The sequence below is a fragment of the Pongo abelii genome, chromosome 3, assembly GCF_028885655.2.
Source record: "Pongo abelii isolate AG06213 chromosome 3, NHGRI_mPonAbe1-v2.0_pri, whole genome shotgun sequence".
In the NCBI taxonomy this organism is placed as follows: domain Eukaryota; kingdom Metazoa; phylum Chordata; class Mammalia; order Primates; family Hominidae; genus Pongo; species Pongo abelii.
This window is the reverse complement of record NC_071988.2, coordinates 85,500,107-86,076,822: the sequence shown is the minus strand read 5'-3', so window position 1 is coordinate 86,076,822 and position 576,716 is coordinate 85,500,107.

Here is a 576,716-nt window from a genome sequence, read left to right as displayed (position 1 = left end):
AGACAGAAGCATTCTTTGAAACTTCTTTATGATGTGTGCATTGAACTCACAGAGTTGAACCTTCTTTTTCATGGAGCAGTTTGGAAAGAGTCTTTCTGCAGCATCTGCAAGTGGATATTTGGAGCTCTTTCAGGCCTTTGTTAGAAGCGGGAATATCTTCCCATTAAAACTGGACAGAAGCATTCTCACAAACTGCTTTGTGATGTGTGTGTTCAACTCACTGAGGTGAACCTTTCCTTTGCTAGAGCAGTTATGAAACACTCTTTTTGTAGAATCTGCAAGTGTTCATTTGGAGCGCTTTGAGGCCTATGGTGGAAAAGGAAATATCTTCACATAAAACCTAGACAGAAGCATTCTTTGAAACTTCTTTATGATGGGTGCATTCAACTCACAGAGTTGAACCTTCTTTTTCATGGAGCAGTTTGGAAAGAGTCTTTTTGCAGCATCTGCAAGTGGATATTTGGAGCTCTTTCAGGCCTTTGCTAGAAGCGGGAATATCTTCCCATAAAAACTGGACAGAAGCATTCTCACAAACTGCTTTGAGATGTGTGTGTTCAACTCACAGAGGTGAACCTTTCCTTTGCTAGAGCAGTTATGAAACACTCTTTTTGTAGAATCTGCAAGTGTTCATTTGGAGCGATTTGAGGCCTATGGTGGAAAAAGAAATATCTTCATATATAAACAAGGCAGAAGCATTCTCAGAAAGCTCTTTATGATGTGTGCATTCAACTCAGAGAGATAAGCCTTCCTTTTGATAGAGCAGTTTTGAAACTGTATTTTTGCAGAATCTGCAAGTGGATATTTGGAGCCCTTTCAGGCCTTCGTTGGAAACGGGAATATCTTCCCATAAAAACTAAACAGAAGAGTTCTGTGAAACTGCTTTGTGTAGTATGAATCCAACTCACAAAGTTGAACACTTCCTTTGAAAGAGCAGTTTTGAAACACTCTTTTTGTAGAATCTGCAAGTGTTCGTTTGGAGCGCTTTGAGGCCTATGGTGGAAAAGGAAATATCTTCACATATAAACCAGGCAGAAGCATTCTCAGCAACCTCTTTATGATGTGTGCATTCAACTCGGAGAGATAAGCCTTCCTTTTGATAGAGCAGTTTTGAAACTGTGTTTTAGCAGTATCTGCAAGTGGATACTTAGAGACCTTTCAGGCCTTCGTTGCAAACGGGAATATCTTCCCATAAAAACGAAACAGAAACGTTCTGTGAAACTGCTTTGTGAAGTATGAATCCAACTCACAGAGTTGAACACTTCTTTTGAAAGAGCAGCTTTGAAACACTCTTTTTGTAGAATCTACATGTGTTCATTTGGAGCGCTTTGAGGCCTATGGTGGAAAAGGCTATATCGTCACATAATACCTAGACAGACTCATTCTTTGAAACTTCTTTATGATGTGTGCATTCAACTCACAGAGTTGAACTTTCCTTTTCATGGAGCAGTTTGGAAAGAGTCTTTTTGCAGCATCTGCAATAGGATATTTGGAGCTCTTTCAGGCCTTTGTTAGAAGCGGGAATATCTTCCCATAAAAACTGGACAGAAGCATTCTCACAAACTGCTTTGTGATGTGTGTGTTCAACTCACAGAGGTGAACCTTTCCTTTGCTAGAGCAGTTATGAAACACTCTTTTTGTAGAATCTGCAAGTGTTCATTTGGAGCGCTTTGAGGCCTATGGTGGAAAAAGAAATATCTTCACATAAAACCTAGACAGAAGCATTCTTTGAAACTTCTTTATGATGTGTGCATTGAACTCACAGAGTTGAACCTTCTTTTTCATGGAGCAGTTTGGAAAGAGTCTTTTTGCAGCATCTGCAAGTGGATATTTGGAGCTCTTTCAGGCCTTTGCTAGAAGCGGGAATATCTTCCCATAAAAACTGGACAGAAGAATTCTCACAAACTGCTTTGAGATGTGTGTGTTCAACTCACAGAGGTGAACCTTTCCTTTGCTAGAGCAGTTATGAAACACTCTTTTTGTAGAATCTGCAAGTGTTCATTTGGAGCGATTTGAGGCCTATGGTGGAAAAAGAAATATCTTCATATATAAACAAGGCAGAAGCATTCTCAGAAAGCTCTTTATGATGTGTGCATTCAACTAAGAGAGATAAGCCTTCCTTTTGATAGAGCAGTTTTGAAACTGTATTTTTGCAGAATCTGCAAGTGGATATTTGGAGCCCTTTCAGGCCTTCGTTGGAAACGGGAATATCTTCCCATAAAAACTAAACAGAAGAGTTCTGTGAAACTGCTTTGTGTAGTATGAATCCAACTCACAGAGTTGAACACTTCCTTTGAAAGAGCAGTTTTGAAACACTCTTTTTGTAGAATCTGCAAGTGTTCGTTTGGAGCGCTTTGAGGCCTATGGTGGAAAAGGAAATATCTTCACATATAAACCAGGCAGAAGCATTCTCAGAAACCTCTTTATGATGTGTGCATTCAACTCGGAGAGATAAGCCTTCCTTTTGATAGAGCAGTTTTGAAAGTGTGTTTTGGCAGAATCTGCAAGTGGATACTTAGAGCCCTTTCAGGCCTTCGTTGGAAACGGGAACTTCTTCCCATAAAAACGAAACAGAAACGTTCTGTGAAACTGCTTTGTGAAGTATGAATCCAACTCACAGAGTTGAACACTTCTTTTGAAAGAGCAGCTTTGAAACACTCTTTTTGTAGAATCTACATGTGTTCATTTGGAGCGCTTTGAGGCTTATGGTGGAAAAGGAAATATCGTCACATAATACCTAGACAGAAGCATTCTTTGAAACTTCTTTATGATGTGTGCATTCAACTCACAGAGTTGAACTTTCCTTTTCATGGAGCAGTTTGGAAAGAGTCTTTTTGTAGCATCTGCAAGTGGATATTTGGAGCTCTTTCAGGCCTTTGTTAGAAGCGGGAATATCTTCCCATTAAAACTGGACAGAAGCATTCTCACAAACTGCTTTGTGATGTGTGTGTTCAACTCACCGAGGTGAACCTTTCCTTTGCTAGAGCAGTTATGAAACACTCTTTTTGTAGAATCTGCAAGTGTTCATTTGGAGCGCTTTGAGGCCTATGGTGGAAAAGGAAATATCTTCACATAAAACCTAGACAGAAGCATTCTTTGAAACTTCTTTATGATGGGTGCATTCAACTCACAGAGTTGAAGCTTCTTTTTCATGGAGCAGTTTGGAAAGAGTCTTTTTGCAGCATCTGCAAGTGGATATTTGGAGCTCTTTCAGGCCTTTGCTAGAAGCGGGAATATCTTCCCATAAAAACTGGACAGAAGCATTCTCACAAACTGCTTTGAGATGTGTGTGTTCAACTCACAGAGGTGAACCTTTCCTTTGCTAGAGCAGTTATGAAACACTCTTTTTGTAGAATCTGCAAGTGTTCATTTGGAGCGATTTGAGGCCTATGGTGGAAAAAGAAATATCTTCATATATAAACAAGGCAGAAGCATTCTCAGAAAGCTCTTTATGATGTGTGCATTCAACTCAGAGAGATAAGCCTTCCTTTTGATAGAGCAGTTTTGAAACTGTATTTTTGCAGAATCTGCAAGTGGATATTTGGAGCCCTTTCAGGCCTTCGTTGGAAACGGGAATATCTTCCCATAAAAACTAAACAGAAGAGTTCTGTGAAACTGCTTTGTGTAGTATGAATCCAACTCACAGAGTTGAACACTTCCTTTGAAAGAGCAGTTTTGAAACACTCTTTTTGTAGAATCTGCAAGTGTTCGTTTGGAGCGCTTTGAGGCCTATGGTGGAAAAGGAAATATCTTCACATATAAACCAGGCAGAAGCATTCTCAGAAACCTCTTTATGATGTGTGCATTCAACTCGGAGAGATAAGCCTTCCTTTTGATAGAGCAGTTTTGAAACTGTGTTTTGGCAGAATCTGCAAGTGGATACTTAGAGACCTTTCAGGCCTTCGTTGCAAACGGGAATATCTTCCCATAAAAACGAAACAGAAACGTTCTGTGAAACTGCTTTGTGAAGTATGAATCCAACTCACAGAGTTGAAGACTTCTTTTGAAAGAGCAGCTTTGAAACACTCTTTTTGTAGAATCTACATGTGTTCATTTGGAGCGCTTTGAGGCCTATGGTGGAAAAGGATATATCGTCAAATAATACCTAGACAGAAGCATTCTTTGAAACTTCTTTATGATGTGTGCATTCAACTCACAGAGTTGAACTTTCCTTTTCATGGAGCAGTTTGGAAAGAGTCTTTTTGCAGCATCTGCAATAGGATATTTGGAGCTCTTTCAGGCCTTTGTTAGAAGCGGGAATATCTTCCCATAAAAACTGGACAGAAGCATTCTCACAAACTGCTTTGTGATGTGTGTGTTCAACTCACAGAGGTGAACCTTTCCTTTGCTAGAGCAGTTATGAAACCCTCTTTTTGTAGAATCTGCAAGTGTTCATTTGGAGCGCTTTGAGGCCTATGGTGGAAAAAGAAATATCTTCACATAAAACCTAGACAGAAGCATTCTTTGAAACTTCTTTATGATGTGTGCATTGAACTCACAGAGTTGAACCTTCTTTTTCATGGAGCAGTTTGGAAAGAGTCTTTTTGCAGCATCTGCAAGTGGATATTTGGAGCTCTTTCAGGCCATTGCTAGAAGCGGGAATATCTTCCCATAAAAACTGGACAGAAGAATTCTCACAAACTGCTTTGAGATGTGTGTGTTCAACTCACAGAGGTGAACCTTTCCTTTGCTAGAGCAGTTACGAAACACTCTTTTTGTAGAATCTGCAAGTGTTCATTTGGAGCGATTTGAGGCCTATGGTGGAAAAAGAAATATCTTCATATATAAACAAGGCAGAAGCATTCTCAGAAAGCTCTTTATGATGTGTGCATTCAACTCAGAGAGATAAGCCTTCCTTTTGATAGAGCAGTTTTGAAACTGTATTTTTGCAGAATCTGCAAGTGGATATTTGGAGCCCTTTCAGGCCTTCGTTGGAAACGGGAATATCTTCCCATAAAAACTAAACAGAAGAGTTCTGTGAAACTGCTTTGTGTAGTTTGAATCCAACTCACAGATTTGAACACTTCCTTTGAAAGAGCAGTTTTGAAACACTCTTTTTGTAGAATCTGCAAGTGTTCGTTTGGAGCGCTTTGAGGCCTATGGTGGAAAAGGAAATATCTTCACATATAAACCAGGCAGAAGCATTCTCAGAAACCTCTTTATGATGTGTGCATTCAACTCGGAGAGATAAGCCTTCCTTTTGATAGAGCAGTTTTGAAACTGTGTTTTGGCAGAATCTGCAAGTGGTTACTTAGAGCCCTTTCAGGCCTTCGTTGCAAACGGGAATATCTTCCGATAAAAACGAAACAGAAACGTTCTGTGAAACTGCTTTGTGAAGTATGAATCCAACTCACAGAGTTGAACACTTCTTTTGAAAGAGCAGCTTTGAAACACTCTTTTTGTAGAATCTACATGTGTTCATTTGGAGCGCTTTGAGGCCTATGGTGGAAAAGGAAATATCGTCACATAAAACCTAGACCGAAGCATTCTTTGAAACTTCTTTATGATGTGTGCATTCAACTCACAGAGTTGAACCTTCTTTTTCATGGAGGAGTTTGGAAAGAGTCTTTTTGCAGCATCTGCAAGTGGATATTTGGAGCTCTTTCAGGCCTTTGTTAGAAGCGGGAATATCTTCCCATAAAAACTAAACCGAAGCATTCTCACAAACTGCTTTGTGATGTGTGTGTTCAACTCACCGAGGTGAACCTTTCCTTTGCTAGAGCAGTTATGAAACACTCTTTTTGTAGAATCTGCAAGTGTTCATTTGGAGCGCTTTGAGGCCTATGGTGGAAAAAGAAATATCTTCATATATAAACAAGGCAGAAGCATTCTCAGAAACCCCTTTATGATGTGTGCATTCAACTCAGAGAGATAAGCCTTCCTTTTGATAGAGCAGTTTTGAACCTGTGTTTTTGCAGAATGTGCAAGTGGATATTTGGAGCCCTTTCAGGCCTTCGTTGGAAACGGGAATATCTTCCATTAAAAACTAAACAGAAGAGTTCTGTGAAACTGCTTTGTGTAGTATGAATCCAACTCACAGAGTTGAACACTTCCTTTCAAAGAGCAGTTTTGAAACACTCTTTTTGTAGAATCTGCAAGTGTTCGTTTGGAGCCCTTTGAGGCCTATGGTGGAAAAGGAAATATCTTCACATATAATCCAGGCAGAAGCATTCTCAGAAACCTCTTTATGATGTGGGCATTCAACTCGGAGAGATAAGCCTTCCTTTTGATAGAGCAGTTTTGCAACTGTGTTTTTGCAGAATCTGCAAGTGTATATTTGGAGCCCTTTCAGGCCTTCGTTGGAAACGGGAATATCTTCCCATAAAAACTAAACAGAAGCGTTCTGTGAAACTCCTTTTTGAAGTATGAATCCAACTCACAGAGTTGAACACTTCTTTTGAAAGAGCAGCTTTGAAACACTCTTTTTGTAGAATCTGCAAGTGTTCATTTGGAGCGCTTTGAGGCCTATGGTGGAAAAGGAAATATCTTCACATAAAACCTAGACAGAAGCATTCTTTGAAACTTCTTTATGATGTGTGCATTCAACTCACAGAGTTGAACGTTCCTTTTCATGGAGCAGTTTGGAAAGAGTCTTTTTGCAGCATCTGCAAGTGGATATTTGGAGCTCTTTCAGGCCTTTGTTAGAAGCGGGAATATCTTCCCATTAAAACTGGACAGAAGCATTCTCACAAACTGCTTTGTGATGTGTGTGTTCAACTCACAGAGGTGAACCTTTCCTTTGCTAGAGCAGTTATGAAACACTCTTTTTGTAGAATCTGCAAGTGTTCATTTGGAGCGCTTTGAGGCCTATGGTGGAAAAAGAAATATCTTCACATAAAACCTAGACAGAAGCATTCTTTGAAACTTCTTTATGATGTGCGCATTCAACTCACAGAGTTGAACCTTCTTTTTCATGGAGCAGTTTGGAAAGAGTCTTTTTGCAGCATCTGCAAGTGGATATTTGGAGCTCTTTCAGGCCTTTGTTAGAAGCGGGAATATCTTCCCATAAAAACTAAAGAGAAGCGTTCTGTGAAACTGCTTTGTGTAGTATCAATCCAACTCACAGAGTTGGACACTTCCTTTGAAAGAGCTGTTTTGAAACACTCTTTTTGTAGAATCTGCAAGTGTTCATTTGGAGCGCTTTGAGGCCTATGGTGGAAAAGGAAATATCTTCACTTATAAACCAGGCAGAAGCATTCCCAGAAACCTCTGTATGATGTGTGCATTCAACTCGGAGAGATAAGTCTTCCTTTTGATAGAGCAGTTTTGAAACTTTGTTTTTGCAGAATCTACAAGTGCATATCTGGAGCCCTTTCAGGCCTTCGTTGGAAACGGGAATATCTTCCCAAAAAAACTAAACAGAAGGTTCTGTGAAACTGCTTTGTGTAGTATGAATCCAACTCACAGAGTTGAACACTTCCTTTGAAAGAGCTGTTTTGAAACACTCTTTTTGTAGAATCTGCAAGTGTTCATTTGGAGCGCTTTGAGGCCTATGGTGGAAAAGGAAATATCTTCACTTATAAACCAGGCAGAAGCATTCTCAGAAACCTCTTTATGATGTGTGCATTCAACTCGGAGAGATAAGCCTTCCTTTTGATAGAGCAGTTTTGCAACTGTGTTTTTGCAGAATCTGCAATTGTATATTTGGAGCCCTTTCAGGCCTTTGTTGGAAAAGGGAATATCTTCCCATAAAAACTAAACAGAAGCGTTCTGTGAAACTGCTTTGTGAAGTAGGAATCCAACTCACAGAGTTGAACACTTCTTTTGAAAGAGCAGTTTTGAAACACTCGTTTTGTAGAATCTGCAAGTGTTCATTTGGAGCGCTTTGAGGCCTATGGTGGAAAAAGAAATATCTTCACATAAAACCTAGACAGAAGCATTCTTTGAAACTTCTTTATGATGTGCGCATTCAACTCACGGAGTTGAACCTTCTTTTTCATGGAGCAGTTTGGAAAGAGTCTTTTTGCAGCATCTGCAAGTGGATATTTGGAGCTCTTTCAGGCCTTTGTTAGAAGCGGGAATATCTTCCCATTAAAACTGGACAGAAGCATTCTCACAAACTGCTTTGTGATGTGTGTGTTCAACTCACAGAGGTGAACCTTTCCTTTGCTAGAGCAGTTATGAAACACTCTTTTTGTAGAATCTGCAAGTGTTCATTTGGAGCGCTTTGAGGACTATGGTGGAAAAGGAAATATCTTCATATATAAACAAGGCAGAAGCATTCTGAGAAACCCCTTTATGATGTGTGCATTCAACTCAGAGAGATAAGCCTTCCTTTTGATAGTGCAGTTTTGAACCTGTGTTTTTGCAGAATGTGCAAGTGGATATTTGGAGCCCTTTCAGGCCTTCGTTGGAAACGGGAATATCTTCCCATAAAAACTAAACAGAAGAGTTCTGTGAAACTGATTTGTGTAGTATGAATCCAACTCACAGAGTTGAACACTTCCTTTGAAAGAGCAGTTTTGAAACACTCTTTTTGTAGAATCTGCAAGTGTTCGTTTGGAGCGCTTTGAGGCCTATGGTGGAAAAGGAAATATCTTCACATATAAACCAGGCAGAAGCATTCTCAGAAACCTCTTTATGATGTGTGCATTCAACTCGGAGAGATAAGCCTTCCTTTTGATAGAGCAGTTTTGAAACTGTGTTTTGGCAGAATCTGCAAGTGGATACTTAGAGACCTTTCAGGCCTTCGTTGCAAACGGGAATATCTTCCCATAAAAACGAAACAGAAACGTTCTGTGAAACTGCTTTGTGAAGTATGAATCCAACTCACAGAGTTGAACACTTCTTTTGAAAGAGCAGCTTTGAAACACTCTTTTTGTAGAATCTACATGTGTTCATTTGGAGCGCTTTGAGGCCTATGGTGGAAAAGGATATATCGTCACATAATACCTAGACAGAAGCATTCTTTGAAACTTCTTTATGATGTGTGCATTCTACTCACAGAGTTGAACTTTCCTTTTCATGGAGCAGTTTGGAAAGAGTCTTTTTGCAGCATCTGCAATAGGATATTTGGAGCTCTTTCAGGCCTTTGTTAGAAGCGGGAATATCTTCCCATAAAAACTGGACAGAAGCATTCTCACAAACTGCTTTGTGATGTGTGTGTTCAACTCACAGAGGTGAACCTTTCCTTTGCTAGAGCAGTTATGAAACACTCTTTTTGTAGAATCTGCAAGTGTTCATTTGGAGCGCTTTGAGGCCTATGGTGGAAAAAGAAATATCTTCACATAAAACCTAGACAGAAGCATTCTTTGAAACTTCTTTATGATGTGTGCATTGAACTCACAGAGTTGAACCTTCTTTTTCATGGAGCAGTTTGGAAAGAGTCTTTTTGCAGCATCTGCAAGTGGATATTTGGAGCTCTTTCAGGCCTTTGCTAGAAGCGGGAATATCTTCCCATAAAAACTGGACAGAAGAATTCTCACAAACTGCTTTGAGATGTGTGTGTTCAACTCACAGAGGTGAACCTTTCCTTTGCTAGAGCAGTTACGAAACACTCTTTTTGTAGAATCTGCAAGTGTTCATTTGGAGCGATTTGAGGCCTATGGTGGAAAAAGAAATATCTTCATATATAAACAAGGCAGAAGCATTCTCAGAAAGCTCTTTATGATGTGTGCATTCAACTCAGAGAGATAAGCCTTCCTTTTGATAGAGCAGTTTTGAAACTGTATTTTTGCAGAATCTGCAAGTGGATATTTGGAGCCCTTTCAGGCCTTCGTTGGAAACGGGAATATCTTCCCATAAAAACTAAACAGAAGAGTTCTGTGAAACTGCTTTGTGTAGTATGAATCCAACTCACAGAGTTGAACACTTCCTTTGAAAGAGCAGTTTTGAAACACTCTTTTTGTAGAATCTGCAAGTGTTCGTTTGGAGCGCTTTGAGGCCTATGGTGGAAAAGGAAATATCTTCACATATAAACCAGGCAGAAGCATTCTCAGAAACCTCTTTATGATGTGTGCATTCAACTCGGAGAGATAAGCCTTCCTTTTGATAGAGCAGTTTTGAAACTGTGTTTTGGCAGAATCTGCAAGTGGTTACTTAGAGCCCTTTCAGGCCTTCGTTGCAAACGGGAATATCTTCCGATAAAAACGAAACAGAAACGTTCTGTGAAACTGCTTTGTGAAGTATGAATCCAACTCACAGAGTTGAACACTTCTTTTGAAAGAGCAGCTTTGAAACACTCTTTTTGTAGAATCTACATGTGTTCATTTGGAGCGCTTTGAGGCCTATGGTGGAAAAGGAAATATCGTCACATAAAACCTAGACCGAAGCATTCTTTGAAACTTCTTTATGATGTGTGCATTCAACTCACAGAGTTGAACCTTCTTTTTCATGGAGGAGTTTGGAAAGAGTCTTTTTGCAGCATCTGCAAGTGGATATTTGGAGCTCTTTCAGGCCTTTGTTAGAAGCGGGAATATCTTCCCATAAAAACTAAACCGAAGCATTCTCACAAACTGCTTTGTGATGTGTGTGTTCAACTCACAGAGGTGAACCTTTCCTTTGCTAGAGCAGTTATGAAACACTCTTTTTGTAGAATCTGCAAGTGTTCATTTGGAGCGCTTTGAGGCCTATGGTGGAAAAAGAAATATCTTCATATATAAACAAGGCAGAAGCATTCTCAGAAACCCCTTTATGATGTGTGCATTCAACTCAGAGAGATAAGACTTCCTTTTGATAGAGCAGTTTTGAACCTGTGTTTTTGCAGAATGTGCAAGTGGATATTTGGAGCCCTTTCAGGCCTTCGTTGGAAACGGGAATATCTTCCATTAAAAACTAAACAGAAGAGTTCTGTGAAACTGCTTTGTGTAGTATGAATCCAACTCACAGAGTTGAACACTTCCTTTCAAAGAGCAGTTTTGAAACACTCTTTTTGTAGAATCTGCAAGTGTTCGTTTGGAGCCCTTTGAGGCCTATGGTGGAAAAGGAAATATCTTCACATATAATCCAGGCAGAAGCATTCTCAGAAACCTCTTTATGATGTGGGCATTCAACTCGGAGAGATAAGCCTTCCTTTTGATAGAGCAGTTTTGCAACTGTGTTTTTGCAGAATCTGCAAGTGTATATTTGGAGCCCTTTCAGGCCTTCGTTGGAAACGGGAATATCTTCCCATAAAAACTAAACAGAAGCGTTCTGTGAAACTCCTTTTTGAAGTATGAATCCAACTCACAGAGTTGAACACTTCTTTTGAAAGAGCAGCTTTGAAACACTCTTTTTGTAGAATCTGCAAGTGTTCATTTGGAGCGCTTTGAGGCCTATGGTGGAAAAGGAAATATCTTCACATAAAACCTAGACAGAAGCATTCTTTGAAACTTCTTTATGATGTGTGCATTCAACTCACAGAGTTGAACATTCCTTTTCATGGAGCAGTTTGGAAAGAGTCTTTTTGCAGCATCTGCAAGTGGATATTTGGAGCTCTTTCAGGCCTTTGTTAGAAGCGGGAATATCTTCCCATTAAAACTGGACAGAAGCATTCTCACAAACTGCTTTGTGATGTGTGTGTTCAACTCACAGAGGTGAACCTTTCCTTTGCTAGAGCAGTTATGAAACACTCTTTTTGTAGAATCTGCAAGTGTTCATTTGGAGCGCTTTGAGGCCTATGGTGGAAAAAGAAATATCTTCACATAAAACATAGACAGAAGCATTCTTTGAAACTTCTTTATGTTGTGCGCATTCAACTCACAGAGTTGAACCTTCTTTTTCATGGAGCAGTTTGGAAAGAGTCTTTTTGCAGCATCTGCAAGTGGATATTTGGAGCTCTTTCAGGCCTTTGTTAGAAGCGGGAATATCTTCCCATAAAAACTAAAGAGAAGCGTTCTGTGAAACTGCTTTCTGTAGTATCAATCCAACTCACAGAGTTGGACACTTCCTTTGAAAGAGCTGTTTTGAAACACTCTTTTTGTAGAATCTGCAAGTGTTCATTTGGAGCGCTTTGAGGCCTATGGTGGAAAAGGAAATATCTTCACTTATAAACCAGGCAGAAGCATTCCCAGAAACCTCTGTATGATGTGTGCATTCAACTCGGAGAGATAAGTCTTCCTTTTGATAGAGCAGTTTTGAAACTGTGTTTTTGCAGAATCTACAAGTGCATATCTGGAGCCCTTTCAGGCCTTCGTTGGAAACGGGAATATCTTCCCAAAAAAACTAAACAGAAGGTTCTGTGAAACTGCTTTGTGTAGTATGAATCCAACTCACAGAGTTGAACACTTCCTTTGAAAGAGCTGTTTTGAAACACTCTTTTTGTAGAATCTGCAAGTGTTCATTTGGAGCGCTTTGAGGCCTATGGTGGAAAAGGAAATATCTTCACTTATAAACCAGGCAGAAGCATTCTCAGAAACCTCTTTATGATGTGTGCATTCAACTCGGAGAGATAAGCCTTCCTTTTGATAGAGCAGTTTTGCAACTGTGTTTTTGCAGAATCTCCAATTGTATATTTGGAGCCCTTTCAGGCCTTTGATGGAAAAGGGAATATCTTCCCATAAAAACTAAACAGAAGCGTTCTGTGAAACTGCTTTGTGAAGTAGGAATCCAACTCCCAGAGTTGAACACTTCTTTTGAAAGAGCAGTTTTGAAACACTCGTTTTGTAGAATCTGCAAGTGTTCATTTGGAGCGCTTTGAGGCCTATGGTGGAAAAGGAAATATCTTCACATAAAACCTAGACAGAAGCATTCTTTGAAACTTCTTTATGATGTGTGCATTCAACTCACAGAGTTGAACCTTCCTTATCATGGAGCAGTTTGGAAAGAGTCTTTTTGCAGCATCTGCAAGTGGATATTTGGAGCTCTTTCAGGCCTTTGTTAGAAGCGGGAATATCTTCCCATAAAAACTAAACCGAAGCATTCTCACAAACTGCTTTGTGATGTGTGTGTTCAACTCACAGAGGTGAACCTTTCCTTTGCTAGAGCAGTTATGAAACACTCTTTTTGTAGAATCTGCAAGTGTTCATTTGGAGCGCTTTGAGGCCTATGGTGGAAAAAGAAATATCTTCACATAAAACCTAGACCGAAGCATTCTTTGAAACTTCTTTATGATGTGTGCATTCAACTCACAGAGTTGAACCTTCTTTTTCATGGAGGAGTTTCTAAAGAGTCTTTTTGCAGCATCTGCAAGTGGATATTTGGAGCTCTTTCAGGCCTTTGTTAGAAGCGGGAATATCTTCCCATAAAAACTAAACCGAAGCATTCTCACAAACTGCTTTGTGATGTGTGTGTTCAACTCACAGAGGTGAACCTTTCCTTTGCTAGAGCAGTTATGAAACACTCTTTTTGTAGAATCTGCAAGTGTTCATTTGGAGCGCTTTGAGGCCTAAGGTGGAAAAAGAAATATCTTCACATAAAACCTAGACAGAAGCATTCTTTGAAACTTCTTTATGATGTGTGCATTCAACTCACAGAGTTGAACCTTCTTTTTCATGGAGCAGTTTGGAAAGAGTCTTTTTGCAGCATCTGCAAGTGGATATTTGGAGCTCTTTCAGGCCTTTGCTAGAAGCAGGAATATCTTCCCATAAAAACTGGACAGAAGCATTCTCACAAACAGCTTTGAGATGTGTGTGTTCAACTCACAGAGGTGAACCTTTCCTTTGCTAGAGCAGTTATGAAACACTCTTTTTGTAGAATCTGCAAGTGTTCATTTGGAGCGCTTTGAGGCCTATGGTGGAAAAAGAAATATCTTCATATATAAACAAGGCAGAAGCATTCTCAGAAAGCTCTTTATGATGTGTGCATTCAACTCAGAGAGATAAGCCTTCCTTTTGATAGAGCAGTTTTGAAACTGTATTTTTGCAGAATCTGCAAGTGGATATTTGGAGCCCTTTCAGGCCTTCGTTGGAAACGGGAATATCTTCCCATAAAAACTAAACAGAAGAGTTCTGTGAAACTGCTTTGTGTAGTATGAATCCAACTCACAGAGTTGAACACTTCCTTTGAAAGAGCAGTTTTGAAACACTCTTTTTGTAGAATCTGCAAGTGTTCGTTTGGAGCGCTTTGAGGCCTATGGTGGAAAAGGAAATATCTTCACATATAAACCAAGCAGAAGCATTCTCAGAAACCTCTTTAAGATGTGTGCATTCAACTCGGAGAGATAAGCCTTCCTTTTGATAGAGCAGTTTTGAAACTGTGTTTTGTCAGAATCTGCAAGTGGATATTTGGAGCCCTTTCAGGCCTTCGTTGGAAACGGGAATATCTTCCCATAAAAACTAAACAGAAGAGTTCTGTGAAACTGCTTTGTGTAGTATGAATCCAATTCACAGAGTTGAACACTTCCTTTGAAAGAGCAGTTTTGAAACACTCTTTTTGTAGAATCTGCAAGTGTTCGTTTGGAGCGCTTTGAGGCCTATGGTGGAAAAGGAAATATCTTCACATATAAACCAAGCAGAAGCATTCTCAGAAACCTCTTTAAGATGTGTGCATTCAACTCGGAGAGATAAGCCTTCCTTTTGATAGAGCAGTTTTGAAACTGTGTTTTGGCAGAATCTGCAAGTGGTTACTTAGAGCCCTTTCAGGCCTTCCTTGCAAACGGGAATATCTTCCCATAAAAACAAAACAGAAACGTTCTGTGAAACTGCTTTGTGAAGTATGAATCCAACCCACAGAGTTGAACACTTCTTTTGAAAGAGCAGCTTTGAAACACTCTTTTTGTAGAATCTACATGTGTTCATTTGGAGCGCTTTGAGGCCTATGGTGGAAAAGGAAATATCGTCACATAATACCTAGACAGAAGCATTCTTTGAAACTTCTTTATGATGTGTGCATTCAACTCACAGAGTTGAACTTTCCTTTTCATGGAGCAGTTTCGAAAGAGTCTTTTTGCAGCATCTGCAAGTGGATATTTGGAGCTCTTTCAGGCCTTTGTTAGAAGCGGGAATATCTTCCCATAAAAACTGGACAGAAGCATTCTCACAAACTGCTTTGTGATGTGTGTGTTCAACTCACAGAGGTGAACCTTTCCTTTGCTAGAGCAGTTATGAAACACGCTTTTTGTAGAATCTGCAAGTGTTCATTTGGAGCGATTTGAGGCCTATGGTGGGAAAAGAAATATCTTCATATATAAACAAGGCAGAAGCATTCTCAGAAACCTCTTTATGATGTGTGCATTCAACTCAGAGAGATAAGCCTTCCTTTTGATAGAGCAGTTTTGCAACTGTGTTTTTGCAGAATCTGCAAGTGGATATTTGGAGCCCTTTCAGGCCTTCGTTGGAAACGGGAATATGTTCCCATAAAAACTAAACAGAAGCGTTCTGTGAAACTCCTTTGTGAAGTATGAATCCAACTCACAGAGTTGAACACTTCTTTTGAAAGAGCAGCTTTGAAACACTCTTTTTGTAGAATCTGCAAGTGTTCGTTTGGAGCGCTTTGAGGCCTATGGTGGAAAAGGAAATATCTTCACATATAAACCAGGCAGAAGCATTCTCAGAAACCTCTTTATGATGTGTGCATTCAACTCGGAGAGATAAGCCTTCCTTTTGATAGAGCAGTTTTGCAACTGTGTTTTTGCAGAATCTGCAAGTGGATATTTGGAGCCCTTTCAGGCCTTCGTTGGAAACGGGAATATCTTCCCATAAAAACTAAACAGAAGCGTTCTGTGAAACTCCTTTGTGAAGTATGAATCCAACTCACAGAGTTGAACACTTCTTTTGAAAGAGCAGCTTTGAAACACTCTTTTTGTAGAATCTGCAAGTGTTCATTTGGAGCGCTTTGAGGCCTATGGTGGAAAAGGAAATATCTTCACATAAAACCTAGACAGAAGCATTCTTTGAAACTTCTTTATGATGTGTGCATTCAACTCACAGAGTTGAACATTCCTTTTCATGGAGCAGTTTGGAAAGAGTCTTTTTGCAGCATCTGCAAGTGGATATTTGGAGCTCTTTCAGGCCTTTGTTAGAAGCGGGAATATCTTCCCATTAAAACTGGACAGAAGCATTCTCACAAACTGCTTTGTGATGTGTGTGTTCAACTCACAGAGGTGAACCTTTCCTTTGCTAGAGCAGTTATGAAACACTCTTTTTGTAGAATCTGCAAGTGTTCATTTGGAGCGCTTTGAGGCCTATGGTGGAAAAAGAAATATCTTCACATAAAACCTAGACAGAAGCATTCTTTGAAACTTCTTTATGATGTGTGCATTCAACTCACAGAGTTGAACCTTCTTTTTCATGGAGCAGTTTGGAAAGAATCTTTTTACAGCATCTGCAAGTGGATATTTGGAGCTCTTTCAGGCCTTTGTTAGAAGCGGGAATATCTTCCCATAAAAACTAAACCGAAGCATTCTCACAAACTGCTTTGTGATGTGTGTGTTCAATTCACAGAGGTGAACCTTTCCTTTGCTGGAGCAGTTATGAAACACTCTTTTTGTAGAATCTGCAAGTGTTCATTTGGAGCGCTTTGAGGCCTATGGTGGAAAAAGAAATATCTTCATATATAAACAAGGCAGAAGCATTCTCAGAAACCCCTTTATGATGTGTGCATTCAACTCAGAGAGATAAGCCTTCCTTTTGATAGAGCAGTTTTGAACCTGTGTTTTTGCAGAATGTGCAAGTGGATATTTGGAGCCCTTTCAGGCCTTCGTTGGAAACGGGAATATCTTCCCATAAAAACTAAACAGAAGAGTTCTGTGAAACTGCTTTGTGTAGTATGAATCCAACTCACAGAGTTGAACACTTCCTTTGAAAGAGCAGTTTTGAAACACTCTTTTTGTAGAATCTGCAAGTGTTCGTTTGGAGCGCTTTGAGGCCTATGGTGGAAAAGGAAATATCTTCACATATAAACCAGGCAGAAGCATTCTCAGAAACCTCTTTATGATGTGTGCATTCAACTCGGAGAGATAAGCCTTCCTTTTGATAGAGCAGTTTTGAAACTGTGTTTTGGCAGAATCTGCAAGTGGATACTTAGAGCCCTTTCAGGCCTTCGTTGCAAACGGGAATATCTTCCCATAAAAACGAAACAGAAACGTTCTGTGAAACTGCTTTGTGAAGTATGAATCCAACTCACAGAGTTGAACACTTCTTTTGAAAGAGCAGCTTTGAAACACTCTTTTTGTAGAATCTACATGTGTTCATTTGGAGCGCTTTGAGGCCTATGGTGGAAAAGGAAATATCGTCACATAATACCTAGACAGAAGCATTCTTTGAAACTTCTTTATGATGTGTGCATTCAACTCACAGAGTTGAACTTTCCTTTTCATGGAGCAGTTTTTAAAGAGTCTTTTTGCAGCATCTGCAAGTGGATATTTGGAGCTCTTTCAGGCCTTTGTTAGAAGCGGGAATATCTTCCCATAAAAACTGGACAGAAGCATTCTCACAAACTGCTTTGTGATGTGTGTGTTCAACTCACAGAGGTGAACCTTTCCTTTGCTAGAGCAGTTATGAAACACTCTTTTTGTAGAATCTGCAAGTGTTCATTTGGAGCGATTTGAGGCCTATGGAGGAAAAAGAAATATCTTCATATATAAACAAGGCAGAAGCATTCTCAGAAAGCTCTTTATGATGTGTGCATTCAACTCGGAGAGATAAGCCTTCGTTTTGATAGAGCAGTTTTGAAACTGTGTTTTGGCAGAATCTGCAAGTGGATATTTGGAGCCCTTTCAGGCCTTCGTTGGAAACGGGAATATCTTCCCATAAAAACTAAACAGAAGAGTTCTGTGAAACTGCTTTGTGTAGTATGAATCCAACTCACAGAGTTGAACACTTCCTTTGAAAGAGCAGTTTTGAAACACTCTTTTTGTAGAATCTGCAAGTGTTCGTTTGGAGCGCTTTGAGGCCTATGGTGGAAAAGGAAATATCTTCACATATAAACCAGGCAGAAGCATTCTCAGAAACCTCTTTATGATGTGTGCATTCAACTCGGAGAGATAAGCCTTCCTTTTGATAGAGCAGTTTTGAAACTGTGTTTTGGCAGAATCTGCAAGTGGATACTTAGAGCCCTTTCAGGCCTTCGTTGCAAACGGGAATATCTTCCGATAAAAACGACACAGAAACGTTCTGTGAAACTGCTTTGTGAAGTATGAATCCAACTCACAGAGTTGAACACTTCTTTTGAAAGCGCAGCTTTTAAACACTCTTTGTAGAATCTACATGTGTTCATTTGGAGCGCTTTGAGGCCTATGGTGGAAAAGGAAATATCGTCACATAATACCTAGACAGAAGCATTCTTTGAAACTTCTTTATGATGTGTGCATTCAACTCACAGAGTTGAACTTTCCTTTTCATGGAGCAGTTTGGAAAGAGTCTTTTTGCAGCATCTGCAAGTGGATATTTGGAGCTCTTTCAGGCCTTTGTTAGAAGCGGGAATATCTTCCCATAAAAACTGGACAGAAGCATTCTCACAAACTGCTTTGTGATGTGTGTGTTCAACTCACAGAGGTGAACCTTTCCTTTGCTAGAGCAGTTATGAAACACTCATTCTGTAGAATCTGCAAGTGTTCATTTGGAGCGCTTTGAGGCCTATGGTGGAAAAAGAAATATCTTCATATATAAACAAGGCAGAAGCATTCTCAGAAAGCTCTTTATGATGTGTGCATTCAACTCAGAGAGATAAGCCTTCCTTTTGATAGAGCAGTATTGAAACTGTATTTTTGCAGAATCTGCAAGTTGATACTTGGAGCCCTTTCAGGCCTTCGTTGGAAACGGGAATATCTTGCCATAAAAACTAAACAGAAGAGTTCTGTGAAACTGCTTTGTGTAGTATGAATCCAACTCACAGAGTTGAACACTTCCTTTGAAAGAGCAGTTTTGAAACACTCTTTTTGTAGAATCTGCAAGTGTTCGTTTGGAGCGCTTTGAGGCCTATGGTGGAAAAGGAAATATCTTCACTTATAAACCAGGCAGAAGCATTCTCAGAAACCTCTTTATGATGTGTGCATTCAACTCGGAGAGATAAGCCTTCCTTTTGATAGAGCAGTTTTGCAACTGTGTTTTTGCAGAATCTGCAATTGTATATTTGGAGCCCTTTCAGGCCTTTGTGGAAAAGGGAATATCTTCCCATAAAAACTAAACAGTAGCGTTCTGTGAAATTGCTTTGTGAAGTATGAATCCAACTCCCAGAGTTGAACACTTCTTTTGAAAGAGCAGTTTTGAAACACTCGTTTTGTAGAATCTGCAAGTGTTCATTTGGAGCGCTTTGAGGCCTATGGTGGAAAAGGAAATATCTTCACATAAAACCTAGACAGAAGCATTCTTTGAAACTTCTTTATGATGTGTGAATTCAACTCACAGAGTTGAACCTTCCTTATCATGGAGCAGTTTGGAAAGAGTCTTTTTGCAGCATCTGCAAGTGGATATTTGGAGCTCTTTCAGGCGTTTGTTAAAAGCGGGAATATCTTCCCATAAAAACTAAAAGAAGCATTCTCACAAACTGCTTTGTGATGTGTGTGTTCAACTCACAGAGGTGAACATTTCCTTTGCTAGAGCAGTTATGAAACACTCTTTTTGTAGAATCTGCAAGTGTTCATTTGGAGCGTTTTGAGGCGTATGGTGGAAAAAGAAATATCTTCATATATAAACAAGGCAGAAGCATTCTCAGAAACCCCTTTATGATGTGTGCATTCAACTCAGAGAGATAAGCCTTCCTTTTGATAGAGCAGTTTTGAAACTGTGTTTTGGCAGAATCTGCAAGTGGATACTTAGAGCCCTTTCAGGCCTTCGTTGCAAACGGGAATATCTTCCCATAAAAACGAAACAGAAACGTTCTGTGAAACTGCTTTGTGAAGTATGAATCCAACTCACAGAGTTGAACACTTCTTTTGAAAGAGCAGCTTTGAAACACTCTTTTTGTAGAATCTACATGTGTTCATTTGGAGCGCTTTGAGGCCTATGGTGGAAAAGGAAATATCGTCACATAATACCTAGACAGAAGCATTCTTTGAAACTTCTTTATGATGTGAGCATTCAACTCACAGAGTTGAACCTTCCTTTTCATGGAGCAGTTTGGAAAGAGTCTTTTTGCAGCATCTGCAAGTGGATATTTGGAGCTCTTTCAGGCCTTTGTTAGAAGCGGGAATATCTTCCCATAAAAACTGGACAGAAGCATTCTCACAAACTGCTTTGTGATGTGTGTGTTCAACTCACAGAGGTGAACCTTTCCTTTGCTAGAGCAGTTATGAAACACTCTTTTTGTAGAATCTGCAAGTGTTCATTTGGAGCGATTTGAGGCCTATGGAGGAAAAAGAAATATCTTCATATATAAACAAGGCAGAAGCATTCTCAGAAAGCTCTTTATGATGTGTGCATTCAACTCAGAGAGATAAGCCTTCCTTTTGAGAGAGCAGTTTTGAAACTGTGTTTTTGCAGAATCTGCAAGTGGATATTTGGAGCCCTTTCAGGCCTTCGTTGGAAACGGGAATATCTTCCCATAAAAACTAAACAGAAGCTTTCTGTGAAACTGCTTTGTGTAGTATGAATCCAACTCACAGAGTTGAACACTTCCTTTGAAAGAGCAGTTTTGAAACACTCTTTTTGTAGAATCTGCAAGTGTTCGTTTGGAGCGCTTTGAGGCCTATGGTGGAAAAGGAAATATCTTCACATATAAACCAGGCAGAAGCATTCTCAGAAACCTCTTTATGATGTGTGCATTCAACTCGGAGAGATAAGCCTTCCTTTTGATAGAGCAGTTTTGAAACTGTGTTTTGGCAGAATCTGCAATTGGATACTTAGAGCACTTTCAGGCCTTCGTTGCAAACGGGAATATCTTCCGATAAAAACGAGACAGAAAAGTTCTGTGAAACTGCTTTGTGAAGTATGAATCCAACTCACAGAGTTGAACACTTCTTTTGAAAGCGCAGCTTTTAAACACTCTTTTTGTAGAATCTACATGTGTTCATTTGGAGCGCTTTGAGGCCTATGGTGGAAAAGGAAATATCGTCACATAATACCTAGACAGAAGCATTCTTTGAAACTTCTTTATGATGTGTGCATTCAACTCACAGAGTTGAACTTTCCTTTTCATGGAGCAGTTTGGAAAGAGTCTTTTTGCAGCATCTGCAAGTGGATATTTGGAGCTCTTTCAGGCCTTTGTTAGAAGCGGGAATATCTTCCCATAAAAACTGGACAGAAGCATTCTCACAAACTGCTTTGTGATGTGTGTGTTCAACTCACAGAGGTGAACCTTTCCTTTGCTAGAGCAGTTATGAAACACTCTTTCTGTAGAATCTGCAAGTGTTCATTTGGAGCGCTTTGAGGCCTATGGTGGAAAAAGAAATATCTTCATATATAAACAAGGCAGAAGCATTCTCAGAAAGCTCTTTATGATGTGTGCATTCAACTCAGAGAGATAAGCCTTCCTTTTGATAGAGCAGTTTTGAAACTGTATTTTTGCAGAATCTGCAAGTTGATACTTGGAGCCCTTTCAGGCCTTCGTTGGAAACGGGAATATCTTCCCATAAAAACTAAACAGAAGAGTTCTGTGAAACTGCTTTGTGTAGTATGAATCCAACTCACAGAGTTGAACACTTCCTTTGAAAGAGCAGTTTTGAAACACTCTTTTTGTAGAATCTGCAAGTGTTCGTTTGGAGCGCTTTGAGGCCTATGGTGGAAAAGGAAATATCTTCACTTATAAACCAGGCAGAAGCATTCTCAGAAACCTCTTTATGATGTGTGCATTCAACTCGGAGAGATAAGCCTTCCTTTTGATAGAGCAGTTTTGCAACTGTGTTTTTGCAGAATCTGCAAGTGGATACTTAGAGCCCTTTCAGGATTTCGTTGCAAACGGGAATATCTTCCCATAAAAACGAAACAGAAACGTTCTGTGAAACTGCTTTGTGAAGTATGAATCCAACTCACAGAGTTGAACACTTCTTTTGAAAGAGCAGCTTTGAAACACTCTTTTTGTAGAATCTGCAAGTGTTCATTTGGAGCGCTTTGAGGCCTACGGTGGAAAAGGAAATATCTTCACATAAAACCTAGACAGAAGCATTCTTTGAAACTTCTTTATGATGTGTGCATTCAACTCACAGAGTTGAACATTCCTTTTCATGGAGCAGTTTGGAAAGAGTCTTTTTGCAGCATCTGCAAGTGGATATTTGGAGCTCTTTCAGGCCTTTGTTAGAAGCGGGAATATCTTCCCATTAAAACTGGACAGAAGCATTCTCACAAACTGCTTTGTGATGTGTGTGTTCAACTCACAGAGGTGAACCTTTCCTTTGCTAGAGCAGTTATGAAACACTCTTTTTGTAGAATCTGCAAGTGTTCACTTGGAGCGCTTTGAGGCCTATGGTGGAAAAAGAAATATCTTCACATAAAACCTAGACAGAAGCATTCTTTGAAACTTCTTTATGATGTGTGCATTCAACTCACAGAGTTGAACTTTCCTTTTCATGGAGCAGTTTGGAAAGAGTCTTTTTGCAGCATCTGCAAGTGGATATTTGGAGCTCTTTCAGGCCTTTGTTAGAAGCGGGAATATCTTCCCATAAAAACTAAACCGAAGCATTCTCACAAACTGCTTTGTGATGTGTGTGTTCAATTCACAGAGGTGAACCTTTCCTTTGCTGGAGCAGTTATGAAACACTCTTTTTGTAGAATCTGCAAGTGTTCATTTGGAGCGCTTTGAGGCCTATGCTGGAAAAAGAAATATCTTCATATATAAACAAGGCAGAAGCATTCTCAGAAACCCCTTTATGATGTGTGCATTCAACTCAGAGAGATAAGCCTTCCTTTTGATAGAGCAGTTTTGAACCTGTGTTTTTGCAGAATGTGCAAGTGGATATTTGGAGCCCTTTCAGGCCTTCGTTGGAAACGGGAATATCTTCCCATAAAAACTAAACAGAAGAGTTCTGTGAAACTGCTTTTTGTAGTATGAATCCAACTCACAGAGTTGAACACTTCCTTTGAAAGAGCAGTTTTGAAACACTCTTTTTGTAGAATCTGCAAGTGTTCGTTTGGAGCGCTTTGAGGCCTATGGTGGAAAAGGAAATATCTTCACATATAAACCAGGCAGAAGCATTCTCAGAAACCTCTTTATGATGTGTGCATTCAACTCGGAGAGATAAGCCTTCCTTTTGATAGAGCAGTTTTGAAACTGTGTTTTGGCAGAATCTGCAAGTGGATACTTAGAGCCCTTTCAGGCCTTCGTTGCAAACGGGAATATCTTCCCATAAAAACGAAACAGAAACGTTCTGTGAAACTGCTTTGTGAAGTATGAATCCAACTCACAGAGTTGAACACTTCTTTTGAAAGAGCAGCTTTGAAACACTCTTTTTGTAGAATCTACATGTGTTCATTTGGAGCGCTTTGAGGCCTATGGTGGAAAAGGAAATATCGTCACATAATACCTAGACAGAAGCATTCTTTGAAACTTCTTTATGATGTGTGCATTCAACTCACAGAGTTGAACTTTCCTTTTCATGGAGCAGTTTTTAAAGAGTCTTTTTGCAGCATCTGCAAGTGGATATTTGGAGCTCTTTCAGGCCTTTGTTAGAAGCGGGAATATCTTCCCATAAAAACTGGACAGAAGCATTCTCACAAACTGCTTTGTGATGTGTGTGTTCAACTCACAGAGGTGAACCTTTCCTTTGCTAGAGCAGTTATGAAACACTCTTTTTGTAGAATCTGCAAGTGTTCATTTGGAGCGATTTGAGGCCTATGGAGGAAAAAGAAATATCTTCATATATAAACAAGGCAGAAGCATTCTCAGAAAGCTCTTTATGATGTGTGCATTCAACTCGGAGAGATAAGCCTTCGTTTTGATAGAGCAGTTTTGAAACTGTGTTTTGGCAGAATCTGCAAGTGGATATTTGGAGCCCTTTCAGGCCTTCGTTGGAAACGGGAATATCTTCCCATAAAAACTAAACAGAAGAGTTCTGTGAAACTGCTTTGTGTAGTATGAATCCAACTCACAGAGTTGAACACTTCCTTTGAAAGAGCAGTTTTGAAACACTCTTTTTGTAGAATCTGCAAGTGTTCGTTTGGAGCGCTTTGAGGCCTATGGTGGAAAAGGAAATATCTTCACATATAAACCGGGCAGAAGCATTCTCAGAAACCTCTTTATGATGTGTGCATTCAACTCGGAGAGATAAGCCTTCCTTTTGATAGAGCAGTTTTGAAACTGTGTTTTGGCAGAATCTGCAAGTGGATACTTAGAGCCCTTTCAGGCCTTCGTTGCAAACGGGAATATCTTCCGATAAAAACGACACAGAAACGTTCTGTGAAACTGCTTTGTGAAGTATGAATCCAACTCACAGAGTTGAACACTTCTTTTGAAAGCGCAGCTTTTAAACACTCTTTGTAGAATCTACATGTGTTCATTTGGAGCGCTTTGAGGCCTATGGTGGAAAAGGAAATATCGTCACATAATACCTAGACAGAAGCATTCTTTGAAACTTCTTTATGATGTGTGCATTCAACTCACAGAGTTGAACTTTCCTTTTCATGGAGCAGTTTGGAAAGAGTCTTTTTGCAGCATCTGCAAGTGGATATTTGGAGCTCTTTCAGGCCTTTGTTAGAAGCGCGAATATCTTCCCATAAAAACTGGACAGAAGCATTCTCACAAACTGCTTTGTGATGTGTGTGTTCAACTCACAGAGGTGAACCTTTCCTTTGCTAGAGCAGTTATGAAACACTCTTTCTGTAGAATCTGCAAGTGTTCATTTGGAGCGCTTTGAGGCCTATGGTGGAAAAAGAAATATCTTCATATATAAACAAGGCAGAAGCATTCTCAGAAAGCTCTTTATGATGTGTGCATTCAACTCAGAGAGATAAGCCTTCCTTTTGATAGAGCAGTTTTGAAACTGTATTTTTGCAGAATCTGCAAGTTGATACTTGGAGCCCTTTCAGGCCTTCGTTGGAAACGGGAATATCTTGCCATAAAAACTAAACAGAAGAGTTCTGTGAAACTGCTTTGTGTAGTATGAATCCAACTCACAGATTTGAACACTTCCTTTGAAAGAGCAGTTTTGAAACACTCTTTTTGTAGAATCTGCAAGTGTTCGTTTGGAGCGCTTTGAGGCCTATGGTGGAAAAGGAAATATCTTCACTTATAAACCAGGCAGAAGCATTCTCAGAAACCTCTTTATGATGTGTGCATTCAACTCGGAGAGATAAGCCTTCCTTTTGATAGAGCAGTTTTGCAACTGTGTTTTTGCAGAATCTGCAATTGTATATTTGGAGCCCTTTCAGGCCTTTGTGGAAAAGGGAATATCTTCCCATAAAAACTAAACAGTAGCGTTCTGTGAAATTGCTTTGTGAAGTATGAATCCAACTCACAGAGTTGAACACTTCTTTTGAAAGAGCAGTTTTGAAACACTCGTTTTGTAGAATCTGCAAGTGTTCATTTGGAGCGCTTTGAGGCCTATGGTGGAAAAGGAAATATCTTCACATAAAACCTAGACAGAAGCATTCTTTGAAACTTCTTTATGATGTGTGCATTCAACTCACAGAGTTGAACATTCCTTTTCATGGAGCAGTTTGGAAAGAGTCTTTTTGCAGCATCTGCAAGTGGATATTTGGAGCTCTTTCAGGCCTTTGTTAGAAGCGGGAATATCTTCCCATAAAAACTGGACAGAAGCATTCTCACAAACTGCTTTGTGATGTGTGTGTTCAACTCACAGAGGTGAACCTTTCCTTTGCTAGAGCAGTTATGAAACACTCTTTTTGTAGAATCTGCAAGTGTTCATTTGGATCGATTTGAGACCTATGGTGGAAAAAGAAATATCTTCATATATAAACAAGGCAGAAGCATTCTCAGAAAGCTCTTTATGATGTGTGCATTCAATTCAGATAGATAAGCCTTCCTTTTGAGAGAGCAGTTTTGAAACTGTGTTTTTGCAGTATCTGCAACTGCATATTTGGAGCCCTTTCGGGCCTTCGTTGGAAACGGGAATATCTTCCCATAAAAACTAAACAGAAGAGTTCTGTGAAACTGCTTTGTGTAGTATGAATCCAACTCACAGAGTTGAACACTTCCTTTGAAAGAGCAGTTTTGAAACACTCTTTTCGTAGAATCTGCAAGTGTTCGTTTGGAGCGCTTTGAGGCCTATGGTGGAAAAGGAAATATCTTCACATATAATCCAGGCAGAAGCATTCTCAGAAACCTCTTTATGATGTGTGCATTCAACTCGGAGAGATAAGCCTTCCTTTTGATAGAGCAGTTTTGCAACTGTGTTTTTGCAGAATCTGCAAGTGTATATTTGGAGCCCTTTCAGGCCTGCGTTGGAAACGGGAATATCTTCCCATAAAAACTAAACAGAAGCGTTCTGTGAAACTCCTTTGTGAAGTATGAATCCAACTCACAGAGTTGAGCACTTCTTTTGAAAGAGCAGCTTTGAAACACTCTTTTTGTAGAATCTGCATGTGTTCATTTGGAGCGCTTTGAGGCCTATTGTGGAAAAGGAAATATCTTCACATAAAACCTAGACAGAAGCATTCTTTGAAACTTCTTTATGATGTGTTCATTCAACTCACAGAGTTGAACATTCCTTTTCATGGAGCAGTTTGGAAAGAGTCTTTTTGCAGCATCTGCAAGTGGATATTTGGAGCTCTTTCAGTCCTTTGTTAGAAGCGGGAATATCTTCCCATTAAAACTGGACAGAAGCATTCTCACAAACTGCTTTGTGATGTGTGTGTTCAACTCACAGAGGTGAACCTTTCCTTTGCTAGAGCAGTTATGAAACACTCTTTTTTAGAATCTGCAAGTGTTCATTTGGAGTGCTTTGAGGCCTATGGTGGAAAAAGAAATATCTTCATATATAAACAAGGCAGAAGCATTCTCAGAAAGCTCTTTATGATGTGTGCATTCAACTCAGAGGGATAAGCCTTCCTTTTGATAGAGCAGTTTTGAAACTGTATTTTTGCGGAATCTGCAAGTGGATATTTGGAGCCCTTTCAGGCCTTCGTTGGAAACGGGAATATCTTCCCATAAAAACTAAACAGAAGAGTTCTGTGAAACTGCTTTGTGTAGTATGAATCCAACTCACAGAGTTGAACACTTCCTTTGAAAGAGGAGTTTTGAAACACTCTTTTTGTAGAATCTGCAAGTGTTCATTTGGAGCGCTTTGAGGCCTATGGTGGAAAAAGAAATATCTTCATATATAAACAAGGCAGAAGCATTCTCAGAAAGCTCTTTATGATGTGTGCATTCAACTCAGAGAGATAAGCCTTCCTTTTGATAGAGCAGTTTTGAAACTGTATTTTTGCAGAATCTGCAAGTGGATATTTGGAGCCCTTTCAGGCCTTCGTTGGAAACGGGAATATCTTCCCATAAAAACTAAACAGAAGAGTTCTGTGAAACTGCTTTGTGTAGTATGAATCCAACTCACAGAGTTGAACACTTCCTTTGAAAGAGGAGTTTTGAAACACTCTTTTTGTAGAATCTGCAAGTGTTCATTTGGAGCGCTTTGAGGCCTATGGTGGAAAAAGAAATATCTTCATATATAAACAAGGCAGAAGCATTCTCAGAAAGCTCTTTATGATGTGTGCATTCAACTCAGTGGGATAAGCCTTCCTTTTGATAGAGCAGTTTTGAAACTGTGTTTTTGCAGAATCTGCAAGTGGATATTTGGAGCCCTTTCAGGCCTTCGTTGGAAACGGGAATATCTTCCCATAAAAACTAAACAGAAGAGTTCTGTGAAACTGCTTTGTGTAGTATGAATCCAATTCACAGAGTTGAACACTTCCTTTGAAAGAGCAGTTTAGAAACACTCTTTTTGTAGAATCTGCAAGTGTTCGTTTGGAGCGCTTTGAGGCCTATGGTGGAAAAGGAAATATCTTCACTTATAAACCAGGCAGAAGCATTCTCAGAAACCTCTTTATGATGTGTGTATTCAACTAGGAGAGATAAGCCTTCCTTTTGATAGAGCAGTTTTGCAACTGTGTTTTTGCAGAATCTGCAATTGTATATTTGGAGCCCTTTCAGGCCTTTGTTGGAAAAGGGAATATCTTCCCATAAAAACTAAACAGAAGCGTTCTGTGAAATTGCTTTGTGAAGTATGAATCCAACTCACAGAGTTGAACACTTCTTTTGAAAGAGCAGTCTGGAAACACTCGTTTTGTAGAATCTGCAAGTGTTCATTTGGAGCGCTTTGAGGCCTATGGTGGAAAAGGAAATATCTTCACATAGAAACCAGGCAGAAGCATTCTCAGAAACCTCTTTATGATGTGTGCATTCAACTCGGAGAGATAAGCCTTCCTTTTGATAGAGCAGTTTTGCAACTGTGTTTTTGCAGAATCTGCAATTGCATATTTGGAGCCCTTTCAGGCCTTTGTGGAAAAGGGAATATCTTCCCATAAAAACTAAACAGTAGCGTTCTGTGAAATTGCTTTGTGAAGTATGAATCCAACTCACAGAGTTGAACACTTCTTTTGAAAGAGCAGTTTTGAAACACTCGTTTTGTAGAATCTGCAAGTGTTCATTTGGAGCGCTTTGAGGCCTATGGTGGAAAAGGAAATATCTTCACATAAAACCTAGACAGAAGCATTCTTTGAAACTTCTTTATGATGTGTGAATTCAACTCACAGAGTTGAACCTTCCTTATCATGGAGCAGTTTGGAAAGAGTCTTTTTGCAGCATCTGCAAGTGGATATTTGGAGCTCTTTCAGGCGTTTGTTAAAAGCGGGAATATCTTCCCATAAAAACTAAAAGAAGCATTCTCACAAACTGCTTTGTGATGTGTGTGTTCAACTCACAGAGGTGAACATTTCCTTTGCTAGAGCAGTTATGAAACACTCTTTTTGTAGAATCTGCAAGTGTTCATTTGGAGCGTTTTGAGGCGTATGGTGGAAAAAGAAATATCTTCATATATAAACAAGGCAGAAGCATTCTCAGAAACCCATTTATGATGTGTGCATTCAACTCAGAGAGATAAGCCTTCCTTTTGATAGAGCAGTTTTGAAACTGTGTTTTTGCAGAATCTGCAAGTGGATACTTAGAGCCCTTTGAGGCCTTCGTTGCAAACGGGAATATCTTCCCATAAAAACGAAACAGAAACGTTCTGTGAAACTGCTTTGTGAAGTATGAATCCAACACACAGAGTTGAACACTTCTTTTGAAAGAGCAGCTTTGAAACACTCTTTTTGTAGAATCTACATGTGTTCATTTGGAGCGCTTTGAGGCCTATGGTGGAAAAGGAAATATCGTCACATAATACCTAGACAGAAGCATTCTTTGAAACTTCTTTATGATGTGTGCATTCAACTCACAGAGTTGAACCTTCCTTTTCATGGAGCAGTTTGGAAAGAGTCTTTTTGCAGCATCTGCAAGTGGATATTTGGAGCTCTTTCAGGCCTTCGTTAGAAGCGGGAATATCTTCCCATAAAAACTGGACAGAAGCATTCTCACAAACTGCTTTGTGATGTGTGTGTTCAACTCACAGAGGTGAACCTTTCCTTTGCTAGAGCAGTTATGAAACACTCTTTTTGTAGAATCTGCAAGTGTTCATTTGGAGCGATTTGAGGCCTATGGTGGAAAAAGAAATATCTTCATATATAAACAAGGCAGAAGCATTCTCAGAAAGCTCTTTATGATGTGTGCATTCAACTCAGAGAGATAAGCCTTCCTTTTGATAGAGCAGTTTTGCAACTGTGTTTTTGCAGAATCTGCAAGTGGATATTTGGAGCCCTTTCAGGCCTTCGTTGGAAACGGGAATATCTTCCCTTAAAAACTAAACAGAAGCGTTCTGTGAAACTCCTTTGTGAAGTATGAATCCAACTCACAGAGTTGAACACTTCTTTTGAAAGAGCAGCTTTGAAACACTCTTTTTGTAGAATCTGCAAGTGTTCGTTTGGAGCGCTTTGAGGCCTATGGTGGAAAAGGAAATATCTTCACATATAAACCAGGCAGAAGCATTCTCAGAAACCTCTTTATGATGTGTGCATTCAACTCGGAGAGATAAGCCTTCCTTTCGATAGAGCAGTTTTGCAACTGTGTTTTTGCAGAATCTGCAAGTGGATATTTTGAGCCCTTTCAGGCCTTTGTTGGAAACGGGAATATCTTCCCATAAAAACTAAACAGAAGCGTTCTGTGAAACTCCTTTGTGAAGGATGAATCCAACTCACAGAGTGGAACACTTCTTTTGAAAGAGCAGCTTTGAAACACTCTTTTTGTAGAATCTGCAAGTTTTCATTTGGAGCGCTTTGAGGCCTATGGTGGAAAAGGAAATATCTTCACATAACACCTAGACAGAAGCATTCTTTGAAACTTTTTATGATGTGTGCATTCAACACACAGAGTTGAACCTTCCTTATCATGGAGCAGTTTGGAAAGAGTCTTTTTGCAGCATCTGCAAGTGGATATTTGGAGCTCTTTCAGGCCTTTGTTAGAAGCGGGAATATCTTCCCATTAAAACTGGACAGAAGCATTCTCACAAACTGCTTTGTGATGTGTGTGTTCAACTCACAGAGGTGAACCTTTCCTTTGCTAGAGCAGTTATGAAACACTCTTTTTGTAGAATCTGCAAGTGTTCATTTGGAGCGCTTTGAGGCCTATGGTGGAAAAAGAAATATCTTCACATAAAACCTAGACAGAAGCATTCTTTGAAACTTCTTTATGATGTGTGCATTGAACTCACAGAGTTGAACCTTCTTTTTCATGGAGCAGTTTGGAAAGAGTCTTTTTGCAGCATCTGCAAGTGGATATTTGGAGCTCTTTCAGGCCTTTGCTAGAAGCGGGAATATCTTCCCATAAAAACTGGACAGAAGCATTCTCACAAACTGCTTTGAGATGTGTGTGTTCACCTCACAGAGGTGAACCTTTCCTTTGCTAGAGCAGTTATGAAACACTCTTTTTGTAGAATCTGCAAGTGTTCATTTGGAGCGATTTGAGGCCTATGGTGGAAAAAGAAATATCTTCATATATAAACAAGGCAGAAGCATTCTCAGAAAGCTCTTTATGATGTGTGCATTCAACTCAGAGAGATAAGCCTTCCTTTTGATAGAGCAGTTTTGAAACTGTATTTTTGCAGAATCTGCAAGTGGATATTTGGAGCCCTTTCAGGCCTTCGTTGGAAACGGGAATATCTTCCCATAAAAACTAAACAGAAGAGTTCTGTGAAACTGCTTTGTGTAGTATGAATCCAACTCACAGAGTTGAACACTTCCTTTGAAAGAGCAGTTTTGAAACACTCTTTTTGTAGAATCTGCAAGTGTTCGTTTGGAGCGCTTTGAGGCCTATGGTGGAAAAGGAAATATCTTCACATATAAACCAGGCAGAAGCATTCTCAGCAACCTCTTTATGATGTGTGCATTCAACTCGGAGAGATAAGCCTTCCTTTTGATAGAGCAGTTTTGAAACTGTGTTTTAGCAGTATCTGCAAGTGGATACTTAGAGACCTTTCAGGCCTTCGTTGCAAACGGGAATATCTTCCCATAAAAACGAAACAGAAACGTTCTGTGAAACTGCTTTGTGAAGTATGAATCCAACTCACAGAGTTGAACACTTCTTTTGAAAGAGCAGCTTTGAAACACTCTTTTTGTAGAATCTACATGTGTTCATTTGGAGCGCTTTGAGGCCTATGGTGGAAAAGGCTATATCGTCACATAATACCTAGACAGACTCATTCTTTGAAACTTCTTTATGATGTGTGCATTCAACTCACAGAGTTGAACTTTCCTTTTCATGGAGCAGTTTGGAAAGAGTCTTTTTGCAGCATCTGCAATAGGATATTTGGAGCTCTTTCAGGCCTTTGTTAGAAGCGGGAATATCTTCCCATAAAAACTGGACAGAAGCATTCTCACAAACTGCTTTGTGATGTGTGTGTTCAACTCACAGAGGTGAACCTTTCCTTTGCTAGAGCAGTTATGAAACACTCTTTTTGTAGAATCTGCAAGTGTTCATTTGGAGCGCTTTGAGGCCTATGGTGGAAAAAGAAATATCTTCACATAAAACCTAGACAGAAGCATTCTTTGAAACTTCTTTATGATGTGTGCATTGAACTCACAGAGTTGAACCTTCTTTTTCATGGAGCAGTTTGGAAAGAGTCTTTTTGCAGCATCTGCAAGTGGATATTTGGAGCTCTTTCAGGCCTTTGCTAGAAGCGGGAATATCTTCCCATAAAAACTGGACAGAAGAATTCTCACAAACTGCTTTGAGATGTGTGTGTTCAACTCACAGAGGTGAACCTTTCCTTTGCTAGAGCAGTTATGAAACACTCTTTTTGTAGAATCTGCAAGTGTTCATTTGGAGCGATTTGAGGCCTATGGTGGAAAAAGAAATATCTTCATATATAAACAAGGCAGAAGCATTCTCAGAAAGCTCTTTATGATGTGTGCATTCAACTCAGAGAGATAAGCCTTCCTTTTGATAGAGCAGTTTTGAAACTGTATTTTTGCAGAATCTGCAAGTGGATATTTGGAGCCCTTTCAGGCCTTCGTTGGAAACGGGAATATCTTCCCATAAAAACTAAACAGAAGAGTTCTGTGAAACTGCTTTGTGTAGTATGAATCCAACTCACAGAGTTGAACACTTCCTTTGAAAGAGCAGTTTTGAAACACTCTTTTTGTAGAATCTGCAAGTGTTCGTTTGGAGCGCTTTGAGGCCTATGGTGGAAAAGGAAATATCTTCACATATAAACCAGGCAGAAGCATTCTCAGAAACCTCTTTATGATGTGTGCATTCAACTCGGAGAGATAAGCCTTCCTTTTGATAGAGCAGTTTTGAAAGTGTGTTTTGGCAGAATCTGCAAGTGGATACTTAGAGCGCTTTCAGGCCTTCGTTGGAAACGGGAACTTCTTCCCATAAAAACGAAACAGAAACGTTCTGTGAAACTGCTTTGTGAAGTATGAATCCAACTCACAGAGTTGAACACTTCTTTTGAAAGAGCAGCTTTGAAACACTCTTTTTGTAGAATCTACATGTGTTCATTTGGAGCGCTTTGAGGCTTATGGTGGAAAAGGAAATATCGTCACATAATACCTAGACAGAAGCATTCTTTGAAACTTCTTTATGATGTGTGCATTCAACTCACAGAGTTGAACTTTCCTTTTCATGGAGCAGTTTGGAAAGAGTCTTTTTGTAGCATCTGCAAGTGGATATTTGGAGCTCTTTCAGGCCTTTGTTAGAAGCGGGAATATCTTCCCATTAAAACTGGACAGAAGCATTCTCACAAACTGCTTTGTGATGTGTGTGTTCAACTCACCGAGGTGAACCTTTCCTTTGCTAGAGCAGTTATGAAACACTCTTTTTGTAGAATCTGCAAGTGTTCATTTGGAGCGCTTTGAGGCCTATGGTGGAAAAGGAAATATCTTCACATAAAACCTAGACAGAAGCATTCTTTGAAACTTCTTTATGATGGGTGCATTCAACTCACAGAATTGAACCTTCTTTTTCATGGAGCAGTTTGGAAAGAGTCTTTTTGCAGCATCTGCAAGTGGATATTTGGAGCTCTTTCAGGCCTTTGCTAGAAGCGGGAAGATCTTCCCATAAAAACTGGACAGAAGCATTCTCACAAACTGCTTTGAGATGTGTGTGTTCAACTCACAGAGGTGAACCTTTCCTTTGCTAGAGCAGTTATGAAACACTCTTTTTGTAGAATCTGCAAGTGTTCATTTGGAGCGATTTGAGGCCTATGGTGGAAAAAGAAATATCTTCATATATAAACAAGGCAGAAGCATTCTCAGAAAGCTCTTTATGATGTGTGCATTCAACTAAGAGAGATAAGCCTTCCTTTTGATAGAGCAGTTTTGAACCTGTGTTTTTGCAGAATCTGCAAGTGGATATTTGGAGCCCTTTCAGGCCTTCGTTGGAAACGGGAATATCTTCCCATAAAAACTAAACAGAAGAGTTCTGTGAAACTGCTTTGTGTAGTATGAATCCAACTCACAGAGTTGAACACTTCCTTTGAAAGAGCAGTTTTGAAACACTCTTTTTGTAGAATCTGCAAGTGTTCGTTTGGAGCGCTTTGAGGCCTATGGTGGAAAAGGAAATATCTTCACATATAAACCAGGCAGAAGCATTCTCAGAAACCTCTTTATGATGTGTGCATTCAACTCGGAGAGATAAGCCTTCCTTTTGATAGAGCAGTTTTGAAACTGTGTTTTGGCAGAATCTGCAAGTGGTTACTTAGAGCCCTTTCAGGCCTTCGTTGCAAACGGGAATATCTTCCCATAAAAACGAAACAGAAACGTTCTGTGAAACTGCTTTGTGAAGTATGAATCCAACTCACAGAGTTGAACACTTCTTTTGAAAGAGCAGCTTTGAAACACTCTTTTTGTAGAATTTACATGTGTTCATTTGGAGCGCTTTGAGGCCTATGGTGGAAAAGGAAATATCGTCACATAATACCTAGACAGAAGCATTCTTTGAAACTTCTTTATGATGTGTGCATTCAACTCACAGAGTTGAACTTTCCTTTTCATGGAGCAGTTTGGAAAGAGTCTTTTTGCAGCATATGCAAGTGGATATTTGGAGCTCTTTCAGGCCTTTGTTAGAAGCGGGAATATCTTCCCATAAAAACTGGACAGAAGCATTCTCACAAACTGCTTTGTGATGTGTGTGTTCAACTCACAGAGGTGAAACTTTCCTTTGCTAGAGCAGTTATGAAACACTCTTTTTGTAGAATCTGCAAGTGTTCATTTGGAGCGATTTGAGGCCTATGGTGGAAAAAGAAATATCTTCATATATAAACAAGGCAGAAGCATTCTCAGAAAGCTCTTTATGATGTGTGCATTCAACTCAGAGAGATAAGCCTTCCTTTTGATAGAGCAGTTTTGCAACTGTGTTTTTGCAGAATCTGCAAGTGGATATTTGGAGCCCTTTCAGGCCTTCGTTGGAAACGGGAATATCTTCCCTTAAAAACTAAACAGAAGCGTTCTGTGAAACTCCTTTGTGAAGTATGAATCCAACTCACAGAGTTGAACACTTCTTTTGAAAGAGCAGCTTTGAAACACTCTTTTTGTAGAATCTGCAAGTGTTCGTTTGGAGCGCTTTGAGGCCTATGGTGGAAAAGGAAATATCTTCACATATAAACCAGGCAGAAGCATTCTCAGAAACCTCTTTATGATGTGTGCATTCAACTCGGAGAGATAAGCCTTCCTTTCGATAGAGCAGTTTTGCAACTGTGTTTTTGCAGAATCTGCAAGTGGATATTTGGAGCCCTTTCAGGCCTTCGTTGGAAACGGGAATATCTTCCCATAAAAACTAAACAGAAGCGTTCTGTGAAACTCCTTTGTGAAGGATGAATCCAACTCACAGAGTGGAACACTTCTTTTGAAAGAGCAGCTTTGAAACACTCTTTTTGTAGAATCTGCAAGTGTTCATTTGGAGAGCTTTGAGGCCTATGGTGGAAAAGGAAATATCTTCACATAAAACCTAGACAGAAGCATTCTTTGAAACTTTTTGTGATGTGTGCATTCAACACACAGAGTTGAACCTTCCTTATCATGGAGCAGTTTGGAAAGAGTCTTTTTGCAGCATCTGCAAGTGGATATTTGGAGCTCTTTCAGGCCTTTGTTAGAAGCGGGAATATCTTCCCATTAAAACTGGACAGAAGCATTCTCACAAACTGCTTTGTGATGTGTGTGTTCAACTCACAGAGGTGAACCTTTCCTTTGCTAGAGCAGTTATGAAACACTCTTTTTGTAGAATCTGCAAGTGTTCATTTGGAGCGCTTTGAGGCCTATGGTGGAAAAAGAAATATCTTCACATAAAACCTAGACAGAAGCATTCTTTGAAACTTCTTTATGATGTGTGCATTCAACTCACAGAGTTGAACATTCCTTTTCATGGAGCAGTTTGGAAAGAGTCTTTTTGCAGCATCTGCAAGTGGATATTTGGAGCTCTTTCAGGCCTTTGTTAGAAGCGGGAATATCTTCCCATAAAAACTAAACCGAAGCATTCTCACAAACTGCTTTATGATGTGTGTGTTCAACTCACAGAGGTGAACCTTTCCTTTGCTAGAGCAGTTATTAAACACTCTTTTTGTAGAATCTGCAAGTGTTCATTTGGAGCGCTTTGAGGCCTATGGTGGAAAAAGAAATATCTTCATATATAAACAAGGCAGAAGCATTCTCAGAAACCCCTTTATGATGTGTGCATTCAACTCAGAGAGATAAGCCTTCCTTTTGATAGAGCAGTTTTGAACCTGTGTTTTTGCAGAATCTGCAAGTGGATATTTGGAGCCCTTTCAGGCCTTCGTTGGAAACGGGAATATCTTCCCATAAAAACTAAACAGAAGAGTTCTGTGAAACTGCTTTGTGTAGTATGAATCCAACTCACAGAGTTGAACACTTCCTTTGAAAGAGCAGTTTTGAAACACTCTTTTTGTAGAATCTGCAAGTGTTCGTTTGGAGCGCTTTGAGGCCTATGGTGGAAAAGGAAATATCTTCACATATAAACCAGGCAGAAGCATTCTCAGAAACCTCTTTATGATGTGTGCATTCAACTCGGAGAGATAAGCCTTCCTTTTGATAGAGCAGTTTTGAAAGGGTGTTTTGGCAGAATCTGCAAGTGGATACTTAGAGCCCTTTCAGGCCTTCGTTGGAAACGGGAACTTCTTCCCATAAAAACGAAACAGAAACGTTCTGTGAAACTGCTTTGTGAAGTATGAATCCAACTCACAGAGTTGAACACTTCTTTTGAAAGAGCAGCTTTGAAACACTCTTTTTGTAGAATCTACATGTGTTCATTTGGAGCGCTTTGAGGCTAATGGTGGAAAAGGAAATATCGTCACATAATACCTAGACAGAAGCATTCTTTGAAACTTCTTTATGATGTGTGCATTGAACTCACAGAGTTGAACCTTCTTTTTCATGGAGCAGTTTGGAAAGAGTCTTTCTGCAGCATCTGCAAGTGGATATTTGGAGCTCTTTCAGGCCTTTGTTAGAAGCGGGAATATCTTCCCATTAAAACTGGACAGAAGCATTCTCACAAACTGCTTTGTGATGTGTGTGTTCAACTCACTGAGGTGAACCTTTCCTTTGCTAGAGCAGTTATGAAACACTCTTTTTGTAGAATCTGCAAGTGTTCATTTGGAGCGCTTTGAGGCCTATGGTGGAAAAGGAAATATCTTCACATAAAACCTAGACAGAAGCATTCTTTGAAACTTCTTTATGATGGGTGCATTCAACTCACAGAGTTGAACCTTCTTTTTCATGGAGCAGTTTGGAAAGAGTCTTTTTGCAGCATCTGCAAGTGGATATTTGGAGCTCTTTCAGGCCTTTGCTAGAAGCGGGAATATCTTCCCATAAAAACTGGACAGAAGCATTCTCACAAACTGCTTTGAGATGTGTGTGTTCAACTCACAGAGGTGAACCTTTCCTTTGCTAGAGCAGTTATGAAACACTCTTTTTGTAGAATCTGCAAGTGTTCATTTGGAGCGATTTGAGGCCTATGGTGGAAAAAGAAATATCTTCATATATAAACAAGGCAGAAGCATTCTCAGAAAGCTCTTTATGATGTGTGCATTCAACTCAGAGAGATAAGCCTTCCTTTTGATAGAGCAGTTTTGAAACTGTATTTTTGCAGAATCTGCAAGTGGATATTTGGAGCCCTTTCAGGCCTTCGTTGGAAACGGGAATATCTTCCCATAAAAACTAAACAGAAGAGTTCTGTGAAACTGCTTTGTGTAGTATGAATCCAACTCACAAAGTTGAACACTTCCTTTGAAAGAGCAGTTTTGAAACACTCTTTTTGTAGAATCTGCAAGTGTTCGTTTGGAGCGCTTTGAGGCCTATGGTGGAAAAGGAAATATCTTCACATATAAACCAGGCAGAAGCATTCTCAGCAACCTCTTTATGATGTGTGCATTCAACTCGGAGAGATAAGCCTTCCTTTTGATAGAGCAGTTTTGAAACTGTGTTTTAGCAGTATCTGCAAGTGGATACTTAGAGACCTTTCAGGCCTTCGTTGCAAACGGGAATATCTTCCCATAAAAACGAAACAGAAACGTTCTGTGAAACTGCTTTGTGAAGTATGAATCCAACTCACAGAGTTGAACACTTCTTTTGAAAGAGCAGCTTTGAAACACTCTTTTTGTAGAATCTACATGTGTTCATTTGGAGCGCTTTGAGGCCTATGGTGGAAAAGGCTATATCGTCACATAATACCTAGACAGACTCATTCTTTGAAACTTCTTTATGATGTGTGCATTCAACTCACAGAGTTGAACTTTCCTTTTCATGGAGCAGTTTGGAAAGAGTCTTTTTGCAGCATCTGCAATAGGATATTTGGAGCTCTTTCAGGCCTTTGTTAGAAGCGGGAATATCTTCCCATAAAAACTGGACAGAAGCATTCTCACAAACTGCTTTGTGATGTGTGTGTTCAACTCACAGAGGTGAACCTTTCCTTTGCTAGAGCAGTTATGAAACACTCTTTTTGTAGAATCTGCAAGTGTTCATTTGGAGCGCTTTGAGGCCTATGGTGGAAAAAGAAATATCTTCACATAAAACCTAGACAGAAGCATTCTTTGAAACTTCTTTATGATGTGTGCATTGAACTCACAGAGTTGAACCTTCTTTTTCATGGAGCAGTTTGGAAAGAGTCTTTTTGCAGCATCTGCAAGTGGATATTTGGAGCTCTTTCAGGCCTTTGCTAGAAGCGGGAATATCTTCCCATAAAAACTGGACAGAAGAATTCTCACAAACTGCTTTGAGATGTGTGTGTTCAACTCACAGAGGTGAACCTTTCCTTTGCTAGAGCAGTTATGAAACACTCTTTTTGTAGAATCTGCAAGTGTTCATTTGGAGCGATTTGAGGCCTATGGTGGAAAAAGAAATATCTTCATATATAAACAAGGCAGAAGCATTCTCAGAAAGCTCTTTATGATGTGTGCATTCAACTCAGAGAGATAAGCCTTCCTTTTGATAGAGCAGTTTTGAAACTGTATTTTTGCAGAATCTGCAAGTGGATATTTGGAGCCCTTTCAGGCCTTCGTTGGAAACGGGAATATCTTCCCATAAAAACTAAACAGAAGAGTTCTGTGAAACTGCTTTGTGTAGTATGAATCCAACTCACAGAGTTGAACACTTCCTTTGAAAGAGCAGTTTTGAAACACTCTTTTTGTAGAATCTGCAAGTGTTCGTTTGGAGCGCTTTGAGGCCTATGGTGGAAAAGGAAATATCTTCACATATAAACCAGGCAGAAGCATTCTCAGAAACCTCTTTATGATGTGTGCATTCAACTCGGAGAGATAAGCCTTCCTTTTGATAGAGCAGTTTTGAAACTGTGTTTTGGCAGAATCTGCAAGTGGATACTTAGAGCCCTTTCAGGCCTTCGTTGCAAACGGGAATATCTTCCCATAAAAACGAAACAGAAACGTTCTGTGAAACTGCTTTGTGAAGTATGAATCCAACTCACAGAGTTGAAGACTTCTTTTGAAAGAGCAGCTTTGAAACACTCTTTTTGTAGAATCTACATGTGTTCATTTGGAGCGCTTTGAGGCCTATGGTGGAAAAGGATATATCGTCAAATAATACCTAGACAGAAGCATTCTTTGAAACTTCTTTATGATGTGTGCATTCAACTCACAGAGTTGAACTTTCCTTTTCATGGAGCAGTTTGGAAAGAGTCTTTTTGCAGCATCTGCAATAGGATATTTGGAGCTCTTTCAGGCCTTTGTTAGAAGCGGGAATATCTTCCCATAAAAACTGGACAGAAGCATTCTCACAAACTGCTTTGTGATGTGTGTGTTCAACTCACAGAGGTGAACCTTTCCTTTGCTAGAGCAGTTATGAAACACTCTTTTTGTAGAATCTGCAAGTGTTCATTTGGAGCGCTTTGAGGCCTATGGTGGAAAAAGAAATATCTTCACATAAAACCTAGACAGAAGCATTCTTTGAAACTTCTTTATGATGTGTGCATTGAACTCACAGAGTTGAACCTTCTTTTTCATGGAGCAGTTTGGAAAGAGTCTTTTTGCAGCATCTGCAAGTGGATATTTGGAGCTCTTTCAGGCCATTGCTAGAAGCGGGAATATCTTCCCATAAAAACTGGACAGAAGAATTCTCACAAACTGCTTTGAGATGTGTGTGTTCAACTCACAGAGGTGAACCTTTCCTTTGCTAGAGCAGTTACGAAACACTCTTTTTGTAGAATCTGCAAGTGTTCATTTGGAGCGATTTGAGGCCTATGGTGGAAAAAGAAATATCTTCATATATAAACAAGGCAGAAGCATTCTCAGAAAGCTCTTTATGATGTGTGCATTCAACTCAGAGAGATAAGCCTTCCTTTTGATAGAGCAGTTTTGAAACTGTATTTTTGCAGAATCTGCAAGTGGATATTTGGAGCCCTTTCAGGCCTTCGTTGGAAACGGGAATATCTTCCCATAAAAACTAAACAGAAGAGTTCTGTGAAACTGCTTTGTGTAGTTTGAATCCAACTCACAGATTTGAACACTTCCTTTGAAAGAGCAGTTTTGAAACACTCTTTTTGTAGAATCTGCAAGTGTTCGTTTGGAGCGCTTTGAGGCCTATGGTGGAAAAGGAAATATCTTCACATATAAACCAGGCAGAAGCATTCTCAGAAACCTCTTTATGATGTGTGCATTCAACTCGGAGAGATAAGCCTTCCTTTTGATAGAGCAGTTTTGAAACTGTGTTTTGGCAGAATCTGCAAGTGGTTACTTAGAGCCCTTTCAGGCCTTCGTTGCAAACGGGAATATCTTCCGATAAAAACGAAACAGAAACGTTCTGTGAAACTGCTTTGTGAAGTATGAATCCAACTCACAGAGTTGAACACTTCTTTTGAAAGAGCAGCTTTGAAACACTCTTTTTGTAGAATCTACATGTGTTCATTTGGAGCGCTTTGAGGCCTATGGTGGAAAAGGAAATATCGTCACATAAAACCTAGACCGAAGCATTCTTTGAAACTTCTTTATGATGTGTGCATTCAACTCACAGAGTTGAACCTTCTTTTTCATGGAGGAGTTTGGAAAGAGTCTTTTTGCAGCATCTGCAAGTGGATATTTGGAGCTCTTTCAGGCCTTTGTTAGAAGCGGGAATATCTTCCCATAAAAACTAAACCGAAGCATTCTCACAAACTGCTTTGTGATGTGTGTGTTCAACTCACCGAGGTGAACCTTTCCTTTGCTAGAGCAGTTATGAAACACTCTTTTTGTAGAATCTGCAAGTGTTCATTTGGAGCGCTTTGAGGCCTATGGTGGAAAAAGAAATATCTTCATATATAAACAAGGCAGAAGCATTCTCAGAAACCCCTTTATGATGTGTGCATTCAACTCAGAGAGATAAGCCTTCCTTTTGATAGAGCAGTTTTGAACCTGTGTTTTTGCAGAATGTGCAAGTGGATATTTGGAGCCCTTTCAGGCCTTCGTTGGAAACGGGAATATCTTCCATTAAAAACTAAACAGAAGAGTTCTGTGAAACTGCTTTGTGTAGTATGAATCCAACTCACAGAGTTGAACACTTCCTTTCAAAGAGCAGTTTTGAAACACTCTTTTTGTAGAATCTGCAAGTGTTCGTTTGGAGCCCTTTGAGGCCTATGGTGGAAAAGGAAATATCTTCACATATAATCCAGGCAGAAGCATTCTCAGAAACCTCTTTATGATGTGGGCATTCAACTCGGAGAGATAAGCCTTCCTTTTGATAGAGCAGTTTTGCAACTGTGTTTTTGCAGAATCTGCAAGTGTATATTTGGAGCCCTTTCAGGCCTTCGTTGGAAACGGGAATATCTTCCCATAAAAACTAAACAGAAGCGTTCTGTGAAACTCCTTTTTGAAGTATGAATCCAACTCACAGAGTTGAACACTTCTTTTGAAAGAGCAGCTTTGAAACACTCTTTTTGTAGAATCTGCAAGTGTTCATTTGGAGCGCTTTGAGGCCTATGGTGGAAAAGGAAATATCTTCACATAAAACCTAGACAGAAGCATTCTTTGAAACTTCTTTATGATGTGTGCATTCAACTCACAGAGTTGAACGTTCCTTTTCATGGAGCAGTTTGGAAAGAGTCTTTTTGCAGCATCTGCAAGTGGATATTTGGAGCTCTTTCAGGCCTTTGTTAGAAGCGGGAATATCTTCCCATTAAAACTGGACAGAAGCATTCTCACAAACTGCTTTGTGATGTGTGTGTTCAACTCACAGAGGTGAACCTTTCCTTTGCTAGAGCAGTTATGAAACACTCTTTTTGTAGAATCTGCAAGTGTTCATTTGGAGCGCTTTGAGGCCTATGGTGGAAAAAGAAATATCTTCACATAAAACCTAGACAGAAGCATTCTTTGAAACTTCTTTATGATGTGCGCATTCAACTCACAGAGTTGAACCTTCTTTTTCATGGAGCAGTTTGGAAAGAGTCTTTTTGCAGCATCTGCAAGTGGATATTTGGAGCTCTTTCAGGCCTTTGTTAGAAGCGGGAATATCTTCCCATAAAAACTAAAGAGAAGCGTTCTGTGAAACTGCTTTGTGTAGTATCAATCCAACTCACAGAGTTGGACACTTCCTTTGAAAGAGCTGTTTTGAAACACTCTTTTTGTAGAATCTGCAAGTGTTCATTTGGAGCGCTTTGAGGCCTATGGTGGAAAAGGAAATATCTTCACTTATAAACCAGGCAGAAGCATTCCCAGAAACCTCTGTATGATGTGTGCATTCAACTCGGAGAGATAAGTCTTCCTTTTGATAGAGCAGTTTTGAAACTTTGTTTTTGCAGAATCTACAAGTGCATATCTGGAGCCCTTTCAGGCCTTCGTTGGAAACGGGAATATCTTCCCAAAAAAACTAAACAGAAGGTTCTGTGAAACTGCTTTGTGTAGTATGAATCCAACTCACAGAGTTGAACACTTCCTTTGAAAGAGCTGTTTTGAAACACTCTTTTTGTAGAATCTGCAAGTGTTCATTTGGAGCGCTTTGAGGCCTATGGTGGAAAAGGAAATATCTTCACTTATAAACCAGGCAGAAGCATTCTCAGAAACCTCTTTATGATGTGTGCATTCAACTCGGAGAGATAAGCCTTCCTTTTGATAGAGCAGTTTTGCAACTGTGTTTTTGCAGAATCTGCAATTGTATATTTGGAGCCCTTTCAGGCCTTTGTTGGAAAAGGGAATATCTTCCCATAAAAACTAAACAGAAGCGTTCTGTGAAACTGCTTTGTGAAGTAGGAATCCAACTCACAGAGTTGAACACTTCTTTTGAAAGAGCAGTTTTGAAACACTCGTTTTGTAGAATCTGCAAGTGTTCATTTGGAGCGCTTTGAGGCCTATGGTGGAAAAAGAAATATCTTCACATAAAACCTAGACAGAAGCATTCTTTGAAACTTCTTTATGATGTGCGCATTCAACTCACGGAGTTGAACCTTCTTTTTCATGGAGCAGTTTGGAAAGAGTCTTTTTGCAGCATCTGCAAGTGGATATTTGGAGCTCTTTCAGGCCTTTGTTAGAAGCGGGAATATCTTCCCATTAAAACTGGACAGAAGCATTCTCACAAACTGCTTTGTGATGTGTGTGTTCAACTCACAGAGGTGAACCTTTCCTTTGCTAGAGCAGTTATGAAACACTCTTTTTGTAGAATCTGCAAGTGTTCATTTGGAGCGCTTTGAGGACTATGGTGGAAAAGGAAATATCTTCATATATAAACAAGGCAGAAGCATTCTGAGAAACCCCTTTATGATGTGTGCATTCAACTCAGAGAGATAAGCCTTCCTTTTGATAGTGCAGTTTTGAACCTGTGTTTTTGCAGAATGTGCAAGTGGATATTTGGAGCCCTTTCAGGCCTTCGTTGGAAACGGGAATATCTTCCCATAAAAACTAAACAGAAGAGTTCTGTGAAACTGATTTGTGTAGTATGAATCCAACTCACAGAGTTGAACACTTCCTTTGAAAGAGCAGTTTTGAAACACTCTTTTTGTAGAATCTGCAAGTGTTCGTTTGGAGCGCTTTGAGGCCTATGGTGGAAAAGGAAATATCTTCACATATAAACCAGGCAGAAGCATTCTCAGAAACCTCTTTATGATGTGTGCATTCAACTCGGAGAGATAAGCCTTCCTTTTGATAGAGCAGTTTTGAAACTGTGTTTTGGCAGAATCTGCAAGTGGATACTTAGAGACCTTTCAGGCCTTCGTTGCAAACGGGAATATCTTCCCATAAAAACGAAACAGAAACGTTCTGTGAAACTGCTTTGTGAAGTATGAATCCAACTCACAGAGTTGAACACTTCTTTTGAAAGAGCAGCTTTGAAACACTCTTTTTGTAGAATCTACATGTGTTCATTTGGAGCGCTTTGAGGCCTATGGTGGAAAAGGATATATCGTCACATAATACCTAGACAGAAGCATTCTTTGAAACTTCTTTATGATGTGTGCATTCTACTCACAGAGTTGAACTTTCCTTTTCATGGAGCAGTTTGGAAAGAGTCTTTTTGCAGCATCTGCAATAGGATATTTGGAGCTCTTTCAGGCCTTTGTTAGAAGCGGGAATATCTTCCCATAAAAACTGGACAGAAGCATTCTCACAAACTGCTTTGTGATGTGTGTGTTCAACTCACAGAGGTGAACCTTTCCTTTGCTAGAGCAGTTATGAAACACTCTTTTTGTAGAATCTGCAAGTGTTCATTTGGAGCGCTTTGAGGCCTATGGTGGAAAAAGAAATATCTTCACATAAAACCTAGACAGAAGCATTCTTTGAAACTTCTTTATGATGTGTGCATTGAACTCACAGAGTTGAACCTTCTTTTTCATGGAGCAGTTTGGAAAGAGTCTTTTTGCAGCATCTGCAAGTGGATATTTGGAGCTCTTTCAGGCCTTTGCTAGAAGCGGGAATATCTTCCCATAAAAACTGGACAGAAGAATTCTCACAAACTGCTTTGAGATGTGTGTGTTCAACTCACAGAGGTGAACCTTTCCTTTGCTAGAGCAGTTACGAAACACTCTTTTTGTAGAATCTGCAAGTGTTCATTTGGAGCGATTTGAGGCCTATGGTGGAAAAAGAAATATCTTCATATATAAACAAGGCAGAAGCATTCTCAGAAAGCTCTTTATGATGTGTGCATTCAACTCAGAGAGATAAGCCTTCCTTTTGATAGAGCAGTTTTGAAACTGTATTTTTGCAGAATCTGCAAGTGGATATTTGGAGCCCTTTCAGGCCTTCGTTGGAAACGGGAATATCTTCCCATAAAAACTAAACAGAAGAGTTCTGTGAAACTGCTTTGTGTAGTATGAATCCAACTCACAGAGTTGAACACTTCCTTTGAAAGAGCAGTTTTGAAACACTCTTTTTGTAGAATCTGCAAGTGTTCGTTTGGAGCGCTTTGAGGCCTATGGTGGAAAAGGAAATATCTTCACATATAAACCAGGCAGAAGCATTCTCAGAAACCTCTTTATGATGTGTGCATTCAACTCGGAGAGATAAGCCTTCCTTTTGATAGAGCAGTTTTGAAACTGTGTTTTGGCAGAATCTGCAAGTGGTTACTTAGAGCCCTTTCAGGCCTTCGTTGCAAACGGGAATATCTTCCGATAAAAACGAAACAGAAACGTTCTGTGAAACTGCTTTGTGAAGTATGAATCCAACTCACAGAGTTGAACACTTCTTTTGAAAGAGCAGCTTTGAAACACTCTTTTTGTAGAATCTACATGTGTTCATTTGGAGCGCTTTGAGGCCTATGGTGGAAAAGGAAATATCGTCACATAAAACCTAGACCGAAGCATTCTTTGAAACTTCTTTATGATGTGTGCATTCAACTCACAGAGTTGAACCTTCTTTTTCATGGAGGAGTTTGGAAAGAGTCTTTTTGCAGCATCTGCAAGTGGATATTTGGAGCTCTTTCAGGCCTTTGTTAGAAGCGGGAATATCTTCCCATAAAAACTAAACCGAAGCATTCTCACAAACTGCTTTGTGATGTGTGTGTTCAACTCACAGAGGTGAACCTTTCCTTTGCTAGAGCAGTTATGAAACACTCTTTTTGTAGAATCTGCAAGTGTTCATTTGGAGCGCTTTGAGGCCTATGGTGGAAAAAGAAATATCTTCATATATAAACAAGGCAGAAGCATTCTCAGAAACCCCTTTATGATGTGTGCATTCAACTCAGAGAGATAAGACTTCCTTTTGATAGAGCAGTTTTGAACCTGTGTTTTTGCAGAATGTGCAAGTGGATATTTGGAGCCCTTTCAGGCCTTCGTTGGAAACGGGAATATCTTCCATTAAAAACTAAACAGAAGAGTTCTGTGAAACTGCTTTGTGTAGTATGAATCCAACTCACAGAGTTGAACACTTCCTTTCAAAGAGCAGTTTTGAAACACTCTTTTTGTAGAATCTGCAAGTGTTCGTTTGGAGCCCTTTGAGGCCTATGGTGGAAAAGGAAATATCTTCACATATAATCCAGGCAGAAGCATTCTCAGAAACCTCTTTATGATGTGGGCATTCAACTCGGAGAGATAAGCCTTCCTTTTGATAGAGCAGTTTTGCAACTGTGTTTTTGCAGAATCTGCAAGTGTATATTTGGAGCCCTTTCAGGCCTTCGTTGGAAACGGGAATATCTTCCCATAAAAACTAAACAGAAGCGTTCTGTGAAACTCCTTTTTGAAGTATGAATCCAACTCACAGAGTTGAACACTTCTTTTGAAAGAGCAGCTTTGAAACACTCTTTTTGTAGAATCTGCAAGTGTTCATTTGGAGCGCTTTGAGGCCTATGGTGGAAAAGGAAATATCTTCACATAAAACCTAGACAGAAGCATTCTTTGAAACTTCTTTATGATGTGTGCATTCAACTCACAGAGTTGAACATTCCTTTTCATGGAGCAGTTTGGAAAGAGTCTTTTTGCAGCATCTGCAAGTGGATATTTGGAGCTCTTTCAGGCCTTTGTTAGAAGCGGGAATATCTTCCCATTAAAACTGGACAGAAGCATTCTCACAAACTGCTTTGTGATGTGTGTGTTCAACTCACAGAGGTGAACCTTTCCTTTGCTAGAGCAGTTATGAAACACTCTTTTTGTAGAATCTGCAAGTGTTCATTTGGAGCGCTTTGAGGCCTATGGTGGAAAAAGAAATATCTTCACATAAAACATAGACAGAAGCATTCTTTGAAACTTCTTTATGTTGTGCGCATTCAACTCACAGAGTTGAACCTTCTTTTTCATGGAGCAGTTTGGAAAGAGTCTTTTTGCAGCATCTGCAAGTGGATATTTGGAGCTCTTTCAGGCCTTTGTTAGAAGCGGGAATATCTTCCCATAAAAACTAAAGAGAAGCGTTCTGTGAAACTGCTTTCTGTAGTATCAATCCAACTCACAGAGTTGGACACTTCCTTTGAAAGAGCTGTTTTGAAACACTCTTTTTGTAGAATCTGCAAGTGTTCATTTGGAGCGCTTTGAGGCCTATGGTGGAAAAGGAAATATCTTCACTTATAAACCAGGCAGAAGCATTCCCAGAAACCTCTGTATGATGTGTGCATTCAACTCGGAGAGATAAGTCTTCCTTTTGATAGAGCAGTTTTGAAACTGTGTTTTTGCAGAATCTACAAGTGCATATCTGGAGCCCTTTCAGGCCTTCGTTGGAAACGGGAATATCTTCCCAAAAAAACTAAACAGAAGGTTCTGTGAAACTGCTTTGTGTAGTATGAATCCAACTCACAGAGTTGAACACTTCCTTTGAAAGAGCTGTTTTGAAACACTCTTTTTGTAGAATCTGCAAGTGTTCATTTGGAGCGCTTTGAGGCCTATGGTGGAAAAGGAAATATCTTCACTTATAAACCAGGCAGAAGCATTCTCAGAAACCTCTTTATGATGTGTGCATTCAACTCGGAGAGATAAGCCTTCCTTTTGATAGAGCAGTTTTGCAACTGTGTTTTTGCAGAATCTGCAATTGTATATTTGGAGCCCTTTCAGGCCTTTGTTGGAAAAGGGAATATCTTCCCATAAAAACTAAACAGAAGCGTTCTGTGAAACTGCTTTGTGAAGTAGGAATCCAACTCACAGAGTTGAACACTTCTTTTGAAAGAGCAGTTTTGAAACACTCGTTTTGTAGAATCTGCAAGTGTTCATTTGGAGCGCTTTGAGGCCTATGGTGGAAAAAGAAATATCTTCACATAAAACCTAGACAGAAGCATTCTTTGAAACTTCTTTATGATGTGCGCATTCAACTCACGGAGTTGAACCTTCTTTTTCATGGAGCAGTTTGGAAAGAGTCTTTTTGCAGCATCTGCAAGTGGATATTTGGAGCTCTTTCAGGCCTTTGTTAGAAGCGGGAATATCTTCCCATTAAAACTGGACAGAAGCATTCTCACAAACTGCTTTGTGATGTGTGTGTTCAACTCACAGAGGTGAACCTTTCCTTTGCTAGAGCAGTTATGAAACACTCTTTTTGTAGAATCTGCAAGTGTTCATTTGGAGCGCTTTGAGGCCTATGGTGGAAAAAGAAATATCTTCACATAAAACCTAGACCGAAGCATTCTTTGAAACTTCTTTATGATGTGTGCATTCAACTCACAGAGTTGAACCTTCTTTTTCATGGAGGAGTTTGGAAAGAGTCTTTTTGCAGCATCTGCAAGTGGATATTTGGAGCTCTTTCAGGCCTTTGTTAGAAGCGGGAATATCTTCCCATAAAAACTAAACCGAAGCATTCTCACAAACTGCTTTGTGATGTGTGTGTTCAACTCACAGAGGTGAACCTTTCCTTTGCTAGAGCAGTTATGAAACACTCTTTTTGTAGAATCTGCAAGTGTTCATTTGGAGCGCTTTGAGGCCTATGGTGGAAAAAGAAATATCTTCATATATAAACAAGGCAGAAGCATTCTCAGAAACCCCTTTATGATGTGTGCATTCAACTCAGAGAGATAAGCCTTCCTTTTGATAGAGCAGTTTTGAACCTGTGTTTTTGCAGAATGTGCAAGTGGATATTTGGAGCCCTTTCAGGCCTTCGTTGGAAACGGGAATATCTTCCCATTAAAACTAAACAGAAGAGTTCTGTGAAACTGCTTTGTGTAGTATGAATCCAACTCACAGAGTTGAACACTTCCTTTGAAAGAGCAGTTTTGAAACACGCTTTTTGTAGAATCTGCAAGTGTTCGTTTGGAGCGCTTTGAGGCCTATGGTGGAAAAGGAAATATCTTCACATATAAACCAGGCAGAAGCATTCTCAGAAACCTCTTTATGATGTGTGCACTCAACTCGGAGAGATAAGCCTTCCTTTTGATAGAGCAGTTTTGAAAGTGTGTTTTGGCAGAATCTGCAAGTGGATACTTAGAGCCCTTTCAGGCCTTCGTTGCAAACGGGAATATCTTCCCATAAAAACGAAACAGAAACGTTCTGTGAAACTGCTTTGTGAAGTATGAATCCAACTCACAGAGTTGAACACTTCTTTTGAAAGAGCAGCTTTGAAACACTCTTTTTGTAGAATCTACATGTGTTCATTTGGAGCGCTTTGAGGCCTATGGTGGAAAAGGAAATATCGTCACATAATACCTAGACAGAAGCATTCTTTGAAACTTCTTTATGATGTGTGCATTCAACTCTCAGAGTTGAACTTTCCTTTTCATGGAGCAGTTTGGAAAGAGTCTTTTTGCAGCATCTGCAAGTGGATATTTGGAGCTGTTTCAGGCCTTTGTTAGAAGCGGGAATATCTTCCCATTAAAACTGGACAGAAGCATTCTCACAAACTGCTTTGTGATGTGTGTGTTCAACTCACAGAGGTGAACCTTTCCTTTGCTAGAGCAGTTATGAAACACTCTTTTTGTAGAATCTGCAAGTGTTCATTTGGAGCGCTTTGAGGCCTATGGTGGAAAAAGAAATATCTTCACATAAAACCTAGACCGAAGCATTCTTTGAAACTTCTTTATGATGTGTGCATTCAACTCACAGAGTTGAACCTTCTTTTTCATGGAGGAGTTTGGAAAGAGTCTTTTTGCAGCATCTGCAAGTGGATATTTGGAGCTCTTTCAGGCCTTTGTTAGAAGCGGGAATATCTTCCCATAAAAACTAAACCGAAGCATTCTCACAAACTGCTTTGTGATGTGTGTGTTCAACTCACAGAGGTGAACCTTTCCTTTGCTAGAGCAGTTATGAAACACTCTTTTTGTAGAATCTGCAAGTGTTCATTTGGAGCGCTTTGAGGCCTATGGTGGAAAAAGAAATATCTTCATATATAAACAAGGCAGAAGCATTCTCAGAAACCCCTTTATGATGTGTGCATTCAACTAAGAGAGATAAGCCTTCCTTTTGATAGAGCAGTTTTGAACCTGTGTTTTTGCAGAATGTGCAAGTGGATATTTGGAGCCCTTTCAGGCCTTCGTTGGAAACGGGAATATCTTCCCATAAAAACTAAACAGAAGAGTTCTGTGAAACTGCTTTGTGTAGTATGAATCCAACTCACAGAGTTGAACACTTCCTTTGAAAGAGCAGTTTTGAAACACTCTTTTTGTAGAATCTGCAAGTGTTCGTTTGGAGCGCTTTGAGGCCTATGGTGGAAAAGGAAATATCTTCACATATAAACCAGGCAGAAGCATTCTCAGAAACCTGTTTATGATGTGTGCACTCAACTCGGAGAGATAAGCCTTCCTTTTGATAGAGCAGTTTTGAAAGTGTGTTTTGGCAGAATCTGCAAGTGGATACTTAGAGCCCTTTCAGGCCTTCGTTGCAAACGGGAATATCTTCCCATAAAAACGAAACAGAAACGTTCTGTGAAACTGCTTTGTGAAGTATGAATCCAACTCACAGAGTTGAACACTTCTTTTGAAAGAGCAGCTTTGAAACACTCTTTTTGTAGAATCTACATGTGTTCATTTGGAGCGCTTTGAGGCCTATGGTGGAAAAGGAAATATCGTCACATAATACCTAGACAGAAGCATTCTTTGAAACTTCTTTATGATGTGTGCATTCAACTCTCAGAGTTGAACTTTCCTTTTCATGGAGCAGTTTGGAAAGAGTCTTTTTGCAGCATCTGCAAGTGGATATTTGGAGCTGTTTCAGGCCTTTGTTAGAAGCGGGAATATCTTCCCATTAAAACTGGACCGAAGCATTCTCACAAACTGCTTTGTGATGTGTGTGTTCAACTCACAGAGGTGAACCTTTCCTTTGCTAGAGCAGTTATGAAACACTCTTTTTCTAGAATCTGCAAGTGTTCATTTGGAGCGCTTTGAGGCCTATGGTGGAAAAAGAAATATCTTCACATAAAACCTAGACCGAAGCATTCTTTGAAACTTCTTTATGATGTGTGCATTCAACTCACAGAGTTGAACCTTCTTTTTCATGGAGGAGTTTGGAAAGAGTCTTTTTGCAGCATCTGCAAGTGGATATTTGGAGCTCTTTCAGGCCTTTGTTAGAAGCGGGAATATCTTCCCATAAAAACTAAATAGAAGCGTTCTGTGAAACTGCTTTCTGTAGTATCAATCCAACTCACAGAGTTGGACACTTCCTTTGAAAGAGCTGTTTTGAAACACTCTTTTTGTAGAATCTGCAAGTGTTCATTTGGAGCGCTTTGAGGCCTATGGTGGAAAAGGAAATATCTTCACTTATAAACCAGGCAGAAGCATTCCCGGAAACCTCTGTATGATGTGTGCATTCAACTCGGAGAGATAAGACTTCCTTTTGATAGAGCAGTTTTGAAACTGTGTTTTTGCAGAATCTACAAGTGCATATCTGGAGCCCTTTCAGGCCTTCGTTGGAAACGGGAATATCTTCCCAAAAAAACTAAACAGAAGGTTCTGTGAAACTGCTTTGTGTAGTATGAATCCAACTCACAGAGTTGAACACTTCCTTTGAAAGAGCTGTTTTGAAACACTCTTTTTGTAGATTCTGCAAGTGTTCATTTGGAGCGCTTTGAGGCCTATGGTGGAAAAGGAAATATCTTCACTTATAAACCAGGCAGAAGCATTCTCAGAAACCTCTTTATGATGTGTGCATTCAACTCGGAGAGATAAGCCTTCCTTTTGATAGAGCAGTTTTGAAACTGTGTTTTGGCAGAATCTGCAAGTGGTTACTTAGAGCCCTTTCAGGCCTTCGTTGCAAACGGGAATATATTCCCATAAAAACGAAACAGAAACGTTCTGTGAAACTGCTTTGTGAAGTATGAATCCAACTCACAGAGTTGAACACTTCTTTTGAAAGAGCAGCTTTGAAACACTCTTTTTGTAGAATCTACATGTGTTCATTTGGAGCGCTTTGAGGCCTATGGTGGAAAAGGAAATATCGTCACATAATACCTAGACAGAAGCATTCTTTGAAACTTCTTTATGATGTGTGCATTCAACTCACAGAGTTGAACTTTCCTTTTCATGGAGCAGTTTGGAAAGAGTCTTTTTGCAGCATCTGCAAGTGGATATTTGGAGCTCTTTCAGGCCTTTGTTAGAAGCGGGAATATCTTCCCATTAAAACTGGACAGAAGCATTCTCACAAACTGCTTTGTGATGTGTGTGTTCAACTCACAGAGGTGAACCTTTCCTTTGCTAGAGCAGTTATGAAACACTCTTTTTGTAGAATCTGCAAGTGTTCATTTGGAGCGATTTGAGGCCTATGGTGGAAAAAGAAATATCTTCATATATAAACAAGGCCGAAGCATTCTCAGAAACCTCTTTATGATGTGTGCATTCAACTCAGAGAGATAAGCCTTCCTTTTGATAGAGCAGTTTTGCAACTGTGTTTTTGCAGAATCTGCAAGTGGATATTTGGAGCCCTTTCAGGCCTTCGTTGGAAACGGGAATATCTTCCCATAAAAACTAAACAGAAGCGTTCTGTGAAACTCCTTTGTGAAGTATGAATCCAACTCACAGAGTTGAACACTTCCTTTGAAAGAGCAGTTTTGAAACACTCTTTTTGTAGAATCTGCAAGTGTTCGTTTGGAGCGCTTTGAGGCCTATGGTGGAAAAGGAAATATCTTCACATATAAACCAGGCAGAAGCATTCTCAGAAACCTCTTTAAGATGTGTGCATTCAACTCAGAGAGATAAGCCTTCCTTTTGATAGAGCAGTTTTGCAACTGTGTTTTTGCAGAATCTGCAAGTGTATATTTGGAGCCCTTTCAGGCCTTCGTTGGAAACGGGAATATCTTCCCATAAAAACTAAACAGAAGCGTTCTGTGAAACTCCTTTGTGAAGTATGAATCCAACTCACAGAGGTGAACACTTCTTTTGAAAGAGCAGCTTTGAAACACTCTTTTTGTAGAATCTGCAAGTGTTCATTTGGAGCGCTTTGAGGCCTATGGTGGAAAAGGAAATATCTTCAGATAAAACCTAGACAGAAGCATTCTTTGAAACTTCTTTATGATGTGTGCATTCAACTCACAGAGTTGAACATTCCTTTTCATGGAGCAGTTTGGAAAGAGTCTTTTTGCAGCATCTGCAAGTGGATATTTGGAGCTCTTTCAGGCCTTTGTTAGAAGCGGGAATATCTTCCCATTAAAACTGGACAGAAGCATTCTCACAAACTGCTTTGTGATGTGTGTGTTCAACTCACAGAGGTGAACCTTTCCTTTGCTAGAGCAGTTATGAAACACTCTTTTTGTAGAATCTGCAAGTGTTCATTTGGAGCGCTTTGAGGCCTATGGTGGAAAAAGAAATATCTTCACATAAAACCTAGACAGAAGCATTCTTTGAAACTTCTTTATGATGTGCGCATTCAACTCACAGAGTTGAACCTTCTTTTTCATGGAGCAGTTTGGAAAGAGTCTTTTTGCAGCATCTGCAAGTGGATATTTGGAGCTCTTTCAGGCCTTTGCTAGAAGCGGGAATATCTTCCCATAAAAACTGGACAGAAGCATTCTCACAAACTGCTTTGAGATGTGTGTGTTCAACTCACAGAGGTGAACCTTTCCTTTGCTAGAGCAGTTATGAAACACTCTTTTTGTAGAATCTGCAAGTGTTCATTTGGAGCGATTTGAGGCCTATGGTGGAAAAAGAAATATCTTCATATATAAACAAGGCAGAAGCATTCTCAGAAAGCTCTTTATGATGTGTGCATTCAACTCAGAGAGATAAGCCTTCCTTTTGATAGAGCAGTTTTGAAACTGTATTTTTGCAGAATCTGCAAGTGGATATTTGGAGCCCTTTCAGGCCTTCGTTGGAAACGGGAATATCTTCCCATAAAAACTAAACAGAAGAGTTCTGTGAAACTGCTTTGTGTAGTATGAATCCAACTCACAGAGTTGAACACTTCCTTTGAAAGAGCAGTTTTGAAACACTCTTTTTGTAGAATCTGCAAGTGTTCGTTTGGAGCGCTTTGAGGCCTATGGTGGAAAAGGAAATATCTTCACATATAAACCAGGCAGAAGCATTCTCAGAAACCTCTTTATGATGTGTGCATTCAACTCGGAGAGATAAGCCTTCCTTTTGATAGAGCAGTTTTGAAACTGTGTTTTGGCAGAATCTAAAAGTGGATACTTAGAGACCTTTCAGGCCTTCGTTGCAAACGGGAATATCTTCCCATAAAAACGAAACAGAAACGTTCTGTGAAACTGCTTTGTGAAGTATGAATCCAACTCACAGAGTTGAAGACTTCTTTTGAAAGAGCAGCTTTGAAACACTCTTTTTGTAGAATCTACATGTGTTCATTTGGAGCGCTTTGAGGCCTATGGTGGAAAAGGATATATCGTCACATAATACCTAGACAGAAGCATTCTTTGAAACTTCTTTATGATGTGTGCATTCAACTCACAGAGTTGAACTTTCCTTTTCATGGAGCAGTTTGGAAAGAGTCTTTTTGCAGCATCTGCAATAGGATATTTGGAGCTCTTTCAGGCCTTTGTTAGAAGCGGGAATATCTTCCCATAAAAACTGGACAGAAGCATTCTCACAAACTGCTTTGTGATGTGTGTGTTCAACTCACAGAGGTGAACCTTTCCTTTGCTAGAGCAGTTATGAAACACTCTTTTTGTAGAATCTGCAAGTGTTCATTTGGAGCGCTTTGAGGCCTATGGTGGAAAAAGAAATATCTTCACATAAAACCTAGACAGAAGCATTCTTTGAAACTTCTTTATGATGTGTGCATTGAACTCACAGAGTTGAACCTTCTTTTTCATGGAGCAGTTTGGAAAGAGTCTTTTTGCAGCATCTGCAAGTGGATATTTGGAGCTCTTTCAGGCCATTGCTAGAAGCGGGAATATCTTCCCATAAAAACTGGACAGAAGAATTCTCACAAACTGCTTTGAGATGTGTGTGTTCAACTCACAGAGGTGAACCTTTCCTTTGCTAGAGCAGTTACGAAACACTCTTTTTGTAGAATCTGCAAGTGTTCATTTGGAGCGATTTGAGGCCTATGGTGGAAAAAGAAATATCTTCATATATAAACAAGGCAGAAGCATTCTCAGAAAGCTCTTTATGATGTGTGCATTCAACTCAGAGAGATAAGCCTTCCTTTTGATAGAGCAGTTTTGAAACTGTATTTTTGCAGAATCTGCAAGTGGATATTTGGAGCCCTTTCAGGCCTTCGTTGGAAACGGGAATATCTTCCCATAAAAACTAAACAGAAGAGTTCTGTGAAACTGCTTTGTGTAGTTTGAATCCAACTCACAGATTTGAACACTTCTTTTGAAAGAGCAGCTTTGAAACACTCTTTTTGTAGAATCTACATGTGTTCATTTGGAGCGCTTTGAGGCCTATGGTGGAAAAGGAAATATCGTCACATAAAACCTAGACCGAAGCATTCTTTGAAACTTCTTTATGATGTGTGCATTCAACTCACAGAGTTGAACCTTCTTTTTCATGGAGGAGTTTGGAAAGAGTCTTTTTGCAGCATCTGCAAGTGGATATTTGGAGCTCTTTCAGGCCTTTGTTAGAAGCGGGAATATCTTCCCATAAAAACTAAACCGAAGCATTCTCACAAACTGCTTTGTGATGTGTGTGTTCAACTCACCGAGGTGAACCTTTCCTTTGCTAGAGCAGTTATGAAACACTCTTTTTGTAGAATCTGCAAGTGTTCATTTGGAGCGCTTTGAGGCCTATGGTGGAAAAAGAAATATCTTCATATATAAACAAGGCAGAAGCATTCTCAGAAACCCCTTTATGATGTGTGCATTCAACTCAGAGAGATAAGCCTTCCTTTTGATAGAGCAGTTTTGAACCTGTGTTTTTGCAGAATGTGCAAGTGGATATTTGGAGCCCTTTCAGGCCTTCGTTGGAAACGGGAATATCTTCCATTAAAAACTAAACAGAAGAGTTCTGTGAAACTGCTTTGTGTAGTATGAATCCAACTCACAGAGTTGAACACTTCCTTTCAAAGAGCAGTTTTGAAACACTCTTTTTGTAGAATCTGCAAGTGTTCGTTTGGAGCCCTTTGAGGCCTATGGTGGAAAAGGAAATATCTTCACATATAATCCAGGCAGAAGCATTCTCAGAAACCTCTTTATGATGTGGGCATTCAACTCGGAGAGATAAGCCTTCCTTTTGATAGAGCAGTTTTGCAACTGTGTTTTTGCAGAATCTGCAAGTGTATATTTGGAGCCCTTTCAGGCCTTCGTTGGAAACGGGAATATCTTCCCATAAAAACTAAACAGAAGCGTTCTGTGAAACTCCTTTTTGAAGTATGAATCCAACTCACAGAGTTGAACACTTCTTTTGAAAGAGCAGCTTTGAAACACTCTTTTTGTAGAATCTGCAAGTGTTCATTTGGAGCGCTTTGAGGCCTATGGTGGAAAAGGAAATATCTTCACATAAAACCTAGACAGAAGCATTCTTTGAAACTTCTTTATGATGTGTGCATTCAACTCACAGAGTTGAACGTTCCTTTTCATGGAGCAGTTTGGAAAGAGTCTTTTTGCAGCATCTGCAAGTGGATATTTGGAGCTCTTTCAGGCCTTTGTTAGAAGCGGGAATATCTTCCCATTAAAACTGGACAGAAGCATTCTCACAAACTGCTTTGTGATGTGTGTGTTCAACTCACAGAGGTGAACCTTTCCTTTGCTAGAGCAGTTATGAAACACTCTTTTTGTAGAATCTGCAAGTGTTCATTTGGAGCGCTTTGAGGCCTATGGTGGAAAAAGAAATATCTTCACATAAAACCTAGACAGAAGCATTCTTTGAAACTTCTTTATGATGTGCGCATTCAACTCACAGAGTTGAACATTCTTTTTCATGGAGCAGTTTGGAAAGAGTCTTTTTGCAGCATCTGCAAGTGGATATTTGGAGCTCTTTCAGGCCTTTGTTAGAAGCGGGAATATCTTCCCATAAAAACCAAAGAGAAGCGTTCTGTGAAACTGCTTTGTGTAGTATCAATCCAACTCACAGAGTTGGACACTTCCTTTGAAAGAGCTGTTTTGAAACACTCTTTTTGTAGAATCTGCAAGTGTTCATTTGGAGCGCTTTGAGGCCTATGGTGGAAAAGGAAATATCTTCACTTATAAACCAGGCCGAAGCATTCCCAGAAACCTCTGTATGATGTGTGCATTCAACTCGGAGAGATAAGTCTTCCTTTTGATAGAGCAGTTTTGAAACTTTGTTTTTGCAGAATCTACAAGTGCATATCTGGAGCCCTTTCAGGCCTTCGTTGGAAACGGGAATATCTTCCCAAAAAAACTAAACAGAAGGTTCTGTGAAACTGCTTTGTGTAGTATGAATCCAACTCACAGAGTTGAACACTTCCTTTGAAAGAGCTGTTTTGAAACACTCTTTTTGTAGAATCTGCAAGTGTTCATTTGGAGCGCTTTGAGGCCTATGGTGGAAAAGGAAATATCTTCACTTATAAACCAGGCAGAAGCATTCTCAGAAACCTCTTTATGATGTGTGCATTCAACTCGGAGAGATAAGCCTTCCTTTTGATAGAGCAGTTTTGCAACTGTGTTTTTGCAGAATCTGCAATTGTATATTTGGAGCCCTTTCAGGCCTTTGTTGGAAAAGGGAATATCTTCCCATAAAAACTAAACAGAAGCGTTCTGTGAAACTGCTTTGTGAAGTAGGAATCCAACTCACAGAGTTGAACACTTCTTTTGAAAGAGCAGTTTTGAAACACTCGTTTTGTAGAATCTGCAAGTGTTCATTTGGAGCGCTTTGAGGCCTATGGTGGAAAAAGAAATATCTTCACATAAAACCTAGACAGAAGCATTCTTTGAAACTTCTTTATGATGTGCGCATTCAACTCACGGAGTTGAACCTTCTTTTTCATGGAGCAGTTTGGAAAGAGTCTTTTTGCAGCATCTGCAAGTGGATATTTGGAGCTCTTTCAGGCCTTTGTTAGAAGCGGGAATATCTTCCCATTAAAACTGGACAGAAGCATTCTCACAAACTGCTTTGTGATGTGTGTGTTCAACTCACAGAGGTGAACCTTTCCTTTGCTAGAGCAGTTATGAAACACTCTTTTTGTAGAATCTGCAAGTGTTCATTTGGAGCGCTTTGAGGACTATGGTGGAAAAGGAAATATCTTCATATATAAACAAGGCAGAAGCATTCTCAGAAACCCCTTTATGATGTGTGCATTCAACTCAGAGAGATAAGCCTTCCTTTTGATAGTGCAGTTTTGAACCTGTGTTTTTGCAGAATGTGCAAGTGGATATTTGGAGCCCTTTCAGGCCTTCGTTGGAAACGGGAATATCTTCCCATAAAAACTAAACAGAAGAGTTCTGTGAAACTGATTTGTGTAGTATGAATCCAACTCACAGAGTTGAACACTTCCTTTGAAAGAGCAGTTTTGAAACACTCTTTTTGTAGAATCTGCAAGTGTTCGTTTGGAGCGCTTTGAGGCCTATGGTGGAAAAGGAAATATCTTCACATATAAACCAGGCAGAAGCATTCTCAGAAACCTCTTTATGATGTGTGCATTCAACTCGGAGAGATAAGCCTTCCTTTTGATAGAGCAGTTTTGAAACTGTGTTTTGGCAGAATCTGCAAGTGGATACTTAGAGACCTTTCAGGCCTTCGTTGCAAACGGGAATATCTTCCCATAAAAACGAAACAGAAACGTTCTGTGAAACTGCTTTGTGAAGTATGAATCCAACTCACAGAGTTGAACACTTCTTTTGAAAGAGCAGCTTTGAAACACTCTTTTTGTAGAATCTACATGTGTTCATTTGGAGCGCTTTGAGGCCTATGGTGGAAAAGGATATATCGTCACATAATACCTAGACAGAAGCATTCTTTGAAACTTCTTTATGATGTGTGCATTCAACTCACAGAGTTGAACTTTCCTTTTCATGGAGCAGTTTGGAAAGAGTCTTTTTGCAGCATCTGCAATAGGATATTTGGAGCTCTTTCAGGCCTTTGTTAGAAGCGGGAATATCTTCCCATAAAAACTGGACAGAAGCATTCTCACAAACTGCTTTGTGATGTGTGTGTTCAACTCACAGAGGTGAACCTTTCCTTTGCTAGAGCAGTTATGAAACACTCTTTTTGTAGAATCTGCAAGTGTTCATTTGGAGCGCTTTGAGGCCTATGGTGGAAAAAGAAATATCTTCACATAAAACCTAGACAGAAGCATTCTTTGAAACTTCTTTATGATGTGTGCATTGAACTCACAGAGTTGAACCTTCTTTTTCATGGAGCAGTTTGGAAAGAGTCTTTTTGCAGCATCTGCAAGTGGATATTTGGAGCTCTTTCAGGCCTTTGCTAGAAGCGGGAATATCTTCCCATAAAAACTGGACAGAAGAATTCTCACAAACTGCTTTGAGATGTGTGTGTTCAACTCACAGAGGTGAACCTTTCCTTTGCTAGAGCAGTTACGAAACACTCTTTTTGTAGAATCTGCAAGTGTTCATTTGGAGCGATTTGAGGCCTATGGTGGAAAAAGAAATATCTTCATATATAAACAAGGCAGAAGCATTCTCAGAAAGCTCTTTATGATGTGTGCATTCAACTCAGAGAGATAAGCCTTCCTTTTGATAGAGCAGTTTTGAAACTGTATTTTTGCAGAATCTGCAAGTGGATATTTGGAGCCCTTTCAGGCCTTCGTTGGAAACGGGAATATCTTCCCATAAAAACTAAACAGAAGAGTTCTGTGAAACTGCTTTGTGTAGTATGAATCCAACTCACAGAGTTGAACACTTCCTTTGAAAGAGCAGTTTTGAAACACTCTTTTTGTAGAATCTGCAAGTGTTCGTTTGGAGCGCTTTGAGGCCTATGGTGGAAAAGGAAATATCTTCACATATAAACCAGGCAGAAGCATTCTCAGAAACCTCTTTATGATGTGTGCATTCAACTCGGAGAGATAAGCCTTCCTTTTGATAGAGCAGTTTTGAAACTGTGTTTTGGCAGAATCTGCAAGTGGTTACTTAGAGCCCTTTCAGGCCTTCGTTGCAAACGGGAATATCTTCCGATAAAAACGAAACAGAAACGTTCTGTGAAACTGCTTTGTGAAGTATGAATCCAACTCACAGAGTTGAACACTTCTTTTGAAAGAGCAGCTTTGAAACACTCTTTTTGTAGAATCTACATGTGTTCATTTGGAGCGCTTTGAGGCCTATGGTGGAAAAGGAAATATCGTCACATAAAACCTAGACCGAAGCATTCTTTGAAACTTCTTTATGATGTGTGCATTCAACTCACAGAGTTGAACCTTCTTTTTCATGGAGGAGTTTGGAAAGAGTCTTTTTGCAGCATCTGCAAGTGGATATTTGGAGCTCTTTCAGGCCTTTGTTAGAAGCGGGAATATCTTCCCATAAAAACTAAACCGAAGCATTCTCACAAACTGCTTTGTGATGTGTGTGTTCAACTCACAGAGGTGAACCTTTCCTTTGCTAGAGCAGTTATGAAACACTCTTTTTGTAGAATCTGCAAGTGTTCATTTGGAGCGCTTTGAGGCCTATGGTGGAAAAAGAAATATCTTCATATATAAACAAGGCAGAAGCATTCTCAGAAACCCCTTTATGATGTGTGCATTCAACTCAGAGAGATAAGACTTCCTTTTGATAGAGCAGTTTTGAACCTGTGTTTTTGCAGAATGTGCAAGTGGATATTTGGAGCCCTTTCAGGCCTTCGTTGGAAACGGGAATATCTTCCATTAAAAACTAAACAGAAGAGTTCTGTGAAACTGCTTTGTGTAGTATGAATCCAACTCACAGAGTTGAACACTTCCTTTCAAAGAGCAGTTTTGAAACACTCTTTTTGTAGAATCTGCAAGTGTTCGTTTGGAGCCCTTTGAGGCCTATGGTGGAAAAGGAAATATCTTCACATATAATCCAGGCAGAAGCATTCTCAGAAACCTCTTTATGATGTGGGCATTCAACTCGGAGAGATAAGCCTTCCTTTTGATAGAGCAGTTTTGCAACTGTGTTTTTGCAGAATCTGCAAGTGTATATTTGGAGCCCTTTCAGGCCTTCGTTGGAAACGGGAATATCTTCCCATAAAAACTAAACAGAAGCGTTCTGTGAAACTCCTTTTTGAAGTATGAATCCAACTCACAGAGTTGAACACTTCTTTTGAAAGAGCAGCTTTGAAACACTCTTTTTGTAGAATCTGCAAGTGTTCATTTGGAGCGCTTTGAGGCCTATGGTGGAAAAGGAAATATCTTCACATAAAACCTAGACAGAAGCATTCTTTGAAACTTCTTTATGATGTGTGCATTCAACTCACAGAGTTGAACATTCCTTTTCATGGAGCAGTTTGGAAAGAGTCTTTTTGCAGCATCTGCAAGTGGATATTTGGAGCTCTTTCAGGCCTTTGTTAGAAGCGGGAATATCTTCCCATTAAAACTGGACAGAAGCATTCTCACAAACTGCTTTGTGATGTGTGTGTTCAACTCACAGAGGTGAACCTTTCCTTTGCTAGAGCAGTTATGAAACACTCTTTTTGTAGAATCTGCAAGTGTTCATTTGGAGCGCTTTGAGGCCTATGGTGGAAAAAGAAATATCTTCACATAAAACATAGACAGAAGCATTCTTTGAAACTTCTTTATGTTGTGCGCATTCAACTCACAGAGTTGAACCTTCTTTTTCATGGAGCAGTTTGGAAAGAGTCTTTTTGCAGCATCTGCAAGTGGATATTTGGAGCTCTTTCAGGCCTTTGTTAGAAGCGGGAATATCTTCCCATAAAAACTAAAGAGAAGCGTTCTGTGAAACTGCTTTCTGTAGTATCAATCCAACTCACAGAGTTGGACACTTCCTTTGAAAGAGCTGTTTTGAAACACTCTTTTTGTAGAATCTGCAAGTGTTCATTTGGAGCGCTTTGAGGCCTATGGTGGAAAAGGAAATATCTTCACTTATAAACCAGGCAGAAGCATTCCCAGAAACCTCTGTATGATGTGTGCATTCAACTCGGAGAGATAAGTCTTCCTTTTGATAGAGCAGTTTTGAAACTGTGTTTTTGCAGAATCTACAAGTGCATATCTGGAGCCCTTTCAGGCCTTCGTAGGAAACGGGAATATCTTCCCAAAAAAACTAAACAGAAGGTTCTGTGAAACTGCTTTGTGTAGTATGAATCCAACTCACAGAGTTGAACACTTCCTTTGAAAGAGCTGTTTTGAAACACTCTTTTTGTAGAATCTGCAAGTGTTCATTTGGAGCGCTTTGAGGCCTATGGTGGAAAAGGAAATATCTTCACTTATAAACCAGGCAGAAGCATTCCCAGAAACCTCTGTATGATGTGTGCATTCAACTCGGAGAGATAAGTCTTCCTTTTGATAGAGCAGTTTTGAAACTGTGTTTTTGCAGAATCTACAAGTGCATATCTGGAGCCCTTTCAGGCCTTCGTTGGAAACGGGAATATCTTCCCAAAAAAACTAAACAGAAGGTTCTGTGAAACTGCTTTGTGTAGTATGAATCCAACTCACAGAGTTGAACACTTCCTTTGAAAGAGCTGTTTTGAAACACTCTTTTTGTAGAATCTGCAAGTGTTCATTTGGAGCGCTTTGAGGCCTATGGTGGAAAAGGAAATATCTTCACTTATAAACCAGGCAGAAGCATTCTCAGAAACCTCTTTATGATGTGTGCATTCAACTCGGAGAGATAAGCCTTCCTTTTGATAGAGCAGTTTTGCAACTGTGTTTTTGCAGAATCTGCAATTGTATATTTGGAGCCCTTTCAGGCCTTTGTTGGAAAAGGGAATATCTTCCCATAAAAACTAAACAGAAGCGTTCTGTGAAACTGCTTTGTGAAGTAGGAATCCAACTCACAGAGTTGAACACTTCTTTTGAAAGAGCAGTTTTGAAACACTCGTTTTGTAGAATCTGCAAGTGTTCATTTGGAGCGCTTTGAGGCCTATGGTGGAAAAAGAAATATCTTCACATAAAACCTAGACAGAAGCATTCTTTGAAACTTCTTTATGATGTGTGCATTCAACTCACGGAGTTGAACCTTCTTTTTCATGGAGCAGTTTGGAAAGAGTCTTTTTGCAGCATCTGCAAGTGGATATTTGGAGCTCTTTCAGGCCTTTGTTAGAAGCGGGAATATCTTCCCATTAAAACTGGACAGAAGCATTCTCACAAACTGCTTTGTGATGTGTGTGTTCAACTCACAGAGGTGAACCTTTCCTTTGCTAGAGCAGTTATGAAACACTCTTTTTGTAGAATCTGCAAGTGTTCATTTGGAGCGCTTTGAGGCCTATGGTGGAAAAAGAAATATCTTCACATAAAACCTAGACCGAAGCATTCTTTGAAACTTCTTTATGATGTGTGCATTCAACTCACAGAGTTGAACCTTCTTTTTCATGGAGGAGTTTGGAAAGAGTCTTTTTGCAGCATCTGCAAGTGGATATTTGGAGCTCTTTCAGGCCTTTGTTAGAAGCGGGAATATCTTCCCATAAAAACTAAACCGAAGCATTCTCACAAACTGCTTTGTGATGTGTGTGTTCAACTCACAGAGGTGAACCTTTCCTTTGCTAGAGCAGTTATGAAACACTCTTTTTGTAGAATCTGCAAGTGTTCATTTGGAGCGCTTTGAGGCCTATGGTGGAAAAAGAAATATCTTCATATATAAACAAGGCAGAAGCATTCTCAGAAACCCCTTTATGATGTGTGCATTCAACTCAGAGAGATAAGCCTTCCTTTTGATAGAGCAGTTTTGAACCTGTGTTTTTGCAGAATGTGCAAGTGGATATTTGGAGCCCTTTCAGGCCTTCGTTGGAAACGGGAATATCTTCCCATAAAAACTAAACAGAAGAGTTCTGTGAAACTGCTTTGTGTAGTATGAATCCAACTCACAGAGTTGAACACTTCCTTTGAAAGAGCAGTTTTGAAACACGCTTTTTGTAGAATCTGCAAGTGTTCGTTTGGAGCGCTTTGAGGCCTATGGTGGAAAAGGAAATATCTTCACATATAAACCAGGCAGAAGCATTCTCAGAAACCTCTTTATGATGTGTGCACTCAACTCGGAGAGATAAGCCTTCCTTTTGATAGAGCAGTTTTGAAAGTGTGTTTTGGCAGAATCTGCAAGTGGATACTTAGAGCCCTTTCAGGCCTTCGTTGCAAACGGGAATATCTTCCCATAAAAACGAAACAGAAACGTTCTGTGAAACTGCTTTGTGAAGTATGAATCCAACTCACAGAGTTGAACACTTCTTTTGAAAGAGCAGCTTTGAAACACTCTTTTTGTAGAATCTACATGTGTTCATTTGGAGCGCTTTGAGGCCTATGGTGGAAAAGGAAATATCGTCACATAATACCTAGACAGAAGCATTCTTTGAAACTTCTTTATGATGTGTGCATTCAACTCTCAGAGTTGAACTTTCCTTTTCATGGAGCAGTTTGGAAAGAGTCTTTTTGCAGCATCTGCAAGTGGATATTTGGAGCTGTTTCAGGCCTTTGTTAGAAGCGGGAATATCTTCCCATTAAAACTGGACAGAAGCATTCTCACAAACTGCTTTGTGATGTGTGTGTTCAACTCACAGAGGTGAACCTTTCCTTTGCTAGAGCAGTTGTGAAACACTCTTTTTGTAGAATCTGCAAGTGTTCATTTGGAGCGCTTTGAGGCCTATGGTGGAAAAAGAAATATCTTCACATAAAACCTAGACCGAAGCATTCTTTGAAACTTCTTTATGATGTGTGCATTCAACTCACAGAGTTGAACCTTCTTTTTCATGGAGGAGTTTGGAAAGAGTCTTTTTGCAGCATCTGCAAGTGGATATTTGGAGCTCTTTCAGGCCTTTGTTAGAAGCGGGAATATCTTCCCATAAAAACTAAACCGAAGCATTCTCACAAACTGCTTTGTGATGTGTGTGTTCAACTCACAGAGGTGAACCTTTCCTTTGCTAGAGCAGTTATGAAACACTCTTTTTGTAGAATCTGCAAGTGTTCATTTGGAGCGCTTTGAGGCCTATGGTGGAAAAAGAAATATCTTCATATATAAACAAGGCAGAAGCATTCTCAGAAACCCCTTTATGATGTGTGCATTCAACTAAGAGAGATAAGCCTTCCTTTTGATAGAGCAGTTTTGAACCTGTGTTTTTGCAGAATGTGCAAGTGGATATTTGGAGCCCTTTCAGGCCTTCGTTGGAAACGGGAATATCTTCCCATAAAAACTAAACAGAAGAGTTCTGTGAAACTGCTTTGTGTAGTATGAATCCAACTCACAGAGTTGAACACTTCCTTTGAAAGAGCAGTTTTGAAACACTCTTTTTGTAGAATCTGCAAGTGTTCGTTTGGAGCGCTTTGAGGCCTATGGTGGAAAAGGAAATATCTTCACATATAAACCAGGCAGAAGCATTCTCAGAAACCTGTTTATGATGTGTGCACTCAACTCGGAGAGATAAGCCTTCCTTTTGATAGAGCAGTTTTGAAAGTGTGTTTTGGCAGAATCTGCAAGTGGATACTTAGAGCCCTTTCAGGCCTTCGTTGCAAACGGGAATATCTTCCCATAAAAACGAAACAGAAACGTTCTGTGAAACTGCTTTGTGAAGTATGAATCCAACTCACAGAGTTGAACACTTCTTTTGAAAGAGCAGCTTTGAAACACTCTTTTTGTAGAATCTACATGTGTTCATTTGGAGCGCTTTGAGGCCTATGGTGGAAAAGGAAATATCGTCACATAATACCTAGACAGAAGCATTCTTTGAAACTTCTTTATGATGTGTGCATTCAACTCTCAGAGTTGAACTTTCCTTTTCATGGAGCAGTTTGGAAAGAGTCTTTTTGCAGCATCTGCAAGTGGATATTTGGAGCTGTTTCAGGCCTTTGTTAGAAGCGGGAATATCTTCCCATTAAAACTGGACCGAAGCATTCTCACAAACTGCTTTGTGATGTGTGTGTTCAACTCACAGAGGTGAACCTTTCCTTTGCTAGAGCAGTTATGAAACACTCTTTTTCTAGAATCTGCAAGTGTTCATTTGGAGCGCTTTGAGGCCTATGGTGGAAAAAGAAATATCTTCACATAAAACCTAGACCGAAGCATTCTTTGAAACTTCTTTATGATGTGTGCATTCAACTCACAGAGTTGAACCTTCTTTTTCATGGAGGAGTTTGGAAAGAGTCTTTTTGCAGCATCTGCAAGTGGATATTTGGAGCTCTTTCAGGCCTTTGTTAGAAGCGGGAATATCTTACCATAAAAACTAAAGAGAAGCGTTCTGTGAAACTGCTTTCTGTAGTATCAATCCAACTCACAGAGTTGGACACTTCCTTTGAAAGAGCTGTTTTGAAACACTCTTTTTGTAGAATCTGCAAGTGTTCATTTGGAGCGCTTTGAGGCCTATGGTGGAAAAGGAAATATCTTCACTTATAAACCAGGCAGAAGCATTCCCAGAAACCTCTGTATGATGTGTGCATTCAACTCGGAGAGATAAGTCTTCCTTTTGATAGAGCAGTTTTGAAACTGTGTTTTTGCAGAATCTACAAGTGCATATCTGGAGCCCTTTCAGGCCTTCGTTGGAAACGGGAATATCTTCCCAAAAAAACTAAACAGAAGGTTCTGTGAAACTGCTTTGTGTAGTATGAATCCAACTCACAGAGTTGAACACTTCCTTTGAAAGAGCTGTTTTGAAACACTCTTTTTGTAGAATCTGCAAGTGTTCATTTGGAGCGCTTTGAGGCCTATGGTGGAAAAGGAAATATCTTCACTTATAAACCAGGCAGAAACATTCTCAGAAACCTCTTTATGATGTGTGCATTCAACTCGGAGAGATAAGCCTTCCTTTTGATAGAGCAGTTTTGCAACTGTGTTTTTGCAGAATCTGCAATTGTATATTTTGAGCCCTTTCAGGCCTTTGTTGGAAAAGGGAATATCTTCCCATAAAAACTAAACAGAAGCGTTCTGTGAAACTGCTTTGTGAAGTAGGAATCCAACTCACAGAGTTGAACACTTCTTTTGAAAGAGCAGTTTTGAAACACTCGTTTTGTAGAATCTGCAAGTGTTCATTTGGAGTGCTTTGAGGCCTATGGTGGAAAAAGAAATATCTTCACATAAAACCTAGACAGAAGCATTCTTTGAAACTTCTTTATGATGTGCGCATTCAACTCACGGAGTTGAACCTTCTTTTTCATGGAGCAGTTTGGAAAGAGTCTTTTTGCAGCATCTGCAAGTGGATATTTGGAGCTCTTTCAGGCCTTTGTTAGAAGCGGGAATATCTTCCCATAAAAACTAAATAGAAGCGTTCTGTGAAACTGCTTTGTGTAGTATCAATCCAACTCAGAGAGTTGGACACTTCCTTTGAAAGAGCTGTTTTGAAACACTCTTTTTGTAGAATCTGCAAGTGTTCATTTGGAGCGCTTTGAGGCCTATGGTGGAAAAGGAAATATCTTCACTTATAAACCAGGCAGAAGCATTCCCGGAAACCTCTGTATGATGTGTGCATTCAACTCGGAGAGATAAGACTTCCTTTTGATAGAGCAGTTTTGAAACTGTGTTTTTGCAGAATCTACAAGTGCATATCTGGAGCCCTTTCAGGCCTTCGTTGGAAACGGGAATATCTTCCCAAAAAAACTAAACAGAAGGTTCTGTGAAACTGCTTTGTGTAGTATGAATCCAACTCACAGAGTTGAACACTTCCTTTGAAAGAGCTGTTTTGAAACACTCTTTTTGTAGATTCTGCAAGTGTTCATTTGGAGCGCTTTGAGGCCTATGGTGGAAAAGGAAATATCTTCACTTATAAACCAGGCAGAAGCATTCTCAGAAACCTCTTTATGATGTGTGCATTCAACTCGGAGAGATAAGCCTTCCTTTTGATAGAGCAGTTTTGAAACTGTGTTTTGGCAGAATCTGCAAGTGGTTACTTAGAGCCCTTTCAGGCCTTCGTTGCAAACGGGAATATATTCCCATAAAAACGAAACAGAAACGTTCTGTGAAACTGCTTTGTGAAGTATGAATCCAACTCACAGAGTTGAACACTTCTTTTGAAAGAGCAGCTTTGAAACACTCTTTTTGTAGAATCTACATGTGTTCATTTGGAGCGCTTTGAGGCCTATGGTGGAAAAGGAAATATCGTCACATAATACCTAGACAGAAGCATTCTTTGAAACTTCTTTATGATGTGTGCATTCAACTCACAGAGTTGAACTTTCCTTTTCATGGAGCAGTTTGGAAAGAGTCTTTTTGCAGCATCTGCAAGTGGATATTTGGAGCTCTTTCAGGCCTTTGTTAGAAGCGGGAATATCTTCCCATTAAAACTGGACAGAAGCATTCTCACAAACTGCTTTGTGATGTGTGTGTTCAACTCACAGAGGTGAACCTTTCCTTTGCTAGAGCAGTTATGAAACACTCTTTTTGTAGAATCTGCAAGTGTTCATTTGGAGCGATTTGAGGCCTATGGTGGAAAAAGAAATATCTTCATATATAAACAAGGCCGAAGCATTCTCAGAAACCTCTTTATGATGTGTGCATTCAACTCAGAGAGATAAGCCTTCCTTTTGATAGAGCAGTTTTGCAACTGTGTTTTTGCAGAATCTGCAAGTGGATATTTGGAGCCCTTTCAGGCCTTCGTTGGAAACGGGAATATCTTCCCATAAAAACTAAACAGAAGCGTTCTGTGAAACTCCTTTGTGAAGTATGAATCCAACTCACAGAGTTGAACACTTCCTTTGAAAGAGCAGTTTTGAAACACTCTTTTTGTAGAATCTGCAAGTGTTCGTTTGGAGCGCTTTGAGGCCTATGGTGGAAAAGGAAATATCTTCACATATAAACCAGGCAGAAGCATTCTCAGAAACCTCTTTAAGATGTGTGCATTCAACTCAGAGAGATAAGCCTTCCTTTTGATAGAGCAGTTTTGCAACTGTGTTTTTGCAGAATCTGCAAGTGGATATTTGGAGCCCTTTCAGGCCTTCGTTGGAAACGGGAATATCTTCCCATAAAAACTAAACAGAAGCGTTCTGTGAAACTCCTTTGTGAAGTATGAATCCAACTCACAGAGGTGAACACTTCTTTTGAAAGAGCAGCTTTGAAACACTCTTTTTGTAGAATCTGCAAGTGTTCATTTGGAGCGCTTTGAGGCCTATGGTGGAAAAGGAAATATCTTCAGATAAAACCTAGACAGAAGCATTCTTTGAAACTTCTTTATGATGTGTGCATTCAACTCACAGAGTTGAACATTCCTTTTCATGGAGCAGTTTGGAAAGAGTCTTTTTGCAGCATCTGCAAGTGGATATTTGGAGCTCTTTCAGGCCTTTGTTAGAAGCGGGAATATCTTCCCATTAAAACTGGACAGAAGCATTCTCACAAACTGCTTTGTGATGTGTGTGTTCAACTCACAGAGGTGAACCTTTCCTTTGCTAGAGCAGTTATGAAACACTCTTTTTGTAGAATCTGCAAGTGTTCATTTGGAGCGCTTTGAGGCCTATGGTGGAAAAAGAAATATCTTCACATAAAACCTAGACAGAAGCATTCTTTGAAACTTCTTTATGATGTGCGCATTCAACTCACAGAGTTGAACCTTCTTTTTCATGGAGCAGTTTGGAAAGAGTCTTTTTGCAGCATCTGCAAGTGGATATTTGGAGCTCTTTCAGGCCTTTGTTAGAAGCGGGAATATCTTCCCATAAAAACTAAAGAGAAGCGTTCTGTGAAACTGCTTTGTGTAGTATCAATCCAACTCACAGAGTTGGACACTTCCTTTGAAAGAGCTGTTTTGAAACACTCTTTTTGTAGAATCTGCAAGTGTTCATTTGGAGCGCTTTGAGGCCTATGGTGGAAAAGGAAATATCTTCACTTATAAACCAGGCAGAAGCATTCCCAGAAACCTCTGTATGATGTGTGCATTCAACTCGGAGAGATAAGTCTTCCTTTTGATAGAGCAGTTTCTAAACTGTGTTTTTGCAGAATCTACAAGTGCATATCTGGAGTCCTTTCAGGCTTTCGTTGGAAACGGGAATATCTTCCCAAAAAAACTAAACAGAAGGTTCTGTGAAACTGCTTTGTGTAGCATGAATCCAATTCACAGAGTTGAACACTTCCTTTGAAAGAGCTGTTTTGAAACACTCTTTTTGTAGAATCTGCAAGTGTTCATTTGGAGCGCTTTGAGGCCTATGGTGGAAAAGGAAATATCTTCACTTATAAACCAGGCAGAAGCATTCTCAGAAACCTCTTTATGATGTGTGCATTCAACTCGGAGAGATAAGCCTTCCTTTTGATAGAGCAGTTTTGCAACTATGTTTTTGCAGAATCTGCAATTGTATATTTGGAGCCCTTTCAGGCCTTTGTTGGAAAAGGGAATATCTTCCCATAAAAACTAAACAGAAGTGTTCTGTGAAACTGCTTTGTGAAGGAGGAATCCAACTCACAGAGTTGAACACTTCTTTTGAAAGAGCAGTTTTGAAACACTCGTTTTGTAGAATCTGCAAGTGTTCATTTGGAGCGCTTTGAGGCCTATTGTGGAAAAAGAAATATCTTCACATAAAACCTAGACAGAAGCATTCTTTGAAACTTCTTTATGATGTGCGCATTCAACTCACGGAGTTGAACCTTCTTTTTCATGGAGCAGTTTGGAAAGAGTCTTTTTGCAGCATCTGCAAGTGGATATTTGGAGCTCTTTCAGGCCTTTGTTAGAAGCGGGAATATCTTCCCATAAAAACTAAAGAGAAGCGTTCTCTGAAACTGCTTTGTGTAGTATCAATCCAACTCAGAGAGTTGGACACTTCCTTTGAAAGAGCTGTTTTGAAACACTCTTTTTGTAGAATCTGCAAGTGTTCATTTGGAGCGCTTTGAGGCCTATGGTGGAAAAGGAAATATCTTCACTTATAAACCAGGCAGAAGCATTCCCAGAAACCTCTGTATGATGTGTGCATTCAACTCGGAGAGATAAGACTTCCTTTTGATAGAGCAGTTTTGAAACTGTGTTTTTGCAGAATCTACAAGTGCATATCTGGAGCCCTTTCAGGCCTTCGTTGGAAACGGGAATATCTTCCCAAAAAAACTAAACAGAAGGTTCTGTGAAACTGCTTTGTGTAGTATGAATCCAACTCACAGAGTTGAACACTTCCTTTGAAAGAGCTGTTTTGAAACACTCTTTTTGTAGAATCTGCAAGTGTTCATTTGGAGCGCTTTGAGGCCTATGGTGGAAAAGGAAATATCTTCACTTATAAACCAGGCAGAAGCATTCTCAGAAACCTCTTTATGATGTGTGCATTCAACTCGGAGAGATAAGCCTTCCTTTTGATAGAGCAGTTTTGCAACTGTGTTTTTGCAGAATCTGCAATTGTATATTTGGAGCCCTTTCAGGCCTTTGATGGAAAAGGGAATATCTTCCAATAAAAACTAAACAGAAGCGTTCTGTGAAACTGCTTTGTGAAGTAGGAATCCAACTCACAGAGTTGAACACTTCTTTTGAAAGAGCAGTTTTGAAACACTCGTTTTGTAGAATCTGCAAGTGTTCATTTGGAGCGCTTTGAGGCCTATGGTGGAAAAGGAAATATCTTCACATAAAACCTAGACAGAAGCATTCTTTGAAACTTCTTTATGATGTGTGCATTCAACTCACAGAGTTGAACCTTCCTTATCATGGAGCAGTTTGGAAAGAGTCTTTTTGCAGCATCTGCAAGTGGATATTTGGAGCTCTTTCAGGCCTTTGTTAGAAGCGGGAATATCTTCCCATTAAAACTGGACAGAAGCATTCTCACAAACTGCTTTGTGATGTGTGTGTTCAACTCACAGAGGTGAACCTTTCCTTTGCTAGAGCAGTTATGAAACACTCTTTTTGTAGAATCTGCAAGTGTTCATTTGGAGTGCTTTGAGGCCTATGGTGGAAAAAGAAATATCTTCACATAAAACCTAGACCGAAGCATTCTTTGAAACTTCTTTATGATGTGTGCATTCAACTCACAGAGTTGAACCTTCTTTTTCATGGAGGAGTTTCTAAGGAGTCTTTTTGCAGCATCTGCAAGTGGATATTTGGAGCTCTTTCAGGCCTTTGTTAGAAGCGGGAATATCTTCCCATAAAAACTAAACCGAAGCATTCTCACAAACTGCTTTGTGATGTGTGTGTTCAACTCACAGAGGTGAACCTTTCCTTTGCTAGAGCAGTTATGAAACACTCTTTTTGTAGAATCTGCAAGTGTTCATTTGGAGCGCTTTGAGGCCTATGGTGGAAAAAGAAATATCTTCATATATAAACAAGGCAGAAGCATTCTCAGAAAGCTCTTTATGATGTGTGCATTCAACTCAGAGAGATAAGCCTTCCTTTTGATAGAGCAGTTTTGAAACTGTATTTTTGCAGAATCTGCAAGTGGATATTTGGAGCCCTTTCAGGCCTTCATTGGAAACGGGAATATCTTCCCATAAAAACTAAACAGAAGAGTTCTGTGAAACTGCTTTGTGTAGTATGAATCCAACTCACAGAGTTGAACACTTCCTTTGAAAGAGCAGTTTTGAAACACTCTTTTTGTAGAATCTGCAAGTGTTCGTTTGGAGCGCTTTGAGGCCTATGGTGGAAAAGGAAATATCTTCACATATAAACCAAGCAGAAGCATTCTCAGAAACCTCTTTAAGATGTGTGCATTCAACTCGGAGAGATAAGCCTTCCTTTTGATAGAGCAGTTTTGAAACGGTGTTTTGGCAGAATCTGCAAGTGGTTACTTAGAGCCCTTTCAGGCCTTCCTTGCAAACGGGAATATCTTCCCATAAAAACAAAACAGAAACGTTCTGTGAAACTGCTTTGTGAAGTATGAATCCAACCCACAGAGTTGAACACTTCTTTTGAAAGAGCAGCTTTGAAACACTCTTTTTGTAGAATCTACATGTGTTCATTTGGAGCGCTTTGAGGCCTATGGTGGAAAAGGAAATATCGTCACATAATACCTAGACAGAAGCATTCTTTGAAACTTCTTTATGATGTGTGCATTCAACTCACAGAGTTGAACTTTCCTTTTCATGGAGCAGTTTGGAAAGAGTCTTTTTGCAGCATCTGCAAGTGGATATTTGGAGCTCTTTCAGGCCTTTGTTAGAAGCGGGAATATCTTCCCATAAAAACTGGACAGAAGCATTCTCACAAACTGCTTTGTGATGTGTGTGTTCAACTCACAGAGGTGAACCTTTCCTTTGCTAGAGCAGTTATGAAACACGCTTTTTGTAGAATCTGCAAGTGTTCATTTGGAGCGATTTGAGGCCTATGGTGGGAAAAGAAATATCTTCATATATAAACAAGGCAGAAGCATTCTCAGAAACCTCTTTATGATGTGTGCATTCAACTCAGAGAGATAAGCCTTCCTTTTGATAGAGCAGTTTTGCAACTGTGTTTTTGCAGAATCTGCAAGTGGATATTTGGAGCCCTTTCAGGCCTTCGTTGGAAACGGGAATATCTTCCCATAAAAACTAAACAGAAGCGTTCTGTGAAACTCCTTTGTGAAGTATGAATCCAACTCACAGAGTTGAACACTTCTTTTGAAAGAGCAGCTTTGAAACACTCTTTTTGTAGAATCTGCAAGTGTTCGTTTGGAGCGCTTTGAGGCCTATGGTGGAAAAGGAAATATCTTCACATATAAACCAGGCAGAAGCATTCTCAGAAACCTCTTTATGATGTGTGCATTCAACTCGGAGAGATAAGCCTTCCTTTTGATAGAGCAGTTTTGCAACTGTGTTTTTGCAGAATCTGCAAGTGGATATTTGGAGCCCTTTCAGGCCTTCGTTGGAAACGGGAATATCTTCCCATAAAAACTAAACAGAAGCGTTCTGTGAAACTCCTTTGTGAAGTATGAATCCAACTCACAGAGTTGAACACTTCTTTTGAAAGAGCAGCTTTGAAACACTCTTTTTGTAGAATCTGCAAGTGTTCATTTGGACCGCTTTGAGGCCTATGGTGGAAAAGGAAATATCTTCACATAAAACCTAGACAGAAGCATTCTTTGAAACTTCTTTATGATGTGTGCATTCAACTCACAGAGTTGAACATTCCTTTTCATGGAGCAGTTTGGAAAGAGTCTTTTTGCAGCATCTGCAAGTGGATATTTGGAGCTCTTTCAGGCCTTTGTTAGAAGCGGGAATATCTTCCCATTAAAACTGGACAGAAGCATTCTCACAAACTGCTTTGTGATGTGTGTGCTCAACTCACAGAGGTGAACCTTTCCTTTGCTAGAGCAGTTATGAAACACTCTTTTTGTAGAATCTGCAAGTGTTCATTTGGAGCGCTTTGAGGCCTATGGTGGAAAAAGAAATATCTTCACATAAAACCTAGACAGAAGCATTCTTTGAAACTTCTTTATGATGTGTGCATTCAACTCACAGAGTTGAACCTTCTTTTTCATGGAGCAGTTTGGAAAGAGTCTTTTTGCAGCATCTGCAAGTGGATATTTGGAGCTCTTTCAGGCCTTTGTTAGAAGCGGGAATATCTTCCCATAAAAACTGAACCGAAGCATTCTCACAAACTGCTTTGTGATGTGTGTGTTCAACTCACAGAGGTGAACCTTTCCTTTGCTAGAGCAGTTATGAAACACTCTTTCTGTAGAATCTGCAAGTGTTCATTTGGAGCGCTTTGAGGCCTATGGTGGAAAAAGAAATATCTTCATATATAAACAAGGCAGAAGCATTCTCAGAAAGCTCTTTATGATGTGTGCATTCAACTCAGAGAGATAAGCCTTCCTTTTGATAGAGCAGTTTTGAAACTGTGTTTTTGCAGAATCTGCAAGTGGATATTTGGAGCCCTTTCAGGCCTTCGTTGGAAACGGGAATATCTTCCATTAAAAACTAAACAGAAGAGTTCTGTGAAACTGGTTTGTGTAGTATGAATCCAACTCACAGAGTTGAACACTTCCTTTCAAAGAGCAGTTTTGAAACACTCTTTTTGTAGAATCTGCAAGTGTTCGTTTGGAGCCCTTTGAGGCCTATGGTGGAAAAGGAAATATCTTCACATATAATCCAGGCAGAAGCATTCTCAGAAACCTCTTTATGATGTGTGCATTCAACTCGGAGAGATAAACCTTCCTTTTGATAGAGCAGTTTTGCAACTGTGTTTTTGCAGAATCTGCAAGTGTATATTTGGAGCCCTTTCAGGCCTTCGTTGGAAACGGGAATATCTTCCCATAAAAACTAAACAGAAGCGTTCTGTGAAACTCCTTTGTGAAGTATGAATCCAACTCACAGAGGTGAACACTTCTTTTGAAAGAGCAGCTTTGAAACACTCTTTTTGTAGAATCTGCAAGTGTTCATTTGGAGCGCTTTGAGGCCTATGGTGGAAAAGGAAATATCTTCAGATAAAACCTAGACAGAAGCATTCTTTGAAACTTCTTTATGATGTGTGCATTCAACTCACAGAGTTGAACATTCCTTTTCATGGAGCAGTTTGGAAAGAGTCTTTTTGCAGCATCTGCAAGTGGATATTTGGAGCTCTTTCAGGCCTTTGTTAGAAGCGGGAATATCTTCCCATTAAAACTGGACAGAAGCATTCTCACAAACTGCTTTGTGATGTGTGTGTTCAACTCACAGAGGTGAACCTTTCCTTTGCTAGAGCAGTTATGAAACACTCTTTTTGTAGAATCTGCAAGTGTTCATTTGGAGCGCTTTGAGGCCTATGGTGGAAAAAGAAATATCTTCACATAAAACCTAGACCGAAGCATTCTTTGAAACTTCTTTATGATGTGTGCATTCAACTCACAGAGTTGAACCTTCTTTTTCATGGAGGAGTTTGGAAAGAGTCTTTTTGCAGCATCTGCAAGTGGATATTTGGAGCTCTTTCAGGCCTTTGTTAGAAGCGGGAATATCTTACCATAAAAACTAAAGAGAAGCGTTCTGTGAAACTGCTTTCTGTAGTATCAATCCAACTCACAGAGTTGGACACTTCCTTTGAAAGAGCTGTTTTGAAACACTCTTTTTGTAGAATCTGCAAGTGTTCATTTGGAGCGCTTTGAGGCCTATGGTGGAAAAGGAAATATCTTCACTTATAAACCAGGCAGAAGCATTCCCAGAAACCTCTGTATGATGTGTGCATTCAACTCGGAGAGATAAGTCTTCCTTTTGATAGAGCAGTTTTGAAACTGTGTTTTTGCAGAATCTACAAGTGCATATCTGGAGCCCTTTCAGGCCTTCGTTGGAAACGGGAATATCTTCCCAAAAAAACTAAACAGAAGGTTCTGTGAAACTGCTTTGTGTAGTATGAATCCAACTCACAGAGTTGAACACTTCCTTTGAAAGAGCTGTTTTGAAACACTCTTTTTGTAGAATCTGCAAGTGTTCATTTGGAGCGCTTTGAGGCCTATGGTGGAAAAGGAAATATCTTCACTTATAAACCAGGCAGAAACATTCTCAGAAACCTCTTTATGATGTGTGCATTCAACTCGGAGAGATAAGCCTTCCTTTTGATAGAGCAGTTTTGCAACTGTGTTTTTGCAGAATCTGCAATTGTATATTTTGAGCCCTTTCAGGCCTTTGTTGGAAAAGGGAATATCTTCCCATAAAAACTAAACAGAAGCGTTCTGTGAAACTGCTTTGTGAAGTAGGAATCCAACTCACAGAGTTGAACACTTCTTTTGAAAGAGCAGTTTTGAAACACTCGTTTTGTAGAATCTGCAAGTGTTCATTTGGAGTGCTTTGAGGCCTATGGTGGAAAAAGAAATATCTTCACATAAAACCTAGACAGAAGCATTCTTTGAAACTTCTTTATGATGTGCGCATTCAACTCACGGAGTTGAACCTTCTTTTTCATGGAGCAGTTTGGAAAGAGTCTTTTTGCAGCATCTGCAAGTGGATATTTGGAGCTCTTTCAGGCCTTTGTTAGAAGCGGGAATATCTTCCCATAAAAACTAAATAGAAGCGTTCTGTGAAACTGCTTTGTGTAGTATCAATCCAACTCAGAGAGTTGGACACTTCCTTTGAAAGAGCTGTTTTGAAACACTCTTTTTGTAGAATCTGCAAGTGTTCATTTGGAGCGCTTTGAGGCCTATGGTGGAAAAGGAAATATCTTCACTTATAAACCAGGCAGAAGCATTCCCGGAAACCTCTGTATGATGTGTGCATTCAACTCGGAGAGATAAGACTTCCTTTTGATAGAGCAGTTTTGAAACTGTGTTTTTGCAGAATCTACAAGTGCATATCTGGAGCCCTTTCAGGCCTTCGTTGGAAACGGGAATATCTTCCCAAAAAAACTAAACAGAAGGTTCTGTGAAACTGCTTTGTGTAGTATGAATCCAACTCACAGAGTTGAACACTTCCTTTGAAAGAGCTGTTTTGAAACACTCTTTTTGTAGATTCTGCAAGTGTTCATTTGGAGCGCTTTGAGGCCTATGGTGGAAAAGGAAATATCTTCACTTATAAACCAGGCAGAAGCATTCTCAGAAACCTCTTTATGATGTGTGCATTCAACTCGGAGAGATAAGCCTTCCTTTTGATAGAGCAGTTTTGAAACTGTGTTTTGGCAGAATCTGCAAGTGGTTACTTAGAGCCCTTTCAGGCCTTCGTTGCAAACGGGAATATATTCCCATAAAAACGAAACAGAAACGTTCTGTGAAACTGCTTTGTGAAGTATGAATCCAACTCACAGAGTTGAACACTTCTTTTGAAAGAGCAGCTTTGAAACACTCTTTTTGTAGAATCTACATGTGTTCATTTGGAGCGCTTTGAGGCCTATGGTGGAAAAGGAAATATCGTCACATAATACCTAGACAGAAGCATTCTTTGAAACTTCTTTATGATGTGTGCATTCAACTCACAGAGTTGAACTTTCCTTTTCATGGAGCAGTTTGGAAAGAGTCTTTTTGCAGCATCTGCAAGTGGATATTTGGAGCTCTTTCAGGCCTTTGTTAGAAGCGGGAATATCTTCCCATTAAAACTGGACAGAAGCATTCTCACAAACTGCTTTGTGATGTGTGTGTTCAACTCACAGAGGTGAACCTTTCCTTTGCTAGAGCAGTTATGAAACCCTCTTTTTGTAGAATCTGCAAGTGTTCATTTGGAGCGATTTGAGGCCTATGGTGGAAAAAGAAATATCTTCATATATAAACAAGGCCGAAGCATTCTCAGAAACCTCTTTATGATGTGTGCATTCAACTCAGAGAGATAAGCCTTCCTTTTGATAGAGCAGTTTTGCAACTGTGTTTTTGCAGAATCTGCAAGTGGATATTTGGAGCCCTTTCAGGCCTTCGTTGGAAACGGGAATATCTTCCCATAAAAACTAAACAGAAGCGTTCTGTGAAACTCCTTTGTGAAGTATGAATCCAACTCACAGAGTTGAACACTTCCTTTGAAAGAGCAGTTTTGAAACACTCTTTTTGTAGAATCTGCAAGTGTTCGTTTGGAGCGCTTTGAGGCCTATGGTGGAAAAGGAAATATCTTCACATATAAACCAGGCAGAAGCATTCTCAGAAACCTCTTTAAGATGTGTGCATTCAACTCAGAGAGATAAGCCTTCCTTTTGATAGAGCAGTTTTGCAACTGTGTTTTTGCAGAATCTGCAAGTGTATATTTGGAGCCCTTTCAGGCCTTCGTTGGAAACGGGAATATCTTCCCATAAAAACTAAACAGAAGCGTTCTGTGAAACTCCTTTGTGAAGTATGAATCCAACTCACAGAGGTGAACACTTCTTTTGAAAGAGCAGCTTTGAAACACTCTTTTTGTAGAATCTGCAAGTGTTCATTTGGAGCGCTTTGAGGCCTATGGTGGAAAAGGAAATATCTTCAGATAAAACCTAGACAGAAGCATTCTTTGAAACTTCTTTATGATGTGTGCATTCAACTCACAGAGTTGAACATTCCTTTTCATGGAGCAGTTTGGAAAGAGTCTTTTTGCAGCATCTGCAAGTGGATATTTGGAGCTCTTTCAGGCCTTTGTTAGAAGCGGGAATATCTTCCCATTAAAACTGGACAGAAGCATTCTCACAAACTGCTTTGTGATGTGTGTGTTCAACTCACAGAGGTGAACCTTTCCTTTGCTAGAGCAGTTATGAAACACTCTTTTTGTAGAATCTGCAAGTGTTCATTTGGAGCGCTTTGAGGCCTATGGTGGAAAAAGAAATATCTTCACATAAAACCTAGACAGAAGCATTCTTTGAAACTTCTTTATGATGTGCGCATTCAACTCACAGAGTTGAACCTTCTTTTTCATGGAGCAGTTTGGAAAGAGTCTTTTTGCAGCATCTGCAAGTGGATATTTGGAGCTCTTTCAGGCCTTTGTTAGAAGCGGGAATATCTTCCCATAAAAACTAAAGAGAAGCGTTCTGTGAAACTGCTTTCTGTAGTATCAATCCAACTCACAGAGTTGGACACTTCCTTTGAAAGAGCTGTTTTGAAACACTCTTTTTGTAGAATCTGCAAGTGTTCATTTGGAGCGCTTTGAGGCCTATGGTGGAAAAGGAAATATCTTCACTTATAAACCAGGCAGAAGCATTCCCAGAAACCTCTGTATGATGTGTGCATTCAACTCGGAGAGATAAGTCTTCCTTTTGATAGAGCAGTTTTGAAACTGTGTTTTTGCAGAATCTACAAGTGCATATCTGGAGTCCTTTCAGGCTTTCGTTGGAAACGGGAATATCTTCCCAAAAAAACTAAACAGAAGGTTCTGTGAAACTGCTTTGTGTAGCATGAATCCAATTCACAGAGTTGAACACTTCCTTTGAAAGAGCTGTTTTGAAACACTCTTTTTGTAGAATCTGCAAGTGTTCATTTGGAGCGCTTTGAGGCCTATGGTGGAAAAGGAAATATCTTCACTTATAAACCAGGCAGAAGCATTCTCAGAAACCTCTTTATGATGTGTGCATTCAACTCGGAGAGATAAGCCTTCCTTTTGATAGAGCAGTTTTGCAACTATGTTTTTGCAGAATCTGCAATTGTATATTTGGAGCCCTTTCAGGCCTTTGTTGGAAAAGGGAATATCTTCCCATAAAAACTAAACAGAAGTGTTCTGTGAAACTGCTTTGTGAAGGAGGAATCCAACTCACAGAGTTGAACACTTCTTTTGAAAGAGCAGTTTTGAAACACTCGTTTTGTAGAATCTGCAAGTGTTCATTTGGAGCGCTTTGAGGCCTATTGTGGAAAAAGAAATATCTTCACATAAAACCTAGACAGAAGCATTCTTTGAAACTTCTTTATGATGTGCGCATTCAACTCACGGAGTTGAACCTTCTTTTTCATGGAGCAGTTTGGAAAGAGTCTTTTTGCAGCATCTGCAAGTGGATATTTGGAGCTCTTTCAGGCCTTTGTTAGAAGCGGGAATATCTTCCCATAAAAACTAAAGAGAAGCGTTCTCTGAAACTGCTTTGTGTAGTATCAATCCAACTCAGAGAGTTGGACACTTCCTTTGAAAGAGCTGTTTTGAAACACTCTTTTTGTAGAATCTGCAAGTGTTCATTTGGAGCGCTTTGAGGCCTATGGTGGAAAAGGAAATATCTTCACTTATAAACCAGGCAGAAGCATTCCCAGAAACCTCTGTATGATGTGTGCATTCAACTCGGAGAGATAAGACTTCCTTTTGATAGAGCAGTTTTGAAACTGTGTTTTTGCAGAATCTACAAGTGCATATCTGGAGCCCTTTCAGGCCTTCGTTGGAAACGGGAATATCTTCCCAAAAAAACTAAACAGAAGGTTCTGTGAAACTGCTTTGTGTAGTATGAATCCAACTCACAGAGTTGAACACTTCCTTTGAAAGAGCTGTTTTGAAACACTCTTTTTGTAGAATCTGCAAGTGTTCATTTGGAGCGCTTTGAGGCCTATGGTGGAAAAGGAAATATCTTCACTTATAAACCAGGCAGAAGCATTCTCAGAAACCTCTTTATGATGTGTGCATTCAACTCGGAGAGATAAGCCTTCCTTTTGATAGAGCAGTTTTGCAACTGTGTTTTTGCAGAATCTGCAATTGTATATTTGGAGCCCTTTCAGGCCTTTGATGGAAAAGGGAATATCTTCCAATAAAAACTAAACAGAAGCGTTCTGTGAAACTGCTTTGTGAAGTAGGAATCCAACTCACAGAGTTGAACACTTCTTTTGAAAGAGCAGTTTTGAAACACTCGTTTTGTAGAATCTGCAAGTGTTCATTTGGAGCGCTTTGAGGCCTATGGTGGAAAAGGAAATATCTTCACATAAAACCTAGACAGAAGCATTCTTTGAAACTTCTTTATCATGTGTGCATTCAACTCACAGAGTTGAACCTTCCTTATCATGGAGCAGTTTGGAAAGAGTCTTTTTGCAGCATCTGCAAGTGGATATTTGGAGCTCTTTCAGGCCTTTGTTAGAAGCGGGAATATCTTCCCATTAAAACTGGACAGAAGCATTCTCACAAACTGCTTTGTGATGTGTGTGTTCAACTCACAGAGGTGAACCTTTCCTTTGCTAGAGCAGTTATGAAACACTCTTTTTGTAGAATCTGCAAGTGTTCATTTGGAGTGCTTTGAGGCCTATGGTGGAAAAAGAAATATCTTCACATAAAACCTAGACCGAAGCATTCTTTGAAACTTCTTTATGATGTGTGCATTCAACTCACAGAGTTGAACCTTCTTTTTCATGGAGGAGTTTCTAAGGAGTCTTTTTGCAGCATCTGCAAGTGGATATTTGGAGCTCTTTCAGGCCTTTGTTAGAAGCGGGAATATCTTCCCATAAAAACTAAACCGAAGCATTCTCACAAACTGCTTTGTGATGTGTGTGTTCAACTCACAGAGGTGAACCTTTCCTTTGCTAGAGCAGTTATGAAACACTCTTTTTGTAGAATCTGCAAGTGTTCATTTGGAGCGCTTTGAGGCCTATGGTGGAAAAAGAAATATCTTCATATATAAACAAGGCAGAAGCATTCTCAGAAAGCTCTTTATGATGTGTGCATTCAACTCAGAGAGATAAGCCTTCCTTTTGATAGAGCAGTTTTGAAACTGTATTTTTGCAGAATCTGCAAGTGGATATTTGGAGCCCTTTCAGGCCTTCATTGGAAACGGGAATATCTTCCCATAAAAACTAAACAGAAGAGTTCTGTGAAACTGCTTTGTGTAGTATGAATCCAACTCACAGAGTTGAACACTTCCTTTGAAAGAGCAGTTTTGAAACACTCTTTTTGTAGAATCTGCAAGTGTTCGTTTGGAGCGCTTTGAGGCCTATGGTGGAAAAGGAAATATCTTCACATATAAACCAAGCAGAAGCATTCTCAGAAACCTCTTTAAGATGTGTGCATTCAACTCGGAGAGATAAGCCTTCCTTTTGATAGAGCAGTTTTGAAACGGTGTTTTGGCAGAATCTGCAAGTGGTTACTTAGAGCCCTTTCAGGCCTTCCTTGCAAACGGGAATATCTTCCCATAAAAACAAAACAGAAACGTTCTGTGAAACTGCTTTGTGAAGTATGAATCCAACCCACAGAGTTGAACACTTCTTTTGAAAGAGCAGCTTTGAAACACTCTTTTTGTAGAATCTACATGTGTTCATTTGGAGCGCTTTGAGGCCTATGGTGGAAAAGGAAATATCGTCACATAATACCTAGACAGAAGCATTCTTTGAAACTTCTTTATGATGTGTGCATTCAACTCACAGAGTTGAACTTTCCTTTTCATGGAGCAGTTTGGAAAGAGTCTTTTTGCAGCATCTGCAAGTGGATATTTGGAGCTCTTTCAGGCCTTTGTTAGAAGCGGGAATATCTTCCCATAAAAACTGGACAGAAGCATTCTCACAAACTGCTTTGTGATGTGTGTGTTCAACTCACAGAGGTGAACCTTTCCTTTGCTAGAGCAGTTATGAAACACGCTTTTTGTAGAATCTGCAAGTGTTCATTTGGAGCGATTTGAGGCCTATGGTGGGAAAAGAAATATCTTCATATATAAACAAGGCAGAAGCATTCTCAGAAACCTCTTTATGATGTGTGCATTCAACTCAGAGAGATAAGCCTTCCTTTTGATAGAGCAGTTTTGCAACTGTGTTTTTGCAGAATCTGCAAGTGGATATTTGGAGCCCTTTCAGGCCTTCGTTGGAAACGGGAATATCTTCCCATAAAAACTAAACAGAAGCGTTCTGTGAAACTCCTTTGTGAAGTATGAATCCAACTCACAGAGTTGAACACTTCTTTTGAAAGAGCAGCTTTGAAACACTCTTTTTGTAGAATCTGCAAGTGTTCGTTTGGAGCGCTTTGAGGCCTATGGTGGAAAAGGAAATATCTTCACATATAAACCAGGCAGAAGCATTCTCAGAAACCTCTTTATGATGTGTGCATTCAACTCGGAGAGATAAGCCTTCCTTTTGATAGAGCAGTTTTGCAACTGTGTTTTTGCAGAATCTGCAAGTGGATATTTGGAGCCCTTTCAGGCCTTCGTTGGAAACGGGAATATCTTCCCATAAAAACTAAACAGAAGCGTTCTGTGAAACTCCTTTGTGAAGTATGAATCCAACTCACAGAGTTGAACACTTCTTTTGAAAGAGCAGCTTTGAAACACTCTTTTTGTAGAATCTGCAAGTGTTCATTTGGAGCGCTTTGAGGCCTATGGTGGAAAAGGAAATATCTTCACATAAAACCTAGACAGAAGCATTCTTTGAAACTTCTTTATGATGTGTGCATTCAACTCACAGAGTTGAACATTCCTTTTCATGGAGCAGTTTGGAAAGAGTCTTTTTGCAGCATCTGCAAGTGGATATTTGGAGCTCTTTCAGGCCTTTGTTAGAAGCGGGAATATCTTCCCATTAAAACTGGACAGAAGCATTCTCACAAACTGCTTTGTGATGTGTGTGCTCAACTCACAGAGGTGAACCTTTCCTTTGCTAGAGCAGTTATGAAACACTCTTTTTGTAGAATCTGCAAGTGTTCATTTGGAGCGCTTTGAGGCCTATGGTGGAAAAAGAAATATCTTCACATAAAACCTAGACAGAAGCATTCTTTGAAACTTCTTTATGATGTGTGCATTCAACTCACAGAGTTGAACCTTCTTTTTCATGGAGCAGTTTGGAAAGAGTCTTTTTGCAGCATCTGCAAGTGGATATTTGGAGCTCTTTCAGGCCTTTGTTAGAAGCGGGAATATCTTCCCATAAAAACTAAACCGAAGCATTCTCACAAACTGCTTTGTGATGTGTGTGTTCAACTCACAGAGGTGAACCTTTCCTTTGCTAGAGCAGTTATGAAACACTCTTTCTGTAGAATCTGCAAGTGTTCATTTGGAGCGCTTTGAGGCCTATGGTGGAAAAAGAAATATCTTCATATATAAACAAGGCAGAAGCATTCTCAGAAAGCTCTTTATGATGTGTGCATTCAACTCAGAGAGATAAGCCTTCCTTTTGATAGAGCAGTTTTGAAACTGTGTTTTTGCAGAATCTGCAAGTGGATATTTGGAGCCCTTTCAGGCCTTCGTTGGAAACGGGAATATCTTCCATTAAAAACTAAACAGAAGAGTTCTGTGAAACTGGTTTGTGTAGTATGAATCCAACTCACAGAGTTGAACACTTCCTTTCAAAGAGCAGTTTTGAAACACTCTTTTTGTAGAATCTGCAAGTGTTCGTTTGGAGCCCTTTGAGGCCTATGGTGGAAAAGGAAATATCTTCACATATAATCCAGGCAGAAGCATTCTCAGAAACCTCTTTATGATGTGTGCATTCAACTCGGAGAGATAAACCTTCCTTTTGATAGAGCAGTTTTGCAACTGTGTTTTTGCAGAATCTGCAAGTGTATATTTGGAGCCCTTTCAGGCCTTCGTTGGAAACGGGAATATCTTCCCATAAAAACTAAACAGAAGCGTTCTGTGAAACTCCTTTGTGAAGTATGAATCCAACTCACAGAGGTGAACACTTCTTTTGAAAGAGCAGCTTTGAAACACTCTTTTTGTAGAATCTGCAAGTGTTCATTTGGAGCGCTTTGAGGCCTATGGTGGAAAAGGAAATATCTTCAGATAAAACCTAGACAGAAGCATTCTTTGAAACTTCTTTATGATGTGTGCATTCAACTCACAGAGTTGAACATTCCTTTTCATGGAGCAGTTTGGAAAGAGTCTTTTTGCAGCATCTGCAAGTGGATATTTGGAGCTCTTTCAGGCCTTTGTTAGAAGCGGGAATATCTTCCCATTAAAACTGGACAGAAGCATTCTCACAAACTGCTTTGTGATGTGTGTGTTCAACTCACAGAGGTGAACCTTTCCTTTGCTAGAGCAGTTATGAAACACTCTTTTTGTAGAATCTGCAAGTGTTCATTTGGAGCGCTTTGAGGCCTATGGTGGAAAAAGAAATATCTTCACATAAAACCTAGACAGAAGCATTCTTTGAAACTTCTTCATGATGTGCGCATTCAACTCACAGAGTTGAACCTTCTTTTTCATGGAGCAGTTTGGAAAGAGTCTTTTTGCAGCATCTGCAAGTGGATATTTGGAGCTCTTTCAGGCCTTTGTTAGAAGCGGGAATATCTTCCCATAAAAACTAAAGAGAAGCGTTCTGTGAAACTGCTTTTTGTAGTATCAATCCAACTCACAGAGTTGGACACTTCCTTTGAAAGAGCTGTTTTGAAACACTCTTTTTGTAGAATCTGCATGTGTTCATTTGGAGCGCTTTGAGGCCTATGGTGGAAAAGGAAATATCTTCACTTATAAACCAGGCAGAAGCATTCCCAGAAACCTCTGTATGATGTGTGCATTCAACTCGGAGAGATAAGTCTTCCTTTTGATAGAGCAGTTTTGAAACTGTGTTTTTGCAGAATCTACAAGTGCATATCTGGAGCCCTTTCAGGCCTTCGTTGGAAACGGGAATATCTTCCCAAAAAAACTAAACAGAAGGTTCTGTGAAACTGCTTTGTGTAGTATGAATCCAATTCACAGAGTTGAACACTTCCTTTGAAAGAGCTGTTTTGAAACACTCTTTTTGTAGAATCTGCAAGTGTTCATTTGGAGCGCTTTGAGGCCTATGGTGGAAAAGGAAATATCTTCACTTATAAACCAGGCAGAAGCATTCTCAGAAACCTCTTTATGATGTGTGCATTCAACTCGGAGAGATAAGCCTTCCTTTTGATAGAGCAGTTTTGCAACTGTGTTTTTGCAGAATCTGCAATTGTATATTTGGAGCCCTTTCAGGCCTTTGTTGGAAAAGGGAATATCTTCCCATAAAAACTAAACAGAAGTGTTCTGTGAAACTGCTTTGTGAAGGAGGAATCCAACTCACAGAGTTGAACACTTCTTTTGAAAGAGCAGTTTTGAAACACTCGTTTTGTAGAATCTGCAAGTGTTCATTTGGAGCGCTTTGAGGCCTATGGTGGAAAAAGAAATATCTTCACATAAAACCTAGACAGAAGCATTCTTTGAAACTTCTTTATGATGTGCGCATTCAACTCACGGAGTTGAACCTTCTTTTTCATGGAGCAGTTTGGAAAGAGTCTTTTTGCAGCATCTGCAAGTGGATATTTGGAGCTCTTTCAGGCCTTTGTTAGAAGCGGGAATATCTTCCCATAAAAACTAAAGAGAAGCGTTCTGTGAAACTGCTTTGTGTAGTATCAATCCAACTCAGAGAGTTGGACACTTCCTTTGAAAGAGCTGGTTTGAAACACTCTTTTTGTAGAATCTGCAAGTGTTCATTTGGAGCGCTTTGAGGCCTATGGTGGAAAAGGAAATATCTTCACTTATAAACCAGGCAGAAGCATTCCCAGAAACCTCTGTATGATGTGTGCATTCAACTCGGAGAGATAAGACTTCCTTTTGATAGAGCAGTTTTGAAACTGTGTTTTTGCAGAATCTACAAGTGCATATCTGGAGCCCTTTCAGGCCTTCGTTGGAAACGGGAATATCTTCCCAAAAAAACTAAACAGAAGGTTCTGTGAAACTGCTTTGTGTAGTATGAATCCAACTCACAGAGTTGAACACTTCCTTTGAAAGAGCTGTTTTGAAACACTCTTTTTGTAGAATCTGCAAGTGTTCATTTGGAGCGCTTTGAGGCCTATGGTGGAAAAGGAAATATCTTCACTTATAAACCAGGCAGAAGCATTCTCAGAAACCTCTTTATGATGTGTGCATTCAACTCGGAGAGATAAGCCTTCCTTTTGATAGAGCAGTTTTGCAACTGTGTTTTTGCAGAATCTCCAATTGTATATTTGGAGCCCTTTCAGGCCTTTGATGGAAAAGGGAATATCTTCCCATAAAAACTAAACAGAAGCGTTCTGTGAAACTGCTTTGTGAAGTAGGAATCCAACTCCCAGAGTTGAACACTTCTTTTGAAAGAGCAGTTTTGAAACACTCGTTTTGTAGAATCTGCAAGTGTTCATTTGGAGCGCTTTGAGGCCTATGGTGGAAAAGGAAATATCTTCACATAAAACCTAGACAGAAGCATTCTTTGAAACTTCTTTATGATGTGTGCATTCAACTCACAGAGTTGAACCTTCCTTATCATGGAGCAGTTTGGAAAGAGTCTTTTTGCAGCATCTGCAAGTGGATATTTGGAGCTCTTTCAGGCCTTTGTTAGAAGCGGGAATATCTTCCCATAAAAACTAAACCGAAGCATTCTCACAAACTGCTTTGTGATGTGTGTGTTCAACTCACAGAGGTGAACCTTTCCTTTGCTAGAGCAGTTATGAAACACTCTTTTTGTAGAATCTGCAAGTGTTCATTTGGAGCGCTTTGAGGCCTATGGTGGAAAAAGAAATATCTTCACATAAAACCTAGACCGAAGCATTCTTTGAAACTTCTTTATGATGTGTGCATTCAACTCACAGAGTTGAACCTTCTTTTTCATGGAGGAGTTTCTAAAGAGTCTTTTTGCAGCATCTGCAAGTGGATATTTGGAGCTCTTTCAGGCCTTTGTTAGAAGCGGGAATATCTTCCCATAAAAACTAAACCGAAGCATTCTCACAAACTGCTTTGTGATGTGTGTGTTCAACTCACAGAGGTGAACCTTTCCTTTGCTAGAGCAGTTATGAAACACTCTTTTTGTAGAATCTGCAAGTGTTCATTTGGAGCGCTTTGAGGCCTAAGGTGGAAAAAGAAATATCTTCACATAAAACCTAGACAGAAGCATTCTTTGAAACTTCTTTATGATGTGTGCATTCAACTCACAGAGTTGAACCTTCTTTTTCATGGAGCAGTTTGGAAAGAGTCTTTTTGCAGCATCTGCAAGTGGATATTTGGAGCTCTTTCAGGCCTTTGCTAGAAGCAGGAATATCTTCCCATAAAAACTGGACAGAAGCATTCTCACAAACAGCTTTGAGATGTGTGTGTTCAACTCACAGAGGTGAACCTTTCCTTTGCTAGAGCAGTTATGAAACACTCTTTTTGTAGAATCTGCAAGTGTTCATTTGGAGCGCTTTGAGGCCTATGGTGGAAAAAGAAATATCTTCATATATAAACAAGGCAGAAGCATTCTCAGAAAGCTCTTTATGATGTGTGCATTCAACTCAGAGAGATAAGCCTTCCTTTTGATAGAGCAGTTTTGAAACTGTATTTTTGCAGAATCTGCAAGTGGATATTTGGAGCCCTTTCAGGCCTTCGTTGGAAACGGGAATGTCTTCCCATAAAAACTAAACAGAAGAGTTCTGTGAAACTGCTTTGTGTAGTATGAATCCAACTCACAGAGTTGAACACTTCCTTTGAAAGAGCAGTTTTGAAACACTCTTTTTGTAGAATCTGCAAGTGTTCGTTTGGAGCGCTTTGAGGCCTATGGTGGAAAAGGAAATATCTTCACATATAAACCAAGCAGAAGCATTCTCAGAAACCTCTTTAAGATGTGTGCATTCAACTCGGAGAGATAAGCCTTCCTTTTGATAGAGCAGTTTTGAAACTGTGTTTTGGCAGAATCTGCAAGTGGATATTTGGAGCCCTTTCAGGCCTTCGTTGGAAACGGGAATATCTTCCCATAAAAACTAAACAGAAGAGTTCTGTGAAACTGCTTTGTGTAGTATGAATCCAATTCACAGAGTTGAACACTTCCTTTGAAAGAGCAGTTTTGAAACACTCTTTTTGTAGAATCTGCAAGTGTTCGTTTGGAGCGCTTTGAGGCCTATGGTGGAAAAGGAAATATCTTCACATATAAACCAAGCAGAAGCATTCTCAGAAACCTCTTTAAGATGTGTGCATTCAACTCGGAGAGATAAGCCTTCCTTTTGATAGAGCAGTTTTGAAACTGTGTTTTGGCAGAATCTGCAAGTGGTTACTTAGAGCCCTTTCAGGCCTTCCTTGCAAACGGGAATATCTTCCCATAAAAACAAAACAGAAACGTTCTGTGAAACTGCTTTGTGAAGTATGAATCCAACCCACAGAGTTGAACACTTCTTTTGAAAGAGCAGCTTTGAAACACTCTTTTTGTAGAATCTACATGTGTTCATTTGGAGCGCTTTGAGGCCTATGGTGGAAAAGGAAATATCGTCACATAATACCTAGACAGAAGCATTCTTTGAAACTTCTTTATGATGTGTGCATTCAACTCACAGAGTTGAACTTTCCTTTTCATGGAGCAGTTTCGAAAGAGTCTTTTTGCAGCATCTGCAAGTGGATATTTGGAGCTCTTTCAGGCCTTTGTTAGAAGCGGGAATATCTTCCCATAAAAACTGGACAGAAGCATTCTCACAAACTGCTTTGTGATGTGTGTGTTCAACTCACAGAGGTGAACCTTTCCTTTGCTAGAGCAGTTATGAAACACGCTTTTTGTAGAATCTGCAAGTGTTCATTTGGAGCGATTTGAGGCCTATGGTGGGAAAAGAAATATCTTCATATATAAACAAGGCAGAAGCATTCTCAGAAACCTCTTTATGATGTGTGCATTCAACTCAGAGAGATAAGCCTTCCTTTTGATAGAGCAGTTTTGCAACTGTGTTTTTGCAGAATCTGCAAGTGGATATTTGGAGCCCTTTCAGGCCTTCGTTGGAAACGGGAATATCTTCCCATAAAAACTAAACAGAAGCGTTCTGTGAAACTCCTTTGTGAAGTATGAATCCAACTCACAGAGTTGAACACTTCTTTTGAAAGAGCAGCTTTGAAACACTCTTTTTGTAGAATCTGCAAGTGTTCGTTTGGAGCGCTTTGAGGCCTATGGTGGAAAAGGAAATATCTTCACATATAAACCAGGCAGAAGCATTCTCAGAAACCTCTTTATGATGTGTGCATTCAACTCGGAGAGATAAGCCTTCCTTTTGATAGAGCAGTTTTGCAACTGTGTTTTTGCAGAATCTGCAAGTGGATATTTGGAGCCCTTTCAGGCCTTCGTTGGAAACGGGAATATCTTCCCATAAAAACTAAACAGAAGCGTTCTGTGAAACTCCTTTGTGAAGTATGAATCCAACTCACAGAGTTGAACACTTCTTTTGAAAGAGCAGCTTTGAAACACTCTTTTTGTAGAATCTGCAAGTGTTCATTTGGAGCGCTTTGAGGCCTATGGTGGAAAAGGAAATATCTTCACATAAAACCTAGACAGAAGCATTCTTTGAAACTTCTTTATGATGTGTGCATTCAATTCACAGAGTTGAACATTCCTTTTCATGGAGCAGTTTGGAAAGAGTCTTTTTGCAGCATCTGCAAGTGGATATTTGGAGCTCTTTCAGGCCTTTGTTAGAAGCGGGAATATCTTCCCATTAAAACTGGACAGAAGCATTCTCACAAACTGCTTTGTGATGTGTGTGTTCAACTCACAGAGGTGAACCTTTCCTTTGCTAGAGCAGTTATGAAACACTCTTTTTGTAGAATCTGCAAGTGTTCATTTGGAGCGCTTTGAGGCCTATGGTGGAAAAAGAAATATCTTCACATAAAACCTAGACAGAAGCATTCTTTGAAACTTCTTTATGATGTGTGCATTCAACTCACAGAGTTGAACCTTCTTTTTCATGGAGCAGTTTGGAAAGAATCTTTTTACAGCATCTGCAAGTGGATATTTGGAGCTCTTTCAGGCCTTTGTTAGAAGCGGGAATATCTTCCCATAAAAACTAAACCGAAGCATTCTCACAAACTGCTTTGTGATGTGTGTGTTCAACTCACAGAGGTGAACCTTTCCTTTGCTAGAGCAGTTATGAAACACTCTTTTTGTAGAATCTGCAAGTGTTCATTTGGAGCGCTTTGAGGCCTATGGTGGAAAAAGAAATATCTTCATATATAAACAAGGCAGAAGCATTCTCAGAAACCCCTTTATGATGTGTGCATTCAACTCAGAGAGATTAGCTTTCCTTTTGATAGAGCAGTTTTGAACCTGTGTTTTTGCAGAATCTGCAAGTGGATATTTGGAGCCCTTTCAGGCCTTCGTTGGAAACGGGAATATCTTCCCATAAAAACTAAACAGAAGAGTTCTGTGAAACTGCTTTGTGTAGTATGAATCCAACTCACAGAGTTGAACACTTCCTTTGAAAGAGCAGTTTTGAAACACTCTTTTTGTAGAATCTGCAAGTGTTCGTTTGGAGCGCTTTGAGGCCTATGGTGGAAAAGGAAATATCTTCACATATAAACCAGGCAGAAGCATTCTCAGAAACCTCTTTATGATGTGTGCATTCAACTCGGAGAGATAAGCCTTCCTTTTGATAGAGCAGTTTTGAAAGTGTGTTTTGGCAGAATCTGCAAGTGGATACTTAGAGCCCTTTCAGGCCTTCGTTGGAAACGGGAACTTCTTCCCATAAAAACGAAACAGAAACGTTCTGTGAAACTGCTTTGTGAAGTATGAATCCAACTCACAGAGTTGAACACTTCTTTTGAAAGAGCAGCTTTGAAACACTCTTTTTGTAGAATCTACATGTGTTCATTTGGAGCGCTTTGAGGCTTATGGTGGAAAAGGAAATATCGTCACATAATACCTAGACAGAAGCATTCTTTGAAACTTCTTTATGATGTGTGCATTCAACTCACAGAGTTGAACTTTCCTTTTCATGGAGCAGTTTGGAAAGAGTCTTTTTGCAGCATCCGCAAGTGGATATTTGGAGCTCTTTCAGGCCTTTGTTAGAAGCGGGAATATCTTCCCATTAAAACTGGACAGAAGCATTCTCACAAACTGCTTTGTGATGTGTGTGTTCAACTCACCGAGGTGAACCTTTCCTTTGCTAGAGCAGTTATGAAACACTCTTTTTGTAGAATCTGCAAGTGTTCATTTGGAGCGCTTTGAGGCCTATGGTGGAAAAGGAAATATCTTCACATAAAACATAGACAGAAGCATTCTTTGAAACTTCTTTATGATGGGTGCATTCAACTCACAGAGTTGAACCTTCTTTTTCATGGAGCAGTTTGGAAAGAGTCTTTTTGCAGCATCTGCAAGTGGATATTTGGAGCTCCTTCAGGCCTTTGCTAGAAGCGGGAATATCTTCCCATAAAAACTGGACAGAAGCATTCTCACAAACTGCTTTGAGATGTGTGTGTTCAACTCACAGAGGTGAACCTTTCCTTTGCTAGAGCAGTTATGAAACACTCTTTTTGTAGAATCTGCAAGTGTTCATTTGGAGCGATTTGAGGCCTATGGTGGAAAAAGAAATATCTTCATATATAAACAAGGCAGAAGCATTCTCAGAAAGCTCTTTATGATGTGTGCATTCAACTCAGAGAGATAAGCCTTCCTTTTGATAGAGCAGTTTTGAAACTGTATTTTTGCAGAATCTGCAAGTGGATATTTGGAGCCCTTTCAGGCCTTCGTTGGAAACGGGAATATCTTCCCATGAAAACTAAACAGAAGAGTTCTGTGAAACTGCTTTGTGTAGTATGAATCCAACTCACAGAGTTGAACACTTCCTTTGAAAGAGCAGTTTTCAAACACTCTTTTTGTAGAATCTGCAAGTGTTCGTTTGGAGCGCTTTGAGGCCTATGGTGGAAAAGGAAATATCTTCACATATAAACCAGGCAGAAGCATTCTCAGAAACCTCTTTATGATGTGTGCATTCAACTCGGAGAGATAAGCCTTCCTTTTGATAGAGCAGTTTTGAAACTGTGTTTTAGCAGAATCTGCAAGTGGATACTTAGAGACCTTTCAGGCCTTCGTTGCAAACGGGAATATCTTCCCATAAAAACGAAACAGAAACGTTCTGTGAAACTGCTTTGTGAAGTATGAATCCAACTCACAGAGTTGAACACTTCTTTTGAAAGAGCAGCTTTGAAACACTCTTTTTGTAGAATCTACATGTGTTCATTTGGAGCGCTTTGAGGCCTATGGTGGAAAAGGATATATCGTCACATAATACCTAGACAGAAGGATTCTTTGAAACTTCTTTATGATGTGTGCATTCAACTCACAGAGTTGAACTTTCCTTTTCATGGAGCAGTTTGGAAAGAGTCTTTTTGCAGCATCTGCATTAGGATATTTGGAGCTCTTTCAGGCCTTTGTTAGAAGCGGGAATATCTTCCCATAAAAACTGGACAGAAGCATTCTCACAAACTGCTTTGTGATGTGTGTGTTCAACTCACAGAGGTGAACCTTTCCTTTGCTAGAGCAGTTATGAAACACTCTTTTTGTAGAATCTGCAAGTGTTCATTTGGAGCGCTTTGAGGCCTATGGTGGAAAAAGAAATATCTTCACATAAAACCTAGACAGAAGCATTCTTTGAAACTTCTTTATGATGTGTGCATTGAACTCACAGAGTTGAACCTTCCTTATCATGGAGCAGTTTGGAAAGAGTCTTTTTGCAGCATCTGCAAGTGGATATTTGGAGCTCTTTCAGGCCTTTGTTAGAAGCGGGAATATCTTCCCATTAAAACTGGACAGAAGCATTCTCACAAACTGCTTTGTGATGTGTGTGTTCAACTCACAGAGGTGAACCTTTCCTTTGCTAGAGCAGTTATGAAACACTCTTTTTGTAGAATCTGCAAGTGTTCATTTGGAGCGCTTTGAGGCCTGTGGTGGAAAAAGAAATATCTTCACATAAAACCTAGACCAAAGCATTCTTTGAAACTTCTTTATGATGTGTGCATTCAACTCACAGAGTTGAACCTTCTTTTTCATGGAGGAGTTTGGAAAGAGTCTTTTTGCAGCATCTGCAAGTGGATATTTGGAGCTCTTTCAGGCCTTTGTTAGAAGCGGGAATATCTTCCCATAAAAACTAAACCGAAGCATTCTCACAAACTGCTTTGTGATGTGTGTGTTCAACTCACAGAGGTGAACCTTTCCTTTGCTAGAGCAGTTATGAAACACTCTTTTTGTAGAATCTGCAAGTGTTCATTTGGAGCGCTTTGAGGCCTATGGTGGAAAAAGAAATATCTTCATATATAAACAAGGCAGAAGCATTCTCAGAAACCCCTTTATGATGTGTGCATTCAACTAAGAGAGATAAGCCTTCCTTTTGATAGAGCAGTTTTGAACCTGTGTTTTTGCAGAATCTGCAAGTGGATATTTGGAGCCCTTTCAGGCCTTCGTTGGAAACGGGAATATCTTCCCATAAAAACTAAACAGAAGAGTTCTGTGAAACTGCTTTGTGTAGTATGAATCCAACTCACAGAGTTTAACACTTCCTTTGAAAGAGCAGTTTTGAAACACTCTTTTTGTAGAATCTGCAAGTGTTCGTTTGGAGCGCTTTGAGGCCTATGGTGGAAAAGGAAATATCTTCACATATAAACCAGGCAGAAGCATTCTCAGAAACCTCTTTATGATGTGTGCACTCAACTCGGAGAGATAAGCCTTCCTTTTGATAGAGCAGTTTTGAAAGTGTGTTTTGGCAGAATCTGCAAGTGGATACTTAGAGCCCTTTCAGGCCTTCGTTGCAAACGGGAATATCTTCCCATAAAAACGAAACAGAAACGTTCTGTGAAACTGCTTTGTGAAGTATGAATCCAACTCACAGAGTTGAACACTTCTTTTGTAAGAGCAGGTTTGAAACACTCTTTTTGTAGAATCTACATGTGTTCATTTGGAGCGCTTTGAGGCCTATGGTGGAAAAGGAAATATCGTCACATAATACCTAGACAGAAGCATTCTTTGAAACTTCTTTATGATGTGTGCATTCAACTCACAGAGTTGAACTTTCCTTTTCATGGAGCAGTTTGGAAAGAGTCTTTTTGCAGCATCTGCAATAGGATATTTGGAGCTCTTTCAGGCCTTTGTTAGAAGCGGGAATATCTTCCCATAAAAACTGGACAGAAGCATTCTCACAAACTGCTTTGTGATGTGTGTGTTCAACTCACAGAGGTGAACCTTTCCTTTGCTAGAGCAGTTATGAAACACTCTTTTTGTAGAATCTGCAAGTGTTCATTTGGAGCGATTTGAGGCCTATGGTTGAAAAAGAAATATCTTCACATAAAACCTAGACAGAAGCATTCTTTGAAACTTCTTTATGATGTGTGCATTCAACTCACAGAGTTGAACCTTCTTTTTCATGGAGCAGTTTGGAAAGAGTCTTTTTGCAGCATCTGCAAGTGGATATTTGGAGCTCTTTCAGGCCTTTGCTAGAAGCGGGAATATCTTCCCATAAAAACTGGACAGAAGCATTCTCACAAACTGCTTTGAGATGTGTGTGTTCAACTCACAGAGGTGAACCTTTCCTTTGCTAGAGCAGTTATGAAACACTCTTTTTGTAGAATCTGCAAGTGTTCATTTGGAGCGATTTGAGGCCTATGGTGGAAAAAGAAATATCTTCATATATAAACAAGGCAGAAGCATTCTCAGAAAGCTCTTTATGATGTGTGCATTCAACTCAGAGAGATAAGCCTTCCTTTTGATAGAGCAGTTTTGAAACTGTATTTTTGCAGAATCTGCAAGTGGATATTTGGAGCCCTTTCAGGCCTTCGTTGGAAACGGGAATATCTTCCCATGAAAACTAAACAGAAGAGTTCTGTGAAACTGCTTTGTGTAGTATGAATCCAACTCACAGAGTTGAACACTTCCTTTGAAAGAGCAGTTTTGAAACACTCTTTTTGTAGAATCTGCAAGTGTTCGTTTGGAGCGCTTTGAGGCCTATGGTGGAAAAGGAAATATCTTCACATATAAACCAGGCAGAAGCATTCTCAGAAACCTCTTTATGATGTGTGCATTCAACTCGGAGAGATAAGCCTTCCTTTTGATAGAGCAGTTTTGAAACTGTGTTTTAGCAGAATCTGCAAGTGGATACTTAGAGACCTTTCAGGCCTTCGTTGCAAACGGGAATATCTTCCCATAAAAACGAAACAGAAACGTTCTGTGAAACTGCTTTGTGAAGTATGAATCCAACTCACAGAGTTGAACACTTCTTTTGAAAGAGCAGCTTTGAAACACTCTTTTTGTAGAATCTACATGTGTTCATTTGGAGCGCTTTGAGGCCTATGGTGGAAAAGGATATATCGTCACATAATACCTAGACAGAAGGATTCTTTGAAACTTCTTTATGATGTTTGCATTCAACTCACAGAGTTGAACTTTCCTTTTCATGGAGCAGTTTGGAAAGAGTCTTTTTGCAGCATCTGCAATAGGATATTTGGAGCTCTTTCAGGCCTTTGTTAGAAGCGGGAATATCTTCCCATAAAAACTGGACAGAAGCATTCTCACAAACTGCTTTGTGATGTGTGTGTTCAACTCACAGAGGTGAACCTTTCCTTTGCTAGAGCAGTTATGAAACACTCTTTTTGTAGAATCTGCAAGTGTTCATTTGGAGCGCTTTGAGGCCTATGGTGGAAAAAGAAATATCTTCACATAAAACCTAGACAGAAGCATTCTTTGAAACTTCTTTATGATGTGTGCATTGAACTCACAGAGTTGAACCTTCCTTATCATGGACCAGTTTGGAAAGAGTCTTTTTGCAGCATCTGCAAGTGGATATTTGGAGCTCTTTCAGGCCTTTGTTAGAAGCGGGAATATCTTCCCATTAAAACTGGACAGAAGCATTCTCACAAACTGCTTTGTGATGTGTGTGTTCAACTCACAGAGGTGAACCTTTCCTTTGCTAGAGCAGTTATGAAACACTCTTTTTGTAGAATCTGCAAGTGTTCATTTGGAGCTCTTTGAGGCCTGTGGTGGAAAAAGAAATATCTTCACATAAAACCTAGACCGAAGCATTCTTTGAAACTTCTTTATGATGTGTGCATTCAACTCACAGAGTTGAACCTTCTTTTTCATGGAGGAGTTTGGAAAGAGTCTTTTTGCAGCATCTGCAAGTGGATATTTGGAGCTCTTTCAGGCCTTTGTTAGAAGCGGGAATATCTTCCCATAAAAACTAAACCGAAGCATTCTCACAAACTGCTTTGTGATGTGTGTGTTCAACTCACAGAGGTGAACCTTTCCTTTGCTAGAGCAGTTATGAAACACTCTTTTTGTAGAATCTGCAAGTGTTCATTTGGAGCGCTTTGAGGCCTATGGTGGAAAAAGAAATATCTTCATATATAAACAAGGCAGAAGCATTCTCAGAAACCCCTTTATGATGTGTGCATTCAACTAAGAGAGATAAGCCTTCCTTTTGATAGAGCAGTTTTGAACCTGTGTTTTTGCAGAATGTGCAAGTGGATATTTGGAGCCCTTTCAGGCCTTCGTTGGAAACGGGAATATCTTCCCATAAAAACTAAACAGAAGAGTTCTGTGAAACTGCTTTGTGTAGTATGAATCCAACTCACAGAGTTGAACACTTCCTTTGAAAGAGCAGTTTTGAAACACTCTTTTTGTAGAATCTGCAAGTGTTCGTTTGGAGCGCTTTGAGGCCTATGGTGGAAAAGGAAATATCTTCACATATAAACCAGGCAGAAGCATTCTCAGAAACCTCTTTATGATGTGTGCACTCAACTCGGAGAGATAAGCCTTCCTTTTGATAGAGCAGTTTTGAAAGTGTGTTTTGGCAGAATCTGCAAGTGGATACTTAGAGCCCTTTCAGGCCTTCGTTGCAAACGGGAATATCTTCCCATAAAAACGAAACAGAAACGTTCTGTGAAACTGCTTTGTGAAGTATGAATCCAACTCACAGAGTTGAACACTTCTTTTGTAAGAGCAGGTTTGAAACACTCTTTTTGTAGAATCTACATGTGTTCATTTGGAGCGCTTTGAGGCCTATGGTGGAAAAGGAAATATCGTCACATAATACCTAGACAGAAGCATTCTTTGAAACTTCTTTATGATGTGTGCATTCAACTCACAGAGTTGAACTTTCCTTTTCATGGAGCAGTTTGGAAAGAGTCTTTTTGCAGCATCTGCAAGTGGATATTTGGAGCTCTTTCAGGCCTTTGTTAGAAGCGGGAATATCTTCCCATTAAAACTGGACAGAAGCATTCTCACAAACTGCTTTGTGATGTGTGTGTTCAACTCACAGAGGTGAACCTTTCCTTTGCTAGAGCAGTTATGAAACACTCTTTTTGTAGAATCTGCAAGTGTTCATTTGGAGCGATTTGAGGCCTATGGTTGAAAAAGAAATATCTTCACATAAAACCTAGACAGAAGCATTCTTTGAAACTTCTTTATGATGTGTGCATTCAACTCACAGAGTTGAACCTTCTTTTTCATGGAGCAGTTTGGAAAGAGTCTTTTTGCAGCATCTGCAAGTGGATATTTGGAGCTCTTTCAGGCCTTTGCTAGAAGCGGGAATATCTTCCCATAAAAACTGGACAGAAGCATTCTCACAAACTGCTTTGAGATGTGTGTGTTCAACTCACAGAGGTGAACCTTTCCTTTGCTAGAGCAGTTATGAAACACTCTTTTTGTAGAATCTGCAAGTGTTCATTTGGAGCGATTTGAGGCCTATGGTGGAAAAAGAAATATCTTCATATATAAACAAGGCAGAAGCATTCTCAGAAAGCTCTTTATGATGTGTGCATTCAACTCAGAGAGATAAGCCTTCCTTTTGATAGAGCAGTTTTGAAACTGTATTTTTGCAGAATCTGCAAGTGGATATTTGGAGCCCTTTCAGGCCTTCGTTGGAAACGGGAATATCTTCCCATAAAAACTAAACAGAAGAGTTCTGTGAAACTGCTTTGTGTAGTATGAATCCAACTCACAGAGTTGAAGACTTCCTTTGAAAGAGCAGTTTTGAAACACTCTTTTTGTAGAATCTGCAAGTGTTCGTTTGGAGCGCTTTGAGGCCTATGGTGGAAAAGGAAATATCTTCACATATAAACCAGGCAGAAGCATTCTCAGAAACCTCTTTATGATGTGTGCATTCAACTCGGAGAGATAAGCCATCCTTTTGATAGAGCAGTTTTGAAACTGTGTTTTGGCAGAATCTGCAAGTGGATACTTAGAGCCATTTCAGGCCTTCGTTGCAAACGGGAATATCTTCCGATAAAAACGAAACAGAAACGTTCTATGAAACTGCTTTGTGAAGTATGAATCCAACTCACAGAGTTGAACACTTCTTTTGAAAGCGCAGCTTTTAAACACTCTTTTTGTAGAATCTACATGTGTTCATTTGGAGCGCTTTGAGGCCTATGGTGGAAAAGGAAATATCGTCACATAATACCTAGACAGAAGCATTCTTTGAAACTTGTTTATGATGTGTGCATTCAACTCACAGAGTTGAACTTTCCTTTTCATGGAGCAGTTTGGAAAGAGTATTTTTGCAGCATCTGCAAGTGGATATTTGGAGCTCTTTCAGGCCTTTGTTAGAAGCGGGAATATCTTCCCATAAAAACTGGACAGAAGCATTCTCACAAACTGCTTTGTGATGTGTGTGTTCAACTCACAGAGGTGAACCTTTCCTTTGCTAGAGCAGTTATGAAACACTCTTTCTGTAGAATCTGCAAGTGTTCATTTGGAGCGCTTTGAGGCCTATGGTGGAAAAAGAAATATCTTCATATATAAACAAGGCAGAAGCATTCTCAGAAAGGTCTTTATGATGTGTGCATTCAACTCAGAGAGATAAGCCTTCCTTTTGATAGAGCAGTTTTGAAACTGTGTTTTTGCAGAATCTGCAAGTGGATATTTGGAGCCCTTTCAGGCCTTCGTTGGAAACGGGAATATCTTCCATTAAAAACTAAACAGAAGAGTTCTGTGAAACTGCTTTGTGTAGTATGAATCCAACTCACAGAGTTGAACACTTCCTTTCAAAGAGCAGTTTTGAAACACTCTTTTTGTAGAATCTGCAAGTGTTCGTTTGGAGCCCTTTGAGGCCTATGGTGGAAAAGGAAATATCTTCACATATAATCCAGGCAGAAGCATTCTCAGAAACCTCTTTATGATGTGTGCATTCAACTCGGAGAGATAAGCCTTCCTTTTGATAGAGCAGTTTTGCAACTGTGTTTTTGCAGAATCTGCAAGTGTATATTTGGAGCCCTTTCAGGCCTTCGTTGGAAACGGGAATATCTTCCCATAAAAACTAAACAGAAGCGTTCTGTGAAACTCCTTTGTGAAGTATGAATCCAACTCACAGAGTTGAACACTTCTTTTGAAAGAGCAGCTTTGAAACACTCTTTTTGTAGAATCTGCAAGTGTTCATTTGGAGCGCTTTGAGGCCTATGGTGGAAAAGGAAATATCTTCACATAAAACCTAGACAGAAGCATTCTTTGAAACTTCTTTATGATGTGTGCATTCAACTCACAGAGTTGAACATTCCTTTTCATGGAGCAGTTTGGAAAGAGTCTTTTTGCAGCCTCTGCAAGTGGATATTTTGAGCTCTTTCAGGCCTTTGTTAGAAGCGGGAATATCTTCCCATTAAAACTGGACAGAAGCATTCTCACAAACTGCTTTGTGATGTGTGTGTTCAACTCACGGAGGTGAACCTTTCCTTTGCTAGAGCAGTTATGAAACACTCTTTTTGTAGAATCTGCAAGTGTTCATTTGGAGCGCTTTGAGGCCTATGGTGGAAAAGGAAATATCGTCACATAATACCTAGACAGAAGCATTCTTTGAAACTTCTTTATGATGTGTGCATTCAACTCACAGAGTTGAACTTTCCTTTTCATGGAGCAGTTTGGAAAGAGTCTTTTTGCAGCATCTGCAAGTGGATATTTGGAGCTCTTTCAGGCCTTTGTTAGAAGCGGGAATATCTTCCCATAAAAACTGGACAGAAGCATTCTCACAAACTGCTTTGTGATGTGTGTGTTCAACTCACAGAGGTGAACCTTTCCTTTGCTAGAGCAGTTATGAAACACGCTTTTTGTAGAATCTGCATGTGTTCATTTGGAGCGATTTGAGGCCTATGGTGGGAAAAGAAATATCTTCATATATAAACAAGGCAGAAGCATTCTCAGAAACCTCTTTATGATGTGTGCATTCAACTCAGAGAGATAAGCCTTCCTTTTGATAGAGCAGTTTTGCAACTGTGTTTTTGCAGAATCTGCAAGTGGATATTTGGAGCCCTTTCAGGCCTTCGTTGGAAACGGGAATATCTTCCCATAAAAACTAAACAGAAGCGTTCTGTGAAACTCCTTTGTGAAGTGTGAATCCAACTCACAGAGTTGAACACTTCTTTTGAAAGAGCAGCTTTGAAACACTCTTTTTGTAGAATCTGCAAGTGTTCGTTTGGAGCGCTTTGAGGCCTATGGTGGAAAAGGAAATATCTTCACATATAAACCAGGCAGAAGCATTCTCAGAAACCTCTTTATGATGTGTGCATTCAACTCGGAGAGATAAGCCTTCCTTTTGATAGAGCAGTTTTGCAACTGTGTTTTTGCAGAATCTGCAAGTGGATATTTGGAGCCCTTTCAGGCCTTCGTTGGAAACGGGAATATCTTCCCATAAAAACTAAACAGAAGCGTTCTGTGAAACTCCTTTGTGAAGTATGAATCCAACTCACAGAGTTGAACACTTCTTTTGAAAGAGCAGCTTTGAAACACTCTTTTTGTAGAATCTGCAAGTGTTCATTTGGAGCGCTTTGAGGCCTATGGTGGAAAAGGAAATATCTTCACATAAAACCTAGACAGAAGCATTCTTTGAAACTTCTTTATGATGTGTGCATTCAACTCACAGAGTTGAACATTCCTTTTCATGGAGCAGTTTGGAAAGAGTCTTTTTGCAGCATCTGCAAGTGGATATTTGGAGCTCTTTCAGGCCTTTGTTAGAAGCGGGAATATCTTCCCATTAAAACTGGACAGAAGCATTCTCACAAACTGCTTTGTGATGTGTGTGTTCAACTCACAGAGGTGAACCTTTCCTTTGCTAGAGCAGTTATGAAACACTCTTTTTGTAGAATCTGCAAGTGTTCATTTGGAGCGCTTTGAGGCCTATGGTGGAAAAAGAAATATCTTCACATAAAACCTAGACAGAAGCATTCTTTGAAACTTCTTTATGATGTGTGCATTCAACTCACAGAGTTGAACCTTCTTTTTCATGGAGCAGTTTGGAAAGAATCTTTTTACAGCATCTGCAAGTGGATATTTGGAGCTCTTTCAGGCCTTTGTTAGAAGCGGGAATATCTTCCCATAAAAACTAAACCGAAGCATTCTCACAAACTGCTTTGTGATGTGTGTGTTCAACTCACAGAGGTGAACCTTTCCTTTGCTAGAGCAGTTATGAAACACTCTTTTTGTAGAATCTGCAAGTGTTCATTTGGAGCGCTTTGAGGCCTATGGTGGAAAAAGAAATATCTTCATATATAAACAAGGCAGAAGCATTCTCAGAAACCCCTTTATGATGTGTGCATTCAACTCAGAGAGATTAGCTTTCCTTTTGATAGAGCAGTTTTGAACCTGTGTTTTTGCAGAATCTGCAAGTGGATATTTGGAGCCCTTTCAGGCCTTCGTTGGAAACGGGAATATCTTCCCATGAAAACTAAACAGAAGAGTTCTGTGAAACTGCTTTGTGTAGTATGAATCCAACTCACAGAGTTGAACACTTCCTTTGAAAGAGCAGTTTTGAAACACTCTTTTTGTAGAATCTGCAAGTGTTCGTTTGGAGCGCTTTGAGGCCTATGGTGGAAAAGGAAATATCTTCACATATAAACCAGGCAGAAGCATTCTCAGAAACCTCTTTATGATGTGTGCATTCAACTCGGAGAGATAAGCCTTCCTTTTGATAGAGCAGTTTTGAAAGTGTGTTTTGGCAGAATCTGCAAGTGGATACTTAGAGCCCTTTCAGGCCTTCGTTGGAAACGGGAACTTCTTCCCATAAAAACGAAACAGAAACGTTCTGTGAAACTGCTTTGTGAAGTATGAATCCAACTCACAGAGTTGAACACTTCTTTTGAAAGAGCAGCTTTGAAACACTCTTTTTGTAGAATCTACATGTGTTCATTTGGAGCGCTTTGAGGCTTATGGTGGAAAAGGAAATATCGTCACATAATACCTAGACAGAAGCATTCTTTGAAACTTCTTTATGATGTGTGCATTCAACTCACAGAGTTGAACTTTCCTTTTCATGGAGCAGTTTGGAAAGAGTCTTTTTGCAGCATCTGCAAGTGGATATTTGGAGCTCTTTCAGGCCTTTGTTAGAAGCGGGAATATCTTCCCATTAAAACTGGACAGAAGCATTCTCACAAACTGCTTTGTGATGTGTGTGTTCAACTCACCGAGGTGAACCTTTCCTTTGCTAGAGCAGTTATGAAACACTCTTTTTGTAGAATCTGCAAGTGTTCATTTGGAGCGCTTTGAGGCCTATGGTGGAAAAGGAAATATCTTCACATAAAACATAGACAGAAGCATTCTTTGAAACTTCTTTATGATGGGTGCATTCAACTCACAGAGTTGAACCTTCTTTTTCATGGAGCAGTTTGGAAAGAGTCTTTTTGCAGCATCTGCAAGTGGATATTTGGAGCTCCTTCAGGCCTTTGCTAGAAGCGGGAATATCTTCCCATAAAAACTGGACAGAAGCATTCTCACAAACTGCTTTGAGATGTGTGTGTTCAACTCACAGAGGTGAACCTTTCCTTTGCTAGAGCAGTTATGAAACACTCTTTTTGTAGAATCTGCAAGTGTTCATTTGGAGCGATTTGAGGCCTATGGTGGAAAAAGAAATATCTTCATATATAAACAAGGCAGAAGCATTCTCAGAAAGCTCTTTATGATGTGTGCATTCAACTCAGAGAGATAAGCCTTCCTTTTGATAGAGCAGTTTTGAAACTGTATTTTTGCAGAATCTGCAAGTGGATATTTGGAGCCCTTTCAGGCCTTCGTTGGAAACGGGAATATCTTCCCATGAAAACTAAACAGAAGAGTTCTGTGAAACTGCTTTGTGTAGTATGAATCCAACTCACAGAGTTGAACACTTCCTTTGAAAGAGCAGTTTTGAAACACTCTTTTTGTAGAATCTGCAAGTGTTCGTTTGGAGCGCTTTGAGGCCTATGGTGGAAAAGGAAATATCTTCACATATAAACCAGGCAGAAGCATTCTCAGAAACCTCTTTATGATGTGTGCATTCAACTCGGAGAGATAAGCCTTCCTTTTGATAGAGCAGTTTTGAAACTGTGTTTTAGCAGAATCTGCAAGTGGATACTTAGAGACCTTTCAGGCCTTCGTTGCAAACGGGAATATCTTCCCATAAAAACGAAACAGAAACGTTCTGTGAAACTGCTTTGTGAAGTATGAATCCAACTCACAGAGTTGAACACTTCTTTTGAAAGAGCAGCTTTGAAACACTCTTTTTGTAGAATCTACATGTGTTCATTTGGAGCGCTTTGAGGCCTATGCTGGAAAAGGATATATCGTCACATAATACCTAGACAGAAGGATTCTTTGAAACTTCTTTATGATGTGTGCATTCAACTCACAGAGTTGAACTTTCCTTTTCATGGAGCAGTTTGGAAAGAGTCTTTTTGCAGCATCTGCATTAGGATATTTGGAGCTCTTTCAGGCCTTTGTTAGAAGCGGGAATATCTTCCCATAAAAACTGGACAGAAGCATTCTCACAAACTGCTTTGTGATGTGTGTGTTCAACTCACAGAGGTGAACCTTTCCTTTGCTAGAGCAGTTATGAAACACTCTTTTTGTAGAATCTGCAAGTGTTCATTTGGAGCGCTTTGAGGCCAATGGTGGAAAAAGAAATATCTTCACATAAAACCTAGACAGAAGCATTCTTTGAAACTTCTTTATGATGTGTGCATTGAACTCACAGAGTTGAACCTTCCTTATCATGGAGCAGTTTGGAAAGAGTCTTTTTGCAGCATCTGCAAGTGGATATTTGGAGCTCTTTCAGGCCTTTGTTAGAAGCGGGAATATCTTCCCATTAAAACTGGACAGAAGCATTCTCACAAACTGCTTTGTGATGTGTGTGTTCAACTCACAGAGGTGAACCTTTCCTTTGCTAGAGCAGTTATGAAACACTCTTTTTGTAGAATCTGCAAGTGTTCATTTGGAGCGCTTTGAGGCCTGTGGTGGAAAAAGAAATATCTTCACATAAAACCTAGACCGAAGCATTCTTTGAAACTTCTTTATGATGTGTGCATTCAACTCACAGAGTTGAACCTTCTTTTTCATGGAGGAGTTTGGAAAGAGTCTTTTTGCAGCATCTGCAAGTGGATATTTGGAGCTCTTTCAGGCCTTTGTTAGAAGCGGGAATATCTTCCCATAAAAACTAAACCGAAGCATTCTCACAAACTGCTTTGTGATGTGTGTGTTCAACTCACAGAGGTGAACCTTTCCTTTGCTAGAGCAGTTATGAAACACTCTTTTTGTAGAATCTGCAAGTGTTCATTTGGAGCGCTTTGAGGCCTATGGTGGAAAAAGAAATATCTTCATATATAAACAAGGCAGAAGCATTCTCAGAAACCCCTTTATGATGTGTGCATTCAACTAAGAGAGATAAGCCTTCCTTTTGATAGAGCAGTTTTGAACCTGTGTTTTTGCAGAATGTGCAAGTGGATATTTGGAGCCCTTTCAGGCCTTCGTTGGAAACGGGAATATCTTCCCATAAAAACTAAACAGAAGAGTTCTGTGAAACTGCTTTGTGTAGTATGAATCCAACTCACAGAGTTGAACACTTCCTTTGAAAGAGCAGTTTTGAAACACTCTTTTTGTAGAATCTGCAAGTGTTCGTTTGGAGCGCTTTGAGGCCTATGGTGGAAAAGGAAATATCTTCACATATAAACCAGGCAGAAGCATTCTCAGAAACCTCTTTATGATGTGTGCACTCAACTCGGAGAGATAAGCCTTCCTTTTGATAGAGCAGTTTTGAAAGTGTGTTTTGGCAGAATCTGCAAGTGGATACTTAGAGCCCTTTCAGGCCTTCGTTGCAAACGGGAATATCTTCCCATAAAAACGAAACAGAAACGTTCTGTGAAACTGCTTTGTGAAGTATGAATCCAACTCACAGAGTTGAACACTTCTTTTGTAAGAGCAGGTTTGAAACACTCTTTTTGTAGAATCTACATGTGTTCATTTGGAGCGCTTTGAGGCCTATGGTGGAAAAGGAAATATCGTCACATAATACCTAGACAGAAGCATTCTTTGAAACTTCTTTATGATGTGTGCATTCAACTCACAGAGTTGAACTTTCCTTTTCATGGAGCAGTTTGGAAAGAGTCTTTTTGCAGCATCTGCAATAGGATATTTGGAGCTCTTTCAGGCCTTTGTTAGAAGCGGGAATATCTTCCCATAAAAACTGGACAGAAGCATTCTCACAAACTGCTTTGTGATGTGTGTGTTCAACTCACAGAGGTGAACCTTTCCTTTGCTAGAGCAGTTATGAAACACTCTTTTTGTAGAATCTGCAAGTGTTCATTTGGAGCGATTTGAGGCCTATGGTTGAAAAAGAAATATCTTCACATAAAACCTAGACAGAAGCATTCTTTGAAACTTCTTTATGATGTGTGCATTCAACTCACAGAGTTGAACCTTCTTTTTCATGGAGCAGTTTGGAAAGAGTCTTTTTGCAGCATCTGCAAGTGGATATTTGGAGCTCTTTCAGGCCTTTGCTAGAAGCGGGAATATCTTCCCATAAAAACTGGACAGAAGCATTCTCACAAACTGCTTTGAGATGTGTGTGTTCAACTCACAGAGGTGAACCTTTCCTTTGCTAGAGCAGTTATGAAACACTCTTTTTGTAGAATCTGCAAGTGTTCATTTGGAGCGATTTGAGGCCTATGGTAGAAAAAGAAATATCTTCACATAAAACCTAGACAGAAGCATTCTTTGAAACTTCTTTATGATGTGTGCATTCAACTCACAGAGTTGAACCTTCTTTTTCATGGAGCAGTTTGGAAAGAGTCTTTTTGCAGCATCTGCAAGTGGATATTTGGAGCTCTTTCAGGCCTTTGCTAGAAGCGGGAATATCTTCCCATAAAAACTGGACAGAAGCATTCTCACAAACTGCTTTGAGATGTGTGTGTTCAACTCACAGAGGTGAACCTTTCCTTTGCTAGAGCAGTTATGAAACACTCTTTTTGTAGAATCTGCAAGTGTTCATTTGGAGCGATTTGAGGCCTATGGTGGAAAAAGAAATATCTTCATATATAAACAAGGCAGAAGCATTCTCAGAAAGCTCTTTATGATGTGTGCATTCAACTCAGAGAGATAAGCCTTCCTTTTGATAGAGCAGTTTTGAAACTGTATTTTTGCAGAATCTGCAAGTGGATATTTGGAGCCCTTTCAGGCCTTCGTTGGAAACGGGAATATCTTCCCATAAAAACTAAACAGAAGAGTTCTGTGAAACTGCTTTGTGTAGTATGAATCCAACTCACAGAGTTGAAGACTTCCTTTGAAAGAGCAGTTTTGAAACACTCTTTTTGTAGAATCTGCAAGTGTTCGTTTGGAGCGCTTTGAGGCCTATGGTGGAAAAGGAAATATCTTCACATATAAACCAGGCAGAAGCATTCTCAGAAACCTCTTTATGATGTGTGCATTCAACTCGGAGAGATAAGCCATCCTTTTGATAGAGCAGTTTTGAAACTGTGTTTTGGCAGAATCTGCAAGTGGATACTTAGAGCCATTTCAGGCCTTCGTTGCAAACGGGAATATCTTCCGATAAAAACGAAACAGAAACGTTTTGTGAAACTGCTTTGTGAAGTATGAATCCAAATCACAGAGTTGAACACTTCTTTTGAAAGCGCAGCTTTTAAACACTCTTTTTGTAGAATCTACATGTGTTCATTTGGAGCGCTTTGAGGCCTATGGTGGAAAAGGAAATATCGTCACATAATACCTAGACAGAAGCATTCTTTGAAACTTGTTTATGATGTGTGCATTCAACTCACAGAGTTGAACTTTCCTTTTCATGGAGCAGTTTGGAAAGAGTATTTTTGCAGCATCTGCAAGTGGATATTTGGAGCTCTTTCAGGCCTTTGTTAGAAGCGGGAATATCTTCCCATAAAAACTGGACAGAAGCATTCTCACAAACTGCTTTGTGATGTGTGTGTTCAACTCACAGAGGTGAACCTTTCCTTTGCTAGAGCAGTTATGAAACACTCTTTCTGTAGAATCTGCAAGTGTTCATTTGGAGCGCTTTGAGGCCTATGGTGGAAAAAGAAATATCTTCATATATAAACAAGGCAGAAGCATTCTCAGAAAGCTCTTTATGATGTGTGCATTCAACTCAGAGAGATAAGCCTTCCTTTTGATAGAGCAGTTTTGAAACTGTGTTTTTGCAGAATCTGCAAGTGGATATTTGGAGCCCTTTCAGGCCTTCGTTGGAAACGGGAATATCTTCCCATAAAAACTAAACAGAAGAGTTCTGTGAAACTGCTTTGTGTAGTATGAATCCAACTCACAGAGTTGAACACTTCCTTTCAAAGAGCAGTTTTGAAACACTCTTTTTGTAGAATCTGCAAGTGTTCGTTTGGAGCCCTTTGAGGCCTATGGTGGAAAAGGAAATATCTTCACATATAATCCAGGCAGAAGCATTCTCAGAAACCTCTTTATGATGTGTGCATTCAACTCGGAGAGATAAGCCTTCCTTTTGATAGAGCAGTTTTGCAACTGTGTTTTTGCAGAATCTGCAAGTGTATATTTGGAGCCCTTTCAGGCCTTCGTTGGAAACGGGAATATCCTCCCATAAAAACTAAACAGAAGCGTTCTGTGAAACTCCTTTGTGAAGTATGAATCCAACTCACAGAGTTGAACACTTCTTTTGAAAGAGCAGCTTTGAAACACTCTTTTTGTAGAATCTGCAAGTGTTCATTTGGAGCGCTTTGAGGCCTATGGTGGAAAAGGAAATATCTTCACATAAAACCTAGACAGAAGCATTCTTTGAAACTTCTTTATGATGTGTGCATTCAACTCACAGAGTTGAACATTACTTTTCATGGAGCAGTTTGGAAAGAGTCTTTTTGCAGCATCTGCAAGTGGATATTTTGAGCTCTTTCAGGCCTTTGTTAGAAGCGGGAATATCTTCCCATTAAAACTGGACAGAAGCATTCTCACAAACTGCTTTGTGATGTGTGTGTTCAACTCACGGAGGTGAACCTTTCCTTTGCTAGAGCAGTTATGAAACACTCTTTTTGTAGAATCTGCAAGTGTTCATTTGGAGCGCTTTGAGGCCTATGGTGGAAAAGGAAATATCGTCACATAATACCTAGACAGAAGCATTCTTTGAAACTTCTTTATGATGTGTGCATTCAACTCACAGAGTTGAACTTTCCTTTTCATGGAGCAGTTTGGAAAGAGTCTTTTTGCAGCATCTGCAAGTGGATATTTGGAGCTCTTTCAGGCCTTTGTTAGAAGCGGGAATATCTTCCCATAAAAACTGGACAGAAGCATTCTCACAAACTGCTTTGTGATGTGTGTGTTCAACTCACAGAGGTGAACCTTTCCTTTGCTAGAGCAGTTATGAAACACGCTTTTTGTAGAATCTGCAAGTGTTCATTTGGAGCGATTTGAGGCCTATGGTGGGAAAAGAAATATCTTCATATATAAACAAGGCAGAAGCATTCTCAGAAACCTCTTTATGATGTGTGCATTCAACTCACAGAGTTGAACATTCCTTTTCATGGAGCAGCTTGGAAAGAGTCTTTTTGCAGCATCTGCAAGTGGATATTTGGAGCTCTTTCAGGCCTTTGTTAGAAGCGGGAATATCTTCCCATTAAAACTGGACAGAAGCATTCTCAAAAACTGCTTTGTGATGTGTGTGTTCAACTCACAGAGGTGAACCTTTCCTTTGCTAGAGCAGTTATGAAACACTCTTTTTGTAGAATCTGCAAGTGTTCATTTGGAGCGCTTTGAGGCCTATGGTGGAAAAAGAAATATCTTAACATAAAACCTAGACAGAAGCATTCTTTGAAACTTCTTTATGATGTGTGCATTCAACTCACAGAGTTGAACCTTCTTTTTCATGGAGCAGTTTGGAAAGAATCTTTTTACAGCATCTGCAAGTGGATATTTGGAGCTCTTTCAGGCCTTTGTTAGAAGCGGGAATATCTTCCCATAAAAACTAAACCGAAGCATTCTCACAAACTGCTTTGTGATGTGTGTGTTCAACTCACAGAGGTGAACCTTTCCTTTGCTAGAGCAGTTATGAAACACTCTTTTTGTAGAATCTGCAAGTGTTCATTTGGAGCGCTTTGAGGCCTATGGTGGAAAAAGAAATATCTTCATATATAAACAAGGCAGAAGCATTCTCAGAAACCCCTTTATGATGTGTGCATTCAACTCAGAGAGATTAGCTTTCCTTTTGATAGAGCAGTTTTGAACCTGTGTTTTTGCAGAATCTGCAAGTGGATATTTGGAGCCCTTTCAGGCCTTCGTTGGAAACGGGAATATCTTCCCATAAAAACTAAACAGAAGAGTTCTGTGAAACTGCTTTGTGTAGTATGAATCCAACTCACAGAGTTGAACACTTCCTTTGAAAGAGCAGTTTTGAAACACTCTTTTTGTCGAATCTGCAAGTGTTCGTTTGGAGCGCTTTGAGGCCTATGGTGGAAAAGGAAATATCTTCACATATAAACCAGGCAGAAGCATTCTCAGAAACCTCTTTATGATGTGTGCATTCAACTCGGAGAGATAAGCCTTCCTTTTGATAGAGCAGTTTTGAAAGTGTGTTTTGGCAGAATCTGCAAGTGGATACTTAGAGCCCTTTCAGGCCTTCGTTGGAAACGGGAACTTCTTCCCATAAAAACGAAACAGAAACGTTCTGTGAAACTGCTTTGTGAAGTATGAATCCAACTCACAGAGTTGAACACTTCTTTTGAAAGAGCAGCTTTGAAACACTCTTTTTGTAGAATCTACATGTGTTCCTTTGGAGCGCTTTGAGGCTTATGGTGGAAAAGGAAATATCGTCACATAATACCTAGACAGAAGCATTCTTTGAAACTTCTTTATGATGTGTGCATTCAACTCACAGAGTTGAACTTTCCTTTTCATGGAGCAGTTTGGAAAGAGTCTTTTTGCAGCATCTGCAAGTGGATATTTGGAGCTCTTTCAGGCCTTTGTTAGAAGCGGGAATATCTTCCCATAAAAACTGGACAGAAGCATTCTCACAAACTGCTTTGTGATGTGTGTGTTCAACTAACAGAGGTGAACCTTTCCTTTGCTAGAGCAGTTATGAAACACGCTTTTTGTAGAATCTGCAAGTGTTCATTTGGAGCGATTTGGGGCCTATGGTGGGAAAAGAAATATCTTCATATATAAACAAGGCAGAAGCATTCTCAGAAACCTCTTTATGATGTGTGCATTCAACTCAGAGAGATAAGCCTTCCTTTTGATAGAGCAGTTTTGCAACTGTGTTTTTGCAGAATCTGCAAGTGGATATTTGGAGCCCTTTCAGGCCTTCGTTGGAAACGGGAATATCTTCCCATAAAAACTAAACAGAAGCGTTCTGTGAAACTCCTTTGTGAAGTATGAATCCAACTCACAGAGTTGAACACTTCTTTTGAAAGAGCAGCTTTGAAACACTCTTTTTGTAGAATCTGCAAGTGTTCGTTTGGAGCGCTTTGAGGCCTATGGTGGAAAAGGAAATATCTTCACATATAAACCAGGCAGAAGCATTCTCAGAAACCTCTTTATGATGTGTGCATTCAACTCGGAGAGATAAGCCTTCCTTTTGATAGAGCAGTTTTGCAACTGTGTTTTTGCAGAATCTGCAAGTGGATATTTGGAGCCCTTTCAGGCCTTCGTTGGAAACGGGAATATCTTCCCATAAAAACTAAACAGAAGCGTTCTGTGAAACTCCTTTGTGAAGTATGAATCCAACTCACAGAGTTGAACACTTCTTTTGAAAGAGCAGCTTTGAAACACTCTTTTTGTAGAATCTGCAAGTGTTCATTTGGAGCGCTTTGAGGCCTATGGTGGAAAAGGAAATATCTTCACATAAAACCTAGACAGAAGCATTCTTTGAAACTTCTTTATGATGTGTGCATTCAACTCACAGAGTTGAACATTCCTTTTCATGGAGCAGTTTGGAAAGAGTCTTTTTGCAGCATCTGCAAGTGGATATTTGGAGCTCTTTCAGGCCTTTGTTAGAAGCGGGAATATCTTCCCATTAAAACTGGACAGAAGCATTCTCAAAAACTGCTTTGTGATGTGTGTGTTCAACTCACAGAGGTGAACCTTTCCTTTGCTAGAGCAGTTATGAAACACTCTTTTTGTAGAATCTGCAAGTGTTCATTTGGAGCGCTTTGAGGCCTATGGTGGAAAAAGAAATATCTTCACATAAAACCTAGACAGAAGCATTCTTTGAAACTTCTTTATGATGTGTGCATTGAACTCACAGAGTTGAACCTTCTTTTTCATGGAGCAGTTTGGAAAGAATCTTTTTACAGCATCTGCAAGTGGATATTTGGAGCTCTTTCAGGCCTTTGTTAGAAGCGGGAATATCTTCCCATAAAAACTAAACCGAAGCATTCTCACAAACTGCTTTGTGATGTGTGTGTTCAACTCACAGAGGTGAACCTTTCCTTTGCTAGAGCAGTTATGAAACACTCTTTTTGTAGAATCTGCAAGTGTTCATTTGGAGCGCTTTGAGGCCTATGGTGGAAAAAGAAATATCTTCATATATAAACAAGGCAGAAGCATTCTCAGAAACCCCTTTATGATGTGTGCATTCAACTCAGAGAGATTAGCTTTCCTTTTGATAGAGCAGTTTTGAACCTGTGTTTTTGCAGAATCTGCAAGTGGATATTTGGAGCCCTTTCAGGCCTTCGTTGGAAACGGGAACATCTTCCCATAAAAACTAAACAGAAGAGTTCTGTGAAACTGCTTTGTGTAGTATGAATCCAACTCACAGAGTTGAACACTTCCTTTGAAAGAGCAGTTTTGAAACACTCTTTTTGTCGAATCTGCAAGTGTTCGTTTGGAGCGCTTTGAGGCCTATGGTGGAAAAGGAAATATCTTCACATATAAACCAGGCAGAAGCATTCTCAGAAACCTCTTTATGATGTGTGCATTCAACTCGGAGAGATAAGCCGTCCTTTTGATAGAGCAGTTTTGAAAGTGTGTTTTGGCAGAATCTGCAAGTGGATACTTAGAGCCCTTTCAGGCCTTCGTTGGAAACGGGAACTTCTTCCCATAAAAACGAAACAGAAACGTTCTGTGAAACTGCTTTGTGAAGTATGAATCCAACTCACAGAGTTGAACACTTCTTTTGAAAGAGCAGCTTTGAAACACTCTTTTTGTAGAATCTACATGTGTTCCTTTGGAGCGCTTTGAGGCTTATGGTGGAAAAGGAAATATCGTCACATAATACCTAGACAGAAGCATTCTTTGAAACTTCTTTATGATGTGTGCATTCAACTCACAGAGTTGAACTTTCCTTTTCATGGAGCAGTTTGGAAAGAGTCTTTTTGCAGCATCTGCAAGTGGATATTTGGAGCTCTTTCAGGCCTTTGTTAGAAGCGGGAATATCTTCCCATTAAAACTGGACAGAAGCATTCTCACAAACTGCTTTGTGATGTGTGTGTTCAACTCACCGAGGTGAACCTTTCCTTTGCTAGAGCAGTTATGAAACACTCTTTTTGTAGAATCTGCAAGTGTTCATTTGGAGCGCTTTGAGGCCTATGGTGGAAAAGGAAATATCTTCACATAAAACCTAGACAGAAGCATTCTTTGAAACTTCTTTATGATGGGTGCATTCAACTCACAGAGTTGAACCTTCTTTTTCATGGAGCAGTTTGGAAAGAGTCTTTTTGCAGCATCTGCAAGTGGATATTTGGAGCTCTTTCAGGCCTTTGCTAGAAGCGGGAATATCTTCCCATAAAAACTGGACAGAAGCATTCTCACAAACTGCTTTGAGATGTGTGTGTTCAACTCACAGAGGTGAACCTTTCCTTTGCTAGAGCAGTTATGAAACACTCTTTTTGTAGAATCTGCAAGTGTTCATTTGGAGCGATTTGAGGCCTATGGTGGAAAAAGAAATATCTTCATATATAAACAAGGCAGAAGAATTCTCAGAAAGCTCTTTATGATGTGTGCATTCAACTCAGAGAGATAAGCCTTCCTTTTGATAGAGCAGTTTTGAAACTGTATTTTTGCAGAATCTGCAAGTGGATATTTGGAGCCCTTTCAGGCCTTCGTTGGAAACGGGAATATCTTCCCATGAAAACTAAACAGAAGAGTTCTGTGAAACTGCTTTGTGTAGTATGAATCCAACTCACAGAGTTGAACACTTCCTTTGAAAGAGCAGTTTTGAAACACTCTTTTTGTAGAATCTGCAAGTCTTCGTTTGGAGCGCTTTGAGGCCTATGGTGGAAAAGGAAATATCTTCACATATAAACCAGGCAGAAGCATTCTCAGAAACCTCTTTATGATGTGTGCATTCAACTCGGAGAGATAAGCCTTCCTTTTGATAGAGCAGTTTTGAAACTGTGTTTTAGCAGAATCTGCAAGTGGATACTTAGAGACCTTTCAGGCCTTCGTTGCAAACGGGAATATCTTCCCATAAAAACGAAACAGAAACGTTCTGTGAAACTGCTTTGTGAAGTATGAATCCAACTCACAGAGTTGAACACTTCTTTTGAAAGCGCAGCTTTCAAACACTCTTTTTGTAGAATCTACATGTGTTCATTTGGAGCGCTTTGAGGCCTATGGTGGAAAAGGATATATCGTCACATAATACCTAGACAGAAGGATTCTTTGAAACTTCTTTATGATGTGTGCATTCAACTCACAGAGTTGAACTTTCCTTTTCATGGAGCAGTTTGGAAAGAGTATTTTTGCAGCATCTGCAATAGGATATTTGGAGCTCTTTCAGGCCTTTGTTAGAAGCGGGAATATCTTCCCATAAAAACTGGACAGAAGCATTCTCACAAACTGCTTTGTGATGTGTGTGTTCAACTCACAGAGGTGAACCTTTCCTTTGCTAGAGCAGTTATGAAACACTCTTTCTGTAGAATCTGCAAGTGTTCATTTGGAGCGCTTTGAGGCCTATGGTGGAAAAAGAAATATCTTCATATATAAACAAGGCAGAAGCATTCTCAGAAAGCTCTTTATGATGTGTGCATTCAACTCAGAGAGATAAGCCTTCCTTTTGATAGAGCAGTTTTGAAACTGTGTTTTTGCAGAATCTGCAAGTGGATATTTGGAGCCCTTTCAGGCCTTCGTTGGAAACGGGAATATCTTCCATTAAAAACTAAACAGAAGAGTTCTGTGAAACTGCTTTGTGTAGTATGAATCCAACTCACAGAGTTGAACACTTCCTTTCAAAGAGCAGTTTTGAAACACTCTTTTTGTAGAATCTGCAAGTGTTCGTTTGGAGCCCTTTGAGGCCTATGGTGGAAAAGGAAATATCTTCACATATAATCCAGGCAGAAGCATTCTCAGAAACCTCTTTATGATGTGTGCATTCAACTCGGAGAGATAAGCCTTCCTTTTGATAGAGCAGTTTTGCAACTGTGTTTTTGCAGAATCTGCAAGTGGATATTTGGAGCCCTTTCAGGCCTTCGTTGGAAACGGGAATATCTTCCCATAAAAACTAAACAGAAGCGTTCTGTGAAACTCCTTTGTGAAGTATGAATCCAACTCACAGAGTTGAACACTTCTTTTGAAAGAGCAGCTTTGAAACACTCTTTTTGTAGAATCTGCAAGTGTTCATTTGGAGCGCTTTGAGGCCTATGGTGGAAAAGGAAATATCTTCACATAAAACCTAGACAGAAGCATTCTTTGAAACTTCTTTATGATGTGTGCATTCAACTCACAGAGTTGAACATTCCTTTTCATGGAGCAGTTTGGAAAGAGTCTTTTTGCAGCATCTGCAAGTGGATATTTTGAGCTCTTTCAGGCCTTTGTTAGAAGCGGGAATATCTTCCCATTAAAACTGGACAGAAGCATTCTCACAAACTGCTTTGTGATGTGTGTGTTCAACTCACAGAGGTGAACCTTTCCTTTGCTAGAGCAGTTATGAAACACTCTTTTTGTAGAATCTGCAAGTGTTCATTTGGAGCGCTTTGAGGCCTATGGTGGAAAAAGAAATATCTTCACATAAAACCTAGACAGAAGCATTCTTTGAAACTTCTTTATGATGTGCGCATTCAACTCACAGAGTTGAACCTTCTTTTTCATGGAGCAGTTTGGAAAGAGTCTTTTTGCAGCATCTGCAAGTGGATATTTGGAGCTCTTTCAGGCCTTTGTTAGAAGCGGGAATATCTTCCCATAAAAACTAAAGAGAAGCGTTCTGTGAAACTGCTTTGTGTAGTATCAATCCAACTCACAGAGTTGGACACTTCCTTTGAAAGAGCTGTTTTGAAACACTCTTTTTGTAGAATCTGCAAGTGTTCATTTGGAGCGCTTTGAGGCCTATGGTGGAAAAGGAAATATCTTCACTTATAAACCAGGCAGAAGCATTCCCAGAAACCTCTGTATGATGTGTGCATTCAACTCGGAGAGATAAGTCTTCCTTTTGATAGAGCAGTTTTGAAACTGTGTTTTTGCAGAATCTACAAGTGCATATCTGGAGCCCTTTCAGGCCTTCGTTGGAAACGGGAATATCTTCCCAAAAAAACTAAACAGAAGGTTCTGAGAAACTGCTTTGTGTAGTATGAATCCAACTCACAGAGTTGAACACTTCCTTTGAAAGAGCTGTTTTGAAACACTCTTTTTGTAGAATCTGCAAGTGTTCATTTGGAGCGCTTTGAGGCCTATGGTGGAAAAGGAAATATCTTCACTTATAAACCAGGCAGAAGCATTCTCAGAAACCTCTTTATGATGTGTGCATTCAACTCGGAGAGATAAGCCTTCCTTTTGATAGAGCAGTTTTGCAACTGTGTTTTTGCAGAATCTGCAATTGTATATTTGGAGCCCTTTCAGGCCTTTGTTGGAAAAGGGAATATCTTCCCATAAAAACTAAACAGAAGCGTTCTGTGAAACTGCTTTGTGAAGTAGGAATCCAACTCACAGAGTTGAACACTTCTTTTGAAAGAGCAGTTTTGAAACACTCGTTTTGTAGAATCTGCAAGTGTTCATTTGGAGCGCTTTGAGGCCTATGGTGGAAAAAGAAATATCTTCACATAAAACCTAGACAGAAGCATTCTTTGAAACTTCTTTATGATGTGCGCATTCAACTCACGGAGTTGAACCTTCTTTTTCATGGAGCAGTTTGGAAAGAGTCTTTTTGCAGCATCTGCAAGTGGATATTTGGAGCTCTTTCAGGCCTTTGTTAGAAGCGGGAATATCTTCCCATAAAAACTAAAGAGAAGCGTTCTGTGAAACTGCTTTGTGTAGTATCAATCCAACTCAGAGAGTTGGACACTTCCTTTGAAAGAGCTGTTTTGAAACACTCTTTTTGTAGAATCTGCAAGTGTTCATTTGGAGCGCTTTGAGGCCTATGGTGGAAAAGGAAATATCTTCACTTATAAACCAGGCAGAAGCATTCCCAGAAACCTCTGTATGATGTGTGCATTCAACTCGGAGAGATAAGACTTCCTTTTGATAGAGCAGTTTTGAAACTGTGTTTTTGCAGAATCTACAAGTGCATATCTGGAGCCCTTTCAGGCCTTCGTTGGAAACGGGAATATCTTCCCAAAAAAACTAAACAGAAGGTTCTGTGAAACTGCTTTGTGTAGTATGAATCCAACTCACAGAGTTGAACACTTCCTTTGAAAGAGCTGTTTTGAAACACTCTTTTTGTAGAATCTGCAAGTGTTCATTTGGAGCGCCTTGAGGCCTATGGTGGAAAAGGAAATATCTTCACTTATAAACCAGGCAGAAGCATTCTCAGAAACCTCTTTATGATGTGTGCATTCAACTCGGAGAGATAAGCCTTCCTTTTGATAGAGCAGTTTTGCAACTGTGTTTTTGCAGAATCTGCAATTGTATATTTGTAGCCCTTTCAGGCGTTTGATGGAAAAAGGAATATCTTCCCATAAAAACTAAACAGAAGCGTTCTGTGAAACTGCTTTGTGAAGTAGGAATCCAACTCACAGAGTTGAAAACTTCTTTTGAAAGAGCAGTTTTGAAACACTCGTTTTGTAGAATCTGCAAGTGTTCATTTGGAGCGCTTTGAGGCCTATGGTGGAAAAGGAAATATCTTCACATAAAACCTAGACAGAAGCATTCTTTGAAACTTCTTTATGATGTGTGCATTCAACTCACAGAGTTGAACCTTCCTTATCATGGAGCAGTTTGGAAAGAGTCTTTTTGCAGCATCTGCAAGTGGATATTTGGAGCTCTTTCAGGCCTTTGTTAGAAGCGGGAATATCTTCCCATTAAAACTGGACAGAAGCATTCTCACAAACTGCTTTGTGATGTGTGTGTTCAACTCACAGAGGTGAACCTTTCCTTTGCTAGAGCAGTTATGAAACACTCTTTTTGTAGAATCTGCAAGTGTTCATTTGGAGCGCTTTGAGGCCTATGGTGGAAAAAGAAATATCTTCATATATAAACAAGGCAGAAGCATTCTCAGAAACCCCTTTATGATGTGTGCATTCAACTCAGAGAGATAAGCCTTCCTTTTGATAGAGCAGTTTTGAACCTGTGTTTTTGCAGAATCTGCAAGTGGATATTTGGAGCCCCTTCAGGCCTTCGTTGGAAACGGGAATATCTTCCCATAAAAACTAAACAGAAGAGTTCTGTGAAACTGCTTTGTGTAGTATGAATCCAACTCACAGAGTTGAACACTTCCTTTGAAAGAGCAGTTTTGAAACACTCTTTTTGTAGAATCTGCAAGTGTTCGTTTGGAGCGCTTTGAGGCCTATGGTGGAAAAGGAAATATCTTCACATATAAACCAGGCAGAAGCATTCTCAGAAACCTCTTTATGATGTGTGCACTCAACTCGGAGAGATAAGCCTTCCTTTTGATAGAGCAGTTTTGAAACTGTGTTTTGGCAGAATCTGCAAGTGGTTACTTAGAGCCCTTTCAGGCCTTCGTTGCAAACGGGAATATATTCCCATAAAAACGAAACAGAAACGTTCTGTGAAACTGCTTTGTGAAGTATGAATCCAACTCACAGAGTTGAACACTTCTTTTGAAAGAACAGCTTTGAAACACTCTTTTTGTAGAATCTACATGTGTTCATTTGGAGCGCTTTGAGGCCTATGGTGGAAAAGGAAATATCGTCACATAATACCTAGACAGAAGCATTCTTTGAAACTTCTTTATGATGTGTGCATTCAACTCACAGAGTTGAACTTTCCTTTTCATGGAGCAGTTTGGAAAGAGTCTTTTTGCAGCATCTGCAATAGGATATTTGGAGCTCTTTCAGGCCTTTGTTAGAAGCGGGAATATCTTCCCATAAAAACTGGACAGAAGCATTCTCACAAACTGCTTTGTGATGTGTGTGTTCAACTCACAGAGGTGAACCTTTCCTTTGCTAGAGCAGTTATGAAACACTCTTTTTGTAGAATCTGCAAGTGTTCATTTGGAGCGCTTTGAGGCCTATGGTGGAAAAAGAAATATCTTCACATAAAACCTAGACAGAAGCATTCTTTGAAACTTCTTTATGATGTGTGCATTCAACTCACAGAGTTGAACCTTCTTTTTCATGGAGCAGTTTGGAAAGAGTCTTTTTGCAGCATCTGCAAGTGGATATTTGGAGCTCTTTCAGGCCTTTGCTAGAAGCGGGAATATCTTCCCATAAAAACTGGACAGAAGCATTCTCACAAACTGCTTTGAGATGTGTGTGTTCAACTCACAGAGGTGAACCTTTCCTTTGCTAGAGCAGTTATGAAACACTCTTTTTGTAGAATCTGCAAGTGTTCATTTGGAGCGCTTTGAGGCCTATGGTGGAAAAAGAAATATCTTCATATATAAACAAGGCAGAAGCATTCTCAGAAAGCTCTTTATGATGTGTGCATTCAACTCAGAGAGATAAGCCTTCCTTTTGATAGAGCAGTTTTGAAACTGTATTTTTGCAGAATCTGCAAGTGGATACTTGGAGCCCTTTCAGGCCTTCGTTGGAAACGGGAATATCTTCCCATAAAAACTAAACAGAAGAGTTCTGTGAAACTGCTTTGTGTAGTATGAATCCAACTCACAGAGTTGAACACTTCCTTTGAAAGAGCAGTTTTGAAACACTCTTTTTGTAGAATCTGCAAGTGTTCGTTTGGAGCGCTTTGAGGCCTATGGTGGAAAAGGAAATATCTTCACATATAAACCAAGCAGAAGCATTCTCAGAAACCTCTTTAAGATGTGTGCATTCAACTCGGAGAGATAAGCCTTCCTTTTGATAGAGCAGTTTTGAAACTGTGTTTTGGCAGAATCTGCAAGTGGTTACTTAGAGCCCTTTCAGGCCTTCCTTGCAAACGGGAATATCTTCCCATAAAAACAAAACAGAACCGTTCTGTGAAACTGCTTTGTGAAGTATGAATCCAACCCACAGAGTTGAACACTTCTTTTGAAAGAGCAGCTTTGAAACACTCTTTTTGTAGAATCTACATGTGTTCATTTGGAGCGCTTTGAGGCCTATGGTGGAAAAGGAAATATCGTCACATAATACCTAGACAGAAGCATTCTTTGAAACTTCTTTATGATGTGTGCATTCAACTCACAGAGTTGAACTTTCCTTTTCATGGAGCAGTTTGGAAAGAGTCTTTTTGCAGCATCTGCAAGTGGATATTTGGAGTTCTTTCAGGCCTTTGTTAGAAGCGGGAATATCTTCCCATAAAAACTGGACAGAAGCATTCTCACAAACTGCTTTGTGATGTGTGTGTTCAACTCACAGAGGTGAACCTTTCCTTTGCTAGAGCAGTTATGAAACACGCTTTTTGTAGAATCTGCAAGTGTTCATTTGGAGCGATTTGAGGCCTATGGTGGGAAAAGAAATATCTTCATATATAAACAAGGCAGAAGCATTCTCAGAAACCACTTTATGATGTGTGCATTCAACTCAGAGAGATAAGCCTTCCTTTTGATAGAGCAGTTTTGCAACTGTGTTTTTGCAGAATCTGCAAGTGGATATTTGGAGCCCTTTCAGGCCTTCGTTGGAAACGGGAATATCTTCCCATAAAAACTAAACAGAAGCGTTCTGTGAAACTCCTTTGTGAAGTATGAATCCAACTCACAGAGTTGAACACTTCTTTTGAAAGAGCAGCTTTGAAACACTCTTTTTGTAGAATCTGCAAGTGTTCGTTTGGAGCGCTTTGAGGCCTATGGTGGAAAAGGAAATATCTTCACATATAAACCAGGCAGAAGCATTCTCAGAAACCTCTTTATGATGTGTGCATTCAACTCGGAGAGATAAGCCTTCCTTTTGATAGAGCAGTTTTGCAACTGTGTTTTTGCAGAATCTGCAAGTGGATATTTGGAGCCCTTTCAGGCCTTCGTTGGAAACGGGAATATCTTCCCATAAAAACTAAACAGAAGCGTTCTGTGAAACTCCTTTGTGAAGTATGAATCCAACTCACAGAGTTGAACACTTCTTTTGAAAGAGCAGCTTTGAAACACTCTTTTTGTAGAATCTGCAAGTGTTCATTTGGAGCGCTTTGAGGCCTATGGTGGAAAAGGAAATATCTTCACATAAAACCTAGACAGAAGCATTCTTTGAAACTTCTTTATGATGTGTGCATTCAACTCACAGAGTTGAACATTCCTTTTCATGGAGCAGTTTGGAAAGAGTCTTTTTGCAGCATCTGCAAGTGGATATTTGGAGCTCTTTAAGGCCTTTGTTAGAAGCGGGAATATCTTCCCATTAAAACTGGACAGAAGCATTCTCACAAACTGCTTTGTGATGTGTGTGTTCAACTCACAGAGGTGAACCTTTCCTTTGCTAGAGCAGTTATGAAACACTCTTTTTGTAGAATCTGCAAGTGTTCATTTGGAGCGCTTTGAGGCCTATGGTGGAAAAAGAAATATCTTCACATAAAACCTAGACAGAAGCATTCTTTGAAACTTCTTTATGATGTGTGCATTCAACTCACAGAGTTGAACCTTCTTTTTCATGGAGCAGTTTGGAAAGAATCTTTTTGCAGCATCTGCAAGTGGATATTTGGAGCTCTTTCAGGCCTTTGTTAGAAGCGGGAATATCTTCCCATAAAAACTAAACCGAAGCATTCTCACAAACTGCTTTGTGATGTGTGTGTTCAACTCACAGAGGTGAACCTTTCCTTTGCTAGAGCAGTTATGAAACACTCTTTTTGTAGAATCTGCAAGTGTTCATTTGGAGCGCTTTGAGGCCTATGGTGGAAAAAGAAATATCTTCATATATAAACAAGGCAGAAGCATTCTCAGAAACCCCTTTATGATGTGTGCATTCAACTCAGAGAGATTAGCCTTCCTTTTGATAGAGCAGTTTTGAACCTGTGTTTTTGCAGAATCTGCAAGTGGATATTTGGAGCCCTTTCAGGCCTTCGTTGGAAACGGGAATATCTTCCCATAAAAACTAAACAGAAGAGTTCTGTGAAACTGCTTTGTGTAGTATGAATCCAACTCACAGAGTTGAACACTTCCTTTGAAAGAGCAGTTTTGAAACACTCTTTTTGTAGAATCTGCAAGTGTTCGTTTGGAGCGCTTTGAGGCCTATGGTGGAAAAGGAAATATCTTCACATATAAACCAGGCAGAAGCATTCTCAGAAACCTCTTTATGATGTGTGCATTCAACTCGGAGAGATAAGCCTTCCTTTTGATAGAGCAGTTTTGAAAGTGTGTTTTGGCAGAATCTGCAAGTGGATACTTAGAGCCCTTTCAGGCCTTCGTTGGAAACGGGAACTTCTTCCCATAAAAACGAAACAGAAACGTTCTGTGAAACTGCTTTGTGAAGTATGAATCCAACTCACAGAGTTGAACACTTCTTTTGAAAGAGCAGCTTTGAAACACTCTTTTTGTAGAATCTACATGTGTTCATTTGGAGCGCTTTGAGGCTTATGGTGGAAAAGGAAATATCGTCACATAATACCTAGACAGAAGCATTCTTTGAAACTTCTTTATGATGTGTGCATTCAACTCACAGAGTTGAACTTTCCTTTTCATGGAGCAGTTTGGAAAGAGTCTTTTTGCAGCATCTGCAAGTGGATATTTGGAGCTCTTTCAGGCCTTTGTTAGAAGCGGGAATATCTTCCCATTAAAACTGGACAGAAGCATTCTCACAAACTGCTTTGTGATGTGTGTGTTCAACTCACCGAGGTGAACCTTTCCTTTGCTAGAGCAGTTATGAAACACTCTTTTTGTAGAATCTGCAAGTGTTCATTTGGAGCGCTTTGAGGCCTATGGTGGAAAAGGAAATATCTTCACATAAAACCTAGACAGAAGCATTCTTTGAAACTTCTTTATGATGGGTGCATTCAACTCACAGAGTTGAACCTTCTTTTTCATGGAGCAGTTTGGAAAGAGTCTTTTTGCAGCATCTGCAAGTGGATATTTGGAGCTCTTTCAGGCCTTTGCTAGAAGCGGGAATATCTTCCCATAAAAACTGGACAGAAGCATTCTCACAAACTGCTTTGAGATGTGTGTGTTCAACTCACAGAGGTGAACCTTTCCTTTGCTAGAGCAGTTATGAAACACTCTTTTGGAGAATCTGCAAGTGTTCATTTGGAGCGATTTGAGGCCTATGGTGGAAAAAGAAATATCTTCATATATAAACAAGGCAGAAGAATTCTCAGAAAGCTCTTTATGATGTGTGCATTCAACTCAGAGAGATAAGCCTTCCTTTTGATAGAGCAGTTTTGAAACTGTATTTTTGCAGAATCTGCAAGTGGATATTTGGAGCCCTTTCAGGCCTTCGTTGGAAACGGGAATATCTTCCCATGAAAACTAAACAGAAGAGTTCTGTGAAACTGCTTTGTGTAGTATGAATCCAACTCACAGAGTTGAACACTTCCTTTGAAAGAGCAGTTTTGAAACACTCTTTTTGTAGAATCTGCAAGTCTTCGTTTGGAGCGCTTTGAGGCCTATGGTGGAAAAGGAAATATCTTCACATATAAACCAGGCAGAAGCATTCTCAGAAACCTCTTTATGATGTGTGCATTCAACTCGGAGAGATAAGCCTTCCTTTTGATAGAGCAGTTTTGAAACTGTGTTTTAGCAGAATCTGCAAGTGGATACTTAGAGACCTTTCAGGCCTTCGTTGCAAACGGGAATATCTTCCCATAAAAACGAAACAGAAACGTTCTGTGAAACTGCTTTGTGAAGTATGAATCCAACTCACAGAGTTGAACACTTCTTTTGAAAGCGCAGCTTTCAAACACTCTTTTTGTAGAATCTACATGTGTTCATTTGGAGCGCTTTGAGGCCTATGGTGGAAAAGGATATATCGTCACATAATACCTAGACAGAAGGATTCTTTGAAACTTCTTTATGATGTGTGCATTCAACTCACAGAGTTGAACTTTCCTTTTCATGGAGCAGTTTGGAAAGAGTATTTTTGCAGCATCTGCAATAGGATATTTGGAGCTCTTTCAGGCCTTTGTTAGAAGCGGGAATATCTTCCCATAAAAACTGGACAGAAGCATTCTCACAAACTGCTTTGTGATGTGTGTGTTCAACTCACAGAGGTGAACCTTTCCTTTGCTAGAGCAGTTATGAAACACTCTTTCTGTAGAATCTGCAAGTGTTCATTTGGAGCGCTTTGAGGCCTATGGTGGAAAAAGAAATATCTTCATATATAAACAAGGCAGAAGCATTCTCAGAAAGCTCTTTATGATGTGTGCATTCAACTCAGAGAGATAAGCCTTCCTTTTGATAGAGCAGTTTTGAAACTGTGTTTTTGCAGAATCTGCAAGTGGATATTTGGAGCCCTTTCAGGCCTTCGTTGGAAACGGGAATATCTTCCATTAAAAACTAAACAGAAGAGTTCTGTGAAACTGCTTTGTGTAGTATGAATCCAACTCACAGAGTTGAACACTTCCTTTCAAAGAGCAGTTTTGAAACACTCTTTTTGTAGAATCTGCAAGTGTTCGTTTGGAGCCCTTTGAGGCCTATGGTGGAAAAGGAAATATCTTCACATATAATCCAGGCAGAAGCATTCTCAGAAACCTCTTTATGATGTGTGCATTCAACTCGGAGAGATAAGCCTTCCTTTTGATAGAGCAGTTTTGCAACTGTGTTTTTGCAGAATCTGCAAGTGGATATTTGGAGCCCTTTCAGGCCTTCGTTGGAAACGGGAATATCTTCCCATAAAAACTAAACAGAAGCGTTCTGTGAAACTCCTTTGTGAAGTATGAATCCAACTCACAGAGTTGAACACTTCTTTTGAAAGAGCAGCTTTGAAACACTCTTTTTGTAGAATCTGCAAGTGTTCATTTGGAGCGCTTTGAGGCCTATGGTGGAAAAGGAAATATCTTCACATAAAACCTAGACAGAAGCATTCTTTGAAACTTCTTTATGATGTGTGCATTCAACTCACAGAGTTGAACATTCCTTTTCATGGAGCAGTTTGGAAAGAGTCTTTTTGCAGCATCTGCAAGTGGATATTTTGAGCTCTTTCAGGCCTTTGTTAGAAGCGGGAATATCTTCCCATTAAAACTGGACAGAAGCATTCTCACAAACTGCTTTGTGATGTGTGTGTTCAACTCACAGAGGTGAACCTTTCCTTTGCTAGAGCAGTTATGAAACACTCTTTTTGTAGAATCTGCAAGTGTTCATTTGGAGCGCTTTGAGGCCTATGGTGGAAAAAGAAATATCTTCACATAAAACCTAGACAGAAGCATTCTTTGAAACTTCTTTATGATGTGCGCATTCAACTCACAGAGTTGAACCTTCTTTTTCATGGAGCAGTTTGGAAAGAGTCTTTTTGCAGCATCTGCAAGTGGATATTTGGAGCTCTTTCAGGCCTTTGTTAGAAGCGGGAATATCTTCCCATAAAAACTAAAGAGAAGCGTTCTGTGAAACTGCTTTGTGTAGTATCAATCCAACTCACAGAGTTGGACACTTCCTTTGAAAGAGCTGTTTTGAAACACTCTTTTTGTAGAATCTGCAAGTGTTCATTTGGAGCGCTTTGAGGCCTATGGTGGAAAAGGAAATATCTTCACTTATAAACCAGGCAGAAGCATTCCCAGAAACCTCTGTATGATGTGTGCATTCAACTCGGAGAGATAAGTCTTCCTTTTGATAGAGCAGTTTTGAAACTGTGTTTTTGCAGAATCTACAAGTGCATATCTGGAGCCCTTTCAGGCCTTCGTTGGAAACGGGAATATCTTCCCAAAAAAACTAAACAGAAGGTTCTGAGAAACTGCTTTGTGTAGTATGAATCCAACTCACAGAGTTGAACACTTCCTTTGAAAGAGCTGTTTTGAAACACTCTTTTTGTAGAATCTGCAAGTGTTCATTTGGAGCGCTTTGAGGCCTATGGTGGAAAAGGAAATATCTTCACTTATAAACCAGGCAGAAGCATTCTCAGAAACCTCTTTATGATGTGTGCATTCAACTCGGAGAGATAAGCCTTCCTTTTGATAGAGCAGTTTTGCAACTGTGTTTTTGCAGAATCTGCAATTGTATATTTGGAGCCCTTTCAGGCCTTTGTTGGAAAAGGGAATATCTTCCCATAAAAACTAAACAGAAGCGTTCTGTGAAACTGCTTTGTGAAGTAGGAATCCAACTCACAGAGTTGAACACTTCTTTTGAAAGAGCAGTTTTGAAACACTCGTTTTGTAGAATCTGCAAGTGTTCATTTGGAGCGCTTTGAGGCCTATGGTGGAAAAAGAAATATCTTCACATAAAACCTAGACAGAAGCATTCTTTGAAACTTCTTTATGATGTGCGCATTCAACTCACGGAGTTGAACCTTCTTTTTCATGGAGCAGTTTGGAAAGAGTCTTTTTGCAGCATCTGCAAGTGGATATTTGGAGCTCTTTCAGGCCTTTGTTAGAAGCGGGAATATCTTCCCATAAAAACTAAAGAGAAGCGTTCTGTGAAACTGCTTTGTGTAGTATCAATCCAACTCAGAGAGTTGGACACTTCCTTTGAAAGAGCTGTTTTGAAACACTCTTTTTGTAGAATCTGCAAGTGTTCATTTGGAGCGCTTTGAGGCCTATGGTGGAAAAGGAAATATCTTCACTTATAAACCAGGCAGAAGCATTCCCAGAAACCTCTGTATGATGTGTGCATTCAACTCGGAGAGATAAGACTTCCTTTTGATAGAGCAGTTTTGAAACTGTGTTTTTGCAGAATCTACAAGTGCATATCTGGAGCCCTTTCAGGCCTTCGTTGGAAACGGGAATATCTTCCCAAAAAAACTAAACAGAAGGTTCTGTGAAACTGCTTTGTGTAGTATGAATCCAACTCACAGAGTTGAACACTTCCTTTGAAAGAGCTGTTTTGAAACACTCTTTTTGTAGAATCTGCAAGTGTTCATTTGGAGCGCCTTGAGGCCTATGGTGGAAAAGGAAATATCTTCACTTATAAACCAGGCAGAAGCATTCTCAGAAACCTCTTTATGATGTGTGCATTCAACTCGGAGAGATAAGCCTTCCTTTTGATAGAGCAGTTTTGCAACTGTGTTTTTGCAGAATCTGCAATTGTATATTTGTAGCCCTTTCAGGCGTTTGATGGAAAAAGGAATATCTTCCCATAAAAACTAAACAGAAGCGTTCTGTGAAACTGCTTTGTGAAGTAGGAATCCAACTCACAGAGTTGAAAACTTCTTTTGAAAGAGCAGTTTTGAAACACTCGTTTTGTAGAATCTGCAAGTGTTCATTTGGAGCGCTTTGAGGCCTATGGTGGAAAAGGAAATATCTTCACATAAAACCTAGACAGAAGCATTCTTTGAAACTTCTTTATGATGTGTGCATTCAACTCACAGAGTTGAACCTTCCTTATCATGGAGCAGTTTGGAAAGAGTCTTTTTGCAGCATCTGCAAGTGGATATTTGGAGCTCTTTCAGGCCTTTGTTAGAAGCGGGAATATCTTCCCATTAAAACTGGACAGAAGCATTCTCACAAACTGCTTTGTGATGTGTGTGTTCAACTCACAGAGGTGAACCTTTCCTTTGCTAGAGCAGTTATGAAACACTCTTTTTGTAGAATCTGCAAGTGTTCATTTGGAGCGCTTTGAGGCCTATGGTGGAAAAAGAAATATCTTCATATATAAACAAGGCAGAAGCATTCTCAGAAACCCCTTTATGATGTGTGCATTCAACTCAGAGAGATAAGCCTTCCTTTTGATAGAGCAGTTTTGAACCTGTGTTTTTGCAGAATCTGCAAGTGGATATTTGGAGCCCCTTCAGGCCTTCGTTGGAAACGGGAATATCTTCCCATAAAAACTAAACAGAAGAGTTCTGTGAAACTGCTTTGTGTAGTATGAATCCAACTCACAGAGTTGAACACTTCCTTTGAAAGAGCAGTTTTGAAACACTCTTTTTGTAGAATCTGCAAGTGTTCGTTTGGAGCGCTTTGAGGCCTATGGTGGAAAAGGAAATATCTTCACATATAAACCAGGCAGAAGCATTCTCAGAAACCTCTTTATGATGTGTGCACTCAACTCGGAGAGATAAGCCTTCCTTTTGATAGAGCAGTTTTGAAACTGTGTTTTGGCAGAATCTGCAAGTGGTTACTTAGAGCCCTTTCAGGCCTTCGTTGCAAACGGGAATATATTCCCATAAAAACGAAACAGAAACGTTCTGTGAAACTGCTTTGTGAAGTATGAATCCAACTCACAGAGTTGAACACTTCTTTTGAAAGAACAGCTTTGAAACACTCTTTTTGTAGAATCTACATGTGTTCATTTGGAGCGCTTTGAGGCCTATGGTGGAAAAGGAAATATCGTCACATAATACCTAGACAGAAGCATTCTTTGAAACTTCTTTATGATGTGTGCATTCAACTCACAGAGTTGAACTTTCCTTTTCATGGAGCAGTTTGGAAAGAGTCTTTTTGCAGCATCTGCAATAGGATATTTGGAGCTCTTTCAGGCCTTTGTTAGAAGCGGGAATATCTTCCCATAAAAACTGGACAGAAGCATTCTCACAAACTGCTTTGTGATGTGTGTGTTCAACTCACAGAGGTGAACCTTTCCTTTGCTAGAGCAGTTATGAAACACTCTTTTTGTAGAATCTGCAAGTGTTCATTTGGAGCGCTTTGAGGCCTATGGTGGAAAAAGAAATATCTTCACATAAAACCTAGACAGAAGCATTCTTTGAAACTTCTTTATGATGTGTGCATTCAACTCACAGAGTTGAACCTTCTTTTTCATGGAGCAGTTTGGAAAGAGTCTTTTTGCAGCATCTGCAAGTGGATATTTGGAGCTCTTTCAGGCCTTTGCTAGAAGCGGGAATATCTTCCCATAAAAACTGGACAGAAGCATTCTCACAAACTGCTTTGAGATGTGTGTGTTCAACTCACAGAGGTGAACCTTTCCTTTGCTAGAGCAGTTATGAAACACTCTTTTTGTAGAATCTGCAAGTGTTCATTTGGAGCGCTTTGAGGCCTATGGTGGAAAAAGAAATATCTTCATATATAAACAAGGCAGAAGCATTCTCAGAAAGCTCTTTATGATGTGTGCATTCAACTCAGAGAGATAAGCCTTCCTTTTGATAGAGCAGTTTTGAAACTGTATTTTTGCAGAATCTGCAAGTGGATACTTGGAGCCCTTTCAGGCCTTCGTTGGAAACGGGAATATCTTCCCATAAAAACTAAACAGAAGAGTTCTGTGAAACTGCTTTGTGTAGTATGAATCCAACTCACAGAGTTGAACACTTCCTTTGAAAGAGCAGTTTTGAAACACTCTTTTTGTAGAATCTGCAAGTGTTCGTTTGGAGCGCTTTGAGGCCTATGGTGGAAAAGGAAATATCTTCACATATAAACCAAGCAGAAGCATTCTCAGAAACCTCTTTAAGATGTGTGCATTCAACTCGGAGAGATAAGCCTTCCTTTTGATAGAGCAGTTTTGAAACTGTGTTTTGGCAGAATCTGCAAGTGGTTACTTAGAGCCCTTTCAGGCCTTCCTTGCAAACGGGAATATCTTCCCATAAAAACAAAACAGAACCGTTCTGTGAAACTGCTTTGTGAAGTATGAATCCAACCCACAGAGTTGAACACTTCTTTTGAAAGAGCAGCTTTGAAACACTCTTTTTGTAGAATCTACATGTGTTCATTTGGAGCGCTTTGAGGCCTATGGTGGAAAAGGAAATATCGTCACATAATACCTAGACAGAAGCATTCTTTGAAACTTCTTTATGATGTGTGCATTCAACTCACAGAGTTGAACTTTCCTTTTCATGGAGCAGTTTGGAAAGAGTCTTTTTGCAGCATCTGCAAGTGGATATTTGGAGTTCTTTCAGGCCTTTGTTAGAAGCGGGAATATCTTCCCATAAAAACTGGACAGAAGCATTCTCACAAACTGCTTTGTGATGTGTGTGTTCAACTCACAGAGGTGAACCTTTCCTTTGCTAGAGCAGTTATGAAACACGCTTTTTGTAGAATCTGCAAGTGTTCATTTGGAGCGATTTGAGGCCTATGGTGGGAAAAGAAATATCTTCATATATAAACAAGGCAGAAGCATTCTCAGAAACCACTTTATGATGTGTGCATTCAACTCAGAGAGATAAGCCTTCCTTTTGATAGAGCAGTTTTGCAACTGTGTTTTTGCAGAATCTGCAAGTGGATATTTGGAGCCCTTTCAGGCCTTCGTTGGAAACGGGAATATCTTCCCATAAAAACTAAACAGAAGCGTTCTGTGAAACTCCTTTGTGAAGTATGAATCCAACTCACAGAGTTGAACACTTCTTTTGAAAGAGCAGCTTTGAAACACTCTTTTTGTAGAATCTGCAAGTGTTCGTTTGGAGCGCTTTGAGGCCTATGGTGGAAAAGGAAATATCTTCACATATAAACCAGGCAGAAGCATTCTCAGAAACCTCTTTATGATGTGTGCATTCAACTCGGAGAGATAAGCCTTCCTTTTGATAGAGCAGTTTTGCAACTGTGTTTTTGCAGAATCTGCAAGTGGATATTTGGAGCCCTTTCAGGCCTTCGTTGGAAACGGGAATATCTTCCCATAAAAACTAAACAGAAGCGTTCTGTGAAACTCCTTTGTGAAGTATGAATCCAACTCACAGAGTTGAACACTTCTTTTGAAAGAGCAGCTTTGAAACACTCTTTTTGTAGAATCTGCAAGTGTTCATTTGGAGCGCTTTGAGGCCTATGGTGGAAAAGGAAATATCTTCACATAAAACCTAGACAGAAGCATTCTTTGAAACTTCTTTATGATGTGTGCATTCAACTCACAGAGTTGAACATTCCTTTTCATGGAGCAGTTTGGAAAGAGTCTTTTTGCAGCATCTGCAAGTGGATATTTGGAGCTCTTTAAGGCCTTTGTTAGAAGCGGGAATATCTTCCCATTAAAACTGGACAGAAGCATTCTCACAAACTGCTTTGTGATGTGTGTGTTCAACTCACAGAGGTGAACCTTTCCTTTGCTAGAGCAGTTATGAAACACTCTTTTTGTAGAATCTGCAAGTGTTCATTTGGAGCGCTTTGAGGCCTATGGTGGAAAAAGAAATATCTTCACATAAAACCTAGACAGAAGCATTCTTTGAAACTTCTTTATGATGTGTGCATTCAACTCACAGAGTTGAACCTTCTTTTTCATGGAGCAGTTTGGAAAGAATCTTTTTGCAGCATCTGCAAGTGGATATTTGGAGCTCTTTCAGGCCTTTGTTAGAAGCGGGAATATCTTCCCATAAAAACTAAACCGAAGCATTCTCACAAACTGCTTTGTGATGTGTGTGTTCAACTCACAGAGGTGAACCTTTCCTTTGCTAGAGCAGTTATGAAACACTCTTTTTGTAGAATCTGCAAGTGTTCATTTGGAGCGCTTTGAGGCCTATGGTGGAAAAAGAAATATCTTCATATATAAACAAGGCAGAAGCATTCTCAGAAACCCCTTTATGATGTGTGCATTCAACTCAGAGAGATTAGCCTTCCTTTTGATAGAGCAGTTTTGAACCTGTGTTTTTGCAGAATCTGCAAGTGGATATTTGGAGCCCTTTCAGGCCTTCGTTGGAAACGGGAATATCTTCCCATAAAAACTAAACAGAAGAGTTCTGTGAAACTGCTTTGTGTAGTATGAATCCAACTCACAGAGTTGAACACTTCCTTTGAAAGAGCAGTTTTGAAACACTCTTTTTGTAGAATCTGCAAGTGTTCGTTTGGAGCGCTTTGAGGCCTATGGTGGAAAAGGAAATATCTTCACATATAAACCAGGCAGAAGCATTCTCAGAAACCTCTTTATGATGTGTGCATTCAACTCGGAGAGATAAGCCTTCCTTTTGATAGAGCAGTTTTGAAAGTGTGTTTTGGCAGAATCTGCAAGTGGATACTTAGAGCCCTTTCAGGCCTTCGTTGGAAACGGGAACTTCTTCCCATAAAAACGAAACAGAAACGTTCTGTGAAACTGCTTTGTGAAGTATGAATCCAACTCACAGAGTTGAACACTTCTTTTGAAAGAGCAGCTTTGAAACACTCTTTTTGTAGAATCTACATGTGTTCATTTGGAGCGCTTTGAGGCTTATGGTGGAAAAGGAAATATCGTCACATAATACCTAGACAGAAGCATTCTTTGAAACTTCTTTATGATGTGTGCATTCAACTCACAGAGTTGAACTTTCCTTTTCATGGAGCAGTTTGGAAAGAGTCTTTTTGCAGCATCTGCAAGTGGATATTTGGAGCTCTTTCAGGCCTTTGTTAGAAGCGGGAATATCTTCCCATTAAAACTGGACAGAAGCATTCTCACAAACTGCTTTGTGATGTGTGTGTTCAACTCACCGAGGTGAACCTTTCCTTTGCTAGAGCAGTTATGAAACACTCTTTTTGTAGAATCTGCAAGTGTTCATTTGGAGCGCTTTGAGGCCTATGGTGGAAAAGGAAATATCTTCACATAAAACCTAGACAGAAGCATTCTTTGAAACTTCTTTATGATGGGTGCATTCAACTCACAGAGTTGAACCTTCTTTTTCATGGAGCAGTTTGGAAAGAGTCTTTTTGCAGCATCTGCAAGTGGATATTTGGAGCTCTTTCAGGCCTTTGCTAGAAGCGGGAATATCTTCCCATAAAAACTGGACAGAAGCATTCTCACAAACTGCTTTGAGATGTGTGTGTTCAACTCACAGAGGTGAACCTTTCCTTTGCTAGAGCAGTTATGAAACACTCTTTTGGAGAATCTGCAAGTGTTCATTTGGAGCGATTTGAGGCCTATGGTGGAAAAAGAAATATCTTCATATATAAACAAGGCAGAAGAATTCTCAGAAAGCTCTTTATGATGTGTGCATTCAACTCAGAGAGATAAGCCTTCCTTTTGATAGAGCAGTTTTGAAACTGTATTTTTGCAGAATCTGCAAGTGGATATTTGGAGCCGTTTCAGGCCTTCGTTGGAAACGGGAATATCTTCCCATAAAAACTAAACAGAAGAGTTCTGTGAAACTGCTTTGTGTAGTATGAATCCAACTCACAGAGTTGAACACTTCCTTTGAAAGAGCAGTTTTGAAACACTCTTTTTGTAGAATCTGCAAGTGTTCGTTTGGAGCGCTTTGAGGCCTATGGTGGAAAAGGAAATATCTTCACATATAAACCAGGCAGAAGCATTCTCAGAAACCTCTTTATGATGTGTGCATTCAACTCGGAGAGATAAGCCTTCCTTTTGATAGAGCAGTTTTGAAACTGTGTTTTGGCAGAATCTGCAAGTGGATACTTAGAGCCCTTTCAGGCCTTCCTTGCAAACGGGAATATCTTCCCATAAAAACGAAACAGAAACGTTCTGTGAAACTGCTTTGTGAAGTATGAATCCAACTCACAGAGTTGAACACTTCTTTTGAAAGAGCAGCTTTGAAACACTCTTTTTGTAGAATCTACATGTGTTCATTTGGAGCGCTTTGAGGCCTATGTTGGAAAAGGAAATATCGTCACATAATACCTAGACAGAAGCATTCTTTGAAACTTCTTTATGATGTGTGCATTCAACTCACAGAGTTGAACTTTCCTTTTCATGGAGCAGTTTGGAAAGAGTCTTTTTGCAGCATCTGCAATAGGATATTTGGAGCTCTTTCAGGCCTTTGTTAGAAGCGGGAATAATTTCCCATTAAAACTGGACAGAAGCATTCTCACAAACTGCTTTGTGATGTGTGTGTTCAACTCACAGAGGTGAACCTTTCCTTTCCTAGAGCAGTTATGAAACACTCTTTTTGTAGAATCTGCAAGTGTTCATTTGGAGCGCTTTGAGGCCTATGGTGGAAAAAGAAATATCTTCACATAAAACCTAGACAGAAGCATTCTTTGAAACTTCTTTATGATGTGTGCATTCAACTCACAGAGTTGAACCTTCTTTTTCATGGAGCAGTTTGGAAAGAGTCTTTTTGCAGCATCTGCAAGTGGATATTTGGAGCTCTTTCAGGCCTTTGCTAGAAGCGGGAATATCTTCCCATAAAAACTGGACAGAAGAATTCTCACAAACTGCTTTGAGATGTGTGTGTTCAACTCACAGAGGTGAACCTTTCCTTTGCTAGAGCAGTTACGAAACACTCTTTTTGTAGAATCTGCAAGTGTTCATTTGGAGCGATTTGAGGCCTATGGTGGAAAAAGAAATATCTTCATATATAAACAAGGCAGAAGCATTCTCAGAAAGCTCTTTATGATGTGTGCATTCAACTCAGAGAGATAAGCCTTCCTTTTGATAGAGCAGTTTTGAAACTGTATTTTTGCAGAATCTGCAAGTGGATATTTGGAGCCCTTTCAGGCCTTCGTTGGAAACGGGAATATCTTCCCATAAAAACTAAACAGAAGAGTTCTGTGAAACTGCTTTGTGTAGTATGAATCCAACTCACAGAGTTGAACACTTCCTTTGAAAGAGCAGTTTTGAAACACTCTTTTTGTAGAATCTGCAAGTGTTCGTTTGGAGCGCTTTGAGGCCTATGGTGGAAAAGGAAATATCTTCACATATAAACCAGGCAGAAGCATTCTCAGAAACCTCTTTATGATGTGTGCATTCAACTCGGAGAGATAAGCCTTCCTTTTGATAGAGCAGTTTTGAAACTGTGTTTTGGCAGAATCTGCAAGTGGTTACTTAGAGCCCTTTCAGGCCTTCGTTGCAAACGGGAATATCTTCCCATAAAAACGAAACAGAAACGTTCTGTGAAACTGCTTTGTGAAGTATGAATCCAACTCACAGAGTTGAACACTTCTTTTGAAAGAGCAGCTTTGAAACACTCTTTTTGTAGAATCTACATGTGTTCATTTGGAGCGCTTTGAGGCCTATGGTGGAAAAGGAAATATCGTCACATAAAACCTAGACCGAAGCATTCTTTGAAACTTCTTTATGATGTGTGCATTCAACTCACAGAGTTGAACCTTCTTTTTCATGGAGGAGTTTGGAAAGAGTCTTTTTGCAGCATCTGCAAGTGGATATTTGGAGCTCTTTCAGGCCTTTGTTAGAAGCGGGAATATCTTCCCATAAAAACTAAACCGAAGCATTCTCACAAACTGCTTTGTGATGTGTGTGTTCAACTCACAGAGGTGAACCTTTCCTTTGCTAGAGCAGTTATGAAACACTCTTTTTGTAGAATCTGCAAGTGTTCATTTGGAGCGCTTTGAGGCCTATGGTGGAAAAAGAAATATCTTCATATATAAACAAGGCAGAAGCATTCTCAGAAACCCCTTTATGATGTGTGCATTCAACTCAGAGAGATAAGCCTTCCTTTTGATAGAGCAGTTTTGAACCTGTGTTTTTGCAGAATGTGCAAGTGGATATTTGGAGCCCTTTCAGGCCTTCGTTGGAAACGGGAATATCTTCCATTAAAAACTAAACAGAAGAGTTCTGTGAAACTGCTTTGTGTAGTATGAATCCAACTCACAGAGTTGAACACTTCCTTTCAAAGAGCAGTTTTGAAACACTCTTTTTGTAGAATCTGCAAGTGTTCGTTTGGAGCCCTTTGAGGCCTATGGTGGAAAAGGAAATATCTTCACATATAATCCAGGCAGAAGCATTCTCAGAAACCTCTTTATGATGTGTGCATTCAACTCGGAGAGAGAAGCCTTCCTTTTGATAGAGCAGTTTTGCAACTGTGTTTTTGCAGAATCTGCAAGTGTATATTTGGAGCCCTTTCAGGCCTTCGTTGGAAACGGGAATATCTTCCCATAAAAACTAAACAGAAGCGTTCTGTGAAACTCCTTTTTGAAGTATGAATCCAACTCACAGAGTTGAACACTTCTTTTGAAAGAGCAGCTTTGAAACACTCTTTTTGTAGAATCTGCAAGTGTTCATTTGGAGCGCTTTGAGGCATATGGTGGAAAAGGAAATATCTTCACATAAAACCTAGACAGAAGCATTCTTTGAAACTTCTTTATGATGTGTGCATTCAACTCACAGAGTTGAACATTCCTTTTCATGGAGCAGTTTGGAAAGAGTCTTTTTGCAGCATCTGCAAGTGGATATTTGGAGCTCTTTCAGGCCTTTGTTAGAAGCGGGAATATCTTCCCATTAAAACTGGACAGAAGCATTCTCACAAACTGCTTTGTGATGTGTGTGTTCAACTCACAGAGCTGAACCTTTCCTTTGCTAGAGCAGTTATGAAACACTCTTTTTGTAGAATCTGCAAGTGTTCATTTGGAGCGCTTTGAGGCCTATGGTGGAAAAAGAAATATCTTCACATAAAACCTAGACAGAAGCATTCTTTGAAACTTCTTTATGATGTGCGCATTCAACTCACAGAGTTGAACCTTCTTTTTCATGGAGCAGTTTGGAAAGAGTCTTTTTGCAGCATCTGCAAGTGGATATTTGGAGCTCTTTCAGGCCTTTGTTAGAAGCGGGAATATCTTCCCATAAAAACTAAAGAGAAGCGTTCTGTGAAACTGCTTTGTGTAGTATCAATCCAACTCACAGAGTTGGACACTTCCTTTGAAAGAGCTGTTTTGAAACACTCTTTTTATAGAATCTGCAAGTGTTCATTTGGAGCGCTTTGAGGCCTATGGTGGAAAAGGAAATATCTTCACTTATAAACCAGGCAGAAGCATGCCCAGAAACCTCTGTATGATGTGTGCATTCAACTCGGAGAGATAAGTCTTCCTTTTGATAGAGCAGTTTTGAAACTGTGTTTTTGCAGAATCTACAAGTGCATATCTGGAGCCCTTTCAGGTCTTCGTTGGAAACGGGAATATCTTCTCAAAAAAACTAAACAGAAGGTTCTGTGAAACTGCTTTGTGTAGTATGAATCCAACTCACAGAGTTGAACACTTCCTTTGAAAGAGCTGTTTTGAAACACTCTTTTTGTAGAATCTGCAAGTGTTCATTTGGAGCGCTTTGAGGCCTATGGTGGAAAAGGAAATATCTTCACTTATAAACCAGGCAGAAGCATTCTCAGAAACCTCTTTATGATGTGTGCATTCAACTCGGAGAGATAAGCCTTCCTTTTGATAGAGCAGTTTTGCAACTGTGTTTTTGCAGAATCTGCAATTGTATATTTGGAGCCCTTTCAGGCCTTTGTTGGAAAAGGGAATATCTTCCCATAAAAACTAAACAGAAGCGTTCTGTGAAACTGCTTTGGGAAGTAGGAATCCAACTCACAGAGTTGAACACTTCTTTTGAAAGAGCAGTTTTGAAACACTCGTTTTGTAGAATCTGCAAGTGTTCATTTGGAGCGCTTTGAGGCCTATGGTGGAAAAAGAAATATCTTCACATAAAACCTAGACAGAAGCATTCTTTGAAACTTCTTTATGATGTGCGCATTCAACTCACGGAGTAGAACCTTCTTTTTCATGGAGCAGTTTGGAAAGAGTCTTTTTGCAGCATCTGCAAGTGGATATTTGGAGCTCTTTCAGGCCTTTGTTAGAAGCGGGAATATCTTCCAATAAAAACTGGACAGAAGCATTCTCACAAACTGCTTTGTGATGTGTGTGTTCAACTCACAGAGGTGAACCTTTCCTTTGCTAGAGCAGTTATGAAACACTCTTTTTGTAGAATCTGCAAGTGTTCATTTGGAGCGATTTGAGGCCTATGGTGGAAAAAGAAATATCTTCATATATAAACAAGGCAGAAGCATTCTCAGAAAGCTCTTTATGATGTGTGCATTCAACTCAGAGAGATAAGCCTTCCTTTTAATAGAGCAGTTTTGCAACTGTGTTTTTGCAGAATCTGCAAGTGGATATTTGGAGCCCTTTCAGGCCTTCGTTGGAAACGGGAATATCTTCCCTTAAAAACTAAACAGAAGCGTTCTGTGAAACTCCTTTGTGAAGTATGAATCCAACTCACAGAGTTGAACACTTCTTTTGAAAGAGCAGCTTTGAAACACTCTTTTTGTAGAATCTGCAAGTGTTCGTTTGGAGCGCTTTGAGGCCTATGGTGGAAAAGGAAATATCTTCACATATAAACCAGGCAGAAGCATTCTCAGAAACCTCTTTATGATGTGTGCATTCAACTCGGAGAGATAAGCTTTCCTTTCGATAGAGCAGTTTTGCAACTGTGTTTTTGCAGAATCTGCAAGTGGATATTTGGAGCCCTTTCAGGCCTTCGTTGGAAACGGGAATATCTTCCCATAAAAACTAAACAGAAGCGTTCTGTGAAACTCCTTTGTGAAGTACGAATCCAACTCACAGAGTGGAACACTTCTTTTGAAAGAGCAGCTTTGAAACACTCTTTTTGTAGAATCTGCAAGTGTTCATTTGGAGCGCTTTGAGGCCTATGGTGGAAAAGGAAATATCTTCACATAAAACCTAGACAGAAGCATTCTTTGAAACTTCTTTATGATGTGTGCATTCAACTCACAGAGTTGAACCTTCTTTTTCATGGAGCAGTTTGGAAAGAGTCTTTTTGCAGCATCTGCAAGTGGATATTTGGAGCTCTTTCAGGCCTTTGTTAGAAGCGGGAATATCTTCCCATAAAAACTAAACCGAAGCATTCTCACAAACTGCTTTGTGATGTGTGTGTTCAACTCACAGAGGTGAACCTTTCCTTTGCTAGAGCAGTTATGAAACACTCTTTTTGTAGAATCTGCAAGTGTTCATTTGGAGGGCTTTGAGGCCTATGGTGGAAAAAGAAATATCTTCACATAAAACCTAGACAGAAGCATTATTTGAAACTTCTTTATGATGTGCGCATTCAACTCACAGAGTTGAACCTTCTTTTACATGGAGCAGTTTGGAAAGAGTCTTTTTGCAGCATCTGCAAGTGGATATTTGGAGCTCTTTCAGGCCTTTGTTAGAAGCGGGAATATCTTCCCATAAAAACTAAAGCGAAGCGTTCTATGAAACTGCTTTGTGTAGTATCAATCCAACTCACAGAGTTGGACACTTCCTTTGAAAGAGCTGTTTTGAAACACTCTTTTTGTAGAATCTGCAAGTGTTCAATTGGAGCGCTTTGAGGCCTATGGTGGAAAAGGAAATATCTTCACTTATAAACCAGGCAGAAGCATTCCCAGAAACCTCTGTATGATGTGTGCATTCAACTCGGAGAGATAAGACTTCCTTTTGATAGAGCAGTTTTGAAACTGTGTTTTTGCAGAATCTACAAGTGCATATCTGGAGCCCTTTCAGGCCTTCGTTGGAAACGGGAATATCTTCCCAAAAAAACTAAACAGAAGGTTCTGTGAAACTGCTTTGTGTAGTATGAATCCAACTCACAGAGTTGAACACTTCCTTTGAAAGAGCTGTTTTGAAACACTCTTTTTGTAGAATCTGCAAGTGTTCGTTTGGAGCGCTTTGAGGCCTATGGTGGAAAAGGAAATATCTTCACTTATAAACCAGGCAGAAGCATTCTCAGAAACCTCTTTATGATGTGTGCATTCAACTCGGAGAGATAAGCCTTCCTTTTGATAGAGCAGTTTTGCAACTGTGTTTTTGCAGAATCTGCAATTGTATATTTGGAGCCCTTTCAGGCCTTTGTTGGAAAAGGGAATATCTTCCCATAAAAACTAAACAGAAGCGTTCTGTGAAACTGCTTTGTGAAGTAGGAATCCAAATCACAGAGTTGAACACTTCTTTTGAAAGAGCAGTTTTGAAACACTCGTTTTGTAGAATCTGCAAGTGTTCATTTGGAGCGCTTTGAGGCCTATGGTGGAAAAGGAAATATCTTCACATAAAACCTAGACAGAAGCATTCTTTGAAACTTTTTATGATGTGTGCATTCAACTCACAGAGTTGAACCTTCCTTATCATGGAGCAGTTTGGAAAGAGTCTTTTTGCAGCATCTGCAAGTGGATATTTGGAGCTCTTTCAGGCCTTTGTTAGAAGCGGGAATATCTTCCCATTAAAACTGGACAGAAGCATTCTCACAAACTGCTTTGTGATGTGTGTGTTCAACTCACAGAGGTGAACCTTTCCTTTGCTAGAGCAGTTATGAAACCCTCTTTTTGTAGAATCTGCAAGTGTTCATTTGGAGCGCTTTGAGGCCTATGGTGGAAAAAGAAATATCTTCACATAAAACCTAGACAGAAGCATTCTTTGAAACTTCTTTATGATGTGTGCATTCAACTCACAGAGTTGAACTTTCCTTTTCATGGAGCAGTTTGGAAAGAGTCTTTTTGCAGCATCTGCAAGTGGATATTTGGAGCTCTTTCAGGCCTTTGTTAGAAGCGGGAATATCTTCCCATAAAAACTAAACCGAAGCATTCTCACAAACTGCTTTGTGATGTGTGTGTTCAACTCACAGAGGTGAACCTTTCCTTTGCTAGAGCAGTTATGAAACACTCTTTTTGTAGAATCTGCAAGTGTTCATTTGGAGCGCTTTGAGGCCTATTGTGGAAAAAGAAATATCTTCATATATAAACAAGGCAGAAGCATTCTCAGAAACCCCTTTATGATGTGTGCATTCAACTCAGAGAGATAAGCCTTCCTTTTGATAGAGCAGTTTTGAACCTGTGTTTTTGCAGAATCTGCAAGTGGATATTTGGAGCCCTTTCAGGCCTTCGTTTGAAACGGGAATATCTTCCCATAAAAACTAAACAGAAGAGTTCTGTGAAACTGCTTTGTGTAGTATGAATCCAACTCACAGAGTTGAACACTTCCTTTGAAAGAGCAGTTTTGAAACACTCTTTTTGTAGAATCTGCAAGTGTTCGTTTGGAGCGCTTTGAGGCCTATGGTGGAAAAGGAAATATCTTCACATATAATCCAGGCAGAAGCATTCTCAGAAACCTCTTTATGATGTGTGCATTCAACTCGGAGAGATAAGCCTTCCTTTTGATAGAGCAGTTTTGCAGCTGTGTTTTTGCAGAATCTGCAAGTGTATATTTGGAGCCCTTTCAGGCCTTCGTTGGAAACGGGAATATCTTCCCATAAAAACTAAACAGAAGCGTTCTGTGAAACTCCTTTGCGAAGTATGAATCCAACTCACAGAGTTGAACACTTCTTTTGAAAGAGCAGCTTTGAAACACTCTTTTTGTAGAATCTGCAAGTGTTCATTTGGAGCGCTTTGAGGCCTATGGTGGAAAAGGAAATATCTTCACATAAAACCTAGACAGAAGCATTCTTTGAAACTTCTTTATGATGTGTGCATTCAACTCACAGAGTTGAACATTCCTTTTCATGGAGCAGTTTGGAAAGAGTCTTTTTGCAGCATCTGCAAGTGGATATTTGGAGCTCTTTCAGGCCTTTGTTAGAAGCGGGAATATCTTCCCATTAAAACTGGACAGAAGCATTCTCACAAACTGATTTGTGATGTGTGTGTTCAACTCACAGAGGTGAACCTTTCCTTTGCTAGAGCAGTTATGAATCCCTCTTTTTGTAGAATCTGCAAGTGTTCCTTTGGAGCGCTTTGAGGCTTATGGTGGAAAAAGAAATATCTTCACATAAAACCTAGACAGAAGCATTCTTTGAAACTTCTTTATGATGTGTGCATTCAACTCACAGAGTTGAACCTTCTTTTTCATGGAGCAGTTTGGAAAGAGTCTTTTTGCAGCATCTGCAAGTGGATATTTGGAGCTCTTTGAGGCCTTTGTTAGAAGCGGGAATATCTTCCCATAAAAACTAAACCGAAGCATTCTCACAAACTGCTTTGTGATGTGTGTGTTCAACTCACAGAGGTGAACCTTTCCTTTGCTAGAGCAGTTATGAAACACTCTTTTTGTAGAATCTGCAAGTGTTCATTTGGAGCGCTTTGAGGCCTATTGTGGAAAAAGAAATATCTTCATATATAAACAAGGCAGAAGCATTCTCAGAAACCCCTTTATGATGTGTGCATTCAACTCAGAGAGATAAGCCTTCCTTTTGATAGAGCAGTTTTGAACCTGTGTTTTTGCAGAATCTGCAAGTGGATATTTGGAGCCCTTTCAGGCCTTCGTTGGAAACGGGAATATCTTCCCATAAAAACTAAACAGAAGAGTTCTGTGAAACTGCTTTGTGTAGTATGAATCCAACTCACAGAGTTGAACACTTCCTTTCAAAGAGCAGTTTTGAAACACTCTTTTTGTAGAATCTGCAAGTGTTCGTTTGGAGCGCTTTGAGGCCTATGGTGGAAAAGGAAATATCTTCACATATAAACCAGGCGGAAGCATTCTCAGAAACCTCTTTATGATGTGTGCATTCAACTCGGAGAGATAAGCCTTCCTTTTGATAGAGCAGTTTTGAAACTGTGTTTTGGCAGAATCTGCAAGTGGATACTTAGAGCCCTTTCAGGCCTTCGTTGCAAACGGGAATATCTTCCCATAAAAACGAAACAGAAGCGTTCTGTGAAACTGCTTTGTGAAGTATGAATCCAACTCACAGAGTTGAACACTTCTTTTGAAAGAGCAGCTTTGAAACACTCTTTTTGTAGAATCTACATGTGTTCATTTGGAGCGCTTTGAGGCCTATGGTGGAAAAGGAAATATCGTCACATAATACCTAGACAGAAGCATTCTTTGAAACTTCTTTATGATGTGTGCATTCAACTCACAGAGTTGAACTTTCCTTTTCATGGAGCAGTTTGGAAAGAGTCTTTTTGCAGCATCTGCAAGTGGATATTTTGAGCTCTTTCAGGCCTTTGTTAGAAGCGGGAATATCTTCCCATAAAAACTGGACAGAAGCATTCTCACAAACTGCTTTGTGATGTGTGTGTTCAACTCACAGAGGTGAACCTTTCCTTTGCTAGAGCAGTTATGAGACACTCTTTTTGTAGAATCTTCAAGTGTTCATTTGGAGCGATTTGAGGCCTATGGTGGAAAAAGAAATATCTTCATATATAAACAAGGCAGAAGCATTCTCAGAAAGCTCTTTATGATGTGTGCATTCAACTCAGAGAGATAAGCCTTCCTTTTGATAGAGCAGTTTTGAAACTGTGTTTTTGCAGAATCTGCAAGTGGATATTTGGAGCCCTTTCAGGCCTTCGTTGGAAACGGGAATATCTTCCATTAAAAACTAAACAGAAGAGTTCTGTGAAACTGCTTTGTGTAGTATGAATCCAACTCACAGAGTTGAACACTTCCTTTCAAAGAGCAGTTTTGAAACACTCTTTTTGTAGAATCTGCAAGTGTTCGTTTGGAGCGCTTTGAGGCCTATGGTGGAAAAGGAAATATCTTCACATATAATCCAGGCAGAAGCATTCTCAGAAACCTCTTTATGATGTGTGCATTCAACTCGGAGAGATAAGCCTTCCTTTTGATAGAGCAGTTTTGCAACTGTGTTTTTGCAGAAACTGCAAGTGTATATTTGGAGCCCTTTCAGGCCTTCGTTGGAAACGGGAATATCTTCCCATAAAAACTAAACAGAAGCGTTCTGTGAAACTCCTTTGTGAAGTATGAATCCAACTCACAGAGTTGAACACTTCTTTTGAAAGAGCAGCTTTGAAACACTCTTTTTGTAGAATCTGCAAGTGTTCATTTGGAGCGCTTTGAGGCCTATGGTGGAAAAGGAAATATCTTCACATAAAACCTAGACAGAAGCATTCTTTGAAACTTCTTTATGATGTGTGCATTCAACTCACAGAGTTGAACATTCCTTTTCATGGAGCAGTTTGGAAAGAGTCTTTTTGCAGCATCTGCAAGTGGATATTTGGAGCTCTTTCAGGCCTTTGTTAGAAGCGGGAATATCTTCCCATTAAAACTGGACAGAAGCATTCTCACAAACTGCTTTGTGATGTGTGTGTTCAACTCACAGAGGTGTACCTTTCCTTTGCTAGAGCAGTTATGAAACACTCTTTTTGTAGAATCTGCAAGTGTTCATTTGGAGCGCTTTGAGGCTTATGGTGGAAAAAGAAATATCTTCACATAAAACCTAGACAGAAGCATTCTTTGAAACTTCTTTATGATGTGTGCATTCAACTCACAGAGTTGAACCTTCTTTTTCATGGAGCAGTTTGGAAAGAGTCTTTTTGCAGCATCTGCAAGTGGATATTTGGAGCTCTTTCAGGCCTTTGTTAGAAGCGGGAATATCTTCCCATAAAAACTAAACCGAAGCATTCTCACAAACTGCTTTGTGATGTGTGTGTTCAACTCACAGAGGTGAACCTTTCCTTTGCTAGAGCAGTTATGAAACACTCTTTTTGTAGAATCTGCAAGTGTTCATTTGGAGCGCTTTGAGGCCTATGGTGGAAAAAGAAATATCTTCATATATAAACAAGGCAGAAGCATTCTCAGAAACCCCTTTATGATGTGTGCATTCAACTCAGAGAGATAAGCCTTCCTTTTGATAGAGCAGTTTTGAACCTGTGTTTTTGCAGAATCTGCAAGTGGATATTTGGAGCCCTTTCAGGCCTTCGTTGGAAACGGGAATATCTTCCCATAAAAACTAAACAGAAGAGTTCTGTGAAACTGCTTTGTGTAGTATGAATCCAACTCACAGAGTTGAACACTTCCTTTGAAAGAGCAGTTTTGAAACACTCTTTTTGTAGAATCTGCAAGTGTTCGTTTGGAGCGCTTTGAGGCCTATGGTGGAAAAGGAAATATCTTCACATATAATCCAGGCAGAAGCATTCTCAGAAACCTCTTTATGATGTGTGCATTCAACTCGGAGAGATAAGCCTTCCTTTTGATAGAGCAGTTTTGCAGCTGTGTTTTTGCAGAATCTGCAAGTGTATATTTGGAGCCCTTTCAGGCCTTCGTTGGAAACGGGAATATCTTCCCATAAAAACTAAACAGAAGCGTTCTGTGAAACTCCCTTGCGAAGTATGAATCCAACTCACAGAGTTGAACACTTCTTTTGAAAGAGCAGCTTTGAAACACTCTTTTTGTAGAATCTGCAAGTGTTCATTTGGAGCGCTTTGAGGCCTATGGTGGAAAAGGAAATATCTTCACATAAAACCTAGACAGAAGCATTCTTTGAAACTTCTTTATGATGTGTGCATTCAACTCACAGAGTTGAACATTCCTTTTCATGGAGCAGTTTGGAAAGAGTCTTTTTGCAGCATCTGCAAGTGGATATTTGGAGCTCTTTCAGGCCTTTGTTAGAAGCGGGAATATCTTCCCATTAAAACTGGACAGAAGCATTCTCACAAACTGATTTGTGATGTGTGTGTTCAACTCACAGAGGTGAACCTTTCCTTTGCTAGAGCAGTTATGAATCCCTCTTTTTGTAGAATCTGCAAGTGTTCCTTTTGAGCGCTTTGAGGCTTATGGTGGAAAAAGAAATATCTTCACATAAAACCTAGACAGAAGCATTCTTTGAAACTTCTTTATGATGTGTGCATTCAACTCACAGAGTTGAACCTTCTTTTTCATGGAGCAGTTTGGAAAGAGTCTTTTTGCAGCATCTGCAAGTGGATATTTGGAGCTCTTTGAGGCCTTTGTTAGAAGCGGGAATATCTTCCCATAAAAACCAAACCGAAGCATTCTCACAAACTGCTTTGTGATGTGTGTGTTCAACTCACAGAGGTGAACCTTTCCTTTGCTAGAGCAGTTATGAAACACTCTTTTTGTAGAATCTGCAAGTGTTCATTTGGAGCGCTTTGAGGCCTATTGTGGAAAAAGAAATATCTTCATATATAAACAAGGCAGAAGCATTCTCAGAAACCCCTTTATGATGTGTGCATTCAACTCAGAGAGATAAGCCTTCCTTTTGATAGAGCAGTTTTGAACCTGTGTTTTTGCAGAATCTGCAAGTGGATATTTGGAGCCCTTTCAGGCCTTCGTTGGAAACGGGAATATCTTCCCATAAAAACTAAACAGAAGAGTTCTGTGAAACTGCTTTGTGTAGTATGAATCCAACTCACAGAGTTGAACACTTCCTTTCAAAGAGCAGTTTTGAAACACTCTTTTTGTAGAATCTGCAAGTGTTCGTTTGGAGCGCTTTGAGGCCTATGGTGGAAAAGGAAATATCTTCACATATAAACCAGGCGGAAGCATTCTCAGAAACCTCTTTATGATGTGTGCATTCAACTCGGAGAGATAAGCCTTCCTTTTGATAGAGCAGTTTTGAAACTGTGTTTTGGCAGAATCTGCAAGTGGATACTTAGAGCCCTTTCAGGCCTTCGTTGCAAACGGGAATATCTTCCCATAAAAACGAAACAGAAGCGTTCTGTGAAACTGCTTTGTGAAGTATGAATCCAACTCACAGAGTTGAACACTTCTTTTGAAAGAGCAGCTTTGAAACACTCTTTTTGTAGAATCTACATGTGTTCATTTGGAGCGCTTTGAGGCCTATGGTGGAAAAGGAAATATCGTCACATAATACCTAGACAGAAGCATTCTTTGAAACTTCTTTATGATGTGTGCATTCAACTCACAGAGTTGAACTTTCCTTTTCATGGAGCAGTTTGGAAAGAGTCTTTTTGCAGCATCTGCAAGTGGATATTTGGAGCTCTTTCAGGCCTTTGTTAGAAGCGGGAATATCTTCCCATAAAAACTGGACAGAAGCATTCTCACAAACTGCTTTGTGATGTGTGTGTTCAACTCACAGAGGTGAACCTTTCCTTTGCTAGAGCAGTTATGAGACACTCTTTTTGTAGAATCTTCAAGTGTTCATTTGGAGCGATTTGAGGCCTATGGTGGAAAAAGAAATATCTTCATATATAAACAAGGCAGAAGCATTCTCAGAAAGCTCTTTATGATGTGTGCATTCAACTCAGAGAGATAAGCCTTCCTTTTGATAGAGCAGTTTTGAAACTGTGTTTTTGCAGAATCTGCAAGTGGATATTTGGAGCCCTTTCAGGCCTTCGTTGGAAACGGGAATATCTTCCATTAAAAACTAAACAGAAGAGTTCTGTGAAACTGCTTTGTGTAGTATGAATCCAACTCACAGAGTTGAACACTTTCTTTCAAAGAGCAGTTTTGAAACACTCTTTTTGTAGAATCTGCAAGTGTTCGTTTGGAGCGCTTTGAGGCCTATGGTGGAAAAGGAAATATCTTCACATATAATCCAGGCAGAAGCATTCTCAGAAACCTCTTTATGATGTGTGCATTCAACTCGGAGAGATAAGCCTTCCTTTTGATAGAGCAGTTTTGCAACTGTGTTTTTGCAGAAACTGCAAGTGTATATTTGGAGCCCTTTCAGGCCTTCGTTGGAAACGGGAATATCTTCCCATAAAAACTAAACAGAAGCGTTCTGTGAAACTCCTTTGTGAAGTATGAATCCAACTCACAGAGTTGAACACTTCTTTTGAAAGAGCAGCTTTGAAACACTCTTTTTGTAGAATCTGCAAGTGTTCATTTGGAGCGCTTTGAGGCCTATGGTGGAAAAGGAAATATCTTCACATAAAACCTAGACAGAAGCATTCTTTGAAACTTCTTTATGATGTGTGCATTCAACTCACAGAGTTGAACATTCCTTTTCATGGAGCAGTTTGGAAAGAGTCTTTTTGCAGCATCTGCAAGTGGATATTTGGAGCTCTTTCAGGCCTTTGTTAGAAGCGGGAATATCTTCCCATTAAAACTGGACAGAAGCATTCTCACAAACTGCTTTGTGATGTGTGTGTTCAACTCACAGAGGTGAACCTTTCCTTTGCTAGAGCAGTTATGAAACACTCTTTTTGTAGAATCTGCAAGTGTTCATTTGGAGCGCTTTGAGGCTTATGGTGGAAAAAGAAATATCTTCACATAAAACCTAGACAGAAGCATTCTTTGAAACTTCTTTATGATGTGTGCATTCAACTCACAGAGTTGAACCTTCTTTTTCATGGAGCAGTTTGGAAAGAGTCTTTTTGCAGCATCTGCAAGTGGATATTTGGAGCTCTTTCAGGCCTTTGTTAGAAGCGGGAATATCTTCCCATAAAAACTAAACCGAAGCATTCTCACAAACTGCTTTGTGATGTGTGTGTTCAACTCACAGAGGTGAACCTTTCCTTTGCTAGAGCAGTTATGAAACACTCTTTTTGTAGAATCTGCAAGTGTTCATTTGGAGCGCTTTGAGGCCTATTGTGGAAAAAGAAATATCTTCATATATAAACAAGGCAGAAGCATTCTCAGAAACCCCTTTATGATGTGTGCATTCAACTCAGAGAGATAAGCCTTCCTTTTGATAGAGCAGTTTTGAACCTGTGTTTTTGCAGAATCTGCAAGTGGATATTTGGAGCCCTTTCAGGCCTTCGTTGGAAACGGGAATATCTTCCCATAAAAACTAAACAGAAGAGTTCTGTGAAACTGCTTTGTGTAGTATGAATCCAACTCACAGAGTTGAACACTTCCTTTGAAAGAGCAGTTTTGAAACACTCTTTTTGTAGAATCTGCAAGTGTTCGTTTGGAGCGCTTTGAGGCCTATGGTGGAAAAGGAAATATCTTCACATATAATCCAGGCAGAAGCATTCTCAGAAACCTCTTTATGATGTGTGCATTCAACTCGGAGAGATAAGCCTTCCTTTTGATAGAGCAGTTTTGCAGCTGTGTTTTTGCAGAATCTGCAAGTGTATATTTGGAGCCCTTTCAGGCCTTCGTTGGAAACGGGAATATCTTCCCATAAAAACTAAACAGAAGCGTTCTGTGAAACTCCTTTGCGAAGTATGAATCCAACTCACAGAGTTGAACACTTCTTTTGAAAGAGCAGCTTTGAAACACTCTTTTTGTAGAATCTGCAAGTGTTCATTTGGAGCGCTTTGAGGCCTATGGTGGAAAAGGAAATATCTTCACATAAAACCTAGACAGAAGCATTCTTTGAAACTTCTTTATGATGTGTGCATTCAACTCACAGAGTTGAACATTCCTTTTCATGGAGCAGTTTGGAAAGAGTCTTTTTGCAGCATCTGCAAGTGGATATTTGGAGCTCTTTCAGGCCTTTGTTAGAAGCGGGAATATCTTCCCATTAAAACTGGACAGAAGCATTCTCACAAACTGATTTGTGATGTGTGTGTTCAACTCACAGAGGTGAACCTTTCCTTTGCTAGAGCAGTTATGAAACACTCTTTTTGTAGAATCTGCAAGTGTTCCTTTGGAGCGCTTTGAGGCTTATGGTGGAAAAAGAAATATCTTCACATAAAACCTAGACAGAAGCATTCTTTGAAACTTCTTTATGATGTGTGCATTCAACTCACAGAGTTGAACCTTCTTTTTCATGGAGCAGTTTGGAAAGAGTCTTTTTGCAGCATCTGCAAGTGGATATTTGGAGCTCTTTCAGGCCTTTGTTAGAAGCGGGAATATCTTCCCATAAAAACTAAACCGAAGCATTCTCACAAACTGCTTTGTGATGTGTGTGTTCAACTCACAGAGGTGAACCTTTCCTTTGCTAGAGCAGTTATGAAACACTCTTTTTGTAGAATCTGCAAGTGTTCATTTGGAGCGCTTTGAGGCCTATTGTGGAAAAAGAAATATCTTCATATATAAACAAGGCAGAAGCATTCTCAGAAACCCCTTTATGATGTGTGCATTCAACTCAGAGAGATAAGCCTTCCTTTTGATAGAGCAGTTTTGAACCTGTGTTTTTGCAGAATCTGCAAGTGGATATTTGGAGCCCTTTCAGGCCTTCGTTGGAAACGGGAATATCTTCCCATAAAAACTAAACAGAAGAGTTCTGTGAAACTGCTTTGTGTAGTATGAATCCAACTCACAGAGTTGAACACTTCCTTTCAAAGAGCAGTTTTGAAACACTCTTTTTGTAGAATCTGCAAGTGTTCGTTTGGAGCGCTTTGAGGCCTATGGTGGAAAAGGAAATATCTTCACATATAAACCAGGCGGAAGCATTCTCAGAAACCTCTTTATGATGTGTGCATTCAACTCGGAGAGATAAGCCTTCCTTTTGATAGAGCAGTTTTGAAACTGTGTTTTGGCAGAATCTGCAAGTGGATACTTAGAGCCCTTTCAGGCCTTCGTTGCAAACGGGAATATCTTCCCATAAAAACGAAACAGAAACGTTCTGTGAAACTGCTTTGTGAAGTATGAATCCAACTCACAGAGTTGAACACTTCTTTTGAAAGAGCAGCTTTGAAACACTCTTTTTGTAGAATCTACATGTGTTCATTTGGAGCGCTTTGAGGCCTATGGTGGAAAAGGAAATATCGTCACATAATACCTAGACAGAAGCATTCTTTGAAACTTCTTTATGATGTGTGCATTCAACTCACAGAGTTGAACTTTCCTTTTCATGGAGCAGTTTGGAAAGAGTCTTTTTGCAGCATCTGCAAGTGGATATTTTGAGCTCTTTCAGGCCTTTGTTAGAAGCGGGAATATCTTCCCATAAAAACTGGACAGAAGCATTCTCACAAACTGCTTTGTGATGTGTGTGTTCAACTCACAGAGGTGAACCTTTCCTTTGCTAGAGCAGTTATGAGACACTCTTTTTGTAGAATCTGCAAGTGTTCATTTGGAGCGATTTGAGGCCTATGGTGGAAAAAGAAATATCTTCATATATAAACAAGGCAGAAGCATTCTCAGAAAGCTCTTTATGATGTGTGCATTCAACTCAGAGAGATAAGCCTTCCTTTTGATAGAGCAGTTTTGAAACTGTGTTTTTGCAGAATCTGCAAGTGGATATTTGGAGCCCTTTCAGGCCTTCGTTGGAAACGGGAATATCTTCCATTAAAAACTAAACAGAAGAGTTCTGTGAAACTGCTTTGTGTAGTATGAATCCAACTCACAGAGTTGAACACTTCCTTTCAAAGAGCAGTTTTGAAACACTCTTTTTGTAGAATCTGCAAGTGTTCGTTTGGAGCGCTTTGAGGCCTATGGTGGAAAAGGAAATATCTTCACATATAATCCAGGCAGAAGCATTCTCAGAAACCTCTTTATGATGTGTGCATTCAACTCGGAGAGATAAGCCTTCCTTTTGATAGAGCAGTTTTGCAACTGTGTTTTTGCAGAAACTGCAAGTGTATATTTGGAGCCCTTTCAGGCCTTCGTTGGAAACGGGAATATCTTCCCATAAAAACTAAACAGAAGCGTTCTGTGAAACTCCTTTGTGAAGTATGAATCCAACTCACAGAGTTGAACACTTCTTTTGAAAGAGCAGCTTTGAAACACTCTTTTTGTAGAATCTGCAAGTGTTCATTTGGAGCGCTTTGAGGCCTATGGTGGAAAAGGAAATATCTTCACATAAAACCTAGACAGAAGCATTCTTTGAAACTTCTTTATGATGTGTGCATTCAACTCACAGAGTTGAACATTCCTTTTCATGGAGCAGTTTGGAAAGAGTCTTTTTGCAGCATCTGCAAGTGGATATTTGGAGCTCTTTCAGGCCTTTGTTAGAAGCGGGAATATCTTCCCATTAAAACTGGACAGAAGCATTCTCACAAACTGATTTGTGATGTGTGTGTTCAACTCACAGAGGTGAACCTTTCCTTTGCTAGAGCAGTTATGAAACACTCTTTTTGTAGAATCTGCAAGTGTTCATTTGGAGCGCTTTGAGGCTTATGGTGGAAAAAGAAATATCTTCACATAAAACCTAGACAGAAGCATTCTTTGAAACTTCTTTATGATGTGTGCATTCAACTCACAGAGTTGAACCTTCTTTTTCATGGAGCAGTTTGGAAAGAGTCTTTTTGCAGCATCTGCAAGTGGATATTTGGAGCTCTTTCAGGCCTTTGTTAGAAGCGGGAATATCTTCCCATAAAAACTAAACCGAAGCATTCTCACAAACTGCTTTGTGATGTGTGTGTTCAACTCACAGAGGTGAACCTTTCCTTTGCTAGAGCAGTTATGAAACACTCTTTTTGTAGAATCTGCAAGTGTTCATTTGGAGCGCTTTGAGGCCTATTGTGGAAAAAGAAATATCTTCATATATAAACAAGGCAGAAGCATTCTCAGAAACCCCTTTATGATGTGTGCATTCAACTCAGAGAGATAAGCCTTCCTTTTGATAGAGCAGTTTTGAACCTGTGTTTTTGCAGAATCTGCAAGTGGATATTTGGAGCCCTTTCAGGCCTTCGTTGGAAACGGGAATATCTTCCCATAAAAACTAAACAGAAGAGTTCTGTGAAACTGCTTTGTGTAGTATGAATCCAACTCACAGAGTTGAACACTTCCTTTGAAAGAGCAGTTTTGAAACACTCTTTTTGTAGAATCTGCAAGTGTTCGTTTGGAGCGCTTTGAGGCCTATGGTGGAAAAGGAAATATCTTCACATATAATCCAGGCAGAAGCATTCTCAGAAACCTCTTTATGATGTGTGCATTCAACTCGGAGAGATAAGCCTTCCTTTTGATAGAGCAGTTTTGCAGCTGTGTTTTTGCAGAATCTGCAAGTGTATATTTGGAGCCCTTTCAGGCCTTCGTTGGAAACGGGAATATCTTCCCATAAAAACTAAACAGAAGCGTTCTGTGAAACTCCTTTGCGAAGTATGAATCCAACTCACAGAGTTGAACACTTCTTTTGAAAGAGCAGCTTTGAAACACTCTTTTTGTAGAATCTGCAAGTGTTCATTTGGAGCGCTTTGAGGCCTATGGTGGAAAAGGAAATATCTTCACATAAAACCTAGACAGAAGCATTCTTTGAAACTTCTTTATGATGTGTGCATTCAACTCACAGAGTTGAACATTCCTTTTCATGGAGCAGTTTGGAAAGAGTCTTTTTGCAGCATCTGCAAGTGGATATTTGGAGCTCTTTCAGGCCTTTGTTAGAAGCGGGAATATCTTCCCATTAAAACTGGACAGAAGCATTCTCACAAACTGATTTGTGATGTGTGTGTTCAACTCACAGAGGTGAACCTTTCCTTTGCTAGAGCAGTTATGAATCCCTCTTTTTGTAGAATCTGCAAGTGTTCCTTTGGAGCGCTTTGAGGCTTATGGTGGAAAAAGAAATATCTTCACATAAAACCTAGACAGAAGCATTCTTTGAAACTTCTTTATGATGTGTGCATTCAACTCACAGAGTTGAACCTTCTTTTTCATGGAGCAGTTTGGAAAGAGTCTTTTTGCAGCATCTGCAAGTGGATATTTGGAGCTCTTTCAGGCCTTTGTTAGAAGCGGGAATATCTTCCCATAAAAACTAAACCGAAGCATTCTCACAAACTGCTTTGTGATGTGTGTGTTCAACTCACAGAGGTGAACCTTTCCTTTGCTAGAGCAGTTATGAAACACTCTTTTTGTAGAATCTGCAAGTGTTCATTTGGAGCGCTTTGAGGCCTATTGTGGAAAAAGAAATATCTTCATATATAAACAAGGCAGAAGCATTCTCAGAAACCCCTTTATGATGTGTGCATTCAACTCAGAGAGATAAGCCTTCCTTTTGATAGAGCAGTTTTGAACCTGTGTTTTTGCAGAATCTGCAAGTGGATATTTGGAGCCCTTTCAGGCCTTCGTTGGAAACGGGAATATCTTCCCATAAAAACTAAACAGAAGAGTTCTGTGAAACTGCTTTGTGTAGTATGAATCCAACTCACAGAGTTGAACACTTCCTTTCAAAGAGCAGTTTTGAAACACTCTTTTTGTAGAATCTGCAAGTGTTCGTTTGGAGCGCTTTGAGGCCTATGGTGGAAAAGGAAATATCTTCACATATAAACCAGGCGGAAGCATTCTCAGAAACCTCTTTATGATGTGTGCATTCAACTCGGAGAGATAAGCCTTCCTTTTGATAGAGCAGTTTTGAAACTGTGTTTTGGCAGAATCTGCAAGTGGATACTTAGAGCCCTTTCAGGCCTTCGTTGCAAACGGGAATATCTTCCCATAAAAACGAAACAGAAACGTTCTGTGAAACTGCTTTGTGAAGTATGAATCCAACTCACAGAGTTGAACACTTCTTTTGAAAGAGCAGCTTTGAAACACTCTTTTTGTAGAATCTACATGTGTTCATTTGGAGCGCTTTGAGGCCTATGGTGGAAAAGGAAATATCGTCACATAATACCTAGACAGAAGCATTCTTTGAAACTTCTTTATGATGTGTGCATTCAACTCACAGAGTTGAACTTTCCTTTTCATGGAGCAGTTTGGAAAGAGTCTTTTTGCAGCATCTGCAAGTGGATATTTTGAGCTCTTTCAGGCCTTTGTTAGAAGCGGGAATATCTTCCCATAAAAACTGGACAGAAGCATTCTCACAAACTGCTTTGTGATGTGTGTGTTCAACTCACAGAGGTGAACCTTTCCTTTGCTAGAGCAGTTATGAGACACTCTTTTTGTAGAATCTGCAAGTGTTCATTTGGAGCGATTTGAGGCCTATGGTGGAAAAAGAAATGTCTTCATATATAAACAAGGCAGAAGCATTCTCAGAAAGCTCTTTATGATGTGTGCATTCAACTCGGAGAGATAAGCCTTCCTTTTGATAGAGCAGTTTTGCAACTGTGTTTTTGCAGAAACTGCAAGTGTATATTTGGAGCCCTTTCAGGCCTTCGTTGGAAACGGGAATATCTTCCCATAAAAACTAAACAGAAGCGTTCTGTGAAACTCCTTTGTGAAGTATGAATCCAACTCACAGAGTTGAACACTTCTTTTGAAAGAGCAGCTTTGAAACACTCTTTTTGTAGAATCTGCAAGTGTTCATTTGGAGCGCTTTGAGGCCTATGGTGGAAAAGGAAATATCTTCACATAAAACCTAGACAGAAGCATTCTTTGAAACTTCTTTATGATGTGTGCATTCAACTCACAGAGTTGAACATTCCTTTTCATGGAGCAGTTTGGAAAGAGTCTTTTTGCAGCATCTGCAAGTGGATATTTGGAGCTCTTTCAGGCCTTTGTTAGAAGCGGGAATATCTTCCCATTAAAACTGGACAGAAGCATTCTCACAAACTGATTTGTGATGTGTGTGTTCAACTCACAGAGGTGAACCTTTCCTTTGCTAGAGCAGTTATGAAACACTCTTTTTGTAGAATCTGCAAGTGTTCATTTGGAGCGCTTTGAGGCTTATGGTGGAAAAAGAAATATCTTCACATAAAACCTAGACAGAAGCATTCTTTGAAACTTCTTTATGATGTGTGCATTCAACTCACAGAGTTGAACCTTCTTTTTCATGGAGCAGTTTGGAAAGAGTCTTTTTGCAGCATCTGCAAGTGGATATTTGGAGCTCTTTCAGGCCTTTGTTAGAAGCGGGAATATCTTCCCATAAAAACTAAACCGAAGCATTCTCACAAACTGCTTTGTGATGTGTGTGTTCAACTCACAGAGGTGAACCTTTCCTTTGCTAGAGCAGTTATGAAACACTCTTTTTGTAGAATCTGCAAGTGTTCATTTGGAGCGCTTTGAGGCCTATGGTGGAAAAAGAAATATCTTCATATATAAACAAGGCAGAAGCATTCTCAAAACCCCTTTATGATGTGTGCATTCAACTCAGAGAGATAAGCCTTCCTTTTGATAGAGCAGTTTTGAACCTGTGTTTTTGCAGAATCTGCAAGTGGATATTTGGAGCCCTTTCAGGCCTTCGTTGGAAACGGGAATATCTTCCCATAAAAACTAAACAGAAGAGTTCTGTGAAACTGCTTTGTGTAGTATGAATCCAACTCACAGAGTTGAACACTTCCTTTCAAAGAGCAGTTTTGAAACACTCTTTTTGTAGAATCTGCAAGTGTTCGTTTGGAGCGCTTTGAGGCCTATGGTGGAAAAGGAAATATCTTCACATATAAACCAGGCAGAAGCATTCTCAGAAACCTCTTTATGATGTGTGCATTCAACTCGGAGAGATAAGCCTTCCTTTTGATAGAGCAGTTTTGAAACTGTGTTTTGGCAGAATCTGCAAGTGGATACTTAGAGCCCTTTCAGGCCTTCGTTGCAAACGGGAATATCTTCCCATAAAAACGAAACAGAAACGTTCTGTGAAACTGCTTTGTGAAGTATGAATCCAACTCACAGAGTTGAACACTTCTTTTGAAAGAGCAGCTTTGAAACACTCTTTTTGTAGAATCTACATGTGTTCATTTGGAGCGCTTTGAGGCCTATGGTGGAAAAGGAAATATCGTCACATAATACCTAGACAGAAGCATTCTTTGAAACTTCTTTATGATGTGTGCATTCAACTCACAGAGTTGTACTTTCCTTTTCATGGAGCAGTTTGGAAAGAGTCTTTTTGCAGCATCTGCAAGTGGATATTTGGAGCTCTTTCAGGCCTTTGTTAGAAGCGGGAATATCTTCCCATTAAAACTGGACAGAAGCATCCTCACAAACTGCTTTGTGATGTGTGTGTTCAACTCACAGAGGTGAACCTTTCCTTTGCTAGAGCAGTTATGAAACACTCTTTTTGTAGAATCTGCAAGTGTTCATTTGGAGCGCTTTGAGGCCTATGGTGGAAAAGGAAATATCTTCACATAAAACCTAGACAGAAGCATTCTTTGAAACTTCTTTATGATGTGTGCATTCAACTCACAGAGTTGAACATTCCTTTTCATGGAGCAGTTTGGAAAGAGTCTTTTTGCAGCATCTGCAAGTGAATATTTGGAGCTCTTTCAGGCCTTTGTTAGAAGCGGGAATATCTTCCCATTAAAACTGGACAGAAGCATTCTCACAAACTGCTTTGTGATGTGTGTGTTCAACTCACAGAGGTGAACCTTTCCTTTGCTAGAGCAGTTATGAAACCCTCTTTTTGTAGAATCTGCAAGTGTTCATTTGGAGCGCTTTGAGGCTTATGGTGGAAAAAGAAATATCTTCACATAAAACCTAGACAGAAGCATTCTTTGAAACTTCTTTATGATGTGTGCATTCAACTCACAGAGTTGAACCTTCTTTTTCATGGAGCAGTTTGGAAAGAGTCTTTTTGCAGCATCTGCAAGTGGATATTTGGAGCTCTTTCAGGCCTTTGTTAGAAGCGGGAATATCTTCCCATAAAAACTAAACCGAAGCATTCTCACAAACTGCTTTGTGATGTGTGTGTTCAACTCACAGAGGTGAACCTTTCCTTTGCTAGAGCAGTTATGAAACACTCTTTTTGTAGAATCTGCAAGTGTTCATTTGGAGCGCTTTGAGGCCTATTGTGGAAAAAGAAATATCTTCATATATAAACAAGGCAGAAGCATTCTCAGAAACCCCTTTATGATGTGTGCATTCAACTCAGAGAGATAAGCCTTCCTTTTGATAGAGCAGTTTTGAACCTGTGTTTTTGCAGAATCTGCAAGTGGATATTTGGAGCCCTTTCAGGCCTTCGTTGGAAACGGGAATATCTTCCCATAAAAACTAAACAGAAGAGTTCTGTGAAACTGCTTTGTGTAGTATGAATCCAACTCACAGAGTTGAACACTTCCTTTGAAAGAGCAGTTTTGAAACACTCTTTTTGTAGAATCTGCAAGTGTTCGTTTGGAGCGCTTTGAGGCCTATGGTGGAAAAGGAAATATCTTCACATATAATCCAGGCAGAAGCATTCTCAGAAACCTCTTTATGATGTGTGCATTCAACTCGGAGAGATAAGCCTTCCTTTTGATAGAGCAGTTTTGCAGCTGTGTTTTTGCAGAATCTGCAAGTGTATATTTGGAGCCCTTTCAGGCCTTCGTTGGAAACGGGAATATCTTCCCATAAAAACTAAACAGAAGCGTTCTGTGAAACTCCTTTGCGAAGTATGAATCCAACTCACAGAGTTGAACACTTCTTTTGAAAGAGCAGCTTTCAAACACTCTTTTTGTAGAATCTGCAAGTGTTCATTTGGAGCGCTTTGAGGCCTATGGTGGAAAAGGAAATATCTTCACATAAAACCTAGACAGAAGCATTCTTTGAAACTTCTTTATGATGTGTGCATTCAACTCACAGAGTTGAACATTCCTTTTCATGGAGCAGTTTGGAAAGAGTCTTTTTGCAGCATCTGCAAGTGGATATTTGGAGCTCTTTCAGGCCTTTGTTAGAAGCGGGAATATTTTCCCATTAAAACTGGACAGAAGCATTCTCACAAACTGATTTGTGATGTGTGTGTTCAACTCACAGAGGTGAACCTTTCCTTTGCTAGAGCAGTTATGAATCCCTCTTTTTGTAGAATCTGCAAGTGTTCCTTTGGAGCGCTTTGAGGCTTATGGTGGAAAAAGAAATATCTTCACATAAAACCTAGACAGAAGCATTCTTTGAAACTTCTTTATGATGTGTGCATTCAACTCACAGAGTTGAACCTTCTTTTTCATGGAGCAGTTTGGAAAGAGTCTTTTTGCAGCATCTGCAAGTGGATATTTGGAGCTCTTTCAGGCCTTTGTTAGAAGCGGGAATATCTTCCCATAAAAACTAAACCGAAGCATTCTCACAAACTGCTTTGTGATGTGTGTGTTCAACTCACAGAGGTGAACCTTTCCTTTGCTAGAGCAGTTATGAAACACTCTTTTTGTAGAATCTGCAAGTGTTCATTTGGAGCGCTTTGAGGCCTATTGTGGAAAAAGAAATATCTTCATATATAAACAAGGCAGAAGCATTCTCAGAAACCCCTTTATGATGTGTGCATTCAACTCAGAGAGATAAGCCTTCCTTTTGATAGAGCAGTTTTGAACCTGTGTTTTTGCAGAATCTGCAAGTGGATATTTGGAGCCCTTTCAGGCCTTCGTTGGAAACGGGAATATCTTCCCATAAAAACTAAACAGAAGAGTTCTGTGAAACTGCTTTGTGTAGTATGAATCCAACTCACAGAGTTGAACACTTCCTTTCAAAGAGCAGTTTTGAAACACTCTTTTTGTAGAATCTGCAAGTGTTCGTTTGGAGCGCTTTGAGGCCTATGGTGGAAAAGGAAATATCTTCACATATAAACCAGGCGGAAGCATTCTCAGAAACCTCTTTATGATGTGTGCATTCAACTCGGAGAGATAAGCCTTCCTTTTGATAGAGCAGTTTTGAAACTGTGTTTTGGCAGAATCTGCAAGTGGATACTTAGAGCCCTTTCAGGCCTTCGTTGCAAACGGTAATATCTTCCCATAAAAACGAAACAGAAACGTTCTGTGAAACTGCTTTGTGAAGTATGAATCCAACTCACAGAGTTGAACACTTCTTTTGAAAGAGCAGCTTTGAAACACTCTTTTTGTAGAATCTACATGTGTTCATTTGGAGCGCTTTGAGGCCTATTGTGGAAAAGGAAATATCGTCACATAATACCTAGACAGAAGCATTCTTTGAAACTTCTTTATGATGTGTGCATTCAACTCACAGAGTTGAACTTTCCTTTTCATGGAGCAGTTTGGAAAGAGTCTTTTTGCAGCATCTGCAAGTGGATATTTTGAGCTCTTTCAGGCCTTTGTTAGAAGCGTGAATATCTTCCCATAAAAACTGGACAGAAGCATTCTCACAAACTGCTTTGTGATGTGTGTGTTCAACTCACAGAGGTGAACCTTTCCTTTGCTAGAGCAGTTATGAGACACTCTTTTTGTAGAATCTGCAAGTGTTCATTTGGAGCGATTTGAGGCCTATGGTGGAAAAAGAAATATCTTCATATATAAACAAGGCAGAAGCATTCTCAGAAAGCTCTTTATGATGTGTGCATTCAACTCAGAGAGATAAGCCTTCCTTTTGATAGAGCAGTTTTGAAACTGTGTTTTTGCAGAATCTGCAAGTGGATATTTGGAGCCCTTTCAGGCCTTCGTTGGAAACGGGAATATCTTCCATTAAAAACTAAACAGAAGAGTTCTGTGAAACTGCTTTGTGTAGTATGAATCCAACTCACAGAGTTGAACACTTCCTTTCAAAGAGCAGTTTTGAAACACTCTTTTTGTAGAATCTGCAAGTGTTCGTTTGGAGCGCTTTGAGGCCTATGGTGGAAAAGGAAATATCTTCACATATAATCCAGGCAGAAGCATTCTCAGAAACCTCTTTATGATGTGTGCATTCAACTCGGAGAGATAAGCCTTCCTTTTGATAGAGCAGTTTTGCAACTGTGTTTTTGCAGAAACTGCAAGTGTATATTTGGAGCCCTTTCAGGCCTTCGTTGGAAACGGGAATATCTTCCCATAAAAACTAAACAGAAGCGTTCTGTGAAACTCCTTTGTGAAGTATGAATCCAACTCACAGAGTTGAACACTTCTTTTGAAAGAGCAGCTTTGAAACACTCTTTTTGTAGAATCTGCAAGTGTTCATTTGGAGCGCTTTGAGGCCTATGGTGGAAAAGGAAATATCTTCACATAAAACCTAGACAGAAGCATTCTTTGAAACTTCTTTATGATGTGTGCATTCAACTCACAGAGTTGAACATTCCTTTTCATGGAGCAGTTTGGAAAGAGTCTTTTTGCAGCATCTGCAAGTGGATATTTGGAGCTCTTTCAGGCCTTTGTTAGAAGCGGGAATATCTTCCCATTAAAACTGGACAGAAGCATTCTCACAAACTGCTTTGTGATGTGTGTGTTCAACTCACAGAGGTGAACCTTTCCTTTGCTAGAGCAGTTATGAAACACTCTTTTTGTAGAATCTGCAAGTGTTCATTTGGAGCGCTTTGAGGCTTATGGTGGAAAAAGAAATATCTTCACATAAAACCTAGACAGAAGCATTCTTTGAAACTTCTTTATGATGTGTGCATTCAACTCACAGAGTTGAACCTTCTTTTTCATGGAGCAGTTTGGAAAGAGTCTTTTTGCAGCATCTGCAAGTGGATATTTGGAGCTCTTTCAGGCCTTTGTTAGAAGCGGGAATATCTTCCCATAAAAACTAAACCGAAGCATTCTCACAAACTGCTTTGTGATGTGTGTGTTCAACTCACAGAGGTGAACCTTTCCTTTGCTAGAGCAGTTATGAAACACTCTTTTTGTAGAATCTGCAAGTGTTCATTTGGAGCGCTTTGAGGCCTATTGTGGAAAAAGAAATATCTTCATATATAAACAAGGCAGAAGCATTCTCAGAAACCCCTTTATGATGTGTGCATTCAACTCAGAGAGATAAGCCTTCCTTTTGATAGAGCAGTTTTGAACCTGTGTTTTTGCAGAATCTGCAAGTGGATATTTGGAGCCCTTTCAGGCCTTCGTTGGAAACGGGAATATCTTCCCATAAAAACTAAACAGAAGAGTTCTGTGAAACTGCTTTGTGTAGTATGAATCCAACTCACAGAGTTGAACACTTCCTTTGAAAGAGCAGTTTTGAAACACTCTTTTTGTAGAATCTGCAAGTGTTCGTTTGGAGCGCTTTGAGGCCTATGGTGGAAAAGGAAATATCTTCACATATAATCCAGGCAGAAGCATTCTCAGAAACCTCTTTATGATGTGTGCATTCAACTCGGAGAGATAAGCCTTCCTTTTGATAGAGCAGTTTTGCAGCTGTGTTTTTGCAGAATCTGCAAGTGTATATTTGGAGCCCTTTCAGGCCTTCGTTGGAAACGGGAATATCTTCCCATAAAAACTAAACGGAAGCGTTCTGTGAAACTCCTTTGCGAAGTATGAATCCAACTCACAGAGTTGAACACTTCTTTTGAAAGAGCAGCTTTGAAACACTCTTTTTGTAGAATCTGCAAGTGTTCATTTGGAGCGCTTTGAGGCCTATGGTGGAAAAGGAAATATCTTCACATAAAACCTAGACAGAAGCATTCTTTGAAACTTCTTTATGATGTGTGCATTCAACTCACAGAGTTGAACATTCCTTTTCATGGAGCAGTTTGGAAAGAGTCTTTTTGCAGCATCTGCAAGTGGATATTTGGAGCTCTTTCAGGCCTTTGTTAGAAGCGGGAATATCTTCCCATTAAAACTGGACAGAAGCATTCTCACAAACTGATTTGTGATGTGTGTGTTCAACTCACAGAGGTGAACCTTTCCTTTGCTAGAGCAGTTATGAATCCCTCTTTTTGTAGAATCTGCAAGTGTTCCTTTGGAGCGCTTTGAGGCTTATGGTGGAAAAAGAAATATCTTCACATAAAACCTAGACAGAAGCATTCTTTGAAACTTCTTTATGATGTGTGCATTCAACTCACAGAGTTGAACCTTCTTTTTCATGGAGCAGTTTGGAAAGAGTCTTTTTGCAGCATCTGCAAGTGGATATTTGGAGCTCTTTCAGGCCTTTGTTAGAAGCGGGAATATCTTCCCATAAAAACTAAACCGAAGCATTCTCACAAACTGCTTTGTGATGTGTGTGTTCAACTCACAGAGGTGAACCTTTCCTTTGCTAGAGCAGTTATGAAACACTCTTTTTGTAGAATCTGCAAGTGTTCATTTGGAGCGCTTTGAGGCCTATTGTGGAAAAAGAAATATCTTCATATATAAACAAGGCAGAAGCATTCTCAGAAACCCCTTTATGATGTGTGCATTCAACTCAGAGAGATAAGCCTTCCTTTTGATAGAGCAGTTTTGAACCTGTGTTTTTGCAGAATCTGCAAGTGGATATTTGGAGCCCTTTCAGGCCTTCGTTGGAAACGGGAATATCTTCCCATAAAAACTAAACAGAAGAGTTCTGTGAAACTGCTTTGTGTAGTATGAATCCAACTCACAGAGTTGAACACTTCCTTTCAAAGAGCAGTTTTGAAACACTCTTTTTGTAGAATCTGCAAGTGTTCGTTTGGAGCGCTTTGAGGCCTATGGTGGAAAAGGAAATATCTTCACATATAAACCAGGCGGAAGCATTCTCAGAAACCTCTTTATGATGTGTGCATTCAACTCGGAGAGATAAGCCTTCCTTTTGATAGAGCAGTTTTGAAACTGTGTTTTGGCAGAATCTGCAAGTGGATACTTAGAGCCCTTTCAGGCCTTCGTTGCAAACGGGAATATCTTCCCATAAAAACGAAACAGAAACGTTCTGTGAAACTGCTTTGTGAAGTATGAATCCAACTCACAGAGTTGAACACTTCTTTTGAAAGAGCAGCTTTGAAACACTCTTTTTGTAGAATCTACATGTGTTCATTTGGAGCGCTTTGAGGCCTATGGTGGAAAAGGAAATATCGTCACATAATACCTAGACAGAAGCATTCTTTGAAACTTCTTTATGATGTGTGCATTCAACTCACAGAGTTGAACTTTCCTTTTCATGGAGCAGTTTGGAAAGAGTCTTTTTGCAGCATCTGCAAGTGGATATTTTGAGCTCTTTCAGGCCTTTGTTAGAAGCGGGAATATCTTCCCATAAAAACTGGACAGAAGCATTCTCACAAACTGCTTTGTGATGTGTGTGTTCAACTCACAGAGGTGAACCTTTCCTTTGCTAGAGCAGTTATGAGACACTCTTTTTGTAGAATCTGCAAGTGTTCATTTGGAGCGATTTGAGGCCTATGGTGGAAAAAGAAATATCTTCATATATAAACAAGGCAGAAGCATTCTCAGAAAGCTCTTTATGATGTGTGCATTCAACTCAGAGGCATAAGCCTTCCTTTTGATAGAGCAGTTTTGAAACTGTGTTTTTGCAGAATCTGCAAGTGGATATTTGGAGCCCTTTCAGGCCTTCGTTGGAAACGGGAATATCTTCCATTAAAAACTAAACAGAAGAGTTCTGTGAAACTGCTTTGTGTAGTATGAATCCAACTCACAGAGTTGAACACTTCCTTTCAAAGAGCAGTTTTGAAACACTCTTTTTGTAGAATCTGCAAGTGTTCGTTTGGAGCGCTTTGAGGCCTATGGTGGAAAAGGAAATATCTTCACATATAATCCAGGCAGAAGCATTCTCAGAAACCTCTTTATGATGTGTGCATTCAACTCGGAGAGATAAGCCTTCCTTTTGATAGAGCAGTTTTGCAACTGTGTTTTTGCAGAAACTGCAAGTGTATATTTGGAGCCCTTTCAGGCCTTCGTTGGAAACGGGAATATCTTCCCATAAAAACTAAACAGAAGCGTTCCGTGAAACTCCTTTGTGAAGTATGAATCCAACTCACAGAGTTGAACACTTCTTTTGAAAGAGCAGCTTTGAAACACTCTTTTTGTAGAATCTGCAAGTGTTCATTTGGAGCGCTTTGAGGCCTATGGTGGAAAAGAAAATATCTTCACATAAAACCTAGACAGAAGCATTCTTTGAAACTTCTTTATGATGTGTGCATTCAACTCACAGAGTTGAACATTCCTTTTCATGGAGCAGTTTGGAAAGAGTCTTTTTGCAGCATCTGCAAGTGGATATTTGGAGCTCTTTCAGGCCTTTGTTAGAAGCGGGAATATCTTCCCATTAAAACTGGACAGAAGCATTCTCACAAACTGCTTTGTGATGTGTGTGTTCAACTCACAGAGGTGAACCTTTCCTTTGCTAGAGCAGTTATGAAACACTCTTTTTGTAGAATCTGCAAGTGTTCATTTGGAGCGCTTTGAGGCTTATGGTGGAAAAAGAAATATCTTCACATAAAACCTAGACAGAAGCATTCTTTGAAACTTCTTTATGATGTGTGCATTCAACTCACAGAGTTGAACCTTCTTTTTCATGGAGCAGTTTGGAAAGAGTCTTTTTGCAGCATCTGCAAGTGGATATTTGGAGCTCTTTCAGGCCTTTGTTAGAAGCGGGAATATCTTCCCATAAAAACTAAACCGAAGCATTCTCACAAACTGCTTTGTGATGTGTGTGTTCAACTCACAGAGGTGAACCTTTCCTTTGCTAGAGCAGTTATGAAACACTCTTTTTGTAGAATCTGCAAGTGTTCATTTGGAGCGCTTTGAGGCCTATGGTGGAAAAAGAAATATCTTCATATATAAACAAGGCAGAAGCATTCTCAAAACCCCTTTATGATGTGTGCATTCAACTCAGAGAGATAAGCCTTCCTTTTGATAGAGCAGTTTTGAACCTGTGTTTTTGCAGAATCTGCAAGTGGATATTTGGAGCCCTTTCAGGCCTTCGTTGGAAACGGGAATATCTTCCCATAAAAACTAAACAGAAGAGTTCTGTGAAACTGCTTTGTGTAGTATGAATCCAACTCACAGAGTTGAACACTTCCTTTCAAAGAGCAGTTTTGAAACACTCTTTTTGTAGAATCTGCAAGTGTTCGTTTGGAGCGCTTTGAGGCCTATGGTGGAAAAGGAAATATCTTCACATATAAACCAGGCAGAAGCATTCTCAGAAACCTCTTTATGATGTGTGCATTCAACTCGGAGAGATAAGCCTTCCTTTTGATAGAGAAGTTTTGAAACTGTGTTTTGGCAGAATCTGCAAGTGGATACTTAGAGCCCTTTCAGGCCTTCGTTGCAAACGGGAATATCTTCCCATAAAAACGAAACAGAAACGTTCTGTGAAACTGCTTTGTGAAGTATGAATCCAACTCACAGAGTTGAACACTTCTTTTGAAAGAGCAGCTTTGAAACACTCTTTTTGTAGAATCTACATGTGTTCATTTGGAGCGCTTTGAGGCCTATGGTGGAAAAGGAAATATCGTCACATAATACCTAGACAGAAGCATTCTTTGAAACTTCTTTACGATGTGTGCATTCAACTCACAGAGTTGAACTTTCCTTTTCATGGAGCAGTTTGGAAAGAGTCTTTTTGCAGCATCTGCAAGTGGATATTTGGAGCTCTTTCAGGCCTTTGTTAGAAGCGGGAATATCTTCCCATTAAAACTGGACAGAAGCATCCTCACAAACTGCTTTGTGATGTGTGTGTTCAACTCACAGAGGTGAACCTTTCCTTTGCTAGAGCAGTTATGAAACACTCTTTTTGTAGAATCTGCAAGTGTTCATTTGGAGCGCTTTGAGGCCTATGGTGGAAAAAGAAATATCTTCACATAAAACCTAGACAGAAGCATTCTTTGAAACTTCTTTATGATGTGTGCATTCAACTCACAGAGTTGAACCTTCTTTTTCATGGAGCAGTTTGGAAAGAGTCTTTTTGCAGCATCTGCAAGTGGATATTTGGAGCTCTTTCAGGCCTTTGTTAGAAGCGGGAATATCTTCCCATAAAAACTAAACCGAAGCATTCTCACAAACTGCTTTGTGATGTGTGTGTTCAACTCACAGAGGTGAACCTTTCCTTTGCTAGAGCAGTTATGAAACACTCTTTTTGTAGAATCTGCAAGTGTTCATTTGGAGCGCTTTGAGGCCTATGGTGGAAAAAGAAATATCTTCATATATAAACAAGGCAGAAGCATTCTCAGAAACCCCTTTATGATGTGTGCATTCAACTCAGAGAGATAAGCCTTCCTTTTGATAGAGCAGTTTTGAACCTGTGTTTTTGCAAAATCTGCAAGTGGATATTTGGAGCCCTTTCAGGCCTTCGTTGGAAACGGGAATATCTTCCCATAAAAACTAAACAGAAGAGTTCTGTGAAACTGCTTTGTGTAGTATGAATCCAACTCACAGAGTTGAACACTTCCTTTCAAAGAGCAGTTTTGAAACACTCTTTTTGTAGAATCTGCAAGTGTTCGTTTGGAGCGCTTTGAGGCCTATGGTGGAAAAGGAAATATCTTCACATATAAACCAGGCAGAAGCATTCTCAGAAACCTCTTTATGATGTGTGCATTCAACTCGGAGAGATAAGCCTTCCTTTTGATAGAGCAGTTTTGAATGTGTGTTTTGGCAGAATCTGCAAGTGGATACTTAGATCCCTTTCAGGCCTTCGTTGCAAACGGGAATATCTTCCCATAAAAACGAAACAGAAACGTTCTGTGAAACTGCTTTGTGAAGTATGAATCCAACTCACAGAGTTGAACACTTCTTTTGAAAGAGCAGCTTTGAAACACTCTTTTTGTAGAATCTACATGTGTTCATTTGGAGCGCTTTGAGGCCTATGGTGGAAAAGGAAATATCGTCACATAATACCTAGACAGAAGCATTCTTTGAAACTTCTTTATGATGTGTGCATTCAACTCACAGAGTTGAACTTTCCTTTTCATGGAGCAGTTTGGAAAGAGTCTTTTTGCAGCATCTGCAAGTGGATATTTGGAGCTCTTTCAGGCCTTTGTTAGAAGCGGGAATATCTTCCCATTAAAACTGGACAGAAGCATCCTCACAAACTGCTTTGTGATGTGTGTGTTCAACTCACAGAGGTGAACCTTTCCTTTGCTAGAGCAGTTATGAAACACTCTTTTTGTAGAATCTGCAAGTGTTCATTTGGAGCGCTTTGAGGCCTATGGTGGAAAAAGAAATATCTTCACATAAAACCTAGACAGAAGCATTCTTTGAAACTTCTTTATGATGTGTGCATTCAACTCACAGAGTTGAACCTTCTTTTTCATGGAGCAGTTTGGAAAGAGTCTTTTTGCAGCATCTGCAAGTGGATATTTGGAGCTCTTTCAGGCCTTTGTTAGAAGCGGGAATATCTTCCCATAAAAACTAAACCGAAGCATTCTCACAAACTGCTTTGTGATGTGTGTGTTCAACTCACAGAGGTGAACCTTTCCTTTGCTAGAGCAGTTATGAAACACTCTTTTTGTAGAATCTGCAAGTGTTCATTTGGAGCGCTTTGAGGCCTATGGTGGAAAAAGAAATATCTTCATATATAAACAAGGCAGAAGCATTCTCAGAAACCCCTTTATGATGTGTGCATTCAACTCAGAGAGATAAGCCTTCCTTTTGATAGAGCAGTTTTGAACCTGTGTTTTTGCAGAATCTGCAAGTGGATATTTGGAGCCCTTTCAGGCCTTCGTTGGAAACGGGAATATCTTCCCATAAAAACTAAACAGAAGAGTTCTGTGAAACTGCTTTGTGTAGTATGAATCCAACTCACAGAGTTAAACACTTCCTTTGAAAGAGCAGTTTTGAAACACTCTTTTTGTAGAATCTGCAAGTGTTCGTTTGGAGCGCTTTGAGGCCTATGGTGGAAAAGGAAATATCTTCACATATAAACCAGGCAGAAGCATTCTCAGAAACCTCTTTATGATGTGTGCATTCAACTCGGAGAGATAAGCCTTCCTTTTGATAGAGCAGTTTTGAAAGTGTGTTTTGACAGAATCTGCAAGTGGATACTTAGAGCTCTTTCAGGCCTTCGTTGCAAACGGGAATATCTTCCCATAAAAACGAAACAGAAACGTTCTGTGAAACTGCTTTGTGAAGTATGAATCCAACTCACAGAGTTGAACACTTCTTTTGAAAGAGCAGCTTTGAAACACTCTTTTTGTAGAATCTGCAAGTGTTCATTTGGAGCGCTTTGAGGCCTATGGTGGAAAAGGAAATGTCGTCACATAATACCTAGACAGAAGCATTCTTTGAAACTTCTTTATGATGTGTGCATTCAACTCACAGAGTTGAACTTTCCTTTTCATGGAGCAGTTTGGAAAGAGTCTTTTTGCAGCATCTGCAAGTGGATATTTGGAGCTCTTTCAGGCCTTTGTTAGAAGCGGGAATATCTTCCCATAAAAACTGGACAGAAGCATTCTCACAAACTGCTTTGTGATGTGTGTGTTCAACTCACAGAGGTGAACCTTTCTTTGCTAGAGCAGTTATGAAACACTCTTTTTGTAGAATCTGCAAGTGTTCATTTGGAGCGATTTGAGGCCTATGGTTGAAAAAGAAATATCTTCACATAAAACCTAGACAGAAGCATTCTTTGAAACTTCTTTATGATATGTGCATTCAACTCACAGAGTTGAACCTTCTTTTTCATGGAGCAGTTTGGAAAGTCTTTTTGCAGCATCTGCAAGTGGATATTTGGAGCTCTTTCAGGCCTTTGTTAGAAGCGGGAATATCTTCCCATAAAAACTGGACAGAAGCATTCTCACAAACTGCTTTGAGATGTGTGTGTTCAACTCACAGAGGTGAACCTTTCCTTTGCTAGAGCAGTTATGAAACACCCTTTTTGTAGAATCTGCAAGTGTTCATTTGGAGCGATTTGAGGCCTATGGTGGAAATAGAAATATCTTCATATATAAACAAGGCAGAAGCATTCTCAGAAACCTCTTTATGATGTGTGCATTCAACTCAGAGAGATAAGCCTTCCTTTTGATAGAGCAGTTTTGCAACTGTGTTTTTGCAGAATCTGCAAGTGGATATTTGGAGCACTTTCAGGCCTTCGTTGGAAACGGGAATATCTTCCCATAAAAACTAAACAGAAGCGTTCTGTGAAACTCCTTTGTGAAGTATGAATCCAACTCACAGAGTTGAACACTTCTTTTGAAAGAGCAGCTTTGAAACACTCTTTTTGTAGAATCTGCAAGTGTTCGTTTGGAGCGCTTTGAGGCCTATGGTGGAAAAGGAAATATCTTCACATATAAACCAGGCAGAAGCATTCTCAGAAACCTCTTTATGATGTGTGCATTCAACTCGGAGAGATAAGCCTTCCTTTTGATAGAGCAGTTTTGAAACTGTGTTTTGGCAGAATCTGCAAGTGGATACTTGGAGCCCTTTCAGGCCTTCGTTGCAAACGGGAATATCTTCCGATAAAAACGAAACAGAAACGTTCTGTGAAACTGCTTTGTGAAGTATGAATCCAACTCACAGAGTTGAACACTTCTTTTGAAAGAGCAGCTTTGAAACACTCTTTTTGTAGAATCAACATGTGTTCATTTGGAGCGCTTTGAGGCCTATTTTGGAAAAGGAAATATCGTCACATAATACCTAGACAGAAGCATTCTTTGAAACTTCTTTATGATGTGTGCATTCAACACAAAGAGTTGAACTTTCCTTTTCATGGAGCAGTTTGGAAAGAGTCTTTTTGCAGCATCTGCAATAGGATATTTGGAGTTCTTTCAGGCCTTTGTTAGAAGCGGGAATATCTTCCCATAAAAACTGGACAGAAGCATTCTCACAAACTGCTTTGTGATGTGTGTGTTCAACTCACAGAGGTGAACCTTTCCTTTGCTAGAGCAGTTATGAAACACTCTTTTTGTAGAATCTGCAAGTGTTCATTTGGAGCGATTTGGGGCCTATGGTGGAAAAAGAAATATCTTCATATATAAACAAGGCAGAAGCATTCTCAGAAAGCTCTTTATGATGTGTGCATTCAACTCAGAGAGATAAGCCTTCCTTTTGATAGAGCAGTTTTGAAACTGTGTTTTTGCAGAATCTGCAAGTGGATATTTGGAGCCCTTTCAGGCCTTCGTTGGAAACGGGAATATCTTCCATTAAAAACTAAACAGAAGAGTTCTGTGAAACTGCTTTGTGTAGTATGAATCCAACTCACAGAGTTGAACACTTCCTTTCAAAGAGCAGTTTTGAAACACTCTTTTTGTAGAATCTGCAAGTGTTCATTTGGAGCGCTTTGAGGCCTATGGTGGAAAAGGAAATATCTTCACATATAATCCAGGCAGAAGCATTCTCAGAAACCTCTTTATGATGTGTGCATTCAACTCGGAGAGATAAGCCTTCCTTTTGATAGAGCAGTTTTGCAACTGTGTTTTTGCAGAATCTGCAAGTGTATATTTGGAGCCCTTTCAGGCCTTCGTTGGAAACGGGAATATCTTCCCATAAAAACTAAAGAGAAGCGATCTGTGAAACTCCTTTGTGAAGTATGAATCCAACTCACAGAGTTGAACACTTCTTTTGAAAGAGCAGCTTTGAAACACTCTTTTTGTAGAATCTGCAAGTGTTCATTTGGAGCGCTTTGAGGCCTATGGTGGAAAAGGAAATATCTTCAGATAAAACCTAGACAGAAGCATTCTTTGAAACTTCTTTATGATGTGTGCATTCAACTCCCAGAGTTGAACATTCCTTTTCATGGAGCAGTTTGGAAAGAGTCTTTTTGCAGCATCTGCAAGTGGATATTTGGAGCTCTTTCAGGCCTTTGTTAGAAGCGGGAATATCTTCCCATTAAAACTGGACAGAAGCATTCTCACAAACTGCTTTGTGATGTGTGTGTTCAACTCACAGAGGTGAACCTTTCCTTTGCTAGAGCAGTTATGAAACACTCTTTTTGTAGAATCTGCAAGTGTTCATTTGGAGCGCTTTGAGGCCTATGGTGGAAAAAGAAATATCTTCACATAAAACCTAGACAGAAGCATTCTTTGAAACTTCTTTATGATGTGTGCATTCAACTCACAGAGTTGAACCTTCTTTTTCATGGAGCAGTTTGGAAAGAGTCTTTTTGCATCATCTGCAAGTGGATATTTGGAGCTCTTTCAGTCCTTTGTTAGAAGCGGGAATATCTTCCCATAGAAACTAAACCGAAGCATTCTCACAAACTGCTTTGTGATGTGTGTGTTCAACTCACAGAGGTGAACCTTTCCTTTGCTAGAGCAGTTATGAATCACTCTTTTTGTAGAATCTGCAAGTGTTCATTTGGAGCGCTTTGAGGCCTATGGTTGAAAAAGAAATATCTTCATATATAAACAAGGCAGAAGCATTCTCAGAAACCGCTTTATGATGTGTGCATTCAACTCAGAGGGATAAGCCTTCCTTTTGACAGAGCAGTTTTGAACCTGTGTTTTTGCAGAATCTGCAAGTGGATATTTGGAGCCCTTTCAGGCCTTCGTTGGAAACGGGAATATCTTCCCATAAAAACTAAACAGAAGAGTTCTGTGAAACTGCTTTGTGTAGTATGAATCCAACTCACAGAGTTGAACACTTCCTTTGAAAGAGCAGTTTTGAAACACTCTTTTTGTAGAATCTGCAAGTGTTCGTTTGGAGCGCTTTGAGGCCTATGGTGGAAAAGGAAATATCTTCACATATAAACCAGGCAGAAGCATTCTCAGAAACCTCTTTATGATGTGTGCATTCAACTCGGAGAGATAAGCCTTCCTTTTGATAGAGCAGTTTTGAAAGTGTGTTTTGGCAGAATCTGCAAGTGGATACTTAGAGCCCTTTCAGGCCTTCGTTGCAAACGGGAATATCTTCCCATAAAAACGAAACAGAAACGTTCTGTGAAACTGCTTTGTGAAGTATGAATCCAACTCACAGAGTTGAACACTTCTTTTGAAAGAGCAGCTTTGAAACACTCTTTTTGTAGAATCTACATGTGTTCATTTGGAGCGCTTTGAGGCCTATGGTGGAAAAGGAAATATCGTCACATAATACCTAGACAGAAGCATTCTTTAAACTTCTTTATGATGTGTGCATTCAACTCACAGAGTTGAACTTTCCTTTTCATGGAGCAGTTTGGAAAGAGTCTTTTTGCAGCATCTGCAAGTGGATATTTGGAGCTCTTTCAGGACTTTGTTAGAAGCGGGAATATCTTCCCATTAAAACTGGACAGAAGCATTCTCACAAACTGCTTTGTGATGTGTGTGTTCAACTCACAGAGGTGAACCTTTCCTTTGCTAGAGCAGTTATGAAACACTCTTTTTGTAGAATCTGCAAGTGTTCATTTGGAGCGATTTGAGGCCTATGGTGGAAAAAGAAATATCTTCATATATAAACAAGCCAGAAGCATTCTCAGAAACCCCTTTATGATGTGTGCATTCAACTCAGAGAGATAAGCCTTCCTTTTGATAGAGCAGTTTTGAACCTGTGTTTTTGCAGAATCTGCAAGTGGATATTTGGAGCCCTTTCAGGCCTTCGTTGGAAACGGGAATATCTTCCCATAAAAACTAAACAGAAGAGTTCTGTGAAACTGCTTTGTGTAGTATGAATCCAACTCACAGAGTTGAACACTTCCTTTGAAAGAGCAGTTTTGAAACACTCTTTTTGTAGAATCTGCAAGTGTTCGTTTGGAGCGCTTTGAGGCCTATGGTGGAAAAGGAAATATCGTCACATAATACCTAGACAGAAGCATTCTTTGAAACTTCTTTATGATGTGTGAATTCAACTCACAGAGTTGAACCTTCCTTTTCATGGAGCAGTTTGGAAAGAGTCTTTTTGCAGCATCTGCAAGTGGATATTTGGAGCTCTTTCAGGCCTTTGTTAGAAGCGGGAATATCTTCCCATAAAAACTGGACAGAAGCATTCTCACAAACTGCTTTGTGATGTGTGTGTTCAACTCACAGAGGTGAACCTTTCCTTTGCTAGAGCAGTTATGAAACACTCTTTTTGTAGAATCTGCAAGTGTTCATTTGCAGCGATTTGAGGCCTATGGTGGAAAAAGAAATATCTTCATATATAAACAAGGCAGAAGCATTCTCAGAAAGCTCTTTATGATGTGTGCATTCAACTCAGAGAGATAAGCCTTCCTTTTGATAGAGCAGTTTTGAAACTGTGTTTTTGCAGAATCTGCAAGTGGATATTTGGAGCCCTTTCAGGCCTTCGTTGGAAACGGGAATATCTTCCCATAAAAACTAAACAGAAGAGTTCTGTGAAACTGCTTTGTGTAGTATGAATCCAACTCACAGAGTTGAACACTTCTTTTGAAAGAGCAGTTTTGAAACACTCTTTTTGTAGAATCTGCAAGTGTTCGTTTGGAGCGCTTTGAGGCCTATGGTGGAAAAGGAAATATCTTCACATATAAACCAGGCAGAAGCATTCTCAGAAACCTCTTTATGATGTGTGCATTCAACTCGGAGAGATAAGCCTTCCTTTTGATAGAGCAGTTTTGAAACTGTGTTTTGGCATAATCTGCAAGTGGATACTTAGAGCCCTTTCAGGCCTTCTTTGGAAACGGGAATATCTTCCGATAAAAACGAAACAGAAACATTCTGTGAAACTGCTTTGTGAAGTATGAATCCAACTCACAGAGTTGAACACTTCTTTTGAAAGCGCAGCTTTTAAACACCCTTTTGGTAGAATCTACATGTGTTCATTTGGAGCGCTTTGAGGCCTATGGTGGAAAAGGAAATATCGTCACATAATACCTAGACAGAAGCATTCTTTGAAACTTCTTTATGATGTGTGCATTCAACTCACAGAGTTGAACATTCCTTTTCATGGAGCAGTTTGGAAAGAGTCTTTTTGCAGCATCTGCAAGTGGATATTTGGAGCTCTTTCAGGCCTTTGTTAGAAGCGGGAATATCTTCCCATTAAAACTGGACAGAAGCATTCTCACAAACTGCTTTGTGATGTGTGTGTTCAACTCACAGAGGTGAACCTTTCCTTTGCTAGAGCAGTTATGAAACACTCTTTTTGTAGAATCTGCAAGTGTTCATTTGGAGCGCTTTGAGGCCTATGGTGGAAAAAGAAATATCTTCATATATAAACAAGGCAGAAGCATTCTCAGAAACCCCTTTATGATGTGTGCATTCAACTCAGAGAGATAAGCCTTCCTTTTGATAGAGCAGTTTTGAACCTGTGTTTTTGCAGAATCTGCAAGTGGATATTTGGAGCCCTTTCAGGCCTTCGTTGGAAACGGGAATATCTTCCCATAAAAACTAAACAGAAGAGTTCTGTGAAACTGCTTTGTGTAGTATGAATCCAACTCACAGAGTTGAACACTTCCTTTCAAAGAGCAGTTTTGAAACACTCTTTTTGTAGAATCTGCAAGTGTTCGTTTGGAGCGCTTTGAGGCCTATGGTGGAAAAGGAAATATCTTCACATATAAACCAGGCGGAAGCATTCTCAGAAACCTCTTTATGATGTGTGCATTCAACTCGGAGAGATAAGCCTTCCTTTTGATAGAGCAGTTTTGAAACTGTGTTTTGGCAGAATCTGCAAGTGGATACTTAGAGCCCTTTCAGGCCTTCGTTGCAAACGGGAATATCTTCCCATAAAAACGAAACAGAAACGTTCTGTGAAACTGCTTTGTGAAGTATGAATCAAACTCACAGAGTTGAACACTTCTTTTGAAAGAGCAGCTTTGAAACACTCTTTTTGTAGAATCTACATGTGTTCATTTGGAGCGCTTTGAGGCCTATGGTGGAAAAGGAAATATCGTCACATAATACCTAGACAGAAGCATTCTTTGAAACTTCTTTATGATGTGTGCATTCAACTCACAGAGTTGAACTTTCCTTTTCATGGAGCAGTTTGGAAAGAGTCTTTTTGCAGCATCTGCAAGTGGATATTTTGAGCTCTTTCAGGCCTTTGTTAGAAGCGGGAATATCTTCCCATAAAAACTGGACAGAAGCATTCTCACAAACTGCTTTGTGATGTGTGTGTTCAACTCACAGAGGTGAACCTTTCCTTTGCTAGAGCAGTTATGAGACACTCTTTTTGTAGAATCTGCAAGTGTTCATTTGGAGCGATTTGAGGCCTATGGTGGAAAAAGAAATATCTTCATATATAAACAAGGCAGAAGCATTCTCAGAAAGCTCTTTATGATGTGTGCATTCAACTCAGAGAGATAAGCCTTCCTTTTGATAGAGCAGTTTTGAAACTGTGTTTTTGCAGAATCTGCAAGTGGATATTTGGAGCCCTTTCAGGCCTTCGTTGGAAACGGGAATATCTTCCATTAAAAACTAAACAGAAGAGTTCTGTGAAACTGCTTTGTGTAGTATGAATCCAACTCACAGAGTTGAACACTTCCTTTCAAAGAGCAGTTTTGAAACACTCTTTTTGTAGAATCTGCAAGTGTTCGTTTGGAGCGCTTTGAGGCCTATGGTGGAAAAGGAAATATCTTCACATATAATCCAGGCAGAAGCATTCTCAGAAACCTCTTTATGATGTGTGCATTCAACTCGGAGAGATAAGCCTTCCTTTTGATAGAGCAGTTTTGCAACTGTGTTTTTGCAGAAACTGCAAGTGTATATTTGGAGCCCTTTCAGGCCTTCGTTGGAAACGGGAATATCTTCCCATAAAAACTAAACAGAAGCGTTCTGTGAAACTCCTTTGTGAAGTATGAATCCAACTCACAGAGTTGAACACTTCTTTTGAAAGAGCAGCTTTGAAACACTCTTTTTGTAGAATCTGCAAGTGTTCATTTGGAGCGCTTTGAGGCCTATGGTGGAAAAGGAAATATCTTCACATAAAACCTAGACAGAAGCATTCTTTGAAACTTCTTTATGATGTGTGCATTCAACTCACAGAGTTGAACATTCCTTTTCATGGAGCAGTTTGGAAAGAGTCTTTTTGCAGCATCTGCAAGTGGATATTTGGAGCTCTTTCAGGCCTTTGTTAGAAGCGGGAATATCTTCCCATTAAAACTGGACAGAAGCATTCTCACAAACTGCTTTGTGATGTGTGTGTTCAACTCACAGAGGTGAACCTTTCCTTTGCTAGAGCAGTTATGAAACACTCTTTTTGTAGAATCTGCAAGTGTTCATTTGGAGCGCTTTGAGGCTTATGGTGGAAAAAGAAATATCTTCACATAAAACCTAGACAGAAGCATTCTTTGAAACTTCTTTATGATGTGTGCATTCAACTCACAGAGTTGAACCTTCTTTTTCATGGAGCAGTTTGGAAAGAGTCTTTTTGCAGCATCTGCAAGTGGATATTTGGAGCTCTTTCAGGCCTTTGTTAGAAGCGGGAATATCTTCCCATAAAAACTAAACCGAAGCATTCTCACAAACTGCTTTGTGATGTGTGTGTTCAACTCACAGAGGTGAACCTTTCCTTTGCTAGAGCAGTTATGAAACACTCTTTTTGTAGAATCTGCAAGTGTTCATTTGGAGCGCTTTGAGGCCTATGGTGGAAAAAGAAATATCTTCATATATAAACAAGGCAGAAGCATTCTCAAAACCCCTTTATGATGTGTGCATTCAACTCAGAGAGATAAGCCTTCCTTTTGATAGAGCAGTTTTGAACCTGTGTTTTTGCAGAATCTGCAAGTGGATATTTGGAGCCCTTTCAGGCCTTCGTTGGAAACGGGAATATCTTCCCATAAAAACTAAACAGAAGAGTTCTGTGAAACTGCTTTGTGTAGTATGAATCCAACTCACAGAGTTGAACACTTCCTTTCAAAGAGCAGTTTTGAAACACTCTTTTTGTAGAATCTGCAAGTGTTCGTTTGGAGCGCTTTGAGGCCTATGGTGGAAAAGGAAATATCTTCACATATAAACCAGGCAGAAGCATTCTCAAAAACCTCTTTATGATGTGTGCATTCAACTCGGAGAGATAAGCCTTCCTTTTGATAGAGCAGTTTTGAAACTGTGTTTTGGCAGAATCTGCAAGTGGATACTTAGAGCCCTTTCAGGCCTTCGTTGCAAACGGGAATATCTTCCCATAAAAACGAAACAGAAACGTTCTGTGAAACTGCTTTGTGAAGTATGAATCCAACTCACAGAGTTGAACACTTCTTTTGAAAGAGCAGCTTTGAAACACTCTTTTTGTAGAATCTACATGTGTTCATTTGGAGCGCTTTGAGGCCTATGGTGGAAAAGGAAATATCGTCACATAATACCTAGACAGAAGCATTCTTTGAAACTTCTTTATGATGTGTGCATTCAACTCACAGAGTTGAACTTTCCTTTTCATGGAGCAGTTTGGAAAGAGTCTTTTTGCAGCATCTGCAAGTGGATATTTGGAGCTCTTTCAGGCCTTTGTTAGAAGCGGGAATATCTTCCCATTAAAACTGGACAGAAGCATCCTCACAAACTGCTTTGTGATGTGTGTGTTCAACTCACAGAGGTGAACCTTTCCTTTGCTAGAGCAGTTATGAAACACTCTTTTTGTAGAATCTGCAAGTGTTCATTTGGAGCGCTTTGAGGCCTATGGTAGAAAAGGAAATATCTTCACATAAAACCTAGACAGAAGCATTCTTTGAAACTTCTTTATGATGTGTGCATTCAACTCACAGAGTTGAACATTCCTTTTCATGGAGCAGTTTGGAAAGAGTCTTTTTGCAGCATCTGCAAGTGAATATTTGGAGCTCTTTCAGGCCTTTGTTAGAAGCGGGAATATCTTCCCATTAAAACTGGACAGAAGCATTCTCACAAACTGCTTTGTGATGTGTGTGTTCAACTCACAGAGGTGAACCTTTCCTTTGCTAGAGCAGTTATGAAACCCTCTTTTTGTAGAATCTGCAAGTGTTCATTTGGAGCGCTTTGAGGCTTATGGTGGAAAAAGAAATATCTTCACATAAAACCTAGACAGAAGCATTCTTTGAAACTTCTTTATGATGTGTGCATTCAACTCACAGAGTTGAACCTTCTTTTTCATGGAGCAGTTTGGAAAGAGTCTTTTTGCAGCATCTGCAAGTGGATATTTGGAGCTCTTTCAGGCCTTTGTTAGAAGCGGGAATATCTTCCCATAAAAACTAAACCGAAGCATTCTCACAAACTGCTTTGTGATGTGTGTGTTCAACTCACAGAGGTGAACCTTTCCTTTGCTAGAGCAGTTATGAAACACTCTTTTTGTAGAATCTGCAAGTGTTCATTTGGAGCGCTTTGAGGCCTATTGTGGAAAAAGAAATATCTTCATATATAAACAAGGCAGAAGCATTCTCAGAAACCCCTTTATGATGTGTGCGTTCAACTCAGAGAGATAAGCCTTCCTTTTGATAGAGCAGTTTTGAACCTGTGTTTTTGCAGAATCTGCAAGTGGATATTTGGAGCCCTTTCAGGCCTTCGTTGGAAACGGGAATATCTTCCCATAAAAACTAAACAGAAGAGTTCTGTGAAACTGCTTTGTGTAGTATGAATCCAACTCACAGAGTTGAACACTTCCTTTGAAAGAGCAGTTTTGAAACACTCTTTTTGTAGAATCTGCAAGTGTTCGTTTGGAGCGCTTTGAGGCCTATGGTGGAAAAGGAAATATCTTCACATATAATCCAGGCAGAAGCATTCTCAGAAACCTCTTTATGATGTGTGCATTCAACTCGGAGAGATAAGCCTTCCTTTTGATAGAGCAGTTTTGCAGCTGTGTTTTTGCAGAATCTGCAAGTGTATATTTGGAGCCCTTTCAGGCCTTCGTTGGAAACGGGAATATCTTCCCATAAAAACTAAACAGAAGCGTTCTGTGAAACTCCTTTGCGAAGTATGAATCCAACTCACAGAGTTGAACACTTCTTTTGAAAGAGCAGCTTTGAAACACTCTTTTTGTAGGATCTGCAAGTGTTCATTTGGAGCGCTTTGAGGCCTATGGTGGAAAAGGAAATATCTTCACATAAAACCTAGACAGAAGCATTCTTTGAAACTTCTTTATGATGTGTGCATTCAACTCACAGAGTTGAACATTCCTTTTCATGGAGCAGTTTGGAAAGAGTCTTTTTGCAGCATCTGCAAGTGGATATTTGGAGCTCTTTCAGGCCTTTGTTAGAAGCGGGAATATCTTCCCATTAAAACTGGACAGAAGCATTCTCACAAACTGATTTGTGATGTGTGTGTTCAACTCACAGAGGTGAACCTTTCCTTTGCTAGAGCAGTTATGAATCCCTCTTTTTGTAGAATCTGCAAGTGTTCCTTTGGAGCGCTTTGAGGCTTATGGTGGAAAAAGAAATATCTTCACATAAAACCTAGACAGAAGCATTCTTTGAAACTTCTTTATGATGTGTGCATTCAACTCACAGAGTTGAACCTTCTTTTTCATGGAGCAGTTTGGAAAGAGTCTTTTTGCAGCATCTGCAAGTGGATATTTGGAGCTCTTTCAGGCCTTTGTTAGAAGCGGGAATATCTTCCCATAAAAACTAAACCGAAGCATTCTCACAAACTGCTTTGTGATGTGTGTGTTCAACTCACAGAGGTGAACCTTTCCTTTGCTAGAGCAGTTATGAAACACTCTTTTTGTAGAATCTGCAAGTGTTCATTTGGAGCGCTTTGAGGCCTATTGTGGAAAAAGAAATATCTTCATATATAAACAAGGCAGAAGCATTCTCAGAAACCCCTTTATGATGTGTGCATTCAACTCAGAGAGATAAGCCTTCCTTTTGATAGAGCAGTTTTGAACCTGTGTTTTTGCAGAATCTGCAAGTGGATATTTGGAGCCCTTTCAGGCCTTCGTTGGAAACGGGAATATCTTCCCATAAAAACTAAACAGAAGAGTTCTGTGAAACTGCTTTGTGTAGTATGAATCCAACTCACAGAGTTGAACACTTCCTTTCAAAGAGCAGTTTTGAAACACTCTTTTTGTAGAATCTGCAAGTGTTCGTTTGGAGCGCTTTGAGGCCTATGGTGGAAAAGGAAATATCTTCACATATAAACCAGGCGGAAGCATTCTCAGAAACCTCTTTATGATGTGTGCATTCAACTCGGAGAGATAAGCCTTCCTTTTGATAGAGCAGTTTTGAAACTGTGTTTTGGCAGAATCTGCAAGTGGATACTTAGAGCCCTTTCAGGCCTTCGTTGCAAACGGGAATATCTTCCCATAAAAACGAAACAGAAACGTTCTGTGAAACTGCTTTGTGAAGTATGAATCCAACTCACAGAGTTGAACACTTCTTTTGAAAGAGCAGCTTTGAAACACTCTTTTTGTAGAATCTACATGTGTTCATTTGGAGCGCTTTGAGGCCTATGGTGGAAAAGGAAATATCGTCACATAATACCTAGACAGAAGCATTCTTTGAAACTTCTTTATGATGTGTGCATTCAACTCACAGAGTTGAACTTTCCTTTTCATGGAGCAGTTTGGAAAGAGTCTTTTTGCAGCATCTGCAAGTGGATATTTTGAGCTCTTTCAGGCCTTTGTTAGAAGCGGGAATATCTTCCCATAAAAACTGGACAGAAGCATTCTCACAAACTGCTTTGTGATGTGTGTGTTCAACTCACAGAGGTGAACCTTTCCTTTGCTAGAGCAGTTATGAGACACTCTTTTTGTAGAATCTGCAAGTGTTCATTTGGAGCGATTTGAGGCCTATGGTGGAAAAAGAAATATCTTCATATATAAACAAGGCAGAAGCATTCTCAGAAAGCTCTTTATGATGTGTGCATTCAACTCAGAGAGATAAGCCTTCCTTTTGATAGAGCAGTTTTGAAACTGTGTTTTTGCAGAATCTGCAAGTGGATATTTGGAGCCCTTTCAGGCCTTCGTTGGAAACGGGAATATCTTCCATTAAAAACTAAACAGAAGAGTTCTGTGAAACTGCTTTGTGTAGTATGAATCCAACTCACAGAGTTGAACACTTCCTTTCAAAGAGCAGTTTTGAAACACTCTTTTTGTAGAATCTGCAAGTGTTCGTTTGGAGCGCTTTGAGGCCTATGGTGGAAAAGGAAATATCTTCACATATAATCCAGGCAGAAGCATTCTCAGAAACCTCTTTATGATGTGTGCATTCAACTCGGAGAGATAAGCCTTCCTTTTGATAGAGCAGTTTTGCAACTGTGTTTTTGCAGAAACTGCAAGTGTATATTTGGAGCCCTTTCAGGCCTTCGTTGGAAACGGGAATATCTTCCCATAAAAACTAAACAGAAGCGTTCTGTGAAACTCCTTTGTGAAGTATGAATCCAACTCACAGAGTTGAACACTTCTTTTGAAAGAGCAGCTTTGAAACACTCTTTTTGTAGAATCTGCAAGTGTTCATTTGGAGCGCTTTGAGGCCTATGGTGGAAAAGGAAATATCTTCACATAAAACCTAGACAGAAGCATTCTTTGAAACTTCTTTATGATGTGTGCATTCAACTCACAGAGTTGAACATTCCTTTTCATGGAGCAGTTTGGAAAGAGTCTTTTTGCAGCATCTGCAAGTGGATATTTGGAGCTCTTTCAGGCCTTTGTTAGAAGCGGGAATATCTTCCCATTAAAACTGGACAGAAGCATTCTCACAAACTGCTTTGTGATGTGTGTGTTCAACTCACAGAGGTGAACCTTTCCTTTGCTAGAGCAGTTATGAAACACTCTTTTTGTAGAATCTGCAAGTGTTCATTTGGAGCGCTTTGAGGCTTATGGTGGAAAAAGAAATATCTTCACATAAAACCTAGACAGAAGCATTCTTTGAAACTTCTTTATGATGTGTGCATTCAACTCACAGAGTTGAACCTTCTTTTTCATGGAGCAGTTTGGAAAGAGTCTTTTTGCAGCATCTGCAAGTGGATATTTGGAGCTCTTTCAGGCCTTTGTTAGAAGCGGGAATATCTTCCCATAAAAACTAAACCGAAGCATTCTCACAAACTGCTTTGTGATGTGTGTGTTCAACTCACAGAGGTGAACCTTTCCTTTGCTAGAGCAGTTATGAAACACTCTTTTTGTAGAATCTGCAAGTGTTCATTTGGAGCGCTTTGAGGCCTATTGTGGAAAAAGAAATATCTTCATATATAAACAAGGCAGAAGCATTCTCAGAAACCCCTTTATGATGTGTGCATTCAACTCAGAGAGATAAGCCTTCCTTTTGATAGAGCAGTTTTGAACCTGTGTTTTTGCAGAATCTGCAAGTGGATATTTGGAGCCCTTTCAGGCCTTCGTTGGAAACGGGAATATCTTCCCATAAAAACTAAACAGAAGAGTTCTGTGAAACTGCTTTGTGTAGTATGAATCCAACTCACAGAGTTGAACACTTCCTTTGAAAGAGCAGTTTTGAAACACTCTTTTTGTAGAATCTGCAAGTGTTCGTTTGGAGCGCTTTGAGGCCTATGGTGGAAAAGGAAATATCTTCACATATAATCCAGGCAGAAGCATTCTCAGAAACCTCTTTATGATGTGTGCATTCAACTCGGAGAGATAAGCCTTCCTTTTGATAGAGCAGTTTTGCAGCTGTGTTTTTGCAGAATCTGCAAGTGTATATTTGGAGCCCTTTCAGGCCTTCGTTGGAAACGGGAATATCTTCCCATAAAAACTAAACAGAAGCGTTCTGTGAAACTCCTTTGCGAAGTATGAATCCAACTCACAGAGTTGAACACTTCTTTTGAAAGAGCAGCTTTGAAACACTCTTTTTGTAGAATCTGCAAGTGTTCATTTGGAGCGCTTTGAGGCCTATGGTGGAAAAGGAAATATCTTCACATAAAACCTAGACAGAAGCATTCTTTGAAACTTCTTTATGATGTGTGCATTCAACTCACAGAGTTGAACATTCCTTTTCATGGAGCAGTTTGGAAAGAGTCTTTTTGCAGCATCTGCAAGTGGATATTTGGAGCTCTTTCAGGCCTTTGTTAGAAGCGGGAATATCTTCCCATTAAAACTGGACAGAAGCATTCTCACAAACTGATTTGTGATGTGTGTGTTCAACTCACAGAGGTGAACCTTTCCTTTGCTAGAGCAGTTATGAATCCCTCTTTTTGTAGAATCTGCAAGTGTTCCTTTGGAGCGCTTTGAGGCTTATGGTGGAAAAAGAAATATCTTCACATAAAACCTAGACAGAAGCATTCTTTGAAACTTCTTTATGATGTGTGCATTCAACTCACAGAGTTGAACCTTCTTTTTCATGGAGCAGTTTGGAAAGAGTCTTTTTGCAGCATCTGCAAGTGGATATTTGGAGCTCTTTCAGGCCTTTGTTAGAAGCGGGAATATCTTCCCATAAAAACTAAACCGAAGCATTCTCACAAACTGCTTTGTGATGTGTGTGTTCAACTCACAGAGGTGAACCTTTCCTTTGCTAGAGCAGTTATGAAACACTCTTTTTGTAGAATCTGCAAGTGTTCATTTGGAGCGCTTTGAGGCCTATTGTGGAAAAAGAAATATCTTCATATATAAACAAGGCAGAAGCATTCTCAGAAACCCCTTTATGATGTGTGCATTCAACTCAGAGAGATAAGCCTTCCTTTTGATAGAGCAGTTTTGAACCTGTGTTTTTGCAGAATCTGCAAGTGGATATTTGGAGCCCTTTCAGGCCTTCGTTGGAAACGGGAATATCTTCCCATAAAAACTAAACAGAAGAGTTCTGTGAAACTGCTTTGTGTAGTATGAATCCAACTCACAGAGTTGAACACTTCCTTTCAAAGAGCAGTTTTGAAACACTCTTTTTGTAGAATCTGCAAGTGTTCGTTTGGAGCGCTTTGAGGCCTATGGTGGAAAAGGAAATATCTTCACATATAAACCAGGCAGAAGCATTCTCAGAAACCTCTTTATGATGTGTGCATTCAACTCGGAGAGATAAGCCTTCCTTTTGATAGAGCAGTTTTGAAACTGTGTTTTGGCAGAATCTGCAAGTGGATACTTAGAGCCCTTTCAGGCCTTCGTTGCAAACGCGAATATCTTCCCATAAAAACGAAACAGAAACGTTCTGTGAAACTGCTTTGTGAAGTATGAATCCAACTCACAGAGTTGAACACTTCTTTTGAAAGAGCAGCTTTGAAACACTCTTTTTGTAGAATCTACATGTGTTCATTTGGAGCGCTTTGAGGCCTATGGTGGAAAAGGAAATATCGTCACATAATACCTAGACAGAAGCATTCTTTGAAACTTCTTTATGATGTGTGCATTCAACTCACAGAGTTGAACTTTCCTTTTCATGGAGCAGGTTGGAAAGAGTCTTTTTGCAGCATCTGCAAGTGGATATTTGGAGCTCTTTCAGGCCTTTGTTAGAAGCGGGAATATCTTCCCATTAAAACTGGACAGAAGCATCCTCACAAACTGCTTTGTGATGTGTGTGTTCAACTCACAGAGGTGAACCTTTCCTTTGCTAGAGCAGTTATGAAACACTCTTTTTGTAGAATCTGCAAGTGTTCATTTGGAGCGCTTTGAGGCCTATGGTGGAAAAAGAAATATCTTCACATAAAACCTAGACAGAAGCATTCTTTGAAACTTCTTTATGATGTGTGCATTCAACTCACAGAGTTGAACCTTCTTTTTCATGGAGCAGTTTGGAAAGAGTCTTTTTGCAGCATCTGCAAGTGGATATTTGGAGCTCTTTCAGGCCTTTGTTAGAAGCGGGAATATCTTCCCATAAAAACTAAACCGAAGCATTCTCACAAACTGCTTTGTGATGTGTGTGTTCAACTCACAGAGGTGAACCTTTCCTTTGCTAGAGCAGTTATGAAACACTCTTTTTGTAGAATCTGCAAGTGTTCATTTGGAGCGCTTTGAGGCCTATGGTGGAAAAAGAAATATCTTCATATATAAACAAGGCAGAAGCATTCTCAGAAACCCCTTTATGATGTGTGCATTCAACTCAGAGAGATAAGCCTTCCTTTTGATAGAGCAGTTTTGAACCTGTGTTTTTGCAAAATCTGCAAGTGGATATTTGGAGCCCTTTCAGGCCTTCGTTGGAAACGGGAATATCTTCCCATAAAAACTAAACAGAAGAGTTCTGTGAAACTGCTTTGTGTAGTATGAATCCAACTCACAGAGTTGAACACTTCCTTTCAAAGAGCAGTTTTGAAACACTCTTTTTGTAGAATCTGCAAGTGTTCGTTTGGAGCGCTTTGAGGCCTATGGTGGAAAAGGAAATATCTTCACATATAAACCAGGCAGAAGCATTCTCAGAAACCTCTTTATGATGTGTGCATTCAACTCGGAGAGATAAGCCTTCCTTTTGATAGAGCAGTTTTGAATGTGTGTTTTGGCAGAATCTGCAAGTGGATACTTAGAGCCCTTTCAGGCCTTCGTTGCAAACGGGAATATCTTCCCATAAAAACGAAACAGAAACGTTCTGTGAAACTGCTTTGTGAAGTATGAATCCAACTCACAGAGTTGAACACTTCTTTTGAAAGAGCAGCTTTGAAACACTCTTTTTGTAGAATCTACATGTGTTCATTTGGAGCGCTTTGAGGCCTATGGTGGAAAAGGAAATATCGTCACATAATACCTAGACAGAAGCATTCTTTGAAACTTCTTTATGATGTGTGCATTCAACTCACAGAGTTGAACTTTCCTTTTCATGGAGCAGTTTGGAAAGAGTCTTTTTGCAGCATCTGCAAGTGGATATTTGGAGCTCTTTCAGGCCTTTGTTAGAAGCGGGAATATCTTCCCATTAAAACTGGACAGAAGCATCCTCACAAACTGCTTTGTGATGTGTGTGTTCAACTCACAGAGGTGAACCTTTCCTTTGCTAGAGCAGTTATGAAACACTCTTTTTGTAGAATCTGCAAGTGTTCATTTGGAGCGCTTTGAGGCCTATGGTGGAAAAAGAAATATCTTCACATAAAACCTAGACAGAAGCATTCTTTGAAACTTCTTTATGATGTGTGCATTCAACTCACAGAGTTGAACCTTCTTTTTCATGGAGCAGTTTGGAAAGAGTCTTTTTGCAGCATCTGCAAGTGGATATTTGGAGCTCTTTCAGGCCTTTGTTAGAAGCGGGAATATCTTCCCATAAAAACTAAACCGAAGCATTCTCACAAACTGCTTTGTGATGTGTGTGTTCAACTCACAGAGGTGAACCTTTCCTTTGCTAGAGCAGTTATGAAACACTCTTTTTGTAGAATCTGCAAGTGTTCATTTGGAGCGCTTTGAGGCCTATGGTGGAAAAAGAAATATCTTCATATATAAACAAGGCAGAAGCATTCTCAGAAACCCCTTTATGATGTGTGCATTCAACTCAGAGAGATAAGCCTTCCTTTTGATAGAGCAGTTTTGAACCTGTGTTTTTGCAGAATCTGCAAGTGGATATTTGGAGCCCTTTCAGGCCTTCGTTGGAAACGGGAATATCTTCCCATAAAAACTAAACAGAAGAGTTCTGTGAAACTGCTTTGTGTAGTATGAATCCAACTCACAGAGTTAAACACTTCCTTTGAAAGAGCAGTTTTGAAACACTCTTTTTGTAGAATCTGCAAGTGTTCGTTTGGAGCGCTTTGAGGCCTATGGTGGAAAAGGAAATATCTTCACATATAAACCAGGCAGAAGCATTCTCAGAAACCTCTTTATGATGTGTGCATTCAACTCGGAGAGATAAGCCTTCCTTTTGATAGAGCAGTTTTGAAAGTGTGTTTTGACAGAATCTGCAAGTGGATACTTAGAGCCCTTTCAGGCCTTCGTTGCAAACGGGAATATCTTCCCATAAAAACGAAACAGAAACGTTCTGTGAAACTGCTTTGTGAAGTATGAATCCAACTCACAGAGTTGAACACTTCTTTTGAAAGAGCAGCTTTGAAACACTCTTTTTGTAGAATCTGCAAGTGTTCATTTGGAGCGCTTTGAGGCCTATGGTGGAAAAGGAAATGTCGTCACATAATACCTAGACAGAAGCATTCTTTGAAACTTCTTTATGATGTGTGCATTCAACTCACAGAGTTGAACTTTCCTTTTCATGGAGCAGTTTGGAAAGAGTCTTTTTGCAGCATCTGCAAGTGGATATTTGGAGCTCTTTCAGGCCTTTGTTAGAAGCGGGAATATCTTCCCATAAAAACTGGACAGAAGCATTCTCACAAACTGCTTTGTGATGTGTGTGTTCAACTCACAGAGGTGAACCTTTCTTTGTTAGAGCAGTTATGAAACACTCTTTTTGTAGAATCTGCAAGTGTTCATTTGGAGCGATTTGAGGCCTATGGTTGAAAAAGAAATATCTTCACATAAAACCTAGACAGAAGCATTCTTTGAAACTTCTTTATGATGTGTGCATTCAACTCACAGAGTTGAACCTTCTTTTTCATGGAGCAGTTTGGAAAGTCTTTTTGCAGCATCTGCAAGTGGATATTTGGAGCTCTTTCAGGCCTTTGTTAGAAGCGGGAATATCTTCCCATAAAAACTGGACAGAAGCATTCTCACAAACTGCTTTGAGATGTGTGTGTTCAACTCACAGAGGTGAACCTTTCCTTTGCTAGAGCAGTTATGAAACACCCTTTTTGTAGAATCTGCAAGTGTTCATTTGGAGCGATTTGAGGCCTATGGTGGAAATAGAAATATCTTCATATATAAACAAGGCAGAAGCATTCTCAGAAACCTCTTTATGATGTGTGCATTCAACTCAGAGAGATAAGCCTTCCTTTTGATAGAGCAGTTTTGCAACTGTGTTTTTGCAGAATCTGCAAGTGGATATTTGGAGCCCTTTCAGGCCTTCGTTGGAAACGGGAATATCTTCCCATAAAAACTAAAGAGAAGCGATCTGTGAAACTCCTTTGTGAAGTATGAATCCAACTCACAGAGTTGAACACTTCTTTTGAAAGAGCAGCTTTGAAACACTCTTTTTGTAGAATCTGCAAGTGTTCATTTGGAGCGCTTTGAGGCCTATGGTGGAAAAGGAAATATCTTCAGATAAAACCTAGACAGAAGCATTCTTTGAAACTTCTTTATGATGTGTGCATTCAACTCCCAGAGTTGAACATTCCTTTTCATGGAGCAGTTTGGAAAGAGTCTTTTTGCAGCATCTGCAAGTGGATATTTGGAGCTCTTTCAGGCCTTTGTTAGAAGCGGGAATATCTTCCCATTAAAACTGGACAGAAGCATTCTCACAAACTGCTTTGTGATGTGTGTGTTCAACTCACAGAGGTGAACCTTTCCTTTGCTAGAGCAGTTATGAAACACTCTTTTTGTAGAATCTGCAAGTGTTCATTTGGAGCGCTTTGAGGCCTATGGTGGAAAAAGAAATATCTTCACATAAAACCTAGACAGAAGCATTCTTTGAAACTTCTTTATGATGTGTGCATTCAACTCACAGAGTTGAACCTTCTTTTTCATGGAGCAGTTTGGAAAGAGTCTTTTTGCATCATCTGCAAGTGGATATTTGGAGCTCTTTCAGTCCTTTGTTAGAAGCGGGAATATCTTCCCATAGAAACTAAACCGAAGCATTCTCACAAACTGCTTTGTGATGTGTGTGTTCAACTCACAGAGGTGAACCTTTCCTTTGCTAGAGCAGTTATGAATCACTCTTTTTGTAGAATCTGCAAGTGTTCATTTGGAGCGCTTTGAGGCCTATGGTTGAAAAAGAAATATCTTCATATATAAACAAGGCAGAAGCATTCTCAGAAACCGCTTTATGATGTGTGCATTCAACTCAGAGGGATAAGCCTTCCTTTTGACAGAGCAGTTTTGAACCTGTGTTTTTGCAGAATCTGCAAGTGGATATTTGGAGCCCTTTCAGGCCTTCGTTGGAAATGGGAATATCTTCCCATAAAAACTAAACAGAAGAGTTCTGTGAAACTGCTTTGTGTAGTATGAATCCAACTCACAGAGTTGAACACTTCCTTTGAAAGAGCAGTTTTGAAACACTCTTTTTGTAGAATCTGCAAGTGTTCGTTTGGAGCGCTTTGAGGCCTATGGTGGAAAAGGAAATATCTTCACATATAAACCAGGCAGAAGCATTCTCAGAAACCTCTTTATGATGTGTGCATTCAACTCGGAGAGATAAGCCTTCCTTTTGATAGAGCAGTTTTGAAAGTGTGTTTTGGCAGAATCTGCAAGTGGATACTTAGAGCCCTTTCAGGCCTTCGTTGCAAACAGGAATATCTTCCCATAAAAACGAAACAGAAACGTTCTGTGAAACTGCTTTGTGAAGTATGAATCCAACTCACAGAGTTGAACACTTCTTTTGAAAGAGCAGCTTTGAAACACTCTTTTTGTAGAATCTACATGTGTTCATTTGGAGCGCTTTGAGGCCTATGGTGGAAAAGGAAATATCGTCACATAATACCTAGACAGAAGCATTCTTTAAACTTCTTTATGATGTGTGCATTCAACTCACAGAGTTGAACTTTCCTTTTCATGGAGCAGTTTGGAAAGAGTCTTTTTGCAGCATCTGCAAGTGGATATTTGGAGCTCTTTCAGGACTTTGTTAGAAGCGGGAATATCTTCCCATTAAAACTGGACAGAAGCATTCTCACAAACTGCTTTGTGATGTGTGTGTTCAACTCACAGAGGTGAACCTTTCCTTTGCTAGAGCAGTTATGAAACACTCTTTTTGTAGAATCTGCAAGTGTTCATTTGGAGCGATTTGAGGCCTATGGTGGAAAAAGAAATATCTTCATATATAAACAAGCCAGAAGCATTCTCAGAAACCCCTTTATGATCTGTGCATTCAACTCAGAGAGATAAGCCTTCCTTTTGATAGAGCAGTTTTGAACCTGTGTTTTTGCAGAATCTGCAAGTGGATATTTGGAGCCCTTTCAGGCCTTCGTTGGAAACGGGAATATCTTCCCATAAAAACTAAACAGAAGAGTTCTGTGAAACTGCTTTGTGTAGTATGAATCCAACTCACAGAGTTGAACACTTCCTTTGAAAGAGCAGTTTTGAAACACTCTTTTTGTAGAATCTGCAAGTGTTCGTTTGGAACGCTTTGAGGCCTATGGTGGAAAAGGAAATATCGTCACATAATACCTAGACAGAAGCATTCTTTGAAACTTCTTTATGATGTGTCCATTCAAATCACAGAGTTGAGCATTCCTTTTCATGGTGCAGTTTGGAAAGAGTCTTTTTGCAGCATCTGCAAGTGGATATTTGGAGCTCTTTCAGGCCTTTGTTAGAAGCGGGAATATCTTCCCATTAAAACTGGACAGAAGCATTCTCACAAACTGCTTTGTGATGTGTGTGTTCAACTCACAGAGGTGAACCTTTCCTTTGCTAGAGCAGTTATGAAACACTCTTTTTGTAGAATCTGCAAGTGTTCATTTGGAGCGCTTTGAGGCCTATGGTGGAAAAAGTAATATCTTCACATAAAACTTAGACAGAAGCATTCTTTGAAACTTCTTTATGATGTGTGCATTCAACTCACAGAGTTGAACCTTCTTTTTCATGGAGCAGTTTGGAAAGAGTCTTTTTGCAGCATCTGCAAGTGGATATTTGGAGCTCTTTCGGGCCTTTGTTAGAAGCGGGAATATCTTCCCATAAAAACTAAACCGAAGCATTCTCACAAACTGCTTTGTGACGTGTGTGTTCAACTCACAGAGGTGAACCTTTCCTTTGCTAGAGCAGTTATGAAACACTCTTTTTGTAGAATCTGCAAGTGTTCATTTGGAGCGCTTTGAGGCCTATGGTGGAAAAAGAAATATCTTGATATATAAACAAGGCAGAAGCATTCTCAGAAAACCCTTTATGATGTGTGCATTCAACTCAGAGAGATAAGCCTTCCTTTTGATAGAGCAGTTTTGAACCTGTGTTTTTGCAGAATCTGCAAGTGGATATTTGGAGCCCTTTCAGGCCTTCGTTGGAAACGGGAATATCTTCCCATAAAAACTAAACAGAAGAGTTCTGTGAAACTGCTTTGTGTAGTATGAATCCAACTCACAGAGTTGAACACTTCCTTTCAAAGAGCAGTTTTGAAACACTCTTTTTGTAGAATCTGCAAGTGTTCGTTTGGAGCGCTTTGAGGCCTATGGTGGAAAAGGAAATATCTTCACATATAAACCAGGCAGAAGCATTCTCAGAAACCTCTTTATGATGTGTGCATTCAACTCGGAGAGATAAGCCTTCCTTTTGATAGAGCAGTTTTGAAACTGTGTTTTGGCAGAATCTGCAAGTGGATACTTAGAGCCCTTTCAGGCCTTCGTTGCAAACGGGAATATCTTCCCATAAAAACGAAACAGAAACGTTCTGTGAAACTGCTTTGTGAAGTATGAATCCAACTCACAGAGTTGAACACTTCTTTTGAAAGAGCAGCTTTGAAACACTCTTTTTGTAGAATCTACATGTGTTCATTTGGAGCGCTTTGAGGCCTATGGTGGAAAAGGAAATATCGTCACATAATACCTAGACAGAAGCATTCTTTGAAACTTCTTTATGATGTGTGCATTCAACTCACAGAGTTGAACTTTCCTTTTCATGGAGCAGTTTGGAAAGAGTCTTTTTGCAGCATCTGCAAGTGGATATTTGGAGCTCTTTCAGGCCTTTGTTAGAAGCGGGAATATCTTCCCATTAAAACTGGACAGAAGCATCCTCACAAACTGCTTTGTGATGTGTGTGTTCAACTCACAGAGGTGAACCTTTCCTTTGCTAGAGCAGTTATGAAACACTCTTTTTGTAGAATCTGCAAGTGTTCATTTGGAGCGCTTTGAGGCCTATGGTGGAAAAAGAAATATCTTCACATAAAACCTAGACAGAAGCATTCTTTGAAACTTCTTTATGATGTGTGCATTCAACTCACAGAGTTGAACCTTCTTTTTCATGGAGCAGTTTGGAAAGAGTCTTTTTGCAGCATCTGCAAGTGGATATTTGGAGCTCTTTCAGGCCTTTGTTAGAAGCGGGAATATCTTCCCATAAAAACTAAACCGAAGCATTCTCACAAACTGCTTTGTGATGTGTGTGTTCAACTCACAGAGGTGAACCTTTCCTTTGCTAGAGCAGTTATGAAACACTCTTTTTGTAGAATCTGCAAGTGTTCATTTGGAGCGCTTTGAGGCCTATGGTGGAAAAAGAAATATCTTCATATATAAACAAGGCAGAAGCATTCTCAGAAACCCCTTTATGATGTGTGCATTCAACTCAGAGAGATAAGCCTTCCTTTTGATAGAGCAGTTTTGAACCTGTGTTTTTGCAAAATCTGCAAGTGGATATTTGGAGCCCTTTCAGGCCTTCGTTGGAAACGGGAATATCTTCCCATAAAAACTAAACAGAAGAGTTCTGTGAAACTGCTTTGTGTAGTATGAATCCAACTCACAGAGTTGAACACTTCCTTTCAAAGAGCAGTTTTGAAACACTCTTTTTGTAGAATCTGCAAGTGTTCGTTTGGAGCGCTTTGAGGCCTATGGTGGAAAAGGAAATATCTTCACATATAAACCAGGCAGAAGCATTCTCAGAAACCTCTTTATGATGTGTGCATTCAACTCGGAGAGATAAGCCTTCCTTTTGATAGAGCAGTTTTGAATGTGTGTTTTGGCAGAATCTGCAAGTGGATACTTAGAGCCCTTTCAGGCCTTCGTTGCAAACGGGAATATCTTCCCATAAAAACGAAACAGAAACGTTCTGTGAAACTGCTTTGTGAAGTATGAATCCAACTCACAGAGTTGAACACTTCTTTTGAAAGAGCAGCTTTGAAACACTCTTTTTGTAGAATCTACATGTGTTCATTTGGAGCGCTTTGAGGCCTATGGTGGAAAAGGAAATATCGTCACATAATACCTAGACAGAAGCATTCTTTGAAACTTCTTTATGATGTGTGCATTCAACTCACAGAGTTGAACTTTCCTTTTCATGGAGCAGTTTGGAAAGAGTCTTTTTGCAGCATCTGCAAGTGGATATTTGGAGCTCTTTCAGGCCTTTGTTAGAAGCGGGAATATCTTCCCATTAAAACTGGACAGAAGCATCCTCACAAACTGCTTTGTGATGTGTGTGTTCAACTCACAGAGGTGAACCTTTCCTTTGCTAGAGCAGTTATGAAACACTCTTTTTGTAGAATCTGCAAGTGTTCATTTGGAGCGCTTTGAGGCCTATGGTGGAAAAAGAAATATCTTCACATAAAACCTAGACAGAAGCATTCTTTGAAACTTCTTTATGATGTGTGCATTCAACTCACAGAGTTGAACCTTCTTTTTCATGGAGCAGTTTGGAAAGAGTCTTTTTGCAGCATCTGCAAGTGGATATTTGGAGCTCTTTCAGGCCTTTGTTAGAAGCGGGAATATCTTCCCATAAAAACTAAACCGAAGCATTCTCACAAACTGCTTTGTGATGTGTGTGTTCAACTCACAGAGGTGAACCTTTCCTTTGCTAGAGCAGTTATGAAACACTCTTTTTGTAGAATCTGCAAGTGTTCATTTGGAGCGCTTTGAGGCCTATGGTGGAAAAAGAAATATCTTCATATATAAACAAGGCAGAAGCATTCTCAGAAACCCCTTTATGATGTGTGCATTCAACTCAGAGAGATAAGCCTTCCTTTTGATAGAGCAGTTTTGAACCTGTGTTTTTGCAGAATCTGCAAGTGGATATTTGGAGCCCTTTCAGGCCTTCGTTGGAAACGGGAATATCTTCCCATAAAAACTAAACAGAAGAGTTCTGTGAAACTGCTTTGTGTAGTATGAATCCAACTCACAGAGTTAAACACTTCCTTTGAAAGAGCAGTTTTGAAACACTCTTTTTGTAGAATCTGCAAGTGTTCGTTTGGAGCGCTTTGAGGCCTATGGTGGAAAAGGAAATATCTTCACATATAAACCAGGCAGAAGCATTCTAAGAAACCTCTTTATGATGTGTGCATTCAACTCGGAGAGATAAGCCTTCCTTTTGATAGAGCAGTTTTGAAAGTGTGTTTTGACAGAATCTGCAAGTGGATACTTAGAGCCCTTTCAGGCCTTCGTTGCAAACGGGAATATCTTCCCATAAAAACGAAACAGAAACGTTCTGTGAAACTGCTTTGTGAAGTATGAATCCAACTCACAGAGTTGAACACTTCTTTTGAAAGAGCAGCTTTGAAACACTCTTTTTGTAGAATCTGCAAGTGTTCATTTGGAGCGCTTTGAGGCCTATGGTGGAAAAGGAAATGTCGTCACATAATACCTAGACAGAAGCATTCTTTGAAACTTCTTTATGATGTGTGCATTCAACTCACAGAGTTGAACTTTCCTTTTCATGGAGCAGTTTGGAAAGAGTCTTTTTGCAGCATCTGCAAGTGGATATTTGGAGCTCTTTCAGGCCTTTGTTAGAAGCGGGAATATCTTCCCATAAAAACTGGACAGAAGCATTCTCACAAACTGCTTTGTGATGTGTGTGTTCAACTCACAGAGGTGAACCTTTCTTTGCTAGAGCAGTTATGAAACACTCTTTTTGTAGAATCTGCAAGTGTTCATTTGGAGCGATTTGAGGCCTATGGTTGAAAAAGAAATATCTTCACATAAAACCTAGACAGAAGCATTCTTTGAAACTTCTTTATGATGTGTGCATTCAACTCACAGAGTTGAACCTTCTTTTTCATGGAGCAGTTTGGAAAGTCTTTTTGCAGCATCTGCAAGTGGATATTTGGAGCTCTTTCAGGCCTTTGTTAGAAGCGGGAATATCTTCCCATAAAAACTGGACAGAAGCATTCTCACAAACTGCTTTGAGATGTGTGTGTTCAACTCACAGAGGTGAACCTTTCCTTTGCTAGAGCAGTTATGAAACACCCTTTTTGTAGAATCTGCAAGTGTTCATTTGGAGCGATTTGAGGCCTATGGTGGAAATAGAAATATCTTCATATATAAACAAGGCAGAAGCATTCTCAGAAACCTCTTTATGATGTGTGCATTCAACTCAGAGAGATAAGCCTTCCTTTTGATAGAGCAGTTTTGCAACTGTGTTTTTGCAGAATCTGCAAGTGGATATTTGGAGCACTTTCAGGCCTTCGTTGGAAACGGGAATATCTTCCCATAAAAACTAAACAGAAGCGTTCTGTGAAACTCCTTTGTGAAGTATGAATCCAACTCACAGAGTTGAACACTTCTTTTGAAAGAGCAGCTTTGAAACACTCTTTTTGTAGAATCTGCAAGTGTTCGTTTGGAGCGCTTTGAGGCCTATGGTGGAAAAGGAAATATCTTCACATATAAACCAGGCAGAAGCATTCTCAGAAACCTCTTTATGATGTGTGCATTCAACTCGGAGAGATAAGCCTTCCTTTTGATAGAGCAGTTTTGAAACTGTGTTTTGGCAGAATCTGCAAGTGGATACTTGGAGCCCTTTCAGGCCTTCGTTGCAAACGGGAATATCTTCCGATAAAAACGAAACAGAAACGTTCTGTGAAACTGCTTTGTGAAGTATGAATCCAACTCACAGAGTTGAACACTTCTTTTGAAAGAGCAGCTTTGAAACACTCTTTTTGTAGAATCTACATGTGTTCATTTGGAGCGCTTTGAGGCCTATGGTGGAAAAGGAAATATCGTCACATAATACCTAGACAGAAGCATTCTTTGAAACTTCTTTATGATGTGTGCATTCAACACACAGAGTTGAACTTTCCTTTTCATGGAGCAGTTTGGAAAGAGTCTTTTTGCAGCATCTGCAATAGGATATTTGGAGCTCTTTCAGGCCTTTGTTAGAAGCGGGAATATCTTCCCATAAAAACTGGACAGAAGCATTCTCACAAACTGCTTTGTGATGTGTGTGTTCAACTCACAGAGGTGAACCTTTCCTTTGCTAGAGCAGTTATGAAACACTCTTTTTGTAGAATCTGCAAGTGTTCATTTGGAGCGATTTGGGGCCTATGGTGGAAAAAGAAATATCTTCATATATAAACAAGGCAGAAGCATTCTCAGAAAGCTCTTTATGATGTGTGCATTCAACTCAGAGAGATAAGCCTTCCTTTTGATAGAGCAGTTTTGAAACTGTGTTTTTGCAGAATCTGCAAGTGGATATTTGGAGCCCTTTCAGGCCTTCGTTGGAAACGGGAATATCTTCCATTAAAAACTAAACAGAAGAGTTCTGTGAAACTGCTTTGTGTAGTATGAATCCAACTCACAGAGTTGAACACTTCCTTTCAAAGAGCAGTTTTGAAACACTCTTTTTGTAGAATCTGCAAGTGTTCGTTTGGAGCGCTTTGAGGCCTATGGTGGAAAAGGAAATATCTTCACATATAATCCAGGCAGAAGCATTCTCAGAAACCTCTTTATGATGTGTGCATTCAACTCGGAGAGATAAGCCTTCCTTTTGATAGAGCAGTTTTGCAACTGTGTTTTTGCAGAATCTGCAAGTGTATATTTGGAGCCGTTTCAGGCCTTCGTTGGAAACGGGAATATCTTCCCATAAAAACTAAAGAGAAGCGATCTGTGAAACTCCTTTGTGAAGTATGAATCCAACTCACAGAGTTGAACACTTCTTTTGAAAGAGCAGCTTTGAAACACTCTTTTTGTAGAATCTGCAAGTGTTCATTTGGAGCGCTTTGAGGCCTATGGTGGAAAAGGAAATATCTTCAGATAAAACCTAGACAGAAGCATTCTTTGAAACTTCTTTATGATGTGTGCATTCAACTCCCAGAGTTGAACATTCCTTTTCATGGAGCAGTTTGGAAAGAGTCTTTTTGCAGCATCTGCAAGTGGATATTTGGAGCTCTTTCAGGCCTTTGTTAGAAGCGGGAATATCTTCCCATTAAAACTGGACAGAAGCATTCTCACAAACTGCTTTGTGATGTGTGTGTTCAACTCACAGAGGTGAACCTTTCCTTTGCTAGAGCAGTTATGAAACACTCTTTTTGTAGAATCTGCAAGTGTTCATTTGGAGCGCTTTGAGGCCTATGGTGGAAAAAGAAATATCTTCACATAAAACCTAGACAGAAGCATTCTTTGAAACTTCTTTATGATGTGTGCATTCAACTCACAGAGTTGAACCTTCTTTTTCATGGAGCAGTTTGGAAAGAGTCTTTTTGCATCATCTGCAAGTGGATATTTGGAGCTCTTTCAGTCCTTTGTTAGAAGCGGGAATATCTTCCCATAGAAACTAAACCGAAGCATTCTCACAAACTGCTTTGTGATGTGTGTGTTCAACTCACAGAGGTGAACCTTTCCTTTGCTAGAGCAGTTATGAATCACTCTTTTTGTAGAATCTGCAAGTGTTCATTTGGAGCGCTTTGAGGCCTATGGTTGAAAAAGAAATATCTTCATATATAAACAAGGCAGAAGCATTCTCAGAAACCGCTTTATGATGTGTGCATTCAACTCAGAGGGATAAGCCTTCCTTTTGACAGAGCAGTTTTGAACCTGTGTTTTTGCAGAATCTGCAAGTGGATATTTGGAGCCCTTTCAGGCCTTCGTTGGAAACGGGAATATCTTCCCATAAAAACTAAACAGAAGAGTTCTGTGAAACTGCTTTGTGTAGTATGAATCCAACTCACAGAGTTGAACACTTCCTTTGAAAGAGCAGTTTTGAAACACTCTTTTTGTAGAATCTGCAAGTGTTCGTTTGGAGCGCTTTGAGGCCTATGGTGGAAAAGGAAATATCTTCACATATAAACCAGGCAGAAGCATTCTCAGAAACCTCTTTATGATGTGTGCATTCAACTCGGAGAGATAAGCCTTCCTTTTGATAGAGCAGTTTTGAAAGTGTGTTTTGGCAGAATCTGCAAGTGGATACTTAGAGCCCTTTCAGGCCTTCGTTGCAAACGGGAATATCTTCCCATAAAAACGAAACAGAAACGTTCTGTGAAACTGCTTTGTGAAGTATGAATCCAACTCACAGAGTTGAACACTTCTTTTGAAAGAGCAGCTTTGAAACACTCTTTTTGTAGAATCTACATGTTTTCATTTGGAGCGCTTTGAGGCCTATGGTGGAAAAGGAAATATCGTCACATAATACCTAGACAGAAGCATTCTTTAAACTTCTTTATGATGTGTGCATTCAACTCACAGAGTTGAACTTTCCTTTTCATGGAGCAGTTTGGAAAGAGTCTTTTTGCAGCATCTGCAAGTGGATATTTGGAGCTCTTTCAGGACTTTGTTAGAAGCGGGAATATCTTCCCATTAAAACTGGACAGAAGCATTCTCACAAACTGCTTTGTGATGTGTGTGTTCAACTCACAGAGGTGAACCTTTCCTTTGCTAGAGCAGTTATGAAACACTCTTTTTGTAGAATCTGCAAGTGTTCATTTGGAGCGATTTGAGGCCTATGGTGGAAAAAGAAATATCTTCATATATAAACAAGCCAGAAGCATTCTCAGAAACCCCTTTATGATCTGTGCATTCAACTCAGAGAGATAAGCCTTCCTTTTGATAGAGCAGTTTTGAACCTGTGTTTTTGCAGAATCTGCAAGTGGATATTTGGAGCCCTTTCAGGCCTTCGTTGGAAACGGGAATATCTTCCCATAAAAACTAAACAGAAGAGTTCTGTGAAACTGCTTTGTGTAGTATGAATCCAACTCACAGAGTTGAACACTTCCTTTGAAAGAGCAGTTTTGAAACACTCTTTTTGTAGAATCTGCAAGTGTTCGTTTGGAGCGCTTTGAGGCCTATGGTGGAAAAGGAAATATCGTCACATAATACCTAGACAGAAGCATTCTTTGAAACTTCTTTATGATGTGTGAATTCAACTCACAGAGTTGAACCTTCCTTTTCATGGAGCAGTTTGGAAAGAGTCTTTTTGCAGCATCTGCAAGTGGATATTTGGAGCTCTTTCAGGCCTTTGTTAGAAGCGGGAATATCTTCCCATAAAAACTGGACAGAAGCATTCTCACAAACTGCTTTGTGATGTGTGTGTTCAACTCACAGAGGTGAACCTTTCCTTTGCTAGAGCAGTTATGAAACACTCTTTTTGTAGAATCTGCAAGTGTTCATTTGCAGCGATTTGAGGCCTATGGTGGAAAAAGAAATATCTTCATATATAAACAAGGCAGAAGCATTCTCAGAAAGCTCTTTATGATGTGTGCATTCAACTCAGAGAGATAAGCCTTCCTTTTGATAGAGCAGTTTTGAAACTGTGTTTTTGCAGAATCTGCAAGTGGATATTTGGAGCCCTTTCAGGCCTTCGTTGGAAACGGGAATATCTTCCCATAAAAACTAAACAGAAGAGTTCTGTGAAACTGCTTTGTGTAGTATGAATCCAACTCACAGAGTTGAACACTTCTTTTGAAAGAGCAGTTTTGAAACACTCTTTTTGTAGAATCTGCAAGTGTTCGTTTGGAGCGCTTTGAGGCCTATGGTGGAAAAGGAAATATCTTCACATATAAACCAGGCAGAAGCATTCTCAGAAACCTCTTTATGATGTGTGCATTCAACTCGGAGAGATAAGCCTTCCTTTTGATAGAGCAGTTTTGAAACTGTGTTTTGGCATAATCTGCAAGTGGATACTTAGAGCCCTTTCAGGCCTTCTTTGGAAACGGGAATATCTTCCGATAAAAACGAAACAGAAACATTCTGTGAAACTGCTTTGTGAAGTATGAATCCAACTCACAGAGTTGAACACTTCTTTTGAAAGCGCAGCTTTTAAACACCCTTTTGGTAGAATCTACATGTGTTCATTTGGAGCGCTTTGAGGCCTATGGTGGAAAAGGAAATATCGTCACATAATACCTAGACAGAAGCATTCTTTGAAACTTCTTTATGATGTGTGCATTCAACTCACAGAGTTGAACATTCCTTTTCATGGAGCAGTTTGGAAAGAGTCTTTTTGCAGCATCTGCAAGTGGATATTTGGAGCTCTTTCAGGCCTTTGTTAGAAGCGGGAATATCTTCCCATTAAAACTGGACAGAAGCATTCTCACAAACTGCTTTGTGATGTGTGTGTTCAACTCACAGAGGTGAACCTTTCCTTTGCTAGAGCAGTTATGAAACACTCTTTTTGTAGAATCTGCAAGTGTTCATTTGGAGCGCTTTGAGGCCTATGGTGGAAAAAGAAATATCTTCACATAAAACCTAGACAGAAGCATTCTTTGAAACTTCTTTATGATGTGTGCATTCAACTCACAGAGTTGAACCTTCTTTTTAATGGAGCAGTTTGGAAAGAGTCTTTTTGCAGCATCTGCAAGTGGATATTTGGAGCTCTTTCAGGCCTTTGTTAGAACCAGGAATATCTTCCCATAAAAACTGGACAGAAGCATTCTCACAAACTGCTTTGTGATGTGTGTGTTCAACTCACAGATGTGAACCTTTCCTTTGCTAGAGCAGTTATGAAACACTCTTTTTGTAGAATCTGCAAGTGTTCATTTGGAGCGCTTTGAGGCCTATGGTGGAAAAAGAAATATCTTCATATATAAACAAGGCAGAAGCATTCTCAGAAAGCTCTTTATGATGTGTGCATTCAACTCAGAGAGATAAGCCTTCCTTTAGATAGAGGAGTTTTGAAACTGTGTTTTTGCAGAATCTGCAAGTGGATATTTGGAGCCCTTTCAGGCCTTCGTTGGAAACGGGAATATCTTCCATTAAAAACTAAACAGAAGAGTTCTGTGAAACTGCTTTGTGTAGTATGAATCCAACTCACAGAGTTGAACACTTCCTTTCAAAGAGCAGTTTTGAAACACTCTTTTTGTAGAATCTGCAAGTGTTCGTTTGGAGCGCTTTGAGGCCTATGGTGGAAAAGGAAATAACTTCATATATAATCCAGGCAGAAGCATTCTCAGAAACCTCTTTATGATGTGTGCATTCAACTCGGAGAGATAAGCCTTCCTTTTGATAGAGCAGTTTTGCAACTGTGTTTTTGCAGAATCTGCAAGTGTATATTTGGAGCCCTTTCAGGCCTTCTTTGGAAACGGGAATATCTTCCCATAAAAACTAAACAGAAGCGTTCTGTGAAACTCCTTTGTGAAGTATGAATCCAACTCACAGAGTTGAACACTTCTTTTGAAAGAGCAGCTTTGAAACACTCTTTTTGTAGAATCTGCAAGTGTTCACTTGGAGCGCTTTGAGGCCTATGGTGGAAAAGGAAATATCTTCACATAAAACCTAGACAGAAGCATTCTTTGAAACTTCTTTATGATGTGTCCATTCAAATCACAGAGTTGAACATTCCTTTTCATGGAGCAGTTTGGAAAGAGTCTTTTTACAGCATCTGCAAGTGGATATTTGGAGCTCTTTCAGGCCTTTGTTAGAAGCGGGAATATCTTCCCATTAAAACTGGACAGAAGCATTCTCACAAACTGCTTTGTGATGTGTGTGTTCAACTCACAGAGGTGAACCTTTCCTTTGCTAGAGCAGTTATGAAACACTCTTTTTGTAGAATCTGCAAGTGTTCATTTGGAGCGCTTTGAGGCCTATGGTGGAAAAAGAAATATCTTGATATATAAACAAGGCAGAAGCATTCTCAGAAACCCCTTTATGATGTGTGCATTCAACTCAGAGAGATAAGCCTTCCTTTTGATAGAGCAGTTTTGAACCTGTGTTTTTGCAGAATCTGCAAGTGGATATTTGGAGCCCTTTCAGGCCTTCGTTGGAAACGGGAATATCTTCCCATAAAAACTAAACAGAAGAGTTCTGTGAAACTGCTTTGTGTAGTATGAATCCAACTCACAGAGTTGAACACTTCCTTTGAAAGAGCAGTTTTGAAACACTCTTTTTGTAGAATCTGCAAGTGTTCGTTTGGAGCGCTTTGAGGCCTATGGTGGAAAAGGAAATATCTTCACATATAAACCAGGCAGAAGCATTCTCAGAAACCTCTTTATGATGTGTGCATTCAAATCGGAGAGATAAGCCTTCCTTTTGATAGAGCAGTTTTGAAACTGTGTTTTGGCAGAAACTGCAAGTGGATACTTGGAGCCCTTTCAGGCCTTCGTTGCAAACGGGAATATCTTCCGATAAAAACGAAACAGAAACGTTCTGTGAAACTGCTTTGTGAAGTATGAATCCAACTCACAGAGTTGAACACTTCTTTTGAAAGAGCAGCTTTGAAACACTCTTTTTGTAGAATCTGCAAGTGTTCGTTTGGAGCGCTTTGAGTCCTATGGTGGAAAAGGAAATATCTTCACATATAAACCAGGCAGAAGCATTCTCAGAAACCTCTTTATGATGTGTGCATTCAACTCGGAGAGATAAGCCTTCATTTTGATAGAGCAGTTTTGAAACTGTGTTTTGGCAGAATCTGCAAGTGGATACTTGGAGCCCTTTCAGGCCTTCCTTGCAAATGGGAATATCTTCCGATAAAAACGAAACAGAAACGTTCTGTGAAACTGCTTTCTGAAGTATGAATCCAACTCACAGAGTTGAACACTTCTTTTGAAAGAGCAGCTTTGAAACACTCTTTTTGTAGAATCTACATGTGTTCATTTGGAGCGCTTTGAGGCCTATGGTGGAAAAGGAAATATCGTCACATAATACCTAGACAGAAGCATTCTTTGAAACTTCTTTATGATGTGTGCATTCAACTCACAGAGTTGAACTTTCCTTTTCATGGAGCAGTTTGGAAAGAGTCTTTTTGCAGCATCTGCAATAGGATATTTGGAGCTCTTTCAGGCCTTTGTTAGAAGCGGGAATATCTTCCCATAAAAACTGGACAGAAGCATTCTCACAAACTGCTTTGTGATGTGTGTGTTCAACTCACAGAGGTGAACCTTTCCTTTGCTAGAGCAGTTATGAAACACTCTTTTTGTAGAATCTGCAAGTGTTCATTTGGAGCGATTTGAGGCCTATGGTGGAAAAAGAAATATCTTCATATATAAACAAGGCAGAAGCATTCTCCGAAAGCTCTTTATGATGTGTGCATTCAACTCAGAGAGATAAGCCTTCCTTTTGATAGAGCAGTTTTGAAACTGTGTTTTTGCAGAATCTGCAAGTGGATATTTGGAGCCCTTTCTGGCCTTCGTTGGAAACGGGAATATCTTCCATTAAAAACTAAACAGAAGAGTTCTGTGAAACTGCTTTGTGTAGTATGAATCCAACTCACAGAGTTGAACACTTCCTTTGAAAGAGCAGTTTTGAAACACTCTTTTTGTAGAATCTGCAAGTGTTCGTTTGGAGCGCTTTGAGGCCTATGGTGGAAAAGGAAATATCTTCACATATAATCCAGGCAGAAGCATTCTCAGAAACCTCTTTATGATGTGTGCATTCAACTCGGAGAGATAAGCCTTCCTTTTGATAGAGCAGTTTTGCAACTGTGTTTTTGCAGAATCTGCAAGTGTATATTTGGAGCCCTTTCAGGCCTTCGTTGGAAACGGGAATATCTTCCCATAAAAACTAAACAGAAGCGTTCTGTGAAACTCCTTTGTGAAGTATGAATCCAACTCACAGAGTTGAACACTTCTTTTGAAAGAGCAGCTTTGAAACACTCTTTTTGTAGAATCTGCAAGTGTTCATTTGGAGCGCTTTGAGGCCTATGGTGGAAAAGTAAATATCTTCACATAAAACCTAGACAGAAGCATTCTTTGAAACTTCTTTATGATGTGTGCATTCAAATCACAGAGTTGAACATTCCTTTTCATGGAGCAGTTTGGAAAGAGTCTTTTTGCAGCATCTGCAGGTGGATATTTGGAGCTCTTTCAGGCCTTTGTTAGAAGCGGGAATATCTTCCCATAAAAACTGGACAGAAGCATTCTCACAAACTGCTTTGTGATGTGTGTGTTCAACTCACAGAGGTGAACCTTTCCTTTGCTAGAGCAGTTATGAAACACTCTTTTTGTAGAATCTGCAAGTGTTCATTTGGAGCGATTTGAGGCCTATGGTGGAAAAAGAAATATCTTCATATATAAACAAGGCAGAAGCATTCTCCGAAAGCTCTTTATGATGTGTGCATTCAACTCAGAGAGATAAGCCTTCCTTTTGATAGAGCAGTTTTGAAACTGTGTTTTTGCAGAATCTGCAAGTGGATATTTGGAGCCCTTTCTGGCCTTCGTTGGAAACGGGAATATCTTCCCATAAAAACTAAACAGAAGAGTTCTGTGAAACTGCTTTGTGTAGTATGAATCCAACTCACAGAGTTGAACACTTCCTTTGAAAGAGCAGTTTTGAAACACTCTTTTTGTAGAATCTGCAAGTGTTCGTTTGGAGCGCTTTGAGGCCTATGGTGGAAAAGGAAATATCTTCACATATAATCCAGGCAGAAGCATTCTCAGAAACCTCTTTATGATGTGTGCATTCAACTCGGAGAGATAAGCCTTCCTTTTGATAGAGCAGTTTTGCAACTGTGTTTTTGCAGAATCTGCAAGTGTATATTTGGAGCCCTTTCAGGCCTTCGTTGGAAACGGGAATATCTTCCCATAAAAACTAAACAGAAGCGTTCTGTGAAACTCCTTTGTGAAGTATGAATCCAACTCACAGAGTTGAACACTTCTTTTGAAAGAGCAGCTTTGAAACACTCTTTTTGTAGAATCTGCAAGTGTTCATTTGGAGCGCTTTGAGGCCTATGGTGGAAAAGGAAATATCTTCACATAAAACCTAGACAGAAGCATTCTTTGAAACTTCTTTATGATGTGTGCATTCAAGTCACAGAGTTGAACATTCCTTTTCATGGAGCAGTTTGGAAAGAGTCTTTTTGCAGCATCTGCAAGTGGATATTTGGAGCTCTTTCAGGCCTTTGTTAGAAGCGGGAATATCTTCCCATTAAAACTGGACAGAAGCATTCTCACAAACTGCTTTGTGATGTGTGTGTTCAACTCACAGAGGTGAACCTTTCCTTTGCTAGAGCAGTTATGAAACACTCTTTTTGTAGAATCTGCAAGTGTTCATTTGGAGCGCTTTGAGGCCTATGGTGGAAAAAGAAATATCTTCACATAAAACCTAGACAGAAGCATTCTTTGAAACTTCTTTATGATGTGTGCATTCAACTCACAGAGTTGAACCTTCTTTTTCATGGAGCAGTTTGGAAAGAGTCTTTTTGCAGCATCTGCAAGTGGATATTTGGAGCTCTTTCAGGCCTTTGTTAGAAGCGGGAATATCTTCCCATAAAAACTAAACCGAAGCATTCTCACAAACTGCTTTGTGATGTGTGTGTTCAACTCACAGAGGTGAACCTTTCCTTTGCTAGAGCAGTTATGAAACACTCTTTTTGTAGAATCTGCAAGTGTTCATTTGGAGCGCTTTGAGGCCTATGGTGGAAAAAGAAATATCTTCATATATAAACAAGGCAGAAGCATTCTCAGAAACCCCTTTATGATGTGTGCATTCAACTCAGAGAGATAAGCCTTCCTTTTGATAGAGCAGTTTTGAACCTGTGTTTTTGAAGAATCTGCAAGTGGATATTTGGAGCCCTTTCAGGCCTTCGTTGGAAACGGGAATATCTTCCCATAAAAACTAAACAGAAGAGTTCTGTGAAACTGCTTTGTGTAGTATGAATCCAACTCACAGAGTTGAACACTTCCTTTGAAAGAGCATTTTTGAAACACTCTTTTTGTAGAATCTGCAAGTGTTCGTTTGGAGCGCTTTGAGGTCTATGGTGGAAAAGGAAATATCTTCACATATAAACCAGGCAGAAGCATTCTCAGAAACCTCTTTATGATGTGTGCATTCAACTCGGAGAGATAAGCCTTCCTTTTGATAGAGCAGTTTTGAAACTGTGTTTTGGCAGAATCTGCAAGTGGATACTTAGAGCCCTTTCAGGCCTTCGTTGCAAACGGGAATATCTTCCCATAAAAACGAAACAGAAACGTTCTGTGAAACTGCTTTGTGAAGTATGAATCCAACTCACAGAGTTGAACACTTCTTTTGAAAGAGCAGCTTTGAAACACTCTTTTTGTAGAATCTACATGTGTTCATTTGGAGCGCTTTGAGGCCTATGGTGGAAAAGGAAATATCGTCACATAATACCTAGACAGAAGCATTCTTTGAAACTTCTTTATGATGTGTGCATTCAACTCACAGAGTTGAACCTTCCTTTTCATGGAGCAGTTTGGAAAGAGTCTTTTTGCAGCATCTGCAAGTGGATATTTGGAGCTCTTTCAGGCCTTTGTTAGAAGCGGGAATATCTTCCCATAAGAACTGGACAGAAGCATTCTCACAAACTGCTTTGTGATGTGTGTGTTCAACTCACAGAGGTGAACCTTTCCTTTGCTAGAGCAGTTATGAAACACTCTTTTTGTAGAATCTGCAAGTGTTCATTTGGAGCGATTTGGGGCCTATGGTGGAAAAAGAAATATCTTCATATATAAACAAGGCAGAAGCATTCTCAGAAAGCTCTTTATGATGTGTGCATTCAACTCAGAGAGATAAGCCTTCCTTTTGATAGAGCAGTTTTGAAACTGTGTTTTTGCAGAATCTGCAAGTGGATATTTGGAGCCCTTTCAGGCCTTCGTTGGAAACGGGAATATCTTCCCATAAAAACTAAACAGAAGAGTTCTGTGAAACTGCTTTGTGTAGTATGAATCCAACTCACAGAGTTGAACACTTCTTTTGAAAGAGCAGTTTTGAAACACTCTTTTTGTACAATCTGCAAGTGTTCGTTTGGAGCGCTTTGAGGCCTATGGTGGAAAAGGAAATATCTTCACATATAAACCAGGCAGAAGCATTCTCAGAAACCCCTTTATGATGTGTGCATTCAACTCGGAGAGATAAGCCTTCCTTTTGTTAGAGCAGTTTTGAAACTGTGTCTTGGCAGAATCTGCAAGTGGATACTTAGAGCCCTTTCAGGCCTTCGTTGCAAACGGGAATATCTTCCGATAAAAACGAAACAGAAACGTTCTGTGAAACTGCTTTGTGAAGTATGAATCCAACTCACAGAGTTGAACACTTCTTTTGAAAGCGCAGCTTTTAAACACTCTTTTTGTAGAATCTACATGTGTTCATTTGGAGCGCTTTGAGGCCTATGGTGGAAAAGGAAATATCGTCACATAATACCTAGACAGAAGCATTCTTTGAAACTTCTTTATGATGTGTGCATTCAACTCACAGAGTTGAACATTCCTTTTCATGGAGCAGTTTGGAAAGAGTCTTTTTGCAGCATCTGCAAGTGGATATTTGGAGCTCTTTCAGGCCTTTGTTAGAAGCGGGAATATCTTCCCATTAAAACTGGACAGAAGCATTCTCACAAACTGCTTTGTGATGTGTGTGTTCAACTCACAGAGGTGAACCTTTCCTTTGCTAGAGCAGTTATGAAACACTCTTTTTGTAGAATCTGCAAGTGTTCATTTGGAGCGCTTTGAGGCCTATGGTGGAAAAAGAAATATCTTCACATAAAACCTAGACAGAAGCATTCTTTGAAACTTCTTTATGATGTGTGCATTCAACTCACAGAGTTGAACCTTCTTTTTAATGGAGCAGTTTGGAAAGAGTCTTTTTGCAGCATCTGCAAGTGGATATTTGGAGCTCTTTCAGGCCTTTGCTAGAAGCTGGAATATCTTCCCATAAAAACTGGACAGAAGCATTCTCACAAACTGCTTTGTGATGTGTGTGTTCAACTCACAGAGGTGAACCTTTCCTTTGCTAGAGCAGTTATGAAACACTCTTTTTGTAGAATCTGCAAGTGTTCATTTGGAGCGATTTGAGGCCTATGGTGGAAAAAGAAATATCTTCATATATAAACAAGGCAGAAGCATTCTCAGAAAGCTCTTTATGATGTGTGCATTCAACTCAGGGAGATAAGCCTTCCTTTTGATAGAGCAGTTTTGAAACTGTGTTTTTGCAGAATCTGCAAGTGGATATTTGGAGCCCTTTCAGGCCTTCGTTGGAAACGGGAATATCTTCCATTAAAAACTAAACAGAAGCGTTCTGTGAAACTCCTTTGTGAAGTATGAATCCAACTCACAGAGTTGAAAACTTCTTTTGAAAGAGCAGCTTTGAAACACTCTATTTGTAGAATCTGCAAGTGTTCATTTGGAGCGCTTTGAGGCCTATGGTGGAAAAGGAAATATCTTCACATAAAACCTAGACAGAAGCATTCTTTGAAACTTCTTTATGATGTGTGCATTCAACTCACAGAGTTGAACATTCCTTTTCATGGAGCAGTTTCGAAAGAGTCTTTTTGCAGCATCTGCAAGTGGATATTTGGAGCTCTTTCAGGCCTTTGTTAGAAGCGGGAATATCTTCCCATTAAAACTGGACAGAAGCATTCTCACGAACTGCTTTGTGATGTGTGTGTTCAACTCACAGAGGTGAACCTTTCCTTTGCTAGAGCAGTTATGAAACACTCTTTTTGTAGAATCTGCAAGTGTTCATTTGGAGCGCTTAGAGGCCTATGGTGGAAAAAGAAATATCTTCACATAAAACCTAGACAGAAGCATTCTTTGAAGCTTCTTTATGATGTGTGCATTCAACTCACAGAGTTGAACCTTCTTTTTCATGGAGCAGTTTGGAAAGAGTCTTTTTGCAGCATCTGCAAGTGGATATTTGGAGCTCTTTCAGGTCTTTGTTAGAAGCGGGAATATCTTCCCATAAAAACTAAACCGAAGCATTCTCACAAACTGCTTTGTGATGTGTGTGTTCAACTCACAGAGGTGAACCTTTCCTTTGCTAGAGCAGTTATGAAACACTCTTTTTGTAGAATCTGCAAGTGTTCATTTGAAGCGCTTTGAGGCCTATGGTGGAAAAAGAAATATCTTCATATATAAACAAGGCAGAAGCATTCTCAGAAACCCCTTTATGATGTGTGCATTCAACTCAGAGAGATAAGCCTTCCTTTTGATAGAGCAGTTTTGAACCTGTGTTTTTGCAGAATCTGCAAGTGGATATTTGGAGCCCTTTCAGGCCTTCGTTGGAAATGGGAATATCTTCCCATAAAAACTAAACAGAAGAGTTCTGTGAAACTGCTTTGTGTAGTATGAATCCAACTCACAGAGTTGAACACTTCTTTTGAAAGAGCAGTTTTGAAACACTCTTTTTGTAGAATCTGCAAGTGTTCGTTTGGAGCGCTTTGAGGCCTATGGTGGAAAAGGAAATATCTTCACATATAAACCAGGCAGAAGCATTCTCAGAAACCTCTTTATGATGTGTGCATTCAACTCGGAGAGATAAGCCTTCCTTTTGATAGAGCAGTTTTGAAACTGTGTTTTGGCAGAATCTGCAAGTAGATACTTGGAGCCCTTTCAGGCCTTCGTTGCAAACGGGAATATCTTCTGATAAAAACGAAACAGAAACGTTCTGTGAAACTGCTTTGTGAAGTATGAATCCGACTCACAGAGTTGAACACTTCTTTTGAAAGAGCAGCTTTGAAACACTCTTTTTGTAGAATCTACATGTGTTCATTTGGAGCGCTTTGAGGCCTATGGTGGAAAAGGAAATATCGTCACATAATACCTAGACAGAAGCATTCTTTGAAACTTCTTTATGATGTGTGCATTCAACTCACAGAGTTGAACATTCCTTTTCATGGAGCAGTTTGGAAAGAGTCTTTTTGCAGCATCTGCAATAGGATATTTGGAGCTCTTTCAGGCCTTTGTTAGAAGCGGGAATATCTTCCCATAAAAACTGGACAGAAGCATTCTCACAAACTGCTTTGTGATGTGTGTGTTCAATTCACAGAGCTGAACCTTTCCTTTGCTAGAGCAGTTATGAAACACTCTTTTTGTAGAATCTGCAAGTGTTCATTTGGAGCGATTTGAGGCCTATGGTGGAAAAAGAAATATCTTCATATATAAACAAGGCAGAAGCATTCTCAGAAAGCTCTTTATGATGTGTGCATTCAACTCAGAGAGATAAGCCTTCCTTTTGATAGAGCAGTTTTGAAACTGTGTTTTTGCAGAATCTGCAAGTGGATATTTGGAGCCCTTTCAGGCCTTCGTTGGAAACGGGAATATCTTCCCATAAAAACTAAACAGAAGAGTTCTGTGAAACTCCTTTGTGAAGTATGAATCCAACTCACAGAGTTGAACACTTCTTTTGAAAGAGCAGCTTTGAAACACTCTTTTTGTAGAATCTGCAAGTGTTCGTTTGGAGCGCTTTGAGGCCTATGGTGGAAAAGGAAATATCTTCACATATAAACCAGGCAGAAGCATTCTCAGAAACCTCATTATGATGTGTGCATTCAACTCGGAGAGATAAGCCTTCCTTTTGATAGAGCAGTTTTGAAACTGTGTTTTGGCAGAATCTGCAAGTGGATACTTGGAGCCCATTCAGGCCTTCGTTGCAAACGGGAATATCTTCCGATAAAAACGAAACAGAAACGTTCTGTGAAACTGCTTTGTGAAGTATGAATCCAACTCACAGAGTTGAACACTTCTTTTAAAAGAGCAGCTTTGAAACACTCTTTTTGTAGAATCTACATGTGTTCATTTGGAGCGCTTTGAGGCCTATGGTGGAAAAGGAAATATCGTCACATAATACCTAGACAGAAGCATTCTTTGAAACTTCTTTATGATGTGTGCATTCAACTCACAGAGTTGAACTATCCTTTTCATGGAGCAGTTTGGAAAGAGTCTTTTTGCAGCATCTGCAATAGGATATTTGGAGCTCTTTCAGGCCTTTGTTAGAAGCGGGAATATCTTCCCATAAAAACTGGACAGAAGCATTCTCACAAACTGCTTTGTGATGTGTGTGTTCAACTCACAGAGGTGAACCTTTCCTTTGCTAGAGCAGTTATGAAACACTCTTTTTGTAGAATCTGCAAGTGTTCATTTGGAGCGATTTGAGGCCTATGGTGGAAAAAGAAATATCTTCATATATAAACAAGGCAGAAGCATTCTCCGAAAGCTCTTTATGATGTGTGCATTCAACTCAGAGAGATAAGCCTTCCTTTTGATAGAGCAGTTTTGAAACTGTGTTTTTGCAGAATCTGCAAGTGGATATTTGGAGCCCTTTCAGGCCTTCGTTGGAAACGGGAATATCTTCCATTAAAAACTAAACAGAAGAGTTCTGTGAAACTGCTTTGTGTAGTATGAATCCAACTCACAGAGTTGAACACTTCCTTTCAAAGAGCAGTTTTGAAACACTCTTTTTGTACAATCTGCAAGTGTTCGTTTGGAGCGCTTTGAGGCCTATGGTGGAAAAGGAAATATCTTCACATATAATCCAGGCAGAAGCATTCTCAGAAACCTCTTTATGATGTGTGCATTCAACTCGGAGAGATAAGCCTTCCTTTTGATAGAGCAGTTTTGCAACTGTGTTTTTGCAGAATCTGCAAGTGTATATTTGGAGCCCTTTCAGGCCTTCGTTGGAAACGGGAAAATCTTCCCATAAAAACTAAACAGAAGCGTTCTGTGAAACTCCTTTGTGAAGTATGAATCCAACTCACAGAGTTGAACACTTCTTTTGAAAGAGCAGCTTTGAAACACTCTTTTTGTAGAATCTGCAAGTGTTCATTTGGAGCGCTTTGAGGCCTATGGTGGAAAAGGAAATATCTTCACATAAAACCTAGACAGAAGCATTCTTTGAAACTTCTTTATGATGTGTGCATTCAACTCACAGAGTTGAACATTCCTTTTCATGGAGCAGTTTGGAAAGAGTCTTTTTGCAGCATCTGCAAGTGGATATTTGGAGCTCTTTCAGGCCTTTGTTAGAAGCGGGAATATCTTCCCATTAAAACTGGACAGAAGCATTCTCACAAACTGCTTTGTGATGTGTGTGTTCAACTCACAGAGGTGAACCTTTCCTTTGCTAGAGCAGTTATGAAACACTCTTTTTGTAGAATCTGCAAGTGTTCATTTGGAGCGCTTTGAGGCCTATGGTGGAAAAAGAAATATCTTCACATAAAACCTAGACAGAAGCATTCTTTGAAACTTCTTTATGATGTGTGCATTCAACTCACAGAGTTGAACCTTCTTTTTCATGGAGCAGTTTGGAAAGAGTCTTTTTGCAGCATCTGCAAGTGGATATTTGGAGCTCTTTCAGGCCTTTGTTAGAAGCGGGAATATCTTCCCATAAAAACTAAACCGAAGCATTCTCACAAACTGCTTTGTGATGTGTGTGTTCAACTCACAGAGGTGAACCTTTCCTTTGCTAGAGCAGTTATGAAACACTCTTTTTGTAGCATCTGCAAGTGTTCATTTGGAGCGCTTTGAGGCCTATGGTGGAAAAAGAAATATCTTCATATATAAACAAGTCAGAAGCATTCTCAGAAACCCCTTTATGATGTGTGCATTCAACTCAGAGAGATAAGCCTTCCTTTTGATAGAGCAGTTTTGAACCTGTGTTTTTGCAGAATCTGCAAGTGGATATTTGGAGCCCTTTCAGGCCTTCGTTGGAAACGGGAATATCTTCCCATAAAAACTAAACAGAAGAGTTCTGTGAAACTGCTTTGTGTATTATGAATCCAACTCACAGAGTTGAACACTTCCTTTGAAAGAGCAGTTTTGAAACACTCTTTTTGTATAATCTGCAAGTGTTCGTTTGGAGCGCTTTGAGGCCTATGGTGGAAAAGGAAATATCTTCACATACAAACCAGGCAGAAGCATTCTCAGAAACCTCTTTAAGATGTGTGCATTCAACTCGGAGAGATAAGCCTTCCTTTTGATAGAGCAGTTTTGAAAGTGTGTTTTGGCAGAATCTGCAAGTGGATACTTAGAGCCCTTTCAGGCTTTCGTTGCAAACGGGAATATCTTCCCATAAAAACGAAACAGAAACGTTCTGTGAAACTGCTTTGTGAAGTATGAATCCAACTCACAGAGTTGAACACTTCTTTTGAAAGAGCAGCTTTGAAACACTCTTTTTGTAGAATCTACATGTGTTCATTTGGAGCGCTTTGAGGCCTATGGTGAAAAAGGAAATATCGTCACATAATACCTAGACAGAAGCATTCTTTGAAACTTCTTTATGATGTGTGCATTCAACTCACAGAGTTGAACCTTCCTTTTCATGGAGCAGTTTGGAAAGAGTCTTTTTGCAGCATCTGCAAGTGGATATTTGGAGCTCTTTCAGGCCTTTGTTAGAAGCGGGAATATCTTCCCATAAAAACTAAACCGAAGCATTCTCACAAACTGCTTTGTGATGTGTGTGTTCAACTCACAGAAGTGAACCTTTCCTTTGCTAGAGCAGTTATGAAACACTCTTTTTGTAGAATCTGCAAGTGTTCATTTGGAGCGCTTTGAGGCCTATGGTGGAAAAAGAAATATCTTCATATATAAACAAGGCAGAAGCATTCTCAGAAACCCCTTTATGATGTGTGCATTCAACTCAGAGAGATAAGCCTTCCTTTTGATAGAGCAGTTTTGAACCTGTGTTTTTGCAGAATCTGCAAGTGGATATTTGGAGCCCTTTCAGGCCTTCGTTGGAAACGGGAATATCTTAACATAAAAACTAAACAGAAGAGTTCTGTGAAACCGCTTTGTGTAGTATGAATCCAACTCACAGAGTTGAACACTTCCTTTGAAAGAGCAGTTTTGAAACACTCTTTTTGTAGAATCTGCAAGTGTTCGTTTGGAGCGCTTTGAGGCCTATGGTGGAAAAGGAAATATCTTCACATATAAACCAGGCAGAAGCATTCTCAGAAACCTCTTTAAGATGTGTGCATTCAACTCGGAGAGATAAGCCTTCCTTTTGATAGAGGAGTTTTGAAAGTGTGTTTTGGCAGAATCTGCAAGTGGATACTTAGAGCCCTTTCAGGCCTTCGTTGGAAACGGGAATATCTTCCCATAAAAACGAAACAGAAACGTTCTGTGAAACTGCTTTGTGAAGTATGAATCCAACTCACAGAGTTGAACACTTCTTTTGAAAGAGCATCTTTGAAACACTCTTTTTGTAGAATCTGCAAGTGTTCATTTGGAGCGCTTTGAGGCCTATGGTGGAAAAGGAAATATCTTCACATAAAACCTAGACAGAAGCATTCTTTGAAACTTCTTTATGATGTGTGCATTCAACTCACAGAGTTGAACCTTCCTTTTCATGGAGCAGTTTGGAAAGAGTCTTTTTGCAGCATCTGCAAGTGGATATTTGGAGCTCTTTCAGGCCTTTGTTAGAAGCGGGAATATCTTCCCATTAAAACTGGACAGAAGCATTCTCACAAACTGCTTTGTGATGTGTGTGTTCAACTCACAGAGGTGAACCTTTCCTTTGCTAGAGCAGTTATGAAACACTCTTTTTGTAGAATCTGCAAGTGTTCATTTGGAGCGCTTTGAGGCCTATGTTGGAAAAAGAAATATCTTCACATAAAACCTAGACAGAAGCATTCTTTGAAACTTCTTTATGATGTGTGCATTCAACTCACAGAGTTGAACATTCCTTTTCATGGAGCAGTTTGGAAAGAGTCTTTTTGCAGCATCTGCAAGTGGATATTTGGAGCTCTTTCAGGCCTTTGCTAGAAGCGGGAATATCTTCCCATAAAAACTGGACAGAAGCATTCTCACAAACTGCTTTGAGATGTGTGTGTTCAACTCACAGAGGTGAACCTTTCGTTTGCTAGAGCAGTTATGAAACACTCTTTTTGTAGAATCTGCAAGTGTTCATTTGGAGCGATATGAGGCCTATGGTGGAAAAAGAAATATCTTCATATATAAACAAGGCAGAAGCATTCTCAGAAAGCTCTTTATGATGTGTGCATTCAACTCAGAGAGATAAGCCTTCCTTTTGATAGAGCAGTTTTGAAACTGTATTTTTGCAGAATCTGCAAGTGGATATTTGGAGCCCTTTCAGGACTTCTTTGGAAACGGGAATATCTTCCCATAAAAACTAAACAGAAGAGTTCTGTGAAACTGCTTTGTGTAGTATGAATCCAACTCACAGAGTTGAGCACTTCCTTTGAAAGAGCAGTTTTGAAACACTCTTTTTGTAGAATCTGCAAGTGTTCGTTTGGAGCGCTTTGAGGCCTATGGTGGAAAAGGAAATATCTTCACATATAAACCAGGCAGAAGCATTCTCAGAAACCTCTTTATGATGTGTGCATTCAACTCGGAGAGATAAGCCTTCCTTTTGATAGAGCAGTTCTGAAACTGTGTTTTGGCAGAATCTGCAAGTGGATACTTAGAGCCCTTTCAGGCCTTCGTTGCAAACGGGAATATCTTCCCATAAAAACGAAACAGAAACGTTCTGTGAAACTGCTTTGTGAAGTATGAATCCAACTCACAGAGTTGAACACTTCTTTTGAAAGAGCAGCTTTGAAACACTCTTTTTGTAGAATCTACATGTGTTCATTTGGAGCGCTTTGAGGCCTATGGTGAAAAAGGAAATATCGTCACATAATACCTAGACATAAGCATTCTTTGAAACTTCTTTATGATGTGTGCATTCAACTCACAGAGTTGAACCTTCCTTTTCATGGAGCAGTTTGGAAAGAGTCTTTTTGCAGCATCTGCAAGTGGATATTTGGAGCTCTTTCAGGCCTTTGTTAGAAGCGGGAATATCTTCCCATAAAAACTGGACAGAAGCATTCTCACAAACTGCTTTGTGATGTGTGTGTTCAACTCACAGAGGTGAACCTTTCCTTTGCTAGAGCAGTTATGAAACACTCTTTTTGTAGAATCTGCAAGTGTTCATTTCGAGCGATTTGAGGCCTATGGTGGAAAAAGAAATATCTTCATATATAAACAAGGCAGAAGCATTCTCAGAAAGCTCTTTATGATGTGTGCATTCAACTCAGAGAGATAAGCCTTCCTTTTGATAGAGCAGTTTTGAAACTGTGTTTTTGCAGAATCTGCAAGTGGATATTTGGAGCCCTTTCAGGCCTTCGTTGGAAACGGGAATATCTTCCCATAAAAACTAAACAGAAGAGTTCTGTGAAACTGCTTTGTGTAGTATGAATCCAACTCACAGAGTTGAACACTTCTTTTGAAAGAGCAGTTTTGAAACACTCTTTTTGTAGAATCTGCAAGTGTTCGTTTGGAGCGCTTTGAGGCCTATGGTGGAAAAGGAAATATCTTCACATATAAACCAGGCAGAAGCATTCTCAGAAACCTCTTTATGATGTGTGCATTCAACTCGGAGAGATAAGCCTTCCTTTTGATAGAGCAGTTTTGAAACTGTGTTTTGGCAGAATCTGCAAGTGGATACTTAGAGCCCTTTCAGGCCTTCGTTGCAAACGGGAATATCTTCCGATAAAAACGAAACAGAAACGTTCTGTGAAACTGCTTTGTGAAGTATGAATCCAACTCACAGAGTTGAACACTTCTTTTGAAAGCGCAGCTTTTAAACACTCTTTTTGTAGAATCTACATGTGTTCATTTGGAGCGCTTTGAGGCCTATGGTGGAAAAGGAAATATCGTCACATAATACCTAGACAGAAGCATTCTTTGAAACTTCTTTATGATGTGTGCATTCAACTCACAGAGTTGAACATTCCTTTTCATGGAGCAGTTTGGAAAGAGTCTTTTTGCAGCATCTGCAAGTGGATATTTGGAGCTCTTTCAGGTCTTTGTTAGAAGCGGGAATATCTTCCCATTAAAACTGGACAGAAGCATTCTCACAAACTGCTTTGTGATGTGTGTGTTCAACTCACAGAGGTGAACCTTTCCTTTGCTAGAGCAGTTATGAAACACTCTTTTTGTAGAATCTGCAAGTGTTCATTTGGAGCGCTTTGAGGCCTATGGTGGAAAAAGAAATATCTTCACATAAAACCTAGACAGAAGCATTCTTTGAAACTTCTTTATGATGTGTGCATTCAACTCACAGAGTTGAACCTTCTTTTTAATGGAGCAGTTTGGAAAGAGTCTTTTTGCAGCATCTGCAAGTGGATATTTAGAGCTCTTTCAGGCCTTTGTTAGAAGCGGGAATATCTTCCCATAAAAACTGGACAGAAGCATTCTCACAAACTGCTTTGTGATGTGTGTGTTCAACTCACAGAGTTGAACCTTTCCTTTGCTAGAGCAGTTATGAAACACTCTTTTTGTAGAATCTGCAAGTGTTCATTTGGAGCGATTTGAGGCCTATGGTGGAAAAAGAAATATCTTCATATATAAACAAGGCAGAAGCATTCTCAGAAAGCTCTTTATGATGTGTGCATTCAACTCAGAGAGATAAGCCTTCCTTTTGATAGAGCAGTTTTGAAACTGTATTTTTGCAGAATCTGCAAGTGGATATTTGGAGCCCTTTCAGGCGTTCGTTGGAAACGGGAATATCTTCCCATAAAAACTAAACAGAAGAGTTCTGTGAAACTGCTTTGTGTAGTATGAATCCAACTCACAGAGTTGAACACTTCCTTTGAAAGAGCAGTTTTGAAACACTCTTTTTGTAGAATCTGCAAGTGTTCGTTTGGAGCGCTTTGAGGCCTATGATGGAAAAGGAAATATCTTCACATATAAACCAGGCAGAAGCATTCTCAGAAACCTCTTTATGATGTGTGCATTCAACTCGGAGAGATAAGCCTTCCTTTTGATAGAGCAGTTTTGAAACTGTGTTTTGGCAGAATCTGCAAGTGGATACTTAGAGCCCTTTCAGGCCTTCGTTGCAAACGGGAATATCTTCCCATAAAAACGAAACAGAAACGTTCTGTGAAACTGCTTTGTGAAGTATGAATCCAACTCACAGAGTTGAACACTTCTTTTGAAAGAGCAGCTTTGAAACACTCTTTTTGTAGAATCTACATGTGTTCATTTGGAGCGCTTTGAGGCCTATGGTGGAAAAGGAAATATCGTCACATAATACCTAGACAGAAGCATTCTTTGAAACTTCTTTATGATGTGTGCATTCAACTCACAGAGTTGAACCTTCCTTTTCATGGAGCAGTTTGGAAAGAGTCTTTTTGCAGCATCTGCAAGTGGATATTTGGAGCTCTTTCAGGCCTTTGTTAGAAGCGGGAATATCTTCCCATAAAAACTGGACAGAAGCATTCTCACAAACTGCTTTGTGATGTGTGTGTTCAACTCACAGAGGTGAACCTTTCCTTTGCTAGAGCAGTTATGAAACACTCTTTTTGTAGAATCTGCAAGTGTTCATTTGGAGCGATTTGAGGCCTATGGTGGAAAAAGAAATATCTTCATATATAAACAAGGCAGAAGCATTCTCAGAAAGCTCTTTATGATGTGTGCATTCAACTCAGAGAGATAAGCCTTCCTTTTGATAGAGCAGTTTTGAACCTGTGTTTTTGCAGAATCTGCAAGTGGATATTTTGAGCCCTTTCAGGCCTTCGTTGGAAACGGGAATATCTTCCCATAAAAACTAAACAGAAGAGTTCTGTGAAACCGCTTGGTGTAGTATGAATCCAACTCACAGAGTTGAACACTTCCTTTGAAAGAGCAGTTTTGAAACACTCTTTTTGTAGAATCTGCAAGTGTTCGTTTGGAGCGCTTTGAGGCCTATGGTGGAAAAGGAAATATCTTCACATATAAACCAGGCAGAAGCATTCTCAGAAACCTCTTTAAGATGTGTGCATTCAACTCGGAGAGATAAGCCTTCCTTTTGATAGAGGAGTTTTGAAAGTGTGTTTTGGCAGAATCTGCAAGTGGATACTTAGAGCCCTTTCAGGCCTTCGTTGCAAACGGGAATATCTTCCGATAAAAACGAAACAGAAACGTTCTGTGAAACTGCTTTGTGAAGTATGAATCCAACTCACAGAGTTGAACACTTCTTTTGAAAGCGCAGCTTTTAAACACTCTTTTTGTAGAATCTACATGTGTTCATTTGGAGCGCTTTGAGGCCTATGGTGGAAAAGGAAATATCGTCACATAATACCTAGACAGAAGCATTCTTTGAAACTTCTTTATGATGTGTGCATTCAACTCACAGAGTTGAACATTCCTTTTCATGGAGCAGTTTGGAAAGAGTCTTTTTGCAGCATCTGCAAGTGGATATTTGGAGCTCTTTCAGGTCTTTGTTAGAAGCGGGAATATCTTCCCATTAAAACTGGACAGAAGCATTCTCACAAACTGCTTTGTGATGTGTGTGTTCAACTCACAGAGGTGAACCTTTCCTTTGCTAGAGCAGTTATGAAACACTCTTTTTGTAGAATCTGCAAGTGTTCATTTGGAGCGCTTTGAGGCCTATGGTGGAAAAAGAAATATCTTCACATAAAACCTAGACAGAAGCATTCTTTGAAACTTCTTTATGATGTGTGCATTCAACTCACAGAGTTGAACCTTCTTTTTAATGGAGCAGTTTGGAAAGAGTCTTTTTGCAGCATCTGCAAGTGGATATTTAGAGCTCTTTCAGGCCTTTGTTAGAAGCGGGAATATCTTCCCATAAAAACTGGACAGAAGCATTCTCACAAACTGCTTTGTGATGTGTGTGTTCAACTCACAGAGTTGAACCTTTCCTTTGCTAGAGCAGTTATGAAACACTCTTTTTGTAGAATCTGCAAGTGTTCATTTGGAGCGATTTGAGGCCTATGGTGGAAAAAGAAATATCTTCATATATAAACAAGGCAGAAGCATTCTCAGAAAGCTCTTTATGATGTGTGCATTCAACTCAGAGAGATAAGCCTTCCTTTTGATAGAGCAGTTTTGAACCTGTGTTTTTGCAGAATCTGCAAGTGGATATTTGGAGCCCTTTCAGGCCTTCGTTGGAAACGGGAATATCTTCCCATAAAAACTAAACAGAAGAGTTCTGTGAAACCGCTTGGTGTAGTATGAATCCAACTCACAGAGTTGAACACTTCCTTTGAAAGAGCAGTTTTGAAACACTCTTTTTGTAGAATCTGCAAGTGTTCGTTTGGAGCGCTTTGAGGCCTATGGTGGAAAAGGAAATATCTTCACATATAAACCAGGCAGAAGCATTCTCAGAAACCTCTTTAAGATGTGTGCATTCAACTCGGAGAGATAAGCCTTCCTTTTGATAGAGGAGTTTTGAAAGTGTGTTTTGGCAGAATCTGCAAGTGGATACTTAGAGCCCTTTCAGGCCTTCGTTGCAAACGGGAATATCTTCCGATAAAAACGAAACAGAAACGTTCTGTGAAACTGCTTTGTGAAGTATGAATCCAACTCACAGAGTTGAACACTTCTTTTGAAAGCGCAGCTTTTAAACACTCTTTTTGTAGAATCTACATGTGTTCATTTGGAGCGCTTTGAGGCCTATGGTGGAAAAGGAAATATCGTCACATAATACCTAGACAGAAGCATTCTTTGAAACTTCTTTATGATGTGTGCATTCAACTCACAGAGTTGAACATTCCTTTTCATGGAGCAGTTTGGAAAGAGTCTTTTTGCAGCATCTGCAAGTGGATATTTGGAGCTCTTTCAGGTCTTTGTTAGAAGCGGGAATATCTTCCCATTAAAACTGGACAGAAGCATTCTCACAAACTGCTTTGTGATGTGTGTGTTCAACTCACAGAGGTGAACCTTTCCTTTGCTAGAGCAGTTATGAAACACTCTTTTTGTAGAATCTGCAAGTGTTCATTTGGAGCGCTTTGAGGCCTATGGTGGAAAAAGAAATATCTTCACATAAAACCTAGACAGAAGCATTCTTTGAAACTTCTTTATGATGTGTGCATTCAACTCACAGAGTTGAACCTTCTTTTTAATGGAGCAGTTTGGAAAGAGTCTTTTTGCAGCATCTGCAAGTGGATATTTAGAGCTCTTTCAGGCCTTTGTTAGAAGCGGGAATATCTTCCCATAAAAACTGGACAGAAGCATTCTCACAAACTGCTTTGTGATGTGTGTGTTCAACTCACAGAGTTGAACCTTTCCTTTGCTAGAGCAGTTATGAAACACTCTTTTTGTAGAATCTGCAAGTGTTCATTTGGAGCGATTTGAGGCCTATGGTGGAAAAAGAAATATCTTCATATATAAACAAGGCAGAAGCATTCTCAGAAAGCTCTTTATGATGTGTGCATTCAACTCAGAGAGATAAGCCTTCCTTTTGATAGAGCAGTTTTGAAACTGTATTTTTGCAGAATCTGCAAGTGGATATTTGGAGCCCTTTCAGGCGTTCGTTGGAAACGGGAATATCTTCCCATAAAAACTAAACAGAAGAGTTCTGTGAAACTGCTTTGTGTAGTATGAATCCAACTCACAGAGTTGAACACTTCCTTTGAAAGAGCAGTTTTGAAACACTCTTTTTGTAGAATCTGCAAGTGTTCGTTTGGAGCGCTTTGAGGCCTATGGTGGAAAAGGAAATATCTTCACATATAAACCAGGCAGAAGCATTCTCAGAAACCTCTTTATGATGTGTGCATTCAACTCGGAGAGATAAGCCTTCCTTTTGATAGAGCAGTTTTGAAACTGTGTTTTGGCAGAATCTGCAAGTGGATACTTAGAGCCCTTTCAGGCCTTCGTTGCAAACGGGAATATCTTCCCATAAAAACGAAACAGAAACGTTCTGTGAAACTGCTTTGTGAAGTATGAATCCAACTCACAGAGTTGAACACTTCTTTTGAAAGAGCAGCTTTGAAACACTCTTTTTGTAGAATCTACATGTGTTCATTTGGAGCGCTTTGAGGCCTATGGTGGAAAAGGAAATATCGTCACATAATACCTAGACAGAAGCATTCTTTGAAACTTCTTTATGATGTGTGCATTCAACTCACAGAGTTGAACCTTCCTTTTCATGGAGCAGTTTGGAAAGAGTCTTTTTGCAGCATCTGCAAGTGGATATTTGGAGCTCTTTCAGGCCTTTGTTAGAAGCGGGAATATCTTCCCATAAAAACTGGACAGAAGCATTCTCACAAACTGCTTTGTGATGTGTGTGTTCAACTCACAGAGGTGAACCTTTCCTTTGCTAGAGCAGTTATGAAACACTCTTTTTGTAGAATCTGCAAGTGTTCATTTGGAGCGATTTGAGGCCTATGGTGGAAAAAGAAATATCTTCATATATAAACAAGGCAGAAGCATTCTCAGAAAGCTCTTTATGATGTGTGCATTCAACTCAGAGAGATAAGCCTTCCTTTTGATAGAGCAGTTTTGAACCTGTGTTTTTGCAGAATCTGCAAGTGGATATTTGGAGCCCTTTCAGGCCTTCGTTGGAAACGGGAATATCTTCCCATAAAAACTAAACAGAAGAGTTCTGTGAAACCGCTTTGTGTAGTATGAATCCAACTCACAGAGTTGAACACTTCCTTTGAAAGAGCAGTTTTGAAACACTCTTTTTGTAGAATCTGCAAGTGTTCGTTTGGAGCGCTTTGAGGCCTATGGTGGAAAAGGAAATATCTTCACATATAAACCAGGCAGAAGCATTCTCAGAAACCTCTTTAAGATGTGTGCATTCAACTCGGAGAGATAAGCCTTCCTTTTGATAGAGGAGTTTTGAAAGTGTGTTTTGGCAGAATCTGCAAGTGGATACTTAGAGCCCTTTCAGGCCTTCGTTGCAAACGGGAATATCTTCCGATAAAAACGAAACAGAAACGTTCTGTGAAACTGCTTTGTGAAGTATGAATCCAACTCACAGAGTTGAACACTTCTTTTGAAAGCGCAGCTTTTAAACACTCTTTTTGTAGAATCTACATGTGTTCATTTGGAGCGCTTTGAGGCCTATGGTGGAAAAGGAAATATCGTCACATAATACCTAGACAGAAGCATTCTTTGAAACTTCTTTATGATGTGTGCATTCAACTCACAGAGTTGAACATTCCTTTTCATGGAGCAGTTTGGAAAGAGTCTTTTTGCAGCATCTGCAAGTGGATATTTGGAGCTCTTTCAGGTCTTTGTTAGAAGCGGGAATATCTTCCCATTAAAACTGGACAGAAGCATTCTCACAAACTGCTTTGTGATGTGTGTGTTCAACTCACAGAGGTGAACCTTTCCTTTGCTAGAGCAGTTATGAAACACTCTTTTTGTAGAATCTGCAAGTGTTCATTTGGAGCGCTTTGAGGCCTATGGTGGAAAAAGAAATATCTTCACATAAAACCTAGACAGAAGCATTCTTTGAAACTTCTTTATGATGTGTGCATTCAACTCACAGAGTTGAACCTTCTTTTTAATGGAGCAGTTTGGAAAGAGTCTTTTTGCAGCATCTGCAAGTGGATATTTAGAGCTCTTTCAGGCCTTTGTTAGAAGCGGGAATATCTTCCCATAAAAACTGGACAGAAGCATTCTCACAAACTGCTTTGTGATGTGTGTGTTCAACTCACAGAGTTGAACCTTTCCTTTGCTAGAGCAGTTATGAAACACTCTTTTTGTAGAATCTGCAAGTGTTCATTTGGAGCGATTTGAGGCCTATGGTGGAAAAAGAAATATCTTCATATATAAACAAGGCAGAAGCATTCTCAGAAAGCTCTTTATGATGTGTGCATTCAACTCAGAGAGATAAGCCTTCCTTTTGATAGAGCAGTTTTGAAACTGTATTTTTGCAGAATCTGCAAGTGGATATTTGGAGCCCTTTCAGGCGTTCGTTGGAAACGGGAATATCTTCCCATAAAAACTAAACAGAAGAGTTCTGTGAAACTGCTTTGTGTAGTATGAATCCAACTCACAGAGTTGAACACTTCCTTTGAAAGAGCAGTTTTGAAACACTCTTTTTGTAGAATCTGCAAGTGTTCGTTTGGAGCGCTTTGAGGCCTATGGTGGAAAAGGAAATATCTTCACATATAAACCAGGCAGAAGCATTCTCAGAAACCTCTTTATGATGTGTGCATTCAACTCGGAGAGATAAGCCTTCCTTTTGAAAGAGCAGTTTTGAAACTGTGTTTTGGCAGAATCTGCAAGTGGATACTTAGAGCCCTTTCAGGCCTTCGTTGCAAACGGGAATATCTTCCCATAAAAACGAAACAGAAACGTTCTGTGAAACTGCTTTGTGAAGTATGAATCCAACTCACAGAGTTGAACACTTCTTTTGAAAGAGCAGCTTTGAAACACTCTTTTTGTAGAATCTACATGTGTTCATTTGGAGCGCTTTGAGGCCTATGGTGGAAAAGGAAATATCGTCACATAATACCTAGACAGAAGCATTCTTTGAAACTTCTTTATGATGTGTGCATTCAACTCACAGAGTTGAACCTTCCTTTTCATGGAGCAGTTTGGAAAGAGTCTTTTTGCAGCATCTGCAAGTGGATATTTGGAGCTCTTTCAGGCCTTTGTTAGAAGCGGGAATATCTTCCCATAAAAACTGGACAGAAGCATTCTCACAAACTGCTTTGTGATGTGTGTGTTCAACTCACAGAGGTGAACCTTTCCTTTGCTAGAGCAGTTATGAAACACTCTTTTTGTAGAATCTGCAAGTGTTCATTTGGAGCGATTTGAGGCCTATGGTGGAAAAAGAAATATCTTCATATATAAACAAGGCAGAAGCATTCTCAGAAAGCTCTTTATGATGTGTGCATTCAACTCAGAGAGATAAGCCTTCCTTTTGATAGAGCAGTTTTGAAACTGTGTTTTTGCAGAATCTGCAAGTGGATATTTGGAGCCCTTTCAGGCCTTCGTTGGAAACGGGAATATCTTCCCATAAAAACTAAACAGAAGAGTTCTGTGAAACTGCTTTGTGTAGTATGAATCCAACTCACAGAGTTGAACACTTCCTTTGAAAGAGCAGTTTTGAGACACTCTTTTTGTAGAATCTTCAAGTGTTCGTTTGGAGCGCTTTGAGGCCTATGGTGGAAAAGGAAATATCTTCACATATAAACCAGGCAGAAGCATTCTCAGAAACCTCTTTATGATGTGTGCATTCAACTCGGAGAGATAAGCCTTCCTTTTGATAGAGCAGTTTTGAAACTGTGTTTTGGCAGAATCTGCAAGTGGATACTTAGAGCCCTTTCAGGCCTTCGTTGCAAACGGGAATATCTTCCGATAAAAACGAAACAGAAACGTTCTGTGAAACTGCTTTGTGAAGTATGAATCCAACTCACAGAGTTGAACACTTCTTTTGAAAGAGCAGCTTTGAAACACTCTTTTTGTAGAATCTACATGTGTTCATTTGGAGCGCTTTGAGGCCTATGGTGGAAAAGGAAATATCGTCACATAATACCTAGACAGAAGCATTCTTTGAAACTTCTTTATGATGTGTGCATTCAACTCACAGAGTTGAACCTTCCTTTTCATGGAGCAGTTTGGAAAGAGTCTTTTTGCAGCATCTGCAAGTGGATATTTGGAGCTCTTTCAGGCCTTTGTTAGAAGCGGTAATATCTTCCCATAAAAACTGGACAGAAGCATTCTCACAAACTGCTTTGTGATGTGTGTGTTCAACTCACAGAGGTGAACCTTTCCTTTGCTAGAGCAGTTATGAAACACTCTTTTTGTAGAATCTGCAAGTGTTCATTTGGAGCGATTTGGGGCCTATGGTGGAAAAAGAAATATCTTCATATATAAACAAGGCAGAAGCATTCTCAGAAAGCTCTTTATGATGTGTGCATTCAACTCAGAGAGATAAGCCTTCCTTTTGATAGAGCAGTTTTGAAACTGTGTTTTTGCAGAATCTGCAAGTGGATATTTGGAGCCCTTTCAGGCCTTCGTTGGAAACGGGAATATCTTCCCATAAAAACTAAACAGAAGAGTTCTGTGAAACTGCTTTGTGTAGTATGAATCCAACTCACAGAGTTGAACACTTCTTTTGAAAGAGCAGTTTTGAAACACTCTTTTTGTACAATCTTCAAGTGTTCGTTTGGAGCGCTTTGAGGCCTATGGTGGAAAAGGAAATATCTTCACATATAAACCAGGCAGAAGCATTCTCAGAAACCTCTTTATGATGTGTGCATTCAACTCGGAGAGATAAGCCTTCCTTTTGATAGAGCAGTTTTGAAACTGTGTCTTGGCAGAATCTGCAAGTGGATACTTAGAGCCCTTTCAGGCCTTCGTTGCAAACGGGAATATCTTCCGATAAAAACGAAACAGAAACGTTCTGTGAAACTGCTTTGTGAAGTATGAATCCAACTCACAGAGTTGAACACTTCTTTTGAAAGCGCAGCTTTTAAACACTCTTTTTGTAGAATCTACATGTGTTCATTTGGAGCGCTTTGAGGCCTATGGTGGAAAAGGAAATATCGTCACATAATACCTAGACAGAAGCATTCTTTGAAACTTCTTTATGATGTGTGCATTCAACTCACAGAGTTGAACTATCCTTTTCATGGAGCAGTTTGGAAAGAGTCTTTTTGCAGCATCTGCAATAGGATATTTGGAGCTCTTTCAGGCCTTTGTTAGAAGCGGGAATATCTTCCCATAAAAACTGGACAGAAGCATTCTCACAAACTGCTTTGTGATGTGTGTGTTCAACTCACAGAGGTGAACCTTTCCTTTGCTAGAGCAGTTATGAAACACTCTTTTTGTAGAATCTGCAAGTGTTCATTTGGAGCGATTTGAGGCCTATGGTGGAAAAAGAAATATCTTCATATATAAACAAGGCAGAAGCATTCTCAGAAAGCTCTTTATGATGTGTGCATTCAACTCAGAGAGATAAGCCTTCCTTTTGATAGAGCAGTTTTGAAACTGTGTTTTTGCAGAATCTGCAAGTGGATATTTGGAGCCCTTTCAGGCCTTCGTTGGAAACGGGAATATCTTCCATTAAAAACTAAACAGAAGAGTTCTGTGAAACTGCTTTGTGTAGTATGAATCCAACTCACAGAGTTGAACACTTCCTTTCAAAGAGCAGTTTTGAAACACTCTTTTTGTAGAATCTGCAAGTGTTCGTTTGGAGCGCTTTGAGGCCTATGGTGGAAAAGGAAATATCTTCACATATAATCCAGGCAGAAGCATTCTCAGAAACCTCTTTATGATGTGTGCATTCAACTCGGAGAGATAAGCCTTCCTTTTGATAGAGCAGTTTTGCAACTGTGTTTTTGCAGAATCTGCAAGTGTATATTTGGAGCCCTTTCAGGCCTTCGTTGGAAACGGGAAAATCTTCCCATAAAAACTAAACAGAAGCGTTCTGTGAAACTCCTTTGTGAAGTATGAATCCAACTCACAGAGTTGAACACTTCTTTTGAAAGAGCAGCTTTGAAACACTCTTTTTGTAGAATCTGCAAGTGTTCATTTGGAGCGCTTTGAGGCCTATGGTGGAAAAGGAAATATCTTCACATAAAACCTAGACAGAAGCATTCTTTGAAACTTCTTTATGATGTGTGCATTCAACTCACAGAGTTGAACATTCCTTTTCATGGAGCAGTTTGGAAAGAGTCTTTTTGCAGCATGTTCAAGTGGATATTTGGAGCTCTTTCAGGCCTTTGTTAGAAGCGGGAATATCTTCCCATTAAAACTGGACAGAAGCATTCTCACAAACTGCTTTGTGATGTGTGTGTTCAACTCACAGAGGTGAACCTTTCCTTTGCTAGAGCAGTTATGAAACACTCTTTTTGTAGAATCTGCAAGTGTTCATTTGGAGCGCTTTGAGGCCTACGGTGGAAAAAGAAATATCTTCACATAAAACCTAGACAGAAGCATTCTTTGAAACTTCTTTATGATGTGTGCATTCAACTCACAGAGTTGAACCTTCTTTTTCATGGAGCAGTTTGGAAAGAGTCTTTTTGCAGCATCTGCAAGTGGATATTTGGAGCTCTTTCAGGCCTTTGTTAGAAGCGGGAATATCTTCCCATAAAAACTAAACCGAAGCATTCTCACAAACTGCTTTGTGATGTGTGTGTTCACCTCACAGAGGTGAACCTTTCCTTTGCTAGAGCAGTTATGAAACACTCTTTTTGTAGCATCTGCAAGTGTTCATTTGGAGCGCTTTGAGGCCTATGGTGGAAAAAGAAACATCTTCATATATAAACAAGGCAGAAGCATTCTCAGAAACCCCTTTATGATGTGTGCATTCAACACAGAGAGATAAGCCTTCCTTTTGATAGAGCAGTTTTGAACCTGTGTTTTTGCAGAATCTGCAAGTGGATATTTGGAGCCCTTTCAGGCCTTCGTTGGAAACGGGAATATCTTCCCATAAAAACTAAACAGAAGAGTTCTGTGAAACTGCTTTGTGTAGTATGAATCCAACTCACAGAGTTGAACACTTCTTTTGAAAGAGCAGTTTTGAAACACTCTTTTTGTAGAATCTGCAAGTGTTCGTTTGGAGCGCTTTGAGGCCTATGGTGGAAAAGGAAATATCTTCACATATAAACCAGGCAGAAGCATTCTCAGAAACCTCTTTATGATGTGTGCATTCAACTCGGAGAGATAAGCCTTCCTTTTCATAGAGCAGTTTTGAAACTGTGTTTTGGCAGAATCTGCAAGTGGATACTTAGAGCCCTTTGAGGCCTTCGTTGCAAACGGGAATATCTTCCGATAAAAACGAAACAGAAACGTTCTGTGAAACTGCTTTGTGAAGTATGAATCCAACTCACAGTGTTGAACACTTCTTTTGAAAGCGCAGCTTTTAAACACTCTTTTTGTAGAATCTACATGTGTTCATTTGGAGCGCTTTGAGGCCTATGGTGGAAAAGGAAATATCGTCACATAATACCTAGACAGAAGCATTCTTTGAAACTTCTTTATGATGTGTGCATTCAACTCACAGAGTTGAACATTCCTTTTCATGGAGCAGTTTGGAAAGAGTCTTTTTGCAGCATGTTCAAGTGGATATTTGGAGCTCTTTCAGGCCTTTGTTAGAAGCGGGAATATCTTCCCATTAAAACTGGACAGAAGCATTCTCACAAACTGCTTTGTGATGTGTGTGTTCAACTCACAGAGGTGAACCTTTCCTTTGCTAGAGCAGTTATGAAACACTCTTTTTGTAGAATCTGCAAGTGTTCATTTGGAGCGCTTTGAGGCCTATGGTGGAAAAAGAAATATCTTCACATAAAACCTAGACAGAAGCATTCTTTGAAACTTCTTTGTGATGTGTGCATTCAACTCACAGAGTTGAACCTTCTTTTTCATGGAGCAGTTTGGAAAAAGTCTTTTTGCAGCATCTGCAAGTGGATATTTGGAGCTCTTTCAGGCCTTTGTTAGAAGCGGGAATATCTTCCCATAAAAACTAAACCGAAGCATTCTCACAAACTGCTTTGTGATGTGTGTGTTCAACTCACAGAGGTGAACCTTTCCTTTGCTAGAGCAGTTATGAAACACTCTTTTTGTAGAATCTGCAAGTGTCCATTTGGAGGGCTTTGAGGCCTATGGTGGAAAAAGAAATATCTTCATATATAAACAAGGCAGAAGCATTCTCAGAAACCCCTTTATGATGTGTGCATTCAACTCAGAGAGATAAGCCTTCCTTTTGATAGAGCAGTTTTGAACCTGTGTTTTTGCAGAATCTGCAAGTGGATATTTGGAGCCCTTTCAGGCCTTCGTTGGAAACGGGAATATCTTCCCATAAAAACTAAACAGAAGAGTTCTGTGAAACTGCTTTGTGTAGTATGAATCCATCTCACAGAGTTGAACAGTTCCTTTGAAAGAGCAGTTTTGAAACACTCTTTTTGTAGAATCTGCAAGTGTTCGTTTGGAGCGCTTTGAGGCCTATGGTGGAAAAGGAAATATCTTCACATATAAACCAGGCAGAAGCATTCTCAGAAACCTCTTTAAGATGTGTGCATTCAACTCGGAGAGATAAGCCTTCCTTTTGATAGAGGAGTTTTGAAAGTGTGTTTTGGCAGAATCTGCAAGTGGATACTTAGAGCCCTTTCAGGCCTTCGTTGGAAACGGGAATATCTTCCCATAAAAACGAAACAGAAACGTTCTGTGAAACTGCTTTGTGAAGTATGAATCCAACTCACAGAGTTGAACAATTCTTTTGAAAGAGCAGTTTTGAAACACTCTTTTTGTAGAATCTGCAAGTGTTCATTTGGAGCGCTTTGAGGCCTATGGTGGAAAAGGAAATATCTTCCCATAAAACCTAGACAGAAGCATTCTTTGAAACTTCTTTATGATGTGTGCATTCAACTCACAGAGTTGAACCTTCCTTTTCATGGAGCAGTTTGGAAAGAGTCTTTTTGCAGCATCTGCAAGTGGATATTTGGAGCTCTTTCAGGCCTTTGTTAGAAGCGGGAATATCTTCCCATTAAAACTGGACAGAAGCATTCTCACAAACTGCTTTGTGATGTGTGTGTTCAACTCACAGAGGTGAACCTTTCCTTTGCTAGAGCAGTTATGAAACACTCTTTTTGTAGAATCTGCAAGTGTTCATTTGGAGCGCTTTGAGGCCTATGGTGGAAAAAGAAATATCTTCACATAAAACCTAGACAGAAGCATTCTTTGAAACTTCTTTATGATGTGTGCATTCAACTCACAGAGTTGAACATTCCTTTTCATGGAGCAGTTTGGAAAGAGTCTTTTTGCAGCATCTGCAAGTGGATATTTGGAGCTCTTTCAGGCCTTTGCTAGAAGCGGGAATATCTTCCCATAAAAACTGGACAGAAGCATTCTCACAAACTGCTTTGAGATGTGTGTGTTCAACTCACAGAGGTGAACCTTTCGTTTGCTAGAGCAGTTATGAAACACTCTTTTTGTAGAATCTGCCAGTGTTCATTTGGAGCGATATGAGGCCTATGGTGGAAAAAGAAATATCTTCATATATAAACAAGGCAGAAGCATTCTCAGAAAGCTCTTTATGATGTGTGCATTCAACTCAGAGAGATAAGCCTTCCTTTTGATGGAGCAGTTTTGAAACTGTATTTTTGCAGAATCTGCAAGTGGATATTTGGAGCCCTTTCAGGACTTCGTTGGAAACGGGAATATCTTCCCATAAAAACTAAACAGAAGAGTTCTGTGAAACTGCTTTGTGTAGTATGAATCCAACTCACAGAGTTGAGCACTTCCTTTGAAAGAGCAGTTTTGAAACACTCTTTTTGTAGAATCTGCAAGTGTTCGTTTGGAGCGCTTTGAGGCCTATGGTGGAAAAGGAAATATCTTCACATATAAACCAGGCAGAAGCATTCTCAGAAACCTCTTTATGATGTGTGCATTCAACTCGGAGAGATAAGCCTTCCTTTTGATAGAGCAGTTTTGAAACTGTGTTTTGGCAGAATCTGCAAGTGGATACTTAGAGCCCTTTCAGGCCTTCGTTGCAAACGGGAATATCTTCCCATAAAAACGAAACAGAAACGTTCTGTGAAACTGCTTTGTGAAGTATGAATCCAACTCACAGAGTTGAACAATTCTTTTGAAAGAGCAGTTTTGAAACACTCTTTTTGTAGAATCTGCAAGTGTTCATTTGGAGCGCTTTGAGGCCTATGGTGGAAAAGGAAATATCTTCCCATAAAACCTAGACAGAAGCATTCTTTGAAACTTCTTTATGATGTGTGCATTCAACTCACAGAGTTGAACCTTCCTTTTCATGGAGCAGTTTGGAAAGAGTCTTTTTGCAGCATCTGCAAGGGGATATTTGGAGCTCTTTCAGGCCTTTGTTAGAAGCGGGAATATCTTCCCATTAAAACTGGACAGAAGCATTCTCACAAACTGCTTTGTGATGTGTGTGTTCAACTCACAGAGGTGAACCTTTCCTTTGCTAGAGCAGTTATGAAACACTCTTTTTGTAGAATCTGCAAGTGTTCATTTGGAGCGCTTTGAGGCCTATGGTGGAAAAAGAAATATCTTCACATAAAACCTAGACAGAAGCATTCTTTGAAACTTCTTTATGATGTGTGCATTCAACTCACAGAGTTGAACCTTCCTTTTCATGGAGCAGTTTGGAAAGAGTCTTTTTGCAGCATCTGCAAGTGGATATTTGGAGCTCTTTCAGGCCTTTGCTAGAAGCGGGAATATCTTCCCATAAAAACTGGACAGAAGCATTCTCACAAACTGCTTTGAGATGTGTGTGTTCAACTCACAGAGGTGAACCTTTCGTTTGCTAGAGCAGTTATGAAACACTCTTTTTGTAGAATCTGCAAGTGTTCATTTGGAGCGATATGAGGCCTATGGTGGAAAAAGAAATATCTTCATATATAAACAAGGCAGAAGCATTCTCAGAAAGCTCTTTATGATGTGTGCATTCAACTCAGAGAGATAAGCCTTCCTTTTGATGGAGCAGTTTTGAAACTGTATTTTTGCAGAATCTGCAAGTGGATATTTGGAGCCCTTTCAGGACTTCGTTGGAAACGGGAATATCTTCCCATAAAAACTAAACAGAAGAGTTCTGTGAAACTGCTTTGTGTAGTATGAATCCAACTCACAGAGTTGAGCACTTCCTTTGAAAGAGCAGTTTTGAAACACTCTTTTTGTAGAATCTGCAAGTGTTCGTTTGGAGCGCTTTGAGGCCTATGGTGGAAAAGGAAATATCTTCACATATAAACCAGGCAGAAGCATTCTCAGAAACCTCTTTATGATGTGTGCATTCAACTCGGAGAGATAAGCCTTCCTTTTGATAGAGCAGTTCTGAAACTGTGTTTTGGCAGAATCTGCAAGTGGATACTTAGAGCCCTTTCAGGCCTTCGTTGCAAACGGGAATATCTTCCCATAAAAACGAAACAGAAACGTTCTGTGAAACTGCTTTGTGAAGTATGAATCCAACTCACAGAGTTGAACACTTCTTTTGAAAGAGCAGCTTTGAAACACTCTTTTTGTAGAATCTACATGTGTTCATTTGGAGCGCTTTGAGGCCTATGGTGAAAAAGGAAATATCGTCACATAATACCTAGACATAAGCATTCTTTGAAACTTCTTTATGATGTGTGCATTCAACTCACAGAGTTGAACCTTCCTTTTCATGGAGCAGTTTGGAAAGAGTCTTTTTGCAGCATCTGCAAGTGGATATTTGGAGCTCTTTCAGGCCTTTGTTAGAAGCGGGAATATCTTCCCATAAAAACTGGACAGAAGCATTCTCACAAACTGCTTTGTGATGTGTGTGTTCAACTCACAGAGGTGAACCTTTCCTTTGCTAGAGCAGTTATGAAACACTCTTTTTGTAGAATCTGCAAGTGTTCATTTCGAGCGATTTGAGGCCTATGGTGGAAAAAGAAATATCTTCATATATAAACAAGGCAGAAGCATTCTCAGAAAGCTCTTTATGATGTGTGCATTCAACTCAGAGAGATAAGCCTTCCTTTTGATAGAGCAGTTTTGAAACTGTGTTTTTGCAGAATCTGCAAGTGGATATTTGGAGCCCTTTCAGGCCTTCGTTGGAAACGGGAATATCTTCCCATAAAAACTAAACAGAAGAGTTCTGTGAAACTGCTTTGTGTAGTATGAATCCAACTCACAGAGTTGAACACTTCTTTTGAAAGAGCAGTTTTGAAACACTCTTTTTGTAGAATCTGCAAGTGTTCGTTTGGAGCGCTTTGAGGCCTATGGTGGAAAAGGAAATATCTTCACATATAAACCAGGCAGAAGCATTCTCAGAAACCTCTTTATGATGTGTGCATTCAACTCGGAGAGATAAGCCTTCCTTTTGATAGAGCAGTTTTGAAACTGTGTTTTGGCAGAATCTGCAAGTGGATACTTAGAGCCCTTTGAGGCCTTCGTTGCAAACGGGAATATCTTCCGATAAAAACGAAACAGAAACGTTCTGTGAAACTGCTTTGTGAAGTATGAATCCAACTCACAGAGTTGAACACTTCTTTTGAAAGCGCAGCTTTGAAACACTCTTTTTGTAGAATCTACATGTGTTCATTTGGAGCGCTTTGAGGCCTATGGTGGAAAAGGAAATATCGTCACATAATACCTAGACAGAAGCATTCTTTGAAACTTCTTTATGATGTGTGCATTCAACTCACAGAGTTGAACCTTCCTTTTCATGGAGCAGTTTGGAAAGAGTCTTTTTGCAGCATCTGCAAGTGGATATTTGGAGCTCTTTCAGGTCTTTGTTAGAAGCGGGAATATCTTCCCATTAAAACTGGACAGAAGCATTCTCACAAACTGCTTTGTGATGTGTGTGTTCAACTCACAGAGGTGAACCTTTCCTTTGCTAGAGCAGTTATGAAACACTCTTTTTGTAGAATCTGCAAGTGTTCATTTGGAGCGCTTTGAGGCCTATGGTGGAAAAAGAAATATCTTCACATAAAACCTAGACAGAAGCATTCTTTGAAACTTCTTTATGATGTGTGCATTCAACTCACAGAGTTGAACCTTCTTTTTAATGGAGCAGTTTGGAAAGAGTCTTTTTGCAGCATCTGCAAGTGGATATTTAGAGCTCTTTCAGGCCTTTGTTAGAAGCGGGAATATCTTCCCATAAAAACTGGACAGAAGCATTCTCACAAACTGCTTTGTGATGTGTGTGTTCAACTCACAGAGGTGAACCTTTCCTTTGCTAGAGCAGTTATGAAACACTCTTTTTGTAGAATCTGCAAGTGTTCATTTGGAGCGATTTGAGGCCTATGGTGGAAAAAGAAATATCTTCATATATAAACAAGGCAGAAGCATTCTCAGAAAGCTCTTTATGATGTGTGCATTCAACTCAGAGAGATAAGCCTTCCTTTTGATAGAGCAGTTTTGAAACTGTATTTTTGCAGAATCTGCAAGTGGATACTTAGAGCCCTTTCAGGCCTTCGTTGCAAACGGGAATATCTTCCGATAAAAACGAAACAGAAACGTTCTGTGAAACTGCTTTGTGAAGTATGAATCCAACTCACAGAGTTGAACACTTCTTTTGAAAGCGCAGCTTTTAAACACTCTTTTTGAAGAATCTACATGTGTTCATTTGGAGCGCTTTGAGGCCTATGGTGGAAAAGGAAATATCGTCACATAATACCTAGACAGAAGCATTCTTTGAAACTTCTTTATGATGTGTGCATTCAACTCACAGAGTTGAACATTCCTTTTCATGGAGCAGTTTGGAAAGAGTCTTTTTGCAGCATCTGCAAGTGGATATTTGGAGCTCTTTCAGGCCTTTGTTAGAAGCGGGAATATCTTCCCATTAAAACTGGACAGAAGCATTCTCACAAACTGCTTTGTGATGTGTGTGTTCAACTCACAGAGGTGAACCTTTCCTTTGCTAGAGCAGTTATGAAACACTCTTTTTGTAGAATCTGCAAGTGTTCATTTGGAGCGATTTGAGGCCTATGGTGGAAAAAGAAATATCTTCACATAAAACCTAGACAGAAGCATTCGTTGAAACTTCTTTATGATGTGTGCATTCAACTCACAGAGTTGAACCTTCTTTTTAATGGAGCAGTTTGGAAAGAGTCTTTTTGCAGCATCTGCAAGTGGATATTTGGAGCTCTTTCAGGCCTTTGTTAGAAGCGGGAATATCTTCCCATAAAAACTGGACAGAAGCATTCTCACAAACTGCTTTGTGATGTGTGTGTTCAACTCACAGAGGTGAACCTTTCCTTTGCTAGAGCAGTTATGAAACACTCTTTTTGTAGAATCTGCAAGTGTTCATTTGGAGCGATTTGAGGCCTATGGTGGAAAAAGAAATATCTTGATATATAAACAAGGCAGAAGCATTCTCAGAAAGCTCTTTATGATGTGTGCATTCAACTCAGAGAGATAAGCCTTCCTTTTGATAGAGCAGTTTTGAACCTGTGTTTTTGCAGAATCTGCAAGTGGATATTTGGAGCCCTTTCAGGCCTTCGTTGGAAACGGGAATATCTTCCCATAAAAACTAAACAGAAGAGTTCTGTGAAACCGCTTTGTGTAGTATGAATCCAACTCACAGAGTTGAACACTTCCTTTGAAAGAGCAGTTTTGAAACACTCTTTTTGTAGAATCTGCAAGTGTTCGTTTGGAGCGCTTTGAGGCCTATGGTGGAAAAGGAAATATCTTCACATATAAACCAGGCAGAAGCATTCTCAGAAACCTCTTTAAGATGTGTGCATTCAACTCGGAGAGATAAGCCTTCCTTTTGATAGAGGAGTTTTGAAAGTGTGTTTTGGCAGAATCTGCAAGTGGATACTTAGAGCCCTTTCAGGCCTTCGTTGCAAACGGGAATATCTTCCGATAAAAACGAAACAGAAACGTTCTGTGAAACTGCTTTGTGAAGTATGAATCCAACTCACAGAGTTGAACACTTCTTTTGAAAGCGCAGCTTTTAAACACTCTTTTTGTAGAATCTACATGTGTTCATTTGGAGCGCTTTGAGGCCTATGGTGGAAAAGGAAATATCGTCACATAATACCTAGACAGAAGCATTCTTTGAAACTTCTTTATGATGTGTGCATTCAACTCACAGAGTTGAACATTCCTTTTCATGGAGCAGTTTGGAAAGAGTCTTTTTGCAGCATCTGCAAGTGGATATTTGGAGCTCTTTCAGGTCTTTGTTAGAAGCGGGAATATCTTCCCATTAAAACTGGACAGAAGCATTCTCACAAACTGCTTTGTGATGTGTGTGTTCAACTCACAGAGGTGAACCTTTCCTTTGCTAGAGCAGTTATGAAACACTCTTTTTGTAGAATCTGCAAGTGTTCATTTGGAGCGCTTTGAGGCCTATGGTGGAAAAAGAAATATCTTCACATAAAACCTAGACAGAAGCATTCTTTGAAACTTCTTTATGATGTGTGCATTCAACTCACAGAGTTGAACCTTCTTTTTAATGGAGCAGTTTGGAAAGAGTCTTTTTGCAGCATCTGCAAGTGGATATTTAGAGCTCTTTCAGGCCTTTGTTAGAAGCGGGAATATCTTCCCATAAAAACTGGACAGAAGCATTCTCACAAACTGCTTTGTGATGTGTGTGTTCAACTCACAGAGTTGAACCTTTCCTTTGCTAGAGCAGTTATGAAACACTCTTTTTGTAGAATCTGCAAGTGTTCATTTGGAGCGATTTGAGGCCTATGGTGGAAAAAGAAATATCTTCATATATAAACAAGGCAGAAGCATTCTCAGAAAGCTCTTTATGATGTGTGCATTCAACTCAGAGAGATAAGCCTTCCTTTTGATAGAGCAGTTTTGAAACTGTATTTTTGCAGAATCTGCAAGTGGATATTTGGAGCCCTTTCAGGCGTTCGTTGGAAACGGGAATATCTTCCCATAAAAACTAAACAGAAGAGTTCTGTGAAACTGCTTTGTGTAGTATGAATCCAACTCACAGAGTTGAACACTTCCTTTGAAAGAGCAGTTTTGAAACACTCTTTTTGTAGAATCTGCAAGTGTTCGTTTGGAGCGCTTTGAGGCCTATGGTGGAAAAGGAAATATCTTCACATATAAACCAGGCAGAAGCATTCTCAGAAACCTCTTTATGATGTGTGCATTCAACTCGGAGAGATAAGCCTTCCTTTTGATAGAGCAGTTTTGAAACTGTGTTTTGGCAGAATCTGCAAGTGGATACTTAGAGCCCTTTCAGGCCTTCGTTGCAAACGGGAATATCTTCCCATAAAAACGAAACAGAAACGTTCTGTGAAACTGCTTTGTGAAGTATGAATCCAACTCACAGAGTTGAACACTTCTTTTGAAAGAGCAGCTTTGAAACACTCTTTTTGTAGAATCTACATGTGTTCATTTGGAGCGCTTTGAGGCCTATGGTGGAAAAGGAAATATCGTCACATAATACCTAGACAGAAGCATTCTTTGAAACTTCTTTATGATGTGTGCATTCAACTCACAGAGTTGAACCTTCCTTTTCATGGAGCAGTTTGGAAAGAGTCTTTTTGCAGCATCTGCAAGTGGATATTTGGAGCTCTTTCAGGCCTTTGTTAGAAGCGGGAATATCTTCCCATAAAAACTGGACAGAAGCATTCTCACAAACTGCTTTGTGATGTGTGTGTTCAACTCACAGAGGTGAACCTTTCCTTTGCTAGAGCAGTTATGAAACACTCTTTTTGTAGAATCTGCAAGTGTTCATTTGGAGCGATTTGAGGCCTATGGTGGAAAAAGAAATATCTTCATATATAAACAAGGCAGAAGCATTCTCAGAAAGCTCTTTATGATGTGTGCATTCAACTCAGAGAGATAAGCCTTCCTTTTGATAGAGCAGTTTTGAAACTGTGTTTTTGCAGAATCTGCAAGTGGATATTTGGAGCCCTTTCAGGCCTTCGTTGGAAACGGGAATATCTTCCCATAAAAACTAAACAGAAGAGTTCTGTGAAACTGCTTTGTGTAGTATGAATCCAACTCACAGAGTTGAACACTTCCTTTGAAAGAGCAGTTTTGAGACACTCTTTTTGTAGAATCTTCAAGTGTTCGTTTGGAGCGCTTTGAGGCCTATGGTGGAAAAGGAAATATCTTCACATATAAACCAGGCAGAAGCATTCTCAGAAACCTCTTTATGATGTGTGCATTCAACTCGGAGAGATAAGCCTTCCTTTTGATAGAGCAGTTTTGAAACTGTGTTTTGGCAGAATCTGCAAGTGGATACTTAGAGCCCTTTCAGGCCTTCGTTGCAAACGGGAATATCTTCCGATAAAAACGAAACAGAAACGTTCTGTGAAACTGCTTTGTGAAGTATGAATCCAACTCACAGAGTTGAACACTTCTTTTGAAAGAGCAGCTTTGAAACACTCTTTTTGTAGAATCTACATGTGTTCATTTGGAGCGCTTTGAGGCCTATGGTGGAAAAGGAAATATCGTCACATAATACCTAGACAGAAGCATTCTTTGAAACTTCTTTATGATGTGTGCATTCAACTCACAGAGTTGAACCTTCCTTTTCATGGAGCAGTTTGGAAAGAGTCTTTTTGCAGCATCTGCAAGTGGATATTTGGAGCTCTTTCAGGCCTTTGTTAGAAGCGGTAATATCTTCCCATAAAAACTGGACAGAAGCATTCTCACAAACTGCTTTGTGATGTGTGTGTTCAACTCACAGAGGTGAACCTTTCCTTTGCTAGAGCAGTTATGAAACACTCTTTTTGTAGAATCTGCAAGTGTTCATTTGGAGCGATTTGGGGCCTATGGTGGAAAAAGAAATATCTTCATATATAAACAAGGCAGAAGCATTCTCAGAAAGCTCTTTATGATGTGTGCATTCAACTCAGAGAGATAAGCCTTCCTTTTGATAGAGCAGTTTTGAAACTGTGTTTTTGCAGAATCTGCAAGTGGATATTTGGAGCCCTTTCAGGCCTTCGTTGGAAACGGGAATATCTTCCCATAAAAACTAAACAGAAGAGTTCTGTGAAACTGCTTTGTGTAGTATGAATCCAACTCACAGAGTTGAACACTTCTTTTGAAAGAGCAGTTTTGAAACACTCTTTTTGTACAATCTTCAAGTGTTCGTTTGGAGCGCTTTGAGGCCTATGGTGGAAAAGGAAATATCTTCACATATAAACCAGGCAGAAGCATTCTCAGAAACCTCTTTATGATGTGTGCATTCAACTCGGAGAGATAAGCCTTCCTTTTGATAGAGCAGTTTTGAAACTGTGTCTTGGCAGAATCTGCAAGTGGATACTTAGAGCCCTTTCAGGCCTTCGTTGCAAACGGGAATATCTTCCGATAAAAACGAAACAGAAACGTTCTGTGAAACTGCTTTGTGAAGTATGAATCCAACTCACAGAGTTGAACACTTCTTTTGAAAGCGCAGCTTTTAAACACTCTTTTTGTAGAATCTACATGTGTTCATTTGGAGCGCTTTGAGGCCTATGGTGGAAAAGGAAATATCGTCACATAATACCTAGACAGAAGCATTCTTTGAAACTTCTTTATGATGTGTGCATTCAACTCACAGAGTTGAACTATCCTTTTCATGGAGCAGTTTGGAAAGAGTCTTTTTGCAGCATCTGCAATAGGATATTTGGAGCTCTTTCAGGCCTTTGTTAGAAGCGGGAATATCTTCCCATAAAAACTGGACAGAAGCATTCTCACAAACTGCTTTGTGATGTGTGTGTTCAACTCACAGAGGTGAACCTTTCCTTTGCTAGAGCAGTTATGAAACACTCTTTTTGTAGAATCTGCAAGTGTTCATTTGGAGCGATTTGAGGCCTATGGTGGAAAAAGAAATATCTTCATATATAAACAAGGCAGAAGCATTCTCAGAAAGCTCTTTATGATGTGTGCATTCAACTCAGAGAGATAAGCCTTCCTTTTGATAGAGCAGTTTTGAAACTGTGTTTTTGCAGAATCTGCAAGTGGATATTTGGAGCCCTTTCAGGCCTTCGTTGGAAACGGGAATATCTTCCATTAAAAACTAAACAGAAGAGTTCTGTGAAACTGCTTTGTGTAGTATGAATCCAACTCACAGAGTTGAACACTTCCTTTCAAAGAGCAGTTTTGAAACACTCTTTTTGTAGAATCTGCAAGTGTTCGTTTGGAGCGCTTTGAGGCCTATGGTGGAAAAGGAAATATCTTCACATATAATCCAGGCAGAAGCATTCTCAGAAACCTCTTTATGATGTGTGCATTCAACTCGGAGAGATAAGCCTTCCTTTTGATAGAGCAGTTTTGCAACTGTGTTTTTGCAGAATCTGCAAGTGTATATTTGGAGCCCTTTCAGGCCTTCGTTGGAAACGGGAAAATCTTCCCATAAAAACTAAACAGAAGCGTTCTGTGAAACTCCTTTGTGAAGTATGAATCCAACTCACAGAGTTGAACACTTCTTTTGAAAGAGCAGCTTTGAAACACTCTTTTTGTAGAATCTGCAAGTGTTCATTTGGAGCGCTTTGAGGCCTATGGTGGAAAAGGAAATATCTTCACATAAAACCTAGACAGAAGCATTCTTTGAAACTTCTTTATGATGTGTGCATTCAACTCACAGAGTTGAACATTCCTTTTCATGGAGCAGTTTGGAAAGAGTCTTTTTGTAGCATCTGCAAGTGGATATTTGGAGCTCTTTCAGGCCTTTGTTAGAAGCGGGAATATCTTCCCATTAAAACTGGACAGAAGCATTCTCACAAACTGCTTTGTGATGTGTGTGTTCAACTCACAGAGGTGAACCTTTCCTTTGCTAGAGCAGTTATGAAACACTCTTTTTGTAGAATCTGCAAGTGTTCATTTGGAGCGCTTTGAGGCCTACGGTGGAAAAAGAAATATCTTCACATAAAACCTAGACAGAAGCATTCTTTGAAACTTCTTTATGATGTGTGCATTCAACTCACAGAGTTGAACCTTCTTTTTCATGGAGCAGTTTGGAAAGAGTCTTTTTGCAGCATCTGCAAGTGGATATTTGGAGCTCTTTCAGGCCTTTGTTAGAAGCGGGAATATCTTCCCATAAAAACTAAACCGAAGCATTCTCACAAACTGCTTTGTGATGTGTGTGTTCACCTCACAGAGGTGAACCTTTCCTTTGCTAGAGCAGTTATGAAACACTCTTTTTGTAGCATCTGCAAGTGTTCATTTGGAGCGCTTTGAGGCCTATGGTGGAAAAAGAAACATCTTCATATATAAACAAGGCAGAAGCATTCTCAGAAACCCCTTTATGATGTGTGCATTCAACACAGAGAGATAAGCCTTCCTTTTGATAGAGCAGTTTTGAACCTGTGTTTTTGCAGAATCTGCAAGTGGATATTTGGAGCCCTTTCAGGCCTTCGTTGGAAACGGGAATATCTTCCCATAAAAACTAAACAGAAGAGTTCTGTGAAACTGCTTTGTGTAGTATGAATCCAACTCACAGAGTTGAACACTTCTTTTGAAAGAGCAGTTTTGAAACACTCTTTTTGTAGAATCTGCAAGTGTTCGTTTGGAGCGCTTTGAGGCCTATGGTGGAAAAGGAAATATCTTCACATATAAACCAGGCAGAAGCATTCTCAGAAACCTCTTTATGATGTGTGCATTCAACTCGGAGAGATAAGCCTTCCTTTTCATAGAGCAGTTTTGAAACTGTGTTTTGGCAGAATCTGCAAGTGGATACTTAGAGCCCTTTGAGGCCTTCGTTGCAAACGGGAATATCTTCCGATAAAAACGAAACAGAAACGTTCTGTGAAACTGCTTTGTGAAGTATGAATCCAACTCACAGTGTTGAACACTTCTTTTGAAAGCGCAGCTTTTAAACACTCTTTTTGTAGAATCTACATGTGTTCATTTGGAGCGCTTTGAGGCCTATGGTGGAAAAGGAAATATCGTCACATAATACCTAGACAGAAGCATTCTTTGAAACTTCTTTATGATGTGTGCATTCAACTCACAGAGTTGAACATTCCTTTTCATGGAGCAGTTTGGAAAGAGTCTTTTTGCAGCATGTTCAAGTGGATATTTGGAGCTCTTTCAGGCCTTTGTTAGAAGCGGGAATATCTTCCCATTAAAACTGGACAGAAGCATTCTCACAAACTGCTTTGTGATGTGTGTGTTCAACTCACAGAGGTGAACCTTTCCTTTGCTAGAGCAGTTATGAAACACTCTTTTTGTAGAATCTGCAAGTGTTCATTTGGAGCGCTTTGAGGCCTATGGTGGAAAAAGAAATATCTTCACATAAAACCTAGACAGAAGCATTCTTTGAAACTTCTTTGTGATGTGTGCATTCAACTCACAGAGTTGAACCTTCTTTTTCATGGAGCAGTTTGGAAAAAGTCTTTTTGCAGCATCTGCAAGTGGATATTTGGAGCTCTTTCAGGCCTTTGTTAGAAGCGGGAATATCTTCCCATAAAAACTAAACCGAAGCATTCTCACAAACTGCTTTGTGATGTGTGTGTTCAACTCACAGAGGTGAACCTTTCCTTTGCTAGAGCAGTTATGAAACACTCTTTTTGTAGAATCTGCAAGTGTCCATTTGGAGGGCTTTGAGGCCTATGGTGGAAAAAGAAATATCTTCATATATAAACAAGGCAGAAGCATTCTCAGAAACCCCTTTATGATGTGTGCATTCAACTCAGAGAGATAAGCCTTCCTTTTGATAGAGCAGTTTTGAACCTGTGTTTTTGCAGAATCTGCAAGTGGATATTTGGAGCCCTTTCAGGCCTTCGTTGGAAACGGGAATATCTTCCCATAAAAACTAAACAGAAGAGTTCTGTGAAACTGCTTTGTGTAGTATGAATCCATCTCACAGAGTTGAACAGTTCCTTTGAAAGAGCAGTTTTGAAACACTCTTTTTGTAGAATCTGCAAGTGTTCGTTTGGAGCGCTTTGAGGCCTATGGTGGAAAAGGAAATATCTTCACATATAAACCAGGCAGAAGCATTCTCAGAAACCTCTTTAAGATGTGTGCATTCAACTCGGAGAGATAAGCCTTCCTTTTGATAGAGGAGTTTTGAAAGTGTGTTTTGGCAGAATCTGCAAGTGGATACTTAGAGCCCTTTCAGGCCTTCGTTGGAAACGGGAATATCTTCCCATAAAAACGAAACAGAAACGTTCTGTGAAACTGCTTTGTGAAGTATGAATCCAACTCACAGAGTTGAACAATTCTTTTGAAAGAGCAGTTTTGAAACACTCTTTTTGTAGAATCTGCAAGTGTTCATTTGGAGCGCTTTGAGGCCTATGGTGGAAAAGGAAATATCTTCCCATAAAACCTAGACAGAAGCATTCTTTGAAACTTCTTTATGATGTGTGCATTCAACTCACAGAGTTGAACCTTCCTTTTCATGGAGCAGTTTGGAAAGAGTCTTTTTGCAGCATCTGCAAGTGGATATTTGGAGCTCTTTCAGGCCTTTGTTAGAAGCGGGAATATCTTCCCATTAAAACTGGACAGAAGCATTCTCACAAACTGCTTTGTGATGTGTGTGTTCAACTCACAGAGGTGAACCTTTCCTTTGCTAGAGCAGTTATGAAACACTCTTTTTGTAGAATCTGCAAGTGTTCATTTGGAGCGCTTTGAGGCCTATGGTGGAAAAAGAAATATCTTCACATAAAACCTAGACAGAAGCATTCTTTGAAACTTCTTTATGATGTGTGCATTCAACTCACAGAGTTGAACATTCCTTTTCATGGAGCAGTTTGGAAAGAGTCTTTTTGCAGCATCTGCAAGTGGATATTTGGAGCTCTTTCAGGCCTTTGCTAGAAGCGGGAATATCTTCCCATAAAAACTGGACAGAAGCATTCTCACAAACTGCTTTGAGATGTGTGTGTTCAACTCACAGAGGTGAACCTTTCGTTTGCTAGAGCAGTTATGAAACACTCTTTTTGTAGAATCTGCAAGTGTTCATTTGGAGCGATATGAGGCCTATGGTGGAAAAAGAAATATCTTCATATATAAACAAGGCAGAAGCATTCTCAGAAAGCTCTTTATGATGTGTGCATTCAACTCAGAGAGATAAGCCTTCCTTTTGATGGAGCAGTTTTGAAACTGTATTTTTGCAGAATCTGCAAGTGGATATTTGGAGCCCTTTCAGGACTTCGTTGGAAACGGGAATATCTTCCCATAAAAACTAAACAGAAGAGTTCTGTGAAACTGCTTTGTGTAGTATGAATCCAACTCACAGAGTTGAGCACTTCCTTTGAAAGAGCAGTTTTGAAACACTCTTTTTGTAGAATCTGCAAGTGTTCGTTTGGAGCGCTTTGAGGCCTATGGTGGAAAAGGAAATATCTTCACATATAAACCAGGCAGAAGCATTCTCAGAAACCTCTTTATGATGTGTGCATTCAACTCGGAGAGATAAGCCTTCCTTTTGATAGAGCAGTTTTGAAACTGTGTTTTGGCAGAATCTGCAAGTGGATACTTAGAGCCCTTTGAGGCCTTCGTTGCAAACGGGAATATCTTCCCATAAAAACGAAACAGAAACGTTCTGTGAAACTGCTTTGTGAAGTATGAATCCAACTCACAGAGTTGAACAATTCTTTTGAAAGAGCAGTTTTGAAACACTCTTTTTGTAGAATCTGCAAGTGTTCATTTGGAGCGCTTTGAGGCCTATGGTGGAAAAGGAAATATCTTCCCATAAAACCTAGACAGAAGCATTCTTTGAAACTTCTTTATGATGTGTGCATTCAACTCACAGAGTTGAACCTTCCTTTTCATGGAGCAGTTTGGAAAGAGTCTTTTTGCAGCATCTGCAAGTGGATATTTGGAGCTCTTTCAGGCCTTTGTTAGAAGCGGGAATATCTTCCCATTAAAACTGGACAGAAGCATTCTCACAAACTGCTTTGTGATGTGTGTGTTCAACTCACAGAGGTGAACCTTTCCTTTGCTAGAGCAGTTATGAAACACTCTTTTTGTAGAATCTGCAAGTGTTCATTTGGAGCGCTTTGAGGCCTATGGTGGAAAAAGAAATATCTTCACATAAAACCTAGACAGAAGCATTCTTTGAAACTTCTTTATGATGTGTGCATTCAACTCACAGAGTTGAACCTTCCTTTTCATGGAGCAGTTTGGAAAGAGTCTTTTTGCAGCATCTGCAAGTGGATATTTGGAGCTCTTTCAGGCCTTTGCTAGAAGCGGGAATATCTTCCCATAAAAACTGGACAGAAGCATTCTCACAAACTGCTTTGAGATGTGTGTGTTCAACTCACAGAGGTGAACCTTTCGTTTGCTAGAGCAGTTATGAAACACTCTTTTTGTAGAATCTGCAAGTGTTCATTTGGAGCGATATGAGGCCTATGGTGGAAAAAGAAATATCTTCATATATAAACAAGGCAGAAGCATTCTCAGAAAGCTCTTTATGATGTGTGCATTCAACTCAGAGAGATAAGCCTTCCTTTTGATGGAGCAGTTTTGAAACTGTATTTTTGCAGAATCTGCAAGTGGATATTTGGAGCCCTTTCAGGACTTCGTTGGAAACGGGAATATCTTCCCATAAAAACTAAACAGAAGAGTTCTGTGAAACTGCTTTGTGTAGTATGAATCCAACTCACAGAGTTGAGCACTTCCTTTGAAAGAGCAGTTTTGAAACACTCTTTTTGTAGAATCTGCAAGTGTTCGTTTGGAGCGCTTTGAGGCCTATGGTGGAAAAGGAAATATCTTCACATATAAACCAGGCAGAAGCATTCTCAGAAACCTCTTTATGATGTGTGCATTCAACTCGGAGAGATAAGCCTTCCTTTTGATAGAGCAGTTCTGAAACTGTGTTTTGGCAGAATCTGCAAGTGGATACTTAGAGCCCTTTCAGGCCTTCGTTGCAAACGGGAATATCTTCCCATAAAAACGAAACAGAAACGTTCTGTGAAACTGCTTTGTGAAGTATGAATCCAACTCACAGAGTTGAACACTTCTTTTGAAAGAGCAGCTTTGAAACACTCTTTTTGTAGAATCTACATGTGTTCATTTGGAGCGCTTTGAGGCCTATGGTGAAAAAGGAAATATCGTCACATAATACCTAGACATAAGCATTCTTTGAAACTTCTTTATGATGTGTGCATTCAACTCACAGAGTTGAACCTTCCTTTTCATGGAGCAGTTTGGAAAGAGTCTTTTTGCAGCATCTGCAAGTGGATATTTGGAGCTCTTTCAGGCCTTTGTTAGAAGCGGGAATATCTTCCCATAAAAACTGGACAGAAGCATTCTCACAAACTGCTTTGTGATGTGTGTGTTCAACTCACAGAGGTGAACCTTTCCTTTGCTAGAGCAGTTATGAAACACTCTTTTTGTAGAATCTGCAAGTGTTCATTTCGAGCGATTTGAGGCCTATGGTGGAAAAAGAAATATCTTCATATATAAACAAGGCAGAAGCATTCTCAGAAAGCTCTTTATGATGTGTGCATTCAACTCAGAGAGATAAGCCTTCCTTTTGATAGAGCAGTTTTGAAACTGTGTTTTTGCAGAATCTGCAAGTGGATATTTGGAGCCCTTTCAGGCCTTCGTTGGAAACGGGAATATCTTCCCATAAAAACTAAACAGAAGAGTTCTGTGAAACTGCTTTGTGTAGTATGAATCCAACTCACAGAGTTGAACACTTCTTTTGAAAGAGCAGTTTTGAAACACTCTTTTTGTAGAATCTGCAAGTGTTCGTTTGGAGCGCTTTGAGGCCTATGGTGGAAAAGGAAATATCTTCACATATAAACCAGGCAGAAGCATTCTCAGAAACCTCTTTATGATGTGTGCATTCAACTCGGAGAGATAAGCCTTCCTTTTGATAGAGCAGTTTTGAAACTGTGTTTTGGCAGAATCTGCAAGTGGATACTTAGAGCCCTTTGAGGCCTTCGTTGCAAACGGGAATATCTTCCGATAAAAACGAAACAGAAACGTTCTGTGAAACTGCTTTGTGAAGTATGAATCCAACTCACAGAGTTGAACACTTCTTTTGAAAGCGCAGCTTTGAAACACTCTTTTTGTAGAATCTACATGTGTTCATTTGGAGCGCTTTGAGGCCTATGGTGGAAAAGGAAATATCGTCACATAATACCTAGACAGAAGCATTCTTTGAAACTTCTTTATGATGTGTGCATTCAACTCACAGAGTTGAACCTTCCTTTTCATGGAGCAGTTTGGAAAGAGTCTTTTTGCAGCATCTGCAAGTGGATATTTGGAGCTCTTTCAGGTCTTTGTTAGAAGCGGGAATATCTTCCCATTAAAACTGGACAGAAGCATTCTCACAAACTGCTTTGTGATGTGTGTGTTCAACTCACAGAGGTGAACCTTTCCTTTGCTAGAGCAGTTATGAAACACTCTTTTTGTAGAATCTGCAAGTGTTCATTTGGAGCGCTTTGAGGCCTATGGTGGAAAAAGAAATATCTTCACATAAAACCTAGACAGAAGCATTCTTTGAAACTTCTTTATGATGTGTGCATTCAACTCACAGAGTTGAACCTTCTTTTTAATGGAGCAGTTTGGAAAGAGTCTTTTTGCAGCATCTGCAAGTGGATATTTAGAGCTCTTTCAGGCCTTTGTTAGAAGCGGGAATATCTTCCCATAAAAACTGGACAGAAGCATTCTCACAAACTGCTTTGTGATGTGTGTGTTCAACTCACAGAGGTGAACCTTTCCTTTGCTAGAGCAGTTATGAAACACTCTTTTTGTAGAATCTGCAAGTGTTCATTTGGAGCGATTTGAGGCCTATGGTGGAAAAAGAAATATCTTCATATATAAACAAGGCAGAAGCATTCTCAGAAAGCTCTTTATGATGTGTGCATTCAACTCAGAGAGATAAGCCTTCCTTTTGATAGAGCAGTTTTGAAACTGTATTTTTGCAGAATCTGCAAGTGGATACTTAGAGCCCTTTCAGGCCTTCGTTGCAAACGGGAATATCTTCCGATAAAAACGAAACAGAAACGTTCTGTGAAACTGCTTTGTGAAGTATGAATCCAACTCACAGAGTTGAACACTTCTTTTGAAAGCGCAGCTTTTAAACACTCTTTTTGAAGAATCTACATGTGTTCATTTGGAGCGCTTTGAGGCCTATGGTGGAAAAGGAAATATCGTCACATAATACCTAGACAGAAGCATTCTTTGAAACTTCTTTATGATGTGTGCATTCAACTCACAGAGTTGAACATTCCTTTTCATGGAGCAGTTTGGAAAGAGTCTTTTTGCAGCATCTGCAAGTGGATATTTGGAGCTCTTTCAGGCCTTTGTTAGAAGCGGGAATATCTTCCCATTAAAACTGGACAGAAGCATTCTCACAAACTGCTTTGTGATGTGTGTGTTCAACTCACAGAGGTGAACCTTTCCTTTGCTAGAGCAGTTATGAAACACTCTTTTTGTAGAATCTGCAAGTGTTCATTTGGAGCGATTTGAGGCCTATGGTGGAAAAAGAAATATCTTCACATAAAACCTAGACAGAAGCATTCGTTGAAACTTCTTTATGATGTGTGCATTCAACTCACAGAGTTGAACCTTCTTTTTAATGGAGCAGTTTGGAAAGAGTCTTTTTGCAGCATCTGCAAGTGGATATTTGGAGCTCTTTCAGGCCTTTGTTAGAAGCGGGAATATCTTCCCATAAAAACTGGACAGAAGCATTCTCACAAACTGCTTTGTGATGTGTGTGTTCAACTCACAGAGGTGAACCTTTCCTTTGCTAGAGCAGTTATGAAACACTCTTTTTGTAGAATCTGCAAGTGTTCATTTGGAGCGATTTGAGGCCTATGGTGGAAAAAGAAATATCTTGATATATAAACAAGGCAGAAGCATTCTCAGAAAGCTCTTTATGATGTGTGCATTCAACTCAGAGAGATAAGCCTTCCTTTTGATAGAGCAGTTTTGAAACTGTGTTTTTGCAGAATCTGCAAGTGGATATTTGGAGCCCTTTCAGGCCTTCGTTGGAAACGGGAATATCTTCCATTAAAAACTAAACAGAAGCGTTCTGTGAAACTCCTTTGTGAAGTATGAATCCAACTCACAGAGTTGAAAACTTCTTTTGAAAGAGCAGCTTTGAAACACTCTATTTGTAGAATCTGCAAGTGTTCATTTGGAGCGCTTTGAGGCCTATGGTGGAAAAGGAAATATCTTCACATAAAACCTAGACAGAAGCATTCTTTGAAACTTCTTTATGATGTGTGCATTCAACTCAAAGAGTTGAACATTCCTTTTCATGGAGCAGTTTCGAAAGAGTCTTTTTGCAGCATCTGCAAGTGGATATTTGGAGCTCTTTCAGGCCTTTGTTAGAAGCGGGAATATCTTCCCATTAAAACTGGACAGAAGCATTCTCACGAACTGCTTTGTGATCTGTGTGTTCAACTCACAGAGGTGAACCTATCCTTTGCTAGAGCAGTTATGAAACACTCTTTTTGTAGAATCTGCAAGTGTTCATTTGGAGCGCTTAGAGGCCTATGGTGGAAAAAGAAATATCTTCACATAAAACCTAGACAGAAGCATTCTTTGAAGCTTCTTTATGATGTGTGCATTCAACTCACAGAGTTGAACCTTCTTTTTCATGGAGCAGTTTGGAAAGAGTCTTTTTGCAGCATCTGCAAGTGGATATTTGGAGCTCTTTCAGGTCTTTGTTAGAAGCGGGAATATCTTCCTATAAAAACTAAACCGAAGCATTCTCACAAACTGCTTTGTGATGTGTGTGTTCAACTCACAGAGGTGAACCTTTCCTTTGCTAGAGCAGTTATGAAACACTCTTTTTGTAGAATCTGCAAGTGTTCATTTGGAGCGCTTTGAGGCCTATGGTGGAAAAAGAAATCTCTTCATATATAAACAAGGCAGAAGCGTTCTCAGAAACCCCTTTATGATGTGTGCATTCAACTCAGAGAGATAAGCCTTCCTTTTGATAAAGCAGTTTTGAAACTGTGTTTTTGCAGAATCTGCAAGTGGATATTTGGAGCCCTTTCAGGCCTTCGTTGGAAACGGGAATATCTTCCCATAAAAACTAAACAGAAGAGTTCTGTGAAACTGCTTTGTGTAGTATGAATCCAACTCACAGAGTTGAACACTTCTTTTGAAAGAGCAGTTTTGAAACACTCTTTTTGTAGAATCTGCAAGTGTTCGTTTGGAGCGCTTTGAGGCCTATGGTGGAAAAGGAAATATCTTCACATATAAACCAGGCAGAAGCATTCTCAGAAACCTCTTTATGATGTGTGCCTTCAACTCGGAGAGATAAGCCTTCCTTTTGATAGAGCAGTTTTGAAACTGTGTTTTGGCTGAATCTGCAAGTAGATACTTGGAGCCCTTTCAGGCCTTCGTTGCAAACGGGAATATCTTCTGATAAAAACGAAACAGAAACGTTCTGTGAAACTGCTTTGTGAAGTATGAATCCGACTCACAGAGTTGAAAACTTCTTTTGAAAGAGCAGCTTTGAAACACTCTTTTTGTAGAATCTACATGTGTTCATTTGGAGCGCTTTGAGGCCTATGGTGGAAAAGGAAATATCGTCACATAATACCTAGACAGAAGCATTCTTTGAAACTTCTTTATGATGTGTGCATTCAACTCACAGAGTTGAACATTCCTTTTCATGGAGCAGTTTGGAAAGAGTCTTTTTGCAGCATCTGCAATAGGATATTTGGAGCTCTTTCAGGCCTTTGTTAGAAGCGGGAATATCTTCCCATAAAAACTGGACAGAAGCATTCTCACAAACTGCTTTGTGATGTGTGTGTTCAATTCACAGAGGTGAACCTTTCCTTTGCTAGAGCAGTTATGAAACACTCTTTTTGTAGAATCTGCAAGTGTTCATTTGGAGCGATTTGAGGCCTATGGTGGAAAAAGAAATATCTTCATATATAAACAAGGCAGAAGCATTCTCAGAAAGCTCTTTATGATGTGTGCATTCAACTCAGAGAGATAAGCCTTCCTTTTGATAAAGCAGTTTTGAAACTGTGTTTTTGCAGAATCTGCAAGTGGATATTTGGAGCCCTTTCAGGCCTTCGTTGGAAACGGGAATATCTTCCCATAAAAACTAAACAGAAGAGTTCTGTGAAACTCCTTTGTGAAGTATGAATCCAACTCACAGAGTTGAACACTTCTTTTGAAAGAGCAGCTTTGAAACACTCTTTTTGTAGAATCTTCAAGTGTTCGTTTGGAGCGCTTTGAGGCCTATGGTGGAAAAGGAAATATCTTCACATATAAACCAGGCAGAAGCATTCTCAGAAACCTCTTTATGATGTGTGCATTCAACTCGGAGAGATAAGCCTTCCTTTTGATAGAGCAGTTTTGAAACTGTGTCTTGGCAGAATCTGCAAGTGGATACTTAGAGCCCTTTCAGGCCTTCGTTGCAAACGGGAATATCTTCCGATAAAAACGAAACAGAAACGTTCTGTGAAACTGCTTTGTGAAGTATGAATCCAACTCACAGAGTTGAACACTTCTTTTGAAAGCGCAGCTTTTAAACACTCTTTTTGTAGAATCTACATGTGTTCATTTGGAGCGCTTTGAGGCCTATGGTGGAAAAGGAAATATCGTCACATAATACCTAGACAGAAGCATTCTTTGAAACTTCTTTATGATGTGTGCATTCAACTCACAGAGTTGAACTATCCTTTTCATGGAGCAGTTTGGAAAGAGTCTTTTTGCAGCATCTGCAATAGGATATTTGGAGCTCTTTCAGGCCTTTGTTAGAAGCGGGAATATCTTCCCATAAAAACTGGACAGAAGCATTCTCACAAACTGCTTTGTGATGTGTGTGTTCAACTCACAGAGGTGAACCTTTCCTTTGCTAGAGCAGTTATGAAACACTCTTTTTGTAGAATCTGCAAGTGTTCATTTGGAGCGATTTGAGGCCTATGGTGGAAAAAGAAATATCTTCATATATAAACAAGGCAGAAGCATTCTCAGAAAGCTCTTTATGATGTGTGCATTCAACTCAGAGAGATAAGCCTTCCTTTTGATAGAGCAGTTTTGAAACTGTGTTTTTGCAGAATCTGCAAGTGGATATTTGGAGCCCTTTCAGGCCTTCGTTGGAAACGGGAATATCTTCCATTAAAAACTAAACAGAAGAGTTCTGTGAAACTGCTTTGTGTAGTATGAATCCAACTCACAGAGTTGAACACTTCCTTTCAAAGAGCAGTTTTGAAACACTCTTTTTGTAGAATCTGCAAGTGTTCGTTTGGAGCGCTTTGAGGCCTATGGTGGAAAAGGAAATATCTTCACATATAATCCAGGCAGAAGCATTCTCAGAAACCTCTTTATGATGTGTGCATTCAACTCGGAGAGATAAGCCTTCCTTTTGATAGAGCAGTTTTGCAACTGTGTTTTTGCAGAATCTGCAAGTGTATATTTGGAGCCCTTTCAGGCCTTCGTTGGAAACGGGAAAATCTTCCCATAAAAACTAAACAGAAGCGTTCTGTGAAACTCCTTTGTGAAGTATGAATCCAACTCACAGAGTTGAACACTTCTTTTGAAAGAGCAGCTTTGAAACACTCTTTTTGTAGAATCTGCAAGTGTTCATTTGGAGCGCTTTGAGGCCTATGGTGGAAAAGGAAATATCTTCACATAAAACCTAGACAGAAGCATTCTTTGAAACTTCTTTATGATGTGTGCATTCAACTCACAGAGTTGAACATTCCTTTTCATGGAGCAGTTTGGAAAGAGTCTTTTTGCAGCATCTGCAAGTGGATATTTGGAGCTCTTTCAGGCCTTTGTTAGAAGCGGGAATATCTTCCCATTAAAACTGGACAGAAGCATTCTCACAAACTGCTTTGTGATGTGTGTGTTCAACTCACAGAGGTGAACCTTTCCTTTGCTAGAGCAGTTATGAAACACTCTTTTTGTAGAATCTGCAAGTGTTCATTTGGAGCGCTTTGAGGCCTATGGTGGAAAAAGAAATATCTTCACATAAAACCTAGACAGAAGCATTCTTTGAAACTTCTTTATGATGTGTGCATTCAACTCACAGAGTTGAACCTTCTTTTTCATGGAGCAGTTTGGAAAGAGTCTTTTTGCAGCATCTGCAAGTGGATATTTGGAGCTCTTTCAGGCCTTTGTTAGAAGCGGGAATATCTTCCCATAAAAACTAAACCGAAGCATTCTCACAAACTGCTTTGTGATGTGTGTGTTCAACTCACAGAGGTGAACCTTTCCTTTGCTAGAGCAGTTATGAAACACTCTTTTTGTAGCATCTGCAAGTGTTCATTTGGAGCGCTTTGAGGCCTATGGTGGAAAAAGAAATATCTTCATATATAAACAAGGCAGAAGCATTCTCAGAAACCCCTTTATGATGTGTGCATTCAACTCAGAGAGATAAGCCTTCCTTTTGATAGAGCAGTTTTGAACCTGTGTTTTTGCAGAATCTGCAAGTGGATATTTGGAGCCCTTTCAGGCCTTCGTTGGAAACGGGAATATCTTCCCATAAAAACTAAACAGAAGAGTTCTGTGAAACTGCTTTGTGTAGTATGAATCCAACTCACAGAGTTGAACACTTCTTTTGAAAGAGCAGTTTTGAAACACTCTTTTTGTAGAATCTGCAAGTGTTCGTTTGGAGCGCTTTGAGGCCTATGGTGGAAAAGGAAATATCTTCACATATAAACCAGGCAGAAGCATTTTCAGAAACCTCTTTATGATGTGTGCATTCAACTCGGAGAGATAAGCCTTCCTTTTCATAGAGCAGTTTTGAAACTGTGTTTTGGCAGAATCTGCAAGTGGATACTTAGAGCCCTTTGAGGCCTTCGTTGCAAACGGGAATATCTTCCGATAAAAACGAAACAGAAACGTTCTGTGAAACTGCTTTGTGAAGTATGAATCCAACTCACAGAGTTGAACACTTCTTTTGAAAGCGCAGCTTTTAAACACTCTTTTTGTAGAATCTACATGTGTTCATTTGGAGCGCTTTGAGGCCTATGGTGGAAAAGGAAATATCGTCACATAATACCTAGACAGAAGCATTCTTTGAAACTTCTTTATGATGTGTGCATTCAACTCACAGAGTTGAACATTCCTTTTCATGGAGCAGTTTGGAAAGAGTCTTTTTGCAGCATGTTCAAGTGGATATTTGGAGCTCTTTCAGGCCTTTGTTAGAAGCGGGAATATCTTCCCATTAAAACTGGACAGAAGCATTCTCACAAACTGCTTTGTGATGTGTGTGTTCAACTCACAGAGGTGAACCTTTCCTTTGCTAGAGCAGTTATGAAACACTCTTTTTGTAGAATCTGCAAGTGTTCATTTGGAGCGCTTTGAGGCCTATGGTGGAAAAAGAAATATCTTCACATAAAACCTAGACAGAAGCATTCTTTGAAACTTCTTTGTGATGTGTGCATTCAACTCACAGAGTTGAACCTTCTTTTTCATGGAGCAGTTTGGAAAAAGTCTTTTTGCAGCATCTGCAAGTGGATATTTGGAGCTCTTTCAGGCCTTTGTTAGAAGCGGGAATATCTTCCCATAAAAACTAAACCGAAGCATTCTCACAAACTGCTTTGTGATGTGTGTGTTCAACTCACAGAGGTGAACCTTTCCTTTGCTAGAGCAGTTATGAAACACTCTTTTTGTAGAATCTGCAAGTGTTCATTTGGAGAGCTTTGAGGCCTATGGTGGAAAAAGAAATATCTTCATATATAAACAAGGCAGAAGCATTCTCAGAAACCCCTTTATGATGTGTGCATTCAACTCAGAGAGATAAGCCTTCCTTTTGATAGAGCAGTTTTGAACCTGTGTTTTTGCAGAATCTGCAAGTGGATATTTGGAGCCCTTTCAGGCCTTCGTTGGAAACGGGAATATCTTCCCATAAAAACTAAACAGAAGAGTTCTGTGAAACTGCTTTGTGTAGTATGAATCCAACTCACAGAGTTGAACACTTCCTTTGATAGAGCAGTTTTGAAACACTCTTTTTGTAGAATCTGCAAGTGTTCGTTTGGAGCGCTTTGAGGCCTATGGTGGAAAAGGAAATATCTTCACATATAAACCAGGCAGAAGCATTCTTAGAAACCTCTTTAAGATGTGTGCATTCAACTCGGAGAGATAAGCCTTCCTTTTGATAGAGGAGTTTTGAAAGTGTGTTTTGGCAGAATCTGCAAGTGGATACTTAGAGCCCTTTCAGGCTTTCGTTGCAAACGGGAATATCTTCCCATAAAAACGAAACAGAAACGTTCTGTGAAACTGCTTTGTGAGGTATGAATCCAACTCACAGAGTTGAACACTTCTTTTGAAAGAGCATCTTTGAAACACTCTTTTTGTAGAATCCGCAAGTGTTCATTTGGAGCGCTTTGAGGCCTATGGTGGAAAAGGAAATATCTTCACATAAAACCTAGACAGAAGCATTCTTTGAAACTTCTTTATGATGTGTGCATTCAACTCACAGAGTTGAACCTTCCTTTTCATGGAGCAGTTTGGAAAGAGTCTTTTTGCAGCATCTGCAAGTGGATATTTGGAGCTCTTTCAGGCCTTTGTTAGAAGCGGGAATATCTTCCCATAAAAACTGGACAGAAGCATTCTCACAAACTGCTTTGTGATGTGTGTGTTCAATTCACAGAGGTGAACCTTTCCTTTGCTAGAGCAGTTATGAAACACTCTTTTTGTAGAATCTGCAAGTGTTCATTTGGAGCGCTTTGAGGCCTATGGTGGAAAAAGAAATATCTTCATATATAAACAAGGCAGAAGCATTCTCAGAAAGCTCTTTATGATGTGTGCATTCAACTCAGAGAGATAAGCCTTCCTTTTGATAAAGCAGTTTTGAAACTGTGTTTTTGCAGAATCTGCAAGTGGATATTTGGAGCCCTTTCAGGCCTTCGTTGGAAACGGGAATATCTTCCCATAAAAACTAAACAGAAGAGTTCTGTGAAACTCCTTTGTGAAGTATGAATCCAACTCACAGAGTTGAACACTTCTTTTGAAAGAGCAGCTTTGAAACACTCTTTTTGTAGAATCTGCAAGTGTTCGTTTGGAGCGCTTTGAGGCCTATGGTGGAAAAGGAAATATCTTCACATATAAACCAGGCAGAAGCATTCTCAGAAACCTCATTATGATGTGTGCATTCAACTCGGAGAGATAAGCCTTCCTTTTGATAGAGCAGTTGTGAAACTGTGTTTTGGCAGAATCTGCAAGTGGATACTTGGAGCCCATTCAGGCCTTCGTTGCAAACGGGAATATCTTCCGATAAAAACGAAACAGAAACGTTCTGTGAAACTGCTTTGTGAAGTATGAATCCAACTCACAGAGTTGAACACTTCTTTTAAAAGAGCAGCTTTGAAACACTCTTTTTGTAGAATCTACATGTGTTCATTTGGAGCGCTTTGAGGCCTATGGTGGAAAAGGAAATATCGTCACATAATACCTAGACAGAAGCATTCTTTGAAACTTCTTTATGATGTGTGCATTCAACTCACAGAGTTGAACTTTCCTTTTCATGGAGCAGTTTGGAAAGAGTCTTTTTGCAGCATCTGCAATAGGATATTTGGAGCTCTTTCAGGCCTTTGTTAGAAGCGGGAATATCTTCCCATAAAAACTGGACAGAAGCATTCTCACAAACTGCTTTGTGATGTGTGTGTTCAACTCACAGAGGTGAACCTTTCCTTTGCTAGAGCAGTTATGAAACACTCTTTTTGTAGAATCTGCAAGTGTTCATTTGGAGCGATTTGAGGCCTATGGTGGAAAAAGAAATATCTTCATATATAAACAAGGCAGAAGCATTCTCAGAAAGCTCTTTATGATGTGTGCATTCAACTCAGAGAGATAAGCCTTCCTTTTGATAGAGCAGTTTTGAAACTGTGTTTTTGCAGAATCTGCAAGTGGATATTTGGAGCCCTTTCAGGCCTTCGTTGGAAACGGGAATATCTTCCATTAAAAACTAAACAGAAGAGTTCTGTGAAACTGCTTTGTGTAGTATGAATCCAACTCACAGAGTTGAACACTTCCTTTCAAAGAGCAGTTTTGAAACACTCTTTTTGTAGAATCTGCAAGTGTTCGTTTGGAGCGCTTTGAGGCCTATGGTGGAAAAGGAAATATCTTCACATATAATCCAGGCAGAAGCATTCTCAGAAACCTCTTTATGATGTGTGCATTCAACTCGGAGAGATAAGCCTTCCTTTTGATAGAGCAGTTTTGCAACTGTGTTTTTGCAGAATCTGCAAGTGTATATTTGGAGCCCTTTCAGGCCTTCGTTGGAAACGGGAAAATCTTCCCATAAAAACTAAACAGAAGCGTTCTGTGAAACTCCTTTGTGAAGTATGAATCCAACTCACAGAGTTGAACACTTCTTTTGAAAGAGCAGCTTTGAAACACTCTTTTTGTAGAATCTGCAAGTGTTCATTTGGAGCGCTTTGAGGCCTATGGTGGAAAAGGAAATATCTTCACATAAAACCTAGACAGAAGCATTCTTTGAAACTTCTTTATGATGTGTGCATTCAACTCACAGAGTTGAACATTCCTTTTCATGGAGCAGTTTGGAAAGAGTCTTTTTGCAGCATCTGCAAGTGGATATTTGGAGCTCTTTCAGGCCTTTGTTAGAAGCGGGAATATCTTCCCATTAAAACTGGACAGAAGCATTCTCACAAACTGCTTTGTGATGTGTGTGTTCAACTCACAGAGGTGAACCTTTCCTTTGCTAGAGCAGTTATGAAACACTCTTTTTGTAGAATCTGCAAGTGTTCATTTGGAGCGCTTTGAGGCCTATGGTGGAAAAAGAAATATCTTCACATAAAACCTAGACAGAAGCATTCTTTGAAACTTCTTTATGATGTGTGCATTCAACTCACAGAGTTGAACCTTCTTTTTCATGGAGCAGTTTGGAAAGAGTCTTTTTGCAGCATCTGCAAGTGGATATTTGGAGCTCTTTCAGGCCTTTGTTAGAAGCGGGAATATCTTCCCATAAAAACTAAACCGAAGCATTCTCACAAACTGCTTTGTGATGTGTGTGTTCAACTCACAGAGGTGAACCTTTCCTTTGCTAGAGCAGTTATGAAACACTCTTTTTGTAGCATCTGCAAGTGTTCATTTGGAGCGCTTTGAGGCCTATGGTGGAAAAAGAAATATCTTCATATATAAACAAGGCAGAAGCATTCTCAGAAACCCCTTTATGATGTGTGCATTCAACTCAGAGAGATAAGCCTTCCTTTTGATAGAGCAGTTTTGAACCTGTGTTTTTGCAGAATCTGCAAGTGGATATTTGGAGCCCTTTCAGGCCTTCGTTGGAAACGGGAATATCTTCCCATAAAAACTAAACAGAAGAGTTCTGTGAAACTGCTTTGTGTAGTATGAATCCAACTCACAGAGTTGAACACTTCTTTTGAAAGAGCAGTTTTGAAACACTCTTTTTGTAGAATCTGCAAGTGTTCGTTTGGAGCGCTTTGAGGCCTATGGTGGAAAAGGAAATATCTTCACATATAAACCAGGCAGAAGCATTTTCAGAAACCTCTTTATGATGTGTGCATTCAACTCGGAGAGATAAGCCTTCCTTTTCATAGAGCAGTTTTGAAACTGTGTTTTGGCAGAATCTGCAAGTGGATACTTAGAGCCCTTTGAGGCCTTCGTTGCAAACGGGAATATCTTCCGATAAAAACGAAACAGAAACGTTCTGTGAAACTGCTTTGTGAAGTATGAATCCAACTCACAGAGTTGAACACTTCTTTTGAAAGCGCAGCTTTTAAACACTCTTTTTGTAGAATCTACATGTGTTCATTTGGAGCGCTTTGAGGCCTATGGTGGAAAAGGAAATATCGTCACATAATACCTAGACAGAAGCATTCTTTGAAACTTCTTTATGATGTGTGCATTCAACTCACAGAGTTGAACATTCCTTTTCATGGAGCAGTTTGGAAAGAGTCTTTTTGCAGCATGTTCAAGTGGATATTTGGAGCTCTTTCAGGCCTTTGTTAGAAGCGGGAATATCTTCCCATTAAAACTGGACAGAAGCATTCTCACAAACTGCTTTGTGATGTGTGTGTTCAACTCACAGAGGTGAACCTTTCCTTTGCTAGAGCAGTTATGAAACACTCTTTTTGTAGAATCTGCAAGTGTTCATTTGGAGCGCTTTGAGGCCTATGGTGGAAAAAGAAATATCTTCACATAAAACCTAGACAGAAGCATTCTTTGAAACTTCTTTGTGATGTGTGCATTCAACTCACAGAGTTGAACCTTCTTTTTCATGGAGCAGTTTGGAAAAAGTCTTTTTGCAGCATCTGCAAGTGGATATTTGGAGCTCTTTCAGGCCTTTGTTAGAAGCGGGAATATCTTCCCATAAAAACTAAACCGAAGCATTCTCACAAACTGCTTTGTGATGTGTGTGTTCAACTCACAGAGGTGAACCTTTCCTTTGCTAGAGCAGTTATGAAACACTCTTTTTGTAGAATCTGCAAGTGTTCATTTGGAGAGCTTTGAGGCCTATGGTGGAAAAAGAAATATCTTCATATATAAACAAGGCAGAAGCATTCTCAGAAACCCCTTTATGATGTGTGCATTCAACTCAGAGAGATAAGCCTTCCTTTTGATAGAGCAGTTTTGAACCTGTGTTTTTGCAGAATCTGCAAGTGGATATTTGGAGCCCTTTCAGGCCTTCGTTGGAAACGGGAATATCTTCCCATAAAAACTAAACAGAAGAGTTCTGTGAAACTGCTTTGTGTAGTATGAATCCAACTCACAGAGTTGAACACTTCCTTTGATAGAGCAGTTTTGAAACACTCTTTTTGTAGAATCTGCAAGTGTTCGTTTGGAGCGCTTTGAGGCCTATGGTGGAAAAGGAAATATCTTCACATATAAACCAGGCAGAAGCATTCTTAGAAACCTCTTTAAGATGTGTGCATTCAACTCGGAGAGATAAGCCTTCCTTTTGATAGAGGAGTTTTGAAAGTGTGTTTTGGCAGAATCTGCAAGTGGATACTTAGAGCCCTTTCAGGCTTTCGTTGCAAACGGGAATATCTTCCCATAAAAACGAAACAGAAACGTTCTGTGAAACTGCTTTGTGAGGTATGAATCCAACTCACAGAGTTGAACACTTCTTTTGAAAGAGCATCTTTGAAACACTCTTTTTGTAGAATCCGCAAGTGTTCATTTGGAGCGCTTTGAGGCCTATGGTGGAAAAGGAAATATCTTCACATAAAACCTAGACAGAAGCATTCTTTGAAACTTCTTTATGATGTGTGCATTCAACTCACAGAGTTGAACCTTCCTTTTCATGGAGCAGTTTGGAAAGAGTCTTTTTGCAGCATCTGCAAGTGGATATTTGGAGCTCTTTCAGGCCTTTGTTAGAAGCGGGAATATCTTCCCATTAAAACTGGACAGAAGCATTCTCACAAACTGCTTTGTGATGTGTGTGTTCAATTCACAGAGGTGAACCTTTCCTTTGCTAGAGCAGTTATGAAACACTCTTTTTGTAGAATCTGCAAGTGTTCATTTGGAGCGATTTGAGGCCTATGGTGGAAAAAGAAATATCTTCATATATAAACAAGGCAGAAGCATTCTCAGAAAGCTCTTTATGATGTGTGCATTCAACTCAGAGAGATAAGCCTTCCTTTTGATAAAGCAGTTTTGAAACTGTGTTTTTGCAGAATCTGCAAGTGGATATTTGGAGCCCTTTCAGGCCTTCGTTGGAAACGGGAATATCTTCCCATAAAAACTAAACAGAAGAGTTCTGTGAAACTCCTTTGTGAAGTATGAATCCAACTCACAGAGTTGAACACTTCTTTTGAAAGAGCAGCTTTGAAACACTCTTTTTGTAGAATCTGCAAGTGTTCGTTTGGAGCGCTTTGAGGCCTATGGTGGAAAAGGAAATATCTTCACATATAAACCAGGCAGAAGCATTCTCAGAAACCTCATTATGATGTGTGCATTCAACTCGGAGAGATAAGCCTTCCTTTTGATAGAGCAGTTGTGAAACTGTGTTTTGGCAGAATCTGCAAGTGGATACTTGGAGCCCATTCAGGCCTTCGTTGCAAACGGGAATATCTTCCGATAAAAACGAAACAGAAACGTTCTGTGAAACTGCTTTGTGAAGTATGAATCCAACTCACAGAGTTGAACACTTCTTTTAAAAGAGCAGCTTTGAAACACTCTTTTTGTAGAATCTACATGTGTTCATTTGGAGCGCTTTGAGGCCTATGGTGGAAAAGGAAATATCGTCACATAATACCTAGACAGAAGCATTCTTTGAAACTTCTTTATGATGTGTGCATTCAACTCACAGAGTTGAACTTTCCTTTTCATGGAGCAGTTTGGAAAGAGTCTTTTTGCAGCATCTGCAATAGGATATTTGGAGCTCTTTCAGGCCTTTGTTAGAAGCGGGAATATCTTCCCATAAAAACTGGACAGAAGCATTCTCACAAACTGCTTTGTGATGTGTGTGTTCAACTCACAGAGGTGAACCTTTCCTTTGCTAGAGCAGTTATGAAACACTCTTTTTGTAGAATCTGCAAGTGTTCATTTGGAGCGATTTGAGGCCTATGGTGGAAAAAGAAATATCTTCATATATAAACAAGGCAGAAGCATTCTCAGAAAGCTCTTTATGATGTGTGCATTCAACTCAGAGAGATAAGCCTTCCTTTTGATAGAGCAGTTTTGAAACTGTGTTTTTGCAGAATCTGCAAGTGGATATTTGGAGCCCTTTCAGGCCTTCGTTGGAAACGGGAATATCTTCCATTAAAAACTAAACAGAAGAGTTCTGTGAAACTGCTTTGTGTAGTATGAATCCAACTCACAGAGTTGAACACTTCCTTTCAAAGAGCAGTTTTGAAACACTCTTTTTGTAGAATCTGCAAGTGTTCGTTTGGAGCGCTTTGAGGCCTATGGTGGAAAAGGAAATATCTTCACATATAATCCAGGCAGAAGCATTCTCAGAAACCTCTTTATGATGTGTGCATTCAACTCGGAGAGATAAGCCTTCCTTTTGATAGAGCAGTTTTGCAACTGTGTTTTTGCAGAATCTGCAAGTGTATATTTGGAGCCCTTTCAGGCCTTCGTTGGAAACGGGAAAATCTTCCCATAAAAACTAAACAGAAGCGTTCTGTGAAACTCCTTTGTGAAGTATGAATCCAACTCACAGAGTTGAACACTTCTTTTGAAAGAGCAGCTTTGAAACACTCTTTTTGTAGAATCTGCAAGTGTTCATTTGGAGCGCTTTGAGGCCTATGGTGGAAAAGGAAATATCTTCACATAAAACCTAGACAGAAGCATTCTTTGAAACTTCTTTATGATGTGTGCATTCAACTCACAGAGTTGAACATTCCTTTTCATGGAGCAGTTTGGAAAGAGTCTTTTTGCAGCATCTGCAAGTGGATATTTGGAGCTCTTTCAGGCCTTTGTTAGAAGCGGGAATATCTTCCCATTAAAACTGGACAGAAGCATTCTCACAAACTGCTTTGTGATGTGTGTGTTCAACTCACAGAGGTGAACCTTTCCTTTGCTAGAGCAGTTATGAAACACTCTTTTTGTAGAATCTGCAAGTGTTCATTTGGAGCGCTTTGAGGCCTATGGTGGAAAAAGAAATATCTTCACATAAAACCTAGACAGAAGCATTCTTTGAAACTTCTTTATGATGTGTGCATTCAACTCACAGAGTTGAACCTTCTTTTTCATGGAGCAGTTTGGAAAGAGTCTTTTTGCAGCATCTGCAAGTGGATATTTGGAGCTCTTTCAGGCCTTTGTTAGAAGCGGGAATATCTTCCCATAAAAACTAAACCGAAGCATTCTCACAAACTGCTTTGTGATGTGTGTGTTCAACTCACAGAGGTGAACCTTTCCTTTGCTAGAGCAGTTATGAAACACTCTTTTTGTAGCATCTGCAAGTGTTCATTTGGAGCGCTTTGAGGCCTATGGTGGAAAAAGAAATATCTTCATATATAAACAAGGCAGAAGCATTCTCAGAAACCCCTTTATGATGTGTGCATTCAACTCAGAGAGATAAGCCTTCCTTTTGATAGAGCAGTTTTGAACCTGTGTTTTTGCAGAATCTGCAAGTGGATATTTGGAGCCCTTTCAGGCCTTCGTTGGAAACGGGAATATCTTCCCATAAAAACTAAACAGAAGAGTTCTGTGAAACTGCTTTGTGTAGTATGAATCCAACTCACAGAGTTGAACACTTCTTTTGAAAGAGCAGTTTTGAAACACTCTTTTTGTAGAATCTGCAAGTGTTCGTTTGGAGCGCTTTGAGGCCTATGGTGGAAAAGGAAATATCTTCACATATAAACCAGGCAGAAGCATTTTCAGAAACCTCTTTATGATGTGTGCATTCAACTCGGAGAGATAAGCCTTCCTTTTCATAGAGCAGTTTTGAAACTGTGTTTTGGCAGAATCTGCAAGTGGATACTTAGAGCCCTTTGAGGCCTTCGTTGCAAACGGGAATATCTTCCGATAAAAACGAAACAGAAACGTTCTGTGAAACTGCTTTGTGAAGTATGAATCCAACTCACAGAGTTGAACACTTCTTTTGAAAGCGCAGCTTTTAAACACTCTTTTTGTAGAATCTACATGTGTTCATTTGGAGCGCTTTGAGGCCTATGGTGGAAAAGGAAATATCGTCACATAATACCTAGACAGAAGCATTCTTTGAAACTTCTTTATGATGTGTGCATTCAACTCACAGAGTTGAACATTCCTTTTCATGGAGCAGTTTGGAAAGAGTCTTTTTGCAGCATGTTCAAGTGGATATTTGGAGCTCTTTCAGGCCTTTGTTAGAAGCGGGAATATCTTCCCATTAAAACTGGACAGAAGCATTCTCACAAACTGCTTTGTGATGTGTGTGTTCAACTCACAGAGGTGAACCTTTCCTTTGCTAGAGCAGTTATGAAACACTCTTTTTGTAGAATCTGCAAGTGTTCATTTGGAGCGCTTTGAGGCCTATGGTGGAAAAAGAAATATCTTCACATAAAACCTAGACAGAAGCATTCTTTGAAACTTCTTTGTGATGTGTGCATTCAACTCACAGAGTTGAACCTTCTTTTTCATGGAGCAGTTTGGAAAAAGTCTTTTTGCAGCATCTGCAAGTGGATATTTGGAGCTCTTTCAGGCCTTTGTTAGAAGCGGGAATATCTTCCCATAAAAACTAAACCGAAGCATTCTCACAAACTGCTTTGTGATGTGTGTGTTCAACTCACAGAGGTGAACCTTTCCTTTGCTAGAGCAGTTATGAAACACTCTTTTTGTAGAATCTGCAAGTGTTCATTTGGAGAGCTTTGAGGCCTATGGTGGAAAAAGAAATATCTTCATATATAAACAAGGCAGAAGCATTCTCAGAAACCCCTTTATGATGTGTGCATTCAACTCAGAGAGATAAGCCTTCCTTTTGATAGAGCAGTTTTGAACCTGTGTTTTTGCAGAATCTGCAAGTGGATATTTGGAGCCCTTTCAGGCCTTCGTTGGAAACGGGAATATCTTCCCATAAAAACTAAACAGAAGAGTTCTGTGAAACTGCTTTGTGTAGTATGAATCCAACTCACAGAGTTGAACACTTCCTTTGATAGAGCAGTTTTGAAACACTCTTTTTGTAGAATCTGCAAGTGTTCGTTTGGAGCGCTTTGAGGCCTATGGTGGAAAAGGAAATATCTTCACATATAAACCAGGCAGAAGCATTCTTAGAAACCTCTTTAAGATGTGTGCATTCAACTCGGAGAGATAAGCCTTCCTTTTGATAGAGGAGTTTTGAAAGTGTGTTTTGGCAGAATCTGCAAGTGGATACTTAGAGCCCTTTCAGGCTTTCGTTGCAAACGGGAATATCTTCCCATAAAAACGAAACAGAAACGTTCTGTGAAACTGCTTTGTGAGGTATGAATCCAACTCACAGAGTTGAACACTTCTTTTGAAAGAGCATCTTTGAAACACTCTTTTTGTAGAATCCGCAAGTGTTCATTTGGAGCGCTTTGAGGCCTATGGTGGAAAAGGAAATATCTTCACATAAAACCTAGACAGAAGCATTCTTTGAAACTTCTTTATGATGTGTGCATTCAACTCACAGAGTTGAACCTTCCTTTTCATGGAGCAGTTTGGAAAGAGTCTTTTTGCAGCATCTGCAAGTGGATATTTGGAGCTCTTTCAGGCCTTTGTTAGAAGCGGGAATATCTTCCCATTAAAACTGGACAGAAGCATTCTCACAAACTGCTTTGTGATGTGTGTGTTCAATTCACAGAGGTGAACCTTTCCTTTGCTAGAGCAGTTATGAAACACTCTTTTTGTAGAATCTGCAAGTGTTCATTTGGAGCGATTTGAGGCCTATGGTGGAAAAAGAAATATCTTCATATATAAACAAGGCAGAAGCATTCTCAGAAAGCTCTTTATGATGTGTGCATTCAACTCAGAGAGATAAGCCTTCCTTTTGATAAAGCAGTTTTGAAACTGTGTTTTTGCAGAATCTGCAAGTGGATATTTGGAGCCCTTTCAGGCCTTCGTTGGAAACGGGAATATCTTCCCATAAAAACTAAACAGAAGAGTTCTGTGAAACTCCTTTGTGAAGTATGAATCCAACTCACAGAGTTGAACACTTCTTTTGAAAGAGCAGCTTTGAAACACTCTTTTTGTAGAATCTGCAAGTGTTCGTTTGGAGCGCTTTGAGGCCTATGGTGGAAAAGGAAATATCTTCACATATAAACCAGGCAGAAGCATTCTCAGAAACCTCATTATGATGTGTGCATTCAACTCGGAGAGATAAGCCTTCCTTTTGATAGAGCAGTTGTGAAACTGTGTTTTGGCAGAATCTGCAAGTGGATACTTGGAGCCCATTCAGGCCTTCGTTGCAAACGGGAATATCTTCCGATAAAAACGAAACAGAAACGTTCTGTGAAACTGCTTTGTGAAGTATGAATCCAACTCACAGAGTTGAACACTTCTTTTAAAAGAGCAGCTTTGAAACACTCTTTTTGTAGAATCTACATGTGTTCATTTGGAGCGCTTTGAGGCCTATGGTGGAAAAGGAAATATCGTCACATAATACCTAGACAGAAGCATTCTTTGAAACTTCTTTATGATGTGTGCATTCAACTCACAGAGTTGAACCTTCCTTTTCATGGAGCAGTTTGGAAAGAGTCTTTTTGCAGCATCTGCAATAGGATATTTGGAGCTCTTTCAGGCCTTTGTTAGAAGCGGGAATATCTTCCCATAAAAACTGGACAGAAGCATTCTCACAAACTGCTTTGTGATGTGTGTGTTCAACTCACAGAGGTGAACCTTTCCTTTGCTAGAGCAGTTATGAAACACTCTTTTTGTAGAATCTGCAAGTGTTCATTTGGAGCGCTTTGAGGCCTATGGTGGAAAAAGAAATATCTTCACATAAAACCTAGACAGAAGCATTCTTTGAAACTTCTTTATGATGTGTGCATTCAACTCACAGAGTTGAACCTTCTTTTTCATGGAGCAGTTTGGAAAGAGTCTTTTTGCAGCATCTGCAAGTGGATATTTGGAGCTCTTTCAGGCCTTTGTTAGAAGCGGGAATATCTTCCCATAAAAACTAAACCGAAGCATTCTCACAAACTGCTTTGTGATGTGTGTGTTCAACTCACAGAGGTGAACCTTTCCTTTGCTAGAGCAGTTATGAAACACTCTTTTTGTAGCATCTGCAAGTGTTCATTTGGAGCGCTTTGAGGCCTATGGTGGAAAAAGAAATATCTTCATATATAAACAAGGCAGAAGCATTCTCAGAAACCCCTTTATGATGTGTGCATTCAACTCAGAGAGATAAGCCTTCCTTTTGATAGAGCAGTTTTGAACCTGTGTTTTTGCAGAATCTGCAAGTGGATATTTGGAGCCCTTTCAGGCCTTCGTTGGAAACGGGAATATCTTCCCATAAAAACTAAACAGAAGAGTTCTGTGAAACTGCTTTGTGTAGTATGAATCCAACTCACAGAGTTGAACACTTCTTTTGAAAGAGCAGTTTTGAAACACTCTTTTTGTAGAATCTGCAAGTGTTCGTTTGGAGCGCTTTGAGGCCTATGGTGGAAAAGGAAATATCTTCACATATAAACCAGGCAGAAGCATTTTCAGAAACCTCTTTATGATGTGTGCATTCAACTCGGAGAGATAAGCCTTCCTTTTCATAGAGCAGTTTTGAAACTGTGTTTTGGCAGAATCTGCAAGTGGATACTTAGAGCCCTTTGAGGCCTTCGTTGCAAACGGGAATATCTTCCGATAAAAACGAAACAGAAACGTTCTGTGAAACTGCTTTGTGAAGTATGAATCCAACTCACAGAGTTGAACACTTCTTTTGAAAGCGCAGCTTTTAAACACTCTTTTTGTAGAATCTACATGTGTTCATTTGGAGCGCTTTGAGGCCTATGGTGGAAAAGGAAATATCGTCACATAATACCTAGACAGAAGCATTCTTTGAAACTTCTTTATGATGTGTGCATTCAACTCACAGAGTTGAACATTCCTTTTCATGGAGCAGTTTGGAAAGAGTCTTTTTGCAGCATGTTCAAGTGGATATTTGGAGCTCTTTCAGGCCTTTGTTAGAAGCGGGAATATCTTCCCATTAAAACTGGACAGAAGCATTCTCACAAACTGCTTTGTGATGTGTGTGTTCAACTCACAGAGGTGAACCTTTCCTTTGCTAGAGCAGTTATGAAACACTCTTTTTGTAGAATCTGCAAGTGTTCATTTGGAGCGCTTTGAGGCCTATGGTGGAAAAAGAAATATCTTCACATAAAACCTAGACAGAAGCATTCTTTGAAACTTCTTTGTGATGTGTGCATTCAACTCACAGAGTTGAACCTTCTTTTTCATGGAGCAGTTTGGAAAAAGTCTTTTTGCAGCATCTGCAAGTGGATATTTGGAGCTCTTTCAGGCCTTTGTTAGAAGCGGGAATATCTTCCCATAAAAACTAAACCGAAGCATTCTCACAAACTGCTTTGTGATGTGTGTGTTCAACTCACAGAGGTGAACCTTTCCTTTGCTAGAGCAGTTATGAAACACTCTTTTTGTAGAATCTGCAAGTGTTCATTTGGAGAGCTTTGAGGCCTATGGTGGAAAAAGAAATATCTTCATATATAAACAAGGCAGAAGCATTCTCAGAAACCCCTTTATGATGTGTGCATTCAACTCAGAGAGATAAGCCTTCCTTTTGATAGAGCAGTTTTGAACCTGTGTTTTTGCAGAATCTGCAAGTGGATATTTGGAGCCCTTTCAGGCCTTCGTTGGAAACGGGAATATCTTCCCATAAAAACTAAACAGAAGAGTTCTGTGAAACTGCTTTGTGTAGTATGAATCCAACTCACAGAGTTGAACACTTCCTTTGATAGAGCAGTTTTGAAACACTCTTTTTGTAGAATCTGCAAGTGTTCGTTTGGAGCGCTTTGAGGCCTATGGTGGAAAAGGAAATATCTTCACATATAAACCAGGCAGAAGCATTCTTAGAAACCTCTTTAAGATGTGTGCATTCAACTCGGAGAGATAAGCCTTCCTTTTGATAGAGGAGTTTTGAAAGTGTGTTTTGGCAGAATCTGCAAGTGGATACATAGAGCCCTTTCAGGCTTTCGTTGCAAACGGGAATATCTTCCCATAAAAACGAAACAGAAACGTTCTGTGAAACTGCTTTGTGAGGTATGAATCCAACTCACAGAGTTGAACACTTCTTTTGAAAGAGCATCTTTGAAACACTCTTTTTGTAGAATCCGCAAGTGTTCATTTGGAGCGCTTTGAGGCCTATGGTGGAAAAGGAAATATCTTCACATAAAACCTAGACAGAAGCATTCTTTGAAACTTCTTTATGATGTGTGCATTCAACTCACAGAGTTGAACCTTCCTTTTCATGGAGCAGTTTGGAAAGAGTCTTTTTGCAGCATCTGCAAGTGGATATTTGGAGCTCTTTCAGGCCTTTGTTAGAAGCGGGAATATCTTCCCATTAAAACTGGACAGAAGCATTCTCACAAACTGCTTTGTGATGTGTGTGTTCAATTCACAGAGGTGAACCTTTCCTTTGCTAGAGCAGTTATGAAACACTCTTTTTGTAGAATCTGCAAGTGTTCATTTGGAGCGATTTGAGGCCTATGGTGGAAAAAGAAATATCTTCATATATAAACAAGGCAGAAGCATTCTCAGAAAGCTCTTTATGATGTGTGCATTCAACTCAGAGAGATAAGCCTTCCTTTTGATAAAGCAGTTTTGAAACTGTGTTTTTGCAGAATCTGCAAGTGGATATTTGGAGCCCTTTCAGGCCTTCGTTGGAAACGGGAATATCTTCCCATAAAAACTAAACAGAAGAGTTCTGTGAAACTCCTTTGTGAAGTATGAATCCAACTCACAGAGTTGAACACTTCTTTTGAAAGAGCAGCTTTGAAACACTCTTTTTGTAGAATCTGCAAGTGTTCGTTTGGAGCGCTTTGAGGCCTATGGTGGAAAAGGAAATATCTTCACATATAAACCAGGCAGAAGCATTCTCAGAAACCTCATTATGATGTGTGCATTCAACTCGGAGAGATAAGCCTTCCTTTTGATAGAGCAGTTGTGAAACTGTGTTTTGGCAGAATCTGCAAGTGGATACTTGGAGCCCATTCAGGCCTTCGTTGCAAACGGGAATATCTTCCGATAAAAACGAAACAGAAACGTTCTGTGAAACTGCTTTGTGAAGTATGAATCCAACTCACAGAGTTGAACACTTCTTTTAAAAGAGCAGCTTTGAAACACTCTTTTTGTAGAATCTACATGTGTTCATTTGGAGCGCTTTGAGGCCTATGGTGGAAAAGGAAATATCGTCACATAATACCTAGACAGAAGCATTCTTTGAAACTTCTTTATGATGTGTGCATTCAACTCACAGAGTTGAACCTTCCTTTTCATGGAGCAGTTTGGAAAGAGTCTTTTTGCAGCATCTGCAATAGGATATTTGGAGCTCTTTCAGGCCTTTGTTAGAAGCGGGAATATCTTCCCATAAAAACTGGACAGAAGCATTCTCACAAACTGCTTTGTGATGTGTGTGTTCAACTCACAGAGGTGAACCTTTCCTTTGCTAGAGCAGTTATGAAACACTCTTTTTGTAGAATCTGCAAGTGTTCATTTGGAGCGCTTTGAGGCCTATGGTGGAAAAAGAAATATCTTCACATAAAACCTAGACAGAAGCATTCTTTGAAACTTCTTTATGATGTGTGCATTCAACTCACAGAGTTGAACCTTCTTTTTCATGGAGCAGTTTGGAAAGAGTCTTTTTGCAGCATCTGCAAGTGGATATTTGGAGCTCTTTCAGGCCTTTGTTAGAAGCGGGAATATCTTCCCATAAAAACTAAACCGAAGCATTCTCACAAACTGCTTTGTGATGTGTGTGTTCAACTCACAGAGGTGAACCTTTCCTTTGCTAGAGCAGTTATGAAACACTCTTTTTGTAGCATCTGCAAGTGTTCATTTGGAGCGCTTTGAGGCCTATGGTGGAAAAAGAAATATCTTCATATATAAACAAGGCAGAAGCATTCTCAGAAACCCCTTTATGATGTGTGCATTCAACTCAGAGAGATAAGCCTTCCTTTTGATAGAGCAGTTTTGAACCTGTGTTTTTGCAGAATCTGCAAGTGGATATTTGGAGCCCTTTCAGGCCTTCGTTGGAAACGGGAATATCTTCCCATAAAAACTAAACAGAAGAGTTCTGTGAAACTGCTTTGTGTAGTATGAATCCAACTCACAGAGTTGAACACTTCTTTTGAAAGAGCAGTTTTGAAACACTCTTTTTGTAGAATCTGCAAGTGTTCGTTTGGAGCGCTTTGAGGCCTATGGTGGAAAAGGAAATATCTTCACATATAAACCAGGCAGAAGCATTTTCAGAAACCTCTTTATGATGTGTGCATTCAACTCGGAGAGATAAGCCTTCCTTTTCATAGAGCAGTTTTGAAACTGTGTTTTGGCAGAATCTGCAAGTGGATACTTAGAGCCCTTTGAGGCCTTCGTTGCAAACGGGAATATCTTCCGATAAAAACGAAACAGAAACGTTCTGTGAAACAGCTTTGTGAAGTATGAATCCAACTCACAGAGTTGAACACTTCTTTTGAAAGCGCAGCTTTTAAACACTCTTTTTGTAGAATCTACATGTGTTCATTTGGAGCGCTTTGAGGCCTATGGTGGAAAAGGAAATATCGTCACATAATACCTAGACAGAAGCATTCTTTGAAACTTCTTTATGATGTGTGCATTCAACTCACAGAGTTGAACATTCCTTTTCATGGAGCAGTTTGGAAAGAGTCTTTTTGCAGCATGTTCAAGTGGATATTTGGAGCTCTTTCAGGCCTTTGTTAGAAGCGGGAATATCTTCCCATTAAAACTGGACAGAAGCATTCTCACAAACTGCTTTGTGATGTGTGTGTTCAACTCACAGAGGTGAACCTTTCCTTTGCTAGAGCAGTTATGAAACACTCTTTTTGTAGAATCTGCAAGTGTTCATTTGGAGCGCTTTGAGGCCTATGGTGGAAAAAGAAATATCTTCACATAAAACCTAGACAGAAGCATTCTTTGAAACTTCTTTGTGATGTGTGCATTCAACTCACAGAGTTGAACCTTCTTTTTCATGGAGCAGTTTGGAAAAAGTCTTTTTGCAGCATCTGCAAGTGGATATTTGGAGCTCTTTCAGGCCTTTGTTAGAAGCGGGAATATCTTCCCATAAAAACTAAACCGAAGCATTCTCACAAACTGCTTTGTGATGTGTGTGTTCAACTCACAGAGGTGAACCTTTCCTTTGCTAGAGCAGTTATGAAACACTCTTTTTGTAGAATCTGCAAGTGTTCATTTGGAGAGCTTTGAGGCCTATGGTGGAAAAAGAAATATCTTCATATATAAACAAGGCAGAAGCATTCTCAGAAACCCCTTTATGATGTGTGCATTCAACTCAGAGAGATAAGCCTTCCTTTTGATAGAGCAGTTTTGAACCTGTGTTTTTGCAGAATCTGCAAGTGGATATTTGGAGCCCTTTCAGGCCTTCGTTGGAAACGGGAATATCTTCCCATAAAAACTAAACAGAAGAGTTCTGTGAAACTGCTTTGTGTAGTATGAATCCAACTCACAGAGTTGAACACTTCCTTTGATAGAGCAGTTTTGAAACACTCTTTTTGTAGAATCTGCAAGTGTTCGTTTGGAGCGCTTTGAGGCCTATGGTGGAAAAGGAAATATCTTCACATATAAACCAGGCAGAAGCATTCTTAGAAACCTCTTTAAGATGTGTGCATTCAACTCGGAGAGATAAGCCTTCCTTTTGATAGAGGAGTTTTGAAAGTGTGTTTTGGCAGAATCTGCAAGTGGATACTTAGAGCCCTTTCAGGCTTTCGTTGCAAACGGGAATATCTTCCCATAAAAACGAAACAGAAACGTTCTGTGAAACTGCTTTGTGAGGTATGAATCCAACTCACAGAGTTGAACACTTCTTTTGAAAGAGCATCTTTGAAACACTCTTTTTGTAGAATCCGCAAGTGTTCATTTGGAGCGCTTTGAGGCCTATGGTGGAAAAGGAAATATCTTCACATAAAACCTAGACAGAAGCATTCTTTGAAACTTCTTTATGATGTGTGCATTCAACTCACAGAGTTGAACCTTCCTTTTCATGGAGCAGTTTGGAAAGAGTCTTTTTGCAGCATCTGCAAGTGGATATTTGGAGCTCTTTCAGGCCTTTGTTAGAAGCGGGAATATCTTCCCATTAAAACTGGACAGAAGCATTCTCACAAACTGCTTTGTGATGTGTGTGTTCAACTCACAGAGGTGAACCTTTCCTTTGCTAGAGCAGTTATGAAACACTCTTTTTGTAGAATCTGCAAGTGTTCATTTGGAGCGCTTTGAGGCCTATGGTGGAAAAAGAAATATCTTCACATAAAACCTAGACAGAAGCATTCTTTGAAACTTCTTTATGATGTGTGCATTCAACTCACAGAGTTGAACATTCCTTTTCATGGAGCAGTTTGGAAAGAGTCTTTTTGCAGCATCTGCAAGTGGATATTTGGAGCTCTTTCAGGCCTTTGCTAGAAGCGGGAATATCTTCCCATAAAAACTGGACAGAAGCATTCTCACAAACTGCTTTGAGATGTGTGTGTTCAACTCACAGAGGTGAACCTTTCCTTTGCTAGAGCAGTTATGAAACACTCTTTTTGTAGAATCTGCAAGTGTTCATTTGGAGCGATTTGAGGCCTATGGTGGAAAAAGAAATATCTTCATATATAAACAAGGCAGAAGCATTCTCAGAAAGCTCTTTATGATGTGTGCATTCAACTCAGAGAGATAAGCCTTCCTTTTGATAGAGCAGTTTTGAAACTGTATTTTTGCAGAATCTGCAAGTGGATATTTGGAGCCCTTTCAAGCCTTCGTTGGAAACGGGAATATCTTCCCATAAAAATTAAACAGAAGAGTTCTGTGAAACTGCTTTGTGTAGTATGAATCCAACTCACAGAGTTGAGCACTTCCTTTGAAAGAGCAGTTTTGAAACACTCTTTTTGTAGAATCTGCAAGTGTTCGTTTGGAGCGCTTTGAGGCCTATGGTGGAAAAGGAAATATCTTCACATATAAACCAGGCAGAAGCATTCTCAGAAACCTCTTTATGATGTGTGCATTCAACTCGGAGAGATAAGCCTTCCTTTTGATAGAGCAGTTCTGAAACTGTGTTTTGGCAGAATCTGCAAGTGGATACTTAGAGCCCTTTCAGGCCTTCGTTGCAAACGGGAATATCTTCCCATAAAAACGAAACAGAAACGTTCTGTGAAACTGCTTTGTGAAGTATGAATCCAACTCACAGAGTTGAACACTTCTTTTGAAAGAGCAGCTTTGAAACACTCTTTTTGTAGAATCTACATGTGTTCATTTGGAGCGCTTTGAGGCCTATGGTGGAAAAGGAAATATCGTCACATAATACCTAGACAGAAGCATTCTTTGAAACTTCTTTATGATGTGTGCATTCAACTCACAGAGTTGAACCTTCCTTTTCATGGAGCAGTTTGGAAAGAGTCTTTTTGCAGCATCTGCAAGTGGATATTTGGAGCTCTTTCAGGCCTTTGTTAGAAGCGGGAATATCTTCCCATAAAAACTAAACCGAAGCATTCTCACAAACTGCTTTGTGATGTGTGTGTTCAACTCACAGAGTTGAACCTTTCCTTTGCTAGAGCAGTTATGAAACACTGTTTTTGTAGAATCTGCAAGTGTTCATTTGGAGCGATTTGAGGCCTATGGTGGAAAAAGAAATATCTTCATATATAAACAAGGCAGAAGCATTCTCAGAAAGCTCTTTATGATGTGTGCATTCAACTCAGAGAGATAAGCCTTCCTTTTGATAGAGCAGTTTTGAAACTGTGTTTTTGCAGAATCTGCAAGAGGATATTTGGAGCCCTTTCAGGCCTTCGTTGGAAACGGGAATATCTTCCCATAAAAACTAAACAGAAGAGTTCTGTGAAACTGCTTTGTGTAGTATGAATCCAACTCACAGAGTTGAACACTTCTTTTGAAAGAGCAGTTTTGAAACACTCTTTTTGTACAATCTGCAAGTGTTCGTTTGGAGCGCTTTGAGGCCTATGGTGGAAAAGGAAATATCTTCACATATAAACCAGGCAGAAGCATTCTCAGAAACCTCTTTATGATGTGTGCATTCAACTCGGAGAGATAAGCCTTCCTTTTGATAGAGCAGTTTTGAAACTGTGTTTTGGCAGAATCTGCAAGTGGATACATAGAGCCTTTTCAGGCCTTCGTTGCAAACGGGAATATCTTCCGATAAAAACGAAACAGAAACGTTCTGTGAAACTGCTTTGTGAAGTATGAATCCAACTCACAGAGTTGAACACTTCTTTTGAAAGCGCAGCTTTGAAACACTCTTTTTGTAGAATCTACATGTGTTCATTTGGAGCGCTTTGAGGCCTATGGTGGAAAAGGAAATATCGTCACATAATACCTAGACAGAAGAATTCTTTGAAACTTCTTTATGATGTGTGCATTCAACTCACAGAGTTGAACATTCCTTTTCATGGAGCAGTTTGGAAAGAGTCTTTTTGCAGCATCTGCAAGTGGATATTTGGAGCTCTTTCAATCCTTTGTTAGAAGCGGGAATATCTTCCCATTAAAACTGGACAGAAGCATTCTCACAAACTGCTTTGTGATGTGTGTGTTCAACTCACAGAGGTGAACCTTTCCTTTGCTAGAGCAGTTATGAAACACTCTTTTTGTAGAATCTGCAAGTGTTCATTTGGAGCGCTTTGAGGCCTATGGTGGAAAAAGAAATATCTTCACATAAAACCTAGACAGAAGCATTCTTTGAAACTTCTTTATGATGTGTGCATTCAACTCACAGAGTTGAACCTTCTTTTTCATGGAGCAGTTTGGAAAGAGTCTTTTTGCAGCATCTGCAAGTGGATATTTGGAGCTCTTTCAGGCCTTTGTTAGAAGCGGGAATATCTTCCCATAAAAACTGGACAGAAGCATTCTCACAAACTGCTTTGTTATGTGTGTGTTCAACTCACAGAGGTGAACCTTTCCTTTGCTAGAGCAGTTATGAAACACTCTTTTTGTAGAATCTGCAAGTGTTCATTTGGAGCGATTTGAGGCCTATGGTGGAAAAAGAAATATCTTCATATATAAACAAGGCAGAAGCATTCTCAGAAAGCTCTTTATGATGTGTGCATTCAACTCAGAGAGATAAGCCTTCCTTTTGATAGAGCAGTTTTGAAACTGTGTTTTTGCAGAATCTGCAAGTGGATATTTGGAGCCCTTTCAGGCCTTCGTTGGAAACGGGAATATCTTCCATTAAAAACTAAACAGAAGAGTTCTGTGAAACTGCTTTGGGTAGTATGAATCCAACTCACAGAGTTGAACACTTCCTTTGAAAGAGCAGTTTTGAAACACTCTTTTTGTAGAATCTGCAAGTGTTCGTTTGGAGCGCTTTGAGGCCTATGGTGGAAAAGGAAATATCTTCACATATAATCCAGGCAGAAGCATTCTCAGAAACCTCTTTATGATGTGTGCATTCAACTCGGAGAGATAAGCCTTCCTTTTGATAGAGCAGTTTTGCAACTGTGTTTTTGCAGAATCTGCAAGTGTATATTTGGAGCCCTTTCAGGCCTTCGTTGGAAACGGGAATATCTTCCCATAAAAACTAAACAGAAGCGTTCTGTGAAACTCCTTTGTGAAGTATGAATCCAACTCACAGAGTTGAACACTTCTTTTGAAAGAGCAGCTTTGAAACACTCTTTTTGTAAAATCTGCAAGTGTTCATTTGGAGCGCTTTGAGGCCTATGGTGGAAAAGGAAATATCTTCACATAAAACCTAGACAGAAGCATTCTTTGAAACTTCTTTATGATGTGTGCATTCAACTCACAGAGTTGAACATTCCTTTTCATGGAGCAGTTTGGAAAGAGTCTTTTTGCAGCATCTGCAAGTGGATATTTGGAGCTCTTTCAGGCCTTTGTTAGAAGCGGGAATATCTTCCCATTAAAACTGGACAGAAGCATTCTCACAAACTGCTTTGTGATGTGTGTGTTCAACTCACAGAGGTGAACCTTTCCTTTGCTAGAGCAGTTATGAAACACTCTTTTTGTAGAATCTGCAAGTGTTCATTTGGAGCGCTTTGAGGCCTATGGTGGAAAAAGAAATATCTTCACATAAAACCTAGACAGAAGCATTCTTTGAAACTTCTTTATGATGTGTGCATTCAACTCACAGAGTTGAACCTTCTTTTTCATGGAGCAGTTTGGAAAGAGTCTTTTTGCAGCATCTGCAAGTGGATATTTGGAGCTCTTTCAGGCCTTTGTTAGAAGCGGGAATATCTTCCCATAAAAACTAAACCGAAGCATTCTCACAAACTGCTTTGTGATGTGTGTGTTCAACTCACAGAGGTGAACCTTTCCTTTGCTAGAGCAGTTATGAAACACTCTTTTTGTAGCATCTGCAAGTGTTCATTTGCAGCGCTTTGAGGCCTATGGTGGAAAAAGAAATATCTTCATATATAAACAAGGCAGAAGCATTCTCAGAAACCACTTTATGATGTGTGCATTCAACTCAGAGAGATAAGCCTTCCTTTTGATAGAGCAGTTTTGAACCTGTGTTTTTGCAGAATATGCAAGTGGATATTTGGAGCCCTTTCAGGCCTTCGTTGGAAACGGGAATATCTTCCCATAAAAACTAAACAGAAGAGTTCTGTGAAACTGCTTTGTGTAGTATGAATCCAACTCACAGAGTTGAACACTTCTTTTGAAAGAGCAGTTTTGAAACACTCTTTTTGTAGAATCTGCAAGTGTTCGTTTGGAGCGCTTTGAGGCCTATGGTGGAAAAGGAAATATCTTCACATATAAACCAGGCAGAAGCATTCTCAGAAACCTCTTTATGATGTGTGCATTCAACTCGGAGAGATAAGCCTTCCGTTTGATAGAGCAGTTTTGAAACTGTGTTTTGGCAGAATCTGCAAGTGGATACTTAGAGCCCTTTGAGGCCTTCGTTGCAAACGGGAATATCTTCCGATAAAAACGAAACAGAAACGTTCTGTGAAACTGCTTTGTGAAGTATGAATCCAACTCACAGAGTTGAACACTTCTTTTGAAAGCGCAGCTTTTAAACACTCTTTTTGTAGAATCTACATGTGTTCATTTGGAGCGCTTTGAGGCCTATGGTGGAAAAGGAAATATCGTCACGTAATACCTAGACAGAAGCATTCTTTGAAACTTCTTTATGATGTGTGCATTCAACTCACAGAGTTGAACATTCCTTTTCATGGAGCAGTTTGGAAAGAGTCTTTTTGCAGCATCTGCAAGTGGATATTTGGAGCTCTTTCAGGCCTTTGTTAGAAGCGGGAATATCTTCCCATTAAAACTGGACAGAAGCATTCTCACAAACTGCTTTGTGATGTGTGTGTTCAACTCACAGAGGTGAACCTTTCCTTTGCTAGAGCAGTTATGAAACACTCTTTTTGTAGAATCTGCAAGTGTTCATTTGGAGCGCTTTGAGGCCTATGGTGGAAAAAGAAATATCTTCACATAAAACCTAGACAGAAGCATTCTTTGAAACTTCTTTATGATGTGTGCATTCAACTCACAGAGTTTAACTTTCCTTTTCATGGAGCAGTTTGGAAAGAGTCTTTTTGCAGCATCTGCAATAGGATATTTGGAGCTCTTTCAGGCCTTTGTTAGAAGCGGGAATATCTTCCCATAAAAACTGGACAGAAGCATTCTCACAAACTGCTTTGTGATGTGTGTGTTCAACTCACAGAGGTGAACCTTTCCTTTGCTAGAGCAGTTATGAAACACTCTTTTTGTAGAATCTGCAAGTGTTCATTTGGAGCGATTTGAGGCCTATGGTGGAAAAAGAAATATCTTCATATATAAACAAGGCAGAAGCATTCTCAGAAAGCTCTTTATGATGTGTGCATTCAACTCAGAGAGATAAGCTTTCCTTTTGATAGAGCAGTTTTGAAACTGTGTTTTTGCAGAATCTGCAAGTGGATATTTGGAGCCCTTTCAGGCCTTCGTTGGAAACGGGAATATCTTCCATTAAAAACTAAACAGAAGAGTTCTGTGAAACTGCTTTGTGTAGTATGAATCCAACTCACAGATTTGAACACTTCCTTTCAAAGAGCAGTTTTGAAACACTCTTTTTGTAGAATCTGCAAGTGTTCGTTTGGAGCGCTTTGAGGCCTATGGTGGAAAAGGATATATCTTCACATATAATCCAGGCAGAAGCATTCTCAGAAACCTCTTTATGATGTGTGCATTCAACTCGGAGAGATAAGCCTTCCTTTTGATAGAGCAGTTCTGAAACTGTGTTTTGGCAGAATCTGCAAGTGGATACTTAGAGCCCTTTCAGGCCTTCGTTGCAAACGGGAATATCTTCCAATAAAAACGAAACAGAAACGTTCTGTGAAACTGCTTTGTGAAGTATGAATCCAACTCACAGAGTTGAACACTTCTTTTGAAAGAGCAGCTTTGAAACACTCTTTTTGTAGAATCTACATGTGTTCATTTGGAGCGCTTTGAGGCCTATGGTGGAAAAGGAAATATCGTCACATAATACCTAGACAGAAGCATTCTTTGAAACTTCTTTATGATGTGTGCATTCAACTCACAGAGTTGAACCTTCCTTTTCATGGAGCAGTTTGGAAAGAGTCTTTTTGCAGCATCTGCAAGTGGATATTTGGAGCTCTTTCAGGCCTTTGTTAGAAGCGGGAATATCTTCCCATAAAAACTAAACCGAAGCATTCTCACAAACTGCTTTGTGATGTGTGTGTTCAACTCACAGAGTTGAACCTTTCCTTTGCTAGAGCAGTTATGAAACACTGTTTTTGTAGAATCTGCAAGTGTTCATTTGGAGCGATTTGAGGCCTATGGTGGAAAAAGAAATATCTTCATATATAAACAAGGCAGAAGCATTCTCAGAAAGCTCTTTATGATGTGTGCATTCAACTCAGAGAGATAAGCCTTCCTTTTGATAGAGCAGTTTTGAAACTGTGTTTTTGCAGAATCTGCAAGAGGATATTTGGAGCCCTTTCAGGCCTTCGTTGGAAACGGGAATATCTTCCCATAAAAACTAAACAGAAGAGTTCTGTGAAACTGCTTTGTGTAGTATGAATCCAACTCACAGAGTTGAACACTTCTTTTGAAAGAGCAGTTTTGAAACACTCTTTTTGTACAATCTGCAAGTGTTCGTTTGGAGCGCTTTGAGGCCTATGGTGGAAAAGGAAATATCTTCACATATAAACCAGGCAGAAGCATTCTCAGAAACCTCTTTATGATGTGTGCATTCAACTCGGAGAGATAAGCCTTCCTTTTGATAGAGCAGTTTTGAAACTGTGTTTTGGCAGAATCTGCAAGTGGATACATAGAGCCTTTTCAGGCCTTCGTTGCAAACGGGAATATCTTCCGATAAAAACGAAACAGAAACGTTCTGTGAAACTGCTTTGTGAAGTATGAATCCAACTCACAGAGTTGAACACTTCTTTTGAAAGCGCAGCTTTGAAACACTCTTTTTGTAGAATCTACATGTGTTCATTTGGAGCGCTTTGAGGCCTATGGTGGAAAAGGAAATATCGTCACATAATACCTAGACAGAAGCATTCTTTGAAACTTCTTTATGATGTGTGCATTCAACTCACAGAGTTGAACATTCCTTTTCATGGAGCAGTTTGGAAAGAGTCTTTTTGCAGCATCTGCAAGTGGATATTTGGAGCTCTTTCAATCCTTTGTTAGAAGCGGGAATATCTTCCCATTAAAACTGGACAGAAGCATTCTCACAAACTGCTTTGTGATGTGTGTGTTCAACTCACAGAGGTGAACCTTTCCTTTGCTAGAGCAGTTATGAAACACTCTTTTTGTAGAATCTGCAAGTGTTCATTTGGAGCGCTTTGCGGCCTATGGTGGAAAAAGAAATATCTTCACATAAAACCTAGACAGAAGCATTCTTTGAAACTTCTTTATGATGTGTGCATTCAACTCACAGAGTTGAACCTTCTTTTTCATGGAGCAGTTTGGAAAGAGTCTTTTTGCAGCATCTGCAAGTGGATATTTGGAGCTCTTTCAGGCCTTTGTTAGAAGCGGGAATATCTTCCCATAAAAACTGGACAGAAGCATTCTCACAAACTGCTTTGTGATGTGTGTGTTCAACTCACAGAGGTGAACCTTTCCTTTGCTAGAGCAGTTATGAAACACTCTTTTTGTAGAATCTGCAAGTGTTCATTTGGAGCGATTTGAGGCCTATGGTGGAAAAAGAAATATCTTCATATATAAACAAGGCAGAAGCATTCTCAGAAAGCTCTTTAGGATGTGTGCATTCAACTCAGAGAGATAAGCCTTCCTTTTGATAGAGCAGTTTTGAAACTGTGTTTTTGCAGAATCTGCAAGTGGATATTTGGAGCCCTTTCAGGCCTTCTTTGGAAACGGGAATATCTTCCATTAAAAACTAAACAGAAGAGTTCTGTGAAACTGCTTTGGGTAGTATGAATCCAACTCACAGAGTTGAACACTTCCTTTGAAAGAGCAGTTTTGAAACACTCTTTTTGTAGAATCTGCAAGTGTTCGTTTGGAGCGCTTTGAGGCCTATGGTGGAAAAGGAAATATCTTCACATATAATCCAGGCAGAAGCATTCTCAGAAACCTCTTTATGATGTGTGCATTCAACTCGGAGAGATAAGCCTTCCTTTTGATAGAGCAGTTTTGCAACTCTGTTTTTGCAGAATCTGCAAGTGTATATTTGGAGCCCTTTCAGGCCTTCGTTGGAAACGGGAATATCTTCCCATAAAAACTAAACAGAAGCGTTCTGTGAAACTCCTTTGTGAAGTATGAATCCAACTCACAGAGTTGAACACTTCTTTTGAAAGAGCAGCTTTGAAACACTCTTTTTGTAAAATCTGCAAGTGTTCATTTGGAGCGCTTTGAGGCCTATGGTGGAAAAGGAAATATCTTCACATAAAACCTAGACAGAAGCATTCTTTGAAACTTCTTTATGATGTGTGCATTCAACTCACAGAGTTGAACATTCCTTTTCATGGAGCAGTTTGGAAAGAGTCTTTTTGCAGCATCTGCAAGTGGATATTTGGAGCTCTTTCAGGCCTTTGTTAGAAGCGGGAATATCTTCCCATTAAAACTGGACAGAAGCATTCTCACAAACTGCTTTGTGATGTGTGTGTTCAACTCACAGAGGTGAACCTTTCCTTTGCTAGAGCAGTTATGAAACACTCTTTTTGTAGAATCTGCAAGTGTTCATTTGGAGCGCTTTGAGGCCTATGGTGGAAAAAGAAATATCTTCACATAAAACCTAGACAGAAGCATTCTTTGAAACTTCTTTATGATGTGTGCATTCAACTCACAGAGTTGAACCTTCTTTTTCATGGAGCAGTTTGGAAAGAGTCTTTTTGCAGCATCTGCAAGTGGATATTTGGAGCTCTTTCAGGCCTTTGTTAGAAGCGGGAATATCTTCCCATAAAAACTAAACCGAAGCATTCTCACAAACTGCTTTGTGATGTGTGTGTTCAACTCACAGAGGTGAACCTTTCCTTTGCTAGAGCAGTTATGAAACACTCTTTTTGTAGCATCTGCAAGTGTTCATTTGCAGCGCTTTGAGGCCTATGGTGGAAAAAGAAATATCTTCATATATAAACAAGGCAGAAGCATTCTCAGAAACCACTTTATGATGTGTGCATTCAACTCAGAGAGATAAGCCTTCCTTTTGATAGAGCAGTTTTGAACCTGTGTTTTTGCAGAATATGCAAGTGGATATTTGGAGCCCTTTCAGGCCTTCGTTGGAAACGGGAATATCTTCCCATAAAAACTAAACAGAAGAGTTCTGTGAAACTGCTTTGTGTAGTATGAATCCAACTCACAGAGTTGAACACTTCTTTTGAAAGAGCAGTTTTGAAACACTCTTTTTGTAGAATCTGCAAGTGTTCGTTTGGAGCGCTTTGAGGCCTATGGTGGAAAAGGAAATATCTTCACATATAAACCAGGCAGAAGCATTCTCAGAAACCTCTTTATGATGTGTGCATTCAACTCGGAGAGATAAGCCTTCCGTTTGATAGAGCAGTTTTGAAACTGTGTTTTGGCAGAATCTGCAAGTGGATACTTAGAGCCCTTTCAGGCCTTCGTTGCAAACGGGAATATCTTCCGATAAAAACGAAACAGAAACGTTCTGTGAAACTGCTTTGTGAAGTATGAATCCAACTCACAGAGTTGAACACTTCTTTTGAAAGCGCAGCTTTTAAACACTCTTTTTGTAGAATCTACATGTGTTCATTTGGAGCGCTTTGAGGCCTATGGTGGAAAAGGAAATATCGTCACGTAATACCTAGACAGAAGCATTCTTTGAAACTTCTTTATGATGTGTGCATTCAACTCACAGAGTTGAACATTCCTTTTCATGGAGCAGTTTGGAAAGAGTCTTTTTGCAGCATCTGCAAGTGGATATTTGGAGCTCTTTCAGGCCTTTGTTAGAAGCGGGAATATCTTCCAATTAAAACTGGACAGAAGCATTCTCACAAACTGCTTTGTGATGTGTGTGTTCAACTCACAGAGGTGAACCTTTCCTTTGCTAGAGCAGTTATGAAACACTCTTTTTGTAGAATCTGCAAGTGTTCATTTGGAGCGCTTTGAGGCCTATGGTGGAAAAAGAAATATCTTCACATAAAACCTAGACAGAAGCATTCTTTGAAACTTCTTTATGATGTGTGCATTCAACTCACAGAGTTTAACTTTCCTTTTCATGGAGCAGATTGGAAAGAGTCTTTTTGCAGCATCTGCAATAGGATATTTGGAGCTCTTTCAGGCCTTTGTTAGAAGCGGGAATATCTTCCCATAAAAACTGGACAGAAGCATTCTCACAAACTGCTTTGTGATGTGTGTGTTCAACTCACAGAGGTGAACCTTTCCTTTGCTAGAGCAGTTATGAAACACTCTTTTTGTAGAATCTGCAAGTGTTCATTTGGAGCGATTTGAGGCCTATGGTGGAAAAAGAAATATCTTCATATATAAACAAGGCAGAAGCATTCTCAGAAAGCTCTTTATGATGTGTGCATTCAACTCAGAGAGATAAGCTTTCCTTTTGATAGAGCAGTTTTGAAACTGTGTTTTTGCAGAATCTGCAAGTGGATATTTGGAGCCCTTTCAGGCCTTCGTTGGAAACGGGAATATCTTCCATTAAAAACTAAACAGAAGAGTTCTGTGAAACTGCTTTGTGTAGTATGAATCCAACTCACAGAGTTGAACACTTCCTTTCAAAGAGCAGTTTTGAAACACTCTTTTTGTAGAATCTGCAAGTGTTCGTTTGGAGCGCTTTGAGGCCTATGGTGGAAAAGGAAATATCTTCACATATAATCCAGGCAGAAGCATTCTCAGAAACCTCTTTATGATGTGTGCATTCAACTCGGAGAGATAAGCCTTCCTTTTGATAGAGCAGTTTTGCAACTGTGTTTTTGCAGAATCTGCAAGTGTATATTTGGAGCCCTTTCAGGCCTTCGTTGGAAACGGGAATATCTTCCCATAAAAACTAAACAGAAGCGTTCTGTGAAACTCCTTTGTGAAGTATGAATCCAACTCACAGAGTTGAACACTTCTTTTGAAAGAGCAGCTTTGAAACACTCTTTTTGTAGAATCTGCAAGTGTTCATTTGGAGCGCTTTGAGGCCTATGGTGGAAAAGGAAATATCTTCACATAAAACCTAGACAGAAGCATTCTTTGAAAGTTCTTTATGATGTGTGCATTCAACTCACAGAGTTGAACCTTCCTTTTCATGGAGCAGTTTGGAAAGAGTCTTTTTGCAGCATCTGCAAGTGGATATTTGGAGCTCTTTCAGGCCTTTGTTAGAAGCGGGAATATCTTCCCATTAAAACTGGACAGAAGCATTCTCACAAACTGCTTTGTGATGTGTGTGTTCAACTCACAGAGGTGAACCTTTCCTTTGCTAGAGCAGTTATGAAACACTCTTTTTGTAGAATCTGCAAGTGTTCATTTGGAGCGCTTTGAGGCCTATGGTGGAAAAAGAAATATCTTCACATAAAACCTAGACAGAAGCATTCTTTGAAACTTCTTTATGATGTGTGCATTCAACTCACAGAGTTGAACATTCCTTTTCATGGAGCAGTTTGGAAAGAGTCTTTTTGCAGCATCTGCAAGTGGATATTTGGAGCTCTTTCAGGCCTTTGCTAGAAGCGGGAATATCTTCCCATAAAAACTGGACAGAAGCATTCTCACAAACTGCTTTGAGATGTGTGTGTTCAACTCACAGAGGTGAACCTTTCCTTTGCTAGAGCAGTTATGAAACACTCTTTTTGTAGAATCTGCAAGTGTTCATTTGGAGCGATTTGAGGCCTATGGTGGAAAAAGAAATATCTTCATATATAAACAAGGCAGAAGCATTCTCAGAAAGCTCTTTATGATGTGTGCATTCAACTCAGAGAGATAAGCCTTCCTTTTGATAGAGCAGTTTTGAAACTGTATTTTTGCAGAATCTGCAAGTGGATATTTGGAGCCCTTTCAGGCCTTCGTTGGAAACGGGAATATCTTCCCATAAAAACTAAACAGAAGAGTTCTGTGAAACTGCTTTGTGTAGTATGAATCCAACTCACAGAGTTGAGCACTTCCTTTGAAAGAGCAGTTTTGAAACACTCTTTTTGTAGAATCTGCAAGTGTTCGTTTGGAGCGCTTTGAGGCCTATGGTGGAAAAGGAAATATCTTCACATATAAACCAGGCAGAAGCATTCTCAGAAACCTCTTTATGATGTGTGCATTCAACTCGGAGAGATAAGCCTTCCTTTTGATAGAGCAGTTCTGAAACTGTGTTTTGTCAGAATCTGCAAGTGGATACTTAGAGCCCTTTCAGGCCTTCGTTGCAAACGGGAATATCTTCCCATAAAAACGAAACAGAAACGTTCTGTGAAACTGCTTTGTGAAGTATGAATCCAACTCACAGAGTTGAACACTTCTTTTGAAAGAGCAGCTTTGAAACACTCTTTTTGTAGAATCTACATGTGTTCATTTGGAGCGCTTTGAGGCCTATGGTGAAAAAGGAAATATCGTCACATAATACCTAGACATAAGCATTCTTTGAAACTTCTTTATGATGTGTGCATTCAACTCACAGAGTTGAACCTTCCTTTTCATGGAGCAGTTTGGAAAGAGTCTTTTTGCAGCATCTGCAAGTGGATATTTGGAGCTCTTTCAGGCCTTTGTTAGAAGCAGGAATATCTTCCGATAAAAACTGGACAGAAGCATTCTCACAAACTGCTTTGTGATGTGTGTGTTCAACTCACAGAGGTGAACCTTTCCTTTGCTAGAGCAGTTATGAAACACTCTTTTTGTAGAATCTGCAAGTGTTCATTTGGAGCGATTTGAGGCCTATGGTGGAAAAAGAAATATCTTCATATATAAACAAGGCAGAAGCATTCTCAGAAAGCTCTTTATGATGTGTGCATTCAACTCAGAGAAATAAGCCTTCCTTTTGATAGAGCAGTTTTGAAACTGTATTTTTGCAGAATCTGCAAGTGGATATTTGGAGCCCTTTCAGGCCTTCGTTGGAAACGGGAATATCTTCCCATAAAAACTAAACAGAAGAGTTCTGTGAAACTGCTTTGTGTAGTATGAATCCAACTCACAGAGTTGAACACTTCCTTTGAAAGAGCAGTTTTGAAACACTCTTTTTGTAGAATCTGCAAGTGTTCGTTTGGAGCGCTTTGAGGCCTATGGTGGAAAAGGAAATATCTTCACATATAAACCAGGCAGAAGCATTCTCAGAAACCTCTTTATGATGTGTGCATTCAACTCGGAGAGATAAGCCTTCCTTTTGATAGAGCAGTTTTGAAACTGTGTTTTGGCAGAATCTGCAAGTGGATACTTAGAGCCCTTTCAGGCCTTCGTTGCAAACGGGAATATCTTCCCATAAAAACGAAACAGAAACGTTCTGTGAAACTGCTTTGTGAAGTATGAATCCAACTCACAGAGTTGAACACTTCTTTTGAAAGAGCAGCTTTGAAACACTCTTTTTGTAGAATCTACATGTGTTCATTTGGAGCGCTTTGAGGCCTATGGTGGAAAAGGAAATATCGTCACATAATACCTAGACAGAAGCATTCTTTGAAACTTCTTTATGATGTGTGCATTCAACTCACAGAGTTGAACCTTCCTTTTCATGGAGCAGTTTGGAAAGAGTCTTTTTGCAGCATCTGCAAGTGGATATTTGGAGCTCTTTCAGGCCTTTGTTAGAAGCGGGAATATCTTCCCATAAAAACTGGACAGAAGCATTCTCACAAACTGCTTTGTGATGTGTGTGTTCAACTCACAGAGGTGAACCTTTCCTTTGCTAGAGCAGTTATGAAACACTCTTTTTGTAGAATCTGCAAGTGTTCATTTGGAGCGATTTGAGGCCTATGGTGGAAAAAGAAATAACTTCATATATAAACAAGGCAGAAGCATTCTCAGAAAGCTCTTTATGATGTGTGCATTCAACTCAGAGAGATAAGCCTTCCTTTTGATAGAGCAGTTTTGAAACTGTGTTTTTGCAGAATCTGCAAGTGGATATTTGGAGCCCTTTCAGGCCTTCGTTGGAAACGGGAATATCTTCCCATAAAAACTAAACAGAAGAGTTCTGTGAAACTGCTTTGTGTAGTATGAATCCAACTCACAGAGTTGAACACTTCCTTTCAAAGAGCAGTTTTGAAACACTCTTTTTGTAGAATCTGCAAGTGTTCGTTTGGAGCGCTTTGAGGCCTATGGTGGAAAAGGAAATATCTTCACATATAATCCAGGCAGAAGCATTCTCAGAAACCTCTTTATGATGTGTGCATTCAACTCGGAGAGATAAGCCTTCCTTTTGATAGAGCAGTTTTGCAACTGTGTTTTTGCAGAATCTGCAAGTGTATATTTGGAGCCCTTTCAGGCCTTCGTTGGAAACGGGAATATCTTCCCATAAAAACTAAACAGAAGCGTTCTGTGAAACTCCTTTGTGAAGTATGAATCCAACTCACAGAGTTGAACACTTCTTTTGAAAGAGCAGCTTTGAAACACTCTTTTTGTAGAATCTGCAAGTGTTCATTTGGAGCTCTTTGAGGCCCATGGTGGAAAAGGAAATATCTTCACATAAAACCTAGACAGAAGCATTCTTTGAAACTTCTTTATGATGTGTGCATTCAACTCACAGAGTTGAACATTCCTTTTCATGGAGCAGTTTGGAAAGAGTCTTTTTGCAGCATCTGCAAGTGGATATTTGGAGCTCTTTCAGGCCTTTGTTAGAAGCGGGAATATCTTCCCATTAAAACTGGACAGAAGCATTCTCACAAACTGCTTTGTGATGTGTGTGTTCAACTCACAGAGGTGAACCTTTCCTTTGCTAGAGCAGTTATGAAACACTCTTTTTGTAGAATCTGCAAGTGTTCATTTGGAGCGCTTTGAGGCCTATGGTGGAAAAAGAAATATCTTCACATAAAACCTAGACAGAAGCATTCTTTGAAACTTCTTTATGATGTGTGCATTCAACTCACAGAGTTGAACCTTCTTTTTCATGGAGCAGTTTGGAAAGAGTCTTTTTGCAGCATCTGCAAGTGGATATTTGGAGCTCTTTCAGGCCTTTGTTAGAAGCGGGAATATCTTCCCATAAAAACTAAACCGAAGCATTCTCACAAACTGCTTTGTGATGTGTGTGTTCAACTCACAGAGGTGAACCTTTCCTTTGCTAGAGCAGTTATGAAACACTCTTTTTGTAGCATCTGCAAGTGTTCATTTGGAGCGCTTTGAGGCCTATGGTGGAAAAAGAAATATCTTCATATATAAACAAGGCAGAAGCATTCTCAGAAACCACTTTATGATGTGTGCATTCAACTCAGAGAGATAAGCCTTCCTTTTGATAGAGCAGTTTTGAACCTGTGTTTTTGCAGATTCTGCAAGTGGATATTTGGAGCCCTTTCAGGCCTTCGTTGGAAACGGGAATATCTTCCCATAAAAACTAAACAGAAGAGTTCTGTGAAACTGCTTTGTGTAGTATGAATCCAACTCACAGAGTTGAACACTTCTTTTGAAAGAGCAGTTTTGAAACACTCTTTTTGTAGAATCTGCAAGTGTTCGTTTGGAGCGCTTTGAGGCCTATGGTGGAAAAGGAAATATCTTCACATATAAACCAGGCAGAAGCATTCTCAGAAACCTCTTTATGATGTGTGCATTCAACTCGGAGAGATAAGCCTTCCTTTTGATAGAGCAGTTTTGAAACTGTGTTTTGGCAGAATCTGCAAGTGGATACTTAGAGCCCTTTCAGGCCTTCGTTGCAAACGGGAATATCTTCCGATAAAAACGAAACAGAAACGTTCTGTGAAACTGCTTTGTGAAGTATGAATCCAACTCACAGAGTTGAACACTTCTTTTGAAAGCGCAGCTTTTAAACACTCTTTTTGTAGAATCTACATGTGTTCATTTGGAGCGCTTTGAGGCCTATGGTGGAAAAGGAAATATCGTCACATAATACCTAGACAGAAGCATTCTTTGAAACTTCTTTATGATGTGTGCATTCAACTCACAGAGTTGAACATTCCTTTTCATGGAGCAGTTTGGAAAGAGTCTTTTTGCAGCATCTGCAAGTGGATATTTGGAGCTCTTTCAGGCCTTTGTTAGAAGCGGGAATATCTTCCCATTAAAACTGGACAGAAGCATTCTCACAAACTGCTTTGTGATGTGTGTGTTCAACTCACAGAGGTGAACCTTTCCTTTGCTAGGGCAGTTATGAAACACTCTTTTTGTAGAATCTGCAAGTGTTCATTTGGAGCGCTTTGAGGCCTATGGTGGAAAAAGAAATATCTTCACATAAAACCTAGGCAGAAGCATTCTTTGAAACTACTTTATGATGTGTGCATTCAACTCACAGAGTTGAACCTTCTTTTTAATGGAGCAGTTTGGAAAGAGTCTTTTTGCAGCATCTGCAAGTGGATATTTGGAGCTCTTTCAGGCCTTTGTTAGAAGCGGGAATATCTTCCCATAAAAACTGGACAGAAGCATTCTCACAAACTGCTTTGTGATGTGTGTGTTCAACTCACAGAGGTGAACCTTTCCTTTGCTAGAGCAGTTATGAAACACTCTTTTTGTAGAATCTGCAAGTGTTCATTTGGAGCGATTTGAGGCCTATGGTGGAAAAAGAAATATCTTCATATATAAACAAGGCAGAAGCATTCTCAGAAAGCTCTTTATGATGTGTGCATTCAACTCAGAGAGATAAGCCTTCCTTTTGATAGAGCAGTTTTGAAACTGTATTTTTGCAGAATCTGCAAGTGGATATTTGGAGCCCTTTCAGGCCTTCGTTGGAAACGGGAATATCTTCCCATAAAAACTAAACAGAAGAGTTCTGTGAAACTGCTTTGTGTAGTATGAATCCAACTCACGGAGTTGAACACTTCCTTTCAAAGAGCAGTTTTGAAACACTCTTTTTGTAGAATCTGCAAGTGTTCGTTTGGAGCGCTTTGAGGCCTATGGTGGAAAAGGAAATATCTTCACATATAAACCAGGCAGAAGCATTCTCAGAAACCTCTTTATGATGTGTGCATTCAACTCGGAGAGATAAGCCTTCCTTTTGAAAGAGCAGTTTTGAAAGTGTGTTTTGGCAGAATCTGCAAGTGGATACTTAGAGCCCTTTCAGGCCTTCGTTGCAAACGGGAATATCTTCCCATAAAAACGAAACAGAAACGTTCTGTGAAACTGCTTTGTGAAGTATGAATCCAACTCACAGAGTTGAACACTTCTTTTGAAAGAGCAGCTTTGAAACACTCTTTTTGTAGAATCTACATGTGTTCATTTGGAGCGCTTTGAGGCCTATGGTGGAAAAGGAAATATCGTCACATAATACCTAGACAGAAGCATTCTTTGAAACTTCTTTATGATGTGTGCATTCAACTCACAGAGTTGAACCTTCCTTTTCATGGAGCAGTTTGGAAAGAGTCTTTTTGCAGCATCTGCAAGTGGATATTTGGAGCTCTTTCAGGCCTTTGTTAGAAGCGGGAATATCTTCCCATAAAAACTGGACAGAAGCATTCTCACAAACTGCTTTGTGATGTGTGTGTTCAACTCACAGAGGTGAACCTTTCCTTTGCTAGAGCAGTTATGAAACACTCTTTTTGTAGAATCTGCAAGTGTTCATTTGGAGCGATTTGAGGCCTATGGTGGAAAAAGAAATAACTTCATATATAAACAAGGCAGAAGCATTCTCAGAAAGCTCTTTATGATGTGTGCATTCAACTCAGAGAGATAAGCCTTCCTTTTGATAGAGCAGTTTTGAAACTGTGTTTTTGCAGAATCTGCAAGTGGATATTTGGAGCCCTTTCAGGCCTTCGTTGGAAACGGGAATATCTTCCCATAAAAACTAAACAGAAGAGTTCTGTGAAACTGCTTTGTGTAGTATGAATCCAACTCACAGAGTTGAACACTTCCTTTCAAAGAGCAGTTTTGAAACACTCTTTTTGTAGAATCTGCAAGTGTTCGTTTGGAGCGCTTTGAGGCCTATGGTGGAAAAGGAAATATCTTCACATATAATCCAGGCAGAAGCATTCTCAGAAACCTCTTTATGATGTGTGCATTCAACTCGGAGAGATAAGCCTTCCTTTTGATAGAGCAGTTTTGCAACTGTGTTTTTGCAGAATCTGCAAGTGTATATTTGGAGCCCTTTCAGGCCTTCGTTGGAAACGGGAATATCTTCCCATAAAAACTAAACAGAAGCGTTCTGTGAAACTCCTTTGTGAAGTATGAATCCAACTCACAGAGTTGAACACTTCTTTTGAAAGAGCAGCTTTGAAACACTCTTTTTGTAGAATCTGCAAGTGTTCATTTGGAGCTCTTTGAGGCCCATGGTGGAAAAGGAAATATCTTCACATAAAACCTAGACAGAAGCATTCTTTGAAACTTCTTTATGATGTGTGCATTCAACTCACAGAGTTGAACATTCCTTTTCATGGAGCAGTTTGGAAAGAGTCTTTTTGCAGCATCTGCAAGTGGATATTTGGAGCTCTTTCAGGCCTTTGTTAGAAGCGGGAATATCTTCCCATTAAAACTGGACAGAAGCATTCTCACAAACTGCTTTGTGATGTGTGTGTTCAACTCACAGAGGTGAACCTTTCCTTTGCTAGAGCAGTTATGAAACACTCTTTTTGTAGAATCTGCAAGTGTTCATTTGGAGCGCTTTGAGGCCTATGGTGGAAAAAGAAATATCTTCACATAAAACCTAGACAGAAGCATTCTTTGAAACTTCTTTATGATGTGTGCATTCAACTCACAGAGTTGAACCTTCTTTTTCATGGAGCAGTTTGGAAAGAGTCTTTTTGCAGCATCTGCAAGTGGATATTTGGAGCTCTTTCAGGCCTTTGTTAGAAGCGGGAATATCTTCCCATAAAAACTAAACCGAAGCATTCTCACAAACTGCTTTGTGATGTGTGTGTTCAACTCACAGAGGTGAACCTTTCCTTTGCTAGAGCAGTTATGAAACACTCTTTTTGTAGCATCTGCAAGTGTTCATTTGGAGCGCTTTGAGGCCTATGGTGGAAAAAGAAATATCTTCATATATAAACAAGGCAGAAGCATTCTCAGAAACCCCTTTATGATGTGTGCATTCAACTCAGAGAGATAAGCCTTCCTTTTGATAGAGCAGTTTTGAACCTGTGTTTTTGCAGAATCTGCAAGTGGATATTTGGAGCCCTTTCAGGCCTTCGTTGGAAACGGGAATATCTTCCCATAAAAACTAAACAGAAGAGTTCTGTGAAACTGCTTTGTGTAGTATGAATCCAACTCACAGAGTTGAACACTTCCTTTGAAAGAGCAGTTTTGAAACACTCTTTTTGTAGAATCTGCAAGTGTTCGTTTGGAGCGCTTTGAGGCCTATGGTGGAAAAGGAAATATCTTCACATACAAACCAGGCAGAAGCATTCTCAGAAACCTCTTTAAGATGTGTGCATTCAACTCGGAGAGATAAGCCTTCCTTTTGATAGAGCAGTTTTGAAAGTGTGTTTTGGCAGAATCTGCAAGTGGATACTTAGAGCCCTTTCAGGCTTTCGTTGCAAACGGGAATATCTTCCGATAAAAACGAAACAGAAACGTTCTGTGAAACTGCTTTGTGAAGTATGAATCCAACTCACAGAGTTGAACACTTCTTTTGAAAGAGCAGCTTTGAAACACTCTTTTTGTAGAATCTACATGTGTTCATTTGGAGCGCTTTGAGGCCTATGGTGAAAAAGGAAATATCGTCACATAATACCTAGACAGAAGCATTCTTTGAAACTTCTTTATGATGTGTGCATTCAACTCACAGAGTTGAACCTTCCTTTTCATGGAGCAGTTTGGAAAGAGTCTTTTTGCAGCATCTGCAAGTGGATATTTGGAGCTCTTTCAGGCCTTTGTTAGAAGCGGGAATATCTTCCCATAAAAACTGGACAGAAGCATTCTCACAAACTGCTTTGTGATGTGTGTGTTCAACTCACAGAGGTGAACCTTTCCTTTGCTAGAGCAGTAATGAAACACTCTTTTTGTAGAATCTGCAAGTGTTCATTTCGAGCGATTTGAGGCCTATGGTGGAAAAAGAAATATCTTCATATATAAACAAGGCAGAAGTATTCTCAGAAAGCTCTTTATGATGTGTGCATTCAACTCAGAGAGATAAGCCTTCCTTTTGATAGAGCAGTTTTGAAACTGTGTTTTTGCAGAATCTGCAAGTGGATATTTGGAGCCCTTTCAGGCCTTCGTTGGAAACGGGAATATCCTCCCATAAAAACTAAACAGAAGAGTTCTGTGAAACTGCTTTGTGTAGTATGAATCCAACTCACAGAGTTGAACACTTCTTTTGAAAGAGCAGTTTTGAAACACTCTTTTTGTAGAATCTGCAAGTGTTCGTTTGGAGCGCTTTGAGGCCTATGGTGGAAAAGGAAATATCTTCACATATAAACCAGGCAGAAGCATTCTCAGAAACCTCTTTATGATGTGTGCATTCAACTCGGAGAGATAAGCCTTCCTTTTGATAGAGCAGTTTTGAAACTGTGTTTTGGCAGAATCTGCAAGTGGATACTTAGAGCCCTTTCAGGCCTTCGTTGCAAACGGGAATATCTTCCGATAAAAACGAAACAGAAACGTTCTGTGAAACTGCTTTGTGAAGTATGAATCCAACTCACAGAGTTGAACACTTCTTTTGAAAGGGCAGCTTTTAAACACTATTTTTGTAGAATCTACATGTGTTCATTTGGAGCGCTTTGAGGCCTATGGTGGAAAAGGAAATATCGTCACATAATACCTAGACAGAAGCATTCTTTGAAACTTCTTTATGATGTGTGCATTCAACTCACAGAGTTGAACATTCCTTTTAATGGAGCAGTTTGGAAAGAGTCTTTTTGCAGCATCTGCAAGTGGATATTTGGAGCTCTTTCAGGCCTTTGTTAGAAGCGGGAATATCTTCCCATTAAAACTGGACAGAAGCATTCTCACAAACTGCTTTGTGATGTGTGTGTTCAACTCACAGAGGTGAACCTTTCCTTTGCTAGAGCAGTTATGAAACACTCTTTTTGTAGAATCTGCAAGTGTTCATTTGGAGCGCTTTGAGGCCTATGGTGGAAAAAGAAATATCTTCACATAAAACCTAGACAGAAGCATTCTTTGAAACTTCTTTATGATGTGTGCATTCAACTCACAGAGTTGAACCTTCTTTTTCATGGAGCAGTTTGGAAAGAGTCTTTTTGCAGCATCTGCAAGTGGATATTTGGAGCTCTTTCAGGCCTTTGTTAGAAGCGGGAATATCTTCCCATAAAAACTGGACAGAAGCATTCTCACAAACTGCTTTGTGATGTGTGTGTTCAACTCACAGAGGTGAACCTTTCCTTTGCTAGAGCAGTTATGAAACACTCTTTTTGTAGAATCTGCAAGTGTTCATTTGGAGCGATTTGAGGCCTATGGTGGAAAAAGAAATATCTTCATATATAAACAAGGCAGAAGCATTCTCAGAAAGCTCTTTATGATGTGTGCATTCAACTCAGAGAGATAAGCCTTCCTTTTGATAGAGCAGTTTTGAAACTGTGTTTTTGCAGAATCTGCAAGTGGATATTTGGAGCCCTTTCAGGCCTTCGTTGGAAAAGGGAATATCTTCCAATAAAAACTAAACAGAAGAGTTCTGTGAAACTGCTTTGTGTAGTATGAATCCAACTCACAGAGTTGAACACTTCCTTTCAAAGAGCAGTTTTGAAACACTCTTTTTGTAGAATCTGCAAGTGTTCGTTTGGAGCGCTTTGAGGTCTATGGTGGAAAAGGAAATATCTTCACATATAATCCAGGCAGAAGCATTCTCAGAAACCTCTTTATGATGTGTGCATTCAACTCGGAGAGATAAGCCTTCCTTTTGATAGAGCAGTTTTGCAACTGTGTTTTGGCAGAATCTGCAAGTGGATACTTGGAGCCCTTTCAGGCCTTCGTTGCAAACGGGAATATCTTCCGATAAAAACGAAACAGAAACGTTCTGTGAAACTGCTTTGTGAAGTATGAATCCAACTCACAGAGTTGAACACTTCTTTTGAAAGAGCAGCTTTGAAACACTCTTTTTGTAGAATCTACATGTGTTCATTTGGAGCGCTTTGAGGCCTATGGTGGAAAAGGAAATATCGTCACACAATACCTAGACAGAAGCATTCTTTGAAACTTCTTTATGATGTGTGCATTCAACTCACAGAGTTGAACTTTCCTTTTTATGGAGCAGTTTGGAAAGAGTCTTTTTGCAGCATCTGCAATAGGATATTTGGAGCTATTTCAGGCCTTTGTTAGAAGCGGGAATATCTTCCCATAAAAACTGGACAGAAGCATTCTCACAAACTGCTTTGTGATGTGTGTGTTCAACTCACAGAGGTGAACCTTTCCTTTGCTAGAGCAGTTATGAAACACTCTTTTTGTAGAATCTGCAAGTGTTCATTTGGAGCGATTTGAGGCCTATATTGGAAAAAGAAATATCTTCATATATAAACAAGGCAGAAGCATTCTCAGAAAGCTCTTTATGATATGTGCATTCAACTCAGAGAGATAAGCCTTCCTTTTGATAGAGCAGTTTTGAAACTGTGTTTTTGCAGAATCTGCAAGTGGATATTTGGAGCCCTTTCAGGCCTTCGTTGGAAACGGGAATATCTTCCATTAAAAACTAAACAGAAGAGTTCTGTGAAACTGCTTTGTGTAGTATGAATCCAACTCACAGAGTTGAACACTTCCTTTCAAAGAGCAGTTTTGAAACACACTTTTTGTAGAATCTGCAAGTGTTCGTTTGGAGCGCTTTGAGGCCTATGGTGGAAAAGGAAATATCTTCACATATAATCCAGGCAGAAGCATTCTCAGAAACCTCTTTATGATGTGTGCATTCAACTCGGAGAGATAAGCCTTCCTTTTGATAGAGCAGTTTTGCAACTGTGTTTTTGCAGAATCTGCAAGTGTATATTTGGAGCCCTTTCAGGCCTTCGTTGGAAACGGGAATATCTTCCCATAAAAACTAAACAGAAGCGTTCTGTGAAACTCCTTTGTGAAGTATGAATCCAACTCACAGAGTTGAACACTTCTTTTGAAAGAGCAGCTTTGAAACACTCTTTTTGTAGAATCTGCAAGTGTTCATTTGGAGCGCTTTGAGGCCTATGGTGGAAAAGGAAATATCTTCACATAAAACCTAGACAGAAGCATTCTTTGAAACTTCTTTATGATGTGTGCATTCAACTCACAGAGTTGAACATTCCTTTTCATGGAGCAGTTTGGAAAGAGTCTTTTTGCAGCATCTGCAAGTGGATATTTGGAGCTCTTTCAGGCCTTTGTTAGAAGCGGGAATATCTTCCCATTAAAACTGGACAGAAGCATTCTCACAAACTGCTTTGTGATGTGTGTGTTCAACTCACAGAGGTGAACCTTTCCTTTGCTAGAGCAGTTATGAAACACTCTTTTTGTAGAATCTGCAAGTGTTCATTTGGAGCGCTTTGAGGCCTATGGTGGAAAAAGAAATATCTTCACATAAAACCTAGACAGAAGCATTCTTTGAAACTTCTTTATGATGTGTGCATTCAACTCACAGAGTTGAACCTTCTTTTTCATGGAGCAGTTTGGAAAGAGTCTTTTTGCAGCATCTGCAAGTGGATATTTGGAGCTTTTTCAGGCCTTTGTTAGAAGCGGGAATATCTTCCCATAAAAACTAAACCGAAGCATTCTCACAAACTGCTTTGTGATGTGTGTGTTCAACTCACCGAGGTGAACCTTTCCTTTGCTAGAGCAGTTATGAAACACTCTTTTTGTAGAATCTGCAAGTGTTCATTTGGAGCGCTTTGAGGCCTATGGTGGAAAAAGAAATATCTTCATATATAAACAAGGCAGAAGCATTCTCAGAAACCCCTTTATGATGTGTGCATTCAACTCAGAGAGATAAGCCTTCCTTTTGATAGAGCAGTTTTGAACCTGTGTTTTTGCAGAATCTGCAAGTGGATATTTGGAGCCCTTTCAGGCCTTCGTTGGAAACGGGAATATCTTCCAATAAAAACTAAACAGAAGAGTTCTGTGAAACTGCTTTGTGTAGTATGAATCCAACTCACAGAGTTGAACACTTCTTTTGAAAGAGCAGTTTTGAAACACTCTTTTTGTAGAATCTGCAAGTGTTCGTTTGGAGCGCCTTGAGGCCTATGGTGGAAAAGGAAATATCTTCACATATAAACCAGGCAGAAGCATTCTCAGAAACCTCTTTATGATGTGTGCATTCAACTCGGAGAGATAAGCCTTCCTTTTGATAGAGCAGTTTTGAAACTGTGTTTTGGCAGAATCTGCAAGTGGATACTTGGAGCCCTTTCAGGCCTTCGTTGCAAACGGGAATATCTTCTGATAAAAACGAAACAGAAACGTTCTGTGAAACTGCTTTGTGAAGTATGAATCCGACTCACAGAGTTGAACACTTCTTTTGAAAGAGCAGCTTTGAAACACTCTTTTTGTAGAATCTACATGTGTTCATTTGGAGCGCTTTGAGGCCTATGGTGGAAAAGGAAATATCGTCACATAATACCTAGACAGAAGCATTCTTTGAAACTTCTTTATGATGTGTGCATTCAACTCACAGAGTTGAACTTTCCTTTTCATGGAGCAGTTTGGAAAGAGTCTTTTTGCAGCATCTGCAATAGGATATTTGGAGCTCTTTCAGGCCTTTGTTAGAAGCGGGAATATCTTCCCATAAAAACTGGACAGAAGCATTCTCACAAACTGCTTTGTGATGTGTGTGTTCAACTCACAGAGGTGAACCTTTCCTTTGCTAGAGCAGTTATGAAACACTCTTTTTGTAGAATCTGCAAGTGTTCATTTGGAGCGATTTGAGGCCTATGGTGGAAAAAGAAATATCTTCATATATAAACAAGGCAGAAGCATTCTCAGGAAGCTCTTTATGATGTGTGCATTCAACTCAGAGAGATAAGCCTTCCTTTTGATAGAGCAGTTTTGAAACTGTGTTTTTGCAGAATCTGCAAGTGGATATTTGGAGCCCTTTCAGGCCTTCGTTGGAAACGGGAATATCTTCCCATAAAAACTAAACAGAAGAGTTCTGTGAAACTCCTTTGTGAAGTATGAATCCAACTCACAGAGTTGAACACTTCTTTTGAAAGAGCAGCTTTGAAACACTCTTTTTGTAGAATCTGCAAGTGTTCGTTTGGAGCGCTTTGAGGCCTATGGTGGAAAAGGAAATATCTTCACATATAAACCAGGCAGAAGCATTCTCAGAAACCTCTTTATGATGTGTGCATTCAACTCGGAGAGATAAGCCTTCCTTTTGATAGAGCAGTTTTGAAACTGTGTTTTGGCAGAATCTGCAAGTGGATACTTGGAGCCCTTTCAGGCCTTCGTTGCAAACGGGAATATCTTCCGATAAAAACGAAACAGAAACGTTCTGTGAAACTGCTTTGTGAAGTATGAATCCAACTCACAGAGTTGAACACTTCTTTTGAAAGAGCAGCTTTGAAACACTCTTTTTGTAGAATCTACATGTGTTCATTTGGAGCGCTTTGAGGCCTATGGTGGAAAAGGAAATATCGTCACATAATACCTAGACAGAAGCATTCTTTGAAACTTCTTTATGATGTGTGCATTCAACTCACAGAGTTGAACTTTCCTTTTTATGGAGCAGTTTGGAAAGAGTCTTTTTGCAGCATCTGCAATAGGATATTTGGAGCTATTTCAGGCCTTTGTTAGAAGCGGGAATATCTTCCCATAAAAACTGGACAGAAGCATTCTCACAAACTGCTTTGTGATGTGTGTGTTCAACTCACAGAGGTGAACCTTTCCTTTGCTAGAGCAGTTATGAAACACTCTTTTTGTAGAATCTGCAAGTGTTCATTTGGAGCGATTTGAGGCCTATGGTGGAAAAAGAAATATCTTCATATATAAAAAAGGCATAAACATTCTCAGAAAGGTCTTTATGATATGTGCATTCAACTCAGAGAGATAAGCCTTCCTTTTGATAGAGCAGTTTTGAAACTGTGTTTTTGCAGAATCTGCAAGTGGATATTTGGAGCCCTTTCAGGCCTTCGTTGGAAACGGGAATATCCTCCCATAAAAACTAAACAGAAGAGTTCTGTGAAACTGCTTTGTGTAGTATGAATCCAACTCACAGAGTTGAACACTTCTTTTGAAAGAGCAGTTTTGAAACACTCTTTTTGTAGAATCTGCAAGTGTTCGTTTGGAGCGCTTTGAGGCCTATGGTGGAAAAGGAAATATCTTCACATATAAACCAGGCAGAAGCATTCTCAGAAACCTCTTTATGATGTGTGCATTCAACTCGGAGAGATAAGCCTTCCTTTTGATAGAGCAGTTTTGAAACTGTGTTTTGGCAGAATCTGCAAGTGGATACTTAGAGCCCTTTCAGGCCTTCGTTGCAAACGGGAATATCTTCCGATAAAAACGAAACAGAAACGTTCTGTGAAACTGCTTTGTGAAGTATGAATCCAACTCACAGAGTTGAACACTTCTTTTGAAAGCGCAGCTTTTAAACACTATTTTTGTAGAATCTACATGTGTTCATTTGGAGCGCTTTGAGGCCTATGGTGGAAAAGGAAATATCGTCACATAATACCTAGACAGAAGCATTCTTTGAAACTTCTTTATGATGTGTGCATTCAACTCACAGAGTTGAACATTCCTTTTAATGGAGCAGTTTGGAAAGAGTCTTTTTGCAGCATCTGCAAGTGGATATTTGGAGCTCTTTCAGGCCTTTGTTAGAAGCGGGAATATCTTCCCATTAAAACTGGACAGAAGCATTCTCACAAACTGCTTTGTGATGTGTGTGTTCAACTCACAGAGGTGAACCTTTCCTTTGCTAGAGCAGTTATGAAACACTCTTTTTGTAGAATCTGCAAGTGTTCATTTGGAGCGCTTTGAGGCCTATGGTGGAAAAAGAAATATCTTCACATAAAACCTAGACAGAAGCATTCTTTGAAACTTCTTTATGATGTGTGCATTCAACTCACAGAGTTGAACCTTCTTTTTCATGGAGCAGTTTGGAAAGAGTCTTTTTGCAGCATCTGCAAGTGGATATTTGGAGCTCTTTCAGGCCTTTGTTAGAAGCGGGAATATCTTCCCATAAAAACTGGACAGAAGCATTCTCACAAACTGCTTTGTGATGTGTGTGTTCAACTCACAGAGGTGAACCTTTCCTTTGCTAGAGCAGTTATGAAACACTCTTTTTGTAGAATCTGCAAGTGTTCATTTGGAGCGATTTGAGGCCTATGGTGGAAAAAGAAATATCTTCATATATAAACAAGGCAGAAGCATTCTCAGAAAGCTCTTTATGATGTGTGCATTCAACTCAGAGAGATAAGCCTTCCTTTTGATAGAGCAGTTTTGAAACTGTGTTTTTGCAGAATCTGCAAGTGGATATTTGGAGCCCTTTCAGGCCTTCGTTGGAAAAGGGAATATCTTCCATTAAAAACTAAACAGAAGAGTTCTGTGAAACTGCTTTGTGTAGTATGAATCCAACTCACAGAGTTGAACACTTCCTTTCAAAGAGCAGTTTTGAAACACTCTTTTTGTAGAATCTGCAAGTGTTCGTTTGGAGCGCTTTGAGGTCTATGGTGGAAAAGGAAATATCTTCACATATAATCCAGGCAGAAGCATTCTCAGAAACCTCTTTATGATGTGTGCATTCAACTCGGAGAGATAAGCCTTCCTTTTGATAGAGCAGTTTTGCAACTGTGTTTTGGCAGAATCTGCAAGTGGATACTTGGAGCCCTTTCAGGCCTTCGTTGCAAACGGGAATATCTTCCGATAAAAACGAAACAGAAACGTTCTGTGAAACTGCTTTGTGAAGTATGAATCCAACTCACAGAGTTGAACACTTCTTTTGAAAGAGCAGCTTTGAAACACTCTTTTTGTAGAATCTACATGTGTTCATTTGGAGCGCTTTGAGGCCTATGGTGGAAAAGGAAATATCGTCACACAATACCTAGACAGAAGCATTCTTTGAAACTTCTTTATGATGTGTGCATTCAACTCACAGAGTTGAACTTTCCTTTTTATGGAGCAGTTTGGAAAGAGTCTTTTTGCAGCATCTGCAATAGGATATTTGGAGCTATTTCAGGCCTTTGTTAGAAGCGGGAATATCTTCCCATAAAAACTGGACAGAAGCATTCTCACAAACTGCTTTGTGATGTGTGTGTTCAACTCACAGAGGTGAACCTTTCCTTTGCTAGAGCAGTTATGAAACACTCTTTTTGTAGAATCTGCAAGTGTTCATTTGGAGCGATTTGAGGCCTATATTGGAAAAAGAAATATCTTCATATATAAACAAGGCAGAAGCATTCTCAGAAAGCTCTTTATGATATGTGCATTCAACTCAGAGAGATAAGCCTTCCTTTTGATAGAGCAGTTTTGAAACTGTGTTTTTGCAGAATCTGCAAGTGGATATTTGGAGCCCTTTCAGGCCTTCGTTGGAAACGGGAATATCTTCCATTAAAAACTAAACAGAAGAGTTCTGTGAAACTGCTTTGTGTAGTATGAATCCAACTCACAGAGTTGAACACTTCCTTTCAAAGAGCAGTTTTGAAACACACTTTTTGTAGAATCTGCAAGTGTTCGTTTGGAGCGCTTTGAGGCCTATGGTGGAAAAGGAAATATCTTCACATATAATCCAGGCAGAAGCATTCTCAGAAACCTCTTTATGATGTGTGCATTCAACTCGGAGAGATAAGCCTTCCTTTTGATAGAGCAGTTTTGCAACTGTGTTTTTGCAGAATCTGCAAGTGTATATTTGGAGCCCTTTCAGGCCTTCGTTGGAAACGGGAATATCTTCCCATAAAAACTAAACAGAAGCGTTCTGTGAAACTCCTTTGTGAAGTATGAATCCAACTCACAGAGTTGAACACTTCTTTTGAAAGAGCAGCTTTGAAACACTCTTTTTGTAGAATCTGCAAGTGTTCATTTGGAGCGCTTTGAGGCCTATGGTGGAAAAGGAAATATCTTCACATAAAACCTAGACAGAAGCATTCTTTGAAACTTCTTTATGATGTGTGCATTCAACTCACAGAGTTGAACATTCCTTTTCATGGAGCAGTTTGGAAAGAGTCTTTTTGCAGCATCTGCAAGTGGATATTTGGAGCTCTTTCAGGCCTTTGTTAGAAGCGGGAATATCTTCCCATTAAAACTGGACAGAAGCATTCTCACAAACTGCTTTGTGATGTGTGTGTTCAACTCACAGAGGTGAACCTTTCCTTTGCTAGAGCAGTTATGAAACACTCTTTTTGTAGAATCTGCAAGTGTTCATTTGGAGCGCTTTGAGGCCTATGGTGGAAAAAGAAATATCTTCACATAAAACCTAGACAGAAGCATTCTTTGAAACTTCTTTATGATGTGTGCATTCAACTCACAGAGTTGAACCTTCTTTTTCATGGAGCAGTTTGGAAAGAGTCTTTTTGCAGCATCTGCAAGTGGATATTTGGAGCTTTTTCAGGCCTTTGTTAGAAGCGGGAATATCTTCCCATAAAAACTAAACCGAAGCATTCTCACAAACTGCTTTGTGATGTGTGTGTTCAACTCACCGAGGTGAACCTTTCCTTTGCTAGAGCAGTTATGAAACACTCTTTTTGTAGAATCTGCAAGTGTTCATTTGGAGCGCTTTGAGGCCTATGGTGGAAAAAGAAATATCTTCATATATAAACAAGGCAGAAGCATTCTCAGAAACCCCTTTATGATGTGTGCATTCAACTCAGAGAGATAAGCCTTCCTTTTGATAGAGCAGTTTTGAACCTGTGTTTTTGCAGAATCTGCAAGTGGATATTTGGAGCCCTTTCAGGCCTTCGTTGGAAACGGGAATATCTTCCCATAAAAACTAAACAGAAGAGTTCTGTGAAACTGCTTTGTGTAGTATGAATCCAACTCACAGAGTTGAACACTTCTTTTGAAAGAGCAGTTTTGAAACACTCTTTTTGTAGAATCTGCAAGTGTTCGTTTGGAGCGCCTTGAGGCCTATGGTGGAAAAGGAAATATCTTCACATATAAACCAGGCAGAAGCATTCTCAGAAACCTCTTTATGATGTGTGCATTCAACTCGGAGAGATAAGCCTTCCTTTTGATAGAGCAGTTTTGAAACTGTGTTTTGGCAGAATCTGCAAGAGGATACTTGGAGCCCTTTCAGGCCTTCGTTGCAAACGGGAATATCTTCTGATAAAAACGAAACAGAAACGTTCTGTGAAACTGCTTTGTGAAGTATGAATCCGACTCACAGAGTTGAACACTTCTTTTGAAAGAGCAGCTTTGAAACACTCTTTTTGTAGAATCTACATGTGTTCATTTGGAGCGCTTTGAGGCCTATGGTGGAAAAGGAAATATCGTCACATAATACCTAGACAGAAGCATTCTTTGAAACTTCTTTATGATGTGTGCATTCAACTCACAGAGTTGAACTTTCCTTTTCATGGAGCAGTTTGGAAAGAGTCTTTTTGCAGCATCTGCAATAGGATATTTGGAGCTCTTTCAGGCCTTTGTTAGAAGCGGGAATATCTTCCCATAAAAACTGGACAGAAGCATTCTCACAAACTGCTTTGTGATGTGTGTGTTCAACTCACAGAGGTGAACCTTTCCTTTGCTAGAGCAGTTATGAAACACTCTTTTTGTAGAATCTGCAAGTGTTCATTTGGAGCGATTTGAGGCCTATGGTGGAAAAAGAAATATCTTCATATATAAACAAGGCAGAAGCATTCTCAGGAAGCTCTTTATGATGTGTGCATTCAACTCAGAGAGATAAGCCTTCCTTTTGATAGAGCAGTTTTGAAACTGTGTTTTTGCAGAATCTGCAAGTGGATATTTGGAGCCCTTTCAGGCCTTCGTTGGAAACGGGAATATCTTCCCATAAAAACTAAACAGAAGAGTTCTGTGAAACTCCTTTGTGAAGTATGAATCCAACTCACAGAGTTGAACACTTCTTTTGAAAGAGCAGCTTTGAAACACTCTTTTTGTAGAATCTGCAAGTGTTCGTTTGGAGCGCTTTGAGGCCTATGGTGGAAAAGGAAATATCTTCACATATAAACCAGGCAGAAGCATTCTCAGAAACCTCTTTATGATGTGTGCATTCAACTCGGGGAGATAAGCCTTCCTTTTGATAGAGCAGTTTTGAAACTGTGTTTTGGCAGAATCTGCAAGTGGATACTTGGAGCCCTTTCAGGCCTTCGTTGCAAACGGGAATATCTTCCGATAAAAACGAAACAGAAACGTTCTGTGAAACTGCTTTGTGAAGTATGAATCCAACTCACAGAGTTGAACACTTCTTTTGAAAGAGCAGCTTTGAAACACTCTTTTTGTAGAATCTACATGTGTTCATTTGGAGCGCTTTGAGGCCTATGGTGGAAAAGGAAATATCGTCACATAATACCTAGACAGAAGCATTCTTTGAAACTTCTTTATGATGTGTGCATTCAACTCACAGAGTTGAACTTTCCTTTTTATGGAGCAGTTTGGAAAGAGTCTTTTTGCAGCATCTGCAATAGGATATTTGGAGCTATTTCAGGCCTTTGTTAGAAGCGGGAATATCTTCCCATAAAAACTGGACAGAAGCATTCTCACAAACTGCTTTGTGATGTGTGTGTTCAACTCACAGAGGTGAACCTTTCCTTTGCTAGAGCAGTTATGAAACACTCTTTTTGTAGAATCTGCAAGTGTTCATTTGGAGCGATTTGAGGCCTATGGTGGAAAAAGAAATATCTTCATATATAAAAAAGGCATAAACATTCTCAGAAAGGTCTTTATGATATGTGCATTCAACTCAGAGAGATAAGCCTTCCTTTTGATAGAGCAGTTTTGAAACTGTGTTTTTGCAGAATCTGCAAGTGGATATTTGGAGCCCTTTCAGGCCTTCGTTGGAAACGGGAATATCCTCCCATAAAAACTAAACAGAAGAGTTCTGTGAAACTGCTTTGTGTAGTATGAATCCAACTCACAGAGTTGAACACTTCTTTTGAAAGAGCAGTTTTGAAACACTCTTTTTGTAGAATCTGCAAGTGTTCGTTTGGAGCGCTTTGAGGCCTATGGTGGAAAAGGAAATATCTTCACATATAAACCAGGCAGAAGCATTCTCAGAAACCTCTTTATGATGTGTGCATTCAACTCGGAGAGATAAGCCTTCCTTTTGATAGAGCAGTTTTGAAACTGTGTTTTGGCAGAATCTGCAAGTGGATACTTAGAGCCCTTTCAGGCCTTCGTTGCAAACGGGAATATCTTCCGATAAAAACGAAACAGAAACGTTCTGTGAAACTGCTTTGTGAAGTATGAATCCAACTCACAGAGTTGAACACTTCTTTTGAAAGCGCAGCTTTTAAACACTATTTTTGTAGAATCTACATGTGTTCATTTGGAGCGCTTTGAGGCCTATGGTGGAAAAGGAAATATCGTCACATAATACCTAGACAGAAGCATTCTTTGAAACTTCTTTATGATGTGTGCATTCAACTCACAGAGTTGAACATTCCTTTTAATGGAGCAGTTTGGAAAGAGTCTTTTTGCAGCATCTGCAAGTGGATATTTGGAGCTCTTTCAGGCCTTTGTTAGAAGCGGGAATATCTTCCCATTAAAACTGGACAGAAGCATTCTCACAAACTGCTTTGTGATGTGTGTGTTCAACTCACAGAGGTGAACCTTTCCTTTGCTAGAGCAGTTATGAAACACTCTTTTTGTAGAATCTGCAAGTGTTCATTTGGAGCGCTTTGAGGCCTATGGTGGAAAAAGAAATATCTTCACATAAAACCTAGACAGAAGCATTCTTTGAAACTTCTTTATGATGTGTGCATTCAACTCACAGAGTTGAACCTTCTTTTTCATGGAGCAGTTTGGAAAGAGTCTTTTTGCAGCATCTGCAAGTGGATATTTGGAGCTCTTTCAGGCCTTTGTTAGAAGCGGGAATATCTTCCCATAAAAACTGGACAGAAGCATTCTCACAAACTGCTTTGTGATGTGTGTGTTCAACTCACAGAGGTGAACCTTTCCTTTGCTAGAGCAGTTATGAAACACTCTTTTTGTAGAATCTGCAAGTGTTCATTTGGAGCGATTTGAGGCCTATGGTGGAAAAAGAAATATCTTCATATATAAACAAGGCAGAAGCATTCTCAGAAAGCTCTTTATGATGTGTGCATTCAACTCAGAGAGATAAGCCTTCCTTTTGATAGAGCAGTTTTGAAACTGTGTTTTTGCAGAATCTGCAAGTGGATATTTGGAGCCCTTTCAGGCCTTCGTTGGAAAAGGGAATATCTTCCATTAAAAACTAAACAGAAGAGTTCTGTGAAACTGCTTTGTGTAGTATGAATCCAACTCACAGAGTTGAACACTTCCTTTCAAAGAGCAGTTTTGAAACACTCTTTTTGTAGAATCTGCAAGTGTTCGTTTGGAGCGCTTTGAGGTCTATGGTGGAAAAGGAAATATCTTCACATATAATCCAGGCAGAAGCATTCTCAGAAACCTCTTTATGATGTGTGCATTCAACTCGGAGAGATAAGCCTTCCTTTTGATAGAGCAGTTTTGCAACTGTGTTTTGGCAGAATCTGCAAGTGGATACTTGGAGCCCTTTCAGGCCTTCGTTGCAAACGGGAATATCTTCCGATAAAAACGAAACAGAAACGTTCTGTGAAACTGCTTTGTGAAGTATGAATCCAACTCACAGAGTTGAACACTTCTTTTGAAAGAGCAGCTTTGAAACACTCTTTTTGTAGAATCTACATGTGTTCATTTGGAGCGCTTTGAGGCCTATGGTGGAAAAGGAAATATCGTCACACAATACCTAGACAGAAGCATTCTTTGAAACTTCTTTATGATGTGTGCATTCAACTCACAGAGTTGAACTTTCCTTTTTATGGAGCAGTTTGGAAAGAGTCTTTTTGCAGCATCTGCAATAGGATATTTGGAGCTATTTCAGGCCTTTGTTAGAAGCGGGAATATCTTCCCATAAAAACTGGACAGAAGCATTCTCACAAACTGCTTTGTGATGTGTGTGTTCAACTCACAGAGGTGAACCTTTCCTTTGCTAGAGCAGTTATGAAACACTCTTTTTGTAGAATCTGCAAGTGTTCATTTGGAGCGATTTGAGGCCTATATTGGAAAAAGAAATATCTTCATATATAAACAAGGCAGAAGCATTCTCAGAAAGCTCTTTATGATATGTGCATTCAACTCAGAGAGATAAGCCTTCCTTTTGATAGAGCAGTTTTGAAACTGTGTTTTTGCAGAATCTGCAAGTGGATATTTGGAGCCCTTTCAGGCCTTCGTTGGAAACGGGAATATCTTCCATTAAAAACTAAACAGAAGAGTTCTGTGAAACTGCTTTGTGTAGTATGAATCCAACTCACAGAGTTGAACACTTCCTTTCAAAGAGCAGTTTTGAAACACACTTTTTGTAGAATCTGCAAGTGTTCGTTTGGAGCGCTTTGAGGCCTATGGTGGAAAAGGAAATATCTTCACATATAATCCAGGCAGAAGCATTCTCAGAAACCTCTTTATGATGTGTGCATTCAACTCGGAGAGATAAGCCTTCCTTTTGATAGAGCAGTTTTGCAACTGTGTTTTTGCAGAATCTGCAAGTGTATATTTGGAGCCCTTTCAGGCCTTCGTTGGAAACGGGAATATCTTCCCATAAAAACTAAACAGAAGCGTTCTGTGAAACTCCTTTGTGAAGTATGAATCCAACTCACAGAGTTGAACACTTCTTTTGAAAGAGCAGCTTTGAAACACTCTTTTTGTAGAATCTGCAAGTGTTCATTTGGAGCGCTTTGAGGCCTATGGTGGAAAAGGAAATATCTTCACATAAAACCTAGACAGAAGCATTCTTTGAAACTTCTTTATGATGTGTGCATTCAACTCACAGAGTTGAACATTCCTTTTCATGGAGCAGTTTGGAAAGAGTCTTTTTGCAGCATCTGCAAGTGGATATTTGGAGCTCTTTCAGGCCTTTGTTAGAAGCGGGAATATCTTCCCATTAAAACTGGACAGAAGCATTCTCACAAACTGCTTTGTGATGTGTGTGTTCAACTCACAGAGGTGAACCTTTCCTTTGCTAGAGCAGTTATGAAACACTCTTTTTGTAGAATCTGCAAGTGTTCATTTGGAGCGCTTTGAGGCCTATGGTGGAAAAAGAAATATCTTCACATAAAACCTAGACAGAAGCATTCTTTGAAACTTCTTTATGATGTGTGCATTCAACTCACAGAGTTGAACCTTCTTTTTCATGGAGCAGTTTGGAAAGAGTCTTTTTGCAGCATCTGCAAGTGGATATTTGGAGCTTTTTCAGGCCTTTGTTAGAAGCGGGAATATCTTCCCATAAAAACTAAACCGAAGCATTCTCACAAACTGCTTTGTGATGTGTGTGTTCAACTCACCGAGGTGAACCTTTCCTTTGCTAGAGCAGTTATGAAACACTCTTTTTGTAGAATCTGCAAGTGTTCATTTGGAGCGCTTTGAGGCCTATGGTGGAAAAAGAAATATCTTCATATATAAACAAGGCAGAAGCATTCTCAGAAACCCCTTTATGATGTGTGCATTCAACTCAGAGAGATAAGCCTTCCTTTTGATAGAGCAGTTTTGAACCTGTGTTTTTGCAGAATCTGCAAGTGGATATTTGGAGCCCTTTCAGGCCTTCGTTGGAAACGGGAATATCTTCCAATAAAAACTAAACAGAAGAGTTCTGTGAAACTGCTTTGTGTAGTATGAATCCAACTCACAGAGTTGAACACTTCTTTTGAAAGAGCAGTTTTGAAACACTCTTTTTGTAGAATCTGCAAGTGTTCGTTTGGAGCGCCTTGAGGCCTATGGTGGAAAAGGAAATATCTTCACATATAAACCAGGCAGAAGCATTCTCAGAAACCTCTTTATGATGTGTGCATTCAACTCGGAGAGATAAGCCTTCCTTTTGATAGAGCAGTTTTGAAACTGTGTTTTGGCAGAATCTGCAAGTGGATACTTGGAGCCCTTTCAGGCCTTCGTTGCAAACGGGAATATCTTCTGATAAAAACGAAACAGAAACGTTCTGTGAAACTGCTTTGTGAAGTATGAATCCGACTCACAGAGTTGAACACTTCTTTTGAAAGAGCAGCTTTGAAACACTCTTTTTGTAGAATCTACATGTGTTCATTTGGAGCGCTTTGAGGCCTATGGTGGAAAAGGAAATATCGTCACATAATACCTAGACAGAAGCATTCTTTGAAACTTCTTTATGATGTGTGCATTCAACTCACAGAGTTGAACTTTCCTTTTCATGGAGCAGTTTGGAAAGAGTCTTTTTGCAGCATCTGCAATAGGATATTTGGAGCTCTTTCAGGCCTTTGTTAGAAGCGGGAATATCTTCCCATAAAAACTGGACAGAAGCATTCTCACAAACTGCTTTGTGATGTGTGTGTTCAACTCACAGAGGTGAACCTTTCCTTTGCTAGAGCAGTTATGAAACACTCTTTTTGTAGAATCTGCAAGTGTTCATTTGGAGCGATTTGAGGCCTATGGTGGAAAAAGAAATATCTTCATATATAAACAAGGCAGAAGCATTCTCAGGAAGCTCTTTATGATGTGTGCATTCAACTCAGAGAGATAAGCCTTCCTTTTGATAGAGCAGTTTTGAAACTGTGTTTTTGCAGAATCTGCAAGTGGATATTTGGAGCCCTTTCAGGCCTTCGTTGGAAACGGGAATATCTTCCCATAAAAACTAAACAGAAGAGTTCTGTGAAACTCCTTTGTGAAGTATGAATCCAACTCACAGAGTTGAACACTTCTTTTGAAAGAGCAGCTTTGAAACACTCTTTTTGTAGAATCTGCAAGTGTTCGTTTGGAGCGCTTTGAGGCCTATGGTGGAAAAGGAAATATCTTCACATATAAACCAGGCAGAAGCATTCTCAGAAACCTCTTTATGATGTGTGCATTCAACTCGGAGAGATAAGCCTTCCTTTTGATAGAGCAGTTTTGAAACTGTGTTTTGGCAGAATCTGCAAGTGGATACTTGGAGCCCTTTCAGGCCTTCGTTGCAAACGGGAATATCTTCCGATAAAAACGAAACAGAAACGTTCTGTGAAACTGCTTTGTGAAGTATGAATCCAACTCACAGAGTTGAACACTTCTTTTGAAAGAGCAGCTTTGAAACACTCTTTTTGTAGAATCTACATGTGTTCATTTGGAGCGCTTTGAGGCCTATGGTGGAAAAGGAAATATCGTCACATAATACCTAGACAGAAGCATTCTTTGAAACTTCTTTATGATGTGTGCATTCAACTCACAGAGTTGAACTTTCCTTTTTATGGAGCAGTTTGGAAAGAGTCTTTTTGCAGCATCTGCAATAGGATATTTGGAGCTATTTCAGGCCTTTGTTAGAAGCGGGAATATCTTCCCATAAAAACTGGACAGAAGCATTCTCACAAACTGCTTTGTGATGTGTGTGTTCAACTCACAGAGGTGAACCTTTCCTTTGCTAGAGCAGTTATGAAACACTCTTTTTGTAGAATCTGCAAGTGTTCATTTGGAGCGATTTGAGGCCTATGGTGGAAAAAGAAATATCTTCATATATAAAAAAGGCATAAACATTCTCAGAAAGGTCTTTATGATATGTGCATTCAACTCAGAGAGATAAGCCTTCCTTTTGATAGAGCAGTTTTGAAACTGTGTTTTTGCAGAATCTGCAAGTGGATATTTGGAGCCCTTTCAGGCCTTCGTTGGAAACGGGAATATCCTCCCATAAAAACTAAACAGAAGAGTTCTGTGAAACTGCTTTGTGTAGTATGAATCCAACTCACAGAGTTGAACACTTCTTTTGAAAGAGCAGTTTTGAAACACTCTTTTTGTAGAATCTGCAAGTGTTCGTTTGGAGCGCTTTGAGGCCTATGGTGGAAAAGGAAATATCTTCACATATAAACCAGGCAGAAGCATTCTCAGAAACCTCTTTATGATGTGTGCATTCAACTCGGAGAGATAAGCCTTCCTTTTGATAGAGCAGTTTTGAAACTGTGTTTTGGCAGAATCTGCAAGTGGATACTTAGAGCCCTTTCAGGCCTTCGTTGCAAACGGGAATATCTTCCGATAAAAACGAAACAGAAACGTTCTGTGAAACTGCTTTGTGAAGTATGAATCCAACTCACAGAGTTGAACACTTCTTTTGAAAGCGCAGCTTTTAAACACTATTTTTGTAGAATCTACATGTGTTCATTTGGAGCGCTTTGAGGCCTATGGTGGAAAAGGAAATATCGTCACATAATACCTAGACAGAAGCATTCTTTGAAACTTCTTTATGATGTGTGCATTCAACTCACAGAGTTGAACATTCCTTTTAATGGAGCAGTTTGGAAAGAGTCTTTTTGCAGCATCTGCAAGTGGATATTTGGAGCTCTTTCAGGCCTTTGTTAGAAGCGGGAATATCTTCCCATTAAAACTGGACAGAAGCATTCTCACAAACTGCTTTGTGATGTGTGTGTTCAACTCACAGAGGTGAACCTTTCCTTTGCTAGAGCAGTTATGAAACACTCTTTTTGTAGAATCTGCAAGTGTTCATTTGGAGCGCTTTGAGGCCTATGGTGGAAAAAGAAATATCTTCACATAAAACCTAGACAGAAGCATTCTTTGAAACTTCTTTATGATGTGTGCATTCAACTCACAGAGTTGAACCTTCTTTTTCATGGAGCAGTTTGGAAAGAGTCTTTTTGCAGCATCTGCAAGTGGATATTTGGAGCTCTTTCAGGCCTTTGTTAGAAGCGGGAATATCTTCCCATAAAAACTGGACAGAAGCATTCTCACAAACTGCTTTGTGATGTGTGTGTTCAACTCACAGAGGTGAACCTTTCCTTTGCTAGAGCAGTTATGAAACACTCTTTTTGTAGAATCTGCAAGTGTTCATTTGGAGCGATTTGAGGCCTATGGTGGAAAAAGAAATATCTTCATATATAAACAAGGCAGAAGCATTCTCAGAAAGCTCTTTATGATGTGTGCATTCAACTCAGAGAGATAAGCCTTCCTTTTGATAGAGCAGTTTTGAAACTGTGTTTTTGCAGAATCTGCAAGTGGATATTTGGAGCCCTTTCAGGCCTTCGTTGGAAAAGGGAATATCTTCCATTAAAAACTAAACAGAAGAGTTCTGTGAAACTGCTTTGTGTAGTATGAATCCAACTCACAGAGTTGAACACTTCCTTTCAAAGAGCAGTTTTGAAACACTCTTTTTGTAGAATCTGCAAGTGTTCGTTTGGAGCGCTTTGAGGTCTATGGTGGAAAAGGAAATATCTTCACATATAATCCAGGCAGAAGCATTCTCAGAAACCTCTTTATGATGTGTGCATTCAACTCGGAGAGATAAGCCTTCCTTTTGATAGAGCAGTTTTGCAACTGTGTTTTGGCAGAATCTGCAAGTGGATACTTGGAGCCCTTTCAGGCCTTCGTTGCAAACGGGAATATCTTCCGATAAAAACGAAACAGAAACGTTCTGTGAAACTGCTTTGTGAAGTATGAATCCAACTCACAGAGTTGAACACTTCTTTTGAAAGAGCAGCTTTGAAACACTCTTTTTGTAGAATCTACATGTGTTCATTTGGAGCGCTTTGAGGCCTATGGTGGAAAAGGAAATATCGTCACACAATACCTAGACAGAAGCATTCTTTGAAACTTCTTTATGATGTGTGCATTCAACTCACAGAGTTGAACTTTCCTTTTTATGGAGCAGTTTGGAAAGAGTCTTTTTGCAGCATCTGCAATAGGATATTTGGAGCTATTTCAGGCCTTTGTTAGAAGCGGGAATATCTTCCCATAAAAACTGGACAGAAGCATTCTCACAAACTGCTTTGTGATGTGTGTGTTCAACTCACAGAGGTGAACCTTTCCTTTGCTAGAGCAGTTATGAAACACTCTTTTTGTAGAATCTGCAAGTGTTCATTTGGAGCGATTTGAGGCCTATATTGGAAAAAGAAATATCTTCATATATAAACAAGGCAGAAGCATTCTCAGAAAGCTCTTTATGATATGTGCATTCAACTCAGAGAGATAAGCCTTCCTTTTGATAGAGCAGTTTTGAAACTGTGTTTTTGCAGAATCTGCAAGTGGATATTTGGAGCCCTTTCAGGCCTTCGTTGGAAACGGGAATATCTTCCATTAAAAACTAAACAGAAGAGTTCTGTGAAACTGCTTTGTGTAGTATGAATCCAACTCACAGAGTTGAACACTTCCTTTCAAAGAGCAGTTTTGAAACACACTTTTTGTAGAATCTGCAAGTGTTCGTTTGGAGCGCTTTGAGGCCTATGGTGGAAAAGGAAATATCTTCACATATAATCCAGGCAGAAGCATTCTCAGAAACCTCTTTATGATGTGTGCATTCAACTCGGAGAGATAAGCCTTCCTTTTGATAGAGCAGTTTTGCAACTGTGTTTTTGCAGAATCTGCAAGTGTATATTTGGAGCCCTTTCAGGCCTTCGTTGGAAACGGGAATATCTTCCCATAAAAACTAAACAGAAGCGTTCTGTGAAACTCCTTTGTGAAGTATGAATCCAACTCACAGAGTTGAACACTTCTTTTGAAAGAGCAGCTTTGAAACACTCTTTTTGTAGAATCTGCAAGTGTTCATTTGGAGCGCTTTGAGGCCTATGGTGGAAAAAGAAATATCTTCACATAAAACCTAGACAGAAGCATTCTTTGAAACTTCTTTATGATGTGTGCATTCAACTCACAGAGTTGAACCTTCTTTTTCATGGAGCAGTTTGGAAAGAGTCTTTTTGCAGCATCTGCAAGTGGATATTTGGAGCTCTTTCAGGCCTTTGTTAGAAGCGGGAATATCTTCCCATAAAAACTAAACCGAAGCATTCTCACAAACTGCTTTGTGATGTGTGTGTTCAACTCACAGAGGTGAACCTTTCATTGCTACAGCAGTTATGAAACACTCTTTTTGTAGAATCTGCAAGTGTTCATTTGGATCGCTTTGAGGCCTATGGTGGAAAAAGAAATATCTTCATATATAAACAAGGCAGAAGCATTCTCAGAAACCCCTTTATGATGTGTGCATTCAACTCAGAGAGATAAGCCTTCCTTTTGATAGAGCAGTTTTGAACCTGTGTTTTTGCAGAATCTGCAAGTGGATATTGGGAGCCCTTTCAGGCCTTCGTTGGAAACGCGAATATCTTCCAATAAAAACTAAACAGAAGAGTTCTGTGAAACTGCTTTGTGTAGTATGAATCCAACTCACAGAGTTGAACACTTCTTTTGAAAGAGCAGTTTTGAAACACTCTTTTTGTAGAATCTGCAAGTGTTCGTTTGGAGCGCTTTGAGGCCTATGGTGGAAAAGGAAATATCTTCACATATAAACCAGGCAGAAGCATTCTCAGAAACCTCTTTATGATGTGTGCATTCAACTCGGAGAGATAAGCCTTCCTTTTGATAGAGCAGTTTTGAAACTGTGTTTTGGCAGAATCTGCAAGTGGATACTTGGAGCCCTTTCAGGCCTTCGTTGCAAACGGGAATATCTTCTGATAAAAACGAAACAGAAACGTTCTGTGAAACTGCTTTGTGAAGTATGAATCCGACTCACAGAGTTGAACACTTCTTTTGAAAGAGCAGCTTTGAAACACTCTTTTTGTAGAATCTACATGTGTTCATTTGGAGCGCTTTGAGGCCTATGGTGGAAAAGGAAATATCGTCACATAATACCTAGACAGAAGCATTCTTTGAAACTTCTTTATGATGTGTGCATTCAACTCACAGAGTTGAACTTTCCTTTTCATGGAGCAGTTTGGAAAGAGTCTTTTTGCAGCATCTGCAATAGGATATTTGGAGCTCTTTCAGGCCTTTGTTAGAAGCGGGAATATCTTCCCATAAAAACTGGACAGAAGCATTCTCACAAACTGCTTTGTGATGTGTGTGTTCAACTCACAGAGGTGAACCTTTCCTTTGCTAGAGCAGTTATGAAACACTCTTTTTGTAGAATCTGCAAGTGTTCATTTGGAGCGATTTGAGGCCTATGGTGGAAAAAGAAATATCTTCATATATAAACAAGGCAGAAGCATTCTCAGAAAGCTCTTTATGATGTGTGCATTCAACTCAGAGAGATAAGCCTTCCTTTTGATAGAGCAGTTTTGAAACTGTGTTTTTGCAGAATCTGCAAGTGGATATTTGGAGCCCTTTCAGGCCTTCGTTGGAAACGGGAATATCTTCCATTAAAAACTAAACAGAAGAGTTCTGTGAAACTGCTTTGTGTAGTATGAATCCAACTCACAGAGTTGAACACTTCCTTTCAAAGAGCAGTTTTGAAACACACTTTTTGTAGAATCTGCAAGTGTTCGTTTGGAGCGCTTTGAGGCCTATGGTGGAAAAGGAAATATCTTCACATATAATCCAGGCAGAAGCATTCTCAGAAACCTCTTTATGATGTGTGCATTCAACTCGGAGAGATAAGCCTTCCTTTTGATAGAGCAGTTTTGCAACTGTGTTTTTGCAGAATCTGCAAGTGTATATTTGGAGCCCTTTCAGGCCTTCGTTGGAAACGGGAATATCTTCCCATAAAAACTAAACAGAAGCGTTCTGTGAAACTCCTTTGTGAAGTATGAATCCAACTCACAGAGTTGAACACTTCTTTTGAAAGAGCAGCTTTGAAACACTCTTTTTGTAGAATCTGCAAGTGTTCATTTGGAGCGCTTTGAGGCCTATGGTGGAAAAGGAAATATCTTCACATAAAACCTAGACAGAAGCATTCTTTGAAACTTCTTTATGATGTGTGCATTCAACTCACAGAGTTGAACATTCCTTTTCATGGAGCAGTTTGGAAAGAGTCTTTTTGCAGCATCTGCAAGTGGATATTTGGAGCTCTTTCAGGCCTTTGTTAGAAGCGGGAATATCTTCCCATTAAAACTGGACAGAAGCATTCTCACAAACTGCTTTGTGATGTGTGTGTTCAACTCACAGAGGTGAACCTTTCCTTTGCTAGAGCAGTTATGAAACACTCTTTTTGTAGAATCTGCAAGTGTTCATTTGGAGCGCTTTGAGGCCTATGGTGGAAAAAGAAATATCTTCACATAAAACCTAGACAGAAGCATTCTTTGAAACTTCTTTATGATGTGTGCATTCAACTCACAGAGTTGAACCTTCTTTTTCATGGAGCAGTTTGGAAAGAGTCTTTTTGCAGCATCTGCAAGTGGATATTTGGAGCTCTTTCAGGCCTTTGTTAGAAGCGGGAATATCTTCCCATAAAAACTAAACCGAAGCATTCTCACAAACTGCTTTGTGATGTGTGTGTTCAACTCACAGAGGTGAACCTTTCCTTTGCTAGAGCAGTTATGAAACACTCTTTTTGTAGAATCTGCAAGTGTTCATTTGGAGCGCTTTGAGGCCTATGGTGGAAAAAGAAATATCTTCATATATAAACAAGGCAGAAGCATTCTCAGAAACCCCTTTATGATGTGTGCATTCAACTCAGAGAGATAAGCCTTCCTTTTGATAGAGCAGTTTTGAACCTGTGTTTTTGCAGAATCTGCAAGTGGATATTTGGAGCCCTTTCAGGCCTTCGTTGGAAACGGGAATATCTTCCAATAAAAACTAAACAGAAGAGTTCTGTGAAACTGCTTTGTGTAGTATGAATCCAACTCACAGAGTTGAACACTTCTTTTCAAAGAGCAGTTTTGAAACACTCTTTTTGAAGAATCTGCAAGTGTTCGTTTGGAGCGCTTTGAGGCCTATGGTGGAAAAGGAAATATCTTCACATATAAACCAGGCAGAAGCATTCTCAGAAACCTCTTTATGATGTGTGCATTCAACTCGGAGAGATAAGCCTTCCTTTTGATAGAGCAGTTTTGAAACTGTGTTTTGGCAGAATCTGCAAGTGGATACTTGGAGCCCTTTCAGGCCTTCGTTGCAAACGGGAATATCTTCCCATAAAAACGAAACAGAAACGTTCTGTGAAACTGCTTTGTGAAGTATGAATCCGACTCACAGAGTTGAACACTTCTTTTGAAAGAGCAGCTTTGAAACACTCTTTTTGTAGAATCTACATGTGTTCATTTGGAGCGCTTTGAGGCCTATGGTGGAAAAGGAAATATCGTCACATAATACCTAGACAGAAGCATTCTTTGAAACTTCTTTATGATGTGTGCATTCAACTCACAGAGTTGAACTTTCCTTTTCATGGAGCAGTTTGGAAAGAGTCTTTTTGCAGCATCTGCAATAGGATATTTGGAGCTCTTTCAGGCCTTTGTTAGAAGCGGGAATATCTTCCCATAAAAACTGGACAGAAGCATTCTCACAAACTGCTTTGTGATGTGTGTGTTCAACTCACAGAGGTGAACCTTTCCTTTGCTAGAGCAGTTATGAAACACTCTTTTTGTAGAATCTGCAAGTGTTCATTTGGAGCGATTTGAGGCCTATGGTGGAAAAAGAAATATCTTCATATATAAACAAGGCAGAAGCATTCTCAGAAAGCTCTTTATGATGTGTGCATTCAACTCAGAGAGATAAGCCTTCCTTTTGATAGAGCAGTTTTGAAACTGTGTTTTTGCAGAATCTGCAAGTGGATATTTGGAGCCCTTTCAGGCCTTCGTTGGAAACGGGAATATCTTCCATTAAAAACTAAACAGAAGAGTTCTGTGAAACTGCTTTGTGTAGTATGAATCCAACTCACAGAGTTGAACACTTCCTTTCAAAGAGCAGTTTTGAAACACACTTTTTGTAGAATCTGCAAGTGTTCGTTTGGAGCGCTTTGAGGCCTATGGTGGAAAAGGAAATATCTTCACATATAATCCAGGCAGAAGCATTCTCAGAAACCTCTTTATGATGTGTGCATTCAACTCGGAGAGATAAGCCTTCCTTTTGATAGAGCAGTTTTGCAACTGTGTTTTTGCAGAATCTGCAAGTGTATATTTGGAGCCCTTTCAGGCCTTCGTTGGAAACGGGAATATCTTCCCATAAAAACTAAACAGAAGCGTTCTGTGAAACTCCTTTGTGAAGTATGAATCCAACTCACAGAGTTGAACACTTCTTTTGAAAGAGCAGCTTTGAAACACTCTTTTTGTAGAATCTGCAAGTGTTCATTTGGAGCGCTTTGAGGCCTATGGTGGAAAAGGAAATATCTTCACATAAAACCTAGACAGAAGCATTCTTTGAAACTTCTTTATGATGTGTGCATTCAACTCACAGAGTTGAACATTCCTTTTCATGGAGCAGTTTGGAAAGAGTCTTTTTGCAGCATCTGCAAGTGGATATTTGGAGCTCTTTCAGGCCTTTGTTAGAAGCGGGAATATCTTCCCATTAAAACTGGACAGAAGCATTCTCACAAACTGCTTTGTGATGTGTGTGTTCAACTCACAGAGGTGAACCTTTCCTTTGCTAGAGCAGTTATGAAACACTCTTTTTGTAGAATCTGCAAGTGTTCATTTGGAGCGCTTTGAGGCCTATGGTGGAAAAAGAAATATCTTCACATAAAACCTAGACAGAAGCATTCTTTGAAACTTCTTTATGATGTGTGCATTCAACTCACAGAGTTGAACCTTCTTTTTCATGGAGCAGTTTGGAAAGAGTCTTTTTGCAGCATCTGCAAGTGGATATTTGGAGCTCTTTCAGGCCTTTGTTAGAAGCGGGAATATCTTCCCATAAAAACTAAACCGAAGCATTCTCACAAACTGCTTTGTGATGTGTGTGTTCAACTCACAGAGGTGAACCTTTCCTTTGCTAGAGCAGTTATGAAACACTCTTTTTGTAGAATCTGCAAGTGTTCATTTGGAGCGCTTTGAGGCCTATGGTGGAAAAAGAAATATCTTCATATATAAACAAGGCAGAAGCATTCTCAGAAACCCCTTTATGATGTGTGCATTCAACTCAGAGAGATAAGCCTTCCTTTTGATAGAGCAGTTTTGAACCTGTGTTTTTGCAGAATCTGCAAGTGGATATTTGGAGCCCTTTCAGGCCTTCGTTGGAAACGGGAATATCTTCCAATAAAAACTAAACAGAAGAGTTCTGTGAAACTGCTTTGTGTAGTATGAATCCAACTCACAGAGTTGAACACTTCTTTTCAAAGAGCAGTTTTGAAACACTCTTTTTGTAGAATCTGCAAGTGTTCGTTTGGAGCGCTTTGAGGCCTATGGTGGAAAAGGAAATATCTTCACATATAAACCAGGCAGAAGCATTCTCAGAAACCTCTTTATGATGTGTGCATTCAACTCGGAGAGATAAGCCTTCCTTTTGATAGAGCAGTTTTGAAACTGTGTTTTGGCAGAATCTGCAAGTGGATACTTGGAGCCCTTTCAGGCCTTCGTTGCAAACGGGAATATCTTCCCATAAAAACGAAACAGAAACGTTCTGTGAAACTGCTTTGTGAAGTATGAATCCGACTCACAGAGTTGAACACTTCTTTTGAAAGAGCAGCTTTGAAACACTCTTTTTGTAGAATCTACATGTGTTCATTTGGAGCGCTTTGAGGCCTATGGTGGAAAAGGAAATATCGTCACATAATACCTAGACAGAAGCATTCTTTGAAACTTCTTTATGATGTGTGCATTCAACTCACAGAGTTGAACTTTCCTTTTCATGGAGCAGTTTGGAAAGAGTCTTTTTGCAGCATCTGCAATAGGATATTTGGAGCTCTTTCAGGCCTTTGTTAGAAGCGGGAATATCTTCCCATAAAAACTGGACAGAAGCATTCTCACAAACTGCTTTGTGATGTGTGTGTTCAACTCACAGAGGTGAACCTTTCCTTTGCTAGAGCAGTTATGAAACACTCTTTTTGTAGAATCTGCAAGTGTTCATTTGGAGCGATTTGAGGCCTATGGTGGAAAAAGAAATATCTTCATATATAAACAAGGCAGAAGCATTCTCAGAAAGCTCTTTATGATGTGTGCATTCAACTCAGAGAGATAAGCCTTCCTTTTGATAGAGCAGTTTTGAAACTGTGTTTTTGCAGAATCTGCAAGTGGATATTTGGAGCCCTTTCAGGCCTTCGTTGGAAACGGGAATATCTTCCCATAAAAACTAAACAGAAGAGTTCTGTGAAACTCCTTTGTGAAGTATGAATCCAACTCACAGAGTTGAACACTTCTTTTGAAAGAGCAGCTTTGAAACACTCTTTTTGTAGAATCTGCAAGTGTTCGTTTGGAGCGCTTTGAGGCCTATGGTGGAAAAGGAAATATCTTCACATATAAACCAGGCAGAAGCATTCTCAGAAACCTCTTTATGATGTGTGCATTCAACTCGGAGAGATAAGCCTTCCTTTTGATAGAGCAGTTTTGAAACTGTGTTTTGGCAGAATCTGCAAGTGGATACTTGGAGCCCTTTCAGGCCTTCGTTGCAAACGGGAATATCTTCCGATAAAAACGAAACAGAAACGTTCTGTGAAACTGCTTTGTGAAGTATGAATCCAACTCACAGAGTTGAACACTTCTTTTGAAAGAGCAGCTTTGAAACACTCTTTTTGTAGAATCTACATGTGTTCATTTGGAGCGCTTTGAGGCCTATGGTGGAAAAGGAAATGTCGTCACATAATACCTAGACAGAAGCATTCTTTGAAACTTCTTTGTGATGTGTGCATTCAACTCACAGAGTTGAACCTTCTTTTTCATGGAGCAGTTTGGAAAAAGTCTTTTTGCAGCATCTGCAAGTGGATATTTGGAGCTCTTTCAGGCCTTTGTTAGAAGCGGGAATATCTTCCCATAAAAACTAAATCGAAGCATTCTCACAAACTGCTTTGTGATGTGTGTGTTCAACTCACAGAGGTGAACCTTTCCTTTGCTAGAGCAGTTATGAAACACTCTTTTTGTAGAATCTGCAAGTGTTCATTTGGAGAGCTTTGAGGCCTATGGTGGAAAAAGAAATATCTTCATATATAAACAAGGCAGAAGCATTCTCAGAAACCCCTTTATGATGTGTGCATTCAACTCAGAGAGATAAGCCTTCCTTTTGATAGAGCAGTTTTGAACCTGTGTTTTTGCAGAATCTGCAAGTGGATATTTGGAGCCCTTTCAGGCCTTCGTTGGAAACGGGAATATCTTCCCATAAAAACTAAACAGAAGAGTTCTGTGAAACTGCTTTGTGTAGTATGAATCCAACTCACAGAGTTGAACACTTCCTTTGATAGAGCAGTTTTGAAACACTCTTTTTGTAGAATCTGCAAGTGTTCGTTTGGAGCGCTTTGAGGCCTATGGTGGAAAAGGAAATATCTTCACATATAAACCAGGCAGAAGCATTCTTAGAAACCTCTTTAAGATGTGTGCATTCAACTCGGAGAGATAAGCCTTCCTTTTGATAGAGGAGTTTTGAAAGTGTGTTTTGGCAGAATCTGCAAGTGGATACTTAGAGCCCTTTCAGGCTTTCGTTGCAAACGGGAATATCTTCCCATAAAAACGAAACAGAAACGTTCTGTGAAACTGCTTTGTGAGGTATGAATCCAACTCACAGAGTTGAACACTTCTTTTGAAAGAGCATCTTTGAAACACTCTTTTTGTAGAATCCGCAAGTGTTCATTTGGAGCGCTTTGAGGCCTATGGTGGAAAAGGAAATATCTTCACATAAAACCTAGACAGAAGCATTCTTTGAAACTTCTTTATGATGTGTGCATTCAACTCACAGAGTTGAACCTTCCTTTTCATGGAGCAGTTTGGAAAGAGTCTTTTTGCAGCATCTGCAAGTGGATATTTGGAGCTCTTTCAGGCCTTTGTTAGAAGCGGGAATATCTTCCCATTAAAACTGGACAGAAGCATTCTCACAAACTGCTTTGTGATGTGTGTGTTCAACTCACAGAGGTGAACCTTTCCTTTGCTAGAGCAGTTATGAAACACTCTTTTTGTAGAATCTGCAAGTGTTCATTTGGAGCGCTTTGAGGCCTATGGTGGAAAAAGAAATATCTTCACATAAAACCTAGACAGAAGCATTCTTTGAAACTTCTTTATGATGTGTGCATTCAACTCACAGAGTTGAACATTCCTTTTCATGGAGCAGTTTGGAAAGAGTCTTTTTGCAGCATCTGCAAGTGGATATTTGGAGCTCTTTCAGGCCTTTGCTAGAAGCGGGAATATCTTCCCATAAAAACTGGACAGAAGCATTCTCACAAACTGCTTTGAGATGTGTGTGTTCAACTCACAGAGGTGAACCTTTCCTTTGCTAGAGCAGTTATGAAACACTCTTTTTGTAGAATCTGCAAGTGTTCATTTGGAGCGATTTGAGGCCTATGGTGGAAAAAGAAATATCTTCATATATAAACAAGGCAGAAGCATTCTCAGAAAGCTCTTTATGATGTGTGCATTCAACTCAGAGAGATAAGCCTTCCTTTTGATAGAGCAGTTTTGAAACTGTATTTTTGCAGAATCTGCAAGTGGATATTTGGAGCCCTTTCAGGCCTTCGTTGGAAACGGGAATATCTTCCCATAAAAATTAAACAGAAGAGTTCTGTGAAACTGCTTTGTGTAGTATGAATCCAACTCACAGAGTTGAGCACTTCCTTTGAAAGAGCAGTTTTGAAACACTCTTTTTGTAGAATCTGCAAGTGTTCGTTTGGAGCGCTTTGAGGCCTATGGTGGAAAAGGAAATATCTTCACATATAAACCAGGCAGAAGCATTCTCAGAAACCTCTTTATGATGTGTGCATTCAACTCGGAGAGATAAGCCTTCCTTTTGATAGAGCAGTTCTGAAACTGTGTTTTGGCAGAATCTGCAAGTGGATACTTAGAGCCCTTTCAGGCCTTCGTTGCAAACGGGAATATCTTCCCATAAAAACGAAACAGAAACGTTCTGTGAAACTGCTTTGTGAAGTATGAATCCAACTCACAGAGTTGAACACTTCTTTTGAAAGAGCAGCTTTGAAACACTCTTTTTGTAGAATCTACATGTGTTCATTTGGAGCGCTTTGAGGCCTATGGTGGAAAAGGAAATATCGTCACATAATACCTAGACAGAAGCATTCTTTGAAACTTCTTTATGATGTGTGCATTCAACTCACAGAGTTGAACCTTCCTTTTCATGGAGCAGTTTGGAAAGAGTCTTTTTGCAGCATCTGCAAGTGGATATTTGGAGCTCTTTCAGGCCTTTGTTAGAAGCGGGAATATCTTCCCATAAAAACTAAACCGAAGCATTCTCACAAACTGCTTTGTGATGTGTGTGTTCAACTCACAGAGTTGAACCTTTCCTTTGCTAGAGCAGTTATGAAACACTGTTTTTGTAGAATCTGCAAGTGTTCATTTGGAGCGATTTGAGGCCTATGGTGGAAAAAGAAATATCTTCATATATAAACAAGGCAGAAGCATTCTCAGAAAGCTCTTTATGATGTGTGCATTCAACTCAGAGAGATAAGCCTTCCTTTTGATAGAGCAGTTTTGAAACTGTGTTTTTGCAGAATCTGCAAGAGGATATTTGGAGCCCTTTCAGGCCTTCGTTGGAAACGGGAATATCTTCCCATAAAAACTAAACAGAAGAGTTCTGTGAAACTGCTTTGTGTAGTATGAATCCAACTCACAGAGTTGAACACTTCTTTTGAAAGAGCAGTTTTGAAACACTCTTTTTGTACAATCTGCAAGTGTTCGTTTGGAGCGCTTTGAGGCCTATGGTGGAAAAGGAAATATCTTCACATATAAACCAGGCAGAAGCATTCTCAGAAACCTCTTTATGATGTGTGCATTCAACTCGGAGAGATAAGCCTTCCTTTTGATAGAGCAGTTTTGAAACTGTGTTTTGGCAGAATCTGCAAGTGGATACATAGAGCCTTTTCAGGCCTTCGTTGCAAACGGGAATATCTTCCGATAAAAACGAAACAGAAACGTTCTGTGAAACTGCTTTGTGAAGTATGAATCCAACTCACAGAGTTGAACACTTCTTTTGAAAGCGCAGCTTTGAAACACTCTTTTTGTAGAATCTACATGTGTTCATTTGGAGCGCTTTGAGGCCTATGGTGGAAAAGGAAATATCGTCACATAATACCTAGACAGAAGAATTCTTTGAAACTTCTTTATGATGTGTGCATTCAACTCACAGAGTTGAACATTCCTTTTCATGGAGCAGTTTGGAAAGAGTCTTTTTGCAGCATCTGCAAGTGGATATTTGGAGCTCTTTCAATCCTTTGTTAGAAGCGGGAATATCTTCCCATTAAAACTGGACAGAAGCATTCTCACAAACTGCTTTGTGATGTGTGTGTTCAACTCACAGAGGTGAACCTTTCCTTTGCTAGAGCAGTTATGAAACACTCTTTTTGTAGAATCTGCAAGTGTTCATTTGGAGCGCTTTGAGGCCTATGGTGGAAAAAGAAATATCTTCACATAAAACCTAGACAGAAGCATTCTTTGAAACTTCTTTATGATGTGTGCATTCAACTCACAGAGTTGAACCTTCTTTTTCATGGAGCAGTTTGGAAAGAGTCTTTTTGCAGCATCTGCAAGTGGATATTTGGAGCTCTTTCAGGCCTTTGTTAGAAGCGGGAATATCTTCCCATAAAAACTGGACAGAAGCATTCTCACAAACTGCTTTGTGATGTGTGTGTTCAACTCACAGAGGTGAACCTTTCCTTTGCTAGAGCAGTTATGAAACACTCTTTTTGTAGAATCTGCAAGTGTTCATTTGGAGCGATTTGAGGCCTATGGTGGAAAAAGAAATATCTTCATATATAAACAAGGCAGAAGCATTCTCAGAAAGCTCTTTATGATGTGTGCATTCAACTCAGAGAGATAAGCCTTCCTTTTGATAGAGCAGTTTTGAAACTGTGTTTTTGCAGAATCTGCAAGTGGATATTTGGAGCCCTTTCAGGCCTTCGTTGGAAACGGGAATATCTTCCATTAAAAACTAAACAGAAGAGTTCTGTGAAACTGCTTTGGGTAGTATGAATCCAACTCACAGAGTTGAACACTTCCTTTGAAAGAGCAGTTTTGAAACACTCTTTTTGTAGAATCTGCAAGTGTTCGTTTGGAGCGCTTTGAGGCCTATGGTGGAAAAGGAAATATCTTCACATATAATCCAGGCAGAAGCATTCTCAGAAACCTCTTTATGATGTGTGCATTCAACTCGGAGAGATAAGCCTTCCTTTTGATAGAGCAGTTTTGCAACTGTGTTTTTGCAGAATCTGCAAGTGTATATTTGGAGCCCTTTCAGGCCTTCGTTGGAAACGGGAATATCTTCCCATAAAAACTAAACAGAAGCGTTCTGTGAAACTCCTTTGTGAAGTATGAATCCAACTCACAGAGTTGAACACTTCTTTTGAAAGAGCAGCTTTGAAACACTCTTTTTGTAAAATCTGCAAGTGTTCATTTGGAGCGCTTTGAGGCCTATGGTGGAAAAGGAAATATCTTCACATAAAACCTAGACAGAAGCATTCTTTGAAACTTCTTTATGATGTGTGCATTCAAATCACAGAGTTGAACATTCCTTTTCATGGAGCAGTTTGGAAAGAGTCTTTTTGCAGCATCTGCAAGTGGATATTTGGAGCTCTTTCAGGCCTTTGTTAGAAGCGGGAATATCTTCCCATTAAAACTGGACAGAAGCATTCTCACAAACTGCTTTGTGATGTGTGTGTTCAACTCACAGAGGTGAACCTTTCCTTTGCTAGAGCAGTTATGAAACACTCTTTTTGTAGAATCTGCAAGTGTTCATTTGGAGCGCTTTGAGGCCTATGGTGGAAAAAGAAATATCTTCACATAAAACCTAGACAGAAGCATTCTTTGAAACTTCTTTATGATGTGTGCATTCAACTCACAGAGTTGAACCTTCTTTTTCATGGAGCAGTTTGGAAAGAGTCTTTTTGCAGCATCTGCAAGTGGATATTTGGAGCTCTTTCAGGCCTTTGTTAGAAGCGGGAATATCTTCCCATAAAAACTAAACCGAAGCATTCTCACAAACTGCTTTGTGATGTGTGTGTTCAACTCACAGAGGTGAACCTTTCCTTTGCTAGAGCAGTTATGAAACACTCTTTTTGTAGCATCTGCAAGTGTTCATTTGCAGCGCTTTGAGGCCTATGGTGGAAAAAGAAATATCTTCATATATAAACAAGGCAGAAGCATTCTCAGAAACCACTTTATGATGTGTGCATTCAACTCAGAGAGATAAGCCTTCCTTTTGATAGAGCAGTTTTGAACCTGTGTTTTTGCAGAATATGCAAGTGGATATTTGGAGCCCTTTCAGGCCTTCGTTGGAAACGGGAATATCTTCCCATAAAAACTAAACAGAAGAGTTCTGTGAAACTGCTTTGTGTAGTATGAATCCAACTCACAGAGTTGAACACTTCTTTTGAAAGAGCAGTTTTGAAACACTCTTTTTGTAGAATCTGCAAGTGTTCGTTTGGAGCGCTTTGAGGCCTATGGTGGAAAAGGAAATATCTTCACATATAAACCAGGCAGAAGCATTCTCAGAAACCTCTTTATGATGTGTGCATTCAACTCGGAGAGATAAGCCTTCCGTTTGATAGAGCAGTTTTGAAACTGTGTTTTGGCAGAATCTGCAAGTGGATACTTAGAGCCCTTTGAGGCCTTCGTTGCAAACGGGAATATCTTCCGATAAAAACGAAACAGAAACGTTCTGTGAAACTGCTTTGTGAAGTATGAATCCAACTCACAGAGTTGAACACTTCTTTTGAAAGCGCAGCTTTTAAACACTCTTTTTGTAGAATCTACATGTGTTCATTTGGAGCGCTTTGAGGCCTATGGTGGAAAAGGAAATATCGTCACGTAATACCTAGACAGAAGCATTCTTTGAAACTTCTTTATGATGTGTGCATTCAACTCACAGAGTTGAACATTCCTTTTCATGGAGCAGTTTGGAAAGAGTCTTTTTGCAGCATCTGCAAGTGGATATTTGGAGCTCTTTCAGGCCTTTGTTAGAAGCGGGAATATCTTCCCATTAAAACTGGACAGAAGCATTCTCACAAACTGCTTTGTGATGTGTGTGTTCAACTCACAGAGGTGAACCTTTCCTTTGCTAGAGCAGTTATGAAACACTCTTTTTGTAGAATCTGCAAGTGTTCATTTGGAGCGCTTTGAGGCCTATGGTGGAAAAAGAAATATCTTCACATAAAACCTAGACAGAAGCATTCTTTGAAACTTCTTTATGATGTGTGCATTCAACTCACAGAGTTTAACTTTCCTTTTCATGGAGCAGTTTGGAAAGAGTCTTTTTGCAGCATCTGCAATAGGATATTTGGAGCTCTTTCAGGCCTTTGTTAGAAGCGGGAATATCTTCCCATAAAAACTGGACAGAAGCATTCTCACAAACTGCTTTGTGATGTGTGTGTTCAACTCACAGAGGTGAACCTTTCCTTTGCTAGAGCAGTTATGAAACACTCTTTTTGTAGAATCTGCAAGTGTTCATTTGGAGCGCTTTGAGGCCTATGGTGGAAAAAGAAATATCTTCATATATAAACAAGGCAGAAGCATTCTCAGAAAGCTCTTTATGATGTGTGCATTCAACTCAGAGAGATAAGCTTTCCTTTTGATAGAGCAGTTTTGAAACTGTGTTTTTGCAGAATCTGCAAGTGGATATTTGGAGCCCTTTCAGGCCTTCGTTGGAAACGGGAATATCTTCCATTAAAAACTAAACAGAAGAGTTCTGTGAAACTGCTTTGTGTAGTATGAATCCAACTCACAGATTTGAACACTTCCTTTCAAAGAGCAGTTTTGAAACACTCTTTTTGTAGAATCTGCAAGTGTTCGTTTGGAGCGCTTTGAGGCCTATGGTGGAAAAGGATATATCTTCACATATAATCCAGGCAGAAGCATTCTCAGAAACCTCTTTATGATGTGTGCATTCAACTCGGAGAGATAAGCCTTCCTTTTGATAGAGCAGTTCTGAAACTGTGTTTTGGCAGAATCTGCAAGTGGATACTTAGAGCCCTTTCAGGCCTTCGTTGCAAACGGGAATATCTTCCAATAAAAACGAAACAGAAACGTTCTGTGAAACTGCTTTGTGAAGTATGAATCCAACTCACAGAGTTGAACACTTCTTTTGAAAGAGCAGCTTTGAAACACTCTTTTTGTAGAATCTACATGTGTTCATTTGGAGCGCTTTGAGGCCTATGGTGGAAAAGGAAATATCGTCACATAATACCTAGACAGAAGCATTCTTTGAAACTTCTTTATGATGTGTGCATTCAACTCACAGAGTTGAACCTTCCTTTTCATGGAGCAGTTTGGAAAGAGTCTTTTTGCAGCATCTGCAAGTGGATATTTGGAGCTCTTTCAGGCCTTTGTTAGAAGCGGGAATATCTTCCCATAAAAACTAAACCGAAGCATTCTCACAAACTGCTTTGTGATGTGTGTGTTCAACTCACAGAGTTGAACCTTTCCTTTGCTAGAGCAGTTATGAAACACTGTTTTTGTAGAATCTGCAAGTGTTCATTTGGAGCGATTTGAGGCCTATGGTGGAAAAAGAAATATCTTCATATATAAACAAGGCAGAAGCATTCTCAGAAAGCTCTTTATGATGTGTGCATTCAACTCAGAGAGATAAGCCTTCCTTTTGATAGAGCAGTTTTGAAACTGTGTTTTTGCAGAATCTGCAAGAGGATATTTGGAGCCCTTTCAGGCCTTCGTTGGAAACGGGAATATCTTCCCATAAAAACTAAACAGAAGAGTTCTGTGAAACTGCTTTGTGTAGTATGAATCCAACTCACAGAGTTGAACACTTCTTTTGAAAGAGCAGTTTTGAAACACTCTTTTTGTACAATCTGCAAGTGTTCGTTTGGAGCGCTTTGAGGCCTATGGTGGAAAAGGAAATATCTTCACATATAAACCAGGCAGAAGCATTCTCAGAAACCTCTTTATGATGTGTGCATTCAACTCGGAGAGATAAGCCTTCCTTTTGATAGAGCAGTTTTGAAACTGTGTTTTGGCAGAATCTGCAAGTGTATACATAGAGCCTTTTCAGGCCTTCGTTGCAAACGGGAATATCTTCCGATAAAAACGAAACAGAAACGTTCTGTGAAACTGCTTTGTGAAGTATGAATCCAACTCACAGAGTTGAACACTTCTTTTGAAAGCGCAGCTTTGAAACACTCTTTTTGTAGAATCTACATGTGTTCATTTGGAGCGCTTTGAGGCCTATGGTGGAAAAGGAAATATCGTCACATAATACCTAGACAGAAGCATTCTTTGAAACTTCTTTATGATGTGTGCATTCAACTCACAGAGTTGAACATTCCTTTTCATGGAGCAGTTTGGAAAGAGTCTTTTTGCAGCATCTGCAAGTGGATATTTGGAGCTCTTTCAATACTTTGTTAGAAGCGGGAATATCTTCCCATTAAAACTGGACAGAAGCATTCTCACAAACTGCTTTGTGATGTGTGTGTTCAACTCACAGAGGTGAACCTTTCCTTTGCTAGAGCAGTTATGAAACACTCTTTTTGTAGAATCTGCAAGTGTTCATTTGGAGCGCTTTGCGGCCTATGGTGGAAAAAGAAATATCTTCACATAAAACCTAGACAGAAGCATTCTTTGAAACTTCTTTATGATGTGTGCATTCAACTCACAGAGTTGAACCTTCTTTTTCATGGAGCAGTTTGGAAAGAGTCTTTTTGCAGCATCTGCAAGTGGATATTTGGAGCTCTTTCAGGCCTTTGTTAGAAGCGGGAATATCTTCCCATAAAAACTGGACAGAAGCATTCTCACAAACTGCTTTGTGATGTGTGTGTTCAACTCACAGAGGTGAACCTTTCCTTTGCTAGAGCAGTTATGAAACACTCTTTTTGTAGAATCTGCAAGTGTTCATTTGGAGCGATTTGAGGCCTATGGTGGAAAAAGAAATATCTTCATATATAAACAAGGCAGAAGCATTCTCAGAAAGCTCTTTATGATGTGTGCATTCAACTCAGAGAGATAAGCCTTCCTTTTGATAGAGCAGTTTTGAAACTGTATTTTTGCAGAATCTGCAAGTGGATATTTGGAGCCCTTTCAGGCCTTCGTTGGAAACGGGAATATCTTCCCATAAAAACTAAACAGAAGAGTTCTGTGAAACTGCTTTGTGTAGTATGAATCCAACTCACAGAGTTGAACACTTCCTTTGAAAGAGCAGTTTTGAAACACTCTTTTTGTAGAATCTGCAAGTGTTCGTTTGGAGCGCTTTGAGGCCTATGGTGGAAAAGGAAATATCTTCACATATAAACCAGGCAGAAGCATTCTCAGAAACCTCTTTATGATGTGTGCATTCAACTCGGAGAGATAAGCCTTCCTTTTGATAGAGCAGTTTTGAAACTGTGTTTTGGCAGAATCTGCAAGTGGATACTTAGAGCCCTTTCAGGCCTTCGTTGCAAACGGGAATATCTTCCTATAAAAACGAAACAGAAACGTTCTGTGAAACTGCTTTGTGAAGTATGAATCCAACTCACAGAGTTGAACACTTCTTTTGAAAGAGCAGCTTTGAAACACTCTTTTTGTAGAATCTACATGTGTTCATTTGGAGCGCTTTGAGGCCTATGGTGAAAAAGGAAATATCGTCACATAATACCTAGACATAAGCATTCTTTGAAACTTCTTTATGATGTGTGCATTCAACTCACAGAGTTGAACCTTCCTTTTCATGGAGCAGTTTGGAAAGAGTCTTTTTGCAGCATCTGCAAGTGGATATTTGGAGCTCTTTCAGGCCTTTGTTAGAAGCAGGAATATCTTCCGATAAAAACTGGACAGAAGCATTCTCACAAACTGCTTTGTGATGTGTGTGTTCAACTCACAGAGGTGAACCTTTCCTTTGCTAGAGCAGTTATGAAACACTCTTTTTGTAGAATCTGCAAGTGTTCATTTGGAGCGATTTGAGGCCTATGGTGGAAAAAGAAATATCTTCATATATAAACAAGGCAGAAGCATTCTCAGAAAGCTCTTTATGATGTGTGCATTCAACTCAGAGACATAAGCCTTCCTTTTGATAGAGCAGTTTTGAAACTGTATTTTTGCAGAATCTGCAAGTGGATATTTGGAGCCCTTTCAGGCCTTCGTTGGAAACGGGAATATCTTCCCATAAAAACTAAACAGAAGAGTTCTGTGAAACTGCTTTGTGTAGTATGAATCCAACTCACAGAGTTGAACACTTCCTTTCAAAGAGCAGTTTTGAAACACTCTTTTTGTAGAATCTGCAAGTGTTCGTTTGGAGCGCTTTGAGGCCTATGGTGGAAAAGGAAATATCTTCACATATAATCCAGGCAGAAGCATTCTCAGAAACCTCTTTATGATGTGTGCATTCAACTCGGAGAGATAAGCCTTCCTTTTGATAGAGCAGTTTTGCAACTGTGTTTTTGCAGAATCTGCAAGTGTATATTTGGAGCCCTTTCAGGCCTTCGTTGGAAACGGGAATATCTTCCCATAAAAACTAAACAGAAGCGTTCTGTGAAACTCCTTTGTGAAGTATGAATCCAACTCACAGAGTTGAACACTTCTTTTGAAAGAGCAGCTTTGAAACACTCTTTTTGTAGAATCTGCAAGTGTTCATTTGGAGCTCTTTGAGGCCCATGGTGGAAAAGGAAATATCTTCACATAAAACCTAGACAGAAGCATTCTTTGAAACTTCTTTATGATGTGTGCATTCAACTCACAGAGTTGAACATTCCTTTTCATGGAGCAGTTTGGAAAGAGTCTTTTTGCAGCATCTGCAAGTGGATATTTGGAGCTCTTTCAGGCCTTTGTTAGAAGCGGGAATATCTTCCCATTAAAACTGGACAGAAGCATTCTCACAAACTGCTTTGTGATGTGTGTGTTCAACTCACAGAGGTGAACCTTTCCTTTGCTAGAGCAGTTATGAAACACTCTTTTTGTAGAATCTGCAAGTGTTCATTTGGAGCGCTTTGAGGCCTATGGTGGAAAAAGAAATATCTTCACATAAAACCTAGACAGAAGCATTCTTTGAAACTTCTTTATGATGTGTGCATTCAACTCACAGAGTTGAACCTTCTTTTTCATGGAGCAGTTTGGAAAGAGTCTTTTTGCAGCATCTGCAAGTGGATATTTGGAGCTCTTTCAGGCCTTTGTTAGAAGCGGGAATATCTTCCCATAAAAACTAAACCGAAGCATTCTCACAAACTGCTTTGTGATGTGTGTGTTCAACTCACAGAGGTGAACCTTTCCTTTGCTAGAGCAGTTATGAAACACTCTTTTTGTAGCATCTGCAAGTGTTCATTTGGAGCGCTTTGAGGCCTATGGTGGAAAAAGAAATATCTTCATATATAAACAAGGCAGAAGCATTCTCAGAAACCACTTTATGATGTGTGCATTCAACTCAGAGAGATAAGCCTTCCTTTTGATAGAGCAGTTTTGAACCTGTGTTTTTGCAGATTCTGCAAGTGGATATTTGGAGCCCTTTCAGGCCTTCGTTGGAAACGGGAATATCTTCCCATAAAAACTAAACAGAAGAGTTCTGTGAAACTGCTTTGTGTAGTATGAATCCAACTCACAGAGTTGAACACTTCTTTTGAAAGAGCAGTTTTGAAACACTCTTTTTGTAGAATCTGCAAGTGTTCGTTTGGAGCGCTTTGAGGCCTATGGTGGAAAAGGAAATATCTTCACATATAAACCAGGCAGAAGCATTCTCAGAAACCTCTTTATGATGTGTGCATTCAACTCGGAGAGATAAGCCTTCCTTTTGATAGAGCAGTTTTGAAACTGTGTTTTGGCAGAATCTGCAAGTGGATACTTAGAGCCCTTTCAGGCCTTCGTTGCAAACGGGAATATCTTCCGATAAAAACGAAACAGAAAAGTTCTGTGAAACTGCTTTGTGAAGTATGAATCCAACTCACAGAGTTGAACACTTCTTTTGAAAGCGCAGCTTTTAAACACTCTTTTTGTAGAATCTACATGTGTTCATTTGGAGCGCTTTGAGGCCTATGGTGGAAAAGGAAATATCGTCACATAATACCTAGACAGAAGCATTCTTTGAAACTTCTTTATGATGTGTGCATTCAACTCACAGAGTTGAACATTCCTTTTCATGGAGCAGTTTGGAAAGAGTCTTTTTGCAGCATCTGCAAGTGGATATTTGGAGCTCTTTCAGGCCTTTGTTAGAAGCGGGAATATCTTCCCATTAAAACTGGACAGAAGCATTCTCACAAACTGCTTTGTGATGTGTGTGTTCAACTCACAGAGGTGAACCTTTCCTTTGCTAGGGCAGTTATGAAACACTCTTTTTGTAGAATCTGCAAGTGTTCATTTGGAGCGCTTTGAGGCCTATGGTGGAAAAAGAAATATCTTCACATAAAACCTAGGCAGAAGCATTCTTTGAAACTTCTTTATGATGTGTGCATTCAACTCACAGAGTTGAACCTTCTTTTTAATGGAGCAGTTTGGAAAGAGTCTTTTTGCAGCATCTGCAAGTGGATATTTGGAGCTCTTTCAGGCCTTTGTTAGAAGCGGGAATATCTTCCCATAAAAACTGGACAGAAGCATTCTCACAAACTGCTTTGTGATGTGTGTGTTCAACTCACAGAGGTGAACCTTTCCTTTGCTAGAGCAGTTATGAAACACTCTTTTTGTAGAATCTGCAAGTGTTCATTTGGAGCGATTTGAGGCCTATGGTGGAAAAAGAAATATCTTCATATATAAACAAGGCAGAAGCATTCTCAGAAAGCTCTTTATGATGTGTGCATTCAACTCAGAGAGATAAGCCTTCCTTTTGATAGAGCAGTTTTGAAACTGTATTTTTGCAGAATCTGCAAGTGGATATTTGGAGCCCTTTCAGGCCTTCGTTGGAAACGGGAATATCTTCCCATAAAAACTAAACAGAAGAGTTCTGTGAAACTGCTTTGTGTAGTATGAATCCAACTCACAGAGTTGAACACTTCCTTTCAAAGAGCAGTTTTGAAACACTCTTTTTGTAGAATCTGCAAGTGTTCGTTTGGAGCGCTTTGAGGCCTATGGTGGAAAAGGAAATATCTTCACATATAAACCAGGCAGAAGCATTCTCAGAAACCTCTTTATGATGTGTGCATTCAACTCGGAGAGATAAGCCTTCCTTTTGATAGAGCAGTTTTGAAAGTGTGTTTTGGCAGAATCTGCAAGTGGATACTTAGAGCCCTTTCAGGCCTTCGTTGCAAACGGGAATATCTTCCCATAAAAACGAAACAGAAACGTTCTGTGAAACTGCTTTGTGAAGTATGAATCCAACTCACAGAGTTGAACACTTCTTTTGAAAGAGCAGCTTTGAAACACTCTTTTTGTAGAATCTACATGTGTTCATTTGGAGCGCTTTGAGGCCTATGGTGGAAAAGGAAATATCGTCACATAATACCTAGACAGAAGCATTCTTTGAAACTTCTTTATGATGTGTGAATTCAACTCACAGAGTTGAACCTTCCTTTTCATGGAGCAGTTTGGAAAGAGTCTTTTTGCAGCATCTGCAAGTGGATATTTGGAGCTCTTTCAGGCCTTTGTTAGAAGCGGGAATATCTTCCCATAAAAACTGGACAGAAGCATTCTCACAAACTGCTTTGTGATGTGTGTGTTCAACTCACAGAGGTGAACCTTTCCTTTGCTAGAGCAGTTATGAAACACTCTTTTTGTAGAATCTGCAAGTGTTCATTTGGAGCGATTTGAGGCCTATGGTGGAAAAAGAAATAACTTCATATATAAACAAGGCAGAAGCATTCTCAGAAAGCTCTTTATGATGTGTGCATTCAACTCAGAGAGATAAGCCTTCCTTTTGATAGAGCAGTTTTGAAACTGTGTTTTTGCAGAATCTGCAAGTGGATATTTGGAGCCCTTTCAGGCCTTCGTTGGAAACGGGAATATCTTCCCATAAAAACTAAACAGAAGAGTTCTGTGAAACTGCTTTGTGTAGTATGAATCCAACTCACAGAGTTGAACACTTCCTTTCAAAGAGCAGTTTTGAAACACTCTTTTTGTAGAATCTGCAAGTGTTCGTTTGGAGCGCTTTGAGGCCTATGGTGGAAAAGGAAATATCTTCACATATAATCCAGGCAGAAGCATTCTCAGAAACCTCTTTATGATGTGTGCATTCAACTCGGAGAGATAAGCCTTCCTTTTGATAGAGCAGTTTTGCAACTGTGTTTTTGCAGAATCTGCAAGTGTATATTTGGAGCCCTTTCAGGCCTTCGTTGGAAACGGGAATATCTTCCCATAAAAACTAAACAGAAGAGTTCTGTGAAACTGCTTTGTGTAGTATGAATCCAACTCACAGAGTTGAACACTTCCTTTCAAAGAGCAGTTTTGAAACACTCTTTTTGTAGAATCTGCAAGTGTTCGTTTGGAGCGCTTTGAGGCCTATGGTGGAAAAGGAAATATCTTCACATATAATCCAGGCAGAAGCATTCTCAGAAACCTCTTTATGATGTGTGCATTCAACTCGGAGAGATAAGCCTTCCTTTTGATAGAGCAGTTTTGCAACTGTGTTTTTGCAGAATCTGCAAGTGTATATTTGGAGCCCTTTCAGGCCTTCGTTGGAAACGGGAATATCTTCCCATAAAAACTAAACAGAAGCGTTCTGTGAAACTCCTTTGTGAAGTATGAATCCAACTCACAGAGTTGAACACTTCTTTTGAAAGAGCAGCTTTGAAACACTCTTTTTGTAGAATCTGCAAGTGTTCATTTGGAGCTCTTTGAGGCCCATGGTGGAAAAGGAAATATCTTCACATAAAACCTAGACAGAAGCATTCTTTGAAACTTCTTTATGATGTGTGCATTCAACTCACAGAGTTGAACATTCCTTTTCATGGAGCAGTTTGGAAAGAGTCTTTTTGCAGCATCTGCAAGTGGATATTTGGAGCTCTTTCAGGCCTTTGTTAGAAGCGGGAATATCTTCCCATTAAAACTGGACAGAAGCATTCTCACAAACTGCTTTGTGATGTGTGTGTTCAACTCACAGAGGTGAACCTTTCCTTTGCTAGAGCAGTTATGAAACACTCTTTTTGTAGAATCTGCAAGTGTTCATTTGGAGCGCTTTGAGGCCTATGGTGGAAAAAGAAATATCTTCACATAAAACCTAGACAGAAGCATTCTTTGAAACTTCTTTATGATGTGTGCATTCAACTCACAGAGTTGAACCTTCTTTTTCATGGAGCAGTTTGGAAAGAGTCTTTTTGCAGCATCTGCAAGTGGATATTTGGAGCTCTTTCAGGCCTTTGTTAGAAGCGGGAATATCTTCCCATAAAAACTAAACCGAAGCATTCTCACAAACTGCTTTGTGATGTGTGTGTTCAACTCACAGAGGTGAACCTTTCCTTTGCTAGAGCAGTTATGAAACACTCTTTTTGTAGCATCTGCAAGTGTTCATTTGGAGCGCTTTGAGGCCTATGGTGGAAAAAGAAATATCTTCATATATAAACAAGGCAGAAGCATTCTCAGAAACCACTTTATGATGTGTGCATTCAACTCAGAGAGATAAGCCTTCCTTTTGATAGAGCAGTTTTGAACCTGTGTTTTTGCAGATTCTGCAAGTGGATATTTGGAGCCCTTTCAGGCCTTCGTTGGAAACGGGAATATCTTCCCATAAAAACTAAACAGAAGAGTTCTGTGAAACTGCTTTGTGTAGTATGAATCCAACTCACAGAGTTGAACACTTCTTTTGAAAGAGCAGTTTTGAAACACTCTTTTTGTAGAATCTGCAAGTGTTCGTTTGGAGCGCTTTGAGGCCTATGGTGGAAAAGGAAATATCTTCACATATAAACCAGGCAGAAGCATTCTCAGAAACCTCTTTATGATGTGTGCATTCAACTCGGAGAGATAAGCCTTCCTTTTGATAGAGCAGTTTTGAAACTGTGTTTTGGCAGAATCTGCAAGTGGATACTTAGAGCCCTTTCAGGCCTTCGTTGCAAACGGGAATATCTTCCGATAAAAACGAAACAGAAAAGTTCTGTGAAACTGCTTTGTGAAGTATGAATCCAACTCACAGAGTTGAACACTTCTTTTGAAAGCGCAGCTTTTAAACACTCTTTTTGTAGAATCTACATGTGTTCATTTGGAGCGCTTTGAGGCCTATGGTGGAAAAGGAAATATCGTCACATAATACCTAGACAGAAGCATTCTTTGAAACTTCTTTATGATGTGTGCATTCAACTCACAGAGTTGAACATTCCTTTTCATGGAGCAGTTTGGAAAGAGTCTTTTTGCAGCATCTGCAAGTGGATATTTGGAGCTCTTTCAGGCCTTTGTTAGAAGCGGGAATATCTTCCCATTAAAACTGGACAGAAGCATTCTCACAAACTGCTTTGTGATGTGTGTGTTCAACTCACAGAGGTGAACCTTTCCTTTGCTAGGGCAGTTATGAAACACTCTTTTTGTAGAATCTGCAAGTGTTCATTTGGAGCGCTTTGAGGCCTATGGTGGAAAAAGAAATATCTTCACATAAAACCTAGGCAGAAGCATTCTTTGAAACTTCTTTATGATGTGTGCATTCAACTCACAGAGTTGAACCTTCTTTTTAATGGAGCAGTTTGGAAAGAGTCTTTTTGCAGCATCTGCAAGTGGATATTTGGAGCTCTTTCAGGCCTTTGTTAGAAGCGGGAATATCTTCCCATAAAAACTGGACAGAAGCATTCTCACAAACTGCTTTGTGATGTGTGTGTTCAACTCACAGAGGTGAACCTTTCCTTTGCTAGAGCAGTTATGAAACACTCTTTTTGTAGAATCTGCAAGTGTTCATTTGGAGCGATTTGAGGCCTATGGTGGAAAAAGAAATATCTTCATATATAAACAAGGCAGAAGCATTCTCAGAAAGCTCTTTATGATGTGTGCATTCAACTCAGAGAGATAAGCCTTCCTTTTGATAGAGCAGTTTTGAAACTGTATTTTTGCAGAATCTGCAAGTGGATATTTGGAGCCCTTTCAGGCCTTCGTTGGAAACGGGAATATCTTCCCATAAAAACTAAACAGAAGAGTTCTGTGAAACTGCTTTGTGTAGTATGAATCCAACTCACAGAGTTGAACACTTCCTTTCAAAGAGCAGTTTTGAAACACTCTTTTTGTAGAATCTGCAAGTGTTCGTTTGGAGCGCTTTGAGGCCTATGGTGGAAAAGGAAATATCTTCACATATAAACCAGGCAGAAGCATTCTCAGAAACCTCTTTATGATGTGTGCATTCAACTCGGAGAGATAAGCCTTCCTTTTGATAGAGCAGTTTTGAAAGTGTGTTTTGGCAGAATCTGCAAGTGGATACTTAGAGCCCTTTCAGGCCTTCGTTGCAAACGGGAATATCTTCCCATAAAAACGAAACAGAAACGTTCTGTGAAACTGCTTTGTGAAGTATGAATCCAACTCACAGAGTTGAACACTTCTTTTGAAAGAGCAGCTTTGAAACACTCTTTTTGTAGAATCTACATGTGTTCATTTGGAGCGCTTTGAGGCCTATGGTGGAAAAGGAAATATCGTCACATAATACCTAGACAGAAGCATTCTTTGAAACTTCTTTATGATGTGTGAATTCAACTCACAGAGTTGAACCTTCCTTTTCATGGAGCAGTTTGGAAAGAGTCTTTTTGCAGCATCTGCAAGTGGATATTTGGAGCTCTTTCAGGCCTTTGTTAGAAGCGGGAATATCTTCCCATAAAAACTGGACAGAAGCATTCTCACAAACTGCTTTGTGATGTGTGTGTTCAACTCACAGAGGTGAACCTTTCCTTTGCTAGAGCAGTTATGAAACACTCTTTTTGTAGAATCTGCAAGTGTTCATTTGGAGCGATTTGAGGCCTATGGTGGAAAAAGAAATAACTTCATATATAAACAAGGCAGAAGCATTCTCAGAAAGCTCTTTATGATGTGTGCATTCAACTCAGAGAGATAAGCCTTCCTTTTGATAGAGCAGTTTTGAAACTGTGTTTTTGCAGAATCTGCAAGTGGATATTTGGAGCCCTTTCAGGCCTTCGTTGGAAACGGGAATATCTTCCCATAAAAACTAAACAGAAGAGTTCTGTGAAACTGCTTTGTGTAGTATGAATCCAACTCACAGAGTTGAACACTTCCTTTCAAAGAGCAGTTTTGAAACACTCTTTTTGTAGAATCTGCAAGTGTTCGTTTGGAGCGCTTTGAGGCCTATGGTGGAAAAGGAAATATCTTCACATATAATCCAGGCAGAAGCATTCTCAGAAACCTCTTTATGATGTGTGCATTCAACTCGGAGAGATAAGCCTTCCTTTTGATAGAGCAGTTTTGCAACTGTGTTTTTGCAGAATCTGCAAGTGTATATTTGGAGCCCTTTCAGGCCTTCGTTGGAAACGGGAATATCTTCCCATAAAAACTAAACAGAAGCGTTCTGTGAAACTCCTTTGTGAAGTATGAATCCAACTCACAGAGTTGAACACTTCTTTTGAAAGAGCAGCTTTGAAACACTCTTTTTGTAGAATCTGCAAGTGTTCATTTGGAGCTCTTTGAGGCCCATGGTGGAAAAGGAAATATCTTCACATAAAACCTAGACAGAAGCATTCTTTGAAACTTCTTTATGATGTGTGCATTCAACTCACAGAGTTGAACATTCCTTTTCATGGAGCAGTTTGGAAAGAGTCTTTTTGCAGCATCTGCAAGTGGATATTTGGAGCTCTTTCAGGCCTTTGTTAGAAGCGGGAATATCTTCCCATTAAAACTGGACAGAAGCATTCTCACAAACTGCTTTGTGATGTGTGTGTTCAACTCACAGAGGTGAACCTTTCCTTTGCTAGAGCAGTTATGAAACACTCTTTTTGTAGAATCTGCAAGTGTTCATTTGGAGCGCTTTGAGGCCTATGTTGGAAAAAGAAATATCTTCACATAAAACCTAGACAGAAGCATTCTTTGAAACTTCTTTATGATGTGTGCATTCAACTCACAGAGTTGAACCTTCTTTTTCATGGAGCAGTTTGGAAAGAGTCTTTTTGCAGCATCTGCAAGTGGATATTTGGAGCTCTTTCAGGCCTTTGTTAGAAGCGGGAATATCTTCCCATAAAAACTAAACCGAAGCATTCTCACAAACTGCTTTGTGATGTGTGTGTTCAACTCACAGAGGTGAACCTTTCCTTTGCTAGAGCAGTTATGAAACACTCTTTTTGTAGCATCTGCAAGTGTTCATTTGGAGCGCTTTGAGGCCTATGGTGGAAAAAGAAATATCTTCATATATAAACAAGGCAGAAGCATTCTCAGAAACCACTTTATGATGTGTGCATTCAACTCAGAGAGATAAGCCTTCCTTTTGATAGAGCAGTTTTGAACCTGTGTTTTTGCAGATTCTGCAAGTGGATATTTGGAGCCCTTTCAGGCCTTCGTTGGAAACGGGAATATCTTCCCATAAAAACTAAACAGAAGAGTTCTGTGAAACTGCTTTGTGTAGTATGAATCCAACTCACAGAGTTGAACACTTCTTTTGAAAGAGCAGTTTTGAAACACTCTTTTTGTAGAATCTGCAAGTGTTCGTTTGGAGCGCTTTGAGGCCTATGGTGGAAAAGGAAATATCTTCACATATAAACCAGGCAGAAGCATTCTCAGAAACCTCTTTATGATGTGTGCATTCAACTCGGAGAGATAAGCCTTCCTTTTGATAGAGCAGTTTTGAAACTGTGTTTTGGCAGAATCTGCAAGTGGATACTTAGAGCCCTTTCAGGCCTTCGTTGCAAACGGGAATATCTTCCGATAAAAACGAAACAGAAACGTTCTGTGAAACTGCTTTGTGAAGTATGAATCCAACTCACAGAGTTGAACACTTCTTTTGAAAGCGCAGCTTTTAAACACTCTTTTTGTAGAATCTACATGTGTTCATTTGGAGCGCTTTGAGGCCTATGGTGGAAAAGGAAATATCGTCACATAATACCTAGACAGAAGCATTCTTTGAAACTTCTTTATGATGTGTGCATTCAACTCACAGAGTTGAACATTCCTTTTCATGGAGCAGTTTGGAAAGAGTCTTTTTGCAGCATCTGCAAGTGGATATTTGGAACTCTTTCAGGCCTTTGTTAGAAGCGGGAATATCTTCCCATTAAAACTGGACAGAAGCATTCTCACAAACTGCTTTGTGATGTGTGTGTTCAACTCACAGAGGTGAACCTTTCCTTTGCTAGGGCAGTTATGAAACACTCTTTTTGTAGAATCTGCAAGTGTTCATTTGGAGCACTTTGAGGCCTATGGTGGAAAAAGAAATATCTTCACATAAAACCTAGGCAGAAGCATTCTTTGAAACTTCTTTATGATGTGTGCATTCAACTCACAGAGTTGAACCTTCTTTTTAATGGAGCAGTTTGGAAAGAGTCTTTTTGCAGCATCTGCAAGTGGATATTTGGAGCTCTTTCAGGCCTTTGTTAGAAGCGGGAATATCTTCCCATAAAAACTGGACAGAAGCATTCTCACAAACTGCTTTGTGATGTGTGTGTTCAACTCACAGAGGTGAACCTTTCCTTTGCTAGAGCAGTTATGAAACACTCTTTTTGTAGATTCTGCAAGTGTTCATTTGGAGCGATTTGAGGCCTATGGTGGAAAAAGAAATATCTTCATATATAAACAAGGCAGAAGCATTCTCAGAAAGCTCTTTATGATGTGAGCATTCAACTCAGAGAGATAAGCCTTCCTTTTGATAGAGCAGTTTTGAAACTGTGTTTTTGCAGAATCTGCAAGTGGATATTTGGAGCCCTTTCAGGCCTTCGTTGGAAACGGGAATATCTTCCATTAAAAACTAAACAGAAGAGTTCTGTGAAACTGCTTTGTGTAGTATGAATCCAACTCACAGAGTTGAACACTTCCTTTCAAAGAGCAGTTTTGAAACACTCTTTTTGTAGAATCTGCAAGTGTTCGTTTGGAGCGCTTTGAGGCCTATGGTGGAAAAGGAAATATCTTCACATATAATCCAGGCAGAAGCATTCTCAGAAACCTCTTTATGATGTGTGCATTCAACTCGGAGAGATAAGCCTTCCTTTTGATAGAGCAGTTTTGCAACTGTGTTTTTGCAGAATCTGCAAGTGTATATTTGGAGCCCTTTCAGGCCTTCGTTGGAAACGGGAATATCTTCCCATAAAAACTAAACAGAAGCGTTCTGTGAAACTCCTTTGTGAAGTATGAATCCAACTCACAGAGTTGAACACTTCTTTTGAAAGAGCAGCTTTGAAACACTCTTTTTGTAGAATCTGCAAGTGTTCATTTGGAGCGCTTTGAGGCCTATGGTGGAAAAGGAAATATCTTCACATAAAACCTAGACAGAAGCATTCTTTGAAACTTCTTTATGATGTGTGCATTCAACTCACAGAGTTGAACATTCCTTTTCATGGAGCAGTTTGGAAAGAGTCTTTTTGCAGCATCTGCAAGTGGATATTTGGAGCTCTTTCAGGCCTTTGTTAGAAGCGGGAATATCTTCCCATTAAAACTGGACAGAAGCATTCTCACAAACTGCTTTGTGATGTGTGTGTTCAACTCACAGAGGTGAACCTTTCCTTTGCTAGAGCAGTTATGAAACACTCTTTTTGTAGAATCTGCAAGTGTTCATTTGGAGCGCTTTGAGGCCTATGGTGGAAAAAGAAATATCTTCACATAAAACCTAGACAGAAGCATTCTTTGAAACTTCTTTATGATGTGTGCATTCAACTCACAGAGTTGAACCTTCTTTTTCATGGAGCTGTTTGGAAAAAGTCTTTTTGCAGCATCTGCAAGTGGATATTTGGAGCTCTTTCAGGCCTTTTTTAGAAGTGAGAATATCTTCCCATAAAAACTAAACCGAAGCATTCTCACAAACTGCTTTGTGATGTGTGGGTTCAACTCACAGAGGTGAACCTTTCCTTTGCTAGAGCAGTTATGAAACACTCTTTTTGTAGAATCTGCAAGTGTTCATTTGGAGCGCTTTGAGGCCTATGGTGGAAAAAGAAATATCTTCATATATAAACAAGGCAGAAGCATTCTCAGAAACCCCTTTATGATGTGTGCATTCAACTCAGAGAGATAAGCCTTCCTTTTGATAGAGCAGTTTTGAACCTGTGTTTTTGCAGAATCTGCAAGTGGATATTTGGAGCCCTTTCAGGCCTTCGTTGGAAACGGGAATATCTTCCCATAAAAACTAAACAGAAGAGTTCTGTGAAACTGCTTTGTGTAGTATGAATCCAACTCACAGAGTTGAACACTTCCTTTGAAAGAGCAGTTTTGAAACACTCTTTTTGTAGAATCTGCAAGTGTTCGTTTGGAGCGCTTTGAGGCCTATGGTGGAAAAGGAAATATCTTCACATACAAACCAGGCAGAAGCATTCTCAGAAACCTCTTTAAGATGTGTGCATTCAACTCGGAGAGATAAGCCTTCCTTTTGATAGAGCAGTTTTGAAAGTGTGTTTTGGCAGAATCTGCAAGTGGATACTTAGAGCCCTTTCAGGCTTTCGTTGCAAACGGGAATATCTTCCGATAAAAACGAAACAGAAACGTTCTGTGAAACTGCTTTGTGAAGTATGAATCCAACTCACAGAGTTGAACACTTCTTTTGAAAGAGCAGCTTTGAAACACTCTTTTTGTAGAATCTACATGTGTTCATTTGGAGCGCTTTGAGGCCTATGGTGAAAAAGGAAATATCGTCACATAATACCTAGACAGAAGCATTCTTTGAAACTTCTTTATGATGTGTGCATTCAACTCACAGAGTTGAACCTTCCTTTTCATGGAGCAGTTTGGAAAGAGTCTTTTTGCAGCATCTGCAAGTGGATATTTGGAGCTCTTTCAGGCCTTTGTTAGAAGCGGGAATATCTTCCCATAAAAACTGGACAGAAGCATTCTCACAAACTGCTTTGTGATGTGTGTGTTCAACTCACAGAGGTGAACCTTTCCTTTGCTAGAGCAGTAATGAAACACTCTTTTTGTAGAATCTGCAAGTGTTCATTTCGAGCGATTTGAGGCCTATGGTGGAAAAAGAAATATCTTCATATATAAACAAGGCAGAAGTATTCTCAGAAAGCTCTTTATGATGTGTGCATTCAACTCAGAGAGATAAGCCTTCCTTTTGATAGAGCAGTTTTGAAACTGTGTTTTTGCAGAATCTGCAAGTGGATATTTGGAGCCCTTTCAGGCCTTCGTTGGAAACGGGAATATCCTCCCATAAAAACTAAACAGAAGAGTTCTGTGAAACTGCTTTGTGTAGTATGAATCCAACTCACAGAGTTGAACACTTCTTTTGAAAGAGCAGTTTTGAAACACTCTTTTTGTAGAATCTGCAAGTGTTCGTTTGGAGCGCTTTGAGGCCTATGGTGGAAAAGGAAATATCTTCACATATAAACCAGGCAGAAGCATTCTCAGAAACCTCTTTATGATGTGTGCATTCAACTCGGAGAGATAAGCCTTCCTTTTGATAGAGCAGTTTTGAAACTGTGTTTTGGCAGAATCTGCAAGTGGATACTTAGAGCCCTTTCAGGCCTTCGTTGCAAACGGGAATATCTTCCGATAAAAACGAAACAGAAACGTTCTGTGAAACTGCTTTGTGAAGTATGAATCCAACTCACAGAGTTGAACACTTCTTTTGAAAGGGCAGCTTTTAAACACTATTTTTGTAGAATCTACATGTGTTCATTTGGAGCGCTTTGAGGCCTATGGTGGAAAAGGAAATATCGTCACATAATACCTAGACAGAAGCATTCTTTGAAACTTCTTTATGATGTGTGCATTCAACTCACAGAGTTGAACATTCCTTTTAATGGAGCAGTTTGGAAAGAGTCTTTTTGCAGCATCTGCAAGTGGATATTTGGAGCTCTTTCAGGCCTTTGTTAGAAGCGGGAATATCTTCCCATTAAAACTGGACAGAAGCATTCTCACAAACTGCTTTGTGATGTGTGTGTTCAACTCACAGAGGTGAACCTTTCCTTTGCTAGAGCAGTTATGAAACACTCTTTTTGTAGAATCTGCAAGTGTTCATTTGGAGCGCTTTGAGGCCTATGGTGGAAAAAGAAATATCTTCACATAAAACCTAGACAGAAGCATTCTTTGAAACTTCTTTATGATGTGTGCATTCAACTCACAGAGTTGAACCTTCTTTTTCATGGAGCAGTTTGGAAAGAGTCTTTTTGCAGCATCTGCAAGTGGATATTTGGAGCTCTTTCAGGCCTTTGTTAGAAGCGGGAATATCTTCCCATAAAAACTGGACAGAAGCATTCTCACAAACTGCTTTGTGATGTGTGTGTTCAACTCACAGAGGTGAACCTTTCCTTTGCTAGAGCAGTTATGAAACACTCTTTTTGTAGAATCTGCAAGTGTTCATTTGGAGCGATTTGAGGCCTATGGTGGAAAAAGAAATATCTTCATATATAAACAAGGCAGAAGCATTCTCAGAAAGCTCTTTATGATGTGTGCATTCAACTCAGAGAGATAAGCCTTCCTTTTGATAGAGCAGTTTTGAAACTGTGTTTTTGCAGAATCTGCAAGTGGATATTTGGAGCCCTTTCAGGCCTTCGTTGGAAAAGGGAATATCTTCCATTAAAAACTAAACAGAAGAGTTCTGTGAAACTGCTTTGTGTAGTATGAATCCAACTCACAGAGTTGAACACTTCCTTTCAAAGAGCAGTTTTGAAACACTCTTTTTGTAGAATCTGCAAGTGTTCGTTTGGAGCGCTTTGAGGTCTATGGTGGAAAAGGAAATATCTTCACATATAATCCAGGCAGAAGCATTCTCAGAAACCTCTTTATGATGTGTGCATTCAACTCGGAGAGATAAGCCTTCCTTTTGATAGAGCAGTTTTGCAACTGTGTTTTGGCAGAATCTGCAAGTGGATACTTGGAGCCCTTTCAGGCCTTCGTTGCAAACGGGAATATCTTCCGATAAAAACGAAACAGAAACGTTCTGTGAAACTGCTTTGTGAAGTATGAATCCAACTCACAGAGTTGAACACTTCTTTTGAAAGAGCAGCTTTGAAACACTCTTTTTGTAGAATCTACATGTGTTCATTTGGAGCGCTTTGAGGCCTATGGTGGAAAAGGAAATATCGTCACACAATACCTAGACAGAAGCATTCTTTGAAACTTCTTTATGATGTGTGCATTCAACTCACAGAGTTGAACTTTCCTTTTTATGGAGCAGTTTGGAAAGAGTCTTTTTGCAGCATCTGCAATAGGATATTTGGAGCTATTTCAGGCCTTTGTTAGAAGCGGGAATATCTTCCCATAAAAACTGGACAGAAGCATTCTCACAAACTGCTTTGTGATGTGTGTGTTCAACTCACAGAGGTGAACCTTTCCTTTGCTAGAGCAGTTATGAAACACTCTTTTTGTAGAATCTGCAAGTGTTCATTTGGAGCGATTTGAGGCCTATATTGGAAAAAGAAATATCTTCATATATAAACAAGGCAGAAGCATTCTCAGAAAGCTCTTTATGATATGTGCATTCAACTCAGAGAGATAAGCCTTCCTTTTGATAGAGCAGTTTTGAAACTGTGTTTTTGCAGAATCTGCAAGTGGATATTTGGAGCCCTTTCAGGCCTTCGTTGGAAACGGGAATATCTTCCATTAAAAACTAAACAGAAGAGTTCTGTGAAACTGCTTTGTGTAGTATGAATCCAACTCACAGAGTTGAACACTTCCTTTCAAAGAGCAGTTTTGAAACACACTTTTTGTAGAATCTGCAAGTGTTCGTTTGGAGCGCTTTGAGGCCTATGGTGGAAAAGGAAATATCTTCACATATAATCCAGGCAGAAGCATTCTCAGAAACCTCTTTATGATGTGTGCATTCAACTCGGAGAGATAAGCCTTCCTTTTGATAGAGCAGTTTTGCAACTGTGTTTTTGCAGAATCTGCAAGTGTATATTTGGAGCCCTTTCAGGCCTTCGTTGGAAACGGGAATATCTTCCCATAAAAACTAAACAGAAGCGTTCTGTGAAACTCCTTTGTGAAGTATGAATCCAACTCACAGAGTTGAACACTTCTTTTGAAAGAGCAGCTTTGAAACACTCTTTTTGTAGAATCTGCAAGTGTTCATTTGGAGCGCTTTGAGGCCTATGGTGGAAAAGGAAATATCTTCACATAAAACCTAGACAGAAGCATTCTTTGAAACTTCTTTATGATGTGTGCATTCAACTCACAGAGTTGAACATTCCTTTTCATGGAGCAGTTTGGAAAGAGTCTTTTTGCAGCCTCTGCAAGTGGATATTTGGAGCTCTTTCAGGCCTTTGTTAGAAGCGGGAATATCTTCCCATTAAAACTGGACAGAAGCATTCTCACAAACTGCTTTGTGATGTGTGTGTTCAACTCACAGAGGTGAACCTTTCCTTTGCTAGAGCAGTTATGAAACACTCTTTTTGTAGAATCTGCAAGTGTTCATTTGGAGCGCTTTGAGGCCTATGGTGGAAAAAGAAATATCTTCACATAAAACCTAGACAGAAGCATTCTTTGAAACTTCTTTATGATGTGTGCATTCAACTCACAGAGTTGAACCTTCTTTTTCATGGAGCAGTTTGGAAAGAGTCTTTTTGCAGCATCTGCAAGTGGATATTTGGAGCTTTTTCAGGCCTTTGTTAGAAGCGGGAATATCTTCCCATAAAAACTAAACCGAAGCATTCTCACAAACTGCTTTGTGATGTGTGTGTTCAACTCACCGAGGTGAACCTTTCCTTTGCTAGAGCAGTTATGAAACACTCTTTTTGTAGAATCTGCAAGTGTTCATTTGGAGCGCTTTGAGGCCTATGGTGGAAAAAGAAATATCTTCATATATAAACAAGGCAGAAGCATTCTCAGAAACCCCTTTATGATGTGTGCATTCAACTCAGAGAGATAAGCCTTCCTTTTGATAGAGCAGTTTTGAACCTGTGTTTTTGCAGAATCTGCAAGTGGATATTTGGAGCCCTTTCAGGCCTTCGTTGGAAACGGGAATATCTTCCAATAAAAACTAAACAGAAGAGTTCTGTGAAACTGCTTTGTGTAGTATGAATCCAACTCACAGAGTTGAACACTTCTTTTGAAAGAGCAGTTTTGAAACACTCTTTTTGTAGAATCTGCAAGTGTTCGTTTGGAGCGCCTTGAGGCCTATGGTGGAAAAGGAAATATCTTCACATATAAACCAGGCAGAAGCATTCTCAGAAACCTCTTTATGATGTGTGCATTCAACTCGGAGAGATAAGCCTTCCTTTTGATAGAGCAGTTTTGAAACTGTGTTTTGGCAGAATCTGCAAGTGGATACTTGGAGCCCTTTCAGGCCTTCGTTGCAAACGGGAATATCTTCTGATAAAAACGAAACAGAAACGTTCTGTGAAACTGCTTTGTGAAGTATGAATCCGACTCACAGAGTTGAACACTTCTTTTGAAAGAGCAGCTTTGAAACACTCTTTTTGTAGAATCTACATGTGTTCATTTGGAGCGCTTTGAGGCCTATGGTGGAAAAGGAAATATCGTCACATAATACCTAGACAGAAGCATTCTTTGAAACTTCTTTATGATGTGTGCATTCAACTCACAGAGTTGAACTTTCCTTTTCATGGAGCAGTTTGGAAAGAGTCTTTTTGCAGCATCTGCAATAGGATATTTGGAGCTCTTTCAGGCCTTTGTTAGAAGCGGGAATATCTTCCCATAAAAACTGGACAGAAGCATTCTCACAAACTGCTTTGTGATGTGTGTGTTCAACTCACAGAGGTGAACCTTTCCTTTGCTAGAGCAGTTATGAAACACTCTTTTTGTAGAATCTGCAAGTGTTCATTTGGAGCGATTTGAGGCCTATGGTGGAAAAAGAAATATCTTCATATATAAACAAGGCAGAAGCATTCTCAGGAAGCTCTTTATGATGTGTGCATTCAACTCAGAGAGATAAGCCTTCCTTTTGATAGAGCAGTTTTGAAACTGTGTTTTTGCAGAATCTGCAAGTGGATATTTGGAGCCCTTTCAGGCCTTCGTTGGAAACGGGAATATCTTCCCATAAAAACTAAACAGAAGAGTTCTGTGAAACTCCTTTGTGAAGTATGAATCCAACTCACAGAGTTGAACACTTCTTTTGAAAGAGCAGCTTTGAAACACTCTTTTTGTAGAATCTGCAAGTGTTCGTTTGGAGCGCTTTGAGGCCTATGGTGGAAAAGGAAATATCTTCACATATAAACCAGGCAGAAGCATTCTCAGAAACCTCTTTATGATGTGTGCATTCAACTCGGAGAGATAAGCCTTCCTTTTGATAGAGCAGTTTTGAAACTGTGTTTTGGCAGAATCTGCAAGTGGATACTTGGAGCCCTTTCAGGCCTTCGTTGCAAACGGGAATATCTTCCGATAAAAACGAAACAGAAACGTTCTGTGAAACTGCTTTGTGAAGTATGAATCCAACTCACAGAGTTGAACACTTCTTTTGAAAGAGCAGCTTTGAAACACTCTTTTTGTAGAATCTACATGTGTTCATTTGGAGCGCTTTGAGGCCTATGGTGGAAAAGGAAATATCGTCACATAATACCTAGACAGAAGCATTCTTTGAAACTTCTTTATGATGTGTGCATTCAACTCACAGAGTTGAACTTTCCTTTTTATGGAGCAGTTTGGAAAGAGTCTTTTTGCAGCATCTGCAATAGGATATTTGGAGCTATTTCAGGCCTTTGTTAGAAGCGGGAATATCTTCCCATAAAAACTGGACAGAAGCATTCTCACAAACTGCTTTGTGATGTGTGTGTTCAACTCACAGAGGTGAACCTTTCCTTTGCTAGAGCAGTTATGAAACACTCTTTTTGTAGAATCTGCAAGTGTTCATTTGGAGCGATTTGAGGCCTATGGTGGAAAAAGAAATATCTTCATATATAAAAAAGGCATAAACATTCTCAGAAAGGTCTTTATGATATGTGCATTCAACTCAGAGAGATAAGCCTTCCTTTTGATAGAGCAGTTTTGAAACTGTGTTTTTGCAGAATCTGCAAGTGGATATTTGGAGCCCTTTCAGGCCTTCGTTGGAAACGGGAATATCCTCCCATAAAAACTAAACAGAAGAGTTCTGTGAAACTGCTTTGTGTAGTATGAATCCAACTCACAGAGTTGAACACTTCTTTTGAAAGAGCAGTTTTGAAACACTCTTTTTGTAGAATCTGCAAGTGTTCGTTTGGAGCGCTTTGAGGCCTATGGTGGAAAAGGAAATATCTTCACATATAAACCAGGCAGAAGCATTCTCAGAAACCTCTTTATGATGTGTGCATTCAACTCGGAGAGATAAGCCTTCCTTTTGATAGAGCAGTTTTGAAACTGTGTTTTGGCAGAATCTGCAAGTGGATACTTAGAGCCCTTTCAGGCCTTCGTTGCAAACGGGAATATCTTCCGATAAAAACGAAACAGAAACGTTCTGTGAAACTGCTTTGTGAAGTATGAATCCAACTCACAGAGTTGAACACTTCTTTTGAAAGCGCAGCTTTTAAACACTATTTTTGTAGAATCTACATGTGTTCATTTGGAGCGCTTTGAGGCCTATGGTGGAAAAGGAAATATCGTCACATAATACCTAGACAGAAGCATTCTTTGAAACTTCTTTATGATGTGTGCATTCAACTCACAGAGTTGAACATTCCTTTTAATGGAGCAGTTTGGAAAGAGTCTTTTTGCAGCATCTGCAAGTGGATATTTGGAGCTCTTTCAGGCCTTTGTTAGAAGCGGGAATATCTTCCCATTAAAACTGGACAGAAGCATTCTCACAAACTGCTTTGTGATGTGTGTGTTCAACTCACAGAGGTGAACCTTTCCTTTGCTAGAGCAGTTATGAAACACTCTTTTTGTAGAATCTGCAAGTGTTCATTTGGAGCGCTTTGAGGCCTATGGTGGAAAAAGAAATATCTTCACATAAAACCTAGACAGAAGCATTCTTTGAAACTTCTTTATGATGTGTGCATTCAACTCACAGAGTTGAACCTTCTTTTTCATGGAGCAGTTTGGAAAGAGTCTTTTTGCAGCATCTGCAAGTGGATATTTGGAGCTCTTTCAGGCCTTTGTTAGAAGCGGGAATATCTTCCCATAAAAACTGGACAGAAGCATTCTCACAAACTGCTTTGTGATGTGTGTGTTCAACTCACAGAGGTGAACCTTTCCTTTGCTAGAGCAGTTATGAAACACTCTTTTTGTAGAATCTGCAAGTGTTCATTTGGAGCGATTTGAGGCCTATGGTGGAAAAAGAAATATCTTCATATATAAACAAGGCAGAAGCATTCTCAGAAAGCTCTTTATGATGTGTGCATTCAACTCAGAGAGATAAGCCTTCCTTTTGATAGAGCAGTTTTGAAACTGTGTTTTTGCAGAATCTGCAAGTGGATATTTGGAGCCCTTTCAGGCCTTCGTTGGAAAAGGGAATATCTTCCATTAAAAACTAAACAGAAGAGTTCTGTGAAACTGCTTTGTGTAGTATGAATCCAACTCACAGAGTTGAACACTTCCTTTCAAAGAGCAGTTTTGAAACACTCTTTTTGTAGAATCTGCAAGTGTTCGTTTGGAGCGCTTTGAGGTCTATGGTGGAAAAGGAAATATCTTCACATATAATCCAGGCAGAAGCATTCTCAGAAACCTCTTTATGATGTGTGCATTCAACTCGGAGAGATAAGCCTTCCTTTTGATAGAGCAGTTTTGCAACTGTGTTTTGGCAGAATCTGCAAGTGGATACTTGGAGCCCTTTCAGGCCTTCGTTGCAAACGGGAATATCTTCCGATAAAAACGAAACAGAAACGTTCTGTGAAACTGCTTTGTGAAGTATGAATCCAACTCACAGAGTTGAACACTTCTTTTGAAAGAGCAGCTTTGAAACACTCTTTTTGTAGAATCTACATGTGTTCATTTGGAGCGCTTTGAGGCCTATGGTGGAAAAGGAAATATCGTCACACAATACCTAGACAGAAGCATTCTTTGAAACTTCTTTATGATGTGTGCATTCAACTCACAGAGTTGAACTTTCCTTTTTATGGAGCAGTTTGGAAAGAGTCTTTTTGCAGCATCTGCAATAGGATATTTGGAGCTATTTCAGGCCTTTGTTAGAAGCGGGAATATCTTCCCATAAAAACTGGACAGAAGCATTCTCACAAACTGCTTTGTGATGTGTGTGTTCAACTCACAGAGGTGAACCTTTCCTTTGCTAGAGCAGTTATGAAACACTCTTTTTGTAGAATCTGCAAGTGTTCATTTGGAGCGATTTGAGGCCTATATTGGAAAAAGAAATATCTTCATATATAAACAAGGCAGAAGCATTCTCAGAAAGCTCTTTATGATATGTGCATTCAACTCAGAGAGATAAGCCTTCCTTTTGATAGAGCAGTTTTGAAACTGTGTTTTTGCAGAATCTGCAAGTGGATATTTGGAGCCCTTTCAGGCCTTCGTTGGAAACGGGAATATCTTCCATTAAAAACTAAACAGAAGAGTTCTGTGAAACTGCTTTGTGTAGTATGAATCCAACTCACAGAGTTGAACACTTCCTTTCAAAGAGCAGTTTTGAAACACACTTTTTGTAGAATCTGCAAGTGTTCGTTTGGAGCGCTTTGAGGCCTATGGTGGAAAAGGAAATATCTTCACATATAATCCAGGCAGAAGCATTCTCAGAAACCTCTTTATGATGTGTGCATTCAACTCGGAGAGATAAGCCTTCCTTTTGATAGAGCAGTTTTGCAACTGTGTTTTTGCAGAATCTGCAAGTGTATATTTGGAGCCCTTTCAGGCCTTCGTTGGAAACGGGAATATCTTCCCATAAAAACTAAACAGAAGCGTTCTGTGAAACTCCTTTGTGAAGTATGAATCCAACTCACAGAGTTGAACACTTCTTTTGAAAGAGCAGCTTTGAAACACTCTTTTTGTAGAATCTGCAAGTGTTCATTTGGAGCGCTTTGAGGCCTATGGTGGAAAAGGAAATATCTTCACATAAAACCTAGACAGAAGCATTCTTTGAAACTTCTTTATGATGTGTGCATTCAACTCACAGAGTTGAACATTCCTTTTCATGGAGCAGTTTGGAAAGAGTCTTTTTGCAGCATCTGCAAGTGGATATTTGGAGCTCTTTCAGGCCTTTGTTAGAAGCGGGAATATCTTCCCATTAAAACTGGACAGAAGCATTCTCACAAACTGCTTTGTGATGTGTGTGTTCAACTCACAGAGGTGAACCTTTCCTTTGCTAGAGCAGTTATGAAACACTCTTTTTGTAGAATCTGCAAGTGTTCATTTGGAGCGCTTTGAGGCCTATGGTGGAAAAAGAAATATCTTCACATAAAACCTAGACAGAAGCATTCTTTGAAACTTCTTTATGATGTGTGCATTCAACTCACAGAGTTGAACCTTCTTTTTCATGGAGCAGTTTGGAAAGAGTCTTTTTGCAGCATCTGCAAGTGGATATTTGGAGCTCTTTCAGGCCTTTGTTAGAAGCGGGAATATCTTCCCATAAAAACTAAACCGAAGCATTCTCACAAACTGCTTTGTGATGTGTGTGTTCAACTCACAGAGGTGAACCTTTCATTGCTACAGCAGTTATGAAACACTCTTTTTGTAGAATCTGCAAGTGTTCATTTGGAGCGCTTTGAGGCCTATGGTGGAAAAAGAAATATCTTCATATATAAACAAGGCAGAAGCATTCTCAGAAACCCCTTTATGATGTGTGCATTCAACTCAGAGAGATAAGCCTTCCTTTTGATAGAGCAGTTTTGAACCTGTGTTTTTGCAGAATCTGCAAGTGGATATTGGGAGCCCTTTCAGGCCTTCGTTGGAAACGCGAATATCTTCCAATAAAAACTAAACAGAAGAGTTCTGTGAAACTGCTTTGTGTAGTATGAATCCAACTCACAGAGTTGAACACTTCTTTTGAAAGAGCAGTTTTGAAACACTCTTTTTGTAGAATCTGCAAGTGTTCGTTTGGAGCGCTTTGAGGCCTATGGTGGAAAAGGAAATATCTTCACATATAAACCAGGCAGAAGCATTCTCAGAAACCTCTTTATGATGTGTGCATTCAACTCGGAGAGATAAGCCTTCCTTTTGATAGAGCAGTTTTGAAACTGTGTTTTGGCAGAATCTGCAAGTGTATACTTGGAGCCCTTTCAGGCCTTCGTTGCAAACGGGAATATCTTCTGATAAAAACGAAACAGAAACGTTCTGTGAAACTGCTTTGTGAAGTATGAATCCGACTCACAGAGTTGAACACTTCTTTTGAAAGAGCAGCTTTGAAACACTCTTTTTGTAGAATCTACATGTGTTCATTTGGAGCGCTTTGAGGCCTATGGTGGAAAAGGAAATATCGTCACATAATACCTAGACAGAAGCATTCTTTGAAACTTCTTTATGATGTGTGCATTCAACTCACAGAGTTGAACTTTCCTTTTCATGGAGCAGTTTGGAAAGAGTCTTTTTGCAGCATCTGCAATAGGATATTTGGAGCTCTTTCAGGCCTTTGTTAGAAGCGGGAATATCTTCCCATAAAAACTGGACAGAAGCATTCTCACAAACTGCTTTGTGATGTGTGTGTTCAACTCACAGAGGTGAACCTTTCCTTTGCTAGAGCAGTTATGAAACACTCTTTTTGTAGAATCTGCAAGTGTTCATTTGGAGCGATTTGAGGCCTATGGTGGAAAAAGAAATATCTTCATATATAAACAAGGCAGAAGCATTCTCAGAAAGCTCTTTATGATGTGTGCATTCAACTCAGAGAGATAAGCCTTCCTTTTGATAGAGCAGTTTTGAAACTGTGTTTTTGCAGAATCTGCAAGTGGATATTTGGAGCCCTTTCAGGCCTTCGTTGGAAACGGGAATATCTTCCATTAAAAACTAAACAGAAGAGTTCTGTGAAACTGCTTTGTGTAGTATGAATCCAACTCACAGAGTTGAACACTTCCTTTCAAAGAGCAGTTTTGAAACACACTTTTTGTAGAATCTGCAAGTGTTCGTTTGGAGCGCTTTGAGGCCTATGGTGGAAAAGGAAATATCTTCACATATAATCCAGGCAGAAGCATTCTCAGAAACCTCTTTATGATGTGTGCATTCAACTCGGAGAGATAAGCCTTCCTTTTGATAGAGCAGTTTTGCAACTGTGTTTTTGCAGAATCTGCAAGTGTATATTTGGAGCCCTTTCAGGCCTTCGTTGGAAACGGGAATATCTTCCCATAAAAACTAAACAGAAGCGTTCTGTGAAACTCCTTTGTGAAGTATGAATCCAACTCACAGAGTTGAACACTTCTTTTGAAAGAGCAGCTTTGAAACACTCTTTTTGTAGAATCTGCAAGTGTTCATTTGGAGCGCTTTGAGGCCTATGGTGGAAAAGGAAATATCTTCACATAAAACCTAGACAGAAGCATTCTTTGAAACTTCTTTATGATGTGTGCATTCAACTCACAGAGTTGAACATTCCTTTTCATGGAGCAGTTTGGAAAGAGTCTTTTTGCAGCCTCTGCAAGTGGATATTTGGAGCTCTTTCAGGCCTTTGTTAGAAGCGGGAATATCTTCCCATTAAAACTGGACAGAAGCATTCTCACAAACTGCTTTGTGATGTGTGTGTTCAACTCACAGAGGTGAACCTTTCCTTTGCTAGAGCAGTTATGAAACACTCTTTTTGTAGAATCTGCAAGTGTTCATTTGGAGCGCTTTGAGGCCTATGGTGGAAAAAGAAATATCTTCACATAAAACCTAGACAGAAGCATTCTTTGAAACTTCTTTATGATGTGTGCATTCAACTCACAGAGTTGAACCTTCTTTTTCATGGAGCAGTTTGGAAAGAGTCTTTTTGCAGCATCTGCAAGTGGATATTTGGAGCTCTTTCAGGCCTTTGTTAGAAGCGGGAATATCTTCCCATAAAAACTAAACCGAAGCATTCTCACAAACTGCTTTGTGATGTGTGTGTTCAACTCACAGAGGTGAACCTTTCCTTTGCTAGAGCAGTTATGAAACACTCTTTTTGTAGAATCTGCAAGTGTTCATTTGGAGCGCTTTGAGGCCTATGGTGGAAAAAGAAATATCTTCATATATAAACAAGGCAGAAGCATTCTCAGAAACCCCTTTATGATGTGTGCATTCAACTCAGAGAGATAAGCCTTCCTTTTGATAGAGCAGTTTTGAACCTGTGTTTTTGCAGAATCTGCAAGTGGATATTTGGAGCCCTTTCAGGCCTTCGTTGGAAACGGGAATATCTTCCAATAAAAACTAAACAGAAGAGTTCTGTGAAACTGCTTTGTGTAGTATGAATCCAACTCACAGAGTTGAACACTTCTTTTCAAAGAGCAGTTTTGAAACACTCTTTTTGTAGAATCTGCAAGTGTTCGTTTGGAGCGCTTTGAGGCCTATGGTGGAAAAGGAAATATCTTCACATATAAACCAGGCAGAAGCATTCTCAGAAACCTCTTTATGATGTGTGCATTCAACTCGGAGAGATAAGCCTTCCTTTTGATAGAGCAGTTTTGAAACTGTGTTTTGGCAGAATCTGCAAGTGGATACTTGGAGCCCTTTCAGGCCTTCGTTGCAAACGGGAATATCTTCCCATAAAAACGAAACAGAAACGTTCTGTGAAACTGCTTTGTGAAGTATGAATCCGACTCACAGAGTTGAACACTTCTTTTGAAAGAGCAGCTTTGAAACACTCTTTTTGTAGAATCTACATGTGTTCATTTGGAGCGCTTTGAGGCCTATGGTGGAAAAGGAAATATCGTCACATAATACCTAGACAGAAGCATTCTTTGAAACTTCTTTATGATGTGTGCATTCAACTCACAGAGTTGAACTTTCCTTTTCATGGAGCAGTTTGGAAAGAGTCTTTTTGCAGCATCTGCAATAGGATATTTGGAGCTCTTTCAGGCCTTTGTTAGAAGCGGGAATATCTTCCCATAAAAACTGGACAGAAGCATTCTCACAAACTGCTTTGTGATGTGTGTGTTCAACTCACAGAGGTGAACCTTTCCTTTGCTAGAGCAGTTATGAAACACTCTTTTTGTAGAATCTGCAAGTGTTCATTTGGAGCGATTTGAGGCCTATGGTGGAAAAAGAAATATCTTCATATATAAACAAGGCAGAAGCATTCTCAGAAAGCTCTTTATGATGTGTGCATTCAACTCAGAGAGATAAGCCTTCCTTTTGATAGAGCAGTTTTGAAACTGTGTTTTTGCAGAATCTGCAAGTGGATATTTGGAGCCCTTTCAGGCCTTCGTTGGAAACGGGAATATCTTCCCATAAAAACTAAACAGAAGAGTTCTGTGAAACTCCTTTGTGAAGTATGAATCCAACTCACAGAGTTGAACACTTCTTTTGAAAGAGCAGCTTTGAAACACTCTTTTTGTAGAATCTGCAAGTGTTCGTTTGGAGCGCTTTGAGGCCTATGGTGGAAAAGGAAATATCTTCACATATAAACCAGGCAGAAGCATTCTCAGAAACCTCTTTATGATGTGTGCATTCAACTCGGAGAGATAAGCCTTCCTTTTGATAGAGCAGTTTTGAAACTGTGTTTTGGCAGAATCTGCAAGTGGATACTTGGAGCCCTTTCAGGCCTTCGTTGCAAACGGGAATATCTTCCGATAAAAACGAAACAGAAACGTTCTGTGAAACTGCTTTGTGAAGTATGAATCCAACTCACAGAGTTGAACACTTCTTTTGAAAGAGCAGCTTTGAAACACTCTTTTTGTAGAATCTACATGTGTTCATTTGGAGCGCTTTGAGGCCTATGGTGGAAAAGGAAATGTCGTCACATAATACCTAGACAGAAGCATTCTTTGAAACTTCTTTATGATGTGTGCATTCAACTCACAGAGTTGAACTTTCCTTTTTATGGAGCAGTTTGGAAAGAGTCTTTTTGCAGCATCTGCAATAGGATATTTGGAGCTATTTCAGGCCTTTGTTAGAAGCGGGAATATCTTCCCATAAAAACTGGACAGAAGCATTCTCACAAACTGCTTTGTGATGTGTGTGTTCAACTCACAGAGGTGAACCTTTCCTTTGCTAGAGCAGTTATGAAACACTCTTTTTGTAGAATCTGCAAGTGTTCATTTGGAGCGATTTGAGGCCTATGGTGGAAAAAGAAATATCTTCATATATAAACAAGGCATAAGCATTCTCAGAAAGCTCTTTATGATGTGTGCATTCAACTCAGAGAGATAAGCCTTCCTTTTGATAGAGCAGTTTTGAAACTGTGTTTTTGCAGAATCTGCAAGTGGATATTTGGAGCCCTTTCAGGCCTTCGTTGGAAAAGGGAATATCTTCCATTAAAAACTAAACAGAAGAGTTCTGTGAAACTGCTTTGTGTAGTATGAATCCAACTCACAGAGTTGAACACTTCCTTTCAAAGAGCAGTTTTGAAACACTCTTTTTGTAGAATCTGCAAGTGTTCGTTTGGAGCGCTTTGAGGCCTATGGTGGAAAAGGAAATATCTTCACATATAATCCAGGCAGAAGCATTCTCAGAAACCTCTTTATGATGTGTGCATTCAACTCGGAGAGATAAGCCTTCCTTTTGATAGAGCAGTTTTGCAACTGTGTTTTTGCAGAATCTGCAAGTGTATATTTGGAGCCCTTTCAGGCCTTCGTTGGAAACGGGAATATCTTCCCATAAAAACTAAACAGAAGCGTTCTGTGAAACTCCTTTGTGAAGTATGAATCCAACTCACAGAGTTGAACACTTCTTTTGAAAGAGCAGCTTTGAAACACTCTTTTTGTAGAATCTGCAAGTGTTCATTTGGAGCGCTTTGAGGCCTATGGTGGAAAAGGAAATATCTTCACATAAAACCTAGACAGAAGCATTCTTTGAAACTTCTTTATGATGTGTGCATTCAACTCACAGAGTTGAACATTCCTTTTCATGGAGCAGTTTGGAAAGAGTCTTTTTGCAGCATCTGCAAGTGGATATTTGGAGCTCTTTCAGGCCTTTGTTAGAAGCGGGAATATCTTCCCATTAAAACTGGACAGAAGCATTCTCACAAACTGCTTTGTGATGTGTGTGTTCAACTCACAGAGGTGAACCTTTCCTTTGCTAGAGCAGTTATGAAACACTCTTTTTGTAGAATCTGCAAGTGTTCATTTGGAGCGCTTTGAGGCCTATGGTGGAAAAAGAAATATCTTCATATAAAACCTAGACAGAAGCATTCTTTGAAACTTCTTTATGATGTGTGCATTCAACTCACAGAGTTGAACCTTCTTTTTCATGGAGCAGTTTGGAAAGAGTCTTTTTGCAGCATCTGCAAGTGGATATTTGGAGCTCTTTCAGGCCTTTGTTAGAAGCGGGAATATCTTCCCATAAAAACTAAACCGAAGCATTCTCACAAACTGCTTTGTGATGTGTGTGTTCAACTCACAGAGGTGAACCTTTCCTTTGCTAGAGCAGTTATGAAACACTCTTTTTGTAGAATCTGCAAGTGTTCATTTGGAGCGCTTTGAGGCCTATGGTGGAAAAAGAAATATCTTCATATATAAACAAGGCAGAAGCATTCTCAGAAACCCCTTTATGATGTGTGCATTCAACTCGGAGAGATAAGCCTTCCTTTTGATAGAGCAGTTTTGAAACTGTGTTTTTGCAGAATCTGCAAGTGGATATTTGGAGCCCTTTCAGGCCTTCGTTGGAAAAGGGAATATCTTCCCATAAAAACTAAACAGAAGAGTTCTGTGAAACTGCTTTGTGTAGTATGAATCCAACTCACAGAGTTGAACACTTCCTTTCAAAGAGCAGTTTTGAAACACTCTTTTTGTAGAATCTGCAAGTGTTCGTTTGGAGCGCTTTGAGGCCTATGGTGGAAAAGGAAATATCTTCACATATAATCCAGGCAGAAGCATTCTCAGAAACCTCTTTATGATGTGTGCATTCAACTCGGAGAGATAAGCCTTCCTTTTGATAGAGCAGTTTTGCAACTGTGTTTTTGCAGAATCTGCAAGTGTATATTTGGAGCCCTTTCAGGCCTTCGTTGGAAACGGGAATATCTTCCCATAAAAACTAAACAGAAGCGTTCTGTGAAACTCCTTTGTGAAGTATGAATCCAACTCACAGAGTTGAACACTTCTTTTGAAAGAGCAGCTTTGAAACACTCTTTTTGTAGAATCTGCAAGTGTTCATTTGGAGCGCTTTGAGGCCTATGGTGGAAAAGGAAATATCTTCACATAAAACCTAGACAGAAGCATTTTTGGAACTTCTTTATGATGTGTGCATTCAACTCACAGAGTTGAACATTCCTTTTCATGGAGCAGTTTGGAAATAGTCTTTTTGCAGCATCTGGAAGTGGATATTTGGAGCTCTTTCAGGCCTTTGTTAGAAGCGGGAATATCTTCCCATTAAAACTGGACAGAAGCATTCTCACAAACTGCTTTGTGATGTGTGTGTTCAACTCACAGAGGTGAACCTTTCCTTTGCTAGAGCAGTTATGAAACACTCTTTTTGTAGAATCTGCAAGTGTTCATTTGGAGCGCTTTGAGGCCTATGGTGGAAAAAGAAATATCTTCATATATAAACAAGGCAGAAGCATTCTCAGAAACCCCTTTATGATGTGTGCATTCAACTCAGAGAGATAAGCCTTCCTTTTGATAGAGCAGTTTTGAACCTGTGTTTTTGCAGAATCTGCAAGTGGATATTTGGAGCCCTTTCAGGCCTTCGTTGGAAACGGGAATATCTTCCCATAAAAACTAAACAGAAGAGTTCTGTGAAACTCCTTTGTGAAGTATGAATCCAACTCACAGAGTTGAACACTTCTTTTGAAAGAGCAGCTTTGAAACACTCTTTTTGTAGAATCTGCAAGTGTTCGTTTGGAGCGCTTTGAGGCCTATGGTGGAAAAGGAAATATCTTCACATATAAACCAGGCAGAAGCATTCTCAGAAACCTCTTTATGATGTGTGCATTCAACTCGGAGAGATAAGCCTTCCTTTTGATAGAGCAGTTTTGAAACTGTGTTTTGGCAGAATCTGCAAGTGGATACTTGGAGCCCTTTCAGGCCTTCGTTGCAAACGGGAATATCTTCCGATAAAAACGAAACAGAAACGTTCTGTGAAACTGCTTTGTGAAGTATGAATCCAACTCACAGAGTTGAACACTTCTTTTGAAAGAGCAGCTTTGAAACACTCTTTTTGTAGAATCTACATGTGTTCATTTGGAGCGCTTTGAGGCCTATGGTGGAAAAGGAAATATCGTCACATAATACCTAGACAGAAGCATTCTTTGAAACTTCTTTATGATGTGTGCATTCAACTCACAGAGTTGAACTTTCCTTTTTATGGAGCAGTTTGGAAAGAGTCTTTTTGCAGCATCTGCAATAGGATATTTGGAGCTATTTCAGGCCTTTGTTAGAAGCGGGAATATCTTCCCATAAAAACTGGACAGAAGCATTCTCACAAACTGCTTTGTGATGTGTGTGTTCAACTCACAGAGGTGAACCTTTCCTTTGCTAGAGCAGTTATGAAACACTCTTTTTGTAGAATCTGCAAGTGTTCATTTGGAGCGATTTGAGGCCTATGGTGGAAAAAGAAATATCTTCATATATAAACAAGGCATAAACATTCTCAGAAAGGTCTTTATGATATGTGCATTCAACTCAGAGAGATAAGCCTTCCTTTTGATAGAGCAGTTTTGAAACTGTGTTTTTGCAGAATCTGCAAGTGGATATTTGGAGCCCTTTCAGGCCTTCGTTGGAAACGGGAATATGCTCCCATAAAAACTAAACAGAAGAGTTCTGTGAAACTGCTTTGTGTAGTATGAATCCAACTCACAGAGTTGAACACTTCTTTTGAAAGAGCAGTTTTGAAACACTCTTTTTGTAGAATCTGCAAGTGTTCGTTTGGAGCGCTTTGAGGCCTATGGTGGAAAAGGAAATATCTTCACATATAAACCAGGCAGAAGCATTCTCAGAAACCTCTTTATGATGTGTGCATTCAACTCGGAGAGATAAGCCTTCCTTTTGATAGAGCAGTTTTGAAACTGTGTTTTGGCAGAATCTGCAAGTGGATACTTAGAGCCCTTTCAGGCCTTCGTTGCAAACGGGAATATCTTCCGATAAAAACGAAACAGAAGCGTTCTGTGAAACTGCTTTGTGAAGTATGAATCCAACTCACAGAGTTGAACACTTCTTTTGAAAGCGCAGCTTTTAAACACTATTTTTGTAGAATCTACATGTGTTCATTTGGAGCGCTTTGAGGCCTATGGTGGAAAAGGAAATATCGTCACATAATACCTAGACAGAAGCATTCTTTGAAACTTCTTTATGATGTGTGCATTCAACTCACAGAGTTGAACATTCCTTTTAATGGAGCAGTTTGGAAAGAGTCTTTTTGCAGCATCTGCAAGTGGATATTTGGAGCTCTTTCAGGCCTTTGTTAGAAGCGGGAATATCTTCCCATTAAAACTGGACAGAAGCATTCTCACAAACTGCTTTGTGATGTGTGTGTTCAACTCACAGAGGTGAACCTTTCCTTTGCTAGAGCAGTTATGAAACACTCTTTTTGTAGAATCTGCAAGTGTTCATTTGGAGCGCTTTGAGGCCTATGGTGGAAAAAGAAATATCTTCACATAAAACCTAGACAGAAGCATTCTTTGAAACTTCTTTATGATGTGTGCATTCAACTCACAGAGTTGAACCTTCTTTTTCATGGAGCAGTTTGGAAAGAGTCTTTTTGCAGCATCTGCAAGTGGATATTTGGAGCTCTTTCAGGCCTTTGTTAGAAGCGGGAATATCTTCCCATAAAAACTGGACAGAAGCATTCTCACAAACTGCTTTGTGATGTGTGTGTTCAACTCACAGAGGTGAACCTTTCCTTTGCTAGAGCAGTTATGAAACACTCTTTTTGTAGAATCTGCAAGTGTTCATTTGGAGCGATTTGAGGCCTATGGTGGAAAAAGAAATATCTTCATATATAAACAAGGCAGAAGCATTCTCAGAAAGCTCTTTATGATGTGTGCATTCAACTCAGAGAGATAAGCCTTCCTTTTGATAGAGCAGTTTTGAAACTGTGTTTTTGCAGAATCTGCAAGTGGATATTTGGAGCCCTTTCAGGCCTTCGTTGGAAAAGGGAATATCTTCCATTAAAAACTAAACAGAAGAGTTCTGTGAAACTGCTTTGTGTAGTATGAATCCAACTCACAGAGTTGAACACTTCCTTTCAAAGAGCAGTTTTGAAACACTCTTTTTGTAGAATCTGCAAGTGTTCGTTTGGAGCGCTTTGAGGTCTATGGTGGAAAAGGAAATATCTTCACATATAATCCAGGCAGAAGCATTCTCAGAAACCTCTTTATGATGTGTGCATTCAACTCGGAGAGATAAGCCTTCCTTTTGATAGAGCAGTTTTGCAACTGTGTTTTGGCAGAATCTGCAAGTGGATACTTGGAGCCCTTTCAGGCCTTCGTTGCAAACGGGAATATCTTCCGATAAAAACGAAACAGAAACGTTCTGTGAAACTGCTTTGTGAAGTATGAATCCAACTCACAGAGTTGAACACTTCTTTTGAAAGAGCAGCTTTGAAACACTCTTTTTGTAGAATCTACATGTGTTCATTTGGAGCGCTTTGAGGCCTATGGTGGAAAAGGAAATATCGTCACACAATACCTAGACAGAAGCATTCTTTGAAACTTCTTTATGATGTGTGCATTCAACTCACAGAGTTGAACTTTCCTTTTTATGGAGCAGTTTGGAAAGAGTCTTTTTGCAGCATCTGCAATAGGATATTTGGAGCTATTTCAGGCCTTTGTTAGAAGCGGGAATATCTTCCCATAAAAACTGGACAGAAGCATTCTCACAAACTGCTTTGTGATGTGTGTGTTCAACTCACAGAGGTGAACCTTTCCTTTGCTAGAGCAGTTATGAAACACTCTTTTTGTAGAATCTGCAAGTGTTCATTTGGAGCGATTTGAGGCCTATATTGGAAAAAGAAATATCTTCATATATAAACAAGGCAGAAGCATTCTCAGAAAGCTCTTTATGATATGTGCATTCAACTCAGAGAGATAAGCCTTCCTTTTGATAGAGCAGTTTTGAAACTGTGTTTTTGCAGAATCTGCAAGTGGATATTTGGAGCCCTTTCAGGCCTTCGTTGGAAACGGGAATATCTTCCATTAAAAACTAAACAGAAGAGTTCTGTGAAACTGCTTTGTGTAGTATGAATCCAACTCACAGAGTTGAACACTTCCTTTCAAAGAGCAGTTTTGAAACACACTTTTTGTAGAATCTGCAAGTGTTCGTTTGGAGCGCTTTGAGGCCTATGGTGGAAAAGGAAATATCTTCACATATAATCCAGGCAGAAGCATTCTCAGAAACCTCTTTATGATGTGTGCATTCAACTCGGAGAGATAAGCCTTCCTTTTGATAGAGCAGTTTTGCAACTGTGTTTTTGCAGAATCTGCAAGTGTATATTTGGAGCCCTTTCAGGCCTTCGTTGGAAACGGGAATATCTTCCCATAAAAACTAAACAGAAGCGTTCTGTGAAACTCCTTTGTGAAGTATGAATCCAACTCACAGAGTTGAACACTTCTTTTGAAAGAGCAGCTTTGAAACACTCTTTTTGTAGAATCTGCAAGTGTTCATTTGGAGCGCTTTGAGGCCTATGGTGGAAAAGGAAATATCTTCACATAAAACCTAGACAGAAGCATTCTTTGAAACTTCTTTATGATGTGTGCATTCAACTCACAGAGTTGAACATTCCTTTTCATGGAGCAGTTTGGAAAGAGTCTTTTTGCAGCATCTGCAAGTGGATATTTGGAGCTCTTTCAGGCCTTTGTTAGAAGCGGGAATATCTTCCCATTAAAACTGGACAGAAGCATTCTCACAAACTGCTTTGTGATGTGTGTGTTCAACTCACAGAGGTGAACCTTTCCTTTGCTAGAGCAGTTATGAAACACTCTTTTTGTAGAATCTGCAAGTGTTCATTTGGAGCGCTTTGAGGCCTATGGTGGAAAAAGAAATATCTTCACATAAAACCTAGACAGAAGCATTCTTTGAAACTTCTTTATGATGTGTGCATTCAACTCACAGAGTTGAACCTTCTTTTTCATGGAGCAGTTTGGAAAGAGTCTTTTTGCAGCATCTGCAAGTGGATATTTGGAGCTCTTTCAGGCCTTTGTTAGAAGCGGGAATATCTTCCCATAAAAACTAAACCGAAGCATTCTCACAAACTGCTTTGTGATGTGTGTGTTCAACTCACAGAGGTGAACCTTTCATTGCTACAGCAGTTATGAAACACTCTTTTTGTAGAATCTGCAAGTGTTCATTTGGAGCGCTTTGAGGCCTATGGTGGAAAAAGAAATATCTTCATATATAAACAAGGCAGAAGCATTCTCAGAAACCCCTTTATGATGTGTGCATTCAACTCAGAGAGATAAGCCTTCCTTTTGATAGAGCAGTTTTGAACCTGTGTTTTTGCAGAATCTGCAAGTGGATATTGGGAGCCCTTTCAGGCCTTCGTTGGAAACGCGAATATCTTCCAATAAAAACTAAACAGAAGAGTTCTGTGAAACTGCTTTGTGTAGTATGAATCCAACTCACAGAGTTGAACACTTCTTTTGAAAGAGCAGTTTTGAAACACTCTTTTTGTAGAATCTGCAAGTGTTCGTTTGGAGCGCTTTGAGGCCTATGGTGGAAAAGGAAATATCTTCACATATAAACCAGGCAGAAGCATTCTCAGAAACCTCTTTATGATGTGTGCATTCAACTCGGAGAGATAAGCCTTCCTTTTGATAGAGCAGTTTTGAAACTGTGTTTTGGCAGAATCTGCAAGTGGATACTTGGAGCCCTTTCAGGCCTTCGTTGCAAACGGGAATATCTTCTGATAAAAACGAAACAGAAACGTTCTGTGAAACTGCTTTGTGAAGTATGAATCCGACTCACAGAGTTGAACACTTCTTTTGAAAGAGCAGCTTTGAAACACTCTTTTTGTAGAATCTACATGTGTTCATTTGGAGCGCTTTGAGGCCTATGGTGGAAAAGGAAATATCGTCACATAATACCTAGACAGAAGCATTCTTTGAAACTTCTTTATGATGTGTGCATTCAACTCACAGAGTTGAACTTTCCTTTTCATGGAGCAGTTTGGAAAGAGTCTTTTTGCAGCATCTGCAATAGGATATTTGGAGCTCTTTCAGGCCTTTGTTAGAAGCGGGAATATCTTCCCATAAAAACTGGACAGAAGCATTCTCACAAACTGCTTTGTGATGTGTGTGTTCAACTCACAGAGGTGAACCTTTCCTTTGCTAGAGCAGTTATGAAACACTCTTTTTGTAGAATCTGCAAGTGTTCATTTGGAGCGATTTGAGGCCTATGGTGGAAAAAGAAATATCTTCATATATAAACAAGGCAGAAGCATTCTCAGAAAGCTCTTTATGATGTGTGCATTCAACTCAGAGAGATAAGCCTTCCTTTTGATAGAGCAGTTTTGAAACTGTGTTTTTGCAGAATCTGCAAGTGGATATTTGGAGCCCTTTCAGGCCTTCGTTGGAAACGGGAATATCTTCCATTAAAAACTAAACAGAAGAGTTCTGTGAAACTGCTTTGTGTAGTATGAATCCAACTCACAGAGTTGAACACTTCCTTTCAAAGAGCAGTTTTGAAACACACATTTTGTAGAATCTGCAAGTGTTCGTTTGGAGCGCTTTGAGGCCTATGGTGGAAAAGGAAATATCTTCACATATAATCCAGGCAGAAGCATTCTCAGAAACCTCTTTATGATGTGTGCATTCAACTCGGAGAGATAAGCCTTCCTTTTGATAGAGCAGTTTTGCAACTGTGTTTTTGCAGAATCTGCAAGTGTATATTTGGAGCCCTTTCAGGCCTTCGTTGGAAACGGGAATATCTTCCCATAAAAACTAAACAGAAGCGTTCTGTGAAACTCCTTTGTGAAGTATGAATCCAACTCACAGAGTTGAACACTTCTTTTGAAAGAGCAGCTTTGAAACACTCTTTTTGTAGAATCTGCAAGTGTTCATTTGGAGCGCTTTGAGGCCTATGGTGGAAAAGGAAATATCTTCACATAAAACCTAGACAGAAGCATTCTTTGAAACTTCTTTATGATGTGTGCATTCAACTCACAGAGTTGAACATTCCTTTTCATGGAGCAGTTTGGAAAGAGTCTTTTTGCAGCATCTGCAAGTGGATATTTGGAGCTCTTTCAGGCCTTTGTTAGAAGCGGGAATATCTTCCCATTAAAACTGGACAGAAGCATTCTCACAAACTGCTTTGTGATGTGTGTGTTCAACTCACAGAGGTGAACCTTTCCTTTGCTAGAGCAGTTATGAAACACTCTTTTTGTAGAATCTGCAAGTGTTCATTTGGAGCGCTTTGAGGCCTATGGTGGAAAAAGAAATATCTTCATATATAAACAAGGCAGAAGCATTCTCAGAAACCCCTTTATGATGTGTGCATTCAACTCAGAGAGATAAGCCTTCCTTTTGATAGAGCAGTTTTGAACCTGTGTTTTTGCAGAATCTGCAAGTGGATATTTGGAGCCCTTTCAGGCCTTCGTTGGAAACGGGAATATCTTCCAATAAAAACTAAACAGAAGAGTTCTGTGAAACTGCTTTGTGTAGTATGAATCCAACTCACAGAGTTGAACACTTCTTTTCAAAGAGCAGTTTTGAAACACTCTTTTTGTAGAATCTGCAAGTGTTCGTTTGGAGCGCTTTGAGGCCTATGGTGGAAAAGGAAATATCTTCACATATAAACCAGGCAGAAGCATTCTCAGAAACCTCTTTATGATGTGTGCATTCAACTCGGAGAGATAAGCCTTCCTTTTGATAGAGCAGTTTTGAAACTGTGTTTTGGCAGAATCTGCAAGTGGATACTTGGAGCCCTTTCAGGCCTTCGTTGCAAACGGGAATATCTTCCCATAAAAACGAAACAGAAACGTTCTGTGAAACTGCTTTGTGAAGTATGAATCCGACTCACAGAGTTGAACACTTCTTTTGAAAGAGCAGCTTTGAAACACTCTTTTTGTAGAATCTACATGTGTTCATTTGGAGCGCTTTGAGGCCTATGGTGGAAAAGGAAATATCGTCACATAATACCTAGACAGAAGCATTCTTTGAAACTTCTTTATGATGTGTGCATTCAACTCACAGAGTTGAACTTTCCTTTTCATGGAGCAGTTTGGAAAGAGTCTTTTTGCAGCATCTGCAATAGGATATTTGGAGCTCTTTCAGGCCTTTGTTAGAAGCGGGAATATCTTCCCATAAAAACTGGACAGAAGCATTCTCACAAACTGCTTTGTGATGTGTGTGTTCAACTCACAGAGGTGAACCTTTCCTTTGCTAGAGCAGTTATGAAACACTCTTTTTGTAGAATCTGCAAGTGTTCATTTGGAGCGATTTGAGGCCTATGGTGGAAAAAGAAATATCTTCATATATAAACAAGGCAGAAGCATTCTCAGAAAGCTCTTTATGATGTGTGCATTCAACTCAGAGAGATAAGCCTTCCTTTTGATAGAGCAGTTTTGAAACTGTGTTTTTGCAGAATCTGCAAGTGGATATTTGGAGCCCTTTCAGGCCTTCGTTGGAAACGGGAATATCTTCCCATAAAAACTAAACAGAAGAGTTCTGTGAAACTCCTTTGTGAAGTATGAATCCAACTCACAGAGTTGAACACTTCTTTTGAAAGAGCAGCTTTGAAACACTCTTTTTGTAGAATCTGCAAGTGTTCGTTTGGAGCGCTTTGAGGCCTATGGTGGAAAAGGAAATATCTTCACATATAAACCAGGCAGAAGCATTCTCAGAAACCTCTTTATGATGTGTGCATTCAACTCGGAGAGATAAGCCTTCCTTTTGATAGAGCAGTTTTGAAACTGTGTTTTGGCAGAATCTGCAAGTGGATACTTGGAGCCCTTTCAGGCCTTCGTTGCAAACGGGAATATCTTCCGATAAAAACGAAACAGAAACGTTCTGTGAAACTGCTTTGTGAAGTATGAATCCAACTCACAGAGTTGAACACTTCTTTTGAAAGAGCAGCTTTGAAACACTCTTTTTGTAGAATCTACATGTGTTCATTTGGAGCGCTTTGAGGCCTATGGTGGAAAAGGAAATGTCGTCACATAATACCTAGACAGAAGCATTCTTTGAAACTTCTTTATGATGTGTGCATTCAACTCACAGAGTTGAACTTTCCTTTTTATGGAGCAGTTTGGAAAGAGTCTTTTTGCAGCATCTGCAATAGGATATTTGGAGCTATTTCAGGCCTTTGTTAGAAGCGGGAATATCTTCCCATAAAAACTGGACAGAAGCATTCTCACAAACTGCTTTGTGATGTGTGTGTTCAACTCACAGAGGTGAACCTTTCCTTTGCTAGAGCAGTTATGAAACACTCTTTTTGTAGAATCTGCAAGTGTTCATTTGGAGCGATTTGAGGCCTATGGTGGAAAAAGAAATATCTTCATATATAAACAAGGCATAAGCATTCTCAGAAAGCTCTTTATGATGTGTGCATTCAACTCAGAGAGATAAGCCTTCCTTTTGATAGAGCAGTTTTGAAACTGTGTTTTTGCAGAATCTGCAAGTGGATATTTGGAGCCCTTTCAGGCCTTCGTTGGAAAAGGGAATATCTTCCATTAAAAACTAAACAGAAGAGTTCTGTGAAACTGCTTTGTGTAGTATGAATCCAACTCACAGAGTTGAACACTTCCTTTCAAAGAGCAGTTTTGAAACACTCTTTTTGTAGAATCTGCAAGTGTTCGTTTGGAGCGCTTTGAGGCCTATGGTGGAAAAGGAAATATCTTCACATATAATCCAGGCAGAAGCATTCTCAGAAACCTCTTTATGATGTGTGCATTCAACTCGGAGAGATAAGCCTTCCTTTTGATAGAGCAGTTTTGCAACTGTGTTTTTGCAGAATCTGCAAGTGTATATTTGGAGCCCTTTCAGGCCTTCGTTGGAAACGGGAATATCTTCCCATAAAAACTAAACAGAAGCGTTCTGTGAAACTCCTTTGTGAAGTATGAATCCAACTCACAGAGTTGAACACTTCTTTTGAAAGAGCAGCTTTGAAACACTCTTTTTGTAGAATCTGCAAGTGTTCATTTGGAGCGCTTTGAGGCCTATGGTGGAAAAGGAAATATCTTCACATAAAACCTAGACAGAAGCATTCTTTGAAACTTCTTTATGATGTGTGCATTCAACTCACAGAGTTGAACATTCCTTTTCATGGAGCAGTTTGGAAAGAGTCTTTTTGCAGCATCTGCAAGTGGATATTTGGAGCTCTTTCAGGCCTTTGTTAGAAGCGGGAATATCTTCCCATTAAAACTGGACAGAAGCATTCTCACAAACTGCTTTGTGATGTGTGTGTTCAACTCACAGAGGTGAACCTTTCCTTTGCTAGAGCAGTTATGAAACACTCTTTTTGTAGAATCTGCAAGTGTTCATTTGGAGCGCTTTGAGGCCTATGGTGGAAAAAGAAATATCTTCATATAAAACCTAGACAGAAGCATTCTTTGAAACTTCTTTATGATGTGTGCATTCAACTCACAGAGTTGAACCTTCTTTTTCATGGAGCAGTTTGGAAAGAGTCTTTTTGCAGCATCTGCAAGTGGATATTTGGAGCTCTTTCAGGCCTTTGTTAGAAGCGGGAATATCTTCCCATAAAAACTAAACCGAAGCATTCTCACAAACTGCTTTGTGATGTGTGTGTTCAACTCACAGAGGTGAACCTTTCCTTTGCTAGAGCAGTTATGAAACACTCTTTTTGTAGAATCTGCAAGTGTTCATTTGGAGCGCTTTGAGGCCTATGGTGGAAAAAGAAATATCTTCATATATAAACAAGGCAGAAGCATTCTCAGAAACCCCTTTATGATGTGTGCATTCAACTCGGAGAGATAAGCCTTCCTTTTGATAGAGCAGTTTTGAAACTGTGTTTTTGCAGAATCTGCAAGTGGATATTTGGAGCCCTTTCAGGCCTTCGTTGGAAAAGGGAATATCTTCCCATAAAAACTAAACAGAAGAGTTCTGTGAAACTGCTTTGTGTAGTATGAATCCAACTCACAGAGTTGAACACTTCCTTTCAAAGAGCAGTTTTGAAACACTCTTTTTGTAGAATCTGCAAGTGTTCGTTTGGAGCGCTTTGAGGCCTATGGTGGAAAAGGAAATATCTTCACATATAATCGAGGCAGAAGCATTCTCAGAAACCTCTTTATGATGTGTGCATTCAACTCGGAGAGATAAGCCTTCCTTTTGATAGAGCAGTTTTGCAACTGTGTTTTTGCAGAATCTGCAAGTGTATATTTGGAGCCCTTTCAGGCCTTCGTTGGAAACGGGAATATCTTCCCATAAAAACTAAACAGAAGCGTTCTGTGAAACTCCTTTGTGAAGTATGAATCCAACTCACAGAGTTGAACACTTCTTTTGAAAGAGCAGCTTTGAAACACTCTTTTTGTAGAATCTGCAAGTGTTCATTTGGAGCGCTTTGAGGCCTATGGTGGAAAAGGAAATATCTTCACATAAAACCTAGACAGAAGCATTTTTGGAACTTCTTTATGATGTGTGCATTCAACTCACAGAGTTGAACATTCCTTTTCATGGAGCAGTTTGGAAATAGTCTTTTTGCAGCATCTGGAAGTGGATATTTGGAGCTCTTTCAGGCCTTTGTTAGAAGCGGGAATATCTTCCCATTAAAACTGGACAGAAGCATTCTCACAAACTGCTTTGTGATGTGTGTGTTCAACTCACAGAGGTGAACCTTTCCTTTGCTAGAGCAGTTATGAAACACTCTTTTTGTAGAATCTGCAAGTGTTCATTTGGAGCGCTTTGAGGCCTATGGTGGAAAAAGAAATATCTTCATATATAAACAAGGCAGAAGCATTCTCAGAAACCCCTTTATGATGTGTGCATTCAACTCAGAGAGATAAGCCTTCCTTTTGATAGAGCAGTTTTGAACCTGTGTTTTTGCAGAATCTGCAAGTGGATATTTGGAGCCCTTTCAGGCCTTCGTTGGAAACGGGAATATCTTCCCATAAAAACTAAACAGAAGAGTTCTGTGAAACTCCTTTGTGAAGTATGAATCCAACTCACAGAGTTGAACACTTCTTTTGAAAGAGCAGCTTTGAAACACTCTTTTTGTAGAATCTGCAAGTGTTCGTTTGGAGCGCTTTGAGGCCTATGGTGGAAAAGGAAATATCTTCACATATAAACCAGGCAGAAGCATTCTCAGAAACCTCTTTATGATGTGTGCATTCAACTCGGAGAGATAAGCCTTCCTTTTGATAGAGCAGTTTTGAAACTGTGTTTTGGCAGAATCTGCAAGTGGATACTTGGAGCCCTTTCAGGCCTTCGTTGCAAACGGGAATATCTTCCGATAAAAACGAAACAGAAACGTTCTGTGAAACTGCTTTGTGAAGTATGAATCCAACTCACAGAGTTGAACACTTCTTTTGAAAGAGCAGCTTTGAAACACTCTTTTTGTAGAATCTACATGTGTTCATTTGGAGCGCTTTGAGGCCTATGGTGGAAAAGGAAATATCGTCACATAATACCTAGACAGAAGCATTCTTTGAAACTTCTTTATGATGTGTGCATTCAACTCACAGAGTTGAACTTTCCTTTTTATGGAGCAGTTTGGAAAGAGTCTTTTTGCAGCATCTGCAATAGGATATTTGGAGCTATTTCAGGCCTTTGTTAGAAGCGGGAATATCTTCCCATAAAAACTGGACAGAAGCATTCTCACAAACTGCTTTGTGATGTGTGTGTTCAACTCACAGAGGTGAACCTTTCCTTTGCTAGAGCAGTTATGAAACACTCTTTTTGTAGAATCTGCAAGTGTTCATTTGGAGCGATTTGAGGCCTATGGTGGAAAAAGAAATATCTTCATATATAAACAAGGCATAAACATTCTCAGAAAGGTCTTTATGATATGTGCATTCAACTCAGAGAGATAAGCCTTCCTTTTGATAGAGCAGTTTTGAAACTGTGTTTTTGCAGAATCTGCAAGTGGATATTTGGAGCCCTTTCAGGCCTTCGTTGGAAACGGGAATATGCTCCCATAAAAACTAAACAGAAGAGTTCTGTGAAACTGCTTTGTGTAGTATGAATCCAACTCACAGAGTTGAACACTTCTTTTGAAAGAGCAGTTTTGAAACACTCTTTTTGTAGAATCTGCAAGTGTTCGTTTGGAGCGCTTTGAGGCCTATGGTGGAAAAGGAAATATCTTCACATATAAACCAGGCAGAAGCATTCTCAGAAACCTCTTTATGATGTGTGCATTCAACTCGGAGAGATAAGCCTTCCTTTTGATAGAGCAGTTTTGAAACTGTGTTTTGGCAGAATCTGCAAGTGGATACTTAGAGCCCTTTCAGGCCTTCGTTGCAAACGGGAATATCTTCCGATAAAAACGAAACAGAAACGTTCTGTGAAACTGCTTTGTGAAGTATGAATCCAACTCACAGAGTTGAACACTTCTTTTGAAAGCGCAGCTTTTAAACACTATTTTTGTAGAATCTACATGTGTTCATTTGGAGCGCTTTGAGGCCTATGGTGGAAAAGGAAATATCGTCACATAATACCTAGACAGAAGCATTCTTTGAAACTTCTTTATGATGTGTGCATTCAACTCACAGAGTTGAACATTCCTTTTAATGGAGCAGTTTGGAAAGAGTCTTTTTGCAGCATCTGCAAGTGGATATTTGGAGCTCTTTCAGGCCTTTGTTAGAAGCGGGAATATCTTCCCATTAAAACTGGACAGAAGCATTCTCACAAACTGCTTTGTGATGTGTGTGTTCAACTCACAGAGGTGAACCTTTCCTTTGCTAGAGCAGTTATGAAACACTCTTTTTGTAGAATCTGCAAGTGTTCATTTGGAGCGCTTTGAGGCCTATGGTGGAAAAAGAAATATCTTCACATAAAACCTAGACAGAAGCATTCTTTGAAACTTCTTTATGATGTGTGCATTCAACTCACAGAGTTGAACCTTCTTTTTCATGGAGCAGTTTGGAAAGAGTCTTTTTGCAGCATCTGCAAGTGGATATTTGGAGCTCTTTCAGGCCTTTGTTAGAAGCGGGAATATCTTCCCATAAAAACTGGACAGAAGCATTCTCACAAACTGCTTTGTGATGTGTGTGTTCAACTCACAGAGGTGAACCTTTCCTTTGCTAGAGCAGTTATGAAACACTCTTTTTGTAGAATCTGCAAGTGTTCATTTGGAGCGATTTGAGGCCTATGGTGGAAAAAGAAATATCTTCATATATAAACAAGGCAGAAGCATTCTCAGAAAGCTCTTTATGATGTGTGCATTCAACTCAGAGAGATAAGCCTTCCTTTTGATAGAGCAGTTTTGAAACTGTGTTTTTGCAGAATCTGCAAGTGGATATTTGGAGCCCTTTCAGGCCTTCGTTGGAAAAGGGAATATCTTCCATTAAAAACTAAACAGAAGAGTTCTGTGAAACTGCTTTGTGTAGTATGAATCCAACTCACAGAGTTGAACACTTCCTTTCAAAGAGCAGTTTTGAAACACTCTTTTTGTAGAATCTGCAAGTGTTCGTTTGGAGCGCTTTGAGGTCTATGGTGGAAAAGGAAATATCTTCACATATAATCCAGGCAGAAGCATTCTCAGAAACCTCTTTATGATGTGTGCATTCAACTCGGAGAGATAAGCCTTCCTTTTGATAGAGCAGTTTTGCAACTGTGTTTTGGCAGAATCTGCAAGTGGATACTTGGAGCCCTTTCAGGCCTTCGTTGCAAACGGGAATATCTTCCGATAAAAACGAAACAGAAACGTTCTGTGAAACTGCTTTGTGAAGTATGAATCCAACTCACAGAGTTGAACACTTCTTTTGAAAGAGCAGCTTTGAAACACTCTTTTTGTAGAATCTACATGTGTTCATTTGGAGCGCTTTGAGGCCTATGGTGGAAAAGGAAATATCGTCACACAATACCTAGACAGAAGCATTCTTTGAAACTTCTTTATGATGTGTGCATTCAACTCACAGAGTTGAACTTTCCTTTTTATGGAGCAGTTTGGAAAGAGTCTTTTTGCAGCATCTGCAATAGGATATTTGGAGCTATTTCAGGCCTTTGTTAGAAGCGGGAATATCTTCCCATAAAAACTGGACAGAAGCATTCTCACAAACTGCTTTGTGATGTGTGTGTTCAACTCACAGAGGTGAACCTTTCCTTTGCTAGAGCAGTTATGAAACACTCTTTTTGTAGAATCTGCAAGTGTTCATTTGGAGCGATTTGAGGCCTATATTGGAAAAAGAAATATCTTCATATATAAACAAGGCAGAAGCATTCTCAGAAAGCTATTTATGATATGTGCATTCAACTCAGAGAGATAAGCCTTCCTTTTGATAGAGCAGTTTTGAAACTGTGTTTTTGCAGAATCTGCAAGTGGATATTTGGAGCCCTTTCAGGCCTTCGTTGGAAACGGGAATATCTTCCATTAAAAACTAAACAGAAGAGTTCTGTGAAACTGCTTTGTGTAGTATGAATCCAACTCACAGAGTTGAACACTTCCTTTCAAAGAGCAGTTTTGAAACACACTTTTTGTAGAATCTGCAAGTGTTCGTTTGGAGCGCTTTGAGGCCTATGGTGGAAAAGGAAATATCTTCACATATAATCCAGGCAGAAGCATTCTCAGAAACCTCTTTATGATGTGTGCATTCAACTCGGAGAGATAAGCCTTCCTTTTGATAGAGCAGTTTTGCAACTGTGTTTTTGCAGAATCTGCAAGTGTATATTTGGAGCCCTTTCAGGCCTTCGTTGGAAACGGGAATATCTTCCCATAAAAACTAAACAGAAGCGTTCTGTGAAACTCCTTTGTGAAGTATGAATCCAACTCACAGAGTTGAACACTTCTTTTGAAAGAGCAGCTTTGAAACACTCTTTTTGTAGAATCTGCAAGTGTTCATTTGGAGCGCTTTGAGGCCTATGGTGGAAAAGGAAATATCTTCACATAAAACCTAGAAAGAAGCATTCTTTGAAACTTCTTTATGATGTGTGCATTCAACTCACAGAGTTGAACATTCCTTTTCATGGAGCAGTTTGGAAAGAGTCTTTTTGCAGCATCTGCAAGTGGATATTTGGAGCTCTTTCAGGCCTTTGTTAGAAGCGGGAATATCTTCCCATTAAAACTGGACAGAAGCATTCTCACAAACTGCTTTGTGATGTGTGTGTTCAACTCACAGAGGTGAACCTTTCCTTTGCTAGAGCAGTTATGAAACACTCTTTTTGTAGAATCTGCAAGTGTTCATTTGGAGCGCTTTGAGGCCTATGGTGGAAAAAGAAATATCTTCACATAAAACCTAGACAGAAGCATTCTTTGAAACTTCTTTATGATGTGTGCATTCAACTCACAGAGTTGAACCTTCTTTTTCATGGAGCAGTTTGGAAAGAGTCTTTTTGCAGCATCTGCAAGTGGATATTTGGAGCTCTTTCAGGCCTTTGTTAGAAGCGGGAATATCTTCCCATAAAAACTAAACCGAAGCATTCTCACAAACTGCTTTGTGATGTGTGTGTTCAACTCACAGAGGTGAACCTTTCATTGCTACAGCAGTTATGAAACACTCTTTTTGTAGAATCTGCAAGTGTTCATTTGGAGCGCTTTGAGGCCTATGGTGGAAAAAGAAATATCTTCATATATAAACAAGGCAGAAGCATTCTCAGAAACCCCTTTATGATGTGTGCATTCAACTCAGAGAGATAAGCCTTCCTTTTGATAGAGCAGTTTTGAACCTGTGTTTTTGCAGAATCTGCAAGTGGATATTGGGAGCCCTTTCAGGCCTTCGTTGGAAACGCGAATATCTTCCAATAAAAACTAAACAGAAGAGTTCTGTGAAACTGCTTTGTGTAGTATGAATCCAACTCACAGAGTTGAACACTTCTTTTGAAAGAGCAGTTTTGAAACACTCTTTTTGTAGAATCTGCAAGTGTTCGTTTGGAGCGCTTTGAGGCCTATGGTGGAAAAGGAAATATCTTCACATATAAACCAGGCAGAAGCATTCTCAGAAACCTCTTTATGATGTGTGCATTCAACTCGGAGAGATAAGCCTTCCTTTTGATAGAGCAGTTTTGAAACTGTGTTTTGGCAGAATCTGCAAGTGGATACTTGGAGCCCTTTCAGGCCTTCGTTGCAAACGGGAATATCTTCTGATAAAAACGAAACAGAAACGTTCTGTGAAACTGCTTTGTGAAGTATGAATCCGACTCACAGAGTTGAACACTTCTTTTGAAAGAGCAGCTTTGAAACACTCTTTTTGTAGAATCTACATGTGTTCATTTGGAGCGCTTTGAGGCCTATGGTGGAAAAGGAAATATCGTCACATAATACCTAGACAGAAGCATTCTTTGAAACTTCTTTATGATGTGTGCATTCAACTCACAGAGTTGAACTTTCCTTTTCATGGAGCAGTTTGGAAAGAGTCTTTTTGCAGCATCTGCAATAGGATATTTGGAGCTCTTTCAGGCCTTTGTTAGAAGCGGGAATATCTTCCCATAAAAACTGGACAGAAGCATTCTCACAAACTGCTTTGTGATGTGTGTGTTCAACTCACAGAGGTGAACCTTTCCTTTGCTAGAGCAGTTATGAAACACTCTTTTTGTAGAATCTGCAAGTGTTCATTTGGAGCGATTTGAGGCCTATGGTGGAAAAAGAAATATCTTCATATATAAACAAGGCAGAAGCATTCTCAGAAAGCTCTTTATGATGTGTGCATTCAACTCAGAGAGATAAGCCTTCCTTTTGATAGAGCAGTTTTGAAACTGTGTTTTTGCAGAATCTGCAAGTGGATATTTGGAGCCCTTTCAGGCCTTCGTTGGAAACGGGAATATCTTCCATTAAAAACTAAACAGAAGAGTTCTGTGAAACTGCTTTGTGTAGTATGAATCCAACTCACAGAGTTGAACACTTCCTTTCAAAGAGCAGTTTTGAAACACACTTTTTGTAGAATCTGCAAGTGTTCGTTTGGAGCGCTTTGAGGCCTATGGTGGAAAAGGAAATATCTTCACATATAATCCAGGCAGAAGCATTCTCAGAAACCTCTTTATGATGTGTGCATTCAACTCGGAGAGATAAGCCTTCCTTTTGATAGAGCAGTTTTGCAACTGTGTTTTTGCAGAATCTGCAAGTGTATATTTGGAGCCCTTTCAGGCCTTCGTTGGAAACGGGAATATCTTCCCATAAAAACTAAACAGAAGCGTTCTGTGAAACTCCTTTGTGAAGTATGAATCCAACTCACAGAGTTGAACACTTCTTTTGAAAGAGCAGCTTTGAAACACTCTTTTTGTAGAATCTGCAAGTGTTCATTTGGAGCGCTTTGAGGCCTATGGTGGAAAAGGAAATATCTTCACATAAAACCTAGACAGAAGCATTCTTTGAAACTTCTTTATGATGTGTGCATTCAACTCACAGAGTTGAACATTCCTTTTCATGGAGCAGTTTGGAAAGAGTCTTTTTGCAGCATCTGCAAGTGGATATTTGGAGCTCTTTCAGGCCTTTGTTAGAAGCGGGAATATCTTCCCATTAAAACTGGACAGAAGCATTCTCACAAACTGCTTTGTGATGTGTGTGTTCAACTCACAGAGGTGAACCTTTCCTTTGCTAGAGCAGTTATGAAACACTCTTTTTGTAGAATCTGCAAGTGTTCATTTGGAGCGCTTTGAGGCCTATGGTGGAAAAAGAAATATCTTCACATAAAACCTAGACAGAAGCATTCTTTGAAACTTCTTTATGATGTGTGCATTCAACTCACAGAGTTGAACCTTCTTTTTCATGGAGCAGTTTGGAAAGAGTCTTTTTGCAGCATCTGCAAGTGGATATTTGGAGCTCTTTCAGGCCTTTGTTAGAAGCGGGAATATCTTCCCATAAAAACTAAACCGAAGCATTCTCACAAACTGCTTTGTGATGTGTGTGTTCAACTCACAGAGGTGAACCTTTCATTGCTACAGCAGTTATGAAACACTCTTTTTGTAGAATCTGCAAGTGTTCATTTGGAGCGCTTTGAGGCCTATGGTGGAAAAAGAAATATCTTCATATATAAACAAGGCAGAAGCATTCTCAGAAACCCCTTTATGATGTGTGCATTCAACTCAGAGAGATAAGCCTTCCTTTTGATAGAGCAGTTTTGAACCTGTGTTTTTGCAGAATCTGCAAGTGGATATTGGGAGCCCTTTCAGGCCTTCGTTGGAAACGCGAATATCTTCCAATAAAAACTAAACAGAAGAGTTCTGTGAAACTGCTTTGTGTAGTATGAATCCAACTCACAGAGTTGAACACTTCTTTTGAAAGAGCAGTTTTGAAACACTCTTTTTGTAGAATCTGCAAGTGTTCGTTTGGAGCGCTTTGAGGCCTATGGTGGAAAAGGAAATATCTTCACATATAAACCAGGCAGAAGCATTCTCAGAAACCTCTTTATGATGTGTGCATTCAACTCGGAGAGATAAGCCTTCCTTTTGATAGAGCAGTTTTGAAACTGTGTTTTGGCAGAATCTGCAAGTGGATACTTGGAGCCCTTTCAGGCCTTCGTTGCAAACGGGAATATCTTCTGATAAAAACGAAACAGAAACGTTCTGTGAAACTGCTTTGTGAAGTATGAATCCGACTCACAGAGTTGAACACTTCTTTTGAAAGAGCAGCTTTGAAACACTCTTTTTGTAGAATCTACATGTGTTCATTTGGAGCGCTTTGAGGCCTATGGTGGAAAAGGAAATATCGTCACATAATACCTAGACAGAAGCATTCTTTGAAACTTCTTTATGATGTGTGCATTCAACTCACAGAGTTGAACTTTCCTTTTCATGGAGCAGTTTGGAAAGAGTCTTTTTGCAGCATCTGCAATAGGATATTTGGAGCTCTTTCAGGCCTTTGTTAGAAGCGGGAATATCTTCCCATAAAAACTGGACAGAAGCATTCTCACAAACTGCTTTGTGATGTGTGTGTTCAACTCACAGAGGTGAACCTTTCCTTTGCTAGAGCAGTTATGAAACACTCTTTTTGTAGAATCTGCAAGTGTTCATTTGGAGCGATTTGAGGCCTATGGTGGAAAAAGAAATATCTTCATATATAAACAAGGCAGAAGCATTCTCAGAAAGCTCTTTATGATGTGTGCATTCAACTCAGAGAGATAAGCCTTCCTTTTGATAGAGCAGTTTTGAAACTGTGTTTTTGCAGAATCTGCAAGTGGATATTTGGAGCCCTTTCAGGCCTTCGTTGGAAACGGGAATATCTTCCATTAAAAACTAAACAGAAGAGTTCTGTGAAACTGCTTTGTGTAGTATGAATCCAACTCACAGAGTTGAACACTTCCTTTCAAAGAGCAGTTTTGAAACACACTTTTTGTAGAATCTGCAAGTGTTCGTTTGGAGCGCTTTGAGGCCTATGGTGGAAAAGGAAATATCTTCACATATAATCCAGGCAGAAGCATTCTCAGAAACCTCTTTATGATGTGTGCATTCAACTCGGAGAGATAAGCCTTCCTTTTGATAGAGCAGTTTTGCAACTGTGTTTTTGCAGAATCTGCAAGTGTATATTTGGAGCCCTTTCAGGCCTTCGTTGGAAACGGGAATATCTTCCCATAAAAACTAAACAGAAGCGTTCTGTGAAACTCCTTTGTGAAGTATGAATCCAACTCACAGAGTTGAACACTTCTTTTGAAAGAGCAGCTTTGAAACACTCTTTTTGTAGAATCTGCAAGTGTTCATTTGGAGCGCTTTGAGGCCTATGGTGGAAAAGGAAATATCTTCACATAAAACCTAGACAGAAGCATTCTTTGAAACTTCTTTATGATGTGTGCATTCAACTCACAGAGTTGAACATTCCTTTTCATGGAGCAGTTTGGAAAGAGTCTTTTTGCAGCATCTGCAAGTGGATATTTGGAGCTCTTTCAGGCCTTTGTTAGAAGCGGGAATATCTTCCCATTAAAACTGGACAGAAGCATTCTCACAAACTGCTTTGTGATGTGTGTGTTCAACTCACAGAGGTGAACCTTTCCTTTGCTAGAGCAGTTATGAAACACTCTTTTTGTAGAATCTGCAAGTGTTCATTTGGAGCGCTTTGAGGCCTATGGTGGAAAAAGAAATATCTTCATATATAAACAAGGCAGAAGCATTCTCAGAAACCCCTTTATGATGTGTGCATTCAACTCAGAGAGATAAGCCTTCCTTTTGATAGAGCAGTTTTGAACCTGTGTTTTTGCAGAATCTGCAAGTGGATATTTGGAGCCCTTTCAGGCCTTCGTTGGAAACGGGAATATCTTCCAATAAAAACTAAACAGAAGAGTTCTGTGAAACTGCTTTGTGTAGTATGAATCCAACTCACAGAGTTGAACACTTCTTTTCAAAGAGCAGTTTTGAAACACTCTTTTTGTAGAATCTGCAAGTGTTCGTTTGGAGCGCTTTGAGGCCTATGGTGGAAAAGGAAATATCTTCACATATAAACCAGGCAGAAGCATTCTCAGAAACCTCTTTATGATGTGTGCATTCAACTCGGAGAGATAAGCCTTCCTTTTGATAGAGCAGTTTTGAAACTGTGTTTTGGCAGAATCTGCAAGTGGATACTTGGAGCCCTTTCAGGCCTTCGTTGCAAACGGGAATATCTTCCCATAAAAACGAAACAGAAACGTTCTGTGAAACTGCTTTGTGAAGTATGAATCCGACTCACAGAGTTGAACACTTCTTTTGAAAGAGCAGCTTTGAAACACTCTTTTTGTAGAATCTACATGTGTTCATTTGGAGCGCTTTGAGGCCTATGGTGGAAAAGGAAATATCGTCACATAATACCTAGACAGAAGCATTCTTTGAAACTTCTTTATGATGTGTGCATTCAACTCACAGAGTTGAACTTTCCTTTTCATGGAGCAGTTTGGAAAGAGTCTTTTTGCAGCATCTGCAATAGGATATTTGGAGCTCTTTCAGGCCTTTGTTAGAAGCGGGAATATCTTCCCATAAAAACTGGACAGAAGCATTCTCACAAACTGCTTTGTGATGTGTGTGTTCAACTCACAGAGGTGAACCTTTCCTTTGCTAGAGCAGTTATGAAACACTCTTTTTGTAGAATCTGCAAGTGTTCATTTGGAGCGATTTGAGGCCTATGGTGGAAAAAGAAATATCTTCATATATAAACAAGGCAGAAGCATTCTCAGAAAGCTCTTTATGATGTGTGCATTCAACTCAGAGAGATAAGCCTTCCTTTTGATAGAGCAGTTTTGAAACTGTGTTTTTGCAGAATCTGCAAGTGGATATTTGGAGCCCTTTCAGGCCTTCGTTGGAAACGGGAATATCTTCCCATAAAAACTAAACAGAAGAGTTCTGTGAAACTCCTTTGTGAAGTATGAATCCAACTCACAGAGTTGAACACTTCTTTTGAAAGAGCAGCTTTGAAACACTCTTTTTGTAGAATCTGCAAGTGTTCGTTTGGAGCGCTTTGAGGCCTATGGTGGAAAAGGAAATATCTTCACATATAAACCAGGCAGAAGCATTCTCAGAAACCTCTTTATGATGTGTGCATTCAACTCGGAGAGATAAGCCTTCCTTTTGATAGAGCAGTTTTGAAACTGTGTTTTGGCAGAATCTGCAAGTGGATACTTGGAGCCCTTTCAGGCCTTCGTTGCAAACGGGAATATCTTCCGATAAAAACGAAACAGAAACGTTCTGTGAAACTGCTTTGTGAAGTATGAATCCAACTCACAGAGTTGAACACTTCTTTTGAAAGAGCAGCTTTGAAACACTCTTTTTGTAGAATCTACATGTGTTCATTTGGAGCGCTTTGAGGCCTATGGTGGAAAAGGAAATGTCGTCACATAATACCTAGACAGAAGCATTCTTTGAAACTTCTTTATGATGTGTGCATTCAACTCACAGAGTTGAACTTTCCTTTTTATGGAGCAGTTTGGAAAGAGTCTTTTTGCAGCATCTGCAATAGGATATTTGGAGCTATTTCAGGCCTTTGTTAGAAGCGGGAATATCTTCCCATAAAAACTGGACAGAAGCATTCTCACAAACTGCTTTGTGATGTGTGTGTTCAACTCACAGAGGTGAACCTTTCCTTTGCTAGAGCAGTTATGAAACACTCTTTTTGTAGAATCTGCAAGTGTTCATTTGGAGCGATTTGAGGCCTATGGTGGAAAAAGAAATATCTTCATATATAAACAAGGCATAAGCATTCTCAGAAAGCTCTTTATGATGTGTGCATTCAACTCAGAGAGATAAGCCTTCCTTTTGATAGAGCAGTTTTGAAACTGTGTTTTTGCAGAATCTGCAAGTGGATATTTGGAGCCCTTTCAGGCCTTCGTTGGAAAAGGGAATATCTTCCATTAAAAACTAAACAGAAGAGTTCTGTGAAACTGCTTTGTGTAGTATGAATCCAACTCACAGAGTTGAACACTTCCTTTCAAAGAGCAGTTTTGAAACACTCTTTTTGTAGAATCTGCAAGTGTTCGTTTGGAGCGCTTTGAGGCCTATGGTGGAAAAGGAAATATCTTCACATATAATCCAGGCAGAAGCATTCTCAGAAACCTCTTTATGATGTGTGCATTCAACTCGGAGAGATAAGCCTTCCTTTTGATAGAGCAGTTTTGCAACTGTGTTTTTGCAGAATCTGCAAGTGTATATTTGGAGCCCTTTCAGGCCTTCGTTGGAAACGGGAATATCTTCCCATAAAAACTAAACAGAAGCGTTCTGTGAAACTCCTTTGTGAAGTATGAATCCAACTCACAGAGTTGAACACTTCTTTTGAAAGAGCAGCTTTGAAACACTCTTTTTGTAGAATCTGCAAGTGTTCATTTGGAGCGCTTTGAGGCCTATGGTGGAAAAGGAAATATCTTCACATAAAACCTAGACAGAAGCATTCTTTGAAACTTCTTTATGATGTGTGCATTCAACTCACAGAGTTGAACATTCCTTTTCATGGAGCAGTTTGGAAAGAGTCTTTTTGCAGCATCTGCAAGTGGATATTTGGAGCTCTTTCAGGCCTTTGTTAGAAGCGGGAATATCTTCCCATTAAAACTGGACAGAAGCATTCTCACAAACTGCTTTGTGATGTGTGTGTTCAACTCACAGAGGTGAACCTTTCCTTTGCTAGAGCAGTTATGAAACACTCTTTTTGTAGAATCTGCAAGTGTTCATTTGGAGCGCTTTGAGGCCTATGGTGGAAAAAGAAATATCTTCATATAAAACCTAGACAGAAGCATTCTTTGAAACTTCTTTATGATGTGTGCATTCAACTCACAGAGTTGAACCTTCTTTTTCATGGAGCAGTTTGGAAAGAGTCTTTTTGCAGCATCTGCAAGTGGATATTTGGAGCTCTTTCAGGCCTTTGTTAGAAGCGGGAATATCTTCCCATAAAAACTAAACCGAAGCATTCTCACAAACTGCTTTGTGATGTGTGTGTTCAACTCACAGAGGTGAACCTTTCCTTTGCTAGAGCAGTTATGAAACACTCTTTTTGTAGAATCTGCAAGTGTTCATTTGGAGCGCTTTGAGGCCTATGGTGGAAAAAGAAATATCTTCATATATAAACAAGGCAGAAGCATTCTCAGAAACCCCTTTATGATGTGTGCATTCAACTCGGAGAGATAAGCCTTCCTTTTGATAGAGCAGTTTTGAAACTGTGTTTTTGCAGAATCTGCAAGTGGATATTTGGAGCCCTTTCAGGCCTTCGTTGGAAAAGGGAATATCTTCCCATAAAAACTAAACAGAAGAGTTCTGTGAAACTGCTTTGTGTAGTATGAATCCAACTCACAGAGTTGAACACTTCCTTTCAAAGAGCAGTTTTGAAACACTCTTTTTGTAGAATCTGCAAGTGTTCGTTTGGAGCGCTTTGAGGCCTATGGTGGAAAAGGAAATATCTTCACATATAATCCAGGCAGAAGCATTCTCAGAAACCTCTTTATGATGTGTGCATTCAACTCGGAGAGATAAGCCTTCCTTTTGATAGAGCAGTTTTGCAACTGTGTTTTTGCAGAATCTGCAAGTGTATATTTGGAGCCCTTTCAGGCCTTCGTTGGAAACGGGAATATCTTCCCATAAAAACTAAACAGAAGCGTTCTGTGAAACTCCTTTGTGAAGTATGAATCCAACTCACAGAGTTGAACACTTCTTTTGAAAGAGCAGCTTTGAAACACTCTTTTTGTAGAATCTGCAAGTGTTCATTTGGAGCGCTTTGAGGCCTATGGTGGAAAAGGAAATATCTTCACATAAAACCTAGACAGAAGCATTTTTGGAACTTCTTTATGATGTGTGCATTCAACTCACAGAGTTGAACATTCCTTTTCATGGAGCAGTTTGGAAATAGTCTTTTTGCAGCATCTGGAAGTGGATATTTGGAGCTCTTTCAGGCCTTTGTTAGAAGCGGGAATATCTTCCCATTAAAACTGGACAGAAGCATTCTCACAAACTGCTTTGTGATGTGTGTGTTCAACTCACAGAGGTGAACCTTTCCTTTGCTAGAGCAGTTATGAAACACTCTTTTTGTAGAATCTGCAAGTGTTCATTTGGAGCGCTTTGAGGCCTATGGTGGAAAAAGAAATATCTTCATATATAAACAAGGCAGAAGCATTCTCAGAAACCCCTTTATGATGTGTGCATTCAACTCAGAGAGATAAGCCTTCCTTTTGATAGAGCAGTTTTGAACCTGTGTTTTTGCAGAATCTGCAAGTGGATATTTGGAGCCCTTTCAGGCCTTCGTTGGAAACGGGAATATCTTCCAATAAAAACTAAACAGAAGAGTTCTGTGAAACTGCTTTGTGTAGTATGAATCCAACTCACAGAGTTGAACACTTCTTTTGAAAGAGCAGTTTTGAAACACTCTTTTTGTAGAATCTGCAAGTGTTCGTTTGGAGCGCTTTGAGGCCTATGGTGGAAAAGGAAATATCTTCACATATAAACCAGGCAGAAGCATTCTCAGAAACCTCTTTATGATGTGTGCATTCAACTCGGAGAGATAAGCCTTCCTTTTGATAGAGCAGTTTTGAAACTGTGTTTTGGCAGAATCTGCAAGTGGATACTTGGAGCCCTTTCAGGCCTTCGTTGCAAACGGGAATATCTTCTGATAAAAACGAAACAGAAACGTTCTGTGAAACTGCTTTGTGAAGTATGAATCCGACTCACAGAGTTGAACACTTCTTTTGAAAGAGCAGCTTTGAAACACTCTTTTTGTAGAATCTACATGTGTTCATTTGGAGCGCTTTGAGGCCTATGGTGGAAAAGGAAATATCGTCACATAATACCTAGACAGAAGCATTCTTTGAAACTTCTTTATGATGTGTGCATTCAACTCACAGAGTTGAACTTTCCTTTTCATGGAGCAGTTTGGAAAGAGTCTTTTTGCAGCATCTGCAATAGGATATTTGGAGCTCTTTCAGGCCTTTGTTAGAAGCGGGAATATCTTCCCATAAAAACTGGACAGAAGCATTCTCACAAACTGCTTTGTGATGTGTGTGTTCAACTCACAGAGGTGAACCTTTCCTTTGCTAGAGCAGTTATGAAACACTCTTTTTGTAGAATCTGCAAGTGTTCATTTGGAGCGATTTGAGGCCTATGGTGGAAAAAGAAATATCTTCATATATAAACAAGGCAGAAGCATTCTCAGAAAGCTCTTTATGATGTGTGCATTCAACTCAGAGAGATAAGCCTTCCTTTTGATAGAGCAGTTTTGAAACTGTGTTTTTGCAGAATCTGCAAGTGGATATTTGGAGCCCTTTCATGCCTTCGTTGGAAACGGGAATATCTTCCCATAAAAACTAAACAGAAGAGTTCTGTGAAACTCCTTTGTGAAGTATGAATCCAACTCACAGAGTTGAACACTTCTTTTGAAAGAGCAGCTTTGAAACACTCTTTTTGTAGAATCTGCAAGTGTTCGTTTGGAGCGCTTTGAGGACTATGGTGGAAAAGGAAATATCTTCACATATAAACCAGGCAGAAGCATTCTCAGAAACCTCTTTATGATGTGTGCATTCAACTCGGAGAGATAAGCCTTCCTTTTGATAGAGCCGTTTTGAAACTGTGTTTTTGCAGAATCTGCAAGTGGATATTTGGAGCCCTTTCAGGCCTTCGTTGGAAACGGGAATATCTTCCATTAAAAACTAAACAGAAGAGTTCTGTGAAACTGCTTTGTGTAGTATGAATCCAACTCACAGAGTTGAACACTTCCTTTCAAAGAGCAGTTTTGAAACACTCTTTTTGTAGAATCTGCAAGTGTTCGTTTGGAGCGCTTTGAGGCCTATGGTGGAAAAGGAAATATCTTCACATATAATCCAGGCAGAAGCATTCTCAGAAACCTCTTTATGATGTGTGCATTCAACTCGGAGAGATAAGCCTTCCTTTTGATAGAGCAGTTTTGCAACTGTGTTTTTGCAGAATCTGCAAGTGTATATTTGGAGCCCTTTCAGGCCTTCGTTGGAAACGGGAATATCTTCCCATAAAAACTAAACAGAAGCGTTCTGTGAAACTCCTTTGTGAAGTATGAATCCAACTCACAGAGTTGAACACTTCTTTTGAAAGAGCAGCTTTGAAACACTCTTTTTGTAGAATCTGCAAGTGTTCATTTGGAGCGCGTTGAGGCCTATGGTGGAAAAGGAAATATCTTCACATAAAACCTAGACAGAAGCATTCTTTGAAACTTCTTTATGATGTGTGCATTCAACTCACAGAGTTGAACATTCCTTTTCATGGAGCAGTTTGGAAAGAGTCTTTTTGCAGCATCTGCAAGTGGATATTTGGAGCTCTTTCAGGCCTTTGTTAGAAGCGGGAATATCTTCCCATTAAAACTGGACAGAAGCATTCTCACAAACTGCTTTGTGATGTGTGTGTTCAACTCACAGAGGTGAACCTTTCCTTTGCTAGAGCAGTTATGAAACACTCTTTTTGTAGAATCTGCAAGTGTTCATTTGGAGCGCTTTGAGGCCTATGGTGGAAAAAGAAATATCTTCACATAAAACCTAGACAGAAGCATTCTTTGAAACTTCTTTATGATGTGTGCATTCAACTCACAGAGTTGAACCTTCTTTTTCATGGAGCAGTTTGGAAAGAGTCTTTTTGCAGCATCTGCAAGTGGATATTTGGAGCTCTTTCAGGCCTTTGTTAGAAGCGGGAATATCTTCCCATAAAAACTAAACCGAAGCATTCTCACAAACTGCTTTGTGATGTGTGTGTTCAACTCACAGAGGTGAACCTTTCCTTTGCTAGAGCAGTTATGAAACACTCTTTTTGTAGAATCTGCAAGTGTTCATTTGGAGCGCTTTGAGGCCTATGGTGGAAAAAGAAATATCTTCATATATAAACAAGGCAGAAGCATTCTCAGAAACCCCTTTATGATGTGTGCATTCAACTCAGAGAGATAAGCCTTCCTTTTGATAGAGCAGTTTTGAACCTGTGTTTTTGCAGAATCTGCAAGTGGATATTTGGAGCCCTTTCAGGCCTTCGTTGGAAACGGGAATATCTTCCAATAAAAACTAAACAGAAGAGTTCTGTGAAACTGCTTTTTGTAGTATGAATCCAACTCACAGAGTTGAACACTTCTTTTGAAAGAGCAGTTTTGAAACACTCTTTTTGTAGAATCTGCAAGTGTTCGTTTGGAGCGCTTTGAGGCCTATGGTGGAAAAGGAAATATCTTCACATATAAACCAGGCAGAAGCATTCTCAGAAACCTCTTTATGATGTGTGCATTCAACTCGGAGAGATAAGCCTTCCTTTTGATAGAGCAGTTTTGAAACTGTGTTTTGGCAGAATCTGCAAGTGGATACTTGGAGCCCTTTCAGGCCTTCGTTGCAAACGGGAATATCTTCTGATAAAAACGAAACAGAAACGTTCTGTGAAACTGCTTTGTGAAGTATGAATCCGACTCACAGAGTTGAACACTTCTTTTGAAAGAGCAGCTTTGAAACACTCTTTTTGTAGAATCTACATGTGTTCATTTGGAGCGCTTTGAGGCCTATGGTGGAAAAGGAAATATCGTCACATAATACCTAGACAGAAGCATTCTTTGAAACTTCTTTATGATGTGTGCATTCAACTCACAGAGCTGAACTTTCCTTTTCATGGAGCAGTTTGGAAAGAGTCTTTTTGCAGCATCTGCAAGTGGATATTTGGAGCTCTTTCAGGCCTTTGTTAGAAGCGGGAATATCTTCCCATAAAAACTGGACAGAAGCATTCTCACAAACTGCTTTGTGATGTGTGTGTTCAACTCACAGAGGTGAACCTTTCCTTTGCTAGAGCAGTTATGAAACACTCTTTTTGTAGAATCTGCAAGTGTTCATTTGGAGCGATTTGAGGCCTATGGTGGAAAAAGAAATATCTTCATATATAAACAAGGCAGAAGCATTCTCAGAAAGCTCTTTATGATGTGTGCATTCAACTCAGAGAGATAAGCCTTCCTTTTGATAGAGCAGTTTTGAAACTGTGTTTTTGCAGAATCTGCAAGTGGATATTTGGAGCCCTTTCAGGCCTTCGTTGGAAACGGGAATATCTTCCCATAAAAACTAAACAGAAGAGTTCTGTGAAACTCCTTTGTGAAGTATGAATCCAACTCACAGAGTTGAACACTTCTTTTGAAAGAGCAGCTTTGAAACACTCTTTTTGTAGAATCTGCAAGTGTTCGTTTGGAGCGCTTTGAGGCCTATGGTGGAAAAGGAAATATCTTCACATATAAACCAGGCAGAAGCATTCTCAGAAACCTCTTTATGATGTGTGCATTCAACTCGGAGAGATAAGCCTTCCTTTTGATAGAGCAGTTTTGAAACTGTGTTTTGGCAGAATCTGCAAGTGGATACTTGGAGCCCTTTCAGGCCTTCGTTGCAAACGGGAATATCTTCCGATAAAAACGAAACAGAAACGTTCTGTGAAACTGCTTTGTGAAGTATGAATCCAACTCACAGAGTTGAACACTTCTTTTGAAAGAGCAGCTTTGAAACACTCTTTTTGTAGAATCTACATGTGTTCATTTGGAGCGCTTTGAGGCCTATGGTGGAAAAGGAAATATCGTCACATAATACCTAGACAGAAGCATTCTTTGAAACTTCTTTATGATGTGTGCATTCCACTCACAGAGTTGAACTTTCCTTTTTATGGAGCAGTTTGGAAAGAGTCTTTTTGCAGCATCTGCAATAGGATATTTGGAGCTATTTCAGGCCTTTGTTAGAAGCGGGAATATCTTCCCATAAAAACTGGACAGAAGCATTCTCACAAACTGCTTTGTGATGTGTGTGTTCAACTCACAGAGGTGAACCTTTCCTTTGCTAGAGCAGTTATGAAACACTCTTTTTGTAGAATCTGCAAGTGTTCATTTGGAGCGATTTGAGGCCTATGGTGGAAAAAGAAATATCTTCATATATAAACAAGGCAGAAGCATTCTCAGAAAGCTCTTTATGATATGTGCATTCAACTCTGATTGATAAGCCTTCCTTTTGATAGAGCAGTTTTGAAACTGTGTTTTTGCAGAATCTGCAAGTGGATATTTGGAGCCCTTTCAGGCCTTCGTTGGAAACGGGAATATCTTCCATTAAAAACTAAACAGAAGAGTTCTGTGAAACTGCTTTGTGTAGTATGAATCCAACTCACAGAGTTGAACACTTCCTTTCAAAGAGCAGTTTTGAAACACTCTTTTTGTAGAATCTGCAAGTGTTCGTTTGGAGCGCTTTGAGGCCTATGGTGGAAAAGGAAATATCTTCACATATAATCCAGGCAGAAGCATTCTCAGAAACCTCTTTATGATGTGTGCATTCAACTCGGAGAGATAAGCCTTCCTTTTGATAGAGCAGTTTTGCAACTGTGTTTTTGCAGAATCTGCAAGTGTATATTTGGAGCCCTTTCAGGCCTTCGTTGGAAACGGGAATATCTTCCCATAAAAACTAAACAGAAGCGTTCTGTGAAACTCCTTTGTGAAGTATGAATCCAACTCACAGAGTTGAACACTTCTTTTGAAAGAGCAGCTTTGAAACACTCTTTTTGTAGAATCTGCAAGTGTTCATTTGGAGCGCTTTGAGGCCTATGGTGGAAAAGGAAATATCTTCACATAAAACCTAGACAGAAGCATTCTTTGAAACTTCTTTATGATGTGTGCATTCAACTCACAGAGTTGAACATTCCTTTTCATGGAGCAGTTTGGAAAGAGTCTTTTTGCAGCATCTGCAAGTGGATATTTGGAGCTCTTTCAGGCCTTTGTTAGAAGCGGGAATATCTTCCCATTAAAACTGGACAGAAGCATTCTCACAAACTGCTTTGTGATGTGTGTGTTCAACTCACAGAGGTGAACCTTTCCTTTGCTAGAGCAGTTATGAAACACTCTTTTTGTAGAATCTGCAAGTGTTCATTTGGAGCGCTTTGAGGCCTATGGTGGAAAAAGAAATATCTTCACATAAAACCTAGACAGAAGCATTCTTTGAAACTTCTTTATGATGTGTGCATTCAACTCACAGAGTTGAACCTTCTTTTTCATGGAGCAGTTTGGAAAGAGTCTTTTTGCAGCATCTGCAAGTGGATATTTGGAGCTCTTTCAGGCCTTTGTTAGAAGCGGGAATATCTTCCCATAAAAACTAAACCGAAGCATTCTCACAAACTGCTTTGTGATGTGTGTGTTCAACTCACAGAGGTGAACCTTTCCTTTGCTAGAGCAGTTATGAAACACTCTTTTTGTAGAATCTGCAAGTGTTCATTTGGAGCGCTTTGAGGCCCATGGTGGAAAAAGAAATATCTTCATATATAAACAAGGCAGAAGCATTCTCAGAAACCCCTTTATGATGTGTGCATTCAACTCAGAGAGATAAGCCTTCCTTTTGAGAGAGCAGTTTTGAACCTGTGTTTTTGCAGAATCTGCAAGTGGATATTTGGAGCCCTTTCAGGCCTTCGTTGGAAACGGGAATATCTTCCCATAAAAACTAAACAGAAGAGTTCTGTGAAACTGCTTTGTGTAGTATGAATCCAACTCACAGAGTTGAACACTTCTTTTCAAAGAGCAGTTTTGAAACACTCTTTTTGTAGAATCTGCAAGTGTTCGTTTGGAGCGCTTTGAGGCCTATGGTGGAAAAGGAAATATCTTCACATATAAACCAGGCAGAAGCATTCTCAGAAACCTCTTTATGATGTGTGCATTCAACTCGGAGAGATAAGCCTTCCTTTTGATAGAGCAGTTTTGAAACTGTGTTTTGGCAGAATCTGCAAGTGGATACTTGGAGCCCTTTCAGGCCTTCGTTGCAAACGGGAATATCTTCTGATAAAAACGAAACAGAAACGTTCTGTGAAACTGCTTTGTGAAGTATGAATCCGACTCACAGAGTTGAACACTTCTTTTGAAAGAGCAGCTTTGAAACACTCTTTTTGTAGAATCTACATGTGTTCATTTGGAGCGCTTTGAGGCCTACGGTGGAAAAGGAAATATCGTCACATAATACCTAGACAGAAGCATTCTTTGAAACTTCTTTATGATGTGTGCATTCAACTCACAGAGTTGAACTTTCCTTTTCATGGAGCAGTTTGGAAAGAGTCTTTTTGCATCATCTGCAAGTGGATATTTGGAGCTCTTTCAGGCCTTTGTTAGAAGCGGGAATATCTTCCCATAAAAACTGGACAGAAGCATTCTCACAAACTGCTTTGTGATGTGTGTGTTCAACTCACAGAGGTGAACCTTTCCTTTGCTAGAGCAGTTATGAAACACTCTTTTTGTAGAATCTGCAAGTGTTCATTTGGAGCGATTTGAGGCCTATGGTGGAAAAAGAAATATCTTCATATATAAACAAGGCAGAAGCATTCTCAGAAAGCTCTTTATGATGTGTGCATTCAACTCAGAGAGATAAGCCTTCCTTTTGATAGAGCAGTTTTGAAACTGTGTTTTTGCAGAATCTGCAAGTGGATATTTGGAGCCCTTTCAGGCCTTCGTTGGAAACGGGAATATCTTCCATTAAAAACTAAACAGAAGAGTTCTGTGAAACTGCTTTGTGTAGTATGAATCCAACTCACAGAGTTGAACACTTCCTTTCAAAGAGCAGTTTTGAAACACACTTTTTGTAGAATCTGCAAGTGTTCGTTTGGAGCGCTTTGAGGCCTATGGTGGAAAAGGAAATATCTTCACATATAATCCAGGCAGAAGCATTCTCAGAAACCTCTTTATGATGTGTGCATTCAACTCGGAGAGATAAGCCTTCCTTTTGATAGAGCAGTTTTGCAACTGTGTTTTTGCAGAATCTGCAAGTGTATATTTGGAGCCCTTTCAGGCCTTCGTTGGAAACGGGAATATCTTCCCATAAAAACTAAACAGAAGCGTTCTGTGAAACTCCTTTGTGAAGTATGAATCCAACTCACAGAGTTGAACACTTCTTTTGAAAGAGCAGCTTTGAAACACTCTTTTTGTAGAATCTGCAAGTGTTCATTTGGAGCGCTTTGAGGCCTATGGTGGAAAAGGAAATATCTTCACATAAAACCTAGACAGAAGCATTCTTTGAAACTTCTTTATGATGTGTGCATTCAACTCACAGAGTTGAACATTCCTTTTCATGGAGCAGTTTGGAAAGAGTCTTTTTGCAGCATCTGCAAGTGGATATTTGGAGCTCTTTCAGGCCTTTGTTAGAAGCGGGAATATCTTCCCATTAAAACTGGACAGAAGCATTCTCACAAACTGCTTTGTGATGTGTGTGTTCAACTCACAGAGGTGAACCTTTCCTTTGCTAGAGCAGTTATGAAACACTCTTTTTGTAGAATCTGCAAGTGTTCATTTGGAGCGCTTTGAGGCCTATGGTGGAAAAAGAAATATCTTCATATATAAACAAGGCAGAAGCATTCTCAGAAACCCCTTTATGATGTGTGCATTCAACTCAGAGAGATAAGCCTTCCTTTTGATAGAGCAGTTTTGAACCTGTGTTTTTGCAGAATCTGCAAGTGGATATTTGGAGCCCTTTCAGGCCTTCGTTGGAAACGGGAATATCTTCCAATAAAAACTAAACAGAAGAGTTCTGTGAAACTGCTTTGTGTAGTATGAATCCAACTCACAGAGTTGAACACTTCTTTTCAAAGAGCAGTTTTGAAACACTCTTTTTGTAGAATCTGCAAGTGTTCGTTTGGAGCGCTTTGAGGCCTATGGTGGAAAAGGAAATATCTTCACATATAAACCAGGCAGAAGCATTCTCAGAAACCTCTTTATGATGTGTGCATTCAACTCGGAGAGATAAGCCTTCCTTTTGATAGAGCAGTTTTGAAACTGTGTTTTGGCAGAATCTGCAAGTGGATACTTGGAGCCCTTTCAGGCCTTCGTTGCAAACGGGAATATCTTCCCATAAAAACGAAACAGAAACGTTCTGTGAAACTGCTTTGTGAAGTATGAATCCGACTCACAGAGTTGAACACTTCTTTTGAAAGAGCAGCTTTGAAACACTCTTTTTGTAGAATCTACATGTGTTCATTTGGAGCGCTTTGAGGCCTATGGTGGAAAAGGAAATATCGTCACATAATACCTAGACAGAAGCATTCTTTGAAACTTCTTTATGATGTGTGCATTCAACTCACAGAGTTGAACTTTCCTTTTCATGGAGCAGTTTGGAAAGAGTCTTTTTGCAGCATCTGCAATAGGATATTTGGAGCTCTTTCAGGCCTTTGTTAGAAGCGGGAATATCTTCCCATAAAAACTGGACAGAAGCATTCTCACAAACTGCTTTGTGATGTGTGTGTTCAACTCACAGAGGTGAACCTTTCCTTTGCTAGAGCAGTTATGAAACACTCTTTTTGTAGAATCTGCAAGTGTTCATTTGGAGCGATTTGAGGCCTATGGTGGAAAAAGAAATATCTTCATATATAAACAAGGCAGAAGCATTCTCAGAAAGCTCTTTATGATGTGTGCATTCAACTCAGAGAGATAAGCCTTCCTTTTGATAGAGCAGTTTTGAAACTGTGTTTTTGCAGAATCTGCAAGTGGATATTTGGAGCCCTTTCAGGCCTTCGTTGGAAACGGGAATATCTTCCCATAAAAACTAAACAGAAGAGTTCTGTGAAACTCCTTTGTGAAGTATGAATCCAACTCACAGAGTTGAACACTTCTTTTGAAAGAGCAGCTTTGAAACACTCTTTTTGTAGAATCTGCAAGTGTTCGTTTGGAGCGCTTTGAGGCCTATGGTGGAAAAGGAAATATCTTCACATATAAACCAGGCAGAAGCATTCTCAGAAACCTCTTTATGATGTGTGCATTCAACTCGGAGAGATAAGCCTTCCTTTTGATAGAGCAGTTTTGAAACTGTGTTTTGGCAGAATCTGCAAGTGGATACTTGGAGCCCTTTCAGGCCTTCGTTGCAAACGGGAATATCTTCCGATAAAAACGAAACAGAAACGTTCTGTGAAACTGCTTTGTGAAGTATGAATCCAACTCACAGAGTTGAACACTTCTTTTGAAAGAGCAGCTTTGAAACACTCTTTTTGTAGAATCTACATGTGTTCATTTGGAGCGCTTTGAGGCCTATGGTGGAAAAGGAAATGTCGTCACATAATACCTAGACAGAAGCATTCTTTGAAACTTCTTTATGATGTGTGCATTCAACTCACAGAGTTGAACTTTCCTTTTTATGGAGCAGTTTGGAAAGAGTCTTTTTGCAGCATCTGCAATAGGATATTTGGAGCTATTTCAGGCCTTTGTTAGAAGCGGGAATATCTTCCCATAAAAACTGGACAGAAGCATTCTCACAAACTGCTTTGTGATGTGTGTGTTCAACTCACAGAGGTGAACCTTTCCTTTGCTAGAGCAGTTATGAAACACTCTTTTTGTAGAATCTGCAAGTGTTCATTTGGAGCGATTTGAGGCCTATGGTGGAAAAAGAAATATCTTCATATATAAACAAGGCATAAGCATTCTCAGAAAGCTCTTTATGATGTGTGCATTCAACTCAGAGAGATAAGCCTTCCTTTTGATAGAGCAGTTTTGAAACTGTGTTTTTGCAGAATCTGCAAGTGGATATTTGGAGCCCTTTCAGGCCTTCGTTGGAAAAGGGAATATCTTCCATTAAAAACTAAACAGAAGAGTTCTGTGAAACTGCTTTGTGTAGTATGAATCCAACTCACAGAGTTGAACACTTCCTTTCAAAGAGCAGTTTTGAAACACTCTTTTTGTAGAATCTGCAAGTGTTCGTTTGGAGCGCTTTGAGGCCTATGGTGGAAAAGGAAATATCTTCACATATAATCCAGGCAGAAGCATTCTCAGAAACCTCTTTATGATGTGTGCATTCAACTCGGAGAGATAAGCCTTCCTTTTGATAGAGCAGTTTTGCAACTGTGTTTTTGCAGAATCTGCAAGTGTATATTTGGAGCCCTTTCAGGCCTTCGTTGGAAACGGGAATATCTTCCCATAAAAACTAAACAGAAGCGTTCTGTGAAACTCCTTTGTGAAGTATGAATCCAACTCACAGAGTTGAACACTTCTTTTGAAAGAGCAGCTTTGAAACACTCTTTTTGTAGAATCTGCAAGTGTTCATTTGGAGCGCTTTGAGGCCTATGGTGGAAAAGGAAATATCTTCACATAAAACCTAGACAGAAGCATTCTTTGAAACTTCTTTATGATGTGTGCATTCAACTCACAGAGTTGAACATTCCTTTTCATGGAGCAGTTTGGAAAGAGTCTTTTTGCAGCATCTGCAAGTGGATATTTGGAGCTCTTTCAGGCCTTTGTTAGAAGCGGGAATATCTTCCCATTAAAACTGGACAGAAGCATTCTCACAAACTGCTTTGTGATGTGTGTGTTCAACTCACAGAGGTGAACCTTTCCTTTGCTAGAGCAGTTATGAAACACTCTTTTTGTAGAATCTGCAAGTGTTCATTTGGAGCGCTTTGAGGCCTATGGTGGAAAAAGAAATATCTTCATATAAAACCTAGACAGAAGCATTCTTTGAAACTTCTTTATGATGTGTGCATTCAACTCACAGAGTTGAACCTTCTTTTTCATGGAGCAGTTTGGAAAGAGTCTTTTTGCAGCATCTGCAAGTGGATATTTGGAGCTCTTTCAGGCCTTTGTTAGAAGCGGGAATATCTTCCCATAAAAACTAAACCGAAGCATTCTCACAAACTGCTTTGTGATGTGTGTGTTCAACTCACAGAGGTGAACCTTTCCTTTGCTAGAGCAGTTATGAAACACTCTTTTTGTAGAATCTGCAAGTGTTCATTTGGAGCGCTTTGAGGCCTATGGTGGAAAAAGAAATATCTTCATATATAAACAAGGCAGAAGCATTCTCAGAAACCCCTTTATGATGTGTGCATTCAACTCGGAGAGATAAGCCTTCCTTTTGATAGAGCAGTTTTGAAACTGTGTTTTTGCAGAATCTGCAAGTGGATATTTGGAGCCCTTTCAGGCCTTCGTTGGAAAAGGGAATATCTTCCCATAAAAACTAAACAGAAGAGTTCTGTGAAACTGCTTTGTGTAGTATGAATCCAACTCACAGAGTTGAACACTTCCTTTCAAAGAGCAGTTTTGAAACACTCTTTTTGTAGAATCTGCAAGTGTTCGTTTGGAGCGCTTTGAGGCCTATGGTGGAAAAGGAAATATCTTCACATATAATCCAGGCAGAAGCATTCTCAGAAACCTCTTTATGATGTGTGCATTCAACTCGGAGAGATAAGCCTTCCTTTTGATAGAGCAGTTTTGCAACTGTGTTTTTGCAGAATCTGCAAGTGTATATTTGGAGCCCTTTCAGGCCTTCGTTGGAAACGGGAATATCTTCCCATAAAAACTAAACAGAAGCGTTCTGTGAAACTCCTTTGTGAAGTATGAATCCAACTCACAGAGTTGAACACTTCTTTTGAAAGAGCAGCTTTGAAACACTCTTTTTGTAGAATCTGCAAGTGTTCATTTGGAGCGCTTTGAGGCCTATGGTGGAAAAGGAAATATCTTCACATAAAACCTAGACAGAAGCATTTTTGGAACTTCTTTATGATGTGTGCATTCAACTCACAGAGTTGAACATTCCTTTTCATGGAGCAGTTTGGAAATAGTCTTTTTGCAGCATCTGGAAGTGGATATTTGGAGCTCTTTCAGGCCTTTGTTAGAAGCGGGAATATCTTCCCATTAAAACTGGACAGAAGCATTCTCACAAACTGCTTTGTGATGTGTGTGTTCAACTCACAGAGGTGAACCTTTCCTTTGCTAGAGCAGTTATGAAACACTCTTTTTGTAGAATCTGCAAGTGTTCATTTGGAGCGCTTTGAGGCCTATGGTGGAAAAAGAAATATCTTCATATATAAACAAGGCAGAAGCATTCTCAGAAACCCCTTTATGATGTGTGCATTCAACTCAGAGAGATAAGCCTTCCTTTTGATAGAGCAGTTTTGAACCTGTGTTTTTGCAGAATCTGCAAGTGGATATTTGGAGCCCTTTCAGGCCTTCGTTGGAAACGGGAATATCTTCCAATAAAAACTAAACAGAAGAGTTCTGTGAAACTGCTTTGTGTAGTATGAATCCAACTCACAGAGTTGAACACTTCTTTTGAAAGAGCAGTTTTGAAACACTCTTTTTGTAGAATCTGCAAGTGTTCGTTTGGAGCGCTTTGAGGCCTATGGTGGAAAAGGAAATATCTTCACATATAAACCAGGCAGAAGCATTCTCAGAAACCTCTTTATGATGTGTGCATTCAACTCGGAGAGATAAGCCTTCCTTTTGATAGAGCAGTTTTGAAACTGTGTTTTGGCAGAATCTGCAAGTGGATACTTGGAGCCCTTTCAGGCCTTCGTTGCAAACGGGAATATCTTCTGATAAAAACGAAACAGAAACGTTCTGTGAAACTGCTTTGTGAAGTATGAATCCGACTCACAGAGTTGAACACTTCTTTTGAAAGAGCAGCTTTGAAACACTCTTTTTGTAGAATCTACATGTGTTCATTTGGAGCGCTTTGAGGCCTATGGTGGAAAAGGAAATATCGTCACATAATACCTAGACAGAAGCATTCTTTGAAACTTCTTTATGATGTGTGCATTCAACTCACAGAGTTGAACTTTCCTTTTCATGGAGCAGTTTGGAAAGAGTCTTTTTGCAGCATCTGCAATAGGATATTTGGAGCTCTTTCAGGCCTTTGTTAGAAGCCGGAATATCTTCCCATAAAAACTGGACAGAAGCATTCTCACAAACTGCTTTGTGATGTGTGTGTTCAACTCACAGAGGTGAACCTTTCCTTTGCTAGAGCAGTTATGAAACACTCTTTTTGTAGAATCTGCAAGTGTTCATTTGGAGCGATTTGAGGCCTATGGTGGAAAAAGAAATATCTTCATATATAAACAAGGCAGAAGCATTCTCAGAAAGCTCTTTATGATGTGTGCATTCAACTCAGAGAGATAAGCCTTCCTTTTGATAGAGCAGTTTTGAAACTGTGTTTTTGCAGAATCTGCAAGTGGATATTTGGAGCCCTTTCAGGCCTTCGTTGGAAACGGGAATATCTTCCCATAAAAACTAAACAGAAGAGTTCTGTGAAACTCCTTTGTGAAGTATGAATCCAACTCACAGAGTTGAACACTTCTTTTGAAAGAGCAGCTTTGAAACACTCTTTTTGTAGAATCTGCAAGTGTTCGTTTGGAGCGCTTTGAGGACTATGGTGGAAAAGGAAATATCTTCACATATAAACCAGGCAGAAGCATTCTCAGAAACCTCTTTATGATGTGTGCATTCAACTCGGAGAGATAAGCCTTCCTTTTGATAGAGCCGTTTTGAAACTGTGTTTTTGCAGAATCTGCAAGTGGATATTTGGAGCCCTTTCAGGCCTTCGTTGGAAACGGGAATATCTTCCATTAAAAACTAAACAGAAGAGTTCTGTGAAACTGCTTTGTGTAGTATGAATCCAACTCACAGAGTTGAACACTTCCTTTCAAAGAGTTGTTTTGAAACACTCTTTTTGTAGAATCTGCAAGTGTTCGTTTGGAGCGCTTTGAGGCCTATGGTGGAAAAGGAAATATCTTCACATATAATCCAGGCAGAAGCATTCTCAGAAACCTCTTTATGATGTGTGCATTCAACTCGGAGAGATAAGCCTTCCTTTTGATAGAGCAGTTTTGCAACTGTGTTTTTGCAGAATCTGCAAGTGTATATTTGGAGCCCTTTCAGGCCTTCGTTGGAAACGGGAATATCTTCCCATAAAAACTAAACAGAAGCGTTCTGTGAAACTCCTTTGTGAAGTATGAATCCAACTCACAGAGTTGAACACTTCTTTTGAAAGAGCAGCTTTGAAACACTCTTTTTGTAGAATCTGCAAGTGTTCATTTGGAGCGCGTTGAGGCCTATGGTGGAAAAGGAAATATCTTCACATAAAACCTAGACAGAAGCATTCTTTGAAACTTCTTTATGATGTGTGCATTCAACTCACAGAGTTGAACATTCCTTTTCATGGAGCAGTTTGGAAAGAGTCTTTTTGCAGCATCTGCAAGTGGATATTTGGAGCTCTTTCAGGCCTTTGTTAGAAGCGGGAATATCTTCCCATTAAAACTGGACAGAAGCATTCTCACAAACTGCTTTGTGATGTGTGTGTTCAACTCACAGAGGTGAACCTTTCCTTTGCTAGAGCAGTTATGAAACACTCTTTTTGTAGAATCTGCAAGTGTTCATTTGGAGCGCTTTGAGGCCTATGGTGGAAAAAGAAATATCTTCACATAAAACCTAGACAGAAGCATTCTTTGAAACTTCTTTATGATGTGTGCATTCAACTCACAGAGTTGAACCTTCTTTTTCATGGAGCAGTTTGGAAAGAGTCTTTTTGCAGCATCTGCAAGTGGATATTTGGAGCTCTTTCAGGCCTTTGTTAGAAGCGGGAATATCTTCCCATAAAAACTAAACCGAAGCATTCTCACAAACTGCTTTGTGATGTGTGTGTTCAACTCACAGAGGTGAACCTTTCCTTTGCTAGAGCAGTTATGAAACACTCTTTTTGTAGAATCTGCAAGTGTTCATTTGGAGCGCTTTGAGGCCTATGGTGGAAAAAGAAATATCTTCATATATAAACAAGGCAGAAGCATTCTCAGAAACCCCTTTATGATGTGTGCATTCAACTCAGAGAGATAAGCCTTCCTTTTGATAGAGCAGTTTTGAACCTGTGTTTTTGCAGAATCTGCAAGTGGATATTGGGAGCCCTTTCAGGCCTTCGTTGGAAACGGGAATATCTTCCAATAAAAACTAAACAGAAGAGTTCTGTGAAACTGCTTTTTGTAGTATGAATCCAACTCACAGAGTTGAACACTTCTTTTGAAAGAGCAGTTTTGAAACACTCTTTTTGTAGAATCTGCAAGTGTTCGTTTGGAGCGCTTTGAGGCCTATGGTGGAAAAGGAAATATCTTCACATATAAACCAGGCAGAAGCATTCTCAGAAACCTCTTTATGATGTGTGCATTCAACTCGGAGAGATAAGCCTTCCTTTTGATAGAGCAGTTTTGAAACTGTGTTTTGGCAGAATCTGCAAGTGGATACTTGGAGCCCTTTCAGGCCTTCGTTGCAAACGGGAATATCTTCTGATAAAAACGAAACAGAAACGTTCTGTGAAACTGCTTTGTGAAGTATGAATCCGACTCACAGAGTTGAACACTTCTTTTGAAAGAGCAGCTTTGAAACACTCTTTTTGTAGAATCTACATGTGTTCATTTGGAGCGCTTTGAGGCCTATGGTGGAAAAGGAAATATCGTCACATAATACCTAGACAGAAGCATTCTTTGAAACTTCTTTATGATGTGTGCATTCAACTCACAGAGTTGAACTTTCCTTTTCATGGAGCAGTTTGGAAAGAGTCTTTTTGCAGCATCTGCAAGTGGATATTTGGAGCTCTTTCAGGCCTTTGTTACAAGCGGGAATATCTTCCCATAAAAACTGGACAGAAGCATTCTCACAAACTGCTTTGTGATGTGTGTGTTCAACTCACAGAGGTGAACCTTTCCTTTGCTAGAGCAGTTATGAAACACTCTTTTTGTAGAATCTGCAAGTGTTCATTTGGAGCGATTTGAGGCCTATGGTGGAAAAAGAAATATCTTCATATATAAACAAGGCAGAAGCATTCTCAGAAAGCTCTTTATGATGTGTGCATTCAACTCAGAGAGATAAGCCTTCCTTTTGATAGAGCAGTTTTGAAACTGTGTTTTTGCAGAATCTGCAAGTGGATATTTGGAGCCCTTTCAGGCCTTCGTTGGAAACGGGAATATCTTCCCATAAAAACTAAACAGAAGAGTTCTGTGAAACTCCTTTGTGAAGTATGAATCCAACTCACAGAGTTGAACACTTCTTTTGAAAGAGCAGCTTTGAAACACTCTTTTTGTAGAATCTGCAAGTGTTCGTTTGGAGCGCTTTGAGGCCTATGGTGGAAAAGGAAATATCTTCACATATAAACCAGGCAGAAGCATTCTCAGAAACCTCTTTATGATGTGTGCATTCAACTCGGAGAGATAAGCCTTCCTTTTGATAGAGCAGTTTTGAAACTGTGTTTTGGCAGAATCTGCAAGTGGATACTTGGAGCCCTTTCAGGCCTTCGTTGCAAACGGGAATATCTTCCGATAAAAACGAAACAGAAACGTTCTGTGAAACTGCTTTGTGAAGTATGAATCCAACTCACAGAGTTGAACACTTCTTTTGAAAGAGCAGCTTTGAAACACTCTTTTTGTAGAATCTACATGTGTTCATTTGGAGCGCTTTGAGGCCTATGGTGGAAAAGGAAATATCGTCACATAATACCTAGACAGAAGCATTCTTTGAAACTTCTTTATGATGTGTGCATTCCACTCACAGAGTTGAACTTTCCTTTTTATGGAGCAGTTTGGAAAGAGTCTTTTTGCAGCATCTGCAATAGGATATTTGGAGCTATTTCAGGCCTTTGTTAGAAGCGGGAATATCTTCCCATAAAAACTGGACAGAAGCATTCTCACAAACTGCTTTGTGATGTGTGTGTTCAACTCACAGAGGTGAACCTTTCCTTTGCTAGAGCAGTTATGAAACACTCTTTTTGTAGAATCTGCAAGTGTTCATTTGGAGCGATTTGAGGCCTATGGTGGAAAAAGAAATATCTTCATATATAAACAAGGCAGAAGCATTCTCAGAAAGCTCTTTATGATATGTGCATTCAACTCAGATTGATAAGCCTTCCTTTTGATAGAGCAGTTTTGAAACTGTGTTTTTGCAGAATCTGCAAGTGGATATTTGGAGCCCTTTCAGGCCTTCGTTGGAAACGGGAATATCTTCCATTAAAAACTAAACAGAAGAGTTCTGTGAAACTGCTTTGTGTAGTATGAATCCAACTCACAGAGTTGAACACTTCCTTTCAAAGAGCAGTTTTGAAACACTCTTTTTGTAGAATCTGCAAGTGTTCGTTTGGAGCGCTTTGAGGCCTATGGTGGAAAAGGAAATATCTTCACATATAATCCAGGCAGAAGCATTCTCAGAAACCTCTTTATGATGTGTGCATTCAACTCGGAGAGATAAGCCTTCCTTTTGATAGAGCAGTTTTGCAACTGTGTTTTTGCAGAATCTGCAAGTGTATATTTGGAGCCCTTTCAGGCCTTCGTTGGAAACGGGAATATCTTCCCATAAAAACTAAACAGAAGCGTTCTGTGAAACTCCTTTGTGAAGTATGAATCCAACTCACAGAGTTGAACACTTCTTTTGAAAGAGCAGCTTTGAAACACTCTTTTTGTAGAATCTGCAAGTGTTCATTTGGAGCGCTTTGAGGCCTATGGTGGAAAAGGAAATATCTTCACATAAAACCTAGACAGAAGCATTCTTTGAAACTTCTTTATGATGTGTGCATTCAACTCACAGAGTTGAACATTCCTTTTCATGGAGCAGTTTGGAAAGAGTCTTTTTGCAGCATCTGCAAGTGGATATTTGGAGCTCTTTCAGGCCTTTGTTAGAAGCGGGAATATCTTCCCATTAAAACTGGACAGAAGCATTCTCACAAACTGCTTTGTGATGTGTGTGTTCAACTCACAGAGGTGAACCTTTCCTTTGCTAGAGCAGTTATGAAACACTCTTTTTGTAGAATCTGCAAGTGTTCATTTGGAGCGCTTTGAGGCCTATGGTGGAAAAAGAAATATCTTCACATAAAACCTAGACAGAAGCATTCTTTGAAACTTCTTTATGATGTGTGCATTCAACTCACAGAGTTGAACCTTCTTTTTCATGGAGCAGTTTGGAAAGAGTCTTTTTGCAGCATCTGCAAGTGGATATTTGGAGCTCTTTCAGGCCTTTGTTAGAAGCGGGAATATCTTCCCATAAAAACTAAACCGAAGCATTCTCACAAACTGCTTTGTGATGTGTGTGTTCAACTCACAGAGGTGAACCTTTCCTTTGCTAGAGCAGTTATGAAACACTCTTTTTGTAGAATCTGCAAGTGTTCATTTGGAGCGCTTTGAGGCCCATGGTGGAAAAAGAAATATCTTCATATATAAACAAGGCAGAAGCATTCTCAGAAACCCCTTTATGATGTGTGCATTCAACTCAGAGAGATAAGCCTTCCTTTTGAGAGAGCAGTTTTGAACCTGTGTTTTTGCAGAATCTGCAAGTGGATATTTGGAGCCCTTTCAGGCCTTCGTTGGAAACGGGAATATCTTCCCATAAAAACTAAACAGAAGAGTTCTGTGAAACTGCTTTGTGTAGTATGAATCCAACTCACAGAGTTGAACACTTCTTTTCAAAGAGCAGTTTTGAAACACTCTTTTTGTAGAATCTGCAAGTGTTCGTTTGGAGCGCTTTGAGGCCTATGGTGGAAAAGGAAATATCTTCACATATAAACCAGGCAGAAGCATTCTCAGAAACCTCTTTATGATGTGTGCATTCAACTCGGAGAGATAAGCCTTCCTTTTGATAGAGCAGTTTTGAAACTGTGTTTTGGCAGAATCTGCAAGTGGATACTTGGAGCCCTTTCAGGCCTTCGTTGCAAACGGGAATATCTTCTGATAAAAACGAAACAGAAACGTTCTGTGAAACTGCTTTGTGAAGTATGAATCCGACTCACAGAGTTGAACACTTCTTTTGAAAGAGCAGCTTTGAAACACTCTTTTTGTAGAATCTACATGTGTTCATTTGGAGCGCTTTGAGGCCTACGGTGGAAAAGGAAATATCGTCACATAATACCTAGACAGAAGCATTCTTTGAAACTTCTTTATGATGTGTGCATTCAACTCACAGAGTTGAACTTTCCTTTTCATGGAGCAGTTTGGAAAGAGTCTTTTTGCATCATCTGCAAGTGGATATTTGGAGCTCTTTCAGGCCTTTGTTAGAAGCGGGAATATCTTCCCATAAAAACTGGACAGAAGCATTCTCACAAACTGCTTTGTGATGTGTGTGTTCAACTCACAGAGGTGAACCTTTCCTTTGCTAGAGCAGTTATGAAACACTCTTTTTGTAGAATCTGCAAGTGTTCATTTGGAGCGATTTGAGGCCTATGGTGGAAAAAGAAATATCTTCATATATAAACAAGGCAGAAGCATTCTCAGAAAGCTCTTTATGATGTGTGCATTCAACTCAGAGAGATAAGCCTTCCTTTTGATAGAGCAGTTTTGAAACTGTGTTTTTGCAGAATCTGCAAGTGGATATTTGGAGCCCTTTCAGGCCTTCGTTGGAAACGGGAATATCTTCCCATAAAAACTAAACAGAAGAGTTCTGTGAAACTCCTTTGTGAAGTATGAATCCAACTCACAGAGTTGAACACTTCTTTTGAAAGAGCAGCTTTGAAACACTCTTTTTGTAGAATCTGCAAGTGTTCGTTTGGAGCGCTTTGAGGCCTATGGTGGAAAAGGAAATATCTTCACATATAAACCAGGCAGAAGCATTCTCAGAAACCTCTTTATGATGTGTGCATTCAACTCGGAGAGATAAGCCTTCCTTTTGATAGAGCAGTTTTGAAACTGTGTTTTGGCAGAATCTGCAAGTGGATACTTGGAGCCCTTTCAGGCCTTCGTTGCAAACGGGAATATCTTCCGATAAAAACGAAACAGAAACGTTCTGTGAAACTGCTTTGTGAAGTATGAATCCAACTCACAGAGTTGAACACTTCTTTTGAAAGAGCAGCTTTGAAACACTCTTTTTGTAGAATCTACATGTGTTCATTTGGAGCGCTTTGAGGCCTATGGTGGAAAAGGAAATATCGTCACATAATACCTAGACAGAAGCATTCTTTGAAACTTCTTTATGATGTGTGCATTCAACTCACAGAGTTGAACTTTCCTTTTTATGGAGCAGTTTGGAAAGAGTCTTTTTGCAGCATCTGCAATAGGATATTTGGAGCTATTTCAGGCCTTTGTTAGAAGCGGGAATATCTTCCCATAAAAACTGGACAGAAGCATTCTCACAAACTGCTTTGTGATGTGTGTGTTCAACTCACAGAGGTGAACCTTTCCTTTGCTAGAGCAGTTATGAAACACTCTTTTTGTAGAATCTGCAAGTGTTCATTTGGAGCGATTTGAGGCCTATGGTGGAAAAAGAAATATCTTCATATATAAACAAGGCAGAAGCATTCTCAGAAAGCTCTTTATGATATGTGCATTCAACTCAGAGAGATAAGCCTTCCTTTTGATAGAGCAGTTTTGAAACTGTGTTTTTGCAGAATCTGCAAGTGGATATTTGGAGCCCTTTCAGGCCTTCGTTGGAAACGGGAATATCTTCCATTAAAAACTAAACAGAAGAGTTCTGTGAAACTGCTTTGTGTAGTATGAATCCAACTCACAGAGTTGAACACTTCCTTTCAAAGAGCAGTTTTGAAACACTCTTTTTGTAGAATCTGCAAGTGTTCGTTTGGAGCGCTTTGACACCTATGGTGGAAAAGGAAATATCTTCATATATAATCCAGGCAGAAGCATTCTCAGAAACCACTTTATGATGTGTGCATTCAACTCGGAGAGATAAGCCTTCCTTTTGACAGAGCAGTTTTGCAACTGTGTTTTTGCAGAATCTGCAAGTGTATATTTGGAGCCCTTTCAGGCCTTCGTTGGAAACGGGAATATCTTCCCATAAAAACTAAACAGAAGCGTTCTGTGAAACTCCTTTGTGAAGTATGAATCCAACTCACAGAGTTGAACACTTCTTTTGAAAGAGCAGCTTTGAAACACTCTTTTTGTAGAATCTGCAAGTGTTCATTTGGAGCGCTTTGAGGCCTATGGTGGAAAAGGAAATATCTTCACATAAAACCTAGACAGAAGCATTCTTTGAAACTTCTTTATGATGTGTGCATTCAACTCACAGAGTTGAACATTCCTTTTCATGGAGCAGTTTGGAAAGAGTCTTTTTGCAGCATCTGCAAGTGGATATTTGGAGCTCTTTCAGGCCTTTGTTAGAAGCGGGAATATCTTCCCATTAAAACTGGACAGAAGCATTCTCACAAACTGCTTTGTGATGTGTGTGTTCAACTCACAGTGGTGAACCTTTCCTTTGCTAGAGCAGTTATGAAACACTCTTTTTGTAGAATCTGCAAGTGTTCATTTGGAGCGCTTTGAGGCCTATGGTGGAAAAAGAAATATCTTCACATAAAACCTAGACAGAAGCATTCTTTGAAACTTCTTTATGATGTGTGCATTCAACTCACAGAGTTGAACCTTCTTTTTCATGGAGCAGTTTGGAAAGAGTCTTTTTGCAGCATCTGCAAGTGGATATTTGGAGCTCTTTCAGGCCTTTGTTAGAAGCGGGAATATCTTCCCATAAAAACTAAACCGAAGCATTCTCACAAACTGCTTTGTGATGTGTGTGTTCAACTCACAGAGGTGAACCTTTCCTTTGCTAGAGCAGTTATGAAACACTCTTTTTGTAGAATCTGCAAGTGTTCATTTGGAGCGCTTTGAGGCCCATGGTGGAAAAAGAAATATCTTCATATATAAACAAGGCAGAAGCATTCTCAGAAACCCCTTTATGATGTGTGCATTCAACTCAGAGAGATAAGCCTTCCTTTTGAGAGAGCAGTTTTGAACCTGTGTTTTTGCAGAATCTGCAAGTGGATATTTGGAGCCCTTTCAGGCCTTCGTTGGAAACGGGAATATCTTCCCATAAAAACTAAACAGAAGAGTTCTGTGAAACTGCTTTGTGTAGTATGAATCCAACTCACAGAGTTGAACACTTCTTTTCAAAGAGCAGTTTTGAAACACTCTTTTTGTAGAATCTGCAAGTGTTCGTTTGGAGAGCTTTGAGGCCTATGGTGGAAAAGGAAATATCTTCACATATAAACCAGGCAGAAGCATTCTCAGAAACCTCTTTATGATGTGTGCACTCAACTCGGAGAGATAAGCCTTCCTTTTGATAGAGCAGTTTTGAAAGTGTGTTTTGGCAGAATCTGCAAGTGGATACTTAGAGCCCTTTCAGGCCTTCGTTGCAAACGGGAATATCTTCCCATAAAAACGAAACAGAAACGTTCTGTGAAACTGCTTTGTGAAGTATGAATCCAACTCACAGAGTTGAACACTTCTTTTGTAAGAGCAGGTTTGAAACACTCTTTTTGTAGAATCTACATGTGTTCATTTGGAGCGCTTTGAGGCCTATGGTGGAAAAGGAAATATCGTCACATAATACCTAGACAGAAGCATTCTTTGAAACTTCTTTATGATGTGTGCATTCAACTCACAGAGTTGAACTTTCCTTTTCATGGAGCAGTTTGGAAAGAGTCTTTTTGCAGCATCTGCAATAGGATATTTGGAGCTCTTTCAGGCCTTTGTTAGAAGCGGGAATATCTTCCCATAAAAACTGGACAGAAGCATTCTCACAAACTGCTTTGTGATGTGTGTGTTCAACTCACAGAGGTGAACCTTTCCTTTGCTAGAGCAGTTATGAAACACTCTTTTTGTAGAATCTGCAAGTGTTCATTTGGAGCGATTTGAGGCCTATGGTTGAAAAAGAAATATCTTCACATAAAACCTAGACAGAAGCATTCTTTGAAACTTCTTTATGATGTGTGCATTCAACTCACAGAGTTGAACCTTCTTTTTCATGGAGCAGTTTGGAAAGAGTCTTTTTGCAGCATCTGCAAGTGGATATTTGGAGCTCTTTCAGGCCTTTGCTAGAAGCGGGAATATCTTCCCATAAAAACTGGACAGAAGCATTCTCACAAACTGCTTTGAGATGTGTGTGTTCAACTCACAGAGGTGAACCTTTCCTTTGCTAGAGCAGTTATGAAACACTCTTTTTGTAGAATCTGCAAGTGTTCATTTGGAGCGATTTGAGGCCTATGGTGGAAAAAGAAATATCTTCATATATAAACAAGGCAGAAGCATTCTCAGAAAGCTCTTTATGATGTGTGCATTCAACTCAGAGAGATAAGCCTTCCTTTTGATAGAGCAGTTTTGAAACTGTATTTTTGCAGAATCTGCAAGTGGATATTTGGAGCCCTTTCAGGCCTTCGTTGGAAACGGGAATATCTTCCCATGAAAACTAAACAGAAGAGTTCTGTGAAACTGCTTTGTGTAGTATGAATCCAACTCACAGAGTTGAACACTTCCTTTGAAAGAGCAGTTTTGAAACACTCTTTTTGTAGAATCTGCAAGTGTTCGTTTGGAGCGCTTTGAGGCCTATGGTGGAAAAGGAAATATCTTCACATATAAACCAGGCAGAAGCATTCTCAGAAACCTCTTTATGATGTGTGCATTCAACTCGGAGAGATAAGCCTTCCTTTTGATAGAGCAGTTTTGAAACTGTGTTTTAGCAGAATCTGCAAGTGGATACTTAGAGACCTTTCAGGCCTTCGTTGCAAACGGGAATATCTTCCCATAAAAACGAAACAGAAACGTTCTGTGAAACTGCTTTGTGAAGTATGAATCCAACTCACAGAGTTGAACACTTCTTTTGAAAGAGCAGCTTTGAAACACTCTTTTTGTAGAATCTACATGTGTTCATTTGGAGCGCTTTGAGGCCTATGGTGGAAAAGGATATATCGTCACATAATACCTAGACAGAAGGATTCTTTGAAACTTCTTTATGATGTTTGCATTCAACTCACAGAGTTGAACTTTCCTTTTCATGGAGCAGTTTGGAAAGAGTCTTTTTGCAGCATCTGCAATAGGATATTTGGAGCTCTTTCAGGCCTTTGTTAGAAGCGGGAATATCTTCCCATAAAAACTGGACAGAAGCATTCTCACAAACTGCTTTGTGATGTGTGTGTTCAACTCACAGAGGTGAACCTTTCCTTTGCTAGAGCAGTTATGAAACACTCTTTTTGTAGAATCTGCAAGTGTTCATTTGGAGCGCTTTGAGGCCTATGGTGGAAAAAGAAATATCTTCACATAAAACCTAGACAGAAGCATTCTTTGAAACTTCTTTATGATGTGTGCATTCAACTCACAGAGTTGAACCTTCCTTATCATGGAGCAGTTTGGAAAGAGTCTTTTTGCAGCATCTGCAAGTGGATATTTGGAGCTCTTTCAGGCCTTTGTTAGAAGCGGGAATATCTTCCCATAAAAACTAAACCGAAGCATTCTCACAAACTGCTTTGTGATGTGTGTGTTCAACTCACAGAGGTGAACCTTTCCTTTGCTAGAGCAGTTATGAAACACTCTTTTTGTAGAATCTGCAAGTGTTCATTTGGAGCGCTTTGAGGCCCATGGTGGAAAAAGAAATATCTTCATATATAAACAAGGCAGAAGCATTCTCAGAAACCCCTTTATGATGTGTGCATTCAACTCAGAGAGATAAGCCTTCCTTTTGAGAGAGCAGTTTTGAACCTGTGTTTTTGCAGAATCTGCAAGTGGATATTTGGAGCCCTTTCAGGCCTTCGTTGGAAACGGGAATATCTTCCCATAAAAACTAAACAGAAGAGTTCTGTGAAACTGCTTTGTGTAGTATGAATCCAACTCACAGAGTTGAACACTTCTTTTCAAAGAGCAGTTTTGAAACACTCTTTTTGTAGAATCTGCAAGTGTTCGTTTGGAGAGCTTTGAGGCCTATGGTGGAAAAGGAAATATCTTCACATATAAACCAGGCAGAAGCATTCTCAGAAACCTCTTTATGATGTGTGCACTCAACTCGGAGAGATAAGCCTTCCTTTTGATAGAGCAGTTTTGAAAGTGTGTTTTGGCAGAATCTGCAAGTGGATACTTAGAGCCCTTTCAGGCCTTCGTTGCAAACGGGAATATCTTCCCATAAAAACGAAACAGAAACGTTCTGTGAAACTGCTTTGTGAAGTATGAATCCAACTCACAGAGTTGAACACTTCTTTTGTAAGAGCAGGTTTGAAACACTCTTTTTGTAGAATCTACATGTGTTCATTTGGAGCGCTTTGAGGCCTATGGTGGAAAAGGAAATATCGTCACATAATACCTAGACAGAAGCATTCTTTGAAACTTCTTTATGATGTGTGCATTCAACTCACAGAGTTGAACTTTCCTTTTCATGGAGCAGTTTGGAAAGAGTCTTTTTGCAGCATCTGCAATAGGATATTTGGAGCTCTTTCAGGCCTTTGTTAGAAGCGGGAATATCTTCCCATAAAAACTGGACAGAAGCATTCTCACAAACTGCTTTGTGATGTGTGTGTTCAACTCACAGAGGTGAACCTTTCCTTTGCTAGAGCAGTTATGAAACACTCTTTTTGTAGAATCTGCAAGTGTTCATTTGGAGCGATTTGAGGCCTATGGTTGAAAAAGAAATATCTTCACATAAAACCTAGACAGAAGCATTCTTTGAAACTTCTTTATGATGTGTGCATTCAACTCACAGAGTTGAACCTTCTTTTTCATGGAGCAGTTTGGAAAGAGTCTTTTTGCAGCATCTGCAAGTGGATATTTGGAGCTCTTTCAGGCCTTTGCTAGAAGCGGGAATATCTTCCCATAAAAACTGGACAGAAGCATTCTCACAAACTGCTTTGAGATGTGTGTGTTCAACTCACAGAGGTGAACCTTTCCTTTGCTAGAGCAGTTATGAAACACTCTTTTTGTAGAATCTGCAAGTGTTCATTTGGAGCGATTTGAGGCCTATGGTGGAAAAAGAAATATCTTCATATATAAACAAGGCAGAAGCATTCTCAGAAAGCTCTTTATGATGTGTGCATTCAACTCAGAGAGATAAGCCTTCCTTTTGATAGAGCAGTTTTGAAACTGTATTTTTGCAGAATCTGCAAGTGGATATTTGGAGCCCTTTCAGGCCTTCGTTGGAAACGGGAATATCTTCCCATGAAAACTAAACAGAAGAGTTCTGTGAAACTGCTTTGTGTAGTATGAATCCAACTCACAGAGTTGAACACTTCCTTTGAAAGAGCAGTTTTGAAACACTCTTTTTGTAGAATCTGCAAGTGTTCGTTTGGAGCGCTTTGAGGCCTATGGTGGAAAAGGAAATATCTTCACATATAAACCAGGCAGAAGCATTCTCAGAAACCTCTTTATGATGTGTGCATTCAACTCGGAGAGATAAGCCTTCCTTTTGATAGAGCAGTTTTGAAACTGTGTTTTAGCAGAATCTGCAAGTGGATACTTAGAGACCTTTCAGGCCTTCGTTGCAAACGGGAATATCTTCCCATAAAAACGAAACAGAAACGTTCTGTGAAACTGCTTTGTGAAGTATGAATCCAACTCACAGAGTTGAACACTTCTTTTGAAAGAGCAGCTTTGAAACACTCTTTTTGTAGAATCTACATGTGTTCATTTGGAGCGCTTTGAGGCCTATGGTGGAAAAGGATATATCGTCACATAATACCTAGACAGAAGGATTCTTTGAAACTTCTTTATGATGTTTGCATTCAACTCACAGAGTTGAACTTTCCTTTTCATGGAGCAGTTTGGAAAGAGTCTTTTTGCAGCATCTGCAATAGGATATTTGGAGCTCTTTCAGGCCTTTGTTAGAAGCGGGAATATCTTCCCATAAAAACTGGACAGAAGCATTCTCACAAACTGCTTTGTGATGTGTGTGTTCAACTCACAGAGGTGAACCTTTCCTTTGCTAGAGCAGTTATGAAACACTCTTTTTGTAGAATCTGCAAGTGTTCATTTGGAGCGCTTTGAGGCCTATGGTGGAAAAAGAAATATCTTCACATAAAACCTAGACAGAAGCATTCTTTGAAACTTCTTTATGATGTGTGCATTGAACTCACAGAGTTGAACCTTCCTTATCATGGAGCAGTTTGGAAAGAGTCTTTTTGCAGCATCTGCAAGTGGATATTTGGAGCTCTTTCAGGCCTTTGTTAGAAGCGGGAATATCTTCCCATTAAAACTGGACAGAAGCATTCTCACAAACTGCTTTGTGATGTGTGTGTTCAACTCACAGAGGTGAACCTTTCCTTTGCTAGAGCAGTTATGAAACACTCTTTTTGTAGAATCTGCAAGTGTTCATTTGGAGCTCTTTGAGGCCTGTGGTGGAAAAAGAAATATCTTCACATAAAACCTAGACCGAAGCATTCTTTGAAACTTCTTTATGATGTGTGCATTCAACTCACAGAGTTGAACCTTCTTTTTCATGGAGGAGTTTGGAAAGAGTCTTTTTGCAGCATCTGCAAGTGGATATTTGGAGCTCTTTCAGGCCTTTGTTAGAAGCGGGAATATCTTCCCATAAAAACTAAACCGAAGCATTCTCACAAACTGCTTTGTGATGTGTGTGTTCAACTCACAGAGGTGAACCTTTCCTTTGCTAGAGCAGTTATGAAACACTCTTTTTGTAGAATCTGCAAGTGTTCATTTGGAGCGCTTTGAGGCCTATGGTGGAAAAAGAAATATCTTCATATATAAACAAGGCAGAAGCATTCTCAGAAACCCCTTTATGATGTGTGCATTTAACTAAGAGAGATAAGCCTTCCTTTTGATAGAGCAGTTTTGAACCTGTGTTTTTGCAGAATGTGCAAGTGGATATTTGGAGCCCTTTCAGGCCTTCGTTGGAAACGGGAATATCTTCCCATAAAAACTAAACAGAAGAGTTCTGTGAAACTGCTTTGTGTAGTATGAATCCAACTCACAGAGTTGAACACTTCCTTTGAAAGAGCAGTTTTGAAACACTCTTTTTGTAGAATCTGCAAGTGTTCGTTTGGAGCGCTTTGAGGCCTATGGTGGAAAAGGAAATATCTTCACTTATAAACCAGGCAGAAGCATTCTCAGAAACCTCTTTATGATGTGTGCACTCAACTCGGAGAGATAAGCCTTCCTTTTGATAGAGCAGTTTTGAAAGTGTGTTTTGGCAGAATCTGCAAGTGGATACTTAGAGCCCTTTCAGGCCTTCGTTGCAAACGGGAATATCTTCCCATAAAAACGAAACAGAAACGTTCTGTGAAACTGCTTTGTGAAGTATGAATCCAACTCACAGAGTTGAACACTTCTTTTGTAAGAGCAGGTTTGAAACACTCTTTTTGTAGAATCTACATGTGTTCATTTGGAGCGCTTTGAGGCCTATGGTGGAAAAGGAAATATCGTCACATAATACCTAGACAGAAGCATTCTTTGAAACTTCTTTATGATGTGTGCATTCAACTCACAGAGTTGAACTTTCCTTTTCATGGAGCAGTTTGGAAAGAGTCTTTTTGCAGCATCTGCAAGTGGATATTTGGAGCTCTTTCAGGCCTTTGTTAGAAGCGGGAATATCTTCCCATTAAAACTGGACAGAAGCATTCTCACAAACTGCTTTGTGATGTGTGTGTTCAACTCACAGAGGTGAACCTTTCCTTTGCTAGAGCAGTTATGAAACACTCTTTTTGTAGAATCTGCAAGTGTTCATTTGGAGCGCTTTGAGGCCTATGGTGGAAAAAGAAATATCTTCATATAAAACCTAGACAGAAGCATTCTTTGAAACTTCTTTATGATGTGTGCATTCAACTCACAGAGTTGAACCTTCTTTTTCATGGAGCAGTTTGGAAAGAGTCTTTTTGCAGCATCTGCAAGTGGATATTTGGAGCTCTTTCAGGCCTTTGTTAGAAGCGGGAATATCTTCCCATAAAAACTAAACCGAAGCATTCTCACAAACTGCTTTGTGATGTGTGTGTTCAACTCACAGAGGTGAACCTTTCCTTTGCTAGAGCAGTTATGAAACACTCTTTTTGTAGAATCTGCAAGTGTTCATTTGGAGCGCTTTGAGGCCTATGGTGGAAAAAGAAATATCTTCATATATAAACAAGGCAGAAGCATTCTCAGAAACCCCTTTATGATGTGTGCATTCAACTCGGAGAGATAAGCCTTCCTTTTGATAGAGCAGTTTTGAAACTGTGTTTTTGCAGAATCTGCAAGTGGATATTTGGAGCCCTTTCAGGCCTTCGTTGGAAAAGGGAATATCTTCCCATAAAAACTAAACAGAAGAGTTCTGTGAAACTGCTTTGTGTAGTATGAATCCAACTCACAGAGTTGAACACTTCCTTTCAAAGAGCAGTTTTGAAACACTCTTTTTGTAGAATCTGCAAGTGTTCGTTTGGAGCGCTTTGAGGCCTATGGTGGAAAAGGAAATATCTTCACATATAATCCAGGCAGAAGCATTCTCAGAAACCTCTTTATGATGTGTGCATTCAACTCGGAGAGATAAGCCTTCCTTTTGATAGAGCAGTTTTGCAACTGTGTTTTTGCAGAATCTGCAAGTGTATATTTGGAGCCCTTTCAGGCCTTCGTTGGAAACGGGAATATCTTCCCATGAAAACTAAACAGAAGCGTTCTGTGAAACTCCTTTGTGAAGTATGAATCCAACTCACAGAGTTGAACACTTCTTTTGAAAGAGCAGCTTTGAAACACTCTTTTTGTAGAATCTGCAAGTGTTCATTTGGAGCGCTTTGAGGCCTATGGTGGAAAAGGAAATATCTTCACATAAAACCTAGACAGAAGCATTTTTGGAACTTCTTTATGATGTGTGCATTCAACTCACAGAGTTGAACATTCCTTTTCATGGAGCAGTTTGGAAATAGTCTTTTTGCAGCATCTGGAAGTGGATATTTGGAGCTCTTTCAGGCCTTTGTTAGAAGCGGGAATATCTTCCCATTAAAACTGGACAGAAGCATTCTCACAAACTGCTTTGTGATGTGTGTGTTCAACTCACAGAGGTGAACCTTTCCTTTGCTAGAGCAGTTATGAAACACTCTTTTTGTAGAATCTGCAAGTGTTCATTTGGAGCGCTTTGAGGCCTATGGTGGAAAAAGAAATATCTTCATATATAAACAAGGCAGAAGCATTCTCAGAAACCCCTTTATGATGTGTGCATTCAACTCAGAGAGATAAGCCTTCCTTTTGATAGAGCAGTTTTGAACCTGTGTTTTTGCAGAATCTGCAAGTGGATATTTGGAGCCCTTTCAGGCCTTCGTTGGAAACGGGAATATCTTCCCATAAAAACTAAACAGAAGAGTTCTGTGAAACTCCTTTGTGAAGTATGAATCCAACTCACAGAGTTGAACACTTCTTTTGAAAGAGCAGCTTTGAAACACTCTTTTTGTAGAATCTGCAAGTGTTCGTTTGGAGCGCTTTGAGGCCTATGGTGGAAAAGGAAATATCTTCACATATAAACCAGGCAGAAGCATTCTCAGAAACCTCTTTATGATGTGTGCATTCAACTCGGAGAGATAAGCCTTCCTTTTGATAGAGCAGTTTTGAAACTGTGTTTTGGCAGAATCTGCAAGTGGATACTTGGAGCCCTTTCAGGCCTTCGTTGCAAACGGGAATATCTTCCGATAAAAACGAAACAGAAACGTTCTGTGAAACTGCTTTGTGAAGTATGAATCCAACTCACAGAGTTGAACACTTCTTTTGAAAGAGCAGCTTTGAAACACTCTTTTTGTAGAATCTACATGTGTTCATTTGGAGCGCTTTGAGGCCTATGGTGGAAAAGGAAATATCGTCACATAATACCTAGACAGAAGCATTCTTTGAAACTTCTTTATGATGTGTGCATTCAACTCACAGAGTTGAACTTTCCTTTTTATGGAGCAGTTTGGAAAGAGTCTTTTTGCAGCATCTGCAATAGGATATTTGGAGCTATTTCAGGCCTTTGTTAGAAGCGGGAATATCTTCCCATAAAAACTGGACAGAAGCATTCTCACAAACTGCTTTGTGATGTGTGTGTTCAACTCACAGAGGTGAACCTTTCCTTTGCTAGAGCAGTTATGAAACACTCTTTTTGTAGAATCTGCAAGTGTTCATTTGGAGCGATTTGAGGCCTATGGTGGAAAAAGAAATATCTTCATATATAAACAAGGCATAAACATTCTCAGAAAGGTCTTTATGATATGTGCATTCAACTCAGAGAGATAAGCCTTCCTTTTGATAGAGCAGTTTTGAAACTGTGTTTTTGCAGAATCTGCAAGTGGATATTTGGAGCCCTTTCAGGCCTTCGTTGGAAACGGGAATATGCTCCCATAAAAACTAAACAGAAGAGTTCTGTGAAACTGCTTTGTGTAGTATGAATCCAACTCACAGAGTTGAACACTTCTTTTGAAAGAGCAGTTTTGAAACACTCTTTTTGTAGAATCTGCAAGTGTTCGTTTGGAGCGCTTTGAGGCCTATGGTGGAAAAGGAAATATCTTCACATATAAACCAGGCAGAAGCATTCTCAGAAACCTCTTTATGATGTGTGCATTCAACTCGGAGAGATAAGCCTTCCTTTTGATAGAGCAGTTTTGAAACTGTGTTTTGGCAGAATCTGCAAGTGGATACTTAGAGCCCTTTCAGGCCTTCGTTGCAAACGGGAATATCTTCCGATAAAAACGAAACAGAAGCGTTCTGTGAAACTGCTTTGTGAAGTATGAATCCAACTCACAGAGTTGAACACTTCTTTTGAAAGCGCAGCTTTTAAACACTATTTTTGTAGAATCTACATGTGTTCATTTGGAGCGCTTTGAGGCCTATGGTGGAAAAGGAAATATCGTCACATAATACCTAGACAGAAGCATTCTTTGAAACTTCTTTATGATGTGTGCATTCAACTCACAGAGTTGAACATTCCTTTTAATGGAGCAGTTTGGAAAGAGTCTTTTTGCAGCATCTGCAAGTGGATATTTGGAGCTCTTTCAGGCCTTTGTTAGAAGCGGGAATATCTTCCCATTAAAACTGGACAGAAGCATTCTCACAAACTGCTTTGTGATGTGTGTGTTCAACTCACAGAGGTGAACCTTTCCTTTGCTAGAGCAGTTATGAAACACTCTTTTTGTAGAATCTGCAAGTGTTCATTTGGAGCGCTTTGAGGCCTATGGTGGAAAAAGAAATATCTTCACATAAAACCTAGACAGAAGCATTCTTTGAAACTTCTTTATGATGTGTGCATTCAACTCACAGAGTTGAACCTTCTTTTTCATGGAGCAGTTTGGAAAGAGTCTTTTTGCAGCATCTGCAAGTGGATATTTGGAGCTCTTTCAGGCCTTTGTTAGAAGCGGGAATATCTTCCCATAAAAACTGGACAGAAGCATTCTCACAAACTGCTTTGTGATGTGTGTGTTCAACTCACAGAGGTGAACCTTTCCTTTGCTAGAGCAGTTATGAAACACTCTTTTTGTAGAATCTGCAAGTGTTCATTTGGAGCGATTTGAGGCCTATGGTGGAAAAAGAAATATCTTCATATATAAACAAGGCAGAAGCATTCTCAGAAAGCTCTTTATGATGTGTGCATTCAACTCAGAGAGATAAGCCTTCCTTTTGATAGAGCAGTTTTGAAACTGTGTTTTTGCAGAATCTGCAAGTGGATATTTGGAGCCCTTTCAGGCCTTCGTTGGAAAAGGGAATATCTTCCATTAAAAACTAAACAGAAGAGTTCTGTGAAACTGCTTTGTGTAGTATGAATCCAACTCACAGAGTTGAACACTTCCTTTCAAAGAGCAGTTTTGAAACACTCTTTTTGTAGAATCTGCAAGTGTTCGTTTGGAGCGCTTTGAGGTCTATGGTGGAAAAGGAAATATCTTCACATATAATCCAGGCAGAAGCATTCTCAGAAACCTCTTTATGATGTGTGCATTCAACTCGGAGAGATAAGCCTTCCTTTTGATAGAGCAGTTTTGCAACTGTGTTTTGGCAGAATCTGCAAGTGGATACTTGGAGCCCTTTCAGGCCTTCGTTGCAAACGGGAATATCTTCCGATAAAAACGAAACAGAAACGTTCTGTGAAACTGCTTTGTGAAGTATGAATCCAACTCACAGAGTTGAACACTTCTTTTGAAAGAGCAGCTTTGAAACACTCTTTTTGTAGAATCTACATGTGTTCATTTGGAGCGCTTTGAGGCCTATGGTGGAAAAGGAAATATCGTCACACAATACCTAGACAGAAGCATTCTTTGAAACTTCTTTATGATGTGTGCATTCAACTCACAGAGTTGAACTTTCCTTTTTATGGAGCAGTTTGGAAAGAGTCTTTTTGCAGCATCTGCAATAGGATATTTGGAGCTATTTCAGGCCTTTGTTAGAAGCGGGAATATCTTCCCATAAAAACTGGACAGAAGCATTCTCACAAACTGCTTTGTGATGTGTGTGTTCAACTCACAGAGGTGAACCTTTCCTTTGCTAGAGCAGTTATGAAACACTCTTTTTGTAGAATCTGCAAGTGTTCATTTGGAGCGATTTGAGGCCTATATTGGAAAAAGAAATATCTTCATATATAAACAAGGCAGAAGCATTCTCAGAAAGCTATTTATGATATGTGCATTCAACTCAGAGAGATAAGCCTTCCTTTTGATAGAGCAGTTTTGAAACTGTGTTTTTGCAGAATCTGCAAGTGGATATTTGGAGCCCTTTCAGGCCTTCGTTGGAAACGGGAATATCTTCCATTAAAAACTAAACAGAAGAGTTCTGTGAAACTGCTTTGTGTAGTATGAATCCAACTCACAGAGTTGAACACTTCCTTTCAAAGAGCAGTTTTGAAACACACTTTTTGTAGAATCTGCAAGTGTTCGTTTGGAGCGCTTTGAGGCCTATGGTGGAAAAGGAAATATCTTCACATATAATCCAGGCAGAAGCATTCTCAGAAACCTCTTTATGATGTGTGCATTCAACTCGGAGAGATAAGCCTTCCTTTTGATAGAGCAGTTTTGCAACTGTGTTTTTGCAGAATCTGCAAGTGTATATTTGGAGCCCTTTCAGGCCTTCGTTGGAAACGGGAATATCTTCCCATAAAAACTAAACAGAAGCGTTCTGTGAAACTCCTTTGTGAAGTATGAATCCAACTCACAGAGTTGAACACTTCTTTTGAAAGAGCAGCTTTGAAACACTCTTTTTGTAGAATCTGCAAGTGTTCATTTGGAGCGCTTTGAGGCCTATGGTGGAAAAGGAAATATCTTCACATAAAACCTAGACAGAAGCATTCTTTGAAACTTCTTTATGATGTGTGCATTCAACTCACAGAGTTGAACATTCCTTTTCATGGAGCAGTTTGGAAAGAGTCTTTTTGCAGCATCTGCAAGTGGATATTTGGAGCTCTTTCAGGCCTTTGTTAGAAGCGGGAATATCTTCCCATTAAAACTGGACAGAAGCATTCTCACAAACTGCTTTGTGATGTGTGTGTTCAACTCACAGAGGTGAACCTTTCCTTTGCTAGAGCAGTTATGAAACACTCTTTTTGTAGAATCTGCAAGTGTTCATTTGGAGCGCTTTGAGGCCTATGGTGGAAAAAGAAATATCTTCACATAAAACCTAGACAGAAGCATTCTTTGAAACTTCTTTATGATGTGTGCATTCAACTCACAGAGTTGAACCTTCTTTTTCATGGAGCAGTTTGGAAAGAGTCTTTTTGCAGCATCTGCAAGTGGATATTTGGAGCTCTTTCAGGCCTTTGTTAGAAGCGGGAATATCTTCCCATAAAAACTAAACCGAAGCATTCTCACAAACTGCTTTGTGATGTGTGTGTTCAACTCACAGAGGTGAACCTTTCATTGCTACAGCAGTTATGAAACACTCTTTTTGTAGAATCTGCAAGTGTTCATTTGGAGCGCTTTGAGGCCTATGGTGGAAAAAGAAATATCTTCATATATAAACAAGGCAGAAGCATTCTCAGAAAGCTCTTTATGATGTGTGCATTCAACTCAGAGAGATAAGCCTTCCTTTTGATAGAGCAGTTTTGAAACTGTGTTTTTGCAGAATCTGCAAGTGGATATTTGGAGCCCTTTCAGGCCTTCGTTGGAAACGGGAATATCTTCCCATAAAAACTAAACAGAAGAGTTCTGTGAAACTCCTTTGTGAAGTATGAATCCAACTCACAGAGTTGAACACTTCTTTTGAAAGAGCAGCTTTGAAACACTCTTTTTGTAGAATCTGCAAGTGTTCGTTTGGAGCGCTTTGAGGCCTATGGTGGAAAAGGAAATATCTTCACATATAAACCAGGCAGAAGCATTCTCAGAAACCTCTTTATGATGTGTGCATTCAACTCGGAGAGATAAGCCTTCCTTTTGATAGAGCAGTTTTGAAACTGTGTTTTGGCAGAATCTGCAAGTGGATACTTGGAGCCCTTTCAGGCCTTCGTTGCAAACGGGAATATCTTCCGATAAAAACGAAACAGAAACGTTCTGTGAAACTGCTTTGTGAAGTATGAATCCAACTCACAGAGTTGAACACTTCTTTTGAAAGAGCAGCTTTGAAACACTCTTTTTGTAGAATCTACATGTGTTCATTTGGAGCGCTTTGAGGCCTATGGTGGAAAAGGAAATGTCGTCACATAATACCTAGACAGAAGCATTCTTTGAAACTTCTTTATGATGTGTGCATTCAACTCACAGAGTTGAACTTTCCTTTTTATGGAGCAGTTTGGAAAGAGTCTTTTTGCAGCATCTGCAATAGGATATTTGGAGCTATTTCAGGCCTTTGTTAGAAGCGGGAATATCTTCCCATAAAAACTGGACAGAAGCATTCTCACAAACTGCTTTGTGATGTGTGTGTTCAACTCACAGAGGTGAACCTTTCCTTTGCTAGAGCAGTTATGAAACACTCTTTTTGTAGAATCTGCAAGTGTTCATTTGGAGCGATTTGAGGCCTATGGTGGAAAAAGAAATATCTTCATATATAAACAAGGCATAAGCATTCTCAGAAAGCTCTTTATGATGTGTGCATTCAACTCAGAGAGATAAGCCTTCCTTTTGATAGAGCAGTTTTGAAACTGTGTTTTTGCAGAATCTGCAAGTGGATATTTGGAGCCCTTTCAGGCCTTCGTTGGAAAAGGGAATATCTTCCATTAAAAACTAAACAGAAGAGTTCTGTGAAACTGCTTTGTGTAGTATGAATCCAACTCACAGAGTTGAACACTTCCTTTCAAAGAGCAGTTTTGAAACACTCTTTTTGTAGAATCTGCAAGTGTTCGTTTGGAGCGCTTTGAGGCCTATGGTGGAAAAGGAAATATCTTCACATATAATCCAGGCAGAAGCATTCTCAGAAACCTCTTTATGATGTGTGCATTCAACTCGGAGAGATAAGCCTTCCTTTTGATAGAGCAGTTTTGCAACTGTGTTTTTGCAGAATCTGCAAGTGTATATTTGGAGCCCTTTCAGGCCTTCGTTGGAAACGGGAATATCTTCCCATAAAAACTAAACAGAAGCGTTCTGTGAAACTCCTTTGTGAAGTATGAATCCAACTCACAGAGTTGAACACTTCTTTTGAAAGAGCAGCTTTGAAACACTCTTTTTGTAGAATCTGCAAGTGTTCATTTGGAGCGCTTTGAGGCCTATGGTGGAAAAGGAAATATCTTCACATAAAACCTAGACAGAAGCATTCTTTGAAACTTCTTTATGATGTGTGCATTCAACTCACAGAGTTGAACATTCCTTTTCATGGAGCAGTTTGGAAAGAGTCTTTTTGCAGCATCTGCAAGTGGATATTTGGAGCTCTTTCAGGCCTTTGTTAGAAGCGGGAATATCTTCCCATTAAAACTGGACAGAAGCATTCTCACAAACTGCTTTGTGATGTGTGTGTTCAACTCACAGAGGTGAACCTTTCCTTTGCTAGAGCAGTTATGAAACACTCTTTTTGTAGAATCTGCAAGTGTTCATTTGGAGCGCTTTGAGGCCTATGGTGGAAAAAGAAATATCTTCATATAAAACCTAGACAGAAGCATTCTTTGAAACTTCTTTATGATGTGTGCATTCAACTCACAGAGTTGAACCTTCTTTTTCATGGAGCAGTTTGGAAAGAGTCTTTTTGCAGCATCTGCAAGTGGATATTTGGAGCTCTTTCAGGCCTTTGTTAGAAGCGGGAATATCTTCCCATAAAAACTAAACCGAAGCATTCTCACAAACTGCTTTGTGATGTGTGTGTTCAACTCACAGAGGTGAACCTTTCCTTTGCTAGAGCAGTTATGAAACACTCTTTTTGTAGAATCTGCAAGTGTTCATTTGGAGCGCTTTGAGGCCTATGGTGGAAAAAGAAATATCTTCATATATAAACAAGGCAGAAGCATTCTCAGAAACCCCTTTATGATGTGTGCATTCAACTCGGAGAGATAAGCCTTCCTTTTGATAGAGCAGTTTTGAAACTGTGTTTTTGCAGAATCTGCAAGTGGATATTTGGAGCCCTTTCAGGCCTTCGTTGGAAAAGGGAATATCTTCCCATAAAAACTAAACAGAAGAGTTCTGTGAAACTGCTTTGTGTAGTATGAATCCAACTCACAGAGTTGAACACTTCCTTTCAAAGAGCAGTTTTGAAACACTCTTTTTGTAGAATCTGCAAGTGTTCGTTTGGAGCGCTTTGAGGCCTATGGTGGAAAAGGAAATATCTTCACATATAATCGAGGCAGAAGCATTCTCAGAAACCTCTTTATGATGTGTGCATTCAACTCGGAGAGATAAGCCTTCCTTTTGATAGAGCAGTTTTGCAACTGTGTTTTTGCAGAATCTGCAAGTGTATATTTGGAGCCCTTTCAGGCCTTCGTTGGAAACGGGAATATCTTCCCATAAAAACTAAACAGAAGCGTTCTGTGAAACTCCTTTGTGAAGTATGAATCCAACTCACAGAGTTGAACACTTCTTTTGAAAGAGCAGCTTTGAAACACTCTTTTTGTAGAATCTGCAAGTGTTCATTTGGAGCGCTTTGAGGCCTATGGTGGAAAAGGAAATATCTTCACATAAAACCTAGACAGAAGCATTTTTGGAACTTCTTTATGATGTGTGCATTCAACTCACAGAGTTGAACATTCCTTTTCATGGAGCAGTTTGGAAATAGTCTTTTTGCAGCATCTGGAAGTGGATATTTGGAGCTCTTTCAGGCCTTTGTTAGAAGCGGGAATATCTTCCCATTAAAACTGGACAGAAGCATTCTCACAAACTGCTTTGTGATGTGTGTGTTCAACTCACAGAGGTGAACCTTTCCTTTGCTAGAGCAGTTATGAAACACTCTTTTTGTAGAATCTGCAAGTGTTCATTTGGAGCGCTTTGAGGCCTATGGTGGAAAAAGAAATATCTTCATATATAAACAAGGCAGAAGCATTCTCAGAAACCCCTTTATGATGTGTGCATTCAACTCAGAGAGATAAGCCTTCCTTTTGATAGAGCAGTTTTGAACCTGTGTTTTTGCAGAATCTGCAAGTGGATATTTGGAGCCCTTTCAGGCCTTCGTTGGAAACGGGAATATCTTCCCATAAAAACTAAACAGAAGAGTTCTGTGAAACTCCTTTGTGAAGTATGAATCCAACTCACAGAGTTGAACACTTCTTTTGAAAGAGCAGCTTTGAAACACTCTTTTTGTAGAATCTGCAAGTGTTCGTTTGGAGCGCTTTGAGGCCTATGGTGGAAAAGGAAATATCTTCACATATAAACCAGGCAGAAGCATTCTCAGAAACCTCTTTATGATGTGTGCATTCAACTCGGAGAGATAAGCCTTCCTTTTGATAGAGCAGTTTTGAAACTGTGTTTTGGCAGAATCTGCAAGTGGATACTTGGAGCCCTTTCAGGCCTTCGTTGCAAACGGGAATATCTTCCGATAAAAACGAAACAGAAACGTTCTGTGAAACTGCTTTGTGAAGTATGAATCCAACTCACAGAGTTGAACACTTCTTTTGAAAGAGCAGCTTTGAAACACTCTTTTTGTAGAATCTACATGTGTTCATTTGGAGCGCTTTGAGGCCTATGGTGGAAAAGGAAATATCGTCACATAATACCTAGACAGAAGCATTCTTTGAAACTTCTTTATGATGTGTGCATTCAACTCACAGAGTTGAACTTTCCTTTTTATGGAGCAGTTTGGAAAGAGTCTTTTTGCAGCATCTGCAATAGGATATTTGGAGCTATTTCAGGCCTTTGTTAGAAGCGGGAATATCTTCCCATAAAAACTGGACAGAAGCATTCTCACAAACTGCTTTGTGATGTGTGTGTTCAACTCACAGAGGTGAACCTTTCCTTTGCTAGAGCAGTTATGAAACACTCTTTTTGTAGAATCTGCAAGTGTTCATTTGGAGCGATTTGAGGCCTATGGTGGAAAAAGAAATATCTTCATATATAAACAAGGCATAAACATTCTCAGAAAGGTCTTTATGATATGTGCATTCAACTCAGAGAGATAAGCCTTCCTTTTGATAGAGCAGTTTTGAAACTGTGTTTTTGCAGAATCTGCAAGTGGATATTTGGAGCCCTTTCAGGCCTTCGTTGGAAACGGGAATATGCTCCCATAAAAACTAAACAGAAGAGTTCTGTGAAACTGCTTTGTGTAGTATGAATCCAACTCACAGAGTTGAACACTTCTTTTGAAAGAGCAGTTTTGAAACACTCTTTTTGTAGAATCTGCAAGTGTTCGTTTGGAGCGCTTTGAGGCCTATGGTGGAAAAGGAAATATCTTCACATATAAACCAGGCAGAAGCATTCTCAGAAACCTCTTTATGATGTGTGCATTCAACTCGGAGAGATAAGCCTTCCTTTTGATAGAGCAGTTTTGAAACTGTGTTTTGGCAGAATCTGCAAGTGGATACTTAGAGCCCTTTCAGGCCTTCGTTGCAAACGGGAATATCTTCCGATAAAAACGAAACAGAAACGTTCTGTGAAACTGCTTTGTGAAGTATGAATCCAACTCACAGAGTTGAACACTTCTTTTGAAAGCGCAGCTTTTAAACACTATTTTTGTAGAATCTACATGTGTTCATTTGGAGCGCTTTGAGGCCTATGGTGGAAAAGGAAATATCGTCACATAATACCTAGACAGAAGCATTCTTTGAAACTTCTTTATGATGTGTGCATTCAACTCACAGAGTTGAACATTCCTTTTAATGGAGCAGTTTGGAAAGAGTCTTTTTGCAGCATCTGCAAGTGGATATTTGGAGCTCTTTCAGGCCTTTGTTAGAAGCGGGAATATCTTCCCATTAAAACTGGACAGAAGCATTCTCACAAACTGCTTTGTGATGTGTGTGTTCAACTCACAGAGGTGAACCTTTCCTTTGCTAGAGCAGTTATGAAACACTCTTTTTGTAGAATCTGCAAGTGTTCATTTGGAGCGCTTTGAGGCCTATGGTGGAAAAAGAAATATCTTCACATAAAACCTAGACAGAAGCATTCTTTGAAACTTCTTTATGATGTGTGCATTCAACTCACAGAGTTGAACCTTCTTTTTCATGGAGCAGTTTGGAAAGAGTCTTTTTGCAGCATCTGCAAGTGGATATTTGGAGCTCTTTCAGGCCTTTGTTAGAAGCGGGAATATCTTCCCATAAAAACTGGACAGAAGCATTCTCACAAACTGCTTTGTGATGTGTGTGTTCAACTCACAGAGGTGAACCTTTCCTTTGCTAGAGCAGTTATGAAACACTCTTTTTGTAGAATCTGCAAGTGTTCATTTGGAGCGATTTGAGGCCTATGGTGGAAAAAGAAATATCTTCATATATAAACAAGGCAGAAGCATTCTCAGAAAGCTCTTTATGATGTGTGCATTCAACTCAGAGAGATAAGCCTTCCTTTTGATAGAGCAGTTTTGAAACTGTGTTTTTGCAGAATCTGCAAGTGGATATTTGGAGCCCTTTCAGGCCTTCGTTGGAAAAGGGAATATCTTCCATTAAAAACTAAACAGAAGAGTTCTGTGAAACTGCTTTGTGTAGTATGAATCCAACTCACAGAGTTGAACACTTCCTTTCAAAGAGCAGTTTTGAAACACTCTTTTTGTAGAATCTGCAAGTGTTCGTTTGGAGCGCTTTGAGGTCTATGGTGGAAAAGGAAATATCTTCACATATAATCCAGGCAGAAGCATTCTCAGAAACCTCTTTATGATGTGTGCATTCAACTCGGAGAGATAAGCCTTCCTTTTGATAGAGCAGTTTTGCAACTGTGTTTTGGCAGAATCTGCAAGTGGATACTTGGAGCCCTTTCAGGCCTTCGTTGCAAACGGGAATATCTTCCGATAAAAACGAAACAGAAACGTTCTGTGAAACTGCTTTGTGAAGTATGAATCCAACTCACAGAGTTGAACACTTCTTTTGAAAGAGCAGCTTTGAAACACTCTTTTTGTAGAATCTACATGTGTTCATTTGGAGCGCTTTGAGGCCTATGGTGGAAAAGGAAATATCGTCACACAATACCTAGACAGAAGCATTCTTTGAAACTTCTTTATGATGTGTGCATTCAACTCACAGAGTTGAACTTTCCTTTTTATGGAGCAGTTTGGAAAGAGTCTTTTTGCAGCATCTGCAATAGGATATTTGGAGCTATTTCAGGCCTTTGTTAGAAGCGGGAATATCTTCCCATAAAAACTGGACAGAAGCATTCTCACAAACTGCTTTGTGATGTGTGTGTTCAACTCACAGAGGTGAACCTTTCCTTTGCTAGAGCAGTTATGAAACACTCTTTTTGTAGAATCTGCAAGTGTTCATTTGGAGCGATTTGAGGCCTATATTGGAAAAAGAAATATCTTCATATATAAACAAGGCAGAAGCATTCTCAGAAAGCTATTTATGATATGTGCATTCAACTCAGAGAGATAAGCCTTCCTTTTGATAGAGCAGTTTTGAAACTGTGTTTTTGCAGAATCTGCAAGTGGATATTTGGAGCCCTTTCAGGCCTTCGTTGGAAACGGGAATATCTTCCATTAAAAACTAAACAGAAGAGTTCTGTGAAACTGCTTTGTGTAGTATGAATCCAACTCACAGAGTTGAACACTTCCTTTCAAAGAGCAGTTTTGAAACACACTTTTTGTAGAATCTGCAAGTGTTCGTTTGGAGCGCTTTGAGGCCTATGGTGGAAAAGGAAATATCTTCACATATAATCCAGGCAGAAGCATTCTCAGAAACCTCTTTATGATGTGTGCATTCAACTCGGAGAGATAAGCCTTCCTTTTGATAGAGCAGTTTTGCAACTGTGTTTTTGCAGAATCTGCAAGTGTATATTTGGAGCCCTTTCAGGCCTTCGTTGGAAACGGGAATATCTTCCCATAAAAACTAAACAGAAGCGTTCTGTGAAACTCCTTTGTGAAGTATGAATCCAACTCACAGAGTTGAACACTTCTTTTGAAAGAGCAGCTTTGAAACACTCTTTTTGTAGAATCTGCAAGTGTTCATTTGGAGCGCTTTGAGGCCTATGGTGGAAAAGGAAATATCTTCACATAAAACCTAGAAAGAAGCATTCTTTGAAACTTCTTTATGATGTGTGCATTCAACTCACAGAGTTGAACATTCCTTTTCATGGAGCAGTTTGGAAAGAGTCTTTTTGCAGCATCTGCAAGTGGATATTTGGAGCTCTTTCAGGCCTTTGTTAGAAGCGGGAATATCTTCCCATTAAAACTGGACAGAAGCATTCTCACAAACTGCTTTGTGATGTGTGTGTTCAACTCACAGAGGTGAACCTTTCCTTTGCTAGAGCAGTTATGAAACACTCTTTTTGTAGAATCTGCAAGTGTTCATTTGGAGCGCTTTGAGGCCTATGGTGGAAAAAGAAATATCTTCACATAAAACCTAGACAGAAGCATTCTTTGAAACTTCTTTATGATGTGTGCATTCAACTCACAGAGTTGAACCTTCTTTTTCATGGAGCAGTTTGGAAAGAGTCTTTTTGCAGCATCTGCAAGTGGATATTTGGAGCTCTTTCAGGCCTTTGTTAGAAGCGGGAATATCTTCCCATAAAAACTAAACCGAAGCATTCTCACAAACTGCTTTGTGATGTGTGTGTTCAACTCACAGAGGTGAACCTTTCATTGCTACAGCAGTTATGAAACACTCTTTTTGTAGAATCTGCAAGTGTTCATTTGGAGCGCTTTGAGGCCTATGGTGGAAAAAGAAATATCTTCATATATAAACAAGGCAGAAGCATTCTCAGAAACCCCTTTATGATGTGTGCATTCAACTCAGAGAGATAAGCCTTCCTTTTGATAGAGCAGTTTTGAACCTGTGTTTTTGCAGAATCTGCAAGTGGATATTGGGAGCCCTTTCAGGCCTTCGTTGGAAACGCGAATATCTTCCAATAAAAACTAAACAGAAGAGTTCTGTGAAACTGCTTTGTGTAGTATGAATCCAACTCACAGAGTTGAACACTTCTTTTGAAAGAGCAGTTTTGAAACACTCTTTTTGTAGAATCTGCAAGTGTTCGTTTGGAGCGCTTTGAGGCCTATGGTGGAAAAGGAAATATCTTCACATATAAACCAGGCAGAAGCATTCTCAGAAACCTCTTTATGATGTGTGCATTCAACTCGGAGAGATAAGCCTTCCTTTTGATAGAGCAGTTTTGAAACTGTGTTTTGGCAGAATCTGCAAGTGGATACTTGGAGCCCTTTCAGGCCTTCGTTGCAAACGGGAATATCTTCTGATAAAAACGAAACAGAAACGTTCTGTGAAACTGCTTTGTGAAGTATGAATCCGACTCACAGAGTTGAACACTTCTTTTGAAAGAGCAGCTTTGAAACACTCTTTTTGTAGAATCTACATGTGTTCATTTGGAGCGCTTTGAGGCCTATGGTGGAAAAGGAAATATCGTCACATAATACCTAGACAGAAGCATTCTTTGAAACTTCTTTATGATGTGTGCATTCAACTCACAGAGTTGAACTTTCCTTTTCATGGAGCAGTTTGGAAAGAGTCTTTTTGCAGCATCTGCAATAGGATATTTGGAGCTCTTTCAGGCCTTTGTTAGAAGCGGGAATATCTTCCCATAAAAACTGGACAGAAGCATTCTCACAAACTGCTTTGTGATGTGTGTGTTCAACTCACAGAGGTGAACCTTTCCTTTGCTAGAGCAGTTATGAAACACTCTTTTTGTAGAATCTGCAAGTGTTCATTTGGAGCGATTTGAGGCCTATGGTGGAAAAAGAAATATCTTCATATATAAACAAGGCAGAAGCATTCTCAGAAAGCTCTTTATGATGTGTGCATTCAACTCAGAGAGATAAGCCTTCCTTTTGATAGAGCAGTTTTGAAACTGTGTTTTTGCAGAATCTGCAAGTGGATATTTGGAGCCCTTTCAGGCCTTCGTTGGAAACGGGAATATCTTCCATTAAAAACTAAACAGAAGAGTTCTGTGAAACTGCTTTGTGTAGTATGAATCCAACTCACAGAGTTGAACACTTCCTTTCAAAGAGCAGTTTTGAAACACACTTTTTGTAGAATCTGCAAGTGTTCGTTTGGAGCGCTTTGAGGCCTATGGTGGAAAAGGAAATATCTTCACATATAATCCAGGCAGAAGCATTCTCAGAAACCTCTTTATGATGTGTGCATTCAACTCGGAGAGATAAGCCTTCCTTTTGATAGAGCAGTTTTGCAACTGTGTTTTTGCAGAATCTGCAAGTGTATATTTGGAGCCCTTTCAGGCCTTCGTTGGAAACGGGAATATCTTCCCATAAAAACTAAACAGAAGAGTTCTGTGAAACTCCTTTGTGAAGTATGAATCCAACTCACAGAGTTGAACACTTCTTTTGAAAGAGCAGCTTTGAAACACTCTTTTTGTAGAATCTGCAAGTGTTCATTTGGAGCGCTTTGAGGCCTATGGTGGAAAAGGAAATATCTTCACATAAAACCTAGACAGAAGCATTCTTTGAAACTTCTTTATGATGTGTGCATTCAACTCACAGAGTTGAACATTCCTTTTCATGGAGCAGTTTGGAAAGAGTCTTTTTGCAGCATCTGCAAGTGGATATTTGGAGCTCTTTCAGGCCTTTGTTAGAAGCGGGAATATCTTCCCATTAAAACTGGACAGAAGCATTCTCACAAACTGCTTTGTGATGTGTGTGTTCAACTCACAGAGGTGAACCTTTCCTTTGCTAGAGCAGTTATGAAACACTCTTTTTGTAGAATCTGCAAGTGTTCATTTGGAGCGCTTTGAGGCCTATGGTGGAAAAAGAAATATCTTCACATAAAACCTAGACAGAAGCATTCTTTGAAACTTCTTTATGATGTGTGCATTCAACTCACAGAGTTGAACCTTCTTTTTCATGGAGCAGTTTGGAAAGAGTCTTTTTGCAGCATCTGCAAGTGGATATTTGGAGCTCTTTCAGGCCTTTGTTAGAAGCGGGAATATCTTCCCATAAAAACTAAACCGAAGCATTCTCACAAACTGCTTTGTGATGTGTGTGTTCAACTCACAGAGGTGAACCTTTCATTGCTACAGCAGTTATGAAACACTCTTTTTGTAGAATCTGCAAGTGTTCATTTGGAGCGCTTTGAGGCCTATGGTGGAAAAAGAAATATCTTCATATATAAACAAGGCAGAAGCATTCTCAGAAACCCCTTTATGATGTGTGCATTCAACTCAGAGAGATAAGCCTTCCTTTTGATAGAGCAGTTTTGAACCTGTGTTTTTGCAGAATCTGCAAGTGGATATTGGGAGCCCTTTCAGGCCTTCGTTGGAAACGCGAATATCTTCCAATAAAAACTAAACAGAAGAGTTCTGTGAAACTGCTTTGTGTAGTATGAATCCAACTCACAGAGTTGAACACTTCTTTTGAAAGAGCAGTTTTGAAACACTCTTTTTGTAGAATCTGCAAGTGTTCGTTTGGAGCGCTTTGAGGCCTATGGTGGAAAAGGAAATATCTTCACATATAAACCAGGCAGAAGCATTCTCAGAAACCTCTTTATGATGTGTGCATTCAACTCGGAGAGATAAGCCTTCCTTTTGATAGAGCAGTTTTGAAACTGTGTTTTGGCAGAATCTGCAAGTGGATACTTGGAGCCCTTTCAGGCCTTCGTTGCAAACGGGAATATCTTCTGATAAAAACGAAACAGAAACGTTCTGTGAAACTGCTTTGTGAAGTATGAATCCGACTCACAGAGTTGAACACTTCTTTTGAAAGAGCAGCTTTGAAACACTCTTTTTGTAGAATCTACATGTGTTCATTTGGAGCGCTTTGAGGCCTATGGTGGAAAAGGAAATATCGTCACATAATACCTAGACAGAAGCATTCTTTGAAACTTCTTTATGATGTGTGCATTCAACTCACAGAGTTGAACTTTCCTTTTCATGGAGCAGTTTGGAAAGAGTCTTTTTGCAGCATCTGCAATAGGATATTTGGAGCTCTTTCAGGCCTTTGTTAGAAGCGGGAATATCTTCCCATAAAAACTGGACAGAAGCATTCTCACAAACTGCTTTGTGATGTGTGTGTTCAACTCACAGAGGTGAACCTTTCCTTTGCTAGAGCAGTTATGAAACACTCTTTTTGTAGAATCTGCAAGTGTTCATTTGGAGCGATTTGAGGCCTATGGTGGAAAAAGAAATATCTTCATATATAAACAAGGCAGAAGCATTCTCAGAAAGCTCTTTATGATGTGTGCATTCAACTCAGAGAGATAAGCCTTCCTTTTGATAGAGCAGTTTTGAAACTGTGTTTTTGCAGAATCTGCAAGTGGATATTTGGAGCCCTTTCAGGCCTTCGTTGGAAACGGGAATATCTTCCATTAAAAACTAAACAGAAGAGTTCTGTGAAACTGCTTTGTGTAGTATGAATCCAACTCACAGAGTTGAACACTTCCTTTCAAAGAGCAGTTTTGAAACACACTTTTTGTAGAATCTGCAAGTGTTCGTTTGGAGCGCTTTGAGGCCTATGGTGGAAAAGGAAATATCTTCACATATAATCCAGGCAGAAGCATTCTCAGAAACCTCTTTATGATGTGTGCATTCAACTCGGAGAGATAAGCCTTCCTTTTGATAGAGCAGTTTTGCAACTGTGTTTTTGCAGAATCTGCAAGTGTATATTTGGAGCCCTTTCAGGCCTTCGTTGGAAACGGGAATATCTTCCCATAAAAACTAAACAGAAGCGTTCTGTGAAACTCCTTTGTGAAGTATGAATCCAACTCACAGAGTTGAACACTTCTTTTGAAAGAGCAGCTTTGAAACACTCTTTTTGTAGAATCTGCAAGTGTTCATTTGGAGCGCTTTGAGGCCTATGGTGGAAAAGGAAATATCTTCACATAAAACCTAGACAGAAGCATTCTTTGAAACTTCTTTATGATGTGTGCATTCAACTCACAGAGTTGAACATTCCTTTTCATGGAGCAGTTTGGAAAGAGTCTTTTTGCAGCATCTGCAAGTGGATATTTGGAGCTCTTTCAGGCCTTTGTTAGAAGCGGGAATATCTTCCCATTAAAACTGGACAGAAGCATTCTCACAAACTGCTTTGTGATGTGTGTGTTCAACTCACAGAGGTGAACCTTTCCTTTGCTAGAGCAGTTATGAAACACTCTTTTTGTAGAATCTGCAAGTGTTCATTTGGAGCGCTTTGAGGCCTATGGTGGAAAAAGAAATATCTTCATATATAAACAAGGCAGAAGCATTCTCAGAAACCCCTTTATGATGTGTGCATTCAACTCAGAGAGATAAGCCTTCCTTTTGATAGAGCAGTTTTGAACCTGTGTTTTTGCAGAATCTGCAAGTGGATATTTGGAGCCCTTTCAGGCCTTCGTTGGAAACGGGAATATCTTCCAATAAAAACTAAACAGAAGAGTTCTGTGAAACTGCTTTGTGTAGTATGAATCCAACTCACAGAGTTGAACACTTCTTTTCAAAGAGCAGTTTTGAAACACTCTTTTTGTAGAATCTGCAAGTGTTCGTTTGGAGCGCTTTGAGGCCTATGGTGGAAAAGGAAATATCTTCACATATAAACCAGGCAGAAGCATTCTCAGAAACCTCTTTATGATGTGTGCATTCAACTCGCAGAGATAAGCCTTCCTTTTGATAGAGCAGTTTTGAAACTGTGTTTTGGCAGAATCTGCAAGTGGATACTTGGAGCCCTTTCAGGCCTTCGTTGCAAACGGGAATATCTTCCCATAAAAACGAAACAGAAACGTTCTGTGAAACTGCTTTGTGAAGTATGAATCCGACTCACAGAGTTGAACACTTCTTTTGAAAGAGCAGCTTTGAAACACTCTTTTTGTAGAATCTACATGTGTTCATTTGGAGCGCTTTGAGGCCTATGGTGGAAAAGGAAATATCGTCACATAATACCTAGACAGAAGCATTCTTTGAAACTTCTTTATGATGTGTGCATTCAACTCACAGAGTTGAACTTTCCTTTTCATGGAGCAGTTTGGAAAGAGTCTTTTTGCAGCATCTGCAATAGGATATTTGGAGCTCTTTCAGGCCTTTGTTAGAAGCGGGAATATCTTCCCATAAAAACTGGACAGAAGCATTCTCACAAACTGCTTTGTGATGTGTGTGTTCAACTCACAGAGGTGAACCTTTCCTTTGCTAGAGCAGTTATGAAACACTCTTTTTGTAGAATCTGCAAGTGTTCATTTGGAGCGATTTGAGGCCTATGGTGGAAAAAGAAATATCTTCATATATAAACAAGGCAGAAGCATTCTCAGAAAGCTCTTTATGATGTGTGCATTCAACTCAGAGAGATAAGCCTTCCTTTTGATAGAGCAGTTTTGAAACTGTGTTTTTGCAGAATCTGCAAGTGGATATTTGGAGCCCTTTCAGGCCTTCGTTGGAAACGGGAATATCTTCCCATAAAAACTAAACAGAAGAGTTCTGTGAAACTCCTTTGTGAAGTATGAATCCAACTCACAGAGTTGAACACTTCTTTTGAAAGAGCAGCTTTGAAACACTCTTTTTGTAGAATCTGCAAGTGTTCGTTTGGAGCGCTTTGAGGCCTATGGTGGAAAAGGAAATATCTTCACATATAAACCAGGCAGAAGCATTCTCAGAAACCTCTTTATGATGTGTGCATTCAACTCGGAGAGATAAGCCTTCCTTTTGATAGAGCAGTTTTGAAACTGTGTTTTGGCAGAATCTGCAAGTGGATACTTGGAGCCCTTTCAGGCCTTCGTTGCAAACGGGAATATCTTCCGATAAAAACGAAACAGAAACGTTCTGTGAAACTGCTTTGTGAAGTATGAATCCAACTCACAGAGTTGAACACTTCTTTTGAAAGAGCAGCTTTGAAACACTCTTTTTGTAGAATCTACATGTGTTCATTTGGAGCGCTTTGAGGCCTATGGTGGAAAAGGAAATGTCGTCACATAATACCTAGACAGAAGCATTCTTTGAAACTTCTTTATGATGTGTGCATTCAACTCACAGAGTTGAACTTTCCTTTTTATGGAGCAGTTTGGAAAGAGTCTTTTTGCAGCATCTGCAATAGGATATTTGGAGCTATTTCAGGCCTTTGTTAGAAGCGGGAATATCTTCCCATAAAAACTGGACAGAAGCATTCTCACAAACTGCTTTGTGATGTGTGTGTTCAACTCACAGAGGTGAACCTTTCCTTTGCTAGAGCAGTTATGAAACACTCTTTTTGTAGAATCTGCAAGTGTTCATTTGGAGCGATTTGAGGCCTATGGTGGAAAAAGAAATATCTTCATATATAAACAAGGCATAAGCATTCTCAGAAAGCTCTTTATGATGTGTGCATTCAACTCAGAGAGATAAGCCTTCCTTTTGATAGAGCAGTTTTGAAACTGTGTTTTTGCAGAATCTGCAAGTGGATATTTGGAGCCCTTTCAGGCCTTCGTTGGAAAAGGGAATATCTTCCATTAAAAACTAAACAGAAGAGTTCTGTGAAACTGCTTTGTGTAGTATGAATCCAACTCACAGAGTTGAACACTTCCTTTCAAAGAGCAGTTTTGAAACACTCTTTTTGTAGAATCTGCAAGTGTTCGTTTGGAGCGCTTTGAGGCCTATGGTGGAAAAGGAAATATCTTCACATATAATCCAGGCAGAAGCATTCTCAGAAACCTCTTTATGATGTGTGCATTCAACTCGGAGAGATAAGCCTTCCTTTTGATAGAGCAGTTTTGCAACTGTGTTTTTGCAGAATCTGCAAGTGTATATTTGGAGCCCTTTCAGGCCTTCGTTGGAAACGGGAATATCTTCCCATAAAAACTAAACAGAAGCGTTCTGTGAAACTCCTTTGTGAAGTATGAATCCAACTCACAGAGTTGAACACTTCTTTTGAAAGAGCAGCTTTGAAACACTCTTTTTGTAGAATCTGCAAGTGTTCATTTGGAGCGCTTTGAGGCCTATGGTGGAAAAGGAAATATCTTCACATAAAACCTAGACAGAAGCATTCTTTGAAACTTCTTTATGATGTGTGCATTCAACTCACAGAGTTGAACATTCCTTTTCATGGAGCAGTTTGGAAAGAGTCTTTTTGCAGCATCTGCAAGTGGATATTTGGAGCTCTTTCAGGCCTTTGTTAGAAGCGGGAATATCTTCCCATTAAAACTGGACAGAAGCATTCTCACAAACTGCTTTGTGATGTGTGTGTTCAACTCACAGAGGTGAACCTTTCCTTTGCTAGAGCAGTTATGAAACACTCTTTTTGTAGAATCTGCAAGTGTTCATTTGGAGCGCTTTGAGGCCTATGGTGGAAAAAGAAATATCTTCATATAAAACCTAGACAGAAGCATTCTTTGAAACTTCTTTATGATGTGTGCATTCAACTCACAGAGTTGAACCTTCTTTTTCATGGAGCAGTTTGGAAAGAGTCTTTTTGCAGCATCTGCAAGTGGATATTTGGAGCTCTTTCAGGCCTTTGTTAGAAGCGGGAATATCTTCCCATAAAAACTAAACCGAAGCATTCTCACAAACTGCTTTGTGATGTGTGTGTTCAACTCACAGAGGTGAACCTTTCCTTTGCTAGAGCAGTTATGAAACACTCTTTTTGTAGAATCTGCAAGTGTTCATTTGGAGCGCTTTGAGGCCTATGGTGGAAAAAGAAATATCTTCATATATAAACAAGGCAGAAGCATTCTCAGAAACCCCTTTATGATGTGTGCATTCAACTCGGAGAGATAAGCCTTCCTTTTGATAGAGCAGTTTTGAAACTGTGTTTTTGCAGAATCTGCAAGTGGATATTTGGAGCCCTTTCAGGCCTTCGTTGGAAAAGGGAATATCTTCCCATAAAAACTAAACAGAAGAGTTCTGTGAAACTGCTTTGTGTAGTATGAATCCAACTCACAGAGTTGAACACTTCCTTTCAAAGAGCAGTTTTGAAACACTCTTTTTGTAGAATCTGCAAGTGTTCGTTTGGAGCGCTTTGAGGCCTATGGTGGAAAAGGAAATATCTTCACATATAATCCAGGCAGAAGCATTCTCAGAAACCTCTTTATGATGTGTGCATTCAACTCGGAGAGATAAGCCTTCCTTTTGATAGAGCAGTTTTGCAACTGTGTTTTTGCAGAATCTGCAAGTGTATATTTGGAGCCCTTTCAGGCCTTCGTTGGAAACGGGAATATCTTCCCATAAAAACTAAACAGAAGCGTTCTGTGAAACTCCTTTGTGAAGTATGAATCCAACTCACAGAGTTGAACACTTCTTTTGAAAGAGCAGCTTTGAAACACTCTTTTTGTAGAATCTGCAAGTGTTCATTTGGAGCGCTTTGAGGCCTATGGTGGAAAAGGAAATATCTTCACATAAAACCTAGACAGAAGCATTTTTGGAACTTCTTTATGATGTGTGCATTCAACTCACAGAGTTGAACATTCCTTTTCATGGAGCAGTTTGGAAATAGTCTTTTTGCAGCATCTGGAAGTGGATATTTGGAGCTCTTTCAGGCCTTTGTTAGAAGCGGGAATATCTTCCCATTAAAACTGGACAGAAGCATTCTCACAAACTGCTTTGTGATGTGTGTGTTCAACTCACAGAGGTGAACCTTTCCTTTGCTAGAGCAGTTATGAAACACTCTTTTTGTAGAATCTGCAAGTGTTCATTTGGAGCGCTTTGAGGCCTATGGTGGAAAAAGAAATATCTTCATACATAAACAAGGCAGAAGCATTCTCAGAAACCCCTTTATGATGTGTGCATTCAACTCAGAGAGATAAGCCTTCCTTTTGATAGAGCAGTTTTGAACCTGTGTTTTTGCAGAATCTGCAAGTGGATATTTGGAGCCCTTTCAGGCCTTCGTTGGAAACGGGAATATCTTCCAATAAAAACTAAACAGAAGAGTTCTGTGAAACTGCTTTGTGTAGTATGAATCCAACTCACAGAGTTGAACACTTCTTTTGAAAGAGCAGTTTTGAAACACTCTTTTTGTAGAATCTGCAAGTGTTCGTTTGGAGCGCTTTGAGGCCTATGGTGGAAAAGGAAATATCTTCACATATAAACCAGGCAGAAGCATTCTCAGAAACCTCTTTATGATGTGTGCATTCAACTCGGAGAGATAAGCCTTCCTTTTGATAGAGCAGTTTTGAAACTGTGTTTTGGCAGAATCTGCAAGTGGATACTTGGAGCCCTTTCAGGCCTTCGTTGCAAACGGGAATATCTTCTGATAAAAACGAAACAGAAACGTTCTGTGAAACTGCTTTGTGAAGTATGAATCCGACTCACAGAGTTGAACACTTCTTTTGAAAGAGCAGCTTTGAAACACTCTTTTTGTAGAATCTACATGTGTTCATTTGGAGCGCTTTGAGGCCTATGGTGGAAAAGGAAATATCGTCACATAATACCTAGACAGAAGCATTCTTTGAAACTTCTTTATGATGTGTGCATTCAACTCACAGAGTTGAACTTTCCTTTTCATGGAGCAGTTTGGAAAGAGTCTTTTTGCAGCATCTGCAATAGGATATTTGGAGCTCTTTCAGGCCTTTGTTAGAAGCGGGAATATCTTCCCATAAAAACTGGACAGAAGCATTCTCACAAACTGCTTTGTGATGTGTGTGTTCAACTCACAGAGGTGAACCTTTCCTTTGCTAGAGCAGTTATGAAACACTCTTTTTGTAGAATCTGCAAGTGTTCATTTGGAGCGATTTGAGGCCTATGGTGGAAAAAGAAATATCTTCATATATAAACAAGGCAGAAGCATTCTCAGAAAGCTCTTTATGATGTGTGCATTCAACTCAGAGAGATAAGCCTTCCTTTTGATAGAGCAGTTTTGAAACTGTGTTTTTGCAGAATCTGCAAGTGGATATTTGGAGCCCTTTCATGCCTTCGTTGGAAACGGGAATATCTTCCCATAAAAACTAAACAGAAGAGTTCTGTGAAACTCCTTTGTGAAGTATGAATCCAACTCACAGAGTTGAACACTTCTTTTGAAAGAGCAGCTTTGAAACACTCTTTTTGTAGAATCTGCAAGTGTTCGTTTGGAGCGCTTTGAGGACTATGGTGGAAAAGGAAATATCTTCACATATAAACCAGGCAGAAGCATTCTCAGAAACCTCTTTATGATGTGTGCATTCAACTCGGAGAGATAAGCCTTCCTTTTGATAGAGCCGTTTTGAAACTGTGTTTTTGCAGAATCTGCAAGTGGATATTTGGAGCCCTTTCAGGCCTTCGTTGGAAACGGGAATATCTTCCATTAAAAACTAAACAGAAGAGTTCTGTGAAACTGCTTTGTGTAGTATGAATCCAACTCACAGAGTTGAACACTTCCTTTCAAAGAGCAGTTTTGAAACACTCTTTTTGTAGAATCTGCAAGTGTTCGTTTGGAGCGCTTTGAGGCCTATGGTGGAAAAGGAAATATCTTCACATATAATCCAGGCAGAAGCATTCTCAGAAACCTCTTTATGATGTGTGCATTGAACTCGGAGAGATAAGCCTTCCTTTTGATAGAGCAGTTTTGCAACTGTGTTTTTGCAGAATCTGCAAGTGTATATTTGGAGCCCTTTCAGGCCTTCGTTGGAAACGGGAATATCTTCCCATAAAAACTAAACAGAAGCGTTCTGTGAAACTCCTTTGTGAAGTATGAATCCAACTCACAGAGTTGAACACTTCTTTTGAAAGAGCAGCTTTGAAACACTCTTTTTGTAGAATCTGCAAGTGTTCATTTGGAGCGCGTTGAGGCCTATGGTGGAAAAGGAAATATCTTCACATAAAACCTAGACAGAAGCATTCTTTGAAACTTCTTTATGATGTGTGCATTCAACTCACAGAGTTGAACATTCCTTTTCATGGAGCAGTTTGGAAAGAGTCTTTTTGCAGCATCTGCAAGTGGATATTTGGAGCTCTTTCAGGCCTTTGTTAGAAGCGGGAATATCTTCCCATTAAAACTGGACAGAAGCATTCTCACAAACTGCTTTGTGATGTGTGTGTTCAACTCACAGAGGTGAACCTTTCCTTTGCTAGAGCAGTTATGAAACACTCTTTTTGTAGAATCTGCAAGTGTTCATTTGGAGCGCTTTGAGGCCTATGGTGGAAAAAGAAATATCTTCACATAAAACCTAGACAGAAGCATTCTTTGAAACTTCTTTATGATGTGTGCATTCAACTCACAGAGTTGAACCTTCTTTTTCATGGAGCAGTTTGGAAAGAGTCTTTTTGCAGCATCTGCAAGTGGATATTTGGAGCTCTTTCAGGCCTTTGTTAGAAGCGGGAATATCTTCCCATAAAAACTAAACCGAAGCATTCTCACAAACTGCTTTGTGATGTGTGTGTTCAACTCACAGAGGTGAACCTTTCCTTTGCTAGAGCAGTTATGAAACACTCTTTTTGTAGAATCTGCAAGTGTTCATTTGGAGCGCTTTGAGGCCTATGGTGGAAAAAGAAATATCTTCATATATAAACAAGGCAGAAGCATTCTCAGAAACCCCTTTATGATGTGTGCATTCAACTCAGAGAGATAAGCCTTCCTTTTGATAGAGCAGTTTTGAACCTGTGTTTTTGCAGAATCTGCAAGTGGATATTTGGAGCCCTTTCAGGCCTTCGTTGGAAACGGGAATATCTTCCAATAAAAACTAAACAGAAGAGTTCTGTGAAACTGCTTTTTGTAGTATGAATCCAACTCACAGAGTTGAACACTTCTTTTGAAAGAGCAGTTTTGAAACACTCTTTTTGTAGAATCTGCAAGTGTTCGTTTGGAGCGCTTTGAGGCCTATGGTGGAAAAGGAAATATCTTCACATATAAACCAGGCAGAAGCATTCTCAGAAACCTCTTTATGATGTGTGCATTCAACTCGGAGAGATAAGCCTTCCTTTTGATAGAGCAGTTTTGAAACTGTGTTTTGGCAGAATCTGCAAGTGGATACTTGGAGCCCTTTCAGGCCTTCGTTGCAAACGGGAATATCTTCTGATAAAAACGAAACAGAAACGTTCTGTGAAACTGCTTTGTGAAGTATGAATCCGACTCACAGAGTTGAACACTTCTTTTGAAAGAGCAGCTTTGAAACACTCTTTTTGTAGAATCTACATGTGTTCATTTGGAGCGCTTTGAGGCCTATGGTGGAAAAGGAAATATCGTCACATAATACCTAGACAGAAGCATTCTTTGAAACTTCTTTATGATGTGTGCATTCAACTCACAGAGTTGAACTTTCCTTTTCATGGAGCAGTTTGGAAAGAGTCTTTTTGCAGCATCTGCAAGTGGATATTTGGAGCTCTTTCAGGCCTTTGTTAGAAGCGGGAATATCTTCCCATAAAAACTGGACAGAAGCATTCTCACAAACTGCTTTGTGATGTGTGTGTTCAACTCACAGAGGTGAACCTTTCCTTTGCTAGAGCAGTTATGAAACACTCTTTTTGTAGAATCTGCAAGTGTTCATTTGGAGCGATTTGAGGCCTATGGTGGAAAAAGAAATATCTTCATATATAAACAAGGCAGAAGCATTCTCAGAAAGCTCTTTATGATGTGTGCATTCAACTCAGAGAGATAAGCCTTCCTTTTGATAGAGCAGTTTTGAAACTGTGTTTTTGCAGAATCTGCAAGTGGATATTTGGAGCCCTTTCAGGCCTTCGTTGGAAACGGGAATATCTTCCCATAAAAACTAAACAGAAGAGTTCTGTGAAACTCCTTTGTGAAGTATGAATCCAACTCACAGAGTTGAACACTTCTTTTGAAAGAGCAGCTTTGAAACACTCTTTTTGTAGAATCTGCAAGTGTTCGTTTGGAGCGCTTTGAGGCCTATGGTGGAAAAGGAAATATCTTCACATATAAACCAGGCAGAAGCATTCTCAGAAACCTCTTTATGATGTGTGCATTCAACTCGGAGAGATAAGCCTTCCTTTTGATAGAGCAGTTTTGAAACTGTGTTTTGGCAGAATCTGCAAGTGGATACTTGGAGCCCTTTCAGGCCTTCGTTGCAAACGGGAATATCTTCCGATAAAAACGAAACAGAAACGTTCTGTGAAACTGCTTTGTGAAGTATGAATCCAACTCACAGAGTTGAACACTTCTTTTGAAAGAGCAGCTTTGAAACACTCTTTTTGTAGAATCTACATGTGTTCATTTGGAGCGCTTTGAGGCCTATGGTGGAAAAGGAAATATCGTCACATAATACCTAGACAGAAGCATTCTTTGAAACTTCTTTATGATGTGTGCATTCCACTCACAGAGTTGAACTTTCCTTTTTATGGAGCAGTTTGGAAAGAGTCTTTTTGCAGCATCTGCAATAGGATATTTGGAGCTATTTCAGGCCTTTGTTAGAAGCGGGAATATCTTCCCATAAAAACTGGACAGAAGCATTCTCACAAACTGCTTTGTGATGTGTGTGTTCAACTCACAGAGGTGAACCTTTCCTTTGCTAGAGCAGTTATGAAACACTCTTTTTGTAGAATCTGCAAGTGTTCATTTGGAGCGATTTGAGGCCTATGGTGGAAAAAGAAATATCTTCATATATAAACAAGGCAGAAGCATTCTCAGAAAGCTCTTTATGATATGTGCATTCAACTCAGATTGATAAGCCTTCCTTTTGATAGAGCAGTTTTGAAACTGTGTTTTTGCAGAATCTGCAAGTGGATATTTGGAGCCCTTTCAGGCCTTCGTTGGAAACGGGAATATCTTCCATTAAAAACTAAACAGAAGAGTTCTGTGAAACTGCTTTGTGTAGTATGAATCCAACTCACAGAGTTGAACACTTCCTTTCAAAGAGCAGTTTTGAAACACTCTTTTTGTAGAATCTGCAAGTGTTCGTTTGGAGCGCTTTGAGGCCTATGGTGGAAAAGGAAATATCTTCACATATAATCCAGGCAGAAGCATTCTCAGAAACCTCTTTATGATGTGTGCATTCAACTCGGAGAGATAAGCCTTCCTTTTGATAGAGCAGTTTTGCAACTGTGTTTTTGCAGAATCTGCAAGTGTATATTTGGAGCCCTTTCAGGCCTTCGTTGGAAACGGGAATATCTTCCCATAAAAACTAAACAGAAGCGTTCTGTGAAACTCCTTTGTGAAGTATGAATCCAACTCACAGAGTTGAACACTTCTTTTGAAAGAGCAGCTTTGAAACACTCTTTTTGTAGAATCTGCAAGTGTTCATTTGGAGCGCTTTGAGGCCTATGGTGGAAAAGGAAATATCTTCACATAAAACCTAGACAGAAGCATTCTTTGAAACTTCTTTATGATGTGTGCATTCAACTCACAGAGTTGAACATTCCTTTTCATGGAGCAGTTTGGAAAGAGTCTTTTTGCAGCATCTGCAAGTGGATATTTGGAGCTCTTTCAGGCCTTTGTTAGAAGCGGGAATATCTTCCCATTAAAACTGGACAGAAGCATTCTCACAAACTGCTTTGTGATGTGTGTGTTCAACTCACAGAGGTGAACCTTTCCTTTGCTAGAGCAGTTATGAAACACTCTTTTTGTAGAATCTGCAAGTGTTCATTTGGAGCGCTTTGAGGCCTATGGTGGAAAAAGAAATATCTTCACATAAAACCTAGACAGAAGCATTCTTTGAAACTTCTTTATGATGTGTGCATTCAACTCACAGAGTTGAACCTTCTTTTTCATGGAGCAGTTTGGAAAGAGTCTTTTTGCAGCATCTGCAAGTGGATATTTGGAGCTCTTTCAGGCCTTTGTTAGAAGCGGGAATATCTTCCCATAAAAACTAAACCGAAGCATTCTCACAAACTGCTTTGTGATGTGTGTGTTCAACTCACAGAGGTGAACCTTTCCTTTGCTAGAGCAGTTATGAAACACTCTTTTTGTAGAATCTGCAAGTGTTCATTTGGAGCGCTTTGAGGCCCATGGTGGAAAAAGAAATATCTTCATATATAAACAAGGCAGAAGCATTCTCAGAAACCCCTTTATGATGTGTGCATTCAACTCAGAGAGATAAGCCTTCCTTTTGAGAGAGCAGTTTTGAACCTGTGTTTTTGCAGAATCTGCAAGTGGATATTTGGAGCCCTTTCAGGCCTTCGTTGGAAACGGGAATATCTTCCCATAAAAACTAAACAGAAGAGTTCTGTGAAACTGCTTTGTGTAGTATGAATCCAACTCACAGAGTTGAACACTTCTTTTCAAAGAGCAGTTTTGAAACACTCTTTTTGTAGAATCTGCAAGTGTTCGTTTGGAGCGCTTTGAGGCCTATGGTGGAAAAGGAAATATCTTCACATATAAACCAGGCAGAAGCATTCTCAGAAACCTCTTTATGATGTGTGCATTCAACTCGGAGAGATAAGCCTTCCTTTTGATAGAGCAGTTTTGAAACTGTGTTTTGGCAGAATCTGCAAGTGGATACTTGGAGCCCTTTCAGGCCTTCGTTGCAAACGGGAATATCTTCTGATAAAAACGAAACAGAAACGTTCTGTGAAACTGCTTTGTGAAGTATGAATCCGACTCACAGAGTTGAACACTTCTTTTGAAAGAGCAGCTTTGAAACACTCTTTTTGTAGAATCTACATGTGTTCATTTGGAGCGCTTTGAGGCCTACGGTGGAAAAGGAAATATCGTCACATAATACCTAGACAGAAGCATTCTTTGAAACTTCTTTATGATGTGTGCATTCAACTCACAGAGTTGAACTTTCCTTTTCATGGAGCAGTTTGGAAAGAGTCTTTTTGCATCATCTGCAAGTGGATATTTGGAGCTCTTTCAGGCCTTTGTTAGAAGCGGGAATATCTTCCCATAAAAACTGGACAGAAGCATTCTCACAAACTGCTTTGTGATGTGTGTGTTCAACTCACAGAGGTGAACCTTTCCTTTGCTAGAGCAGTTATGAAACACTCTTTTTGTAGAATCTGCAAGTGTTCATTTGCAGCGATTTGAGGCCTATGGTGGAAAAAGAAATATCTTCATATATAAACAAGGCAGAAGCATTCTCAGAAAGCTCTTTATGATGTGTGCATTCAACTCAGAGAGATAAGCCTTCCTTTTGATAGAGCAGTTTTGAAACTGTGTTTTTGCAGAATCTGCAAGTGGATATTTGGAGCCCTTTCAGGCCTTCGTTGGAAACGGGAATATCTTCCCATAAAAACTAAACAGAAGAGTTCTGTGAAACTCCTTTGTGAAGTATGAATCCAACTCACAGAGTTGAACACTTCTTTTGAAAGAGCAGCTTTGAAACACTCTTTTTGTAGAATCTGCAAGTGTTCGTTTGGAGCGCTTTGAGGCCTATGGTGGAAAAGGAAATATCTTCACATATAAACCAGGCAGAAGCATTCTCAGAAACCTCTTTATGATGTGTGCATTCAACTCGGAGAGATAAGCCTTCCTTTTGATAGAGCAGTTTTGAAACTGTGTTTTGGCAGAATCTGCAAGTGGATACTTGGAGCCCTTTCAGGCCTTCGTTGCAAACGGGAATATCTTCCGATAAAAACGAAACAGAAACGTTCTGTGAAACTGCTTTGTGAAGTATGAATCCAACTCACAGAGTTGAACACTTCTTTTGAAAGAGCAGCTTTGAAACACTCTTTTTGTAGAATCTACATGTGTTCATTTGGAGCGCTTTGAGGCCTATGGTGGAAAAGGAAATATCGTCACATAATACCTAGACAGAAGCATTCTTTGAAACTTCTTTATGATGTGTGCATTCAACTCACAGAGTTGAACTTTCCTTTTTATGGAGCAGTTTGGAAAGAGTCTTTTTGCAGCATCTGCAATAGGATATTTGGAGCTATTTCAGGCCTTTGTTAGAAGCGGGAATATCTTCCCATAAAAACTGGACAGAAGCATTCTCACAAACTGCTTTGTGATGTGTGTGTTCAACTCACAGAGGTGAACCTTTCCTTTGCTAGAGCAGTTATGAAACACTCTTTTTGTAGAATCTGCAAGTGTTCATTTGGAGCGATTTGAGGCCTATGGTGGAAAAAGAAATATCTTCATATATAAACAAGGCAGAAGCATTCTCAGAAAGCTCTTTATGATATGTGCATTCAACTCAGAGAGATAAGCCTTCCTTTTGATAGAGCAGTTTTGAAACTGTGTTTTTGCAGAATCTGCAAGTGGATATTTGGAGCCCTTTCAGGCCTTCGTTGGAAACGGGAATATCTTCCATTAAAAACTAAACAGAAGAGTTCTGTGAAACTGCTTTGTGTAGTATGAATCCAACTCACAGAGTTGAACACTTCCTTTCAAAGAGCAGTTTTGAAACACTCTTTTTGTAGAATCTGCAAGTGTTCGTTTGGAGCGCTTTGACACCTATGGTGGAAAAGGAAATATCTTCATATATAATCCAGGCAGAAGCATTCTCAGAAACCACTTTATGATGTGTGCATTCAACTCGGAGAGATAAGCCTTCCTTTTGACAGAGCAGTTTTGCAACTGTGTTTTTGCAGAATCTGCAAGTGTATATTTGGAGCCCTTTCAGGCCTTCGTTGGAAACGGGAATATCTTCCCATAAAAACTAAACAGAAGCGTTCTGTGAAACTCCTTTGTGAAGTATGAATCCAACTCACAGAGTTGAACACTTCTTTTGAAAGAGCAGCTTTGAAACACTCTTTTTGTAGAATCTGCAAGTGTTCATTTGGAGCGCTTTGAGGCCTATGGTGGAAAAGGAAATATCTTCACATAAAACCTAGACAGAAGCATTCTTTGAAACTTCTTTATGATGTGTGCATTCAACTCACAGAGTTGAACATTCCTTTTCATGGAGCAGTTTGGAAAGAGTCTTTTTGCAGCATCTGCAAGTGGATATTTGGAGCTCTTTCAGGCCTTTGTTAGAAGCGGGAATATCTTCCCATTAAAACTGGACAGAAGCATTCTCACAAACTGCTTTGTGATGTGTGTGTTCAACTCACAGAGGTGAACCTTTCCTTTGCTAGAGCAGTTATGAAACACTCTTTTTGTAGAATCTGCAAGTGTTCATTTGGAGCGCTTTGAGGCCTATGGTGGAAAAAGAAATATCTTCACATAAAACCTAGACAGAAGCATTCTTTGAAACTTCTTTATGATGTGTGCATTCAACTCACAGAGTTGAACCTTCTTTTTCATGGAGCAGTTTGGAAAGAGTCTTTTTGCAGCATCTGCAAGTGGATATTTGGAGCTCTTTCAGGCCTTTGTTAGAAGCGGGAATATCTTCCCATAAAAACTAAACCGAAGCATTCTCACAAACTGCTTTGTGATGTGTGTGTTCAACTCACAGAGGTGAACCTTTCCTTTGCTAGAGCAGTTATGAAACACTCTTTTTGTAGAATCTGCAAGTGTTCATTTGGAGCGCTTTGAGGCCCATGGTGGAAAAAGAAATATCTTCATATATAAACAAGGCAGAAGCATTCTCAGAAACCCCTTTATGATGTGTGCATTCAACTCAGAGAGATAAGCCTTCCTTTTGAGAGAGCAGTTTTGAACCTGTGTTTTTGCAGAATCTGCAAGTGGATATTTGGAGCCCTTTCAGGCCTTCGTTGGAAACGGGAATATCTTCCCATAAAAACTAAACAGAAGAGTTCTGTGAAACTGCTTTGTGTAGTATGAATCCAACTCACAGAGTTGAACACTTCTTTTCAAAGAGCAGTTTTGAAACACTCTTTTTGTAGAATCTGCAAGTGTTCGTTTGGAGAGCTTTGAGGCCTATGGTGGAAAAGGAAATATCTTCACATATAAACCAGGCAGAAGCATTCTCAGAAACCTCTTTATGATGTGTGCACTCAACTCGGAGAGATAAGCCTTCCTTTTGATAGAGCAGTTTTGAAAGTGTGTTTTGGCAGAATCTGCAAGTGGATACTTAGAGCCCTTTCAGGCCTTCGTTGCAAACGGGAATATCTTCCCATAAAAACGAAACAGAAACGTTCTGTGAAACTGCTTTGTGAAGTATGAATCCAACTCACAGAGTTGAACACTTCTTTTGTAAGAGCAGGTTTGAAACACTCTTTTTGTAGAATCTACATGTGTTCATTTGGAGCGCTTTGAGGCCTATGGTGGAAAAGGAAATATCGTCACATAATACCTAGACAGAAGCATTCTTTGAAACTTCTTTATGATGTGTGCATTCAACTCACAGAGTTGAACTTTCCTTTTCATGGAGCAGTTTGGAAAGAGTCTTTTTGCAGCATCTGCAATAGGATATTTGGAGCTCTTTCAGGCCTTTGTTAGAAGCGGGAATATCTTCCCATAAAAACTGGACAGAAGCATTCTCACAAACTGCTTTGTGATGTGTGTGTTCAACTCACAGAGGTGAACCTTTCCTTTGCTAGAGCAGTTATGAAACACTCTTTTTGTAGAATCTGCAAGTGTTCATTTGGAGCGATTTGAGGCCTATGGTTGAAAAAGAAATATCTTCACATAAAACCTAGACAGAAGCATTCTTTGAAACTTCTTTATGATGTGTGCATTCAACTCACAGAGTTGAACCTTCTTTTTCATGGAGCAGTTTGGAAAGAGTCTTTTTGCAGCATCTGCAAGTGGATATTTGGAGCTCTTTCAGGCCTTTGCTAGACGCGGGAATATCTTCCCATAAAAACTGGACAGAAGCATTCTCACAAACTGCTTTGAGATGTGTGTGTTCAACTCACAGAGGTGAACCTTTCCTTTGCTAGAGCAGTTATGAAACACTCTTTTTGTAGAATCTGCAAGTGTTCATTTGGAGCGATTTGAGGCCTATGGTGGAAAAAGAAATATCTTCATATATAAACAAGGCAGAAGCATTCTCAGAAAGCTCTTTATGATGTGTGCATTCAACTCAGAGAGATAAGCCTTCCTTTTGATAGAGCAGTTTTGAAACTGTATTTTTGCAGAATCTGCAAGTGGATATTTGGAGCCCTTTCAGGCCTTCGTTGGAAACGGGAATATCTTCCCATGAAAACTAAACAGAAGAGTTCTGTGAAACTGCTTTGTGTAGTATGAATCCAACTCACAGAGTTGAACACTTCCTTTGAAAGAGCAGTTTTGAAACACTCTTTTTGTAGAATCTGCAAGTGTTCGTTTGGAGCGCTTTGAGGCCTATGGTGGAAAAGGAAATATCTTCACATATAAACCAGGCAGAAGCATTCTCAGAAACCTCTTTATGATGTGTGCATTCAACTCGGAGAGATAAGCCTTCCTTTTGATAGAGCAGTTTTGAAACTGTGTTTTAGCAGAATCTGCAAGTGGATACTTAGAGACCTTTCAGGCCTTCGTTGCAAACGGGAATATCTTCCCATAAAAACGAAACAGAAACGTTCTGTGAAACTGCTTTGTGAAGTATGAATCCAACTCACAGAGTTGAACACTTCTTTTGAAAGAGCAGCTTTGAAACACTCTTTTTGTAGAATCTACATGTGTTCATTTGGAGCGCTTTGAGGCCTATGGTGGAAAAGGATATATCGTCACATAATACCTAGACAGAAGGATTCTTTGAAACTTCTTTATGATGTTTGCATTCAACTCACAGAGTTGAACTTTCCTTTTCATGGAGCAGTTTGGAAAGAGTCTTTTTGCAGCATCTGCAATAGGATATTTGGAGCTCTTTCAGGCCTTTGTTAGAAGCGGGAATATCTTCCCATAAAAACTGGACAGAAGCATTCTCACAAACTGCTTTGTGATGTGTGTGTTCAACTCACAGAGGTGAACCTTTCCTTTGCTAGAGCAGTTATGAAACACGCTTTTTGTAGAATCTGCAAGTGTTCATTTGGAGCGATTTGAGGCCTATGGTGGGAAAAGAAATATCTTCATATATAAACAAGGCAGAAGCATTCTCAGAAACCCCTTTATGATGTGTGCATTCAACTCAGAGAGATAAGCCTTCCTTTTGATAGAGCAGTTTTGCAACTGTGTTTTTGCAGAATCTGCAAGTGGATATTTGGAGCCCTTTCAGGCCTTCGTTGGAAACGGGAATATCTTCCCATAAAAACTAAACAGAAGCGTTCTGTGAAACTCCTTTGTGAAGTATGAATCCAACACACAGAGTTGAACACTTCTTTTGAAAGAGCAGCTTTGAAACACTCTTTTTGTAGAATCTGCAAGTGTTCGTTTGGAGCGCTTTGAGGCCTATGGTGGAAAAGGAAATATCTTCACATATAAACCAGGCAGAAGCATTCTCAGAAACCTCTTTATGATGTGTGCATTCAACTCGGAGAGATAAGCCTTCCTTTTGATAGAGCAGTTTTGCAACTGTGTTTTTGCAGAATCTGCAAGTGGATATTTGGAGCCCTTTCAGGCCTTCGTTGGAAACGGGAATATCTTCCCATAAAAACTAAACAGAAGCGTTCTGTGAAACTCCTTTGTGAAGTATGAATCCAACTCACAGAGTTGAACACTTCTTTTGAAAGAGCAGCTTTGAAACACTCTTTTTGTAGAATCTGCAAGTGTTCATTTGGAGCGCTTTGAGGCCTATGGTGGAAAAGGAAATATCTTCACATAAAACCTAGACAGAAGCATTCTTTGAAACTTCTTTATGATGTGTGCATTCAACTCACAGAGTTGAACATTCCTTTTCATGGAGCAGCTTGGAAAGAGTCTTTTTGCAGCATCTGCAAGTGGATATTTGGAGCTCTTTCAGGCCTTTGTTAGAAGCGGGAATATCTTCCCATTAAAACTGGACAGAAGCATTCTCAAAAACTGCTTTGTGATGTGTGTGTTCAACTCACAGAGGTGAACCTTTCCTTTGCTAGAGCAGTTATGAAATACTCTTTTTGTAGAATCTGCAAGTGTTCATTTGGAGCGCTTTGAGGCCTATGGTGGAAAAAGAAATATCTTAACATAAAACCTAGACAGAAGCATTCTTTGAAACTTCTTTATGATGTGTGCATTCAAATCACAGAGTTGAACCTTCTTTTTCATGGAGCAGTTTGGAAAGAATCTTTTTACAGCATCTGCAAGTGGATATTTTGAGCTCTTTCAGGCCTTTGTTAGAAGCGGGAATATCTTCCCATAAAAACTAAACCGAAGCATTCTCACAAACTGCTTTGTGATGTGTGTGTTCAACTCACAGAGGTGAACCTTTCCTTTGCTAGAGCAGTTATGAAACACTCTTTTTGTAGAATCTGCAAGTGTTCATTTGGAGCGCTTTGAGGCCTATGGTGGAAAAAGAAATATCTTCATATATAAACAAGGCAGAAGCATTCTCAGAAACCCCTTTATGATGTGTGCATTCAACTCAGAGAGATTAGCTTTCCTTTTGATAGAGCAGTTTTGAACCTGTGTTTTTGCAGAATCTGCAAGTGGATATTTGGAGCCCTTTCAGGCCTTCGTTGGAAACGGGAATATCTTCCCATAAAAACTAAACAGAAGAGTTCTGTGAAACTGCTTTGTGTAGTATGAATCCAACTCACAGAGTTGAACACTTCCTTTGAAAGAGCAGTTTTGAAACACTCTTTTTGTAGAATCTGCAAGTGTTCGTTTGGAGCGCTTTGAGGCCTATGGTGGAAAAGGAAATATCTTCACATATAAACCAGGCAGAAGCATTCTCAGAAACCTCTTTATGATGTGTGCATTCAACTCGGAGAGATAAGCCTTCCTTTTGATAGAGCAGTTTTGAAAGTGTGTTTTGGCAGAATCTGCAAGTGGATACTTAGAGCCCTTTCAGGCCTTCGTTGGAAACGGGAACTTCTTCCCATAAAAACGAAACAGAAACGTTCTGTGAAACTGCTTTGTGAAGTATGAATCCAACTCACAGAGTTGAACACTTCTTTTGAAAGAGCAGCTTTGAAACACTCTTTTTGTAGAATCTACATGTGTTCATTTGGAGCACTTTGAGGCTTATGGTGGAAAAGGAAATATCGTCACATAATACCTAGACAGAAGCATTCTTTGAAACTTCTTTATGATGTGTGCATTCAACTCACAGAGTTGAACTTTCCTTTTCATGGAGCAGTTTGGAAAGAGTCTTTTTGCAGCATCTGCAAGTGGATATTTGGAGCTCTTTCAGGCCTTTGTTAGAAGCGGGAATATCTTCCCATTAAAACTGGACAGAAGCATTCTCACAAACTGCTTTGTGATGTGTGTGTTCAACTCACCGAGGTGAACCTTTCCTTTGCTAGAGCAGTTATGAAACACTCTTTTTGTAGAATCTGCAAGTGTTCATTTGGAGCGCTTTGAGGCCTATGGTGGAAAAGGAAATATCTTCACATAAAACCTAGACAGAAGCATTCTTTGAAACTTCTTTATGATGGGTGCATTCAACTCACAGTGTTGAACCTTCTTTTTCATGGAGCAGTTTGGAAAGAGTCTTTTTGCAGCATCTGCAAGTGGATATTTGGAGCTCTTTCAGGCCTTTGCTAGAAGCGGGAATATCTTCCCATAAAAACTGGACAGAAGCATTCTCACAAACTGCTTTGAGATGTGTGTGTTCAACTCACAGAGGTGAACCTTTCCTTTGCTAGAGCAGTTATGAAACACTCTTTTTGTAGAATCTGCAAGTGTTCATTTGGAGCGATTTGAGGCCTATGGTGGAAAAAGAAATATCTTCATATATAAACAAGGCAGAAGCATTCTCAGAAAGCTCTTTATGATGTGTGCATTCAACTCAGAGAGATAAGCCTTCCTTTTGATAGAGCAGTTTTGAAACTGTATTTTTGCAGAATCTGCAAGTGGATATTTGGAGCCCTTTCAGGCCTTCGTTGGAAACGGGAATATCTTCCCATGAAAACTAAACAGAAGAGTTCTGTGAAACTGCTTTGTGTAGTATGAATCCAACTCACAGAGTTGAAGACTTCCTTTGAAAGAGCAGTTTTGAAACACTCTTTTTGTAGAATCTGCAAGTGTTCGTTTGGAGCGCTTTGAGGCCTATGGTGGAAAAGGAAATATCTTCACATATAAACCAGGCAGAAGCATTCTCAGAAACCTCTTTATGATGTGTGCATTCAACTCGGAGAGATAAGCCTTCCTTTTGATAGAGCAGTTTTGAAACTGTGTTTTAGCAGAATCTGCAAGTGGATACTTAGAGACCTTTCAGGCCTTCGTTGCAAACGGGAATATCTTCCCATAAAAACGAAACAGAAACGTTCTGTGAAACTGCTTTGTGAAGTATGAATCCAACTCACAGAGTTGAACACTTCTTTTGAAAGAGCAGCTTTGAAACACTCTTTTTGTAGAATCTACATGTGTTCATTTGGAGCGCTTTGAGGCCTATGGTGGAAAAGGATATATCGTCACATAATACCTAGACAGAAGCATTCTTTGAAACTTCTTTATGATGTGTGCATTCAACTCACAGAGTTGAACTTTCCTTTTCATGGAGCAGTTTGGAAAGAGTCTTTTTGCAGCATCTGCAATAGGATATTTGGAGCTCTTTCAGGCCTTTGTTAGAAGCGGGAATATCTTCCCATAAAAACTGGACAGAAGCATTCTCACAAACTGCTTTGTGATGTGTGTGTTCAACTCACAGAGGTGAACCTTTCCTTTGCTAGAGCAGTTATGAAACACTCTTTTTGTAGAATCTGCAAGTGTTCATTTGGAGCGCTTTGAGGCCTATGGTGGAAAAAGAAATATCTTCACATAAAACCTAGACAGAAGCATTCTTTGAAACTTCTTTATGATGTGTGCATTGAACTCACAGAGTTGAACCTTCCTTATCATGGAGCAGTTTGGAAAGAGTCTTTTTGCAGCATCTGCAAGTGGATATTTGGAGCTATTTCAGGCCTTTGTTAGAAGCGGGAATATCTTCCCATTAAAACTGGACAGAAGCATTCTCACAAACTGCTTTGTGATGTGTGTGTTCAACTCACAGAGGTGAACCTTTCCTTTGCTAGAGCAGTTATGAAACACTCTTTTTGTAGAATCTGCAAGTGTTCGTTTGGAGCCCTTTGAGGCCTATGGTGGAAAAGGAAATATCTTCACATATAATCCAGGCAGAAGCATTCTCAGAAACCTCTTTATGATGTGTGCATTCAACTCGGAGAGATAAGCCTTCCTTTTGATAGAGCAGTTTTGCAACTGTGTTTTTGCAGAATCTGCAAGTGTATATTTGGAGCCCTTTCAGGCCTTCGTTGGAAACGGGAATATCTTCCCATAAAAACAAAACAGAAGCGTTCTGTGAAACTCCTTTGTGAAGTATGAATCCAACTCACAGAGTTGAACACTTCTTTTGAAAGAGCAGCTTTGAAACACTCTTTTTGTAGAATCTGCAAGTGTTCATTTGGAGCGCTTTGAGGCCTATGGTGGAAAAGGAAATATCTTCACATAAAACCTAGACAGAAGCATTCTTTGAAACTTCTTTATGATGTGTGCATTCAACTCACAGAGTTGAACATTCCTTTTCATGGAGCAGTTTGGAAAGAGTCTTTTTGCAGCCTCTGCAAGTGGATATTTTGAGCTCTTTCAGGCCTTTGTTAGAAGCGGGAATATCTTCCCATTAAAACTGGACAGAAGCATTCTCACAAACTGCTTTGTGATGTGTGTGTTCAACTCACAGAGGTGAACCTTTCCTTTGCTAGAGCAGTTATGAAACACTCTTTTTGTAGAATCTGCAAGTGTTCATTTGGAGCGCTTTGAGGCCTATGGTGGAAAAGGAAATATCGTCACATAATACCTAGACAGAAGCATTCTTTGAAACTTCTTTATGATGTGTGCATTCAACTCACAGAGTTGAACTTTCCTTTTCATGGAGCAGTTTGGAAAGAGTCTTTTTGCAGCATCTGCAAGTGGATATTTGGAGCTCTTTCAGGCCTTTGTTAGAAGCGGGAATATCTTCCCATAAAAACTGGACAGAAGCATTCTCACAAACTGCTTTGTGATGTGTGTGTTCAACTAACAGAGGTGAACCTTTCCTTTGCTAGAGCAGTTATGAAACACGCTTTTTGTAGAATCTGCAAGTGTTCATTTGGAGCGATTTGAGGCCTATGGTGGGAAAAGAAATATCTTCATATATAAACAAGGCAGAAGCATTCTCAGAAACCTCTTTATGATGTGTGCATTCAACTCAGAGAGATAAGCCTTCCTTTTGATAGAGCAGTTTTGCAACTGTGTTTTTGCAGAATCTGCAAGTGGATATTTGGAGCCCTTTCAGGCCTTCGTTGGAAACGGGAATATCTTCCCATAAAAACTAAACAGAAGCGTTCTGTGAAACTCCTTTGTGAAGTATGAATCCAACTCACAGAGTTGAACACTTCTTTTGAAAGAGCAGCTTTGAAACACTCTTTTTGTAGAATCTGCAAGTGTTCGTTTGGAGCGCTTTGAGGCCTATGGTGGAAAAGGAAATATCTTCACATATAAACCAGGCAGAAGCATTCTCAGAAACCTCTTTATGATGTGTGCATTCAACTCGGAGAGATAAGCCTTCCTTTTGATAGAGCAGTTTTGCAACTGTGTTTTTGCAGAATCTGCAAGTGGATATTTGGAGCCCTTTCAGGCCTTCGTTGGAAACGGGAATATCTTCCCATAAAAACTAAACAGAAGCGTTCTGTGAAACTCCTTTGTGAAGTATGAATCCAACTCACAGAGTTGAACACTTCTTTTGAAAGAGCAGCTTTGAAACACTCTTTTTGTAGAATCTGCAAGTGTTCATTTGGAGCGCTTTGAGGCCTATGGTGGAAAAGGAAATATCTTCACATAAAACCTAGACAGAAGCATTCTTTGAAACTTCTTTATGATGTGTGCATTCAACTCACAGAGTTGAACATTCCTTTTCATGGAGCAGTTTGGAAAGAGTCTTTTTGCAGCATCTGCAAGTGGATATTTGGAGCTCTTTCAGGCCTTTGTTAGAAGCGGGAATATCTTCCCATTAAAACTGGACAGAAGCATTCTCAAAAACTGCTTTGTGATGTGTGTGTTCAACTCACAGAGGTGAACCTTTCCTTTGCTAGAGCAGTTATGAAACACTCTTTTTGTAGAATCTGCAAGTGTTCATTTGGAGCGCTTTGAGGCCTATGGTGGAAAAAGAAATATCTTCACATAAAACCTAGAGAGAAGCATTCTTTGAAACTTCTTTATGATGTGTGCATTGAACTCACAGAGTTGAACCTTCTTTTTCATGGAGCAGTTTGGAAAGAATCTTTTTACAGCATCTGCAAGTGGATATTTGGAGCTCTTTCAGGCCTTTGTTAGAAGCGGGAATATCTTCCCATAAAAACTAAACCGAAGCATTCTCACAAACTGCTTTGTGATGTGTGTGTTCAACTCACAGAGGTGAACCTTTCCTTTGCTAGAGCAGTTATGAAACACTCTTTTTGTAGAATCTGCAAGTGTTCATTTGGAGCGCTTTGAGGCCTATGGTGGAAAAAGAAATATCTTCATATATAAACAAGGCAGAAGCATTCTCAGAAACCCCTTTATGATGTGTGCATTCAACTCAGAGAGATTAGCTTTCCTTTTGATAGAGCAGTTTTGAACCTGTGTTTTTGCAGAATCTGCAAGTGGATATTTGGAGCCCTTTCAGGCCTTCGTTGGAAACGGGAATATCTTCCCATAAAAACTAAACAGAAGAGTTCTGTGAAACTGCTTTGTGTAGTATGAATCCAACTCACAGAGTTGAACACTTCCTTTGAAAGAGCAGTTTTGAAACACTCTTTTTGTCGAATCTGCAAGTGTTCGTTTGGAGCGCTTTGAGGCCTATGGTGGAAAAGGAAATATCTTCACATATAAACCAGGCAGAAGCATTCTCAGAAACCTCTTTATGATGTGTGCATTCAACTCGGAGAGATAAGCCTTCCTTTTGATAGAGCAGTTTTGAAAGTGTGTTTTGGCAGAATCTGCAAGTGGATACTTAGAGCCCTTTCAGGCCTTCGTTGGAAACGGGAACTTCTTCCCATAAAAACGAAACAGAAACGTTCTGTGAAACTGCTTTGTGAAGTATGAATCCAACTCACAGAGTTGAACACTTCTTTTGAAAGAGCAGCTTTGAAACACTCTTTTTGTAGAATCTACATGTGTTCCTTTGGAGCGCTTTGAGGCTTATGGTGGAAAAGGAAATATCGTCACATAATACCTAGACAGAAGCATTCTTTGAAACTTCTTTATGATGTGTGCATTCAACTCACAGAGTTGAACTTTCCTTTTCATGGAGCAGTTTGGAAAGAGTCTTTTTGCAGCATCTGCAAGTGGATATTTGGAGCTCTTTCAGGCCTTTGTTAGAAGCGGGAATATCTTCCCATTAAAACTGGACAGAAGCATTCTCACAAACTGCTTTGTGATGTGTGTGTTCAACTCACCGAGGTGAACCTTTCCTTTGCTAGAGCAGTTATGAAACACTCTTTTTGTAGAATCTGCAAGTGTTCATTTGGAGCGCTTTGAGGCCTATGGTGGAAAAGGAAATATCTTCACATAAAACCTAGACAGAAGCATTCTTTGAAACTTCTTTATGATGGGTGCATTCAACTCACAGAGTTGAACCTTCTTTTTCATGGAGCAGTTTGGAAAGAGTCTTTTTGCAGCATCTGCAAGTGGATATTTGGAGCTCTTTCAGGCCTTTGCTAGAAGCGGGAATATCTTCCCATAAAAACTGGACAGAAGCATTCTCACAAACTGCTTTGTGATGTGTGTGTTCAACTCACAGAGGTGAACCTTTCCTTTGCTAGAGCAGTTATGAAACACTCTTTCTGTAGAATCTGCAAGTGTTCATTTGGAGCGCTTTGAGGCCTATGGTGGAAAAAGAAATATCTTCATATATAAACAAGGCAGAAGCATTCTCAGAAAGCTCTTTATGATGTGTGCATTCAACTCAGAGAGATAAGCCTTCCTTTTGATAGAGCAGTTTTGAAACTGTGTTTTTGCAGAATCTGCAAGTGGATATTTGGAGCCCTTTCAGGCCTTCGTTGGAAACGGGAATATCTTCCATTAAAAACTAAACAGAAGAGTTCTGTGAAACTGCTTTGTGTAGTATGAATCCAACTCACAGAGTTGAACACTTCCTTTCAAAGAGCAGTTTTGAAACACTCTTTTTGTAGAATCTGCAAGTGTTCGTTTGGAGCCCTTTGAGGCCTATGGTGGAAAAGGAAATATCTTCACATATAATCCAGGCAGAAGCATTCTCAGAAACCTCTTTATGATGTGTGCATTCAACTCGGAGAGATAAGCCTTCCTTTTGATAGAGCAGTTTTGCAACTGTGTTTTTGCAGAATCTGCAAGTGGATATTTGGAGCCCTTTCAGGCCTTCGTTGGAAACGGGAATATCTTCCCATAAAAACTAAACAGAAGCGTTCTGTGAAACTCCTTTGTGAAGTATGAATCCAACTCACAGAGTTGAACACTTCTTTTGAAAGAGCAGCTTTGAAACACTCTTTTTGTAGAATCTGCAAGTGTTCATTTGGAGCGCTTTGAGGCCTATGGTGGAAAAGGAAATATCTTCACATAAAACCTAGACAGAAGCATTCTTTGAAACTTCTTTATGATGTGTGCATTCAACTCACAGAGTTGAACATTCCTTTTCATGGAGCAGTTTGGAAAGAGTCTTTTTGCAGCATCTGCAAGTGGATATTTTGAGCTCTTTCAGGCCTTTGTTAGAAGCGGGAATATCTTCCCATTAAAACTGGACAGAAGCATTCTCACAAACTGCTTTGTGATGTGTGTGTTCAACTCACAGAGGTGAACCTTTCCTTTGCTAGAGCAGTTATGAAACACTCTTTTTGTAGAATCTGCAAGTGTTCATTTGGAGCGCTTTGAGGCCTATGGTGGAAAAAGAAATATCTTCACATAAAACCTAGACAGAAGCATTCTTTGAAACTTCTTTATGATGTGCGCATTCAACTCACAGAGTTGAACCTTCTTTTTCATGGAGCAGTTTGGAAAGAGTCTTTTTGCAGCATCTGCAAGTGGATATTTGGAGCTCTTTCAGGCCTTTGTTAGAAGCGGGAATATCTTCCCATAAAAACTAAAGAGAAGCGTTCTGTGAAACTGCTTTGTGTAGTATCAATCCAACTCACAGAGTTGGACACTTCCTTTGAAAGAGCTGTTTTGAAACACTCTTTTTGTAGAATCTGCAAGTGTTCATTTGGAGCGCTTTGAGGCCTATGGTGGAAAAGGAAATATCTTCACTTATAAACCAGGCAGAAGCATTCCCAGAAACATCTGTATGATGTGTGCATTCAACTCGGAGAGATAAGTCTTCCTTTTGATAGAGCAGTTTTGAAACTGTGTTTTTGCAGAATCTACAAGTGCATATCTGGAGCCCTTTCAGGCCTTCGTTGGAAACGGGAATATCTTCCCAAAAAAACTAAACAGAAGGTTCTGAGAAACTGCTTTGTGTAGTATGAATCCAACTCACAGAGTTGAACACTTCCTTTGAAAGAGCTGTTTTGAAACACTCTTTTTGTAGAATCTGCAAGTGTTCATTTGGAGCGCTTTGAGGCCTATGGTGGAAAAGGAAATATCTTCACTTATAAACCAGGCAGAAGCATTCTCAGAAACCTCTTTATGATGTGTGCATTCAACTCGGAGAGATAAGCCTTCCTTTTGATAGAGCAGTTTTGCAACTGTGTTTTTGCAGAATCTGCAATTGTATATTTGGAGCCCTTTCAGGCCTTTGTTGGAAAAGGGAATATCTTCCCATAAAAACTAAACAGAAGCGTTCTGTGAAACTGCTTTGTGAAGTAGGAATCCAACTCACAGAGTTGAACACTTCTTTTGAAAGAGCAGTTTTGAAACACTCGTTTTGTAGAATCTGCAAGTGTTCATTTGGAGCGCTTTGAGGCCTATGGTGGAAAAAGAAATATCTTCACATAAAACCTAGACAGAAGCATTCTTTGAAACTTCTTTATGATGTGCGCATTCAACTCACGGAGTTGAACCTTCTTTTTCATGGAGCAGTTTGGAAAGAGTCTTTTTGCAGCATCTGCAAGTGGATATTTGGAGCTCTTTCAGGCCTTTGTTAGAAGCGGGAATATCTTCCCATAAAAACTAAAGAGAAGCGTTCTGTGAAACTGCTTTGTGTAGTATCAATCCAACTCAGAGAGTTGGACACTTCCTTTGAAAGAGCTGTTTTGAAACACTCTTTTTGTAGAATCTGCAAGTGTTCATTTGGAGCGCTTTGAGGCCTATGGTGGAAAAGGAAATATCTTCACTTATAAACCAGGCAGAAGCATTCCCAGAAACCTCTGTATGATGTGTGCATTCAACTCGGAGAGATAAGACTTCCTTTTGATAGAGCAGTTTTGAAACTGTGTTTTTGCAGAATCTACAAGTGCATATCTGGAGCCCTTTCAGGCCTTCGTTGGAAACGGGAATATCTTCCCAAAAAAACTAAACAGAAGGTTCTGTGAAACTGCTTTGTGTAGTATGAATCCAACTCACAGAGTTGAACACTTCCTTTGAAAGAGCTGTTTTGAAACACTCTTTTTGTAGAATCTGCAAGTGTTCATTTGGAGCGCCTTGAGGCCTATGGTGGAAAAGGAAATATCTTCACTTATAAACCAGGCAGAAGCATTCTCAGAAACCTCTTTATGATGTGTGCATTCAACTCGGAGAGATAAGCCTTCCTTTTGATAGAGCAGTTTTGCAACTGTGTTTTTGCAGAATCTGCAATTGTATATTTGGAGCCCTTTCAGGCGTTTGATGGAAAAGGGAATATCTTCCCATAAAAACTAAACAGAAGCGTTCTGTGAAACTGCTTTGTGAAGTAGGAATCCAACTCACAGAGTTGAAAACTTCTTTTGAAAGAGCAGTTTTGAAACACTCGTTTTGTAGAATCTGCAAGTGTTCATTTGGAGCGCTTTGAGGCCTATGGTGGAAAAGGAAATATCTTCACATAAAACCTAGACAGAAGCATTCTTTGAAACTTCTTTATGATGTGTGCATTCAACTCACAGAGTTGAACCTTCCTTATCATGGAGCAGTTTGGAAAGAGTCTTTTTGCAGCATCTGCAAGTGGATATTTGGAGCTCTTTCAGGCCTTTGTTAGAAGCGGGAATATCTTCCCATTAAAACTGGACAGAAGCATTCTCACAAACTGCTTTGTGATGTGTGTGTTCAACTCACAGAGGTGAACCTTTCCTTTGCTAGAGCAGTTATGAAACACTCTTTTTGTAGAATCTGCAAGTGTTCATTTGGAGCGCTTTGAGGCCTATGGTGGAAAAAGAAATATCTTCATATATAAACAAGGCAGAAGCATTCTCAGAAACCCCTTTATGATGTGTGCATTCAACTCAGAGAGATAAGCCTTCCTTTTGATAGAGCAGTTTTGAACCTGTGTTTTTGCAGAATCTGCAAGTGGATATTTGGAGCCCCTTCAGGCCTTCGTTGGAAACGGGAATATCTTCCCATAAAAACTAAACAGAAGAGTTCTGTGAAACTGCTTTGTGTAGTATGAATCCAACTCACAGAGTTGAACACTTCCTTTGAAAGAGCAGTTTTGAAACACTCTTTTTGTAGAATCTGCAAGTGTTCGTTTGGAGCGCTTTGAGGCCTATGGTGGAAAAGGAAATATCTTCACATATAAACCAGGCAGAAGCATTCTCAGAAACCTCTTTATGATGTGTGCACTCAACTCGGAGAGATAAGCCTTCCTTTTGATAGAGCAGTTTTGAAACTGTGTTTTGGCAGAATCTGCAAGTGGTTACTTAGAGCCCTTTCAGGCCTTCGTTGCAAACGGGAATATATTCCCATAAAAACGAAACAGAAACGTTCTGTGAAACTGCTTTGTGAAGTATGAATCCAACTCACAGAGTTGAACACTTCTTTTGAAAGAACAGCTTTGAAACACTCTTTTTGTAGAATCTACATGTGTTCATTTGGAGCGCTTTGAGGCCTATGGTGGAAAAGGAAATATCGTCACATAATACCTAGACAGAAGCATTCTTTGAAACTTCTTTATGATGTGTGCATTCAACTCACAGAGTTGAACTTTCCTTTTCATGGAGCAGTTTGGAAAGAGTCTTTTTGCAGCATCTGCAATAGGATATTTGGAGCTCTTTCAGGCCTTTGTTAGAAGCGGGAATATCTTCCCATAAAAACTGGACAGAAGCATTCTCACAAACTGCTTTGTGATGTGTGTGTTCAACTCACAGAGGTGAACCTTTCCTTTGCTAGAGCAGTTATGAAACACTCTTTTTGTAGAATCTGCAAGTGTTCATTTGGAGCGCTTTGAGGCCTATGGTGGAAAAAGAAATATCTTCACATAAAACCTAGACAGAAGCATTCTTTGAAACTTCTTTATGATGTGTGCATTCAACTCACAGAGTTGAACCTTCTTTTTCATGGAGCAGTTTGGAAAGAGTCTTTTTGCAGCATCTGCAAGTGGATATTTGGAGCTCTTTCAGGCCTTTGCTAGAAGCGGGAATATCTTCCCATAAAAACTGGACAGAAGCATTCTCACAAACTGCTTTGAGATGTGTGTGTTCAACTCACAGAGGTGAACCTTTCCTTTGCTAGAGCAGTTATGAAACACTCTTTTTGTAGAATCTGCAAGTGTTCATTTGGAGCGCTTTGAGGCCTATGGTGGAAAAAGAAATATCTTCATATATAAACAAGGCAGAAGCATTCTCAGAAAGCTCTTTATGATGTGTGCATTCAACTCAGAGAGATAAGCCTTCCTTTTGATAGAGCAGCTTTGAAACTGTATTTTTGCAGAATCTGCAAGTGGATACTTGGAGCCCTTTCAGGCCTTCGTTGGAAACGGGAATATCTTCCCATAAAAACTAAACAGAAGAGTTCTGTGAAACTGCTTTGTGTAGTATGAATCCAACTCACAGAGTTGAACACTTCCTTTGAAAGAGCAGTTTTGAAACACTCTTTTTGTAGAATCTGCAAGTGTTCGTTTGGAGCGCTTTGAGGCCTATGGTGGAAAAGGAAATATCTTCACATATAAACCAAGCAGAAGAATTCTCAGAAACCTCTTTAAGATGTGTGCATTCAACTCGGAGAGATAAGCCTTCCTTTTGATAGAGCAGTTTTGAAACTGTGTTTTGGCAGAATCTGCAAGTGGTTACTTAGAGCCCTTTCAGGCCTTCCTTGCAAACGGGAATATCTTCCCATAAAAACAAAACAGAAACGTTCTGTGAAACTGCTTTGTGAAGTATGAATCCAACCCACAGAGTTGAACACTTCTTTTGAAAGAGCAGCTTTGAAACACTCTTTTTGTAGAATCTACATGTGTTCATTTGGAGCGCTTTGAGGCCTATGGTGGAAAAGGAAATATCGTCACATAATACCTAGACAGAAGCATTCTTTGAAACTTCTTTATGATGTGTGCATTCAACTCACAGAGTTGAACTTTCCTTTTCATGGAGCAGTTTGGAAAGAGTCTTTTTGCAGCATCTGCAAGTGGATATTTGGAGTTCTTTCAGGCCTTTGTTAGAAGCGGGAATATCTTCCCATAAAAACTGGACAGAAGCATTCTCACAAACTGCTTTGTGATGTGTGTGTTCAACTCACAGAGGTGAACCTTTCCTTTGCTAGAGCAGTTATGAAACACGCTTTTTGTAGAATCTGCAAGTGTTCATTTGGAGCGATTTGAGGCCTATGGTGGGAAAAGAAATATCTTCATATATAAACAAGGCAGAAGCATTCTCAGAAACCACTTTATGATGTGTGCATTCAACTCAGAGAGATAAGCCTTCCTTTTGATAGAGCAGTTTTGCAACTGTGTTTTTGCAGAATCTGCAAGTGGATATTTGGAGCCCTTTCAGGCCTTCGTTGGAAACGGGAATATCTTCCCATAAAAACTAAACAGAAGCGTTCTGTGAAACTCCTTTGTGAAGTATGAATCCAACTCACAGAGTTGAACACTTCTTTTGAAAGAGCAGCTTTGAAACACTCTTTTTGTAGAATCTGCAAGTGTTCGTTTGGAGCGCTTTGAGGCCTATGGTGGAAAAGGAAATATCTTCACATATAAACCAGGCAGAAGCATTCTCAGAAACCTCTTTATGATGTGTGCATTCAACTCGGAGAGATAAGCCTTCCTTTTGATAGAGCAGTTTTGCAACTGTGTTTTTGCAGAATCTGCAAGTGGATATTTGGAGCCCTTTCAGGCCTTCGTTGGAAACGGGAATATCTTCCCATAAAAACTAAACAGAAGCGTTCTGTGAAACTCCTTTGTGAAGTATGAATCCAACTCACAGAGTTGAACACTTCTTTTGAAAGAGCAGCTTTGAAACACTCTTTTTGTAGAATCTGCAAGTGTTCATTTGGAGCGCTTTGAGGCCTATGGTGGAAAAGGAAATATCTTCACATAAAACCTAGACAGAAGCATTCTTTGAAACTTCTTTATGATGTGTGCATTCAACTCACAGAGTTGAACATTCCTTTTCATGGAGCAGTTTGGAAAGAGTCTTTTTGCAGCATCTGCAAGTGGATATTTGGAGCTCTTTAAGGCCTTTGTTAGAAGCGGGAATATCTTCCCATTAAAACTGGACAGAAGCATTCTCACAAACTGCTTTGTGATGTGTGTGTTCAACTCACAGAGGTGAACCTTTCCTTTGCTAGAGCAGTTATGAAACACTCTTTTTGTAGAATCTGCAAGTGTTCATTTGGAGCGCTTTGAGGCCTATGGTGGAAAAAGAAATATCTTCACATAAAACCTAGACAGAAGCATTCTTTGAAACTTCTTTATGATGTGTGCATTCAACTCACAGAGTTGAACCTTCTTTTTCATGGAGCAGTTTGGAAAGAATCTTTTTGCAGCATCTGCAAGTGGATATTTGGAGCTCTTTCAGGCCTTTGTTAGAAGCGGGAATATCTTCCCATAAAAACTAAACCGAAGCATTCTCACAAACTGCTTTGTGATGTGTGTGTTCAACTCACAGAGGTGAACCTTTCCTTTGCTAGAGCAGTTATGAAACACTCTTTTTGTAGAATCTGCAAGTGTTCATTTGGAGCGCTTTGAGGCCTATGGTGGAAAAAGAAATATCTTCATATATAAACAAGGCAGAAGCATTCTCAGAAACCCCTTTATGATGTGTGCATTCAACTCAGAGAGATTAGCCTTCCTTTTGATAGAGCAGTTTTGAACCTGTGTTTTTGCAGAATCTGCAAGTGGATATTTGGAGCCCTTTCAGGCCTTCGTTGGAAACGGGAATATCTTCCCATAAAAACTAAACAGAAGAGTTCTGTGAAACTGCTTTGTGTAGTATGAATCCAACTCACAGAGTTGAACACTTCCTTTGAAAGAGCAGTTTTGAAACACTCTTTTTGTAGAATCTGCAAGTGTTCGTTTGGAGCGCTTTGAGGCCTATGGTGGAAAAGGAAATATCTTCACATATAAACCAGGCAGAAGCATTCTCAGAAACCTCTTTATGATGTGTGCATTCAACTCGGAGAGATAAGCCTTCCTTTTGATAGAGCAGTTTTGAAAGTGTGTTTTGGCAGAATCTGCAAGTGGATACTTAGAGCCCTTTCAGGCCTTCGTTGGAAACGGGAACTTCTTCCCATAAAAACGAAACAGAAACGTTCTGTGAAACTGCTTTGTGAAGTATGAATCCAACTCACAGAGTTGAACACTTCTTTTGAAAGAGCAGCTTTGAAACACTCTTTTTGTAGAATCTACATGTGTTCATTTGGAGCGCTTTGAGGCTTATGGTGGAAAAGGAAATATCGTCACATAATACCTAGACAGAAGCATTCTTTGAAACTTCTTTATGATGTGTGCATTCAACTCACAGAGTTGAACTTTCCTTTTCATGGAGCAGTTTGGAAAGAGTCTTTTTGCAGCATCTGCAAGTGGATATTTGGAGCTCTTTCAGGCCTTTGTTAGAAGCGGGAATATCTTCCCATTAAAACTGGACAGAAGCATTCTCACAAACTGCTTTGTGATGTGTGTGTTCAACTCACCGAGGTGAACCTTTCCTTTGCTAGAGCAGTTATGAAACACTCTTTTTGTAGAATCTGCAAGTGTTCATTTGGAGCGCTTTGAGGCCTATGGTGGAAAAGGAAATATCTTCACATAAAACCTAGACAGAAGCATTCTTTGAAACTTCTTTATGATGGGTGCATTCAACTCACAGAGTTGAACCTTCTTTTTCATGGAGCAGTTTGGAAAGAGTCTTTTTGCAGCATCTGCAAGTGGATATTTGGAGCTCTTTCAGGCCTTTGCTAGAAGCGGGAATATCTTCCCATAAAAACTGGACAGAAGCATTCTCACAAACTGCTTTGAGATGTGTGTGTTCAACTCACAGAGGTGAACCTTTCCTTTGCTAGAGCAGTTATGAAACACTCTTTTGGAGAATCTGCAAGTGTTCATTTGGAGCGATTTGAGGCCTATGGTGGAAAAAGAAATATCTTCATATATAAACAAGGCAGAAGAATTCTCAGAAAGCTCTTTATGATGTGTGCATTCAACTCAGAGAGATAAGCCTTCCTTTTGATAGAGCAGTTTTGAAACTGTATTTTTGCAGAATCTGCAAGTGGATATTTGGAGCCGTTTCAGGCCTTCGTTGGAAACGGGAATATCTTCCCATAAAAACTAAACAGAAGAGTTCTGTGAAACTGCTTTGTGTAGTATGAATCCAACTCACAGAGTTGAACACTTCCTTTGAAAGAGCAGTTTTGAAACACTCTTTTTGTAGAATCTGCAAGTGTTCGTTTGGAGCGCTTTGAGGCCTATGGTGGAAAAGGAAATATCTTCACATATAAACCAGGCAGAAGCATTCTCAGAAACCTCTTTATGATGTGTGCATTCAACTCGGAGAGATAAGCCTTCCTTTTGATAGAGCAGTTTTGAAACTGTGTTTTGGCAGAATCTGCAAGTGGATACTTAGAGCCCTTTCAGGCCTTCCTTGCAAACGGGAATATCTTCCCATAAAAACGAAACAGAAACGTTCTGTGAAACTGCTTTGTGAAGTATGAATCCAACTCACAGAGTTGAACACTTCTTTTGAAAGAGCAGCTTTGAAACACTCTTTTTGTAGAATCTACATGTGTTCATTTGGAGCGCTTTGAGGCCTATGTTGGAAAAGGAAATATCGTCACATAATACCTAGACAGAAGCATTCTTTGAAACTTCTTTATGATGTGTGCATTCAACTCACAGAGTTGAACTTTCCTTTTCATGGAGCAGTTTGGAAAGAGTCTTTTTGCAGCATCTGCAATAGGATATTTGGAGCTCTTTCAGGCCTTTGTTAGAAGCGGGAATAATTTCCCATTAAAACTGGACAGAAGCATTCTCACAAACTGCTTTGTGATGTGTGTGTTCAACTCACAGAGGTGAACCTTTCCTTTCCTAGAGCAGTTATGAAACACTCTTTTTGTAGAATCTGCAAGTGTTCATTTGGAGCGCTTTGAGGCCTATGGTGGAAAAAGAAATATCTTCACATAAAACCTAGACAGAAGCATTCTTTGAAACTTCTTTATGATGTGTGCATTCAACTCACAGAGTTGAACCTTCTTTTTCATGGAGCAGTTTGGAAAGAGTCTTTTTGCAGCATCTGCAAGTGGATATTTGGAGCTCTTTCAGGCCTTTGCTAGAAGCGGGAATATCTTCCCATAAAAACTGGACAGAAGAATTCTCACAAACTGCTTTGAGATGTGTGTGTTCAACTCACAGAGGTGAACCTTTCCTTTGCTAGAGCAGTTACGAAACACTCTTTTTGTAGAATCTGCAAGTGTTCATTTGGAGCGATTTGAGGCCTATGGTGGAAAAAGAAATATCTTCATATATAAACAAGGCAGAAGCATTCTCAGAAAGCTCTTTATGATGTGTGCATTCAACTCAGAGAGATAAGCCTTCCTTTTGATAGAGCAGTTTTGAAACTGTATTTTTGCAGAATCTGCAAGTGGATATTTGGAGCCCTTTCAGGCCTTCGTTGGAAACGGGAATATCTTCCCATAAAAACTAAACAGAAGAGTTCTGTGAAACTGCTTTGTGTAGTATGAATCCAACTCACAGAGTTGAACACTTCCTTTGAAAGAGCAGTTTTGAAACACTCTTTTTGTAGAATCTGCAAGTGTTCGTTTGGAGCGCTTTGAGGCCTATGGTGGAAAAGGAAATATCTTCACATATAAACCAGGCAGAAGCATTCTCAGAAACCTCTTTATGATGTGTGCATTCAACTCGGAGAGATAAGCCTTCCTTTTGATAGAGCAGTTTTGAAACTGTGTTTTGGCAGAATCTGCAAGTGGTTACTTAGAGCCCTTTCAGGCCTTCGTTGCAAACGGGAATATCTTCCCATAAAAACGAAACAGAAACGTTCTGTGAAACTGCTTTGTGAAGTATGAATCCAACTCACAGAGTTGAACACTTCTTTTGAAAGAGCAGCTTTGAAACACTCTTTTTGTAGAATCTACATGTGTTCATTTGGAGCGCTTTGAGGCCTATGGTGGAAAAGGAAATATCGTCACATAAAACCTAGACCGAAGCATTCTTTGAAACTTCTTTATGATGTGTGCATTCAACTCACAGAGTTGAACCTTCTTTTTCATGGAGGAGTTTGGAAAGAGTCTTTTTGCAGCATCTGCAAGTGGATATTTGGAGCTCTTTCAGGCCTTTGTTAGAAGCGGGAATATCTTCCCATAAAAACTAAACCGAAGCATTCTCACAAACTGCTTTGTGATGTGTGTGTTCAACTCACAGAGGTGAACCTTTCCTTTGCTAGAGCAGTTATGAAACACTCTTTTTGTAGAATCTGCAAGTGTTCATTTGGAGCGCTTTGAGGCCTATGGTGGAAAAAGAAATATCTTCATATATAAACAAGGCAGAAGCATTCTCAGAAACCCCTTTATGATGTGTGCATTCAACTCAGAGAGATAAGCCTTCCTTTTGATAGAGCAGTTTTGAACCTGTGTTTTTGCAGAATGTGCAAGTGGATATTTGGAGCCCTTTCAGGCCTTCGTTGGAAACGGGAATATCTTCCATTAAAAACTAAACAGAAGAGTTCTGTGAAACTGCTTTGTGTAGTATGAATCCAACTCACAGAGTTGAACACTTCCTTTCAAAGAGCAGTTTTGAAACACTCTTTTTGTAGAATCTGCAAGTGTTCGTTTGGAGCCCTTTGAGGCCTATGGTGGAAAAGGAAATATCTTCACATATAATCCAGGCAGAAGCATTCTCAGAAACCTCTTTATGATGTGTGCATTCAACTCGGAGAGAGAAGCCTTCCTTTTGATAGAGCAGTTTTGCAACTGTGTTTTTGCAGAATCTGCAAGTGTATATTTGGAGCCCTTTCAGGCCTTCGTTGGAAACGGGAATATCTTCCCATAAAAACTAAACAGAAGCGTTCTGTGAAACTCCTTTTTGAAGTATGAATCCAACTCACAGAGTTGAACACTTCTTTTGAAAGAGCAGCTTTGAAACACTCTTTTTGTAGAATCTGCAAGTGTTCATTTGGAGCGCTTTGAGGCATATGGTGGAAAAGGAAATATCTTCACATAAAACCTAGACAGAAGCATTCTTTGAAACTTCTTTATGATGTGTGCATTCAACTCACAGAGTTGAACATTCCTTTTCATGGAGCAGTTTGGAAAGAGTCTTTTTGCAGCATCTGCAAGTGGATATTTGGAGCTCTTTCAGGCCTTTGTTAGAAGCGGGAATATCTTCCCATTAAAACTGGACAGAAGCATTCTCACAAACTGCTTTGTGATGTGTGTGTTCAACTCACAGAGCTGAACCTTTCCTTTGCTAGAGCAGTTATGAAACACTCTTTTTGTAGAATCTGCAAGTGTTCATTTGGAGCGCTTTGAGGCCTATGGTGGAAAAAGAAATATCTTCACATAAAACCTAGACAGAAGCATTCTTTGAAACTTCTTTATGATGTGCGCATTCAACTCACAGAGTTGAACCTTCTTTTTCATGGAGCAGTTTGGAAAGAGTCTTTTTGCAGCATCTGCAAGTGGATATTTGGAGCTCTTTCAGGCCTTTGTTAGAAGCGGGAATATCTTCCCATAAAAACTAAAGAGAAGCGTTCTGTGAAACTGCTTTGTGTAGTATCAATCCAACTCACAGAGTTGGACACTTCCTTTGAAAGAGCTGTTTTGAAACACTCTTTTTATAGAATCTGCAAGTGTTCATTTGGAGCGCTTTGAGGCCTATGGTGGAAAAGGAAATATCTTCACTTATAAACCAGGCAGAAGCATGCCCAGAAACCTCTGTATGATGTGTGCATTCAACTCGGAGAGATAAGTCTTCCTTTTGATAGAGCAGTTTTGAAACTGTGTTTTTGCAGAATCTACAAGTGCATATCTGGAGCCCTTTCAGGTCTTCGTTGGAAACGGGAATATCTTCTCAAAAAAACTAAACAGAAGGTTCTGTGAAACTGCTTTGTGTAGTATGAATCCAACTCACAGAGTTGAACACTTCCTTTGAAAGAGCTGTTTTGAAACACTCTTTTTGTAGAATCTGCAAGTGTTCATTTGGAGCGCTTTGAGGCCTATGGTGGAAAAGGAAATATCTTCACTTATAAACCAGGCAGAAGCATTCTCAGAAACCTCTTTATGATGTGTGCATTCAACTCGGAGAGATAAGCCTTCCTTTTGATAGAGCAGTTTTGCAACTGTGTTTTTGCAGAATCTGCAATTGTATATTTGGAGCCCTTTCAGGCCTTTGTTGGAAAAGGGAATATCTTCCCATAAAAACTAAACAGAAGCGTTCTGTGAAACTGCTTTGGGAAGTAGGAATCCAACTCACAGAGTTGAACACTTCTTTTGAAAGAGCAGTTTTGAAACACTCGTTTTGTAGAATCTGCAAGTGTTCATTTGGAGCGCTTTGAGGCCTATGGTGGAAAAAGAAATATCTTCACATAAAACCTAGACAGAAGCATTCTTTGAAACTTCTTTATGATGTGCGCATTCAACTCACGGAGTAGAACCTTCTTTTTCATGGAGCAGTTTGGAAAGAGTCTTTTTGCAGCATCTGCAAGTGGATATTTGGAGCTCTTTCAGGCCTTTGTTAGAAGCGGGAATATCTTACCATAAAAACTAAAGAGAAGCGTTCTGTGAAACTGCTTTGTGTAGTATCAATCCAACTCAGAGAGTTGGACACTTCCTTTGAAAGAGCTGTTTTGAAACACTCTTTTTGTAGAATCTGCAAGTGTTCATTTGGAGCGCTTTGAGGCCTATGGTGGAAAAGGAAATATCTTCACTTATAAACCAGGCAGAAGCATTCCCAGAAACCTCTGTATGATGTGTGCATTCAACTCGGAGAGATAAGACTTCCTTTTGATAGAGCAGTTTTGAAACTGTGTTTTTGCAGAATCTACAAGTGCATATCTGGAGCCCTTTCAGGCCTTCGTTGGAAACGGGAATATCTTCCCAAAAAAACTAAACAGAAGGTTCTGTGAAACTGCTTTGTGTAGTATGAATCCAACTCACAGAGTTGAACACTTCCTTTGAAAGAGCTGTTTTGAAACACTCTTTTTGTAGAATCTGCAAGTGTTCATTTGGAGCGCTTTGTGGCCTATGGTGGAAAAGGAAATATCTTCACTTATAAACCAGGCAGAAGCATTCTCAGAAACCTCTTTATGATGTGTGCATTCAACTCGGAGAGATAAGCCTTCCTTTTGATAGAGCAGTTTTGCAACTGTGTTTTTGCAGAATCTGCAATTGTATATTTGGAGCCCTTTCAGGCCTTTGTTGGAAAAGGGAATATCTTCCCATAAAAACTAAACAGAAGCGTTCTGTGAAACTGCTTTGTGAAGTAGGAATCCAACTCACAGAGTTGAACACTTCTTTTGAAAGAGCAGTTTTGAAACACTCGTTTTGTAGAATCTGCAAGTGTTCATTTGGAGCGCTTTGAGGCCTATGTTGGAAAAGGAAATATCTTCACATAAAACCTAGACAGAAGCATTCTTTGAAACTTCTTTATGATGTGTGCATTCAACTCACAGAGTTGAACCTTCCTTATCATGGAGCAGTTTGGAAAGAGTCTTTTTGCAGCATCTGCAAGTGGATATTTGGAGCTCTTTCAGGCCTTTGTTAGAAGCGGGAATATCTTCCCATTAAAACTGGACAGAAGCATTCTCACAAACTGCTTTGTGATGTGTGTGTTCAACTCACAGAGGTGAACCTTTCCTTTGCTAGAGCAGTTATGAAACACTCTTTTTGTAGAATCTGCAAGTGTTCATTTGGAGCGCTTTGAGGCCTATGGTGGAAAAAGAAATATCTTCACATAAAACCTAGACCGAAGCATTCTTTGAAACTTCTTTATGATGTGTGCATTCAACTCACAGAGTTGAACCTTCTTTTTTATGGAGGAGTTTGGAAAGAGTCTTTTTTCAGCATCTGCAAGTGGATATTTGGAGCTCTTTCAGGCCTTTGTTAGAAGCGGGAATATCTTCCCATAAAAACTAAACCGAAGCATTCTCACAAACTGCTTTGTGATGTGTGTGTTCAACTCACAGAGGTGAACCTTTCCTTTGCTAGAGCAGTTATGAAACACTCTTTTTGTAGAATCTGCAAGTGTTCATTTGGAGCGCTTTGAGGCCTATGGTGGAAAAAGAAATATCTTCATATATAAACAAGGCAGAAGCATTCTCAGAAACCCCTTTATGATGTGTGCATTCAACTCAGAGAGATAAGCCTTCCTTTTGATAGAGCAGTTTTGAACCTGTGTTTTTGCAGAATCTGCAAGTGGATATTTGGAGCCCTTTCAGGCCTTCGTTGGAAACGGGAATATCTTCCCATAAAAACTAAACAGAAGAGTTCTGTGAAACTGCTTTGTGTAGTATGAATCCAACTCACAGAGTTGAACACTTCCTTTGAAAGAGCAGTTTTGAAACACTCTTTTTGTAGAATCTGCAAGTGTTCGTTTGGAGCGCTTTGAGGCCTATGGTGGAAAAGGAAATATCTTCACATATAAACCAGGCAGAAGCATTCTCAGAAACCACTTTATGATGTGTGCACTCAACTCGGAGAGATAAGCCTTCCTTTTGATAGAGCAGTTTTGAAACTGTGTTTTGGCAGAATCTGCAAGTGGTTACTTAGAGCCCTTTCAGGCCTTCGTTGCAAACGGGAATATATTCCCATAAAAACGAAACAGAAACGTTCTGTGAAACTGCTTTGTGAAGTATGAATCCAACTCACAGAGTTGAACACTTCTTTTGAAAGAGCAGCTTTGAAACACTCTTTTTGTAGAATCTACATGTGTTCATTTGGAGCGCTTTGAGGCCTATGGTGGAAAAGGAAATATAGTCACATAATACCTAGACAGAAGCATTCTTTGAAACTTCTTTATGATGTGTGCATTTAACTCACAGAGTTGAACTTTCCTTTTCATGGAGCAGTTTGGAAAGAGTCTTTTTGCAGCATCTGCAAGTGGATATTTGGAGCTCTTTCAGGCCTTTGTTAGAAGCGGGAATATCTTCCCATAAAAACTGGAGAGAAGCATTCTCACAAACTGCTTTGTGATGTGTGTGTTCAACTCACAGAGGTGAACCTTTCCTTTGCTAGAGCAGTTATGAAACACTCTTTTTGTAGAATCTGCAAGTGTTCATTTGGAGCGATTTGAGGCCTATGGTGGAAAAAGAAATATCTTCATATATAAACAAGGCCGAAGCATTCTCAGAAACCTCTTTATGATGTGTGCATTCAACTCAGAGAGATAAGCCTTCCTTTTGATAGAGCAGTTTTGCAACTGTGTTTTTGCAGAATCTGCAAGTGGATATTTGGAGCCCTTTCAGGCCTTCGTTGGAAACGGGAATATCTTCCCATAAAAACTAAACAGAAGCGTTCTGTGAAACTCCTTTGTGAAGTATGAATCCAACTCACAGAGTTGAACACTTCTTTTGAAAGAGCAGCTTTGAAACACTCTTTTTGTAGAATCTGCAAGTGTTCGTTTGGAGCGCTTTGAGGCCTATGGTGGAAAAGGAAATATCTTCACATATAATCCAGGCAGAAGCATTCTCAGAAACCTCTTTATGATGTGTGCATTCAACTCGGAGAGATAAGCCTTCCTTTTGATAGAGCAGTTTTGCAACTGTGTTTTTGCAGAATCTGCAAGTGTATATTTGGAGCCCTTTCAGGCCTTCGTTGGAAACGGGAATATCTTCCCATAAAAACTAAACAGAAGCGTTCTGTGAAACTCCTTTGTGAAGTATGAATCCAACTCACAGAGTTGAACACTTCTTTTGAAAGAGCAGCTTTGAAACACTCTTTTTGTAGAATCTGCAAGTGTTCATTTGGAGCGCTTTGGGGCCTATGGTGGAAAAGGAAATATCTTCACATAAAACCTAGACAGAAGCATTCTTTGAAACTTCTTTATGATGTGTGCATTCAACTCACAGAGTTGAACATTCCTTTTCATGGAGCAGTTTGGAAAGAGTCTTTTTGCAGCATCTGCAAGTGGATATTTGGAGCTCTTTCAGGCCTTTGTTAGAAGCGGGAATATCTTCCCATTAAAACTGGACAGAAGCATTCTCACAAACTGCTTTGTGATGTGTGTGTTCAACTCACAGAGGTGAACCTTTCCTTTGCTAGAGCAGTTATGAAACACTCTTTTTGTAGAATCTGCAAGTGTTCATTTGGAGCGCTTTGAGGCCTATGGTGGAAAAAGAAATATCTTCACATAAAACCTAGACAGAAGCATTCTTTGAAACTTCTTTATGATGTGTGCATTCAACTCACAGAGTTGAACCTTCTTTTTCATGGAGCAGTTTGGAAAGAGTCTTTTTGCAGCATCTGCAAGTGGATATTTGGAGCTCTTTCAGGCCTTTGTTAGAAGCGGGAATATCTTCCCATAAAAACTAAACTGAAGCATTCTCACAAACTGCTTTGTGATGTGTGTGTTCAACTCACAGAGGTGAACCTTTCCTTTGCTAGAGCAGTTATGAAACACTCTTTTTGTAGAATCTGCAAGTGTTCATTTGGAGCGCTTTGAGGCCTATGGTGGAAAAAGAAATATCTTCATATATAAACAAGGCAGAAGCATTCTCAGAAACCCCTTTATGATATGTGCATTCAACTCAGAGAGATTAGCCTTCCTTTTGATAAAGCAGTTTTGAACCTGTGTTTTTGCAGAATCTGCAAGTGGATATTTGGAGCCCTTTCAGGCCTTCGTTGGAAACGGGAATATCTTCCGATAAAAACTAAACAGAAGAGTTCTGTGAAACTGCTTTGTGTAGTATGAATCCAACTCACAGAGTTGAACACTTCCTTTGAAAGAGCAGTTTTGAAACACTCTTTTTGTAGAATCTGCAAGTGTTCGTTTGGAGCGCTTTGAGGCCTATGGTGGAAAAGGAAATATCTTCACATATAAACCAGGCAGAAGCATTCTCAGAAACCTCTTTATGATGTGTGCATTCAACTCGGAGAGATAAGCCTTCCTTTTGATAGAGCAGTTTTGAAACTGTGTTTTGGCAGAATCTGCATGTGGTTACTTAGAGCCCTTTCAGGCCTTCGTTGCAAACGGGAATATCTTCCCATAAACACGAAACAGAAACGTTCTGTGAAACTGCTTTGTGAAGTATGAATCCAACTCACAGAGTTGAACACTTCTTTTGAAAGAGCAGCTTTGAAACACTCTTTTTGTAGAATCTACATGTGTTCATTTGGAGCGCTTTGAGGCCTATGGTGGAAAAGGAAATATCGTCACATAATACCTAGACAGAAGCATTCTTTGAAACTTCTTTATGATGTGTGCATTCAACTCACAGAGTTGAACCTTCCTTTTCATGGAGCAGTTTGGAAAGAGTCTTTTTGCAGCATCTGCAAGTGGATATTTGGAGCTCTTTCAGGCCTTTGTTAGAAGCGGGAATATCTTCCCATAAAAACTGGACAGAAGCATTCTCACAAACTGCTTTGTGATGTGTGTGTTCAACTCACAGAGGTGAACCTTTCCTTTGCTAGAGCAGTTATGAAACACTCTTTTTGTAGAATCTGCAAGTGTTCATTTGGAGCGATTTGAGGCCTATGGTGGAAAAAGAAATATCTTCATATATAAACAAGGCAGAAGCATTCTCAGAAAGCTCTTTATGATGTGTGCATTCAACTCAGAGAGATAAGCCTTCCTTTTGATAGAGCAGTTTTGCAACTGTGTTTTTGCAGAATCTGCAAGTGGATATTTGGAGCCCTTTCAGGCCTTCGTTGGAAACGGGAATATCTTCCCATAAAAACTAAACAGAAGCGTTCTGTGAAACTCCTTTGTGAAGTATGAATCCAACTCACAGAGTTGAACACTTCCTTTGAAAGAGCTGTTTTGAAACACTCTTTTTGTAGAATCTGCAAGTGTTCATTTGGAGCGCTTTGAGGCCTATGGTGGAAAAGGAAATATCTTCACTTATAAACCAGGCAGAAGCATTCCCAGAAACCTCTGTATGATGTGTGCATTCAACTCGGAGAGATAAGACTTCCTTTTGATAGAGCAGTTTTGAAACTGTGTTTTTGCAGAATCTACAAGTGCATATCTGGAGCCCTTTCAGGCCTTCGTTGGAAACGGGAATATCTTCCCAAAAAAACTAAACAGAAGGTTCTGTGAAACTGCTTTGTGTAGTATGAATCCAACTCACAGAGTTGAACACTTCCTTTGAAAGAGCTGTTTTGAAACACTCTTTTTGTAGAATCTGCAAGTGTTCATTTGGAGCGCTTTGTGGCCTATGGTGGAAAAGGAAATATCTTCACTTATAAATCAGGCAGAAGCATTCTCAGAAACCTCTTTATGATGTGTGCATTCAACTCGGAGAGATAAGCCTTCCTTTTGATAGAGCAGTTTTGCAACTGTGTTTTTGCAGAATCTGCAATTGTATATTTGGAGCCCTTTCAGGCCTTTGTTGGAAAAGGGAATATCTTCCCATAAAAACTAAACAGAAGCGTTCTGTGAAACTGCTTTGTGAAGTAGGAATCCAACTCACAGAGTTGAACACTTCTTTTGAAAGAGCAGTTTTGAAACACTCGTTTTGTAGAATCTGCAAGTGTTCATTTGGAGCGCTTTGAGGCCTATGTTGGAAAAGGAAATATCTTCACATAAAACCTAGACAGAAGCATTCTTTGAAACTTCTTTATGATGTGTGCATTCAACTCACAGAGTTGAACCTTCCTTATCATGGAGCAGTTTGGAAAGAGTCTTTTTGCAGCATCTGCAAGTGGATATTTGGAGCTCTTTCAGGCCTTTGTTAGAAGCGGGAATATCTTCCCATTAAAACTGGACAGAAGCATTCTCACAAACTGCTTTGTGATGTGTGTGTTCAACTCACAGAGGTGAACCTTTCCTTTGCTAGAGCAGTTATGAAACACTCTTTTTGTAGAATCTGCAAGTGTTCATTTGGAGCGCTTTGAGGCCTATGGTGGAAAAAGAAATATCTTCACATAAAACCTAGACTGAAGCATTCTTTGAAACTTCTTTATGATGTGTGCATTCAACTCACAGAGTTGAACCTTCTTTTTCATGGAGGAGTTTGGAAAGAATCTTTTTGCAGCATCTGCAAGTGGATATTTGGAGCTCTTTCAGGCCTTTGTTAGAAGCGGGAATATCTTCCCATAAAAACTAAACCGAAGCATTCTCACAAACTGCTTTGTGATGTGTGTGTTCAACTCACAGAGGTGAACCTTTCCTTTGCTAGAGCAGTTATGAAACACTCTTTTTGTAGAATCTGCAAGTGTTCATTTGGAGCGATTTGAGGCCTATGGTGGAAAAAGAAATATCTTCATATATAAACAAGGCAGAAGCATTCTCAGAAACCCCTTTATGATGTGTGCATTCACCTCAGAGAGATAAGCCTTCCTTTTGATAGAGCAGTTTTGAAACTGTGTTTTTGCAGAATCTGCAAGTGGATATTTGGAGCCCTTTCAGGCCTTCGTTGGAAACGGGAATATCTTCCCATAAAAACTAAACAGAAGAGTTCTGTGAAACTGCTTTGTGTAGTATGAATCCAACTCACAGAGTTGAACACTTCCTTTGAAAGAGCAGTTTTGAAACACTCTTTTTGTAGAATCTGCAAGTGTTCGTTTGGAGCGCTTTGAGGCCTATGGTGGAAAAGGAAATATCTTCACATATAAACCAGGCAGAAGCATTCTCAGAAACCACTTTATGATGTGTGCACTCAACTCGGAGAGATAAGCCTTCCTTTTGATAGAGCAGTTTTGAAACTGTGTTTTGGCAGAATCTGCAAGTGGTTACTTAGAGCCCTTTCAGGCCTTCGTTGCAAACGGGAATATATTCCCATAAAAACGAAACAGAAACGTTCTGTGAAACTGCTTTGTGAAGTATGAATCCAACTCACAGAGTTGAACACTTCTTTTGAAAGAGCAGCTTTGAAACACTCTTTTTGTAGAATCTACATGTGTTCATTTGGAGCGCTTTGAGGCCTATGGTGGAAAAGGAAATATCGTCACATAATACCTAGACAGAAGCATTCTTTAAAACTTCTTCATGATGTGTGCATTCAACTCACAGAGTTGAACTTTCCTTTTCATGGAGCAGTTTGGAAAGAGTCTTTTTGCAGCATCTGCAATAGGATATTTGGAGATCTTTCAGGCCTTTGTTAGAAGCGGGGATATCTTCCCATAAAAACTGGACAGAAGCATTCTCACAAACTGCTTTGTGATGTGTGTGTTCAACTCACAGAGGTGAACCTTTCCTTTGCTAGAGCAGTTATGAAACACTCTTTTTGTAGAATCTGCAAGTGTTCATTTGGAGCGATTTGAGGCCTATGGTGGAAAAAGAAATATCTTCATATATAAACAAGGCAGAAGCATTCTCAGAAAGCTCTTTATGATGTGTGCATTCAACTCAGAGAGATAAGCCTTCCTTTTCATAGAGCAGTTTTGAAACTGTGTTTTTGCAGAATCTGCAAGTGGATATTTGGAGCCCTTTCAGGCCTTCGTTGGAAACGGGAATATCTTCCCATAAAAACTAAACAGAAGAGTTCTGTGAAACTGCTTTGTGTAGTATGAATCCAACTCACAGAGTTGAACACTTCCTTTCAAAGAGCAGTTTTGAAACACTCTTTTTGTAGAATCTGCAAGTGTTCGTTTGGAGCGCTTTGAGGCCTATGGTGGAAAAGGAAATATCTTCACATATAATCCAGGCAGAAGCATTCTCAGAAACCTCTTTATGATGTGTGCATTCAACTCGGAGAGATAAGCCTTCCTTTTGATAGAGCAGTTTTGCAACTGTGTTTTTGCAGAATCTGCAAGTGTATATTTGGAGCCCTTTCAGGCCTTCGTTGGAAACGGGAATATCTTCCCATAAAAACTAAACAGAAGCGTTCTGTGAAACTCCTTTGTGAAGTATGAATCCAACTCACAGAGTTGAACACTTCTTTTGAAAGAGCAGCTTTGAAACACTCTTTTTGTAGAATCTGCAAGTGTTCATTTGGAGCGCTTTGAGGCCTATGGTGGAAAAGGAAATATCTTCACATAAAACCTAGACAGAATCATGCTTTGAAACTTCTTTATGATGTGTGCATTCAACTCACAGAGTTGAACATTCCTTTTCATGGAGCAGTTTGGAAAGAGTCTTTTTGCAGCATCTGCAAGTGGATATTTGGAGCTCTTTCAGGCCTTTGTTAGAAGCGGGAATATCTTCCCATTAAAACTGGACAGAAGCATTCTCACAAACTGCTTTGTGATGTGTGTGTTCAACTCACAGAGGTGAACCTTTCCTTTGCTAGAGCAGTTATGAAACACTCTTTTTGTAGAATCTGCAAGTGTTCATTTGGAGCGCTTTGAGGCCTATGGTGGAAAAAGAAATATCTTCACATAAAACCTAGACAGAAGCATTCTTTGAAACTTCTTTATGATGTGTGCATTCAACTCACAGAGTTGAACCTTCTTTTTCATGGAGCAGTTTGGAAAGAGTCTTTTTGCAGCATCTGCAAGTGGATATTTGGAGCTCTTTCAGGCCTTTGTTAGAAGCGGGAATATCTTCCCATAAAAACTAAACCGAAGCATTCTCACAAACTGCTTTGTGATGTGTGTGTTCAACTCACAGAGGTGAACCTTTCCTTTGCTAGAGCAGTTATGAAACACTCTTTTTGTAGAATCTGCAAGTGTTCATTTGGAGCGCTTTGAGGCCTATGGTGGAAAAAGAAATATCTTCATATATAAACAAGGCAGAAGCATTCTCAGAAACCCCTTTATGATGTGTGCATTCAACTCAGAGAGATTAGCCTTCCTTTTGATAGAGCAGTTTTGAACCTGTGTTTTTGCAGAATCTGCAAGTGGATATTTGGAGCCCTTTCAGGCCTTCGTTGGAAACGGGAATATCTTCCCATAAAAATTAAACAGAAGAGTTCTGTGAAACTGCTTTGTGTAGTATGAATCCAACTCACAGAGTTGAACACTTCCTTTGAAAGAGCAGTTTTGAAACACTCTTTTTGTAGAATCTGCAAGTGTTCGTTTGGAGCGCTTTGAGGCCTATGGTGGAAAAGGAAATATCTTCACATATAAACCAGGCAGAAGCATTCTCAGAAACCTCTTTATGATGTGTGCATTCAACTCGGAGAGATAAGCCTTCCTTTTGATAGAGCAGTTTTGAACCTGTGTTTTTGCAGCATCTGCAAGTGGATATTTGGAGCTCTTTCAGGCCTTTGTTAGAAGCGGGAATATCTTCCCATAAAACCTGGACAGAAGCATTCTCACAAACTGCTTTGTGATGTGTGTGTTCAACTCACAGAGGTGAACCTTTCCTTTGCTAGAGCAGTTATGAAACACTCTTTTTGTAGAATCTGCAAGTGTTCATTTGGAGCGATTTGAGGCCTATGGTGGAAAAAGAAATATCTTCATATATAAACAAGGCAGAAGCATTCTCAGAAAGCTCTTTATGATGTGTGCATTCAACTCAGAGAGATAAGCCTTCCTTTTGATAGAGCAGTTTTGCAACTGTGTTTTTGCAGAATCTGCAAGTGGATATTTGGAGCCCTTTCAGGCCTTCGTTGGAAACGGGAATATCTTCCCATAAAAACTAAACAGAAGCGTTCTGTGAAACTCCTTTGTGAAGTATGAATCCAACTCACAGAGTTGAACACTTCTTTTGAAAGAGCAGCTTTGAAACACTCTTTTTGTAGAATCTACATGTGTTCATTTGGAGCGCTTTGAGGCCTATGGTGGAAAAGGAAATATCGTCACATAATACCTAGACAGAAGCATTCTTTGAAACTTCTTCATGATGTGTGCATTCAACTCACAGAGTTGAACTTTCCTTTTCATGGAGCAGTTTGGAAAGAGTCTTTTTGCAGCATCTGCAATAGGATATTTGGAGATCTTTCAGGCCTTTGTTAGAAGCGGGGATATCTTCCCATAAAAACTGGACAGAAGCATTCTCACAAACTGCTTTGTGATGTGTGTGTTCAACTCACAGAGGTGAACCTTTCCTTTGCTAGAGCAGTTATGAAACACTCTTTTTGTAGAATCTGCAAGTGTTCATTTGGAGCGATTTGAGGCCTATGGTGGAAAAGGAAATATCTTCATATATAAACAAGGCAGAAGCATTCTCAGAAAGCTCTTTATGATGTGTGCATTCAACTCAGAGAGATAAGCCTTCCTTTTGATAGAGCAGTTTTGAAACTGTGTTTTTGCAGAATATGCAAGTGGATATTTGGAGCCCTTTCAGGCCTTCGTTGGAAACGGGAATATCTTCCATTAAAAACTAAACAGAAGAGTTCTGTGAAACTGCTTTGTGTAGTATGAATCCAACTCACAGAGTTGAACACTTCCTTTCAAAGAGCAGTTTTGAAACACTCTTTTTGTAGAATCTGCAAGTGTTCGTTTGGAGCGCTTTGAGGCCTATGGTGGAAAAGGAAATATCTTCACATATAATCCAGGCAGAAGCATTCTCAGAAACCTCTTTATGATGTGTGCATTCAACTCGGAGAGATAAGCCTTCCTTTTGATAGAGCAGTTTTGCAACTGTGTTTTGGCAGAATCTGCAAGTGTATATTTGGAGCCCTTTCAGGCCTTCGTTGGAAACGGGAATATCTTCCCATAAAAACTAAACCGAAGCGTTCTGTGAAACTCCTTTGTGAAGTATGAATCCAAATCACAGAGTTGAACACTTCTTTTGAAAGAGCAGCTTTGAAACACTCTTTTTGTAGAATCTGCAAGTGTTCATTTGGAGCGCTTTGAGGCCTATGGTGGAAAAGGAAATATCTTCACATAAAACCTTGACAGAAGCATTCTTTGAAACTTCTTTATGATGTGTGCATTCAACTCACAGAGTTGAACCTTCTTTTTCATGGAGCAGTTTGGAAAGAGTCTTTTTGCAGCATCTGCAAGTGGATATTTGGAGCTCTTTCAGGCCTTTGTTAGAAGCGGGAATATCTTCCCATAAAAACTAAACCGAAGCATTCTCACAAACTGCTTTGTGATGTGTGTGTTCAACTCACAGAGGTGAACCTTTCCTTTGCTAGAGCAGTTATGAAACACTCTTTTTGTAGAATCTGCAAGTGTTCATTTGGAGCGCTTTGAGGCCTATGGTGGAAAAAGAAATATCTTCATATATAAACAAGGCAGAAGCATTCTCAGAAACCCCTTTATGATGTGTGCATTCAACTCAGAGAGATAAGCCTTCCTTTTGATAGAGCAGTTTTGAACCTGTGTTTTTGCAGAATCTGCAAGTGGATATTTGGAGCCCTTTCAGGCCTTCGTTGGAAACGGGAATATCTTCCCATAAAAACTAAACAGAAGAGTTCTGTGAAACTGCTTTGTGTAGTATGAATCCAACTCACAGAGTTGAACACTTCCTTTGAAAGAGCAGTTTTGAAACACTCTTTTTGTCGAATCTGCACGTGTTCGTTTGGAGCGCTTTGAGGCCTATGGTGGAAAAGGAAATATCTTCACATATAAACCAGGCAGAAGCATTCTCAGAAACCTCTTTATGATGTGTGCATTCAACTCGGAGAGATAAGCCTTCCTTTTGATAGAGCAGTTTTGAAACTGTGTTTTGGCAGAATCTGCAAGTGGATACTTAGAGCCCTTTCAGGCTTTCGTTGCAAACGGGAATATCTTCCCATAAAAACGAAACAGAAGCGTTCTGTGAAACTGCTTTGTGAAGTATGAATCCAACTCACAGAGTTGAACACTTCTTTTGAAAGAGCAGCTTTGAAACACTCTTTTTGTAGAATCTGCAAGTGTTCATTTGGAGCGCTTTGAGGTCTATGGTGGAAAAGGAAATATCTTCACATAAAACCTAGACAGAAGCATTCTTTGAAACTTCTTTATGATGTGTGCATTCAACTCACAGAGTTGAACATTCCTTTTCATGGAGCAGTTTGGAAAGAGTCTTTTTGCAGCATCTGCAAGTGGATATTTGGAGCTCTTTCAGGCCTTTGTTAGAAGCGGGAATATCTTCCCATTAAAACTGGACAGAAGCATTCTCACAAACTGCTTTGTGATGTGTGTGTTCGACTCACAGAGGTGAACCTTTCTTTTGCTAGAGCAGTTATGAAACACTCTTTTTGTAGAATCTGCAAGTGTTCATTTGGAGCACTTTGAGGCCTATGGTGGAAAAAGAAATATCTTCATATATAAACAAGGCAGAAGCATTCTCAGAAAGCTCTTTATGATGTGTGCATTCAACTCAGAGAGATAAGCCTTCCTTTTGATAGAGCAGTTTTGAAACTGTGTTTTTGCAGAATCTGCAAGTGGATATTTGGAGCCCTTTCAGGCCTTCGTTGGAAACGGGAATATCTTCCCATAAAAACTAAACAGAAGAGTCCTGTGAAACTGCTTTGTGTAGTATGAATCCAACTCACAGAGTTGAACACTTCCTTTGAAAGAGCAGTTTTGAAACACTCTTTTTGTAGAATCTGCAAGTGTTCGTTTGGAGCGCTTTGAGGCCTATGGTGGAAAAGGAAATATCTTCACATATAAACCAGGCAGAAGCATTCTCAGAAACCTCTTTATGATGTGTTCATTCAACTCGGAGAGATAAGCCTTCCTTTTGATAGAGCAGTTTTGAAACTGTGTTTTGGCAGAATCTGCAAGTGGATACTTAGAGCCATTTCAGGCCTTCGTTGCAAACGGGAATATCTTCCGATAAAAACGAAACAGAAACGTTCTGTGAAACTGCTTTGTGAAGTATGAATCCAACTCACAGAGTTGAACACTTCTTTTGAAAGCGCAGCTTTTAAACACTCTTTTTCTAGAATCTACATGTGTTCATTTGGAGCGCTTTGAGGCCTATGGTGGAAAAGGAAATATCGTCACATAATACCTAGACAGAAGCATTCTTTGAAACTTCTTTATGATGTGTGCATTCAACTCACAGAGTTGAACTTTCCTTTTCATGGAGCAGTTTGGAAAGAGTCTTTTTGCAGCATCTGCAAGTGGATATTTGGAGCTCTTTCAGGCCTTTGATAGAAGCGGGAATATCTTCCCATAAAAACTGGACAGAAGCATTCTCACAAACTGCTTTGTGATGTGTGTGTTCAACTCACAGAGGTGAACCTTTCCTTTGCTAGAGCAGTTATGAAACACTCTTTCTGTAGAATCTGCAAGTGTTCATTTGGAGCGCTTTGAGGCCTATGGTGGAAAAAGAAATATCTTCATATATAAACAAGGCAGAAGCATTCTCAGAAAGCTCTTTATGATGTGTGCATTCAACTCAGAGAGATAAGCCTTCCTTTTGATAGAGCAGTTTTGAAACTGTGTTTTTGCAGAATCTGCAAGTGGATATTTGGAGCCCTTTCACGCCTTCGTTGGAAACGGGAATATCTTCCATTAAAAACTAAACAGAAGAGTTCTGTGAAACTGGTTTGTGTAGTATGAATCCAACTCACAGAGTTGAACACTTCCTTTGAAAGAGCAGTTTTGAAACACTCTTTTTGTAGAATCTGCAAGTGTTCGTTTGGAGCCCTTTGAGGCCTATGGTGGAAAAGGAAATATCTTCACATATAATCCAGGCAGAAGCATTCTCAGAAACCTCTTTATGATGTGTGCATTCAACTCGGAGAGATAAGCCTTCCTTTTGATAGAGCAGTTTTGCAACTGTGTTTTTGCAGAATCTGCAAGTGGATATTTGGAGCCCTTTCAGGCCTTCGTTGGAAACGGGAATATCTTCCCTTAAAAACTAAACAGAAGCGTTCTGTGAAACTCCTTTGTGAAGTATGAATCCAACTCACAGAGTTGAACACTTCTTTTGAAAGAGCAGCTTTGAAACACTCTTTTTGTAGAATCTGCAAGTGTTCGTTTGGAGCGCTTTGAGGCCTATGGTGGAAAAGGAAATATCTTCACATATAAACCAGGCAGAAGCATTCTCAGAAACCTCTTTATGATGTGTGCATTCAACTCGGAGAGATAAGCTTTCCTTTCGATAGAGCAGTTTTGCAACTGTGTTTTTGCAGAATCTGCAAGTGGATATTTGGAGCCCTTTCAGGCCTTCGTTGGAAACGGGAATATCTTCCCATAAAAACTAAACAGAAGCGTTCTGTGAAACTCCTTTGTGAAGTATGAATCCAACTCACAGAGTGGAACACTTCTTTTGAAAGAGCAGCTTTGAAACACTCTTTTTGTAGAATCTGCAAGTGTTCATTTGGAGCGCTTTGAGGCCTATGGTGGAAAAGGAAATATCTTCACATAAAACCTAGACAGAAGCATTCTTTGAAACTTCTTTATGATGTGTGCATTCAACTCACAGAGTTGAACCTTCTTTTTCATGGAGCAGTTTGGAAAGAGTCTTTTTGCAGCATCTGCAAGTGGATATTTGGAGCTCTTTCAGGCCTTTGTTAGAAGCGGGAATATCTTCCCATAAAAACTAAACCGAAGCATTCTCACAAACTGCTTTGTGATGTGTGTGTTCAACTCACAGAGGTGAACCTTTCCTTTGCTAGAGCAGTTATGAAACACTCTTTTTGTAGAATCTGCAAGTGTTCATTTGGAGGGCTTTGAGGCCTATGGTGGAAAAAGAAATATCTTCACATAAAACCTAGACAGAAGCATTATTTGAAACTTCTTTATGATGTGCGCATTCAACTCACAGAGTTGAACCTTCTTTTACATGGAGCAGTTTGGAAAGAGTCTTTTTGCAGCATCTGCAAGTGGATATTTGGAGCTCTTTCAGGCCTTTGTTAGAAGCGGGAATATCTTCCCATAAAAACTAAAGAGAAGCGTTCTATGAAACTGCTTTGTGTAGTATCAATCCAACTCACAGAGTTGGACACTTCCTTTGAAAGAGCTGTTTTGAAACACTCTTTTTGTAGAATCTGCAAGTGTTCATTTGGAGCGCTTTGAGGCCTATGGTGGAAAAGGAAATATCTTCACTTATAAACCAGGCAGAAGCATTCCCAGAAACCTCTGTATGATGTGTGCATTCAACTCGGAGAGATAAGACTTCCTTTTGATAGAGCAGTTTTGAAACTGTGTTTTTGCAGAATCTACAAGTGCATATCTGGAGCCCTTTCAGGCCTTCGTTGGAAACGGGAATATCTTCCCAAAAAAACTAAACAGAAGGTTCTGTGAAACTGCTTTGTGTAGTATGAATCCAACTCACAGAGTTGAACACTTCCTTTGAAAGAGCTGTTTTGAAACACTCTTTTTGTAGAATCTGCAAGTGTTCGTTTGGAGCGCTTTGAGGCCTATGGTGGAAAAGGAAATATCTTCACTTATAAACCAGGCAGAAGCATTCTCAGAAACCTCTTTATGATGTGTGCATTCAACTCGGAGAGATAAGCCTTCCTTTTGATAGAGCAGTTTTGCAACTGTGTTTTTGCAGAATCTGCAATTGTATATTTGGAGCCCTTTCAGGCCTTTGTTGGAAAAGGGAATATCTTCCCATAAAAACTAAACAGAAGCGTTCTGTGAAACTGCTTTGTGAAGTAGGAATCCAAATCACAGAGTTGAACACTTCTTTTGAAAGAGCAGTTTTGAAACACTCGTTTTGTAGAATCTGCAAGTGTTCATTTGGAGCGCTTTGAGGCCTATGGTGGAAAAGGAAATATCTTCACATAAAACCTAGACAGAAGCATTCTTTGAAACTTTTTATGATGTGTGCATTCAACTCACAGAGTTGAACCTTCCTTATCATGGAGCAGTTTGGAAAGAGTCTTTTTGCAGCATCTGCAAGTGGATATTTGGAGCTCTTTCAGGCCTTTGTTAGAAGCGGGAATATCTTCCCATTAAAACTGGACAGAAGCATTCTCACAAACTGCTTTGTGATGTGTGTGTTCAACTCACAGAGGTGAACCTTTCCTTTGCTAGAGCAGTTATGAAACCCTCTTTTTGTAGAATCTGCAAGTGTTCATTTGGAGCGCTTTGAGGCCTATGGTGGAAAAAGAAATATCTTCACATAAAACCTAGACAGAAGCATTCTTTGAAACTTCTTTATGATGTGTGCATTCAACTCACAGAGTTGAACATTCCTTTTCATGGAGCAGTTTGGAAAGAGTCTTTTTGCAGCATCTGCAAGTGGATATTTGGAGCTCTTTCAGGCCTTTGTTAGAAGCGGGAATATCTTCCCATAAAAACTAAACCGAAGCATTCTCACAAACTGCTTTGTGATGTGTGTGTTCAACTCACAGAGGTGAACCTTTCCTTTGCTAGAGCAGTTATGAAACACTCTTTTTGTAGAATCTGCAAGTGTTCATTTGGAGCGCTTTGAGGCCTATTGTGGAAAAAGAAATATCTTCATATAAAAACAAGGCAGAAGCATTCTCAGAAACCCCTTTATGATGTGTGCATTCAACTCAGAGAGATAAGCCTTCCTTTTGATAGAGCAGTTTTGAACCTGTGTTTTTGCAGAATCTGCAAGTGGATATTTGGAGCCCTTTCAGGCCTTCGTTGGAAACGGGAATATCTTCCCATAAAAACTAAACAGAAGAGTTCTGTGAAACTGCTTTGTGTAGTATGAATCCAACTCACAGAGTTGAACACTTCCTTTGAAAGAGCAGTTTTGAAACACTCTTTTTGTAGAATCTGCAAGTGTTCGTTTGGAGCGCTTTGAGGCCTATGGTGGAAAAGGAAATATCTTCACATATAATCCAGGCAGAAGCATTCTCAGAAACCTCTTTATGATGTGTGCATTCAACTCGGAGAGATAAGCCTTCCTTTTGATAGAGCAGTTTTGCAGCTGTGTTTTTGCAGAATCTGCAAGTGTATATTTGGAGCCCTTTCAGGCCTTCGTTGGAAACGGGAATATCTTCCCATAAAAACTAAACAGAAGCGTTCTGTGAAACTCCTTTGCGAAGTATGAATCCAACTCACAGAGTTGAACACTTCTTTTGAAAGAGCAGCTTTGAAACACTCTTTTTGTAGAATCTGCAAGTGTTCATTTGGAGCGCTTTGAGGCCTATGGTGGAAAAGGAAATATCTTCACATAAAACCTAGACAGAAGCATTCTTTGAAACTTCTTTATGATGTGTGCATTCAACTCACAGAGTTGAACATTCCTTTTCATGGAGCAGTTTGGAAAGAGTCTTTTTGCAGCATCTGCAAGTGGATATTTGGAGCTCTTTCAGGCCTTTGTTAGAAGCGGGAATATCTTCCCATTAAAACTGGACAGAAGCATTCTCACAAACTGATTTGTGATGTGTGTGTTCAACTCACAGAGGTGAACCTTTCCTTTGCTAGAGCAGTTATGAATCCCTCTTTTTGTAGAATCTGCAAGTGTTCCTTTGGAGCGCTTTGAGGCTTATGGTGGAAAAAGAAATATCTTCACATAAAACCTAGACAGAAGCATTCTTTGAAACTTCTTTATGATGTGTGCATTCAACTCACAGAGTTGAACCTTCTTTTTCATGGAGCAGTTTGGAAAGAGTCTTTTTGCAGCATCTGCAAGTGGATATTTGGAGCTCTTTGAGGCCTTTGTTAGAAGCGGGAATATCTTCCCATAAAAACTAAACCGAAGCATTCTCACAAACTGCTTTGTGATGTGTGTGTTCAACTCACAGAGGTGAACCTTTCCTTTGCTAGAGCAGTTATGAAACACTCTTTTTGTAGAATCTGCAAGTGTTCATTTGGAGCGCTTTGAGGCCTATTGTGGAAAAAGAAATATCTTCATATATAAACAAGGCAGAAGCATTCTCAGAAACCCCTTTATGATGTGTGCATTCAACTCAGAGAGATAAGCCTTCCTTTTGATAGAGCAGTTTTGAACCTGTGTTTTTGCAGAATCTGCAAGTGGATATTTGGAGCCCTTTCAGGCCTTCGTTGGAAACGGGAATATCTTCCCATAAAAACTAAACAGAAGAGTTCTGTGAAACTGCTTTGTGTAGTATGAATCCAACTCACAGAGTTGAACACTTCCTTTCAAAGAGCAGTTTTGAAACACTCTTTTTGTAGAATCTGCAAGTGTTCGTTTGGAGCGCTTTGAGGCCTATGGTGGAAAAGGAAATATCTTCACATATAAACCAGGCGGAAGCATTCTCAGAAACCTCTTTATGATGTGTGCATTCAACTCGGAGAGATAAGCCTTCCTTTTGATAGAGCAGTTTTGAAACTGTGTTTTGGCAGAATCTGCAAGTGGATACTTAGAGCCCTTTCAGGCCTTCGTTGCAAACGGGAATATCTTCCCATAAAAACGAAACAGAAGCGTTCTGTGAAACTGCTTTGTGAAGTATGAATCCAACTCACAGAGTTGAACACTTCTTTTGAAAGAGCAGCTTTGAAACACTCTTTTTGTAGAATCTACATGTGTTCATTTGGAGCGCTTTGAGGCCTATGGTGGAAAAGGAAATATCGTCACATAATACCTAGACAGAAGCATTCTTTGAAACTTCTTTATGATGTGTGCATTCAACTCACAGAGTTGAACTTTCCTTTTCATGGAGCAGTTTGGAAAGAGTCTTTTTGCAGCATCTGCAAGTGGATATTTTGAGCTCTTTCAGGCCTTTGTTAGAAGCGGGAATATCTTCCCATAAAAACTGGACAGAAGCATTCTCACAAACTGCTTTGTGATGTGTGTGTTCAACTCACAGAGGTGAACCTTTCCTTTGCTAGAGCAGTTATGAGACACTCTTTTTGTAGAATCTGCAAGTGTTCATTTGGAGCGATTTGAGGCCTATGGTGGAAAAAGAAATATCTTCATATATAAACAAGGCAGAAGCATTCTCAGAAAGCTCTTTATGATGTGTGCATTCAACTCAGAGAGATAAGCCTTCCTTTTAATAGAGCAGTTTTGCAACTGTGTTTTTGCAGAATCTGCAAGTGGATATTTGGAGCCCTTTCAGGCCTTCGTTGGAAACGGGAATATCTTCCCTTAAAAACTAAACAGAAGCGTTCTGTGAAACTCCTTTGTGAAGTATGAATCCAACTCACAGAGTTGAACACTTCTTTTGAAAGAGCAGCTTTGAAACACTCTTTTTGTAGAATCTGCAAGTGTTCGTTTGGAGCGCTTTGAGGCCTATGGTGGAAAAGGAAATATCTTCACATATAAACCAGGCAGAAGCATTCTCAGAAACCTCTTTATGATGTGTGCATTCAACTCGGAGAGATAAGCTTTCCTTTCGATAGAGCAGTTTTGCAACTGTGTTTTTGCAGAATCTGCAAGTGGATATTTGGAGCCCTTTCAGGCCTTCGTTGGAAACGGGAATATCTTCCCATAAAAACTAAACAGAAGCGTTCTGTGAAACTCCTTTGTGAAGTATGAATCCAACTCACAGAGTGGAACACTTCTTTTGAAAGAGCAGCTTTGAAACACTCTTTTTGTAGAATCTGCAAGTGTTCATTTGGAGCGCTTTGAGGCCTATGGTGGAAAAGGAAATATCTTCACATAAAACCTAGACAGAAGCATTCTTTGAAACTTCTTTATGATGTGTGCATTCAACTCACAGAGTTGAACCTTCTTTTTCATGGAGCAGTTTGGAAAGAGTCTTTTTGCAGCATCTGCAAGTGGATATTTGGAGCTCTTTCAGGCCTTTGTTAGAAGCGGGAATATCTTCCCATAAAAACTAAACCGAAGCATTCTCACAAACTGCTTTGTGATGTGTGTGTTCAACTCACAGAGGTGAACCTTTCTTTTGCTAGAGCAGTTATGAAACACTCTTTTTGTAGAATCTGCAAGTGTTCATTTGGAGGGCTTTGAGGCCTATGGTGGAAAAAGAAATATCTTCACATAAAACCTAGACAGAAGCATTATTTGAAACTTCTTTATGATGTGCGCATTCAACTCACAGAGTTGAACCTTCTTTTACATGGAGCAGTTTGGAAAGAGTCTTTTTGCAGCATCTGCAAGTGGATATTTGGAGCTCTTTCAGGCCTTTGTTAGAAGCGGGAATATCTTCCCATAAAAACTAAAGAGAAGCGTTCTATGAAACTGCTTTGTGTAGTATCAATCCAACTCACAGAGTTGGACACTTCCTTTGAAAGAGCTGTTTTGAAACACTCTTTTTGTAGAATCTGCAAGTGTTCATTTGGAGCGCTTTGAGGCCTATGGTGGAAAAGGAAATATCTTCACTTATAAACCAGGCAGAAGCATTCCCAGAAACCTCTGTATGATGTGTGCATTCAACTCGGAGAGATAAGACTTCCTTTTGATAGAGCAGTTTTGAAACTGTGTTTTTGCAGAATCTACAAGTGCATATCTGGAGCCCTTTCAGGCCTTCGTTGGAAACGGGAATATCTTCCCAAAAAAACTAAACAGAAGGTTCTGTGAAACTGCTTTGTGTAGTATGAATCCAACTCACAGAGTTGAACACTTCCTTTGAAAGAGCTGTTTTGAAACACTCTTTTTGTAGAATCTGCAAGTGTTCGTTTGGAGCGCTTTGAGGCCTATGGTGGAAAAGGAAATATCTTCACTTATAAACCAGGCAGAAGCATTCTCAGAAACCTCTTTATGATGTGTGCATTCAACTCGGAGAGATAAGCCTTCCTTTTGATAGAGCAGTTTTGCAACTGTGTTTTTGCAGAATCTGCAATTGTATATTTGGAGCCCTTTCAGGCCTTTGTTGGAAAAGGGAATATCTTCCCATAAAAACTAAACAGAAGCGTTCTGTGAAACTGCTTTGTGAAGTAGGAATCCAAATCACAGAGTTGAACACTTCTTTTGAAAGAGCAGTTTTGAAACACTCGTTTTGTAGAATCTGCAAGTGTTCATTTGGAGCGCTTTGAGGCCTATGGTGGAAAAGGAAATATCTTCACATAAAACCTAGACAGAAGCATTCTTTGAAACTTTTTATGATGTGTGCATTCAACTCACAGAGTTGAACCTTCCTTATCATGGAGCAGTTTGGAAAGAGTCTTTTTGCAGCATCTGCAAGTGGATATTTGGAGCTCTTTCAGGCCTTTGTTAGAAGCGGGAATATCTTCCCATTAAAACTGGACAGAAGCATTCTCACAAACTGCTTTGTGATGTGTGTGTTCAACTCACAGAGGTGAACCTTTCCTTTGCTAGAGCAGTTATGAAACCCTCTTTTTGTAGAATCTGCAAGTGTTCATTGGGAGCGCTTTGAGGCCTATGGTGGAAAAAGAAATATCTTCACATAAAACCTAGACAGAAGCATTCTTTGAAACTTCTTTATGATGTGTGCATTCAACTCACAGAGTTGAACATTCCTTTTCATGGAGCAGTTTGGAAAGAGTCTTTTTGCAGCATCTGCAAGTGGATATTTGGAGCTCTTTCAGGCCTTTGTTAGAAGCGGGAATATCTTCCCATAAAAACTAAACCGAAGCATTCTCACAAACTGCTTTGTGATGTGTGTGTTCAACTCACAGAGGTGAACCTTTCCTTTGCTAGAGCAGTTATGAAACACTCTTTTTGTAGAATCTGCAAGTGTTCATTTGGAGCGCTTTGAGGCCTATTGTGGAAAAAGAAATATCTTCATATAAAAACAAGGCAGAAGCATTCTCAGAAACCCCTTTATGATGTGTGCATTCAACTCAGAGAGATAAGCCTTCCTTTTGATAGAGCAGTTTTGAACCTGTGTTTTTGCAGAATCTGCAAGTGGATATTTGGAGCCCTTTCAGGCCTTCGTTTGAAACGGGAATATCTTCCCATAAAAACTAAACAGAAGAGTTCTGTGAAACTGCTTTGTGTAGTATGAATCCAACTCACAGAGTTGAACACTTCCTTTGAAAGAGCAGTTTTGAAACACTCTTTTTGTAGAATCTGCAAGTGTTCGTTTGGAGCGCTTTGAGGCCTATGGTGGAAAAGGAAATATCTTCACATATAATCCAGGCAGAAGCATTCTCAGAAACCTCTTTATGATGTGTGCATTCAACTCGGAGAGATAAGCCTTCCTTTTGATAGAGCAGTTTTGCAGCTGTGTTTTTGCAGAATCTGCAAGTGTATATTTGGAGCCCTTTCAGGCCTTCGTTGGAAACGGGAATATCTTCCCATAAAAACTAAACAGAAGCGTTCTGTGAAACTCCTTTGCGAAGTATGAATCCAACTCACAGAGTTGAACACTTCTTTTGAAAGAGCAGCTTTGAAACACTCTTTTTGTAGAATCTGCAAGTGTTCATTTGGAGCGCTTTGAGGCCTATGGTGGAAAAGGAAATATCTTCACATAAAACCTAGACAGAAGCATTCTTTGAAACTTCTTTATGATGTGTGCATTCAACTCACAGAGTTGAACATTCCTTTTCATGGAGCAGTTTGGAAAGAGTCTTTTTGCAGCATCTGCAAGTGGATATTTGGAGCTCTTTCAGGCCTTTGTTAGAAGCGGGAATATCTTCCCATTAAAACTGGACAGAAGCATTCTCACAAACTGATTTGTGATGTGTGTGTTCAACTCACAGAGGTGAACCTTTCCTTTGCTAGAGCAGTTATGAATCCCTCTTTTTGTAGAATCTGCAAGTGTTCCTTTGGAGCGCTTTGAGGCTTATGGTGGAAAAAGAAATATCTTCACATAAAACCTAGACAGAAGCATTCTTTGAAACTTCTTTATGATGTGTGCATTCAACTCACAGAGTTGAACCTTCTTTTTCATGGAGCAGTTTGGAAAGAGTCTTTTTGCAGCATCTGCAAGTGGATATTTGGAGCTCTTTGAGGCCTTTGTTAGAAGCGGGAATATCTTCCCATAAAAACTAAACCGAAGCATTCTCACAAACTGCTTTGTGATGTGTGTGTTCAACTCACAGAGGTGAACCTTTCCTTTGCTAGAGCAGTTATGAAACACTCTTTTTGTAGAATCTGCAAGTGTTCATTTGGAGCGCTTTGAGGCCTATTGTGGAAAAAGAAATATCTTCATATATAAACAAGGCAGAAGCATTCTCAGAAACCCCTTTATGATGTGTGCATTCAACTCAGAGAGATAAGCCTTCCTTTTGATAGAGCAGTTTTGAACCTGTGTTTTTGCAGAATCTGCAAGTGGATATTTGGAGCCCTTTCAGGCCTTCGTTGGAAACGGGAATATCTTCCCATAAAAACTAAACAGAAGAGTTCTGTGAAACTGCTTTGTGTAGTATGAATCCAACTCACAGAGTTGAACACTTCCTTTCAAAGAGCAGTTTTGAAACACTCTTTTTGTAGAATCTGCAAGTGTTCGTTTGGAGCGCTTTGAGGCCTATGGTGGAAAAGGAAATATCTTCACATATAAACCAGGCGGAAGCATTCTCAGAAACCTCTTTATGATGTGTGCATTCAACTCGGAGAGATAAGCCTTCCTTTTGATAGAGCAGTTTTGAAACTGTGTTTTGGCAGAATCTGCAAGTGGATACTTAGAGCCCTTTCAGGCCTTCGTTGCAAACGGGAATATCTTCCCATAAAAACGAAACAGAAGCGTTCTGTGAAACTGCTTTGTGAAGTATGAATCCAACTCACAGAGTTGAACACTTCTTTTGAAAGAGCAGCTTTGAAACACTCTTTTTGTAGAATCTACATGTGTTCATTTGGAGCGCTTTGAGGCCTATGGTGGAAAAGGAAATATCGTCACATAATACCTAGACAGAAGCATTCTTTGAAACTTCTTTATGATGTGTGCATTCAACTCACAGAGTTGAACTTTCCTTTTCATGGAGCAGTTTGGAAAGAGTCTTTTTGCAGCATCTGCAAGTGGATATTTTGAGCTCTTTCAGGCCTTTGTTAGAAGCGGGAATATCTTCCCATAAAAACTGGACAGAAGCATTCTCACAAACTGCTTTGTGATGTGTGTGTTCAACTCACAGAGGTGAACCTTTCCTTTGCTAGAGCAGTTATGAGACACTCTTTTTGTAGAATCTTCAAGTGTTCATTTGGAGCGATTTGAGGCCTATGGTGGAAAAAGAAATATCTTCATATATAAACAAGGCAGAAGCATTCTCAGAAAGCTCTTTATGATGTGTGCATTCAACTCAGAGAGATAAGCCTTCCTTTTGATAGAGCAGTTTTGAAACTGTGTTTTTGCAGAATCTGCAAGTGGATATTTGGAGCCCTTTCAGGCCTTCGTTGGAAACGGGAATATCTTCCATTAAAAACTAAACAGAAGAGTTCTGTGAAACTGCTTTGTGTAGTATGAATCCAACTCACAGAGTTGAACACTTCCTTTCAAAGAGCAGTTTTGAAACACTCTTTTTGTAGAATCTGCAAGTGTTCGTTTGGAGCGCTTTGAGGCCTATGGTGGAAAAGGAAATATCTTCACATATAATCCAGGCAGAAGCATTCTCAGAAACCTCTTTATGATGTGTGCATTCAACTCGGAGAGATAAGCCTTCCTTTTGATAGAGCAGTTTTGCAACTGTGTTTTTGCAGAAACTGCAAGTGTATATTTGGAGCCCTTTCAGGCCTTCGTTGGAAACGGGAATATCTTCCCATAAAAACTAAACAGAAGCGTTCTGTGAAACTCCTTTGTGAAGTATGAATCCAACTCACAGAGTTGAACACTTCTTTTGAAAGAGCAGCTTTGAAACACTCTTTTTGTAGAATCTGCAAGTGTTCATTTGGAGCGCTTTGAGGCCTATGGTGGAAAAGGAAATATCTTCACATAAAACCTAGACAGAAGCATTCTTTGAAACTTCTTTATGATGTGTGCATTCAACTCACAGAGTTGAACATTCCTTTTCATGGAGCAGTTTGGAAAGAGTCTTTTTGCAGCATCTGCAAGTGGATATTTGGAGCTCTTTCAGGCCTTTGTTAGAAGCGGGAATATCTTCCCATTAAAACTGGACAGAAGCATTCTCACAAACTGCTTTGTGATGTGTGTGTTCAACTCACAGAGGTGTACCTTTCCTTTGCTAGAGCAGTTATGAAACACTCTTTTTGTAGAATCTGCAAGTGTTCATTTGGAGCGCTTTGAGGCTTATGGTGGAAAAAGAAATATCTTCACATAAAACCTAGACAGAAGCATTCTTTGAAACTTCTTTATGATGTGTGCATTCAACTCACAGAGTTGAACCTTCTTTTTCATGGAGCAGTTTGGAAAGAGTCTTTTTGCAGCATCTGCAAGTGGATATTTGGAGCTCTTTCAGGCCTTTGTTAGAAGCGGGAATATCTTCCCATAAAAACTAAACCGAAGCATTCTCACAAACTGCTTTGTGATGTGTGTGTTCAACTCACAGAGGTGAACCTTTCCTTTGCTAGAGCAGTTATGAAACACTCTTTTTGTAGAATCTGCAAGTGTTCATTTGGAGCGCTTTGAGGCCTATTGTGGAAAAAGAAATATCTTCATATATAAACAAGGCAGAAGCATTCTCAGAAACCCCTTTATGATGTGTGCATTCAACTCAGAGAGATAAGCCTTCCTTTTGATAGAGCAGTTTTGAACCTGTGTTTTTGCAGAATCTGCAAGTGGATATTTGGAGCCCTTTCAGGCCTTCGTTGGAAACGGGAATATCTTCCCATAAAAACTAAACAGAAGAGTTCTGTGAAACTGCTTTGTGTAGTATGAATCCAACTCACAGAGTTGAACACTTCCTTTGAAAGAGCAGTTTTGAAACACTCTTTTTGTAGAATCTGCAAGTGTTCGTTTGGAGCGCTTTGAGGCCTATGGTGGAAAAGGAAATATCTTCACATATAATCCAGGCAGAAGCATTCTCAGAAACCTCTTTATGATGTGTGCATTCAACTCGGAGAGATAAGCCTTCCTTTTGATAGAGCAGTTTTGCAGCTGTGTTTTTGCAGAATCTGCAAGTGTATATTTGGAGCCCTTTCAGGCCTTCGTTGGAAACGGGAATATCTTCCCATAAAAACTAAACAGAAGCGTTCTGTGAAACTCCTTTGCGAAGTATGAATCCAACTCACAGAGTTGAACACTTCTTTTGAAAGAGCAGCTTTGAAACACTCTTTTTGTAGAATCTGCAAGTGTTCATTTGGAGCGCTTTGAGGCCTATGGTGGAAAAGGAAATATCTTCACATAAAACCTAGACAGAAGCATTCTTTGAAACTTCTTTATGATGTGTGCATTCAACTCACAGAGTTGAACATTCCTTTTCATGGAGCAGTTTGGAAAGAGTCTTTTTGCAGCATCTGCAAGTGGATATTTGGAGCTCTTTCAGGCCTTTGTTAGAAGCGGGAATATCTTCCCATTAAAACTGGACAGAAGCATTCTCACAAACTGATTTGTGATGTGTGTGTTCAACTCACAGAGGTGAACCTTTCCTTTGCTAGAGCAGTTATGAATCCCTCTTTTTGTAGAATCTGCAAGTGTTCCTTTGGAGCGCTTTGAGGCTTATGGTGGAAAAAGAAATATCTTCACATAAAACCTAGACAGAAGCATTCTTTGAAACTTCTTTATGATGTGTGCATTCAACTCACAGAGTTGAACCTTCTTTTTCATGGAGCAGTTTGGAAAGAGTCTTTTTGCAGCATCTGCAAGTGGATATTTGGAGCTCTTTCAGGCCTTTGTTAGAAGCGGGAATATCTTCCCATAAAAACTAAACCGAAGCATTCTCACAAACTGCTTTGTGATGTGTGTGTTCAACTCACAGAGGTGAACCTTTCCTTTGCTAGAGCAGTTATGAAACACTCTTTTTGTAGAATCTGCAAGTGTTCATTTGGAGTGCTTTGAGGCCTATTGTGGAAAAAGAAATATCTTCATATATAAACAAGGCAGAAGCATTCTCAGAAACCCCTTTATGATGTGTGCATTCAACTCAGAGAGATAAGCCTTCCTTTTGATAGAGCAGTTTTGAACCTGTGTTTTTGCAGAATCTGCAAGTGGATATTTGGAGCCCTTTCAGGCCTTCGTTGGAAACGGGAATATCTTCCCATAAAAACTAAACAGAAGAGTTCTGTGAAACTGCTTTGTGTAGTATGAATCCAACTCACAGAGTTGAACACTTCTTTTGAAAGAGCAGCTTTGAAACACTCTTTTTGTAGAATCTACATGTGTTCATTTGGAGCGCTTTGAGGCCTATGGTGGAAAAGGAAATATCGTCACATAATACCTAGACAGAAGCATTCTTTGAAACTTCTTTATGATGTGTGCATTCAACTCACAGAGTTGAACTTTCCTTTTCATGGAGCAGTTTGGAAAGAGTCTTTTTGCAGCATCTGCAAGTGGATATTTTGAGCTCTTTCAGGCCTTTGTTAGAAGCGGGAATATCTTCCCATAAAAACTGGACAGAAGCATTCTCACAAACTGCTTTGTGATGTGTGTGTTCAACTCACAGAGGTGAACCTTTCCTTTGCTAGAGCAGTTATGAGACACTCTTTTTGTAGAATCTTCAAGTGTTCATTTGGAGCGATTTGAGGCCTATGGTGGAAAAAGAAATATCTTCATATATAAACAAGGCAGAAGCATTCTCAGAAAGCTCTTTATGATGTGTGCATTCAACTCAGAGAGATAAGCCTTCCTTTTGATAGAGCAGTTTTGAAACTGTGTTTTTGCAGAATCTGCAAGTGGATATTTGGAGCCCTTTCAGGCCTTCGTTGGAAACGGGAATATCTTCCATTAAAAACTAAACAGAAGAGTTCTGTGAAACTGCTTTGTGTAGTATGAATCCAACTCACAGAGTTGAACACTTCCTTTCAAAGAGCAGTTTTGAAACACTCTTTTTGTAGAATCTGCAAGTGTTCGTTTGGAGCGCTTTGAGGCCTATGGTGGAAAAGGAAATATCTTCACATATAATCCAGGCAGAAGCATTCTCAGAAACCTCTTTATGATGTGTGCATTCAACTCGGAGAGATAAGCCTTCCTTTTGATAGAGCAGTTTTGCAACTGTGTTTTTGCAGAAACTGCAAGTGTATATTTGGAGCCCTTTCAGGCCTTCGTTGGAAACGGGAATATCTTCCCATAAAAACTAAACAGAAGCGTTCTGTGAAACTCCTTTGTGAAGTATGAATCCAACTCACAGAGTTGAACACTTCTTTTGAAAGAGCAGCTTTGAAACACTCTTTTTGTAGAATCTGCAAGTGTTCATTTGGAGCGCTTTGAGGCCTATGGTGGAAAAGGAAATATCTTCACATAAAACCTAGACAGAAGCATTCTTTGAAACTTCTTTATGATGTGTGCATTCAACTCACAGAGTTGAACATTCCTTTTCATGGAGCAGTTTGGAAAGAGTCTTTTTGCAGCATCTGCAAGTGGATATTTGGAGCTCTTTCAGGCCTTTGTTAGAAGCGGGAATATCTTCCCATTAAAACTGGACAGAAGCATTCTCACAAACTGCTTTGTGATGTGTGTGTTCAACTCACAGAGGTGTACCTTTCCTTTGCTAGAGCAGTTATGAAACACTCTTTTTGTAGAATCTGCAAGTGTTCATTTGGAGCGCTTTGAGGCTTATGGTGGAAAAAGAAATATCTTCACATAAAACCTAGACAGAAGCATTCTTTGAAACTTCTTTATGATGTGTGCATTCAACTCACAGAGTTGAACCTTCTTTTTCATGGAGCAGTTTGGAAAGAGTCTTTTTGCAGCATCTGCAAGTGGATATTTGGAGCTCTTTCAGGCCTTTGTTAGAAGCGGGAATATCTTCCCATAAAAACTAAACCGAAGCATTCTCACAAACTGCTTTGTGATGTGTGTGTTCAACTCACAGAGGTGAACCTTTCCTTTGCTAGAGCAGTTATGAAACACTCTTTTTGTAGAATCTGCAAGTGTTCATTTGGAGCGCTTTGAGGCCTATTGTGGAAAAAGAAATATCTTCATATATAAACAAGGCAGAAGCATTCTCAGAAACCCCTTTATGATGTGTGCATTCAACTCAGAGAGATAAGCCTTCCTTTTGATAGAGCAGTTTTGAACCTGTGTTTTTGCAGAATCTGCAAGTGGATATTTGGAGCCCTTTCAGGCCTTCGTTGGAAACGGGAATATCTTCCCATAAAAACTAAACAGAAGAGTTCTGTGAAACTGCTTTGTGTAGTATGAATCCAACTCACAGAGTTGAACACTTCCTTTGAAAGAGCAGTTTTGAAACACTCTTTTTGTAGAATCTGCAAGTGTTCGTTTGGAGCGCTTTGAGGCCTATGGTGGAAAAGGAAATATCTTCACATATAATCCAGGCAGAAGCATTCTCAGAAACCTCTTTATGATGTGTGCATTCAACTCGGAGAGATAAGCCTTCCTTTTGATAGAGCAGTTTTGCAGCTGTGTTTTTGCAGAATCTGCAAGTGTATATTTGGAGCCCTTTCAGGCCTTCGTTGGAAACGGGAATATCTTCCCATAAAAACTAAACAGAAGCGTTCTGTGAAACTCCTTTGCGAAGTATGAATCCAACTCACAGAGTTGAACACTTCTTTTGAAAGAGCAGCTTTGAAACACTCTTTTTGTAGAATCTGCAAGTGTTCATTTGGAGCGCTTTGAGGCCTATGGTGGAAAAGGAAATATCTTCACATAAAACCTAGACAGAAGCATTCTTTGAAACTTCTTTATGATGTGTGCATTCAACTCACAGAGTTGAACATTCCTTTTCATGGAGCAGTTTGGAAAGAGTCTTTTTGCAGCATCTGCAAGTGGATATTTGGAGCTCTTTCAGGCCTTTGTTAGAAGCGGGAATATCTTCCCATTAAAACTGGACAGAAGCATTCTCACAAACTGATTTGTGATGTGTGTGTTCAACTCACAGAGGTGAACCTTTCCTTTGCTAGAGCAGTTATGAATCCCTCTTTTTGTAGAATCTGCAAGTGTTCCTTTGGAGCGCTTTGAGGCTTATGGTGGAAAAAGAAATATCTTCACATAAAACCTAGACAGAAGCATTCTTTGAAACTTCTTTATGATGTGTGCATTCAACTCACAGAGTTGAACCTTCTTTTTCATGGAGCAGTTTGGAAAGAGTCTTTTTGCAGCATCTGCAAGTGGATATTTGGAGCTCTTTCAGGCCTTTGTTAGAAGCGGGAATATCTTCCCATAAAAACTAAACCGAAGCATTCTCACAAACTGCTTTGTGATGTGTGTGTTCAACTCACAGAGGTGAACCTTTCCTTTGCTAGAGCAGTTATGAAACACTCTTTTTGTAGAATCTGCAAGTGTTCATTTGGAGCGCTTTGAGGCCTATTGTGGAAAAAGAAATATCTTCATATATAAACAAGGCAGAAGCATTCTCAGAAACCCCTTTATGATGTGTGCATTCAACTCAGAGAGATAAGCCTTCCTTTTGATAGAGCAGTTTTGAAACTGTGTTTTTGCAGAATCTGCAAGTGGATATTTGGAGCCCTTTCAGGCCTTCGTTGGAAACGGGAATATCTTCCCATAAAAACTAAACAGAAGAGTTCTGTGAAACTGCTTTGTGTAGTATGAATCCAACTCACAGAGTTGAACACTTCCTTTCAAAGAGCAGTTTTGAAACACTCTTTTTGTAGAATCTGCAAGTGTTCGTTTGGAGCGCTTTGAGGCCTATGGTGGAAAAGGAAATATCTTCACATATAAACCAGGCGGAAGCATTCTCAGAAACCTCTTTATGATGTGTGCATTCAACTCGGAGAGATAAGCCTTCCTTTTGATAGAGCAGTTTTGAAACTGTGTTTTGGCAGAATCTGCAAGTGGATACTTAGAGCCCTTTCAGGCCTTCGTTGCAAACGGGAATATCTTCCCATAAAAACGAAACAGAAACGTTCTGTGAAACTGCTTTGTGAAGTATGAATCCAACTCACAGAGTTGAACACTTCTTTTGAAAGAGCAGCTTTGAAACACTCTTTTTGTAGAATCTACATGTGTTCATTTGGAGCGCTTTGAGGCCTATGGTGGAAAAGGAAATATCGTCACATAATACCTAGACAGAAGCATTCTTTGAAACTTCTTTATGATGTGTGCATTCAACTCACAGAGTTGAACTTTCCTTTTCATGGAGCAGTTTGGAAAGAGTCTTTTTGCAGCATCTGCAAGTGGATATTTTGAGCTCTTTCAGGCCTTTGTTAGAAGCGGGAATATCTTCCCATAAAAACTGGACAGAAGCATTCTCACAAACTGCTTTGTGATGTGTGTGTTCAACTCACAGAGGTGAACCTTTCCTTTGCTAGAGCAGTTATGAATCCCTCTTTTTGTAGAATCTGCAAGTGTTCCTTTGGAGCGCTTTGAGGCTTATGGTGGAAAAAGAAATATCTTCACATAAAACCTAGACAGAAGCATTCTTTGAAACTTCTTTATGATGTGTGCATTCAACTCACAGAGTTGAACCTTCTTTTTCATGGAGCAGTTTGGAAAGAGTCTTTTTGCAGCATCTGCAAGTGGATATTTGGAGCTCTTTCAGGCCTTTGTTAGAAGCGGGAATATCTTCCCATAAAAACTAAACCGAAGCATTCTCACAAACTGCTTTGTGATGTGTGTGTTCAACTCACAGAGGTGAACCTTTCCTTTGCTAGAGCAGTTATGAAACACTCTTTTTGTAGAATCTGCAAGTGTTCATTTGGAGCGCTTTGAGGCCTATTGTGGAAAAAGAAATATCTTCATATATAAACAAGGCAGAAGCATTCTCAGAAACCCCTTTATGATGTGTGCATTCAACTCAGAGAGATAAGCCTTCCTTTTGATAGAGCAGTTTTGAACCTGTGTTTTTGCAGAATCTGCAAGTGGATATTTGGAGCCCTTTCAGGCCTTCGTTGGAAACGGGAATATCTTCCCATAAAAACTAAACAGAAGAGTTCTGTGAAACTGCTTTGTGTAGTATGAATCCAACTCACAGAGTTGAACACTTCCTTTCAAAGAGCAGTTTTGAAACACTCTTTTTGTAGAATCTGCAAGTGTTCGTTTGGAGCGCTTTGAGGCCTATGGTGGAAAAGGAAATATCTTCACATATAAACCAGGCGGAAGCATTCTCAGAAACCTCTTTATGATGTGTGCATTCAACTCGGAGAGATAAGCCTTCCTTTTGATAGAGCAGTTTTGAAACTGTGTTTTGGCAGAATCTGCAAGTGGATACTTAGAGCCCTTTCAGGCCTTCGTTGCAAACGGGAATATCTTCCCATAAAAACGAAACAGAAGCGTTCTGTGAAACTGCTTTGTGAAGTATGAATCCAACTCACAGAGTTGAACACTTCTTTTGAAAGAGCAGCTTTGAAACACTCTTTTTGTAGAATCTACATGTGTTCATTTGGAGCGCTTTGAGGCCTATGGTGGAAAAGGAAATATCGTCACATAATACCTAGACAGAAGCATTCTTTGAAACTTCTTTATGATGTGTGCATTCAACTCACAGAGTTGAACTTTCCTTTTCATGGAGCAGTTTGGAAAGAGTCTTTTTGCAGCATCTGCAAGTGGATATTTGGAGCTCTTTCAGGCCTTTGTTAGAAGCGGGAATATCTTCCCATAAAAACTGGACAGAAGCATTCTCACAAACTGCTTTGTGATGTGTGTGTTCAACTCACAGAGGTGAACCTTTCCTTTGCTAGAGCAGTTATGAGACACTCTTTTTGTAGAATCTTCAAGTGTTCATTTGGAGCGATTTGAGGCCTATGGTGGAAAAAGAAATATCTTCATATATAAACAAGGCAGAAGCATTCTCAGAAAGCTCTTTATGATGTGTGCATTCAACTCAGAGAGATAAGCCTTCCTTTTGATAGAGCAGTTTTGAAACTGTGTTTTTGCAGAATCTGCAAGTGGATATTTGGAGCCCTTTCAGGCCTTCGTTGGAAACGGGAATATCTTCCATTAAAAACTAAACAGAAGAGTTCTGTGAAACTGCTTTGTGTAGTATGAATCCAACTCACAGAGTTGAACACTTCCTTTCAAAGAGCAGTTTTGAAACACTCTTTTTGTAGAATCTGCAAGTGTTCGTTTGGAGCGCTTTGAGGCCTATGGTGGAAAAGGAAATATCTTCACATATAATCCAGGCAGAAGCATTCTCAGAAACCTCTTTATGATGTGTGCATTCAACTCGGAGAGATAAGCCTTCCTTTTGATAGAGCAGTTTTGCAACTGTGTTTTTGCAGAAACTGCAAGTGTATATTTGGAGCCCTTTCAGGCCTTCGTTGGAAACGGGAATATCTTCCCATAAAAACTAAACAGAAGCGTTCTGTGAAACTCCTTTGTGAAGTATGAATCCAACTCACAGAGTTGAACACTTCTTTTGAAAGAGCAGCTTTGAAACACTCTTTTTGTAGAATCTGCAAGTGTTCATTTGGAGCGCTTTGAGGCCTATGGTGGAAAAGGAAATATCTTCACATAAAACCTAGACAGAAGCATTCTTTGAAACTTCTTTATGATGTGTGCATTCAACTCACAGAGTTGAACATTCCTTTTCATGGAGCAGTTTGGAAAGAGTCTTTTTGCAGCATCTGCAAGTGGATATTTGGAGCTCTTTCAGGCCTTTGTTAGAAGCGGGAATATCTTCCCATTAAAACTGGACAGAAGCATTCTCACAAACTGCTTTGTGATGTGTGTGTTCAACTCACAGAGGTGAACCTTTCCTTTGCTAGAGCAGTTATGAAACACTCTTTTTGTAGAATCTGCAAGTGTTCATTTGGAGCGCTTTGAGGCTTATGGTGGAAAAAGAAATATCTTCACATAAAACCTAGACAGAAGCATTCTTTGAAACTTCTTTATGATGTGTGCATTCAACTCACAGAGTTGAACCTTCTTTTTCATGGAGCAGTTTGGAAAGAGTCTTTTTGCAGCATCTGCAAGTGGATATTTGGAGCTCTTTCAGGCCTTTGTTAGAAGCGGGAATATCTTCCCATAAAAACTAAACCGAAGCATTCTCACAAACTGCTTTGTGATGTGTGTGTTCAACTCACAGAGGTGAACCTTTCCTTTGCTAGAGCAGTTATGAAACACTCTTTTTGTAGAATCTGCAAGTGTTCATTTGGAGCGCTTTGAGGCCTATTGTGGAAAAAGAAATATCTTCATATATAAACAAGGCAGAAGCATTCTCAGAAACCCCTTTATGATGTGTGCATTCAACTCAGAGAGATAAGCCTTCCTTTTGATAGAGCAGTTTTGAACCTGTGTTTTTGCAGAATCTGCAAGTGGATATTTGGAGCCCTTTCAGGCCTTCGTTGGAAACGGGAATATCTTCCCATAAAAACTAAACAGAAGAGTTCTGTGAAACTGCTTTGTGTAGTATGAATCCAACTCACAGAGTTGAACACTTCCTTTGAAAGAGCAGTTTTGAAACACTCTTTTTGTAGAATCTGCAAGTGTTCGTTTGGAGCGCTTTGAGGCCTATGGTGGAAAAGGAAATATCTTCACATATAATCCAGGCAGAAGCATTCTCAGAAACCTCTTTATGATGTGTGCATTCAACTCGGAGAGATAAGCCTTCCTTTTGATAGAGCAGTTTTGCAGCTGTGTTTTTGCAGAATCTGCAAGTGTATATTTGGAGCCCTTTCAGGCCTTCGTTGGAAACGGGAATATCTTCCCATAAAAACTAAACAGAAGCGTTCTGTGAAACTCCTTTGCGAAGTATGAATCCAACTCACAGAGTTGAACACTTCTTTTGAAAGAGCAGCTTTGAAACACTCTTTTTGTAGAATCTGCAAGTGTTCATTTGGAGCGCTTTGAGGCCTATGGTGGAAAAGGAAATATCTTCACATAAAACCTAGACAGAAGCATTCTTTGAAACTTCTTTATGATGTGTGCATTCAACTCACAGAGTTGAACATTCCTTTTCATGGAGCAGTTTGGAAAGAGTCTTTTTGCAGCATCTGCAAGTGGATATTTGGAGCTCTTTCAGGCCTTTGTTAGAAGCGGGAATATCTTCCCATTAAAACTGGACAGAAGCATTCTCACAAACTGATTTGTGATGTGTGTGTTCAACTCACAGAGGTGAACCTTTCCTTTGCTAGAGCAGTTATGAATCCCTCTTTTTGTAGAATCTGCAAGTGTTCCTTTGGAGCGCTTTGAGGCTTATGGTGGAAAAAGAAATATCTTCACATAAAACCTAGACAGAAGCATTCTTTGAAACTTCTTTATGATGTGTGCATTCAACTCACAGAGTTGAACCTTCTTTTTCATGGAGCAGTTTGGAAAGAGTCTTTTTGCAGCATCTGCAAGTGGATATTTGGAGCTCTTTCAGGCCTTTGTTAGAAGCGGGAATATCTTCCCATAAAAACTAAACCGAAGCATTCTCACAAACTGCTTTGTGATGTGTGTGTTCAACTCACAGAGGTGAACCTTTCCTTTGCTAGAGCAGTTATGAAACACTCTTTTTGTAGAATCTGCAAGTGTTCATTTGGAGCGCTTTGAGGCCTATTGTGGAAAAAGAAATATCTTCATATATAAACAAGGCAGAAGCATTCTCAGAAACCCCTTTATGATGTGTGCATTCAACTCAGAGAGATAAGCCTTCCTTTTGATAGAGCAGTTTTGAACCTGTGTTTTTGCAGAATCTGCAAGTGGATATTTGGAGCCCTTTCAGGCCTTCGTTGGAAACGGGAATATCTTCCCATAAAAACTAAACAGAAGAGTTCTGTGAAACTGCTTTGTGTAGTATGAATCCAACTCACAGAGTTGAACACTTCCTTTCAAAGAGCAGTTTTGAAACACTCTTTTTGTAGAATCTGCAAGTGTTCGTTTGGAGCGCTTTGAGGCCTATGGTGGAAAAGGAAATATCTTCACATATAAACCAGGCGGAAGCATTCTCAGAAACCTCTTTATGATGTGTGCATTCAAATCGGAGAGATAAGCCTTCCTTTTGATAGAGCAGTTTTGAAACTGTGTTTTGGCAGAATCTGCAAGTGGATACTTAGAGCCCTTTCAGGCCTTCGTTGCAAACGGGAATATCTTCCCATAAAAACGAAACAGAAACGTTCTGTGAAACTGCTTTGTGAAGTATGAATCCAACTCACAGAGTTGAACACTTCTTTTGAAAGAGCAGCTTTGAAACACTCTTTTTGTAGAATCTACATGTGTTCATTTGGAGCGCTTTGAGGCCTATGGTGGAAAAGGAAATATCGTCACATAATACCTAGACAGAAGCATTCTTTGAAACTTCTTTATGATGTGTGCATTCAACTCACAGAGTTGAACTTTCCTTTTCATGGAGCAGTTTGGAAAGAGTCTTTTTGCAGCATCTGCAAGTGGATATTTTGAGCTCTTTCAGGCCTTTGTTAGAAGCGGGAATATCTTCCCATAAAAACTGGACAGAAGCATTCTCACAAACTGCTTTGTGATGTGTGTGTTCAACTCACAGAGGTGAACCTTTCCTTTGCTAGAGCAGTTATGAGACACTCTTTTTGTAGAATCTGCAAGTGTTCATTTGGAGCGATTTGAGGCCTATGGTGGAAAAAGAAATATCTTCATATATAAACAAGGCAGAAGCATTCTCAGAAAGCTCTTTATGATGTGTGCATTCAACTCAGAGAGATAAGCCTTCCTTTTGATAGAGCAGTTTTGAAACTGTGTTTTTGCAGAATCTGCAAGTGGATATTTGGAGCCCTTTGAGGCCTTCGTTGGAAACGGGAATATCTTCCATTAAAAACTAAACAGAAGAGTTCTGTGAAACTGCTTTGTGTAGTATGAATCCAACTCACAGAGTTGAACACTTCCTTTCAAAGAGCAGTTTTGAAACACTCTTTTTGTAGAATCTGCAAGTGTTCGTTTGGAGCGCTTTGAGGCCTATGGTGGAAAAGGAAACATCTTCACATATAATCCAGGCAGAAGCATTCTCAGAAACCTCTTTATGATGTGTGCATTCAACTCGGAGAGATAAGCCTTCCTTTTGATAGAGCAGTTTTGCAACTGTGTTTTTGCAGAAACTGCAAGTGTATATTTGGAGCCCTTTCAGGCCTTCGTTGGAAACGGGAATATCTTCCCATAAAAACTAAACAGAAGCGTTCTGTGAAACTCCTTTGTGAAGTATGAATCCAACTCACAGAGTTGAACACTTCTTTTGAAAGAGCAGCTTTGAAACACTCTTTTTGTAGAATCTGCAAGTGTTCATTTGGAGCGCTTTGAGGCCTATGGTGGAAAAGGAAATATCTTCACATAAAACCTAGACAGAAGCATTCTTTGAAACTTCTTTATGATGTGTGCATTCAACTCACAGAGTTGAACATTCCTTTTCATGGAGCAGTTTGGAAAGAGTCTTTTTGCAGCATCTGCAAGTGGATATTTGGAGCTCTTTCAGGCCTTTGTTAGAAGCGGGAATATCTTCCCATTAAAACTGGACAGAAGCATTCTCACAAACTGATTTGTGATGTGTGTGTTCAACTCACAGAGGTGAACCTTTCCTTTGCTAGAGCAGTTATGAAACACTCTTTTTGTAGAATCTGCAAGTGTTCATTTGGAGCGCTTTGAGGCTTATGGTGGAAAAAGAAATATCTTCACATAAAACCTAGACAGAAGCATTCTTTGAAACTTCTTTATGATGTGTGCATTCAACTCACAGAGTTGAACCTTCTTTTTCATGGAGCAGTTTGGAAAGAGTCTTTTTGCAGCATCTGCAAGTGGATATTTGGAGCTCTTTCAGGCCTTTGTTAGAAGCGGGAATATCTTCCCATAAAAACTAAACCGAAGCATTCTCACAAACTGCTTTGTGATGTGTGTGTTCAACTCACAGAGGTGAACCTTTCCTTTGCTAGAGCAGTTATGAAACACTCTTTTTGTAGAATCTGCAAGTGTTCATTTGGAGCGCTTTGAGGCCTATGGTGGAAAAAGAAATATCTTCATATATAAACAAGGCAGAAGCATTCTCAAAACCCCTTTATGATGTGTGCATTCAACTCAGAGAGATAAGCCTTCCTTTTGATAGAGCAGTTTTGAACCTGTGTTTTTGCAGAATCTGCAAGTGGATATTTGGAGCCCTTTCAGGCCTTCGTTGGAAACGGGAATATCTTCCCATAAAAACTAAACAGAAGAGTTCTGTGAAACTGCTTTGTGTAGTATGAATCCAACTCACAGAGTTGAACACTTCCTTTCAAAGAGCAGTTTTGAAACACTCTTTTTGTAGAATCTGCAAGTGTTCGTTTGGAGCGCTTTGAGGCCTATGGTGGAAAAGGAAATATCTTCACATATAAACCAGGCAGAAGCATTCTCAGAAACCTCTTTATGATGTGTGCATTCAACTCGGAGAGATAAGCCTTCCTTTTGATAGAGCAGTTTTGAAACTGTGTTTTGGCAGAATCTGCAAGTGGATACTTAGAGCCCTTTCAGGCCTTCGTTGCAAACGGGAATATCTTCCCATAAAAACGAAACAGAAACGTTCTGTGAAACTGCTTTGTGAAGTATGAATCCAACTCACAGAGTTGAACACTTCTTTTGAAAGAGCAGCTTTGAAACACTCTTTTTGTAGAATCTACATGTGTTCATTTGGAGCGCTTTGAGGCCTATGGTGGAAAAGGAAATATCGTCACATAATACCTAGACAGAAGCATTCTTTGAAACTTCTTTATGATGTGTGCATTCAACTCACAGAGTTGAACTTTCCTTTTCATGGAGCAGTTTGGAAAGAGTCTTTTTGCAGCATCTGCAAGTGGATATTTGGAGCTCTTTCAGGCCTTTGTTAGAAGCGGGAATATCTTCCCATTAAAACTGGACAGAAGCATCCTCACAAACTGCTTTGTGATGTGTGTGTTCAACTCACAGAGGTGAACCTTTCCTTTGCTAGAGCAGTTATGAAACACTCTTTTTGTAGAATCTGCAAGTGTTCATTTGGAGCGCTTTGAGGCCTATGGTGGAAAAGGAAATATCTTCACATAAAACCTAGACAGAAGCATTCTTTGAAACTTCTTTATGATGTGTGCATTCAACTCACAGAGTTGAACATTCCTTTTCATGGAGCAGTTTGGAAAGAGTCTTTTTGCAGCATCTGCAAGTGAATATTTGGAGCTCTTTCAGGCCTTTGTTAGAAGCGGGAATATCTTCCCATTAAAACTGGACAGAAGCATTCTCACAAACTGCTTTGTGATGTGTGTGTTCAACTCACAGAGGTGAACCTTTCCTTTGCTAGAGCAGTTATGAAACCCTCTTTTTGTAGAATCTGCAAGTGTTCATTTGGAGCGCTTTGAGGCTTATGGTGGAAAAAGAAATATCTTCACATAAAACCTAGACAGAAGCATTCTTTGAAACTTCTTTATGATGTGTGCATTCAACTCACAGAGTTGAACCTTCTTTTTCATGGAGCAGTTTGGAAAGAGTCTTTTTGCAGCATCTGCAAGTGGATATTTGGAGCTCTTTCAGGCCTTTGTTAGAAGCGGGAATATCTTCCCATAAAAACTAAACCGAAGCATTCTCACAAACTGCTTTGTGATGTGTGTGTTCAACTCACAGAGGTGAACCTTTCCTTTGCTAGAGCAGTTATGAAACACTCTTTTTGTAGAATCTGCAAGTGTTCATTTGGAGCGCTTTGAGGCCTATTGTGGAAAAAGAAATATCTTCATATATAAACAAGGCAGAAGCATTCTCAGAAACCCCTTTATGATGTGTGCATTCAACTCAGAGAGATAAGCCTTCCTTTTGATAGAGCAGTTTTGAACCTGTGTTTTTGCAGAATCTGCAAGTGGATATTTGGAGCCCTTTCAGGCCTTCGTTGGAAACGGGAATATCTTCCCATAAAAACTAAACAGAAGAGTTCTGTGAAACTGCTTTGTGTAGTATGAATCCAACTCACAGAGTTGAACACTTCCTTTGAAAGAGCAGTTTTGAAACACTCTTTTTGTAGAATCTGCAAGTGTTCGTTTGGAGCGCTTTGAGGCCTATGGTGGAAAAGGAAATATCTTCACATATAATCCAGGCAGAAGCATTCTCAGAAACCTCTTTATGATGTGTGCATTCAACTCGGAGAGATAAGCCTTCCTTTTGATAGAGCAGTTTTGCAGCTGTGTTTTTGCAGAATCTGCAAGTGTATATTTGGAGCCCTTTCAGGCCTTCGTTGGAAACGGGAATATCTTCCCATAAAAACTAAACGGAAGCGTTCTGTGAAACTCCTTTGCGAAGTATGAATCCAACTCACAGAGTTGAACACTTCTTTTGAAAGAGCAGCTTTGAAACACTCTTTTTGTAGAATCTGCAAGTGTTCATTTGGAGCGCTTTGAGGCCTATGGTGGAAAAGGAAATATCTTCACATAAAACCTAGACAGAAGCATTCTTTGAAACTTCTTTATGATGTGTGCATTCAACTCACAGAGTTGAACATTCCTTTTCATGGAGCAGTTTGGAAAGAGTCTTTTTGCAGCATCTGCAAGTGGATATTTGGAGCTCTTTCAGGCCTTTGTTAGAAGCGGGAATATCTTCCCATTAAAACTGGACAGAAGCATTCTCACAAACTGATTTGTGATGTGTGTGTTCAACTCACAGAGGTGAACCTTTCCTTTGCTAGAGCAGTTATGAATCCCTCTTTTTGTAGAATCTGCAAGTGTTCCTTTGGAGCGCTTTGAGGCTTATGGTGGAAAAAGAAATATCTTCACATAAAACCTAGACAGAAGCATTCTTTGAAACTTCTTTATGATGTGTGCATTCAACTCACAGAGTTGAACCTTCTTTTTCATGGAGCAGTTTGGAAAGAGTCTTTTTGCAGCATCTGCAAGTGGATATTTGGAGCTCTTTCAGGCCTTTGTTAGAAGCGGGAATATCTTCCCATAAAAACTAAACCGAAGCATTCTCACAAACTGCTTTGTGATGTGTGTGTTCAACTCACAGAGGTGAACCTTTCCTTTGCTAGAGCAGTTATGAAACACTCTTTTTGTAGAATCTGCAAGTGTTCATTTGGAGCGCTTTGAGGCCTATTGTGGAAAAAGAAATATCTTCATATATAAACAAGGCAGAAGCATTCTCAGAAACCCCTTTATGATGTGTGCATTCAACTCAGAGAGATAAGCCTTCCTTTTGATAGAGCAGTTTTGAACCTGTGTTTTTGCAGAATCTGCAAGTGGATATTTGGAGCCCTTTCAGGCCTTCGTTGGAAACGGGAATATCTTCCCATAAAAACTAAACAGAAGAGTTCTGTGAAACTGCTTTGTGTAGTATGAATCCAACTCACAGAGTTGAACACTTCCTTTCAAAGAGCAGTTTTGAAACACTCTTTTTGTAGAATCTGCAAGTGTTCGTTTGGAGCGCTTTGAGGCCTATGGTGGAAAAGGAAATATCTTCACATATAAACCAGGCGGAAGCATTCTCAGAAACCTCTTTATGATGTGTGCATTCAACTCGGAGAGATAAGCCTTCCTTTTGATAGAGCAGTTTTGAAACTGTGTTTTGGCAGAATCTGCAAGTGGATACTTAGAGCCCTTTCAGGCCTTCGTTGCAAACGGGAATATCTTCCCATAAAAACGAAACAGAAACGTTCTGTGAAACTGCTTTGTGAAGTATGAATCCAACTCACAGAGTTGAACACTTCTTTTGAAAGAGCAGCTTTGAAACACTCTTTTTGTAGAATCTACATGTGTTCATTTGGAGCGCTTTGAGGCCTATGGTGGAAAAGGAAATATCGTCACATAATACCTAGACAGAAGCATTCTTTGAAACTTCTTTATGATGTGTGCATTCAACTCACAGAGTTGAACTTTCCTTTTCATGGAGCAGTTTGGAAAGAGTCTTTTTGCAGCATCTGCAAGTGGATATTTTGAGCTCTTTCAGGCCTTTGTTAGAAGCGGGAATATCTTCCCATAAAAACTGGACAGAAGCATTCTCACAAACTGCTTTGTGATGTGTGTGTTCAACTCACAGAGGTGAACCTTTCCTTTGCTAGAGCAGTTATGAGACACTCTTTTTGTAGAATCTGCAAGTGTTCATTTGGAGCGATTTGAGGCCTATGGTGGAAAAAGAAATATCTTCATATATAAACAAGGCAGAAGCATTCTCAGAAAGCTCTTTATGATGTGTGCATTCAACTCAGAGAGATAAGCCTTCCTTTTGATAGAGCAGTTTTGAAACTGTGTTTTTGCAGAATCTGCAAGTGGATATTTGGAGCCCTTTCAGGCCTTCGTTGGAAACGGGAATATCTTCCATTAAAAACTAAACAGAAGAGTTCTGTGAAACTGCTTTGTGTAGTATGAATCCAACTCACAGAGTTGAACACTTCCTTTCAAAGAGCAGTTTTGAAACACTCTTTTTGTAGAATCTGCAAGTGTTCGTTTGGAGCGCTTTGAGGCCTATGGTGGAAAAGGAAATATCTTCACATATAATCCAGGCAGAAGCATTCTCAGAAACCTCTTTATGATGTGTGCATTCAACTCGGAGAGATAAGCCTTCCTTTTGATAGAGCAGTTTTGCAACTGTGTTTTTGCAGAAACTGCAAGTGTATATTTGGAGCCCTTTCAGGCCTTCGTTGGAAACGGGAATATCTTCCCATAAAAACTAAACAGAAGCGTTCTGTGAAACTCCTTTGTGAAGTATGAATCCAACTCACAGAGTTGAACACTTCTTTTGAAAGAGCAGCTTTGAAACACTCTTTTTGTAGAATCTGCAATTGTTCATTTGGAGCGCTTTGAGGCCTATGGTGGAAAAGGAAATATCTTCACATAAAACCTAGACAGAAGCATTCTTTGAAACTTCTTTATGATGTGTGCATTCAACTCACAGAGTTGAACATTCCTTTTCATGGAGCAGTTTGGAAAGAGTCTTTTTGCAGCATCTGCAAGTGGATATTTGGAGCTCTTTCAGGCCTTTGTTAGAAGCGGGAATATCTTCCCATTAAAACTGGACAGAAGCATTCTCACAAACTGCTTTGTGATGTGTGTGTTCAACTCACAGAGGTGAACCTTTCCTTTGCTAGAGCAGTTATGAAACACTCTTTTTGTAGAATCTGCAAGTGTTCATTTGGAGCGCTTTGAGGCTTATGGTGGAAAAAGAAATATCTTCACATAAAACCTAGACAGAAGCATTCTTTGAAACTTCTTTATGATGTGTGCATTCAACTCACAGAGTTGAACCTTCTTTTTCATGGAGCAGTTTGGAAAGAGTCTTTTTGCAGCATCTGCAAGTGGATATTTGGAGCTCTTTCAGGCCTTTGTTAGAAGCGGGAATATCTTCCCATAAAAACTAAACCGAAGCATTCTCACAAACTGCTTTGTGATGTGTGTGTTCAACTCACAGAGGTGAACCTTTCCTTTGCTAGAGCAGTTATGAAACACTCTTTTTGTAGAATCTGCAAGTGTTCATTTGGAGCGCTTTGAGGCCTATTGTGGAAAAAGAAATATCTTCATATATAAACAAGGCAGAAGCATTCTCAGAAACCCCTTTATGATGTGTGCATTCAACTCAGAGAGATAAGCCTTCCTTTTGATAGAGCAGTTTTGAACCTGTGTTTTTGCAGAATCTGCAAGTGGATATTTGGAGCCCTTTCAGGCCTTCGTTGGAAACGGGAATATCTTCCCATAAAAACTAAACAGAAGAGTTCTGTGAAACTGCTTTGTGTAGTATGAATCCAACTCACAGAGTTGAACACTTCCTTTCAAAGAGCAGTTTTGAAACACTCTTTTTGTAGAATCTGCAAGTGTTCGTTTGGAGCGCTTTGAGGCCTATGGTGGAAAAGGAAATATCTTCACATATAATCCAGGCAGAAGCATTCTCAGAAACCTCTTTATGATGTGTGCATTCAACTCGGAGAGATAAGCCTTCCTTTTGATAGAGCAGTTTTGCAGCTGTGTTTTTGCAGAATCTGCAAGTGTATATTTGGAGCCCTTTCAGGCCTTCGTTGGAAACGGGAATATCTTCCCATAAAAACTAAACGGAAGCGTTCTGTGAAACTCCTTTGCGAAGTATGAATCCAACTCACAGAGTTGAACACTTCTTTTGAAAGAGCAGCTTTGAAACACTCTTTTTGTAGAATCTGCAAGTGTTCATTTGGAGCGCTTTGAGGCCTATGGTGGAAAAGGAAATATCTTCACATAAAACCTAGACAGAAGCATTCTTTGAAACTTCTTTATGATGTGTGCATTCAACTCACAGAGTTGAACATTCCTTTTCATGGAGCAGTTTGGAAAGAGTCTTTTTGCAGCATCTGCAAGTGGATATTTGGAGCTCTTTCAGGCCTTTGTTAGAAGCGGGAATATCTTCCCATTAAAACTGGACAGAAGCATTCTCACAAACTGATTTGTGATGTGTGTGTTCAACTCACAGAGGTGAACCTTTCCTTTGCTAGAGCAGTTATGAATCCCTCTTTTTGTAGAATCTGCAAGTGTTCCTTTGGAGCGCTTTGAGGCTTATGGTGGAAAAAGTAATATCTTCACATAAAACCTAGACAGAAGCATTCTTTGAAACTTCTTTATGATGTGTGCATTCAACTCACAGAGTTGAACCTTCTTTTTCATGGAGCAGTTTGGAAAGAGTCTTTTTGCAGCATCTGCAAGTGGATATTTGGAGCTCTTTCAGGCCTTTGTTAGAAGCGGGAATATCTTCCCATAAAAACTAAACCGAAGCATTCTCACAAACTGCTTTGTGATGTGTGTGTTCAACTCACAGAGGTGAACCTTTCCTTTGCTAGAGCAGTTATGAAACACTCTTTTTGTAGAATCTGCAAGTGTTCATTTGGAGCGCTTTGAGGCCTATTGTGGAAAAAGAAATATCTTCATATATAAACAAGGCAGAAGCATTCTCAGAAACCCCTTTATGATGTGTGCATTCAACTCAGAGAGATAAGCCTTCCTTTTGATAGAGCAGTTTTGAACCTGTGTTTTTGCAGAATCTGCAAGTGGATATTTGGAGCCCTTTCAGGCCTTCGTTGGAAACGGGAATATCTTCCCATAAAAACTAAACAGAAGAGTTCTGTGAAACTGCTTTGTGTAGTATGAATCCAACTCACAGAGTTGAACACTTCCTTTCAAAGAGCAGTTTTGAAACACTCTTTTTGTAGAATCTGCAAGTGTTCGTTTGGAGCGCTTTGAGGCCTATGGTGGAAAAGGAAATATCTTCACATATAAACCAGGCGGAAGCATTCTCAGAAACCTCTTTATGATGTGTGCATTCAACTCGGAGAGATAAGCCTTCCTTTTGATAGAGCAGTTTTGAAACTGTGTTTTGGCAGAATCTGCAAGTGGATACTTAGAGCCCTTTCAGGCCTTCGTTGCAAACGGGAATATCTTCCCATAAAAACGAAACAGAAACGTTCTGTGAAACTGCTTTGTGAAGTATGAATCCAACTCACAGAGTTGAACACTTCTTTTGAAAGAGCAGCTTTGAAACACTCTTTTTGTAGAATCTACATGTGTTCATTTGGAGCGCTTTGAGGCCTATGGTGGAAAAGGAAATATCGTCACATAATACCTAGACAGAAGCATTCTTTGAAACTTCTTTATGATGTGTGCATTCAACTCACAGAGTTGAACTTTCCTTTTCATGGAGCAGTTTGGAAAGAGTCTTTTTGCAGCATCTGCAAGTGGATATTTTGAGCTCTTTCAGGCCTTTGTTAGAAGCGGGAATATCTTCCCATAAAAACTGGACAGAAGCATTCTCACAAACTGCTTTGTGATGTGTGTGTTCAACTCACAGAGGTGAACCTTTCCTTTGCTAGAGCAGTTATGAGACACTCTTTTTGTAGAATCTGCAAGTGTTCATTTGGAGCGATTTGAGGCCTATGGTGGAAAAAGAAATATCTTCATATATAAACAAGGCAGAAGCATTCTCAGAAAGCTCTTTATGATGTGTGCATTCAACTCAGAGAGATAAGCCTTCCTTTTGATAGAGCAGTTTTGAAACTGTGTTTTTGCAGAATCTGCAAGTGGATATTTGGAGCCCTTTCAGGCCTTCGTTGGAAACGGGAATATCTTCCATTAAAAACTAAACAGAAGAGTTCTGTGAAACTGCTTTGTGTAGTATGAATCCAACTCACAGAGTTGAACACTTCCTTTCAAAGAGCAGTTTTGAAACACTCTTTTTGTAGAATCTGCAAGTGTTCGTTTGGAGCGCTTTGAGGCCTATGGTGGAAAAGGAAATATCTTCACATATAATCCAGGCAGAAGCATTCTCAGAAACCTCTTTATGATGTGTGCATTCAACTCGGAGAGATAAGCCTTCCTTTTGATAGAGCAGTTTTGCAACTGTGTTTTTGCAGAAACTGCAAGTGTATATTTGGAGCCCTTTCAGGCCTTCGTTGGAAACGGGAATATCTTCCCATAAAAACTAAACAGAAGCGTTCCGTGAAACTCCTTTGTGAAGTATGAATCCAACTCACAGAGTTGAACACTTCTTTTGAAAGAGCAGCTTTGAAACACTCTTTTTGTAGAATCTGCAAGTGTTCATTTGGAGCGCTTTGAGGCCTATGGTGGAAAAGGAAATATCTTCACATAAAACCTAGACAGAAGCATTCTTTGAAACTTCTTTATGATGTGTGCATTCAACTCACAGAGTTGAACATTCCTTTTCATGGAGCAGTTTGGAAAGAGTCTTTTTGCAGCATCTGCAAGTGGATATTTGGAGCTCTTTCAGGCCTTTGTTAGAAGCGGGAATATCTTCCCATTAAAACTGGACAGAAGCATTCTCACAAACTGCTTTGTGATGTGTGTGTTCAACTCACAGAGGTGAACCTTTCCTTTGCTAGAGCAGTTATGAAACACTCTTTTTGTAGAATCTGCAAGTGTTCATTTGGAGCGCTTTGAGGCTTATGGTGGAAAAAGAAATATCTTCACATAAAACCTAGACAGAAGCATTCTTTGAAACTTCTTTATGATGTGTGCATTCAACTCACAGAGTTGAACCTTCTTTTTCAAGAAGCAGTTTGGAAAGAGTCTTTTTGCAGCATCTGCAAGTGGATATTTGGAGCTCTTTCAGGCCTTTGTTAGAAGCGGGAATATCTTCCCATAAAAACTAAACCGAAGCATTCTCACAAACTGCTTTGTGATGTGTGTGTTCAACTCACAGAGGTGAACCTTTCCTTTGCTAGAGCAGTTATGAAACACTCTTTTTGTAGAATCTGCAAGTGTTCATTTGGAGCGCTTTGAGGCCTATGGTGGAAAAAGAAATATCTTCATATATAAACAAGGCAGAAGCATTCTCAAAACCCCTTTATGATGTGTGCATTCAACTCAGAGAGATAAGCCTTCCTTTTGATAGAGCAGTTTTGAACCTGTGTTTTTGCAGAATCTGCAAGTGGATATTTGGAGCCCTTTCAGGCCTTCGTTGGAAACGGGAATATCTTCCCATAAAAACTAAACAGAAGAGTTCTGTGAAACTGCTTTGTGTAGTATGAATCCAACTCACAGAGTTGAACACTTCCTTTCAAAGAGCAGTTTTGAAACACTCTTTTTGTAGAATCTGCAAGTGTTCGTTTGGAGCGCTTTGAGGCCTATGGTGGAAAAGGAAATATCTTCACATATAAACCAGGCAGAAGCATTCTCAGAAACCTCTTTATGATGTGTGCATTCAACTCGGAGAGATAAGCCTTCCTTTTGATAGAGCAGTTTTGAAACTGTGTTTTGGCAGAATCTGCAAGTGGATACTTAGAGCCCTTTCAGGCCTTCGTTGCAAACGGGAATATCTTCCCATAAAAACGAAACAGAAACGTTCTGTGAAACTGCTTTGTGAAGTATGAATCCAACTCACAGAGTTGAACACTTCTTTTGAAAGAGCAGCTTTGAAACACTCTTTTTGTAGAATCTACATGTGTTCATTTGGAGCGCTTTGAGGCCTATGGTGGAAAAGGAAATATCGTCACATAATACCTAGACAGAAGCATTCTTTGAAACTTGTTTACGATGTGTGCATTCAACTCACAGAGTTGAACTTTCCTTTTCATGGAGCAGTTTGGAAAGAGTCTTTTTGCAGCATCTGCAAGTGGATATTTGGAGCTCTTTCAGGCCTTTGTTAGAAGCGGGAATATCTTCCCATTAAAACTGGACAGAAGCATCCTCACAAACTGCTTTGTGATGTGTGTGTTCAACTCACAGAGGTGAACCTTTCCTTTGCTAGAGCAGTTATGAAACACTCTTTTTGTAGAATCTGCAAGTGTTCATTTGGAGCGCTTTGAGGCCTATGGTGGAAAAAGAAATATCTTCACATAAAACCTAGACAGAAGCATTCTTTGAAACTTCTTTATGATGTGGGCATTCAACTCACAGAGTTGAACCTTCTTTTTCATGGAGCAGTTTGGAAAGAGTCTTTTTGCAGCATCTGCAAGTGGATATTTGGAGCTCTTTCAGGCCTTTGTTAGAAGCGGGAATATCTTCCCATAAAAACTAAACCGAAGCATTCTCACAAACTGCTTTGTGATGTGTGTGTTCAACTCACAGAGGTGAACCTTTCCTTTGCTAGAGCAGTTATGAAACACTCTTTTTGTAGAATCTGCAAGTGTTCATTTGGAGCGCTTTGAGGCCTATGGTGGAAAAAGAAATATCTTCATATATAAACAAGGCAGAAGCATTCTCAGAAACCCCTTTATGATGTGTGCATTCAACTCAGAGAGATAAGCCTTCCTTTTGATAGAGCAGTTTTGAACCTGTGTTTTTGCAAAATCTGCAAGTGGATATTTGGAGCCCTTTCAGGCCTTCGTTGGAAACGGGAATATCTTCCCATAAAAACTAAACAGAAGAGTTCTGTGAAACTGCTTTGTGTAGTATGAATCCAACTCACAGAGTTGAACACTTCCTTTCAAAGAGCAGTTTTGAAACACTCTTTTTGTAGAATCTGCAAGTGTTCGTTTGGAGCGCTTTGAGGCCTATGGTGGAAAAGGAAATATCTTCACATATAAACCAGGCAGAAGCATTCTCAGAAACCTCTTTATGATGTGTGCATTCAACTCGGAGAGATAAGCCTTCCTTTTGATAGAGCAGTTTTGAATGTGTGTTTTGGCAGAATCTGCAAGTGGATACTTAGAGCCCTTTCAGGCCTTCGTTGCAAACGGGAATATCTTCCCATAAAAACGAAACAGAAACGTTCTGTGAAACTGCTTTGTGAAGTATGAATCCAACTCACAGAGTTGAACACTTCTTTTGAAAGAGCAGCTTTGAAACACTCTTTTTGTAGAATCTACATGTGTTCATTTGGAGCGCTTTGAGGCCTATGGTGGAAAAGGAAATATCGTCACATAATACCTAGACAGAAGCATTCTTTGAAACTTCTTTATGATGTGTGCATTCAACTCACAGAGTTGAACTTTCCTTTTCATGGAGCAGTTTGGAAAGAGTCTTTTTGCAGCATCTGCAAGTGGATATTTGGAGCTCTTTCAGGCCTTTGTTAGAAGCGGGAATATCTTCCCATTAAAACTGGACAGAAGCATCCTCACAAACTGCTTTGTGATGTGTGTGTTCAACTCACAGAGGTGAACCTTTCCTTTGCTAGAGCAGTTATGAAACACTCTTTTTGTAGAATCTGCAAGTGTTCATTTGGAGCGCTTTGAGGCCTATGGTGGAAAAAGAAATATCTTCACATAAAACCTAGACAGAAGCATTCTTTGAAACTTCTTTATGATGTGTGCATTCAACTCACAGAGTTGAACCTTCTTTTTCATGGAGCAGTTTGGAAAGAGTCTTTTTGCAGCATCTGCAAGTGGATATTTGGAGCTCTTTCAGGCCTTTGTTAGAAGCGGGAATATCTTCCCATAAAAACTAAACCGAAGCATTCTCACAAACTGCTTTGTGATGTGTGTGTTCAACTCACAGAGGTGAACCTTTCCTTTGCTAGAGCAGTTATGAAACACTCTTTTTGTAGAATCTGCAAGTGTTCATTTGGAGCGCTTTGAGGCCTATGGTGGAAAAAGAAATATCTTCATATATAAACAAGGCAGAAGCATTCTCAGAAACCCCTTTATGATGTGTGCATTCAACTCAGAGAGATAAGCCTTCCTTTTGATAGAGCAGTTTTGAACCTGTGTTTTTGCAGAATCTGCAAGTGGATATTTGGAGCCCTTTCAGGCCTTCGTTGGAAACGGGAATATCTTCCCATAAAAACTAAACAGAAGAGTTCTGTGAAACTGCTTTGTGTAGTATGAATCCAACTCACAGAGTTAAACACTTCCTTTGAAAGAGCAGTTTTGAAACACTCTTTTTGTAGAATCTGCAAGTGTTCGTTTGGAGCGCTTTGAGGCCTATGGTGGAAAAGGAAATATCTTCACATATAAACCAGGCAGAAGCATTCTCAGAAACCTCTTTATGATGTGTGCATTCAACTCGGAGAGATAAGCCTTCCTTTTGATAGAGCAGTTTTGAAAGTGTGTTTTGACAGAATCTGCAAGTGGATACTTAGAGCCCTTTCAGGCCTTCGTTGCAAACGGGAATATCTTCCCATAAAAACGAAACAGAAACGTTCTGTGAAACTGCTTTGTGAAGTATGAATCCAACTCACAGAGTTGAACACTTCTTTTGAAAGAGCAGCTTTGAAACACTCTTTTTGTAGAATCTGCAAGTGTTCATTTGGAGCGCTTTGAGGCCTATGGTGGAAAAGGAAATGTCGTCACATAATACCTAGACAGAAGCATTCTTTGAAACTTCTTTATGATGTGTGCATTCAACTCACAGAGTTGAACTTTCCTTTTCATGGAGCAGTTTGGAAAGAGTCTTTTTGCAGCATCTGCAAGTGGATATTTGGAGCTCTTTCAGGCCTTTGTTAGAAGCGGGAATATCTTCCCATAAAAACTGGACAGAAGCATTCTCACAAACTGCTTTGTGATGTGTGTGTTCAACTCACAGAGGTGAACCTTTCTTTGCTAGAGCAGTTATGAAACACTCTTTTTGTAGAATCTGCAAGTGTTCATTTGGAGCGATTTGAGGCCTATGGTTGAAAAAGAAATATCTTCACATAAAACCTAGACAGAAGCATTCTTTGAAACTTCTTTATGATATGTGCATTCAACTCACAGAGTTGAACCTTCTTTTTCATGGAGCAGTTTGGAAAGTCTTTTTGCAGCATCTGCAAGTGGATATTTGGAGCTCTTTCAGGCCTTTGTTAGAAGCGGGAATATCTTCCCATAAAAACTGGACAGAAGCATTCTCACAAACTGCTTTGAGATGTGTGTGTTCAACTCACAGAGGTGAACCTTTCCTTTGCTAGAGCAGTTATGAAACACCCTTTTTGTAGAATCTGCAAGTGTTCATTTGGAGCGATTTGAGGCCTATGGTGGAAATAGAAATATCTTCATATATAAACAAGGCAGAAGCATTCTCAGAAACCTCTTTATGATGTGTGCATTCAACTCAGAGAGATAAGCCTTCCTTTTGATAGAGCAGTTTTGCAACTGTGTTTTTGCAGAATCTGCAAGTGGATATTTGGAGCACTTTCAGGCCTTCGTTGGAAACGGGAATATCTTCCCATAAAAACTAAACAGAAGCGTTCTGTGAAACTCCTTTGTGAAGTATGAATCCAACTCACAGAGTTGAACACTTCTTTTGAAAGAGCAGCTTTGAAACACTCTTTTTGTAGAATCTGCAAGTGTTCGTTTGGAGCGCTTTGAGGCCTATGGTGGAAAAGGAAATATCTTCACATATAAACCAGGCAGAAGCATTCTCAGAAACCTCTTTATGATGTGTGCATTCAACTCGGAGAGATAAGCCTTCCTTTTGATAGAGCAGTTTTGAAACTGTGTTTTGGCAGAATCTGCAAGTGGATACTTGGAGCCCTTTCAGGCCTTCGTTGCAAACGGGAATATCTTCCGATAAAAACGAAACAGAAACGTTCTGTGAAACTGCTTTGTGAAGTATGAATCCAACTCACAGAGTTGAACACTTCTTTTGAAAGAGCAGCTTTGAAACACTCTTTTTGTAGAATCTACATGTGTTCATTTGGAGCGCTTTGAGGCCTATTTTGGAAAAGGAAATATCGTCACATAATACCTAGACAGAAGCATTCTTTGAAACTTCTTTATGATGTGTGCATTCAACACAAAGAGTTGAACTTTCCTTTTCATGGAGCAGTTTGGAAAGAGTCTTTTTGCAGCATCTGCAATAGGATATTTGGAGTTCTTTCAGGCCTTTGTTAGAAGCGGGAATATCTTCCCATAAAAACTGGACAGAAGCATTCTCACAAACTGCTTTGTGATGTGTGTGTTCAACTCACAGAGGTGAACCTTTCCTTTGCTAGAGCAGTTATGAAACACTCTTTTTGTAGAATCTGCAAGTGTTCATTTGGAGCGATTTGGGGCCTATGGTGGAAAAAGAAATATCTTCATATATAAACAAGGCAGAAGCATTCTCAGAAAGCTCTTTATGATGTGTGCATTCAACTCAGAGAGATAAGCCTTCCTTTTGATAGAGCAGTTTTGAAACTGTGTTTTTGCAGAATCTGCAAGTGGATATTTGGAGCCCTTTCAGGCCTTCGTTGGAAACGGGAATATCTTCCATTAAAAACTAAACAGAAGAGTTCTGTGAAACTGCTTTGTGTAGTATGAATCCAACTCACAGAGTTGAACACTTCCTTTCAAAGAGCAGTTTTGAAACACTCTTTTTGTAGAATCTGCAAGTGTTCATTTGGAGCGCTTTGAGGCCTATGGTGGAAAAGGAAATATCTTCACATATAATCCAGGCAGAAGCATTCTCAGAAACCTCTTTATGATGTGTGCATTCAACTCGGAGAGATAAGCCTTCCTTTTGATAGAGCAGTTTTGCAACTGTGTTTTTGCAGAATCTGCAAGTGTATATTTGGAGCCCTTTCAGGCCTTCGTTGGAAACGGGAATATCTTCCCATAAAAACTAAAGAGAAGCGATCTGTGAAACTCCTTTGTGAAGTATGAATCCAACTCACAGAGTTGAACACTTCTTTTGAAAGAGCAGCTTTGAAACACTCTTTTTGTAGAATCTGCAAGTGTTCATTTGGAGCGCTTTGAGGCCTATGGTGGAAAAGGAAATATCTTCAGATAAAACCTAGACAGAAGCATTCTTTGAAACTTCTTTATGATGTGTGCATTCAACTCCCAGAGTTGAACATTCCTTTTCATGGAGCAGTTTGGAAAGAGTCTTTTTGCAGCATCTGCAAGTGGATATTTGGAGCTCTTTCAGGCCTTTGTTAGAAGCGGGAATATCTTCCCATTAAAACTGGACAGAAGCATTCTCACAAACTGCTTTGTGATGTGTGTGTTCAACTCACAGAGGTGAACCTTTCCTTTGCTAGAGCAGTTATGAAACACTCTTTTTGTAGAATCTGCAAGTGTTCATTTGGAGCGCTTTGAGGCCTATGGTGGAAAAAGAAATATCTTCACATAAAACCTAGACAGAAGCATTCTTTGAAACTTCTTTATGATGTGTGCATTCAACTCACAGAGTTGAACCTTCTTTTTCATGGAGCAGTTTGGAAAGAGTCTTTTTGCATCATCTGCAAGTGGATATTTGGAGCTCTTTCAGTCCTTTGTTAGAAGCGGGAATATCTTCCCATAGAAACTAAACCGAAGCATTCTCACAAACTGCTTTGTGATGTGTGTGTTCAACTCACAGAGGTGAACCTTTCCTTTGCTAGAGCAGTTATGAATCACTCTTTTTGTAGAATCTGCAAGTGTTCATTTGGAGCGCTTTGAGGCCTATGGTTGAAAAAGAAATATCTTCATATATAAACAAGGCAGAAGCATTCTCAGAAACCGCTTTATGATGTGTGCATTCAACTCAGAGGGATAAGCCTTCCTTTTGACAGAGCAGTTTTGAACCTGTGTTTTTGCAGAATCTGCAAGTGGATATTTGGAGCCCTTTCAGGCCTTCGTTGGAAACGGGAATATCTTCCCATAAAAACTAAACAGAAGAGTTCTGTGAAACTGCTTTGTGTAGTATGAATCCAACTCACAGAGTTGAACACTTCCTTTGAAAGAGCAGTTTTGAAACACTCTTTTTGTAGAATCTGCAAGTGTTCGTTTGGAGCGCTTTGAGGCCTATGGTGGAAAAGGAAATATCTTCACATATAAACCAGGCAGAAGCATTCTCAGAAACCTCTTTATGATGTGTGCATTCAACTCGGAGAGATAAGCCTTCCTTTTGATAGAGCAGTTTTGAAAGTGTGTTTTGGCAGAATCTGCAAGTGGATACTTAGAGCCCTTTCAGGCCTTCGTTGCAAACGGGAATATCTTCCCATAAAAACGAAACAGAAACGTTCTGTGAAACTGCTTTGTGAAGTATGAATCCAACTCACAGAGTTGAACACTTCTTTTGAAAGAGCAGCTTTGAAACACTCTTTTTGTAGAATCTACATGTGTTCATTTGGAGCGCGTTGAGGCCTATGGTGGAAAAGGAAATATCGTCACATAATACCTAGACAGAAGCATTCTTTAAACTTCTTTATGATGTGTGCATTCAACTCACAGAGTTGAACTTTCCTTTTCATGGAGCAGTTTGGAAAGAGTCTTTTTGCAGCATCTGCAAGTGGATATTTGGAGCTCTTTCAGGACTTTGTTAGAAGCGGGAATATCTTCCCATTAAAACTGGACAGAAGCATTCTCACAAACTGCTTTGTGATGTGTGTGTTCAACTCACAGAGGTGAACCTTTCCTTTGCTAGAGCAGTTATGAAACACTCTTTTTGTAGAATCTGCAAGTGTTCATTTGGAGCGATTTGAGGCCTATGGTGGAAAAAGAAATATCTTCATATATAAACAAGCCAGAAGCATTCTCAGAAACCCCTTTATGATGTGTGCATTCAACTCAGAGAGATAAGCCTTCCTTTTGATAGAGCAGTTTTGAACCTGTGTTTTTGCAGAATCTGCAAGTGGATATTTGGAGCCCTTTCAGGCCTTCGTTGGAAACGGGAATATCTTCCCATAAAAACTAAACAGAAGAGTTCTGTGAAACTGCTTTGTGTAGTATGAATCCAACTCACAGAGTTGAACACTTCCTTTGAAAGAGCAGTTTTGAAACACTCTTTTTGTAGAATCTGCAAGTGTTCGTTTGGAGCGCTTTGAGGCCTATGGTGGAAAAGGAAATATCGTCACATAATACCTAGACAGAAGCATTCTTTGAAACTTCTTTATGATGTGTGAATTCAACTCACAGAGTTGAACCTTCCTTTTCATGGAGCAGTTTGGAAAGAGTCTTTTTGCAGCATCTGCAAGTGGATATTTGGAGCTCTTTCAGGCCTTTGTTAGAAGCGGGAATATCTTCCCATAAAAACTGGACAGAAGCATTCTCACAAACTGCTTTGTGATGTGTGTGTTCAACTCACAGAGGTGAACCTTTCCTTTGCTAGAGCAGTTATGAAACACTCTTTTTGTAGAATCTGCAAGTGTTCATTTGCAGCGATTTGAGGCCTATGGTGGAAAAAGAAATATCTTCATATATAAACAAGGCAGAAGCATTCTCAGAAAGCTCTTTATGATGTGTGCATTCAACTCAGAGAGATAAGCCTTCCTTTTGATAGAGCAGTTTTGAAACTGTGTTTTTGCAGAATCTGCAAGTGGATATTTGGAGCCCTTTCAGGCCTTCGTTGGAAACGGGAATATCTTCCCATAAAAACTAAACAGAAGAGTTCTGTGAAACTGCTTTGTGTAGTATGAATCCAACTCACAGAGTTGAACACTTCTTTTGAAAGAGCAGTTTTGAAACACTCTTTTTGTAGAATCTGCAAGTGTTCGTTTGGAGCGCTTTGAGGCCTATGGTGGAAAAGGAAATATCTTCACATATAAACCAGGCAGAAGCATTCTCAGAAACCTCTTTATGATGTGTGCATTCAACTCGGAGAGATAAGCCTTCCTTTTGATAGAGCAGTTTTGAAACTGTGTTTTGGCATAATCTGCAAGTGGATACTTAGAGCCCTTTCAGGCCTTCTTTGGAAACGGGAATATCTTCCGATAAAAACGAAACAGAAACATTCTGTGAAACTGCTTTGTGAAGTATGAATCCAACTCACAGAGTTGAACACTTCTTTTGAAAGCGCAGCTTTTAAACACCCTTTTGGTAGAATCTACATGTGTTCATTTGGAGCGCTTTGAGGCCTATGGTGGAAAAGGAAATATCGTCACATAATACCTAGACAGAAGCATTCTTTGAAACTTCTTTATGATGTGTGCATTCAACTCACAGAGTTGAACATTCCTTTTCATGGAGCAGTTTGGAAAGAGTCTTTTTGCAGCATCTGCAAGTGGATATTTGGAGCTCTTTCAGGCCTTTGTTAGAAGCGGGAATATCTTCCCATTAAAACTGGACAGAAGCATTCTCACAAACTGCTTTGTGATGTGTGTGTTCAACTCACAGAGGTGAACCTTTCCTTTGCTAGAGCAGTTATGAAACACTCTTTTTGTAGAATCTGCAAGTGTTCATTTGGAGCGCTTTGAGGCCTATGGTGGAAAAAGAAATATCTTCATATATAAACAAGGCAGAAGCATTCTCAGAAACCCCTTTATGATGTGTGCATTCAACTCAGAGAGATAAGCCTTCCTTTTGATAGAGCAGTTTTGAACCTGTGTTTTTGCAGAATCTGCAAGTGGATATTTGGAGCCCTTTCAGGCCTTCGTTGGAAACGGGAATATCTTCCCATAAAAACTAAACAGAAGAGTTCTGTGAAACTGCTTTGTGTAGTATGAATCCAACTCACAGAGTTGAACACTTCCTTTCAAAGAGCAGTTTTGAAACACTCTTTTTGTAGAATCTGCAAGTGTTCGTTTGGAGCGCTTTGAGGCCTATGGTGGAAAAGGAAATATCTTCACATATAAACCAGGCGGAAGCATTCTCAGAAACCTCTTTATGATGTGTGCATTCAACTCGGAGAGATAAGCCTTCCTTTTGATAGAGCAGTTTTGAAACTGTGTTTTGGCAGAATCTGCAAGTGGATACTTAGAGCCCTTTCAGGCCTTCGTTGCAAACGGGAATATCTTCCCATAAAAACGAAACAGAAACGTTCTGTGAAACTGCTTTGTGAAGTATGAATCCAACTCACAGAGTTGAACACTTCTTTTGAAAGAGCAGCTTTGAAACACTCTTTTTGTAGAATCTACATGTGTTCATTTGGAGCGCTTTGAGGCCTATGGTGGAAAAGGAAATATCGTCACATAATACCTAGACAGAAGCATTCTTTGAAACTTCTTTATGATGTGTGCATTCAACTCACAGAGTTGAACTTTCCTTTTCATGGAGCAGTTTGGAAAGAGTCTTTTTGCAGCATCTGCAAGTGGATATTTTGAGCTCTTTCAGGCCTTTGTTAGAAGCGGGAATATCTTCCCATAAAAACTGGACAGAAGCATTCTCACAAACTGCTTTGTGATGTGTGTGTTCAACTCACAGAGGTGAACCTTTCCTTTGCTAGAGCAGTTATGAGACACTCTTTTTGTAGAATCTGCAAGTGTTCATTTGGAGCGATTTGAGGCCTATGGTGGAAAAAGAAATATCTTCATATATAAACAAGGCAGAAGCATTCTCAGAAAGCTCTTTATGATGTGTGCATTCAACTCAGAGAGATAAGCCTTCCTTTTGATAGAGCAGTTTTGAAACTGTGTTTTTGCAGAATCTGCAAGTGGATATTTGGAGCCCTTTCAGGCCTTCGTTGGAAACGGGAATATCTTCCATTAAAAACTAAACAGAAGAGTTCTGTGAAACTGCTTTGTGTAGTATGAATCCAACTCACAGAGTTGAACACTTCCTTTCAAAGAGCAGTTTTGAAACACTCTTTTTGTAGAATCTGCAAGTGTTCGTTTGGAGCGCTTTGAGGCCTATGGTGGAAAAGGAAATATCTTCACATATAATCCAGGCAGAAGCATTCTCAGAAACCTCTTTATGATGTGTGCATTCAACTCGGAGAGATAAGCCTTCCTTTTGATAGAGCAGTTTTGCAACTGTGTTTTTGCAGAAACTGCAAGTGTATATTTGGAGCCCTTTCAGGCCTTCGTTGGAAACGGGAATATCTTCCCATAAAAACTAAACAGAAGCGTTCTGTGAAACTCCTTTGTGAAGTATGAATCCAACTCACAGAGTTGAACACTTCTTTTGAAAGAGCAGCTTTGAAACACTCTTTTTGTAGAATCTGCAAGTGTTCATTTGGAGCGCTTTGAGGCCTATGGTGGAAAAGGAAATATCTTCACATAAAACCTAGACAGAAGCATTCTTTGAAACTTCTTTATGATGTGTGCATTCAACTCACAGAGTTGAACATTCCTTTTCATGGAGCAGTTTGGAAAGAGTCTTTTTGCAGCATCTGCAAGTGGATATTTGGAGCTCTTTCAGGCCTTTGTTAGAAGCGGGAATATCTTCCCATTAAAACTGGACAGAAGCATTCTCACAAACTGCTTTGTGATGTGTGTGTTCAACTCACAGAGGTGAACCTTTCCTTTGCTAGAGCAGTTATGAAACACTCTTTTTGTAGAATCTGCAAGTGTTCATTTGGAGCGCTTTGAGGCTTATGGTGGAAAAAGAAATATCTTCACATAAAACCTAGACAGAAGCATTCTTTGAAACTTCTTTATGATGTGTGCATTCAACTCACAGAGTTGAACCTTCTTTTTCATGGAGCAGTTTGGAAAGAGTCTTTTTGCAGCATCTGCAAGTGGATATTTGGAGCTCTTTCAGGCCTTTGTTAGAAGCGGGAATATCTTCCCATAAAAACTAAACCGAAGCATTCTCACAAACTGCTTTGTGATGTGTGTGTTCAACTCACAGAGGTGAACCTTTCCTTTGCTAGAGCAGTTATGAAACACTCTTTTTGTAGAATCTGCAAGTGTTCATTTGGAGCGCTTTGAGGCCTATGGTGGAAAAAGAAATATCTTCATATATAAACAAGGCAGAAGCATTCTCAAAACCCCTTTATGATGTGTGCATTCAACTCAGAGAGATAAGCCTTCCTTTTGATAGAGCAGTTTTGAACCTGTGTTTTTGCAGAATCTGCAAGTGGATATTTGGAGCCCTTTCAGGCCTTCGTTGGAAACGGGAATATCTTCCCATAAAAACTAAACAGAAGAGTTCTGTGAAACTGCTTTGTGTAGTATGAATCCAACTCACAGAGTTGAACACTTCCTTTCAAAGAGCAGTTTTGAAACACTCTTTTTGTAGAATCTGCAAGTGTTCGTTTGGAGCGCTTTGAGGCCTATGGTGGAAAAGGAAATATCTTCACATATAAACCAGGCAGAAGCATTCTCAGAAACCTCTTTATGATGTGTGCATTCAACTCGGAGAGATAAGCCTTCCTTTTGATAGAGCAGTTTTGAAACTGTGTTTTGGCAGAATCTGCAAGTGGATACTTAGAGCCCTTTCAGGCCTTCGTTGCAAACGGGAATATCTTCCCATAAAAACGAAACAGAAACGTTCTGTGAAACTGCTTTGTGAAGTATGAATCCAACTCACAGAGTTGAACACTTCTTTTGAAAGAGCAGCTTTGAAACACTCTTTTTGTAGAATCTACATGTGTTCATTTGGAGCGCTTTGAGGCCTATGGTGGAAAAGGAAATATCGTCACATAATACCTAGACAGAAGCATTCTTTGAAACTTCTTTATGATGTGTGCATTCAACTCACAGAGTTGAACTTTCCTTTTCATGGAGCAGTTTGGAAAGAGTCTTTTTGCAGCATCTGCAAGTGGATATTTGGAGCTCTTTCAGGCCTTTGTTAGAAGCGGGAATATCTTCCCATTAAAACTGGACAGAAGCATCCTCACAAACTGCTTTGTGATGTGTGTGTTCAACTCACAGAGGTGAACCTTTCCTTTGCTAGAGCAGTTATGAAACACTCTTTTTGTAGAATCTGCAAGTGTTCATTTGGAGCGCTTTGAGGCCTATGGTAGAAAAGGAAATATCTTCACATAAAACCTAGACAGAAGCATTCTTTGAAACTTCTTTATGATGTGTGCATTCAACTCACAGAGTTGAACATTCCTTTTCATGGAGCAGTTTGGAAAGAGTCTTTTTGCAGCATCTGCAAGTGAATATTTGGAGCTCTTTCAGGCCTTTGTTAGAAGCGGGAATATCTTCCCATTAAAACTGGACAGAAGCATTCTCACAAACTGCTTTGTGATGTGTGTGTTCAACTCACAGAGGTGAACCTTTCCTTTGCTAGAGCAGTTATGAAACCCTCTTTTTGTAGAATCTGCAAGTGTTCATTTGGAGCGCTTTGAGGCTTATGGTGGAAAAAGAAATATCTTCACATAAAACCTAGACAGAAGCATTCTTTGAAACTTCTTTATGATGTGTGCATTCAACTCACAGAGTTGAACCTTCCTTTTCATGGAGCAGTTTGGAAAGAGTCTTTTTGCAGCATCTGCAAGTGGATATTTGGAGCTCTTTCAGGCCTTTGTTAGAAGCGGGAATATCTTCCCATAAAAACTAAACCGAAGCATTCTCACAAACTGCTTTGTGATGTGTGTGTTCAACTCACAGAGGTGAACCTTTCCTTTGCTAGAGCAGTTATGAAACACTCTTTTTGTAGAATCTGCAAGTGTTCATTTGGAGCGCTTTGAGGCCTATTGTGGAAAAAGAAATATCTTCATATATAAACAAGGCAGAAGCATTCTCAGAAACCCCTTTATGATGTGTGCATTCAACTCAGAGAGATAAGCCTTCCTTTTGATAGAGCAGTTTTGAACCTGTGTTTTTGCAGAATCTGCAAGTGGATATTTGGAGCCCTTTCAGGCCTTCGTTGGAAACGGGAATATCTTCCCATAAAAACTAAACAGAAGAGTTCTGTGAAACTGCTTTGTGTAGTATGAATCCAACTCACAGAGTTGAACACTTCCTTTGAAAGAGCAGTTTTGAAACACTCCTTTTGTAGAATCTGCAAGTGTTCGTTTGGAGCGCTTTGAGGCCTATGGTGGAAAAGGAAATATCTTCACATATAATCCAGGCAGAAGCATTCTCAGAAACCTCTTTATGATGTGTGCATTCAACTCGGAGAGATAAGCCTTCCTTTTGATAGAGCAGTTTTGCAGCTGTGTTTTTGCAGAATCTGCAAGTGTATATTTGGAGCCCTTTCAGGCCTTCGTTGGAAACGGGAATATCTTCCCATAAAAACTAAACAGAAGCGTTCTGTGAAACTCCTTTGCGAAGTATGAATCCAACTCACAGAGTTGAACACTTCTTTTGAAAGAGCAGCTTTGAAACACTCTTTTTGTAGAATCTGCAAGTGTTCATTTGGAGCGCTTTGAGGCCTATGGTGGAAAAGGAAATATCTTCACATAAAACCTAGACAGAAGCATTCTTTGAAACTTCTTTATGATGTGTGCATTCAACTCACAGAGTTGAACATTCCTTTTCATGGAGCAGTTTGGAAAGAGTCTTTTTGCAGCATCTGCAAGTGGATATTTGGAGCTCTTTCAGGCCTTTGTTAGAAGCGGGAATATCTTCCCATTAAAACTGGACAGAAGCATTCTCACAAACTGATTTGTGATGTGTGTGTTCAACTCACAGAGGTGAACCTTTCCTTTGCTAGAGCAGTTATGAATCCCTCTTTTTGTAGAATCTGCAAGTGTTCCTTTGGAGCGCTTTGAGGCTTATGGTGGAAAAAGAAATATCTTCACATAAAACCTAGACAGAAGCATTCTTTGAAACTTCTTTATGATGTGTGCATTCAACTCACAGAGTTGAACCTTCTTTTTCATGGAGCAGTTTGGAAAGAGTCTTTTTGCAGCATCTGCAAGTGGATATTTGGAGCTCTTTCAGGCCTTTGTTAGAAGCGGGAATATCTTCCCATAAAAACTAAACCGAAGCATTCTCACAAACTGCTTTGTGATGTGTGTGTTCAACTCACAGAGGTGAACCTTTCCTTTGCTAGAGCAGTTATGAAACACTCTTTTTGTAGAATCTGCAAGTGTTCATTTGGAGCGCTTTGAGGCCTATTGTGGAAAAAGAAATATCTTCATGTATAAACAAGGCAGAAGCATTCTCAGAAACCCCTTTATGATGTGTGCATTCAACTCAGAGAGATAAGCCTTCCTTTTGATAGAGCAGTTTTGAACCTGTGTTTTTGCAGAATCTGCAAGTGGATATTTGGAGCCCTTTCAGGCCTTCGTTGGAAACGGGAATATCTTCCCATAAAAACTAAACAGAAGAGTTCTGTGAAACTGCTTTGTGTAGTATGAATCCAACTCACAGAGTTGAACACTTCCTTTCAAAGAGCAGTTTTGAAACACTCTTTTTGTAGAATCTGCAAGTGTTCGTTTGGAGCGCTTTGAGGCCTATGGTGGAAAAGGAAATATCTTCACATATAAACCAGGCGGAAGCATTCTCAGAAACCTCTTTATGATGTGTGCATTCAACTCGGAGAGATAAGCCTTCCTTTTGATAGAGCAGTTTTGAAACTGTGTTTTGGCAGAATCTGCAAGTGGATACTTAGAGCCCTTTCAGGCCTTCGTTGCAAACGGGAATATCTTCCCATAAAAACGAAACAGAAACGTTCTGTGAAACTGCTTTGTGAAGTATGAATCCAACTCACAGAGTTGAACACTTCTTTTGAAAGAGCAGCTTTGAAACACTCTTTTTGTAGAATCTACATGTGTTCATTTGGAGCGCTTTGAGGCCTATGGTGGAAAAGGAAATATCGTCACATAATACCTAGACAGAAGCATTCTTTGAAACTTCTTTATGATGTGTGCATTCAACTCACAGAGTTGAACTTTCCTTTTCATGGAGCAGTTTGGAAAGAGTCTTTTTGCAGCATCTGCAAGTGGATATTTTGAGCTCTTTCAGGCCTTTGTTAGAAGCGGGAATATCTTCCCATAAAAACTGGACAGAAGCATTCTCACAAACTGCTTTGTGATGTGTGTGTTCAACTCACAGAGGTGAACCTTTCCTTTGCTAGAGCAGTTATGAGACACTCTTTTTGTAGAATCTGCAAGTGTTCATTTGGAGCGATTTGAGGCCTATGGTGGAAAAAGAAATATCTTCATATATAAACAAGGCAGAAGCATTCTCAGAAAGCTCTTTATGATGTGTGCATTCAACTCAGAGAGATAAGCCTTCCTTTTGATAGAGCAGTTTTGAAACTGTGTTTTTGCAGAATCTGCAAGTGGATATTTGGAGCCCTTTCAGGCCTTCGTTGGAAACGGGAATATCTTCCATTAAAAACTAAACAGAAGAGTTCTGTGAAACTGCTTTGTGTAGTATGAATCCAACTCACAGAGTTGAACACTTCCTTTCAAAGAGCAGTTTTGAAACACTCTTTTTGTAGAATCTGCAAGTGTTCGTTTGGAGCGCTTTGAGGCCTATGGTGGAAAAGGAAATATCTTCACATATAATCCAGGCAGAAGCATTCTCAGAAACCTCTTTATGATGTGTGCATTCAACTCGGAGAGATAAGCCTTCCTTTTGATAGAGCAGTTTTGCAACTGTGTTTTTGCAGAAACTGCAAGTGTATATTTGGAGCCCTTTCAGGCCTTCGTTGGAAACGGGAATATCTTCCCATAAAAACTAAACAGAAGCGTTCTGTGAAACTCCTTTGTGAAGTATGAATCCAACTCACAGAGTTGAACACTTCTTTTGAAAGAGCAGCTTTGAAACACTCTTTTTGTAGAATCTGCAAGTGTTCATTTGGAGCGCTTTGAGGCCTATGGTGGAAAAGGAAATATCTTCACATAAAACCTAGACAGAAGCATTCTTTGAAACTTCTTTATGATGTGTGCATTCAACTCACAGAGTTGAACATTCCTTTTCATGGAGCAGTTTGGAAAGAGTCTTTTTGCAGCATCTGCAAGTGGATATTTGGAGCTCTTTCAGGCCTTTGTTAGAAGCGGGAATATCTTCCCATTAAAACTGGACAGAAGCATTCTCACAAACTGATTTGTGATGTGTGTGTTCAACTCACAGAGGTGAACCTTTCCTTTGCTAGAGCAGTTATGAAACACTCTTTTTGTAGAATCTGCAAGTGTTCATTTGGAGCGCTTTGAGGCTTATGGTGGAAAAAGAAATATCTTCACATAAAACCTAGACAGAAGCATTCTTTGAAACTTCTTTATGATGTGTGCATTCAACTCACAGAGTTGAACCTTCTTTTTCATGGAGCAGTTTGGAAAGAGTCTTTTTGCAGCATCTGCAAGTGGATATTTGGAGCTCTTTCAGGCCTTTGTTAGAAGCGGGAATATCTTCCCATAAAAACTAAACCGAAGCATTCTCACAAACTGCTTTGTGATGTGTGTGTTCAACTCACAGAGGTGAACCTTTCCTTTGCTAGAGCAGTTATGAAACACTCTTTTTGTAGAATCTGCAAGTGTTCATTTGGAGCGCTTTGAGGCCTATTGTGGAAAAAGAAATATCTTCATATATAAACAAGGCAGAAGCATTCTCAGAAACCCCTTTATGATGTGTGCATTCAACTCAGAGAGATAAGCCTTCCTTTTGATAGAGCAGTTTTGAACCTGTGTTTTTGCAGAATCTGCAAGTGGATATTTGGAGCCCTTTCAGGCCTTCGTTGGAAACGGGAATATCTTCCCATAAAAACTAAACAGAAGAGTTCTGTGAAACTGCTTTGTGTAGTATGAATCCAACTCACAGAGTTGAACACTTCCTTTGAAAGAGCAGTTTTGAAACACTCTTTTTGTAGAATCTGCAAGTGTTCGTTTGGAGCGCTTTGAGGCCTATGGTGGAAAAGGAAATATCTTCACATATAATCCAGGCAGAAGCATTCTCAGAAACCTCTTTATGATGTGTGCATTCAACTCGGAGAGATAAGCCTTCCTTTTGATAGAGCAGTTTTGCAGCTGTGTTTTTGCAGAATCTGCAAGTGTATATTTGGAGCCCTTTCAGGCCTTCGTTGGAAACGGGAATATCTTCCCATAAAAACTAAACAGAAGCGTTCTGTGAAACTCCTTTGCGAAGTATGAATCCAACTCACAGAGTTGAACACTTCTTTTGAAAGAGCAGCTTTGAAACACTCTTTTTGTAGAATCTGCAAGTGTTCATTTGGAGCGCTTTGAGGCCTATGGTGGAAAAGGAAATATCTTCACATAAAACCTAGACAGAAGCATTCTTTGAAACTTCTTTATGATGTGTGCATTCAACTCACAGAGTTGAACATTCCTTTTCATGGAGCAGTTTGGAAAGAGTCTTTTTGCAGCATCTGCAAGTGGATATTTGGAGCTCTTTCAGGCCTTTGTTAGAAGCGGGAATATCTTCCCATTAAAACTGGACAGAAGCATTCTCACAAACTGATTTGTGATGTGTGTGTTCAACTCACAGAGGTGAACCTTTCCTTTGCTAGAGCAGTTATGAATCCCTCTTTTTGTAGAATCTGCAAGTGTTCCTTTGGAGCGCTTTGAGGCTTATGGTGGAAAAAGAAATATCTTCACATAAAACCTAGACAGAAGCATTCTTTGAAACTTCTTTATGATGTGTGCATTCAACTCACAGAGTTGAACCTTCTTTTTCATGGAGCAGTTTGGAAAGAGTCTTTTTGCAGCATCTGCAAGTGGATATTTGGAGCTCTTTCAGGCCTTTGTTAGAAGCGGGAATATCTTCCCATAAAAACTAAACCGAAGCATTCTCACAAACTGCTTTGTGATGTGTGTGTTCAACTCACAGAGGTGAACCTTTCCTTTGCTAGAGCAGTTATGAAACACTCTTTTTGTAGAATCTGCAAGTGTTCATTTGGAGCGCTTTGAGGCCTATTGTGGAAAAAGAAATATCTTCATATATAAACAAGGCAGAAGCATTCTCAGAAACCCCTTTATGATGTGTGCATTCAACTCAGAGAGATAAGCCTTCCTTTTGATAGAGCAGTTTTGAACCTGTGTTTTTGCAGAATCTGCAAGTGGATATTTGGAGCCCTTTCAGGCCTTCGTTGGAAACGGGAATATCTTCCCATAAAAACTAAACAGAAGAGTTCTGTGAAACTGCTTTGTGTAGTATGAATCCAACTCACAGAGTTGAACACTTCCTTTCAAAGAGCAGTTTTGAAACACTCTTTTTGTAGAATCTGCAAGTGTTCGTTTGGAGCGCTTTGAGGCCTATGGTGGAAAAGGAAATATCTTCACATATAAACCAGGCAGAAGCATTCTCAGAAACCTCTTTATGATGTGTGCATTCAACTCGGAGAGATAAGCCTTCCTTTTGATAGAGCAGTTTTGAAACTGTGTTTTGGCAGAATCTGCAAGTGGATACTTAGAGCCCTTTCAGGCCTTCGTTGCAAACGGGAATATCTTCCCATAAAAACGAAACAGAAACGTTCTGTGAAACTGCTTTGTGAAGTATGAATCCAACTCACAGAGTTGAACACTTCTTTTGAAAGAGCAGCTTTGAAACACTCTTTTTGTAGAATCTACATGTGTTCATTTGGAGCGCTTTGAGGCCTATGGTGGAAAAGGAAATATCGTCACATAATACCTAGACAGAAGCATTCTTTGAAACTTCTTTATGATGTGTGCATTCAACTCACAGAGTTGAACTTTCCTTTTCATGGAGCAGTTTGGAAAGAGTCTTTTTGCAGCATCTGCAAGTGGATATTTGGAGCTCTTTCAGGCCTTTGTTAGAAGCGGGAATATCTTCCCATTAAAACTGGACAGAAGCATCCTCACAAACTGCTTTGTGATGTGTGTGTTCAACTCACAGAGGTGAACCTTTCCTTTGCTAGAGCAGTTATGAAACACTCTTTTTGTAGAATCTGCAAGTGTTCATTTGGAGCGCTTTGAGGCCTATGGTGGAAAAAGAAATATCTTCATATATAAACAAGGCAGAAGCATTCTCAGAAACCCCTTTATGATGTGTGCATTCAACTCAGAGAGATAAGCCTTCCTTTTGATAGAGCAGTTTTGAACCTGTGTTTTTGCAGAATCTGCAAGTGGATATTTGGAGCCCTTTCAGGCCTTCGTTGGAAACGGGAATATCTTCCCATAAAAACTAAACAGAAGAGTTCTGTGAAACTGCTTTGTGTAGTATGAATCCAACTCACAGAGTTAAACACTTCCTTTGAAAGAGCAGTTTTGAAACACTCTTTTTGTAGAATCTGCAAGTGTTCGTTTGGAGCGCTTTGAGGCCTATGGTGGAAAAGGAAATATCTTCACATATAAACCAGGCAGAAGCATTCTCAGAAACCTCTTTATGATGTGTGCATTCAACTCGGAGAGATAAGCCTTCCTTTTGATAGAGCAGTTTTGAAAGTGTGTTTTGACAGAATCTGCAAGTGGATACTTAGAGCCCTTTCAGGCCTTCGTTGCAAACGGGAATATCTTCCCATAAAAACGAAACAGAAACGTTCTGTGAAACTGCTTTGTGAAGTATGAATCCAACTCACAGAGTTGAACACTTCTTTTGAAAGAGCAGCTTTGAAACACTCTTTTTGTAGAATCTGCAAGTGTTCATTTGGAGCGCTTTGAGGCCTATGGTGGAAAAGGAAATGTCGTCACATAATACCTAGACAGAAGCATTCTTTGAAACTTCTTTATGATGTGTGCATTCAACTCACAGAGTTGAACTTTCCTTTTCATGGAGCAGTTTGGAAAGAGTCTTTTTGCAGCATCTGCAAGTGGATATTTGGAGCTCTTTCAGGCCTTTGTTAGAAGCGGGAATATCTTCCCATAAAAACTGGACAGAAGCATTCTCACAAACTGCTTTGTGATGTGTGTGTTCAACTCACAGAGGTGAACCTTTCTTTGTTAGAGCAGTTATGAAACACTCTTTTTGTAGAATCTGCAAGTGTTCATTTGGAGCGATTTGAGGCCTATGGTTGAAAAAGAAATATCTTCACATAAAACCTAGACAGAAGCATTCTTTGAAACTTCTTTATGATGTGTGCATTCAACTCACAGAGTTGAACCTTCTTTTTCATGGAGCAGTTTGGAAAGTCTTTTTGCAGCATCTGCAAGTGGATATTTGGAGCTCTTTCAGGCCTTTGTTAGAAGCGGGAATATCTTCCCATAAAAACTGGACAGAAGCATTCTCACAAACTGCTTTGAGATGTGTGTGTTCAACTCACAGAGGTGAACCTTTCCTTTGCTAGAGCAGTTATGAAACACCCTTTTTGTAGAATCTGCAAGTGTTCATTTGGAGCGATTTGAGGCCTATGGTGGAAATAGAAATATCTTCATATATAAACAAGGCAGAAGCATTCTCAGAAACCTCTTTATGATGTGTGCATTCAACTCAGAGAGATAAGCCTTCCTTTTGATAGAGCAGTTTTGCAACTGTGTTTTTGCAGAATCTGCAAGTGGATATTTGGAGCACTTTCAGGCCTTCGTTGGAAACGGGAATATCTTCCCATAAAAACTAAACAGAAGCGTTCTGTGAAACTCCTTTGTGAAGTATGAATCCAACTCACAGAGTTGAACACTTCTTTTGAAAGAGCAGCTTTGAAACACTCTTTTTGTAGAATCTGCAAGTGTTCGTTTGGAGCGCTTTGAGGCCTATGGTGGAAAAGGAAATATCTTCACATATAAACCAGGCAGAAGCATTCTCAGAAACCTCTTTATGATGTGTGCATTCAACTCGGAGAGATAAGCCTTCCTTTTGATAGAGCAGTTTTGAAACTGTGTTTTGGCAGAATCTGCAAGTGGATACTTGGAGCCCTTTCAGGCCTTCGTTGCAAACGGGAATATCTTCCGATAAAAACGAAACAGAAACGTTCTGTGAAACTGCTTTGTGAAGTATGAATCCAACTCACAGAGTTGAACACTTCTTTTGAAAGAGCAGCTTTGAAACACTCTTTTTGTAGAATCTACATGTGTTCATTTGGAGCGCTTTGAGGCCTATGGTGGAAAAGGAAATATCGTCACATAATACCTAGACAGAAGCATTCTTTGAAACTTCTTTATGATGTGTGCATTCAACACACAGAGTTGAACTTTCCTTTTCATGGAGCAGTTTGGAAAGAGTCTTTTTGCAGCATCTGCAATAGGATATTTGGAGTTCTTTCAGGCCTTTGTTAGAAGCGGGAATATCTTCCCATAAAAACTGGACAGAAGCATTCTCACAAACTGCTTTGTGATGTGTGTGTTCAACTCACAGAGGTGAACCTTTCCTTTGCTAGAGCAGTAATGAAACACTCTTTTTGTAGAATCTGCAAGTGTTCATTTGGAGCGATTTGGGGCCTATGGTGGAAAAAGAAATATCTTCATATATAAACAAGGCAGAAGCATTCTCAGAAAGCTCTTTATGATGTGTGCATTCAACTCAGAGAGATAAGCCTTCCTTTTGATAGAGCAGTTTTGAAACTGTGTTTTTGCAGAATCTGCAAGTGGATATTTGGAGCCCTTTCAGGCCTTCGTTGGAAACGGGAATATCTTCCATTAAAAACTAAACAGAAGAGTTCTGTGAAACTGCTTTGTGTAGTATGAATCCAACTCACAGAGTTGAACACTTCCTTTCAAAGAGCAGTTTTGAAACACTCTTTTTGTAGAATCTGCAAGTGTTCATTTGGAGCGCTTTGAGGCCTATGGTGGAAAAGGAAATATCTTCACATATAATCCAGGCAGAAGCATTCTCAGAAACCTCTTTATGATGTGTGCATTCAACTCGGAGAGATAAGCCTTCCTTTTGATAGAGCAGTTTTGCAACTGTGTTTTTGCAGAATCTGCAAGTGTATATTTGGAGCCCTTTCAGGCCTTCGTTGGAAACGGGAATATCTTCCCATAAAAACTAAAGAGAAGCGATCTGTGAAACTCCTTTGTGAAGTATGAATCCAACTCACAGAGTTGAACACTTCTTTTGAAAGAGCAGCTTTGAAACACTCTTTTTGTAGAATCTGCAAGTGTTCATTTGGAGCGCTTTGAGGCCTATGGTGGAAAAGGAAATATCTTCAGATAAAACCTAGACAGAAGCATTCTTTGAAACTTCTTTATGATGTGTGCATTCAACTCCCAGAGTTGAACATTCCTTTTCATGGAGCAGTTTGGAAAGAGTCTTTTTGCAGCATCTGCAAGTGGATATTTGGAGCTCTTTCAGGCCTTTGTTAGAAGCGGGAATATCTTCCCATTAAAACTGGACAGAAGCATTCTCACAAACTGCTTTGTGATGTGTGTGTTCAACTCACAGAGGTGAACCTTTCCTTTGCTAGAGCAGTTATGAAACACTCTTTTTGTAGAATCTGCAAGTGTTCATTTGGAGCGCTTTGAGGCCTATGGTGGAAAAAGAAATATCTTCACATAAAACCTAGACAGAAGCATTCTTTGAAACTTCTTTATGATGTGTGCATTCAACTCACAGAGTTGAACCTTCTTTTTCATGGAGCAGTTTGGAAAGAGTCTTTTTGCATCATCTGCAAGTGGATATTTGGAGCTCTTTCAGTCCTTTGTTAGAAGCGGGAATATCTTCCCATAGAAACTAAACCGAAGCATTCTCACAAACTGCTTTGTGATGTGTGTGTTCAACTCACAGAGGTGAACCTTTCCTTTGCTAGAGCAGTTATGAATCACTCTTTTTGTAGAATCTGCAAGTGTTCATTTGGAGCGCTTTGAGGCCTATGGTTGAAAAAGAAATATCTTCATATATAAACAAGGCAGAAGCATTCTCAGAAACCGCTTTATGATGTGTGCATTCAACTCAGAGGGATAAGCCTTCCTTTTGACAGAGCAGTTTTGAACCTGTGTTTTTGCAGAATCTGCAAGTGGATATTTGGAGCCCTTTCAGGCCTTCGTTGGAAACGGGAATATCTTCCCATAAAAACTAAACAGAAGAGTTCTGTGAAACTGCTTTGTGTAGTATGAATCCAACTCACAGAGTTGAACACTTCCTTTGAAAGAGCAGTTTTGAAACACTCTTTTTGTAGAATCTGCAAGTGTTCGTTTGGAGCGCTTTGAGGCCTATGGTGGAAAAGGAAATATCTTCACATATAAACCAGGCAGAAGCATTCTCAGAAACCTCTTTATGATGTGTGCATTCAACTCGGAGAGATAAGCCTTCCTTTTGATAGAGCAGTTTTGAAAGTGTGTTTTGGCAGAATCTGCAAGTGGATACTTAGAGCCCTTTCAGGCCTTCGTTGCAAACAGGAATATCTTCCCATAAAAACGAAACAGAAACGTTCTGTGAAACTGCTTTGTGAAGTATGAATCCAACTCACAGAGTTGAACACTTCTTTTGAAAGAGCAGCTTTGAAACACTCTTTTTGTAGAATCTACATGTGTTCATTTGGAGCGCTTTGAGGCCTATGGTGGAAAAGGAAATATCGTCACATAATACCTAGACAGAAGCATTCTTTAAACTTCTTTATGATGTGTGCATTCAACTCACAGAGTTGAAATTTCCTTTTCATGGAGCAGTTTGGAAAGAGTCTTTTTGCAGCATCTGCAAGTGGATATTTGGAGCTCTTTCAGGACTTTGTTAGAAGCGGGAATATCTTCCCATTAAAACTGGACAGAAGCATTCTCACAAACTGCTTTGTGATGTGTGTGTTCAACTCACAGAGGTGAACCTTTCCTTTGCTAGAGCAGTTATGAAACACTCTTTTTGTAGAATCTGCAAGTGTTCATTTGGAGCGATTTGAGGCCTATGGTGGAAAAAGAAATATCTTCATATATAAACAAGCCAGAAGCATTCTCAGAAACCCCTTTATGATCTGTGCATTCAACTCAGAGAGATAAGCCTTCCTTTTGATAGAGCAGTTTTGAAACTGTGTTTTTGCAGAATCTGCAAGTGGATATTTGGAGCCCTTTCAGGCCTTCGTTGGAAACGGGAATATCTTCCCATAAAAACTAAACAGAAGAGTTCTGTGAAACTGCTTTGTGTAGTATGAATCCAACTCACAGAGTTGAACACTTCCTTTGAAAGAGCAGTTTTGAAACACTCTTTTTGTAGAATCTGCAAGTGTTCGTTTGGAGCGCTTTGAGGCCTATGGTGGAAAAGGAAATATCGTCACATAATACCTAGACAGAAGCATTCTTTGAAACTTCTTTATGATGTGTCCATTCAAATCACAGAGTTGAACATTCCTTTTCATGGAGCAGTTTGGAAAGAGTCTTTTTGCAGCATCTGCAAGTGGATATTTGGAGCTCTTTCAGGCCTTTGTTAGAAGCGGGAATATCTTCCCATTAAAACTGGACAGAAGCATTCTCACAAACTGCTTTGTGATGTGTGTGTTCAACTCACAGAGGTGAACCTTTCCTTTGCTAGAGCAGTTATGAAACACTCTTTTTGTAGAATCTGCAAGTGTTCATTTGGAGCGCTTTGAGGCCTATGGTGGAAAAAGTAATATCTTCACATAAAACTTAGACAGAAGCATTCTTTGAAACTTCTTTATGATGTGTGCATTCAACTCACAGAGTTGAACCTTCTTTTTCATGGAGCAGTTTGGAAAGAGTCTTTTTGCAGCATCTGCAAGTGGATATTTGGAGCTCTTTCGGGCCTTTGTTAGAAGCGGGAATATCTTCCCATAAAAACTAAACCGAAGCATTCTCACAAACTGCTTTGTGACGTGTGTGTTCAACTCACAGAGGTGAACCTTTCCTTTGCTAGAGCAGTTATGAAACACTCTTTTTGTAGAATCTGCAAGTGTTCATTTGGAGCGCTTTGAGGCCTATGGTGGAAAAAGAAATATCTTGATATATAAACAAGGCAGAAGCATTCTCAGAAACCCCTTTATGATGTGTGCATTCAACTCAGAGAGATAAGCCTTCCTTTTGATAGAGCAGTTTTGAACCTGTGTTTTTGCAGAATCTGCAAGTGGATATTTGGAGCCCTTTCAGGCCTTCGTTGGAAACGGGAATATCTTCCCATAAAAACTAAACAGAAGAGTTCTGTGAAACTGCTTTGTGTAGTATGAATCCAACTCACAGAGTTGAACACTTCCTTTCAAAGAGCAGTTTTGAAACACTCTTTTTGTAGAATCTGCAAGTGTTCGTTTGGAGCGCTTTGAGGCCTATGGTGGAAAAGGAAATATCTTCACATATAAACCAGGCAGAAGCATTCTCAGAAACCTCTTTATGATGTGTGCATTCAACTCGGAGAGATAAGCCTTCCTTTTGATAGAGCAGTTTTGAAACTGTGTTTTGGCAGAATCTGCAAGTGGATACTTAGAGCCCTTTCAGGCCTTCGTTGCAAACGGGAATATCTTCCCATAAAAACGAAACAGAAACGTTCTGTGAAACTGCTTTGTGAAGTATGAATCCAACTCACAGAGTTGAACACTTCTTTTGAAAGAGCAGCTTTGAAACACTCTTTTTGTAGAATCTACATGTGTTCATTTGGAGCGCTTTGAGGCCTATGGTGGAAAAGGAAATATCGTCACATAATACCTAGACAGAAGCATTCTTTGAAACTTCTTTATGATGTGTGCATTCAACTCACAGAGTTGAACTTTCCTTTTCATGGAGCAGTTTGGAAAGAGTCTTTTTGCAGCATCTGCAAGTGGATATTTGGAGCTCTTTCAGGCCTTTGTTAGAAGCGGGAATATCTTCCCATTAAAACTGGACAGAAGCATCCTCACAAACTGCTTTGTGATGTGTGTGTTCAACTCACAGAGGTGAACCTTTCCTTTGCTAGAGCAGTTATGAAACACTCTTTTTGTAGAATCTGCAAGTGTTCATTTGGAGCGCTTTGAGGCCTATGGTGGAAAAAGAAATATCTTCACATAAAACCTAGACAGAAGCATTCTTTGAAACTTCTTTATGATGTGTGCATTCAACTCACAGAGTTGAACCTTCTTTTTCATGGAGCAGTTTGGAAAGAGTCTTTTTGCAGCATCTGCAAGTGGATATTTGGAGCTCTTTCAGGCCTTTGTTAGAAGCGGGAATATCTTCCCATAAAAACTAAACCGAAGCATTCTCACAAACTGCTTTGTGATGTGTGTGTTCAACTCACAGAGGTGAACCTTTCCTTTGCTAGAGCAGTTATGAAACACTCTTTTTGTAGAATCTGCAAGTGTTCATTTGGAGCGCTTTGAGGCCTATGGTGGAAAAAGAAATATCTTCATATATAAACAAGGCAGAAGCATTCTCAGAAACCCCTTTATGATGTGTGCATTCAACTCAGAGAGATAAGCCTTCCTTTTGATAGAGCAGTTTTGAACCTGTGTTTTTGCAAAATCTGCAAGTGGATATTTGGAGCCCTTTCAGGCCTTCGTTGGAAACGGGAATATCTTCCCATAAAAACTAAACAGAAGAGTTCTGTGAAACTGCTTTGTGTAGTATGAATCCAACTCACAGAGTTGAACACTTCCTTTCAAAGAGCAGTTTTGAAACACTCTTTTTGTAGAATCTGCAAGTGTTCGTTTGGAGCGCTTTGAGGCCTATGGTGGAAAAGGAAATATCTTCACATATAAACCAGGCAGAAGCATTCTCAGAAACCTCTTTATGATGTGTGCATTCAACTCGGAGAGATAAGCCTTCCTTTTGATAGAGCAGTTTTGAATGTGTGTTTTGGCAGAATCTGCAAGTGGATACTTAGAGCCCTTTCAGGCCTTCGTTGCAAACGGGAATATCTTCCCATAAAAACGAAACAGAAACGTTCTGTGAAACTGCTTTGTGAAGTATGAATCCAACTCACAGAGTTGAACACTTCTTTTGAAAGAGCAGCTTTGAAACACTCTTTTTGTAGAATCTACATGTGTTCATTTGGAGCGCTTTGAGGCCTATGGTGGAAAAGGAAATATCGTCACATAATACCTAGACAGAAGCATTCTTTGAAACTTCTTTATGATGTGTGCATTCAACTCACAGAGTTGAACTTTCCTTTTCATGGAGCAGTTTGGAAAGAGTCTTTTTGCAGCATCTGCAAGTGGATATTTGGAGCTCTTTCAGGCCTTTGTTAGAAGCGGGAATATCTTCCCATTAAAACTGGACAGAAGCATCCTCACAAACTGCTTTGTGATGTGTGTGTTCAACTCACAGAGGTGAACCTTTCCTTTGCTAGAGCAGTTATGAAACACTCTTTTTGTAGAATCTGCAAGTGTTCATTTGGAGCGCTTTGAGGCCTATGGTGGAAAAAGAAATATCTTCACATAAAACCTAGACAGAAGCATTCTTTGAAACTTCTTTATGATGTGTGCATTCAACTCACAGAGTTGAAACTTCTTTTTCATGGAGCAGTTTGGAAAGAGTCTTTTTGCAGCATCTGCAAGTGGATATTTGGAGCTCTTTCAGGCCTTTGTTAGAAGCGGGAATATCTTCCCATAAAAACTAAACCGAAGCATTCTCACAAACTGCTTTGTGATGTGTGTGTTCAACTCACAGAGGTGAACCTTTCCTTTGCTAGAGCAGTTATGAAACACTCTTTTTGTAGAATCTGCAAGTGTTCATTTGGAGCGCTTTGAGGCCTATGGTGGAAAAAGAAATATCTTCATATATAAACAAGGCAGAAGCATTCTCAGAAACCCCTTTATGATGTGTGCATTCAACTCAGAGAGATAAGCCTTCCTTTTGATAGAGCAGTTTTGAACCTGTGTTTTTGCAGAATCTGCAAGTGGATATTTGGAGCCCTTTCAGGCCTTCGTTGGAAACGGGAATATCTTCCCATAAAAACTAAACAGAAGAGTTCTGTGAAACTGCTTTGTGTAGTATGAATCCAACTCACAGAGTTAAACACTTCCTTTGAAAGAGCAGTTTTGAAACACTCTTTTTGTAGAATCTGCAAGTGTTCGTTTGGAGCGCTTTGAGGCCTATGGTGGAAAAGGAAATATCTTCACATATAAACCAGGCAGAAGCATTCTCAGAAACCTCTTTATGATGTGTGCATTCAACTCGGAGAGATAAGCCTTCCTTTTGATAGAGCAGTTTTGAAAGTGTGTTTTGACAGAATCTGCAAGTGGATACTTAGAGCCCTTTCAGGCCTTCGTTGCAAACGGGAATATCTTCCCATAAAAACGAAACAGAAACGTTCTGTGAAACTGCTTTGTGAAGTATGAATCCAACTCACAGAGTTGAACACTTCTTTTGAAAGAGCAGCTTTGAAACACTCTTTTTGTAGAATCTGCAAGTGTTCATTTGGAGCGCTTTGAGGCCTATGGTGGAAAAGGAAATGTCGTCACATAATACCTAGACAGAAGCATTCTTTGAAACTTCTTTATGATGTGTGCATTCAACTCACAGAGTTGAACTTTCCTTTTCATGGAGCAGTTTGGAAAGAGTCTTTTTGCAGCATCTGCAAGTGGATATTTGGAGCTCTTTCAGGCCTTTGTTAGAAGCGGGAATATCTTCCCATAAAAACTGGACAGAAGCATTCTCACAAACTGCTTTGTGATGTGTGTGTTCAACTCACAGAGGTGAACCTTTCTTTGCTAGAGCAGTTATGAAACACTCTTTTTGTAGAATCTGCAAGTGTTCATTTGGAGCGATTTGAGGCCTATGGTTGAAAAAGAAATATCTTCACATAAAACCTAGACAGAAGCATTGTTTGAAACTTCTTTATGATGTGTGCATTCAACTCACAGAGTTGAACCTTCTTTTTCATGGAGCAGTTTGGAAAGTCTTTTTGCAGCATCTGCAAGTGGATATTTGGAGCTCTTTCAGGCCTTTGTTAGAAGCGGGAATATCTTCCCATAAAAACTGGACAGAAGCATTCTCACAAACTGCTTTGAGATGTGTGTGTTCAACTCACAGAGGTGAACCTTTCCTTTGCTAGAGCAGTTATGAAACACCCTTTTTGTAGAATCTGCAAGTGTTCATTTGGAGCGATTTGAGGCCTATGGTGGAAATAGAAATATCTTCATATATAAACAAGGCAGAAGCATTCTCAGAAACCTCTTTATGATGTGTGCATTCAACTCAGAGAGATAAGCCTTCCTTTTGATAGAGCAGTTTTGCAACTGTGTTTTTGCAGAATCTGCAAGTGGATATTTGGAGCACTTTCAGGCCTTCGTTGGAAACGGGAATATCTTCCCATAAAAACTAAACAGAAGCGTTCTGTGAAACTCCTTTGTGAAGTATGAATCCAACTCACAGAGTTGAACACTTCTTTTGAAAGAGCAGCTTTGAAACACTCTTTTTGTAGAATCTGCAAGTGTTCGTTTGGAGCGCTTTGAGGCCTATGGTGGAAAAGGAAATATCTTCACATATAAACCAGGCAGAAGTATTCTCAGAAACCTCTTTATGATGTGTGCATTCAACTCGGAGAGATAAGCCTTCCTTTTGATAGAGCAGTTTTGAAACTGTGTTTTGGCAGAATCTGCAAGTGGATACTTAGAGCCCTTTCAGGCCTTCGTTGCAAACGGGAATATCTTCCGATAAAAACGAAACAGAAACGTTCTGTGAAACTGCTTTGTGAAGTATGAATCCAACTCACAGAGTTGAACACTTCTTTTGAAAGAGCAGCTTTGAAACACTCTTTTTGTAGAATCTACATGTGTTCATTTGGAGCGCTTTGAGGCCTATGGTGGAAAAGGAAATATCGTCACATAATACCTAGACAGAAGCATTCTTTGAAACTTCTTTATGATGTGTGCATTCAACACACAGAGTTGAACTTTCCTTTTCATGGAGCAGTTTGGAAAGAGTCTTTTTGCAGCATCTGCAATAGGATATTTGGAGCTCTTTCAGGCCTTTGTTAGAAGCGGGAATATCTTCCCATAAAAACTGGACAGAAGCATTCTCACAAACTGCTTTGTGATGTGTGTGTTCAACTCACAGAGGTGAACCTTTCCTTTGCTAGAGCAGTTATGAAACACTCTTTTTGTAGAATCTGCAAGTGTTCATTTGGAGCGATTTGGGGCCTATGGTGGAAAAAGAAATATCTTCATATATAAACAAGGCAGAAGCATTCTCAGAAAGCTCTTTATGATGTGTGCATTCAACTCAGAGAGATAAGCCTTCCTTTTGATAGAGCAGTTTTGAAACTGTGTTTTTGCAGAATCTGCAAGTGGATATTTGGAGCCCTTTCAGGCCTTCGTTGGAAACGGGAATATCTTCCATTAAAAACTAAACAGAAGAGTTCTGTGAAACTGCTTTGTGTAGTATGAATCCAACTCACAGAGTTGAACACTTCCTTTCAAAGAGCAGTTTTGAAACACACTTTTTGTAGAATCTGCAAGTGTTCGTTTGGAGCGCTTTGAGGCCTATGGTGGAAAAGGAAATATCTTCACATATAATCCAGGCAGAAGCATTCTCAGAAACCTCTTTATGATGTGTGCATTCAACTCGGAGAGATAAGCCTTCCTTTTGATAGAGCAGTTTTGCAACTGTGTTTTTGCAGAATCTGCAAGTGTATATTTGGAGCCGTTTCAGGCCTTCGTTGGAAACGGGAATATCTTCCCATAAAAACTAAAGAGAAGCGATCTGTGAAACTCCTTTGTGAAGTATGAATCCAACTCACAGAGTTGAACACTTCTTTTGAAAGAGCAGCTTTGAAACACTCTTTTTGTAGAATCTGCAAGTGTTCATTTGGAGCGCTTTGAGGCCTATGGTGGAAAAGGAAATATCTTCAGATAAAACCTAGACAGAAGCATTCTTTGAAACTTCTTTATGATGTGTGCATTCAACTCCCAGAGTTGAACATTCCTTTTCATGGAGCAGTTTGGAAAGAGTCTTTTTGCAGCATCTGCAAGTGGATATTTGGAGCTCTTTCAGGCCTTTGTTAGAAGCGGGAATATCTTCCCATTAAAACTGGACAGAAGCATTCTCACAAACTGCTTTGTGATGTGTGTGTTCAACTCACAGAGGTGAACCTTTCCTTTGCTAGAGCAGTTATGAAACACTCTTTTTGTAGAATCTGCAAGTGTTCATTTGGAGCGCTTTGAGGCCTATGGTGGAAAAAGAAATATCTTCACATAAAACCTAGACAGAAGCATTCTTTGAAACTTCTTTATGATGTGTGCATTCAACTCACAGAGTTGAACCTTCTTTTTCATGGAGCAGTTTGGAAAGAGTCTTTTTGCATCATCTGCAAGTGGATATTTGGAGCTCTTTCAGTCCTTTGTTAGAAGCGGGAATATCTTCCCATAGAAACTAAACCGAAGCATTCTCACAAACTGCTTTGTGATGTGTGTGTTCAACTCACAGAGGTGAACCTTTCCTTTGCTAGAGCAGTTATGAATCACTCTTTTTGTAGAATCTGCAAGTGTTCATTTGGAGCGCTTTGAGGCCTATGGTTGAAAAAGAAATATCTTCATATATAAACAAGGCAGAAGCATTCTCAGAAACCGCTTTATGATGTGTGCATTCAACTCAGAGGGATAAGCCTTCCTTTTGACAGAGCAGTTTTGAACCTGTGTTTTTGCAGAATCTGCAAGTGGATATTTGGAGCCCTTTCAGGCCTTCGTTGGAAACGGGAATATCTTCCCATAAAAACTAAACAGAAGAGTTCTGTGAAACTGCTTTGTGTAGTATGAATCCAACTCACAGAGTTGAACACTTCCTTTGAAAGAGCAGTTTTGAAACACTCTTTTTGTAGAATCTGCAAGTGTTCGTTTGGAGCGCTTTGAGGCCTATGGTGGAAAAGGAAATATCTTCACATATAAACCAGGCAGAAGCATTCTCAGAAACCTCTTTATGATGTGTGCATTCAACTCGGAGAGATAAGCCTTCCTTTTGATAGAGCAGTTTTGAAAGTGTGTTTTGGCAGAATCTGCAAGTGGATACTTAGAGCCCTTTCAGGCCTTCGTTGCAAACGGGAATATCTTCCCATAAAAACGAAACAGAAACGTTCTGTGAAACTGCTTTGTGAAGTATGAATCCAACTCACAGAGTTGAACACTTCTTTTGAAAGAGCAGCTTTGAAACACTCTTTTTGTAGAATCTACATGTGTTCATTTGGAGCGCTTTGAGGCCTATGGTGGAAAAGGAAATATCGTCACATAATACCTAGACAGAAGCATTCTTTGAAACTTCTTTATGATGTGTGCATTCAACTCACAGAGTTGAACATTCCTTTTCATGGAGCAGTTTGGAAAGAGTCTTTTTGCAGCATCTGCAAGTGGATATTTGGAGCTCTTTCAGGCCTTTGTTAGAAGCGGGAATATCTTCCCATTAAAACTGGACAGAAGCATTCTCACAAACTGCTTTGTGATGTGTGTGTTCAACTCACAGAGGTGAACCTTTCCTTTGCTAGAGCAGTTATGAAACACTCTTTTTGTAGAATCTGCAAGTGTTCATTTGGAGCGCTTTGAGGCCTATGGTGGAAAAAGAAATATCTTCACATAAAACCTAGACAGAAGCATTCTTTGAAACTTCTTTATGATGTGTGCATTCAACTCACAGAGTTGAACCTTCTTTTTAATGGAGCAGTTTGGAAAGAGTCTTTTTGCAGCATCTGCAAGTGGATATTTGGAGCTCTTTCAGGCCTTTGTTAGAACCAGGAATATCTTCCCATAAAAACTGGACAGAAGCATTCTCACAAACTGCTTTGTGATGTGTGTGTTCAACTCACAGAGGTGAACCTTTCCTTTGCTAGAGCAGTTATGAAACACTCTTTTTGTAGAATCTGCAAGTGTTCATTTGGAGCGCTTTGAGGCCTATGGTGGAAAAAGAAATATCTTCATATATAAACAAGGCAGAAGCATTCTCAGAAAGCTCTTTATGATGTGTGCATTCAACTCAGAGAGATAAGCCTTCCTTTAGATAGAGCAGTTTTGAAACTGTGTTTTTGCAGAATCTGCAAGTGGATATTTGGAGCCCTTTCAGGCCTTCGTTGGAAACGGGAATATCTTCCATTAAAAACTAAACAGAAGAGTTCTGTGAAACTGCTTTGTGTAGTATGAATCCAACTCACAGAGTTGAACACTTCCTTTCAAAGAGCAGTTTTGAAACACTCTTTTTGTAGAATCTGCAAGTGTTCGTTTGGAGCGCTTTGAGGCCTATGGTGGAAAAGGAAATAACTTCATATATAATCCAGGCAGAAGCATTCTCAGAAACCTCTTTATGATGTGTGCATTCAACTCGGAGAGATAAGCCTTCCTTTTGATAGAGCAGTTTTGCAACTGTGTTTTTGCAGAATCTGCAAGTGTATATTTGGAGCCCTTTCAGGCCTTCTTTGGAAACGGGAATATCTTCCCATAAAAACTAAACAGAAGCGTTCTGTGAAACTCCTTTGTGAAGTATGAATCCAACTCACAGAGTTGAACACTTCTTTTGAAAGAGCAGCTTTGAAACACTCTTTTTGTAGAATCTGCAAGTGTTCACTTGGAGCGCTTTGAGGCCTATGGTGGAAAAGGAAATATCTTCACATAAAACCTAGACAGAAGCATTCTTTGAAACTTCTTTATGATGTGTCCATTCAAATCACAGAGTTGAACATTCCTTTTCATGGAGCAGTTTGGAAAGAGTCTTTTTACAGCATCTGCAAGTGGATATTTGGAGCTCTTTCAGGCCTTTGTTAGAAGCGGGAATATCTTCCCATTAAAACTGGACAGAAGCATTCTCACAAACTGCTTTGTGATGTGTGTGTTCAACTCACAGAGGTGAACCTTTCCTTTGCTAGAGCAGTTATGAAACACTCTTTTTGTAGAATCTGCAAGTGTTCATTTGGAGCGCTTTGAGGCCTATGGTGGAAAAAGAAATATCTTCACATAAAACTTAGACAGAAGCATTCTTTGAAACTTCTTTATGATGTGTGCATTCAACTCACAGAGTTGAACCTTCTTTTTCATGGAGCAGTTTGGAAAGAGTCTTTTTGCAGCATCTGCAAGTGGATATTTGGAGCTCTTTCGGGCCTTTGTTAGAAGCGGGAATATCTTCCCATAAAAACTAAACCGAAGCATTCTCACAAACTGCTTTGTGATGTGTGTGTTCAACTCACAGAGGTGAACCTTTCCTTTGCTAGAGCAGTTATGAAACACTCTTTTTGTAGAATCTGCAAGTGTTCATTTGGAGCGCTTTGAGGCCTATGGTGGAAAAAGAAATATCTTGATATATAAACAAGGCAGAAGCATTCTCAGAAACCCCTTTATGATGTGTGCATTCAACTCAGAGAGATAAGCCTTCCTTTTGATAGAGCAGTTTTGAACCTGTGTTTTTGCAGAATCTGCAAGTGGATATTTGGAGCCCTTTCAGGCCTTCGATGGAAACGGGAATATCTTCCCATAAAAACTAAACAGAAGAGTTCTGTGAAACTGCTTTGTGTAGTATGAATCCAACTCACAGAGTTGAACACTTCCTTTGAAAGAGCAGTTTTGAAACACTCTTTTTGTAGAATCTGCAAGTGTTCGTTTGGAGCGCTTTGAGGCCTATGGTGGAAAAGGAAATATCTTCACATATAAACCAGGCAGAAGCATTCTCAGAAACCTCTTTATGATGTGTGCATTCAAATCGGAGAGATAAGCCTTCCTTTTGATAGAGCAGTTTTGAAACTGTGTTTTGGCAGAAACTGCAAGTGGATACTTGGAGCCCTTTCAGGCCTTCGTTGCAAACGGGAATATCTTCCGATAAAAACGAAACAGAAACGTTCTGTGAAACTGCTTTGTGAAGTATGAATCCAACTCACAGAGTTGAACACTTTTTTTGAAAGAGCAGCTTTGAAACACTCTTTTTGTAGAATCTGCAAGTGTTCGTTTGGAGCGCTTTGAGTCCTATGGTGGAAAAGGAAATATCTTCACATATAAACCAGGCAGAAGCATTCTCAGAAACCTCTTTATGATGTGTGCATTCAACTCGGAGAGATAAGCCTTCATTTTGATAGAGCAGTTTTGAAACTGTGTTTTGGCAGAATCTGCAAGTGGATACTTGGAGCCCTTTCAGGCCTTCCTTGCAAATGGGAATATCTTCCGATAAAAACGAAACAGAAACGTTCTGTGAAACTGCTTTCTGAAGTATGAATCCAACTCACAGAGTTGAACACTTCTTTTGAAAGAGCAGCTTTGAAACACTCTTTTTGTAGAATCTACATGTGTTCATTTGGAGCGCTTTGAGGCCTATGGTGGAAAAGGAAATATCGTCACATAATACCTAGACAGAAGCATTCTTTGAAACTTCTTTATGATGTGTGCATTCAACTCACAGAGTTGAACTTTCCTTTTCATGGAGCAGTTTGGAAAGAGTCTTTTTGCAGCATCTGCAATAGGATATTTGGAGCTCTTTCAGGCCTTTGTTAGAAGCGGGAATATCTTCCCATAAAAACTGGACAGAAGCATTCTCACAAACTGCTTTGTGATGTGTGTGTTCAACTCACAGAGGTGAACCTTTCCTTTGCTAGAGCAGTTATGAAACACTCTTTTTGTAGAATCTGCAAGTGTTCATTTGGAGCGATTTGAGGCCTATGGTGGAAAAAGAAATATCTTCATATATAAACAAGGCAGAAGCATTCTCCGAAAGCTCTTTATGATGTGTGCATTCAACTCAGAGAGATAAGCCTTCCTTTTGATAGAGCAGTTTTGAAACTGTGTTTTTGCAGAATCTGCAAGTGGATATTTGGAGCCCTTTCTGGCCTTCGTTGGAAACGGGAATATCTTCCATTAAAAACTAAACAGAAGAGTTCTGTGAAACTGCTTTGTGTAGTATGAATCCAACTCACAGATTTGAACACTTCCTTTGAAAGAGCAGTTTTGAAACACTCTTTTTGTAGAATCTGCAAGTGTTCGTTTGGAGCGCTTTGAGGCCTATGGTGGAAAAGGAAATATCTTCACATATAATCCAGGCAGAAGCATTCTCAGAAACCTCTTTATGATGTGTGCATTCAACTCGGAGAGATAAGCCTTCCTTTTGATAGAGCAGTTTTGCAACTGTGTTTTTGCAGAATCTGCAAGTGTATATTTGGAGCCCTTTCAGGCCTTCGTTGGAAACGGGAATATCTTCCCATAAAAACTAAACAGAAGCGTTCTGTGAAACTCCTTTGTGAAGTATGAATCCAACTCACAGAGTTGAACACTTCTTTTGAAAGAGCAGCTTTGAAACACTCTTTTTGTAGAATCTGCAAGTGTTCATTTGGAGCGCTTTGAGGCCTATGGTGGAAAAGTAAATATCTTCACATAAAACCTAGACAGAAGCATTCTTTGAAACTTCTTTATGATGTGTGCATTCAAATCACAGAGTTGAACATTCCTTTTCATGGAGCAGTTTGGAAAGAGTCTTTTTGCAGCATCTGCAGGTGGATATTTGGAGCTCTTTCAGGCCTTTGTTAGAAGCGGGAATATCTTCCCATAAAAACTGGACAGAAGCATTCTCACAAACTGCTTTGTGATGTGTGTGTTCAACTCACAGAGGTGAACCTTTCCTTTGCTAGAGCAGTTATGAAACACTCTTTTTGTAGAATCTGCAAGTGTTCATTTGGAGCGATTTGAGGCCTATGGTGGAAAAAGAAATATCTTCATATATAAACAAGGCAGAAGCATTCTCCGAAAGCTCTTTATGATGTGTGCATTCAACTCAGAGAGATAAGCCTTCCTTTTGATAGAGCAGTTTTGAAACTGTGTTTTTGCAGAATCTGCAAGTGGATATTTGGAGCCCTTTCTGGCCTTCGTTGGAAACGGGAATATCTTCCCATAAAAACTAAACAGAAGAGTTCTGTGAAACTGCTTTGTGTAGTATGAATCCAACTCACAGAGTTGAACACTTCCTTTGAAAGAGCAGTTTTGAAACACTCTTTTTGTAGAATCTGCAAGTGTTCGTTTGGAGCGCTTTGAGGCCTATGGTGGAAAAGGAAATATCTTCACATATAATCCAGGCAGAAGCATTCTCAGAAACCTCTTTATGATGTGTGCATTCAACTCGGAGAGATAAGCCTTCCTTTTGATAGAGCAGTTTTGCAACTGTGTTTTTGCAGAGTCTGCAAGTGTATATTTGGAGCCCTTTCAGGCCTTCGTTGGAAACGGGAATATCTTCCCATAAAAACTAAACAGAAGCGTTCTGTGAAACTCCTTTGTGAAGTATGAATCCAACTCACAGAGTTGAACACTTCTTTTGAAAGAGCAGCTTTGAAACACTCTTTTTGTAGAATCTGCAAGTGTTCATTTGGAGCGCTTTGAGGCCTATGGTGGAAAAGGAAATATCTTCACATAAAACCTAGACAGAAGCATTCTTTGAAACTTCTTTATGATGTGTGCATTCAAGTCACAGAGTTGAACATTCCTTTTCATGGAGCAGTTTGGAAAGAGTCTTTTTGCAGCATCTGCAAGTGGATATTTGGAGCTCTTTCAGGCCTTTGTTAGAAGCGGGAATATCTTCCCATTAAAACTGGACAGAAGCATTCTCACAAACTGCTTTGTGATGTGTGTGTTCAACTCACAGAGGTGAACCTTTCCTTTGCTAGAGCAGTTATGAAACACTCTTTTTGTAGAATCTGCAAGTGTTCATTTGGAGCGCTTTGAGGCCTATGGTGGAAAAAGAAATATCTTCACATAAAACCTAGACAGAAGCATTCTTTGAAACTTCTTTATGATGTGTGCATTCAACTCACAGAGTTGAACCTTCTTTTTCATGGAGCAGTTTGGAAAGAGTCTTTTTGCAGCATCTGCAAGTGGATATTTGGAGCTCTTTCAGGCCTTTGTTAGAAGCGGGAATATCTTCCCATAAAAACTAAACCGAAGCATTCTCACAAACTGCTTTGTGATGTGTGTGTTCAACTCACAGAGGTGAACCTTTCCTTTGCTAGAGCAGTTATGAAACACTCTTTTTGTAGAATCTGCAAGTGTTCATTTGGAGCGCTTTGAGGCCTATGGTGGAAAAAGAAATATCTTCATATATAAACAAGGCAGAAGCATTCTCAGAAACCCCTTTATGATGTGTGCATTCAACTCAGAGAGATAAGCCTTCCTTTTGATAGAGCAGTTTTGAACCTGTGTTTTTGAAGAATCTGCAAGTGGATATTTGGAGCCCTTTCAGGCCTTCGTTGGAAACGGGAATATCTTCCCATAAAAACTAAACAGAAGAGTTCTGTGAAACTGCTTTGTGTAGTATGAATCCAACTCACAGAGTTGAACACTTCCTTTGAAAGAGCATTTTTGAAACACTCTTTTTGTAGAATCTGCAAGTGTTCGTTTGGAGCGCTTTGAGGTCTATGGTGGAAAAGGAAATATCTTCACATATAAACCAGGCAGAAGCATTCTCAGAAACCTCTTTATGATGTGTGCATTCAACTCGGAGAGATAAGCCTTCCTTTTGATAGAGCAGTTTTGAAACTGTGTTTTGGCAGAATCTGCAAGTGGATACTTAGAGCCCTTTCAGGCCTTCGTTGCAAACGGGAATATCTTCCCATAAAAACGAAACAGAAACGTTCTGTGAAACTGCTTTGTGAAGTATGAATCCAACTCACAGAGTTGAACACTTCTTTTGAAAGAGCAGCTTTGAAACACTCTTTTTGTAGAATCTACATGTGTTCATTTGGAGCGCTTTGAGGCCTATGGTGGAAAAGGAAATATCGTCACATAATACCTAGACAGAAGCATTCTTTGAAACTTCTTTATGATGTGTGCATTCAACTCACAGAGTTGAACCTTCCTTTTCATGGAGCAGTTTGGAAAGAGTCTTTTTGCAGCATCTGCAAGTGGATATTTGGAGCTCTTTCAGGCCTTTGTTAGAAGCGGGAATATCTTCCCATAAGAACTGGACAGAAGCATTCTCACAAACTGCTTTGTGATGTGTGTGTTCAACTCACAGAGGTGAACCTTTCCTTTGCTAGAGCAGTTATGAAACACTCTTTTTGTAGAATCTGCAAGTGTTCATTTGGAGCGATTTGGGGCCTATGGTGGAAAAAGAAATATCTTCATATATAAACAAGGCAGAAGCATTCTCAGAAAGCTCTTTATGATGTGTGCATTCAACTCAGAGAGATAAGGCTTCCTTTTGATAGAGCAGTTTTGAAACTGTGTTTTTGCAGAATCTGCAAGTGGATATTTGGAGCCCTTTCAGGCCTTCGTTGGAAACGGGAATATCTTCCCATAAAAACTAAACAGAAGAGTTCTGTGAAACTGCTTTGTGTAGTATGAATCCAACTCACAGAGTTGAACACTTCTTTTGAAAGAGCAGTTTTGAAACACTCTTTTTGTACAATCTGCAAGTGTTCGTTTGGAGCGCTTTGAGGCCTATGGTGGAAAAGGAAATATCTTCACATATAAACCAGGCAGAAGCATTCTCAGAAACCCCTTTATGATGTGTGCATTCAACTCGGAGAGATAAGCCTTCCTTTTGATAGAGCAGTTTTGAAACTGTGTCTTGGCAGAATCTGCAAGTGGATACTTAGAGCCCTTTCAGGCCTTCGTTGCAAACGGGAATATCTTCCGATAAAAACGAAACAGAAACGTTCTGTGAAACTGCTTTGTGAAGTATGAATCCAACTCACAGAGTTGAACACTTCTTTTGAAAGCGCAGCTTTTAAACACTCTTTTTGTAGAATCTACATGTGTTCATTTGGAGCGCTTTGAGGCCTATGGTGGAAAAGGAAATATCGTCACATAATACCTAGACAGAAGCATTCTTTGAAACTTCTTTATGATGTGTGCATTCAACTCACAGAGTTGAACATTCCTTTTCATGGAGCAGTTTGGAAAGAGTCTTTTTGCAGCATCTGCAAGTGGATATTTGGAGCTCTTTCAGGCCTTTGTTAGAAGCGGGAATATCTTCCCATTAAAACTGGACAGAAGCATTCTCACAAACTGCTTTGTGATGTGTGTGTTCAACTCACAGAGGTGAACCTTTCCTTTGCTAGAGCAGTTATGAAACACTCTTTTTGTAGAATCTGCAAGTGTTCATTTGGAGCGCTTTGAGGCCTATGGTGGAAAAAGAAATATCTTCACATAAAACCTAGACAGAAGCATTCTTTGAAACTTCTTTATGATGTGTGCATTCAACTCACAGAGTTGAACCTTCTTTTTAATGGAGCAGTTTGGAAAGAGTCTTTTTGCAGCATCTGCAAGTGGATATTTGGAGCTCTTTCAGGCCTTTGCTAGAAGCTGGAATATCTTCCCATAAAAACTGGACAGAAGCATTCTCACAAACTGCTTTGTGATGTGTGTGTTCAACTCACAGAGGTGAACCTTTCCTTTGCTAGAGCAGTTATGAAACACTCTTTTTGTAGAATCTGCAAGTGTTCATTTGGAGCGATTTGAGGCCTATGGTGGAAAAAGAAATATCTTCATATATAAACAAGGCAGAAGCATTCTCAGAAAGCTCTTTATGATGTGTGCATTCAACTCAGAGAGATAAGCCTTCCTTTTGATAGAGCAGTTTTGAAACTGTGTTTTTGCAGAATCTGCAAGTGGATATTTGGAGCCCTTTCAGGCCTTCGTTGGAAACGGGAATATCTTCCATTAAAAACTAAACAGAAGAGTTCTGTGAAACTGCTTTGTGTAGTATGAATCCAACTCACAGAGTTGAACACTTCCTTTCAAAGAGCAGTTTTGAAACACACTTTTTGTAGAATCTGCAAGTGTTCGTTTGGAGCGCTTTGAGGCCTATGGTGGAAAAGGAAATATCTTCACATATAATCCAGGCAGAAGCATTCTCAGAAACCTCTTTATGATGTGTGCATTCAACTCGGAGAGATAAGCCTTCCTTTTGATAGAGCAGTTTTGCAACTGTGTTTTTGCAGAATCTGCAAGTGTATATTTGGAGCCGTTTCAGGCCTTCGTTGGAAACGGGAATATCTTCCCATAAAAACTAAAGAGAAGCGATCTGTGAAACTCCTTTGTGAAGTATGAATCCAACTCACAGAGTTGAACACTTCTTTTGAAAGAGCAGCTTTGAAACACTCTTTTTGTAGAATCTGCAAGTGTTCATTTGGAGCGCTTTGAGGCCTATGGTGGAAAAGGAAATATCTTCAGATAAAACCTAGACAGAAGCATTCTTTGAAACTTCTTTATGATGTGTGCATTCAACTCCCAGAGTTGAACATTCCTTTTCATGGAGCAGTTTGGAAAGAGTCTTTTTGCAGCATCTGCAAGTGGATATTTGGAGCTCTTTCAGGCCTTTGTTAGAAGCGGGAATATCTTCCCATTAAAACTGGACAGAAGCATTCTCACAAACTGCTTTGTGATGTGTGTGTTCAACTCACAGAGGTGAACCTTTCCTTTGCTAGAGCAGTTATGAAACACTCTTTTTGTAGAATCTGCAAGTGTTCATTTGGAGCGCTTTGAGGCCTATGGTGGAAAAAGAAATATCTTCACATAAAACCTAGACAGAAGCATTCTTTGAAACTTCTTTATGATGTGTGCATTCAACTCACAGAGTTGAACCTTCTTTTTCATGGAGCAGTTTGGAAAGAGTCTTTTTGCATCATCTGCAAGTGGATATTTGGAGCTCTTTCAGTCCTTTGTTAGAAGCGGGAATATCTTCCCATAGAAACTAAACCGAAGCATTCTCACAAACTGCTTTGTGATGTGTGTGTTCAACTCACAGAGGTGAACCTTTCCTTTGCTAGAGCAGTTATGAATCACTCTTTTTGTAGAATCTGCAAGTGTTCATTTGGAGCGCTTTGAGGCCTATGGTTGAAAAAGAAATATCTTCATATATAAACAAGGCAGAAGCATTCTCAGAAACCGCTTTATGATGTGTGCATTCAACTCAGAGGGATAAGCCTTCCTTTTGACAGAGCAGTTTTGAACCTGTGTTTTTGCAGAATCTGCAAGTGGATATTTGGAGCCCTTTCAGGCCTTCGTTGGAAACGGGAATATCTTCCATTAAAAACTAAACAGAAGAGTTCTGTGAAACTGCTTTGTGTAGTATGAATCCAACTCACAGAGTTGAACACTTCCTTTGAAAGAGCAGTTTTGAAACACTCTTTTTGTAGAATCTGCAAGTGTTCGTTTGGAGCGCTTTGAGGCCTATGGTGGAAAAGGAAATATCTTCACATATAAACCAGGCAGAAGCATTCTCAGAAACCTCTTTATGATGTGTGCATTCAACTCGGAGAGATAAGCCTTCCTTTTGATAGAGCAGTTTTGAAAGTGTGTTTTGGCAGAATCTGCAAGTGGATACTTAGAGCCCTTTCAGGCCTTCGTTGCAAACGGGAATATCTTCCCATAAAAACGAAACAGAAACGTTCTGTGAAACTGCTTTGTGAAGTATGAATCCAACTCACAGAGTTGAACACTTCTTTTGAAAGAGCAGCTTTGAAACACTCTTTTTGTAGAATCTACATGTGTTCATTTGGAGCGCTTTGAGGCCTATGGTGGAAAAGGAAATATCGTCACATAATACCTAGACAGAAGCATTCTTTGAAACTTCTTTATGATGTGTGCATTCAACTCACAGAGTTGAACATTCCTTTTCATGGAGCAGTTTGGAAAGAGTCTTTTTGCAGCATCTGCAAGTGGATATTTGGAGCTCTTTCAGGCCTTTGTTAGAAGCGGGAATATCTTCCCATTAAAACTGGACAGAAGCATTCTCACAAACTGCTTTGTGATGTGTGTGTTCAACTCACAGAGGTGAACCTTTCCTTTGCTAGAGCAGTTATGAAACACTCTTTTTGTAGAATCTGCAAGTGTTCATTTGGAGCGCTTTGAGGCCTATGGTGGAAAAAGAAATATCTTCACATAAAACCTAGACAGAAGCATTCTTTGAAACTTCTTTATGATGTGTGCATTCAACTCACAGAGTTGAACCTTCTTTTTAATGGAGCAGTTTGGAAAGAGTCTTTTTGCAGCATCTGCAAGTGGATATTTGGAGCTCTTTCAGGCCTTTGTTAGAACCAGGAATATCTTCCCATAAAAACTGGACAGAAGCATTCTCACAAACTGCTTTGTGATGTGTGTGTTCAACTCACAGAGGTGAACCTTTCCTTTGCTAGAGCAGTTATGAAACACTCTTTTTGTAGAATCTGCAAGTGTTCATTTGGAGCGCTTTGAGGCCTATGGTGGAAAAAGAAATATCTTCATATATAAACAAGGCAGAAGCATTCTCAGAAAGCTCTTTATGATGTGTGCATTCAACTCAGAGAGATAAGCCTTCCTTTAGATAGAGCAGTTTTGAAACTGTGTTTTTGCAGAATCTGCAAGTGGATATTTGGAGCCCTTTCAGGCCTTCGTTGGAAACGGGAATATCTTCCATTAAAAACTAAACAGAAGAGTTCTGTGAAACTGCTTTGTGTAGTATGAATCCAACTCACAGAGTTGAACACTTCCTTTCAAAGAGCAGTTTTGAAACACTCTTTTTGTAGAATCTGCAAGTGTTCGTTTGGAGCGCTTTGAGGCCTATGGTGGAAAAGGAAATAACTTCATATATAATCCAGGCAGAAGCATTCTCAGAAACCTCTTTATGATGTGTGCATTCAACTCGGAGAGATAAGCCTTCCTTTTGATAGAGCAGTTTTGCAACTGTGTTTTTGCAGAATCTGCAAGTGTATATTTGGAGCCCTTTCAGGCCTTCTTTGGAAACGGGAATATCTTCCCATAAAAACTAAACAGAAGCGTTCTGTGAAACTCCTTTGTGAAGTATGAATCCAACTCACAGAGTTGAACACTTCTTTTGAAAGAGCAGCTTTGAAACACTCTTTTTGTAGAATCTGCAAGTGTTCACTTGGAGCGCTTTGAGGCCTATGGTGGAAAAGGAAATATCTTCACATAAAACCTAGACAGAAGCATTCTTTGAAACTTCTTTATGATGTGTCCATTCAAATCACAGAGTTGAACATTCCTTTTCATGGAGCAGTTTGGAAAGAGTCTTTTTACAGCATCTGCAAGTGGATATTTGGAGCTCTTTCAGGCCTTTGTTAGAAGCGGGAATATCTTCCCATTAAAACTGGACAGAAGCATTCTCACAAACTGCTTTGTGATGTGTGTGTTCAACTCACAGAGGTGAACCTTTCCTTTGCTAGAGCAGTTATGAAACACTCTTTTTGTAGAATCTGCAAGTGTTCATTTGGAGCGCTTTGAGGCCTATGGTGGAAAAAGAAATATCTTCACATAAAACTTAGACAGAAGCATTCTTTGAAACTTCTTTATGATGTGTGCATTCAACTCACAGAGTTGAACCTTCTTTTTCATGGAGCAGTTTGGAAAGAGTCTTTTTGCAGCATCTGCAAGTGGATATTTGGAGCTCTTTCGGGCCTTTGTTAGAAGCGGGAATATCTTCCCATAAAAACTAAACCGAAGCATTCTCACAAACTGCTTTGTGATGTGTGTGTTCAACTCACAGAGGTGAACCTTTCCTTTGCTAGAGCAGTTATGAAACACTCTTTTTGTAGAATCTGCAAGTGTTCATTTGGAGCGCTTTGAGGCCTATGGTGGAAAAAGAAATATCTTGATATATAAACAAGGCAGAAGCATTCTCAGAAACCCCTTTATGATGTGTGCATTCAACTCAGAGAGATAAGCCTTCCTTTTGATAGAGCAGTTTTGAACCTGTGTTTTTGCAGAATCTGCAAGTGGATATTTGGAGCCCTTTCAGGCCTTCGTTGGAAACGGGAATATCTTCCCATAAAAACTAAACAGAAGAGTTCTGTGAAACTGCTTTGTGTAGTATGAATCCAACTCACAGAGTTGAACACTTCCTTTGAAAGAGCAGTTTTGAAACACTCTTTTTGTAGAATCTGCAAGTGTTCGTTTGGAGCGCTTTGAGGCCTATGGTGGAAAAGGAAATATCTTCACATATAAACCAGGCAGAAGCATTCTCAGAAACCTCTTTATGATGTGTGCATTCAAATCGGAGAGATAAGCCTTCCTTTTGATAGAGCAGTTTTGAAACTGTGTTTTGGCAGAAACTGCAAGTGGATACTTGGAGCCCTTTCAGGCCTTCGTTGCAAACGGGAATATCTTCCGATAAAAACGAAACAGAAACGTTCTGTGAAACTGCTTTGTGAAGTATGAATCCAACTCACAGAGTTGAACACTTCTTTTGAAAGAGCAGCTTTGAAACACTCTTTTTGTAGAATCTGCAAGTGTTCGTTTGGAGCGCTTTGAGTCCTATGGTGGAAAAGGAAATATCTTCACATATAAACCAGGCAGAAGCATTCTCAGAAACCTCTTTATGATGTGTGCATTCAACTCGGAGAGATAAGCCTTCATTTTGATAGAGCAGTTTTGAAACTGTGTTTTGGCAGAATCTGCAAGTGGATACTTGGAGCCCTTTCAGGCCTTCCTTGCAAATGGGAATATCTTCCGATAAAAACGAAACAGAAACGTTCTGTGAAACTGCTTTCTGAAGTATGAATCCAACTCACAGAGTTGAACACTTCTTTTGAAAGAGCAGCTTTGAAACACTCTTTTTGTAGAATCTACATGTGTTCATTTGGAGCGCTTTGAGGCCTATGGTGGAAAAGGAAATATCGTCACATAATACCTAGACAGAAGCATTCTTTGAAACTTCTTTATGATGTGTGCATTCAACTCACAGAGTTGAACTTTCCTTTTCATGGAGCAGTTTGGAAAGAGTCTTTTTGCAGCATCTGCAATAGGATATTTGGAGCTCTTTCAGGCCTTTGTTAGAAGCGGGAATATCTTCCCATAAAAACTGGACAGAAGCATTCTCACAAACTGCTTTGTGATGTGTGTGTTCAACTCACAGAGGTGAACCTTTCCTTTGCTAGAGGAGTTATGAAACACTCTTTTTGTAGAATCTGCAAGTGTTCATTTGGAGCGATTTGAGGCCTATGGTGGAAAAAGAAATATCTTCATATATAAACAAGGCAGAAGCATTCTCCGAAAGCTCTTTATGATGTGTGCATTCAACTCAGAGAGATAAGCCTTCCTTTTGATAGAGCAGTTTTGAAACTGTGTTTTTGCAGAATCTGCAAGTGGATATTTGGAGCCCTTTCTGGCCTTCGTTGGAAACGGGAATATCTTCCATTAAAAACTAAACAGAAGAGTTCTGTGAAACTGCTTTGTGTAGTATGAATCCAACTCACAGATTTGAACACTTCCTTTGAAAGAGCAGTTTTGAAACACTCTTTTTGTAGAATCTGCAAGTGTTCGTTTGGAGCGCTTTGAGGCCTATGGTGGAAAAGGAAATATCTTCACATATAATCCAGGCAGAAGCATTCTCAGAAACCTCTTTATGATGTGTGCATTCAACTCGGAGAGATAAGCCTTCCTTTTGATAGAGCAGTTTTGCAACTGTGTTTTTGCAGAATCTGCAAGTGTATATTTGGAGCCCTTTCAGGCCTTCGTTGGAAACGGGAATATCTTCCCATAAAAACTAAACAGAAGCGTTCTGTGAAACTCCTTTGTGAAGTATGAATCCAACTCACAGAGTTGAACACTTCTTTTGAAAGAGCAGCTTTGAAACACTCTTTTTGTAGAATCTGCAAGTGTTCATTTGGAGCGCTTTGAGGCCTATGGTGGAAAAGTAAATATCTTCACATAAAACCTAGACAGAAGCATTCTTTGAAACTTCTTTATGATGTGTGCATTCAAATCACAGAGTTGAACATTCCTTTTCATGGAGCAGTTTGGAAAGAGTCTTTTTGCAGCATCTGCAGGTGGATATTTGGAGCTCTTTCAGGCCTTTGTTAGAAGCGGGAATATCTTCCCATAAAAACTGGACAGAAGCATTCTCACAAACTGCTTTGTGATGTGTGTGTTCAACTCACAGAGGTGAACCTTTCCTTTGCTAGAGCAGTTATGAAACACTCTTTTTGTAGAATCTGCAAGTGTTCATTTGGAGCGATTTGAGGCCTATGGTGGAAAAAGAAATATCTTCATATATAAACAAGGCAGAAGCATTCTCCGAAAGCTCTTTATGATGTGTGCATTCAACTCAGAGAGATAAGCCTTCCTTTTGATAGAGCAGTTTTGAAACTGTGTTTTTGCAGAATCTGCAAGTGGATATTTGGAGCCCTTTCTGGCCTTCGTTGGAAACGGGAATATCTTCCCATAAAAACTAAACAGAAGAGTTCTGTGAAACTGCTTTGTGTAGTATGAATCCAACTCACAGAGTTGAACACTTCCTTTGAAAGAGCAGTTTTGAAACACTCTTTTTGTAGAATCTGCAAGTGTTCGTTTGGAGCGCTTTGAGGCCTATGGTGGAAAAGGAAATATCTTCACATATAATCCAGGCAGAAGCATTCTCAGAAACCTCTTTATGATGTGTGCATTCAACTCGGAGAGATAAGCCTTCCTTTTGATAGAGCAGTTTTGCAACTGTGTTTTTGCAGAGTCTGCAAGTGTATATTTGGAGCCCTTTCAGGCCTTCGTTGGAAACGGGAATATCTTCCCATAAAAACTAAACAGAAGCGTTCTGTGAAACTCCTTTGTGAAGTATGAATCCAACTCACAGAGTTGAACACTTCTTTTGAAAGAGCAGCTTTGAAACACTCTTTTTGTAGAATCTGCAAGTGTTCATTTGGAGCGCTTTGAGGCCTATGGTGGAAAAGGAAATATCTTCACATAAAACCTAGACAGAAGCATTCTTTGAAACTTCTTTAAGATGTGTGCATTCAAGTCACAGAGTTGAACATTCCTTTTCATGGAGCAGTTTGGAAAGAGTCTTTTTGCAGCATCTGCAAGTGGATATTTGGAGCTCTTTCAGGCCTTTGTTAGAAGCGGGAATATCTTCCCATTAAAACTGGACAGAAGCATTCTCACAAACTGCTTTGTGATGTGTGTGTTCAACTCACAGAGGTGAACCTTTCCTTTGCTAGAGCAGTTATGAAACACTCTTTTTGTAGAATCTGCAAGTGTTCATTTGGAGCGCTTTGAGGCCTATGGTGGAAAAAGAAATATCTTCACATAAAACCTAGACAGAAGCATTCTTTGAAACTTCTTTATGATGTGTGCATTCAACTCACAGAGTTGAACCTTCTTTTTCATGGAGCAGTTTGGAAAGAGTCTTTTTGCAGCATCTGCAAGTGGATATTTGGAGCTCTTTCAGGCCTTTGTTAGAAGCGGGAATATCTTCCCATAAAAACTAAACCGAAGCATTCTCACAAACTGCTTTGTGATGTGTGTGTTCAACTCACAGAGGTGAACCTTTCCTTTGCTAGAGCAGTTATGAAACACTCTTTTTGTAGAATCTGCAAGTGTTCATTTGGAGCGCTTTGAGGCCTATGGTGGAAAAAGAAATATCTTCATATATAAACAAGGCAGAAGCATTCTCAGAAACCCCTTTATGATGTGTGCATTCAACTCAGAGAGATAAGCCTTCCTTTTGATAGAGCAGTTTTGAACCTGTGTTTTTGAAGAATCTGCAAGTGGATATTTGGAGCCCTTTCAGGCCTTCGTTGGAAACGGGAATATCTTCCCATAAAAACTAAACAGAAGAGTTCTGTGAAACTGCTTTGTGTAGTATGAATCCAACTCACAGAGTTGAACACTTCCTTTGAAAGAGCATTTTTGAAACACTCTTTTTGTAGAATCTGCAAGTGTTCGTTTGGAGCGGTTTGAGGTCTATGGTGGAAAAGGAAATATCTTCACATATAAACCAGGCAGAAGCATTCTCAGAAACCTCTTTATGATGTGTGCATTCAACTCGGAGAGATAAGCCTTCCTTTTGATAGAGCAGTTTTGAAACTGTGTTTTGGCAGAATCTGCAAGTGGATACTTAGAGCCCTTTCAGGCCTTCGTTGCAAACGGGAATATCTTCCCATAAAAACGAAACAGAAACGTTCTGTGAAACTGCTTTGTGAAGTATGAATCCAACTCACAGAGTTGAACACTTCTTTTGAAAGAGCAGCTTTGAAACACTCTTTTTGTAGAATCTACATGTGTTCATTTGGAGCGCTTTGAGGCCTATGGTGGAAAAGGAAATATCGTCACATAATACCTAGACAGAAGCATTCTTTGAAACTTCTTTATGATGTGTGCATTCAACTCACAGAGTTGAACCTTCCTTTTCATGGAGCAGTTTGGAAAGAGTCTTTTTGCAGCATCTGCAAGTGGATATTTGGAGCTCTTTCAGGCCTTTGTTAGAAGCGGGAATATCTTCCCATAAGAACTGGACAGAAGCATTCTCACAAACTGCTTTGTGATGTGTGTGTTCAACTCACAGAGGTGAACCTTTCCTTTGCTAGAGCAGTTATGAAACACTCTTTTTGTAGAATCTGCAAGTGTTCATTTGGAGCGATTTGGGGCCTATGGTGGAAAAAGAAATATCTTCATATATAAACAAGGCAGAAGCATTCTCAGAAAGCTCTTTATGATGTGTGCATTCAACTCAGAGAGATAAGGCTTCCTTTTGATAGAGCAGTTTTGAAACTGTGTTTTTGCAGAATCTGCAAGTGGATATTTGGAGCCCTTTCAGGCCTTCGTTGGAAACGGGAATATCTTCCCATAAAAACTAAACAGAAGAGTTCTGTGAAACTGCTTTGTGTAGTATGAATCCAACTCACAGAGTTGAACACTTCTTTTGAAAGAGCAGTTTTGAAACACTCTTTTTGTACAATCTGCAAGTGTTCGTTTGGAGCGCTTTGAGGCCTATGGTGGAAAAGGAAATATCTTCACATATAAACCAGGCAGAAGCATTCTCAGAAACCCCTTTATGATGTGTGCATTCAACTCGGAGAGATAAGCCTTCCTTTTGATAGAGCAGTTTTGAAACTGTGTCTTGGCAGAATCTGCAAGTGGATACTTAGAGCCCTTTCAGGCCTTCGTTGCAAACGGGAATATCTTCCGATAAAAACGAAACAGAAACGTTCTGTGAAACTGCTTTGTGAAGTATGAATCCAACTCACAGAGTTGAACACTTCTTTTGAAAGCGCAGCTTTTAAACACTCTTTTTGTAGAATCTACATGTGTTCATTTGGAGCGCTTTGAGGCCTATGGTGGAAAAGGAAATATCGTCACATAATACCTAGACAGAAGCATTCTTTGAAACTTCTTTATGATGTGTGCATTCAACTCACAGAGTTGAACATTCCTTTTCATGGAGCAGTTTGGAAAGAGTCTTTTTGCAGCATCTGCAAGTGGATATTTGGAGCTCTTTCAGGCCTTTGTTAGAAGCGGGAATATCTTCCCATTAAAACTGGACAGAAGCATTCTCACAAACTGCTTTGTGATGTGTGTGTTCAACTCACAGAGGTGAACCTTTCCTTTGCTAGAGCAGTTATGAAACACTCTTTTTGTAGAATCTGCAAGTGTTCATTTGGAGCGCTTTGAGGCCTATGGTGGAAAAAGAAATATCTTCACATAAAACCTAGACAGAAGCATTCTTTGAAACTTCTTTATGATGTGTGCATTCAACTCACAGAGTTGAACCTTCTTTTTAATGGAGCAGTTTGGAAAGAGTCTTTTTGCAGCATCTGCAAGTGGATATTTGGAGCTCTTTCAGGCCTTTGCTAGAAGCTGGAATATCTTCCCATAAAAACTGGACAGAAGCATTCTCACAAACTGCTTTGTGATGTGTGTGTTCAACTCACAGAGGTGAACCTTTCCTTTGCTAGAGCAGTTATGAAACACTCTTTTTGTAGAATCTGCAAGTGTTCATTTGGAGCGATTTGAGGCCTATGGTGGAAAAAGAAATATCTTCATATATAAACAAGGCAGAAGCATTCTCAGAAAGCTCTTTATGATGTGTGCATTCAACTCAGGGAGATAAGCCTTCCTTTTGATAGAGCAGTTTTGAAACTGTGTTTTTGCAGAATCTGCAAGTGGATATTTGGAGCCCTTTCAGGCCTTCGTTGGAAACGGGAATATCTTCCATTAAAAACTAAACAGAAGCGTTCTGTGAAACTCCTTTGTGAAGTATGAATCCAACTCACAGAGTTGAAAACTTCTTTTGAAAGAGCAGCTTTGAAACACTCTATTTGTAGAATCTGCAAGTGTTCATTTGGAGCGCTTTGAGGCCTATGGTGGAAAAGGAAATATCTTCACATAAAACCTAGACAGAAGCATTCTTTGAAACTTCTTTATGATGTGTGCATTCAACTCACAGAGTTGAACATTCCTTTTCATGGAGCAGTTTCGAAAGAGTCTTTTTGCAGCATCTGCAAGTGGATATTTGGAGCTCTTTCAGGCCTTTGTTAGAAGCGGGAATATCTTCCCATTAAAACTGGACAGAAGCATTCTCACGAACTGCTTTGTGATGTGTGTGTTCAACTCACAGAGGTGAACCTTTCCTTTGCTAGAGCAGTTATGAAACACTCTTTTTGTAGAATCTGCAAGTGTTCATTTGGAGCGCTTAGAGGCCTATGGTGGAAAAAGAAATATCTTCACATAAAACCTAGACAGAAGCATTCTTTGAAGCTTCTTTATGATGTGTGCATTCAACTCACAGAGTTGAACCTTCTTTTTCATGGAGCAGTTTGGAAAGAGTCTTTTTGCAGCATCTGCAAGTGGATATTTGGAGCTCTTTCAGGTCTTTGTTAGAAGCGGGAATATCTTCCCATAAAAACTAAACCGAAGCATTCTCACAAACTGCTTTGTGATGTGTGTGTTCAACTCACAGAGGTGAACCTTTCCTTTGCTAGAGCAGTTATGAAACACTCTTTTTGTAGAATCTGCAAGTGTTCATTTGAAGCGCTTTGAGGCCTATGGTGGAAAAAGAAATATCTTCATATATAAACAAGGCAGAAGCATTCTCAGAAACCCCTTTATGATGTGTGCATTCAACTCAGAGAGATAAGCCTTCCTTTTGATAGAGCAGTTTTGAACCTGTGTTTTTGCAGAATCTGCAAGTGGATATTTGGAGCCCTTTCAGGCCTTCGTTGGAAACGGGAATATCTTCCCATAAAAACTAAACAGAAGAGTTCTGTGAAACTGCTTTGTGTAGTATGAATCCAACTCACAGAGTTGAACACTTCTTTTGAAAGAGCAGTTTTGAAACACTCTTTTTGTAGAATCTGCAAGTGTTCGTTTGGAGCGCTTTGAGGCCTATGGTGGAAAAGGAAATATCTTCACATATAAACCAGGCAGAAGCATTCTCAGAAACCTCTTTATGATGTGTGCATTCAACTCGGAGAGATAAGCCTTCCTTTTGATAGAGCAGTTTTGAAACTGTGTTTTGGCAGAATCTGCAAGTAGATACTTGGAGCCCTTTCAGGCCTTCGTTGCAAACGGGAATATCTTCTGATAAAAACGAAACAGAAACGTTCTGTGAAACTGCTTTGTGAAGTATGAATCCGACTCACAGAGTTGAACACTTCTTTTGAAAGAGCAGCTTTGAAACACTCTTTTTGTAGAATCTACATGTGTTCATTTGGAGCGCTTTGAGGCCTATGGTGGAAAAGGAAATATCGTCACATAATACCTAGACAGAAGCATTCTTTGAAACTTCTTTATGATGTGTGCATTCAACTCACAGAGTTGAACATTCCTTTTCATGGAGCAGTTTGGAAAGAGTCTTTTTGCAGCATCTGCAATAGGATATTTGGAGCTCTTTCAGGCCTTTGTTAGAAGCGGGAATATCTTCCCATAAAAACTGGACAGAAGCATTCTCACAAACTGCTTTGTGATGTGTGTGTTCAATTCACAGAGCTGAACCTTTCCTTTGCTAGAGCAGTTATGAAACACTCTTTTTGTAGAATCTGCAAGTGTTCATTTGGAGCGATTTGAGGCCTATGGTGGAAAAAGAAATATCTTCATATATAAACAAGGCAGAAGCATTCTCAGAAAGCTCTTTATGATGTGTGCATTCAACTCAGAGAGATAAGCCTTCCTTTTGATAGAGCAGTTTTGAAACTGTGTTTTTGCAGAATCTGCAAGTGGATATTTGGAGCCCTTTCAGGCCTTCGTTGGAAACGGGAATATCTTCCCATAAAAACTAAACAGAAGAGTTCTGTGAAACTCCTTTGTGAAGTATGAATCCAACTCACAGAGTTGAACACTTCTTTTGAAAGAGCAGCTTTGAAACACTCTTTTTGTAGAATCTGCAAGTGTTCGTTTGGAGCGCTTTGAGGCCTATGGTGGAAAAGGAAATATCTTCACATATAAACCAGGCAGAAGCATTCTCAGAAACCTCATTATGATGTGTGCATTCAACTCGGAGAGATAAGCCTTCCTTTTGATAGAGCAGTTTTGAAACTGTGTTTTGGCAGAATCTGCAAGTGGATACTTGGAGCCCATTCAGGCCTTCGTTGCAAACGGGAATATCTTCCGATAAAAACGAAACAGAAACGTTCTGTGAAACTGCTTTGTGAAGTATGAATCCAACTCACAGAGTTGAACACTTCTTTTAAAAGAGCAGCTTTGAAACACTCTTTTTGTAGAATCTACATGTGTTCATTTGGAGCGCTTTGAGGCCTATGGTGGAAAAGGAAATATCGTCACATAATACCTAGACAGAAGCATTCTTTGAAACTTCTTTATGATGTGTGCATTCAACTCACAGAGTTGAACTATCCTTTTCATGGAGCAGTTTGGAAAGAGTCTTTTTGCAGCATCTGCAATAGGATATTTGGAGCTCTTTCAGGCCTTTGTTAGAAGCGGGAATATCTTCCCATAAAAACTGGACAGAAGCATTCTCACAAACTGCTTTGTGATGTGTGTGTTCAACTCACAGAGGTGAACCTTTCCTTTGCTAGAGCAGTTATGAAACACTCTTTTTGTAGAATCTGCAAGTGTTCATTTGGAGCGATTTGAGGCCTATGGTGGAAAAAGAAATATCTTCATATATAAACAAGGCAGAAGCATTCTCCGAAAGCTCTTTATGATGTGTGCATTCAACTCAGAGAGATAAGCCTTCCTTTTGATAGAGCAGTTTTGAAACTGTGTTTTTGCAGAATCTGCAAGTGGATATTTGGAGCCCTTTCAGGCCTTCGTTGGAAACGGGAATATCTTCCATTAAAAACTAAACAGAAGAGTTCTGTGAAACTGCTTTGTGTAGTATGAATCCAACTCACAGAGTTGAACACTTCCTTTCAAAGAGCAGTTTTGAAACACTCTTTTTGTACAATCTGCAAGTGTTCGTTTGGAGCGCTTTGAGGCCTATGGTGGAAAAGGAAATATCTTCACATATAATCCAGGCAGAAGCATTCTCAGAAACCTCTTTATGATGTGTGCATTCAACTCGGAGAGATAAGCCTTCCTTTTGATAGAGCAGTTTTGCAACTGTGTTTTTGCAGAATCTGCAAGTGTATATTTGGAGCCCTTTCAGGCCTTCGTTGGAAACGGGAAAATCTTCCCATAAAAACTAAACAGAAGCGTTCTGTGAAACTCCTTTGTGAAGTATGAATCCAACTCACAGAGTTGAACACTTCTTTTGAAAGAGCAGCTTTGAAACACTCTTTTTGTAGAATCTGCAAGTGTTCATTTGGAGCGCTTTGAGGCCTATGGTGGAAAAGGAAATATCTTCACATAAAACCTAGACAGAAGCATTCTTTGAAACTTCTTTATGATGTGTGCATTCAACTCACAGGGTTGAACATTCCTTTTCATGGAGCAGTTTGGAAAGAGTCTTTTTGCAGCATCTGCAAGTGGATATTTGGAGCTCTTTCAGGCCTTTGTTAGAAGCGGGAATATCTTCCCATTAAAACTGGACAGAAGCATTCTCAGAAACTGCTTTGTGATGTGTGTGTTCAACTCACAGAGGTGAACCTTTCCTTTGCTAGAGCAGTTATGAAACACTCTTTTTGTAGAATCTGCAAGTGTTCATTTGGAGCGCTTTGAGGCCTATGGTGGAAAAAGAAATATCTTCACATAAAACCTAGACAGAAGCATTCTTTGAAACTTCTTTATGATGTGTGCATTCAACTCACAGAGTTGAACCTTCTTTTTCATGGAGCAGTTTGGAAAGAGTCTTTTTGCAGCATCTGCAAGTGGATATTTGGAGCTCTTTCAGGCCTTTGTTAGAAGCGGGAATATCTTCCCATAAAAACTAAACCGAAGCATTCTCACAAACTGCTTTGTGATGTGTGTGTTCAACTCACAGAGGTGAACCTTTCCTTTGCTAGAGCAGTTATGAAACACTCTTTTTGTAGCATCTGCAAGTGTTCATTTGGAGCGCTTTGAGGCCTATGGTGGAAAAAGAAATATCTTCATATATAAACAAGTCAGAAGCATTCTCAGAAACCCCTTTATGATGTGTGCATTCAACTCAGAGAGATAAGCCTTCCTTTTGATAGAGCAGTTTTGAACCTGTGTTTTTGCAGAATCTGCAAGTGGATATTTGGAGCCCTTTCAGGCCTTCGTTGGAAACGGGAATATCTTCCCATAAAAACTAAACAGAAGAGTTCTGTGAAACTGCTTTGTGTATTATGAATCCAACTCACAGAGTTGAACACTTCCTTTGAAAGAGCAGTTTTGAAACACTCTTTTTGTAGAATCTGCAAGTGTTCATTTGGAGCGCTTTGAGGCCTATGGTGGAAAAGGAAATATCTTCACATACAAACCAGGCAGAAGCATTCTCAGAAACCTCTTTAAGATGTGTGCATTCAACTCGGAGAGATAAGCCTTCCTTTTGATAGAGCAGTTTTGAAAGTGTGTTTTGGCAGAATCTGCAAGTGGATACTTAGAGCCCTTTCAGGCTTTCGTTGCAAACGGGAATATCTTCCCATAAAAACGAAACAGAAACGTTCTGTGAAACTGCTTTGTGAAGTATGAATCCAACTCACAGAGTTGAACACTTCTTTTGAAAGAGCAGCTTTGAAACACTCTTTTTGTAGAATCTACATGTGTTCATTTGGAGCGCTTTGAGGCCTATGGTGAAAAAGGAAATATCGTCACATAATACCTAGACAGAAGCATTCTTTGAAACTTCTTTATGATGTGTGCATTCAACTCACAGAGTTGAACCTTCCTTTTCATGGAGCAGTTTGGAAAGAGTCTTTTTGCAGCATCTGCAAGTGGATATTTGGAGCTCTTTCAGGCCTTTGTTAGAAGCGGGAATATCTTCCCATAAAAACTAAACCGAAGCATTCTCACAAACTGCTTTGTGATGTGTGTGTTCAACTCACAGAAGTGAACCTTTCCTTTGCTAGAGCAGTTATGAAACACTCTTTTTGTAGAATCTGCAAGTGTTCATTTGGAGCGCTTTGAGGCCTATGGTGGAAAAAGAAATATCTTCATATATAAACAAGGCAGAAGCATTCTCAGAAACCCCTTTATGATGTGTGCATTCAACTCAGAGAGATAAGCCTTCCTTTTGATAGAGCAGTTTTGAACCTGTGTTTTTGCAGAATCTGCAAGTGGATATTTGGAGCCCTTTCAGGCCTTCGTTGGAAACGGGAATATCTTCCCATAAAAACTAAACAGAAGAGTTCTGTGAAACCGCTTTGTGTAGTATGAATCCAACTCACAGAGTTGAACACTTCCTTTGAAAGAGCAGTTTTGAAACACTCTTTTTGTAGAATCTGCAAGTGTTCGTTTGGAGCGCTTTGAGGCCTATGGTGGAAAAGGAAATATCTTCACATATAAACCAGGCAGAAGCATTCTCAGAAACCTCTTTAAGATGTGTGCATTCAACTCGGAGAGATAAGCCTTCCTTTTGATAGAGGAGTTTTGAAAGTGTGTTTTGGCAGAATCTGCAAGTGGATACTTAGAGCCCTTTCAGGCCTTCGTTGGAAACGGGAATATCTTCCCATAAAAACGAAACAGAAACGTTCTGTGAAACTGCTTTGTGAAGTATGAATCCAACTCACAGAGTTGAACACTTCTTTTGAAAGAGCATCTTTGAAACACTCTTTTTGTAGAATCTGCAAGTGTTCATTTGGAGCGCTTTGAGGCCTATGGTGGAAAAGGAAATATCTTCACATAAAACCTAGACAGAAGCATTCTTTGAAACTTCTTTATGATGTGTGCATTCAACTCACAGAGTTGAACCTTCCTTTTCATGGAGCAGTTTGGAAAGAGTCTTTTTGCAGCATCTGCAAGTGGATATTTGGAGCTCTTTCAGGCCTTTGTTAGAAGCGGGAATATCTTCCCATTAAAACTGGACAGAAGCATTCTCACAAACTGCTTTGTGATGTGTGTGTTCAACTCACAGAGGTGAACCTTTCCTTTGCTAGAGCAGTTATGAAACACTCTTTTTGTAGAATCTGCAAGTGTTCATTTGGAGCGCTTTGAGGCCTATGTTGGAAAAAGAAATATCTTCACATAAAACCTAGACAGAAGCATTCTTTGAAACTTCTTTATGATGTGTGCATTCAACTCACAGAGTTGAACATTCCTTTTCATGGAGCAGTTTGGAAAGAGTCTTTTTGCAGCATCTGCAAGTGGATATTTGGAGCTCTTTCAGGCCTTTGCTAGAAGCGGGAATATCTTCCCATAAAAACTGGACAGAAGCATTCTCACAAACTGCTTTGAGATGTGTGTGTTCAACTCACAGAGTTGAACCTTTCGTTTGCTAGAGCAGTTATGAAACACTCTTTTTGTAGAATCTGCAAGTGTTCATTTGGAGCGATATGAGGCCTATGGTGGAAAAAGAAATATCTTCATATATAAACAAGGCAGAAGCATTCTCAGAAAGCTCTTTATGATGTGTGCATTCAACTCAGAGAGATAAGCCTTCCTTTTGATAGAGCAGTTTTGAAACTGTATTTTTGCAGAATCTGCAAGTGGATATTTGGAGCCCTTTCAGGACTTCTTTGGAAACGGGAATATCTTCCCATAAAAACTAAACAGAAGAGTTCTGTGAAACTGCTTTGTGTAGTATGAATCCAACTCACAGAGTTGAGCACTTCCTTTGAAAGAGCAGCTTTGAAACACTCTTTTTGTAGAATCTGCAAGTGTTCGTTTGGAGCGCTTTGAGGCCTATGGTGGAAAAGGAAATATCTTCACATATAAACCAGGCAGAAGCATTCTCAGAAACCTCTTTATGATGTGTGCATTCAACTCGGAGAGATAAGCCTTCCTTTTGATAGAGCAGTTCTGAAACTGTGTTTTGGCAGAATCTGCAAGTGGATACTTAGAGCCCTTTCAGGCCTTCGTTGCAAACGGGAATATCTTCCCATAAAAACGAAACAGAAACGTTCTGTGAAACTGCTTTGTGAAGTATGAATCCAACTCACAGAGTTGAACACTTCTTTTGAAAGAGCAGCTTTGAAACACTCTTTTTGTAGAATCTACATGTGTTCATTTGGAGCGCTTTGAGGCCTATGGTGAAAAAGGAAATATCGTCACATAATACCTAGACATAAGCATTCTTTGAAACTTCTTTATGATGTGTGCATTCAACTCACAGAGTTGAACCTTCCTTTTCATGGAGCAGTTTGGAAAGAGTCTTTTTGCAGCATCTGCAAGTGGATATTTGGAGCTCTTTCAGGCCTTTGTTAGAAGCGGGAATATCTTCCCATAAAAACTGGACAGAAGCATTCTCACAAACTGCTTTGTGATGTGTGTGTTCAACTCACAGAGGTGAACCTTTCCTTTGCTAGAGCAGTTATGAAACACTCTTTTTGTAGCATCTGCAAGTGTTCATTTGGAGCGCTTTGAGGCCTATGGTGGAAAAAGAAATATCTTCATATATAAACAAGTCAGAAGCATTCTCAGAAACCCCTTTATGATGTGTGCATTCAACTCAGAGAGATAAGCCTTCCTTTTGATAGAGCAGTTTTGAACCTGTGTTTTTGCAGAATCTGCAAGTGGATATTTGGAGCCCTTTCAGGCCTTCGTTGGAAACGGGAATATCTTCCCATAAAAACTAAACAGAAGAGTTCTGTGAAACTGCTTTGTGTAGTATGAATCCAACTCACAGAGTTGAACACTTCCTTTGAAAGAGCAGTTTTGAAACACTCTTTTTGTAGAATCTGCAAGTGTTCGTTTGCAGCGCTTTGAGGCCTATGGTGGAAAAGGAAATATCTTCACATACAAACCAGGCAGAAGCATTCTCAGAAACCTCTTTAAGATGTGTGCATTCAACTCGGAGAGATAAGCCTTCCTTTTGATAGAGCAGTTTTGAAAGTGTGTTTTGGCAGAATCTGCAAGTGGATACTTAGAGCCCTTTCAGGCTTTCGTTGCAAACGGGAATATCTTCCCATAAAAACGAAACAGAAACGTTCTGTGAAACTGCTTTGTGAAGTATGAATCCAACTCACAGAGTTGAACACTTCTTTTGAAAGAGCAGCTTTGAAACACTCTTTTTGTAGAATCTACATGTGTTCATTTGGAGCGCTTTGAGGCCTATAGTGAAAAAGGAAATATCGTCACATAATACCTAGACAGAAGCATTCTTTGAAACTTCTTTATGATGTGTGCATTCAACTCACAGAGTTGAACCTTCCTTTTCATGGAGCAGTTTGGAAAGAGTCTTTTTGCAGCATCTGCAAGTGGATATTTGGAGCTCTTTCAGGCCTTTGTTAGAAGCGGGAATATCTTCCCATAAAAACTAAACCGAAGCATTCTCACAAACTGCTTTGTGATGTGTGTGTTCAACTCACAGAGGTGAACCTTTCCTTTGCTAGAGCAGTTATGAAACACTCTTTTTGTAGAATCTGCAAGTGTTCATTTGGAGCGCTTTGAGGCCTATGGTGGAAAAAGAAATATCTTCATATATAAACAAGGCAGAAGCATTCTCAGAAACCCCTTTATGATGTGTGCATTCAACTCAGAGAGATAAGCCTTCCTTTTGATAGAGCAGTTTTGAACCTGTGTTTTTGCAGAATCTGCAAGTGGATATTTGGAGCCCTTTCAGGCCTTCGTTGGAAACGGGAATATCTTCCCATAAAAACTAAACAGAAGAGTTCTGTGAAACCGCTTTGTGTAGTATGAATCCAACTCACAGAGTTGAACACTTCCTTTGAAAGAGCAGTTTTGAAACACTCTTTTTGTAGAATCTGCAAGTGTTCGTTTGGAGCGCTTTGAGGCCTATGGTGGAAAAGGAAATATCTTCACATATAAACCAGGCAGAAGCATTCTCAGAAACCTCTTTAAGATGTGTGCATTCAACTCGGAGAGATAAGCCTTCCTTTTGATAGAGGAGTTTTGAAAGTGTGTTTTGGCAGAATCTGCAAGTGGATACTTAGAGCCCTTTCAGGCCTTCGTTGGAAACGGGAATATCTTCCCATAAAAACGAAACAGAAACGTTCTGTGAAACTGCTTTGTGAAGTATGAATCCAACTCACAGAGTTGAACACTTCTTTTGAAAGAGCATCTTTGAAACACTCTTTTTGTAGAATCTGCAAGTGTTCATTTGGAGCGCTTTGAGGCCTATGGTGGAAAAGGAAATATCTTCACATAAAACCTAGACAGAAGCATTCTTTGAAACTTCTTTATGATGTGTGCATTCAACTCACAGAGTTGAACCTTCCTTTTCATGGAGCAGTTTGGAAAGAGTCTTTTTGCAGCATCTGCAAGTGGATATTTGGAGCTCTTTCAGGCCTTTGTTAGAAGCGGGAATATCTTCCCATTAAAACTGGACAGAAGCATTCTCACAAACTGCT